The sequence below is a fragment of the Canis lupus genome, chromosome 24, assembly GCF_011100685.1.
Source record: "Canis lupus familiaris isolate Mischka breed German Shepherd chromosome 24, alternate assembly UU_Cfam_GSD_1.0, whole genome shotgun sequence".
NCBI classification, from domain to species: Eukaryota; Metazoa; Chordata; class Mammalia; order Carnivora; family Canidae; genus Canis; species Canis lupus.
The window spans coordinates 12,375,403-12,851,523 of record NC_049245.1 but is presented as its reverse complement, the minus strand read 5'-3'; the positions used below and the strand labels follow the sequence as shown (position 1 = coordinate 12,851,523).

The 476,121-nt window shown below is 39.2% G+C and overlaps 2 protein-coding genes and 8 long non-coding RNA genes across 39 annotated transcripts; 3 read left to right on the top strand and 7 right to left on the bottom strand.

The window, feature by feature from the left end:
- Positions 1-10,942: 10,942 nt before the first annotated feature.
- On the bottom strand, positions 10,943-126,055 carry LOC111092101. Of its 7 annotated transcripts, XR_005377583.1 has the most exons (11): positions 125,918-126,055; positions 94,638-95,013; positions 91,827-91,916; positions 52,713-52,853; positions 43,421-43,587; positions 31,725-31,850; positions 27,718-27,760; positions 26,249-26,364; positions 25,113-25,272; positions 13,177-13,328; positions 10,943-11,101 (listed from the first exon to the last, which is right to left on the bottom strand). It is a non-coding gene; the product is annotated as an uncharacterized LOC111092101 (long non-coding RNA). The 7 variants fall into 7 exon arrangements; XR_005377586.1 differs by lacking the exon at positions 26,249-26,364 and having other exon boundaries at positions 27,687-27,760; XR_005377587.1 differs by lacking the exon at positions 26,249-26,364.
- On the top strand, positions 97,672-117,311 carry LOC119865623. The gene is made up of 2 exons (XR_005377575.1): positions 97,672-98,128; positions 115,473-117,311. It is a non-coding gene; the product is annotated as an uncharacterized LOC119865623 (long non-coding RNA).
- LOC111092102 lies at positions 106,462-110,840 on the bottom strand. Its single transcript, XR_005377590.1, has 2 exons — positions 110,776-110,840; positions 106,462-106,775 (listed from the first exon to the last, which is right to left on the bottom strand). It is a non-coding gene; the product is annotated as an uncharacterized LOC111092102 (long non-coding RNA).
- Positions 126,056-130,911: 4,856 nt separating the features above from the next.
- On the top strand, positions 130,912-165,505 carry ANKEF1 (ankyrin repeat and EF-hand domain containing 1). Of its 9 annotated transcripts, none has more exons than XR_005377574.1 (11): positions 130,912-131,062; positions 136,523-136,912; positions 142,781-142,980; positions 143,723-143,872; positions 144,915-145,038; positions 148,548-149,370; positions 150,292-150,518; positions 151,709-151,872; positions 153,285-153,422; positions 159,364-159,436; positions 165,308-165,505. XR_005377574.1 is itself a non-coding variant. In XM_038571617.1 (10 exons), the coding sequence occupies exons 2-10, from the start codon at positions 136,567-136,569 to the stop codon at positions 154,416-154,418; spliced, it is 2,331 nt and encodes a 776-aa protein (XP_038427545.1). In that variant the 5' UTR covers positions 130,913-131,062; positions 136,523-136,566. The 9 variants fall into 9 exon arrangements, 7 of the variants coding, with proteins under 7 accessions (XP_038427545.1, XP_038427549.1, XP_038427547.1 ...); XR_005377573.1 differs by lacking the exon at positions 130,912-131,062 and adding an exon at positions 154,260-154,479 and having other exon boundaries at positions 136,567-136,912; positions 165,308-165,325; XM_038571617.1 differs by lacking the exons at positions 159,364-159,436; positions 165,308-165,505 and adding an exon at positions 154,260-154,418 and having other exon boundaries at positions 130,913-131,062.
- On the bottom strand, positions 155,688-159,733 carry LOC111092234. Its single transcript, XR_005377601.1, has 3 exons — positions 159,354-159,733; positions 157,684-157,815; positions 155,688-156,820 (listed from the first exon to the last, which is right to left on the bottom strand). It is a non-coding gene; the product is annotated as an uncharacterized LOC111092234 (long non-coding RNA).
- A 13,795-nt stretch (positions 165,506-179,300) lies between the features above and the next one.
- On the bottom strand, positions 179,301-309,746 carry LOC106557702. Of its 8 annotated transcripts, none has more exons than XR_005377591.1 (8): positions 309,451-309,746; positions 289,561-289,678; positions 242,636-242,778; positions 222,730-222,953; positions 216,635-216,818; positions 215,356-215,415; positions 213,141-213,233; positions 179,301-180,091 (listed from the first exon to the last, which is right to left on the bottom strand). It is a non-coding gene; the product is annotated as an uncharacterized LOC106557702 (long non-coding RNA). The 8 variants fall into 8 exon arrangements; XR_005377594.1 differs by having other exon boundaries at positions 179,301-180,018; XR_005377595.1 differs by lacking the exon at positions 215,356-215,415 and adding an exon at positions 215,208-215,305.
- SNAP25 (synaptosome associated protein 25) lies at positions 309,015-387,536 on the top strand. Of its 3 annotated transcripts, none has more exons than XM_038571625.1 (8): positions 309,015-309,178; positions 361,735-361,870; positions 363,784-363,825; positions 369,183-369,231; positions 374,586-374,703; positions 378,618-378,743; positions 381,724-381,868; positions 386,239-387,536. In XM_038571625.1, exons 2-8 carry the CDS (start codon positions 361,799-361,801, stop codon positions 386,305-386,307), a joined length of 621 nt encoding a protein of 206 aa, XP_038427553.1. In that variant the 5' UTR covers positions 309,015-309,178; positions 361,735-361,798; the 3' UTR covers positions 386,308-387,536. The 3 variants fall into 3 exon arrangements, with proteins under 3 accessions (XP_038427553.1, XP_038427551.1, XP_038427552.1); XM_038571623.1 differs by lacking the exon at positions 374,586-374,703 and adding an exon at positions 374,878-374,995 and having other exon boundaries at positions 309,019-309,178; XM_038571624.1 differs by lacking the exons at positions 309,015-309,178; positions 374,586-374,703 and adding exons at positions 309,320-309,361; positions 374,878-374,995.
- Positions 328,697-330,468, bottom strand: LOC111092232. The gene is made up of 2 exons (XR_005377599.1): positions 329,103-330,468; positions 328,697-329,006 (listed from the first exon to the last, which is right to left on the bottom strand). It is a non-coding gene; the product is annotated as an uncharacterized LOC111092232 (long non-coding RNA).
- On the bottom strand, positions 345,942-375,060 carry LOC111092233. The gene is made up of 4 exons (XR_005377600.1): positions 374,358-375,060; positions 357,626-357,864; positions 346,553-346,940; positions 345,942-346,031 (listed from the first exon to the last, which is right to left on the bottom strand). It is a non-coding gene; the product is annotated as an uncharacterized LOC111092233 (long non-coding RNA).
- On the bottom strand, positions 387,522-468,135 carry LOC106557673. 7 transcript variants are annotated; one of them, XR_005377577.1, is made up of 6 exons: positions 468,005-468,122; positions 430,130-430,214; positions 429,841-429,882; positions 419,045-419,173; positions 410,424-410,579; positions 409,871-410,092 (listed from the first exon to the last, which is right to left on the bottom strand). It is a non-coding gene; the product is annotated as an uncharacterized LOC106557673 (long non-coding RNA). The 7 variants fall into 7 exon arrangements; XR_005377580.1 differs by lacking the exons at positions 419,045-419,173; positions 429,841-429,882; positions 430,130-430,214 and adding an exon at positions 442,292-442,506 and having other exon boundaries at positions 468,005-468,131; XR_005377578.1 differs by lacking the exons at positions 409,871-410,092; positions 410,424-410,579; positions 419,045-419,173; positions 429,841-429,882; positions 430,130-430,214 and adding exons at positions 387,522-387,640; positions 400,090-400,317 and having other exon boundaries at positions 468,005-468,132.
- Positions 468,136-476,121: the final 7,986 nt, after the last annotated feature.

Sequence of the window (476,121 nt, the reverse complement as noted above, 5' to 3'; positions counted from 1 at the left end):
CAGCTCTCTTAAGCTAAGGCAGTCCCTGAAGAAAAGAACATCTGAAAGCCATCTGCCAGCAGTTGTCCCTGCAGCTAGAGTAACAGGTCCTTCACTTAAGGGAGATCTGGGTAGAACGTCACTTTGTCCACCACACTAATGTATTCATCAAATATGGCACTTTTGAATACACAAAGTAGAACTGCACCAATTTGTCAGAGGGATTAAAAAACTTTACTCAGAGATTTAAAATTTGGAAAATAACCTATGATCAGCAATTGTGAGTTGTTGGAGTTGGTCATTGAGAGGATGTAACTTTTGGTTGACCCATAATCTGGACCTGGGCAATCAGGTCTCACCTCTCCTCACAATCTCCCCTGTCCTGGCAATGTACATTTGGCCCACCATTCCCACCGTAGGAGCCAGTTTCAAGGACACAACCTTAGAGGGTAATGTATTCTCAGGTCCACCTGCTGAATATGTGACTTAACCCAGTTAAGGCCTCTGTAAACTTCTAAGATTCTGTTGAGTAGGTGTGAAGAGCCGCTCATGTTGCACCACCTAAGACAAACCTCACATATAGATTCCCTTGATTATTAAAATCGTCACCTACTAATCTGGAGTGGCCTGTTTCTTCATTCTCCCCTTGCCCTCTGTGCCTGGGGACCAGTTTCAGATTTCACTCAGGAAGCTCCAACAAGAGTACATTTTCTTTCTTTCTCTCTCTTTTTTAAGATGTATTTATTTGAGAGAGACAGAGAGAGAGAAAGTGTGATTGCCAGCAGGAGAAGCAGAGGGAGAGAGAATATCAAGCAGACTCCACACTGAACACAGATCCAGATTCTGAGCTCAGTCCTTTGACTCGTGAGATCATTACATGAGCCAAAATCAAGAATCAGACACTTAACTGACTGAGCCACCCAGGCACCCCAGGAGTACATTTTTCTATTTAGTTATCTGGCTCCATATATTTTTTTGTATGTGAAATGATTAATTATGATCTCTTAAGCTAACATTTAAGACATGATTTTATCCACTGCCAAATTCTGTATTTGTGCTTTTTAATTTGGGAGGGGGAGACAGCAGTTAAATAGTACTAGAAGTATGTATTTTCTAACATAATAAAGCTACATAGTAGTGAATATTTCATGAGAAAATAATCTCAACCAACCTTATTAATACACACACACACACACACACACACACACACAAAGCAGTGAAAAGAGGTACATGAGGGATAAAGAATTTGGTAGATTGTTTGAGAGGGCCATTTAAGACCACACCCTAGAGTCAAGGTTCGGACTACTCCAGCTTACTTCCCCCCTCATCCGTACTATTCATTAGCAAATAGCTAGAATCCCTCAAAGATTAATCACAATTATGAAGGAACCAGCATGGACTCCAGAAAGAAACAGGTCACTTGCTCAGAAAACAAGAAAAGTGCAGAACCCAGAGCAGAAACAGAATGTTTCAAGGAAAATAAAAAGTATAAGAGAAAAATTCACCTGAAGGATAATTACCCCCAGGAAACAGAACAAAAGATCAGGTGAAAATTTCTCCAAAGTTCTAAAAAGTTAAAGATTATATGATCTGACCCCCCCAAAATTTTTTTATTTTTTATTTTTTTTTTATTTTTTTATTTTTTCCAAAAAAATTTTTTAAAGAAATATAAGGACTTAAAGAAGAAACAATGTGACCAGAAATGAAAGAGACTCTGGTAGAGTTTTAGAGCAGGAGTGGGGAGAGAAGTCATTAAATAGCTCTAAAGGTAAAAGCATAGGAAATAAGACTAAACACAACTGAAACCCAATGATGAAACTTAGCTTCCAAAAAAAAAAAAAAAAAAAAAGGTATAAAACCAATTGTAGGAAAATCATATGGAAGTCAAACAAAGGAGATCCAACACATGTACATATAAGGGCTTGCACCAGTTTGCAAGAGCTCCTAATTCCATTTTTGGTATCAACATTGGTAGCTTGAAATCAACCATTGTGGGAATTTTTACAGCACATAAACTGACAAACAGTACATATCAGAGGTTTTTGTTTGTTTTCATTTATCAGCATACCAACCACTGTGCTGTGCTGTAAAAACCCAGGAAAAGAAAAGGAGAATAAAATGGAACTGAAAAATTAATCAAAGATATGATAGAAGCTAATTTCTTGAAATAGAGTCTTAAATCTTCTGAACAAAAGGACACAGTTGAAATATATTCTACTGAAGGTATACAATTTCAAAGACAAATAATCTTTGGTGCATCCAGGCAGAAAAGGCAATTTACATACAAGAAAAGAAAATCAGGCTGCATTTAGATTGCCTCATGGCATCATACAATGCCTAGGGGAATGTTCTGAGAGAAAGAAACAGTGACCCAAGGATGTCTGTTTTGCCGAGCCAGGCTGTTCTTCAGCTTTTCAAGACAGCAATTAACTGTTCTCACACAAAGAACAAATCAGGGTATATAGCACACTTAAACCTTTAAAAACAAATTCTGTTTGACCATGGCATTCACCCAACCAAGAGATAAATTTAAAAAACAAATATTAAGAATGGTGAAGCCATGGTCAAATGTGATAATGATGATTATATCTATTTTTAAATAAAATTGAGACTAAAATCTATGTGTTTGGGAGTTTTAAAACAAAACAAATTTTATAAACCTTGACAATATAAATGTTTTTGTGTAATGTACTAAATTCTGCAGATAAAAAGAGGGGAATTATGAGAAGGTTTACGTACAATGGTTTCCTCATTTTCCTCAGCAAGAGGTCAATGAATATTATTAATATTGAAGCACATAGTTTACATGTTGCATATACACCTGACATATATATATATATATATGTAAGATATACATATCTTTCTTACAAAATCCCACCTCTGATCTCATTGTGTTTTTTCACAGTCTTTTTCCCTTATCTTTAAAGAAAGAGTTTAGAAACTCATTTCTCTTATGAAAACAACTTTTTATTTCTGTGAAATTAACATTTTTTTCTGAAGTTTAGAAAACATTGCAGGAACATTTTCATTTCTTTTCCTTTTATTTTTAAATTTAATTTTAGTAAAATTAAATATAATTCAGTTTTAAAATAACATGAGTGGTACAACCCATATATCAAAAAGTATACCTTTCAGTTTATTTTCATTATAAACTTATACTTTTATTTTTCTCTTTAGAGGAAGATTTTTAGAATATTATAAACCAAGGGATACTTCTGATGGAAAGATTTTGGTTGATTATTTACTCTCTTCTTTACATTTTTCAGAATGACTTGAAATTTTTAATGACTGTATATATATTTAAAATAAATCATTATTTTCAAAATTTCAAAAAATAATGCCTTTCTATGACATACTAAAACATTACAAAATATACAAATTGAATGAAAATAGATCATTAAAATCAGCTTGGATTAAAATGATTCATTTAGACAAAAAACAAAGGGAAAACACAAATCACCAGTATTGGGAATAAAATAGGGAATATGACTGTGGTGTCCTAAATGGGGTGTGTCTCCCCATGGGATGCGGGACTCACATGTAGGGCAAAGATCCTGTGGAGGCTGGTGATGTGGTCAGTGAAAGGATTACCTGAGGCAGAACAAAGGAGATAGAAGTTTGTTACATACACCACAAGAGAACAGTGGGCAGGGCCAAAGGGGAGAGGCTGTCTGCTCTCTCAGGGAGAGCCTGAAGCAGTGGGTGGGGCTTTTTTCAAAGGGGAAAATGAAGAGGTATGGCAACATATGGAACTTTCCCTTTTAGGTAACTGTGCCTAGTTGTTGGTTAGTTAGTAGCCCATTGGCTAGTTAGGATCTATGGATAGTTTCAGGTGGGTTGCCTGATGAGCCTGTCTGTATTCAGCCAGGTGGTCACAGTGAGCCTTTCTATAGTCTATCACTCAAGCCTGTTTGCCTAATGTGGCCTCTACAATAACTATAGATTTTATAGCCATTAAAAGGATAACAAATACTTCGAACATCTTTATTACTCATATATTCAACAACTTAAAAGAAATGGACAATGTCTCAATACCACACACTAACAAAAACTCAACTGCGATGAAATACATAATCAGAATAGTCCTAAAAAATTAATATTTTATTAATGTAATCATTAATAAAAATTGAATTCATAATTAAAAACTTCTGAAAGAAATCTCCAGACCCAGATGTTTCATTGGAGAAACTTACCAAACATAGGAAAATGAATTAATACCTCTTTCACACAATCTCCTTTAGAAAATGGAAGAGGAGAAAATAATCCCTAACTTATTTTACAAGGCCACTATTCCCCTGAGACAAAAACTAAAATTTATCCTTAATTTCATATGGAATCTCATGGAGGACCCAAACGACCAAAACAATCTTATAAAAGAAGAACAAAGCTAGAGGACTCACACTTCCTGATTTCAAAACTTACTACAAAGCTGCAGTAATCGAAACAGTATGGTACTCCCATAAAGACAGATACAAAGTCCAATGGAATAGAATAGAGAGCCCAGAAATAAACCCTCACATATAAGGTCAAATGATTTTTGGCATGGTTGCCAATACCATTTAATGAAGTAAGAACAATCTTTTCAAATGGTATTAGGGAGACTGGATGGATATCCATCCACTCACAAAAGAATGAAGTTGGACACTTACCTTATACCATATACAGAAATTAATCTTAAAATGGGTCAAAAATCTATATAAGAGCTAAAAACTATAAAACTTTTACAGGAAAACATGGGGAAAAATTATCATGAGGTTCAATATGGCACTGATTTCTTACATATGACACCAAAAACACAGATAACAAAAGAAAAGTCAGTGAGACTCCATCAAAGTTAAAATCATCTATGCAAGGGACATGATCAACAGAGTAAAAGGTAACCCATGGAACAGGAGAAAATATTTGCATATACATATGTTAAAGATTACTATGCAGAATATATAAGAACCCCTAAAACTCAACAACAAAAACCAAACAACCCAACTTAAAAATGAAGGACTTGAATAGATTTGTCCAAAGAAGATATACAGATGGCCGACAAATACATGAAAAGACGCTCAATATCACGGTCCAAACCAGAGTGAAATGCTACCTCACACCCATTAGGATAGCAATAAATAAATAAATAAGTGTGTAAAAAAATACAGAAACATGTGTTGGCAAGGACATGGAGAAATTGGAACCTTTGTGAACTAATGATATGAATGTAAAATGGTATAACCACTGTGGAAATCAGTATGGCAGTTCTTCAGAAAATTAAACATCAAATTACTATAGGACTTGGCAATTCCACTTCTGGGTATATGCCCAAAGAATTGAAAACAGGGACTTAATCAGATATGTTTATACCAATAATCCCAACAGCATTGTTTACAATAATCAAGAGATGGAAAATAAACATCCATTGACAGATGAATGAGAAAACAGAATATGATATATACTCACAATAGAATACTATTCCTTAAAAAGAATGAAATATGGGTATGTGCTACAATACAGGTGAACTTTGAAGACACTGCAAGTAAACCGAACACAAAAGCACAAAAAGTATGTGCTTCCACTTATATGAGGAAAATAAATTCATAGAAACAGAAAATAGAACAGTGTTCACTAGGGCTGAGAGAAGGAACAGGCAGCAGTGGGAAGGAGGGGTGTAGCTATTATTTAGTGAATACAGAGTTCCAGTTTGAGATAAGAAAAAATTTCCAGATGTGGAGAGTGGTTATGGTTGCAAAAGAAGATAAATGTACTTAATGCCACTGAACTGCAACACTTAAAAATGAATAAAATGGTAAATTTTATGTTGCGTATCTTTTACCACAATAAAAACAAAATAAAACAAAACAGGTGACCTAATTATGTTGGCATCTTTAAAATACCATTCTCACAGCAATGCCTTGGAACAGAGCAAGACTCTGTAGGGAGTCATTGGTATAGCTTCTGAGAGGAATAATCAAAGGCTCAAATATGGCCCTGTGGAAGTAAGAGTGGGAACAAGGAAAGAGACCCAATAAACACTAAAAAAGTAGAAGCAGAAGGATGTTGTATCCAAATGGATGTAGGTGATAAGGGCTAACAAGTAATTGAGATGGTTTCCAGGCAATTGACTGGGATAACTTCCTGGATGGTGGTACTCTTGGCTGAGATAGTTAATGAAACACAAAGAATGGGTTTGGAGCAGAAGATATGTGGCTTAACTTTTTAGATGTGTTGAGACTGAAGAGACTAAGAACCCCCCAGGACTTGGCAAAGTCAAGTAGTCTGTAAGAAGAATAAATCTGAGGCTCCAAGAGGAAGGGCAGATGACACACTGGTTTGGGTATCAGCTCAAAAGAGAGACACAGCTGAGAAAACTATATTGAGTGAGAATGGTCAAAGAATTGATCTCAGGCAAACACCAGTGTGGGAGCAGTAGATGGACAAAGTGGCTACAAAATAAAAGCAGTGGCTGGAGAGATGTGTGAAGAAAAGCAGGAATAGAGCGAGAGAAAACACACGGAGCATGATTCTACAAGAGAAGTCTGCATTGACAAATACTCAGAGACCTTTTTTCTTTTTTTCTGGCCTGAAGGAAACACAAATGAAAACATTTTGGGATAAGCACATGAAATAGACATCAACAGAAGAGTTCAGAAATAAACCCAAATCTATATGGGAATTTCATTTATAATAATGATGGGATTGTACATCAGTGGAGAAAAAATGGATTTTTATTGGTGAAAACGTACAGCTGAAGTTCTGTGGGATTGAGCTGTAGGTGCCAGTGGCCTTAAGCAACAGTAAATTACTTTATTCAATTTAGTGAGCGCTATCCTCTTTCTGAAAGGGAAACCCGTGTACCGTTTAAGGTCATGGGTTTCAGTGAAATTTGTATGAAATCCCTTTGAATGATTTAGGTCGAACTTCACTTCAGAACAAGTTTACAAATTCTGAATGAGATGCCAGATTTTGGAAAATTAAAATATTCACTGCTTATATATTATATATACTCAGAAAGTACAAAGCCTGACAGCCAAGTAATTAAGGCCTTTGCTCGTGTAAATTGCTCATACACAAGTGTGCATAATTGCTTCCATCTTGCTAAAATCCTAGCATGCCAATGAATATCAATGCCTGGGTTTTGTTTGTTTGTTTGTTTTCTGTAAGAGAAACATTGTCATCAACAGCACGATATAAAGGCTATCCCTTAATGCCTTTATAAACCATTGTTTAGTACTGAGGTTGAAGAGTGCAAGGGTTGAAAATAAAGTACAATCTCATCTACCAGAAGCATATCTACAGCAATCTACAGGAACTTAGTCATGGTCCCTGGGCCATTCTAGGTGATAAAAGATTATAAACTCGCTTGCCATTTAGCAAAGTTGTCAGTGTAAAGAGCAGCATAGGTTCTTTTGGAGGGATTATTGACCACCTTTCTTTGTGTTGCACAGACCTAGTGGTTTAGACAGGAGCAGAGAGTTGATCAGAGATTTGAAGGAGGCACCACGTGCTTGCGTCAAAATAAACAAACAAACAAACAAATAAATAAACAAAAACACAAAAATCCACCAAAAACAAAACCAGGTTCTTTGCCCACTAAACCCACCCCATCTTCATTTTAACTTGCTTTTTTATTTAGGACACATCCTTGCTGATGCCACCTAAAGCCTATGTTGCCTGTTGGAGGAGAATTTAATAGGCTCTCCTTTTTCTGGAAAACCCGATTCTGTCTTGTAAAGATCTAGGAGGGATTTATTCAGAGCAAACAGATGAGAGAGCGTTGCAGTTTCTTTTCAGTATCTGGTTTTGTGAGTTAAAGGAAAAGCTATTGCCAAGATCAAAGTCGGCACCATGTGACCATCTATGCTGAATAAACTGTAGGGGGAAATCTATTATTGCCATGACAGGGACATGCTTTCATTTTTATAAGAAGGGCCACTAATATAACATTAGAAAAGTTTCTAAGGATAATGAGGGCATTCATTTCATTTTAAGAAAAATAAGTTATACACAAGTGAAGTTTAAATGTATGAGAGAGAAGGAGATCAAGTAAAGATAAAAAGAGAGAAGGAGAGAGATGGGATGGGGAAGCTTGGAGAATGGATGAATTTGAGCCTCGGTGATATTTAGCAGCTAGTTGACCTTGAGCATGTCACTTAAACTTTCTAAACGAGTTTCCTTTCCTGAAAAATAAAGACTTCAGCTCTGCTTTTTTCATAGTGTTGTCATGAGGAAGATACTTTGAGGCAGGAGAGACGCCCTACAAGCAAAGGACATGGTAGGCCTGGCCCAGAGTCTTTACTCGAGGGTTTTGAATGACTTTCTAAAAGAATAATGACAAACTTCCATGCATCAAATCACCTGAGAAGCTTATTTAAAATAAGTGTCTGGTTTTATTTCATGTCTACCAATTCAGAGTGAAGGCTAAGTCTCTGAAGGCCCTGAGTGATTCCAAAGCACAAATTTGATGAGGTGGATGTGTGATGTGTCAGCTACCTCCCCATTCAAGGAAGAACTTGTTGCCCAGCCCCCAGAAGTATAGTAGAAGTATAGTGCTTAATACTAAGCACTGCAGGGATGATTTAGGGTTTGCTCCATAGTTAGTCATTTGACAGGGATATGACCAACTCTATTTAAGAACTTTGGACCCTAACCTGCAAGCCATCTTTCCCGGACATGAGAGTCTCATAAATGTCCTTGTACTTCACAACTGGAGAAGGAGATGCACTCATGCATTCCCTACAGAGGACATTCAAGAAAGTCCATTTGACCTCTCTAGCCTTTGTCTATATGTATTTTTTTCTCCAGTCTTTGCCAATATGTATTTTGCCTATATGTACTGTAGCCTTTGCTGGAATAAATCTTAAACCATGACTATAACTTTATGTTGAGTCATACAGTCCTTCCAGTAAATTTCCAAACTAGTGGATGATCGTAGGACAACTGAGACAGCTAGCACCTCTGAAGAAGTCCCCCTCCTGCCCCCTTAAAATTAGTATGTCCCCCAAGAATAACTACCATCCTGGCTTCTAGCAGCATAAAGTAATTGTGCCTGTTTCTGAACTATACATATTTGGAATCATACAGTCTGCATTCTTTTATATTGAGATTTTTTCATTTTTTCATTCAAATATTATATTTGTGAGTCATGCATGTAGTATATGCAATTATAATTCACTCATTTTTATTGCCGCAGAATAATCCATTGACTGTACCCCAATTTATGTTTTCAAGCCTCTGTGGATAGGCATCTGGGTTGTTCCAAGTTTGGGCTTATTATCAGCATTGTTGCTATGTATATTTTGACTCCTGTCCTTGGATGAGCATGTGTATGCACTTCAGTCAGTTATATACTCAAGAGTGGAGCTGTTGAGTCACAGGGAATATGTATGTTGAGCTTTGGTAGATATTGCCAGAGAGTTTTTCCAAACCAGCTGTACCAGTTTATCCTTCTGGCAGGAGTATATTAGAATTCCAACTGCTTCACATCTTCCTCAATACTTGGCATTGTGTTTCTCTTTTCATTTTAAACCAATCTAGTTAGAAGACATGGCATTGCATAATGCTTTTAATTTACATTATTCTGACAACTAATGAAGCTGAGCACATTGTCACATGTTTATTAGCCAATGAGATATAACGTATGAAGAAAATTTTCACCATTTTTTCTGTGGGGTTGTGCTTTTATATTTGATTTTGTTTTTTTGCATACTCTGAATTGAAGTCCTTTATGGGCTATGTATTGCTAATATGTACTTCTCCAACTCAATGGTTTGCCTTTCTATCCCTAATGGTATGTTTGACCAACAGATCTGCTAAATTTACTCCAATTCCCCCCTACCATATTTTTACTCAACAAATATTTACAATGTACTTGGACACTTTGTAGATATTGGAGGGAAATAATAGGCACAATGATTCCTGTTTATACTCTTCTTAAAGAAATTAATGTAGCTTGCTTTCACCCTGAGCTAATTCAACTGAATTATTTAAAGGATGTGGGAATATACTCTTCCCAGTGTTTTAGGATTATATTTTCCAAGCACATTTTTTACTAACCAGTTTTTATAGGGGTGTATTAAAGCCTTGCTCTGTTCTACTACTGAGGACTGGAAAGTAAGGAAGGGGAAAGATACTCTAGGCCTACTTTGCAATTATGTCATGTCCGTGTTTATATTGTGTTTTTACTGCCACTCACACCATATGCAAATATTATTTCTTGGTTCCAATGCCCTAAAAGCAGTCCCTGAAATAAGGATGTGTGCGTATATCATGTATTTAGGATGTGAACACAGAAAACACTGGTAGAAGAATAGAGAAGTGAGGCAGAAACAACAACAACAAGCAGCCAATAAAGGATATGCTATCAAGCTGGTTACCACTCTAGATAACTGGATCTCAATCCTGGTGGGAAACTCTAGAAACCAGCGTAGAACAAATGCCTTTAAGTTAATCCACATGGTAGGGCAAAGCAGCTGCAGTATTTATAAATGGTCTCCTTTCAGTCATTGGCTCAGGGCTGCTGCTGAGTTGGGGGTACGCGTGTTACTTCTCCCAACTCATCCAGCCTGTCCATCCTCAGGAAGAACAAGTTCTGTTGCCAGATCAAGCACTCAGCAAAAATCACAGGGTGCTGGGAGTTGGAAGTCAGATTTTTTTGGTACTGAGTTATGTAAGTTTGATTTCACTAGGTAGAAATATTAAAGGGGAACTTGAAAAAGAAAATAAATCATAAAGGATAAAATATGCACAAAAGTTCATTGTCTTTTGGTCTTCACGTAAAAAGATCTTGACTACATAATGCTTTTTCTTAAAAATTTCTATTGCAATTATACATATCAGTACTTGGATCTTAACTGGAAATGACATCTGCTAGAATCTTTCCTTAGTAGGACACTATCCAATTTTTAAAACATATAATAGGCTATGAATAAGAGCCCAAAATAATAAGGATATAAAAATAGCAATTTATTTTGCCCTCACATTCAAGATGTCTGATTCAAGAAGTCTGTCAACCCAGGGTTAAAGTGAGAGATTCGAGCGATTGCTATCTTGCTGCTCTGTTAGGCATGGCTTCTATTCCCAAAGTTATCTGTCTTCCATGGCAGTTGGCACTTTAGCCACTCCAGTCTCTCACTGCTGCCTAAAGAAAGGAGGAAGGTTTATAAAAGAGATGCAGTGCACTTCCTAGAAGTTGCACATCCTACATCTGCTTATGTCCCATTGCCAAGAACTCGACCATATGACCAGAGCTAGTTGCAAGGGAGGCTGGGAAAAGGACCTTTATTCCAAGTGGCCACATGCCCAACTGAAATGGAAGCTTTACTACTGAAGAAGTGGGGAAAGAGATATTCAGGACAACTCTCACTCTCCCCCTCACAAATTCAAAAATAGGAAGTGTGGATTCTTAAAAATTTAAAGCATAAATAACTTCTAGCAGAAAGTTGCAGCTTAAACCAGTGATTATTTAGACTTAAGAGAAAACCAGTTTTCCTTAGACGACTCCTGAATTCATACTTAGGTCAAAAACTTATTAACTTAAAAATGTATACGTTCAATCAAAATATAGTCTGCAAACAGCATGGACCTATTCCAAGGAGCGCGCATGCTTGTGTGTGTGTGTGTGTGTGTGTGTGTGTGTGTGTTAGTATCTTACAGAGAATCCTTTTTTGATACCAGCAACACGTTATAGCGATGGTCATACCACTTAATCTGTGTGAAAAGGAGATGACATAAGTACAATGAGTATATGAGGGAAAATTCTCAAACATAAATCTGCTTCAGTAGGTCTCATTTCTCATTAGAATGATATTTCAGTTCAAGCTATTTATTTGACTCCTGAATCTGAAGTACTTTTTAAACCATAGTAATATAAACCTTTTAATGCCCCATACTTCCTGAAAGCATAAATAGTCCCTCAGAAAACTGAGTGAAAGATATTGACAAGAAAGAGACATTTTCAAGCCAGACTTCCTGGTCACCATAAGAAAGAAACGCCAGGAAAAACAGAAGGTTGGGATTGCTATTGTTCATAAATTCAGAAGCGTATTTCATGGGTAAAAATAAAACCGTGAGCCTATTGACAAGAATGATGGGTAAAAACCAAAAAATTGTGATTCTCCTTGGGTAATTTGTGATGGATAATCAAAGGCAGCTTTTTTATATTGATTGGCCTCGCCTTTCCAGAGACCAGAAATGGAATCCATCTGGACGTTCGCTAAAGGACAGCAGATGGAGTTATGTACCACATGACAACGAGCTGTTCTCTCTCTTGTAACCCATCACTAGTGTTCTTTGTAAGAATAACAGTACTGGAGACGTGGAAGATCATTTTTTTCTTATGGTTTAGCTTAGGATCTGTTATGGTTGTGCATTCTCCATTCCAGGAGAGAACATTTCTTAAATATTCTCAGTTCTTTCCTTTTTTAAATTTGGAAAATAAGGAGAGACCAGCCAGCATGACTTTGGTGTCTGAAAAGGTTCTGAAGCAATTCATTAAAGGCTCATTTGTAGGCACCTTGAAAATAAATGTATGTTCATGAGAGGCAATAATTATTTGCTTAAGTGAATTATGCCAAATAAAGCAAATGAACTTTCTCATTTGTACATTAGTTCTCATATACTAATATGTGTTAGTAACATATAACGTGTTATTAAATCATATGTTAAATTAAATTGGCCTCATCTATTTGTGATTATCTCCCTTCCCAAATCTTCATCAGCATTAACATCTGCTTTTACCTTCATCATCTTTAATATTAGTCACTTTGTTCCTGTTTCCTTGACTTCTGTCTTCACCTTACATTCTAGACTTACCAAACAGGTTTCAGCCTACTGCAGTTTTCCTGAGGTCTCCAAATTAGTTCTCTCCAAGTCGTACAGAAAGAACCTCTTTATCTACTGTAAGTCCCCTTCTCCCAAGAAGCTTATGTCCATATTAGATCCCCATTCATTTCATCAAGGCCCTTAATCTTTCATTTGAAGCTGCCTTCCCAGGCTGTACAAGGGCCACATTTGATTTTGTTTACATATTTGACAAAATTGTAAAGATTCATGTAGCCCCCTGGTTTTGTCCCTAAATTTCAAGTACAGAGAGGCATGGGATAATGGCGTTTAAAAAAAAAAGGCATTATTAGGTGTTCACAAACAAAACAAAACAAAACACCACAGAGGCTGAAGCTCGGTAAAAAACTGAATTTTTCTCATCAAGTCACTCACTAATCAGCTCCAGGATCCATCTGAGGTGGACATTAGGTTGTATATTTTGTTCATACTTTTTTGCTGGTCCCCTCCACATTTCACCCCTCTGGACCATCCACTGCCAGGGTCTCTCTTCTCCACAATAGTTTCTCCCTGGTCTTCCATCCACTCTATAGAAATGAAGAGTTTTTATTAGGTCATTCAATTTTGTGAAGCCTCTGGAGATGGTTTCATTATCTCCAGGTCTTCCCAGAAAAATGCTTCCATGTTCAACAAAACGTTCTCCTGTTAATATAGAGCAATTCTGAAAACATACATTGAGGACAATTTTATGCCAAGGAGAGATCTCTTCTCTGGAAGGGGGAAAGAGAAAATAAGACACCTTGAGGATGCCTTAATGACCCATACAAGAATGATCATCTCTCAACATCCTATACACCCTCAGGCTTCTAATTTGCTACTTGCACCATCCTTAGTAGTAAATAATCTGCTTTATTTTTATCTTATTATCATTTTGCTGGAGAAAGTCAGAGGCGTAAGCAGACTTGATTTACTACATGTTTCTGCTAATTTTTCTGCTATTAGGGCAAAAAGGCAACTCTTTCTTAGATGAAGGCTAAACTCAAGATTCCTTCTTATGTGTCCTTTTCTGTTCCTTCAAAAGCTATGCTCCTTATTCCCACAAAAACACATCTACTTCTACAGTGATATATGCAAAGTCATCACACATATATCCTTGACTCATCTCTTCTTTCATTTATTCTGCAAAATGAGCAGTTTTACTAGGAACTAGAAATAGAAAATTGATCCAAAAAAGACCCAATTGTTGGCATTGTAGAGGATAGAGCATAAGCAAGACCAACTTTCATCAAACAACCAGTGTTATAAATATAAAAACTAAAATAGGGAAAAGTGAATTACATAGTTCTAGAACAGTCTATAATAGAGAGATTGAATCTAATAAGGCATGTTTGGGAAAATTTTAGAGAAAATGACTTTGGATCTGAAATCTGAAGAAGGATAGGCATTAACTAGGCAAGAGGTTAGGTGAGGAGAAGATTGCAGAGGATTTTTCTAGGAAGACAAAACTGTAATTAAAAACATCCCATGGCGCAAGGGAGAAAGACATTTGGAGGATTGAATGTAAGGCTGGATGGTGGGATGGGTGAAATAGATGATGAGGATTAAGGATGCAACTGTCATCATGAGCACCAGGTAATGTACTGCTGGACATTATAATGAACTGCTGGATCACTATATTGTACACCTGAAACTAATATAACACTGTATGTTGACTAGCTGGAATTAAAATAAAAACTTCTGAAAAAGAGAGGAAGTTTGAGTGGCTGGAAAATTGAAAACAAGAGGAGTATGCTTTAAGGTGAGACCAGAGATGTGGGAGATGGGGGAGATGGGGGAGATGGGGGAGAGTTCAGATCATGTAAAATCTTGCAGGAGTGCTAACTGTAATGCAAGAGAGATGAAAATCCATTGCCTTAGTCAGCTCAGGCTGCTGTAATCAAATACCATAAACTAAGAGGCTTAAAAACAACAGAAATTTATTTCTCATAGTTCTGGAACATAGGAAGTCCAAGATCAAGGGACTGGCAAGTTTGGTATCTAGTGAGATGCACTTACTAGTAAAAATAGACAGCTGTCTTCTCACTGTGTCCAACATGGTAGAAGAGATGAAGGAGCTCTCTGGGGTCTCTTTTATAAGGGCACTAATTCCATTCATGAGGACTCCATCTTCATAACCTAATCACCTCCCAAAGACCCTACTTCCAAATATTAGCACATTGGGCATTAAGATTTCACATATGAACACAGGGATTATAAACAGTCTTTAGTAGCCATTGAGGAGTTATAAGCAGTGTGTGGGATGTGAAAAATCAGATTTATCTTTGAGAAGTTCACCTAGGGATGTAAGTGGAGAATGGACTGGAGGAGGACCACAGATTGGAGGACACAGACCAGTTAGGAAGCTGGTACAAAAGTCTAAGTGGGAAATGAGGTAGCTGGGCCTCAGGCTGTGAGAACTAAGATGGAGACAAGTGAATTTGAAAGAGATTTATGATATAACCCTACAGAATTTGATGATTTGAATAGAAGTTATGAGGAGGAGGAATTTTCAAAGATACTTTTTAGGTTCCTATTTTGGGGAATTGGGTAGATAGATGGTGATTTTAGTGGATGTGGACTAGATTTAACAGGGAAGGTAGAGGCTATGTTGAGGTATTCTATTTTTTTCCTCTTCTGCAGAGGAATTTGGTTGCACTCTCTGTGTTAGGCTCAATTCTACCAGAAGCAAGGATTTGAATGCAAGTTATTGTGTTGGGAAAGCAAATGTGGAAAATGAGTAAGGAAGAAGAAAATAAGAAAGGTGAGGAAAGAAATACATTACTGAGGAACAGGTTAGCACTATGGGCATCTGAGGCTCCTCCTGCGGGGATCCATGCCTCTGATTTGTCCTATCTGGAGGATGAGGAATCTGGAATTTACGTGTCAAGCTCTATCCATTATTGGTTGAAGGACAGTCCTACAGCATTAATTCATGGCACTTATGGCCTGTCCTGTGCTTTAGTCAATAATGCTCTGGAATCCAGAGGAAACCTCAGGCTTTCTCAATAAGACATCAGCTTGTGTTGGCATAAGAAAGGTTGAATGGAAACCAGAGGAACATGGACAGTGTCTGCTGCCCTTGAATTCCCTCCTTTAAGATGTCAAAATGCATTTCTCTGTGCATTTTCTCCATCCTGATGCTTTTGTTCTTTTCAATTACTGGCCCATTTCTCAGTCTTCTTTCATTGCCATGTTTTGAGTTTATAATTATTCAAACTTCAAGGTAAAATGGTAGTTTCTGTAACCCTCCACACCCATAACTTTATCTTTTTTATGAGACAGTAATTTATTAAGTGTAAAGCCACACATGATTCTTAGAAAGTTGTGATGAAAAGCTAAGATGGATTCAGAGCCAAACATATGAAATATAGGTTACAGTGAAAGAGTGCTATAAATAATGTTGACTTAAAAAATGCTCAAATGGAGCTGTCAGTGCTTTGGTCTTAAACTGGAAAGAGAAAGCAAATGGAGTGCCTTAAAGACCTAAATCCAAATTACTCCTTATTTTTATTAGTCACTTCTATTATGGAATAGAGAACACATTTTATAACTTTTGCTGACATTGCCAAGTTAGTAGTAACCACCAGCACTTTGGAAAGTGAAAATATAATATCTAAGGTACCATTGGGCATAGACTAGATGCTCTATAAGCACTTTTTACTTGATGGATTAAAATCTAGCACAATCTTTATAGACATTCCTCATAGATCCTATGCCAAACTTTCCACTCTCTTGGGCCTCCATCCTCACCCTCTCTTCTTTGAAGATAACCTGATGTCCAACTTTATTAAGTTCAAAATCACGGATTTTGGCTTCCCTCATTTTCATGCTCCACCAAAGGAATTTCTAGAATAATGCACCATTCTCTCCTCCTACCATTCCCCCTTCTCCCTCCATCAATTGTGTTTTCCTAGTGTCCTTCTGCATGTTAAGCTTACTCTCATCATTCCCGCATTCTCTGGATTAAAAACCTGCTCAAATGTCCCCTAGATTCAAAATTTATCTTCTCTCTCTCTCTCTATCTTTCTCATGTTACTCCTCGGAGCATCTAAGTGCTTCTCTGGAGAATTATAACCTCCATCCACACCTCCACGTCCTCCTCCTCATTTATTTTTTAATCCCTCTTGCCTTAGAAGAAGTTGTATATAAGAAGTGTGGCTTATAATCTTCTATACCCAGCTCATGGGCAGCTCCAGTGCCCTGATAGGTGGTGACTGATGGCTTTGTGAGGGAGTGCCAGTCAGCACTTGGCAATTCCTCTTCTTCCCACCCCACCGCTTGTTGAAAATCTCCTTTGCTGTTTTCGTTCTGCTGCTTCAGAGCCTTTCATCTCTAGGTCCTTTTACTGATACACTTCTTCCAAAGCTTTCTTCTGTCCGTGGTCTTTTTCCTACTTTCTCTAAATCCTCTCAGGTGGGAATTCTGCTTGAATAGGTTCCACTATCACTCCAGATCTCCTAGGTCTATGATTGTGGGCACCTGTGAACTCTTCCTCCGTGTGGCTTATCTCTCACCTTTGTCTCTTGGTGCTACCTACCCCTGTGCAACTTACACTGTCTTGAAAATTTAACAGCTTGCTGTTTCTCCAGCACATCTTGAGCTTTGTTACCTCCATGCACTTGCTTATGCAGGTTCCACTGCCTATATGGTGCTTCCTTTGCCCTTTCTCCACTATCCACATTCCCAATCCTGTACATTCAGGAAAGCCTAACTAACATCATAATGACCTCCTTAACACAATCTTTCCAGGTGTCCTTCAGGCAGAGACATTTATCCCTCAGACTACATTATCTGAACCCCTACATTTTTTATTACTTTTCCTATGCATAAGTATGATAATTATGTGACATCTTTTCATACTTCAGCCTGTTCTATCTCCTGGAAATGATCCCAGATCCATCAGATAGGAGATGGTAAAAATGCACAGTATGTTTAGGGATTCATTTCTGCAATTATGCCAGACCCACCTATTTCTGCTCCCATATTCCTGTTCTCCCACCTCCTGCTTTCTAATTCTCATATACTTCATCATATATGCTCCTGACACTCTGTTCACCACTGACCCTCCACCTCTGCAGTCCTGCAGACACATGTCTCTACTTTTGGATATGATTTATACTACATTTCAGTGTAATGGGTCAAAGATACTCCAAACCTTACCCTGGGACTTTCTAACATTCTGGATTCCAGTTCAGGGTAGGGTGGCCCGCTGATGAAGAAACTGAAATCCTTTGGACATCAAGTGCCAAGTCTTGTACATTTTCTTGTGCCCATTACAGTTAATACTGATCCTTCAACATAGAGAGTCCTTAATAATAAAATTTTAATCAATATATTACTTTCCTGACATATTAGATGTCCAAAGAGACAGAATTTAGAATAAGGTGCTTTGAAGGGCATAAAAAGGAGAAAATGCGTTTGATAAGTCATCTGGGAAAATTTTTGTAGAGGGTTATGTGCAACTGAGGAAACAGGACAGCTAGAATGTATTTGGAAGTTGTTCAGTTTAGCGATTAGGTGTGAGTTAAATCTTGATTCCATTGTCTCCTAGGGAGCTGTAGCTTCACCTCTCTGTGCTTCATTTCCTCAACTGTGAAGTGAGATTAATAATAGATTATACTGCATAGGGTTGATAGGGAGATTAAATGAGACAGTACCTATAATTAGTATGGAAATTAGTATAATGTCTGATATATGTTGAACACTCAATCAATATTAATTATTATCATCAAAGGGAGGAGGGTATTGAAAGAGGAATAGAGAATCAGAGGAAAAAATTGCCTTCATAATTTTATCTAGCAGTGGACTTGTGTAGGATCTCCTTTATAGCCACAGTATGGCCATGGCATTATTTAAAATAGATTAGACATCTAATTAGTCACTGAAGGGATCTAAGCTCTTTCCATGTGTATCTTCCATCAGCGTCCTGGAAGTCAGTTCTCGTTCAGTCAGTAGATGGGAAAAATAAGATGAGTATTAGGAGTCCCAGTTACCTTATGGATGAGAACTAGATATGGCACTCCTGCCCTCTACTCACATGCCATTGGTCAGAACTCATCACATGACTGCTGCTAGTCCAAAGAGAGACAGGGAGATGTAACACCAAAGGAAAGAACAGTAACTTTGGTGAGCACTTGTGATTTTGGCTATCACAGCATTTTATAGGCACAGTCCTCAGGAACTAGGGACCATTTCCAGAGCATCAAAATCACAGGAAGTAAAAAGTTCAAGTTCATGCTCAGGACTGTCCCCACTTCCTCCGTCATGGCCCCTCCTCTCCCACCTGCTCCCTCACAGCCACATTGGGCTCAAGGATACTGGGAATCAAGGAGCATAGAAGCATGGTAGGGGAAGTATTTTTCTACTTCAGTTAACAGATGATTACAGAATGCCCTTTATGTGTATGCACTGGGATAAGAAATACAAAGGAAAAATAGAACCACCTGAAACAAAAGCTTCTGACACAAAGCTGAGTTTACTTGAGTAACAAGTGTTCTGAAGAATGAGGTGAAACAATGAATTTATGTTTTTCTCACTCAAAAGTCTTGGACAGAGCTTCCCTTAAATAGTCTTGAGCTATTTTCAACCTTTGCTGCCTGGTTTTAGAGCTATTATTTTGGCTAAAGTGCTTTAAAAAAGGGAGGGTGTGTGCCTAGGTAGCTCAGCTGGTTAAGCATCTGACTCTGGATTTCTGCTCAGGTCATGATCTCAGGTTTGTGGGACTGAACCCTGCTTAGGGCTCTGTGCTCAGTGGAGAGTCTGCTTGAAATTCTCTCCTTCTCCCTCTGCATCCTCCCCTGCTCTCTCTCTCTCTCAAATAAATAAATCTTAAAAATGAAATGATAAAAAATATTCAAGGATAGTGTAAAATATAAAATCATATTTGAATGTTCATATTTTCTTTTTTTAATATTTTATTTATTCATTCATGAGAGACAGAGAGAGAGAGAGAGAGAGAGAGAGAGAGAGGCAGAGACACAGGCAGAGGGAGAAGCAGGTTCCATGCCGGGAGCCCGATGTGGGACTCGATCCCGGGATTCCAGGATCACGCCCTAGGTCAAAGGCAGGCACTAAACCACTGAGCTACCCAGGGATCCCTGAATGTTCATATTTTCAAGGCCAAATTTCAAATTCAAATATATGACCATGGCTTGCTTTATGAATCATGATATCAAGGAAACATTCATTTCAAGTAGTATTTTCATTAGAGTATTCATAAACAGCACTTACTATTGTCCAAATACTGTTATAAGCATTATAGATAAATTGCCTCACTTAATTTTCACTATTACCCTGTGTGTAGATATTATTATATCCATTTCAAAGATGAAATCATTCTGGGGTATTGGGTGGCTCAGTCAGTTAACCTTGTGATTCTTGGTTTCAGCTCAGGTCATGATCTCAGGGTCATGGTACTGAGCTCTGTGTGGGGCTCCATGCTGAGCAGTGAGTCTGCTTGAGATTCTCTCCCTCTGCCCTTCCTCTCTCTGTCTCTCTCTCAAAATAAATTTTAAAAATAAAATAAATAAAATAAAATAAAATAAAATAAAAAGATGAAGTCATCCCTAAGAGATGTTAAGTACCCAAGTGCCCAAAATCACACAGCTAATAAGCACAGTAGTCACTCAATCCCCGACAGTGTCATTCCAAATCTGTGCTCTTAATAAATTCAAATATTAATTTCCTCCTCCACTTCCACCAAGATTTGAAATTAGCTAAACACAATAGAGAAGTTTTGATTCAATGGAGATATTGTATACATTTCCCTTTGCATTTAAAAAATATCTGGGGGGGGGCGGGGGAATCCCTGGGTGGCGCAGCGGTTTAGCGCCTGCCTTTGGCCCAGGGCGGGATCCTGGAGACCCGGGATCGAATCGCACGTCGGGCTCCCGGTGCATGGAGCCTGCTTCTCCCTCTGCCTATGTCTCTGCCTCTCTCTCTCTCTCTCTCTCTCTGTGTGTGACTATCATAAATAAATAAAAATTAAAAAAAATATCTGGGAACCCCGGGTGGCTCAGCGTTTAGCACCGCCTTCTGCCCAGGGTGTGATCCTGGGGACCTGGGATCAAGTCCCACTTTGGGCTCCGTGTGTGGAGCCTGTTTCTCCTTCTGCCTGCGTCTCTGCCTCTCTCTCTCTGTGTCTCTCATGAATGAATAAATAAAATCTTAAAAAAATATATCCTATGACATAATATTTGAGCATATCTAAAATGTATTAGGTAAAATAGTCAGATAAAAATAAAACATGGACTCTATTTGGACTAATTAAATGTGTCATCTGAATGGGCTATTCTATGAAAAATATACTTAGATTTCTACATTAGTCTTGATAAACAAATTAACATCTGTTATCCCAACTAGGCAAGTTTAGCCAGGCACAATGCTTCTGGGAAATACGTTCTGGAAGATTTTTAAAAATATATTAATTTTGGAGTCTTCAGAGAAGTAGAGTGAGCAACTGACAGTACCTAGCAAGGTTCCTCTTTTCCCCTTTTCATTCCCATCAAAAAATTCTCTTTCAAAGAATCATGCAGATGAATATGAAAAGAAATGTTGAAATATGGAAAAGTCAAAAGAGACGAAGAGTTGCAGCTCAACAAGTAGTAAGATCACATGCATGAGATTTGGTTTTCCTAGGATTAATTTGAACAATTCCATTATTTGTTTTAACCAGCACTACACAAGGTCATTGGAAGATACATCCCATATCCTTTACAAAAGTCATTGGACTAAGAGGATAAAGCAGTTATAGCATGAGACACTGAAGGAGCCTGTCTCTGTCTCTGATGAAGTTTTCCTTCAATTGGATTCGATATATGCAGTATCGTGGTCAAAAAGCACTAGACACCAAGCTGCATGAAGACAGAGGGTATGCTTTGTTTGGGGAAGGAACACAAGGAATCATAAGGGGCACCCGGAAATCTTCGGGGATGATGGAGAGGATATCTTTGAAGGAGGACTTCAACCACTTCCATTTTGACCTTGGGCTGTACTTTCTAACTGATTAAGTTCTTTTTTCCAGCTTATCTCTTAACTCAGGCAAAAAAAAAAAAAAAAAAAAAAAGACAGTAGGCAAAGAATCACATAATGGCAACCCCCTGAAGCAGTAAGAATTGTCCTGATGTTAGCAAGATTGACCCCAAGACAATGATCAACCTAATCTTTCTGCCCACCTGCATGGGCCCACCAACATTTATTCTACATTTTCCTCATATGAACTTAGAAATATTTTCAGCACTTTGGAGACAGTCTTTGAGACATTGGTCTACTGTCTTCCTGGTGTTGGTCTCATCAAAATAGATATTTCTCGTTTCACCTCCATTCATCTCTCTGTCTTTAGATTTTGTCAGTGGCAAATGGATGAACCTGGTCTGTGTGGAACCCCCGCAGCCCCTGTGAAATTGGGCTTTGTGCCCTGGTTACACTTTGACTATAGAGACTGTTTCCTGGTATCTACATACCAGGATACTTTCATGTTATGCCCTTTAGATATGGGCCATTTGTGGTATGTCATTTATACCATCAATAAAGATGGTATTTTTTAATGAAATTGATGATTTCTAAGCAGCTTCTGGCAGGAATGATACAGGATTCTGGCAAATCCTGGAGCTTTTCCCAGGAGTCCTGGGAGGACTCTCACCATGTATACCTCAGGAGAAAAACAATCTTCCTTCCACAGATATGTAATGAGCACTAGGTATGGTGCTAGGCTTAGAAAATAAAAAAGAAATTTTAAAAATAAAAGATCATATATTAGGATCAAGAAACAAAATTCAACAATCTGCATAATATACAAGACAGATCTAAAACAGAATAACAAAGAAATTGGGCAAAAGAGGGAGAAAGTTAATATGAAATGAAGTTGGGAAACAAATCACAGTCTTGATATCAGACAAAGTTGAATTTAGAAAGTATTAGATTAAAAGGCATTAATTTTTCATCATGACAGCTGAGAGTTGAGAAACTCAGTGGATCTGCTCTGAGCAGTGGGGTGGAGGGGTGGAATAATAATAAATGAATAAATATTTTGGGCAGCCCGGGTGGCTCAGCGGTTTAGTGCCGCCTTCAGCCCAGGGCGTGATCCTGGAGACCTGGGATCGAGTCCCATGTCAGGCTCCCTGCATGGAGTCTGCCTCTCTCTCTCTCTCTCTGTCTCTCATGAATAAATAAATAAAAATCTTTATTAAAAAAATATATAAATAAATATTTTTAATTAAAAAAATAGATGGACATTTTAAGTCTCTAGAAATGATAAGGTCATATAACAAATGAAGAAATAACTGTTTAAAAATATCTACCAAGTTTAGTTAAGAACAGTGAGAGTCTGTGGTATTTGGACCAAGACTTTTCCCTCTTTGTCTTCCAGTTCAGTGGGACAAAGCTTCACTCCAGACTAGTGCAGCCAAAACACAGGGTCCCCTTGTTCCTACTCCAGGCCTATCTTACTAGGAGGGATAGGACTTTGGTGTTCCTCACCCTACCCTCAGCTACTTGTTGCTAAGACTAAATTCTAGGAGAGTTTACCCAAGAGGTGGGGGTCCCTCATCCGCCAGCCCGCAGTGATGGGAGGGAGGTCCCAGGCTCTACTGGGCACAGCACCTCTGAGAATGCTGAGGTCCCCTGCCTCAGCTTGCAGGGCCATGGTTCCATGCCAGGAGAGTCAAGCTGAGATGGCCTGAAACATCTGCCTCTTCCTCTTACCTAGGGTTCGGTTCCTAAAGCAGAGGTATGAGTCCCCACCCCCAGTTCCATAGTCCCAGTTGTTGCTTGGGGAACAAAACAGGCCTTAAAATAGATAGCTCCTTGTCTCTTCACAAAAGAACGGACTTCATTTGCAGTAGAGTGCAGAGACAGTTCAAACCTTAGGGTGCTCTCAAAAACAGAAGTTGTGCTGAAAGGTAATCAGAAGGAGATGGTAGATTCATTGGAAATACAGATTCAACTGTATTGAAGTAGTTTGCCAGAGAGAACTAGAATCCCTCCTGGGGTTAGAACAAATCTAAAACACTGACTTTAGAAACTGTCTTTTCAAAGGAGCCTAAATTTGATGGTATTTATTTGTAGAGTTTAGGACATGTTGTAAACAATGGAGCAATTGGCCTCCAAATCAGTGGCTCTTAACTGCTGGGTGTTGTCAGGGAAATACACAGCCAAAGAGAATATCTCTATGTTCTTGGGTGACTCCGGTGACTACTGGCTTAACTAAGCACCCCCTGCCCCACCAACAGGAGCATCATCAGAGGCTTCACACTGTTTGGGAGAAATACACTCCACGAAAATACCCCATCCAGTTACTAAACAAATAAACAAGCAAATAATAATAACAAGCCCTGGAATATGTGGGAGTGGGGGTAGAGGTGGGGAGAAGTACCCAGAGTGACTACAATATACTGTCGAAAGCATCCATTTTCCAGCAAAATGTCACAAGACATGCAAAGAAACAGGAGTGTATGACCCATGCCCTGGAAAAAGAACAAGCAACTGAAAATACTTTAGGGAGCAACCAGATATTGAATTTAACAAAAACTTCAAAATAGCCATTATAAAGATGTTCAAAGAACGGATGGAAATCATGATTAAGCAGGAAAAAAGGTATAATGACAATGCTGCCTCAAATAGAAAATATCAATTAAGAGACAGAAATTATAAAAAAAGAACCTAACAGAAATTCTGGTTGAAAGGTACAATAACTAGAAATTCGGGGAGTAGATGATGTGTCATTCCTGTCTTTGGTAATTGTAAGAAGGACCTTTCCAGCATTTCCCTGTCCTCCTCTTAAACAAGCTGCTTCAATAATTTTTTAGTTACTAGTTCTACTATGTGTTCTCCTATATAAACAATCATTTTTTAAAATTTAAGGTAGTGTATTACATTGATTTAACAGGGAAAAAAACATTTTCTTTAATAGCAGTGGGCTTCATGAATCTATTAGAACAACGCTGGTGAAAAATGTTCTTAAACATAACAATAACAAAGGAAAAGAACTAATATTTGGTGAATATCTCCATCATCTCAGGTACTTCCTCTGTGCTTTCTCATTTAATTCTCATTGAATAAAGAATCCCTCCAGAAATCACCAACTTAGACGTCAGGAAACTGAAATTTAAAATCAATGAGCAAGTAGTGAGTGAATGGTCACACGTATATGACTCAAAAGTTTATTTCTTCTAAAGTATGTCCTTAAACTCATGAATATTTACATTGCTTCTTATATATCTGGAAAAAATTTAATTCCAGTTATATTACTTTCAGATGCACAATATAGTGATTCAGTAAATCTATACATTACTCAGTGCTCAACATGATAAGTGATGATTAGCTACATTACTTACATTAGTAAATGATTAGCTACACTCCTCCTTCTAGACCCTATGGAAAGGTTAGCTTTCCTGGTACATTCTGAATTCTCTGAGGGTAGCACCATCTTGGCATCTGGAGAAGGTCTTACCATTACCTGGTCGTATCTAAGCTTCTAGTGGATGTTCTGAGCTCCTGAAAAGAAGGGATGATATCTTATTTGTCTTTTTTTATTCATAGGACCTAAGCAACTTAATCCATAGTAAGAATTCAATAAATGTTTGTTGAATGAACAATTCCTTTGAGTTATGTAAAGCTTAAAAATAAAATTTATTTTTACCAGCCCAAAATGGGTTTACTTGGAATAGTAGAGAATTGCAATTCAGGACATACAACCGATGGCAAAACCTCAGGCAAGTCCAAAAAGCAAAGGAGAGAAATGTTATTTTATGGAGAAGAAGGAAATTGAGAAGGTTATTTTGAACAAAAGTCCATCGGAAAAAAGGAAGAGTTCAGGGTAATGATGGTTTCTTAGTGGCTAAGTTGCTGAAGTAGTTGGTTTCTTGTAGGAGATGCAATGTACATTTTGCCCTATTGGGGCCTGTCATGGGTGATTCTTTCCTGTTGAGGATTCTTCTGTTTGGGGTCTGTAATTAACAATTTTTCCTGTGATTGATCTCAAATGGTACGGCATGAGAGCTCCCCCTTCTGGCCTCCAGACACCATGAGGTTCCCCTTCATTTTCACAATTAGTAAGCTCTGATTTGAAAATGAAAATTGACTAAGGTAAATATGTAAATGGACATTTCATTAATTATATCATGATGATGCTTCTTGCCTAGTGGACATCAGCTGCTCTGGAGAAATAGCTGTTTTACCCAAGAGCTTGCATTTGCAATACTGACAGTTTGACAGAGGGCAGGATAGTGTGGGCTGCCTTATTAGTATGGCCGACCACAGATCGTGGTGGAAACCAACAACAACTTTGACTACCTTAAGTTTAATAAAGAAATGTTTGGAAATATATTTGTTAGCTTTTGTAATCAACAAAAGTTCTGGAGAGCCAATTTTGGAAAATGAACAGTAATCAAAGGGAGCTAGGTGGTTGGGGATGCAACTAAGGCTGCATCATGTGGCTCTTTTTCAGGCACCATTGTTGAGCACCAGATACCTCTCATTGAACTTCCAGCTCTCAGTCCCACAGCTGCCATGGCAAATGGTCTGGATTTTTTCAAAATCCTGGATGGAAACATTCCATTGGCCCAAATCAGGTAGCATGATCCTGTCCTAGGCGCCAGAGAGTGAAGAAGGAGAATGCTTACCTCTTTATCTTCCATGGTGGGAATTAAGATCTATATTACACTTATTTGGAGATATTCACTAAGTTGGAAGGATATTTGGTTGCTAATAAACACAAAAAGTAATAGTCGTAATGGTAAATTGATGGCATGGATGGCTTCAGGCCCTTAATTCTGATACTGAATTCTGGAGAGAATATTTCTGTACTGTGTGTTAAACCTTCTTTCTATTCCCATGGTGTTATTTGTCCCTTCATTATTTCTCTTTTAGGAAGTGAGAATGATCTACTATTGTTTACCTGCCCTCTGCTCCCCCAAGTCATGATGCTGTGCCTCCGATTTATACTCTTATAACTTCCAGAGTAAACTTCTTGAAATGTAAGCAATAACGATGTAATTTCTTCCTCCAAAAACCACTTCAACATTACCCTATGCTATGGAATAAAGTAAAAGCTTTTCAGGGTGGAATTGGAATATCTCTTTCCTGATGCCAATGAATCTTGCCAGTGTTTCACATAGATACCTCAGATGCTGGTTATAAAGGACACTCAAGATTACTGAAGCACACTCTTAGCTACAGGCATTCCTTCTAAACATTTACTGTGTGTCTAGGTACTAGAAAGGTAGCCATGAATAAAGACTGATTTTCAGGGATACTACTTGAGCTATTTAAACCTGAAGTGGACATCAACTAAATATAACAGCCAAGGAATTAAATCTGAATTTGTTGCAAACAAGCTTACCAGTTTGTACCAAATATCAGCCTTATTCTAATTGTTTCTTAAATACCTGGCCTGGGCAATCTCCATCAATTTTTCAAGGCCCAAACCCAACACAATGCGATCTATAAAAGAATTTATGATCATCTTCTTTTGGAATAAGTCTACATCCATTCTGTGCTCCTAGAGCTTCTGTCAACACACAGCTCTTCTACATCATGTCTGTATTTTATCATACAAGCCTAGCCCTTTTCTCTCACTAGATTTTAAACTTCTTGAGAATAGGGACACCCCCTAACCCCCATTTTGTTCATGATTGTGTTCGTCAAAATATGTAGTCTGAGACTTTTCATATGGTAAGTAGTCAACAGATGCCTGTGTGATTGAAAGCCATTGGTTTTACATAGAAGACAGAGAATTGAAATGTTTTAGCACAATACAGTTACTAGTACTTGAGAATATGTCATATTGACAATATGTTATTATTTTGGCCTATGTTACAGGGTTACTGCAGGGTGTCATAAATTGTGGAAAGCCACACTTTGCTAAAACTTGCTTTAGCTTTGCTTAAATATAGGGTACTTTACAAGACCTTTAAAAATTCAATGGAAATGTCAACATACATAGACTGAGGCCCACTCTGGTAAAAGATCACTTTTCCTTTGCCTGGTTAAAAAAAAAAAAAAACAGAATTAAAAAATTAAGTTTACTAAAAAGTAATAATGGCCAATAATAGCAATCTATTATGCATATAATATGTACCATTTCCTCTTCTAAGTCCTTTATCTGTGTAAGCTCATTGATTCTCATGACATCATCACTACAAGATTGAAGGTATTATTATAATATTTTTACAGATGAGAAAATAAAAACCCAGAGTTAAGTGATTTGCCTAAGGCAAGCTTAGCTAGTAATTGACTGAGTTAGGATTAGGTGCCAGAACTATCCAGTTCTATCTTACATACCACACTTCCTCCCAGCATGTTAGTAGGGGGAAAACTCAAACTCAATTTAATTGAAAGATAACAAATTTAATACTGACTTAGATGGGATTTTTTTCTTTCTTCTTCTTCCTTTTTTTACATTAGGGCAAGCCTTGGCAAAATCCTAATACTTTTGGGTGGTGCTCGTGGTTGTCCCAATTTGAACAGGGCAGGGTTTGATATTGATATAAATTAAGCAGTAACAAGTTCAAAGGGAAGCAAATTTTAGGCATCTTTGAGAGAAGAGTTGATGGTGGACTATTGCTCATACAATTAGTTGTCATCATGCTATCCTTCAAAGAGTCAATGTGGCCCATGGCTAGAAAGTAAACTTTGGAGTTGGAGTTAAATTTGAAGTCAAATTTAACTCTACTACTTACTGCATGGATGCCCTTGGGAAGTTTTCTTAGCTTTTAATAAATTTTTATTTTTATTTATATAAAAGAAATAATATAGTCCATATGCTTTGGTATGATTTGAGGATTATAAATGGCAAATACAAAGAGCTCAGCACACAACCAATACATGGTAATAATCATGATTCACAGGATGTACTTTTCGTGGAGAACATATTTAAAGCAATTGGCTTTTTACCAGAGGCATAATGTGTTATCACTTTCCTTGATTATATTGATTTTTTTCACCTCTGTAATATAAATTCACAAGCCAGCCTTGCTGCTCTGGAGTAACTGTGATGTAATGGAGAGAGGAACTTAATTGTGCCCTGCCCCCTCCCCCCACTTCCCTCCATCCCCAGGTCCCAAAGTCTCCTTTTGGTATAGTATATGATACTCTTGATTGAGCCTGTGGTGGGCTCTGTGCTTATGCCTCACCCTTTCTACAGTGTATGATGTCTAAATGGCCATCATGCTGAGGCACCTGGGTGGCTCAGTCAGTTAAGTGTCCAACTCTTGATTTCAGCTCAAGTCATGATCTCAGTGTTGTGAGATCAAGCCCCTGCATCCACACTGAGCATGGAGCCTGCTTAAGATTCTCTCTCCACCTCTCCCTCTGCCCCTCTTCTACTACCATTCAGGCTCTCTCTCTCAAAAAAAAAAAAAAAAAAAAAAAGAAAGAAAAAAAGAGAAGAAAATGTCCATCATGCCACATGCTTTACATTAGGTTCACTCCTGACTCATTTTCATAACATGAAAACAATATAAATATTTAAAAGTCCACTAATTTACTGAAATAAAATTTCCTCAGTGAAATTTTATCTGGGGACAACTTGGACAAGTAGCCAATTTAAACTATCAAGTGTGGAATGTGAGTAGTTAAAATGTCAGACATGGCAGAGGTGTCAGCTAGAAAGCTGTGGAAAATATTATGATGTTTTGGAGGGACTAAACGTTAGCTTTTTGGAAGCTAGAAGTTTGAGTTTCTAGAAACTCATTTCTGATTTTACATCACAAGGTAATTAGTCTCTGACTCAAGCCCAACAATCATTTGAAAGTGTCAGATGATTTAGATTGGCTGGCAATACAATGATAGGAATAAGCTACAGCTTTAGCCATGTGGTTAGAGTTGTATTTTCCTTAACATCAAGCAGGGCTGATCTCTCTGCATGTTTCAAAGCTCCTCATATTTTGAGAACTAGTTTCTAGCACCCCATCTACTCAATTAAAAAACTCTTATCTTTGGACCCTCAGAACTGGAATCATTGATGTCTTGTACCTGAAAGAAAGATTCAGAAAGGAAACTTAAAGTATGCCATACTTCTCCTCTTGGTGGAAGTGAGAAAACTGATATATCTGGTAAGAGAACTCTGGGGAGAGGTTGGAATTGAGGAAGTATACTGGAGGAAGAGAACCACTCCAATGCCCCCACTCCAATTCGGCCAGCACTCATTCTATGGTGGCCCAGCCCACAGCACTAGGTTCTTCTAGCCACTTTCTCCAAACCTTAGTCTGCTATTTATGCCTTGCACCTCCCTCTTTTGGTCCCCAACTGAAGGGCTTGGCAGTGACCTGCTCTTGGATCGGGATCTGGTGATGAGGAGCCCGATCCCTAGAACCAAAGGGATTTTCCTTGCTAGCCTATGGACTATGGATAATGCCTCTTTGCTGAATATCTCACAATGCAATGTCCCACCTGTCTGCATGAAGTCCTCTGGATGGAAATGGTAGCTCAAAACACCCTTGAACTTCATGATGCCTGAAATTTGGAATCCCTCTTCTCCTATCTCTCTTTTGCACCTATGTTGCCAAAATGCTAGGATTCCTTTATATCTGTCAAAACTATGGCTTTTAATTTCATAATAAAAATTATATAAATACATACAAACAGATTTAAAATATAAGTCTGACTTGTAATATACAGAGGTAGACAATTACATCTTAAGTGGGATTTTATTAGCCCAAGGCTGAGAGCAGTCACCCTCTTCTTGTCCCTCCTTGGGACAATGAGGCTCATTTGTTTTGATGTCTTCTCTACATTTGCTTCTTTAAATGTTAAAGTCCAGAACTTTTGATTTCATCATGACCATATGCATTTCTTTCCTCTACTTCCTGAAACTTCATAAGATAAAATACAGGTATATTTTTTTAAACCAAAACCCATAAGAAGAGAGACCAGGAGAAGAGATATTCCCAGGTGAGTAATGTCCCCTGCTATTTAGTGAAGGGAAGGTCCGTGAAGGACAGCTGACTCAGCTGGGGAGGAAAGCAGAGCAGCAACAAGAAAGCTGATCCACTCTGTGGAACACTGAAGATTCCGGGTTTGGAGGCACCAGTACAGTATATCAGAAGGAATGGTGACCAATTAAAAATAAATAAATAAATAAATAAATAAATAAATAAATAAATAAATAAGAAAGAGGTGAAAGGCTGGGGTTGAGAAACAGAGGGCCATATTTCAAGACCTGTATATGGTGCAAAATCCCCACCCCCACATTCCTTCTTAATGCCTCTCTTAAATAAAAAATAAAGGATATTTGAAGAAACACTTTTAGATGAAAGGGAAAAGGCAGGAGGAAGAGTTGAACAGATATATAGAAAAAAGGAGCCAAGGAGTAGAGAAAAACAGTGAGGGAAAGAGAAAAAAGCAAAGCAAACAAAAAATCCTTAAAATGAAAGCTATCATCCCTCAGATGAAGAAGAAAATGTACACTTGTAGTAAAGGAAAGAAATACTATGAAAAAGAAAAAAGAAGGGCAAAAAAGGAGATTTTGTGATTTTTAAAAAACTATGAATGCCAAAATATAAAAACATACTGGAAGGTTAGAAAATCAGAAAGGTAACCAAAAATAAAAATAAAAATAGAAATATAGGAAAATTAGCTAATGCTAAGTTGTTTTACTTGGGGTTTTTTGTTTGTTTGGATTTTTTATAGAGGGGGGAGGGGCAGAGGGAAAAGGATAGAATCTTAAGCAGGCTCCACCCCCAGCATACAGCCCAACACAGGGCTCTATCTTGCTACCCTGAGATCATGACCTAAGCTGAAATCAAAAGTTAGAAACTTAACTGAATCACCCACACCTATTTTACTTGGTTTTTGGAAAAAACACATTTCAAATTAATATACTTGTATGGATGATATTCAGAAAATCATTCACTTGTATGGATGATATTCAGATATTCAGAAAAGCAAAACAAAACCTTGATTCTCAAGTATGGTCAGGGCTCTAAGTTACTAACCTGAGAACTCACCTGTGACATTCACTTTGGCCGAGCTCTGCAAAAGCCTGAAGACTTTCGTAATCATGGGCTTTACCATTCACACTTGGGCCTCATTTAGACCATACCCAGGCCACTCTCCATCAGAGGCAGCTGTGGCTGAGATAGAAAACAATTTCCAGTGCTATTCTTGAAATTCTTAACAAAGGCTGCTGGTGAAGGATGGGAGCATCCATACCATTCACCATGTGATTGCTATGAATGTGAAGACAGATGCACATGTTATCTCAGCATTCCAGGTGAAAATGTAGACTGGTAATTCCACCAAGCTTCACATTCCTATTGTTCTCGGCTCAGATGAAAGCCTTTCCTGCCATGTCATACTCTCATTTCAGTGCTGGCCATGAAGTGTTCCTCCGACTCATCCTATCTCAGCCCTGCCCTATCTTGCAAATGACACCACCACCCATCAAGTCACCCAAACCATAGCCCTGAGAGTCATCCAAGTACTGTGCTTCTCTAACCTTAATATTATCAAAATGCAGCTTCTGATTCAGGAGGTCTGGGCTGGGCCCAAGAGTCTATAGCTCTACCAAGCTACAAGGTGAGATTTGAGTGCTGATCCAGGGGCCACAGTTTGAGTATCAGGGCCTAGGTATCTGCATTCCCTCATCCCCTCCAGCGATGAGGTATTAAGTTCTATAGTTCCCATCTATACTACTGATGAGGGCCAAGCTGGAATCTCTTCTTGCATGGATTAAAACTGTATCTACCAAACCAATCTTCCTGCCTCTAGTCTAGTGTCTCCAAGGGCCACATTTTTGCCAGAGAGATTAATTCTTTCTTCCCTCTTCCTTCCTTACCCTTCCTCCCTTCTCCTCCCTCTTTCGTCTTTTTACTTTACTCTGGGTTTCAGGAAGCACAGGAATTAGGGCCATAAAATTGGTTTTGACTGAAAAGGAAGAAGCCAGAGGGGAGAAGCTGAGTTAAGTGCATACAGGATGGTGATGAGAGTTGAGAAACTACATTGCAAAATCAAATGGGGCTCAAACATAACAGAGGGCATGCAGTAATGAAAGGATCTCAATGTCATTGAGACATTCCTTTTTTTTTTTCTTTGAGACATTCCTAAAGAAGAGTGGAAGATAAAGGTAATTGTTAGAATAAAGGGGAAAAAAGCCTTTCAAGCCAAGCAGAATAAAATCTATCTATCAGCAGTAGTAATTTAGAAGGCCATGATAATATCATCTATAAGCTAAAAAAAATTAAAAACCCAAATATACTAAGTTTCAGAATCACTCTATTACCTTATTCAGTGCTTAGGGCTAGTCTGTCAGGAATAAAGATCTTTATTATATCTTTAAATAAAGATTGAAGAAAGAGGTATTGGCTGATGACTTCCAGTACATGTATGTAGTGGGTGTTACTAATGATAAACATGAGAATATTTTCCCACTCATTAGCTATTTTCCACTCATTAGCTTTTTATTTTAATTTGACCTCAGGTACTCAGTATGGGATTTAGCATAATCATAATTCTTTTTTTAAAAGGATTTAATTATTTTAGAGAGAGAGAGAGAGCATATGAGTACATGGGGGTGAGGCAGAGAGAGAGGGAAAGAAAGTTTCAGGCAGATTCTCTGCTAAGTGGGGAGTGCAAAAGGGAGCTTGATCTCACGACCCTGAGATCACAACCCAGGCCGAAATCAAGAGTCAGACATCCAACCACCTGCACCGTGTAGCCGCCCCAATCATAATTCTTGATATGCTATCACCAATCCATACACAGTCCTCTTTTATTTACTTATCATCTATCTATTATTCACTTACTTTCAGATTGACGTAATGAACAATCTTGGCTCCTTCACTCAATTCAATAACTAGAAATTAACAAACATTTGCATCTACGCATGTGCTTCTTCCCTCTCCTATCCTCCTCCTCCCCAAAAGGAACCCCAATTCTAAATTCTGCATTGATAACTTACATAAATTTTAAACATTTATATGGATTTATAAAAAATGTATATGTTTAAGCAACATATTGATTAGTTTAATTGTTCTTAGACTTTTACAGAAGATTATTGTGTTCTATATGGTCTTCAGAGACTTACTTTTTTCACTCATTAGTAGGTCCCTAAGATTCATCCATGGGATTGTTGCATAATATTTTGGGGGATTGATTTATCTCAATTTATGCCTTCTTTCTCTTTGGGCATTCAGAGTATTCCCCCCCGCCCCACGTTTTTGTATTACTAAACAATGTTTCTGTAAATCTTTGTGTATAAGATGTGTCTATTCAAATTGTTCTCTACATGCAGTTCCTATTTTCTCCTCTTTAATGACTGTCTTGCAGGAGATATTTTGAGACTATGTAAAAATCCTGTTTCTCCTCAAAAATTCACCCATTAATGTTAGCATCCATTGGTGGGTTATGCCTCCAGCAATTATTACTATGGTTTTGCCTAATGATAAGTTTGTATTTCCCTCATTCCTTTTACATGTATTAATTATAATATTAAGTTATGTTAATATATCTTATCTTTCATATATATTAAATAATACTGATTTATAATATATTAATATTTTAATAATATCATAGTATTAATTATAATTATATTATAAGGAAAAGCTATCTGTGTTCCCCCATTTAGTTATATATTTAGCATGGACTCATGGGTATTTATTTTATGAGTTATCATGAAATATTACCATATCAGTTTATGCTTTGGCCATTAGTTTCTCATCCAGGTGGCTTCTGTACCCTTTTAAGATGACTCATCTTTTTTCAAGCACTTTCTTACTTTTATACACTATAAGATATTCTGAGGACTTGGGCTTGCAGCCCAGGAATCTTATATTTTCCCTGCTTCGGCCCTGGAATCAACCACTTTTATAAGGATCCCTGGTTCCTTTTATTGAAGAACGGTATTTAGAAACCAATATATGGGCACTGGGTGTGCTCATTGCTACTTGGTTGTCATTGCTTTTAGCTCCTTTCAGTGGACATATCTACATATATATTCCCTCAGCTTTGAATGAAGTGTTTGTTTCATGTCCATATCTAACCCATTCTTTAAGTCTCAATGTAATTTTCCTTCAGCCCATGAAATCAACCTTTAGACGAATGCTAGAAATATTTTGTTTTTCTGAAATTGCATAGATCTTAATCTGTATCACATGTTACTTTCCCTATAGATTGTGTTAATTCCTATATCCACATTATAGTTGATGTTAGACCATAAGGGCAAAGAAGGATCTAATTTTGTATAGGACATTTTACAGGTTTTGTTTGTTTTTTGGGTTTTTTTTTTTTTTTTTTTGGTATATAGAATAAACAACAGAGCCACCTTTTCTGGGGAGCTACACATTTTGAAACAGGTAATTATTTTATTTGTAAAAGTGAATTTAAAAAGGCACTTCAGATTTTCTCAATAAAATAATGTTATTTAAGAGGCGCCTGGGTGGCTCAATTGGTTAAGTGTCTGCCTTCAACTCAGGTCATGATCCCTGTTCAGTGGGGAGTTTGCTTCTCTCTCTCCACCCTGCTCCTGCTCTCTCTCGCTATCTCTGTCTCTGTCTCTATCTGTCTCTCAAATAAATAAATAAGTAAAATCTTAAAAAAAAATAAGGCAGCTTACAAGGAAACAAAATTAGTGAAGCATGTAGACCAATGTTTACAACACTGTGGTCATAAAATACATGTGAATTACTTCTCTTGTCCCTTATAAAAACTACTTTCTCACAAGGAAGATATAATAATCTTCTAATAATCTAAATATATTAATTTATTCTAAGAAAGCAGCTAGCTTCCGATCCCTTATTATGCCTAAAAAAGTAAGAATGCCACTAGAAGAGCATTAAAAAATAGGACAGAACTGGTTAAATATTGTAACAGATATATTTTATAAATAAGACTGTAATGTTTGTCTTGTTAATTATGAGAAATGACCAACATTGGCAGTTTGCTTATATTGAGGCTTATTCTCCTCCATTTTTATAATTTTAAGATACTGATTAAGTTGGACTCTTTAAATGATGTTTGATAAGCCCTTTTATTTCTTTTCTGCTTTTGCACATACTATTTAGGCCTAACTGGTCATATTACCATATGCTATCTTATCAAAATTCTTTTGAGGAGTATTTGGGGGGTGGTATGTGTGTGCAGAAAAACTCTTTTATTGTAAGTTCTATTTTTCCTTTTCTATATCACCTAATTGGCACACTATGTCATGTAGATCATATTTCACCCCTAGGCCAACAAGACATTCATTCAGCATCCAGTCAAACATCTTTATTACTTTGTGATTCTGATTTTATTTCCTGGCACTAGACCATATGTTATTGTGGATGACAAGGTTAATAAATATCACGGCTCTAAGAATTGCCAGAAAATGATCAGTTTGTCTTCCCCACTTGCTTTTTCTTCTCAGAAATAGGGTCATTTGACCCACTGTCAGTCCTTTAGAACCAATTTTGACCTCAGAAAGAAATATTTAAAGTGTTCACAACTCTCTGGCACTTAGAATCAAATCCTTCCTGCTCTAACTCTGAATGATGCTGGGCCTCTGCAACATTTTCTTGAGGCTAGATTTCCAATTTCCATCCCAGTTGCCTACTATTGAATCTCATGTTGTTCCTTATTATTGCAAACTGTCTGATTTTCACGTTTCTCTGAGAATCTGCCTTCCTCTTATAAGTCAACCTCCCAGAGTCTGGGGTTTGCTCCTCAGGAATCTTATCAGGAACTCAGGCACCTGGCTGAATTTTTCAGAACTACTAGAAATATTGTGTAAAAGATGAACTGTGTTCAGACTCTAGGTGATGTGCTTTCACTTCTACTGAATTCAACTCAACGAAGATTTGTTAAGCAACTTAAAAGCCCAGGCCCATACTAGAGTCCAGGGACTCAGCTAGCCTAGAGAAGCCTAGTCAAGCTAGCCTAGAGAAGCACCTTCGACTGACACACAAATATGTGAGAAAGCCCAGCTGAGATCAGCTTATTGTTGACCTCATGATACATAAAAACAAATTATTGTGGTCAGCTGTTGAATTGAAGCTGTTGAATAGTTTACCAGATGTATATTTTAGAAGGATCACTTGGAAAACCATTTTGACAGTAAATTTGAAGAGGATGAGACTAGACATAGACAGACAAGCCAAGAAATCACAATAATTAGCCAAAAAAATCATCAGGGTTTAAACTACAGTGACAGTGAAAAAAAAGAAATGGATTCAAGAGTGATACCGGATATAGGTCATAGTTATTTGTTGGATGTGGATGAAGGAGGAGATAGAGCTGAGGATAGCTTGCTGATTTCTAGCTTAGATTACTGACAAATCTGGCTATGATAAATGGAATATACAGGAGTTCAAGCAGCTTTGTTAATGGACAGGAAAGAACAGCAGGCCAGTAACCGATTCCCTTCTTAGCAGAGATATCCAGAAATAATGAATTCAGTCAAATCTCCATTAAACATGGTAAGAACTCGAAGACAAGACCTCCCCGTAAAGATACTAATGTTGTTGATTGGCGGAACAGTACCAGGAAGCCCTTACCTATGATTTTTTTCCCATGAGATATACATGGTCTCTCTTGTTCACAAAACTGGCAAAACTACTAAACTAAAATGGGCTTTTTGAAGATGGAACTGAGTCTCTTTGTGTGAGTAGTATCTCCATATATATTGCTCAGTATCTCCATATACATTGCTCAGAAGAGTCTTCTCAATTAAATATGAAACCAAAATTCAGTGAAATGAGAGACAAAAGTGATCTTTTGGGGATCTGCATCTCAGTGATTCAGATTCCTCCAAGAAATGAATGTTTCACCAGTGACTGGTGACTTCCTGCTTCCTTTGACTTAGTAAGCTTGGCTATTGGGTAAGATCTATGACTGTGAGTCTCCTTTGATAACTCAACACTTTTTCTCAAATTCTGGGGCAAGGACAGGGTGTGGTAATTCTGATTGAGGACAATGCTAATAAAAGAAGCAGGAGCCACCAACAGGAACCTGGTACTTCTGTTGATAATCAATGATTGTTTTCCAAAAGACCTGCTTCTCCCAGAATGTAATGAACAGGGCTAGGGGCTGACTTATATAAGATAAAAAGATTTTCTTTGATTACAACATGAGAACAATGTGGATGGAATAAGTGCCAGAAGTTGCCAGAAGGAGATGGTGAACCTCTTACAAAATTTGGGGATATTAGGCAAACAAACAATGGCTGTCTTCATGAAATTCTCTCAGAGTTGGCACAGTTTTAATGTCTGGATAGGTTTGATGTAAAAATCTTTGTTATTCTGGAATCACTTGAAATGTGTGTCTTCATTGTTTTGCTCATTTTAATGGGTTTATGCTTTATTTCTCTCCAAATATAAACTTCATGAGAGCAGGAGTATGTTGTACAATAGTAATTCTCAAATTACTAGAGCATACAAATCACCAAGGGATCCTGATAAAATGCAAAATCTGACTCAGCAATTCTGGGGTGGAGCCTGAGAATCTGCACTTCTAACAGCCTATCTGGTATTACTGATTCTGCTGCTCCGTGGACCACATGAGTAACCCCAGTCTAGCTTTAGATAGATCATCTGTAAGAGTAAGGGTATCTCACAGCTGTTCATTATGGTTCTTAATTATAGAATTATTCCAATGACTACTTTCCATAAAGAAATTCTCCATTTGGGTGAATTTCTACAAAGTGGTTGCTAGCTGCTTTGAAATGAAAATATGACTCCTACCAATGGCAACATGTTAGTGAATTGTTCTCAGCAAACTAAGTTACAAGCATAAAAAGGTTTTTGTAAAAAAGTACTTTGGAAGAAATTTTAGGGCACCTAATTTCTCTTTCTTTTATACCTCACTAACTTCACAGTGCATAGCTAAAATCCCCCCACAACTCCAAGGTCCCTACTTGCACCTATTATATTCATCAGCCCTACTGATTTAGAGATATTATACTCTACTGGATTTCACCATCATTTGTGCATTTCCCATGCTTGACTTATCTCCCCTAGAAAATATTATACTCTTGGAGGTCAAAAACAGTAACAAGAACAACTGCAGCAGTTAACAATGAAATATTTACTAAGTATCAGACATTTTCTATTTTCTTCCTACCCTCTGTGCTGAACTGCATGATATGTACTTTATATGATCTGCTTAGTTTGGTTACAAGAGTGAACATCTAAAGAAAAAAACCTGTGTGTTTTCTGTACTAAAATAACCCTTCCCTGGAGTTCCTTGAAGATCTGGCAGATGGAAAGCATCACCTAAACAATTAGAAAATGCCATAAGTTATTTCTTAAATATTGGAACTTGTCAAGATCCTTTTTTTATTTATTAGTATTTTTGTACTCCACACTTTTCCCATTTGCAATTCATTCATCTAAAGTTGCAATTATCCTGTGAATATTCACTTGGCAAATATTTATTAAGCATCTATAATATGCCAGGGATCAGTTAGTTGCTGGGCACAGAAGGGTGAACAAAATAGACAATAGTCCTGAAATTATGGTGTTTGTAATCTTATGGGATGGAGGAGGATATGGAGAGAGGGCAAACAATAAACAAGCCAATGGTAAGTTGGGTAGTTAAAGGGGATAGTGTTGTGAGGACTGGGGTAGTTACCTGAAATGGATAAAAGAGCAAATCAATGAACATTTGTTTTTCATATATGGCTGTCCACATACGTTTTTAGTTTGAGAATGAACATATATCCTGGTGACAGAGTAGTGATACATTTCTGAAAATGATCTACATTATTCTTTACAACTCGAAAAACTTTCCGTGGACTTGCGTAAGCATTTGTTTCTTTGTTCTCATCCACTGAATAAATAAGAATCCAGATGATCTGTAGGTCAAGCATTTTCTAGAGATAAGAAATTAACAGTCCTAGGCTTTGTTCTAGCAGGGAAATCCATCTGCCTAGCACAAACCAGCAGAAAACAACCTTCCTGTCATCATTTACAGGAAGTCCCTCAAAAGCCTGTGGTGACTGGCAATGTTTATCATTTGAATTAAAGTTAATAACATCTCATCTCCAGTGTGGAAATGTGCATATTTCTAGGATCGTATACCATTGCCTCTAAAGAGAACTACAAATTGAATTCTGAGCTGGAGTGTTAATATACAAATCATGAAGGGCCATTTCTATATCATTGTACCCTGATCTAATTTTGCAAAATCTGATGGTACCCTACCAGGCTGATATTTTGCTATTCTCTGTTGAGGAGACAAATTAGCAATAAATGTTTTGTCAGTCTTTGTGTTTTATGTTGGTCAGAATTCCCTGGAACTCTGAGCCTGAGGGAATAGATTCAGGAGTAGGTGATTGTAGAAGAGTTCTCAGGAAAAAAAGGATTAGAATGAGGGGTGGGATTGTGGAAATAAGCAAAGACATGGTCTTAGCTGGAATCAGGTCTCAGTCTGATACCATAGGGAGTTCAGGAGCGTGAGTTGTATCTCTGCTACTTAGTCTTTTGAACTCCTGTGCCTATCAATTGTTAGCTGTAGGAAGTCCCTTTTCTCCCAGGAAAAAGGTTTATAACCTACCATAGAGAGCACCTCATTTACTAAGGGCATTTCTATGTAGCTGTGAGCCATAAGCAACCAATAGTTAGGGAAGCTGGGATACCAGAGTGCTGGCCCATGAGTACACCAGACTGGCAGTGGTGATCTAAAAGCATCCACATTCCCCTTTCTTTTTCTTTTCTTTTTTTTTTTTCATCCAGGAAATCTCCCTGCTTGCCTTGTGTTGTAGTATTCTCTCACAATCCCCTTTTCATTTTCCTTTAGTGCTCAAGCTTTCCTGTTCCACTCCTGAGAGACAAGAATGATTATATTATTCCTTGAATAATTGACCCAACTCATGAGTGAATAATGGCATATCAGGAGAGGATAGACCTCTGAATTTCGTGATCAAAGCACAATAGCGCCTTGAGACCCTTTTGGTGTTGTACGCCTGACAACCAGGATTTTCATATATACATATGCTAGTCTAGATGTTTTGACTTTTTTCAAGAAAATCTAAAAATTTCTTTATTTTTTTCAAAGATTTTATTTATTCATGAGAGACACAGAGAGGCAGAGACACAGGCAGAGGGACTCAATCCCAGGGACCCCAGGATCATGACCTGAGCCAAAGGCAGATGCTCAACCACTGAGCCACCCAGGCACCTTGAAATTTCTTTATTTTTAAATGTTGAGGACTAACTGAAAGAAAGCCAAACAATTAACACTGTCAGAGCCATGCACTACATTTATTAGCTGAATTTCATGTAGGAGCCTTTGATTTGTATCTTCTGCTGTGAAGTATTTCCTGATTGATGATTAACACTTTTTCTTGTTTGAGTGAACAACAACAATAGGAAGAACTAGAGGGTGATACTCTCTGTCATCTACTGCTGGTCAAAAGTAGCTTGACCAAGAGCATCTTTTGTTTTTTCCCTATACATCTCTGCTTTGAGTTATTTCCCAAACCAGTGACAACTTCTTATTCTACGTTCTTTATTCCTGTCTATATTTAATGTTATTGTTCTCAAGGCCTCAATTCCTTAACCCTTTTGTCTTCTCACTCAATATCTTTCACCACTCTTCTGAAAACCTTGAGGAAGTCCATGGCTATGCTTCAAAGGGGGTCTGTGAACTTAACAAAAGTTGATGTGCATGTTGATGTGCATTTGGATGTGGAGGACTTTCTAATTTTTATCAACTTCTGTTTTTAAAAAGATTTTTAATTTATTTACTCATAAGAGACAAAAAGAGAGAGAGAGAGAGAGAGAGGCAGAGACACAGGCAGAGGGGGAAGCAGGCTCCATGCAGGGAGCCTGATGTGGGACTTGATCCCTTGTCTCCAGGATCACACCCTGGCTGAAGGCGGTGCTAAACGGCTGAGCCACCCAGGCTGCCCTAATTTTTATCAACTTTTAAAAGTGGTACCCCCGTGTCCTGGCTTATTCCATTCACTCCTGAAGCGTCATTCATGCTTGCAGATACCCTGGTATCTCCCAGCTAGGCCATAACATGTTCCCATCCCCTCCTTTTGAAAATATTTTAGTGGATCCCCACTGCCTTCCAAGTAAAATGCAGATATTTAAAATTAGCACACAGGATCCACTCTCATAATTTCTAGGCCTTGCACCCTATGTTCCATCCATTGTAACTCCTCAGTGTCAGATTTCCTCATGCTTCCATGTTTATTCACATGTCACCAACACTTCTCCCCACCTGTCACTCATCTGCGTCTGGACAGCTCATATTTATCCTTGAATTGAGTTCTCGCAGAAGCAGACCCTAAGATAAGGACTTGAGTGTGTTTTATTTGGGAGTTGATGCCAGGAATAAGCTATAGGGGAAAGAAAAGTGAGACAGAGAATGGGAAGAATCCAGTAAAAGGTATGTTATCAAGACAGCTACTGCTGTGGGCAATTAGAAAGACTCCAGCACACTGAGGAACTCTGACAGTGTAGAAAATCTTCATGGGATGCCTGGGTGGCTCAGTGAGGTGAGCGTTTTATTCTTGATTTCAGATCATGTCATGATCTCAGGGTCATGATATCAAACGTTGTGTCTCCACACTCAGAGGGGAGTCTGCTTAAGATTCTCTTTCTCTCCCTCTGCATGCCCCCATGTATGCATGTGCCCTCTGTCTCTCTGAAATAAATCTTTTTAAAAAATAAAACTTCAGTTATCTCATCTATAAAGCCAGGAAGCGGGGGTGTTTATCCACCAATTCCTGGAAATCACTTGTTGAAGGCTGCTTTGAGGGGTGACTTTTGGCAGCAATTGGATATACTTCAAGGGAAAAGCCCTCGAGTGGTAAGTCTTAGGTGTTCCAGGAAAATTGCCTGTGGCATAGAACTGAGTGCTGAGGGAAAGTGAGCAAAGTAATGCCAGATGTACACTATAAAACTATAAAACCCCAAATGTACAGATTCCTGGTAAGCATACCCAAAAAAGGAAATAACCCAAAGGAAGTTCTCCAAAGATTTTCCTCCCCCATTGACTTAAGTAACTGTCCATCAGGCTCTCTTAGTAGCTGTGGTAACTTCAATCAACATATTAGCTTTAATTTGAGAAAATATTAAGTAGGTGCCATGGTCCGGTCATTGTTCTGGGCAACAAGGGTGTAGCATTGAAAACAGCAGGCACTCAAGCATCAGTTGCAGGTGTATGAGCATCACACAACTATAGAAAGTTAACCACGTGTCTGGCTCCAAGTCTGAACAGTATCTTTAATGTTTTAATTCTCAGATCTTACTCATTATCCAGCACAGAGCAGCATTTGATGAATGTTTACCAATGATTAGTGAAAAAAATGAAGTATATTCCTTGGGCTTATTTGGAACCTGTTATTTGAAAATTGTGAGCACAAGGAACAATTAGAAGTTGAGTTGGGCATTTAAACTCTACCAATAAGCACAGATCTGGGAAATCACTGCCTGCTTTGGAATGTGTCACCTTGACTGTGAACATTTAAGTGAAGTAGTAATCCCTGACTAGCTGTCACCCAGAAAGAACACTCTGTACAATTCCACCCAGCATGGTTTTTTCCTCCCAGTAAAGTCAAAGCAAGCCAGCTTTGCAGCCAGAATCACAGCAATTGATCAGCAGTAATTAAAACTAGGCCTAAGAGGCAGACTTTTTATCTTTGAAGTAATTCCCAACCTGAACCTTTAAAGATATCTGCCCTAGTAAGAAACCAGAGCAGAATGAATCGCCTCCTGACCTTTTGATGAAGTCAAGTGCAGTATAATGGGTGGAGCTTTTTCTTGATCATTTTATCATTTTATCTTGCTGAATCTTGCTTGAGCAGAAATGCAGCTTAACATGAAGTCTAAATATTTTCAGATGCAAGAATGGAAGTTCCTATAAATTTGTCTAGAAGCCTCACACCTTAAAAGACATTAAAGAAGAAGGGCATTTGAATTATTCTAGAGATATAACTGTAGTATTTATTTCCACGTACTACTGATTTCTCTGGAAATGCCTTGCAAATGAACTTGGTTTCCTAACCAGTGTTGTGATCCAGTGAGCCACCTTTTGGTCGCTGCTGACAACTACACCAAAATTAAGTCCTATTTTTTTCTTTCAATGTGGCCTGCCTTGTGCTAGAAAGTGCTGTAAAGCCATTGTTCTTAAACTTTGGTGGGTCTCAGAATCACCTGAAGAACCAAGTTTCCTGAAGAGGACAGGGGGCCTGGGGCTTTGTATTTTTACCAAGCTTTCGTACCCATTGAATTTGAGAATCACTGCTGTAGATTATACATACAAGTTTTTCTTTTTTTTTCTTTTTTTATACAAGTTTTTCTCAAATATTTTTAGCAATTATTTTTTTCAAAACACCTATGAAAAAAGTCTTTAAATTTACATCACTCCAAAAAACTTAATAAAAAAGTACAATAATAAAAGAAAATCAAAAAAGTATATTGCAAAATCAAATGGAAGCAATTTAAGTATTAGTCTACTTAAGAATATTTCATTTTGTTTTGATGCAGAAGAACCTATACTTGAATTGTGTGCTAAATGCTCATGGAAAACCTGCAAGTTATTTTCAGAATAGTGGTTTATTAAACACTGATCTAGAATATCATAACCGTCTCTTATTTAGTTTTTCTTCTGTTTGCTACTTAAGTTCTAACCTTAAAACAAGGCCACCCACACTCCATATTCCAAATTTCTCTTCCAGCCCATATTTACTTTTCAGATGATTTCAAAACTTTTATTTCAAATGTATTTATTTCCATAACATTGTAACTTATTTAAAATTATATGATCTAAATAATTAAAAATAAACTAGTCCAATCAGATTTATAGGAGACTGAAATTCAAAAGATGATTTCCACCCATAGTAAACTTTAAAAGCATTACAAACCTCAGAATTAAATAACTTGGCTCAAAAATGGACAATTTCAAGTCAGTATATATTGGAAAAAAAATCTGCAAAAATAGCCCCCTAGTATGGTTAAAAATAGCCCACTAGTATGCTAATGAGGATACAGAGCTACTAGAATGCTCATACATCACTGTTCAGAGAGTAAAATGCTATAATTATTCTCAAAAAAAGGTATTTTATAAAGCTAAGCACTTACAGGGCATCTAAGTGGCTCAATCAGTTAAATGTCTGACTTTTGATTTCAGCTCATGTAGTGGTTTTAGGTTCCTGGGATGGAGCACTGTGTCAGTCTCTACGCTCAGCTTGGAGTCTGAGGATTTCTCTCCCTCTCCTTCTGCCCCTCCCTCTGTTCACACAAGTCTTAGGTGTTCCAGGAAAATGGAACACACACACACACACACTCTCTCTTTCTTTCTGTCTCTCTCATAAATAAATAAATAAATAAATAAATAAATAAATACATACATACATACTTTTTTTTGAAAAGTTAGACACTTATGGTTATGATACAGTAATTGCCCTTCTGGGAGAAAATGCACCCAAGAGAAATAAAAACATATAGCCACAAAAATATTTGCGCAAGAATCTTCATAGAGCTTTATTGAAAATAGCCAAAATCTGAAAATAGCTCAAATGTCTATCAACATGGAAATGGATAAAATAATTATGTTATTTTCAAATAATGAAATATTACTCAGCAACACAAAAGAATAAACTTGTGAAACACAACAGTGTGGATGAATCTCACAGTCATTACACTGAGCAAAACAAAGATAGACACAAACAAAGACCTACTATGGGCTTTTATTTCTACGAAGTTCAAGAATGGGCATAATACTCAGGACAGAGGTTGTTTATGGGACTGACTGAAAGGAGACATAAAGGAGCTTTCTAAGGTGATGCAAATATTCTATTTGTGTGATGTTACATTTGTCAAAACTTGTTGAAATTTACACTGAAGAAACTGTGCATTTCTTTATCCATAAATTTTATCTCAATAAAAATAAAAAAATAGGATTTTGAATCAAGTGAAATGTTTAAATTGTCCATTCATTTTCCTACACAAAAGCCTAAGAGAAGTCTAAGAATTGTCCTCTGCACTGTGTGTATGTGTGTGTGTGTACATGCACATCTTTTTTTTTTTTTTATTAATGATAGTCACAGAGAGAGAGAGAGGCAGAGACACAGGCAGAGGGAGAAGCAGGCTCCATGCACCGGGAGCCCGATGTGGGATTCGATCCCGGGTCTCCAGGATCATGCCCTGGGCCAAAGGCAGGCGCCAAACCGCTGCGCCCCCCAGGGATCCCTGTACATGCACATCTTAGAGGCACTAATACACTTGAAGCTGACAAAGATCTTGCAAAGGCTAGAGATAGAGAGCTGCTTGGATTTGGTTCAGGGATAAAGTAAGAGGTATTGATCTGGGACTAGATAAGATGTTCTTTCATGAACCAGGAGAGTCTGAACATTTTTAAACTTGAATGCCCAATCCTATCCTCACGGAGTCAGAAGGTAAGTTTCTTATTCTGGGTAAAAGCCAAGTAATTTACTGAGGTCTGGAAAAGCTAGAGGTGGAAGGAAGAATGAGAGTAGCTGAAGTCTCCAGGCTTCAGGCAGAGGTCTGAATAGACCAAAGAGTGGTGAGCATTCTCCTGTTTGGAAGTGATGAGGGCAGAAGGCCACATGGCAGCCTCTGGCACCAGAATAATACTCACAAACTATCATCAGAGTGGCTCCTTGGGTTTCTCAATGAAGCTTTATCAGAAAATAAACAGAGGTAGTTACTATTCCACTGATAAACCAGATTACTCCCTAAGACTTGTTAGAGGCCCCTGCATTGGATTTGTTGATTTCTGAACAAACCTCTTCTGTTAAGAGAAAAGAAAGACAGCAAAGGTGAAAACACTCTCACTAGGGATGAGAGGTGATATCCTGCAAGTTTCCATGAACTGGTCAAAAAGAACCACCTTGAGTAACTGCAGTAGTTCTCAAACTTGATTGTGTTAGAATCATCTGAAATGCTTCAAAAAATAACAATTCCTGAGCGCCTCCCTTCCCACAGAGATTCTGATTGAATAGGTCTATGAGGAGCCAAGGTAATTCTAATATGCAACCAGAATTTGCGGAGGGCAGTGGTTCTCAAATCATAGTCCTCAGACCAATGGCATCACCATAACCAGAGGACTTGCTTGAGCAAATTTTCAGGCCTCCCCTTAGATCTACTGAATCAGAAACTCAGGGATGGGATCTAGCCATCTTTGTTTCAATAAACCATCCAGATGCACAATATAGTTTGCCCACTAATTTAGTTCTTTTGGGCTGTTTCAAGTCCAAGTATTCCTAGATTTGGTTTTAAAGTCTCTGGTTTTTGGAACATTCTTCTTTTTATATACTGGTATTAATTTAGGGTTTTTTTTTTTTTTTGAAGAAGGCTCCATACCCAATGTAGGTCTTGAACCCGCAACCCTGAGATAAAGAGTTACACACTGTACCAACTGAGGCAGCCAGGTGCCCCCTACTTTTGATCTTAAGCAGTGATGGCTTTCTTATTGTGAGTTACATACGTCTGTTTCTGTTTTCTGTAATTCCTCCTCCATTTCTTGAATTCTCTGCCTGTACGTTTTCATCTCCTCTGCAGTTGATAGCTTTTGCTCTTTCTTTTCCCATTTTCCTCTTTGTAAATCAGCTTATTTTACAGAGCCATCTCTTTTTGTGTCTTCAGGATTCTTACACTGTGCTGCAAGGTTTTGCATTCATTTTCTAGTAGAACTTTCCTCAACTCAGTGAACAAATCTCATGTTCTTTATTTGTTCTTCCAGCCCATGCCCGGTTGACACCTCATCACTCAGTTTGGATAGGAAATGGCCTCAATCTTTTCCAGCCATTGTTAACAAAGATTATATCCAGGAGATATATATCATCTGTCATCTCTGATTTATTTTATCTTCTCACTCTGGTGATTTACCCATTATTTCAGCTGCCCAGTGCAATTATTCAAAACCTCAAATTCGTTTTTTTGTAAACAAGAGTTTTCTCGAGGTCTTTCTGAATTTTGTAGCAAACTAATTTGATTGGTTCTCTCAGCGAAGTTTCATTCGGATTTTCTGCTTTCTGGCATAACTGTGCTCTCCTTAGGTCTTGATTTTTTTCTTTCTCTTGAACCTGCCAGAAGACAGACTTCCTCTTCTCTTTGCTGAATTTTGCTCCATTAAGGTTTTTTTCCCTTTGAAATTTTTATTAGATCCCTTGAAAGTATTTGTTGGATATTTCCAGTGCCTTGTTCTGTTTACTTTTGTTTCCTTCATGAGTTTGCTTTTATGTTTTATATTTACTAAGTTTCCCAAAACAAGGACACTTTCTAGTGTTCAGTCAGAAAATGTGCTCTCTTCCTCAGGGAAACCTTTATTTCATATCCTGATTTTTAACTACCTCCCCCCAAAAAAGTATTTGCTACTTTAATTTTCTATTCATATTTAACAATTTTTATTTATCTTAAGGTATTTTTAAAGTCCTATACATCAATTGTGCTATATTTGTTATCCTCATCTCTTCATGGAAAGGAATACTCTCCTGAAGAAAATGGACAATGAATGATTTCTCATAAGTACTATTAATTATTGACTCATGTGGCCCTTCATGAAAATCAGACCTGGCTGGTGGTCTCCGAGGAATGTAGCTTGCATTATCTTAGATCTATTGTTTCAGGCCAACCTTGGCTGAAATCACTCTCCACACCTGACACATGCCATAGCTATTCTGGATTTGCTTCTATATTATTTGTCTCTTAGTTCACATAGATTCAAATAATCTCTTTCAATAGGTCTAAATCACCTTTCAAGTACTTCTTAGTTCAATTTCCACATTTTCAGGAGGCCTCTTGTTTTCCTCTGCTGGATAACTTACCTAATTGTTTTTTGCCCCCAAGTTTTTACTTAAATTCCAGTTAACATACAGTATTACATTAGTTTCAGATGTGTAATTTAGTGATTCAGCACTTACGTACAATACCTGGTGCTCATCACAAGTACCCTCCTTAATTAATCCCCATCATCTATTTAACCCATCCCTCCACCCACCTCTCCTCAGGTGGACATCAGTTTGTTCTCTTGTTAATAATCTGTTTCTTGGTCCCCCCCCCACACACACACTCATTTTTGTTTGTTTTGTTCTTTAAATTCCACATGAGTGAAGTCATACAGTATTTATGTCTCTGACTGACTCATTTAGCTTAGCATAATACTCTAGCTACATCCAATGCATTGCAAACAGCAAGATTTCATTCTTTTGATGGCTGAGTAATATTCCATTATATATATATATACCACATCTTCTTTATCCATTCATGGACATCTGGGCTCTTTCCATAGTTTGGCTATTATAGATAATGCTGCTATTAACATCAGGGTGCATATATCCTTTCGAATCAGTATTTTTGTATCTTTTGGGTAATTACTTAGTAGCGCAATTGCTGGGTAATAAGATAGTTCTATTTTTAGTTTTTGAGGGACCTTCATAATGTTTTCCAGAGTGGCTGCCTCAGTGTGCATTCCTGCCAGCAGTGCAAGAGGGTTATCCTTTCTCCACATTCTCTACACCTGTTGTTTCCTGTGTTGTTAATTTTAGCCATTCTGAAAGGTGTGAGGTAATATCTCATTGTAGTTTTGATTTGCATTTTCCTGATAATGAGTGATGCTGAGCATCTTTTCATGTGTTTGTTGGCCAGCTGGATGTCTTCTTCACATTGTACTTTATTCACTTGAGACTTAAATTCTAGGAGACTCATGAGCTCTGTTTATTATTTTTCAATGACTATAAAATAATTTTCTTTTTTTTAAAAGAAAATGTGGTCTATATATACAATGGAATATTACTCAGCCACCAGAAAGGATGCATACCCACCATTTGCTTCGACATGGATAGAACTGGAGGGTATTATGCTGAGTGAAGTAAGTCAATCGGAGAAGGACAATCATTATATGGTTTCACTCATACAGGGAATATAAAAAATAGTGAAAGGGATTATAGGGGAAAGGAGAGAAAATGAGTGGGAAAAATTAGAGAGAGTGACAAAACATGAGAGACTCCTAACTATGGGAAACAAAGAAAGGGTAGTGGAAGGGGAGGTGGGTGGGAGGATAGGGTGACTGGGTCACAGGCACTAAGGAGGGCACTTGATGGGATGAGCACTGGGTGTTATACTATATGTTGGCAAATCGAACTTCAATTTTTTAAAAAAATTATTTAAAGAATTTTCTTCTAAAGCAGGAGTGGGCAAACTACGGTCCATGGGTCAAATCTGGTCCACCACTCATTTTTATAAATAAAGTTATCCTAGGATGCAGTTATGCACACTTGTTTATGTATTATCTATGACTGCTTTCATGCTGCAAGGAAAGAGTGAGTAGTTGTAACAGAGACCATGTGGCCTGCAAAGCCAAAAATATTTACAACCTGGCTCTGTACAGGGACATTTTGCAGACTCCTGCTCTACAGCTTTATCAACAGCAAGTGCAAATCTTTGCTCCAGTGAAGAGGATTAGTGCCAGGACATCCTAGGTCACCCTCTGATTTCCTGTATGGCTCCTTGGGCTTGGTCTCATGGACCTCATCTTAAGTTTTTAACAAGTTCGTTTATTTCCTTCCTAGTTTCAACTCTGGGCTTTTTCAATAGGGTATCCATTGAGAAATGTTCAATTCTGTCCTCATTCTTACCTAAATCCTATTTTTCTTCCCCTAAAGTATCAACTTTCATTTCCTCTATGAGAACGATCTTTACCTATTAATAACATTGGCATGTAGTCTCATAATTCCTCTTCCTCTCTCTCCCCCTCTCCTTCTTTCTCTTGTATTGCATCTTTAGTTGGATTAAATCATTTAGAAATTACCTACCATCAAAACTCTCCTAGCTTGAAACACACATGCAATTTCCTGTTTTTAAATTTTTAAACTATAATCAGAGTGGGTGAAATCCTGTAGGACTTTATCCTCACATGTTACATGCTGAATTTCTCAGTGGAACATTGTTTCAGCCCAGAAATGCCTGATTCCATTCTAACTTAGTAACTACCCTGGCAATTAGAACTGCAACACAGGAGCAACTAATTTGGAGGGCCTGGAATCAAGGCTGGGAGGAAGGTTGGAGATGGGGAAGACTTGGGGAGAGGTTGGGAGACCTAGGCAAAGATAGTGAGGTAGGGATCCAGGGGCAGAAGTGAGTCCTCTCTGGCCTTAGCAAAAGAATTTTTACAAGTCTTCAGACCTGACTAGCCTGTCCTGTCTCTTTGCATGAGAGTGGAAGCCACCTGGGTTTCACCAAGAAGCTTCCTAATTGAAAGGATAATGAGATGAATCCAAAGGGATTCCAGCCAGTGACATCATGCTTTGAGCTCCTTTTGGGATGCAATCCCGCCCTCCCTTTAGGACTACAATCAGGGTGCCACTCCTCTATCATAAGTTGTGAGATAACTGGAAAGCTCGATAAAACTTTATAAAACTATAGGTTTACAAATGTAAGACTGTAAGAATTTATTCTACTGAGTACATTTTAAAGCTAGCATGTAATGATTATTACGTATTTCTGGAAGCACCTTTTATCAAGTTAGAACAGATTCCACTACTTCTGTTGGCTAATAGTTGTGTAGGTGTGTGTGAGAGAGAGAGATAGAGAGAGAAGAGGGAGACAAAGAGACATGGGTGGAGGGAATGGGTACTATATTTTATCAAAATGTAATTATCTATTGAGGAGGTGATTTTTCCCCTTTAATCCAGAATTAAGGTATTTACTAAGGATAGCAGTGTTGTATCCTTGTGTTAGTGAATGCAAATAGGTGGATAAATATATATTGACAAAAGCTAACAATGCAATTTTAATATCTGGAAAGTAGAATTAACAGTAAAAATTATAGAATGAAACAATGTTGTTTTATACTGAAATCATAATAGTCATGAATATGTGTATGTGAACCATCAATCCTAAGATCATATTAGAAATATTGACAAGACCTCACGTATATGTAACAGGACGCTAACTAAATTTTCATAGTCTGGGATGCATTAAGAGGCCAAAATTAAATAATGAATATAACCATTGACTACAAAATAGTATTGAATACATTGATAAATAATTGTTTCTAATGTCTATGAAAATTTGATGGAGAGGAGTGTCCAACCAGAAGTGGAATGAATATACACACACCACATACATTTTGTATATGTTTATCATGTATCTATCCATTTTACTGAGCTTTCTGAATAAGGCTGTTAGTGTTTTTGGCTGAGTTTCTTATTTGTTGTAGGCATAAAGTTATATCACTTGAAAACAGTGGTATGAATTTTGAATATTTTTGATTTTGAAAATGTGTACCTTTTATTCTATAATTGCTGATCACCTCATATAACACTTTGATCATTGTTAAGTAACAGAAGGTGCAAAGTCTCAGACAAGACGTGAGTGCTGTTCAAAGGGAACACTTAGTGTCCTGGAAAAAGGAGGCCACCTCTGAGGGAAGAGGAAGGAGGGACAGTGATGGGAGACAGTGCACTGCGCAGCATGTAGGAGGGAGCCATGCGCAAATAGATTCCCTGGAGGCACAGTACATTTGGATATCTGAATGGTCCATTTATTAATATCATAGGAGCCCTGAGAGCAGAAACTGCCTCTTGTGATTATTTTCTACTTAAAATAACTATTTGTGTTAGGTGAACACCAAAAAGAATGAGAATTCAACCCATGTAATTGTTAATTTTCCACATTCTGCATCTTTTGATGCACATTTTGCTCTGACGATATATAAAGATATCCTGAGAAGGCACTGATGCAAAAGGTTAAGTGCAAAAGTTCCAGAAACATCAAGATAGAATATATACTGGGCTTACAGTTTAGCATATTATAGAGAGATACATTCTAAGACCCCTGGTGGATGCCTGAAACCATGGATAGTACTGAACCCTATGCAGGCTGTTTCTTCCTATACATATATACCTATGATATAGTTTAATTTATAAATTTGAGACAGTAAGAGATTAACAGCAAAACTAATAAAATAGAACAATCATAACAATATACTATAATAAACGTTATGTGAATGTGGCTCTCTTTCAAAATATCTTATTATACTGTACTCACCCTCTTTTTGTGATATTTGACAATAAAATGCCTATGTGATGAATTGAAATAAGGCAAATGATGCTGACATTGTGAAAGCATTATACCATTGACAAGAGGATCGTCTGCTTCTGGCTCATGGTTGACCATGGGTGACTGAAACTGAAAAACAAAACAAAACTGTGTGTATAAAAGGGACTACTGTATAGAAATGGTTCAAATTCTCTGTCCCTTCCTAAATCCACTTCCTTTCTAAGGCAACTTTGCCATTCCTCCTACCAAGAGATTTCTCCACCTAATGACTCTGGGCTGGCCCTGGGGTTGACTTTGACCAATACAATGAGGCAAAAATAATATTGTACCAGTTCTGAGCATGGGCCTCAAGAGGCTTTGCTTTTATTCCATTTACTCTTAGATCCTGGCTACCACCAGGAGAGCAAGCCTGAGCTAACTTGCCAAAAGATGAGAGACCATAAGAAAGAGAGTTGAATTTTCTAGGTCAAAGCCATTCTAGATCAGTTGGCCTCACACTAATCAAACAGTAGATCAGGTTGTCATGAAGAACCTAACCCAGATTATCAGAACCAACTAGCTAATCTGTGGACGCAGTAGAAATAATAAAGAGCTATTGTTTTAAGCTACCAAATTTTGGAGAGTTGTACTTAGCCATAGTTAACTCATGTAATAGTTTCCTATAAAAATCCATCAGTTGAGTTGATATGCTGGGCCAGCCCATATTTATTACAAATGTATATACTTGGTGTTCACATCCCTTCTCCCTCTCTTTGACTCTTCCCCTAATCAAATGGTAGTTCCTCATTAACTCTTTAGATATCAAAGTCCCCGGTTTTGTGTCCCCAATTTCTCACCCCAACGTTTGGCTTTAATTCATGCTAAAGTGTTTATCATGTTTATCATGTATCATGTATCTAAAGATTAAAGTAATTTTCTTCTTTTTTTTTTAAAAGATTTTATTTATTTATTCATGAGAGACACACACACACACAGAGAGAGAGAGAGAGAGAGAGAGGCAGAGACACAGGCAGAAGGAGAAGCAGGCTCCACACAGGGAGCCTGATGTGGGACTCAATCCAGGGATTCCGGGATCATGCCCTGGGCTGAAGGCAACTACTAAACTGCCGAGCCACCCAGGGATCCCAAGTAATTTTCTTCTTATGGGGCTTCTGTACTTTAATTGAGATAATAGATGTTTAATTTTTAAATGGTTGTATTTGTTTGCTAGGGCAGCTGTACTAAATTATCACAGACTGGGTGGCTTAAGTAACAGAAATTTACCTTCTCATAGTTCTGAAAGCTGGAAGTCCAAGATCAAGGTGTCAATAGGACTGGTTTCTTCTGAGGCCTTTCCTTGGCTTGTAGATGACTGTCTTCTCTCTAGGTCTTCCTGTGGTCTTCCCTCTCTGTACATATCTATGCACTAATCTCTTCTTATAAGACCACTCATGTTGAATTAGGGCCCACCCTCATGGCCTCATTTTAACTTAATTACCTTTTTAAAGACCCTGTCTCCCAATACAGTCACATTTGGAAGTATGGGGGTAGGGGGTATGACTTTAACATAAGAATTTGGTAGGGATAGGGGACAAAACTAAACCCACAACAATGACTTCAGTGAATGTCAGACAGCAAAAATCTCCAGAGTGCAGGATCTTGCAGGGGTAAATGCCAACAAATACAGAAAAAGTAGGACTAGACACCAAACCAAGTGAAGCTATTAGTTTTAATTGAACCCTGACTATTGCTCAGCACTATACTGAGCTTATTACTATGATGGCTCATTTGTTTCTCACAGCAACCTTATTAGGTAATTCTTATTATTTTTATCATAATAGTTTTGTCTAGCTTATGTAGTGATACAAGTAGCAGAGCTGGGATCTTATGCCAGTCTGTCTGACATTCATATTCTTTCCTCTAACAAATACAAATAAGAATTGGGTTTGGAGACAGAGCTAACTAATTGGTGGGTACTTCTGGATCAAATCCAGGAACAAAATCTAAGGATAGATGAACTCAAATAGTAAATGAAGTCAGATGGGAAGCAACATAAGAATATAATTTTCAAGAACTTCAAAAGCACTACATTCTCACAAATATACATAGGGAATATATGTCAATTAATAGCAGAAACTCATTAATGGCAGTACTAACAGGATGGTAAAGCTGGTTCAAAGGAGAGTTCAAAATGCTGAAGCACGTACTGTCAGTAAGAGAAAAAAGTGTTGAAATGAGATTGTTAATTAAATACAAAACTGGTTAATGTGCTACAGGGCAATAAAGCTGTTTTATGGGACAGGAAAGAAATCACTTACCACTTATCAGTCTTTTAGAAGTTAACATTTAACTTTGGAGAGTCTCGGCCCTAATCATTGGTAAATAGTAAATCAAACAAAGGTACGTTATGCCAAAGTTGCTATGTCCAAGATGGTGGCCAAGTCACATGTGGCTCTTTAATTTGAAATGAATTATTTAAACTTACACAAAGTTAAAAATTAGGTTCCTTTTTTTAAAAAGAAAGATTTTTTTATTTATTCATGAGAGACAGAGAGAGAGGCAGAGACATGAGCAGAGAGAGAAGCAGGCTTCCTGTGGGGAAGGATCCCAGGATCCCGGGATCACGATCTGAACCCAAGGCAAGACGCTCAACCACTGAGCCACCCAGGCATCCCAAAAATTAGGTTCCTTAGTTGCATATATTTCAAATATACAATAGACACATGGGGCTACTGGCTACGTATTAAACAACTCAGATATAGAACACTTCCTTCATCACAGAATGTTCAATTGGATGCACTTCCCTAGAACATCGGGTGAACTTCAAGCAGGCTTGTTAAAGAATAAATACCAGGATACCAAAAAGGCAAAGTTTTGCATAATTTTCTTTGATAGCAGAAGGCATGAATTTCAGGAACTTGGAGTTTCATTAGAAGAACGTTGAAAATTGAGATGAGAGTTTAGGTGTGCTGGCAGCTACTATGACAAATGTTTATTCTGAGATGTTTCCTTGGACTTTTACCATGGCCCAGTTTCAAAACATCTCTACTCTATTGTGACTGAGATGCCATATGACCTGGTGCTGCCAACACATGAGACTGTTTCTCTATAAGTGACATCCCAGCACAATGGTCTTGAAGTGTTTTGTTGCCATATTCCAAAGCTAATTGTGAAAAATAAAAGATCCCCTCTCAAACTTTAAGTCCAATGAGATAATAATACTATTACTTCATATTTTAAACTATTGAAAGGAATCTAAATACAAATGGCAATTTAAAATTTAGCATCATCCATTAAAAAGAAGAAATTCTCCAGTGATAGAAAATTTACATTATTTCTTTTATTACTTGAAATCAAATTTTTATTATGGTCTGCCTGCATGATTTTATCCAAAGGTAATTTGTTTATATTTGAAAATTTTTATTTATCTTTCTATATTTTTCTAAGCACTAAAAATATGTATAATAAGTTGAAATTCTTTTCTATTCCCAATGACCATAAAGGTTAATATGTTTTAAAATGTGTCAAATAACATTGCAATTATTGGTTATTGATAAAAGCATCACCTATAATAAATTTTAGTAAGTAAGCATTAAACATAAAAACAAAGTTTTTCTAAGTGCATCTCTTTAATGAGATGAAAGTGACTTTTTCTCAATTTATATATTTGTGGTTATTTATGAAGAAAACAAATATTTTTTCATTGCTCAAAGGACATGTATCTAATCATGGTTTCTCTTTCTATTCTTTTTTTATAAATATGAACACTGTGAAAGCTTGTTCTCATAGATAAGTACACAGGATTGAAAGGAATTTTGTTATGGCAATTGTGTTCAGTTATTTGAACTTTCCAAATACATGACAAGGTCACATTATGATCTATCATAAAAAATCTTTTAATTATCAGCTATTAGCCATGAACCAGACAAACCCCTCATTTAATTTTGCTGAAAGTCCATGACTGAAATCCCCTTGCAAAAGGATTTCTATCCCAATCACTAGCATTGTTTAGTATCTCAATTTTTGGGAGGAATAGCAAAAAGGCTTTACCAAGAATAATCAAATCCTTTTGCCTTCGTGGATGTATCTTGCAAGAAGTTACTGTGGCCAAGTTCAAAAAGGGTGTTGCCTGTGTTCTCATCTAGGATTTTGATGGAATCTTGTCTCACATTTAGATCTTTCATCCATTTTGAGTTTATCTTTGTGTATGGTGCAAGAGAGTGGTCTAGTTTCATTCTTCTGCATGTGGATGTCCAATTTTCCCAGCACCATTTATTGAAGAGACTGTCTTTCTTCCAATGCATAGTCTTTCCTCCTTTATCGAATATTAGTTGACCATAAAGTTCAGGGTCCACTTTTGGGTTCTCTATTCTGTTCCATTGATCTATGTGTCTGTTTTTGTGCCAGTACCACACTGTCTTGATCCTATTAACTAAGCTTATTACTCTTTCAACTAGAGATATATTTTTAAAAGTTTTGGGAAATCAAAATATTGCTAATTTCTATATATATTTTTGAATGAAATATTTTATAAAATGTCTTAATGTATTATATGCCTTACATACATTTTTCCTTTTTATCAAAATCTCAGAGTTACAGATCAAATCATGAAAAAGTTCCCTGTGTAACCTCATTGACAAAGCCAAGCTTCATTTTTAAATTCATCAGCCAAACCCATCTTATATGTAAGAATAAAAAGTATGACATTATTTTTCCATACAAATAGATATGTTATGATGCATTTCAAAATAACCATCTTACACAATGCATCAGGTAAGGCGTATTACTGAAACCATGATACAAAATGTATTAATTTTGTGGTAAATTATAAAAACAAGATAAGTCTATAGCCTGCTTCTCATTTCTTAATTTGTAATTATTTAACATTAGCTAAACTATAAATTATTTGTGAAGCAAGGAGTATGATAGCATATATTTCTTTGAAATTCATGTTTATGTGTATGGGTGCATGTGTGTGTGTTATATCCTGGTGGTCTGTTTTTGAGAATAATGAAATAAGACTCAGGTATTACAAATTAGAAAGAATTTCTTAAATTTCATTAGATATCATGATCAAACTATCTCTATGTATTAAATTTAAAAGAATAGCTAAACTGCTGAAAACAAATTGATCTGACAACCAGCACATAATTTAATTTTTTTAATTGCAAGGAAAACAATGTGACATTTATAAGATGAAACTAGATAAGGTTACTGTAATCAAGATAAATAGATAATGATATCATTTGATAAAATAGGTTTTAATTCTCTTATTTAACTACAACAAATGTAAAAGAAGTCTCACAAAATTTTGCCTCTGATTTGTACCCAGAACAAGATGATATTCCCAGAAAACAGTCTAGTTCATGTTTAAATGAATTAGAATCACTGAAATGTCGTCCTTCATTCAAAGGTTCTTTTCTTCTCTTGTCTAGGGATGAGGATTGAGAGTAGGCATGATTTACATTTAAACACATGAAAGAAGTTGGTATTTTGGATTTTCTTATTTCTTATGATCTTTTTGCTTTGTTCTCATGGAATTTGCCTCAAGAGGAATTCCTTCTTTGACATTATTCAGGGATTTAAGAGGTCAGGTCATAAACTCCCACCTCCCTACTCTGTAATACAATTGAATTAAAAAGCATTTATAAACAGATGGAAATGAAACACCTGTGACATAATAAGAACTATATATTTGGCCTCTGACTCTGTTTCCTTAAAACACTTGGAATCTCCAGAGTCACAAGCATCTAATGAGGTTACTAGTGACTGGGGGCTCCAGGATAACCTCAGGATGGGGGCCAGTTGCCAAGGGAACTGGCCACATGATTAGAGGATTGGAACTTTCAGCCCTACTTGGGACTGGAGGTGACCTAATCGCCAAAGACCAGTGATCTAATCAATCATGGCTATGTAACGAAGCCTCTACAAAAATCCCAAAGAAGGAATTTAGAGACATTCCAGGTTGATAAACATGTGGAAGTGCTGGGAGTGGAGCCCTGAGGAAGGGTATGGAAGTTCTACAGCTCTTTCTCCATGCCTTCCCCCATGTATCACTTCCATTTGGCTCTTCCTGAGATGTATGCTTTTATAACAAATGGTTAATAGCAAGTAAAGTTTTGAGTTATGTAAGCTCTTCAAGCGAAAAATCAAACACGAGAGGGGTGTTATAGGAAAGCTGAATTTATAGCCAGTCAGTCAGAAGCACGGGAGATCTAGACCTGTGACTGGCATCCAACGTAGCAGGGAGAGGGTAGGACACTCTTGGTGCATCCAATGCTGTCTCCAAGTAGTGTCAGAATTGAATTAAATCATAGAATACTCAGGTAGTCTTGGAGAATTGATTGGTATGCGGGAAAAAAAGCCACACATTTGGTGTCAGAAAGTGTGTGTGGTAAAGAGAGAAATAGAGTTTTCTCTTTTATACCACACATCAATTCTAAGGGATATAAAAGCAGTACCTGGAAGAAAATGTATGGCTTTAATATATACATCAAGAAACAAAAAGGGTAAAAAAAAAATTAGCTAAGCATGTAAATAAAGAATATTTAAAAAAAAGGAGAGCAAATCTAATAAAACAAAGATAAAGGAAATATTAAAATAATGGCAGAAACCTATGAAATTGTGAACATAGAGATAATAGCAAATGGCAATAATTAAGTGAAACCAAAATCTAGCTCTTTGAAAAGCTTCATAAGAAAGATAGATTCCAGTACACCTGGGTGGCTCAGAGGTTGAGTGTCTGCCTGGCTCAGGGAGTGATCCTGGGTCTGAGGATTGAGTACCACATCCGGCTCCCTGCAGAGAGCCTGCTTCTCCGTCTGCCTGTGTCTCTACCTGTCTCTCCTTGTCTCTCATGAATAAATAAAATCTTAAAAAAAAAAAAAAAAGATAGATTCCTGGCAAGACGGACTGAAGGGGGAGAATTTGCAAAAAACAAATCCATACCATAAAGGAGAAAGACCAAAAATGCAAAATAAATTTAAAATAAAAAAGAATATTATGAACTACTCTATGTCTATTAATTTGAATACTAGGTGGAATAAACAAATTTTTAGAAGAGCAACTGCAAATATAATCAATGTAGACAGAAACTAAATGAACCAATACGGTTTAAAGAAATTGAATTGATTGTCAAAGATTTCAAAAACAATCCATGTCTAAATGTCTAACCAATTTTATAAGTATTTTCTCCCAAACATTTAAAAGATGATTAATTCCTATTATTTACCACTTTCTTCAGAAACTACCAAAAATGAAAAGTCTGCCTCCCTATAACTGACAAAATACAACAGAGTTTTAAAATGACTGCAACAATCAAATATCATTAAAAGAATGTAGAGGGGAATACGGTGACCAGATGCACAATAGAAGATCACTTTCTCTGCTGAGTAGGGCATGGACTGGATGAAGTTTAAGTTGAGGGAGAGGGAGGTCGTGTTAGGAGGATATTGCAGTAGTCAAGGTGAGAGATAAGAACCAGAACGAAGACAGTAACAGTGGTGGTGGAAGAGCTCTATTAAAGAGCTTTTCAAGGATTAAAACGGACAGCTCTTAATAACTGATTAGCTTTGAGAAGAGATGGTGACGGAAGGCTCTAAAATGACTGACAGATTTCTGGCCTAGGAGACAAAGAGAGTCACTCACAGTTCCACTAACCAAACTGGGGGGTGGAAGTGGTAAGCAGAGGGAGTCATACATAATTAGCCACAGTTAGGACTAGAGGAGCAGGAAGACATCTGATGATTTTTTAGATGCCAGAAGCTCCCCCAGAAGCAGTAAGCAGGTAAACTAAAGGATCCAGATTGCAGAAGGAAAATCTGGACCAAAGTGGAAAAGGATTAAACAAAGAGAGAATAGCATGAACAAAAAGCCTCTGAGGGGAGAGAGAGTGACAAGATATGAGCCTAAAAGAAGGCTCCAAGGACTAGAACAAAATGAGCCCAGTTCAAGATCTACAAACTAGGGATCCTTGGGTGGCTCAGCGGTTTAGTGCATGCCTTCGGCCCAGGGCGTGATCCTGGAGTCCCCAGATCGAGTCCCACATCAGGCTCCCTGCATGAAGCCTGCTTCTCCCTCTGCCTGTGTCCCTGCTTCTCTGTGTGTGTGTGTGTGTGTGTGTGTGTGTGTGTGTGTGTCTCATGAATAAATAAATAAAATCTTAAAAAAAAAAAAGATCTACAAACTAGCTAGGTGGCAGTCAAGAGATGCAGGCTTTGCTGGCCATCTTAGAGCTGACTTTATCCTAAGAGCAAGAGGAAGTATAAGAAATCTAAAGAAATATAAGTGGGGTGGGGTTGAGCGGGAGTCAGGGTAGCAGTTAGGAGTGTGTGATCAGTCTGGCTCCAAAGTAGTGAGTGGATGGAAGGGATCGGTAGTGTATGAGGTGAGATCAGTGGCAGGGGGAGGGGTGGTGATGGTGGTGGCAGGGGAGTTTGAAAGGATGAAAGAATTCAAGATGTATTTAGGAGATTGTTAGGTCTTGAGTCTCCTATAGAAATGTGAACTTAAATAGTCCCCAGAGGATGAGAGTAAATGATAAGGAATCCGAAGTTACCTAGGCTATAGGGCAGAGCGAGCAGAACATACATCATCATATATTATGGCATTAGAGGGGGCAGGAGGGTAGTTGCAGGTAGTTAAGTGAATACAACTTATATTACCCAGATATTTAAGGCCAAGTTCTGGGGAAAATGAGGTTATAATTACAGACATGGAAGGCTGCACTGGGGCAAATTGAACCCCACTTTAGTGTCAGGTAGGTGGAGATTTTCAGTGTTGCAGGATTATCAGAGCCCTCTGAAGATGAAGAATCTGAAAGCTTGTGATCTAGATCCATTTTCTGCCATTTGGCTATGTGGCATTCATTCCTTTATTCACTTACTTGTCTATTAATAGTCAATTCATTCTCTTGTTTAACAAATATTTATTAAGTGCTAATATGGAAAGGTTATACGTTATATGCTGAAGAAATGAGGAAAGAGACAGACAAGCTACTGCTTTCATGGGAAGCATGACCAGTGCTTATGCTCCTCTCCCCACAACAAAGATCTGTTTTGTGGGCTATGCCAATTTCTATGGAGTAAATATTACTGCTATGGTTGATTTCAAGTGACCAACATGATGTCAACTGGTTCACAGAATTCCTGGGAATGTAACAGTTGGTTCTTATGAGCTGGTAAAGCCAGCCCAGCCTCACTGGAATTGAAATTGTAGTGAGGGAGACAGAAGTCAGTGGTAGGATATAAAGTGGAAAAGTAAATATTATTATTATTATTATTATTATTATTATTATTTAATTACTGGTAGCTAGTGATAAGTGTGAAGGGATGCTGTGACAGAAAACTATAAGGTAGGAAGAATGTCTAGTTACATATAACGATGAGTCAAGATGTTTTCAAGAAAGGACATTTAAATTGAGACTGAATGAATGAGAGAAACCAAACAGGAGCCTTCTGGCCTAAGGGAATAACTAAGCAAAACTCCTTGTTTGGGGGTATTTGTTTGTCTATCTTGCTCTCTATAGGAATTCTTTCAGGCTGAGTTTCTCCACTGAGGTTCACAGATAATTTTCTTACTCTCTCCTCTACCCACCACTTTGGTAATGTCTTTACACACTGACCTTAGGCTTGGTGATGTGACTTGCTTTTGGACATTAGCAAGCATACGGCAAGAAAAGGCTTAAAAAAGCTTTGCACATTTCTACTCTCACTCATGGTTCCCTGCCTTCCCTGTGAGCACATGCCTGTGGCAGCAAGCTAGAGGATGAGAAACATGTGGAACAAAGCTGAGTTGTCTCAGTATGGCCAAGGTCCAGACATGTGAGAAATTCCAGCTAAGATCACCAAACCACCTAGATGACTCACACCAGATCACACACTCATGAGTGAGCACTGCTGAGCCTAGGTCTTAATCCTCAAAACCGTCCAGGCCACTCCTGACAAATAATAAATGATTGCTATCAAGCCACTAGATTCTGTAATGGCTTGGTAATTAATTAATACAAATGGCTTATCTTATCTGCCTATCTATCATATATCCACCTAGGTAGACAGATAAACAATATAGAGATTAAGAATTTGGGAAAAGAAAAAAAAAAGAATTTGGGAAAAGGACAGTATTTTTTGCTAAGATGACAATTACACAGAAACCCTCAAATGTTTAGATCTGTAGAGAAATAGTACCTTTTAATTTATAATTAAGAATTCAATGAATTAAACATATGTTCTCAGGGTAAAACAAAAATGGGAATCAGACTATGCAGAGATTTGTCTTTCAGCTCCAGTTAACTTTAGACAATGTACCTGATGGTTTCATTTTCTGATTATTAAAATTAGACATATGTGCCTTTATTGGTTTCTCCAACTCTCCAGATGAAGAGAAATCTTAGTTTGTAAGAGTGAGAGAAAGCTTTAGAAATAACTTACTCTGATTTCCCCCAACTTGCAAAACCTGTGCTTCTCTACCAACATTTGATTTTCCTAACTACATCTCCAGGAATCTTTCTTTATGCTGTTATTCAGAGAAAAGCAATGTGCTTCTTTTATATACACTCCCATACATTGTGTTAGCACAGAGTCCTTGGAAAACCAAGCAAGCAGAAATTATAAAAGAGAGGGAGCATATGCTAAATTTCTCTTGGACCTCTGCTTTTTATTTAGTTTAATTATTCCAAGGTCTCAGTAGTTGGGCAGAAGAAAAATAAATTTAAAAGTGTAATAAATTTACAGATATATATCACTAACCATGACTCATTGACCTTTATTGACTTGTAGTGGGCTTTGGGCCAGGAATGTAGCAGGTCACCAAGAAATTTTTGTGGAGCAACTGACTTGAACATTCCTAGAGACCTATTTAAACAGGTGGGCATTGCCAAGATTAATGTTTGTATTAAGTACTTATCCCCAGAATAATATTCAGTTCCTATAAACTGATGTGGTTTTATCACTAAAAAATTTATAGCAGTCCCAAGTGATGTATCAAAATAATTTTTGTCTCCAAATTCAAGGAGGTAGAATTTTTCTCATTAGGCACATCACATTAAGCCCACATCATTTGTGTCATGCAAAAGTGACATGCTTTTGAAGACCAACTGCTGTGAATTTAGCTCTTTTCTTTTATGTTGATTATTTTTACACAGCCTAATTGCCTTAAAAGCTGATGATCATGCTAGCAGGACAGTGGTAAATTGCTAGAATGTTTACCACTGAGCCACAAGCACAGGTTTTCTGTCTGTATTTTTTTTTAATCATGATTTTGAAATGCTTTTAGAAAAACAAAAGCAAATTAGAAAGCAAAGGCCCATTCTCCATGCTAGATTAATTTCAAATGGGTGTTTGTCATATGAAGACTATATCTGAATGAAAATTGCTCAAAAAATCCACTTTGGTGAGATTTTCCACATTTGGTGCTCAAAATGTATCTTGTGAACACACAAAGAAAAAGAGAAATTTCTGGGGGTGATGACAATATCCTATATCTAGTTTTGGGTGGTGATTACACAGCCCTATGCAATTGTCAGAACTCATTGAATTGAACACTTAAGAACTGTGTTTCATCTTATGTAAATTATACCTCAATAACAATGACAACAATCAGGTACTCAGAAATAATTTTAGTTTTGCTACTCTGATTATAAAGAACAAAGGTTGATTTTATAATCAGAAATAATATTCCCAACTAGGGATCAGTTATTATCCAAATACACACAGCACTAAATAAATGGTGGTCGACTAATTATATGTACTTTCCTGGGAATATCGCTCAGTATTGCAATAGGAAAATTCACAAAAAAGTCGTTGTGAACCTTGGTAGAAAGTTAAGTATACATGTAGAGATTATGGGTGTGCAACTGTGACAGAATAGACTGGCCCATTCCATATGTATGCCTTGTAATGACTGTAGCTATCATATAGGTGCATAAATGTTCATACAGACCATTCATGTCTGTATTTCTGTGAGAACTTAATCTTCCAAGATTGTTCTCAGGTTAAGTTCCTGGCTGAGCTTCTGGAACTATGATTTTCAGCTTTACTTTGTAAACTTTTCTTTCATTTATTTATATTTAAATTCAATTTGTCAACATACAGTATAACACCCAGTGCTCATCACATCATGTGCCCTCCTTAATGTCGATCACCCAATTACCTCATCCCCCACATCTAATTTTTCCCTACTCAGTTCTTCCCCTTCCCTTTTGGTCCCTTTCACTATTTCTAATTAGAAGTATTATGCTTAGTGAAATAAAACTTCTCTTTTATCTGTTTTATATATTAAGATTTCGTATAAAATTTCATTTGGAAAAGAGGTTTTGTGGCTAAAATAAGACTGAATTTCATTGTAAAACTAGTATTTTAATTCTTCTAAATCATACAAGAGAGCACGTTTGAGGTTTTTTTTACCAGTAATACACAGTAGGTAGCAGTTGTGGGTTCTTCACATCCTCCATCCTCTCTTGATTAGCCAATTTTGTGAACAGTGACATTCCTTTTCAGAATGGGAATCACGACTCAAAATCTTAAGGGATTGCTATATGTCTCCCTGGAGATGCTGACTACAGATAATGTTGTTGCCATAAACTTGGGTTATGAGTGTAGAGGCCCCAAATTTTCTCATAAGGTGCATAACCAGCACTGTAGAATATAATGGACTTTGCATGCTTTTCAAATACTCGTTTTATAAAGGTGATTTTTAGTAGCTAATACCTGAATCTTTATACTAATACTATTCTATATTTATAGGTATTTAAAAATTTTTTTGAGTTAGCATCAATTTATTTTCAGACAAATTGTACAATAAAACCTGACTTACTAAACAAAACCAGAGCTTCTCTGGTTGAAGTAGGATTGAGGAACCTGGAGTCTCTCTCACTTGGTTCTCTCATTGCTTTCTAAAGTAGCCCCAAAGAACCATAAATAACTCTAGAGACCACAAAAAGATATTGATTTGGAGCAGTGATTCTGAACTAGAGGCGCTTTGTGTCCTAGGGGATATCTGACAACGTGTCAGACATTCCTGGTTGTCACCCTGTACGGTGAGTCACACTGTGTTACACTGGCATCCAGCAGGTAGAGGTCAGGGATGCTGCTGAACATCCAACGATGCATAGGATAGGCCCTATAGCACAGAACTGCTTGGCTCCAAACATTAATAGATCGAGAGACCTGGAATTGGAATAAGATTTAAAGAGATGTAAACACTTAGATGTAATTTGTTCCCATTTTTGAGGCTGAATTAAAAAAATCCATTTAAATGTTTTGTTTTATTATGAGGTGAAAACACAGAACTTCTCTCTGATAGTGACATTTCTGAGTAGCTGCTTATAGCATTTCTTTTCTGCCTTTAACTGCTTACCTAGAGCTAATTAGAAAGAACATTTTAGTTGTCTCATTTGTGTCCTCCATTGGGTCTTGACACACTTAGTCTTCATTTCCTCTAGCCAGGGGTCAAAAGCACTGACTTTATCACATAGTTCTAAGGCGAAAGGAAAACTTTTGACCATTTTCTGAAAATACTGAATCAATTATGATCCAAATTCCTAGTTATGCTACCATTAGAACTATGTTAGAGCTAATAAAAGCAATCATAATTATTTATATAAGAGTGTTATTCCTGGAGATGGGGATAATACCTCTCTGCCCATAAAACAAGTAACATATGTCCATTGTTTTTGATGACAGATCTAAGCAAACATTTCCAGCAGGTTTTATTGTTATTAAAAACAATCCACCCCAATGCACAGGAAATTAAGTAATAATTAATGAAAAACAAGGGAACATTTTATTAACACTTTTTCAGTACAGAAAAACAAGGGAACATTTTATTAACACATTTTCAGTACAAAAAGCAATCAAGGCCGCTTGCCAGTATCATATATTACTTCTAAAAGAAAGAAGTTTTTTAAAACTCCTTATGTTGGAACTTGACTAATTAGAAAACTGATTTGTAACAACACCTTTCAGTCCAAGATACAATGTCATAAGCAAGTTCCAGTCTTAGAGTCTGAAAATATGAACCTTTTCGAGTTTTGATTCCATAAGTATGATCTACTCACTCAGTTAATGAGCTCACTCTATCAGTTATTGCTGCATAAAGTAGATATTTATTGCTGCATAAAAGCCATCCCAGAGCTTAGTAGCCTAAAACAACTGTTATATATTTAGCTCTTAATTCAGTGGGTCAGCAATTTAGGCTAGTTGAATGGTTATTCATATCTTGGCCAGGCATCCATCCATATGCACATGCAGCCAGCAGTAGATCAACTAGGTGGCTTAACTTCTTGTATTTGGCCAGCTGTTGGCTGGCACAAAATGGGGATGGTTGGGTCATCAGCCACCAGGCTAGTCTTGGTTTGTTTATATCGAGAGACAAGGGTCTAAAGAGAGAGAGAGCAGAAGAAAGCAAGTCTTCTCACAGTCTAAGCTCAGAAGTGGCACATTCTGTAGGCTAAAGCAAGTTAAAAAGGCAAGCCCAGATACAAAGCATGTTGAAATAAGTTCTACCACTTAATGAGAAGAATTGCAAAGTGTATGGGTATAAGACCAAGTAGAGTATTAAGGCCATCTTTGCAGTCTGGCCACACCCAGCGTGCTGCTCTCATCTTTATTTTCATGAGCTTCAGCTTCCCTGGGGTGCCTGCCAGGAGGACAGTGCAACACAATCCAGAAATGCATGGGTATTTATGCCCAATGGAGCACCCTTGGACCAATAAAAGAGAGGAGATGAAAGTGGCTGGCAGATTAAATTATCTTCCCTTCCTTCTTTTTGACAGCCTGTTCCCAAAAAGCTGGATATAGATTAGAAAGTTGACACTACAGCCATTGATTTGAAAATCATACCACCTCCACCACAAATCACATTTGCAAAATAAGTGTCCTGGGCCCTGCTTCTTCCCTCTTTTGTGAACAAATTACTCTGTAAGTACATCTGACTTGTGGCTCCTAACTTATGTTCAGTAATCAAGTTTAAGGAAAAGCTGGGATAGCTGTTTTGACTTTTCTATTTTTGCATGCCAGAAGTAGGTTGGAATGAAAGTTAAGTGAGTCAACTCAGAGTGTCTACCACAATCTCTAATATGCAAAGAGTTCCTATGAATCAATAAGAAAAGGATGATGAACTGATTACTAAAAGTAATTCACAGAAAAAGAAATAAAAACAACTTCTACACTATAAAAGAATGTTTCTTTTCACTAGCAATTAGGGGAGAACTTTACATAGTTTAAAAAAATCAGATTGACTGAAATAAAAAGTAGTATTTAATATGGACAGGAAGGAACTCTCATTAACCTATGGAACTCTGATGAGAGTAAGTTTGTATACATTTTTTTCCTTTCCTTTTATAGAGGTCAATTTGTTATTATCAATCAATATTTAAAATCTTTTGACCCAACAGTTCTTCATCCAGTAATCTGTCCTTTAGAAATACCTGAATTTGCACAAAGAGGTATATATAAAAAGTTTATTGTATCATGATTTGACATCAAGTAACTAAAAAATAATCTATATGTTCATCAGAAGGGAAATACTTATATTGTACAATCAGGTTATAGAATCTTATACAGATTTTTTGAGAACTATATTTACAAGGACTATCATGGGAAAGTCCCACAAAAATTAGTAACTATAAAAGCAAGCTGAATAGCCAGAAAGAGACTGTATTTAAAAAAAATAAAATGTATGTAATCTATTCATCCCTATTTCTCTACAAAAATATCTCAGTAGTATTTACATTGCTGATATGGTGTGTGTGGCGCTGTGTGTATGTATGTGTGTGTGTGAAAGAGGAAAGATTCTGGAAGAATATACACTACATAGTTGATGAGTACTTCAAGATAAGGAGACAGGGGAGAGGGAGACTTGGTTTTTACCCTGCATATTTTTACATTGTTTACATTGAATATTTTACAAGTTACAACAATGCTCTTGTAACTTAAAAAGTGCATGATGCACCAAGGAAAACGCTGTCAACATTTACTCTAATTGTTATACTATTTCTTAAAATCCTCATTCCAAAATGCTGTCAACAATAATTTCCAATATTATCATCATAGAATATCCTAGAGGCCTAAAAACTTGACTATGAAATCTTCTGAGTTTTGCCTGCTTGATAATCATCAAAACTTTCAACTTAAATTAATTAACCTTGATACCCTTCCAAGGGCCTGCCCACATGGCACACTTTGCCCATTTTAGTGCTCTGTTTCCAATTGGCAATAGCAGTAAATGCTGCTGCTAAATTCTGATCTGATAATACATGGTCAGAACTTTACCAAAAAGGGCTAACATACAAATCCCCCAGTGAAATGTGCAATTATTTTGGCTACTCCTTGACCTAAAAAAAGTAAACATGGCCTGAAGCTGTTCTAGACATTTAAAATTAATAATAAAAAGGGCTAATAAATCTGCACTTATTTTTGCTCTAAGTAAGTTGCCTGATTTCCTCACAGCTCCCTGTGTTTTATTTTTGGCCCTGAGTATTTAATGAGAATGAAAATCATATAATGCAACTTTGGGGTGGGGTGCATTTGGCCCCTTAAGTCACCAATACTAGACATCACTGTTGAAATGACATTGGCCATTATCATTATAGGCACATGTCCCACTCTCATCAAAGCCCAGGAGGCCAAACCCAAACTGAGACTATATTTTCAAGGAGTTATATCAACTTCTGTTTTGTACAAATCTTTACTCTGAAGCTGATTAGAAGAGCTGTCCAAACCATTTGAAGTCTAAGATTCACTGGATTATTCCAAGCTCATATGTATAAGCCTTGGGTAGGAACCATCTTAATAAATTAATCTCTGAACTAGGAGGAAATACAATTTGTCTATTGAAGACAGATCATTATCATAACAAATGGAGAGTTTAAAACAAAAACAACATATTATTCCCAAATAGAATTTCATTTAGTCCCCTGGAATTCTTCATATAAATAAACACATTCTCTAGAAATTATTGTTAACTAAAATACATATTTTTCCTCTTTTGCAACTGATAGTCATCTTAGGCAAACAAAACTTGATCCATCTTGATTTGATGATTATGAATCCATTTCTTAATCTCCCCTTTTATCCTTTTATTATTTTGAGGGAAATCTCAAGGTAAAAGCAAGTCTTAATTCCCAAAGTCTCAAGTTATGTCACTTTGAACCTGATTTTGAACATTTCCCACATGATCTTTGCAAATGGATGCCTTTAAATGAAGTTAGTCTTGAATCACATAGATGTGGAAAGAATCAGTGAGCTTGGGGTCCTCTATATTGTGGAGACCATTCTGGAGGATTGTTTTAGGCAAAGGAGGTTGGGCAAGGGAGGATGTCACACTGCCTGTGGCATTAGTTTTTATTAACAGTAATAACTACCACAGTCACAAGAATAAAATTGAATTTTACTCACTTTCCTCCTTTTTTCCATTTACCTAATTTTCCCACTCTTCATTTAGAGCCAGCTTAGATCCAACTAATACTTTTAAGATTCCTTAAGCATTTGTGGTTTGGAAATCCTTTCCTGCTTTATCAGTTCATATCTGTAGCCTTCAAGGAGATTTTAGCTCAGTTAAACTTCTATCAGTAATAATTTTATAATAATAATAGTACCTACTGTCAAAAGTAGATTAAAAACCCTTTTAGGCTAACATCCCAATTCTGGAACACTTTTTCCATTTTTAAAACTAAGATCTAAATCTCCCTTTGTTGTATAAATTCTACAAGTTTTGATAAATGTATGCAGTCATGTAACCACCATCATGATCAAGATGTAGGACACTTCCTTCCCTCAAAAAATTCCTCTACGCCCCTTTGTAGTCAACCTATACATACATACATATATCCCTAGCTCCTGGCAACCACAAATCTATTTTCTGTCCCATAGTTTGTTTTTGCAAAAGTGTCATATAAATGGAATCATACAGTGGCTTTCTGAATCTGGCTTCTTCCACGTAATATAATGCATTTAAGATTTATCTCTGTTATTGCATATTTCAGCAATTCGTTTTTTATTGCTGACTGGTATTCCATTTTATTTTTATTTGTTTACTTTTTAAAGGAAGAGAGCACAAATTGGGGCAAAGGTGTCAGATGGAGAGAGAGAGAGAATCTTAAGCAGGCTCCATTCTCAGCACAGAGCCCCAGGCAGAGCTTGATCTCATGACCCTGAGATCATGACCTCAGCTGAAATCAAGAGTCAGACACTTAACCAACTGAGCCACCCAGGTGCCCTAGTATTCCATTTTATAGATATAGCACCATTTGTTTGCCAACTCTAGTTGAAGGACATTTGAGTTGTTTTCCAGTTTGAGGTGACTATAAACATGATAACTTATAAACATGCAAGTATAGGTTTTTGTGTGAGTACAGGTTTTCATTGCATTTAAGTAAATACTTGGGAGTCACATTATTGGGTCCTATAATATAGGTATGCTTAACTTCTACTGTATTTTCTAATGTACCCCACAACTTTGTATGCTGTCTTATGCAATTGAGACATTAGTTGGGCTCCCTTCCCTTAACAGTCTGGGTAAAATTGGTTCAGACCACTACAAAATATAAGTCTATAAATTCTCTCTTTTTTTTTTGAGAAATAGGATAGGAAGAGCACTTGTCCATTGGAGGATGGGGAGTGGCAGAGGGAGAGGGAGAAAGAAAATCTTAAGCAGGCCCCACACTCACTGCAGAGCCTGATGTGGGATCAATCTCACAACCCTGAGATCATGACCTGAGCTGAAATCAAGAGTCAGATGCTTAACTGACTGAGCAAACCAGGCACCCCAAGTTCTCCCCTAATATAGCCTTATTTGGGGGGAATTTCAATTTGAAGGATATCACTGAATCTGATTTCTGGGTCCTTTCAAAATGCCCTCCCCCACCATCCCACCAACCCATTGCTAATAATCTGGATTCAAAATTTGCAACACCTTCCAATTGTTTATATAGTGCCCAGTCACAAAAAAACATGAGCAAGCATTATAGATTTTGCTAAAAGTTCATAGGAACCATAAATTGGATGGGTTAAAGTGTGACATTTTACATCCCATATAAAACAAATAAAAATTGAATCTTAATCCCTGCTCTTTCATGGACTTCCCAACTTGGACACTCACCATTCAGGTTTATTTCTACTCTTGCCCTTTAAGGAGCTAGTCTTATTAACCTCTCTCCAACACTAAAGCAATTATCCTTTCTCTATATGCAGGGCAACTGCATTAGACAAGAGTAGAATCATACACTGGCTGCTCTCTCTGGCTGCTATTCCTGATGGTGCCTCTATACTCAGGAAAGCAGAACAAATGTTTTCCTGTTAAGATTACTTTCCCTGCTTAGAGAATGTATGACATTTTCTTCATAAGGATACTATATAAAAAAAACAAACCCTTAAATCCCAATTCTTTGAAAGTTGAATATTCATTTATGGTACAAGTTGACAACTGATAGTGTGTACTAGTTAGCTAGTACTGTGTAACAAGCCTATCCCAGATTTAGTGGCTAAACAAACTTTTTTGTTGTTGTTGTTCATCAGGTCTCAGGTGAACAGGGCAGTTTTGATCTCAGCTGGTTTCACTCTTGTCTCTACAGTTAACTGTTGGTTGGTTGACATCTATGCTGACCTAAAGCCAGGCTCCCTCACATAGCTTGGATGTAGGCCCTTTTAACATGGCCTTGGCTAAGACAACAGAGTTCTCATCTATGTTACATTTTCAACCAAATAGTCTGGTCTTTCATGGCAGTTTTCTTGAAAGTGGTAGGAGTCTAAGAGAAAGTGTGTACATACACAAAGCTCCTTACAAGCTAGCAGACCATCACTTCCACAACATTCATTGACCAAGCAAATCACAAGACTAGCCTGAATTCCAAGACAGAGAAGGACTGCACTCGTCAATTGAAATTGCTACAAAGTCACATTATATAGAGAATACATATAGGAAAGGTGAAGAATCAGTGCATTTTCAAAATCAGTCTACTACACTTATAAAATCTGAATGCTCAATTAATGAAAAGATCAAATTTTCCTATAATTCTAAATAAATAAAATTTTCACTTTATTCAGCTCATGAACACAAAGCTATTTAAACTTCACACTTCATTTAAAAATGTTGTACTTTCTCTAATGAAAAACTTAAACAACTACATTGGATTCCTTTCAATTTAATAAACTACATATAACCTAAAGCTAAAACAGTACCACTGTGGTCATCTGTCAGTTATTTTGGTCAATACCATTGAATTCATTTTTTTAAAAGTTTTATTTATTTACTTTTAGAGAGAGAGAAAGAAAGCATGCACTCATGGGGGCAGGGGCAGAGAGAGAGAGAGAGAATCTTAAGCAGACTCCAGGCTGAGCATAAAGGCCAATATGGGGCTTGATTTCAGGACCCCAAGATCATGACTTGAGCCAAAACTGAGAGTTGGATGCTTAACCTACTACACCACCTAGGTACCCCTACCATTGAATCCATTTAAACAAAAAATATTTAAATGGTTGTATAAAAAAAGTTAATAGAAAAAAAAAATAAAGAAGAAGCTAGTTTATTTTGTTAGGATTTTATTTATGTATTCATGAGAGACACACACAGAGAGGCAGAAGGAGAAACAGGCTCCCTGAGGGGAGCTTGATGCAGGACCCCATCCCAGGACTCAGAGATCATGACCTGAGCCAAAGGCAGATGCTCAACCACTGAGCCACCCAGGTGCACCAAAGAAGCTAATTTATAACTTAGAATTCTTTAATGTGTCTTTTCTTTTAAGGGGGTGATTGCATGAAGTTATACATGTACATGGTTGAAAGAGTATTTTTCCAATGTTTATCATCAAAAACACCAGTCCCCTATATCCTTGCAGGCACTGTGCCCATGCAACACATAAGTATTTCAAAACTTTTCTATTTTTTTGGTTTAGGCATCCATATTACTTAAAATTGCATGCTTATGTTTATTGTTCCCTCTTAATTTTCACTCTTGGGCATTATCTATTTTCTCTCTATTATGGAAAAGATAACGTTGCATGACCTCTCCTGCATCTTCCCACTCACTTATCCCCCACCAAATGCACTTTTTCCCTTTCCCCATCCTCTTAGGATAGTTATATCCCAATTTGGGCTAGAGCAATATGTATTTGTTGTGCATGTGCTATTGACAGCTGATCCATGTAATATAATTACTTTTCATTTCTTGCAACCTTTGTTTTTTTATAATTAATAATCGTGTTCTGTTTGTTTCCCTAATTCTCCGTGTAATATTTTTTTTAGTAAACCAACCCGAATACTCTGCTAATTACTTATATCTCCTCTTTAGATGTTCAGCTATACTGAGGCACATGGCCAGCTCAAACAGTAGAGCATGCAACTCTTGATCTTCAGGTCATCTGTTCAAACTCCACATTGGGTGTTGAGCTTACTTTAAAAATGAAATAAATAAAAAAATTCAGATATGTCATTATCCAATAATTTCATTATCTCAAATAAATTTCTCCCAAAACCTTCTGACATCCTTTCAATGGGACAGTTGTCCTGTGCTGGTCAATCAACAATCTTCTGGTGATTCTTGTGATCTCTTCCCTATATTTTGTTCTCTGTTTCTTAAATCCTGTATCTTTTTTTTTCTTAGCTTATTTATTAGCCTTGATGGTACACAGCCTCCAATAGTTGCTTGAAGAAAAATTTCGGAGATCACATGTGTCTGAAAATATTCTGTCCTCACATTGAATGACATGTTGCCAAGGTACATAATTCTAGCTTGAAAATAAATTTCTTTTCGAATTTTGAAGGCATGTTTCTGTTGTCTGTAGCTTTAAGTGTTATCTATAGCTTCTAGCATTCATCATGAGAAGTTCAAGACCCTTCTCAACTTTTAGTCTTTAATTGCGACTTCTTTTCTCATGTAGTGCCTTCTTTTTGTCCCATGCCTGTGACGTATCTCCTGTATCTTGGCATAGGAATATTTTCATCCATTATACTTGGCACTTGCTGAGTTTATTTAACTTAGAAATTTGTGTCCCTTCATTCTGGGGAATTTGTTGAATTATGTTTTCATACTCTCTGCTTCTCTGATATCTCTGTCTGAAATTCCTACTTCTTTTTAATTTTTAGAGCTGGATCGGTACTCTAGCTTTCTCTTTCTTCTTTTTTTTTTTTTAAAGATTTTATTTATTTATTCATGAGAGACACACAGAGAGAGGCAGAGACACAGGCAGAGAGAGAAGCAGGCTCCAAGCAGGGAGCCTGCCGTGGGACTCGATCCTGGGTCTCCAGGATCACACCTTGGGCTGCATGCGGCACTAAACCACTGTGCCACCAGGGCTGCCCTCTCTTTATTTTTCTCTCTTACTTTACATCTCTGTCTTGTTATTCTTCCTTTTGTGAATATATGCTCAACTTTATTTTCCAATACTTAAATGGAGTTCTTATATATGTTCTCACATTTCAATTTCTAAGAGGTCTTTTTATTATCTGAGCTTTCTTGTTATAATACCCTGTTCTTTTGCCCGTGAATACAATATCTGCTTCTGGGATTCTGAATATATTAATGTATATGCTTTAAAATTTCTCCTTTTGGCATATCTTTCCTTCTAAGTAGTTGTTTTCCCTGTTTGGTCTTAATCTCTCATGCCAAGGATTTCCTGAATGTCTGGTGATCCTTGGCTGTCTGCTTATATCTAAGCATAGGCCGCTGAAAAGTTGATGGGATGCTCTGAACTAGTGGATGGGCTTTGTCAACTCTGGACTTTACTGTAGAAGCATCTAAGGGAGTTCCCAAGGAGAATCATTAATGTCAGAGTCTTTAGCTTTTACTTCTTGGATGGATAAGATTCCCCAGAAGAAGATTTCTAATTTCCTGCCTGGAAAACATGGGCTTTGCTGCCAGCACTCTGAAAACCAAATGGGAAAAGAGGGCTAGGGGGTCTCAGAGTTATGTATGCAAATACAGTACTACTCTTGAGCCCGGTAGGGTGACAGCCATCATGGTTTTCCTAGGACTAAGGAGTTTCCCAAGATACAAGGCTTTCAGTGCTAAAATCAGTATGAGACAGTTGATCACTTTATATATTTTTTAAAGGACTCTGCTCTGGCCCTTCTCTGGAATGCCCTTCCCTGGAATGCCCTTCTCCAAGGTTAGGGGATTCTCCCCTATTTCTAGACCATGCTTCAGTATTTCTGCCCAAATGACCTCCAGCTTGCCGCAGGGACTATATAGGCCTCTTGTCTCAATCTATCCTCCTTATGGTGAATAATTCTACCCACCAGTGTATATTCTCCTGAAACCAAGGCATGGACAAGGAGTGAGAGTTTGTGGGGATTTGGTAGAGCTTGAACAGGAGGGCTGGGTCTCCAAAGGTGCTCATTTGAAGCCTTGACAGTGAGGCAAGGGACCAAGATGGGAAGAGAAGGGAGAGTACACAAGGAGCCATGGTTCCCATGGGTTCTGCAAATGCCAGGCAAAGACCTGAACCTTGCTGCTTTCACTGTGATATTTACCCCATTCCCAACTGTGCCTAGAGCCCTCCAATCCAGAGACCTCTCAATTGCACACTCCTATGACTCACCTTGTATGTTACCAGGTTGCAAAGGGGCAACTGCTCAGCTACACGGAGTAGACAATAGGATCTTAGATCAAATCTCATTAAGAGATCTTCAACCAATCACCTATCCTGGCCCTATCCTTATTCCTATTTCCAGAAGTCACAACACTGATCGTTAATTGGATTGCTTCTCACCTGTCTCAACTAGAGATTTATAATGTAGCTTTCTTTAGTTTGCTAAATCAGGTTCTTCTCATTCATCCATTTCCCAGCTTCCAACATCCAAGTAGTTGCTTTTCCTGTCCTTTGTGGGTCTTATTCTTTTTTTAAAAAAAATTGCTTTACTTTCATATGAATAAAGCTTTGGAGAAAAGGAAAGCAAATGTGTATACTCAATCACCCATTTTTGCTAGGAAGTTGAAATGTCAAAACATTTCCAGCAAAGCAGTAAACAGGAAGAAAAAAAATAAACTTGGGGTAAGAGTGTGTGTGAGATATCGAGGAAGAAACAGTCAATTTCCATTGCTCCACTAATGAAGCAATATCCTGAAATTACATGAGATAACATCTACCAGTTTGTTTGCCACTAAATGTTTGATATCAGGCAAACATGCAGCTGTGCTGGAATGGGCTGAGAAAGCAAAGGGAATTGGATTTCCTTCCAAGACATTATTTCCAACCTCTGCTGGGGATAAGCTACAGTGATTGTGCTGCTTTATATATAGATGAAAGATAAAGGCAACTACAAGCTCTCAAATGGTGTAACACATATGTTTAAAAAAAAAAAAACTTTAGGAGATGAAATGTTTTGGGATGGCACCAAAAAACCTGACCGTAGCTTCACTTCAGCCTCTGTTCCTAGTCATATTACATTTCAAGATAGTGAAGGATTTTGGCAACATGTACAAATATAGAACCCTCATGGGTGTAGAAGGATAGGACACTCTGCTGAGAACCCATGCCTTGTCTACAGACCATTTGGGGAGGCAATTAGGTAGGCCCTGGCCAGAAAAGCAACAGGTGTTGTCATCAAGGCCAAGCCACGCCCATGTAAGCTCAGGGAAAAGACACTAACCTTGACTTTGTGCTTAATATGGACTCTTGTAATGCATTATTTCATTGAAAACTTATAGTAATCCCATTCTACATACAAAGAAATGGAAGGCCAGAGAAGTAAAGTAATTTACTCATGGCCCCATTGGCTGACCAACGGGGAAACTGGGAATCCCATCCAATTTTGTCTAGTTCTTTAAACCATATAAAAATAACCACAAATCTGGGCCGTGGTAAGGACTTCTTGCTACTATGGTTTCCTAGGAAGCAAGATGAGGAACCTTTGGACATAGCTTTTGTCTACTTGGATACAAGTGTGCTGGGCCTGCCCTTGGCATCATGATCTAGGCAGCAGCGTGTGTCTCTGGCAGGTGCAGCCTTCTCTGCTGTGTGGTACACTCAGTTTCCCTCATATGCAGGACCCAGCTCCTTTTTAGATTTCAGATCTTCTGTCCATGGATAATCAGGAAATCCCTGTCCAATTTTAGGAATAAATTCACACCATTGAGTGTGCTGACATCTCTTGGTTCTTGGCAGTCTGTACTTTTATTGTTCTAAGTGTGGAATGGTGAGTTTGTTTCATATTAAGGAGCTCAGCCAATTGAGATCAGATGGTGACATATGATAAGATGAGGGATATAAGAATACCTTCTTGGGTTTAGGATTTATTTTGAATCATTCTGAACCACTTTTAGTCCAATTCTGTACATACACACACCCTAAACTCACTGGGTTAGGTTTTTTTCTTTTTCATGAAAGGTGCATAGATATTATCTTAACTACTGGAAGACAGTAAAATATTTGAGATAAAAATACCAGGAACGTACCAACTGTCATACCAATAGCCATTCACATAGGCCTTGAGAAGAGTGGAACCACCGAGTAAACCTGGACCTCAGGTGTCCTGCAGCATAGCTCAGGGACTGCAGCATGACGCATTTGTCGAGAAGAGAGGACAACCATGAGCTGTTTGCAGCCAACTCCTGCAGCAGAGGGTGATGGGTGCACTGGTGCAGAAAGTGAAAGGGATCAGATCCTACTAGCATCCCCTTTCTGCGCACCTTCAGTGCCCAGTCAGCAGTCTGACTCAACTCTTGCACTTTTCTTTTTTTTTTTCATTTTTCTTATTTTTTAAATCTGCTTCCATTACCAAATAGTTGACTTCAGTTTCGTTACCTGTTATTCTTTTAATTTTACAAATTAAAAGTTACTGAATATGATTTTTAAAATAGGACAAAACACTCATATGGTCATCATTCAGAGTTAGCAATTGTTAATATTTGGTTATGTTTATTCTGGGAAACAAATAAAACATTACACGTTCCCTTTTCATCAGAGATACCCTAGTCCCATTCCCTAACCCCCTCCCCAAAGCCAACAATAGTCACTGGTGGGCTTCTTTCCACTCCATGAACAAAAGGTAGAATAGAATATATGTGTGTTTTATCTACGTAAATGATGTCAAAGTGCATGTTTCCTCTTTTTACTTTAAACTATGTTTTGGAGATACCACCTGAATTTTATATATTTATACATCTACACACATACACATAACAGGCACTCCTTTTAGCTGCTATGTAGTAAATGTGTCACATTTTATTTATTCCTCCATTTAAAGGGGCTTAATTTTTCTGTGAACATGAAAATATAAAGACATTCTCATAACATCTGCTTGTACAAATATGCAAGGTAATGTGGCTTCTTATAAGTGGAATTCCTGAGTCAAATGAGTCAAATGTTAACCACATTTTCAATTTTATGCTGCAAAATTGCTATCTAAAATGGGTGTACCATTTGACATCCTCAGAGCAATGCTTGAAAGTTTCACTTTTTTCAACATTTTGCCAAGCTTGGTTTTAGCAATTTTTCCCCACCAAATAAATGAAAATGGTATCTCTTTGCTTTTTTTTCCCTTTTCTCCACCTAACTTGTAGACTGTTTGGCTCATTCCCTCATTCCACTAATATTGATAGGTCATTTATTATGGTTGGGTCCTCTTCTAGGTCCTATTAATACAATGGTGAATTAGACAAAACCCTCAGCTCCCTTGGAGGTTTTATTGCAGGAGAACTGAAGGAGGCTGGAAATAAACTAATGAAAGAACAAAGAAATTTCAGAAAGCATCCATGAGATTCAAGACAATAAAGAAAATAAATACATAATGTGATAGTAACAGTGAAGGAGGGGTAATTTATAGTGTGTGATCAGGAGAGACTCCCTTAGGAGGTGGCATTTAAATGGAGATTTGAATGACAGGAAGGAACCAACCATGCATAAACTGTAAGTGATGATTTTGGAGGAAAAAGCTGCAAGTGCAAATGTCCTGAAAACACAAAAATGGAATGTTCTAAGGAAGGACTGAACCCCTGAATGGTTGCATCCCAGTAATAAAAAGGCAAGGAGGTTATTTTTGTAGGTTTTTTCCTGTTGCCTATCTTCTTCTCCAACCAAATCCATTTTCTTCCTTCTCCATTCTTGCTATGTGCCCTAGGGGAAGGGGTTATGATTCCTATGGACTTCATAGCCCAGACTCCATTATTTTCTGGCTTTTGGTTAGATTTTGGAGACAGCAGTAGACACATGATGGTAGAAGAAAAAGAAAAGTCAGAGTAGCCATCCTGACCAAGGAGAGAAGAGATGTCACAGGAACATGCTAAGGCTTTGACATTAATCTAAGAGCAATATGAGGCTTTGGTGGTTACAAGGGAGTAATATAGTATGATTTACTTGTTAAATATGTCACTCTGACTGCGAGGTGAAAAATGACTTGGAAGGAAGAAGTAGGGAGAACCATGAAGAGGCCATTGAAACCATCCAGGTTAGAGATGATGGGGGCTCAGGCTAAATTGTTAGCTGTGGAGGTGAGGAGAAATGGGCAGATGCAGACATACTTTGGAGACATAAGTGACAGGATCAGCGATAGGCTGGACAGGCGGTGGGAGTTGGGAGAAATAGAATAATCAAAAATTATTTCTTCAGCTTTGAACAACTGAGTGAATGGTGGAACCATTGACTAAACCAGCCAAGACCAGAGGAAGTGAGAATGAGTAGGAATAATTGGTGCTAAATGCGAAATCTCTTAGATAGCTGAATGTCCTGGCACTAATGCCAGTGGGAGGATACAGAAGGCCCTGAAGGCTTTCTCAAATCTTGTTAATCTGGGTGGTGTTTCAGGGGAAATTGCAGATCAGGGATTAGCAACTGTATCAGCCAAGATCCTGCTGGGAAACAGAACCCAATGGCAATTGTTCAAGAGATTTTATTCTATTTTTTAAAAAAGATTTTACTTACTTATTTACAAGAGAGGGAGAGAGATCACAAGTAGGGAGTTAACAGGCAGAGGGAGAGGGAGAAGCAGATTTCCTCTTGAGCAGAGACCCTGATACAGGATCCCAGGACCCTGAGATCATGACCTGAGCTGAAGGCAGATGCTCAACTGACTGAGCCACCAGGTACCCCTGTTCAAGCTATCTTAATAAACAGACTGCTTACAGGGGTGTAGGTGGGGCTAAGGGAACCTACAGGGAGGTTACAGTGTCCAGGGGGCTAGTAATTGTAGGGAGTTGTTGTCACCTTGGATCTAGGCCTAAAGGGTCAAAGGGAGGAGCCTAATGAGTGCAGAGGCCAATTGGCAACCATTGCCAGAAATGAAGCAAAATTAGGGAGAGAGCCAGAAGAATGGCTACTCTGACTTTTCTTTTTCTTCTACCATCATGTGTCTACTACTGTCTCCAAAATCTAACCAAAAGCCAGAAAATAATGGAGTCTGGGCTATGAAGTCCATAGGAATCATAACCCTTCCCCTAGAGCACATAGCAAGAATGGAGAAGGAAGAAAATGGATTTGGTTGGAGAAGAAGAAGATAGGCAACAGGAAAATAACCTAAAAAGCAACCTATAGAATGTTTTCTGTGACATATTGGTAAGTCACTCCAATGTCCCTTTCCATGCTGCTTTGAGGATACAATAGTTGGCAAAATAATCTTTCCTCTACCCCCACCCACCCCACCCATCCTATTTGTGTTTATGAGACTCAGAGACATGCCATCGGAATTATTACCCCTTCCTCCATTTCAATAAATGAGCTGAGTGATTTCATTCAAAATGTCAAGTCCATATGATCCTTTTTCACATCTGACTTCCTGTCTAGATCTAACATAGCCATACCTTTGAACTTCTTAAGAGCTTTCCATAGTCCTTTCTTTAATGAAGAAAATCCTATATTTGCCTTATATTCAAATTCACCACTCACAGTTTGGCTTTATCCATCATCCCCAGATATCTCTGTTAGTATTTCTCAAAAAGAACCCTAGGTTGTAGTCAGTTTGAAATATGTTCTCCATCTTTCTACCTACACTTTTACCCATGTCCACTTGTAAGACTTTTTTACTTTTTAAGGGCCAAATGAAATGTCACTTAGTCTGGTGAGCTTACTGTACTCAATTTCATTAGGCAAGAGGCTCCCCTCCCACTGCTGTCTTCTCTATGGCCTGTCCCCTGTCATTCTTGACCACAGTCAAGTGTTGGTGGAACAGTTAAGATGAATGTACATTGAAAGTGCCTGGAAACTCACATATATTATCCCATTTACTCCTAGTCAACAATCCAAAGGAATCAGAATTATCCTGATGAGGTAAGGGAGGCTCAGAAGGGCTCAGTGTTTATTACATGTGAATTATATATCTTCTCACACTGGAGTGTAATCTTGCATTTTTCTGATGATGAACTGAAACTCTGAGAAGTTAATTTGCTCAAGAACTCATAGCAAGTAAGGCAGAGGCTAAATTCAACCTCAGCTCTGTGTCCTCAGGCTGTCCACCACAGCCCTTCACAACAGATAAAATAAAATTACTGGTTGTCCTCTCTGAACCAAGAAGTGTTGGGGCTTTCCTGTAACATCAGGGAATGAAAGAATATTAATGAGGAGGGAAAGCAGACCACAGAGAAAAAATCTGAACTCTGTCAAAGAGTTGCTGGTGGTTTTAGGTTAAGACCCTTTTCTGTAGCCCTAAGTTAACTTGATCTGTTGATTAAATCACTCTATGAAGATTAAGTTGCAGAGTTACAAGGAAAAATCTGTCTGCTTTATAGTTCTTCTAAGTGTTGGTCTGGATAGGCTTGGTAGTGGCAGGTCCGGGGAGAGACGAAAAGGTAGGTACATTCTGGCTGCTGAAAAAAACAAGCTTCTTCCTTGTGGCCACCATCTTGCCAGTTAATTCTCCCTGAATCTTTATCATTTAATCTCTTACCACAAATTATGAAATTTAAAAAGTGCTTAATATGATTTCTTATCATGATTTCTACATTAAAATTCAGTGTTTTCTCACATATTCTATGGGAAAACAAATATCCAGATTTTCCAGCCCCTTCACCTAATCTGATTCACACACATACACAGACACCCAGATACCCAGACACCCACCCACCCACACACACACACACACACACACACACACACACAGGCTCACACCCATGTTGGGGCTGACTTGCATCTTTATTTTCACTAATTTTTTCATTGCAATACCTCAGTCTTGCCTTCCACTCACATCTTACCTCTATGGTGGTCAAGCAAATATTCTGAGATCTACCCTCAGTATATATATAGACAACAAGATTACATAATCTTAATATCTAACTTCATTGCCACTTTCCTTTACTTAAAATAATCTATTGCAAACTCCTATTTGATTACAGTATAATACCTCCTACTATAGTATAATACCTCCTACTATTTTAATCAGTATTCTACAAGGACACAGCACTTTTTTCCAAATGATTCAACAAAAAGATTATTTACAGAGGTATGGGCAGCATTAAAAGAACCAACAAGGAAGGATGAAGCATACAGAAACTGGTAACAATGAGAAGCTGCCATCATCCATAGGTTTGAAAGGATGTGGGGCATTGATGATGTTATGATGGAGTCATGGAAGATGAGTAGTCCCTGTAATTATTGTTGGACTCAGCCATTTCCAGAAATGAAAAACTAAGGACAACAGAGAGTAGGGAAAAAAAAACATTCTCAGCTCTTTTCTTCCCATGATCTCTGGCAGAGCTTCCCATTGGTCAAATTCAGGGAAGGACCAACTGACAAGAGAAACAGCTAATGTAATCCAGAATGATCAGCCTCTTGAGACACAGAGCAGAGGGGAGAAAGCTGAGAATGGATGGGGAATAAAAAAATAGCCAACACATTTATCTTCCTAGTTCCATAGATCTCTACCATCAACAATAGCCCCATTTTGGCAAAATCCTACCTCCTGATGCCTTCATTCCTGCTTTCAACATGGATTCATTGATTACATTATTAAATTATGGAAAATATAGATGAATTTAATATATGGAATAAACATTTATCTTAATGAATATGTGAGTTAGACATGAGAGAAGATATACTTGGTTAGATATACTTTGGAAACATTTTCTTGACTCTCTTGTATTCTATGGTGAGCCTCATCATGAAATTTGTTTTCATAAAAATATATCAAGATTATCTCCTGGCAATCTGTATCTAAACTTTATTGCAGATCACATTTTAATTAGTGTTCAAAACCTATATTTCTGGCATGTTTTAGGGAGTCCAGTGTCAAGTATGTTGATCTTAGAAACCTTCCAATACCAAGCAACATAACAGAAACTTGAGGGCAAATTTTTCAAGAACTTGAAATTCCTTCTTAGCTTATATTCTTAAAACCCTATCATTATGTTGAGTTGGTATACCCCAGAAACACACCCTCCTAAACTGGCCTAGCTCTCCACAGAAAAGCTGTCATTAAGCTATGGTTTAATACTTTAGGTTTAATTGAAGGTCAGTATGAGAAATAGTCATGTGAAACACATTTCTGCCTATGCTACAAAACCACATTTATACATGACATCTATTATATTCTGTGATATTCCTCATGTAAGAAGCCATATAAACTCCTCCTAAAAGTTTCTCTGAAAATGAGGTTTCTAGTTTTGCTTTTATTTGAAATAATTGCTAAAGCAACTAAAATATGTCAGGTTTCTGAAATGTTCCTACCCTAAAATGGTTCCTCCATTCTTTTCAATATTTACTCATAATGACCTATTTTGTATCTTTGAAAAACATGTCATCTCAAATTATTTTTAGAAAAAATTGAATATAAATGAAGAATTAGAGTTAGTTATAGTATAAATAAATCACAGAGACATAAAGTACAGCATAGGGAATATAGTCAATAATACTGGGATTTTTTCTTATAGTTCCATTGAGATATAATTGACATAATCATTGTATAAGTTTACAGTGTAGTAACTTGTCATCCATATATTGCAAAATGATTACCACAAGTTTAGTAACATCCATCACCTCATATAGTTACAAATCTTTTTCTTGTGATAACAACTTTTAGGGTTTAATCTCTAAAACATTTTTCAAATGTACCATACAGCAATGTTAACTATAGTCATCATGTTGTACATTACACTTCCAAAATGTATTTATCTTATAACCGCAAATCAAGAGGTACAAACTTCTAGTTGTAAGGCAAATACTTTGAAGAGTTTTAATGAAAATATATAATAGCTTCACATTCAACAGACCTAGAATTGAAATCTAGTTCCACCACTACCTAGCAGTGAAGTTTGAGCAAGTGTCTTAAGCTCTCTGATCCACAATTTACTTATCTTGCAAGGGCTTATGTATCCTTACTGATTGGTAGGCAGTAACATTAGAGAATACAGTCAATAATATTGTAATAACTGTATGGTGATGGATGGCAACTAGACAACATTTTATAATGTATGTGAATGTTGAATCATTATATTGTACACCTAAGACTAATAAGATATTGCATGTCAACTATACTTTAATAGGGGAGCCCCGGTGGCTCAGCAGTTTAGTGCCACCTTCGGCCTAGGGTGTGATCCTGGAGACCCGGGATTGAGTCCCATGCGGGCTCCCTGCATGGAGCCTGCTTCTCCCTCTGCCTGTGTCTCTGCCTCTCTCTCTCTGTCTCATGAATAAATAAATAAAATTTTTTTAAAAACTATACTTTAATAAAAAAGTATTATTTATGATGGGGCACCTGGGTTGCTCATTCAGTTAAGCATCTGCCTTCATATCAGGTCATGGTCTCGTGGGATGGAGCCCCACATGGAGCCTCGCATCAGGCTCCCTGTTCAGCGGGCAGTCTGCTCCTCCTTCTCCCTCTGCTGCTCCCCCCTACTTGTGATTTCCTTCTCTCTAACTCTCTCTCTCTTTCAAATAAATAAATAAAATCTTTTTTTTAAAGTATTATTTATGATGAGGTGGTTAATTAGGCTAAACAGCAATAGAATAACCACATAAGACATAAAAATATGTGTGTATGCATATGTATTCATATGTGTATATATACATAAAGATATATGTGTGTTTGTGTATGTATATATATGTATGTATACATATGCATATATAGAATATATCACAAAGGGAAAAGTATGCAGTGAATGATAAAGACAATTCATCATCCATAGGTTTGAAAGGTTTCTCATAGGAGAAAATCACAATGTGCTGAAGGGGGTGCATTAGTTTATAAATTCCACAAACATTTGTTACACTGCTTCTATGTGCTAGGCACTGAGCTAGATGATTCAAAGTTGCATTAGGCAAAACCTCTGTTCTCAAGGAGTTTTCAGTCCAGTGGGACAGGATATGGTGGGCAGACAAGTAAATTTATTATATGAATGTGTTATGAGAGGAATGCTCTGGATGCTAATGAGAGTCTGAAGCCAGACTCGAAGCATGGGAAAAATTTGGAAAGGCAAAAAGGCCATGCCGTAGATCAGTCACCACCAAAACAGGGGTATAGGTCAGAAGACTGAGGGAGTAGATTTGAAGACAGCAGGCATACTGGTTCGTCTAGAAGAGAAGGTTTGTAGAAAGCCCTGAATAGGTATTTTACTCCAGTAAGAAGTTTATACCCAGTGTTAATTTTGTATTTCTCTGAACTATTTTCTGTTACTTCCTTGTCAACTTTTATATAAGCATTAAAAGGTAATTCTTAGTACAAGGTTGCGGTAGAGTGATTGCAAAATGGCCCCGATTCCCCACCCCCTAACCCCCGCTGCCCTCCACCCCCCAAATCCACATCCCTCGCAGTGTGAGCTTACAGCTCTTCCCAGGGTGAGGTGGAAGCTATTACTTTCACCTTTGAATCTGGATCTGACCTTCTGACTTCGTTGGGCCAGGAGAATTATAGTATGCAGGGTCTGAGCCTCAAGAAAACTTGTGTGTTTTTTTCTCTCTTATGGAACCCTGAGTTTCCCATGAGACCAAGTCTAGGCTAGTGCACTGGAGGATGAGAGGCCATGAGGAACAGTGATAAATTATCCCAGCCAAGATCCCCAATGTGTCAAAGAATATAGCAACGATCAATAAACCACCTCGCAAACCAGCAGCTGACTAAGATGAATGAGGGAGCCCCACCACGTCCAGCTCAAATCAGCAAAACCACTCAGTTGACCTGAAGGCTCACGAGACTTGATAAATGGCTGATGTTTTATATCAATATCATTGAGGCATTTTATTATGCAGCAATAGCTAACCAAAGAATTTCAGGGAAAAAAGGAATCAAGGTATTATGGAAACATAAGGGGAAATGGGAATAAAGCACCCTGAAAAAGTCAAGAAAACCTCTATTCTGGGCTCTGTTGTTAACAGTCTGGTGCTGCTGAGCAATTTATGTAAGATTTTGGACCTTAGTTTTCATAACTGTAGTTTAGATGAGTATTTCTAATTAAGATTGGAAGAGTAAAAGCATTTTAATTTCACTTCTCTCTTGAAACACACCAGAAAAAGACTAACAGAGAGGGAAAGTTTCCATCCGTAAAAAGAAAAGAGTACACTGCAAAATTAAAAACATATCTATACAAAAGTTTGCTAAGTTCATAGCATCGTTATTCATAACAGCCAAAAAGTGGAAACAATCCAGATGTCCATCAGAAAATGAGTGAAGTAATAACATGTGGTATATCCAAACAATGAAGTATTATTTGGCAATAAAGATAAAGTACCGATTCATGTTGCAGCATGAATAATCCATGAAAACATGTGAAGTGAAAGAAGCCATAGAAAATCACATACTGTAATATTCCACTTCTGTGAAATGTCCAGAATAAGCAAATCCATATAGACAGTCGAGTAGTGGTTTACAGGGACTTGGGGGAGGAAATCTAATTGGGAGTGACTGCTAACAGGTATAAAGTTTCTTTGAGTGGGGGAATAATATACTCTGGAATTAGATAGTGGTGTTGACTATACAATATCATGAATATACAAAAAAATAATAACCCAACCACAGTGGATTTTATACTTTAAAAGGATGAATTTTATGATATGTGAATTATATACCTATTTTTTTAAATGTTAAAAGAAAGGAGGGGGGGAGGGTGCTTGACTGGCTCAGTCAGAAGAGCATGCAACTCTTGATCTCAGGTTCATGAATTCAAGCCTGATATTGGGTGTAGAGATTACTTTCTTTTTTCTTTTTTTTTTTTTAAAGATTTTATTTATTTATTCATGAGAGAGAGAGAGAGAGAGACAGAGAATAGGCAGAGGGAGAAGCAGACTCCCTGTGGGGAGCCTGATGCAGGTCCTTGATTCTAGGACCCTGGGAACACAACCTGAACCAAAGGCAGATGCTCAACCACTGAGTGACCCAGGTACCCCAGAGATTATTTTAAATAAACAAACTTTTAAAAATGCATTTTAAAAAAAGGAGCTACAACCTCAAATCAGACTAAGAAATATAATACCCCAAACTATCAAATCTGCACTAAAATGGCAATACATTACCACAGTGGTGATACCATATGCAAGACTTCTCCTTGCAATGCTAAAGGAAGAGAGAGAGTGTGGATTTCTAATGAGAAATTGGATTTCAGGTATTTAGTTGTGGGATATACTTGTAAGGCCCAAGGACAAACATATTTTTTGAGAGGATGCTGAAAATAACAGATCTTGGTAGAACCACAGATTGTCCCAGAGCATTTATTTCTTCCTCACAACCCCCTCCCCCCCCCGCCCCGCCATAGTATTATCCATCAGATAGCTGTCTCTATTCAAAATGAGAGTTAGGGACCAGCTTGAGATCTGTTCACAGAGTTTAGCTAGGTTACTCCAGGGCATTGCTACCTCAGCATCTATTTTGTTTGGTCAGGTGGCCTGCAGCGACCTTAAACGGATACTAGCCCCTCATGCAAGTACATGCTAGATAGTAACCTTCAGAGTTATTACAAGCAAATGTAAGTTCATGATGTAATTTTCCCATAATCCTTGTGATCAACAGTTGGCCTTGCCTCCCAGTACCAGTATGCTTTCTGTGCCCCTTAGATAAAACCCTGCTGTTTGGGTTTGAATTAACCAATCCAGCCTTAGCCTGGAAAACCTAAATCACCCCACCTATGGAACCTTATAAAGGTGTGTGCCCCATATTTTGCCTCACTTTTGCACCCTACCTTGATCTCACCACGTGAGACTCCTAGAAGCATGCTTTGCTCTTTCTCCAGGGCCTATGAGTAACAAACTTCTCTATTTCTATTTCTCTTGTGGCCTGTTGAGCAGCTTGCCACTGGCACCCTGTGCTCCACTTAACAAATGTTATTTTAACAAAGTGTGACACCTCTTGGCAGATATTACCAAATAAAAACGAGGGTAGGAAAGAACAAAGTAAAAAAGTAGATGAAGAAAAATATCCCACAAAGGGAATCCCAGGGATACATATAGTTCTCCATATTTTAAAAGAAGTGACATGCACCATGATGACTCAAAAAAGAAAGAAAGGACAAAGAAAAAGAAAACACAGCCTGGAATCAAAATGTGCACAAGTTCAGGGATGTTGCAAGACAACAGAAGGAAATGAAAAATTAGTTGGTCAAGTCAAAGGAAAAAATGGAATAGAAATATGAAAGCATTATTGAAACAAAGGGCATATTAGTAGTAACAAACATTGAAACATCCCTACTAAAAATGTGATTGGGATTGCAATGGTCAGGTTTGAGAATATCATACAAAACAAAATGAAAAAGAACAAAGAAAATGATTGTTGTGGGGACATGTGGGTGGCCCAGTGGGTGCCTGATTCTATTCAGGGCATGATCCTGGGGTCCTGAGACCAAGTCCCACATCAGGTTCCTGGCCGGGAGCCTGCTTCTCCCTCTGCCTCTCTCTGTGTCTTTCATGAATAAATAGATAAAATCTTAAAAAAAAAAAAAAAGGAAATAAAAGGAATGTAGGAAGAGGTGATAGATATGGAAGACATACAAAGGAGATGAAGTAATGGTTGACACTGTATTAGTTTCCTATGGGTGCTGTAACAAATTATCCCAAACTTAGCAGCTTAAAACAACACAAACTTATTATCTTAGAGTTTTGGAAGTCAGATGTCCAAAATGGGCTTCACTGATCTAAATTAAGGTGTCTACAGGCCTGCATTCCTTCTGAACACTGTAAGGAAAAATCATTTCCTTGCCTTTTCCAGCTTAGAAGATGCCTGAATTACTTGATGCATAGCCGCTTCTTCCATTTTCTTTTTTTTAATTTTTTTATGATAGTCACACACACACACACACACACACACACACACAGAGAGAGAGAGAGAGGCAGAGACATAGGCAGAGGGAGAAGCAGGCTCCATGCATGCGGAGTCCGACTTGGGATTCGATCCCGGGACTCCAGGATCGCGCCCTGGGCCAAAGGCAGGTGCTAAACCGCTGAGCCACCCAGGGATCCCTCCTTCTTTCATTTTCAAAGCCAGCAGTGCAGTGATTTCACATTTCTGACTCAGTTTCCATCCTCACACATTCTCTCTGATGTTTTAAAGGACTCTTGTGATTAAATCGGACTCGCTTGGATAATCTAGGATAATCTCATTATCTCAAAATCCTTAACTGCATTTACTTAGGTCCTTTTCCATGTAATATAACAAGTTTCAGGAACTAGGATGTGGGCATCTTCTGGGGTGGGAGTGGGGAGCACCACTCTGTCTACCATAGACGCCAACATATATCCTGGTGAAATTTCAGAAGTTTAAGGATTAAAAAAATCACATGGGAATCACAGGCAGGAAAGGTAAGTGACATACAAAAGAAAAGTTAGTTTACCTCATATTTTTCTTTGGAAATAATAACGGAAGGCTAAAGTAGTATTAATGAAAAGCTGAGAAGAAAAAAGTGAGACTCAAGAATTTCATACCCCCTAAATTATCCTTCAAGTGTAAAGACAAAACATTCCAAATATACAAGCCATCATGCCCATAAATCCTGTTTGGGAAAAGGAAATTCTTGAAGATGAAGTCCAATCAATTCAGAGTTGAATAGAAATAAAGGACCTAGCTTGCAACAGGAAAGTTAAAATGACTGATGGTGTACTTGAATGCATTTGAACATAAAACTAAAACCAAAAGGGTGCAGTGTGGAAGTACACTTTTAGAGTCCCACCCAGAAGGCCTTTACCTGGATGCCCCAGAGGAAACAGAGTGCCCATTTCTTAGGTGCTATGAATATTAGATACTAATGTACTAAAGGTGACCAGCTGCTCCCTCTCCAGAGAAGTGCCCTCAACTCTTAGAAGAGATTTATTGCCAGGGAGTTATAGTCTACCCCTAAGCAACCAGGGACAAACATACAGCGAATGACTGACCAATACGAGGATACACATTTGTGATGTGGCTTATACTCCAGAGTTCAGCCATAGGATGGAGGTGAGACTAGACCTTAAGTAAGGTCACATCCTTGCTATCTTACTTCATCCCCTTCATTACGGGTTTTACCTAAGGGGTCTCCCTCAGGACAACATACACACATGGATACCCTTCTCAGGCTCCACTTTGGGCTTGACGTTCATGCACTATGGTCTGATAGTCCTTGTACTTATCCCTTCTTCTCTTCCCTTGTTGTTCAAATATTTATCAGTTCCTTCTTATGTGCAAGACATTTGTTTATATGTAGCCAAACATCAGGAAGCTGTGGTGAGACTGTAAGAACTCACTTTAATTATTTCTTTAGAAGTCAATCTTGGTCAGGAGATCTTTACATCCAACTTTAAAACAATCTTGACTTATTTTTAGTCTGGTCAATCGATTTCACAATTCAGCAAAGATAGGAATAAAAGAGAATTTCCATGCCCTCTGCAAGCAGGATCTTTACCCTCATGAGTAATATATTTATAAGGCTCTTCCAAGATTCTCTTCCAAGATTACACACACACACACACACACACACACACACACACACCTAGGACACTCTCTAGATCCATTTACACAGGAAGTTAAAAGGAACCCATAACTTGAAGTCTATTATGTCTGTTCTTACAAGCCGAAATAATACTTGAGGTTAAAGACGTAAAGCTGAATTGGGTTAATTAGCCAGCGTTATTAAGCAGTTAACTTTATATGCCTCCTGGGATGGCTCATTTATTCACACTATACTGACTGTAAGAGAAAGACGGAAGAATCTGTTACTTATCGTACTTATACAATTTAAAATTTTGAAAAAGTCTAGGAGCTAAGAAATGGCATATCTTAAAATTTCTTTTTAATAGCCATGAGCTATTGAACTAACCGTAAAGCTGCTGTAGAACAAAGCTGCTTAGTAGAAAACAAGAGTCGAGTCGGATGGTAACAGTGACACCATAAGCTGAATTCTTCATACCTGTCAGGGGAGCAGTTAGCAAAATCTTCAGGACAGCAAGTGAGCAGATGGAATAGGTCAATAGGTGGTGCTATTGCTATGTGGAATGCCCCAAAAAAGACAAAAGGAAGAATATGCTCTGGGAAAAATACCAGAAAGAACACAGGAAAAGAACATACCCCCAGTTTCTGAATTTTTCAAGAGGTGGCATTATCATTTCCTCATACTTCCTGTTTGAGCTTGAACCATCACTTTGTCATTAACTCATTGAGTTGAAGTATTCAATTTTTGTGTCCCAAGCCAATGCCATGTCCATTTCATACATTTGTCATAAGGAAGGATATCTATTTCAATAGACCTCTGACATTTCTCACCTAGCTTGAAAAGACATCTTAACCCACATGCAGAAGTAAATACACACTGTGACAGAGGTCTTTAAAAATAGAGGAAGTAAAATAAATAAATAAAAATAGAGGAAAGTGGAAAGCTCCAGGGTGGAGGCATCTGATTTCGACAACTTTTGGTAAAATGATTCCACAGTAATTGGGGTGGGGGTGGGGGGGGCGAGGGGGTGGTTTAGAATGAAATAATTCCTTAACTTCCCAAAATAAAATGACAGAAAAGTTTCAGTAAAGTCTTGTAAAATTTGGAATAGTTCTCAAAAGGAGCAGTAGCCATGGGGAGAGAAAGAGGGCAATGTAGGTAGTTAATAAATTGCAAAGAATCTTTCCAGCATTGAATTATGCACAGCGAATGGATTTTTTTTCTTTCTTCCTTTGTGATAGGATTCATCATCTTAACGTTAGTTTTCTGAAATCAGTCTTCATGGTTTGAATAGAGGCCCAGGTTCAGAAAGGAAGTCACCTTGGGATAAATATTTGACACAAATAATCAACCAAATTGTGGAAATTCTACCACATTTGGCATGCATTTTAAGACTGATTTGTGGATACAAATTGTTTTTTTTTATTTTTTTTTTATTTTTATTTATTTATGATAGAGAGAGAGAGAGAGAGAGGCAGAGACACAGGCAGAGGGAGAAGCAGGCTCCATGCACCGGGAGCCCGACGTGGGATTCGATCCCGGGTCTCCAGGATCGCGCCCTGGGCCAAAGGCAGGCGCCAAACCGCTGCACCACCCAGGGATCCCCTACAAATTGTTTTTTACCCCAGTGGTCTCACAAGAAAATACTGGCCTCATGAATGAATCTAGTTAGCATCCTAAATTATCGCTATCCCTCAAAGAATCACAATCAACAAAAAAATAGTCATGTTGTACAGCAAGGTGAAATAAGAAACAACAAAAATAATGCTTTATAAATTTCATAAAGTTCTTTTTAGGCAACTCATAGTCTTATAGCCTTTAGAGATAGGCAAGGTAGCTAATGAAGTTAGCTTAAATAATTGAATACTTATAGAACGATTTCAGCATTTTGCATCTATTAACACGTATAATCCTTGCAATGACCATATGAGATAGGTCATATTATTGTCCTCCTTTCCTGACAGAACCCATTTAAGCACAGAAAAGTTTAAGTAGCTTCCCAAGCATTTACAACTAGTAATTGGCATTGCTGGAATTAAAACCCAGTCAAGCTGACTTGTGCAATCATTCAATCATTATTTTTAGGGATAAAAAAGGCATTGAAGTTTATAAGTTATTAAAGATGGTACCGAATTTAGAACTAAGGTCTTCATGATTTGTGGCCTTCCCCAAATTACATTCCATTTTGATTTGGACAACCCTAGACTTGCCAAAAATTACATCTTCCCTAGTCTGTACCAGTCTAGCTGGTCTACCACAGATACTTCTCTGCACTTGATCAGTAATTTGAGTTATCCTGTTCTCCCAGGAATTTTTCCAGACATCAGCTTTCACTTGAGAAGTTTACTGTGACTGGCATACTGCTGCCATCAGGGGATAAATGGTAAGAGAGAGAGATATCTCTGGACTTTAAGAGTCCAGACCTACCTCCATTCTGTCAAGAAAAAGGGAAAGTGAGAGATCCCTTTGGGTGCAGGCATCTAGCATTCCTGAAAGCAACAAGCCCAATCTCCAATATTTTTCAAAGGACAAATAAAAAGGATAGACTGGGAGTACAGAAATCCAAATCACAAGAAATAAGACAACACTCTTATTGGCCAAAAGTTTGCTGAGCTTTTTTGGTTTATTCATGTTTGGTAGGTTATTATAGTTTCTATAAAGAATACTGATTTTATCACTCAGCTTAGACTGAGTTATGCTACAGTAACAAAAGGCACCTACTACCATCAAATCTCAGTATCTTAAAACAGAATTTTCTTCTTGCTCATTTTATATGTCAATCATAGGTTGGCTTGGGCTCTTTCATCTGGAGCCCACTCAGGTTGAATGAGCAGCCTCCATCTGGGACCTGCCTCTGGGAAAAGAATGATGGTGAAATACCACAACAGCTCATAGAGCTTTTGCTCACAGTGCTCATCTAGCATTTCTGACTACATTTCATTAGCCAAACCAAGTCACATAGTCAAGCCTGCGGTCCATGGGCCTGGAAGGTTTAATCCCCTTATAGGGAGTAAGAGTTACCTTATACTGGGAACAATAATACAATCCGCGGGCTTGCTGAATTATATTGTATAGGTTTAGGGAGGCACCAATCTGAATAAATTAACAGGGTTAAAATGCAAGCCATGCTCCAGCAGCTTCAACTTAATGTCATGAAAGAAATATCAAAGAAGCCCCAGCATTGAAGTTTCTCCTAACCTTTCCCGGCAGTAGTCATTTCAAGCTGTGGCAGCTGACTGGAGAGGGCAAGCAGCAGAGCTCAGGGGGCTTCTGAGCCCAAAGTGCAATCATTTCTCCGGCACCAGCTTCACAGCATGGGCCAGGTCACACAGCTTCTTATCTTGTCACATTGGCAAAAATCCAGGCCTCGCTTTTAACTCACTGCATTGCAATTCTTTTCAAGTATATTGCCAGGACTTTATAAAGATTGATAGAGTGCTGGGAAGCCATTGGGTTGAAAGTCCAGATGTACATAAATCACGTCACAGCATCGTTTAATTCAGAATGTTTCTGCCCAAGTCATTACGGGATGGAAGCCGAGAGATTTATAGCGAGTCTTCTGGGATTTGCTGATCTGAAAGGCAAGAGATATTAAATGTATAATTTTGCTTCAGGAGTCACGGCAGTAGTTTTAAATCGACTGAAACCTTGATTGCTGCTGAATTAAAATGTATTTTAAATTATTGGAAATATATTTGGGGGGCACTTTAAGATGAAGAGTTGAGTGTGATGTTTGGCAGTCCAAACGAAGATCTCATTTGCACAAAGAAAGAAACCTATCCATCGATAAAAATGTATGTCAGCAAACCTTTTTATGTATTAAAGCAGTGTTATCCACCATAACTTTTGTTCTAGGTCTACTGATTTTTACATAAATCTACTTTAGGACACGAACCCAAGATCCTAGTGTTGGATGAGTGAATTTCCCATATTCGTATAGTCTTGAGCCTGAGATCAGTTTACATTTAAAATCATCCCAGGTTTCACACCAAGGGTCATGAAAGGCTACAATCCCAATTTATGACCTCAGGGTCTCGCACTAGCAGGCCCCTTGAATTTTAAGCCTGCAAAGTAGATGAGGTTTGCTATAATTTTCTCAAAACCCAACCATTTCTGGATTGCTTCCTTTGTTAAAATCTCTCTCATTAAATCTCTAATACCTCATTTTCCCTTTTCCTATCAAAACCTATTCTTTAGAATGAATTATTTTTATTACAATTTTTTCAGCAGATCTTAATACCTCACTGACAGGAAATTATATGTTAGCATAGGCCACTGCATCAACTATCAATGAAAAACCCAATATTTTAGCCAAAGGAATGATGTTCTAATGGGAAATTAAAGACAATTAAAAGTGAAAGTAGGATATATTTCTCTTTTGTAAAATCATACAGTGGAGAAAATTTAAAAGCAATGATTCAAAAGGATAATTGGTTTGTACTGATGTTATGTTTCTGCCACCTCTGAAAAATTTACAGGAATTTTTGATAGAACAAATTTTTAAGGGAAACAGAGAAACTCCCTCCCTAGTGTGTCCTCTGAAAACATACTCTCTATCAGGAAGGAAAGTCTAAACTTGTGTTTTTTTCTAATAATTCTAAAATTAATTTAACTTTATATAAATAATGTGTCTGAGAAAATTTGAATGTACACATTCATTAAATGGTATATGTAAATTCAGTTTTATTAAATGTTCCTTTAAAAATAACAGTCCTTTAATTGTAATTACAATAGAAAATTTGAATTTTCCCCCTGACCTACTTCTCTAGAAGCTTTGTAAAGTCAGGAGGTTGAATTTATGGAATAATATTTAAAGGTGTTTGATTTTGAATTTCTTTGTTGGTTCTTTTAGTTGAGGACAAGCTTTTTCAGTAAAATGAAAAAGCACAACCAGGTCTCTCTCTCTCTGTTAAATTAGAGCATGTGTGTATTATTTAAGCTACACATACCTGTATTAAACGTCAAAATGCCATTATCAACATTATTTTATGTTTATTGTTTAATCTTATCTGCAGAAACCACCCTGAGATCATGACTTGAGCCAAGGTCAAGAGTTGGATGCTCAACCAAATGAGCCACCTGGGTGCCTCATGAGATTGATTGAGCCCCACATCAGGCTCCACACTCAGCAGGGAGTGCACTTGAGATTCCCTCTCCCTCTGCTTCTCCCCACTCTTGCACAAGTGTGCATTCTCTCTCTCTTCCTCTCTCTCTCTCTCAACCCCTCTGTCTAAATTAAATAAATACAATCTTTTAAAAAGCACATTTTGGGGCACCTGGTGTCTTAGTTGGTTAAGCATCTGCCTTCTGTTCAGGTCATGATCTCAGGGTCCTGAGATCAATCCTGCATCAGTTCTCTGCTCAGTGGGGAATCTGCTTTACCCTCTCCCTCTGCACCTACCCCTACTCATGCTCTTCCTCTCAAATCAATAAATAAAAGCATTTCTTTTCTTTAAAAAAAAAGCACATTTCAGCTTAGTTAGCTTCATTTGAAGATACAGTATCATCATCATTCAACTTTATATATTTTCTTGGATTCTCTTATTATCTTTCATTTACCTTGTTAACTAAGAAATATCCTGGTTATTTTGTTTTTAGAACATCACAGTTTTTAATCATGCCATTTAATACAAGAAGGTGACTGTCTTCTTAAAAACTATCTCTAATAGCCTACTAACTTCCCTTTCTAATTTGAATTTATTACCTTGTATGTCTGCTACTGAGGTATGATTCTGGGATTTAATTCCATTGTTTTGTTGGTTAAATTCCCAGTTTTTTAATATGCCACAAATTCCCTTTTTAAAAAGGAAATATTTTATTGGACTATACCCTCTAATGAATTTTTTTTCAAACACATGCAGGAGAGGTAAACTGAATCTTTGCATGTTTGAAAATGGCTTTATTCTCCTTTCATACTTTATTGGCATATTTTAATTTCCCAAATGACATCAAATTTCTACTGTAGCCTTACAAGTTATAAATGCACATTAGTGTGTTCCTATTCCTTGGAAATGACAATCCAAGTGACTCAGTTACACAGTTAAGGGAATAAAATAAATCCCTGGACTTCTCTCCACTAGAGTATTCATGGTGAAGCAATAGCCCACACTTTACCTTTAGTCACTGTTTCATACCAGTTGGGAAATCAAAGTTTCACTATACGGCCCTCCTGGTAGACGCTTGGAGGAATTACAACACACTCTAGCATGTTTAGAAATGTCCTTTTCCCTGCCCACAGCTTACAAAGACACAATTGCATAGTGGGAGCCTTTGGGAAGTTTTAAATATCTTCTGTGAAGGAGGAGAAATGTGGACATGTTGGCCAAGCTGGTCATTTTCATGGCGGATCTTACACTTACTTTGGCCATTTTTGGTATCCTCTATGCTCTTTCCCTAATAGCAACCACAGGTATATTCATCTCTGTCCTCTTCTATATTTTCAAAGGGATGGATAAAAACTGTGACTTCAGCAAGGGAAGAATCCAGGTGCCAGATTCCAGCAGTGCTCCTGGGAAGGCATTTGCAGGCAACATGGAGAGTCAGGTCTGGAATGCTCCCCACCTATTTTCTGGCTGCAAGAGAAGAGGCCCAAGGAGTGTGTTTTTGTCTGCTAGAGAGCGAGGAGCCCTCTATGGTGGAGGAGGTGTGCAACCGGACCTACCAGAACACCGCACCCACCCAACTGAGAGGTATTTTTCTAAAGACATCTTGTCCTCCAAGTTAGATAAACTTCTGGTCCCATTAATTCTGGATTTACCATCACTGAGTGATACCTCTTTTTAAATAAAAGAAACTTGTATCAATATTACACCTTATTCCTTAGTGAATTTGGATCAAGCAGCATCTTTTCTTCTTTATGAGGTTATTTTTTTTGTATGAGGTTATTTTTTTTAAAGATTTTATTTATTCATGAGAGACACAGATAGAGAGAGAGAGAGAGAGGCAGAGACACAGGCAGAGGGAGAGGCAGGCTCCATGTAGGACTCCCGGGTCTCCAGGATCACACCCCAGGCCGAAGGTGGCACTAAACCGCTGAGCCACCGGGGCTGCCCTGTATGAGGTTATTTTTAAGGTGAGCGTGTGTCACGTCCATTTTAATTATCCTATTTGTGAATGAGGTCATACAAGTAACATGGATGTTTGAGGGGAGAGGAGGAAAACCAGTGCTTCTTATCACTGCCCTCCATTTTTCAAAAATGGAGTCAGCAGCCTCTATAAGGACTACAAACAATTTTTGTTTTCAGCTGAGAGTCTCACCCAGCAAATCAGGGATCTCTACCTGTGTTATTTTCTTTCCCAAGAATTGGTTAGCCAAAGGTCAAAAGTACTTGAAACTTTCATTTAAGTCTTCTCTAACAGTTTAGTTAAAAAGCTTGGTAGAAAAGGAAGTTTGGGGAAAAGGCTGTTCTTTCTATTTATGTGTTCTTTCCTTGACTCCAGGTGGCTGTCCTCAAGTGGACAGTGTATTTTCAAAATGGTCCTTGGGGGGAAAAGCAGTACTTGAAATATGTGAGATGGCAGAAAGGAGACTTACTCCTTTCTTTGTTTGGTGCCCTGGAGCACTAGAGATTTTAAGGGGAAAAAAGTCATGGCAGTGTAATGATAATGCTCCAAACTCTGAAACTAGGCTCATTTGGAATTCTGGGTTGCTTTTTCCATTTTACTGCTTTGGTCCAGTAAATGGATCAATTTTGTCCTAGTTTTTGTCAGATAAACGGTCACCATAGGTGGTCCATGTTTGGGTGTTTATGGTATAAATCCATATAGTGTACGGCATGTAGACTTATTTTCTCAGGAAAAATATCTGGCTACTTTGCAGAAGACTGTAGTAAATTGATTCAATTTTAGCCATCATGATTGCAGCTTCTTAAAACCAAGCCCTGTCTTCATAATTCATCTCCATTGACTTGTGGACTTTTGACGTCTAAACTTTTTAAAGTATTTCCTCTCAACAAACTAAAAAATCATTTTAGTCTATAAGTAAGATGACTTAAATGAACTCCTTAGTCCCATGAACAAAAAATACTTAAACTTTTAGTTGATCTTAAGCATGCTTGCCACATATACACACACTCATAAAACAGAAGGAAAATAATTACATGAGGTGATGTGTTAACAAGTTTGATTGTGGTGATTACTCCACATGTGTATATCAAAACATCAGGTTATACACCTTAAGTATATACTAAATATGTAATTATATTATTATTACATTATTATAAATATATGCTACACATAAAACATCAAGTTGTGCCATTAAATAGATAAAATTCCTAATTGATAAAGGGAAAAGAAAAGGAATGGGAACAAAATCAAAAATAAATGCACAAAGAAAGAAAAAAATACTAAAACTTTTAGAAAACAATGAATTGACTTTAGTTTAATAAAGTTACCCGTATTTCAGTCATGGTATTTGTTCAAAAGTACAATAACTAATCCACTTAAGAAATTGATACATTTTGTTGAAGGAGTACAGACTGTAACAAGGGATTTTAAAATAATTCTCCAGTACATAGTTTCCAATTTTATATACAGATGTAGCTTTGGTAACCTATCTGGTGGGATGTGGTGTACCTCCAGACCACGCTTTGAACCTTTGCCTCTAACTGTTGCCCACCTGCATTCAATTTACAACCACAGAGGCATTATTTTGTTTAATGTTTTTTCAATTCTAAGAAAATTCAACTATTGTGAAATATCATGAAAAATATATGCAGAGTGTGTATATATTTGTCTTTAAGTATTAATTCACTTCCTTATCTGGAAGACATAGAAGGATGAGACCACAGCTTAGGTCAATTTTGATTCAAAGGAGGCAGAAGAACTGGTCCTGAGTATGAGACATTGCCTGAAGTCAGGGATCATAGGGAAGAACTAAGGAGCAGGAATGAGGAAGGAGAGCACGGGGAAGAAGAGAAAGGCCATGATGACATGTGAGCCTTGAATGTGATTAAACCAAAGGGCACCAAGTTGAACATACAATTTTTCCTCATAGAGCTTTTGGATAGCTAAGAAACTTCTACACTCTACTGTGCTAGCATTCAGGGGTAATGAGCCACAGTTTGTACCCCAACAAAGATTTCTTGCATGGTCTCTGCCATTTGTCCCAGAGTTTTCTTATCTTCTATGTGTTCTTAACATAAAGGATTAGGTCAATGGAAATGATTTGATAAGAAAAGAAACCAAAAGTGCCTTACATTTTGAATATCTTGAGGCTTGCCCTCTGTCTCCACTGCACAACTGCCTTACAGGTGTCTTCAGATACCTATTGACCCTGTAGGGTGTTGGGTGTGCATGTCTTGCCAGGCTGAAGCAGCTCCCTTGAGGTCTTTTTTGCATCCAATGCCATAACTATCCATTAGCGACTATGTGGATTCCAGAAACTTAGCTTTAGTTGAGGTAAATTCTAAATGCTGTTAAGTGAGACTTCATTTCTAAGTCATATTATTTACCAGTGATTCAGCAAGGGCTCCTTTTACCTTTATTTTATAGAATGTAGCAGCGCAGTCTTAAAATTCATAAGGACCTTGAAAGTCTTTGAATACACTTCTCATCCAATTAAGAAATATATTCTGAAATATCCCTGAAATATGGCTGTTTAACTTCTGCTTAAACATTTTTATGAAATGCACAAGACAGCCCATTGTTAAGTTCTTTCTAACATCCAGTAGAATTCTGAGCCCCTACAGCTTTCATCTCTGTGTCCTATTTTTACTGTATTAATAGTCTAGAAAATAGTTGATTAAGTACAATACCTTCACTGGAACAACAAATCCTAAGAGGAAAAAGGAGCTTCCCTCCTGATTTTCTATTGCTACTCATACCATTGAACAACATTGCCCTTTGCAATGCAAATAGGCCCCATTTACAATCATAACTTGTAAAATAAATCCAGGGTTTATTATGTACTTTAATAGAAGATTCTTAATTTGTCTTTTTCTGACTTCTTGTACATATTTGTTAATCAAGAATTTTGAACTTCATTTCTTCGAAGCTTCCTGAAGTCTGGGAGAGTTGCCAATTTGCACCAAAGAGCAGCATTTTATTAGTGCACCCATAACTATTAAAATGTAATTCTAATGCGCTGACCCAATTTCACAGCACATCAAAAATGTAATTCAACCCCAGATGACTCTCCAGATGTCCAATAATTTTCCAGTGGATGTTGTTATTTAGAAGGTCAGATGAATTTGAACGTTTTGGAAAATTGGCAAACTTGTCAATACAATTTTTGAGTGTGTGAGTTCAGAAACAGCAACACTTCAGGCAGACTAATTTTTTTTTTAAGATTTTATTTATTTACTTATTCATGAGAGAGAGAGAGAGAGAGAGGAGAGGCAGAGACACAGGCAGAGGGCAAAGCAAGCTTCATGCAGAGAGCCTGACGTGGGACTCGATCCCGGGACTCTAGGATCATGCCCTGGGCTGAAGACAGCACTAAACCGCTGAGCCACCTGGGCTGCCCCAAGCAGACTAATCTTTGGAGAAGGAAGCCCCTTTATCACAGATAGCTAAAAGTGGAGGAAGTTGGGACAAGGTCCAGCCATTCGGTTTCTGATGACACAGAGACCAGCTAGAGCCTATGTAAGGCTGGTGAGGGGGAGTCCTCGTGGCCAGGATCCCTGTGGCTTTATTAGGCTGGGGCAGTTAGAAGGTTAGAAGTCAAAGATATTCTGGCTTTGTGGATGGCTGAGGGAGAGCAAGCTTTCAGAAGCTGCAAGACAAGGAGGGACTTTAGGTTTTGGAATGCTTACCTGGAATGCATTATCTCTTTTTTGTTTCTGCTCTTGGTGACATTTCTAATGATACTAAGTTTTTGAATCTGGGAGCCCAATTGGGATCTTGACCACTCTCCTTATTGGTAGTTTGTGTCCAGTCACTGCCTCCTTAGGCCTCTGTATCCCAATCTGAGGAGAATGTGAACCCCATGACTTGGAAGGCTTCTTCAGGGCTATAATACTGTAAACTTTATATAATAGCATGAGTTAGAAATATGAAATGTGGTCAACCAAGATGGCAACTTGCACAGAGTATCTCTTAGCATCTCAAAATGTCTTGCCAATCCCCAGGGGATGCGTGAGATATGAGAACCACCAAGGGACATGGTGACAGTTTTTTGGAGCATTTACGGAACTGAGGAAAAAAAACTCCTGAAATAAGTTTTCTTACGGACCCAAAATTTATCCTGATGTTCCTATTGCACCAGCTGCTCATAATTAAAGGGTGACATCACACGCACACCTGCATCCTACAGGCATCAATTATCCCATTAATTCAGACAGGCTGCCCAAACTTCTAAACCTGTGCATTCTTGTCATATCCGCAAGCAAGGCATCTTTTTTGTATCCAATACTGATCACATACGTTACTTTTCCTTCAGGATCTCAAATAATTCATCCACAAAATACATACTTGTATAAATAATATTAATTGCCACTCCTGAGCTATATTTTATTATTGTAAGAGTTTATTGAGTAGATGCTTATTGCTACTCACTGTAATAGACAATTTGAAAAAACAAAGATGTAATATGTAAACTTTGATGTATGGGGTCCTATTATGTTCCACTTTAAAAGAATCTATAAACTTGACATGAATTAGAAAACTCATGCAAAGTAATCAATTACTTAAATAAGATTTAATGCATTTTCAAAAGTTAAAGTTTCAGTAAAAGCACAAAGTTCCCAAATTTTAATTTATTCATTTTTAAAAGCCTGTGTTTTGAATGAGCAAATTAATCCAGGTTATCCAATTGATTTGCATTGTAAATCATCTCTGTGCCTTAGAAGACAGACGTTGCTAAAAGTAAATGGATTGTTTAGCAACGATTTCTTGAATATGGTGCCAAAAGCAAAGACAAAAGAGTAAAAATAGATAAACTGGACTGCATCAAAATTTAAAAACTTCTGTGCATCAAAGAATACAAACAACAGATTGAAAAAGCAACCCATGAGATGGGAGAAGATATTTGCAAATTATGTATCTGATAAAATGTTAATATCCAAAATACATAAAGAACATTTACAACTCACCACCACCACCAACAACAAAACAACCTATTTATAAAGTAACAAAGGACTTGCATAGACATTTCTCCAAAGAAGAGATATGTAGTCAACAAGCACATGAAACGATGCCCAATCTCACTAATTATTAGGGAAATGCAAATCAAAACTGCACGCTCACTAGAATGGCTACTACTGAAAACCAGAAAGAAACAAAGTGTTAGGGCAGCCCCGGTGGCGTAGCGGTTTAGCGCCGCCTGCAGCCCAGGGCGTGATCCTGGAGACCAAGGATGAGTCCCACTTGGGCTCCCTGCATGGAGCCTGCTTCTCCCTCTGCCTGTGTCTCTGCCTCTCTCTCTCGCTCTCTCATGAATAAATACAAATAAAATCTTTAAAAAATAAAAAAAAAGAAACCAAGTGTTAGTAGAGATGTGGAGAAATTGGACCCCTTGGGCACCATTGAAAGCAACATGGTAGTTCCCCAAAGAAGTAAAAAAAATTTACCATATGATCCAACAATTCAACTTCTGGGTATTACATCCTGCAAAATTGAAAGCAGGATCTTGGAAAGATATTTAGACATCCATGGTCATAGCAGCATTACTCACAAGGCTGAAGGGTAGAATTGTCCATTGACAGATGAATAGATAAACAAAACGTAGTGTGTATATACAGTGGAATATTATTCAGCCTTATAAAAAAAGGAAATTCTCACAAGTGCTGCGACATGGATGGACCTTGAGGATGTTATGTGAAATAAACCTGTTAACAAAAGAACAAATATGGTAATATTCCACTTACATAAGGTATCTAGAATTGTCAAACTTAAAGGGACAGAAAGTGGAATAGTGGTTGCCAGGGACTGGAGGGAGGGGAAAAATGAAGAGCATGGAGTTCTAGTTTCACAATCTTAAAAGAGTTCTGGAAATGGATGGTGGTTATGATTGCAAAACAATGTGAATGTCCTTAATGATACTGAACTGCACACTTAAAAATGGTTAGAATGGTAAATTTTATGTTATGTGTATTTTACCACAATTGAAAACAATAATAAAAAAGTAAATGAATTGTGGGGCACCTGGGTGGCTCAGCGGTTGAGCGTTTGCCTTTGGCTTAGGGCGAGATCCCTCATCAGGCTCCCCACAGGGAGCCTGCTTCTTCCTCTGCCTGTGTCTCTGCCTCTCTCTGGGTGTCTCTCATGAATAAATAAATGAAATCTAAAAAATAAATAAAAATTTAAAAAAGAAGTAAATGACTGTAATATTGGCAAAATTATATTTAGTTTCTGAATCAATATATATAATGGTGTACAAACTAAACTGGGGTTTTTGGTTTGGGCTTCTTTTTTTTCTTTTTTTTTTAAAGCCTGGCTGTAAAAACTAGGCTATAGGAGATGATGTTCTTCATGGGGCATTTTGTATAGGTAAACTTTCCAGACTATTTGGCTTTTTAAAAATTGCATAAAACATACATGCCTTGTCTCAACTCTGGCTGCACAGTAAAATCACCCAGAGAGCTTTTAAAAAATAATCATTCTTTGGTCTGAGTAAAGCTCCAATATGGGTAGATTTGCTTGGTTTTGTTTTTTAAATATCCCCAAGTGGTTGTGATGTATGGCCAGAATTGACTGGGCCAGAAAAAAAATAATCTAAGCTCTCCACCACTCAATTATCTTTATTAACCAGTGATCATTGGTTTGTTCTTGGCACTAATAAACATGGGGTCTCCCCCATTGATTAACTAGCTCCTCATGATGAAGAGTCTAATACTGGTAGGCCCCACCATGGAAGTTCTACGAATAAGTACTGTAGGTTCTTAGGCAAATTGAAAACAATTCATAACAGGTTTCAACAGCATTTATTACATTTGCTTTCAGTCTTGAACAAGATAAGTCAATAATTCACTCGATGCTCAGATGTAGTTAATTCTTAGAAAGGCCATTCAAATACTTTTGAGAAAGTACAACAATTAACTAATTAACAACAATTAATGAAGGCCTCATTTGAAGGCTCTTATCAATACAGATCAAGTGGGAACAACAGAAAATAAACAATTACAGAATATTTACTATGTAATTGTTCTTATTCAAGACACTCACACTAGGTGACAACTATATTCTCAGAGGTTCTGGGTTCATTATTTCCTTTGGATATAAAGCCATCATGCTGCAAATGTCCAACCCTAAGTTCTTCACATAGCTGTAGCATTCCTCACATTGCTAATGCAGCTAAAAGTCTTGGGATTAGAGGATCCTGGGTGGCCCCATCAGTTAAGCGAACAAATCTTAATTTTGGCTAAGGTTATGATCTCAGGTTTAGGGGATTGAGCCCCACATCAGGCTTTGTGCTGAGCATGGAGTCTGCTTAGGATTCTCTCTCTCCCTCTCCCTTTGCCAACCCCTCCTCTCTAAAAAATTAAAAATTAAATAAAAAATAAAGATCTTGGCATCAAATTGAAATCATGGTTTTTTTCCCTGCCTCTTCTGGGGGAGGAACTATAGGAATAAACTCCATTTGAAGTCTTTGTCCACACATTGCTGCCAGAGCAATCTTGATAAAACCTAATGTGGGTACTTGAAGACTTTCTGTAGCTCCTACTCCCCTGAAGGAGAGTATGTGAATATCGTAATCTGGTAGTCTTAGCCTCCTAACCACTTATCACCAATTATTCCACCGAAGGTTGGCTGAGATTCAGCTGGTATACATGTATATACCAGCTGGTTATACATGGTAGGCTGGGCTGCAGGCTGCAGCTTGGGTCCATGTCTGGCCCACATGTCTCTCATCCTCCTTGGACTGGCAGCTACTTGAATCATGATCTTCTTAAGAAGGACAGAGGGACACTTGGGGACACTAAGGTATAGATGGGAGTTGGCACACTGTCATGTTGACTCATATTTCTATGGCCTAAGAAAGTCACATGATATCAGTGGGACAAAGAAGTATACTCCTTTTTCCATGGAGGTCATGAGAGGGATGAGTATTTGCTGAATAATAATTGAAGATGCCCGTAAGATATAAAATAGAATAAAATTTTTATAATCAATAGCATTATCAATATTATTCATTGGTCCTTCTTTGCTGTGAAATAAAATGCAGAATTAACATTGCCAGAGTGAAGTTAAATACAGGAGTTGAAATCCACATGCTTTACTTTCTGAGATTTTCCATGATTCCAGTTAAAAAGAAATTGGGGCTATTTGCTGGAAAAAAGTGTGTAGAAGCTGTATCTGCCCTTTTTGTGGTAGTTTCTCAAGGCTGGAAAGTATTCCCTCTTGTGTCCTCTGAACTCCTTCCTCAGCCTCCATCATCACTGCTGGTGGCTCAGCTCCCTGACAAGTGTACACAGATAAGGCCAAATATCAGTTCTGTCTTTGGAGAACAGGAGCTTTGGGCCAGGCAACATCCTGGTCTATCTACCATAGACTGGCTCTGAACTTGCGCAAGTCATGTAAACTCACAAGTCCATGGTTTACTTAGTAAAATTGCCCAAACTGACAAATAGTTTACTATGTTGATTAAATGAGATAAAATATGAAACTATAGTACAAAACATTAACCATAAAATACATATCCTTGTTTATAGTTTGTCTAGACTACAATCTCTTTGGGCTTTAATTCTCTTCCACTGTGTTGATTTACTCAATTTGAATTTACTTATAGTAAGGTGTCATTAAGAGCAGAGCAAAAAAATAGCTAAATAGCATCTTGTATTGATTAATTGTTCTCCGAGACCACCACAGAAATAGATTATAATAAAAATGACCAATTGCAAATTATTTAACTTTGGTTTTAATAATATGGGATACTATACTGGTTTCAAAATTTCTACTTCAGAATATCACCTAACAAGTATTGACCACAAAAGAGATAACATTGAAGCAAGTGATTTTTCTGTTTTTTATTAAAAATGATAATTATTCCAGAGCACCTAGGTGGCTCAGTTGGCTGAGCATCTGACTTTGATGCAGTAATGATTTCTGGGTCTTGGGATCAAGCCCTGCTCCAGGTTCCCTGCTCAGTGGGAGCCTACTTCTCTCTTTGCCCCTCCCCCTGTTCATGCTCTCTCCTCTCTCAAATAAATCTTTCTTAAAAATGATAACTATTCCAATATATAACTCAAGCCTTACTAAAACCTAATCAAGCACTTTCTTATTTAAGTATTTAAGAATTGTCAGAATTCCCCATTTCACTTTACATGTGAATGGTTTTGTTTTTGTCTTTTTTAGTGTGAATGGTTTATTGAACAAGAAAATGTGTGACTGATGCATACATTCTGGATATTTTCTTTTCATCTCCAGTTTCAATCTCTAGCAGTTTTACCAAATAACATCTCTATGAAATACTATGATTTCAAGTCATTGTTGGTTCTTGACAAGTTCAAAAGGGGCAAATCACAGATTTCTTTTAGAACAAGATTCATGTATCTGAAACAGGTCTGCAGAATTTAGACAAATATCTTTGGAAAGGCTCTTTATTCCTAAGGGTTATGCTCTTCACAGCCAGGTTTATTTAACTGGAGACTGCTTACAGTATAAGAAAAATAATATAAACATAACTTTCATGGAATCAGGGAATCATTTATATGCTTACAAATCTCAGATATGTAAATTAATCATTCAGGGGAAAAAAACACAACTCCTGAAAATGGACATGATTATAATAAAACCCATCAGCTGCATAAAATCCATCTTACTTAAACTAGTGTTTTATACACACCAATATATGAATAAATATTAATTTTCTTCTATTCCTTTAGTAAGAAAAGCACAGACGCTTGCAAAGTTTGTAAGTTGCCATGTAAACATTTTTGCTACTCTCAGAATTAAGAAAATCTCAAAACTTCAAAGTAGAAATGCTGATATCAGGACATAAGATAATACATTTTAAGAGCTTCCAAACAAATTGCTGCACCATAGGCTTCTTTCCATTTTTAAAACATGATGAAATAGTCTTCCTTTTATTTATTTTATTAAATTTGTTATTATTATTTTTTTAGTCTTCCTTTTCATGAAGAATGCTCAAGCTCCTAAGAAAGCCTGAGGTGCATGAAGTAGAGGAGATGAATGCAAAAGGATTTTAATTCCCAGGAGTAACATCTCACTGGCTACTGTGTTTCAATTCTTCAAGCCTTCATGCTCTTTGCCCTGCGACTTTACACCCACCATCAGAAGGTGGCTAGGTCTGTTTTCCCACTTCTTGAATAGGGGCTGGCCTCTGGACTTGGTTAGGCTAATAGAAGGCGTCAGAAGTGAGAGGGAGCCAGTTCCTAGTCTGGTTGTCAAGGGACCTCCCACTCCACACTCTGTCGGGAGTACTGCCAGCACCTTGTGAAAAAGCCCCTGCCAGGCTGCCAGAGGAAGAGCCCATCTGTCCTAGCTGAAGCCATACTAGTCCAGCCTATAGCCGGCACCCCCCAAACATGTGAGAGAGCCGATCTATCTCATCCACACATGACCACAGATGTGTAAAGGAGTCCGATGAGACCAGAAGACCTGCCCCACTTGCTCCTAAACCTTTGAGCAGTAAATAATTACTATTCTTTAGGAACTAGTTTTGGGCTGCTCTAACTCATGTGGAGAATGCGGTTTCTTAGAAGATCTAAATGTTTTATGATTTTGTTTTTATTTTTGTTTATTTTTGGTGGTGTTTTTTCCGCAGAAACTATTTTCTTGCTAGATTTGCTCAAATGCACATTGATTTTGTAGTTTTGAAGAGAATTCCTTGGTTTAATCCTACTTTCACAGAAACTCCTGTGTGATTCGTTTTGTCCTATAACCGAGGCTACAAGAAACCTGATGATGCTACTGGGAAAGAAGTAGCTAAGTAATTTCAAAAAGTGAAGAGTCTGGATCCCCCCTCCAAAAAAAAGAAAGGAAAAGTTTAGTAAAATGAATATCAGTTTGCAGATTTAAAGGCTGGCTCAGTTGATCTCATAGTAATGAAAGCAGAAAAGATGTCAAGGAGACAGAATTAAGTCTGAATATAACTTTTCTCTCAAAATGTCAACATATACATTAAAATGAATAAAAAATTATGACAGGTCAGGCAACAGATACATGTTGTACAATATGCAGATAATAGAAGGGATGAACAAATCCAGACCAACAAAACATTAAAAAAAAATTGAGGGTGTGATAGTAATATTAAAGAAATTCAAATTTAAGGAAGAGAAGCTTGAAAGAGACAAAACACAGATATCTGAATGAGATCTGTTTAACATAATTGATAGTTAATATGATTTGATTTGGTGCTCCTGTTTTGGGACACGCATATTATACCAGTAGGATAGTCTCTGATGCAAAACCTCTTTGATACCTCCAGGACAATGAGAAAATAGTAAGAGTAGGTTCCTCACTTATAAAAAAAAAAAGCAAGCAGTTGAAATACAATATTTTGTTTCTTCCATTTGGAAGTACATTTTAAACAAGCGAAATAGATACCATATGGCCTGTCAGTCACTTGACACTGAAGAACAATATAGGATTTGTATCTTAGTTCCCATTTCCCACAATGAGTGTTAATTCTTCCCTGCCTTTGCTCTTGCTATTTTTCATGAGCAGAACATTTACTTGTTCATTTCCTCTCTTCTTTAGTTGGTAAACTCCAAACCAGGTTCAAACTTAGAAAAAAAAAAGCTTTAAGTTTAAACTAAGAGACCGCCATTATTAGTGAAGGTTTTCCTAGTAACTCCAGGCAAAATAAACCACCATTGCCAAGAGTTCCTATTATTTCCTCACATCTGTAAGCATAGCACTAATTTTATATTATGACTATTTGTAGTCCTGTCTCCTCCTATTAAATCACAAGCTCTTCAAAGGTCCAGGGCAGGAATCTGCAGTCTCTGAAATATTAGAGACTTTTTTTTTAATGTTAAGATAAATGCTTACAAATTAAGTACTTAAATATTTTTAGAACAAACTGAAATGTATTCACACATTAAATTTTGATCCACATGCTCAATTTTGCACTGCAGTAATGGTAATGGTACTTGGCTCTCCTAGGTCTACTCCAAATTTTAGTCAATTAAAATAGTTTTAATACATCAAGGTGATTATCTTTCCAGAGGCAATAATTGTTCTCTATTATGATTATTAGTTAGATTTTCCAATTAGGTTTGATTGAAGAGAGCCATGGTTTTAAATATGCCAGTTCACTCCTTGTTTTATCTAGCACATGAATACGTATGACTATATTTGGATTCCTAATACGTAATGAAAGAGCAGCTTTCGGTGTTTGAAAAGAATGAATCCTACTACCCCAAGGTGATCTGTTTGTCTGCCATGATAACTAATAAAGCTTTCCTTGATACCCAAGAAGAATAAGAAATACCTTACAAGGGGCACCTGGGTGGCTCAATTAGTTAAACGTCTGCCTTCGCTCAGGTCATGATCCCAGGATCCTGAGATGGAGCACCATGTCAGGCTCCCAGCAGGGAGCTTGCTTCTCCCTCTCCTTCTGGCTGCTGCTTTCCCCTGCTTGTTCGCACTCTCTGTCTGTCAAATAAATAAATCAGGAAGGAAGGAAGGAAGGAAGGAAGGAAGGAAGGAAGGAAGGAAGGAAGGAAGGAAGGAAGGAAGGAAGGAAGGAAGGAAGGAAGGAAGGAAGGAAGGAAAGAAGGAAGGAAGGAAGGAAGGAAGGAAGGAAGGAAGGAAGGAAGGGAGAGAAAGAATGATCATAACCTCAACCGAAGGCAGGAGCTTAACCCACTGAAGCACCCAGGCACCCCTATTAGATGCTTTAAAGGGTAAAAATGTCATGAGGATAAAAATGCACAGGGAATACAGTCAGTGGTGCTGTAATAGGATAAAGTAGCTACAGGGGGTAGCTACTTGTGGTGAACATAATATAGATTTGTTGAATCACTATGTTGTACACCTGATACTAATGTAACATTGTGTGTCAACTACAATGAAAAAAAAAGTTTTCATCAAAAAGAAAAAAAAAAAGGTGAAACTGTCCTAGAATTATTTCAATCTTAAGAGACTCTACTTTTCAATAAAAATTACTAGAATCATGATACTGGCTCAGTGTTCTCATTGCCTCTTTTCCCTTCTTAAAATCAGAGCTCTTAGAAAAACAAGCCAATACATAGAACCCTCAAAAAAGCACCACAGAACACTTTAAGATAGTATTTTTTTTTTTTACTTAAAATTTATGCCCTTTGTGTCATGGAAAACGCGCTATCATATCCCTTCTTTCAATGTTTTTTCCCTTCAAAATACCATTAGGATGAAATGAACTGAGAATATGGGATAAAATTCCCTGCACTTCTTTGTCCCCAGTTTGGAAGGCACCTTATATAAACACCCCCTTCCACTTCACCCCTTAGGTCTTTCCCAAGCCTCATTATAAGGAGAAAACTTTTTTGTGTTATTCTTAAATGGAGATTGAAACTCTGGAAGAGTTATAACTACAAAGATGTAGACGAAGTAAATCAATTTCATTAGTTCTCTTTACATTTTTTTAAATTTGAAAATATTTGTGGGAGCCTGAGTGGCTCAGTTGGTTAAGCATCTGACTTCAGTAAGGTTATGATCTCAGGGTCCTGGGATCCACCCCTGAGTCAGGATCCCCACTCAGTGAGGACTCTATTTGTCCCTCTGCCCTTCCCCCACTCACTCACACTTTCTCTCTCTCTTAAATAAATAAAATAAAATCTTTAAAATTTGAAAATATTTGGGAGGAAAAAGGCCTACCATATTCTCACATTAAAAACAAAGTTTTATGAAAGGAAAAAGTCAAAAGGCTCTTCAAATCAAAGGCTTCCCTTGAGATAGCCATTGTCAAGAGCTTAATATTTGCTCTTCCCAACTTTCTCTTATGCTTATTCTGAAATACGTTATGTACTTACAAAATGGCATTAGGCTACATATATCAAATTAAACTTGGTTGTTCTACTTAAAAATGTGTTTCTTCCCAAGTCATTATGTGTATACCTACTTATGATTGCTGAACATTAGCAATCTTTTTAATATTGGCAAATGTTTTGCCAACTTGGTAAGTGGAGAATGATGTCATTTTACTTCACATTTTGAAAAGTCAACATCACTCATCATCAGAGAGATACAAATCAAAACCACAGTGAGATATCTCCTCGCATCTATCTGAATGGCTGAAATTAACAACACAAGAAACAACAGGTGTTGGAGAGGATGTGGAAAAAGGGGAACCCTCTTGCACTGTTGGTGGCAATGCAAACTGGGGCAGCCACTCTGGAAAACAATGTGGAGTTTCCTCAAAAAGCTAAAAATAGAATTACCCCACAACCCAGCAATTGTACTACTACTACCCAAAGGATTAGAAAAAAATACAGATTAGAAAGAATACATGCACCTCAATGTTTATAGCAGCATTATCAACAATAGCCAAACTATGGAAAGAGCCCAGATGTCCATGAATGGTTAAGAAGATGTGGTACATATACATACAATGGAATATTACTCAGCCATCAAAAAGAATGAAATCTTGCTGTCTGCAACAACATGGATAGAGCTAGAGTGTATTATGCTAAGCAAAATTAGTCAGTCAGAGAAAGACAAATACCATATCATTTTACTCATATTTGGAAATTAAGAAACAAAACAGATGAGCATAGGGGAAGGGAAATAAAAATTAAAAAGAGAGAGAGAGAAAGAGATAAGCCATAAGAGACTCTTAATTATAGAGAACAAACTGAGGGTTGATAGAGGGAGGTGGGAGGGGGATGGGCTAGATGGGTGATGGCCATTAAGGAAGGCACTTGTGATGAGCGGTGGGTGTTGTATGAAAGTGATGAAACACTGAATTCTACTCCTGAAACCAGTATTGCACAGTATTTTAACGAGAATTTAAATACAAATGTGAGGAAACAAAGTAAAATAAAATAATAGAAAATGAATATCAGAAAAAAAGAAAAGTTACTTGTGAGTTTAATGTTGCTTATATTCCAAAATACCTTAATCTAGTAATGGAAAACATATTAACACAGAATTCAGATATTTCTCAGAAACTCTACAGCTGAGAATTGCTGAGAAGTCTTTCTTGAGCAACTCTTGAATTTTTTTCTATTTTTAATTTCTTTGGATTGCATACAGATTCTGAAATTTATAAGTCTATCTTCATCTAGCTGTGCATAATTTTCTTCTTTTGGCTAAGAGGAAGACATTCAAAAGAAACACCATAATTATTTTTAAGTTATACATTTATTTTGATTTTAAAAAATCAAACAGTAGATAAACTGCAAAATAAAAAGTCCTCCATCCTCCTGCATACCACTTCCCAGAGGCAGCCGCTGTGAACAGCTTGGTGTTTATTCTTATGAGCATTTTATATTCAAAGACCTATATCTATAGCTCGTCTAATCTGTGTCTGTAATCTCCATATGTATCTGAATATAATTATATGTATCTTAGACTCCAGCTTATCTCTTCCTCTTTAATAGCTACATAATATTTCACTATGAACATGTTGCAATTTATTAAATTATTTCTTAGTGATGATAGACATTTAGGTAACTCCAGCTTTCATGTTTATATAAATGGTTCATTGCACATTCTTGTATGTATTTCTTTGCAAACATATGAGAATATATCTATAGAGCAAATCTGTAAAGTGTAACTTTTTGGTTAGAATGTGTGCCCCCTGAAAAGTTAGTAGATATGTCCTCCAAAATGTTCATGTCGATTCATATCCTTACCAGTTGTACATCAGGCTGGCTTCCCTTCCCAAGTCCTGGAGCAATGATGCCATTCATTATTCAATCTGACGGGTAGGAAAAAAGTCTATCTTTGAGAAAACAGTTTAGGGACGCCTGGGGGGCTCAGCGGTTGAGTGTCTGCCTTTGGCTCAAGCCGTGATCCCGGGGTCCTGGGATACAGTCCCGCATTGGGCTCCCTGTGAGGAGCCTGCTTCTCCCTCTGCCTATGTCTCTGCCTCTCTCTCTGAGTCTCTCATGAATAAATTTTTTTAAATCTTAAAAAATAAATAAATAAAAATAAATTTAAAAAAGTTTGAAACATTCTATATATGGTTGAGCATCATTGAATATTGGACATCTATCATTTGAAAAATGTTTTTACTCTCCAAGAGATATACCAAATATGTGACCATTATAGTGGTTCTAAGTTTCTAAAATCTAAAACTCTTCCCTATCAGTACACAAATGATTAGAGGAATAGAAAATGGACCGTAGTAATGAAAGATCCCGTAAGTCTATAAGCTGGTTTGTTTTAGAAGGAGCAAAAATAGGGATGCCTGGATGGCTCATTCGGTTAAGCATCTGACTTGGTTTCAGCTCAGGTTGTGATTTCAGAGTGGTGGGATCGAGCCTCACATAAGGCTCCATGATTAATTAGCAGGGAGTCTGTTTCTTTCTCTCTCTTTCTCTCTCTCTTCCTCCCGCTCACACTCTTTTTCTCTAAAATAAATAAATCTTTTTTTAAACAGGAGCAAAAATATTTTTATTAGAAATTAATATTTCAAAATATGTTGATATATTCTAAAACCCAAGTACCATGGTCATCAGGTGTCTTGAGAGTGTCCCATGTGTCAGATATAGTTGCAATTAAGGCCAAATTTAGCTCTTAAAACATGCAGAATTATAGCTCTAAAAAACAGATCAGGCATTTTCAAATTTTAAAATGCTCATGAATCACTGGACATCTTGCTCAAATGCAGATTTCGGATCAGTAGTTGTGGGGTGGGGCCCAGGACCCTGCATTTCTAAAAGCTGGGAGGTGATATTGCTGCTACTGGCCTCTGAAGACCACACTCTGAGTCAGGAAGGCTTCAGATTTTAACCAGTTTAGTTCCTCATTTTATAGACACACACAAAAAAATATTAATATACCTTGATATCCACTTTTTTAATGTAAAGAAATACACAGAATTTGCTTGTTTTAAGCTAACGAACATCCTATTTGTGTGACATAAATAATATGGGAACAGACTTATGAATAATACAGCAACTGTAGCTCTTAGAAAATAAAACATAATTAGGGATCGCATGAATTATGTAATCATTATTTTTAATGTTTTGTTCTTTCTAGGTCATTCAAACTGCCATCTACACGTGAATAACAAGGAAATTCTCATAAACAAGCAAACATACCCAAGAGGCATGAAGAGTTCTAATACTTCAAAAATGCGGAAGGGTCTTACGACAGTACAGATGCAGAAAAGATGGATTTGAGAGCAGTAAAAACTCAACCTTGGAGAGGATTAACATGCTATTCAACAATAGGGTACTGAAACTTGTCAAAATGCCTTTGGAGCTTGAAATACCTAGAGCTGCCAAAATATTCAAGAATGAAATTGAAAAACGTTTCTTCAAAATGCCTTAGCCAACCAAACATGAACATATTTGCTATCATGGCAAAACTGACCATTGCTTTTGCTGGTCTCAGCCTGGGCCAAGTTGGGCATCCTTCACTGCCCCACTGGAGACCAGTGTCAAGTCCATGCTTCCTTACACTTTGCCCATCACGCCCTGTCAATATTGTACTTGTCACAGATCACATTCTCTGTTTTATATGCTTTGGTTATTTGCTGTTTTTCCTACTTCATCCTTAGATTATCCATAAGCTTTAGCAACTGCATCTCAGCTGCTCCGTGTTGTCAACAGTGCCAATTCAAGTGCTGTGATTCTTAATAACCACGTGTCTGAATCAATAAATACCAATGAAATCTACAGCTACAGGGAGAAATGCCCTATATTCCACAGAAAGGCGAAAATTAATGATGGAGGACCACCAGCTGAGGAATGAACTTATCAGAGTTCTCAAAAATTCAGTAGGAAGGAGCAGAAGTTAGAGTCTTAAAGATTTGTTCATGTCTTACTGATGGTTAACTCCCCAAGAGTAGTTAATCAGAAGCAGAATTCTAGTTCCCACTGTTGTTAATGGGAAGTGAAGAGGAGACTCTGACAGCGTCAGAAGAGCAGCTGGGTTGGGAAAGTGTCAGAGGAGCCATTGGGAGAGGAGAAACAAGGGAAGCTTGGCATCCTGGAATGTGGACCTAACCGGCACCGGATTCTCCAGGAAGCTGAGCTAGATACAAGAGTGTGTATCCAAGAAGTTTACTTTGGGAAGTTCCATCCCAGGGAACTGGATTGGGAGACTTCAAAGAGTACCACAAGGCAAACATGTCTTCAGGCTAAACATTACCCAGGACAACTAGGGCTCCATCCTCCAGGCGGCGCTCTGAGAAAATGTGGAGAATACACCTCAGAGTTGTCCACCAGAAGGACAAGGAGAAACTATCCATCAGCTGTCTTTTCCCATTGGTCAAGAGTTATGGGGACAGGAGTGTAAGGGAGTAGTGTTCATGACCTTCAACTTCCAGGATTTACCTGCTTCAGAATAGCTGAATGGTTTCCAGAAGGTATCTTAAGACATGGCAAAAAAGAAGCTCCAGAGCAGAAAGCAAGAGATAGGTGCTGCCACTGATATAGGGTGCTAGCAGGTGACCCCTTCACCAAGCTGGTTGCTGTAAAAAGGAGGGTAAAGAGGATGTGATCTAGGGCACAAGAGGTGGCCAACACTAGCTCATAGAAGCACATGAGTCTAATGCAAATCCGTGTGGCCTGGCAATAATGAGCACAGAATCATACCAATCCCTTCTGAACAAAAGTCAGAGAAAAGGGCATGAAGACCAAGGAGTAGCCAGAGAGAGAAACTACTTGGGGAGTGGAAGAAGCCAGGCAAAGCATCACGGACACTGCGAATGAAACTCCACCTTTTCTATGCTTCAGACACAGACTGACACCTAGGTGGTATTTTTTTTCCTATTTAGGTTTTTGATATTTAGTTGCTACTTATTTCAACTTGCCAGCTCTGATAGAGCAATGCCATCTACCAGCCATTTTTAATGTGCTCATTAATTAAATTACGTTATTGCTTTATTTTTTTTTTTTTTTTTTTTTAATTTTTATTTATTCATGATAGTCACACAGAGAGAAAGAGAGAGAGGCAGAGACACAGGCAGAGGGAGAAGCAGGCTCCATGCACCGGGAGCCCGATATGGGATTCGATCCCGGGTCTCCAGGATCGCGCCCTGGGCCAAAGGCAGGCGCCAAACCGCTGCGCCACCCAGGGATCCCACGTTATTGCTTTAGGTGCTCTGAGTTTTAGGGAAAGCTCTCAGCTTTTTCTGCTCATAACCTTAGTTGGGATTGCTCCAAAAAGCTGACCCTGAGGAAAGGATATGGGCAAGCAGTCCATTCTTGGGATACAAGACCCCAGGAATTTCTGTGAGTGGGGAGGGAGGGAAAGAAAGGAGGCCAATGAGGATGTGTACATGAGCACATTTTTGACATCCAGTTTTTCTGGGAGTTTGCTGCACCGAGTGACAGGGAAGCTGGGGTGTCTAAGCACTGGCTCCAATTCCTCATGAGCCCACTGTAGTTCCAAGCTGCCCTGTACAAAGGCAGAGCAAGCTCCCCTAGTACTAAGAAGCCCTTCAGGCAGAGAAAGCAAGCAGGAAATTGTGGGTGGTTGAGGTGGAGGGGGTGGGCATATACCACGCTCTCTGAGATGATGTTGCAAAGGGCAAAATATCCAAACAAGGAGAAAAATAACAGCAACAACCTCCTGGTGGCATCATCGAGATGGAAAGAACAGTTCATTAGTACAGGGTCAGAAGGAATTAAAATTAGCTTTGACACTGAGATTATTAAATTTTGCAGAAAAAACTTCAAAACGGCATTGAATCTCCTTAAGAAAAATCCCCTTTGCTATTACTGAAACCAGTAATTGGGAAAGAAACCAACATGTTTATTGCTCTGGCCATGAAACCAAGGACCTCACCAACCCCTGTTAAATACCAACCACTGGGCTCTGTTCCTATGTGAACATGTGGAAACCTGATGGTGGTGATGGGGGTCGGGGGTGTTCCTCTTGTACTAATCACTGCTCTGGACCACACCAACGTGGAGTCACTCAAAAATCAGAAGGGGCTTAACCTTTCTTTTCTCCACCGAATGCTTTGTTGGAAAAGCTCAATGACAATGTATACAGCTTGCTGTGGATTTGCTGGATTTCACCGTGGGTGGAAGACTGCAGAGCACAAGAGAGAGGCTACAAAGGAAATGTTTTCAGTGGCTTCATAGATTAAAAGTCCCCCAGATTCTTCATTTTCTTTACCCACCTCTGTCATAGCCTTAGAGTGAATGAAGAGAGTCCCTCCTTCTGATCTGCGCTTGGCCACATAGCTTACTTTAAATGATGTCAACAGCCATGACATAAACCTGAATGTTGGGCTTGTCTTCTTGACAGTTGTGATCCTCCATAAGAACATGCCTCCGTAACTGCCACTCCTCCTTCTCCTTCCACCTGGGAGCTGACTGGACCCCAATCCCAGCTGGGAGCTTCCATCACGAACACCTGGAGTAAAGCTGCCTAGCCAAGCTTATTGTAGATGAGACAAGAGCAGTCTGAGAACTCAAGCATGCGGACGGATGCTTACAGTTGTAAACTGCTGAATTTTGGGGTGAACTTATTATGCAGCATTATTATGGCATTATAAAAGTTCTCAATAAATACCAAAGTATTCATTATATTACTTCCATTTGTTTTTATTTATGTATATGAAGTGTTTATTATACCAAAGCATTTATTATCCACAGAGGAGAGAGACTGAGGGGAGAAGAGTAGAGAACGAAGATGACTTTTTACTTTTATTCCATCTATTTCTATAAATAGTCCATTTTTTTATAACTACGCATTACAATAGTATGATTTGTGAAAGGAAATCTGACAAAAACTGTTTCCACAAATGGAAAAGAAACAAAAATATTATATTAATATATCATATTTGGTCAACATTCAACTACCGAATTATCATTTATGTAATGAATTAAAATCTTGCTACTCAAAGTGAGATCCTTGGACCAGCGGCAATGACATTACCTGGGAGCTAGGTAGAAATCCAGAATCTTAGGGCACCTGGGTGGCTCAGTTGGTTGAGTGTCTGCCTTCAGGACAGGGCCTAATCCAAGGGTCCAGGGATCATGCCCCCACTGAGCAGGGAGCCTGCTTCTCCCTCTCCTTCTGCTGCTCCCCCTGCTTGTGCTCTGTCAAATAACTAAAATCTTTTTTTAAAAATTCCAGAATCTCAGGCTTCACATAGACCAGCAAAATCTGTTACAAGATCCCCAGATCCTTGTGTACAGGCAAATTTGAGAACCAGTGTTGTAAAAAGTTAAGCATGTTCATTTTTGCTTTAATCACTGAAAAAGAAATGGTTTAAAAAGTAAAATGTTTTATTTAAATTTCTTTCCTAATATGTGAAAAGTATTTGGAAGTATTTTCAAATAGAAAAGATAATTTGTGAAAATTATCCTTTCACAACAGTAAAAAAAAAGGGGGGGGTGAAATGTTAAACACAAAACTTGAATTTTTCAGTAACATAATGAAAGCAAAAAAAGTGAGTGTTTACATATTTTAAGAAATGAAGGGTGAATTTTGTGAATTGTGCTTTTTCTTCTCACATCAAAAATCAATGTTTCCCCTTTCTGAGTGGAGAGCCAGCCAAACCCAAGCTGTCTGGATTCTACATTCCCAGGTGAACTTGCACAGTGTAGCGCAGAGACAATATGAGGTAGCCACCTAGCTAATTCCCCATCACCAGACACTGGAGCAGCCTCAACTTCCTGCTTTCACATGGAAGTCAAATCCATCTCTTTCACAGCCTGTCACATCAATCCCAATTTTTGTCTTTTCCAAAGGTAGTTCCCTGGACCTAGTGTGACTCCACCTCTAATTATTCATTATTTGCATGAGGGTTTCCTCATCAGATATCATTAGAAGGAGGAAAGGGCTCCTGTTGCATGGGCAACCAGAAGCAGCACATCCATTGTGTCTATTGACTGGACCCTACTTCTAGTTTTTCTGTTACGCTCTTACTTTTTTTTAAAGATTTATTTATTTTAGAGGAGTGCACATGCATGAGCAGCAGGAGGGGGAGGAGGTGGACGAGAGAGACAGAATTCTAAGCAGAGTCTCTGCTGAGCCCCTTGTGGTGGGGCTCTATGTCATGCGCCAGCCCCCACCTGGATCATGGCCTAGTGGAAATTGAGATTTGGTTGCCTAACTGACCAAATCACCCCCATTATGCTTATTTTTAAGGTCAAAAAAATATAATCTTATCCTCAGTCCTGCCTCTTGTGGTGCTATCTTCAGCGTCCAATTTCTCTTGGATTTATTACCTTAACTCCTTCCATTTCCACTAGATATTGCTGCTGAACTTTTTTTCATGGGCTTCTTGGCCATTTGTAGATCTCCTTTGGAGAAGAAAATTCAAATCCTTTGGCCATTTTTAAATTGGCTCACTTGTCTTTTATTGTTGAATTGTAGGAGTTCTTTATATATTGTGGGTTCTATAATATTATCCGACATATTATTTGCAAATATTTTCTCCCATTGTATGGGCTGCCTTTTCACTTTCTCAATAGTGTCCTTTGATGAACAAATTTTTATTTTATTAAAACATTTATTTTTTCTTTGAGTGCTTGTACTTTAGGTGTACTTAGATGTTACATGTAAGGAACCATTGTCTAATCCAAGGTCATGGAGATTCATTCCTATATTTTTGCTAAAAGTTTTATAGTTTGACTTCTGGCCACCCATATAAACTAATATGTCCACCCAGCACTCTATGTAACCTCTACCACAGTTTACTTCTCTTCATAGCACCTATCATTTCCTGACATATGTGTTTTTTTGCATGTTTATGAACTCTGTGAGAATAGAGAAGGCATTTCTTTTGTTCACTGCTGTATCCTTAGTGTCGAAAACAGTGCCTGACACATGATAGGTACTTAATAATGATTTGTAAAATGAGTGAGTCAATGAATAAATATCCTTGTGCACAGAACTTCATGTCTAAAATTTTCAATTATTAAAAAATAAAATAAAATTTTCAATTATTCAAGATTCCCTAGAAAAAATGAATGATGAGTGAATTGCTGTGATGCCAATGAAAGTTAAATGATAATGCAATGAAGACCAAAATCTTGATTTTATTGTTGGCCATCACCCTTAACCACTGTAATGGCTTTGTGTCATGGCTGGATCTCTTTTAGATATGAATAAGGATGCAGCTGATAGGAACTGGGACACAAATTTATATTGCTCTGTTATGTTACTCTCTTGGATTCTTCTTTCTGTATCACCAGATGCGTAAAGATAATTTCAAAGGAATTGAAGAGAAAAAAAATGTTAACAGTTAAACATAATAGGAGTTTAATATTTATATTTTTTTCCTAAATGGTCTTCCTAAAATGTCTGAAAGACACTTTAAATCATTAATATACTGAGAATAGCAACCTCCAATACTTTCCAAAGTATTTTATAAAGACTTCCTTCACTGTTTTGAACATGAGTTATTTTAAACTTCTAAGAACTTAGCACAGAAAAACAAACAAAATTCTCAATGCAACCATCATTTCACTGCTTGGTCATATGACATGAAAATGTCATGGGTCTTACAGGCAAAGCTGGACAAGGGAGTGGGCAATATGAGAATATGCAAAACGCATCAGACTATCTCTAGAATATTTCTGATCTCAAGTGCAGTTAACAAATTCTCAGTCCACAGTTACACCTAAATGACCCTTGTACTCACATATATCTGAGTTTATGAATAGCATGAAAGGAATTTAAAATAAAATCTTATAAGACATGGCAATCATTAAATTAAGATGAAGCAAGTGTTATGAAGTATGAAAACATGGGACTTGAATTCTATTTATTCAAAGGTCTTCACTGAGTTGAGCATGTTCTTTTAACAAATTCAATTACTGATTTGAATATGTATTATATTTTAATTATTGCAGCCATGTAAAGAAGCTCTGGTTAAGGAGGAATTTAATAAAAATATCTAATCAGCTTGAGTTAGTCAATCATTTAAGTTTTTTTCACAAAGATCTAATTTCTAGAACAGTTGTGCCTATATTTTTTGTAGGTACATCCCTATAGTCTGGTGTATCCTGTACACAAATTATTTTAGAATTATACTAGCTTATCTTAACTGCTTTTCTAGAGATATTTATTTATTTATTTATTTATTTATTTATTTATTTATTTATTTATTTTTTAAAGATCCCATTCATTTATTCATGACAGACACAGAGAGAAGCAGAGACACAGGCAGAGAGAGAAGCAGGCTCCTCACCAGCAGTCTGATGTGGGACTCGATCCCAGGTTCACCACCTGAGCCAAAGGCAGATGCTCAACTGCTGAGCCACCCAGTAGCCCCACTGAGAAGTTTTATTTTTATTTTTATTTTTATTTTTTTTGAGAAGTTTTAAATAAGAGAGAAAGGTTTTGGCTTTTTCCATTACTGATATATATGTACAATGAAGAGTAACTTCCTGATTTGACTGCTATGTTTTGTTTAATTGACATAACAATGCAGATTTACTCTGCCATATGGAATAGTAAAGGAAGGTTGAAAAGGAATAACCATCAATTAATATAGGGCCTATAGTAATTCTATATTTCAAACCAGCCAAAACTTCTAGATAGATATTCAGATCATATGTATTATCATATATATGGAAAAGATAGACATCAAAAGATTTATTTAATAAATGCATCATCGATGAGCGTTTTATTCAGTACCAAAAGGATGCTGTGTCATGAGGTTTTTGTCTATAAGAAGATGCTCACCTCAAGATAGCTTAAAAATATAGGCAATTTTTATCTCACTTAGTATGAAGTCAGAGAGAGCTGGTCCAAGTTAATTCAAGTTAAGTAAAGCCTCCAAGTTCTTGGAATTTGCTCTGCTAGCCTTAACCGGTTGGCCATTATCGCGAGGCTCATCCCTTCCTGGTCTTTTTTTTTTTTTTTTAATAATAAATTTATTTTTTATTGGTGTTCAGTTTGCCAACATACAGAATAACAGCCAATGCTCATCCCATCAAGTGCCCCCCTCAGAGCCTGCCACCCAGTCCCTTCATGGTCTAATGGTTGCAGTACCTCCTAACAATGAAACCTGAATACAAGGTGTAAACTAGCTTGTCCCAGTCAAACCATTTACACATGATCACCCTGTCTTTAATCAATCATATCCTTCTTTGTAAATAAAGTCCTCATTTTCACTTAGTGATGGGGAAATTAAATGTTTTCCTATTCAACAATCTAATCTAATCTAGGTTTTTCTGTCTAATCCTGTTATAGCAGTCACAAGCAACTAGTGAATGAAATCCAAGTATTATCAGAATTAGCACATTGTCCATCCCTGATATATGCTGGTTGGAGAGAGAGGGGAGGAAAGGGAAAAAAGAGAATCTGTTTGAATGAGTGATGATGACCTTTGTGGACACAGCTGGACTATGCTATCTTCTACTGCTGGAGTCATCAGCTGGTCCTGCCCAGGTGCTGGGCAGATAGAGAAGTCTGATTTCTTTTTTCTTAAAGTAGGCTTCACACCCAGAATGGAGCCCAACATGGGGCTTGAATTCAGAACTCTGAGATCAAAATGGGAGCACTTAACTGATATCAAGAATCAGGCACTTAACTGATAAGCCACCCTGGAGCCCCAGGGGTGTCTGATTTTTAAATTATTACTGACATGCTGGTTTCAACATAACTGGTGGACATGATTCTCTAGACCTCCGTTTAGCCTTATTTTGGCTGCATTTTCCTTTGGAACTCATAAATCTCTCACACTCCCTCTGAGGGTCTTTCCCATTGTTCCATTGCACCACTATCGAAGTAGCCCACAACTCCTGCTCCTCAGCTCAGAAATCTCTCATTTGGAAAGGCAGAAACTTGTGAGGTCAAATTTTCTGCCCTCCAAGAGCTTAGGAGAGTGAAAAGGGGATGAGTGACTGCTTACTTTGAGATCCCAGCCTATCCTGTTGGCTCAGATCCTTCCTGAAGACCCTTGCCTTCCGTCATCTCCAGATGAGGAGGAGGTACCATTTACATGATCTGGCATACACGAACACTTCAAAAGTTTTACGTTCAGGCCTCTGTCTACTCCGACTGATCCATTTGGATTTAGGATGTGTTCAGGCACCAAACTAACTTCCCTAAACTCTGCCTCCCCCAGAATATTTCTCTCTCCCTTATTTCCTGTTGATACCTCCTGTGTCGTAGGTGGGAATGGGATAGAAACAAGTCAATCGTTTTGTGGCAGTCCCTGCTTATCCTAGCCATGAGTCATCTGGGTCGTGGGATGGTCTTGAAAGAGAAAAAAGCCCCATGTCTCCAGTGCATATCATAAGTAACTTTATGCACGTATTGTTTTAGTACTGACTTATCTCTTGCCACAGAGTGCCTGACTCCCTTAGCTAACAAGTACTTGCCTTTCACATACTGTAAATCAGAATCTGCATCTTAACAAGATCCTTGGATAACTCTTATGCATTTTAAAATTTTAGAAGCACTGCCTAACCAGTTCTAGGCTTTTCTGGGTTCAGAGAAACTAAAGGCAATAATTAAACAATCAGTAAAATAACACTTAATCTGGGCTGAACACCCAAGTTCGCATATTAAAAGAGGTTCCTGACTTTTTTTTTTTTTTAAGATTTTATTTATTTATTCATGAGAGACACACAGATAGAGAGGCAGAGACACAGAGAGGAGAAGCAGGCTCCATGCAGGAAGCCTGATGTGGGACTTGATCCTGGAACTCCAGGGTCATGCCCTGGGCCAAAGGCAGATGCCAAACCACTGAGCCACACCCAGGGATCCCCAAGGTTCCTGACTTCTTTGCAGAATTGGTAAGAAAAGATACCAACCTAAACACACCCTGGTTATATTCCAAAATTTAAATAACAAAGGGAAATATTCAAAACTTGGAGGAAAGAAATAACAACTGATTTGCAAAGCAAAAAGGAAAAACAATTGATAGACATCATCCGCTAGACAGGAGTAGAATAATTATTCACTAGAGGGAAATGGAGCAGCAGCTAGAAGGTAGGGTATAACATTACAGAGTGCTGTCAGAAAAAGGCCTACCCCAGAAATTCAATACACAACTAAGGTACATTAAAATATCTGTCAGGGCACACTAAAAATATTTGCAAAGATATGCAAAGATTCAGAAAAATCTAGCATTTATGTACCCAGCTGTGGAAAATTCTGGAGACACAACTCTAACTAAAAACAAAAGACTCAGACAGAAATGTCAAGAGAGGGAGATGAAGAGGAGTAAGTGATTAGGAAAGAATCTTTCAACACAACTTGCTGGGTCAGATAATAAGAATAATAGTGAAGTTCTTTACATGCTCTGTCTTACTCATTCCTCATCTCAATTCTGGGAACTGGATGCATTAGTTATCTTTTGCTATATAACAAAGTACCCCTAAATTTAGCACCTTAACACAACAGTCATGATTTCACACTTTCCATGGGTCACAAATCTGGGAATAGTGTGCTGGCTCAAGGGTTTTCTTGAGGATGGAGTCAGAATGTCAGCCACAGCTGTCGGCATCTGAAGGTTTGACTTTAGCAGAAGGGTCTACTTCCTAGATGACTTTACTCACATGACTGTTGGCTGGAGGCTTCAACTCCTCATCACATGGGTCTCTCCATTGGGCTACCTGAGTGTCCTTCTGACATGGCAGCTGGCTTCCCCCTGAGAAGTCAGCAAACATTGTGAGAGACAGAGAGATTCAGAGGCCACAATGTCTTTTATGATCTCATCTCAGATGTCACATAATGTCACTACCACTTTATTCTAGTCACTAGAAGCAAGAGACAAAACCCAACATGTATGCAGGTGGGGGGGGGGGGGTAGAATTAAACTCTTTATTTAAGGGGAGGATCAAAGAATGTGTGGACATTTTAACTCACCACAATGGTATTATTTCTACACTGAGGCACAAAAAAGTTATTTAACTTCCCCAAGTTTATGTAGTTAGTAGGCAGAGGTACTGAGACACAAGCCCAGGAGTCTGACTCGCATGCCCAAGTTCATACTACAATGTGAAACTGCCTTTCAATGAAAAAAGTTAGATTGCCTAGAAAAGTGTCATACACATTGACATGAAGATGCATACTGCCAGTGATAACATAATAAATACCTGGAATTAGAAGTTCTAAGTTATTTTGGCCAAACTCAACAGTTGGTGCCAACTCATTAGAGAGATGTGGAGAAATGTGACATCCCCAAGATCTAGGAGTAGAAGAGTATTTAGGGAAGCATAGAAGAGTATTTCAGGAAAGGAGAATGGGAAAAGCATTGAGTGAACAGAGCATCCGGAAATAAGTGGGGAAGAGTTATCTTATTTTTATAAAAAAATGAAAAAAATAGAATATTAGCACCTGAAAATGCAAGATGATTATTAATGGGATGGAAAAGTTCATCAGATTTCCAAAGTTAATAAGGAGGAATTTGAGCCAACCAGAAAAATAAGGAAAAAATGGTTATAACAGAGAAAATGATATAATAAACAATAGGATTAAGAGACTAAAATGAAGTATATCCCTTGTTACATTAAATGTCAATATATTCCATTCTTTCATCAAAAGACAGAGATAGATTAGATATAATAATAGAAAAAGCTAGCTATATAGCATTTACAGAAACATATCTGTAAATTGATAATGAGAGTTTAAAAATAAAACATTGGACAGATGGCAAACAAAAAGATTATTAGACAAGGAGGAATGAAAGGTTATGGACACCCCCTAAGAAAAGGAGACACATTGCATGATACTAAAAAGCAAAACTAGGAAGAGATATGTCATAAATCTATATGCTCACACAGTATGGCAGTGAAAATTACTAGAAATAGAAGAACTTGATAAAAATATACTAACTGTGAGAGATTTAATATAATCTAAGAATTAGATTTATACAAAATTTAAAAATAAACAAGTACTTAAGAAATCTGAATAATATAGCAGTAGCCTACAAGTATGAAAAATGCTCAGGGACAAGAGAAGTTTTGAGGTGTTTATTTCAGGTTCACAAACATTTTTCTCTATGATCTTAGAAAGCCTTGCCCTAGGCCAGAGAAAAGTAAAGATCCTGATATGAATACATTTATCCACAGACTTTTCTATTCCTGCTTGACATTCATTCCTTCAAGAGGTGTTTCATAATTGTTATGATATAAAAGAAGCTATGCAAATCCTTAATGAATGTAGAAAGCAGTGCTCTATGTTGTCAAAAAATTTATTTTCCATTTCAAAGCTTTTTGACATGTTTTTATTTCTCTTTTGGAAAGAAACAACTAAATATGTTAGCAATCCATCATTTACTTGTACAGTACACAAAGCTTTAAGTCAACGTGCAGTACAAATAGTAAACAGTCTCCCCCATAATTTGAAGGCACCCTGAAAGATTTATTTTTAGAAGGAGAAAACACTAACACATGGGCAATATAAAAAGATGCATTTTGTAAGTATATTTGAAAAGGTAACAACAATAAGCTCCATGAACTTTGCCTCAATTTTATGAAAAGATCCATAACAATTTAACAGATTTTATCTCCGGTTAAATATACCATCATCCACTGGTATGCCACACCAGTTACTAACTCATATTTCAATTATTTCCACATTTAAATTAATTAATATAGTATTGTTATGGAACAACTACTCTGTGGCTGGCCTTTCAGGCAAGTAAATAAGAATTCAAGGGCTCTGGTAATTGATGCAATTTATTAGTGGATTTTAAGGACGCTTTTTAAAAGATGTGGGAAGTAATTCAATAGAATCACTTTATTTACCATTTTACGGAATGTCTGGGACTACATAAGAAGTACTAAGTGTGCAATCACTTTGCAGAGTGGTAACTTAAAGATAAAACTTAATTGAATCCCAGATAAAGATCACTGGCAGAGAATTTAGCCCACGTATTAGTCTGTCTCATAGTCGGTTAGCTTTATTTCAAGCAGTAGGACTATTATCTCCCTTTACTCTCATTCTTCCTGTTACTCAAGTTTGGATGACTCCACTGCCAAATGGCTGAAAGCAAAAATATAAACAAAGTTCAAGTTAAGAATTTCAGTGGTTTGAAGACTTCTGGTGAAAGAGGGGAAAGTTTGTGTCTATTTACCAATCTGCAGGACCTCTAACATTTCACCCATGCTATGCCTGTCCCCTCATTAACAGGAAGCAGCTCTGTTTACCTAGCCTCCTTAGACTGCAAAAAGTCTGAAATCAAATAGGATTATCATTGAGAAGCTACTTTTCAGTTACTTGCTCATAAAAACAAAAGGCATTTTTGTGAAACTCAGAGCATATCCCTTCAGGGGGAAAATATGTCCCCAAACCAAGTGAGGACAGTGAGTCAGGCTAGTTATCTCCCAGATTTCATTCAACTAACAAATGTCTACCCTACAGTTACTCAATATTTGCACCAGAGTTCTGATAAATTCAAGTGCAGTTTACACCTATCCTGCTAAAATACCCAAGAGAGTTATGTGATAAATAGGTAAGGGTGAATAGTGTCACTTGCTAGTAAAATTAAAGTCAAATATTTCCAAAAAATCAAGCTCTCAGACTAACAGTTATTAATCAGATCATGCAAAATAAAATCATGAAATACCAATTTACACTCACTAGATTGGCAGAAAGTTTAGGATGATGAAACTAAGTTTTGGCCTAGACACACTGCTGATGGAGAGTCTGAATTTATATATATATATATATATATATATATATATATATATATATATACACATACACACACACTTTGAAAACAAGTCAACATTATCTTGATGTTATAAATAACCTATGACCCAGAAACTTCACTTCTAGGCATATACCCTAGAAAAACTCTTGAATTCATGCATCTGTAGACACGTACAAAAGATGATCATGGCAGCATTCCTTATAATACCAATTATCGGATAAATCTCAAATGTTCATCAATATAGAGTTGATTCAAAAGAGATATGGAATGGCAATACAATAGGATAGTATACAGCTATTAAGCTAAAAGAGCTATGGGGATCCCTGGGTGGCTCAGCGGTTTAGCGCCTGCCTTTGGCCGGGACGTGGTCCTGGAGTCCCGGAATCGAGTCCCACGTTGGGCTCCCTGCATGGAGCCTGCTTCTCCCTCTGCCTGTGTCTCTGCCTCTCTCTCTGTGTGTGTGTGACTATCATAAAAAAAAAAAAAGTATATTTCAAAAATAAGATGTTGAAAAAAAAATAAGATGTTGGAACAAGAAAAGTCAAAACGATACATACCTTTCTACTCCACTTTTATAAATTCTCAAAATATGCAATACTAAATACACATTTTTAAGAGAAGCATTCATATGAAGCAACATATTTTTTAAAGGGCAAGGAGATGTTAAATCCCAATTTCAAAATAGTGGTTACCTATGGGGACAGGAGTGGGAGGTCACGATATGGAGAAGAAATGTACAGGGAATCCAGCAGTAGAAGCAAACTTCTTTAGCCATGGTTTGTTTTGTTTCTTCATACTTTCCACATGTTATATAGTATATTCCTTTGTGTTCATGAAATAGTTTTAAATTATATTTTCAAACACAATCTCTGGATAGAAAATAGAATAGATTGGAATGAGAGAACTATTGTGTCTAATCAGAAGCTATTGCACGTTACTTTTAAAAGCATACAGGCTTTGCACTCTCGTAAACAAAAGCTTTCAGAATTGGTCTGCAGGGATCCCTGGGTGCGCAGCGGTTTGGCGCCTGCCTTTGGCCCAGGGCGCGGTCCTGGAGACCCGGGATCGAGTCCCACGTCGGGCTCCCGGTGCATGGAGCCTGCTTCTCCCTCTGCCTATGTCTCTGCCTCTCTCTCTCTCTCTCTCTCTCTCTCTCACTGTGTGTCTATAATAAAAAAAAAAAAAAAAAAAAAAAAAACAGAATTGGCCTGCAAAAAAAGTGTGTGTTGGGGGTTGGGATGTTAGCTCACACTTGCAGGCCCTGAAATAAAGTGGTCTCCTTGATAGGTTTGCTCCCATTTGCTACATCGATTTGCATACACTTATACCATTGCATAAATATGTTTAAGCCTACATTAATTTTAGAGTATGCAAAGAAAAATTCTGGGAAGATTGACAAGAACCTACAGCAGTTGTCTCCGACAAGTAGATTTTTTTCATTTTATGGTACAATGTATTGTATTTTTCATTTAACTTTACTTTTAAAATGATTGTATTCTATATTGTAATCAATTGGTTGGTTGGTTTCACTACAGGAGGCCTACGTTTCGGATTAAATGCTTTTTAGAAGGAGGGCAGGGGGTGGGAGAAGAGGCTGCGGACGGGAGGACCGAGGAGCAGGGGCGAGGGCAACCGCCCGGCCCGCGGCGTGGGGAGCGCAGGGCCTCCCGCGGGCGCCCCCTGGCGGGCACCCCCCGGCGGCGCCACCCCCGCCGCGCCGCGCCGCGCCCCCGAGCGGTTGCCCTGGCAGCGGGGCGGGCGTGGCCGCAGCTCACAATCGCCCAGTCCCCGCGGCTCCCACGCCGCCCCCTGCGCTCCCCTGGCGGCGAGCTGGCCACGGCGGACCGGGGCCCATGGACACGCACACCCGCTCCCTGCTGCCCCGCGCGCGCTCGCCTGCTCTGCCCGCGGAGACACCACTCGCGCCTGGGCGCCCAGGCCGGGCTCCGGGAGCCCGAGGTCGCGGCGGGGGCCCGCGCCCGGTGGCAGGGCCCTAGGGCTGGGGCTGCCCGGCGCCCCCGCAGGCCTTCCGCCGCTCTAGGAGGTGAGCCTGGCATCTTGCTGCCTGCACACCTGGCCTTTCCCTTGAAATTAGTTCTTAACCTCCCTCCCCTGCGGGTTTTTCTGAGACGTAACACTGAAAGGGACAGGGGCGCCTGGTGGCCCAGTTGCTGAAGTGTCTGCATTAGGCTCAGGTCATGATCTCAGGGTCCTGGGATAGAGCCCATCTGAAGCTCTGCTCAGTGGGGGAGTCTGTTGTCCCTCTCCCTCTGCCCCTCACCCCTGCTCCTGCTCTCTCTCCCTCCCTCTTGCTCGCTCTGCTCTCTCTCAAATATAGTCATTAAAATAAATAAAACTGAAATAGACACTGTGGCCGTGGCAGAGTTGAAACCCACAGAAATTTGATTTATTCATAACCAGCCTGTGTTAAGGGACTTTGCTAAATATTTTACTAAGATTGTCTCATTTCCTCTTTTTTACAAGCCCCATGGAGTGGGTACTGTCATTTCCATTTCACAGATAAAGAGACTGAGGCACAAACCATGTAGATAATGTGTCCAGATTTATGCAACCAGTTTGTATAAATGACACAGAGAAGGAAGGAATCACCAACAACCAGATCTCCTTGCCTGCAGTCCCACACTCACCACTGTTCCAAGCGTGGTTCCCTTCATTCCTCTTTCTAGCAAACCACCCTTGTATAACAGATTCCTTGGAGAAGTTGATAAGTTCTGTGGATCCCCCACAGGGGGAAAATGGACCTGGACACACACACACACTGCAGATTGTCGAATAATTTCAGAGGTCTCAGGCCCAAACATTGACCTTGGGTCAAGAAATCCTGTTCGATTCCACAGTCTTTTGAGACTGTCTATACAGATGATCTGGCGGGGGTATGCCAAGGTGGCTCCAGGGCCAAACAAAGGTAAAGTATACATAGTGGAGCATGTGTATATATGATGAACCCCCCCAAACCCTGAAAATCAGAGATGTTACACAATTTTTCGAGGAAGCCAGAACTAGAGTGTATTATGCTAAGTAAAATAAGTCAGTCTGAGAAAGACAAACACCATATGATTTCACTCATATGCGGAATGTAAGAAACAAAACAGATGAACATAGAGGAAGGGAAAGAAAAATAAAGATAAAAACCGAGGGGGGGGCGAACCATAAGAGACTCTTTCACTATAGGGAACAAACAGAGTTGCTGGAGAGGAGAAGGTGGAGGGATGGGGTAACTGGGTGTTGGGCATTAGGAGGGCAATTGTTTTATGCAAGTGTTATATACAAGTGATGAATCACTAAATTCTACCTCTAAAACTAATAAATAAACGAACTGAAGAGGCCAGAACTGGAGGGCAGGACTTTTGTTATTTCCTCCAGTGGGGCGAGGCTCTTGGTCAGTCTTGGCAGCAGGTTGTGAAGATCAGCACAGGGCACCACTCGCTCCCCAGCCCTTCAGGGCTTTAGCTGGAAGAGTGCACACTGTAGAACTGGCCCGTGGACTATGGAATTCATCATTATAGTTTGCCTGGACGATGCCGCACGCTGCTAATTCTTTGTTGGGGTCAAGTCCCTGATTAGGACGTCTCTATTCACACAAGTGAGGTGACATAGATTCAGGAGAGTCAATGAGCTATTTGGAAGCACGATATCCTGTTGCGTATATTGTGCCTATGTATGCAGTATGACACGGCACCTACCTAGAATATGGCTGGTAATAACAGAACAAACCATACACAGCTGCTAAAGTAAATATCACCCAGACGTGCAGCGGAGGCCAAGTGACGTGGGGCAGCTCAGGACTCAGTGGGAGCCTATTTACACACATAGTTCTAACCAGCTGTGTTATCTGGTTTCCTAGTCCATCACATGTTATAAACAGATTAGAAGGGAAGAGAGGGGCTACAGCAAACAGGACATTGAAGCCACAGGCCATGTGATGACTGATGTCCCAGGGGCAAAGGAGGAAACACAAAGAAAAGCCAGCAGGCAGACAAGTGGAGAGAAAAGGACGAGGCAGCAATGTGCATTTGACAGTGGTAGTCACTCTTCTCGCTTACCGTGCTCTCCTCCTTGACTTCTCAGGCCCTTCTCAGGCTTCTCTGCAGCCACCAAAACCTCCAGTGCCCCCATAGGCCAGGCTCAGATCTCTCTCTCTCTTGAATTTTGTACCCTACTGCCTTGTGGATTCTGACTCAGCATGTCCCACGCATAACCGTCTACACTCTCTGACCAATCTGGACTGCATCTTGAGCTCCCCATCTCAGACACAGGTAGCCAGTTGCTCAAGCCAGAAACCTTGTCCTTTTCTGGGCATTTTCTTTGGTTCCTTCTGCTCCTCAATCTTCTACTTTTCAGTCATCATTTATTGAGCAACCATTACTTGAATACCTTGCATGAGCCAGGTTCTGGGTGATGGAGAAATAATTTGGTCATTATAATAAAAAAAAAACTTCTGCTCTATGAAGGCTCTGTACTTGTGGGCAAGTCACACAATACATAAATTGAATATATCAGTATCTAGAGATCTATAGAAATGTAACATACAGTAATGTTTCACTTCATTATGAAGGAAAAAAAGGGATGAAGTGACATGGTGGCTGCAGTTTGAATGGTAAGAACTGTCAACCTGTTGGTTTCAGGGCAAAGAACACTCCAGGCAGAGGGAACAAGAAGGTGCAGAGGCAGGAATGTACTTCTGCTCCATAAACAGAAATACGGCCAGTGTGGCTGGAAATCACCTTATCAAGGGAGTTTGGAGTAAAGATCAAGGGCAGAGAAAATGTTCTTACAAGATCATCATGAGGTGTTTGGATTTATTCTGATTACAACGAAAAGCTATTGAACTGCTTTTTTTCTTTAAGATTTTATTTATTTATTCATGAGAAACACACAGAGAGAGGCAGAGGCATAGGCAAAGGGAGAAGCAGGCTCCCTGTGGGGATCCTGATGTGGGACTTGATCCCAGGAACCCGGGATCACAACCTGAGCCAAAGGCAGATGTTCAACCATTGAGGCCAGCCAGGTGCCCCCTGAACTACTTTTAAAAGTTTGGGGAGAAGTTTCTGGCATGAAAGTAGTATTCTATATCCTGATAGGAGTTTGGATTACATAGATATATGCATTTGTCAAAACTCATGGAATGGTACACTTAATTCTTGTAATTTCATTATATATTCAAAAGACAAAGGGAAAAAAAGAACTGTAAGCAAATATCGAACCCCAGCTAAGGATATTGTATGCTGGAATAGGCCTGCAATTTACTTTGAAATGGATCAAAAAATAAGATGGATGAGTGTGGATAGACAGATGGGTAGAGGTGTGATAAAGCAAGTAAAGCATTAACAACAGGATCTCAGTGGTAGATAAATGGATATTCAACTTTTCTTTACATTCAAAAATAGTTATACTAAAATGTTGGAGGTGGAGTTGTCTGATCTACATTTTAAAAAGATTTCTCTGGGGACTGAATAAAGAAGGGGCTCTGGGGGATTGCTAAAGAAGCAGTGAGACAACCTAGAGCCTGTGGCAAGGATTTGGCCTAGGACAGCACCACTGGCAGCTGGTGTCAGGCTATATTCTGAAGGTAGAGTTACAGGATTTGCTGATGGATTTAAAGAGTATGGGGATCTCTGGGGAAAGAAAGGATGAAGAATAACTTCTAGTATTTTCATCTGAGTAGACTCATGGATGGTGATGCCAATATCAAAAGTGGGGAGAACTGGAGAAAGTCAGGGTGCTATCAGCTGTCCTGCTCCGGACATGTTACGTTTTGAATGGCTATTAGAGGTCCATGTGAAAATGAAGTGTCAACAGGTAGAGACATCACTGTGAAGCTCTGCGGAGAGTCGGAGATGTCTGTGAATCTGAGATCAAGCAACCAGACGCCTCACATTGGGATGAAGGTCATGAGACAAGATGAGACCATTGGGGCGGTGTGTGAGAATAGAGAAGAGTCCTGAGGGCTGAGCCCTGAGCACCCCAACAGTTAGGCTTCTGACAGAAGAGGGGAGCCAGAAAAGGAGAATGAAGAGTGGGTGGTGAGGGAGGAGGGGACTAGGCAACGGAGATGTCGTGGTTGCCTAGAGAGACACAGTTCAGAGGAGCAGGCGGTCCCCAGTGCAGCTCACTGCCACAGGGGTGTAGGTGAGGGAGCATGTTTGTGGGAGAAAACGTGATGTAGTTTGAGATTTTGTAGTAAGATGGAACCTTTTCAATTGCAAACAACAGAAACTCAGCTGACTAGCTTATACTAAATTAAGAGGGGTGGGGAGGGCATGTCCTGAGGGCAACCTCTGCCCTCGGTCTCTGGCTCTGTAATAGGCACTCTCCCTGACAGCCAGCACGGCAGCTCATGTAGCCGCGGCCCTCATCCTGCTGCTTAACTGCCTCAGCACACAGCAGTCTTCCATAAAGTTCTAGCAGAAGCATCTCATAGAATGCTGACTGGCTCATGTCTTTCCTGAGCACATGCTTGAGAAATTCACTGCACCTTGGGGAGAGAAGTCACTCACACTGGTGAAGCCTCAGTCTCAGACCCATTCCTATCACAGGGGATAGAAGAGGCAGCCCTATCCAAAATTTTGGGGCGGAAGCTTGCTTGACTTTATCTGATCTACATTTTAAAAATATTCTTCTGAGGACTGAGCAGAGAATAGACCTTAGGGGCCAGTTGCGGAAGCAGTGAGACAAATTAGAAGTCTGTGGCAATGATTTGGCCTAGGATAGCATGACTGCAGGATCTGGAATGGATTCCCAATATGTTAATGGGGTACCTTTCCCAGAAAAAGTGAGGGAAAAAAAAAAAGCAAGCTGGGCATACCTAGTATTACTTACTACTCAATTCAAAAGATTGTTTTTCCATTGGCAGAAGGACATAAAATTACATATTAGAATGTTGATCACAATTTAACAGTGGGGTTATCTAGGAGAATTACAGTTGTCTCTCGATCATTTACCTAACCTCATTCGTGTGCTAGATGACACAGTAATCATCCATCACATTTGGTGTCTCACCAAGCCCAGTAGATTCTTACTTATAATGAGCACCTCAAAATTCCACATGCTCTTTATAACATTTGTTAACTACTAAAGCCTTATGGTCTCTATGTTGGGAGGACATGCTGGTACAGAGCCATAGAGTGGGGAGCTCAAATTCTTACCTTGGCACTTTTGTTAGCCTTACCTTCATGGCTAAAATAGGCTGTGTCAAGGAAGGAGGATTAAATGAAACAAGAAATTAACAAGAAAGCTGCATTGCCAAGGCTAATATTAATTATGATGAAAGATTTATTTTGAAATATTTAACTTTATGCTAGCTGAATAATTCTCTGTATTTATGTGTAATTTATCCTTTTCATAAAATCGGTTGCAATAACTTGCAGTAATAACATAAGAAACAGCGTCTCAGGGAAGACTTAAGATATTATTTAACCCCCCAAAAAGATGACAGAATTAACTTGGAGTTGTATGTTTCTGTTTTTTGTTTTTGCTGCTATAGTTTTAGTTTTGGTCTAGAAAAGCATTTTCAAGAAGGGGTCGAGTATGGCTTTAGCAGACAAGAGACTCGAGAACTTGCAAATCTACAAAGTCCTTCAGTGTGTTCGGAACAAAGACACGAAGCAGATAGAAAAGCTGATCAGGCTTGGATACCCTGAACTAATCAATTTCACAGACCCCATCAATGGACACAGTGCTCTGCACCTGGCCTCTGTTTCCAATGACATCGATATGGTCAGCTTTCTTCTTAGCCTTGGTGCTCACCCTGATGTGCAAGACAAGATGGGCTGTACTCCGACAATGAGGGCTGCAGAACTAGGTCATGAGTTGTCCCTGGAAATATTAGCCAAGGCAAAGGCTGACATGACTAAAGTTGATAATGAAGGAAAAGGTAAGAAAACCCAAGATTCCACCTGGCAGGCGCAATCCACTTTGTAGCCAGAAATCAATAAAGTGGACTTTTTTGCTTTCCAACTTTAGAAGTGAATTACTCATGAGTTTAAGTGAAAAGCCAGGTTCTCACTGCTATACCTAAGGACCCCATCTCCTTATAATTTGAAAATGGTCTTAGGTGCTGAGAGTTTACTCACTTAAAAAGAAAATTAGAGTTAGATTAATCTGTGTTTGGTGGTTTTTCAAAACGTGGAGAATTTTTAGCATGATAAATTTGGTATTACCAAATTCATGATTCATGATCACCGATTATAAAATATAAAATTTCTTGTTTAGAACAAAAGATGAGGGAGAGTATTTCTTATTCCTTTTTATACTTTAGAACTTCAAATAGTACTAGATCTGGACTCCAAAAGGATTTTTGTCCCCTTTCAATAGCAGTCTGATGTAGAAAGGGGTTGTAGTTGGGAACTGGAAGGGCTAAGGTGAATTCTGGCATAAAATCCAATTTTTTTAGGGTCAGTTGAAATGTATTTGGAAATAGCACTTGAAACTGGAGACACGGCATTTCCATGCTCTTTCAGGTGAAACTGCCCCACTTCACTCTATTCTCCATAATCTCATCTTAACACCATGTTTGGGAGTTTCTTGCCCAAATAACTCAAGGTTCCAGAAGGACTTGACACAGCCTCATGAAAATTACCACCAGGCTTAATATAAATTGGTAAATTTAATCAGTTGTTCCAAGGAGTTGCTTCAAATACAAAGCCACTAACATCAGTCCTGTGCTGGAGAAATAAATTCAATTTTTTAGTGTTAATGTTTTCTGAGAGGAACAAAATCTGCTTTTGTAACTCTCTTCAGACTTGGTATTTGATAAGTGACTTTCTTAAAACAATAGAACCTGAGGACAAGAAAAGGAACATTCATTTAATTACTTAATAGTGTTGCATAATGAAATGAATGTCAGATGTATTCAGGGGTCAAATGTGTTTTAAAATGTTAAATTCTGAAAAAGAAAAAAAAGAAGCCTCTCAAAACTATAGCATATCATTTCCCAAAGCGTGTTCCATGGGCCACTGAATCACTGGGATGTTGATAAGCATTACATGCAAAATTGGTTCTACTGTCAAACTTGTTAGAGAAACATTAAATAAAACAGAGACAGGTTGATTTCACATTTGTCAGACAGACTAAAGACAGTGACATTATCCATTCGTCTACGACACTTGAAATAGTTTTTCCTTATGGAATATTACATACCTGGAATTTTGTAAAAAAAAAAAATACTTTGGAGAAACTGTAGTGGTGAATGGTTTGCCTTCTGGAATTTGAATCAAATATAATCTAAAAAAAAGTTGAGAAATATTATATCATAAAATTCTAAAATTGTAAAATTAAAACTAAGCAAGTAAAATTAGAAACAAGATCAAGTGAATTCTTGTAGCAAATGCAACAGCCATATGGTTAATTTCTAAGCTCATTCAAATTAATATTAAACCTATCAAGGTCCTGGGAGATGAATGTATGAGAAAACAATCTGATAAATCACATAGGAAGAATTAAAAATATAAAACTTGGAACAAATATAAATCTTGATACATGCATAACCACCTTGTTAGTACTGCCCCATAGAGACTTGATTCTATATAACCCATGGTAATGCTTATTGCACCGAGAGCCCTGACTTCCCCACATCAACAAATCTAGCTCGCCTTGCACAGCTCTCAGTTTTGGCTGCCACTAGCCCCATTGCTTTGCTTATTCCACAGTCCTTTCTGCCATTATCATCCTATTTTCCAGGGATTGATATATGACTCACTGCACATTGTTCCTAAAGGATAAGCCAAAAAGAAAAAAAGGATAAGCCAAGATTTAAATGGTTAAAATACTTACTGGATCTTTAGAAGGATGTGGGACATACTCTAGGCTAAACTGTGCTTTTGAACAATTTTGCAGAACATGGAAAAGATAAATCTCTAAACCAAGAAGCTCTTTCCTGTATGTTGTCCTGGGGGATTAATTCGTGTCTGTCTATTCTGGAGAACAGAAGAGTGTTGTCTGTTCTCTTTAAGGGGTGAGCTAGACTAGCTGCTAACAGCACCCATTCCATTGGTTCTCCCATTTATAGGAATACATACCCAGTCCTCAATGCCGTATGCAAATTCTACGATCTACCATCTTTGCCCTCTTTTTTGCTTCAGTTTTAGAATGTTAATTAATGTTCTTGTGGCCTAAAGAGTCAGTCCAGATAGACTTCAACTGTGAGTTGCACATGCCTCATTATAAATATCCATTTCCCAAGTACTTTAGGGTCTTTTCTAATGAATTCAGCCTCAACTGGTATTCTCCAGGTGACATTGTTGTTGGTTGTTGTTTTGGTCCACTGTTGCCTACTGTGACTTGTTTGGGTCTTTGAATTTCTATTTTCAACCATGTCCTTGACCATATTTCCGTTTTTAACTGTTCTGAGTAACCCTATTTTAGATATATCAGTTTATATGAAATATAGATTTTGCTTTTATATAAATTGTGGCTTTTAATGATAGAATTACTAACAATTTATATTTAATTAGATGGCCCAAAGGTTTGGCTACAGAATGGTCATTTATTTTTATATAATGAAGGTAAAATATATTTAACATATATAAATATATAAACAAATACATATGAAAATATTTTCCTATATGGTCCATATGCTCTTTATTTTGTTGTGTGTATGTGTCATGTTTTCTAAGGTTAATGGTCTGCTTTTAGTTCTTTTATTTTTTGGTTGTTGGAATGGTAGTATTATTTATTTTTATTATTTACTGATTAATTTTTAAAAATTGAGGTATAATCAGTTTCAGGTGTGCACATAATTTGATATTTGTATGGATTGCAAAATGATCACCACAATAAGTCTAGTTAACACCTGTCACCATATATAGTTACAGATTTTTTTCTTGGGGAGAGAACTCTTTTTGGTTATTTTAATGGCAAGTTTGATAGCTTTTCATATCCATATACATAAACCTTTGTTTATTGAATTAGCACTTTACATGGTATTCTTAACATTTTGTGATGAAAGAAGAGATTAGTACAATAACCTTTTGCATCCTTAAACTTACATGTCTGCTGCTTTTATATATGAAAAATCAGCTTGATAGATACAAAAAACTCCCTGTTTTCTTAAGAAATACTGTAGAGATCCTTTATTTATTTTCTAGCATTGAATGTTGCCATGGCAAAATCTGGAGGCTGGCTTGACTTTTTCTCCTTAGATGACTTGAATGGTTACCCAGACTTTCGCGGGACAAGTCCTCTACCTTGCTTTACCATGCCTTGATGACTGTTCTTAACCCATGTATTTTTTTTTTGAGACCCCAGTATGCTTTTTCAATGTTCAAATTCAAGTTTTTGCTTCAAGAAAGTTTTCTTCTATTATATCTCTACATTTTTCCTGTTCTACATGGTTCTACATGAATGTCAATTATACATACATGTTAACTTTTTTTTGCCTCTCTAGACCATTTCAGCTCTTCCACCATTTTCCTTAGTTTTTAGAGTTTTTCCTCCATGCCTGAGACCATGGTTTTGCTCTCCTTTCTCCAGCTTGACTTTCCTTTCTTCGGTGGTTTTATTTTTTCCTCTACCATTTCTTTCCTAAATTCAGCTGGCTTAATTTCATCTTTTTCTTCTATTTATCTTCTATTGTCCTAATAGCCCTGCTTTTACTCCTGGTCTATCTTTGCATTTTTGTTTTAGAAAAAAGTTATATTTAACTTCTTTGCTCTAATAGAAATAGGTCAGTCAATAATTTTCATGCATATAGTTGTTTCTTGCATTTATTTGTTCTAATATGTACTTTTTGCCTAGCATTTATTATCAGGTTTCTTTCTTATAGTATCTGTGTTTTTCATTGGCCATATGCTGGTTTTCTTGGTGATTACTATTCCTCTTTGAATGAAGCCTCTATTTAGAGTGAGGTCATTACAAAGTCAGTTTGAGGTTTGACTGTTGTTTGCTCAGATTACATAATACCCCTGATTTGTAGTACATTTTTTACATGGATTATGTGGAGGGCCTGTATGTCAGAGTTCCTAGGTGGGGAGATTTGGCATTTTCCTCTCTTCATTGGAACAAAACGAGTTGCCAAAATGGCAGAGCCCTTTGTCATCTACTTTTTCTTCTTAATGCTGCTATACTGACAGCCTCTTTTTAAAATTTTTTTTATTTAAATTCAGTTTGCCAGTGCTCATCCCATCAAATGCCCTCCTTAGTGCCCATTACGCAGTTACCCATCCCCCACCTTCCTCCCCTTCCACAACCCTTTGTTTCCCAGAGTTAGGAATCTCTCGTAGTTTGTCTTCCTCTCTAATTTTCCCTGCTCAGTTTCCCTCCTTTCCCTTACAGTCCCTTTCACTATTTCTTATATCCCGCATATGAGTGAAACCATATGATGATTGTCCTTCTCTGACGGACTTATTTCACTCAGCATAGTACCCTCCAGTTCCATCTAAGTTGAAGCAAATGGTAAGTATTTGCCCTTTCTGATGGCTGAGTAATATTCTATTGTATATATAGACCACATCTTCTTAATCCATTCATCTTTCAATGGATACCGAGGCTCCTTCCACAGTCTGGCTATTGTGGACATTGCTGCTATAAACATTGGGGCGCAGGTGTCCCATGGTTTCACTACATCAGTATCTTTGGGGTAAATACCCAGTACAATTGCTGGATCATAGGATAGCTCTATTTTTAACTCCTTGAGGAACCTCCACACTGTTTTCCAGAGTGGCTGCACCAGTTTGCATTCCTACCAACAATGCAGAAGGGTTCCCCTTTCTCCACATCCTCTCTAACATTTGTTGTTCCCTGTCTTAATTTTTGCCATTCTAACTGGTGTGAGGTGGTATCTCATTGTGGTTTTGATTTGTATTTCCCTGATGGCAAATGATGTGGAGCATTTTTTCATGTGCTTGTTGGCCATGTGTAGGTCTTCTTCAGGGTTTTCTTCTGTTCATGTCTTCTGCCCATTTCATGACTGGATTGTTTGTTTCTTGGGTGTTGAGTTTGAGAAGTTCTTTATAGATCTTGGATACAGCCCTTTATCTGATATGTCAATTGCAACCCACTCTGTAGGTTGTCTCTTAGTTTTGTTAACTGTTTCTTTTGCTGTGCAGAATCTTTATCTTGATGAAGTCCTAATAGTTCATTTATCTTGATGAAGTTCCTAATAGTTCATTTTTGCCTTTGTTTCCCTTGCCTTCATAGATGTGTCTTACAGGAAGTTGCTGTGGCCCAGTTCAAAAAGGTTGCTTCCTGTGTCCTCCTCTAGTATTTTGATGGATTCTTGTCTCATATTTAGATCTTTCAATCATTTTGAGTTTATCTTTGTGTATGGTGTAAGAACGGTCCAGTTTCATTCTTCTGCATGTGGCTGACAGGCTGCTTCTTATAAACATAGCTGGTCTGCACATTTAATCATTCAGTACCATCTCTTTTGTCACTCTGCAGTTTTAGAGGGCACAAAGCAACCCACCAATAGCCCTCTGGCACACACAGTCCTATATGTGGGATACAGACTGCAAGATGCCAAATACCCGGTTGACAGGGGCTCACATCAACACTCACATTCTTCCCTGAATCAGGTCCTATCACATGTGATTGTGACTGTTTTCTATCAGAGGTTGACTATTTTTCCCTCTGTCTCAGTGTTTCAGTTGGTTTCAGAAGAAAAAGCAAGGCAGCTACACCTCTGCTTGGCCACCTTCAATTAGGCAATTATGAATTTCAAAATTATTTGTTTTTCTTTGCTATCTGGTTCAAATATATAGACGCTATTAATTAAGCTCTCTTTGGGAATTCTATTTTTCTACAGGCATTTTGTTTTACTGCATTTTACCTACTAAGCGGCATTATCGCTGTGCATTGATTGCCCTGGAACATGGTGCAGATGTCAACAACTCTACCTATGAAGGAAAACCAATATTTCTTAGAGCTTGTGAAGAAGCACATGATGTTAAAGAGACATGTCTGACATTTTTGGAAAAAGGAGCCAATCCAAATGCTATAAACTCAGTATGACTATTCCTGTGATTATAATATTCCTTTCTTTTTCAGTTATAGTGTTTTAGTAGTGTAATTTTAGCATTTAAATATGGTAAAATTATCCTGTTAACTTATAGCCTGTTCATTTCTATTCAAAATGTTTTTAAGATGATATACTCCCATTATCTTTCTATTGCCATGATTCTACAGTCTATTTCCTAATTACATTTGGAAAATTGGTGTTTATTATGCATAATGGTAAAAGATCATTAAAGAAAATAGAAAAGCTATCACTGATACCTAATAAAAATGTATCTTTTTCAAGGAAAATATGTAGTTCTGCTATTTCCTTTATCCATTTTTCTACCTCTCCTCATTTGGCCCATTTTATTGAGTTTTCTAATTATTTAATAGGCATTTCCAGACAATAGAAATCCATTTTTTTTCTCATTAGAAAACACCTATAACCTAATTTTAACATATATTTTACCCTTTTTTCTCCCTTTTGTTCTACTTTCTTTGAAAAAAAAAAGCACTTTTTAGCCTGATCTTTTTCACGGGGACATCTGGTATACCCTTGACTCTGATATTGGAACTCTCTATATTGACCTCTATGCCGATTTCATTTTTCCTATTTGCTATGTAAAATAAAGATGTAGAGAATTAAACATGCTAGTATGAATCTGAGGCCAAATGGATTTAGGTCATATTTATACCAAACTATTGTTTAAGATGACAGGTTTCACCAGCGTTTGATCTGTTTCCCATCCAGTCCACAGGTCGAACAGCTTTAATGGAAGCATCAAGAGAAGGAGTGATAGAACTAGTTAGAGGGATATTGGAAAGAGGAGGTGAAGTGAATGCCTTTGACAATGACAGACAACATGCTGCACATTTTGCTGCCAAAGGAGGCTTTTTTGATGTAATAATCTGCTCTTTATTTTTTTTTTTGCTCTTTACTTTAAAATTCGTTGCTCACCCCATTTCTTCCCTTTCTTCAAAATTTTTAAATACATAGATTACACTAAGAATTTTTCCAAGTTACCATTTTGATTTCCCTGAATAATTCTAAAATTATATTTTAAACCAAATATTATTTTTAAAAAACATTTTCTAGCTCTTTATTCAGTTTTATCTGCTTGCCAAGTTTATTCATTTAATATTACTAATAATGTTTTTCTGCATTCTTAACTATAGCAATTTAAAAATTTTGCCAAGGAAGACTACTTTATTTTATGCCTCCATTACTTATTAGAATCTTCAAAATATGGCAAAATTGAATTGTGAGAACAATTCCAACATACTCTTATCTCCCTGATTTTTTGCGTGCATCTAATGACTCATCTCAATTTTAAACTCTCAAGTATTCCAGTTACCTGATTATACCAGCAAAGAGATATCTCATAGATGTAGTGATGTTGCAGAAATGAGATAGGAATCAATGCTATCTGATTTTTTTAAATTCTGATTTACATCTAAAATTTATTGACTCAATTTTCTAAGTTTTAACAATTATCTTTGTTTTTGTCATTGAGTCTCTTCCCTGTAATAAAAATACACATATAATAGAAGTCACATTTGGTAAAGAATTTGCTTCCCTGTTGATGTTTCCTGTAGGCCGATACTTTCTAGAATTGTTAGAATTCACCAAGATGCGTGCCCCAGCTGAGTATAGAATTTTCTAAATTTGATCAACAGTATTTGATAAAACTTTTGGCAATGGTGGAAAAGTTGTATATCTGTGCTGTATAAAACAGTAGCCACATGTGGATTTTCAGTATTTTAAATATAGCTAGTGAAACTAAGGAATTGGATTTTTAAAAATTGTTTTCTATTTAATTCAATTTAATTTTAAATAGCCACATGTAGCCTAAGCAACTATTGGAAAACAGGTTTAGATGCCAGTCTTCGTTCAATAAATGTACCTTGCTATTCCTCTACAATATCTACTGTTTATTTTGCAGATATTGAAGCTTCTTTTTGCTTACAACGGAGACATGGGGCTGATTGCAATGAATGGGAACACACCACTTCATTATGCTGCCATGGGTGGTTTTGCAGATTGCTGTAAATACATAGCTCAGCGAGGTAAAATTGTCTAGCAATTTTATACCTAATATGCTTAAATTCTGTGTTCATCTACAACATGAGTTACCCATGAATCAAGGCCTATCACTTGTCAGTTGCTTATCTTTTTCAATAGACTAATCTCAGTTATATATGTAGAAAGAAAATTGAAAACTTTTTCTTACTCTACCTTCTATCAAATCATGAATCTGATCTTAAAGTGATGAAAACTTGTTTTCTCAAATATTTTTAGGTCATTGTTAAAAATCTAAACAGGAGTATTCATGGGTCAACTAATTAAAATGCTTATAGTTATTAAAAGCCTTTTAAAAATGTCAACTTCAATCTGAAGGACAGACACTAAAAACCATGTCTTTTCTTTTTAAAACCATGCCTTTTAGTCTGAATCCCTAGTTATTTTATTTTTAAAATGTTTAATTGTGTCAAGTGCAAAGGATAACTTTTCTAATAACTTTGAAATTGGGAGAAAATACTTTAGGGAGAAATATGAAATAAAATAAAAATTTTCATGGAATATTTGAAATGTAAGTAATAGTTTAGATTTCCCTGTAGTTTCTAGGTATTAATTTCAGCATATAAAGTATGTACGTATAGCTTAATGTATTCCTTAAAATGGTAATATTAGCTAATGAAGTTTATGGATCAATTTGGTGTTAATTACATGCTTACTGGCTGTATATTAAAAGCTTTTAGTGCTTTGTTAGAAGTGGAACTGCATTCTGCTGAACTTTATGATAGTGTCTTTTTCTTTTTTCCAGTTTGAAAAATAGGCCAAAACTTAGAGTCTGTCCTATGACTCTAGAATAGAGCAAAGTGTTTTGTTTCTCAGTCCTCTACGCAGGCAGAGAATTTTAGAAGTCCCTGGGACCTAAAGATCCTATACTGTACCCACTAATATAAATAGGACTAATGTGCCTGCATAACTAATAGTGTAATAATTGATTTTATGAACTCATAAAAGCTCATATTCTCCCTCCATCCCCCCCAATAATAAACACTTTTAATAAAAGAAAATATATCAAATCATGCTTTTGCCCCAATAAGTTGTCTCATCAATCTTGTTTTCAAATCTGTCACTATCAGCAATTTATTCTGACATTTCATTTTTAACATTCCATATTTCTAAAAAGTAAAGATCTACCCAGATTAAGACAAGTTTCTTCAACTTTAACATGTTGACTGCTTTAATGTTGGGACAAACATCTCCAGAAACATACTCTATTATTTATGTAATCCTGGGAAATAGTCACAGAAAGCAAACTGGGAAGCACATTTGGCCAGAGCTTGGACCACAACAAAGGCCTTGCCCAATCGTGCAAAAAAGTATCATCTTCCTGGCAGTCATAAGACTGGATCATGTTTCTAAAAGAAGTGTCCAAAAGCATTCTAAGTTCTGTAGCATGTTTGGAAGTATGACCACTCCATTAGATCTTATGTGGGTGACCCAGTGCCATAGCAGAAGTGTTAACCAGTTATATGTCCACCTTTTGAATCTTAGATCTAAGGCAATCAGAACAGCAACAAACAATGCATTAGCAATGAAATCCTCATTTCTGAGTAAACTCCCTGGGTTTAGTGTCTTCTATACTTAAATGTGAAGGCTGGATTCTGTTCCTACATTAAACTATCTTCTTCAGTATTTTCCTCTTTTACCCCTGGTCCTGTTGCTGGTGCAATTTACAGTGCAAGTGCCATGTCCAAGGGCATAAACAGAGTTTGGAGCAATTCTAGGGAAGCCCCCCTGTGAAACTTCTCTTTCTCAAGGGCCTTTGGCTACTGGTGTTCTGCAGCAGCACACCAGCTGTAAGGGGAGTACCTTTGACCACAAAAGATCCTAAATCACAAAGGGAATGAATGGATCTTAATTTTTACTAATTATAAAGAAGACAAAAAGTCCCAAGGCAAAATGCCTTTAGATCTTTAAGCTGGGATGTTGCACTCTTCTATCCACATAAAGGTTTTATTTTTTTTTAAGATTGTATTTATTTATTCATGAAAGACAGAGAGAGAGAGACAGAGACACAGGCAGTGGGCGAAGCAGGCTCCCCCCAGGGAGCCTAATGTGGGACTCCATCCCAGGATCCCAGGATCATGATCTGAGCCAAAGGCACACGCTCAACCAATGAGCCACTCAGGTGCCCCCATATAAAGATTTCTAACTCAAAGAAAAGTGGGAGCAGGAGGAGGCAAGATAAAATAGCTTTAAAATCCTTTGATCCTTAGAGATGAATATAGAAGGAGTAGCTTAGGAACACCTAGACACCTTGAATAAGCAAAAATGCTAAGTAAAAGTAGCATTCTCGAGATCGCTATGGAATTATACTATCGAGACCAGTCTCGGGTCCCCTTTTCAATAAGTCTCTTTTATTAAAACTGTTCAATATGGGCATTTTTGAATCCTTATTGTCCTAATACTCTTTTTGAAGTCTTCTACCACTAGTAAAATTATCAGTCTTTAATACAGATTTTAAATTTTGACAATGCCAAAAGAAGTAATAATCTTGAAAAAGCACTGGTGTGACTCATTTTCTTTTTGACAAGGAATAAAACTATAAAGTATTGGAGGGGCATGTTTTATTTTTGCATGCAGATGCCTATAGATTTTGGTTGCTAGATATACTGATTGAGTAGCAATCTTTTTTGATTATATGATGTTGGCAGAGCAACAGAAAAGCCTTCTTTTGGATTCAAAATGCTAGAAAGAGTTTCTTCATAGTCTGACTTGCTTATCTACATAATGGATTTTTAATGTCTCAAGACACTTCCAGACAGCACGACTACCTAGTGGCACTAAGTAGACTCCCAAATGCACTCAGAGAAGCTTATTTATTTGGGGAAAACTTACATAACTGTTGGTGTCGTCATTTTAAGGAAGGGACCAAGAAGGAAAATGAATTTTAGTGCCTAATTTACACAAACATCATACTGGAATCCATTCAGATTTGATGAACAAATTACTTTTTCCTCTGTCAGGTTGTTCACATGACCTATCACAAAAACAGCAGATCAATATAAATTACACTGATTGCATGGAGAATACAGATAAATAGAGTTTGAGATTGTACACAGATTTATAGTCATAATCATTCAAAAAGAAGCAGGTATTCAGCATTCTGAGTTCCTAAGGGCCTAATAAACTGTCTGAACTCAGCTTCTTTACAAATTCAAATACCACCCTTATTCTTTTTCTGTTCGGCATGAAGTCTCCTTAGCCAGTACCCCAATATGAAATTTATTTCAAGTATCTATGGCGATTAATGTCCTAATCCTTTAGGGACAGAGAATATACATTGGAAACATATTTCCCTCAGAATTCACCAAAGTAAAGCTTTCAGAAAAAAAAAATCACAGTTTAATTTTGTAATTATAATAGCTAAATGTGCTCATCTCTATATACAAATAATTTAGGGATAAACTTTTGACCAGTAGTTCAAAATTAGGAACATGGTTTCATGAGTGTCATTTGTAGAGCCCTGCAGATGCCTAAGCACTGATGCTTCATGTTTTAGGATGTGACCTGAAATGGAAAAACTTAGACCACAAAACACCCAGGACTGTGGCCAGGGAAGGTGGCTTCAAAGCAGCAAGCAAAGAAATCTGGCGGGCAGAGCGAACTGCTGCTAAGCTGGCATGGCCAGGAGCCAAAAATCCAAATCCACTCTGGGCCCTTAGACTTCATGACTGGTCGCTAGAACATGAGACTTTCCTTCGGGAAGCCTTTTCGTTTGTGGACAGAGGCGATGGGACAGTCAGCAAGGAGGATTTCGTGTTGACACTAGAGGAGAGGCAAGAATTTGTGACCTCCGAACAGCTGGCTACAATAGCTCAATTTCATGAAAAAGTGCGGGGAGGTGGGGTCAACATTAATGATTTCTTTAAAGGAACCAGGTACTTAAGTAAGTCTTATGTCTTGGGATCCTATGGGCCTAAGAAGAAAAAAAAAGGAATGTCTAAAAAGGTAAGAAAAGGCAAGTTTGTTTTACCCCTCCCCATCTGCATCATCCCCGACCACGTATTTCCCCACCGGAGTGACGGCGGGCCGCCCTATTACATGATTGAAACCTACAAGAATGTAACGGATTGCAATCGGTTTAACCGAGACCGGCCACCAGAACATCCCATTCAGGATGACTCCGCTTGGTACATTGATGACCCAGGGAAAGTATTTTCAAATATTAATTTCATCACCAAGGCGGGAGATCTGGCTTCTCTGAAAAAGGCGTTTGAATCAGGAATACCTGTGGATATGAAGGATAATTATTACAAAACACCACTGATGACTGCATGTGCTAGTGGAAACATAGACACGGTCAAGTTTCTTCTTGAAAAAGGGTATGTTTTCTTGGCTGAGTTCACATCCAACTCCAGAATTCTAGGACAAAGTGTTTCATTCCTGACATCTAGATTACGGAGAGATCTTGTATGGGAAGGTGGGGTAATGGAAACCTGGGAATGGGTGTACACATAGTTTGTCAATAACAACTATGCATGAAGTTGCTTTACCTAGAGATTTACCTATATGGTGTGGGGTTGCTTTTTATTTTAAATTACCAAAAGATTTTTTTTATGTGATAGTAACAGATAACATGATCTACCCTCTTAACAGATTATAAGTGTACAGTATTAATTATAGTCACAATATTGTATAGTAGATCTCTAGAACTTATTCATTTTATGTGTTGCTTTTTAATCTGTCTCCTGTGTTGTGGGGGGGAGGGATCCTAACAAATTCAAACAAGAGGTGTAGTGGCCACGATGACTAAGGACAGGTCTCATTCCCTCCTCCAAAAGGAGCAGTCTTTTCCTTCAAAATATCAAAGCATGACATTTTTATTTAACTTTATAATCTAAAGTAAATACTCAGGTTTAATTCTTCTACCATAACTGAATAACCTGGGATAAGTTTCTTTTTTGTGTCTCACCTTTCTCATTTTTATAGTGGGGGCTCTAATAGGATTCAGCTTGCAGATTTTTTTAAGATTAAATGAGCAATTGCATATTTGATAAAAGATATTATTGTTATTACTATATTGGTCAGGGTCAAAGAAACATTCAGATTTGTATATTATCAAGAGGGAGTATAAAGCAATTAATGAGACTTTTGGATGGTGAATTTTTAAAAAGGACTAATATTTACTCAGAGCTTCCCTGTTTAAAGTTGAACAACTAATATGAAATTTTTCTTTGCATTTTCAGCCTCTGGTGCTTAGAATAACCCCTATTTTTAGCTTGTGCATCTATTTTGTTTTATAGGGCTAATGTTAATGCAACAGATAATTTCCTGTGGACTCCACTTCATTTTGCATGCCATGCAGGCCAACAAGACATCGTTGAGCTTCTTGTTAAATCCGGAGCGGTGATAGATGCTCTCTCAATCAACAATTCCACTCCTTTAACTAGAGCCATCGAGAGCTGTAGACTGGATACTGTAAAATACCTCCTTGATATTGGGGCTAACTTCCAGCTGGAAAATAGAAAGGGTGAGTGTTTGCATTATCAATGGCTAGAGTCAGAAGGGGATAATTTATGTTAGATTCCAAAACTCTTCTGATTCTATTCTTGTAAGGCTGCATTTCCCCCACAAGTCACTACTGCAAATACAAGCCTAAGTTGATGGTTGTAAAAGTTGGTTTTATACACAGAGCCTCACAAATCACTGGTGTGAAAGCACCAGTCCTTTATGTTTGCAATCTGTCATGGATGGAGACTTTTGTAAAGCTCAATAAAAAGTGATTTACTAGAAAATACGGGGGGAGGGGGGGGGGAAGAAATACAAGGTTTTTTTTTAAACCACTAGATTAAAGTGACAGAAGATTCTTCTATCAAATCCATCTAAAAATTTCTAAATGCCCAGTCTTAATTTCTGTAGTTATTTCACTGTGGCTCAGGAAGCATTAGTTTGTGAGCTTGCACCAGTTTCCAGACTATAGCTTGAGTTATCACTGTCATAACTGGAAGTTTGAAGGAGGTAGCAGAGTTTAAAGGCTGTAGAATTTGGATTTTCTCTAAAGCTAAACAAAGTAATTCCTAGGAGTTTGAGGCTCTCTCTAGGAAGTAGATGGGAAGCCTTTCTTAAGTCATATTTATCACGAACTGAAAAATAAATAACATTTGAATAAATATTTGACCTCATTTCTTGGAGGTATCATTTTCTTATAGTGGAAGCCATTGCTTCCTTTTGATGAGAAGAGAGCATTAATATTTCTGGCTGCTTCAGGATTCCCCTGAGTCACTGGTAGTATTGTTTCAGGCCTGCCTGAGGATATTACAGGTGTCATAATACCTAGCCATCTGCTTCCCCAGGCTTTTTTGGATATACCTCCTCATATCAGGGAAAGGGGAGGATAATTGTCACACAAAAGGAAATGTGTGCAAGACGGGAAGAGAACCATCAGTCAAATATTCAAATGTAAAGATTCTACCAATATTTCCTACCCACTTTTCAAGAAACATGCTCAAAAAATTAACAAGAAAAAGTTGTATTGCCAGTAAATGGTACTTTAAATTATGAGATTTCAGAGCTCGGTCCACCTTAGAGGGTATCTGAACATAACTATTGGCTGTAGTAATCACCCTTGCTACCTCATGCTGAGGGCTGATATGCTGAGGTTTTTCTGCATTCTTTATTATCAGTCTGTGTATTGCAACTCTGAACTTATGTCTTCAACAGGACATACCGCCATGGATATTGCAAAGGCGTACGCTGACTATAGAATAATTAGTTTGATTCAAGAAAAGTTGGATAACTTGCCAAAACCAGCAGAAAATCAAAAACTGAAAGGCAAGCCACCTCCTAAAGTGAAGAGCGAAGGCCTTGAAATTAAGAAAGAAGAGGTAAGAAAAGTGATCAACTACCCATTAGTAACTGGAACTCCTTAAAAACTTGTTGGGAGTAGTGCAGCATCACTATGCTACACAACATGGGCAAAATAATATGCAATCCATATATTCAGCACTATTATGTAGTACTTTGAAAAAAAAGTTCTGCAAAGAAATTCCTGCTACTGAAAAGTCTAAAAAATGCTCATTGCAAATAGAATCCATATAAAAGCCAATTTAGTTCAGCTGAATACAATTAGAACATTGAAAAAGGAATTGGTATTGGATATGTATATATTTGATTCTGAGTCATACAGATTTTGTGAGGTGGCCCAGACAGGGAAGGAGGGTAAGAGGAATGAAGCAAAGCACCATTTTCCTTAATTTTGGTCTCAATATTTCATGACCCACCTTAACCCCCTTCTAAGGAATTTTAATAACTACCACTGAACCCTGGGGATATCGGGCCAGTTATGACTTAGATATCCTGCAGAATGACTCTAGGAAGTTTTAAAGGTGCCAAAGTGACTGTTCCTGGTAATCTGGAGTGATGTGGTACTTCTAAACTACCAGCAGAAGGTTGAGGTTTTTCCCAGGGAATTTACTGAGAGACCAAGACATTGTCATTAGCAAGGACACCTGAGTGCATTTTTAGGCTAGAAGCTTCTTTTAGGGAAACAGAGGATCCCTGGAGATTCTTGGCAGAGAGAGGACAGGTATGAAATTCAAAAAGGAAAAGCCCTAACGTTATCAAGTTGGAAAGGGTTGGAGAAATGTAGGTGGTAGGAAGTGGAGAGGGTGAAGGGATTGTAACAAACATAGAGGACAAAAAACAGTAGAGAGTAATAAACATGGAAGACAGGAATAAGGATGGCCAGAGGTAAAGGAAGATCAGTTGGCTAAGCTTCTACTACATATGTCATTATCTTTTTAGTAGAATAATTTAATTCTTCTAATTAGTCAAATGGCCATACGTCAAGGATGGACATCTTGAAGACTTACATGATCTGTCACTGATACTACTAATTACATAAGAGTTAAACAAAGCAAACTAGTTATCTTTCCCTGTCCAAAGTTAAAATAATATTCTATTTCATTTCAAATGTTAATTTATATGGTAACATTTTTAAAAGAGATTTTATTTATTTATTTGAGAGTGTGAGCAAGAGAGAGAGAGCATAGGCAGGGGGAGGAGCAGAGGGAGAAGCAGACTCTCCCTGCATAGGGAGCCCCATGTGGGGCTCAGTCCTGAGACTCTGGGAACATGAATTGAGCCAAAGGCAGACGCTTAGGCAACTGAGCCACCCAGGTGTCCCTGTTTGGTAACATTTTTATTCTTATCTTTATAGAACAAAAAATAATATTAGAAAGTATATATAGGTTTTTACAATTGATAGAGTTGTTTTTTTCTTTTGTCTCACTTCCAGGAACCACTTGTATCAGTTTATTCTGTGCCAACTGTATCAGAAGAAAAGAAAAAACGTAAAGACAATGTGGTTTATCTCAATTCATTGATTACCAGTGGTCATACCAAGAAAGTGGATATCACATTTATTCCACGGAGGGTAAGTACTTTGGAAAGATCTTTATAACATGGTATAAACTCATATCATTTTCCAAATACTCTTATGCAGAGCACCCAAACAAATGTCCAAAGATAATTTAAAGGTATCCTTTTGCCAGCTCCTGCTACCTTGACTCAAGTAATCCAACTTGTTTAGCTTCTAATATCTACTTTCCTTGTCACCATTTCTATAGTGACATTTTAATTGTCCTTGAAAAACTAAATTATTTTTTGATCAATGCCATTCCCTATAGCCATTTGGTCACCGAGGTCTATAGATATATTTTCTTGGTACTTCTCAGACCTTAACCTTCCTCTTTGTACCCTTATTGCCATCTCACTTGGAAGTTTCATACTAAGCAACACTGGATTAATTCAGTAGCTTCCTAAAATATCCACAATTAAGGAGTTGGAGACATCTTTGGAGAACAAGTGTGGCCTTACCAATGCCCATCAAACCATGCTGAATAAGAGACCACCAGTCCCCTCTACCTTCTACTATGAGAATAATTTTCTTAGGACTTCCCCATAAGACATAAAGGTGGCACACCTAAATGATCTTCTAACTCCATTGCTTCCTTGTTTTGACATTCTAAAAATGAATAGCAGAGGATCATCAGAGGTAATTGAAAAGCATTTTAGTCATCCAACTAGTCACCATCAGAAATAGTGATGCCCATATAACCACTTGATGTCACATAAGAGGAAAACATAAGTTATATTGTTTTAGAAGTAAATTTGACAGTTTTAAATTAACCATACTGGACATTGTCTGGATACTGGCATGTTTGCTGGCTCTCCTACTCACGTCTGCTCTGAATATGGTGGTTTATTTAAGACCTGGAGTCCTGAAGCCACAACAGCAGAGCTGATCAGGAAAAGGGAGTTGCGGCGAGAGAGGTTCAGTTATGAGGTGGACTTTGAAGACTTCATGATGCCCTTTCAGAAGAACATCACAGAAAAAGCTAAAGCCTTAGAAGCCACCTTCAAGACCTAAATCACAGCAGTTGCTTCTTGGGATCAACATTTCGAGGCCCGGGGACCAGACTTGAGAGAAAGTCAGTATTTCCATCAAAGCCAAAGCAATCGGCAAATTAAGAATTTGTAACCAAATTTTTGTTTTTGCTCTAACAACTATAAATATTCTGAGCTGTCTAGAGAATGTGTATTCTATTTTGCAATGAATTACATATAATTCTGGACAAACCCACTCATCTTCTTTAAGGATGTCATGGAATAAATGGCATTTTGTTCATAAACATAGCATTATTGTCAAAAAATTTACAGGATGTACATCATTATGTTTGATAAAGATATAATTCTAGTGGAAATTGATGAAAAAAATTTAATAGTAGAGAAGAGAAGTAGTTGTAATACATTAGGGAAGGAGTTTGTTTTTTACACAACAACACATGTACTAGATACTGGGATGTACTAGACACCTGGAGTCAAAGAAACTTTAGCACCTCTGGTAGATGCTGTCAGCATTCTCCCCCTTTCTCCTCAGCTTTGGGTTTGAAGCAGGCCTGACTTCCAAATGCTGGAAGGCTGCCTCTGACACTTAAACTTTGTACAGTAGGACCCAACTTCCTGAGAATAGGAGCCTCCTGGAGGAAGCAGCTCTCAACCAGTGAGTGAACAGATGCTGTGTATTAACTCCCCAGCAACCTACTGCTCTGGTTGGATTGTTTGGAAGTGCTTGTTCCTAGAGGTTCCCCTGAGAGGTTAAGATCACATTGTCCACAGTGGTAGTTTGATAATATTCCCTTCCCATCGGCTGCCTTCCCTCCCCCATCCTCCTACATTTCTCATACCTTCGGGTCTTTATCTGAAGATCACCTCTGAAATACATATACCTAAACCCTTGTATCAAGGTTCCTTCTGGAAGGACCCAAACTAAGATAACAGCTACAGTACTAGTTATAATTCTGAGTCCCCCTAGCAAATATTGCAAAAGTGCATCCCTTATCTTCTGTTTACTATAAAATAAGCATTTCCCCAGAAAGAAGGGATGTGCCCCTAGGGTCTCGTGCAATTGAGAAACAGTTTTAAATGGTATTCATACACTAGCTGAAACTTCGAGCAAAATCTCCAGATGCCAAAGAATGTATATATGATAAAGAATGACCAGACACCATATGTGGCTTTTTCTCAAGGCAAGGGCCTGGGGTGGGGGGAGGGGCAGGATTTAAAAGACTCACCATGAAACTTTACAGTTATCCATTGGGACCTGGACCAGGGGCCTTATACCTGGAAAAGAGATATGTCAGGATTCTACAAGAGAAATAGAACCAGTAGTGTAGATAGATAGGTAATAGATGATAGATAGATAGATAGATAGATAGATAGATAGATAGATAGATGATAGATAGGATTTATTGCAAGGAGCTGACTTACATGATTGTGGGGACTAGTAGAGCAGGCCATCAGGAAGTCCAGGCTGGAAACTCTTAGTTGAAAGCTGTCCCTGCAGTTCATAAGTGAAATCTCTTCTTCTTCAGGGAAACCTCAGTTGGGCTCTTAAAGCCTTTCAACTGAGAGGATCAGTCTCACCCAGATTATGGAGGATAATATCCTTTAGTTAAGTCCACTAATTGTAGATGTTAATTGCATCTGCACAGCTCCTTCATAGCAATACCTACAATTAGTGTTTGGCTAAGTAACTGAGAACTATAATGTAGCCAAATTGAGACATAAAACTAACCATCCCTGGAGGTGGACTACTGAGTAAAAAGCTAGGTGAGGCATAACCCACGGTAGGAAATGCAGTAAGTGCTGGGCAAGAGCTTCAAAAATACCCGCAAAAGCCCCATTGACAGCAATAGTTCACTTTAGTACATTGCCTTCCCAGAGAGCATCAACTCTAGGTTACAACCCTGTCAGCCATATATGACAAAAGCCCTTTACTTTATCCCCTCCGTCACTTTCCACCTGTGGAAGAACCTTTAACGGAGCTAGTGAGTAGGGGGTGGGGTGGGAGGCTGGATGAGTGAGAGAGAAGCTAACCAGGTCACTTTCCCTTGAGGCAGGCTGAAGTTGGAGTTCCTTACAAGTTTTGTAGTATGGAGCCTGGAGGTTCGCTATTAAACAGAACTAAACTTTGTTTGTTTTATGAGTTTTGTATGTAGATGCTTATTCTTAATCATCTTAAAGTTTTGAGTTAACATCAAATGTACAGAAAAGATGCAAGAATTTTACAAAGAATTCCTCTATATTCTTCGCCCAGATTACCTACATGTTAATCTCATGGCTTACCTCTTTGTTTCTCTCCATATATGTGTGTGTGTGATTTTTTTCTGAACTACTTGAGTGTCAGTTAAAGATAAGTTGTCCCTTACCTTAAAGACATCAGTACATATCTCCAAAAAACAAAGATTCTTTTACAAAGCCATATTATACCTGTCAAAATTAGGAAATTAATATTTGAATTAACTAGTATACAGACCTTGTTCATATTTTGCTATTTGTCCCAAAAATATCCTTTATAGCAAAAGAAAATCCCAGATTGTGGGCTACATTTAGTTGTCCCATCTATCTTTTTAACTTGAAACAGTTCCTCAATCTTTTTTTTTTTTTTATGACATTGATACATTAGAAGAATATATGTCAGTTATTTTGTAAAATGTCCTTCAATTTTGATGTCTTATATTTCCTCAAGATAGTTTCAAGTGATACATTTTAGGCAGGAATACCACAGATGTGAGATTATGCCCTTCTCAGTACATTGTATCAGGAGGCATGCGATGTTGATATCTGATGTGAAGTTTGTGAACTTTAATCTCTTGGTCAAAGTGGTATCCATCTGGTAAAGTGGTATTTCTTTATTGTAAAGTTATTTTTTCCTTTGCACTTAGTATCTTATGAATAGAACCTATAAAACTATACAGATATTCTGTTACCCCCATAATTTTCACCTAGTTTTAACATTCATGATTTTTGCCTAAAATAGTTATTATGGTGATAGCTGTCATGATTTTCTAATTTCATCATTCGTTCTACATTTCTTAGTTGGCTCTCTACTTTGGGACAGAGCTATTTCTTCTTCCCCATTAACTCATATATTTAAAACAGTATGGACCCATGTATTCCTTTTTTTAGAATAAATGAGTTATCAGCCTTTATTAACATTATTTTGATGCTCAAATTTTCCCTGATTTGGCTAGTGGAAGCCCCTTCAAGGCGGCTCCTGAGAACAACACATATTGTTTCCACAAATAATTAGGGGACATTTTATTTCTTAAATATGGTGAGAAATGCCTTACCCATGGTTTTATTCAGGAACAAGTTGGTATTGCAAACTTTCAAAGGGTCTAACTTTCTGCTGTAACTCTAGTGAATACAACACTTCCTCAGTGCTAGTTGCATATAGTGGTCTTCTGTGATCACCTTCAGCCCTTTACAAATGTACACCGAGAGGAAGTATTAATGTCAAGTTCTTTAATTCTCTTTCCCAAATATGTTTATATTCATTTAAATGGCTCAACAACATGTCTGAATGGAAATTGTTTGAGAGAACATTCAAGTGCCCCAGTTTATTTCACGTTTAACACTAAACCCAAACAGATCAAAGCCAGAGTTCTTTGATGGCCCTATAAGGCCATCAGTACTAATCAAAGAGTGGTCCATGGACCAGCAACATCACCTGAGGGCTTGGTCCCACCCCCAAAAATTATAGTACAGAACACTATATAAGCTTAAAAAATATTTTGTAAAGGAAATTTTATTGGCATAAAAACAGCATGTCAAAGAAATTTTAAAAAACAGTATAGGGACACTGGGGGTGGCTCAGTCAGTTAGGCATCTGGGTTCGGTTCAGGTCGTGATCCCAGGGTCCTGGCATTGAGCCCCAAGTCAGGCTCTGTGCTCAGTGGGAAGTCTGCTTCTCTCTCTCTTTCCCCCTTAACCCCTCTCCCCATTTGTGCACTCACATGCTCCAATAAATAAAATCTTTTAAAAAACAGTATAAATGGTATGTATAGTAATCTCAGATGTGTAAATATGCAACACTCAAATAGTAGTTTTTCTGGGCTTTAGAATTCTGAATGGACTTTTACTGTCTTAATTTATATTTTTATCCTTTTTAACAATGAGTATGTATTACTTTTCAATTAACAACAAAATTATTTCTTGGGAAAACAAAACAAGTTCCTCCAGAAGTCCAGAATGCCAAGGTAATTTTATTAGTATTTGCCCGTTTTATTCCTTTATGTATATTGACTTAGTTATGATTCACTCAGAAGGAGACACTGAGCCAGGAATTCGGGAGCAGGTGATTTGTTGAGAAAATGCAACTGAGGAAACCAGTTGGGGTGCAAGGGTAAGCAAAACAGAGAAGTTAAAGAAGCCAGATAAGGATGAGTTTACTGGTGAAGCCCCCGCTTCATTTTAACCCATGGGGAACTATAGAGAACAGGCAAAAAGGATTGAGCTTTTAGATTCCTACATCTGTTAATAACTAGCCTTGGGGGTACTGATAAGGCTATTCCAGTGCTCAACAGCAATTCAATGAGTTGAATTGTGGGTCCTGTGGGAACTGCTGGTTAGGAAGCATGCAGAAGCTGAGGGTGGGTGCAGTATGGGAAAAGAGACACCAACAGTGATGCAGAAATGTAGATGTAGATGCTTAAGTTTAGAAGGAAATACTCTCTTCTATGCTTGTTCTTATCTTTAAATTGACACTGTGTAAATTGGTTAGGAATGTGGCTTTTGTAGTCAGCAGACTTGGATTTGAATCCTCACTCTACCATTTACTAGCTGCATATACATGGATCAAGTTACAAATGGTCTTTGAATCCCAAGGTCATCCTCTATGAAGTAGGGATAATAATCTGCCCCTCAACAAACCGCCATGAGACTCAAATGAAGTTACACGTGTAAGGTTTCTACTTTTGTGTCTACACAGTCAGTGCTCAATAAATGTCTTGTTTTTTACCTTCTTCCAGTCCCTAGGGGCAAGGTAAACCAAAAGAAGTCACAGGGATGAAGATCCAGACCTAGACAATCAGAAGAGTAAAGGTTTGTTGAAGCAGAATAAACTTCAGACTGTCAGTTGAAATGATTTAAACACATAGACATTTTCTTCATCTAGTTTCTAATAGAGAAAGATGAACATTGTCCATTTGCTATGAAAATAGTTACTAATTCCAGCCATACTAATTCTAGTGGCCCAAACATTGACTTTTTTTTGTTTCTAGAGCCAAACCAACTTCTTCTAGAATCAAAATAGTTAGGTTATTAAAATGGAGTTTTAGTTTGAGCTCCGTAGAAATAGAGCTTGAGATAGAAACTCTTGTGTAAATGCTTTATTGCAGGAGTGCTCCTAGCGGGGACTGGGCCTGAGAGATGCCAGGATAAAGAGGGAGAGGACATAAGGAAAAGAAAGTCAGAGTCTGTCTGACTCCACAGGGAGCCATGGAGGATGAATTGTACCACGGGGGTTGCCCTGCCCAAGGGAAGGAGGCTGGCTGTTGTGTCTACCCTGCATCAGTCATTGGCCGGCCTCCTGGAGGGCAGAAACCTCACAGAGACAAGCTGGCTCCAGTCAGCCAAAGGCAGTCCTTTAGAGGAGGTAGCTCTGAGCTGCCAGCCACAGCCATAGAGCAATGGGTGTGCCAGCTGATAAGGGCAATCTGGTAGCATCTGTTACAAGGGACACATTTATGGGTGCAAAGTTGGGGTGTAAAGTTTTCGATGGTGACTTCTTGGGGTTCATTTTGTATGACAAGCTCTTTTTTTTTTTAAAGTAACTTTTACAAACTTTCCAACTTGTTGAAATCATTCCATAGGATAAAAAATGAGTAAGTACAGCAACGAGAACCAGTTCAGCGGCTATGTAAAAGGAGAAAATAATTTGTTTCTTCAAGCTTGAGTTGAGCATTATCAATCATTGAAAATTATAACCATAAGAGACAGAGGAATTCAAACCCCATGCTCAGAATAAGGTCATGTCTAATTGGTACAAGTGAATCACTCCTAGTGCAGTTAATTTAGCAATTTTTATTGAATTCACAGTTTAGCATATTCCTTATGTAGCCATGAAAGTGCCCAAGAGAACCACTCAGGCTGTAGTTTGTTTTTGAGGAAGGTGGTATAACAAGAAAGAAAGTGAAGAATTTAGATGCTTTCTACATGCAGTTATAAGTTTGAAGTAAATAGTCATCTGAACTGTGTTATTATTTTCCAAATATTTGGATCCTGGGGGGAATTTATAAATGAAGGCAGATGAGGCATCTGTGCACATCAGATAAGCTCATGCTAACATTCTTAGATCTTTAGGTAATTGTTACTACATCATGAATTTTATCTGGGCAAAGAAGAACTGAATATTCTGTTAATGTTCTGGAACTCACTGGAGAATTTTTTTATACCGGATAAATAGTTGAGTATTATGTGATGCATATGTGTGTGTATGTATTCAGGATTAATAATGATGGCCTTTCCCTTTTATCTTCAATAATAAGACTTTGAAGAACTAATACATAAAAGATTATTTGATTTCCATAGGTTTAGTGACTTTTTTATAAGATGATTTGACATATCCATGTATGTCTTTAAACCTGGGAGATTATTATGTTCTTTGTTGTTGAGGCATGGAAGCTCCAACATGATGCTCCTCTCTTAAGGAAGTTGGAAATAAGAAAAATAAGAATTCCCTCACAAAAATTAAATAATGAAATTAAGACAGAAAGAATGTAATGAGCAATAGAAAAAGTATTCCTGACAAGTTTAAATGGATCCCAAGCTAAAGCAACATATTGCACAACTAAAGAAAGAAGAGTGTCAGCCAGAAGGAGGATTGGTCAGAATAGAATTATCATGACATGACCACAGCCAGGCAGACTATGTGTCTCCAGATTCTGCCCTCCATGGGATAGCTCTGTTCTCTGTAAAATGTGCATTTTTGTTGTAGATCTCGACTTTTCAAGACTGCACCACTAGAATTTTGAATCAACCAGCAACACTTTCTCTGCACACAATTTGGTCATATTCATTCAGCATATATTTATTGAGCACTGATATTGACAATCCTGGAGCTGTTCTTGCTTTCCCCACGTGGTCTATCAGGGAGAGATACCCAGGTTTCTGCATCACCTGGCTTCCAGCTGGATTTTGGCAAAGGCAGACACTCATAAAAGATTGGAAAAGAAAGGAATAAGAGAAATTTCTCTGTTTGCCTTGGGCAGCTCCCATGCAATAGATGTATCTGTCTCCCTGTGGCACTAGCTCCCCCCGGACCACCCCACCATGGTTCCAGGTCCCACCAGGTGAAACTGGTTCCTGGGTTCTGGTGGTATCACCACCTCCTCCTGTCCCTCCAGCTTGGGGATGCCAGCTTGTTAATATCTGGACTGCCTTCTTGTGCCCTAGTAGCTACCCAACTTCTATCAACTGCACCACCAAATCCTTACATTAACTTCCCCTCCGATAGTACTCAAAGTGGTTTTCTGTTTCCCTGGTTGAATCCTGACTCGCCACGTATCAAGCATGTGAGGAGAAAATAAAATGCAAAATCAGGCATAGCTCCTGCCTTGTAGAGCTTACAGTTTGGTAGCAGAGACATGTTTTAATAGAATAACCACAAAATACATATTTGATAATCACACAAGTTTGGATAATTATCATAAGACAAGATTCCACAGCATATACTCATGTAAGGTTTTCTTTTTTCATTTAAATTCCAGTTAGTTAACATACAGTGTAATATTAGTTTCGGGTATACAATATAGTGATTCAACAATTCTCTACATTACTCAGTGTTCATCACTATAAGTGTACTCTTAATGCCAGTCACCTATTTCACCCATCCACCCATCCCTCTCCTTTGATAACCATCAGTTTGTTCTCTATAATTGAGTCTGTTTCTTGGTTTGATTTTCTTTTTTCCCCCCTTTGCTCATTTGTTTTGTTTCTTAAATTCCACATGAGTGAAATCATATGGTATTTGTCATTCTCTGGCTATCTTATTTTGCTTAGCATAATACTCTCTAGATCTACCCATGTCATTGCAAGTGGCAAGATTTCATTTTTTAATGGCTAATATCCCATTGTTGATATACATCACAACTTTTTCTATTCATTAATCTATGGATACTTGGGCTATTTCCATATTTGGCTATTGTAGATAATGCTGCTATAAACTTTGAGATACAGGTATCCCTTTGAATTAGTATTTTTTTATTCTTTTTTTTTTGTATTTTTTTATTCTTTGAGGGAATATCTGGTAGTGTGACAGCTGGATCATAGGGTAGTTCTGTTTTTAACTTTTTGAGGATCTTCCATATAGTTTCCCAGAGTGGCTGCACCAGTTTGCATTCCCATCAACAGTTCAAGAGGGTTCCCCTTTCTCTACATCCTCACCAATGCTGATGATAGGTTTTAATACAGGTAAAGGGTATGATAATAGCAAGACAGAGCATAGGCAATAATATATGGCTTTAAGATTCCAGGCATACCACCCCTCCACCCCCAGGGCCTTTCTTAGTTACTTAGGATAGGATACACTTCATCTTCAGATTATATACTATCAATATAACTGGGCCCAGGGGCACCTGGGAGGCTCAATCGGTTAAAGCATCTGTCTTCAGCTCAGGTTATGATCTTGGGATCCTGCATTGGGATCCCTGCTCAACAGGAAGTCTGCTCCCTCTGCTTCTGCCCCTCACTCCCACTTGTACTCTTTCTCTCTCTCTCTCAAATACATAAAATCTTAAAAAAAAAAAAAAAAAGAACCATGGGCCCAGATACATGTTTGTTGAAGGGTCTTTTGTATCACTAGCCATATTAAAAATCAGGAAGACTGTATGACCTGTTAAAACAGATGCAAACTATCAATCTATACATCCTAGAAAGTCTAGTTAAGTTAATACAGGTTGCTTCCAGAGGAATTTTGAATTTTAAACCACACATTATAAAGTCCTAGATGCCATGTTTTCTCATTATCCGGAGGCATCCCAGGAGATCAGCATAGTGCTAGCCTTGTATAGCTGCAAGGTACCCTATCCTGAGACAATGTAGAAATTCACAGAGTCACTACAACATCAGATGACTTCACACCAATGAAATGGCATTTTAGCTGAGATCTGAAGGATGGGGAATTAAGTTGACCCTGATGGAAGAGAAGAGTCTGATGGAACGAATAGCATTTTGCAGGGCAGACTTGTTCCAAGAGATGAAAGGAAGGCAGTCTAATGAGAACAGAAAGAGAAACTGGGTGGAGAAAGAGGCCCAAACTAGATCCATCGAAAACCCAGCCAGGGTTTTTACTGACCTGATTGGGAAAGACTACCTCTTCACTTGAGATTCTGACAGGTTGTGAGCCTAGAGCCGTGGGTGGACCTCTGTGCCGTGGTACAGGCACATTCTGTCTGAGATTGGAGCTCATGTAAATTTAAGTAGAGCTGAAGGAGCAGGGGAACTGGAGAATGATTGCCCCCAAGCCCAGGAAGGAGACACACTTCAAGTGTTATGTGCAGTCTCTCTGGGTCTACCCCTGGAGGTCCTAAGCTTCATGGGCCATCACGTTCTCTTTTGATTAAGTTGGTTTGTGTTATGGGCCCTAGTACAAAAGGGCTGCCCTTCAAGCATTTTGAAAAGTGCCAGCGACTGTGGTGTTACTAAAATCAAGGAAATTCCTAGGGTAAGGGGAGAATCAGCAGAATTAAATAGGAATCAAATACTTACCCAAATCCATATGGTTACTTTATAAATCCCTGAAGGGATTTTCCTGCCACATCAAAGATGTAAGGTAATATACACTTAAATTATTTTAAAATTAGTCTTGGTAAGCAACTGAAAATCATGCATGTACTACTTCCTTAGTGCCTGGTCCCCTGTAGAGAGGTTTATTCTTATGCTAATCCATCCCTGTTACACTCCTGAGTTCCTGCATCTGTTTCTTGGTGTTTCCCTGTTTCTTTCTACTGGACTATATTAACCCTCCCCTCTGCCACTCCTAACACAGCTATGTATGTGTCTGAAACAAGTCTTCTAAATCAGTGCCCTCTGGTCAAGGGCTCCCCTTACTCCACCATGCTTCTATTTGAGTCTCAACTCTACCCCAGGCTCCAATATGCATAGAAATTGTCAATCATTCTGAAAAATGAAGGAATTGCACATTAGCAGTGAGCAAAGGGTTTCAAAACCCCTTTACAAATGACTTTGCAAGAGTGTTTCCTTTTTGGGAATGCCTAGGTGGCTCAGTGGTTGAGAGGTTGCCATTTGCCCAGGGTGTAACCCCGGGGTCCTGGAATCAAATCCCACAATGAACTCCCTGCATGGAGCCTGCTTCTCCCTCCGCCTATGTCTCTGCCTCTCTCTGTGTGTCTCTTATGAATAAATAAATAAAATCTTTATATATTAAAAAAAGAGTGTTTCTTTTTTGGAGGGTAGGGTGGGAGGCAGAACTGGTAGGATAAAAACACTTCCTAGACCACACATCAGCAGATAAATGTGTTCTGCAGCATGAAAGCTACTCTTATAGTGCCAATTTCTAAATGTGCCACGTGTTTTATGATGCAAATGTGAGCACCTCGCCTTGGGCTTTTCCTCATTTGATATGTGTGAGTAGGAATGCACAAAAAAACAAGAACAGATGATATTCTCTAAGCCATTTGGTGAGAAGTGTCTGACAAAAAAAAATATAAAATGTACTTATCGATTCAAATGCGGTAATTGGTTTGGGGCTTTTCTAGATCACCTTTTCTACTTATAGAAATCATTTTGAATAGAGCAGAATGTTCTTAAATCTTTTCTGCACCATTTTTAAAAAATCAATAGTCCAAAAAGCTTAATCCTTTTCAGGTTTTAGAGGAAAATGTATTACCGGAATAAAGAGAGAATAGTTTTCATTTTTATCTAAACTTCTCTGTTTGTGTCTGGTTTTCCCAGCTCTATTTTCTCACCTCTAGCATTGAAATTGATGGCAAAGCTTAAGAGAAACACAAATTGAAACTGGGGGAGTTCAAGTGGAATCCTCACTTGAAGACTATAAGTCATTCGTTCATTCGTTGCTTGCAGTAAATATTAAGGATCTCCTAGTTACCTGTCAGCATTCTAGGCACCTGGTGTAGAATCTGAACAAAGCTCACTCACTGCTTCCTTGGCACCTGCTGCCATGATGGGTAAAGACAGTAAGTAAACACAAAGTATCATTATGAATTGTGATGAATGTAACTGGGTGAAGTTTTAGATTGGGAGGCAGGGAGGTCTTCTCTGAGAAAGTATCTAAGACCTAAAGAATGAGCGGCAGCTGCCAGATTGAGAGGAGAGCGAGGGAGGCAGTCTGTACACAAGAAATCACCTCAAAGTCTCTGAAGTGAAAGAGAGCCTGGCTTGGTAAGGAGTATGCACCAAGGAAGACCAGAATGGCCTTGAACAAAGACAGTGGTGGAGGGGAGAGAGTGGAGGATGAGGTTGAAAGAGAAGCTAGAATCAGATGTTGAGGACTTGCAGAGAAGAGTAAGGAGTGTGACTTTCTAAGTTCAATATAATGGCATTTAAAGGGTGCAAGCAGACAGATGACATGATCCAATTCTCTCTATTAAAAGGTCATTGTGGGGGAAAAAACATCATTATGGCTGCTTTATAGAAAACGCTGAAATGACAAAGTTAGAAGTGATCAGTCAGGGTATTTTAATATTATTAAAATATGTGGTTCCTTATGATTGTAGCACAGCTTAGAGTATTGGCAGTTGTGTTAGCCAGTCTCCAAATCAGTCCCCACGATCCACTTCCTCCCAGTTTTCACATGCTGGTGTGGTTCCTTAGAACATTAAACAGAGTTAATCTGGGTAACCAATAAGATCATACAAAAATGATGGTGTGTGACTACTAAAAATCAGCCAAAAGAAACACTGCAGGCTCCTGTTTGCTCTCTTATGGATTACTCACTTTGGAGGTATCTAACCTCTATGTCCTGAGAACACTCAAGCAGCCCTGTGGAGAGTTCCATGTGGGAAGGAACTGAAGCTTCCCACCACCTGCTAGCACAAACCCTCCAGCCATGTGAATGTGCCACATTGGAAGCCAATCTTCCAGTGCTAGTCAAGCTTTCAGAAGACTGCCGCCCTGGCCAATATCTCATGTTGGTCTCATGAGAGACCCCTAGCCAGAATCATCCAGGTAAGCCATTCCTTTATTCTTGACCAATAGAAGCTGGATGCAATATAAAACATTCATGGTTTTAAGGCACTAGGTTTTAGGGCAACAAGATGCGACAAGAAATGCCTAAAGCAGTTATGGAGGCATAGAGAAGAGGGTGGCTTTGAAGTGTGTTTGGAGGTAGACAAGATGGGATATGACTAAGGCCTGGATTTGTGGGTGAGGTCTGAGGAGTGACAGCACTGAAATCACCTCCCAGATTTCTGGCTTATACAACTGGAGATATTGCATTGCATAGGAGAGCAAAGAAGGCATCAAAAAGCACATATCTGAGATCAAGGGTCCTGTTTGGGAGGTGTTATGTTTAGTGACATCGTAAAATAGAGAAATTGGAAGAAAAGAAGAACACAGGAGAGTGTGGAGTCATGGAAGCCAAGGTAACTGGTTCCCATGAAGAAGGAAGAGCCAATTTTAAAAAGTTGCTATGAAGTTTAATACAATATTGACTAAAAGTAACTAGTAGTTCCTGACTTTGGCTGCATTTTGGAATCAGCGAGAGAACATTTAAAGACAAAACAAAAAACAAAACGAAACAAAACATACCTGTCCTCTACCCAGAAAGCCTCTGCTTTAATTGGGCTTGGGTAGGGACAGGGTGTCTGAATTTTAAAAGCTTTTCAGACCTGGAAGTGACATTTGCACATCAAGAGCAGGTTCAAGAAAAATAAATAAATAAATAAATAAATAAATAAATAAATAAATAAAAGCTTTCCACAACCACCATTAACTACAAAGTTGAGAACCAGTGATCTGGGGATCCCTGGGTGGCTCAGCAGTTTAGTGCCTGCCTTTGGCCCAGGGCGTGGTCCTGGAGTCCCGGGATTGGGTCCCACGTCGGGCTTCCTGTATGGAGCCTTCTTCTCCCTCTGCCTATGTCTCTGTCTCTGTCTCTGTCTCTCTCTCTCTCTATCACGAATAAATAAATAAAATCTTAAAAAAAAAAAAAAAGAGAGAACCAGTGATCTAACAGATTTGGCAATATGGCTGTACGAATGAGCTTCGACAAAATTGTGGGCCAGACACCAAATTGGTAGGTGCAGTAATCAAATCTATTACAGTTCATCTTTCTTCGTTGTTTTCACAGAGCACTGTTATAGTTCTCCAATGTACAGTCGTCTAGGAAGTTGAACTTCCTAGTAGTAACCCTGTCTCAGAATACTTTTTAACTATTTCTTAAGTCAGTGATTCTCAACAGAGGCTACTATTAAAGCCACCTGAGAAGCTTTGTAAACTATCCATGGCCCTATCCCAGGCCAATCAAATCAGATCCCAAGGGTGGGGAAAAGGGCAAGGGGATTTTCTGAAAACACCCGGGGTATTCTTGCGCAGCCTAGGTGGAGATCACTTCCTGGAGATTATGTAGAAGCAATGTGAATGTGTTGTTTGCTTGGTGCTGCACCATCTACAGCAGGTGCTTAAAGTCACAAGTTGTCAAATGCCAAAAGGGAAATGACAGAAAGAACTTTCATTGGCTAAGCCCTCCCTCAACAGGAAGGCAAAATTTGTATAGACTTCTCAATGCTTTACTGATAATTTCCTCCCTTCTAACACCTACTTATAAGAGGTGAAATGCCATGGAGGAGAGGGGCTGAAATCGGAGGGAAAGTAGGACATGTGCCCTGGAGGAGGACAGATGTTTTTTGAACAATTGCATTGCACAATCCTATGCCAGGACCACAGGGTACTATATGAACCGTGCTCCTGGAGTTACGGCAAGCAACAGCCCTGTCTGTAAGTCATCTTAATGAAAAACACACATCACAGAAGCAAATTGGATGGATAGTATTGACTCTTCTGAGGGTTATTTGGCTTTATCTTGCTAACAACATCTTCCAAGTCATTGCAAGTCACATTGCTCCTGATAGTCAATAAATTACCCAAGAACTCCATGGGCCAGTACATTAGCATAAGGAATTCAGCTCTGGTTTTAAAAAAAAAAAGTCACGGGGATCCCTGGATAGCTCAGCCGTTTAGTGCCTGCCTTCGGCCCAGGGTGTGGTCCTGAAGTCCCGGGATCGAGTCCCACATCAGGCTCCCTGCGTGGAACCTGCTTCTCTCTGCCTGTGTCTCTGCCCCTCTCTTTCTGTGTCTCTCATGAATAAATAAAATCTTAAAAAAAAAAAAGGCACTATTTTTAGTCTCCAGCTTTTGAGGCAGGCAGCCGGAAGTATAGCTAAGGGATTTCAGAGTTCACAAAAGTGAGACCAGTGAGATACCTGCTAATCTCTGTTCAATTTCTAATATATCTATGTCTTTCTAGATGTCATAGAATTGGTAGGCTTGGAATTCACACTTAATTCCTTAATAGCATCTCAGCCCCTTCACTTACTAGCCATATGACTTGGCAAACTGACCTCTCGCAGATTGTTTCCTCGTGTGTAAACTAGTGACATTCACTCACTGTAGTAGTGGCTAGTACTATTCACCAATATTTCCTGACTGTCCCCACACACTGTAGGACTGTACTTCCTGTCCTGCCCTCTTATGGTTGGGTGGTTCCGGGCAACTAGTGGTGAACAAATGAGTTGTGAGCATAAGTGATGTTTGTCATTGCCAGGCTGCAATTTGAGTCGGAGGCTTGAGAGTCTTTAAGCTCCACTTCCCTTTGCTGCTGGCTCTTCTGTCAGCCCAGGACACACAGAGCAAGGTCCAGAACTGCCTGTCAATGGACATGACAGAAAGGTTCTGTCATGGTAGGTTATAAGCAGCTAAGATTACAAGGTGTTGACTACTCTAATAGACTTTCTTCATAGAATTGTGTTGAGGACACAGTGGGACAATAAATATTATCCAGCCCACTATGAAGTACTAAGTACATCCATGTTTCCATTGTTCAATCATTGCTGGCCTTCCGTGTCTTAAGTATTAGCATTTGTGTAGCTCTAAGGATAGCATTCTCAGGCCTCGGATTAGAGGACACTTTAGAAGTGTCTACTCTGACATTTAATCATTCATGAAAATTATTGATGAGTTTGTAAATCATATTTTCAATTCAATATTATCAATAATTAATAATATAGTTGATTGATAATTGATAATATTCAAGAACTTGACAACTTCAAGAACTAAGACAACTCATAATGGCTAAAAACTAATATCTAATCTCCTTTTCAATAAATAACCATAATCAACTGATTTTTACTCCACTCTCACCAAATGCAATTGAGAGAAGTCTTGTTTGATAAATAGTGAAGGAGTGTTTAGTTTTAACTCATAATAAATGCAAAGAATATGGATTTAAAGAAGAAAATAAAAAGAAATTCTAAAATAATGTTGATTTCTACCTTTCTCTTTGCTTTTTTCTCAAATATTTATGCTCTACTTATAAATATGCACCTGTATAAATTATGACTAAAGCTATTTTTACTGCTTCACAGTAAAGTTTTACTAAATTTTTACTAATTTTACTAATTTTTTACTAATATTTTACTAAATATATGGAACTTTAATCTCTGGTGTATCATGTGCCAAAGGATAATAGATTTGGCAACAGAAATAGTTACATTCCATTAAAAACCAACTCTATAATTCACAACTGGACTTAGGTTCTCTTCCCAGTCCAATGATACGCTTAACTTCCAAAAAGTCTAAGACAAATTTTTTAGTTTTATAATTTGTAGAGTTATATTTTTCCATTTTAAATGATAGATTCTTGTATGTATGTTGTTTTCCATGGGATCTCAGAATAACTAAGTGGCTTGACAATAAATATGATTTGAGTAAGTTCAGTAATCTCTTGATAGGAGGTGGTTTGATTATTTGACTATTCCAATTATTAAATCATGTTCTTTAATTTTTGAAAACTTAAATATAACTTTTTTATTGTAAAAGGAATACATACTCATACAGGAAAAATGCAAATTAGAAGGAAAAAGAAAAAAGTCACCTCTTATCCAACTCTAGAGAAAACCACTGACCACCCCTTAAGGACTTTATTCCAGTCTTTTTGCTCTGCACACATTTGCCATAAGGGTAAATGCAAATGCAAAATAACATACAATGTTTCTTAACCTTTGTTTCTAGTTATAAATGTAATCCAATGGGCTCCTTACACAGAATTTGGGGAATATAAAAATTAAGACAAAGACATCATCCAGGGGAAAACTACCAGAGATCACTACTATTAATATTTTAGTGCTTCCAATAAAAGCAATCATTACCTAGCTACTTCAGAGTTCAATCAAAAGGTATATTCCATAGAACCGTCTTCAGCAGCATGATTAGATTTTCCAGTGTGCTGAATATTTATTCACTTCTGAGTTGGAGCACCTGCATTCATCATGAATTCACAATATGAGGCAACTACACTATGTTACATCCTGATGTTACAAGATAAATCCAACTCCAGGTTTGGGGAAGATGTAGTGTAGGAAATTATTTCAATACAGAGTGATTAGTGCTAGCATTTGAGATAAGCTCAAGATGCAGTGGAGCATAAACCTATCCTGCTGGGGAAGGAAATGTGAGGGAAAACCAGCTTCCTGGAAGCTATGCAGTAGGGATTTGCTCTGAGGGATGGGTGTAGCCAAAGACTGGGAGGAAGAGAACCAGCAGGGAGCATATTCTACCCAAGAACAAAGTTAACCCCACAAGGTTGGAAGATAGATCAAGAAGGGAGAAGTTAGCATCAACTTTGTATTTTCATAGTAAGGAGTCTGAATTTTATGCAGATGGCAAGGAGGCAAACAATTAAGATGGCATGATCAGGTGTGCATGTAAGAGAGTGCATTCTAGTAGGAAGGGATGAGAGACCTGGCAAAGGGGGGTGGTGAGGGGGCACAATAAACTATGATACTGTTCAGACTAGAAATGGAGAGGCCTGTGTGAAGGCAGCTGTGACAGTGACTACTGGGGTTGTCAAAGAAGCTTAGTGTATCCCATACCCCTTCATGTGCCCCTTGGGGATCAACCTTAGATGTTGACTATAATTGAAGTCAGAACACAAGGAACCTGTGCTAGGTCACATATGGAGAACAAATGGCTTGGGTTGGTTACCTCAAAGACCCTTCTAGAGCAATGTGACCACTGCAGAACTAGAAAGATACTCCTTTATGTCAAGATGATTTTATTGGAGCTTCCGGTTGAAAGGAGAGTAAAGCTATTCAATACAGTTACTGAATCATAGTCATTCATAGTACACTAATGAGATGGTGACCCAAATGGGTACACATTTGGTGGATAAACAAATACGTTGGTTAGGGGATGAGGATTTCACAGATGTCAGGAGACATTGAGGTTCAATATAAATTGTTTTCTTTTCCCATGTGGGTTGGTAATGTGGTTTATTTTGCAGAGTTCCCTTAATTAAGATGACCAACACAGAAAGCTATCCAAATATTTTAGCACAGCACTTACAACTGTCTGTAATTTGGCCCCCGAATACTTTTCTTTAAACTGAAAGTTGTTTGAATTGCCTTGAGGAGGATAATGAGCTTGCCATCACTGGAAGTATTTTTTTAAGAGGGCTGAAAAACCACAGGAAGAGAGGTTTTAGGTGGATTAAAATACTGGTTTGCAGCTTTGAGGTGAGGATTTTTTTTTCCTGTTGTAGTTATGTAAAGATATGCTTATGTATTACTTTTTTTCTTTCCTGTTCTCCAGTACCACATAAACAAAGTCAATGAAGTTGGTATGAGATTTCAGATATAAGGTCAGAAACCCAGATACCTAGAATTCCTTAAACACATAATTTGAAGTCTGCATACAGCTTGACTAGGTTGGATCTTCTTATAAAGAAGAAAATGTTTTATTCATTCAACCTTAATTGAGAGCTAACTCTATGTCTAGATACGGAAAAAATAGGTCACAGTAAAGGGCTATTGAAAATTGAATCAAATTACAGAGTACAGGTGTCTATTCTCATTGTAAAGCCTTTTTAATGAAAGAAAAGTTGATGGAAATAATCTATAATAGTATGTAAAAACAGTTTTCCATCAAAGGAAATTCATCACAGTGTGATAAAGTAGAAAACCATCATGTGCAGAGAGGGTGACAAGTCCAAATACACATTATGTGTATTGGAGATTATGATTTTTTCAAAAGTCAGAATCATCAGAGAAAGCCCAAGGAAGGGCAATGCCATCAATGGTGGAATATGATGGAAGGGGACACTCCATTGTCTGATGACAAGTAATGCTGTCTCTACCTGGAAGAATTCAGGAAATCTTTTAGGAACTGAGGTCTGAGCTGGCTTTGTAATTCTTTAAAGTTCTTAGTATTCCCTCTAACACTGCTGACTGAATTTGCTCAGGATGAAGCCACAAGTCCCTTGGGAGTGTGTTACACTGGAAAGAAAAGATGTGTGACTCAGGCAATTTGACAGTGACTCCCACTGCAAGAAAAAAATCTGTGGCACAAGGTCTTTGGGGAAGACTTTCTTTCTCATTTAAGTCCTTTTCAATGCCCTGCAATTACTCACAGAGTGTCAAGAACCTAAGACAAACTTCAAGATTAGTATCTGAGACATATGGAATTACCTTTGGGCTGAGGGGCAAGACAAAGTGGGAAAGTTTATAACCAGACAAATTGGGGCAAGTCCAGTCCCAGGTATCTGAATTATCATTCCCACCATGTTTTAGAGTAGATTGAGAATTTCTGTGTCTCCAATGAGATTTTTTTTCTAAGAAACTAGATTAGAGGGCGGCCCGGGTAGGTCAGCGGTTTAGCGTTGCCTTCAGCTCAGGGCCTGATCCTGGGGACCCAGGATCGAGTCCCACGTTGGGCTCCCTGCATGGAGCCTGCTTCTCCCTCTGCCTGTGTCTCTGCCTCTCCCTCGCTCTCTGTCTCTCATGAATAAATAAATAAAACCTTTAAAAAAATAAAAAAAAAATAAATCTCCATGTTCTACACTCAAAAACTGAATGGACAAACTAATGCCCAAGATTTTAGGACCATGCTCCCTTCTTCATATGTCTAGCTTCTTCCCATCCTCCAAGTTCAACATTAAAATTATATCCTTACATAAAGTTCTCTATGACTACTAAGCAATGTGGGCTTACATAGTTCTTTGGAATGCAAAGCACAGGTGTTTCAAAGTGAAATGATTAGAAAACTATCCGCCCCAAATTCTGTTCATTGAAATATGCATTCATTCATAGCACACCTGTGCCCTGCCCAGCTTCTGCTGGCCCTCTCTTCTGATTGTTATTTTCATGGAACAGTCTCTAATAAACGATCTGCAACTCTCCCTAAGGGCTTTCTCTGGCTGCAGGAGGACGATCCAGTGTGCAAGGAAGGCTGGAAGTATCTGTGAGTTGATGCCTCCAGAAGTAGCTCTTAAGACCTGGCCAGTGGGAAGTGTTGGGTAAATATCCCAATCCTCACCTCTCTGGTAGAGCAACTTTGAGGCATGTCATGCAAAATCTCTCCAAAGTCCCCAAAGGCCCGAGCTCCTGCTGCCTACCATGGTTAATTCTGCTCATTAACACACTTTTGATGGCTTTTCCTCCTTTCCTTGTCTTACCTCCTCACTCACCTTCACCTCCGAGTGGTTCCTAGGACCACTCTCCATATAAACTACTTGCACTTATAAACTTATCTCACACTCTACTTCTGGAGAGAACAACATGAGAAAATGAGCCAAATGCTAAAGAAAGTAGATTAAGAGGAGTTTGAGCCAACAACAGCTAATGATTAAGAAGCAAGCATTGCTCCAAGTAAGAGCTATAAATGATCCCACTGGGGAGGACTTCTCAGGGTTTCCCCAAGCCTTGTGGGAATTCCTTCTATCCACCTGTGTGCAGCTGTGAAATACTTAGTGGAAGCTGACTTTCACTGGAATCCTGAATTACTGTTCTCAGTAAACTTCAATAGTGTACTACCTAAAATATACGAATTTCAAAGTTCAGTAATAGTGAATTCTTCATATAGTAGTTTAATAGTATATAGCACTTGCTTATATATAAAAAAAATAAAGTGACATATGGTGTATCATTTGCTCATAATAAAGAAAAAGCTCTCAACATTTCATCAGTTTGAGCCTTTAAGACTCCTGAAAGCCTCGTAAATTCTGGTCCATACTTCGACAATTCTCACCCTACATAGAGGTCACGTTGGGTAAAAACCCCACTACTGCAAGCAAATGCCCACTGCTTTCTTGGCAGCCTGACCCTGTTTATTTTTTTAAAACAGTATGTTCCTAGTCTTTGAAAGAGCTAACATGCCTTTAGGGAAAAGAGGAAATGAAAAGCACACAGCAGTCTTATTGATGTTGGGTTTAATATTTACTTTTCTCTCTCCTTGGGTCAAGGCTGTGAGTGTACACTGGGCTCTGGCTGATCCTTATCACATTCCTTCAACAGTCATCCTTCAGGAAATCCTGCTTTCTAGAGGGAAAACCTGAAAGTACCCAGGAGGAATTAGCCACGCTTATGCCGTTCTTTGGTTCTCTATTTGGGGTGGGTGAAGGTGGGGCACACAGATGTTAAAGCATTCACTGTTTGCAGAGAACTTCCTTTGGGTCTAGATTTCCTCTACCACCTGGAAGCCATTTTTCTAGTTGCCTATGTGTTTTGCAAGTTCATCTCCAGCTACTAGGCTACAGAGAAGTTGAGGGCAAGGGTCTTGCCTAAATGCATCCTTGGGACAGGGCAGAGTGAAAACACCACCCTTGCCTGGGGTTAAGGATGAAAGCAAACCTGAGACCTGACTTCCACTGCAGCACCTCCTGCAGGCTCCACCAACTTAGTCTGAATCCACGCCCTGCTTGACTTCTTTCCCTCCCCTCTTGCTTCCTCTATTTCTTTATGGTCTCCCTGGAGCTCTCCTTTAAGAAACCATTTGCACATGATTCTCATCTCAAGGTTTTCTTCTGTGGATCACCAGCTTGGAGCACTGGCAATATGCAAATTAATGGCTACCATTTTGTCTTAGTCAAGGGTCCTTGATTTCCATGGAGGAGAAACCCACTCTAATCAGTTTGAATGGGAAGTTTACAGAAATATACCATGCCTTGGGGTTTGGGGATTAGAAAGTTATCTGTAAATTTGGGGGGCCACATGGTCTCCTCCCTTCTCTGATTCTCTCAATGCATAAACTCATTTTGCTGCAATTCAGTATTTCCTGTGAAGCTTTAATGTAATTGTTTGCACATGGCTGTGGCTTACTAAGGAAACAAAACACTTGCCCTCATTCTACAGAAAACCAGCTTATTCGAACTCTTACTGCCTTAGGTCCAAATGTCAAATACCAGGGGAAAAAAAAAAACCCAAAACAAAACCCCAAAACCCAAACACCAGAATCTAATTAGCCCACCTGAGGTCAGATGTCTTCCCCATCTCAATCAGATGCAACTGTGGAAGCAGGGTCCTCTTCTGAGACACAGCCACTTCTTCAGCAGTACTGTGGCATGGGTGGACTTTTTCACATGGGATTATAGGCTTAAGGCAATGACAGACATCTCTAGGAGAATAGTAAGCCAAGACTTTTTTTGTTCTGCCTTCAAACCTCTCAGGATGGCCTTGTCCTACAGCAAGAAGATTCTCACTCTTGAACAGGTCTCATCTACTCCAATCACATGGGCTTGTTCACTGTCTATCAACACGCTAGGCTAACTTTGTCTCCATGCTGAATTTTTTTTTTTTTTTTTTTTTTGCAGTTCCTCCAGCTATACGGGCTTTGTCTCTGTTTCTGCAAACACTTTCCTTCCTTTATTTCTTGCTTTTTCCATGAAGTTTTTCCCATCCTACCCTAACACCTATAGCAGCATTATATTTTGCTCATTTGCCCAGATTACATAATGAAGTCAGGGTTATCTTCGCTATTTGATAAGCACCTCAGAATCAGGGAGAGACCATGCCTCCTACTTTTGCTGCTTCCTCTACAGCACCTTGCATCATTCTGAGCACACAGCAAAACATAGCTGCTCCTGCTTAACATGCCAGTTGGAGTAGATTAGCCTTTTCTCCAACACTTATTTCAATGCCTTACTCAGGCTGAAACACAAAGTTGTTTGTCTTATTGTCTCAAACTTTACCACTACAATGTGAGTTTGCTCTACTTCCAACTGCCAGTATCTGCATCTCTTTGCCAGAGGGCTTTCTTCCAAACAGCAGAAAGCCACTCTGGCCTCGGCACATTTGACTGACAGTCTGGGAAATTAATTACTGGTAGGCCTCCACGAACAATCCTTAGGGACTGGTGGATATACAGCCCAGCTCCCCTGTCCTAGACAGATCAACTCTGGGTCTTCTACATGGCTCCCAGAGTTCCCCAGTGGGCTTGGGCTCCAGTTGCCCACAGTGGTAACTTAACTTGGTAATGCAGTCTTTTTTTTATATAAAGATTTTATTTATTCATAAGAGACAGAGAGAGAAAGAGATGTAGGCAGAGAAAGAAGCAGGCTCCATGCTGGGAGCCCGATGTGGGACTCAATCCCGGGACTCCAGGATCACGCCCTGGGCCCAAGGCGGACAGCCACTCAGGCGTCCCGGTAATGCAGTCTTTATCATTGCCTTCCCTTCCTATTTCATTCCCCACTTACCTACTAAGTGTTTCCTGTGATCACCTCCCAAAAAAACTGCTTACTTTATCTTCTTTCTGGGTCTACTTTTGAGTGAACCTAATCTAAGATGAAATTGAATAAATATTTATGGAATGAATGAAAAGGCGATTTTCACCTTCTCCCTTACAGAGAAGCCAGGCCAGGGACGGGGTTGAATTTCTCAAGACTGGGAGAATAGAAGACTCAACTCTGTATACCTCAAAAGTGGAAGCATCCATAAAAGGGAGGCTGCATGAGAATGAATTTAAAACCAAGAACGCCGGTGGTCGGCTCCATAGCTCAGGGGTTAGAGCACTGGTCTTGTAAAACCAAGAACGCTGCATCATGGGGGCAGTTGTGAAGTTCACAGCCTACAGCTGGGCCTAGAGAAAGCAGGTGCCGATAATATAGCTGCCCACAACTTCCCAGCTCAATTTGGGATGGGTAATAGGTCTTTGCAGCCCACTAGCAATACCCCTACTTGTCTTGGTTTCCACTAGTCCAAGAAAAAGAAAAATCAGCCAGGAAAAAAAATAACTATGATTAGATGTTTTGCTAAATTCATGAACAATGTTTGACTTGAGCTATGAAGTCACAGAAATGTCCCCTTTCTTATATCTTAAGTTTTGAAACAATTTCTAGCTCCTGAAATCACTTTTCAGAAACAAAGCATACAAAAGCCCTACAAAAGGATGACAGGAAAAAAAGCAGTTAACCTCTGATAAACTGGAAGAGCAGCTTGAATATTTCTAATGGTTAATTGCACAATTCAACTTCTTGAACATTTAATGTGTTATTCCTTTGTTTGCTGGAGGAATGCAATTGCTCAGTGAAATGTGGAAAGACTTGACAAGGACTATTTTCATGATTATCTACCAACTTCTTGCTTTATCTTGTTTGCTTAATCAAATGTCTACTTGTGATCTCTTTGCAAAGTTCTGAAATTCATTACCTCTCTCCTTAAAGAGAAGCTAATCTGCTTGGGAAGGAAGACTTGCTCCTCATGGGTCAATGAACATGAGCATTTTCTAATAATTAGTTCCAAGCCCCAGTTTCTAGACAACTAACCAGTTCAGCAAAATTTTACTTCATAAGAAACTGACCTATTTTCAGCAGAATCTCTGCAACTAGTACAAAGTGTAATATCTCATAGAACTGTGTTAGTTTGTCATTATCGCAAAATGATTTTGCGATAGCAAAGCAACAATTAGAGCAAGTGATGCTTGTCTCTTCATTGGGAGAAATATCTGCAAGGCAGCTCTGTCATAACTTTAATTTGAGACCTGCCTGGCTGTCCTGATGAGAACCATCTTAGCGAACTGGTAAAATTTTCATTACATTCTATTGTAAAAATGTATAGCAAGTTTCCTGCTCAGCTATGCATAATCAGATGAGGAACACCCTCACTGCAATAGACCTGAACATGCATAAAAATGTTGCCTTCTCAGAAAAATAGCATGCTAAATGAAGGGGTTTACATCCGTGCTAGATAGATGGAGAGAGCCATTGGTTTAACAGATGGAGTGTATCTTCTATTATAAATTATCATGGTAGCCAGAATAATGGACCTTTCTCTCAAAATGTCCACATCCTAATCCCTAGGACCTGTGGATATGTTACCCTGCATAGCAAAAAGGGGATTTGCAGGTGTGATTAAATTAAGGTTCTTGAGATGTGGCATTATCCTGATTATCTGGGTAGGTCCAACCTAATTACATGGATCCTTAAAATCATACAAACTTTCCCTGCTGCAGTCAGAGGGAAATATGACTACAGAAGAATGGTCAAAGATGTGTAATCTTGCTGGCTTTGAAGATGGATAAAGGGGCCAAAAGGAATGTGGCTGGCTTCTAGAAGCTGGTAGAGACAGAAGAAAACAGATTCTCTTCTAGAACCTCCAGAAAGGATGGCTACACTGCTGACATCTTAATTTTAGCTCCATAAGACCTGGGTCAGACTTCTGACCTCCAGAACTGTAAGATAATAAGTTGGTATTGTTTTAAGCCACCAAATCCAGTGATTTGTTGCAGTAGCAACAGAAAACTAATGATATTTATACAATTCCTGAAAAAAACCTTAAGAAAAAATATATTATGCTAAAGCTCATTTCTTCTCCCCCAAAATGTCAAGAAGTGTGGTTTTTCTTTTCTCCTTCATGTTATGGCCTCTCTTCTTTTTGTAAAAGAATAAAATATTCATTACAGTTGTACATCAGGTCCCCTTTAATCTGAACCCCCAGTGGCCTTCTCTGATCCAGTCCATCAACCATAATCATAATTCAACATGTATACATATCCATTTTAAAATATTAACTGTAAGTCCATAATCAATTTACAGCATTATTTTAGGTGCCTTTTTAAAATTTTTACATATAAGGTCATAGAATAAAGGGTTGTTTGACAAGAGCTGGAAAACTAAAGACACAAAAGCCACTACCAAAGATGACACATCTTCAGAAAGAAAGAGGGGGGAAGATAAGCTTCTTGTCTTCTCCCTGTCTTCAGTGTACTGTCCCCTCCTATCTCCTACCCATACCTTCGATGGGTTGAACTGACCCAGAAGCCAGTTGGCTGGAAAGTCTGAGAAATGTAGCTTGCAGGAGGAGCCTTCTGCAATGCAGAGGAGAGCATAAGTGTGGAGAATGGATCAGGCAAATGGCTGGCACATGGTTTGAGGGGTATATTCTGGATTTACAATGAAGTCCTTTAAAAAACAAACAATCTTTTGCTTTTCAGCTTTCCAGGGTGAAGAGCATATGTTTGTTTTATTGTTTGTGCCAAGGGATCTTTGAATGCTTAAAAGGAAAATCTGAAGGGAGTCTCTACCATGCAGGAGGGGACCTACTGGGCCAGGAGCCTCCCAGTTGGCAGGTCCCTTGCAGCTTGAGCCCATATTCACCATTTTGCTGCAATTGTATCTTCCAGCTTGAGTGGAAAGAAGCACTCTAGAGTGATGATGTCTGGAAAGTGGAAAAAATGAAACAAAGCAGAGTTTTCCCAGGGTTGCCAGTTGATTTCATTAAAATATCGGACCTGTATAATATTAAAATTAAAATTAAAAATTAACATTAAAAATAATCTAAAAAATTAACAAAACAGCAACCAAAGAAATATAATAAGGGAAGATTTCTGGATATAATCTAGAACATCTAATATTTTGCATTAAATATTACCCCATTTTTTATTTTTTAGGAACTTATGTTTTATACCCTTAACTATAAGAGTATCAAATAAAGAACAAGCAGAAGGTTTGTTCATTGATCAAATAATGACATGAAAAATAAAAACTACTTAGATGGTTCTAGACTTTTATAAGAAGACTAACATAAGAGGGGTTGCTGACACATTTCTTTAATGCTTTTTCCAGAGTACAGGTGCAAATCCTGAACACTGTCAGAACAAAACACCATGACTATAGGTTTGGTGAACTCTGCCTTACATAGGGTCTTCAAGTAGGGTCTTCAAATCACTGATTTGGTTACACAGAAACTGTAAACCAGCACTGTCCAAAGAAATATAATGTGAGCCATGTTTGAGAAAGTAAAAGGAAACATGTAAATTTTTAAAATACTTTTAGTGGGGCCTGGGTAGCTCAATTAATTGAGCCTCCAACTCTTGGTTTTGGCTCAGGTCATGATCTCAGGGTCATGAGATTGAGCCCTGCATCTGGCTGCGCGCTCAGTGTGGAGTGGACTTAAGATGGTCTGCTTCTCCCTGTGCCCCTCCCTTGACTCCCCACTCGCTCTCCCTCTTCCTGTGCCCCTCCCCTCCACTCTCTCAAATCTTTAAAACACTTTTAACTCACTATATCAAAAATATTTCAACATGTGGTCAATATAAAAATTAAACATTTTTGCTTCTTTTCAAATCTAATCTTTGAAATCTTATGTGTATTTTATGCTTATACCATATGTCAATTCAGATACTACATTTTTATCAGAAATACTGGATCAGTATTTAGATTTACAAAGTACAGTAGGTAAGAAAAATTCATATACTCGAGTTGTTCCAAGCATGCATAAAAATATTTTCCAATAACTAAATCAGATATGCACTTTAATTTTTTACTGAAATTAAATAAATAAATAATTCAGCTTCAAACTCACAATGGCTACATTTGCTGTGCTCAGTAGACAGCGATGGTTCACGGCTACCACACTGAACAGCAAAACACTGCCACAGCTGTTGGAACATGTGAGATTTTTCCACTTTCAAACTTTTGTATGCTGATTTTCTATGTGACCTGTTTTCTCTTTAAAATGATGAGCCTACAGCCTTTAAATGAAAAGGAACTGTTCTTGGTATTGGTGTCAATAAGGAATTGAAGGTTCAAGGAACAAAGCTCCATGTAAGAATAGGTGGATGTTGGTGGAAGCTTCAGAGAAAGGAAATCAGCCTAACTTTCCAAGATCTGTTGCAGAAAGGACGGAGGCTCCCAGGGCAGCAGAATGGTCCAGAAAAGTGATCTGTACACTTTTAGACAGGGCGGTTTGCTATAAATGACAGAAATTTGATTCAAACTGGCTTTGACAGTGAACGTTCTTTATTGGCTCAAGTAACTAAGAAGTCTGCAGGCTCTGTAATGAGAAGCTCAAGTATGGCTAAATCCAGGGCCTCAGGAGGTGCTTGGGTGGCTCAGTCAGTTAAGGGTCTTCCTTTGGATCAGGTCATGATCCCAGCGATCTGAAGCTGAGCCCCAGGCACCCTGCTCAGCAGGGAGTGTGCTTCTCCCTCTCCCTCTGAGGTTCCCTCTGCTTGTGCTCTCTGGCCATGTGCTGTCAAATAAATAAACATTTAAAAACAACACAACAACAACAACAAAAATCCAGGCACTCAAATAACATCATTAGGAATTTATTTCTTTCAGTCCCCCAGCATCAGTGCCCCCTGGGTTACTTTAAATCTCAGAGTTTCTCCAACCATGGCAAGATGGCCACCAGCTATCCCAGCTTTAACATCCCTACCAGAAAGAGCAGGCCTAAAAGCCTGAACAAAAGTCTGGATGGTGGATGCTGATTTCTCACCTAGTCCCCAGGCCTGATTGATTGTCCAGCCTTGGAGATAAAGGGTCAGACCCGCTTTTCAAATCACATTTAGATGAGGGACAGTGATTCTCCCAAGGGAAAAATCCAGTTGCTGTAGCTAGGGAAGAGAAGGGCCGTCAGGCAGGAAAAAATCCCTTTTATGTCAAATCAAAAATCTTAGCAATGAGGCTCTTTGCTTCTCCAAAATGGATTACGGTTAGAATTCATGTGGCTTCATGAAGAAGATGGCATCATCTGCCAAGTGCCTCTTCTCCTTTTGCCATTAGTCATGTGGAAATCTGTACCTTTTCCAAGCTACTCAACCTTGAAGAAGTTGTTTCAACTCACTCTGCTTTCGGGTTTCCCTCTGTGAAAGAGGATCAAGAATAGGACTTACCGGGGAGGAGGGGCAAGATGGCAGAAGAGTAGGGTCCCCAAGTCACCTGTCCCCACCAAATTACCTAGAAAACCTTCAAATCATCCTGAAAAATCTACGAATTCGGCCTGAGATTTAAAGAGACACCAGCTGGAATGCTACAGTGAGAAGAGTTCGCGCTTCTATCATGGTAGAAAGACGGGGAAAAAGAAATAAAGAAACAAAAGGCCTCCAAGGGGGAGGGGCCCCGCGAGGAGCCGGGCTGAGGCCGGGGCAGGTACCCCCAGGACAGGAGAGCCCCGACCCGGAGGAGCAGGAGCTGCACCGACCTTCCCGGGCGGAAAGGGGCTCCAGGGAGGTGGAGCAGGACCCAGGGGGGCGGGGATGCCCTCGGGCTCCGGGGACGCTAACAGACACCTGCGCCCCGGGAGAGTGCGCCGAGCTCCCTAAGGGCTGCAGCGCACACGGGGGGACCCGGAGCAGCTCGGGGGGCTCGGGGGCGGCTCCGCGGAGGGGGCTGTGGGGGGGAGCAGCTCGGGGGGGCTCGGGGGCGGCTCCGCGGAGGGGGTTGCGGGGCGGGAGCAGCTCGGGGGGCTCGGGCGGCGGCTCCGCGGAGGGGGTTGCGCGGCCCGGGGGCGCGAATCCAACAGCGCAGGCCCCGGAGCACAGGGCGCCGGGACACAGCCCAGGATCCGGCCTCCCCCGGGACAGGCAGAGGCCGGAGGGCCCAGGACAGCGAGGACGCTCCTGCCCCAGCTGAGCAGATCAGCGGCCCCGCCCTGGAGCATCCAGGCCCTGCAGACGGAGAGCTCTGGAGTTACTGCGGGGGCTGACTCCAGGGCTCCAGGGTTGGCCCCGCCACTGGGGCTGTTCCTCCTGGGGCCTCACGGGGTAAACAACCCCCACTGAGCCCTGCACCAGGCAGGGGCACAGCAGCTCCCCCAAGTGCTAACACCTGAGAATCAGCACAACAGGCCCCTCCCCCAGAAGACCAGCGAGACGGACAAGTTCCAGGGGAAGTCAAGGGACTTAAAAGTACACAGAATCAGAAGATACTCCCCCGTGTGTGTGTTTTTTGTTTTTGCTTTTTGATTTCTGTTTGCTTCCCCTCCCACCCTTTTTTTCCCCTTTCTTTCTTTTTCTTTCTCTTTCTCTTTTTTTCTTCCTTTTTTCTTTTTCTCTTTTCTTTCCTTCTTTCTCTCCTCTCTTCTTCTCCTTTTCCCCAATACAACTTGTTTTTGGCCACTCTGCACTGAGCAAAATGACTAGAAGGAAAACCTCACCTCAAAGGAAAGAATCAGAAACAGTCGTCTCTCCCACAGAGTTACAAAATCTGGATTACAATTCAATGTCAGAAAGCCAATTCAGAAGCACTATTATAAAGCTACATGTGGCTCTAGAAAAAAGCATAAAGGACTCAAGAGACTTCATGACTGCAGAATTTAGATCTAATCAGGCAGAAATTAAAAATCAACTGAATGAGATGCAATCCAAACTAGAAGTCCTAACGACGAGGGTTAACGAGGTGGAAGAACGAGTGAGTGACATAGAAGACAAGTTGATGGCAAAGAGGGAAACTGAGGAAAAAAGAGACAAACAATTAAAAGACCATGAGGATAGATTAAGGGAAATAAACGACAGCCTGAGGAAGAAAATCCTACGTTTAATTGGGGTTCCCGAGGGCGCCGAAAGGGACAGAGGTCCAGAATATGTATTTGAACAAATCATAGCTGAAAACTTTCCTAATCTGGGAAGGGAAACAGGCATCCAGATCCAGGAAATAGAGAGATTCCCCCCCCTTAAATCAATAAAAACCGTTCAACACCTCGACATTTAATAGTGAAGCTTGCAAATTCCAAAGATAAAGAGAAGATCCTTAAAGCAGCAAGAGACAAGAAATCCCTGACTTTTATGGGGAGGAGTATTAGGGTAACAGCAGACCTCTCCACAGAGACCTGGCAGGCCAGAAAGGGCTGGCAGGATATATTCAGGTTCCTAAATGAGAAAAACGTGCAACCAAGAATACTTTATCCAGCAAGGCTCTCATTCAGAATGGAAGGAGAGATAAAGAGCTTCCAGACAGGCAGGAACTGAAAGAATATGTGACCTCCAAACCAGCTCTGCAAGAAATTTTAAGGGGGACTCTTAAAATTCCCCTTTAAGAAGAAGTTCAGTGGAACAATCCGCAAAAACAAGGACCGAATAGATATCATGATGACACTAAACTCATATCTCTCAATAGTAACTCTGAACGTGAACGGGCTTAATGACCCCATCAAAAGGCGCAGGGTTTCAGACTGGATAAAAAAGCAGGACCCATCTATTTGCTGTCTACAAGAGACTCATTTTAGACAGAAGGACACCTACAGCCTGAAAATAAAAGGTTGGAGAACCATTTACCATTCGAATGGTCCTCAAAAGAAAGCAGGGGTAGCCATCCTTGTATCAGATAAACTAAAATTTACCCCGAAGACTGTAGTGAGAGATGAAGAGGGACACTATCTCATACTTAAAGGATCTATCCAACAAGAGGACTTAACAATCCTCAATATATATGCCCCAAATGTGGGAGCTTCCAAATATATCAATCAATTAATAACCAAAGTTAAGATATACTTAGATAATAATACACTTATACTTGGTGACTTCAATCTAGCACTTTCTACACTCAATCGTACACTCGATAGGTATTCTCAACATCTCCAAAGGAACGAGAGCTTTAAATGATACACTGGACCAGATGGATTTCATAGATATCTACAGAACTTTACATCCAAACTCAACTGAATACACATTCTTCTCAAGTGCACATGGAACTTTCTCCAGACCACATACTGGGTCACAAATCGGGTCTGAACCGATACCAAAAGATTGGGATCGTCCCCTGCATATTCTCAGACCATAACGCCTTGAAATTAGAACTAAATCACAACAAGAAGTTTGGAAGGACCTCAAACACATGGAGGTTAAGGACCATCCTGCTAAAAGATGAAAGGGTCAACCAGGAAATTAAGGAAGAATTAAAAAGATTCATGGAAACTAATGAGAATGAAGATACAACCGTTCAAAATCTTTGGGATGCAGCAAAAGCAGTCCTGAGGGCGAAATACATTGCAATACAAGCATCCATTCAAAAACTGGAAAGAACTCGAATACAAAAGCTAACCTTACACCAAAAGGAGCTAGAGAAAAAACAGCAAATAGATCCTACACCCAGCAGAAGAAGAGAGTTAATAAAGATTCAAGCAGAACTCAACGAAATCGAGACCAGAAGAACTGTGGAACAGATCAACAAAACCAGGAGTTGATTCTTTGAAAGAATTAATAATATAGATAAACCATTAGCCAGCCTTATTAAAAAGAAGAGAGAGAAGACTCAAATTAATAAAATCATGAATGAGAAAGGAGAGATCACTACCAACACCAAGGAAATACAAACGATTTTAAAAACATATTATGAACAGCTATACGCCAATAAATTTGGCAATCTAGAAGAAATGGACGCATTCCTGGAAAGCCACAACTACCAAAACTGGAACAGGAAGAAATAGAAAACCTGAACAGGCCAATAACAAGGGAGGAAATTGAAGCAGTCATCAAAAACCTCCCAAGACACAAAAGTCCAGGGCCAGATGGCTTCCCAGGGGAATTCTATCAAACATTTAAAGAAGAAACCATACCTATTCTACTAAAGCTGTTTGGAAAGATAGAAAGAGATGGAGTACTTCCAAATTCGTTTTATGAGGCCAGCATCATCTTAATTCCAAAACCAGACAAAGACCCCACCAAAAAGGGGATATCAGACCAATATCCCTGAGGAACATGGATGCAAAAATTCTCAACAAGATACTAGCCAATAGGATCCAACAATACATTAAGAAAATTATTCACCATGACCAAGTAGGATTTATTCCCAGGACACAAGGCTGGTTCAACACTTGTAAAACAATCAATGTGATTGATCATATCAGCAAGAGAAAAAACAAGAACCATATGATCCTCTCAATAGATGCAGAGAAAGCATTTGACAAAATACAGCATCCATTCCTGATCAAGACTCTTCGGAGTGTTGGGATAGAGGAATATTCCTCAATATCTTAAAAGCCATCTACGAAAAGCTCACAGCAAATATCATTCTCAATGGGGAAGCACTGGGAGCCTTTCCCCTAAGATCAGGAACAAGATAGGGATGTCCACTCTCACCACTGCTATTCAACATAGTACTGGAAGTCCTAGCCTCAGCAACAAAAAGACATTAAAGGCATTCAAATTGGCAAAGAAGAAGTCAAACTCTCCCTCTTCGTCGATGACATGATAATCTACATAGAAAACCCAAAAGTCTCCACCCCAAGATTGCTAGAACTCATACAGCAATTCGGTAGCGTGGCAGGATACAAAATCAATGCCCAGAAGTCAGTGGCATTTCTATACACTAACAATGAGACTGAAGAAAGAGAAATTAAGGAGTCAATCCCATTTACAATTGCACCCAAAAGCATAAGATACCTAGGAATAAACCTAACCAAAGAGGTAAAGGATCTATACCCTAAAAACTACAGAACACTTCTGAAAGAAATTGAGGAAGACACAAAGAGATGGAAAAATATTCCATGCTCATGGATTGGCAGAATTAATATTGTGAAAATGTCAATGTTACCCAGGGCAATATACACGTTTAATGCAATCCCTATCAAAATACCATGGACTTTCTTCAGAGAGTTAGAACAAATTATTTTAAGATTTGTGTGGAATCAGAAAAGACCCCGAATAGCCAGGGGAATTTTAAAAAAGAAAACCATATCTGGGGGCATCACAATGCCAGATTTCAGGTTGTACTACAAAGCTGTGGTCATCAAGACAGTGTGGTACTGGCACAAAAACAAGGACACATAGATCAATGGAACAGAATAGAGAACCCAGAAGTGGACCCTGAACTTTACGGTCAACTAATATTCGATAAAAGAGGAAAGACTATGCATTGGAAGAAAGACAGTCTCTTCAATAAATGGTGCTGGGAAAATTGGACATCCACATGCAGAAGAATGAAACTAGACCACTCTCTTGCACCATACACAAAGATAAACTCAAAATGGATGAAAGATCTAAATGTGAGACAAGATTCCATCAAAATCCTAGAGGAGAACACAGGCAACACCCTTTTTGAACTCAGCCACAGTAACTTCATGCAAGATACATCCACGAAGGCAAAAGAAACAAAAGCAAAAATGAACTAGTGGGACTTCATCCAGATAAGAAGCTTTTTCACAGCAAAGGATACAATCAACAAAACTGAAAGACAACCTACAGAATGGGAGAAGATATTTGCAAATGACATATCAGATAAAGGGCTAGTTTCCAAGATCTATAAAGAACTTATTAAACTCAACACCAAAGAAACAAACAATCCAATCATGAAATGGGCAAATGACATGAACAGAAATCTCACAGAGGAAGACATAGACATGGCCAACATGCATATGAGAAAATGCTCCGCATCACTGGCCATCAGGGAAATACGAATCAAAACCTCAGTGAGATACCACCTCACACCAGTGAGAATGGGGAAAATTAACAAGGCAGGAAACCACAAATGTTGGAGAGGATGTGGAGAAGGGGGAACCCTCTTGCAGTGTTGGTGGGAATGTGAACTGGTGCAGCCATTCTGGAAAACTGTGTGGAGGTTCCTCAAAGAGTTAAAAATAGACCTGCCCTACGACCCAGCAATTGCACTGTTGGGGATTTACCCCAAAGATACAGATGCAGTGAAACGTGGGACACCTGCACCCCGATGTTTCTAGCAGCGATGTCCACAATAGCCAAACTGTGGAAGGAGCCTCGGTGTCCATCGAAAGATGAATGGAAAAAGATGTGGTCTATGTATACAATGGAATATTCCTCAGCCATTAGAAACGACAAATACCCACCATTTGCTTCGACGTGGATGGAACTGGAGGGTATTATGCTGAGTGAAGTAAGTCAGTCGGAGAAGGACAAACATTATATGGTCTCATTCATTTGGGGAATATAAATAATAGTGAAAGGGAATAGAAGGGAAGGGAGAAGAAATGGGTAGGAAATATCAGAAAGGGAGACAGAACATGAAGACTCCTAACTCTGGGAAACGAACTAGGGGTGGTGGAAAGGGAGGAGGGCGGGGGGTAGGGTGAATGGGTGACGGGCACTGAGGGGGGCACTTGATGGGATGAGCACTGGGTGTTATTCTGTATGTTGGCAAATTGAACACCAATAAAAAATAAATTTATTATAAAAAATAAAAAAAAGAATAGGACTTACCTCATACATTTATAATAAAGATTAAAGAAGTTAATGTAAGCGAAGTGCTACCAATAGAGTCTCACAGATGACAAGTGCTGGATCATTCTTCCTCACTCCTGATCTAAATTTACACACCTAGGGTCACTTTACCAATTGGATTTACCTTCAGTAGGTCCTTGCCCATCACAGGCACATTTGCTACCAGCAAGGACACACATTCACACCCTAACTCCACCACCACTTGCCACACACAAAAAACAGTTTACCCAGAGGGGGTACGGGAACCGTCCCCATCCTTATCCCTACCCACCCCCATGTCCTTGCCCAAGTACTCTACAGTTCCTTCACAAAAAGTCTTGCTTTAGCCCCATGAGGCTTCTTTGGCCAGTGGAATACAGACAAAGTGGTAGTGTGCCAGAGTTGCAAGCCTGCACCTGATGCGGCAGCACATCTTTATTACCAACCTTGCATTCCTTGGCCAAACAACAATAAAAATGAGGCTGGACCCAAAAACCAAAAGCAGGGCAGCCCCGGTGGCTCAGTGCCGCCTTCAGCCCAGGGCGTGATCCTGGAGACCCGGGATCGAGTCCAGTCCCTGCATGGAGCCTGCTTCTTCTCCCTCTGCCTGTGTCTCTGCCTCTCTTTGTCTCTCATGAATAAATAAATAAAACCTTTAAAAAAAAAAATAAACCCCTGTGAGATGACATGCTCATATTTCAAATGAAATGCATTCCTAATGGAAATGCCTATGACTACATGACAGTTTGACTAGGCTCTGGCTCAGTCTTTATATCAGAAAGGTGCTTAGGTTCCTCAGCCTGTACTGGAGGAACTGAGATAGAAGAAAACAAGGTGGGGAGGTGGAGGGAAGCAGTTATTTTACCTTGGATCAGTTCTATCTCTGTCTTGATCTATTTGGCTTAATAAAATCCAACCCACCCACCATTCTTAGCCTGATCCAAGCAGCTTTCTCAAAATCCAGCCAGAATAAAGCACTACTTTCTCTGAATCCCTAGAGTTGTTTTGGTCTATGTGTTGCCCCTCAATTGACACATCACACTCAGCCCTGCAGGAGTCCAGTGTTTATGTCTTATCTTTACAAGGATAGTGTCTTAATGGTCCCTCCAGAATCTCTTACAGAACCTAGTAGAGTTTCTCAGAACATATTAGACCTTTAGTAACTAGTAGTAACCATGAATTAAGTAAAATAAATATAAACTTTGCTGTATAGCATACCTAGAGCATCACATCCAGGTTTATGGCTGCATCTGGAAACCTAATTAGGGATTGGCAGCAAAAATAGTTCATCTTAGGATGACTTCTACTGCAGAGGAAGCAGATGTAGAGAGAAATGAGAAAGAAAGAACAATCCAAAGTCACCTCCAAAGAGACCAGAGCCTCTGTATAATTTATTCCCTCTTGGGAGCTTTCCTATCAGACGTTCTGATGATAAAGAGTCAGCCATCTGGCATGGTTTTGCATTTTTACCCTGTTCCTTAAAATATGTGTTAGATCATTTAGACTTTTAGCTTCCACTTTAGTTGAAAAGAAGAGGCACTCTCTAAGCTGGAAAGTGCTAGAACTCATTATTAAGAAGTGGGGTGTCTTAAACTGGGTCCCCCAGAAGTGGACCTTGAAACAAAGATTTGAATCCAAATGGTTTGTGAGGTGATTCTAGGAAACACAGTAGGAGAATATGGAAATGAGGCAATGAAGGAAAAGAAGCTAATACAGGTGTGTTGATGAATGAATTATGCCCATGGGCCACTGTAACTCAGCCCTGGTGGGGAGGTCTGTGTAGAACACACCTCCAACTTGTTCCTCACGGGTAAGGAGGAGCTGGGATATTACCCACTAATTCCCATTTATTATTGGTTAAGGGCTATTTGGGGGCATTAGTACTTTGGCACTCCCAGCCTGCCTCACTCATGACTGAGCATGCTCCTGTAGCCAAGAAAATCCTTAAGCAGAGAATCTGGGGTGCTTGCAGTAAGAAGCCATTGTCATGTACAGAAATCTTGACAGTATATGGGCAGGGCACCAATAGTGTCTGCTACAAAGAAAGAAGTAGAAGATGGAGGAATAGGGACTGGGGATGAAGACCCCAGGAATGAGGAGCACTCACTTGGGGCCGAGATCTGGATAGCCAAGGTGATATGCCAGTAATAAAGGTAGGTATTGCATTGAAATACCTGGGGAAGTCTGCCACACATCTCCCATTTATCTTTAGAATGTATTAAAAATCATAAGGGTCAAAACTCACATTTATTAACCCTCATGTCCTATATTGGGGAATGACAGAGTACATTCATACAGTAGAATATTCTGGAGCTATTTAAAATTGAAACTCTATGACCTATTAAAATCCAACCCAAAGAGCTTTCAATAACAAAGAAAAAACACTTATCATTTAATGTTAAGTAATTAAAAGAAAGCAAGATCCAACATTGTATATTCAGTAGGGTTTCCAGTGTGTATAAAAAAAAAGTGCTTATTCAGTGTTGGAAGAAAATATTATTTTTTAAAAGTCTTTGAGGAGTAGATTTACAGTTATTTTCCTCTGCTTCCTTATAATTTTTTAAACTTTACATATTTTCCACAATAAACATGTATTACTTTTATAACTTGATCATAGAATTCTTGAGAAAATATTATGTTAGTCATTTCCAATAATGAAAATGATTTTGCTGATTTGGTCCATCTGAGCCTCTGCTGTTAGATTCTTTTTAGGACTGTGCTCAAGGATACCAGCTCATGGGAGAGTAATATATTTAACTCTGTTCTCCTCGTTCCCCAAGAAGTCCGCGTCATATTCCAGTTCAGCCATCCAACCAACATTTATTAATTCATTTAGATAAATATTTACAGGGTACTCACTCTGTACCAGATAAAGCCTTCATGGAGGGAACAGAGTAATGAAATAAAGCAAATAAATAAAAATTCCTATCTTTGAAGAACGCTATGCAGAAGAGATACATGGTTCCCTGGGGAGCTATAGTAGGAGATGTGGATCTATTGGGAGAAGCTGCCTTTAGCAAGTGAACTTCAACCTAGGATCCAAGGATGTATAGGAGTTAACCAGGCAAATGCTAATTGTGTTTCTCATGTGTGCATGGGGTCACTATTCTGGGGTCTTGAGATGCTACATTCAAACCTCTGCCCTCAAAAACCTAGCCATCTAATTGTCAAATCACAATCAAGTTTCCTAAAATAAGATAACAAAGAGGAAAAGAAACTCAAAAGTGAGTTCAAAGTCAATAAGATTAAGTAGTCAAGAAAGACTCTGAAGAAAATGTAGCTTGGGTTCAGTTTCTATGCCAGAAAGAAGAAAGGGTATCCAAACAAGGGGAATAGCATGGGTAAACACTCAGAGGGGTCAATGTCAAGGATTCTTTATTGGACAGTGCGATGACCAGTAGGATGAGAGTAAAGGATGGGTATAATGTGAAAAGGATGGCCTGTCCTTGGTAGCCACGTAAGGATGCGTAACTTAATGTGGTGGGAACTAAGGAGCTAAGAACAATGAGATCGAGGCAGGATCTACAGGACTGATGTAGCCGACTATGTCATCTGGAGAGAATAGCAACAGGGGCTGGACATAGGGATCCAGACAGCAGTAGAGAGTCTCACAGGGAAAACGTCCTTCCTTTCATCCATGGGAAACTGGCATACAAGAGGTTCATTGGGTTTTTAGCCTCTGAAAAGGAAATTTCTATTAAAAGGGAAACATAATTATATTGCTTAATATAATCTGATTCATCTCATCTGTTTTATCCATCTGTCTCCTATAACCAAGGAAATATACTGAAACCAAACCACTTTCTTTCATTTTCCAGAAGTGCTCTGCACAGAGGAGACCATATTTGCAAGTCATCTAGGACTCAGCTCTCCCAGAGCAAACCCATGGACTGGGAGACCCAACCCTTCTCCAACTTTCAGGAACCTTCTTTCCTACTCAATAAATTTGCTGCCGCTGTGGTGGAGTGGGAGTGAGGGTGGCAGGTTTAGGTCATGTTGGTAAAAGGCTTCCTTAGCCAAAATGCCCTCTGGGAGGGCTGTAGAGCCAGCCATGAGGCTAAGGGAGAGGAATCTCTTCCCCCAGCAGACTCTGCCCTATGCTCTGTCCTCCTGGCTCCCAGGACCAGCAGTTCTCTGGTTGGAACACACATTGGTAGGTCATCTTCTAGCATGTCCCCCTACTTAGATAGCTGTCTTATTTTCTAGATCTCTTCAGGAAAAATGAGTTTCTAAATGAGTTTCTTTGGTGTCCTTTCTGTACACTTTAAGGGTGTTTGAGCAGTAATAGAGAAGACAGCTTCATCTCTGCTTCAACGTACATTGCAAAGTGCCAATGAGGACGGTGCTAGAATTTCTATATAGGAGGGGCCAATGTATGGCCCAATGGGACTTCACCTGAGGCTATATTTGCATAGCAAAATGCTGTTTTGATTTTAATCTTATTTATTGGGGCAGCACATGAAAGTAATGGGATACTAAATCCATACCTTCCAATCCTGTCCTTGATACCAGTACTAAAACTAGGTTTCTTTTGAGCTAGCGGCTCACTTATAAAAGTCCTGTACTTTCATCTTTATTTTCACTCCAAGGACAGAACAGGGTCTTGCATGCAGACATCTTTTATCAGTGGATAAATTGATCAATTAATTACCTAACTTAACTAACAGGTTGGCTACTTCTTTCTCATGGGAACATGAGCATCTGCTGAGAAGGTTCTCAGAAATCACCCCTAGTGTTCCACCCTCCCGCACCCCACCCAAACCAGACCTACCAGCTCCCTCTCAGGGCCTCAGGGCCTCTCCTTGGAAACTGGAAAAGTTTTCCTGGGTCTCTGAGGCCCTCTAGTGGTCATTTTAGGATGAAATCCTGTCTAGCAGCTGCCCTTCCCACCTAAAAACTCCCCCCCCACCCTGAGAAAGAAAAAGAAAGAAAATCCTTTTCTTCTAGAAGACTTCTCCTAAAAAGAAAATTTGGGGATGTCTAGTTTCTGACACCATCTTGATGGTGAGAGGTCAGAAACGTTCTGACCTCTTAATGTTGCCCCGGTTGGTTTGTTATTGATGAGCTTTCAAAGTATCTCACTGTCTGCTCTGTACCCAGAATGGCTCTCCCCTCATCCATCTCCCCAAGTTTGGACTTTAATTTGGTCTTTAGGTTTGTGTCAGAGCATTCCTGACTGTCTTTTTCTCCTAAAAATACAGGAAGGGTCTAGCTGTGGCCCTTATATGGAAGAGGGCCGATTTCCCTGCCTGGTTATCCAAAGTGCCCTCACAAAGCCTCTGCGTGAGTCCAGGGGCACCGCAGGGAGCCTTGGCAGACCCAGGGACTGCTTACTGTCTTTTGTGACTTTGGTAGGTGAACCTGGGGTGTGGTTTGAAATTGACCACGTTGGTCATTTTTATGAATCGATTTGTGCAAACAAACCCATGGGAAGTGTTCCTAATATAAACAGCCTGAGTTATTGCCATCTCACCTTCATCTGACCCCCGGGAGCTCTAAAGAAAAGCCCATCATACTCACCTGGCCTTCAGCCCGAACCAGGCAATTAGGCCGCTAGCCAGGATGAGACTGAAAGAGAAGGAGCCTCCAAGTCTGATGACACCCGCTGTTCCCTTGGCTTGTGCTATGCACTGACCATCGTATCTCTTGTATAAGTGAGGCAAGTATGATCATCTCCATTTTATAAGACAGGAAATTGAAACTTGGAGTTCAATGTATTTCCCACGATCACACAACTATGTAAGCTGCAGTGTTAGGATTCAAACCCAGCTCTCTCTCCAAAACCTACTCGTTAGCCAGCCCCTGCCTCTTCTTGTACTTAGCTTTGGGTTTCAGGTTCTTGACTCATAGTCTGTGTGAACTCCCACCTTCTAGACTTGGGCAGTGCACAGCCTGCACATCTGTAGAGTGGCTCAAACCAAGTTTAATTGGCTTGAAACCATCCCAAGGCCAAGATTCTAAACCTGGCCTAAAATCTAGAGTTTTGCTGCTCCAAATATAATCCCTGCCCTGAAGGGTCAGCAGTGTAACCTTTTTAGGAATGTAAACTTGGGGGGCCCACTCCAGATCTAATGAATCACAATCTTCAAACCTGGAGACCAGGAATCTATACCCAGGGCTTCTCCACTTTGATGTGCACTGAAATCACCTAGGGATCTTATTAAATGCAGATTCTGATTCAGGAGGGCTAAGGAGATCATGTTGAGCTTCTGCTTCTTTAGCCAGCTCTGGGATGATGTGAATGCCCCGAGCCACATTCGGAATAACATGGCTCTACATTAGCTGTTCTCAAACTTAAGCCTGCATTCAAATCACTTGGAGGGCTTCTTAATACACAGATTTCTGGGCCACATCCCAAGAGAATCTGATTCAGAGGGTCTGGGATGAGGCCCAAGACTTTACACTTCTAACAAGTCTCCAGGTGATGCACAGGGACCCCAGTTTGAGAACCACTGTTCTAGCCTACCAGAACTTTCTTAAATTAGACAATTAACCTCATTGCTTGGTATCTCCGTGAGCTCTACTCCATCCCCTAATCCTGTCATTTTAGAGCTGAAAGAGACTTCAGATACCAGAGGCAAAGCCAGGATTAAGCATCCTGTCTCTATTCAGCATTGTTTACTCTCCTGCTGGCTCTGAAGGCTCCATAAATTCTCCAGCATCCAGCAACTGCAGTATTTTGGGGGAGCTCTCCATCTTGAGCCAGCTTTGCAGGCGCTTGAATCCCAATCCGACACATATGTCATAGGCACAATCCGTGAAAACACAGGGTCCTCCTACTTCACAGTTCTGTGAAGATAGAGCTTTGGAAAAAACCAGCAGCCAGGCTGGCAGCCGTGGTGGAGAGAAAATGCAGCAGCTTGTAGGCAAACCCAGACAGACAAGGTGATTCAGCACGGAAGCCCTGGAGCAACATAATGGACCAGGATACCCACAGCAACTGCCAGCCACGTTGTGCTAGGCAATTCTGAGAAGGTCATTTAACTTCTCTGTGCCTGAGAAATCTCCCTACCCACCCCTCTTTTTTGGAAAACAATACTGTCATTCAAGTAAATACACATAAAAGAGGGCTTCATATGTAGACTTGGGTTGGGGGTTGGAACATTTGGTTTCTGTTCTGCGAAAAATCATTCAATGCTCAGTGGCTTAAAAAAAAGCAACCATTTATTACTGCTTATGAGTTTTGGGGAAAAAGTAGATGTGTGCAAGGTTCCTGTTGTCACTCCTGCCTTGTTCTATTGGGGAAAAGCAAGACCCACGACCGGCCTACTGCTTGATGGGAGGGGCTGTAACATCACAGGCTAAAGAAATAGAAAGGGGGGAAGGTGGCCATTTTTGCAATGTGCCACAGAGATGTTTTGTTTGGTTAGGAGATCCTGAGACAAAGATATTAAAGCAAGTGGTATATTTGGTTACTTGGGAAGTAAAGGAAATACTGTCAGGGGAGTAGGGGATTGAGACACAGAGCAAAGCAGCCAGTAAAGGGTACCTAACTGGGCCAGCTAGCACTCTGGGCAGTTGGAGCTTAATGCCATTGGAAAACTCTGGAAATGTTGGACACAGAATTTTTGTTGTCCTACCTGAGAGGGAGCTGGAATATTTGTACTATACATCAATTCACATCCATCCTTTGTTGAGAGCTGCTCTCAGGGGACACTAATTCTCCATCATTTCAACTTTCCATGCTGAGCAGAGTGGCCCCAGAGGTATGTAGGTCCTGGCAGCTGGTGGCCTGGCCACTGTGCACTGAAGAAGTAAGGGCGGGAGATACAGGTAGGATACCTCCAGTATCTCCTGCAGTGCAGTGGTGATAAAACAGAAGAAAAAAAACTCAAGCTTCTGTTTTAAGCTAGTCAAAACCTCTTTCTTTCTTTTCTTTCTTTCTTTCTTCTTTCTTTCTTTCTTTCTTTCTTTCTTTCTTTCTTTCTTTCTTTCTTTCTTTCTTTCTTTCTTGTTTTTCTGTCTTTCTATCTTTCTTTGTCTTTCTTTCTTGTCTACTTGTTTTATTTTGGGTAATGCCTCATTTCTCTTGCTGGCAAAGGTCAGGACACTAGATGGCATCATATCAAGTTGCCCTACAACTCAGGAAACAGATGCCAGGCAGTGTTCCTAATTGTCCTTGGAATCGAACAATACCAGCCTGAGCTGAGAGCGAAGGATTGTGTCTGCAGCAGGGAGCAGTGGTGGCCATTTGGCCACGGCTCTGTCTGGGCTCACTGTCAGCAACTTCACAAACCACTGGGGGAGGATGGGGAGCAGACGGAGCATGGAGGGGCAGGCAGAGGTCTCTGGCACTTTCTAAGGAGTGGGATTCACAAAATCCCTGGAAGGAAGCAGTAAGGAGAATGACACTTTCCACCCCCAGAAAGATATCTGAAGTATATAGAAAAATGGGCTGGAAGCAAAAAACCTGAGACTAATGGTAAAGATTTATTCTTGGAGGGTGAGAGTGAAAAGAAGGTAGTAGGATGAGGTTGTAAGTAAGAGTCAAAGTGATTTAATATTTAAAATATTTGAAACAAGAAAAAAGGCCAGGAATGATCAGTTCTTCATAATGGATTTTAGGTGGTTATCATATTGTTATCTTTACTTTTTCTTAAATTAAAAAAAAAAATGTGTTGTGGAAAATGGATATGATGTCCTGTAATTAGCAAGGTCCAGTAGGGTTCAAGAAGGAACACTGATCTGTTTCTTGGGTAAACTTTGTCAAATACTTTCCCTTCTGAGCCTCTATTTCATTATTTATAAAATGAAGATACTAAGAGTAGCCATGTCACAGGATTGTGACAAGACTCAAATGATGTAATGTACCCGCAGTACGTAGTACAGTACCCCAAACAAGATGGTCCTTCCAAAAATGCTCTCTGCTCCCTTTGCCCCTCCCCCCAGACACTTAGCACCAAGGGTGCAAGGGTTAAGCTCCTCTATCACACTGAGTCAAACCAGATCATTAGCTAGTTGTCTAGATACAGCAAAACAGAAAAATCTTAACTAAGCCTATCCTGGCTCCTCTGAATCCAGAGACAGAGTTGGTCTTAAAAAAGAGGAGAAAATGTTTCTTGGAAATATAGCTAGAGGGACATCTTCCGTTGTGTAAAAAGGGATTCTGGAATTTATCAATTCTTGACTTTTCACCGGGCCTTAAGGTTTTCTACCTTGAAGGGGCACTAACCCTTTCCAGAACAGACCTAGGTGCTTTTGCATGGCTTGTGAAAGAGCTACTGTCTTTCTCTGAGTGTAAATGAGAACTCTTGACTCCTTATACAAATTAGAGAAGACCCATGGCTAGCCTTGACAACACACAATGTTGTGAGGATAAGAGAGGAATAATGGGCCTCTAAGAGTGGAAGGTATGGAATGAAATCTGTTGAATGGAGAAATTAGAACCTGACCTCCAGGAAAAAAGGGATCTCCGGTTTCTTTCCATCTCACCAGGGAAGCTGAGGGTAGTAGCCTCAGAAAGGAACAGAATATCCCTCAGGGTCTCATTTTATCTGAGATTCTCTGAATCAGGAAGAAATTGTCCCTAAACAAAGATAGAGAAGGCAGAGCCAAGAGCCACTGGGCTGGGCTTGCTCCATACAGGGATTACAAATAATCTCAGCCTTCTCCACGCTCCAGGGTCCACGGGAGCTGGTGTGTTTGTATGTCTTTGTACGGGACTTCCCAACCATTTTGTATCAGTTACCCATTACCATAACAATGCTGCATAATAAACCATCCCAAAATTTAGTGACTTGAAACAATAACCATTTAGTTCACATTTCTGAGGCTAGCAATTGGAACTGAATTGGAAAGTTGTGGGCTCAGTTGAGCTGTCATGTGAGTAGGGTCAGTGGCAGATGTGGCAGGCAGCTCTGTAATCTGAGATGGGCTTTCTCACATCTCAGGGACTGAAGTATCTATCTCTTCTTTCTGCGCATCTGTTCTACTTTGCTTTCTCTGCAGAATCTCTCCATTTACTTGCAAACTTCCTCATAGTCCTTACTGGCAGCCACACTCCTAAGGCTACAAGAATCTGTATCTCTGCCCTTCACTGCTAGGTGGCTGCAACAGTCCCTGTGCGCGCACGCACGTGTGTGTGTGTGTGTGTGTGTGTGTGTGTGGTTCAACTTCCCAAAGAAAGAAAATTTATTAGCTCAGCCAGATCTATACATGGCTACCCTTGAGCCACATGTCCACTCCTGGATTAACCAGTCATGCTGAGAGATGCTATGGAAGGAAAAGGGAAATCAGATTTCCCTCTGTAAAATGAAGGGTAGGGATTAAGAAAATCCACAATCCCTTTATCAGCTCTAACATTCTATGAAAATGGGAGAGATAGAGAATGAATTAAGAAAATTTAAAAGCGTTATGCGAGGTCCATCAAAGGGATAAGTTGAGCCGTTGCTTGCTTTATATTTGAATGCTGTGCATGGTTTTCATGATGGCAATAATAATTTATTGACAAAATGCTTTTATTGAATTGCCTTTACTGAAGAGGCCCTGCATGCTTTTTCACCAGCTTGTTACAATTAAAAGCAGCAGTAAACAGAGCCTTTCTATTTAGATTGAAAAGCAACAATTAGGCTTGCTCAGCTATAAATAGGAGGCAGCTTCACATCTATGGCCCCAACTGCACACATTAGAGACTCCAGCCCCAGATGCCCCCAATTTATTTCTGCAGGGCAAACCAATAAATTGTCAAACTCTGACCTTAAAGCTGACAATTTCTTAGAAAATGGAAGTAGGTAAATTATGTATAATTCTAGATAATTACTGGGATGTCCATGAGGCCAGGAAATGAGTACACATGCTGGAAATCTAAATTTACAAGCTTCTAGCTTTTTCATTTTACCGTTATCAAATCACATTTTGCCTGTCAGGGAAACTGTCAGACCTGGCTTTCCTTTGCCTGAGAGGCATGAAAGAAAAAAATAAATTTTAAAATGAAGGGAGGGGAAAATGGAAAATATAAAGTTCTTTCTCAAGATTCCCAGTGATTCAGTAAAGAGACCAGAACATGGACAGTCAGTGCTAAATATTTTTTAATTTAAAAAAAAAGTGCCATTCATCTCATTTATAAGCCACATATACTAAGTTTTCAGAGTCCTAAAGGCATTTATTTCAACCTTCTTATTTTCTGCAGGAGAAACCAGAGGCTCAGGAAGCCATAGGAACTGTCCAAGGTCATAGAACTTGACAATGGCAAGCTTTCCTGACTACCACTCCTGTGTTGATTGAATGGAAAAATTTGCCTTCTCCTTCTTTCCAGTACAAAAGACTAGATTACTGGGACCTACATAATAAAAAGTTCAAAGGATGCAATATTTCTTTGAGTGCAAGACAAGCTTTCAAAGGTGACAAGATTTTCCCACTTAGAGATATAAGGTCCACTCTGCCTCTGTATCCCCCATGTGAACCAAAAGTCACAGGTTTCCAAAATCCCCCAAAAGAGTGATTTTACAAAATATGTCTTGGGCAATCATATCCTTTGAGACTTGCAGGTCTTGGTTTTCTGTTTGAGCATGCCCTGTCTCCTAATGATTTTCCAACTGCCTCTGACTTTCCTTCGGTCATGTGCTGGGATATTCTGTTTTGACCTTTGCATCTTCTCTATCATCTCTGTGCCACAGGGGATGGATATTTATGGGTTCTTCAATGGTACCCGAGTCATTTGGCCACCATTGAGTTTGGCTAATGTGGGGTGGGTAACTAATAGGTGACTGGATAGCAAGCAATAAAAAAAAAAAATCCAGATTTTCTATTCTTTCATTTCCTGCAGAGTGAAGTAGAGTTGCCCAGCTGAGCTCATCCCAGATTATCCAAACTCAAGTCAAAATCCAGACACATGAGTGAGAATAAATAACCTGTAATACAGCCACATGCAGAAGAATGAAACTGGACCATTCTCTTACACCACACACAAAAATAAACTCAAAGTGGTAGAAAGATCTAAATGTGAGACAAGAATCCAACAAATACTAGAGGAAAATACAGGCAACAACCTTTTTGAACTTGGCCATGTCAACTTCTTGCAAGATACATCTATGAAGGCAAGGGAAACAAAGGCAAAAATGAACTATTAAGACTTCATCAAGATAAAAAGCTATTGCACAGCAAAAGAAACAGTCCACAAAACTAAAAGACAACCTACAGAATGGGAGAAGATATTTGCAATTGACATATCAGATAAAGGGCTAGTATCCAAGATCTATAAAGAATTTCTCAAACTCAACACCCAAGAAACAAACAATCCAGTCATGATATGGGCAGAAGACATGAACAGACGTTTCTCCAAAGAAGACCTACACATGGCCAACAAGCACATGAAAAAATGCTCCATATCACTTGTCCTCAGGGAAATACAAATCAAAACCGCAATGAAATACCACCTCACACCAGTGAGAATGGCGAAAATTAACAAGACAGGGAACAACAAATGTTGGAGAGGATGTGGAGAAAGGGAACCCTCCTGTGCTGTTGGTGGGAATGCAAACTGGTGCAGCCACTCTGGAAAATAGTATGGAGGTTCCTCAAGAAGTTAAAAATAGAGCTATCCTATGACCCAGCAATGGTACTACTGGGTATTTACCCCAAAGACACTGATGTAGTGAAACGCTGGAACACCTGCACCAATGTTCATAGCAGCAATGTCCACAATAGCCAAACTGTGGAAGGAGACATAATGTCTTCTGACAGATGAATGGATAAAGAAGATGTGGTCTATATTTACAATGGAATATTCCTCAGCCATCAGAAAAGACAAATACCCACCATTTGCTTTGACATGGATGAAACTGGAGGGTATTATGCTGAGTGAAATAAGTTAATCGGAGAAGGGCAATCATCATATGGTTTCACTCATATGTGGAATATAATAGTGAAAAGGATTATAAGGGAAAGGAGGGGAACTGAGTGGGAAAAATTAGAGAGGGAGACAAACCACGAGAGCCTCCTAACTCTGGGAAACAAACAAAGGGTTGCGGAAGGGGAGGTGGGTGGGGGGATGGGGTAACTGGGTGACAGGCACTAAGGAGAGCACTTGATGGGATGAGCACTGGGTGTTATACAATATGTTGGCAAATTGAATTTAAATTTTTAAAAAGAAAAATGACCTGCAGTAAGCCACTCAATTTTCAGTGGTAGTGTGTTGTGCAGGAATAGCTAATACAAAATATGACACACACACACACACACACACAAAATATGACACGGAGAAAGAAGAGTTTACACAATAACGCCTTCTAGAAACTGAGATAAACTACTCCAAAGACCAGAAATGGAAGTGAATGCAGAGGAGTAACTGGGATTAAGTTTTCAGACTCACTTAACTCCAGATCCAGAAGCAAATGGTCAATGGAGAAATCTGGATTGCTGTGTGGTAACAAGAGCAAAAGTGTCCCATGGGAAGGAAGAGACTCTTCAAACTCACTGAAGTCAGAAGCCAGGTTTGAGATTTTCTCACCCATTAAAGGACACTGAAATACACTCTTAAAACTATGTCTCAACTACCATTTTTGGAAAACTGTGTGACAGGGAAGCTTTAAGAAATAGTCTTTCATCCTCAGTTGCTGAGTATGTAATAACTCCAATATCAGTTAAGTTTGGGAGCTGTGAGCTACCAATGTAAGACCTACTTTTGACTAAATGTTCCTAGGAGGTGGTGGAAGAAGAAACCGAATGTAAATCTGCAAGACTATGAGACATGGGGGTTGAGGTGGGGGAATGGGGGAAAGAGAGAGGGAGGGAGAGAACCTCCATTCAATAATAGAATTCCAAAACACATGAGGAAATAACACTAAGAGCAAAAAAAAAAAAAAAAAAAAAGCAACAGGAAATTAATTTACTCAAGATGAAATGGAAATAATAAGAGATAATTTCCCACAGATCTTCACTGAAATAACTACTAAACTATGTATTTCAGACAAAAGAAGAAAACACCCTGAGAGAGATGAAATGGAGTACATAAACAATAGTACAGAATTTTATAAAATATGATCAATGTAGTTTGCTATTGACTCAAAAAGAGAAAGATATTTTTCATATAACTAGCTATAATTCAAATACTACCAAGGAAAATATGGATGGGGAAGGTGTTCGGTGAGTAACTCGAGCATATTAAGTTCCTGGGTTATTTAGGATGAGGGAGAGACACCGAATAACTTAAACTCTGTTAAGTTTTTTATGCTTTAAGCTTTAAGAACATGATTATCAGACCAGAATTTTAAAAATCCAGCTGTGTGTGATTTACAATAGAAACACCTAAAATATAATCATCCAGAAAAGTTGAAAATAAAGAAATGGAAAAAGAACAAAAAGGCAATTACTAACTAATAGAAAGCTATACAGCTATATTAATATCAGATTGAATTGAAATTGAATGCAGGCCAAAAAGCATAAAAGGAGACCTAATATCATAAAAGAAACAATTCTGTATTTGAATTGGCTTGAAATATATAGGAAATATATATGGCTTAAAATGGTTTGAAATATAAAGGAAAAATAATACACTAAGTTGCAAGACAAAATTAAAAAAAAAATCTACCATCCTATTCAAGGTCTTAAAACACATATATCAAAACCTCTGGATCTAGCAGAAAATAGCAATGTATATTTAAAAAGCTAAATAACAAAAATAAATAAATAAATAAATAAATAAATAAATAAATAAATAAATAAATAAATAAAAAGCTAAATAACCCATTTTAGGAGTACCTAGCTGGCTCAGTCAGTAGAGTATACAACTCTTGATCTCGGGGTTATGAGTTCAAGCCCCACTTTGAGTGGAGAGCCTACTAAAAAATAAAATAATAATCCATTTTGTAGCTCTAGAAACTGAGGCTCAGGGAAGTTGAGTGACTCCCTCAAGATCACAGTTTATACGAGTCAGAGCCAGAACTAAGACATCTTCTAATGCTAAATCCTATGCCTTACTTGTTTTATAACACTAAAGCGTATAGAATAAACTGCATATTTGCAGAACTGACTAGCCTTTTCCAGACCCTTAAAATAATTTTAAGTATGCATAAGTTAGCGTATCTGTTAGCACATCTTAAGTTAGCTATACGTTGGTGTTTTACTCACATGTCCTGGGGTTCCTTTGACCTTTTCAGTTTGCCTTCCTTTCCTTTCTATGTATTTTGCTTCTAATTGTTCAACTCTGATTCTCTTTAAAAAAACACCCTTGGCCACTGGGGTGGTCAGTGAGAGACAGAAGTTCCTGGGATTTTATGTCCTCAAGAATGGTCATTATCCAATAATGAACTAGGGTGGAAAAATGAAAGCCCAGCTCCCTTGCTTTGGGATTAGACCAAAATCTGAGGTGTAACTTACTCCTCTATCCTCCACTATAGGATCACGCCAAGGCTGGAACTCTACTTTGCTTCTTCCCTTTTCTGTCCTGCTTTCTGCACCCAGTTTTTCCCAAGAGAACCTCTTCAATAAACCAAATTGCACGTGAATTATCATCTCAAGATCTGCTTCTTTGAATCCTTTCCTAAAATAAGGATCACATAGGACACCTGGGTGGCTCAGTGGTTGATCATCTGCCTTCGGCTCAGGATGCAATCCCAGAGTCCTAGGACTGAGTTCCACGTCTGGCTCCCTGCAGGGAGCCAGCTTCTCCCTCTGCCTATGTCTCTGCCTCTCTCTCTGTGTCTGTCATGAATAAAATCTTAAAAAAAAAAAAAAAAAGGATCATACACTCTGTACTAGAAGTATAGAGGGAGTAGAGAATAGTCCTAGTGAAAGAAGGTTTGAGTGACTCAGGGTTCCTAATGTTTTTGTCGTTTGGAATTTCCAGTTTTATTTAGGCACTGGCAATCTGGCATTGTGAATGTAGTGTCTGCCAAAGTAGAAAAAACTCTTGCAATTTTAGACTTGGGGTCAATAACTATTGACTGTCCAACTTTCCCTAACAGACCCTCTTGGGTCCAATTCTGGATGAATGATGGTCACAGCTAGAGGATTCTTGGCTTATAATTTTCTCTCCCTCTCCCTCTCTTCTTTCCTCTTTTTTTCTAAGACTGGCTCTGAAGATGTAAAAATGGCAACTCAGAGCTCTGGGCTTTAAAATGCCAAATGATTGATCATCATACAAACATCATTATGACCTTGCAGGTTGATTTGGCCATTATGTCAGCCCCTACTTCGTATTGCATAGCTTTGCATTTCTTTACTTTACAAATTTGGATCTGCAAACTGGCCTTAGGTAGAAATCCAGGTAGAAATCCAGAAATCTACAAATGGGCCCTAGGTAGAAATCCAGGGACATCGGTAGAAATCCAGGGCCATTACATAGCAGACAAAAATTCCATTACCCACTGTGGCCTAGAATATTATTTATATAATAAAATAGTTTCTATTTCTTGAATGTATGCTATGTGCCATTTTACAAATGAAGGAATTGAGGTTTACAAAAGAAAATTAACTTGTCCAGATGCACATGGCTAATATATAGTTAGGTTTTGCCACCAACAGACCAAGGATTTGATGCGTCCCATAAGATCCCTGGACCTCCGTGTATACTATAAGTCAGAGCATACCTTGCCCCTGGTTTTGCTGACCTGGGCTCTAGCACCGGATTTCTCTCTGGTTTTCTTGCTAAGTATTCTACTTGTATTTTCCTGGTTAAGACCCTGACATCCGGGGATCCCTGGGTGGCTCAGCGGTTTAAAGCCTGACTTTGGCCCAGGATCCTGGAGTCCCGGGATCGAGTCCCACGTCAGGCTCCCTGCATGGGAGCCTGCTTCCCCCTCCTCCTGTGTCTCTGCCTCTCTCTCTCTCTCTCTCTCTCTCTCTGTCTATGATAAATAAATAAATAAATCTTAAAAAAAAAAAAAGACCCTGATATCCATTCTCAGCCCACTTGTTTCCTTTCCCTGGGAGCTGACACCTGCTCCTCAAAATATATCTTCTATCTCTACCTACCATCCTTTACATATACACATAGCTGGAGGATTTGCCTGAATACACATCTCTGGGTACTGCCTACTTCAAAACCCTGCTCACCTCCTACCAAAGTTGGCTGTGGCAATGACAGCCTAAAACCCTAAGCGCCATGTTAGGTCATCCCCATAAGTAGAGCTCAAGATGGGGGAAAATCAGGTGCCTATAGTGCATTGAGAAAGGACTTTTAGGAGAAGCATCTAAGGGAGAAAAGCAGACAAGATAGGGGAAGAAGCCAGTCAAAGACATGTGTTCAGGTAAAATCTAAACTTGGTCTGATCCATGAAAGACACTGGAGCACAAATCACAATGCTGACATGATCAGTCCCCTCATTAAGGCAAGGGAATTTTCCTTTTGTATCTTTGTATCAGTCAGTCATTTCTATAGGCTTCTCCTGGTGGAAGTGTAAAGATGTAAGCATGAGTTGAGGGCAATGCTTGGGGAAGGGAGCCTTTGTGAGCCCTTAGCAGCCAATACTCATAGCAGCCAGGGCCTGGGATCTCCTGCCCATCCAACAGCATGTACCACAAGTGCCTGAGCCATGGGCCCTGAACACAGGGACTTCAGCAATCAAATCCCTTTCTCTCTCATTCCCTATTCCTGGCCTCCTCCTGCTTCCCACCAGCCCAAGTGGCTGGGGTCCCCCATGCCAGCTGCTCATCCACAGCTTACTTGATTTTAGTATCTGCACAGAGTCAACTGAATTGGCGCCTGACACTTTATTAGTGTTCTAAATCTTTGTTTACAGTTACCAAGACTCCCCAGGTGGTAGCAAAAAAGTCAACAAGGAAATAAAACTCCACCAGCTGGTGTATTAGTTGCGGATAAAACCCCCACACAGGTAACAGCTGGGTATGCACCCACAAGCCCTTGGGCACCGCTGGCCCTGAAGGCTCATCTGGAGTTGCATGTTTTAATCCCCCTTTCCAAGCCAGCCTGTTTATTCTCCACATCTTCCAGTTCCTTTGCAACCTGTGAGCCTCAGGAAGTGAGGCAGTAATGAGCTTTGAAGCTGTTCCACTCCCTTTGACAGCCTACAACAGTCTTTTGATCCAATTGCTTACTGCTACCTCCAGCAATCTCTTGGCAAAATCTGTGCCATTACACCCCATTGTTTCTGTATCCTAAAACTCATGTCTTTTGATGCTAAATCCTATGTGCTTCCTAGTGTGTGAAATTAACACTTTAATGCAACCCTGAAAAAACTCTCCAGCCTGTTTTATCTGGGTCTAAAGAAATTAGGGTGGGGGCACCTGGGGGGCTCAGTTGGTTAAGTATCTGCCTTCCGCTCAGGATCTCGGGGTCCTGGGATCAAGCCCCACCTAGGGCTCTCTGCTCAGTGGGGAGTTTGTTTCTGCCCTCCCCACCCCCCACACTCATGCTCTCTCTCTCTCTCAAATAAATTAAATCTAAAAAACAAAAAAAAAAAAGAAAGAAAGAAAAGAAAAATAAAAAAAAAGAAATTAGGGTGAAAGAAAAAGAAAAAGAATGTCATGCAGAGGGGCCAAGAGAAATATGCTAACTGTTGCCACTGTTGCTGCTTCAGCTTCCCTGGACTACATGCAGGTAACCCATGGGCTAGAGACCCCATGCAGGCCTCAACAACCTTGGACTTGAGAGCCTTTGCTTGAATCCTGGTTCCAACAAGTCAGAGCTGGGTGATCTGGGACAAGTGACTTAAAGTCTTCATGCAGCGAATTTCTTCTGGTAATTTCTTCTAAAATAATAGAAACTATTACACAGTTGCTGTGAGGATGCCATTTGAAAACACATATTAAACATTCTGCTTCAAAGCTGTACCTAGATTTGGTGGGGCCTGAAGTTTATACAAATATACCCTCACACAAATTAAAATAAATGAAAACATTTACATTTGCAAATTTTATGAAAACATAACCATGTGAACATGCTAAGTCCCCTTTCAGAGCCTTAAGAAGGGTCCTGCATGTGAAGAGGTCCCAAATTTCAGCTTCATTGGCTTTACTGTAAATCTGCCTTTGCTTACCACAATGACTGGCATTTAGCCAGTGCTCACTAAAAGTTAACTATCATGGGGATCCCTGGGTGGCACAGCGGTTTAGCGCCTGCCTTTGGCCCAGGGCGCGATCCTGGAGACCCGGGATTGAATCCCACGTCGGGCTCCCGGTGCATGGAGCTTGCTTCTCCCTCTGCCTATGTCTCTGCCTCTCTCTCTCTCTCTCTGTGTGTGTGACTATCATAAAAATAAAAAATTTAAATAAAATAAAATAAAAAAATAAAAGTTAACTATCATGGATTTGGTTTGGGAAAGAAGGGCCTTTGTTTCTTATGCATGTGCTCCTTGTTAGACCCAGTGCCTCTTGGGAATGACCTGCAGACCTGTTCAGGTGGTCTGGGATCTAGGGGAAGTTTAGGAGAATGTATGTGTGTCTGTGTGGAGCAGTACCTTAGGAAAGAGATGGGACCAACTGTATTATTTAGGGTAAATAATGTTAGCCCTATACCAAACAAGCTCTACAATTTCAGCAATCCAGCAATTTAGAAATGTAGTTCTTATTCATATAAATTCCACCAGGTTCTCTTGGTTTGGTTAAGACCCAGACTCCTTCATCTCATGACTCCTCATCTTAGTTTGTTAGAATCTTCTCCATTCACCTGGTAAGTAGGAAAAACAGAAAATGGTAGAGAGCTCATGGAAAATTTTCATGGGCCATATTCTTCTGGATAGAACTCAGGTACATGTCTACAACTAACTGTAAAGGAGTCTAGGAAATGTAGTCTAGCTGAGTAGCCAGGAAGAAAGGGAAATGGAGTAGGCAAGCCAATTACACCTTTGCCAAGCTAACTTTCCTCTAAGCTTGACTAAGGACCACAAGGCAGGGGTGAAGTAGTTTTTTGGAGCCTGATAATGAGAGAGTACTGTCCATAGACTGAGTAGGTAAGAGTTATGGGAAACACAGAAGATAAAAAGAAATCATAAGAGGCAGGTCTATAGCTTCAAAGTTCAGTGAGGTCTTTTGTTGACCTTCTGCTGATCCTACTAAAGGACACAGTCTGGGGCAACTGGCTCATGCCAGTTGGAGGAATATATGACTCTTGATCTCACAGTCAGGAGTTCAAGCTCCATAGGGAATGTAGAGATTACTTAAATAAATAAACTTAAAAAAATAAGAGTCCATGGAAAGATCAAGGAAAAACCCCTCTACTAGTAGGTTGTCTAAGAAGAACAAGGGCCTACTGAAGTACTAGAAGAAGACCGTGGACCAGACCATGTAGACTAAGCTAGAGATAGGAACAAAGGGTGAAGAATGGTCCCCATCCCTGAAAGGTAGAAAGCAATTCATGCTCAAGGAAAAGTCCACAATTTTGGAGAATAGACCAAAGGAAGAGTAACCAAAGAGAAGTATCAGAAAGGACGCAAAAAATATCATAATCTTAGTAGGGAAGATGACAGAACCTACGATGGAAAGCAGAGAGTCAACTCTACCTTTTGGCCACAGCATCACAGCATCTTTTCCTTCCTAGAGAAGGAAATTTAGGCATTTCACATCCACAGAAAGCAGTAAGCAGGCCTTATTCTGGATTAATAGTCTCTATCATGTGAGGATGTACAGCAATTTCCTCCAACAGAATCACCAAACCCTATTGCAACCTCGAGAGCCAAAAGCAAGATCTTGGCCTCATGATGTAGTAGGGGTGGTGAATTAAGTGATTTAGGAATTTCTGTATATTATGGGGCCCCAAGAGACTTTGGATTATTCTCACCTGCCTAATGCAGAAGAGAAAATTTAGGATCCTTTATATATTTTTTTCTTTCTAAAGTTTAATTCCATTCAGACACACAGTAGTTAAAGTTTACACAAAGTCCAGTCTCAAGTACATTTTCAGGATGGCAGATTAAGCCAAGAAGGAAGCAACCACCGTCCACCTCCACCCCATAGAATGAGGTCCCCTGACCCTCAATTCTGAAAACCGATGGACTCCAAAGTTAAACTTGCTTCAAGGCCTCCACATCTCTTCTCAGCGGCAGCTGAACCTCACCAGCTCAGTTTTATCCAAATCTCAAAGGTCAATCTTTACCTGTAAAGGTAGAGTTTACCTCGCTTTCATGGTGTCAGCTTTTCCTCGATGCCCTAATTCTGAAGTGTCTATAATCCTGTTTAAATAGCTGGATCATTTCTTTCCAGATATAGCCCACTACCAGATGGCTCAGCACCAATGGGATATGTGCTACTGCAAGTTCTCCTGCTCTTTGCATCTCTCTGTTTGTCCTGTCCTACTGGATCACTTGCTTTGTCCCAGGCTACTATCTCTGCATGACTTACTCCTGCATACTCTTCAGATCTGGCTTGAATTTCAATTCCTTAGAGTATTGTGTTGTGATTAATCTATCTCAAACACCTACCTCTGTCATTCTCTTCCACATTACTCTGCATTATAGAATTTATTTGCATTAATCTCTTTCCTGTCTCCCTTACTAGAATACGACATACACAAGGGAGTCAGTTTGTCCTGTTTACCAAAACAACCCTAGAACGACCCTATAATTCCTAGGGAATTAATAAATATTTGTTGATTAAATAGACACTGTATCCTACCTGCCCCTCTATTTTTTTTCCAGCAACAGCATCTTGGTTCTTTCCCTTTCAGCTTAACCCCAAGTTAATGAGTCTAGTCCAGCTCTGTCCCAAGCTACAAAATTTCACATTGATAGAGAATGACAAGGATGCACTTTGAACAAGTATTTGTGATTTTGTATCTTGGGGAAATTTAACTAATAGACTCATATTCTGGAAAACATTTGCTATTGTATCAGCCACCTCTGGGGTTCTCTGCACTTTCTCTACAACGTATTACAGGATTGGAAGATAAGAAAGATCATCATTCAACTGTAAAGCTCAGAAAACTTCCTCTCGGTCTCCCTCTTGGCTTTAAAGTAGAAATGAATAATGTATAGAACTTCTCCCCACTGTTGCTTTTCCAGAAAGACATGGTGCTAAACTATAAGCTCCATACATCAAAACTGACTGCCTTGTTCATTTCTGTAAACCAAGTACCTAGAACAACTGCTGGCATATGGTGATGCTCAATAAATGCATGTTGAATGCCTGTGGAATGAACCCCAGGAGCCAGCATCATAAACATTTACCAATTAACTAGACAGAGTCCTAAGCCTTTGGAATAAAGATGTTGGTGATAGCATCCCCAAGTTAGTTCTGTCAGAGTCACTAGTGAGAGGATGGATTTCACTGACCCAAATGTTAGCACCCTAAGGAATAGAAAACTAAAGACCTTCTTTGCTGGTTTTATCATTTAACCTAGTACTCTTTACTCAGCAGAACTTAGCTCCTAATAATAAGTCAATTCTACAGCGGAGAATTTTATTCTTTCACTATCTTGAAGTCATGTAAGTTTCAAGAAAAGGAGTTAGACCTGGGCTAGGTGTCAGAAATTAAAACGAAGACCTAATTTGCATGTCTTTCACCTATGCAATCCTTTCTTAAACATACTTACAAATGAGGATTCCCTAAACCGCTGTTAAGTGGTTTCCTCTGAAGGGTTAGGTAGCTATATCCCTATCTTGCTTTCTCTCTGCCTTCTGATTTTACGTGCTGGGTAATCTAATCACCACAAGGATGGGCTGGTTGCAGAAAGCAGAGCATTGAGTCTTGGTACAGTCAGATGTGTGTGTATTTTCCCTTTTACTGTGAATATGAAGACATGCCAAAGTTTTCAATGAATAATAGAGCTCATCTTAAAGATAACATTGTTTTTTTCCTGAAAATGATCAAACTCCAGGTAATAACAGATTATATCACAGTACCTTCAGAGTGCCTCATTACTGCTTTTCCAGAATTTAGCTGTATTCTATAGGAAAAACCCAAACTACTGGGGTGAAGTATTACAATATTTTCACAAGTGTTGAAAGGATCCCAACTATCAAAAATATGTCAATGTGCCCAAATGGAGACCACTACGTTTGCATGCAATGTCTAAGCCGCTTTCCTGGCACATGGTTGTTTAAGAAACCACTTTTCTTGCTATGCCGTGATAATCTTGCCTCATTCCCACCAAAAGCAAGACAGAATCAGAATAAAATGACTGAGGATAATCCCTAAAATGTGACTTTAAAAGTGTGAAGTGGTTTCTCGGAGACCTGGAAAGCACACATTGTTTAGATTGACCCAAAGTCATCCCCCGGGGTAAGATGGTTTTAAGAGGGCTGTACATTCTTTGACACACCTCCCACTGAAAGATAGAAGATAGGTAGATGTTCCCATCCCTTGAAATTGGGTGGGCTTTGTCATTGCCTCAACTGAAAGAGTGCAACAGAAGTAACACTGTGTGACTTCCAAGACCGGGTATGAAAAGGGGCAAAGAGGTTCTTCCTTGTTCTCTTGGAATACTCACTCTTGGTGACTTCATCTGCCCTATAAGAAATCTGACAACCCGGAGGCTGTCCTGCTCAGGGTACCATGTGGTACCTTTGAGATGGGGAGAAAGAGAAAAAGAGAGAGATGAACAATGAGTCCCAAATATTCTAGCTTCTGCCATTTGATCTTCTCCGCCTAGGGAATGCAGTATGTATATGAATGAAGAAGCCTCAAGAGGACTCTAGCCCTAGCTGCTGTCTGTAACCAAAGCTGGAAGCCAGAAATGCCTAGATGAGCCTGACTCCAGAACCATATGAGATACTAATAAATTGTTGTTGTTCTAAGCTGCAATAAATAACTAGAACAGGAGGCATGTGGCACCTTGGGTGCTATAGAACTCAACCCAAATGATTCTCCTGCCTACTACTGTACACAAGTCTATGATAGACAGCACTGATGGGGAGCACACAGAGACAAGTCAAAGCCTTATGGGACATTGGAGCTGGTAGCTGTCAGCCTGCTACAATTTAGGAGACACTCAATGGAACTTCCCTCAGGGGACTGCTCAGGCCCTTGAATGCTCCCATGGTAATTGCTCCAATAGGATCTGCAAGCTGGAAAACTTGCAAAATATAGAGATCCCCACATCCAACGGGCTTCAAACTGGGAACACTTGGGATTTTGAGAATGGCCTGCAGGAAAGTAGGGTGCAAAGCAAGGCTGGTGGGTACAGTTTATTCCCATTGTCTGATCTCAGGGACAGGGTTCCTTTCTTCTTCCCAGTCTTGCTGGTAGAATATGTGACTCAAGTAGCCAACCAGTGTAATACATTCCTCTGGGCCTTATAAATGGTGTAGGATTGGACATGCAGTCCATGCCAGGCCAATCAAAATGAAAGTCAGAACATTCACAGGGAATACTAGAGAAGAGATGCTCTTTCTTTTTCAGTATATTAGATTTAGAAGGATATTCTTCTGGGAGCTTCTAGCAGCTGTCCTGTGATGAGGAGGGGCAGGTGATCCTGGGGATGGAGTAGAAAGAGGGAAAGCAGAGGGGATGAGGAGACAGATACAAACAAACAAAACTGATCTTGATAACTTTGTACCTGTGTATCCCAGCTATTCTTGAAGCTGGATCTTCCTGGGCTATTTTATGTGAACCCACGGATTTCTTTTCTTTCTCTTGTTGATTTAAGCAACTAGAATTAAAGAACATCAATGAATACATATATGCTAAGATCCTTTTGAATTTTATGTTTGAAAATTATGTCTGGTGCTAAAGATGTGTTTACAAACAGCTGATCTTAGTCCAGCTTATCTACTACTTGATGTTTTACAAAAGGAAAGGAGTAAAGTCAAATTAGTACCCTAGTCACCTGACACAGCTCCATGAAATGATGATAATGATGATGATGTTGATATTAACATTCACTGAGCCCTAATCCTGGGCAAGACAATGTTCCAAGTACTATAAATATATTAGCTCATTTAATCATCTCAATAATATTATAGAGTACTCTATTATTATCCCCATATACAAATGATGGAATTGAGGTACAAAAAGGATAAATAATATCTTGCAGATCACACAGCTAGTAAGTGGTGAAGTTCAGATTGAACCTAGCTTATTCTCCTAGCTCTACTCTATACCACTTCTTTAAAGGTTGAATACCTTCTGGTCAATCAAAAGTTCTGGGGCCTCATGTTACATGCCCCAAAGTACCTGCCTTATGTATGTCTACCTGGTTCTGACATCTTTACCAGAAGTAAGAAGATGCAGAGATCAAAGAGAAGAATTTTAACTTAGGTTGTCAACTTGCCTCTACTTCCAAAATTTCTCATGCTTAAAAATATGACACAGTGTTTTATTCTTCATTAGAAAAAAAATCAAATTGTAGCTGACTCCAAATCTTCATTTCACTTGGGTTAGGGAGGATCCAATCACAGTGAATACGTATGTTCTTCTCTCCCACTCCTCAGCTCACAGAAAGGTCCGGGAAGTTGTATGCAGAATACAATTTGGGGCGGGGAGGAAGGGGTTGGGATTCTCCCTGGTATTTGGTCACCCTGTATGCTTATTGTTCAGACTGGTGCAATCCCTGGAAGGAAGGTGGCTCTGACAGTTTTCTGTCATTCTTGGATACAGGATACTTTGCTGAGACTGCTTTCCCGGAGTGTGATGGCAAGCTTCCCTTTGTGGGCCTCACATCCATTTAATTCTAAGGAGATGCCAGCGTACAAAATTCAGAAGCCACTATCCCCTTCTTTGTCTCCATTAATTTCCACCTATCCCTTTCCGTTGATGAAGAACACAAATGTCCGTATTGCCCCCACTCTGTTCTTTGTAGCGCTTTTCTTTCTTTTTTTTTTTTTTTGTAGCGCTTTTCATAATGCATAGGTTTCAGCCTAAATTAAAGTGCGCCTTTAAAAGAATTGTGGGTCTCTTAACCATTCATGCATCATTTATTTTCATATCCCTTTAACCACCTTTTAAAAAATCTCTTAGAAGTCCAGTCGATTTAGGGGTTAGTTACTGTGTATTTTAATTGACCATTCAATTCAAATAAATGTGGAGGAAATTATAACCCTCTTCAACAGCTCAATGACAATTTAAGGAGAATGAGACCTTGATTGAAACCATTAGGAACTTAGGAACCAGACTCGGATGTGGTTGGATGTGGTCAAGGAAATAGCCCAGGAACTTTTAAATCCTGTCTTACTTTGCATTTACGAAAAACTTTAAAACGACAAAACTAGGAGAGATACTACCTCAAGTTTTGAAATCATTTAATAAACAGATTGAATGAAATTATTATAGTTGGCATTGAAAAATATTGATAACCAAAATTTTATCTTTTAAAAATAAAAATGATGGTTCTCACCTAGCCTATAGGCTTGAAGCAGGGAAAGAAAGCATTTCAATATCCCCTCATCTGTTACATATGTTGATCAACCCACATAACCAGACAAACTCCTGATCAGATGGGCCATCTGCAAACTCCTAAGAACACACTTTTCTATCAGCTGCATTTTATTTATTCCCTTTTTGGATCTGTGAACAGAGTAGGATGCTCTAAACATCTCCCAGGGTCTGTAAACAGGCTGAGGGTTAGAAGACCACCCTAGCAGGCAGTCAACTTAACTACAAATAAGAATGAAGAAACAAGGGGCACCTGGGTGGTTCAGTTGGTTGAGCATCTGACTCTTGATCTCAGCTCAGGTCTCAATGTCAGGGTTATAAGTTCAAGCCCCTCCATGATGGGCATGGAGCCTACTTAAAAAAAAAAAAAAGAATGAAGAAATAAGAAAGAAAGAACCTACTATGTGTCAGACAGTGTGCAGAAGCTTCTTCATAAGCCATCACATTTTTGTCTCCTAATCCTATGAAAGGAGGTGAGCATATTACAGATGAGAATCATCCTAAGGCTAAGTGATCTGGTAAAGATTACATATGAGTAGTACACTTAGGACTTATACATTTATTCATTGATCATCTACCAGTAGCCAGGCACCTGACTATATAAATGCTTCTCAAAATTTGGCACACATCAGAAACTCCTGGAAATTTTGTGAAACACTCCTGGGTCCCACCTCCCAGAAGTTCTGATTCAATAGGTCTGAAGTGAGCCCAAGAGTTTGCATTTCCAACATGCTTTCAGCTGCTGCTGCTGCTGCTGCTGGGTGAGAACACCATTTTGAGTGGTGAACAACACATACCACCTCTGCCTTCTCAGAGCCCACAGCCATCAATGGGCAATAATTTATACATGTGAGGGATAGATGGGGGAACAAGGTGCTATAGAAGCACATGGGAAGGGCCTCTACCTAAAAGTTTGGGGATCAGGTTTCCTGGGAGAAATTTCAGGCTAAGCTGACAACTTTAGATTGAGGAGGAATTCTTGCCATTGAAGGCAGCTGGGAGGTGAAGAGAAGAGGGAGGATTCTGAAAGGAGGGGACAGCATTGCAAAAACTCAGAGATGAAAAGGCATATTCAAAAAGGAAGAAGTCATTGAATATGACTGAGTGGCAAGAGGAGAGCAGAATATGCAAAAGATGTAAACTATTTTAAGGAATTTAGGGTTTATGCTGGTGATAAAGAAAAGCCTTGAAGGGCCTGAAGCAGAACAGTGTGAAAATCAGATCTTTGTTTTATAAGAACATTACAGGCAATGTTCAAAACTGCAGATAAAGAGGATGTGGAAATCCTTTCACCTTTAAATTCAGGTCTGGGGCAGCCCGGGTGGCTCAGCGGTTTAGCGCTGCCTTCAGCCCAGGGTGTGATCCTGGAGACCCAGGATCGAGTCCCACATTGGGCTCCCTGCATGGAGCCTGCTTCTCCCTCCACCTGTGTCTCTGGCTCTCTCTCTGTGTCTCTCATGAATAAATGAATATTTAAAAAATAAAATAAATTCAGGTCTGCCAGTCACTACATCTTAGAGGCCAGAGCTGAAGCCACAAGCACCCTCTGGCATTCCCCCAAAGAGAACCCTTTGTCTATAGAGAAGATGTGCCTCTGGTCTACAAGAGGAAGTCCCTATACCATTCCTGCCAGCCCCTCACTGCTCCCACTCTCATCTCTACAGGACTGTTTGACATTACCTTCGTGTTGGTGTACTTAGCTCTGTGTAAGGCAAACCCTCTTCCAGTCTGATCAGGTTTAGTACCAGCTCTGTCATGCTGAAATATCTCTCTGACCTTCTCCTGCCTTCAGCTCCCTCTCCTCCAGCTCTCTTCCTTCTCTGGCTCTAGATCGTGTTTCTTCCGTGAGCCCAGGGTGCTGATCCTGCATCACAAAGGGCTAGTAGTTAGCTAGCATGTGAGCATATTTCTGCCTTCTGTAATTAAAATGTTCAATGCTTTATGAGGTAACCAACCTTACAAATGACTTAGGCCAAAGTAAATCCACTGTCCCCCACAATTGTGCAGCAAATACTGATTGGATGGAAATAAAGTTTAATGAAAACAGGATATAACTCCATGAATAAGCACCAACTGGCTGCTAGAGAAATGGTCATAATATTTTATTAAACTAATTATCATAATAACTTCTATTTATTGAGTACTTACTATGAGCCAGATACTAGAATTTTCTAGATATCTCACTTAATCCTCACAACAACCCAAGGGAATAGAAGTATATTTTACTGTTCTCTCCATTTTACAGCTGAAGCAAAGATTGGGGCAATAACTTGTCCACAGTCATACAATTAGTATAGATGCCAAAGGCTAACTTTGTATTTTGCCAAGTCTTCTTCTGAGACTTAATTATATGTCAAAATGAAAATGCAACATGTTCCAGAAAACTGAATCAAACAATGTATAGAAAGGAATAGACACCATGACCTACTGGAATTTATCCCAGCCAGCAATGCAAAGATGGTTTGACACTCCAAAGTCAAATAATGTAATGACCCGTATTGATAGAACAAAGGCCACAAACCACAGGCTCGTCTCAATAAACATAGAATAAACATTTGACAAAATTCAACACCCTTTCATGATAAAAATATTCAGTAAACTAGTAAAGAAGGGAAATTCCTCAATCTGACAAGGCCATCTCTAAAAAGCCCACAGCTAACATCATATCAACATAAGATTGGAAAGTTTTCCTCCAAGATCAGGAACAAGATGGTTTGCTCTCACCACTTCTATTCAACATTTTACTGGAGATTCTAGCCAAAGCAATTAAGCATTAATTAATTAACTAACTAATTAATTAATTAAACAAATGGCATTCACACTGGAAAGAAAGAATTAAGACTATCTCTATTCACAGATGACAAGATCTTGCCTGTAGAAAACTCTAAATAATCTACCAAAAAGCTATTAGAACTAATAAAAAAATTCATGGGGTTGCAAAATAGATCAATACATGTAACTCAATTGTATTTCTATATACTAGCAATTAAAATCCAAAACTGAAATTAAGAATAATGTGCCATTTATAACATCAAAAATAATAAAATATGTAGGAAAATTTAAGCAAAAAAGTACAAGACTTGAATGCTGAAAATAATAAAATATTTCTAGAACAATTGAAAGGGTACCTAACTCAGTAGAAAGACATCTCATGTTTAGGGACTGGAGGGCTTAATAATGTTAAGGTAGCAATATCCAAATTGCTCTACAGACTAAAAACTAGTCCCATCAAAATTCCAACTGCATTTTTTTCAGAAATTGGCAGACTTATTTTAAAATTCACACAGAAAGGCAAGGAATTGACAATGACCAAAACAATTCTAAAAAAGGACTAAGGCTGTAGAACTTATACTTCTTCATTTTAAAATTTGCTACAAAGCTTCAGTAATTGTCTTAAATATGAGCATAAAGATAAAGATATAGATCAATAGAATCCAATTTAGAGTCCAGAAATAAATTCTTAGATTTATGGTCAATTCATTTTTGGCAGGAATGCCAACATAATTAAATGGGGGAAGAATAGTGTTTTCAATAAATGATGCTAGGACAACTGGATATCCACATACAAAAGAATAAAGTTGGATGTGTGCTTCATATCATATGCAAAAATCAGCTAAAAAAAGGCCCAAGAAAATAGAAATCAAAACCACAATGAGATACCACCTCACACCAGTCAGAATGGCTAAAATTAACAAGTCAGGAAACAACAACTGTTGGTGAGGTTGCAGAGAAAGGGGAACCCTCTTACACTGCTGGTGAAAATGTAAGCTGGTACAGCTACTCTGGAAAACAGTATGGAGGTTCCTCAAAAAATTGAAAATAGAGCTACCCTACAACCTAGAAATTATACTACTAGGTATATACTCCAAAGATACAAATGTAGTGATCCAAAAGGGAACCCACATCCCAATGTTTATAGCAGCAATGTCCACAATAGCCAAACTATGGGAAGAACCCAGATGTCCATCAACAGACAAATGGATAAAGACGTGATATATATATATATCACACACACACAATGGAATATTACTCAGCTATAAAAAATGAAATTTTGCCATTTGCAATGATGTGGATGAAACTAGAGGGTATTATGCCCAGCAAAATAAGTCAATCAGAGAAAGACAATTATCATATGATTTCACTCACATGTGAAATTTAGGAAACAAAACAGAGGAGCTTAAAGGAAGGGAGGGGAAAGTAAAATAAGACATAATCAGAGAGGGACACAAACCATAAGAGACTCTTAATCATAGGAAACAGAGGATTGCTGGAGGGGGGAGGGTGGTAGGATGGTGTAACAGAGTGATAGGCATTAGGAAGGCATGTGATGTAATGAGCACTGGATGTTATATACAACTGATGAATCATTGAACTCTACCTCCGAAAACAATAATACACTATATCTTAATTAATTGAATTTAAAAAATAGATCCAAGATCTAAATGTAAGAGCTAAAATTACAAAAATCTTGGCAGAGAACCTAACCATAAATATTTGTAATACTGCATTAGGCAATGACTTATTGGATATGACACAAAAGCACAAGTGACAGAAGAAAAAATTAATAAATTGAACCTCATCAAAATAAAAAAAATTTGTGTTTCAAAGGAAACCACAAAGAAAGTCAGAAGACAACCCGTGGAAGGGAGGAAATATTTGCAAATCACATAACTGATAAGGGACTAGAATGTATAGAGAATACTTACAAGTCAACAGCAAAAAGTCAAAGAAAGATTAACTTAGAAATAGGCAAAGGATCTGAAAAGACATTGCTCCAAAGAAGATATGCAGAAGGCCAATAGCAGAAGAAAAGATACCTGACATCATTAGTCATTACCTAAATGCAAATCAAAACTACAATGAGATACCACTTCACACCCACGAAGATGACTAAAAGAAAAAAGACAAAGATAGACAATAAATGTTGGTGAGAATAGAGAGATTGGAACTCTTACACTTTGCTGATTGGGTTGTAAAGTAGCTCAGCCACTTCTGAAAAACAGCGGGCAGATCCTTATAAGTTAAACATAGAGTTAAATATGATTCAGCAATTCCATACCTAGGTATATACCTAAGAGAATTGAAAACATGTTCATATGAAAACTTATACATGAATGCTAATAGCCTCATTACTTATAACCACCAAAAAGTGGAAACCACCAAATGTCCATCAACTGACCAACAGATATCATGTATCCATACAATGGAATGTTACTTGACCATAAAAAGAACACACTGATATGTTCTAAAACATGGAGGAACCTTGGAAACATGATGCTAAGTGAAAGAAGTCCATTACAAAAGACTGCATATCGTGTGATTTCGTTTACATGGACCAACCAAAATAGACAACTCTATTGTCTAAGAAAGTACATTAGTTGTTGCCAGACACTGAGGGAAGGGAGGAATAGTGAGTGGTTGCTAGTGGGTATGGAGTTTCTTCTAGGGTGATGAAAACATTATGAAATTAGTGGTGATGGTTGCACAACTCTGGGACTATACTACAAACTACTGAAATGTATACTTTAAATTACTAAATGTTATGGTATGTGAATAATATCTTAGTAAAACTGTTCCAAAAACTATGTATGTTAAATATCACATATTATATAAGACAAGATCATCAATATAGTGTATATTATATATACATCTCACATATATTATGTATTGTTAATTATATAATATAATGATATTAATATAATTCTATATTAATATAATATTATATAAATGCATATGCAATTATAGTGTATAAAATAATAAGTAATTGGGCATGTTATAATTGTTAATGAGCCCTATACCTCTCCCAGTCTGCTTTTGAAGTTACCTAAGTTCTTTTGACCCCCACAAAACTTCCTACTTACATAAATATGCCACCCCAACTTCCTCCATAGGTAGTTTTTTATTTGTTGGTTTGGTACATCACGCGGTTAAGAGTTCTAAGATCAGCCTACTGGGCCTCTAATCCTTGGCTTCGCCAGTTTACTAGCTGTGGTTTAGGTTAAGTTAGCTGCCTCTCTTTGGCCCATCTGTCAAATGGGAGGAATAATTGAATTCATCCCACAAGGTCATTAGGAGGCCTCAGTGACTTCCTAAAAATTCAGGGTTCAGTCATAAAAAAGGGATTTATGATCAATACATGATAGTAGCAGTAGTGTTTTTATAGTTATCCTATTCTGCAGATTCTCAAAAATATCTTAAATTTTAAACTACTAGCCTTATAATTGGAGTAGACTCAGCTTTATTCCTAATTGGGGGAATACAAAGAATATGAAAGGCAAAAAAAAAAAAAAAAAAGAAAGAAAGAAAGAAAGAAAGAAAGAAAGAAAGAAAGAAAGAAAGACAAAAAGGAAAAAAGAAACCAACCAGAAAACCAAGAAACAACATGCAGGGCAAAGCCTCAATATACATAAGGCCTCAATATTCAGACTGTGCCTGAAAATCCAAATTTGGGGCATCCCTTTTTGCTGCTCTGCAAATGATCTTTATTTGCTTTGCCTATCTAGCCTCAAGATTAATTACTCAGTTTAGGGGGAGGACCTTGAAGTTTGCCCATAAATTTTCTGCCTCTAAAGAGAAGATTTTTATCACTGACTATTCTGCTGTGAGCATGAGTCTAGGAGAGTGACTCAGGCCATCTTCTTAGAATGGCGGGCCATAAATCAGCTTTTATAGAAAATTAATCTCCCTGGACTCATTTGGAAAGTTAGCAATTATTAGTAGCTAGTGTAAGAGAGAGTCTTCAAAAGAGGAATGGTAAGACAATGTCACCTTGAGTTTCTTCTAAATTGTTCCCTCAAGTAAGCTGTGGATGGGAGTAGTCCCCGAAGGCAGATGCCACCAAAGGAAGTTGTTGGTGCCTAAAACTCACTACATATGTGAACTGGATCCCAAGAAATATGCTGGTATGTTAAGGGCAAAGATAAGATTTCATAAGGCATTTGACTCAACCGCCAGATTGTTTTTAGCCACTGCTAAGTACCTAGGATGTCTTGAAAATATTTAGGCAGGGCAGTTCCCGGTGGTGCAGTGGTTTAGCGTCGCCTGCAGCCCAGGGTGTGATCTTGGAGACCCAGGATTGAGTCCCACGTCTGGCTCCCTGCATGGAGCCTGCTTCTCCTTCTGCCTGTGTCCCTGCCTCTCTCCCTCTCTGAATAAATAAATAAATCTTAAAATATATATATATTTAGGCAGCCATTTTGAGGGTTTGACTACTGGCACCCAACAGCTGAATATGGAGAATATCAGGTCTTTTGGCCAGTGTAAACAGAGTCACAGAATTAGAGGATTCAAGAAATGAACATTGAAGTGTCATTCACTTCAAGCTCTCACTTGAGGTAGGGTTACACTGAAACCATCACAGATAGGTTTGCCTCCTTTCTGTGCCTATCAGTGGGTTGTTAAAATTTTATTATCAGGCTAGCAACACAGGGATCACCTGGGAACTTTTTACAAATACATATTTTTAGGCCTCTCCCCAGATTTACTGAATCAGATGATCTGGGGCTGGAACTCAGATGTATTTCAACAAGCCCCCCAGCTGATTCTGATGCATGCTCCAGTCTGAGAATTGCTGCTCTACTATTGCCAGTAACAGAGCTACTTTAAAGAAGAGAGTGGATATACCAGTTGGGATTGTTTTGAGCTGCAAGACACAGAGTCGCCCATCATGGTCCCTCCAAATGAGGATTTCGTTTTTGTTACAGGAAGACTGGAAGTCAGCACCCCTGGTCTGATGCTGCAAATCCCACATTATCATCATCCCGGGCTTCTCCTACCTTCACATTCTGCCAGCTTTGGTAAGTGGCTTTTGTCCTCAGGTACAACACTTGAAGGCCACAGGATAGCCTCTCATCCATGTTGGGAAAGATGAGATGAGAAAGATGATGAAGAGAAAGAGGTAAAAGATACAAGCAAGCTAGGTCTCTCTCCACTTCTGAAAGGTTTTCTGGAAGCTTTAGCTAGTGACCTCTGCTCACATTTCGCTGGCCAGGACAGGTAGCTGCAAAGAAAGGAGGAGTGGTTTTTAGCTGGGTACTTTGCTGCTCTGAAAAAGAATCAGGGTTCAGTTAGTGAGGTACAAGTGAAGAGAGGACTTGGGTGGGCAGTTAGCAAAGCTGCTAAGTGGGGCTTGGTAAAGATGATTCAAGTCAATATAAATATTAATTGTAGACATTGAATAATCAGGCCTGAAAGAGACAATAAGAAAGCGCAAAAAGTTTAAAAAGGTGATTAAAAACTTTATGGAATAAGATCCAGTTCTGGCAAAACATCTATAAAATGCTTGATTTTTTTTTTCATTTTGGAAACTGTTCCTCTTATGATCAGAAAATGCAACATTTGCAATTGTAGTTGAGACTTCCTTTATTATTTCTTCATCCCTGGATGATTTTCATTCTTGGAGAAATTTCAGAAGTTGAATGGCTAGCATCAAATGCAAAATTTGCCTGTAATGCTGGGTCACTGTCCTTGAGCAAGATGGCTTATGTTGTTTGTCTTGACCGACTTCATTTCACTTATTTGTGGAATTTGTTTCATATCATAGTGTTATATCCTGATCACAAATTTTTACGTTGCCAAGAAGCCAAATAAAATATCTTTATCACAGAGAAATATTCTTAAATCCACTTACTCTGAAGTATACAACTTTCATGAGAGACTTTTTTTTCTCTGGCAGCAGAGGTTTAAATTTAATTGAGAAAATATTCCATGCATACTTACCATAGCATCCCTGCTTGCCAGCTCTTTTTCTAGTGCCAAATGAAGCCATTTAATACTCATCACTGCCTATCATGCATCCCAATGAATTTATACTCCTCTCTCCACCCATCCCCAACCCTTATGACCTAGCCAGGAGAAAGTTAAAACCCCCAATGATCATAGATGGGATGGGATGGGATGGGGGAGGTGCTAAATCTAAACGCCTAACTCTATCTAAATATATTTAAAGTATGGTGTTCCCACCACCAGCAGCAGCACCATCACCCGGAAGCTTGATAGAAATGCAGTCTCAGGTTCATCCCAGATCTGTTGAATCTAACATTCTAGGGGTAGAACCTAGTAACATGTGCTTTCACAGGCCCTCCAGATGATTCTGCTGTAAACTAAGGTCTGAAAATTGTTGTCCCTAGGCCAGTGGTCTTCAACCTTAATTACACAATGAAATTTAAAAATTTTATGTCTCCCACCCTCAAGAAATTCTGATTTTATTGGTCCAAGGAACAGCTGGACAGTAGGATTTTAAAAATATCCACAACTGGGTCTATTGTGCAGCCAGTCTAGAGGCATGAGAAAATTCTATCAAGCAGTATCTGAGGGTATATCTCCAATAAGACTCAGAGCCAGTACTGGACCATGGAACTTTGAGAGGGATATACCCAGTGACCTTTCCTCTTAGGTTCTTAGTCTTTCTTTCAGGACCCACCTTTCTCTTCTACTTTGTAGCTCATACTATATGTCTACCAGGGCTCACTCTAACTGCAAGAAGTTCCCACCAGTCCACTTCTCAGCTGGCATGTGGCCCACAGGGTTAATGAACAAGGGATTCACTCATAATAAACAGTCCTGTATTAACAGAAGTGTACTTGACCTGAACCAATATCTCCATTGTATACCTTCTTCTTAAATCTCTGATCAGAATGTCAAGAACCAGCATCTTTTTCTTTCTTTGAGGAACCTAATTGATGCCCTATACTACCTTCCTGCCAAACTCTGTGCAGTCTCTTTTTGGGAAACTCACTACTCTTGGGACAGGCCTTTCTGTGTTCATATGACTCTAATTGTTCAAAGTCCTCCCCTTGGGATGCCTGGGTGGCTCAGTGGTTGAGTGTCTGCCTTTGGCCCAGGACGTCATCCTAGAGTCCCAGATCGAGTCCCAAGTTGGGCTCCCTGCATGGAGCCTGCTTCTCCCTCTGCCTATATCTCTGACTCTCTCTCTCCTTGTCTCTCATGAATAAATAAATAAAATCTTAAAAACACACACACACACACAAAGTCCTCCCCTTATGTTAAGCACAAATCTGCTTTTACAGAGGGCCCAATTAGGGATCCTAGAGCTGCCTACAGAATGGGTTTCTCTACATGACATTACAACTCATCAAACATTTAGACAATTGTCAAGCCTTGTGATATTGTGATTTATAATAAGAAATATATACTTGGAAAAAAAAGGAAAAAAAAAAAGAAATATATACTTGGTCTTTGTCCCTGTTTCTGGCACAGAGCTCCTGAAACCCTTGGAATTTCCTAAGTGATAAGAGCAATAAAAGTGTCTTTATGTTAATAGATGACTTTTGGACTGCACCTAACGATGGGGGTTGCTTGCCAGGAGAACCAACAAGATTATTAGAGGGTTAGAACTTTCAGTCCCATCCACCAAACCTCTGGGGACTGGGATAGGAACTGGAGGTTGAATCAGTTGCTGATAGCCAATGATTTAATAATCATGCCTATGTAATGAAGCCTCCATAAAAACCCAAAAGGACAGTGTTGGGAGAGATTCTGGGTTGGTAATTATGTGCATATTTGGAGTAAAGTGGCATACTCAGATATGGAAACTCCTCAACCTTTCCACATGCCTTGCCCTATGCATGTCTTCCATCTAGCTGCTCTTGAGTTATATCCTTTTATAATAAACGCATAACCTGGTAAATAAAATGTTTCTCTAAATTTTGTGAACCATGATAGTAAATTACTCAAACACAAGGAGGGAGTCATTGGACCTGCAAAATATCCAGTTGTTCAGAAGTACAGGTAACAACCTCTACTTGCAATTGGCTGGCTTGTGAAGTAGAGGGCAATCTTGTAGGACTAAGCCCATAGCCTGTGGGATCTGATACTATCTCAAGTAGACAGTGTCAATTGAATGAATGTTAAACATCCAGCCGGTGCCTAAGAATTGCTTCATGGTATGGTAAGCATCCTCTATATTTTCTCTCTTTGAGTTCAAAATTCACTTTCTAGGGGCGCCTGGATGGCTCAGTTAGTTAAGCATCTGACTCTTGATTTCAGCTCAGATCATGATCTGAGTCATGAGATGGAGCCCCCTGCATCAGGTTCTATGCTCAGTGCAGAGTCTACTTGAGATTCTCTCTCTACCTCTGCCATGCTCACATGAACTCTAAATGAATAAATGAATGAATAAAATCTTTTTTAAAAATTCACTTTCTAAATAGTGCCTCTCTGTAGTAGATACTGTTGGAGTCTCCTCCAGACACCTTTTCCTGGGCTACATTCCCCTTCCCCACCTGCTCTGAGAGCTCATAGTTATATCCTCTAGAAAAATGCCTGAGGCTGATGGAAGCCACAGCAATGGAGAGGTGTGCCACCGCTCCTCACCCAGGGGCAGCCACAGCCAATGGCTGACAGATACCCAGCTTCCTTGTCTCAAGGTGGAACAATTCTAATCTCCAAGGGTAACCATGTTCATGCCTAGGCCCCTCCCCTTTTCCTGAGAATCTTCCCTCAACAAATCACTTCATAAGAATCCCCATTTCAGGCTTTTCTAAGGAACTTGACCTAAAACGGCTTTGCATGAGCAGAAACATTTAAGATTGTTCCTTTTATGTGATCACCCACATTGCAGCACATTTGTTTGACCAGTCAAGATTAAAACAGCCTGCTGAGCCCCAAAGGAATAATGCATAAAAGAGTGCTGGAAAATATATTTGACTGTTTTTGTGGGGTGAGGGGTCAAGAGTATCACCTGGGGAGCCTGGATAGCAGCTGTTACCCCACAGATCTTGGCAGAAGGGATAAGATTTGATTTTCAATACCATTGTCTTGATGCCCAAGCCACATGGAGCAGATTGATCACAAAAAAAAAAAAAAAAAAAAAAAAGAAGGCCCTCATTTTCTACCCCTTTCCATGTGCACATTCTTTGCAATGTGATTTTGCAGTTCCTCCAATTTAGAGGTAGAGTGTATTTCCCACTTCTTGAACCTAGCCTGGACTGGTTTTGACCAATAGAGTCAAGGAGAACAAACAGTTTGCCAGTTCCAAACCTGACCTCCAGTGCCCTTAAACACCTCTCCTCTCTCTTTTAGAACCCCCAGCTACCACCATGTGGCAATGAATACCCAGACTAGCCTGCTGGAGGATGGGAGACATGTGACCCAGTCATGCCATTTCCCCAGACACCAGCCAGCTGACCATCAGACATGTGGGCAAGGCCATCCACAAGCAGTTATCCTCCAACTGACCACCAACTCACAAGCAACCCCAGTTGAGATCAGCAGAGCCTGGCCCTGAGCAGGAAGACCACTCAGCTGACTCATAACCTTAAGACCTAATTATGGTTGTAGCTTGAAGACTCTGAGGTGGTTTGTTAGGCAGCACTGTGACAACAGTTAATAGATACCCTATAGCTTTCAGACCCCCTTGGAGAAACCTAAATATGGGACAGAAGCATTAAACAAACCATAAACTACAAAGAGTTCTGCATGCCTGATTCTGGTCTAGGGAGACGAGTTTGCAGCTGACAGCCATGAAGAGAGTAGGGGTTCTTGTGGCCAGAGGAGAGCACTGGAGGTAGAAGCAGGTGTTGAGCTCAGAGGGGAACCTGTGAACAGCAAACTCCACAGCCTGAGGCCTCCCGTGCAGTCACAAGGGAAGTGATGAGAAAGCACGTTCTATTTTTGTTCCAAGGTCTAGCAAAAGTACCTGGGAAGCCAGCAGGGAGTAAAGCAGAGAAGTTGACTGATATGGCCAACAGGGGCTTCCATTTTATGAAAAATGCGAGATGGAAGAAGAGAACAGAGCCCAGAAATGTGAAAATAGGGGTAAAATTAGAAACAGGCTTTCTCTTTTTGTAGCTTTTTAAAAAAAAAATTTATTTATTCATGAGAGACAGAGAGAGGCAGAGACAGAAGCAGGCTCCATGCAGGGAGCCTGATGCAGGACTCAATCCGGGGATCATGCCCTGGGCCGGAGGCAGGCACTAAACCACTGAGCCACCCAGGGACCCCCTCTTTTTGTAGCTTTGAAGTGTATTTATTGGATGTAACAAGCATACAGTAATTAGTGCAAATCTTAAAAGTTAATAGCAGTGAATTGGTGATATAAACACGCAGACTAGTAGGAAGGATCTTTCCAGCACCCAGAAGGCTCTCTTCTGTCCATTCTCAGTTAACACTGTCTCTTCATACAGAAGTAACCCTGTTACTTAGTTTTGCCTGGTTTTGAACTTCATTCAAATTGAATCATATGGCATAAGGTCTGGCTTTTTCTGTTCACCATTTCATTTGTAAGATCCATATATGAGGGTACATGATATAGTATTTTGGGGTTCTTTTAATCATTCTGTAGTATTCCACTGTATGAATAAACCATGATTTATTTATTCCAAAGCTATTAGACATTTGGGCTCTTTCCAGCTTTGTCTTTATGAATAGTGCTGCTATGAACAGTTTTGTACATGCCTTTTGGTGCACACACATTCTCTTTCTTTAGAGAACAATGGCTTTCAATCAACCTCTCTTTTGTCCACTATCTGGCCTAGGTAAAGACACAACACCCTTAGTTACCTGTTGACCACAGGCTTAGATAAGAAATCTGCATTCAAATCCAGATTCAATCTTCTTTGGGGAGGAAGGAAAGAGAAGTAAAAAGGAAAGGAAAGGAGGAGACAGCTCGAGTGACAACAGAAATGATAATCAGTCCCTCTTAACTTTACATTTTCTCTCTGGTAGCCATCTGAGATGCCTAAAATAATGACATTCATTTGAATTAAAAATGTGAAGTGTCCTTTTAAGATGCAAATGGGTTTTTTAGGGGGGCAAATACATAAAATAATTAAAATGTTACAGTTTCCTGGTTTTTTGTAATGTTTACATTGTCCTCTTCTTTGCTAGTCCCTCCTACTCAGAGTGATCCCCAGCCCAGCAGCATCCAGTAACCTTGGACTTTGTTAGATATGCAGACTCTCCCCACCCCCGACCTATAGAATCAGGATCTATATTTTAACAAGATCCCGGGGTAATTCCCATGTACATTAAAGTTTATGAAGCCTTCTAGTATCCCTCTTGATACTCACAAGACCCTATAATCAGAGAAGGAAGGGGTAATTGTTCTCATTTTACAGATGGGGAAATCAAGACACAGAAGGGTGAACTTGATGTACTAAGGGCACCCTGCTGGTTCCATGCCAGAGGAAGTTCTCTAAATGGAAACTGCTCATTTTCTATTATTTCACACTGATACCCACTGGCATGTCTAGCATGGCCTCAGGTCAACCAGCCTGTTTCTCCCTAGAAAGCACTGTCCCAATGGGAGGCACTATGGTCTGGGTCACTTTCTCTGGAGGTTGGCCTAAAAAGTCATCAGGACACAGATGTGGTGGAATGGGGAGTGGGGAGTGGAGGGAGTGAGAGGCAAGGATGGGAAGGGAAGGAGAGGGAATGAGGAAATGCATGAAACAGCAGAGAGACATGGAAAGCATTCAAAGCAGCACCAGATACACACTGCAAGTTCCTAGCGTTGTTATCTTACTCCTCCCTTGCCTGTAAGCAAGAAGTCTGTGCTTGTGACGCAGTCTGCAAGAGGCTGTTGGCAGGCAGCCCAGAGCTGGCCCGGGCCCTCACTGCAGTGCTCTCAGCTATGTAAGGAGACTGGAAGCTGCCCAGTACACCTTGCTGGGCCCTGCAGAGCATCAACACCACCTGCACCAGAGGGGACACGGCTCTGCAGTAAACAAACAAGCCAGACTGCAGAGCTGGCTGGAAAGCTGGGTGCAATAATCCGACACAGGTGCAGCTCAGGGCATGCCTGTATACACGCAGAATCTAAGGACCAGGGGGTTTCTTCTCATTCTGCCTCTCCAGGAAGCAGCTCCAGGCTGCAGACTTGCTCCTCCTGACCTGGAGACATCTGGATGTTCCCTCTTGACCCTAAGCCCTGTGACAATCCAACAGCCAGGATGGTTCTGGCTCAGGAAGGCTTACGGTTCAGATCAGTGAAACTTACCTAGACTCTGTGGCCTTCCCTCAAATCCAGCTGGAGCGGGTTGGGAAAAATACCCAGGGCTCTGTCTATCTGGGTACTGACATAGGAAGACTCCAAGAAAACCTACAGCCTCCCCTTCACCACCCCTATAGATGCCAGATGTCAAAGGTACAGTTAACAGTGGCCTTCCAAAGCCACTGTCTGATTTGTTTCCTAACCCAAGGATGGCTCTAATGGCAGAGGTTCCAGAACAGGCAAAGGGAAGGAATTACCATGAGGTGGAGAGAGCTACTTAGGGCAAATAAAGAAGCTTGTCAGGAGTTGGAGGGGGCCCCAAACATATCTCTAAATCTAAAAAGCAGGACTCCAGCTACTGCCTTGACCTTCAGCCTCCTGGGTTCTTCCCACTGCCAATTTCATAACTTTCACCCTACTGCCATCAGCGGCTTTCTTTCCCCTGTGCTGGGAGATGGCTGCCCCTCTCTATGAACAGCTGTGGACTGTTTATTCAGTCAGGGTCCAGTTGTGCAGCAAGGACACTGATCCAACCTCCTTGCAGATAAAGTTATGCAAGAATGAGGATCAGTTTCCAGGCCAAGGTCAAAAACTGGTTTCTGGGTTGTAAGTGTTGGTGGGTGGTCAGAGAAAAAGGAGATGGTGGTCACTGGAAAGAATCTGTCAGAGATCACTGATTGAGGATGAACTGTTTCTCAGGCTGCCTAGGCCTTCCTTCCCACTGAGCTCCACCATAGTAAATGCTCTTTCCCCCTCACTGCTGTAGACCGCTACACAGTTCCCAAAACAGAATAGATCAGAATATTCATTCAAATCTTCCCATGACAAGGCAGCCCTGGTGGTGCAGTGGTTTAATGATGCCTGCAGCCTCGGGTGTGATCCTGGAGACCTGGGATCGAGTCCCATGTCGGGCTCCCTGCATGGAGCCTGCTTCTCCCTCTGCCTGTGTCTCTGCCTCTCTCTGTCTCTCTGTGTCTCTCATGAATAAAGAAATAAAATCTTTAAAAACAAAAAAAACAAACCTCGTGACAGTGGAAATGATTTTTAAAATCTTCATGACAGAAATGGTCTGTCAGCGTATGTGTTAGATGTCACATGACCAGGGTGTAAATCAGTAATTCCAGATACTGTGTTTCCTAAATTTGCATCCATGTTTTTCCTACCTGTTCGATTCAAGCAGCCAGAGCTTAAAATCTAAGCCATAGCTTAGAGTTTGTCTTCTTGCTATTATTCTCTCACCAGCCTCTTAGATACTGGCAGTTCACTCATTCATTCAATTAGTAGTTATTGAGCACTTGTGAATGAGTCATTGTGCTAAAGAAGAGTAGATATAGTTACTACCACATAGGACTTTCTTTATCCTACACATATGTATTAGCACTGCCTCCTCATATAGCACTGTGCAAGGTACTCAAGAGGGTAAAAACAGAGTATAAGCTCTCACGATGATTCAGACACATCTGGAGAAATGTGCAAGACCACAAACAGCCCATTTCTATTGCTCAAGGAGTGGATCCCTCATACAGAAGTGTGGATTCACTGAAAACTTGTGTGAGATACAGAGTCTCAGCCCACCCACCACCCATGCCCCGCACCCCAGACCTGCTGAATAAAAATATGTATTTTAACTGAATTTTCAGGGGATTCCAAGCACAGTGAAATCTGAGACCAGTGATAAGGACAATGGAAGCTATATGAGTTTAGGGAAGAGAGATTATCACATACTTCAGTGGTCAAAAATATACTCCTGCATCAGTTTGGCCTTCAAGAATGACAAACTCAGGGCTCCTGGGTGGTTCGGTTGGCTAAGTATCTGCCTTCAGCTCAGGTCATGATATTGAGGTCCTATGATCTAGCCCCGCATTGGGCTCCCTGTTCAGCAGAGAGTATGCTTCTCTCTCTCCCTCTGCATGCTCTCTCTTTCTCACTCTCTCTCTCAAATGAATAAGTAAATAAATATTTTTTTAAAAAAAAGACTGATGACTTTGGCTGGGTACAGAGAGCTCAGAGAATAGTAATTTCCCACTTCCATTGAATTAAAAAATATATATGTCTGCAAACTGCAAAAGGCAGTAAAATTTTGCAGACACATTTTTCCACAATAGCAAAAGCTTTCAGTCAGTAGGATGAGTCGGCAAATTCTTGTGGCTGCCAGTGTCAGGATCCCCAAATGGCAACTTGCCTAGTTTGGATTGCTTCAAGGTCAGATGGCCTTGTGTCCTGGAATGGACCAGCCCACACAAGACTCCTGGCCTTGCTCAACCTGTCTGTTAGTCAAACAGATGACCAATGAGAAGCTGGTTCATTATTTTTCCAGCAGTTACTCAGCCAATTGGCAACTCTCAGCAAATTAGGTCCTGGAGCGGCGTCATATGAGCATCCGTGGGGTGGCTGCTTTATCAGGCCAGTCCAGGAGAACAGATAAATCACCGTGAAGTTGCCATTAGAGGCTGTCTGCACTGTGACTATGCTCCATGTCAGATCAGCTGAAGTGGGTTCCTCAATTTTCTTGTACTTGCCTTTCCTACATCCAATTTAAGAATTAAGATTTTTTTTTTGGTCTAAATATAAAAACTGAAACAAACAGATGAAAACATGACTGCGTTGGGATGCCAGGATGGCACATTTAAGTGTTGGACTCTTGATTTCTAGCTTAGGTCATGATCTCAGAGTCCTGAGAGCCCTACATCAGGCTCCATGCTCTCTGTCTCTCAGTCAATCTCACTCTCTCTCTCTCTCAAATAAATTAATTAATTGAAAAACAAATCAAAACATGACTGCCTTTAATGTTATCTCCTGTTTCTACCTACTGCCCAAACATCTGTTTGTTCATTAATTATATCAGAAAAAAATGATGTGGAACTTCACAATGCCATTAAATGTATTATTTGAAATTCAGGCCTACATTGCATAGTGGTAAAACTTGCCCATCTTTTGAGAAGTCGTGCCAAGGAGAATCTGCTCTAAAGCAGGTAAGTTCTAAAGATAAGGCAGCTGGACTCATCTACCAACAGGCAGATTCCTCCTTGAGATTCTTTTCTAGAAGCAGAGATGGGTTAGTGCTGAGTGCTGAGTCCTCCATACCCTCTAAGCTTTGCAGCCATGGCTTGTTTTATGAGGCACCTGGCAGGATAAGGAGCTGAACAGACGCTGGGTAACAGGACCCAGCTGTCTGGATCACAGGAAATGGAACCTAAGATCTTTGACTCATCAGCTCTATTCTACTCCCATTGATCTAACGCTTAATTAATAACATGGCAATAACGTATGTCCTGAACCTATCACCACTCACAGCCACCCTATTCTCTCTTCCCCACTCCAGTCGCCAGGATACAGGAAGCACTGATTGGTCAACTACTTCTCTTAACCATTACCATGGATGTGATTTCAAATTGGTGCAAGCTGGATTTATGCCTAAGCAAGATGGCAGGAAGGGCAGCCACACACCAAGAAAGGTAGACATACTCCTTTTTATCTAGGAACTGTGCTTTTAGGAAAGATCTTTTGAGTGGGGAAGTTTGAGCTTCAGACACTAATCTCATCATTTTGCCTCTGTCTTTCAGAGACTGAGCCTATTGTACTGTGTTTTTGAAATGATCAAATGAAAGTATGAAAAATCTGGAAGCCATATAGGTAACAAATGGCTGAAGGTACAGATGGAGCTCAGATGAAACCTCTTTTCGAACTCTGGAGATGTTGCCATGTGAAAGAAGTAGCAAAGACATTGTTGTGGTTCCCTGGATAGGGTGTAAATTCAGTAGAAGGAGGTATTTCCTCACAAAGAAAAGCCACCCAATGCTGGAGGCAAGACCCTGATTCTTAAGGTAGGAGTTCCTCATCATGACAGGTACTTAAGCTGAAGTTCCATGACTATTTTAGAAGACACTTGTATTATAAGGGAAAAGTTGGAATAGAACTTTATCACTCTTTCAACTCTGGTTCTAAGATGTATGCAGAACCAACTCTCACAGAGTAGTTTCTACGGTCTCATTTTATATGGACTATCCCATATAACTCCCACAGCACTTATAAGGTGAATACAGTGGTTATGTTTTGTTTTACATTACTGCTCCCTCTGCTTGGAATATGCTTGCCTAAGTTATTGTGTGGCTCCCTCCCTTCACAATATTCTGGTCTTCTCTGTGTTTTAGCTCTTCCAAGAACCTTTCTTCTCTGCTCTTTGTAATATTGCCATCCCTTCCCTCAACTCTCAATCCCTTTCTCTGCTTTATTTGACTCTATGCCACTTAACAGTATCTAAAATTATGTTACAAGTAGATCCATTTATCTTCTGTCTCCTCTATGAGAACAGAAGGACTTGGTTGCTTTTGTGTAGTGCTCCATCCCCAGCATTTGAAATCAAGGTTGTGGCACATAGCAGAGCGTATGTGTGGAATGAATACATGAATCTGTTTTACAGATGAAGAAACTGAGGCATTGAAGAGGTGAAGCAAAATCCCCAAGGTTACACAGTGAGTAAATATCCAGCGAGTGCTCAAGGATTTGAATAATATGGTTCCAGAGTCCACACATGTAACTCCTATACTCCATTTGATTGTTTGAAGAAATCCTTAAAAATTCAATGGCTGCCTCTGGTCCGTTACCTCTTGTTTTATTACTTCAGACGACTAGTGCCTGTAAGCCGATGGCCGCTCGTTCCCTCCAACATAGTGTCAAAAAGTCCAATGAAAGGGCAGAGAGCAAAAGTGAGATGGCACAAGGCCACTTTTACCTCACTGACCTTCTGCCTGTATAATGATTTGGTGAGCGGAGCAGGTGAGTCAGAGGGGGACAGTGAACAGCCTGGCAGTCACCTGGTCCTAATCTGTCCATGGGTGGATATATTGACTCTGACACTGGTCGCATACCTGGGGTCCTCAAAATGAAATTTGCAAACTCAGAGCAGATTCCTTGCCTCTCCATTTGATTTGAAGGGGCTGAATTTATTATGTTCCCTGTTTCCTCCCTCTGGGTAGGGCTTGGATTTTTCCATGACAAAAATCATATTGATTTGAATATTAACAGGTCATAAAAGAGAGTCAACATTAGCTTTCGTAGTTAATGAAAAAGAATACAGATCTGAAAATCAGACACACTTCAATTAAAATTCAAGTTAGTTACTCTCTGGGCACTTCAATTTTCTTACCTGAAAAATAGGAACTAAGCCTTCCCACATGGTCTTTGTAAGGATTAGCTGAGAAAACATAAAGGACGACATCTGGCATTGATTTTGTCTTTAAGTGTCAGACCATTGTTTCCCTGCTAGCTGCCTTCTACTCTTTCTGTGACTGGATACGGAAAAGAGCGTTATCAGAAGGAGATACTGGGGTTGAATCCAAAGTAGCAAAATCAAATTAGGAAAATCAAAAAAAGGACATTTCAGTTCACTGATGCCAGAAAAGTACTACATTTGTGTGTTGTCTGTCTGCACCCTAAGCTCTTTGGGTCAAGCTCTGAATCTTCCTGCTTGAGTCCTTGGCTATCTATACCCTAGCTCACAGGGAGGTAGCTCACTATGGCTTCAAAATGCAGAGCTAAGAGAGGGCTGGAGGAGGAACCTTCATAACCACAGCCTGCCTTGGCCATGCCTTCTCCTGGACCCTGCAGTGGGAAGTGAGAACATTTTTGCTAGGTTAGATATTTTCAAGGGCCCAACTGGGCCTGTGGATCTGCCAGAAAATTCCTTCTGTTTCAGGTGGATAAAAGCCTTGTGCCCAGCTGTTTTAAGCTCAACCTAATAAGTTCTCTCTTGGGGTGACCATTGTTTTTCAGCTTAAAAATCATCTTTATTCACACAGTAGTATCAGATTCCAATGGATGCCTCTTACTAACAAGGCACATGAAATATTTGCTTATAAAATATGATACATAAAATACACTGAGAAATATGTCTATGAAGTGAAGTGTGCATATATTGCTACCACTAAACTTTTACACCTACCTCTGACCATTACTGGGACCTACTGGAGTCTAATACAAAGTCCTATGCAGTTGTATTGGGTTGTTCCTATGGGAGGATAAGAAAATACATCTTATATATTTCTAGCAAGAAGTAGGCTCCACTTCTTTTTGAAGTTCATAATACAGGAAGAGGTGTTCAAAGGTGCAGGGTGAACAGAAAGATTATGTTCACTCTTGGAGTGCTTTAAAATAAATGTGAACTTCTACACACTCTTATACACTCAGTTCCAATCAAAACAAAACAAACAGAATTAAACCTGACATCTTGGAATGAGAAATTTTAAGATTGCCTGGCATGAGGTAGATGCTCCATAAATAATTTGAATGGATAAGAGACTAAATGAATAACTAAGTAATGAGGCCTCTAATGTTTGAATGATACAGAAATATCCTAAAATGCCAGTGAAAAAGGAAAGCCTTTTTTAATCCAATTAAAGAATTTTAAATCTCAAAAGGGGAGCAGATAATTACTTTTATTCTATGTTTTTCAATGAGTTAATAAACAATAAAAGAATTCTGGTCTTTTCTCAGGAGGCTATCTGGAATGATACCATAGACTTGGTCCATCTTTCCTATTTGTTCCTAATGAATGATATCAGTTTTAATGCTTTACTGCCCAAAGATAAATTTGATATTCCCCAAGAGAAAGAAATATATAGTTGGGCCAGGTTTTCTCAACCATGACCCTGTTGACATTTGGGCCTAGATAATTCTTTGTTTTGAGGAGCTGTGTCAGATGTTAAACAGCATCCCTGGCCTCTACTCATTAGATGCCAGTGACACTCCCATTCTGAGTCATGACAGTCAAAATGCATCCAGACATTGCCAAATATCCCTAAAAGGAAAAATTACCTTTGGTTGAGTTTAGACTTTAAAAATAGTCAACTGTTAGAGAGGTAAAATTGATTCCTGAGATTTAAAACCAATTTTTTTTTATAAACCAATTTTTTGCTAAGTACAGCTCTGTCTTGATTTCTGCTTTAACTCAATTAGGCCCTGAATAGAGTATTACAGAGAACAGAGATCTCACAGGGGGTTAAATCTACAAGAAAGGTTGTTATGCCAAATGATACTGTCTGAGTTAACTATTGACAACAATCATATTGCATTCCACACCAATGTGGAATTCAGAGATTTCAAACAGCAATCATTCATTCTTAGGCATTAGGGTCTACCAGTTGGCTGGGGCCACTCTGAGTCTATAGGTCCACTGGGGCAGTTTTCCTCCATGAGCCTCATTTTGGGATTCAAGCTGAAAAGGGAATAGCTACCAGGGAAAAGCCCTTCTTGCGATAGAATAATTTTCCAGAAGACTAGTAGAAACATGCATTATCTCCTTCAGGTAAGACACCATTTCAAAGAGGGAGAAGATGAAAGTGTCAGATCTCAGAAAGATATCAAGCTGCAGTAACACTGTCATTTCCACACATATTCCATTGGCCTAAACAAAGCACATGATCAAGGCCAGCATGAGTTGGACAGGAAGTACACACTTTACACTTCCCTTGGAGTTTAGGGGCCGGGGGAGGAAGGAATGGAGATAAACTAAATAATAATATACTATAGTTACACACATGAACTTGAAAGACTACATTTTCAATACCACCATGTTTCTTCATTTCTCTGGCTCTATTTTTTGAGAGACAAAGACAGGGAAGTACCATTGGCTTGGAGTCATGTTTGCAAAACATACTAAGATCTTGGTTGGGAGAGCACACAACATAAATATCAAAATTTTCTTAGCTATCTTTAAGAAATCTTACCACTAAATCAGTAGATGGGTGATTTTATTGTGTTTTGTTTGGCTAATATTGTCTTAATTTGGGTTAATTACTTTTTAGAGAAAATCTTAAGTATCAATGCAAATGGTTTAGCCCTGCTTCTTTGTAACCAGAATGCTAAATACATCACTAGCAGCTTGACAACAACCAGCAGCCTATGACAGAGGCATAGAGTCTATATTTTCTTCTACTTCTTATGTACTCTGCTGCATTAGTCATGACCATACTAGAGAGCTCTGTGTATTGTTTAGGCTTCTAAATTCTTTGAAAAATATATAGAGGAACCAGAATGGGTCCACAACAAAATTATTATTGGAATGAAATAGAAATTAGATACCTGATGAGATATTTAATAAATATCTATTCTGGATTTCATTATTTAATCCCTCAAATGCTCCTGGTACATCTTCCCAGAAACTTCATGGAGGCTAATTCCATAATTTTACAGATGAAGAAATGAATTGAAAGAAAAATCCATGTGTTGTTCAAGATCGCCCTTTAGTTGTAGCAGATATTAAGCTAGATCAGCCCAGGTTTTCTGGCTCCCAACCCCAGAACTATCTAGCACACCATTTTTTGTCAATAAAATAAAAGAATTGGGTTGCCTGGGTGATTCAGTTAGCTAAGCATCCAACTCTTGATTTCAGCTTAGGTCGTGATATCAGGTGTGTGAGATGGAGCCCTGTGCATTGGGCTTCATGCTCAACAGGAGTCTGCTTAAGATTTTCTCCATCTTTCTCTCTCTGCCCTTTTCCCCACTCTCTCTGTTTCTCTCTCTCTTTCTCTCTCACTCTCTCTCAAATAAATAAATCTTTTAAAAAATAATAAAAATAATAAAAGAATTGTGGATATTGAAGGAGGCTATAGTAGTCTTGATTTCAAGTACATGGAAGTCTTTTCCATCATCCATGGTGCAGAACTCTGGGATCTCAAATGGAATAGATGAAAAGCTAAAGTTTGAGAATAAAGGGGCCCTCCCTAGTAGTCTCATCTATGGAAAGTGGGGGATAAGAATATTTATCGCATATGATCATCCTGTTGATCCTCCCCTATCCTTACTCTACATATTGTCCCTGGAGTCTAGGATTATGGCTCTCAAATATTTTTCCTCAGCCTAAATGTGGTTTAGTTAGTTAAGCATCTGACTCTTGATTTCAGCTAAGGTTCTGATCTCAGGGTCATGAGATCAAGCCCCAGGTCTATTCCTGCCTCCCACTCCACATTCAGCTGGGAGTCTGCCTCAGATTCTCTCTCTCTCTCTCTCTCTCTCTGCTCCTCCCCTCCCCCACCCCCAGTCTAAAATAAATGAATACATCTTTTAAAAAAATAAAGCCTCCTTTGTAAAAATAAATAAATAAACCCAGAGCCTCTGGGTGAACATCTGTTGACCTATAGTTACTTAACAAATTCTCTCATCCTATTTGCCCTTCAGATAACATATCCTTCTTTAGTCTCCCCATCTCAGTGAGCATCATTTTTATCCACCCTGTTGTCCAATCCAGAAACTAGGAATTCAATTTAAATTTCACTTTTCCTCACCACACCTCACATCTAAGGAGCCAAGTCTTGCAATTCTATGTCATGAATATTTTCTAATTGACTCCTTGCCTTCACTCATTGATATTGTCTTGAGTTTAGTCTCTTTGTCATTTCTTGCCTGGATTATATACTGGTCTCTTAATTGTTCCTTTGGTGCAACTCTAGCCCTCTATGCAAGCCCTCTGTATAGAACACACATTCTTCAGTGAGTTTTCTCCAATAAAAAATAAATTTAAATTTTATATGGTAGCCTGGTTTATATCAGCACTTGTACTCTGAGCATGGGATATTTGTTTATTCATTCGACATTATTTATTAAGTGCCCACTATGGGCCAGACCCTGGAAAGCAAAAAAAACCAATAAAAATTAAAAAAATAAATCATCTCTCTCATGGAGCTTAAAACCTACCTAGGAGGGGGAGACACACAATACAAATTAAATAGATACTTATAATAAATAACATAAATCAATAAAATATCTATTAAGAAATGAAATTACTTGTTAGAAAAAAAAGAAGAGAGGAGGGCTAGTGGTGTTGAAAAAGTGGGGTTGAAATGTTACATAAGGTGATTATTAAAAGTCACACTAAGAAGATTACATTTATAAGACTGCTCGTAGTAGGCACTCAGAAAACTACTTTTTAAATGATGAAATATGTGGGTAAATGCTTAATTTCACGTGGCCCATGCAGCAAGTTTTGAATTAAGCAAAGAGTAAGTTCTTCCTCATTTTTACAAGTGAGGAAATGGGGTCTCGGCAAATGAAAGTGACTTGCCATCCAGGAGATGGTGGAGTCAAGGCTCAACCCAATTCTTCATTCTCTAATACAAATGAAAAAATTACCAACATTATCTCAAAATTCAGTTTACAACAACTTGAAGGCCTATACTTGATTCAGGTGCATTCCTGGGATGCATTCCACCGTACACAGTTTTGATCAATCTGTTATTCTGTGAAACACAGTGAGGTCCAAAGTAAGTCCGAGATGGGTTCTGGCTTCTTTTGGCTCCTGGCTGAGCCAAGCAGTCTGATTGCTCACTTACCCATTTGTTATTTGTTCAACTGGTGGGAACTGAATGTCTTTAATAAGCAGTGTTCTAAACCCTATGGGTTTTGCAGTCAACAAAACAGACATTTATGGAGCTCTTTAAAAGCAGACAATAATATGTAGTGGTGGGGGTAGCTTAGCGGTTTAGTGCCTGCCTTCAGCCCAGAGTGTGATCCTGGAGTCCCAATATCGAGTCCCACATCAGGGTCCCTGCATGGAGCCTGCTTCTCCTCTACCTATGTCTCTGCCTCTCTCTCTCTCTCTCTCTCTCTCTCTCTCTCTCAATCTGTGTGTGTGTCTCATGAATAAATAAATAAAATCTTTAAAAAAAAATAATATGTAGTGGTAGCTCTGAGAAAAAAAATGAAGCAGAGCTGGGGACAGAAGGTTAAGGGGTGGGCTGACCAAGGGGAAATGGAGGAAAGAAAGAAGAAAACGATGCTCCTCATGCAGAGAAGGGTTTGGTCAGTTCATAACATGAAGGGTAGATGCAAAACACCAGGAAAGGAATTGGTTAAGTAGACAACTCTTGTCCAGAGTTTGTAGCTCCCCCCGTAGGAATGATCCCAGGTCCCCCAACCCCCACTCTAGACAAAGGCAGCAAGGTCCTGCTTTAAACTGACTGTTGGGGATCCCTGGGTGGCGCAGCGGTTTGGCGCCTGCCTTTGGCCCAGGGCGCGATCCTGGGGACCCGGGATCGAATCCCACGTCGGGCTCCCGGTGCATGGAGCCTGCTTCTCCCTCGGCCTGTGTCTCTGCCTCTCTCTCTCTCTCTCTGTGACTATCATAAATAAATAAAAATTGAAAAAAAAAAATAAATAAACTGACTGTTGGTCTTTGTTTCACTCTCTGAAATTCCCTGGGTCACCTTTCCTGATGTTTTTCCTTCTCAGATTTGTAACTCCAGGTTGGATGAAAAAATTGTGAGATCTATCTTAGAACTTAAGACAGAGGAGGAGGTCAAAGCACCTTCAAACTGATTACAACATAGTAAAGCATTTCCCAGTGTCCATTGATGTACACTGCTGGTGGGACTGGTTCTCTATTCCTGTACCAGGAGAAAAAGAAAGCTTGACTATGAGTTGCATAAAAGTCTGCTTTAACTCAAACATCACCTGTCGTTTAATTGCAAGTATTCACTTTTGGCTCACACAAAGTGTATGGGGAGGGGGAGTAGCATGGGAGGGGATAGTGCAGTTTAGGGAGAGCCTGAGAAAAGAGCCCTTTATAATTTTCTCTCAGGGAGGAAAAATATGTTTGGTAAACGTAAGGCAAAAAACTTCCCTGCATTTGTTTTGACAAATACCTTCTGTTAATGGCAAATGATCCTGGACTTTTATTTACAGTATAAATATAAAGTCTTCTTTAAAAAACAACAACTTTAATTTGTAAAGTGAGTATAAGTGACATGTTCTTGATTTGTTCTCTCAACCTCTTCTTTTCTTTCCAAGTTTGGATGTCTTAAAATTACACTTTCCAGATGCCCTTGCTGTTACGGTTCTGGATATGAATTATATTGTGCCAGTTAGATGCAGTTGCCTGGGTTTTGTAAGACAGAAATAAAGTGGAGTCAGTCTTGCTACAGTAGAGGCAATTAAAGTAAGCTCTGAAAGATTTGAGTACATGCAGGAGTCAGACTCAGGGTTCTGCTTTCCAGTCAACAGCCTCATGGGAGTGACACTTAGGGAGGCAGCAAGGGTGAAAACTGTGATGACCACATTTTTTTGACTTTGACATTGAAACCAAGATCCCTCTGGTGTCTCTGACTTCCATTCTTCTCATCATTCTATAAGCGCTTATTTCCCTGTATTAAATCACCTTCTGCTTGAAATAACTAGAGTGGTTTCACTTTCCTTCACTGAACCCTGATGATATAGCACATATGATAAAAATTGTGACAGTGGTAAATACTGGTCTTATGGAGCCATAACAGAAACACACATTTTCAGAATTTACATACAAAGAAGAAACAAGTGGATTTCAGAAATGTTACAACTGATGAGGGAAAGTAAAGCTGCATATGCTGCAGTTAATACTCATTGGTAGATGCTCTGTGACCTCAAATAATCTATCCAATTTATCTTATGAAATGTATTTCCAATTAACCTAATTGCTTTAGAGTTCTGTAGGTGACTCACTTTTCAATGGGCTGGGAAATGTCCATTTGGGAGACATTTTTGTGGAATATAGGAAAATAGTTTGTTTCTTTGATTACCTTCATCATGGAACAAAACCTACACACCTCTGAAGTTGCCCCCCATTTGGCTTGCCATTCCATTTCATAGCATTTGAGCCCAGGAAAAGCAGACACTGGGCTCATGGTTTCTTTAATAAACATGGAGAACAACTTTAAAAAACTATGGATCAACTATGGACATTTGGGGCTTCATACCAATACCTGGAGAGTCTGTAAGGAGAACAGAACCATGGCAGTAACTGCTGATCCTGTGATTTTTTTTTTTTCCTGTGAGCTCTTATATATCCAAGAAGTCTGTTAAGTTTCTCAGGGGAACTTGGGAAAGTCTAGCTGCCTCAGGAAGCCTGAAAAGAGAATAAGTAGAGCTTTTAGAAACATCTACAAAAATCTGCACTGTCAATACTGCAAGCAGAGGAGTCTTTTGAATACTGACCCTGCAAATCTTGCTTTAGAGTTGAGATGCCATAGGTTTTAGGGAGATTTCATAAATAAAAGTTGCCTTTCTGTCTGCAAGGCTCCCCTTTTCTTTCACTTTGGTAGTAGATCTTTGTTGTTTCTCCTGCCACCATCTTCTCTACCAACTTTTGCTAATCATTTCTAACTCTTCCTTTGGGAATCATTCCCCTGCTACTCTTAGCTCATGTTCACATGGGCTGACTGGCCTGGCTCCTGAAGACTTTTGATAGAACCATTTGGGAAAAGGGAACTCTTTCTGTTGGTATTAATAAACAGGAAGATATAAGCTCATAATTGTAGGTGGATCTCCATGTAAAGAGACCCAGCCTAAGAATGAAGCCAACATGAAGGAAAAATGAACAAATAAATGGAAAGACAGGAACAAAGATAGTGAGAGTTCTTTAAATGCCATATGAGCCCTAAATGTGGCCATATCTGAACTCAGAACTACCCTTCTAGACTTAATTACATGGGCCAGTGAATGTTCTTTAATTCTTAAATCACTTTCAACTGGGTTTCTGCCACAATCCAGCATGCTGATTAATGTTTTAATTGTTCTTTCTCAATACTAGTACAGTGCTCAGTACAGAGATGTACTTTTTCTTTCGGCTTTTTTTCTATAATTTTTTAGAATTCTTCTGACTCTCAGTTTCATCATATAATCATTCAGCAAATATTTGTTATGCACCAACCATATGCCAAGCATTGTTCCCAACAGTTTTAGGAAAATTAATAAGGCTTGCACTTGCCATTAAAAAGTTCAGAGTCATCTCAAGATGATAAGCTGTCATTTCTGTTTCACCAAAAATTCAGTTCTCAAAAAGAGAGAGAGAGAGGTTTAGCAATCAATTGCAAATGTTTGTAACTCTTACCAATAATTTTACTTCATTGCACGTGAATGGTTTGACTTAGTGGCAGAAGTCGCCTTTCCCCAAATTCCTTCATATTTTCAATGTAGTTGTGTCATTTTTTCCTTAAGAAAATTACTTAAGGGATCCCTGGGTGGCGCAGCAGTTTGGCGCCTGCCTTTGGCCCAGGGCGCGATCCTGGAGACCGGGGATCGAGTCCCACATCGGGCTCCCGGTGCATGGAGCCTGCTTCTCCCTCTGCCTGTGTCTCTGCCTCTCTCTCTCTCTTTCTCTGTGACTATCATAAATAAATAAAAATAAAAAAAAATTACTTAGGCTTTCTGAGTCTCAGTTTTCTCATCTGTAAAATAAAGGGTGAAATGTAGTGGCTCATCTGATTTCTTTTCAAACTGAAATTTTGGCAATTAGCTAACTTATGTAAATCCCATTTTTTACCTCGGGGAGCAAGGTCCTGCTCTGCCCTGAAGCAGCCTTCACCACACAAATCTCTCCCACCCTTCAACCCAAGGGAATCAAATGAGTTTCTCAGAAAACTTCCATTCTTATTGCATTCTTAATACCTATAATCCATTCTCTATGCAGCAGCCAAATTGATCTTTTCTCAACCATAGGTCAAATCAAACCACGTACCTCACAATCCCCACTTAAGATCCAGTGGAATGCTATCGCCTTGGAATAAAATTTAAATTCCTTATGTGGCCTTTGTCTTTCTTTTCCTCTCTCATCTGACCTGTTTTTCCTGCCCATTGCCCACTATACTCCAGCCACACTGTCCTGTTTGTTCCCACTTGAATCTGCCAGTCTTGTTTCCCTCTCACAGCCTTTGGTCTTGCAAATCTCTCTTCCTGGAACACTTTCTCCCAGATCAAGGCAATGTTCCCTTACTTCACTTAGGTCTTTGCATGCGTCACTCGTTCAGTGATTTCCTGACTCCTCCTCCTACCATCCATCTAAAATAACATCCCACTCCATCTCTTCTATTGATTTATTTTCTCTCTAGCTCTTATCACTCCCTGGAATTATAGCAGATCATATTATGACTATACTATGTTATATAATTAACATTTAATTTAATATAATTTAATGTAAATTATATTAGCATAGAGAGGAGCAAATAGTAGAGGCTCATTTGGTGTTTGTGGAATGAATGAGTAATTCTACTCTAATTCTCAATTAGCCATCTGTTTAGCTTTGAGGCATATATGACAATAAGTTGAGTTGGTTACCATATCCTGTTTTAAGCATCTTTTGCTCTAATGTATGGACAGTTTTTCTATCCAATCAAATTTTCAGAAACTTGAAGGTCCCACAAGCAGATATTGTGAATTCTCACATTATGTCATTATCTAATAGAATTGTAATAATATTCTCATAACAGGCTGGATATTTTATTTTTAAATAACAGGTTTTTTCACATTGTTAAAAGATTCAATTAGGACATGGCAGGATTAACTTCTAAAACAATCTATAGGGATCCCTGGGTGGCGCAGTGGTTTGGCGCCTGCCTTTGGCCCAGGGCGCGATCCTGGAGACCCGGGATCGAATCCCACGTCAGGCTCCCGGTGCATGGAGCCTGCTTCTCCCTCTGCCTGTGTCTCTGCCTCTCTCTCTCTCTCTCTGTGACTATCATAAATAAATAAAAATTAAAAAAAAAAACAATCTATAATGGGTAGTAGATATAATTCAGTTCACCAGATGAAACTACAAAACAATGTTCAGAAATCGAGGTATAGACCTAGGGTTTAAGTCAAACTGAGGCACTCTACCAATGAGATTTTTCAACCATTTGATCATACCTATTCAATTAAACCATTAGAGCCTGGAGATGCAGCTCAGGCAAAAGACCACAGTCAGCTGGATAACGTGTACCTGGCTAATCTAGGAAGCAGTTCATGGACATCATCTGTCTTTATCTGTATTTGATCCAAATTAAAAGATCAGGGACAGAAACCTGGGTCATAGTCCTGGGGAACAGGATAAAATTTAGAAGATGAAAGGTCAAGAATCTTCCTGCTATCTATATTTACTAAAACGTAATAAGAATGCACAAAAATTTTTGTAACAGCACTGTTCCTAAAATGGTGAGACTCCCCATTGTTCATCAAAAGTAGAAATGATAAACAAATCATGTTATATTCATGCAGTGGATTACTATACAAAATGCAAAAATGAATTATTTATAACTACATGCTATAATATTAATATATCCTACAAGCATAATGTTGATAAGAAAAACCAATCACAAGTGTATATACTAAATGATTCTATATGTAAAGTTTAAAATTAAGCAGAATTAATCTACAGTGTGATCAGGATAGTGGCTGCCCTTGAAGGATTTAGTAACTAGAAGGTACATGAAAGAGGCATGCTGGTAATGATCTAGTTCTGTTTTTGGGTCCTGGTTGCATGAAAATGTTAACTTTACCAAAATACATTTAGCTGAGCATTTTCATGTGCATGTTCCTGTATTTATTCTATATTTCAATAAAAGTTCACTAAAAATTTTTCATGTTTTAAGGAATTTTAAGCCAAGAAAATTAAGAAAGGCTCTTTTGCAAGTACTCACAGATTGATATGCCAACTTTCAAACCCATCAGAAGCATGTGTTGAAAAGAAGTTGAATCTTTAGCTGTATTTCACAAAAAGAACACATATGAATCTGAAGATGTCACATATCCTGAGTTTTTCAAAAGAAAATGGCTTGGTTTTCAGAATCCCAAGTTATATATTTTCTAAAATTTCATATCTTCTCTCCTGACCATTCACCAAAACATATAAACAAACAAACAAATGTATATTTTTAGTATAAAATATATACATATAGTTAACTGAGAAGAGGAAGTGTGTTGGTGGATAAACATCTTTTTTTCTCTTCTAGCTCAGGTCATATAATGCGAAGAGTTTTGCATCATGAATATGGCTCCATAGCAGGTTAGGAAAAGGAGGTCAGCAAGTGGCTGTCAGAATGAAATGAGGTAATCACCAAAAAACAGATAATACGGTAGTATCTGAGAAAGGTGGCAGTTCAGATATTTTTCTCCTAGCCACTGTATAGCCACCCTCTAAAGTTTATACATAGGCAACTAGTCTATAAATTTTGCTAGTTTGAGACTTCCGCCTGTAGTAATGGAAGACAAGGTAATTTGAATTAACCTCATTACTGAGGACAACTAAAAGAAGCTGGGGAAATGTATTTTTAAAAATTGACAATAGGGGTGCCTGGATGGCTCAGTCAGTTAAACATCCGATTCTTGATTTTGGCTCAGGTCATGATCTCAGGACCATGAAATAGAGCCCTGTGACATCCAGCTCTGTTTTCAGTGGGGGGTCTACAAGGGATTCTCTCAGGCAAAAGACCTCTTTCTGCCCCTCCCCTGCAAATGGGTGTGCACGCACACTTGTATTCATGCTCTCTCTCTCAAATAAATAAATCTTTTTAAAAAATTAACAATAAATGTTAAGTTGAAAGCATAAAAGAGTTAAATAAGATAGCAGGGAATTACCACCCAATACCAGGAGGAGTTGCAAATCCAGAGAGGTGAACCATTATCAGGTGCCACTTTTTGCCCATATGGAAGATTCATCTGAGACCATGTAAAGGTTTTTTGTCAATCTCACTGTATCAGGAAGACAAAACTTGGAATCAAAGTTCCCAAGATCTCATACATAGTTTAGCTTTGAATTATCTGGGTTGCCCAAATAATCTAAATCCCTAAATTGGATTAAAGGTGCTCTGAAACTGCTAGTGTTCCAGGCACATGACAGAAAGAGATGAAATTCCTTTCCAGAGGAAGATAACTTTCACAATTTTTTTTCATATATAATGTCTTATATAAAATGAAATTAGGTAAAAATAGAAGACATTTTAAAAGAAGTATCAAAAACTTCAGACAACAGAAAGAAAACCATGGGGTCTCCGTTTTAAAGAATATAAGAAAAAAAAATAAGAAAAAAAATAAGAAAAAAAAAAAAGAATATAAGAAACAAACAGACTTTCAAATAACGTTTTGCTTTATTGAAACCGGTAAAGATTACTATTGAAAATTTTTACAAAGAATTGTATAAATTTTTTTAAAAGAACAAATGGAATTGTTAAAGTGAAAGTTATAATAGCCAAAGGAAAAACTGGAGGATGATTGTAACAGTAGAACTGACAGAGCTGAAGAAAGAATTTGTGAGCTGGAAAACGGCTTAGGGAAAAGATAACCCAAATGAAGTACAGGGAGAGTAAAGTGATAAACCACACCCATTCACCAAGACATAGGCTTCTTTGTAGCAAAATGCTCCACATTGCCCCATTCTATACCCCATGTCCTTCTCTAGCATCATCACCACCAGAACCCTGAACCAGTATGCTATTACTCTTTTTCCCTCACTGATGCTACACTGTGTGGCAATTTTAATTTGATTTGACTAGTGTGAAAGGATTCAAAGATGACAAACCTGGTAGTGGCTATAGGCTTCATTCACCTACAGGTCATTTATTTTGGAGGTATTTATAGGGCATTTTAAAAATATTTTATTCATTTATTTTATTTGAGAGAAAGTAAGTGGGAGTGGGCTGGGGAGGGGCAGAGGGAGAGGTAGAAGAAGATGGAGAGAGAGAATCTCAAGCAGCCTCCACACTGAGCTTGGAGCCTGACTCCGACTCCAGGCTTGATCTGAGGACCCTGAGGACCCTAAGACAAAACCAAGAGTCAGACAGACGTTCAACCAACTGACCCACCCTGAAGCTCACACAGGACATTTTTTAAATGCTTGAATGTAAATATCTTTAGACTGGTAAAGATGAAAAAAAAAAAAAAACACTACTTCCTTCTACTACTTACTTCTGATACGAAATGTGTAGTTTTGTTCCACACAAAGCAATTCTTCAGTTCTCTGCAGACATTGACTAAGTGTCCTAAAATTTAAATCAGTTATGACACTAACTACCCAGAGTTAGCACAGACCCCAGAGGTTAAGGGCTCAGTTCCAAGACTGCTCTCTATTTCAGATACCAGTCAAAAGTCTCAGGTTTTTACTGTACTTCTGACCACCAGCTATAAATTACAGGTTCCCACAGCCTCTCTTCAGGTTTGATAATTTGCTAGTATGGTTCACAGAATTCAGGAAAGTGCTTCATTTACTATCACCCATTTATTATACAGGATACAACAAAAGAACAACAAAAAGGAAGAGATGCATAGGGTATGCAATGAGGGAAGAGAGCATGGAGCTTCCATGCCCTCTCTGGGCATGCTATCCCTAGCCAGCACCTCCATGTACTCAGCAACCAGGAACCTCTCCAAACCCCTTCAGTTAGGATTTTTATGGCAATTTCATTTAATAGACATGATTGATTAAGTCATTTGCCATTAGTGATTAACCCAACCTCCAGCCTTTCTCCCCACCCCAGATTATGGAGGATGGGACTGCAAGTTCCTCTGGCAACCAGGACCCATCCTCCTGGAGTCACTTCATTAGCATAAACTCAAGTATGATTAAATGGGCTTATTGCGAATAACAAAAGATGCTCTTCTCATGTCTATCACTAAGAAATGCCAGGAATTTCAGGAGCTCTGTGCCAAGAACCTGTGACAAAGACCAAATATGCATTTCTTATATTACAGTATCACAAATGAGCAAATGATCTCTTGTTGATCATGATCCCCCACTACTCTTTGCACACTATATTCATATTTTCTACCTAAATAAAAGACAGTTGAATTTTCTACCTTCGAATTAACTCTTAGGAATCCAAAAATACTGTCCTTCCGCTCTCGCCTCTGAAGGGCCAAGAAAGTCTCTTTTGGGGAGCAAAAAGTTACATGGAGGAATATAGATGTTTGTATGACTGTTGTCCCCGTCTTTCGATGTTTCCAAGTTACCAGTGTTAATTGGCTTATTGATATATGTGTGTGTACCTGAGTGTGTGTTTATGTGTACATGAGACAAAGTAAGAAACAGAGAGACATAGAGAGAAAGAGAAATAATGCTAATGACAGAATTACCCAGCCCAGAGCTCAACCCTACTAGAGAAATGATCAAATATAGTCCCAACACCCTACCCTTCCAACTAAAGCTAGCTTTGGAATAAAAAGCCAATGAGGTAGAACTCCAAACCATGTATGACTCCAGTACTCACCAGAAATCTTATGATACTCAGAAAACGTCAACTCTAAACATGAGCCAAGTTGGTGATGGACAAGAAAAAGAAAGAACTCCATGCTAGAAATCCAACCACATGTGAAATTAGCAACTACATTGAGGGTAGATCATCAGTGCTTCCCTCATAGACAGCTTCTGGATAGAAAAACAACAGTTCCTTCCTAAGATATTTAGCTCTTAGCTCTCAACTCTGACTGAAAACGTTCATGTGGAAGCCCAGACAACCTGGTCTGAGAAACTGAACCCCTAATCTCTATGGGGTCTGCTGGTTTAGAGTTATGGTTCTCTTAGCTCCAACAGTACTGCAGTATGGCCCGTATAAAACCACTCACTAACTCTAAGCCTTAGACTTCCCATCTGTAAAAAGGGTGCAAACGGTAATTTCAGTTCTAAAGGTTGATTTCAGTTCTAAAACCCCACTTTCTAAAATGCAACATTCTATTTCTTAACCTAGGTAATGGTTACTCAAGTATATGCTTTTAATGATTCTTTAAGCTGAAGGTACATGTTTTATACACCTTCTAAACAAGTAATGTTTGAAAATGTGTTGAGAAGGAAAAAAATCCTATCAGAGGAAGCAAGTCTAGTACCATTCTCGAATTTATAAAAGTAGGTGTGAAAATTGAATGTCGGAGGCAAAAAGCCAAGAGCAGATTGAAGCTTGTAAAACTCCTGAGGCTTCAAACCATTTCAGTGATAAGATAGAATCGAAGAAAGTGGAATGAATGGGAATTTGCAGGGCATGTAGGACTGTTATGAGCTCATAAAAGTCCCCACAATGGTCCTTGAGGAAATTGAAATCCAAGGGTTGTTACTTAATAGCTACATTTCCTCTCAGCCAAACGTGACCATGGACATACATACATTGAATAGCCTAGGAAACAATTTTCTTCCACTTTACAACAAGGAACATCTTAACACTCTTGAAATGACTTGGTTATAAAACTTTTTTCTTTATAGCATTTATTTCTTTTGCCAAGTCCTATGCTAAGCAGATAGGTCTGCTCTCAAGGAGCTTGCAGACTCAGAAGCCTCTATGTCATTTAGAATAAATTTCAAACTTCTTACTCCTCCCTGACCTTGTCTAAGAATACCTCTCTCCTGTCCCCCATTGCACTTCTGTCTTTGCTTCAGTAAGCTCCCACCTCAGGGCCTTTGCACTTGCTATACCCTCTACCAGACATTCTCTTACCCTATTGCTACCTGGCTAGTTCCTTACCATTCAGGTTTCAATTCAAATATCAGATACTTTCCTTAACCTTCCAATTAAAAACATAATGAAAAAAGTCCTTTCTCTCCCTTTCTTCAGTCATTCTCCATTGCATTTCTCAAAGTAATGGTCTTCCAAATACTCAATATTTGTAAGTATCTAAGCTTTTAAAAATTTATTCCTATTCTTTCTTTTCCCAATACAAAGAAAGTTCCATGAGAACAAGGTGTCTATCTGCCTTGTCCACCCCTGTGCCCCAGTGGCTAGATCAGGGCCTGGTACATAAAAGTTATATATTAAGTATTTTTTAAATGTTATGATTATTTACAAATAAATTAATAATATGAGATTTAAAAAAAGAGCTTTACAAAATGATTTTTAAGGTTCTATTTATTCTAAGATTTATATGTTCCTAAATGCTATCAAAGAGATAAAAGCCTCAGGAAATTGTAATGTAAAGAAATGTGAGATGAATCTTGAGTACATTTATGTCACCTGCATTGATTAGGGTGATAGGGGGATTCACAGAAGGTGCCATTAGTGGGATAGGGAAAGTTGCACATAATTCTTCAAGGAAGAGAATGAAAAAGGTATTCCAGGTCAAGTGAACAGCTTGAGCAAAGGCATGAAGAAAGAAAAATACTCAAAATGTTGCTAGAGCAGAAGATAAATGGAAAGGAAAAGTACTTTGAGCAATAGTCATGGAGGGCTTTCAACTTTATTCTGTATTCTGGAGGTGACAGGGATTAGGAAAGTGAGATGACCTCACTCATCTTATAGAACTATTAGTCTGACAGCAGTATGATGAATGGGTTTCTGTACTGAGCATCAACGAACACTTTGAAGTTGTGGCCAAAATTCTGTGCATGTGTGTGTGTGTGAATGTGATATTTAGACATTTTATTGGGGAGAGAGAATTCATAGCTTTCATCAAGACTCAACATAAAAGAAATAAAAAATAAGGCAATAAAATATAAACACTGATGTAGAGGGAAAGTAAGAAGTACACATCTTGAATATAAAGGGATGATCCAGCAGAAGAAATAATTACTTTTTTAAAAAAGTTTATCTCAATGAGCAGTATGAGCCCCCTTTATTTGAGTCTTCATATTTTGGGATGCGCTCAATTATGCATATTATTCACATTCAGGAAGACTAAACATTTCTAGAAGACAAGAGAAATTAAATTTTTTATTGATAATATAGGAATAGATTACTTTATATAAGACAGTATTTGCTTAAAGATAGGAAAGAGAGGCAAATTCAGGTCTTAACAAGCTAATATAAAAGATAAAAATAGAAAAGTATGAATCATACTCAAGTATGTTCTATGTGATTCTTGCCTCTCCCCTAGTCATCCATTCTGTAGTGAGTATTCCCCAAGCTAAGCAGTTCCTTCCATACCCTCCCCTCACCCACTGATGAAGGGTCAATTCTTTGGTCATTCTCAAACCAGTTCTCTGGTGATATAATTGGCAAAACTGCTTAAAGTGTAAAAAATATCAGTTAATCCATCTATCCTAAATTGTCATAATACTAGTATAGTGGGGAAGAAACAGCCCCAAAGTAGAGAACAATGGTATATTAGTGGTGAAGATGAGAGAGAAGAATTCAAAAGAGAAGGTGACCAACAGGAAAACTTGATGCAAATCAAGCCAATGGTCATCTCTCCATGGAGACCAACTGGGGAAACACTGAGGTCAAATAAGGACACTGGCAAGAGAAGGCAACAGGCAGTGGCGTCAGATGGCCTCGTCCTTGTAAAAGCTATGCACATCCCTTTGAAGAGGAGGAAGTTGGATTACAGGAATTGGCTCCAATTCAGTAGGAAGAAGTTGTAGGAGCCAAGAGGCTGAAAGATGTCTGCCATCTGGAGAAACTGGAGGAAGGAGAATTGGAAGCCATGCAGATAAGGGATGGGGAAACAAGAAAGATAGGCTATTTGGCAAGGATACTTGGGCAGGGTCAGATGCCCCCACAGTGCTCTAATTCTGGGATGCAATTTGCACAGTTTTGACATCCAATAGAGTCAGCAGTAAGAGAAAATCCTTTCATTTCCAAATTCTGATAAATCTATATTTTGAACTGACATTTAGGAAAACTGTCTTTAAATATGTAAATGTAGTGTTTTACTGCTATCCTCCAAAAAAAAAAAAAAAAAAAGTACCAAACCTCAAAAGTCATTAATAGCAATTCTAAAAAGTACAGTAAATTTATATTTTTTAGAGATAAAGGAAAATATACCAGGTCTCTCCAGATACAGAATTTCATCTTGGAGAAGGAAAATCCAGTGCAAGTCATTGAAACTCCAGCAGGGCTGAGACGAAGTTAAGGTTAGGGATGGTTACGGGTACACGCTTGGCTCTTGAATGAGAACACATGAGAGTGGAACCCAACTCCACCATTTACAAATTTTGTGTTCTTAGACAAGTTCATAAACTCTGTAAACCTCTATTTCCTTCACCATACAATAGGAGTAGTACTCACATCAAAGAGTTATGATGAGGATTAAAATTCAAAATAATGCACATAAATTGTTTAGTACAGTGCCTGGTGTATTTTGAGAGATAAAAAATTATTCATCATCTCCATCATCACTATTATTAGTTAATTAGAGAGGGCTTCCAGAATTATTAATGGACAATGTCAATTGGTATTGGAGTCTTCTGTTTTCTACTGACTTTCTGTATGAATTCCACCAAATAATTCAGCTATAAGAGGGGAACAAGAGCTAGGTCCAGACTGAATCTCAAGAATTTAGATCATAGACATTGTTATTATTAACAGTGAATTGTCACATAGGGGTGTTTTGTTCCTTGTGTCATCTCTACAGTGAACTCACTGTGATGCTAAATGAGCCACACATCTATATAGGTTTCTGTTTTTTCATCAGTAAATCCAATCGAAATAGCCAATCGCCAAGGTTCATTTGAATTCTATCTTTGATTCTGCAACTACTATTTCAACTGTAGCACTTGTGAGCTAAAACCAGTGTAACTGCCTGTATAGGTCTATGCTCATGGGTACCGAAAGTGTAGTGTGTATGTGACCTTCCATGAGCAAGAGGTGGATTGCCCTGCTTGCTCGGAATGTGGAGGCCCAGAAAATTAAGGCCATTCCACTTTAAGTTCAGCATTATCACAAGTACAGCCATCCCAGGCCCCTGTGAGTAAGAGCTGAACTTTACCTTACTTCAGTTACAGGAAGAAAACAGCTTACAGCTTAACTGTCCTAGGAAGCCCCATATTAGAATGAGAACAGGGCTCAATGCCCTTGAAGGCCCCATATCAAAATGTAAACAGAACTTGAGGAATTGCTCCACCCCTTCTGGAGGTCCCCTAGACCAGCCCTTAAAACTAAGCTGAAACCCACCTCGGGGTCCAAGTCCCTGCTCCGCTGTGTCGGGTACACTTGGACCCAAGCTCGAGCTTGTAAATAAACCCTCGTGTGTTTGCATCAGTGTCGGCTCCTCGGTGGTTTCTCGGATTCGCGATCTTGGGCACAACAGGAATAGCCATTTTGTTCTGCCCTTGGCTACCTGCCTCTACAGTCATTTTCTGCAGCAAACTCCATCCTTATCCTAGTCGGTAAGAGAAAAATGAATTTGCTGGGCAGTCCCAGGCATCTCTTCAGATGCTGCAGGGAGAGAAGAGGCCAGGCATTTCACTGTTAATTATCAGCAGCCTGGCTGCTGTGGCCCCTTGCTGTGCCAATTTGAGAGATGAGACTCTTTACACTGCTTATTAGGCTCAGCTAAATAAATATTACCCGGCATTAGTGTTGTCAAAGATACAGTCTGAATTCAGCTCCCTGGAGTGGCTGTTGGTACCCAAGCTTTCACCATTACATTTTCTTCCTGGGTCTCCCTTACCACATCACTATTAAACTTTCTCTCTTCCCTGGACATTCAGCTGGATTCTGACATCAAGGAGTTGAAATATAATATCATTGATTTAGCTGCTTTTCTTAGGGTTATCAAACACCTATGCTATTAGACTTAAGGTCCCTAGTATTGATTGCCTCCTATTCCTGTCCCAACAGACTGAATTTCTCAGCCATGTGTTTTGAATTAGAGTCCCCTTTCCCCCGACCCTCCAGTAACTCAGAAGTGAGTCTGGACAGCCTAAAGCCCCCTGGCTGTAATGATTGGGATGGGAGACAGGACTTGACCCTAATCAGGACAATCATAGCCCAAAAGACTTAATTCCAGGACTTGTTTAAGCTATTTGAAAAACACACATTCTCTTCTTAGATGGAAGTTGAATTTAGAGAATAGAACCCTAAGGAGCTATGACCAGCTATTTTGTAATCATAAAGGTAGAAACTACCAAGAATGGAGCCAACACATAGTGAGTGGTGCAAAAAATAGAGAAAAGAAACTCGCCTGTCAAACCATTTAAAAGCCTGGATCAAGATTTACCTGAAGTCACTCCAATCTTTGGACATTCCAGTTTTGAATCATTATGCCTCCTTTATTATTTAAGTTTGAGAGGGGAATTCTAATACTTTCATTTACGTGTATCTATTTGTTATATGTGGTATCCTTCATGTGTCTATTTGTACCAAGTGCAGGTGGGGCCCTGACTGTATCCTTCCAGATCTTACCATTGTAATGCTCTTCTACCTAACTTCCTACTCTTGAGGGCTTACTGTAATGCTTCTGCCTTAGTAAACAAGACAGACCAAAAGTGCTGGGTAGTTAACACCCCTCTGAGGCAGCCATCACCCAATGACTGGGAGAGGTTGGTAGGGTAAATACCCCAGTTGCCTTGCTCCCTTGGGATAGGTAAGATACATGTTTCATATGGGCTTTCAGAATTCCCCAGCAGGGCTGAGCCTAATTTGTTTGCAAATGCACCCTGCATTGGCTGCCTTCCTTTCCCTGTCTCACTCCCTCACTTCACTATGGGCTTGTTGGCATCACCTTCCAACTAAATTACTTGCACTTGGGTCCTTGCAAGCCAAGGCACTGTTTAGCAGAGCAGCAAACTAAAGCTACAGTGGTCCACAGGAATTTATAAAAAGTAACATCTACTTATAACTTTAAAAATGCACCCCACAAGTTGTTTGGCTTACACAATTTTCATCTTTCCACCTCCAAGTAGACTGATGTATACACAGACCATTTTGACATAGACTCAGCCTAGAAAGAAACTATGAATTCAAAATCCCAGAAGCCTATGCATTTTTCCCATCAGTGCCAGACAAACAGAAGGTGATGTACTAGATGGAAGATTTCAGAGAGAAAAAGAAGTAAAAGCATGAACGGCCAAAGTACAGAGGATACTCATTAATCCTCAGGCCCTAGCAGGGGCCGTAAGCTATCTAGATTGGAAGAATTATGGTTACTGAAGTTATTGATTTAGTGGTCCTAAAAGATGAGCAACACAGACATGTTTAATCTCTGGATATACTCCTCTCCTCCTGCATAGTCTGTCTTCCAATTCCTAAACCTTCCATGCAAAGAAAAACATCATCAGGCATAGGCCTTTGCCAAAAACATGCATTTGCACTCCAAATGGTACCTGTCAGATGAAAAAAGCACTTTTAAATAGGGTACTTGCTGACTAGTCTCACTAATGGGATGTTGTCTATTATTTACATGAAAAGTGTTAAAATGCAGACTTCTTTGTTTTATTTTTATTTGGGGTATTTTAAACAAAACATTCACTTTAATGCCAATGGGAAAAGGTCCACTTCTCTTTTGTGTTCCTTTCCAGCTTCCAATACTAAATTTTTGCCAAAGAGCACATATGGCCAACTGGGCTCATACTGAGCCCAGTGTAATTCCATTTCACTCCTATTAGAAAGTACGATCATGGGATAAAGGAGTCAGCACCTTCCAGGTACCATAGTACAACCTCTTTATTTTACCAATAAGGATAGAGAAGGAATGAAATGACAAAACTGGACAGGGCTTTAGGGGCTAATTCACTCCTGTCACAAATGAGGAAACCGAGGCACAGATCAGTGAAATGATTCACTCAAGACTTCTTCATAGCTAGCTAGGGACAAAATTTGGGCTAGAATTAAGGAATCTTGATCCCATGCTTGCACTTCCCTCAGACCACTCTCATTAATTTTGGTTTAATGGGATTATTATTTAATCTGCATGTTTGTTTTATCTTAAGCTTATGTTTCTACCCTATAATCTACTCTGGATGTGGTGTGGGGTGTTTCTTCTTAGAGAATGTGAAATTACACCACTCCATTTAGTGGCCTTGCCTAAAGAGTCACAATGGGGAGGAATCTCCCACACAGTAAGTTTTGTCATGGGTTGTCACAAGAAAAAGTCACATGACCTGTCTTTTTCCCTTCAGAAACAGCATGAAAAGTCAGATTATACTGCAGATCCAACCTTAGCCCATTTGGTTTGATGCTTATCCCTAATCCCGAACCACTTCCTGGGCCTGAGCCCAGGTACTGGTGTGGCCAGGAAAATGCCAGAAGCCATATGGACTCCCCAGGCCACCTCCTGGATGAGGTTGGTGGCACACACCTAGGAACCAACTCATTCCGAGAGATAGAACAGATGGCATTCCAGAGATGAATATGTATAATTTAGACTGCTAAGGTTGTTAAATAAGTATGTGTTTTTAGGTGGATTCATGAAAATCAAGAATTTTTTTTTTTTGAAAATCAAGAATTTTATAGCTGAAATGAAAGCCAAGCAAAGGAAACCACAAGGCATTTTCCAAGGATATGCATTATTTCTTATTTGTTAGTATTGGTCTCCATAGCATGTTGCAATTTCCAGAGACCCCAGAAAGGCCAATGATGGCAGAACAAGAAGCAGGCTGAATTTCTCCTTGGCTTTACCATTTATTTCTATAGCCCGTGCCTGAGAAGTCAACCCTGACTAATCTGTCCCCCATCAAAGTACTTATGCTTCAATCTGGCTGTCCTAGGAACAAGGCCTGAGGAGCACAACAGTAATGCAAGTCAGTCTATCAATGGAACTGGATAAGAAGATGTACTTCTAGAAATCTCCAACACAGACAGTACCCAGCAATAATATGTCTTGTTTCTGCAATTACTTCCAGTTTATATAACAGTTTCATACTTATGATCTCCTATGACTGGATCTCTATAACAACCCCATGAGATAAATTGAGTATGAATTCTTACCCTCATTTTACAGATGAGGAAATAGAAGCTCAGAGAGGTTAGATGACCACTTGGGATGCACAGAGGGTAAGTGGTGCCACTGGGACTTGAACTCAAGACTTTTTGATTCTGCATCTAGTGATGCATCTGATTTGGCATTTGCCAATGAATCAACAGCCAAAAGAGCCTTCACTGGGGAAGAATTCCAACTGCTGCTAGAACAGCCTAATCCATGGATTAACTGCTTTAATGAGTTAGAACATCAGGGGGTGGAATAAAGTGATATTCCCATATTCTGGAAGCATTCCAAAGACAGAAACTAGATTCTTATTATGAATCTTGATACTAGTGCTTCACCTCTCCTTGTACCCTTGACCTTTTGCAATTCCTCCAACTAGGCGCAGAATACATTTCCCTATTTCACTCATGATGGATGTGGCCATGTGATTTGTTTTACCCAATGAAATGTTAGCAATCATGACGCAAGCAAAGACTCAAAATGAATTTGCTTAGTTGGTTTGCCCTCTTGTATTCCTATTACCTACCCAATGTAGTTCACTGAGCCAAGGAAAAAGACGTGTGTACAGACCTAGACCCTATCTGCAGCGTTAAGCTGAGCTCATCTGAAACTCAGCCTAGATCAACCAACCTCTATCCAACTAGTGACACATAAGCAAGAAAAAAAGATTGTTTGAAACTACTGGTTTTGGGGCTGATTTGTTATATATCAATAGCCAACCGATACTTTACCTTTCTTTCATCTTGCCAACTTCAAATCAATGCAGATAGGACCTTCCCTTTGTTATCTTCACTCTCTATTTTTTCCCAGGCAGTGAATCACCACCACTTCTTAAGTCTTAGATTAGCAAGAGTTTAAGTATCAGGATTGTTATCATCACAGAATTATGAAAAGCTAATATTAAGGACTCAAATGGTAGTAAAAACAAAGTAGGTAAAGTTATACTCATAAGAGAGAACACCATAGAAGCCAAGTAAATATTAAATGAATGATTGAAAACTTTGGGCATTTGAAGGCTATTTTATAATTAGCATGTTAGAGAAAATACAGTGCCGTTAGACAATATTTCTTATGTGTTTCTTTACAGAGTGACCTGGTCCTCGATGTGCTAGAAAGACAGACTGCCCATCTGCTTATTGACTAAAACAGACAACACAGGGACAGGTAACTAGTAGAAAACATAGTATAAGTAATGAATAAATAAATAAGTCAAGGACAAGTTTAGATATTTTGTTTGGCCTGGTTCTCCCATTTTAGCTTTGTTGGATGCATTCATAATCTCCAAAGTCCTAAAGCCCTAATTCTTCTGTCTCCTTAGAAACCTGCAGCAGGCTTCCATCTATAAAAAGTTAAACACTTTTCTAGGTGTTTAAGAAGTTCAAATCCCCTAGTCCTTTCATCAGCTGTTCCAAGCTGGGGTGGTTGGGGTGGGGGAGGGGGGGTATATCAATACCAGTTCACTGACAGAAGAAGGACTTGGCTATTCATCAGTTATCTGAGACAGTTTCCTGGAGCTGCTGGAAAAAATATGCCTCACACCTGGCCAGCACTCAACAATATTTGTCAAATGAAAGGAGGAAAGAAGATAGGAACTAGCCCCTGCCTTACCCAGCCTTCCATCCTTCCTCTCTGTTTCATCTCAGTTTGATCAAAAGTCATCCATTTGTCTGCTCCCTCTAACTCCCACTGGTTCCAGTCCTATGATTCAACCATCACAAATCTCCAAATTTGTTCACTGATCACATTTTCCCCTAGTCTCTGGCACAGTACTTTTTTCAGACTCGACTCTTGGTACTTGCAGATTTTCCATTTTAGCTCTCAACCCCATTTTTAATGTGCCCCAGTACACTGTATTTTGCACACAGCCTCCACCTTGGCTGTCACTCCAGAAGGATGAACCTTAATTCTCAGTTTCCTTTTTAATATTCTTTCTAATAGCAACATGCTGGGCACTGAAGTATCCAATGTTGTACTGTTTACAAAGCACTTTATTGCACGCTAACTCATCTGACCCTCACCCAGTGCTCTCAGGTAGACAGCACAACCCCACCTGTTCAAATGAGTACTTGGAATACAAAAAGGGTCACAGAAGTGGTATACAGAGCAACCAAGACGCAAACCCAGTTTTCCTGTCTCCAACTCTTTTTTTTTTTTTTAGTACTATAACTGCTGAAATTCTTGGGCATCTTTTATAATACTCAAACTTAGAAGAGAAAATAAATAATTGCTAAGAAAAAGGAACTAGTTGTAACGGCTCAAAAAAAAAAAATGGTCACAAGAAGACTGATCCACTTAGAATACCTATATTTGCCCAAATGACTGTCAGTGATATTCTAATATGTTGATACAGATCTAATGATTCCAGGTTGAGTTAGCAGGATTCACTCATCCAAAAGTAACTCCATCCTTACTGGGTAAGATGAGCCTCAGTACAAAAGCCCTGAACTCTATAAATCTCAACTTCCAGCCATGCCTTCAAAGGTAATTAAAGAAGAAACATCAGAAGAGACCAAAGGTTGGCATCATATATCATGAACCACTCAACATCTACTGGAACTTACTACCTTTATAAATATTTACATTATAGAGTAATGAAACATTTGGAAGACCCTAAAAACTGTATCTTGAGAAGGTATCCAGGTTGCCCAGTGACCATTGTCATTGTCCAATCTGATTCCACTTTGAGATCATTTCCAAATAATCAGCTTATGCATGAGATAGTAGAAAAGTTCTAGGTCCAGAGGAGGGGATAGAGGGTTTAGCTCCTGGCTGTTCCACTAATTATGTGAAGTTGAGCAAATTCCTTGGCCTATCCCAAACTCATTCTTTCTACAAATATTTATTGAACACTACAAAGGGCCAGGCACTGGGAATTAGAACAGGCCACAAGACAAAGTTCTTGCCCTCAGGGAACTCACATGCTAGGGGAGACACATGATAAACATATAAGGAGCACAAGAAAACAGTATAGAGATTTGCAGAGATAGAGAGCAGAGGTGCTGTGGATAGGATGCTATTTTGGATAAATGGTCTTTTGAGATAAATTCCCTAGGGGCAAAGAATTCTGAGTGAAGGCGACAGCATGTGGGAAGGCCCTGAAGTTAGGGGGAGCCTGGTGTGTTCAGAGAACAGAGAATAAGCCAGTGTGACTGGAGCAGACAGGAGAAGAGAAGAGAGTGGAAGGGGAGGAGGTGAGAGGTAACTGCCATCATGGAGGGTCTTTTAGGCTTGGCAATAACGTGGGATGGGAAGCTCCTGGTGCGATCTGTGACATGATCCAACTTAGTTTCCAGAGCATAATTTTGGCTGCTATATGAAGGCAGGCCACACTGAGGAGGGCACTTTATGGGATGAGCACTGGGTGTTACAGGATATGTTGGCAAATCGAACTTAAATAAAAACAAAAAACAAATGTAAAAAAAAAAAAAGGAAGGAAGGAAGGAAGGAAGGAAGGAAGGAAGGAAGGAAGGAAGGAAGGAAGGAAGGAAGGAAGGAAGAAAAAGTCAGGCCAGCCCTTTCCTCATCTGGAAGCATACTGGTAGGGACTAGAGCAACAAAGTGGGCTCCCCATTGCCCCCTGCTGAGATCCCCTCATACTCTTTGCTGAGCAGGTCACTGCCCCTCTTAGTGAGGCATTTCTAGATCTGTGATGGTTCTTTCATCCCAGAAGCCCAGAGGCGCACCATTCCCCTGCCATTAGCCTACTCGTGCCTAGGGAAGATTCCAGCCACAGATGCTGCAAAACCTGGTCACCCCACCTGCAGCCCCAGACATCAGGGTGGATTTTCAGAGATGGGCCCTTTAAGTGGTTTCAGACAGAAATGACCCTATTTGCTGCTTTTCACTTCCATCCCGCCACCAGCGTTTCTTCCCAAAAAAGTCACCTAGTAAAGTCAGTAGGGTTAAGGCACTTGGCCTTCGCCCAGCACAGTGATTATTCTGTGGATGCTCAAGACTTTCAGATCTTACTTCCTTTTCTGGGTCAACCTGCTTGATGTGAATTCATCCGAGTACATCAATTTGCTATTTTTAGAGTTCTACATTATAACCGTTTCTACTCTCCCGCAGCAATTGCAGCTAAGGGTTGGGACAGAGCCCACGAGTTTGAGACTCAGAGAGTGGCAAGGGCCGCCGCGTCCCGGTCGTCCTCCCAGAGCGCGCCCTGGGCACCGCCGAGCTCTGCTGCTCGAGAACCCCGAGTCCTTTCACCATTTCTGTTTCTCGCGTCTCCCGGGGCCACGTCCCCGATGCGGAGGAACACTGCAGCTCTGCGCGCGCCTCCCGCCCGGCCTCCCCGCAGCAGCCGCGCAACGCCGGGGAGCCAGCTCGCCCCGGGGAGCAGCGGGCGGGGGCGGGGCGGGGAGGGGAGGCGGGGCCCCTGCCGTCCGCCTGCGAGGCGAGGGGCGCGGGCGCCGCGTCCCCGGGGTCGCGGGTCTCCCGTGGGCTTTCCGAGCAGCCTGTGCTGGTTTCCGCGGGAGCCCTCGGGGCGCCGTATTGTCACCGAGCAGTCACTGTTTGTTTATTGCCACATCTGCCCCGGGGGACTCCGCGAGGCAGAGCTTTCTAATCCACCCCCGGATGATTCGGGGCCCTGGCGCTCGGCACGGTGCCTGGCACGTCATCACGACTTGGGGGATCAGTAAACAGCAGTGGAAGGAAGGGAGAAGGAGGGGGAGGAGGGAGACGGGGCGGGAGAGAAGGATAGAAACGGAAGCAAACTCGAGCCTCCATTTCTGCAAACGTGCAGAACAACTCCCTGTGTGACACTGGGGTTAAAGGCGTGGGTGTAAGTGCCCCTCACACACTGGGAGCGTCATCCCCACTGTTTTTGCTCCCAGAATATTAGTGATGGTGATCAGGAAGGGGGGGGGGGAAGGTTAAGGAGGAAAGGGGTTCTCTGCTCTTGAAAATGGCAAGGGTCAGAAACACTCCATGGGCCCCAAGCCAGCAGTGGCCCCCAAAAGCAAAGCAGGTTGGTGGCCCCTCCCTTCTTTAGCATCATAACCCCAAAATCTGCAGAGTCTGTAGGATTCTCGGGCAGCATCCCTTTTACAGGGAGGCTCTGTCGTGTGCCCAGGTAGAGGAAGAAGGGACAGGAATTGATGTGCTGGGGGTTTGGGATCTCCAGTCCACTGCTGCCCATTGCCCTCCCTGAGCATTTTCCCCTGGAGGCTACTCTAAAGTAAAAGTTCTGGGGGAAGCCCCACATGGTGATTTGTTCAGTGCCTGGGCCCCAGTAAAGGAAAATATGGAATTCTGGGTGCAGATACCCAGGCAGCCAGAAGCCTCTGAAACCCTACCCCCGCCCCCACCTGGGGCGGTGAGCAGCTGTCAGCCCCCGCCTGACAACAAGCTTTCTGGGGCAGCTCTGTGCACGGAGAGGAGTGTCTCTTGCAGCTCCAAAAACAGATTTTGCCATCTCATCCCCACATTTGCAGTCTCAAGTTGGCTTCTTGTGATTGGCCAGAACTTTTCCTCACTAGAAAGATGAGGAGAATCTGCCTCCTCCAACCAGCTGGGAGAAAACACTGTGTAAAAGCCAAGATGCAATGGCTGTCCCACCCCCCCTTAGATGGGGTACAGGGCAGTTGGGCAGGGACGCAACAGGTCCAATGATGCCAGGGACCCCCAAAGGTCTCTACACTTAACCCTGGGAGTGATGGCATCTGACAGAGCAGCTAACCTTGTACCTTTCATTCTGCAGTTGGGGGAGTCATAATGGGTTCTTTGGCTTTCTGGAGCAAAAGGTTTCTTAAATTTAATTTTAAAAGTTGTCATCAGGGCTGGCAGTTTGTGTACACAGCAGATGGTTGCTAATATGGTTCAAATTGGGGGCAATCGAAGCTTCCTGTCTGCCTATCCCAGTTCACTCCCACAGCTACTGTACCACACTGACTCCTAGGCTTCTCCAGCATAGATAATTCTACCTTAAGAGATGCAGTCCTTTAGAGTGACCAACAGCACTTTAAGGCATTCCCCAGGGTTCAGGCTTAATTAGCTGTTAATATCCGTAATGCAGCCATCCTTTGCCTTGGCTGTTCATTAGAATCACCTAGAGAGTTTAACAGTGATGCCCAGGCGACCCCTAAGACCGAGTAAATCACTATTTCTGGTAGTATTGTGGGAAAGTCCTCCCCCGCCCCCCCCATCCCCGGCCCCCGGGACTAACAGTGTGTTGTAAGGTTGAAAACCACTGTTATGATAGTAACTGCTGGTTTTGCCTGCCCACACTGTTCTCTAGTTCCTCTGGAAGGCCCATTCTCTCTTGATCCATGAGATTTAGTGATGCTAACTAACCTCACCATCACCTCCCATACCATGTTTTTCTGGGGGGTTGGGAGGGGTGGGTAACAGGTCATCAGTTTGACCAATTAGTAAGTTCCATTCCCCTGTAGAACATAAATGGTTCAGGCATGACATGTGACCCAAAGAGGTACAATGAGAATCAGCCTCAAGACTTTTGCTGAAACCAAAGGAAATGGTCTCTTTGTGGCTGCAATTATTTAGCAGAAAACAGAATGAGTCTTGGGCTCCCAGCAGCCATTTTTGTCACCACATGGAGAAAGCCTGCCTGTAAATTAAGGTAACATGGAGGAAAAGAGAGATTATTGATGGAGTGAAAGAGACTGAAACCTAATTAAAACCATGCCTGAAGCCAGATACCCTTCAGTAGCAGAAACAAATTCCTCTTTTCACTCAAACCAATTTGAGCTGAGTTTTTTATGATGTGCCACATCATAGCAGAATTAATCTGTTACATAACTAGGTGTTACCTTGAAATGCAGGGAACAGAGTTCTGATCTGAAGGGTCACAATTAAATGAGCGTAGATATTCATGGTGAATGATCCCAAACACCTAAAGACAGTAACAGGATGCTGTCCACCTTCAAAGTTGGTGGCTCTCAAAAGAGAGGGGTGCTGAAACTAAAGACAGACATGTTCTAGTTTTTTGTTTTTTTTTTCTTGAACAGCAGGAGTCATGAGTAACTCAGTCTTAACTAAATATGAAAATGTTTGAAGCAGAAGTAAATATGTCCAAGAGATAATGTGTAAACTAAAATTTAACCATGTCTGTTAGAGCTTTTTAAATAGCCAATATGATAATGATACAGGAAGTTATATGGCCGAACAAAAGCAGTCCATAAACTGTCAAGACAAGGCATTGGGTGCTTTCTTGGTCAGGGGCACTTTCCTGGAAAATGTGCCCTCTGTCTGAAGGTACAAGTGAGAGACAAGTAATTGACTCACTAGATTTTCAATTTGGAAGTTCTATCAGTTAGCAATTGCTATAGAACAAACTACCCCTAACCTTGGTGGCTTAAACAAATGATTTACCTGGCTCCTTATTCTGTAGGTCAGCATTTTGGGTTAGGGTTAGCTGGACTGTTCTGGACTCAGCTGGGCTCACTCTTGTATCTGCAGCCAGTTTCTGTTCAGCTAAGTGGCCCTGTTTCTGAAACTGGCTGACTGTTGGTTGGGGCCACAGAGGTGACCAGGCCTTGTGTCTCTCATCCTTCAACAGTCCAGCCTGGGCTTATTTACACAGTGGAGGCAGGGTTCCAAGAGTGAGAGGAAACTCACATGAGGAATCTTGAGATCTAGGCTCAGAATTTGCATATTGTCATTCTATCATATTCTATCTGTCAAAGCGAATCGCAACTCCCTTTTCTGATAGGAGGAGTTGCAAAGTCACATTGCAGTGAACCAATGAGAACTCAAGAGATGATTTGACCCAACCTTTCCCATTTCATGGGCAGTCAGTGGGCTTATTCAAGTCCCCCTCTGACTATAGAGGATTATTCTGGTCTCAACACTGATGCTGTGTCCACACTGATGCTTTGCTTAACTACACTTCTTTTTTAGTTATTTCCCATATGATGTAGGTTTGCTTGACTCCTGCCAAAAACACTGTGAAGTTACTAAAGCAGACATTGTCTAAATTTTCTGCTTTACAAATAAAGAAAATGGATACTCTTATTCTCAAGGTCACCCATCAAGTATATTGGAATTCTTTCTCTGGACCAGCTCCTGAGACACAAAAGAAAATAGGGCAGACATATCTATCTGCACAACATAAAGGTTACCGCTTAAATGACAAGTTAGATCATTCTGAACCAAGACCATTCTGTTCTTCTTCTGGACATCCCCAGTTGCTGTTATGGCTCTGCTAATGCTGGTCAGTATATCAAAGCCAACTATTTATATTTGTGATGGGAGCAATTTATATTAATTTACAGAGTTGTTAGCCTACCCTCATTCCCTTTCCTATCCCTGCTACAGAGAATTTTCTCTTTGACTACTGAGCTTTGTCACCTCTCCCCTGGGGAGTTCTGTCTTTGTTGGGTGGAGTCCCAGGCTTCTACTGACAGCTGAATCTGGATAATGGGTAAAGCAAGTTTGGAAGAAGCAGGAGGAAAACATAGAGAGAATGATGGCACAGGGGAGCCACATGTGGTGGGGCTTCAGGAAGATCAGAGGTAGGGAATAGAAAGCAAATTCTCTTCATATTAGAGAATAAGAAGATCCAGAAGAGCTTCAAGGTTATAGGAAAACTAGGGAGAATTTTTTTAAATGCCATGCTGAGTTATAAATTGGATCTCTTTTGTTTTGTTTTTCTTTCAGATATGCAAGTAAAGTTTGCTTTACCTTTTACTTTGATAACTTTTGACTACAAACTTTGTTGAGTTTTTTTAATGTAACATTTTGGCAAGCCTAGACCACATGAAAACTGGAAATTTAGCTGGGGCAAATTAAGACATAATGATTTAGAATCAATATGTCCCCTGGCAGGACAACCAAAGTTTGTAACTTCACTAGATACATGGTCTAGATCAAAAAATTAGTCATCCTTTTCTTAAGAACACAAAAACAAAGACAAGACAAAATCCCCCTAACTCCATTTTTTTCCCCAGATTTCATTGGGTTTTTTCCCTGATGATCTTTCTTCTGTTCCAAGATCCCAGTTAGGATGTCACATTCATTTAGCTCTGATGTCTTCTCTGGACAGTTGACACTTGTCAGACTGTCCTTTTTTTGGATAACCTTGACAGTTTTGAGGAGTCAAGTATTTTGTAGAATGTCTTTCGATTTGTTTGGAGGTTTTTTTCTTTTTCTTTTTTTTTTCATAGTTAGGCTTGGGTTATAGGTTTGTTGAGGATTACCACAGAGGCAAGGTGGAATTTTTTTAAAGATTCTATCTATTTATTCATGAGAGACAGACAGACAGGCAGAGACATAGGCAGAGGGAGAAGCAGGCTCCCCGCAGGAGGCCTGATGTGGGACTGGATCCTCCTCGGACTGGACCAGGGATCACGCCCTGAGCCAAAGGCAGACACCCAACCACTGAGCACCCCAGGCGTCCCACAAAGTGAGATTTTAAAAATGCATTATTATATCAAGGGCCCATGTGAATCAATGTGACTTATCACCTTAACCTCAATCACCTGGCTAAGGTAGTGTTTGCCATGGTTCCCCACTGTAAAGTTACTTCTTTCTTCCTTTCCATAGCTGTATTCTTTGGAAGCAAGTCACTCAATATAACCCATCCTTTAAAGGTAGAATGTTCTGCCTTTTACCATAGTAAAGAATTTTATTTACTGGAATCTCACTTCAAGTTAGGAATGGAAAAGGGGATAATTGTGCCAAGAACAATAGTGCTGTAAAGTGTAATGTGCTGGGAACTCCCATATCCAGCACAGTGGGCGGACATATCAGAGAGTCTGAAATGAAAAAATGGTAAGCCATGTGATGCTGAAAGGGATGTGTGGAAAGGAAGGGAGAAAGTTTAACAGTTGTTCTTCCTGGGAGACATTAGAGACGGGTACCTGGAAAGGACATTGCCAATGTTTTCTGGGCCACTCACTGTGAGAAGTCCCTGTACTGTATCTTTGAGGAAACTTATAGAGATTTACGTTTGCCTTCAAGGCATCAAAAGTGCTCTGCTATCTGTTCCAGGCCAAGAGTGGTCCACAGCAGAGTCCTATCACACTTGGATTGTTTCAGCAAATGATAAATCAGGCTAGGTCTGACTCTGGAGTGAGAAATGCATAATCCAAAGGTTAGATCAAGACTATTGTTTCATTTCTTGAACCTCATGGAAGCTTTTATTTTTTTTTTTTTTTATTTTTTTTTTTAAAGATTTTATTTATTTATTCATGATAGTCACAGAGAGAGAGAGAGAGAGGCAGAGACTCAGGCAGAGGGAGAAGCAGGCTCCATGCACCGGGAGCCCGACGTGGGATTCGATCCCGGGTCTCCAGGATCGCGCCCTGGGCCAAAGGCAGGCGCCAAACCGCTGCGCCACCCAGGGATCCCTCATGGAAGCTTTTAAATAGTTTCATGGACATACGTTTTTGCAATAGCATTCCTTCTATAGCTATTCCCAATTATTTATCTGAACATGCAAATGGTAGAGTGGCTGATGGTGACATCTCTGCATTGTCGGAAGATTAGACTCTCTTGTGAATCTTGCATTCCTGATTATTGCTTTTTACTTATATTGGACTCCATTGTGACCCTTGTATTCTTTGATCATTGCTGTTTACCAAACATTACACACACACACACACACACACACAGTTATGGGAGATATATCTACATTTCCCATAATTGTATTATTTATGTTACTATGACAGAGAGGAATATTGTTCCTTATTCAACAGCCTCTGAGTGGTTGCTTTGTGGTTGCTCTGTACATCACATACATCTGTGTTAAAAGATGAAGCTTCAGTAACTTCTACCCAGCAGTCCAGCATGTTGCAAGAAATGAAACATAGGATCCATGTGTTTCCATAAAGGATACACCAGCTTCCACTAGAAAGATTATTTCAGTGTTTAGGGAAGGAATCAACAACAGGTCTAACAAGAACCTTGCAGTCAGCAAAACAAGGTGTGTGGTAAATAGTCCTTTCTTGGGAATCAACAGAGCTGCAGGGTATGTGCTGCTGGTGCATCCAAGGAGACCAATTAAATTAATAGTCTGGTAAGTTATCCAGAGTTCCTTAGCTGAGGGGCTGAAGCAGGACCCTAAATAAATTTGTGTCCCTTTCTATTGTTCTGGGCGCAAAGTCTAATTTCCAGCCCAAGCTGTGGCAGTGGGAAGTGCAATAGTTGAACCAAGCTTTCTTTCATCTCAGAGTCCTCTGTGTACTAATACTGCAAGGAAATTTAATTCATGAAGAAAAGAATTCCCCATAGATTTTAAAGGACCAGTCCTAGTGATAAGCCTGAGACAAGCAAACATTCTCAGTGATTCAATTACTTTTCCAGTTTCCAAGTAACATTGTGGTGGCAAATGCAGCTTTTTTCTCTCTTTTTTTTTTTCCTGTGGGCTTATTAAAGTGAAGACATTTTAATGCTGTTTGTTATCTACTAATATCAGTAACGTTATCAGTGACAATGGGGCAAACCACTGAGTTGTCTGCCAGCTGTGTGCCAGAAGACAGGTGTCTGTTCTTCTTCCGCCTATGTTTTCACTGGGTTCTGAGGCCATCTTTGCTTTGAGAAGGAGCAAGGTGGCAGCCTGGATGCTCATTTGAGTTAGTGTCAGAAATTTGTTGGTCACCTAAGTCTATACCTCACAGAGGCCTCCAACTGGCTAATTCCTAGGCCTCCAGTGCTCCAGTTTAGCTTTTTAAGACAGCTTTTTTTTTTTTTTTTAAGACAGCTGAGAAGTGATCAAACTCAGCAAGCATTAAAAATAAAATAAATAGCACTCCACAGGAAAAAGTAAAATTCTTTGTTTCAATATCAAAATCTAGAATGGGATGGGATATAAATCAGACAAGGAGATCATCCTTGGAAAAACCTATTCTAAGGCTAGAGCAATCAGATTCTTAGCCAGGAGCAAGCACTGGTTGGGGCAAATGCTGTATTGCCCCAATGATCTAGATGTTAGTGCTCTGCAAGACTAGGATACCTCAGTTTTGGAAAGAAACTAAACCTCCGTCAGATAAAAATACCTATATGGGCACATACCCTTATTCTCCTGATAGTAAGACAGAGAGCAGTATGGCTGTGCTTGCCACATTTAGCTTCATCGACTATCCCAACCAGCCTGTTTATCTTTCTCCGTCCTGAATCCACAACCAGTGGGCCCTTAGGTGGGAAGGGAGAGGCAGAAAGGTAACTCAATAACACTATCATCTGAATCATTTCTAATGAGCTGGTGTATTAACACTTGTCACATAGTTTTTAAAAAAGAGATTTCTTATGGATCTGACTCTTATCCATTTACAATTGTAATGAAACTAGCCTTCTTAAATTAATTCTTTTATTTAAAAGTAATATATGTAATACATACTTATTGTGGAAAATATAGCTAATAATACCCATAATGCCAGCAGCCACAGAACAGTTCAATTTTATATGTTGATATATATATATATATATATATATATATATATATATACAGTTTTGTACCATACTTAATTAACAATTTATTGTGAATATTTTGCCGTGTCATGAAACCATTTTTAAGAGCATGAATTTAACAGCTGTTTAATACTACCCTGAAAGGTATGTGTCAATTTTATTATTTTGAGATATTTAGGGTTTTCACATTTTTTTTCAATAGCAAATCATGCTTAATATTTGCCTGTAGATCCCAAAGCACTGAGGTTTTCTTCTTTTTATGCTTATTTTTCTTTATTTATTAGATAGGATAGTAGATTCAGGGGAATCCCTGGGTGGCTCAGCAGTTTGGCACTTGCCTTTGGCCCAGGGCGTGATCTTGGAGTCCTGGGATCGAGTCCCACATCAGGCTTCCTGGATGGAGCCTGCTTCTCCTCTCTGTGTCTCTGCCTCTCCCTCTCTCTCTCTCTCTCTCTCTCTCTGTCTCTCATGAATAATAAAATCTTTTTTTTTAAAAAAAAAAAAGGATAGTAGATTCAGAATTTTAGCACTTTAACAAAGCCTTACATGAAATATCTCTCATTCTATTTTAAGGAACTGTACGCTGAGATGTTTTTTAAAGTACAGCAAGTCAGATGAAATGATGAAACAAACAGTAATTAATTATATCCCCTTCAGATTTTTAACTAAAGTAACTATAATATAAAGCTGAAGTCTTGTTTATTCTATTTATCTTGTATTTTCCCTTTACAAATTATCATAAATATGATGTATACGCACAGACCAGATTTTTATATTTTTACTGCATACATATGGGAAATATATAGAGTTGCTTTATGTTATCAGACTGAATGTAATATTTTTCTATTTCTTTTTCCATTCAATATTTTAAAAATCTGTCTACGTTGATTCATGTGATTCTAGTTCATTCATTGTAACTGCTCTCTGTATATCATTCTATCATATGAATATATAATCTATTTATACATTCCATTTTTCACAGCTCTTTAGGTTATTATTTCCATATTTTCTCTAATAAAACGTGTTGCAGTTTGTATGTGACTTTGTTGTGTCAAAGGCCTTCTCCATCCCTTTGTTTCCAACCTTTCTGAGTCTTATTACTTTATGTGCATTTCTGGAAAGTAGCAAATAAATGGATTTTTTTAAACCAATATGATTGTCTGTACCTTTTATATAATCTATTTGTGTTATTATAATTACTACTATATTTGAACTTCCCTCTGCCATCTTATTTTGTGCATTCCATTTCAGAGATTTTTCTTTGCTTCTTCTCCCTGTCCCTGAATTTTGTTGAATCTATTTCCTTCGGCTTCTTCTATAGGCTGAGATGTCATATTTTATTTCTACTATTTTAGTGGTTAACCTTAAAGGTTTAAGATGTATACTTAAGAAATCTCATGTTTGGCATGCCTGAGTGGCTCAGTCGATTAAGCATCCAAATTTTGATTTTTGGCTCAGGTCATGATCTCAGGATTGTGAGATCAAGACCCATGTGTAGCTCTGCACTGGGTGTGGACTCTGCTTGAGATTCTCCCTCTCCCTCTCCCTTTGCCCCTCTAGCACCCCTGCCCCACAGTGTGCACTCACTCTCTCTCTCTTAAAAAAAAATGGAAATCTCAAGTTAATCTGCACCTTTGTCCTTCTCCTAAACAGTACAAGTCTTAGTAATACACTAACTCTGACATTCTCGCACTCATGTTATTATTTTCTAGTACATTTGTTCTGGCATTTCTATGTGTTTAAGATGGAAGGAGTGGTTTCCTGGGTCAGGTCAGCCTTCCACTAGAAGTCACAGAATAGAATTTCCAAGTATTGAATATTTGAAAACTTCTGGATAGATATGCACCAAAATATTGATAGTAATCATCTCAAAAATGGTATGATTAAAAGTAACTTTAAATTCTTTTCTATGATTTTTTTCTACATGTCCTCTTTTTATCCCTAAGGAAAAAATAGAAAGAGAAAGAGGGAGAGAGAGAGAGAGAGAGAGAGAGAGAAGACAGAAAGAAAAGAATGAAAAGAAATTTTGTTTTGTTTTCATTTTGTATGGTGATTTGTCTTTTTTTTTTTAATGTTTTATTTTAAAGCAATATCTACAGCGAACGTGGGGCTCAGATTCACAACCCTGAGATCAAGAGTCGCATGCTCCACCAACTGAGCCAGCCAGGCACTCCTTTTCATGGTTTTCATTTTAACTAATGACAGGCTATAGTTTTAAACTTGCCAGTAAAGGACAGCTCAATTGCCACCATGTATCAGTTATCAATTGGCAGAACATTGCCACAAAACAAATGATCTCAAAACCCCAATAGCTCACAACAATGAGTATTTCTTTATTTCTCACACATCTGTATCTGCTGGTCTTGGTCTGGCTTGCCATATCACTAGCACGGTAGAATTATGGTATCCAAAGTTGTCCACGTCCTAATCCTCAGCACCTGTGAATATATTACCTTATATGGCAAGAGGAACTTTGCAGATATGATCAAATTAAGTATCTTGAGATGAAGAGATTATCTTTAATTATCTGAGTGGGCCTGATATAAACACAAGAGTCCTTACATTAGGTCAGTAGGTAGTCATACAGGAGAGAAGATGCATTGCTGCTAGCTTTGAAGATGGAGGAAGCATTCACAAGTCAAAAAAATATAGGCAGCTTCTAAAAGCTGGAAAAGGCAAGGAGATAGTTCTCCTCTATAGCCTCCACAAGCAATGCAACTCTGTGTGCTCATTTTAGGCTTCTGACTTACAGATCTATAAAAATAAATGTGTGCTGTTTTAAGCCACTAAAATTGTGGTAATTTGTTACAGTGGCAGTAGAAAGCTAATACATCTGTGGATGTCTAGCTGTCAGATGATCTAAGATGACTTCAGCTGAGATAACCAGGATGACTCAGCTCTCTTCCACATAACTCTTAAGCCTGGGCATGTTTTCATGATGGTGGCAGACACAAAAGTACAAGCAAATGGAAGCACAGTAGACCTTTTGAGACCTAAGCATAGAACTGGGACATATCCTTTCAGCTTCATTCTGTTAATTAAAGCAAGTCATGTGGCCAACTCCAGGTTCAGGAATGTGAAAATAGACTCTGCCTGGGACTTCACCTTGTTAGGAAGAGGAGTTATGAAGTCATATGGCAAAGGACATGGATACAGGATGAGCAAAGAATTAGGGCAAATGATGCAATCCACCATAATGAATTAAACAGTCTCATTTGGGTAAATGATTAAGTACTTCTAATTCCAGATGCTTTATTAAAATTGAATCTCTTTTTTCTCAGTTAATCTCATAATCTGATCTACCCTTCTAATATGAGGTTTGTTATAGGTAGATGTTGACATTCTTCCTTACATGTGGTTCTCTGCTGACTCTCATTGACTTCAAATGTGGATATACCTCTCCTTACCTGGCAAAACTCTGATTTTATTGCATCCAATGCTGGTGGATCTTGTGTAACTTGTGATGTGCCCTGGATGAATTGTTCTATTTTGGGGTCTTAGTGGCCTCCTCTGGGACATGGCAATGATTTCCATTCAACCTTTATCTTGAGTGGCCCACCCTGCTGCCTACTACTGCAAAATCACCACATCTTTTACTACAAGGATCCCTTTGAATCATGTCACAAGGCAGATACTTCAATTATCTTACATGCCCTTCTGTCTCACACTCCCTGGGGTACATAGGGAATTCTGAATGCCTTACAAAGCATTCTCAGGCTAAAGCAGGTGGTATAAGCTTGCTTGATGATTAACCACGTCATGCCATGTGTCCTTTTCTCTTCTGCTTCTACCTCTCCTTGTTGGCATAGGGCTCTTCTAATAATCTTGAATTTTTCCTATAATCTTTCATTAAAATTGAGAAATAATTTCTCCCACTCTGGCACTTCTCCGAAACAGTATGGTTATTTCTCCCATTTTATTATTTCATATGCCTTTAGCACTAAATAACAAAGCCTGACTCAAATTAGATGAAAGAAATAAACTTATTATATCACAAAAGAGGAAGTCTAGCATTAGGGTTGTTTGGTTCAAGACCTCAGAATATCACATTATCGACTGGGATATGGGTTCTTTCCATCTCTTTGCTCTGAGAGCCTTACTGTTGACCTCATTCTAAAACTGGTTTCCTGCCAGCTCAGAAATTGGCTATAAATCATACTGGGAGCCTGCTTCCTCCATCACCAATGGAAGAGAGAGGAGGAACACTTCTCTGTAATCTTGTATTAAAAAGTTTTTCCTTTTCATTGGACCAACTCAAAACAAGTAAGAGTGGACAGAGAAATGGCTTGTGTTGATTGGTGAAAGCCTCCATTTCTGAACCAATTGCCATGAAGGCAGTTGAAATTACTGTAATTTGGTTCAACTAAAGCTCCATCCCTGTAACTGAAGGTAAGTTCAGTTTCCCTAGTCCACAAAGACAGTGTGAAGTAAAGATGGACCTAACAAAGTCTTTATTCTACTAATAAGAAGACAAGCAATTGTGGATGTTTGTTCTCCAACAATAATGTCTCCTAAAAACATAATTTCAAAAGGTTTTTTTAAAAAATATTTTATTTATTTATTTGAGAGAGGAGCACAAGGAGGTGGGGAAGAGTGGCAGATGGAAAAGCAGATTCCTCACTGAACAGGGAGCCTGATCCTGCACCCTCCTTTCCACTCCATCCCAGGACCCCAAAATCATGACTTGAGCTGAAGGCAGATGCTTAACCGATTGAGCCACTCAGGCACCCCACAAAAAGTTTTTTTTTATATCTCCTAAAAGGAACCAGTACATTCATAATGACCACTTCTCCTTCGGTGTCTCTCCCTTCCTCTCTCTTTTAGTAGTGAGAAACTTCCTTCTCCTCTCTCATTGGAACTTTTCTTTAAATATACACTAAATTCTCTCTTCCTCTGGCTTATTGTGAAATCCTGTGTTTAGACTCCAATTGATCTTACCTTGTAAAGGAAAGGTTTGAAATTTTAAAATTCCTTTTCTCCTTTGTCAACAATTGCTAACTTTTTAAACTGTTGTTTACTAGACAAAGCCCCCTTTATGATGATGACACTCAACATTTTTCTAGGGAGCATCTGCCATCCTCACGAAGATATAAATGCCAGTAAGCCAATGAGTAGAGAGTACCAAGGCAGCAAGACAAACAGATTCAGAATGTATTATAGAAATATAGCAAAAAGAAAAAAAATCTGAAACCAAACAAACAAACAAAACATACAACGCACTGACTGCCTGATTTTTCCTTCAGGCAAAGAAGATTAGACCCTTCAAATTTCAGATGATGTCAACTCTGTCCATGTTGCTTAACATCCAGTCCAAATGACTTTCCCCAGTAATTCTCTAGCTTACCATTTATTAGCTTCCTTCCTGGAAATTATTATGATTTGTAATTCTACTTATTTGTAATTATGCCTATTTATTTCTTTGCTAGTTTATTTCCCATTTCCTGCACTAGAATGTAAGAACATGAGGGTAGAGAGTTCAGTTACATCATTTATATATTTCTTCATCTCCGACATCTACCAGAGAACCTGGCAGAAAACTAGACTTCCAACAATTATTAGTTAGATGAATGAATGAATGAATGAATGAATGAATTTTTTCTCTTACTAAATTGAACAACTCTCAATGGATCTTCAGATCCGTTATCTTAGTAGATTCTCAGAATAAAATTATTCTCTTCACCAGATAATAAGGATGACAGCAATATCTGAGAAAGGGATGTTAAGTGACCTGCTCAAAAAGACACAGTAAGTGTTAAATAAGAATCTTAAACTCAGTTCTTTTGTCTCAAATTCTGTGCTCTCTCCATTCTGATCCATGCTTTAAGGTTCTCAAAGCTTAAAAACCATTTCAACAGGTATACATGGTAGAAAGCCCTCTCTAGTCAAAGAGAACAGAATGAGCAGTGTTAGGGTGGTAGGAGGCAACAGGGTGCATTCTGGGAGCACCTTCCTATACCTAACCCCAGAAAATGCCTACAGAGATGCAAGACTTCCCACAGAAGAGGGGAGCTTTTTCTTTCCTGTGTTTGGCTGCAAACTACTACTACTGCCTCTAGCAATGCACGGAACCAAGTTCCCTGCATAATAAGAGTCTGAATGGAGGACACAGAATAAAGTAAGGGAGATCAAATTTAGCCTCGGTTTTCCTGGAATGTTCCCGGTGCTAGAGCTACTTAGGAACAAGGCCAGCAATCAGAGAGCAGGGCTTCTCCTTCAGCAAAGGGAAATATCTCCATGAAGGCATGCCTCATTCCATGCTTGAAGGACTGGCTAGGGCAGGTGTCTGTCAGGAGCTTGGGGAGCTGATCACAAACCAGGAGGGAAGCTGACAGGACAAGCAATGCTGGCCTTTTCCTCCCTTTGAAACCCCAAGGCCTCAACCCAGAGACCTGAGGCAGCTCTGATGCTGCAGGAGCTATATGACCTAACATATGCTTGAAGAGCTTCTTCCCAACGTAAAATAGGACAAACATTACCTCCAAATAACCATGAGAGTCCATCCTTCCGCAGCCACTGTTCTCACTGACCCTTGATGAAAAGCTTTGCCAGAAGACTTGGGCTCTGTATTATCTTCCCAAGGCTGCCATAACAAATCACTACAAACAGGTGGCTTAAAACAACAGAAATGTATTGCCTCACAGTTCTGGAAGTTAGAAGTCCAAAATCAAGGTGTTGGCAGGACCATGTTCCTTCTGAGTTTCTAGGTAGGATTTTTCCTCACCTCTTTCTAGCTCCCAGTAGTAGTTATTAGTCTGGCATTTGTGAGCTTACAGCTGTATCATGCCAATACCTACCTCCATCCTAACATGGCATTCTCTCCGTCTCCATCTTCGTATGGTGTTCTTCTCTTCTTATAAGAACAATGGTTATATTTGGATTAAGGCCCACCCTGATAACTTCATCCTAACTTGATTTCATCTGCAAAGATCCTATTTCCAAATAAGGTCCCAATCACAGGTACCAGGAGTTAGAACTTCTACATCTGTTGGTGGGACACAATTCAACTTCTAATAGGGTAATATTATTGTCTACTTTTTTTTGGAGGAGGAAACTGGGGCTTAGAAAAACCAATGGAATTGTGTGACGTCACTATGGTGAATCAGTTGCCTAGTGACCCTAATTTTTTCCATGCCTCTCTGTATCTACATATTTTGTTAGTGCCTTTCCACACCAACTCTGGGCTTGGCCATATGACTTGTTTTAGACAATGGGATAGAGCAAACATGATATAGGCAGAGGCTTGAATAGTGTTTTTACACTAGGACTGCCACTCTTGCATATACTTGGAGCTCGGTAGTCATTCTGTGAATAAGCTCAAGCTGGCCTGTTGGATAATGAGTGACCACAGAGAGACCACATGGAGAGACCCCAATCATCCCACTGTTACCATAATAAATCAGCCAGCACCAGCTAAACCTCCAGCTCACCACAGAATGCATAAGCATGCCACAAAGATCAAGTAAGTTCAACTCAAATCCCCAGAACCCATATCTGACCCATAGATTCATGAATAATCATGAATAAATGGTTATTGTTCTAAGCAAAACAAAAATTGGGGTGTGGTTTGTTATACTGAAAAAATTAACTGATATAGTCACATAGATGATAAATGGCAGAGCTGGTTGTGGTAAGGGGATGGGAGGGATCAGGTAAGGAAGGAAGTGTATTACTGAGTCAATTAGCTATTGATATGCAACAAGCCATCCCAAAACAGTGTCATAAAATAACCATTTGTTATCTCTCATCAGCCTCTGATTCTACTAAGAAGTTCTTAACCCTGGATCAGCCTTGACTGATTTTGACAAGGCTTGTTCAGACATCAACTATCTGCTGCCAGATTGGCTGCAGCTGGCTGGTCTAGGGTGGACTCAGGATGATTTGGTTCTGCTCCATATAACTCTCACATCCCTCCAGCATGCTAGCTCAGGCATGTTCCTCTTGGTGGTACAAGGGTCCAAGAAAGAAAACAAAGATTCACATGCACTTTTCGGTAAGATGGCTATTATCTCATCAATCAAACAAACACATCTCATAGCCATGCCCAGAATCAGTGTGGAAAGTCACTAACCAATGCCGTGGATAAAGAAAGGCATGGAAATCTGTGTCTATTAATGCAATCAATATTCAATAACAAGCTAATAATCACAAAGCTGGACAGAGAACTGGGTTCTTAGAAGGAAGGAAGAATAGCAAAATGCCTATCATAAGAGGAATTGAGATAGTTCAGAAAGCTCAGAAAACAATGTGATAACTAGATGAAAGTGAGTTATTCATAAGTATCTGGAATAAGTACTTGGGCAGAAATCTATGGAGATTCTGTCTACAGATGGCCCCAGCCTGGCCCAGAGTTCCTCCTACTGTTTACTCAGCAATACTTCCTTAGTATTGACTAAGAAGAGAAGAAAATTTCCTAGAAGGCACAAGGGCAGATCCAGTAAGAGCAAAGGTTTTCCAGAGTATGGTCTTGGGCCTTGAATGCCTTTGGACAGAGGTACAGCTGAACATTTCATGACTTCTCTGACCTTCTAATCACTACCACCACTTGACTGTGAACCTGTCATTATTTCCAGGTCTAAAATTATAGGGTAAGAAATGCTTATTCTAAGGAAAAAAATAGCAAATAATTCAAAAATACAGAAGAAAAATTATAGTGTGGCTTCTACCTCATTCCTCAGGGGTAACCATTGCTCTCAATGTGGATACTTCTTTCCAGTCTTTTTCCTATGTATTTACTTTTTGCATGGGACTTTCATGCATTATTGAGCAAGGCTGGGGTAATAAGGCCAACACCCAGGCATCACTCTTACAGTCCAGAAAGCCAGCCTTTTCATCCTCCTTGTCCAACCCTTATGCTGTCCTTCCCTAACCAGAAAAATAATCCCATATGTTTTTAAAGCATAACACTAGAAAGTCTAGTGTAGAAACATTGGAAGGGAAAAAGGAAATGAGAGAAACAAAGGGAAAAAAAAGTCAAGAAATATCAGTAGGAAAAAAATTATAAAATGAAAAAAATCTGGAAAAAGGTGTGGAGATCCTCTGGTCTAGTATTTAATCTAAGGACCTAATGGAAGTACATCACATCCTGAATAACTATGGGTGAGGAGGCTAGAAATTAGATACATCTTAATAATGAGCAGGCCAAGTGGAGCCTTACATCTCCCATTTAAGGCTTGGTCCATTTTTAGTCTTATTAACTGGGACATTTCAGTTACAAAAGTCCCACTTCCACTGATATCTTTTACTTGAAAAGTGTATATGTTTCAGCTAGCATTGGATTTGAGTGTAGATACATTTGACAGAACATGCAAATAAAAGGAAGATAAAAGTTCATATTCCCCTCACCTAAGAAGAATCTAGATTTAGAATTCAGGGCAAATTTGACACTCCCTGATACCAAAGACTTAACCTCCTTTATCCTGTTGCTCTATTATCCTTGTCATATGGCCTCCACCTCATGGTCCCACCTAGCTCCGAAAATTCTAGTCATCAACTCTGCGTTCTAGCCTGCACAGTGGAGGAAGGCTCACACAACACTTCCTCTTTAGTGCATGGGCCAAAATGTAGTGACCATGGCTAGCCATAAGGAATGCTAAGAAATATAGTCTTTGTTCTCCAGGGAGGGATATGTGTCCAGTTAAAAAATAAAGTGTTCTATCACTAGGCATGAAAAGCTAAGGGATACGGAGGGGGGCAACTAGTAATCTCAGACATATAAAGTCATCAAAAAGTTTCCCCACCCCCTGCCCGAACCCTTTTGAGAAACTGAAAACATAAACATAGATGATGTCTGGGCACCTCAAACTTGTTTTAAATATAGAGAGTAGAAGGAAAGTTGTCCAAGTTAAAGAATGCAGAAGATTTTAAATGTTTGTAGTCCACTTGGTCTCTCCTTCCCCAGAAGCCATCCCAACCCAGAGTCTTTTCCATGGAACAGTGGGCAATGATTTCAATTTCTGTCTAGAGAGTCTTTGACTTTGGGGTAGGCAATGCTCTCCTTATCTTCAAGGCAGAGTACTACCTTCAAGCACCCTTTCAGGAGGGAGGAGGGAAGTTGAGTTTATTCCTTGGGCATAGGCCCTCACCTGTGACCAGTCTTCCTCAGGCTCTACAATGAGTGGGAAAAAGAAAGTCTGCCTTGTGACAGTCTAGCCTATGAATAAATTCCAAAATATCAAATTCAAAAAAATAAAAAATAAAAATAAAATAAATAAATAAAATAAAATAAAATAAATAAAATAAAATAAAATAAAATAAAATAAAATAAGAAGGCTGGGCATGCTCTTGGATGTTTGGTGGAGTGCATGGAAAGACATAGGAAGAGGACAGAAAGCTGAGTGTGAGTACCCCTTTGCTTATTCCTCTCATTTGGAAACCCTGGAGAAAAAGGAGAATGCAGTGTGCTTGTAGCAAGTTCTCGCTCTCTGTCAGCTTTCATTTTCCGAATGTATTAAAACAGGGACAATGAAACCAGCCTCACAGGCTTATTATAATGGTTATTTGGAAAATCCTTGCTAAAGTTCCTGGCAAACGCCTCTACTTAATGTATTCAAGTTCCTTTCTCTTCTTCCTTTTGAAATCAGATAATCTGATTGTGAAGATACATTTCCACAAGACAACATGATGAGAAAAATTTGGCAAAGTGTCTAGAACTGTAATATGGTAGCCACTACCCATTTGTGGCTATTAAGCACTTGAAATGTGTCTGAACTGAATTTTTTATTTTATTTCATTTTAATTTATTTAAACTTACATTTAAAATCTGATACTTGATTCAAGTATTGGAAAATGTTTATGCATGTGTGGAGCAACTTGGGTGTGTGAATCTCCTTTTTCAACCACAAATTTTATAAAATTGAAATACAGATCAAGGATTTCCTATGAAAATTTAACACTTGAATAAGATGTGCTGTAAGTGTCAAATGCCAAATTTTAAAGACTTACCACCAAAAAAAGAGAATGTAAACTATTTCATTAATAATTTTACATTAATAATTTTTACATTGATTATATGTTTAAATAATATGTTGGGTAAACAGAATATACTATACAATTAATTTAATCTGTTTCTTTTTACTTCTTTAATGTGGTGACTAGAAAATTTAAAACTGCATGAATGACTTGCAGTATATTTCTATTGGATAGTGTTGGCAGAGGATAGCACATAATTGGATTGAGTTTTCTTACCAGATTTTTTTTTATTTTGGCCTTGGTCAGACATTTCATTAATTAAGTGAACACCTATTCTAAGCTAGGGATAAAGGAGCGATTGAATCATAAATAAGCATAAAAACCAACATTGTAAAATGAGACAATTACAAATAATTTTCAAGAGTACAAGGAAAAAATATATGCAGTAATGAATAAGGGAATAATTAGGCAAAGATGGGGGCTGTTTCCTTAAATGAGAGCAGGCAGAGAGACTCCACGAGAAAGGACATCTGAGTTAAGATTTACAGGGTAAAAATGAGCTAGAAGTGCAACAATTTAGATGAGAGGAACATTGTACAGGAATATTAAATGGTTGTGCTCAAGGTCAGACAGCTACTCAAGAGTGAGGCTAGGATTATATACTCAGATTGGTTAGTCCCCAGAGTCTGTGATCATAACCATTTGTGAAATGCTACTTTTCCTTCTGATAATAATATTGCCCTAGTCTTCTAAAGGAACAAAAATATCGCCACTGACTAACTGCCCTTTTCCTGCCCTTATTGTATAGAACCTATCTCATTAGGTTATGAATGTGGCATTCTTCAGTTAGATTCCTAAGGGCAGGAATCAATACACATATGCATGTGGTATATCTTGGAGCAAAGTATCCTTTTCTACTCTTTTTAGCATGTTGACTTTCTATGACAAGGATAAACTACAAAGATTGCAGAAATGGTGGAAATTATTTCTGAGGAAAGGAGTTAAACAGGTGTATCTTTCCAAAGCTATGACTTAATGGGGTCAGGCTAACAAGCTTGAGGGAATAGAAATGACCTAGTGGGAAAATAAGGATAATTCTGAGAGAGGGACACTGTGGATTTTGGAGCAGAGGCCCAACCAGCACTACAGTCCCATGGAGAGTTATTAGATCTGGAAAAGCAGCCATCCCGTGAGACTTCTGTAGACTGAAAAATTGATGTAATCTGCCACATTACGTTTCAGAATTTCATAGGCAAAACTCATGAGGACCACCACCTTTTTCTCAGATTTTGGGTCTCTGGTATTTCTCTTGAACTCCTAGGGACTGCTGTGAAATTACAAATGTATGGTGTGGAGCCATTTAAACTATGAGACTTTGCTTGATTTTTTTTTTTTTTTTAATGCTGTAACTAAAAACCTGAAATCTGGTTGGCCTTTGCCTTACTTCACAAAAGGAAATGATTAAAGAAAATCTTCATAAGTACAGAAACAAAGATGGAGGGAAATGACCCCAGTGTTGTATGAAAAAGCATGGAGGGGTATTGAGATTCACAGTTTTGGAGAAAGACCAATATAGCTATGTCAAAAGAATAGTTTAAGAAAGAACTCATTTTGTATAATAAGAGAAATTCTATATCTAGCTCTGATCTCTTCTGTGGCTCCAGGCTTATAGGTACAATTGCCCACTTGGCATACAACCACCAACAGAACAAAAAAATCTCATGGTCATCCCAAATTGAACATAGCTAAAATAAAACTTTTGGGTTCTATGCCTAGTTTTTTTCCCATCTAGGATATTGGCACTATTTAAATGCTCAAGCCATACCTTCTGGTATCAATTCTGTCATCAAGTACAGTTAATTCAACCTCCAAAATGTATTTTATTTTATTTTTTATTTTTAAAGATTTTTATTATTTATTCATGAGAGACACAGGGAGAGAGAGAGGTAGAGACACAGGCAGAGGGAGAAGCAAGCTCCACGTAGGGAGCCGGACATGGGACTTGATCCCTGCAGGATCACTCCCTGGGCCGAAGGTAGCGCTAAACTGCTGAGCTACCAGGATGCCCTCCAAAATGTATTTTAAAACTTCTTTACTTTTTTTCCATCTCCAGAATCATTACCCCCTAGCCCAAGATGCCATCATTCTGTATGGCAACAACTGCCTCTGAGCAGGTGTCTTGGCAATTCATTCCCAATTCATTCTTCAGGTGGCAGTCACAAGCCAACCCAGATCCAAGAGAAGTAACATTGACCCCCAAGCTCTCAGTAAAAGGAGTGTCAAAAAATTTGTGGTCATTTATTTTTAACTACCAGCCTCAATCTTACAGAAATTGGTACCCATTGTAAAGCACTTCCCTTAGTATTCCTACTGCTTCTGGTCATACACCCTGCCCAATATGAAAAAAGAAAAAAGTCTACACTAACTGCATCTTTCTACAAAGTCCATTTTTTGCATGGTTTACCTACAAGAACTCAGCAAGCCTGCCTGTTTAGACTTTGAGGTGACTGACTCAGAACAGGCCCTTACTTCTATATTGTTAGCTCTTCAGTTAGCCTTTGGCAAATTATTTAGTCTCTCTCGGGCTTGGTTTCCTCATGAATTAAGGATCCTTATATCTCATCATCTCTAAGTGCCTTGCAATTCAGCCAACAACAATGTGAGAACTCACAGACTATGGATATATAGCTAATAACAATTTTTTAGTTGCATTAGTTATGAGATCAGCTTCCATTTTATCTTTTCATAGAACACGATGCAAATCTTCTGAGGATTTGAGCTGTCTTGCCATCCCTCCTCCTCAGCATCCCCAAATCATTCCAACCAACTTTAGATGATATGGTAATTTCTATAGGTAATTTTCTAAAAGCTACTTTCTCTTTTTTGGCCCAGCCAATTTATCCCCATTCCAGTTTTCCAAGCAAGCCCCTATCTGATTTGGCCCTTATTTTTCCTGCAATGTCTTCTTTTCTTTCTGACTCTTCCAAATTTTTTCTTCAGTTGTCTTAGCATAAATTTATAACAAAAAGCAATTTCTCCTCTGTTTGAATTTCTTTTGCTCGTGTGTTAAAAGTGCAATGCATGTTGAAGTAGAGAACGAAGTTTCTTTTATATTTGGGTGTTCATTTAAGCTAAGGCAGAAGACAAAATGCATTTTTCAAAACTATTTAAATAAAAATTTTTAAAATCCATTTTCTTTGAATTGCTTATAAGGAGAAAAATTTATTTATTTTTTATCTTCAAGCCTCTTTTTCTAAATGTTGGCTCTGAGACCTACCTGAATATATCACATATATGTAAATAAACATAACAAAAGTAAGGTCTTATGAAAAGACATTTAGTATTTTTAATAAAAATAAACAACTATCAAGTATTAATAATCAAGAGGATTGAGGTAGCTTTTTAATTTTAATTTTTATTTTTTTTAAGATTTTATTTATTTATTCATGAGAGACACAGAGAGAGAGGCAGAGACACAGGCAGAGGGAGAAGCATGCTCCATGCAGGGAGCCTGATGTGGGACTCGATCCTGGGATTCCAGGATCATGCCCTGAGCCCAAGGCAGGTGCTGAACCACTGAGCCACCCAAGTGTCCCTGAGGTAGCTTTTTAAAAGAAACTTTTTTTTTTTTTTAATTTTTTTTTTTAATTTTTTATTTATTTATGATAGTCACAGAGAGAGAGGCGCAGAGACACAGGCAGAGGGAGAAGCAGGCTCCATGCACCGGGAGCCCCACGTGGGATTCGATCCCAGGTCTCCAGGATCGTGCCCTGGGCCAAAGGCAGGCGCCAAACCGCTGCGCCACCCAGGGATCCCTAAAAGAAACTTTTTATGGCAGTAAACATATGCATGAAAGATTGCACAAATAAGTATATGATTTGGGGAACTTTTCACAAACTGAAAACACCCATGTAACCAGCCAAAGGATTGACTTTTATCTTGCTAAAGGACTAATTCTCAGTGATGAGCTCTTGAGATACTCATGTATAGTTGTCCTACATTGTTATTAACTTTATGTAAGCATGAGGCTATTCCTGTCAACTAAATTATACATCCAATATGATTTCTACAATAGGACTATAGTCTACACCTCATTTTTTCTACCACAGAGCTAGCTAAATGGCCTGAACTGAGGACACCTTCAATAAATGAATATGAGCTATATTCAGACTCAGTTTATTAAACATTAATACATGCCAATTTTTTCTTTATATGCTTTATTTCTTAATTCACCTTCTACATCACTGACCTAAGTGTTTTAGCTGATCCCAACCTCACTGGTCAAATGGTATTTCTTTTTTTTTTTTTTTTTTAAGATTTTATTTATTTATTCATGAGAGACACAGAGAGAGAGAGAGAGAGAGAGAGAGAGAGACAGGCAGAGGGAGAAACAGGCTCCATGCAGGGAGCCCGACGAGGGACTCGATCCCGGGTCTCCAGAATCACGCCCTGGACTGAAGGCAGCCCTAAACTGCTGAGCCACCCGGGCTGCCCTCAAATGGTATTTCTTAAGACTCTTCTTTATCTACTCTTTCACTCTAACTGAGCTCCATTGTTCCCATGTTTTTTTTTTTTAAATATTTTATTTATTTATTCATGATAGTCACACACACAGAGAGAGAGAGTGAGAGAGAGAGAGAAAGAGGCAGAGACATAGGCAGAGGGAGAAGCAGGCTCCATGCAGGGAGCCCCACGTGGGATTCGATCCCGGGTCTCCAGGATCGCGCCCTGGGCCAAAGGCAGGTGCTAAACCACTGCGCCACCCAGGGATCCCCTGTTCCCATGTTTTTTAACTAATATCTATGTGCTGAAGACTCTCAAATTATAACCCATAATATCATCAATGAATGGCATTGGTGGCCCCAATTAATGGTCTCTTGCTAGCCATACCTTTGCAATGTGACCTTACAACTGCTCCCATCATGAGGCAGAGTCTATTTCTCCACCTGCTGAACTTGAGCTGGCTTTGTACCTTTTTTTGGTAAATAGAATACTAGGGAAGTGATGGTATACCAATTGGAAACTTAAGGCTGGTGTATCAATTGCAAACTTAAGGTTCTATTTACTCTTGGAACCCTTTTTCTAGCCCAAGGCACCCCACTAAAGACTAAAAAAACACAGAGATCATTACACCAACCGACAATCAGCCAAACCCCAGCAGCAAACCACCTAGCCAACACAGAGCCGACTACCTATACATTAGGGAACCCAGACAAAAGCAAATAAAACTCTCACCTTAACCCAAGGTAATTTGCCAACCTGAAGAAATGTAACATGACAAATAGTTATTGTTTAAGCCGCTGACTTTTGGAGTGGTTTGTTACACAGCAATACCTAGCTGATATACCAGTTTAGACTTATATATAGACATACATTCAACTACCAGACTGATGTTTCCATATAAATGGTCCATAGTCATCTTAAAAAACAAAACAAAACAAAACAAAAAACAAACAAAAACAAAACAAAACCAAAAACAAGTCTACACTAAACTGTTGATTTTCATCCCCAGTTATAAAACCTCCTCTTTTGAATCTTTTTCTCTTGGAAAGTAACTCTACTCTACAACCAGATCTTAAACACAAAATCTGGAAGATATCTTTAATTCCATCTCTTGCCTATAGAAGTAGCTTCCTATCTGATTTCCCCACTCTACCGCTAAACATCTCCAACCCCTTTTCACACAAAACCTAGTTTTGACTTTAAAAATCCTACAAGATCATGCCACTATTTAAAACTCTTCAAAGACTTCCCACCACAGTTAAAATCAAAACCAAATTTCTTATCACAGCCTAGGAAGTCTACATGACCAAGTCCTTGCCATTTTCCTGCCACTATGCCAGCCACATTTATCCCAGCCACAGTTGCCTTCTTGCTTCTAGAACAACCAAACTCCTCCCATCTCAAGACTTTCATTCTTTTTTTTGTTTTGTTTTTTGTTTTTTGTTTTTAAGATTTTCATTCTTGCTATTCTGTCTGTACAAACCACTTCTCTTACTCCTTGTTCTTTATCTGGTAGGCTCCAATACATTCTTCTTAGGCTAACTCTTACCACCTCTTAGAGGTCTTCCATGGACGCTTTCCATTTTTTTTTTAATTTTTATTTATTTATGATAGTCACAGAGAGAGAGAGAGAGAGGCAGAGACATAGGCAGAGGGAGAAGCAGGCTCCATGCACCAGGAGCCTGATGTGGGATTCGATCCCGGGTCTCCAGGATCGCGCCCTGGGCCAAAGGCAGGCGCCAAACCACTGCGCCACCCAGGGATCCCCATGGACGCTTTCAAGTGGTATTCCTGCTCCACTTGTTTTCTTCCACCAGCCCATCTAGTCCAGCTCATTGAAATTATTACAAATTCTTATTCATAGTATATTTTCTTTCTTAGTATATTTTCTTTTTCTTCCTCCTTTTCTTTTATTTTATTTCTTTCCTCCTTCCTTTCTCCCTTCCTTTCTCTCTTTGCCTGTCTTCTCTACCAGATTAGAACTCCATGAGAGCTGAATATTGCGTTTACTTTGTTCATTTAATATCATCAGTGCTTACCATAATTTCTGTCCCACAACAGGCATCCAGTAAATATTAGTTGAATAAATGAATTTAATACAATCCCTTCCATAACAATATCAGATAGATTTGTGTGCACTTGTCAGAAGGGAGTGTTGTAAAGGGATAGGGGGAAAAATGCCCCAATTCACAATTAGTTGTTTCCCACCCTTGGATTGTAGCTGCAGCTCCCAGAGTCATGTCCTCATGAAAACAAATCCAGATGTAAGAAAGAAAGGGCAGACAATAATGGCCTTTCCTCAGGACCTCTTTCTTTAAAAAAAAAAATTTTTTTTAAAGATTTTATTTATTTATCTATGAGAGACACAGAGAGAGAGAGGCTAAGACATAGCCAGAGGGAGAAGCAGGCTCCTCACAGGGAGCCCAATGTGGAACTCGATCCCTGGACAGGGATCACACCCTGAGCCAAAGGCAGACGCTCAACCGCTGAGACACCCAGGCATCCCAGGACCTCTTTCTTAGCAGCAGAAAGCAAAACATTTCCCAAAAGCCTCCAGCAGATTTTTAGTTATATTTCATTGGCCATAGTTTGGTTCTACTCCTACTTCTAGACGTCATTTGCTAAGGAGATCAAGACTGACACATCTGGTCTGCATCCATCACCATTCATCACCTGTGTGGCTTGGCTTGTTGCCACACAAATGCATCAAGATTTGGTATCTGTGATAGAAGGGGAGAATGGAAATTGATGATGCAAGCAACAGTATCTGTCACCGCCATTCAATTATCCTGTGGTTTTTTTTTTTGTTCCACTTTATCCTAGAAAGTATAGGTGTCATAGATTTAGTACATGGACTAGGAAACTCAGAGTTCAATTTCATGACATTGAAGGTCACAAGGTTACAAACTATATTTCTCAGAAATTGATGAACCCATGTTTTACTCAAAGAATTTCAACCTCTTACCTCCTGGCAATGGGTAAACTTAAATACCAGGCATAGTAAAGCAAAACAAAACAATATAATAAGGTACTGTTCTGATAATAAACCCAAAATTGTCCTTATAAATATATCCAGCCATGTTTTAAATTCAGTACTTGAAAAACAAATACGCTAATATCAAAATAAATCACTTTTGCTAAATCTCAATGTTCCTTTCTTGATAGAGACAACTTTTATTTTCCATAAAATTAAACCTGTGTGTTTCTGTTTCACTGGTAGTCATACAAGGGTGCTGAAAAGTGCGCATACACTAATGGAAGCAAGTTTGGCCTGGTGGAACAGCCTTTGCCTAAGAAGTGAAAGACTGGATTCTACTCTTGTTATATCCCCAAAATGGCTGTATACAGTTAGGCAAGTCACTTCATTTCTTCTTCTGGGAAATGAAGAGATTAAGTAGACTGAGAGCTAAGTTCCAAAATTTTGTGATTATATTTGATATCCTAATTGAAGCCAATATATTGGTAAGAATAATTGATGTTATAACAGTCCCCAAATTATAGTGGCTTAACACCATAAAAGCTTATTTCTCACATAATGGTCCAGTTGGATTCATGATGCTTTCCTGGTGTCTCCTCCATGCAATGTTTCAAGAGCCCAACTCCATTCACTTTATGGTGCTACCATCCTCTGTATTTGGCTTTCACAGTTTCTATAAGAGAATACAAAAAGAATTATACTGGGGGTATTATCGGAGACACGTCAATTTGGGCAGATGCATTGTCCAAATCTTGTCACGTGGCCTCAGACTAAATGTAAGTGGGGCTGGGTAATGTAGCCTATAAGACCAGAAAGAACTAACAGTATTAGAGAATACTGGGCCAGTCTCCGCCATAAACATTTTTGGAAATATTTCTTTATCTGAATTCCAAGTAACTAAGGGTAATATTAATCTCACTTTGAATATTCCAATGTGTCACTGCTTGCTCTGTATTCAACAAGCCCCTCATATTACTACTATGTTTTATCATGAATTAATGCTTTTTATGTCTGTGTCTCACTAGTTGCTGGCACTACCTGAAAGAGGGATCTTGTGTATTTCCTCTCTATACCCTCACGGCTAAGTGTAGTGGATGGTATCTATTAAGGATTGGAGATCCTGGGAAAATCAGAAAAAAGAAGATATCCCCAACTGCTTTGTCCGGATGCTGGTGGTCAGCACTCATTCCCAAATATCTATTTTGATGAGGGGTGATCTATAAGGTTTGATTTTTGTGTCTGTATGGGAAGGGCAGGTTGCTAGAATCCCAAGATGCCCATACCCCAGAATTAGATAACATCCCTGTGGAAGTCTCAGGTTTTCAGCATACAGGCCAGGGATGCACACATGAGCTTCTTTTATTTCAAGTTAAGAATGCATTTTAATGGGGATGTTTTTAATTGAACAATAATAAACATTTATCGAAAGCCCAACTTCTAGAAATATACTCTACAATACAGTAGTCACTGGCCACATGTAGCTATTAAGATTTAAATTTGAATTAATTAAACTTAAACAAAATTTAAAATGCAGTTGCTCAGTCACATTAAGCACATGTCAAGTGCTGAATAGGCACATGTGGCTAGTGGCTACTCCATTGGACGATGCAGCTATAGAATATTTTCTGGCATCACAGAAAGTTCTACTGGACAGAAATGCTCTAGAAAATCCTTCTATATAGTGTGTCCAGCCTTCTTCATCAAGTTATATCACCCCTATTTGTTAGAAAATATGAAAAACTCTTTTTAGGGTATCAAAAGAGGACATGCATTTTGCTAACATTTAGACATATACATGCAGCTTCTTAAAATAAATTTTACATATTTGAAGGGTCAGTCCACTTTGGAAAGCTAAATTTTGTATCTCTAATATGAATGGAGTTTTAACTGCCTGGAGCTCAGCCAGCATTATAGACTAAAGATTAAATAAAACCACAAATCTAATATCTCCTGACATCTTCCAGAGAGAAAGAACAAGCAATAGGAGACCCTTTTCAGATAACAATAGAAGTAAGTATGAACTAAAGAAGAACTTTGCCTATTTTTAAGAGTATGATCGCCAAGTACATATCAATTTAAAAATAAAATTCTATATTACAATATTCAAAGAACTGAAATACTTATACTCCTTGTATATGTTAACCTGTAAGCTGTATAATAAGATATGGCATCATTTTTATTTCCAAGAGAAGTTAGTCCACCCAAAAGGATAGTGAATTGGCCAGGAACCTATTCCATTATTGGTCCAAGAGAGACAAGAATCCTATCTGATCATCAGAGAGGCCATCTGGGCTAGTTATTAAGGCTGTTCATAAAAATTCTAGCTCTACTTCTCTAGGAATATGAGAGACTTCACTTCACCACCGTCTAAAATAAGACAAACCAGATGACTTGGTTTGCACAGTTAAATATGAGCAGGAATGATGTATGTCTCTTCCAGTGCTAGAATTTAAGTTCCTGTGCTTGGCTGATTCCTCCTTTCTCCCCATGTTGACACAGAAGCCCATACTGGAGTTTCTATCAGCAGAAATCCATTAGTGATTATGATGAAAAAAGGCCCTGTAATTTGTACTGGACAAGTAGCAAGTAAAAGAATAAACTATTACTATGTTAAGCCATTATAAACATGAGGATGTTTGTTACTGCAATATAATCTAGCCTATTGTGATCAGTACATCACCCAAATCCAGGCCATATGGCTCAAAATGGAAGTGATGAGTTCTGAGCCTTTTGTTTCTGTGAATAAAAATAGAAAAGCTATATGTGTGCAGGTCAAGAGTGAGAGGCAAGGGATCAAGTTTCATAAAGTCAATCCTAGCCCTGACTTCCTATAGACATTAAACATAGGAAGGAAAAACAACTTGTTTGTGTGAGTGTAAATGGTATATAGAGGCTTATTTAAGTTCTGCTGCGAGGTAGGGCCTCTTTTTCCATCTGGTTGAAGAAAAAAATGCTATATAGGCTGTGGATATCTAAGATACTCTTCCTACAAGAGGCTTAAAATTTTCATTCCCCTCTTTGTAGATATGCTAAGATCATTTTTTTTCTCCTTTAAGAAAAAATAAACCACTGAGATTAACATCCAGCTTGCTGAGTCACTTGTCTTCCACTTGAATTTTAACTACAGAGACCTGAAGGCAGCAAGGAGAGACACACAAAGACAGAGAGATTTAGGGAGAGGAGAAATATTGATTCTAGAGAGAAAGAAGAAAAACTATTAAGTCAAATGAGAAAAGCAAAAATAAGATTTGAAAGATTTGGCTATGACATCAGTTTTCTCATTCTGTAGTGGAAGTTCTTTATACAATATTTTCATAAAAACTCTAATTGATTAGGTTTTCACAGTAGAAAGAGCAAGGTCATTAGAATGGGAAAGACCTAAGGTTTACAGCCCAGCACCATCACTACCAGCCATCTGACTAACAAAAGTCAGCTCTTTTAAAATTAAATCTTTTACATCTGTAACCTGTAAAGTGTTCAAAAATGTTAAATAAAAATGTTAAAGTCAACACTTTTCGGAGTCATGATTTCCTCATCCATAAAAAAGGGAATAGGAGCACCTGATTGGCTCAGTGGTTGAGCATCTGTGTTCTGTTCAGGGTGTGATCCTGGGATCCTGGGATCGAGTCCCACATCAGGCTCCCCGCAGGGAGACTGCTTCTCCCTCTGCCTATGTCTCTGCAACTCTCTGTGTCTCTCATGAATAAATAAATACTTTTCTGAAAAAAGGGAATAATAAAACTTAGCACATAAGTTGGTAGGAAAAATACAATGCTATAAAATATATTAAAGGACACTGGAAAGTGCCTTGGTACCAAGCAGAGATCACTGTTTCTTTCTCTCTTCTGACTCACATTGTCTCTTCTTTATTCTACAAAGATATTTCTTTCTCCATAAGGTTTTCTGAGCCAGCAAACTGTAGTTCTAATTCTGCCACTTACTGGAATACTGTGTTAAGTTTTTCATATACTTTACTTAAGACTCATGTAATTCTATGTAAGTTTACCCTCATTTTACAAAGGAAGAGATTTGGAAAGAGTTAAAAATTTGCCCAAGTTCACATAGTCTTTTAGTAATCTAATGTCACAATGACGAGGTCTTGCAAACCTCAGTGGCCCATAAACTACCATTTGGTATATCTTGTCAACCTATGAGTCAACTAGGGAGTTCTGTTCATTTCCATTGGCCTCAGCAGGGCCCACTCATGCAATTGCAGTCATCTAGGCTTAGCAAATCTCTCTAGTCTATGGCCAAAGAACAGTAAGTGAGCAGCAGGAAATGGAGTAGTCTCTGGCTTCTTTATTGAATGAAATGCTGACCATAAGCCAGCAAATGAACCTTCCCTGAACCCTATGCCAGGGACCTTCTTTGATTCAATGCCTTAAATCTGTATAGGCCTGCAGTAGGGAAATGAGCAAGCCCATGATTCTGACAGAAAGACTGCCTCCATCTCCGTGTTATCCCTGAGAGAGATGACTAACAGCAGGAAGAAGCTTCCTAAGAAGCATCTAGTCCCTATCACTTCAAAGGAAGGGCACTCAAGCTTGGGAATACACCAAAGTTAGAGAAGATTGAAGTTGATACTTCAATACAGTGCCACACCAAAATTTAGTCCATGAACTAGATATGCTAACATTAACATCACTTGGGAGTTTGTTAGAAATGTGGATTCTTGGGCTCCACCCTAGACCTCCTGAATCAGATTCTAAAAAACACTTCTTTCTTTTTAGAGATTTTATTTATTTTATTTGAGGCAGGGTGGGGGGGATGTTGCACATGCACTGGGGGAAAGGGACAGAGAAGCAGAGGGAGATGGAGAGAATCTCAAGCAAACTCTGCACTAAGCATGGAGCCCTATGTGGGGCTCTCAATCTCACAATCCTGAGATCATGATCTGAGTGGAAACCAAGAGTCTCACACTTACTCAAGTGAACCACACAGACACCCTTAGGAAGCACTTCTTTAACAAGAATCAAAATAGAATCATGCCATTGAAATAGCATCCATAGGTGGATTCATGCTAGTAGGAGTTAACGCTTCAAGGCCCAGCACCTTGCTGAGTCTCTGACCTCCCAGCCAAGCTCTTAACACCTTCAGTTACTCAACTGGTCTTACTCTCTAGAATCAGCATCAATTATTTTTGCTTACTCCATGTGCATTTCCCTTCCTGTCGACCTCACTCTGAGACAACTCTCCTCCCCAATTCCCAGGCCATGTGTTTTGGATGGGATTTATCATGGTTCTGGGAATGGACATTTGATCCAGGTTACCCAGTTAGAGCACAATACCCTTTCAGCCACAGTGACTGGTTCTGGAAGAAGTATATAACCTGGAAATGGCCAATGAAAAGAATTGTCAGGGATATTTGTTGAAACTATTGGGAAAGTAGCGTGTTCTTTTCCACTGTTGACCACAGCTGGTGGAGTCTATCTGAGAACGAAGTCAGAGCATGGAAGATAGGAGATACATTTTTAATGACATTATTTGAGCACCTGAATCCAGCTTTGCTTGAAGCCCAGATCTAACCCTAGACTCTTTAATTATGTGTTAATATGTTCCCCTTTTTGCCTAAATTATTATAATTTGGATTTCTAGGGATGCCTAGGTGGTTCAACATGTGGTTCTGGAGTCCCAGGATCAAGTCCCACATCGGGCTCCCTGCATGGAGCCTGCTTCTTGCTCTGCCTGTGTCTCTGCTTTTCTCTTTCTCTGTGTCTCTCATGAATAAATAAATAAAATCTTTAAAATTTTTTTGGATTTCTATAGCTTGCAAGTGACATAATCCACATATACAAAGCTACCCTATTTTCCAATCTTGCTGATCCCAAACAAGTCCTCATCTCTCAGCTTCCACTCTCTCTTCTGTTCCTTATCACCTGTGACATGGTCATTTTCCAACTTCCAAATTACAAAATGTTTGTAATTGTACTTGTCACCATGATCACAAGCCTAATTATCATGAGATAATGCTGGTCATGTCTCTAGAGATTTGGGCAGACCTAATTCTTTCCAAGAGTAACATAGACCTGAAGTCTTAGGTTCTATCTAGAACTTCACTATTCAGGGTGTGGACCAGTGGCATCAGCATCACCTAAGATCTTGTTAGAAATGCAGAATTTCAGGCACCACCACAGGCCTGCCAAACATAATTTGCATCTTACAAATCTCTAGTAATTCATGTACATAAGTGGTAGAAGTAACTGCCTGGAAGTTAGAAGACTAGTCTTATAGTTCTTCCTCTGTCTCAGTTTTCTCACCTGTGAAATGAACAGACCAGACTATTTCAGAGATTTACTCCAGCCTGGACTTTCTAAGATACTCATGTTTTTCGTGTCCTTAGCTCAAACAGACTGGGACAGCCTAACATACAGATTAATAGGAAAAGCAAGGGGCAGAAAAATTAAAGAATGCCTCTATCAGTTAGAAAGCAATTGGTTGGACTCTGTGTGTAGAATGATATCCACTTCCAACTAGAAACTATTTTTATTTTATAATTGAGAAAACAAGCCCAGAGAGGTGAACAGGTTTTCAAAACACCACACAGTGCAGTTACAGCAGAACAGATGTGAGAAGATACAGTAGTGCTGAGAAGGTACAAAAGAACAGCAGGTAGTGTTTGGACACTGTTGCTCTGGAGCTGGGCTGCCTAGGCACTTATTAATGGGTGTCCTTGGGAAGATCCGTAACAGTTCTTTGTCTCAGTTTACTCATTTGTTCAGTGGACATTAAAATAGTACAAACTTCATGATGCTGTAGGAAAGTAAATCTGTAAAGTGTTTAAATTATACCAGCAACATATAACATTTTATATATGTCTGTTAAATAAATAAAAATAAATCCTGATCCCTGTCTAGAGTGATTTCCATGATACACTGCAGCTCTCTATACTGTCCGTTCTTTCCTCATGAGATTTCTTTAAACACCAGACAATGTGTCTGAAACCCTACCTTAGTTGTTTATTAAATTACTACGATCTTTTTAGCATGGTGAACATGAATTAATATGAATTTAATATGAATTAGCTACCTGACAATCCATTCTTAGTAGAAGCTACCATGGCAACAGATTAGCTCCACTACCATGTTGAAAGGAGAAAGAGATTTATTAAAGGATTGAGTGGATAAATGAACCAAAAAGAAATAAACAAGATAACTCCTATTCATCAGTTCATCTAAGTCTTACCCACAGTAATGGTTTGAAATGCTGGATATATTTGGGAAGTTTTGAAAACCTTATCAATATCCAGGGCTCACTTCAACCCAATGAAATCAGAATTTCTGGAAATGGTACCCAAGCATGAGTTTTTTAACAGCTTTGTCTAGTAAGCCAAATGATGTTTCCCAATGATATCAGGTTCTAATTTCTGGAAAATGTAAATATGATTTCATTTTTAGGAAGGGTCTTGCAGATGTGATTAATTAAATTGAAGATCTCGAGATGAGATTATCCTAGATTATCTAGGATGAGGCTTAAATGAAATCAGGCTTCATGTACCCTTACAAAAGAGAGGCAGAGAAAGATTTGGACATATATGCACAGAAAAGAAAGTGATGTACACTTAGGATGAATGTGTATTCTGCTATTGTTGGGTAGAATATCATATGGAAATCTGTTAGGTTTTAGTGTGTTTTAGTGTTGTTCAAGTCTTTGAAACTTAATCTTCTATTAAGGTCTTCCATCCTTATTGAAAGTGGGGTATTGAATTCTCCAACTAATATTGTTGAATTATTTATTTCTCCCTTCAATCTATTTGTGGTTCTTCTGTGATGTATTATTATGTCTTCTTGAACAATTGACATTTTAATTATTCTAAAATGTCCTTCCTTCTTTGTCTCTAGTAACAACAGTTGTCTGAAAATCTATTTTATCTGTTATTAGTATGGTCAGTCCAGTTCTCTTATGTTTGTTTGCATTGTTTATCTTTTTCTGTCTTTTTTATTTTCAACCTGTTTATATCTTTGGCTATAAAATAGGTCTCTTGTAGGCAGTTGGGGGTATTTGAACAATTTGACCAATCTCTACCTTTTGATTAGAGCATTTTATCCATTTACATTTAATACAACTGATAAGGTAGGATTTATGTCTGCCCTTTTGCTATTTGTCTTCGATATGTCTTATGTCTTTTTCCTCTACTCCTCCAACTGCCTTCTTTTCTGTTAGATATTTTTTAGTGTACCATTCTAATTTCATTGTCATTTTTTTCTTATACTGTATTTTTCTAGTTGTTTTCTTAGTGGTTACCCTATAGTTAAATATTTCATTTGAAGCAGTTCTGCTAGCAACAAATTTTCTCAGTTGTTGTTGTTATCTAGGAATGTCTTAATTTCTTTTTGAAAGATAGTTTTACTAATATAGAATTCTTGGTTGGCAGTCTTTTTCTTTCATCATTTTGAATATATCATATCATAGCCTCCATGGTTTGTGATGAAAAATCAGCTGTTAATCTTATTCAGGATCCCTTGTATGTGATGAATCACTTCTAGCTTACTATTTTCAAGATTTTTCTTTGTGCCTTTTGATAGTTTGATCACGATATATGCAAGTGGGACTCTCCTTGAGTTTTCCTACTGGGAGTTCATTAAGTTCCTTAAATATTTACATTAATGTAATTTCCCCAAATTTGGGAAGTTTTGACCATTATTCCTTCAAATATTTTTTCTATCCCTTTCTTTCCTCACTTTCTTGTATTCCCTTTAGGTATATTTGGTATGCTTCGTGGTGTCCCACTTGCCTTTGAGGTTCTGCTAATTTTTTTAAAGATAGTTTTTTAATTTATCCATTTGAGAGAGAGACCACGAGTGGGAGTGGGGGAGGGGCAGGGATAAACAGACTACCCACTTAACAGGAAGCCCAACATGGGGCTCCATCCCAGGACCCTGGGATCATGACCTGAGCTGAGGGCAGATGCTTAAATGACTGAGCCACCCAGGCACCCCTCTGTTAAATTATTTTTTCTTTCTATTTCTCAGACTGAATAATCTTAATTGACCTACCTTTAAATTTTCTAGTTCTTTCTTTAGCCAGCTTAAATCTACTCTTGCCCTTCTCTAGTGAATTTTTTATTTCAGTTATTATAATTTCAAGCTCTGGAATTTCTATTTAGTTCTTTCTAAAAATAATATCTATCTCTTTATTGATATTCAGTATTTGTTTGAGTCATTTTTCTAGTATTTTCTTTTAGTTCCTTAGACATAAGTTCTTTTAGTTCTTGATATAGTGATAATCACTAATTTAAATTTTTTGTCCGGTTGGTCCCATATCTAGGTGTCCTCATGGTAAGTTTCTCTTGATGGTTTTTCTTCTGCTTATGGGCCATATTTCTTTGCATATTTCAATATTTAGTTAAAAACTGTACATTTAAAGTAATATAATGTGGCTACTCTGGAAATCAGATTCTGCCACCACCACCCCCAGCATTTATTACAGCCACTGTTTGTTAGTTTGATGACTTTTCTAAACTACTTCTGTAAAGTGTGTATTCTTTGTTGTGTGTGGCCTGAAGTCTCTGCTCAGCTAACATAGTGATCAGCTAATGAGTGGAGAGATTTCCTTAAATGCCTGGAACCAAAAATCCTCACAATCTTTGCATAGAAGCTCTGTTGGTGTGCTAGGGTAGTGTTTCAACACTCTAGCAGGCAGTTTACAACATTGCCCTGGTCCTTACTTTCTGCTTTTGCAGAATCTCAAGGTCATGCAGAAAATAGTACCTTCTCTGATCTTTCCTGGGCATGTGCATCTGTATGAATTTCTAGATTCCCAGGAATGTATGGGAGTTTTTCAAAGCCCCTGTGCACATCTTATTTCTCAGGATTTCCTTTTAAGTATTTTTGTCAGCACGTGGTTTGCCCCAACTATTATCAATACTGCCTCAGGCGGCTGCTATGTTAAACATTTGCTGCTGATTGTTTTTGACAAATGCCCTGGAGAAAACACTGTTGGCCCTGAGTTCTGAGTCATATCAAAGAGAAGGGCTGCAAGTGGTAGCTTCCAGGGAACTTTCAAACAGGTAGAGACAATTCTCTTTGGATGGGGCTTCTGGAGACCTCCAAACCAATTAAACTCCCCTCCATTGTCTTCTAGGCTTCTAGGTTTTCAAGGCTACCACAGAAGTGAGGAAGGGGAGTAGATATAGAAAAAGTTAAATGGTATGAAATTTGCTGTTCTTACCTAGATCTAGCCATTTTTCTCAAATAAATGCTCTCAAATTGTTGCAAGCCTTTAGTTAATTTCCACAGTTCTAAAAAAAAAAAAAAAATTGGTTTTGACAATTTTTGCCAATGATTTCATTGCTTTTATGGAGGAACAAATTTTGGAAGTCCTTACCCCACCATCACAAAAGTGGCTCTGCCATAAACACAATTATATTATTGAAATGTTGACTCCAACAGGCCTCCTGCCCAGATGTTAGCTCTCACATCTCATTTTTCTTTTTTTTTTTACATCTCATTTTTCAATCTTAATCTAGACTCTCTCCAGCATTACCCAGAAAAGCAAAAGAGTTAAAAATACATTTCAGTATTCTTTTTTGCTCTTCACTACAAAAAGAAATACAATTTTAACAGACTGGGCAAGCAAGTTTTTATAATTGCCAAGACATTATAAGGTAGTCAATGTAGGTAGAACATTGAAGCCCACCCAAACCAAGTATGCCTTCTTAAAAGTGTTTTGAAATAATTTTATAATTTTGCTATCTCTATTTTTTAAAGAAGATTAATAAAGTCATATTTAAAAATTAAAAAATAAAAGCGTACATCTTAGTTTTTATTCTTCTCCAAAGTAACTATTTTCAGTTTTAAGTTCTTGGTGTTTATAACTTTAATTTTAATATACACTTCTATTTCTTTTTGATTTATGAACTTTGAATAAAATGTATTAACTCTCTTTTATTAAAGATTAGGACATGATCTAATTGGGTCTTTCTTATTCAAATACTCAAACCCTCTTTTTTTTTTTTTTTTTTACCAAATTTTGGTTTTCTGTCAATTAACTTTATAATTTTATATATAATCATATATGATTAAAATTTATTTCTTTCTTCTATCAACTTTATGCTAATTCTATTAAATCTTTACCATAGAAAATGAGTTAATTGGGGCTTGTATATTAAATGACACCTCTCTACCTTGTCCCTTCATCAGTTCCTCCTTTAACTACCACATTCTGACAGTTCTACCATCACTTTTATAGGTGAGAGCTCATAACATTCATATTCTGTTAGGAAAACATAGTGAAGTCTCTTGTGCTTGACCTACAGCTTGATTATAAACTTTAAAAATCAATAAATGGCATTTATAGCATCATGATTATATGAATACTATTTACTGTAGAACCAAGTAGTGAGTCTTTAAGTATTCCTATGACACCAAATCTTCACACAAAGAAAATAATTAAGCACAAGGGATAGATGGAAGCTCCTTCCTTAAGCTCCATCAAGAATCGCTCAAAATTGTGTCATATTGGGACCAAAAATGGGGATAGCTTGTTTTTCCTAGCATTTATAGGACATTTTAAAATTTTATTGCTGCTCAAAGAGATCAATCTTATCAGACGAATACACCTTTTAAATTACACTATTTGTTAATTGATCTAATTTTTACTGATTTATTTCTATACTTGCTTCCTAGCTTTGATCCTGGGAAAGAAATCCTATGTTATTTCTAACATTTATTATATCCCTAGGCTTCCTGGATTTTGTGGATTGTTGTTTTGCTGGCATATAATCCCCAGAAAATGTTTTTATTTGTAGACAGAGTGCATAGGAAGTAAACTTCCTGATTCTGTGTATGTCTGGAAATGTCTTTATTTTGCCTTTAATTCTTTATCAACATTGGGCTTAATACATATTTACAGATTGCAACTTATTTTTCTTCTAACACTTCAAAATTTATTCCATTGACCCCTACTGTCTATATTTGCTGATAAGAAGTTGAATGTTGATGTGATTTTTGTTTCTTTGTAAGCAACCATCTTTTTGTCCTCTATAGAAGTTCTTAAAATCTTCTCCAAGTAAAGTGGGAAATTATGCAAAAGAAGCAGCATACTCATTATGTGGGATTAATTTATCAGTGAACAATGCTAACCTATTCTTATTAATAACTGAGTAGTTATTTAATAAAAAGTCATTGAGATGATAGGGAGAAGGAAAGGGGCAATATAAGAGAACTTGATTATCATTGGTCATAACAATAAGTCAAATGATCGTCTATTTTATGAATCAAGAATTAACAATGTCTGCATACTATTTAGAAACAAAAAATACCCAAAGGAAAAGCTACTGTCATTGAAAATTGTTACCTATATATATGCTTATATATATCACATATATAAACAAATATATAATGTCGAAGGGAGAAAGTGTTATGAAGAAAAATAATTCAAGGTAAGGGAATAAAGAATGTTAGTGAATTGAAGGTTCACAAGGTTAGCTAGCTTGGATTCTCAGAGAAGACTCATTTGAAAAAGAAACATTTGAAGAAGTTAGATATGAGATGATCTGGGGGAGAGTGTTTCAGGTAAAGGTAATAGCAAATGCAAAGGTCCTGAGGTGGAACTGTATTTGACTGTACAATGAATAAGAAGGTTAGTATGATTGTAATGGTGTAAGTAGAGAGAGAGTGTGGGGAAATGAATTTGGAGAAGTGGCCAGAAGCCTGATCTTATAGGTTAGGACAAAGACTTCTTAATGTGATAGGAACCATTAAACATTTTTTTAAAAGATTTATTTTTTAGAAGTGCCATCATGGTAGCCATGTGAAGAAATCAGGACTAGAGAGCAAATCAGGAGGCTACTGTAATAGCCCAAGTGAAAGATGAAGGTGGCTTCAACTGTGGAAGTTAAGAAGTGGTTGGGTTTAGAAAATGTATTTAAAATAGAGCAATGTTTGCTCATAGGTGAGATGTACATGAAAGAGACCAGTGAAATAAGACAAGATTTTCATCGTGAGGAAATAGGTGAATGTAGTTGCCATTTATAAATATAGGAAAATGAGGAAGGGACCCATTTTGGAGTTAAAAACCACAAATTCCACTTGGTACATGCTAGGTTTTATATCCATATTTGCTTTATATTTATTTATTTTTTTAAAAGACTTTTTATTTATTCATTCATGATAGTCACAGAGAGAGGAGAGAGGCAGAAACACAGGCAGAGGGAGAAGCAGGCTCTATGCAGGGAGCCCGATGTGGGACTTGATCCCAGGTCTCCAGGATCATGCCCTGGGCTGAAGGCAGCACTAAACCGCTGAGCCACCCAGGCTGCCCTATTTGCTTTATATTTAAAGCAGGGATTGAGTTGGAAGTTGAATGGACCAACCAGAATTTAAGAGATAAATCAGGGCTGAATGTGTAAATATGAGAGCATTAATAGATAGATGCTATTTGAGATTCTAGAACTAGATAAAACACCAAGAAATGAGTGCATAGAGAGGAGAAAAGGTACATGACCCAGTCCAGAGGTGGGGAGATGAAGAAAAGCCAGAAAAGGAGAATTAAACAAAGATGTTTTTGAGTGCTAATTTAGCCAACAGGACACCTGCTGAGATTGTTAATTAAGAATGTAAGAGATGAAGAAGAGTGGAGGAAATCAACTGAGGCATATATGTGTTCGGTTTGAGGATGCCTTGATCCTGAAATCTGAGTATTCAGTAAGAGGCTAAGAATATGACTCTGAAGCTCATGAGAGAAGATGGGACTGGTAATACAAAATTAACAGTCATACATATACAGACAATGGTTAAACTCAAGGATTTGAGTCACATTCTTTTAATACAATATGTGGAGGAAGGAATAAGACATTGGGTTCTCTTTATGTACAATGGAGAGTACAGGAGTCTGGAAAAACCGGAATTCTCATGTATTATTTTAAAATTAAAATAATTATTTTACACATATCTCAGAGAATTGTGAGAATAAAATGAGACCATGTGTGTGATCATATTTTATCATTTGTACAAGGCTATACAAATACAAGCTGCTAAATTTTCTACTCTTTGGCTTAGAGTAGAGAAGTTTTCATGGTAGAGAGTCAGGACGCATTCCTGGACAAATGGAGCTTCCAGAGGGCTTGTGTGGGGCTCAGGGAAATGTACAGCTTCACCTGCTCTGCATCACAATTTGGTTGCTTCAACTCATCTGCTATGGAAAATGAGGACAAGGGAGAGAACCAGAGGTAAGGCCACTTCATACAGCACTTTCAGAAATGGAATGAGTCATAAAGAGTGTCAAGTGAAGCCAGAGGTTTAGAAACATGGGAAGTCCAGGGATGTTTGAGTGGCTCAGCAGTTGAGCGCCTGCCTTTGACTCAGGGTGTGATCCCAGGGTCTGGGATCGAGTCCTGCATTGGGCTCCCTCTGAGGAGCCTGCTTCTCCCTCTGCCTGTGTCTCTGCCTCTCTCTGTGTGTCTCTCATGAATGAATAAATAAAATCTTAAAAACATATATAGTGTCCTTAAACTTACAAAAAAAATAAACATGGGAAGTCCATTAGATATGACCAAGAGATCACTGATGCTACTCGCTGAGATAGTAGAGTGAAGAAAATGCTCTGGTGCCTGTTAGCTGGCAGAGTGGCATTGCCTTTCATGACCAAGGCTGACAGAATCATTCCAGATATCCTTTGTCTCTTCCCAGACATATCTGTTATTCACCTCAACCCATCTCAACCTGATTTTAATTGCCAGAGTTTGGCTCCTTGAGTAAGTTTCTATTTAAGGTCTCTTATCATTCCCTCAAAAACAGTGATCAACCTTGCTGTTCTGTTCTGACCTCCCTGGCTGACTCTTTCAAGCGTATTTTGAGTGCATCATCTTGACCCAATTCTGATTTATGCTACTTATGTGGTATTGATCTCTGAATTCCCTCCTTGGAATCCCCTCCGATCCCTCTGGAACCGTACTTGGCACTCTTTCCCTTTGACTATGTTGTTTCTGTTTATTCCAAGTAATCATCTTGCCAGCCTAGATCCCTTTTTTGGAATTCACCCCAACCAAGCCTTGTAGTCAGTGATCCCATCAGCAAATGGACCCTGAGGCTGCTAATGAAAAATGTCATACATAAGCCACAATATGTTGAGGCAGAGAGGTTAGCTGTCAAAGGAGGATGTGATAGTTGATTTTATGGGTCAATATGTCTGGGCCATGGGGTGCCCAGATATTTGGTCAAACATTATTCTGGGTATTTCTGTGAGAATGTCTTTGGATAAAATTAATATTTAAATCAGTAGACTGACTAAAGCAGATTACCCTTCCTAATGTGGTGGGCCACATCCAATCAGCTAAAGGCCTAAATAGAATAAAAAGTCTGAATCTCCCCTGAGTAACGGAGAGTGGAGAGTTCCTTCAGCCTGAACGCTTTAAACTAGGACACTGGCTTTTTCCCGCCTTCATTTTCAAACTGAAACAACTGCTTTTCCTGGGTCTCAAGCCTGCTGGCCTTTGGACTTACTACACTATTGGCTCTACTGGATCTCCAGCCTGTGACTCACCCTAAAGATGTTGAGGCTTATCAGCTTCCATAATCATGTGAGCATATAATAAGTCTTTTTGTACATATATATACTGAGAGAGTATATGTGTGTGTATGTATGTGCGTATATATTCTATTGGTTCTGTTTCCTTTTCTCTGGAGTACCCTGACTAATAGAGAGGGGATAAACTGATGGTGCTAGAAGAGTCTGTACTAAAGCATGACAATTATGAACTTGGGCCATGGGGTTCAAATACCAGCTGTACCATTTATTAGATGTTGAGTCAATGAATGAATGAATACAGATAAAGAAACCAAGGCCCAGAGGAATTAAATTATACATATCTAGTTAGAAGCTAATGAAAAAAAAAAAAAACGACTCTCCATATTAATGCAGCAGAGTTATGTGTCACTACTTAGAGAAAGTTAAAAGTCTCATCAAATTGATCGATTTGATTTATTTAACCAATGTTTCATGGTGTCAGACATGATGATTCTAAGTGCTTCACGATTTCCTTGTGAGTTGGTTATAGTTATTGTCCCCATTTTACCTATGAGATAACTGAGGTACAGACAGCTGACAGAACAAGAAGATTCTGAAAAGATTCACCAAAGGAATTCTGTGATCCCTCCCAAATAGCCTTTTTAAGGTTTCCTAATTTTGACTACCATGCTCTCCTTCTTTCTATCCCTGACTGACGACACGAGTTCTTCCTTCCTACTTGACCACAGCCATGTCTTGGCATTGGAGAGGGTTCTAGGATGCATCCATGTACAAAAGAGAGCCTATAATTTTGATGCATTAAGGAACAGGAGTGTGGAAGCACCTAGCCTCTGGCTAATGGGCACTCTCCTCCTTTCCTACAGTGCTTTTCTTAGTAAAAACCAAAGTGTGATTTAAAACTCTGGGTGTATAGTTTTATTTCTTCTCTCCATAGCAAGCCAGAAACAGAAACGGATATTCCTGGTTCTTTTTCTACCTCTCACAAGATACGTCCCTACCTTAGTGGCTTTAGGGAACAAGGAAAATTGGGGGAGTTTAGATGGGGGAGCATCTAAGCTTTCACTAGGTACTATTCATTCACTACCTGTAGATGGGGTGGGGGCTGGGTTAAGGGCTAGAAGAACATTTAAAGAAAAAGTGGTAAACAAGCCATGTGGAAAGAAAACCAAGGAATCAAAACAGTTGATTTGTCAAATTGCATATTCCTGTGCCCAAGCCTTGTGCCCTCATGGTGTTTTTGAAATATCGTTATAGGGTGTCATGCATATACCAAAGGTGGACCTTGGAGAGGGGGTTTCTGAGCTGAGTAAGTAGCTAAACTACTTGCAAAATGGACTTTGGAAAGAACATATGATAGAAAGTTTTGTGAAAACTTATTGGGGTGCCTGGGGGTGCAGTTGGTTAAGCCATCTGACTATTGGTTTTGGCTCAGGTCATGATCTCAGGGTCTTAGGATGGAATCCCTGTATTGAGCTTCTCACTGAGCATGGAGTCTGCTTGGGTTTCTCTTTTCCTCTTGCTCTGCCCCTCTCCACCCCAAATAAATGAAAATAAATTTTTAAAAATAAATTTTTGTTATTATACTTTTTGAAGTCATCATTTTTCAGTCAATCATGCATCTTGCACCTTACCTGGGAAATACAAGCTAAATACCTGGATCTGGAACTATTACAAACTAGAATACTTTGGGGCATGCACTAGTAAAAGTTTTCAGAGACTGAATTAGCATAGTGTAAATATCCATCCAGCAGAGCAGGTAATTTTCACATTACTCATCAAATGGGTTCCTAAGGATTAGTTACTCTACATGTTGGTTCTTTGTGGAAATAACTCATAGGCAGCTGAATCATTTCAAAGCAAATTTTCCATCATCTTCCTTCTTTGTGTGGTTTAGGTCTTTATAGAGCCTGAATAACTTGAATCTGCTGGTTTCCTACTGGCAAGGATGGCTATGGATTTTTTTTTTTTTAATGAAGCAATGAATAAACCCTAGGGGAAAAATCTCATTATCATATTTAAAATACATTTAGGGCTATCTGGTCATCCTTAGTAGACTTATATTTATCCAGTGTTCCGGTTTCTCAAATTAGACTCTGCTATCTTTCCCAGAGCAAGATGAAAAAACTCCTAAACAGTGTCATTTTCAGCATAAGCACAGGAAAGTGGAAAATGCTGCCACCACCACGAGATAATCCTTTGGGCCTGTGGTATTTTCTGTGAAGCTTTGAATCAGTCTGACTCTCTCCTCTTACGTGTAATATTTAAAGATGTCAGTGTGGGGCATCAGCAGTTGAAAATTCAGGATACCGAGCCAATCTTCCCCAGTGACTGCCACATAACTTTTGCCTGCAGGATGAACCACCTACATCAGTGATTAATTTTTATTTATTTATTTATTTATTTATTTATTTATTAATTATTTATTTATCTGGGAAATCCTCCACCTCCTTCATTCTTTCACAAAACTTTCTGCATGAATGACTTTAGTCTGAGGACCATACACATATTTTATTTCTCTCCACTGCAGGCTTTTCTCCAAGAAACTTCCACATGCTAAATAAGTGTCACATTTTGGAAAAAACAAAATTCTGACTATAAAGGATTTTGTAGTGACTCTGTATTTGCCACCACTTCTCTCAGCCCACCCCAGCTTGCTTTATAATGAAAGTGAGAACCATTGCCAGGAGTTTTATTGGCAATTAAGGATCTAAGGACCATGCAGATCTTTTTCTTCTTTATTGTATAAGAATCTTAAATGTTTAATAAGTATTTAAGTAAACAAATTTCAGCAACATTCCTTGTTTTAGGAATCCTGCTTTAATAAAAATCCAAACACTATTTGTTAATTATTATTAAAAATATCAATATTTCAAAATATCCTTGGGTCAGGGAATCCTCAACAAACATTGCCTTCTACTTATTTCAATTAAAAGCATCCTTTATTAAATTCTTAAAGCTCTGCTGGCTCTAAACGTCCCCTTTACAACTCTGCTTTCTTCTTTTCCTTTCCCGGGATTGTCTCCAATTTTAGCTTGCAGTTAAAAACTTGAGCCTGGCTCTCAGGCCAGAGCGCGGGTGTGCGTGTGTGCGCGCGTGTGTGCGCGCGTGTGTGTGTGCGTGTGTGTGTGTGTGTTGGCAGGGTTGGGGATTGTGCCTTGTTTTTCCGGACCCGAGACAAGGATTTTCCATCGCCTGAAAGAGGCCATCGAGTTTTAACATTGCGAGGCACGACTTCTAATCGCATCCTTCCCGGAAAAGTACAAACAGTTCCTCAGCCGAGGTCCCCCACCTCCCACGCGCTCTCCAGCTCGCCCTCCCCGCGGAGCCCCGCGACAGCCTCCCCAACACCTGTGAATCATCCGAGAGGCTGCCGCCGCGCAACCATTTGCATAGCCCACCACCCGCCCTCCCTCGGTGCCTAATGCACAACAAAGGAGGACAGTTAGGATTATTCCCTTATGGTTATTATTTTTAATCTCTCATATGACCAGCACAGGTAGCCTTTCTCGCCCACGCCGTTTTAAGCATCAGAGCACTCCCCCCCCCCACCCCGGCTAGCCTCGACTGGTACCCAGGTTTGCACATGGAATGAACCACCAAAATTCTGTAGCGTCCCAGAGATCCTGGAATCCTCAGCCTTCCCCACTCCCCTTGGAAGTCTGGATGGTTCCATAAGGTCTGTGCGCGCTTCCGTGAACTATTCCTAAGAAACCCAACATAAAACCCCAGGTTCTGGTTGCATATTTAACCGAAAACAGCGTCATCTAGTTTGCCCTCAGCAAATAACTCTCAACTCCAAGCCTTGAACTCCAGGAAACCCACGCTGGTTAGGTTAACTACCCCTCCCTCCCCCTCCGCCCAATTCATTCTGTATCTCTCAGAGATAATTGCTCTGACGTACTTTAAAATAACGTGTACGCGTCTGCCTCCCCAACTGACCACATTAATGCAAACTCTAAACGCTGGGTGCTGCTTTGATAAAATGAAGAAATCACTCATAAAAATAGCAGCCCACGTAGCCTGGCCATATATGGAGCTGGTGAGGGCTGACAGGGATGCCCCTTCGGAGCCGCTTCCTTAGAAAAAGCGAATTGCAGCTGAAATCCCCTCGACTACCTCCCCCACTTCTACTCTTCTGCCTTCCCCTCCCCTTCTATGACTCAACCAAAGACAACTCAGCAGGGGGAGGGGAAATTCTATATAATCGCATATATGTCGCAGATATGACACAATATAGGCACACACAGATAACATATATACATACACACACACAAAGAATATCAGAAAACTAGTCGCGAGATAAATGTATTTGCCCGACACCGGGTGTTAAGATGGAGTCATAAGAATCGCCTCATTCAGGTGTTTATAAAAGACTGAAATACAAAGGTTTGCAGGAAAGCGCACAGGGAGCTGAGTCAAGCGGTCCGCACAACTCGGCTCCGCCCCTCCCACCGCCCACCTCCCACCTCCATCCTCCCCCCGCGCTCCCCGCGGCACACTTCCTCCCCGCCCCTCCTGGAGAGGGCTATTAAAAGCTGCTGACGTCAAAAGGGACGGCCATCTTTGATGAGGGCAGAGCTCACGTTGCATTGAAGACGAAACCTCGGAGAGGTCAGGCGCTGTCTCTCCTTCCCTCCCGGCTTGGCGGCTCCTCCACACTTGCACCCTGCGAGGGGCCAGGCGAACACCACCCTCTGCAGAAGCCAAGGTAAGGAGCCTCCACCTCAGGTCGTGGTTCTGGTTTTGGATGGCTGCATACCCAGAGGGGACCACAGCCGAGGAGACCAAGTGAGCGTGGGCAAATACAAGTATTTGTGCACCTAGGGTGCGGTATGCCGTGTGTGCGCGTCGGGATAGCTCCGGTCTAGGGGCTTTATAAAGTATTTTCGAGGTGAGCCGCCTGGGGAAGGGAGGAATGGGGACACTGCAGATGGAGCGATGGGGAGGAAGCGCAAGGATACATGCCGAATAATAACTTACTCTTTCGAAACAGTAGTGGGACTCTCTTCCATTTTGCGATGCAGTTTTCAGAGATGTTTAGGCTGCTGGTTTTTTGATTTTTTTTTTCCCCCGGTAGACCAAAACAAACTCTGTCGTTCTGACCCTGTTATTTTGACTATTGTCGTTCAGGCGCTATTATCCAGCGAAGAATTAGGGAGAAGGCAGGTCGTGGGCGCTGGGGAGGCGAGAGAAGGGGGAGTTCCCGCCCCGGGCAAGCCGAGCTGCAGCAGCGGCAGCAGCCTCCATGCCCCGCGGACTTGATTTATGCCGCCTGCTCCCCGTCGACTGCAGGCTGGCGGGAGGCGGGCGGGTCATGCTGTGTGGGAGGGCTCTGCGGAGGGCTGGCGGGGGTGGGCTCGCCTCGGGGACTGCGGCGGCCCGCAGTCAGCACCCTGGACAGCGATGCCCAGGCCCCTCGCGGGCGCCCGCGACCTTTCAGCACCGCGGAGAGCGGCCCGGCAGCCTCGCCGCATCTACCTGCCGCAGAGCTGCCTGGCCAGAGCTGCCGGTCAGGGCTGGAGGCCAAATTGCCTCTCTGAGACCTCGGTCTCACAGAGAGACTCCCTGATAGAGAAGACGTAGTAGGTTAACAATTTTAAAAAAGAAAAAAATAAATCCTGCCGTAGGACTGCTTTGCAGGCAATTACCTGCTCCCATCCTCAGCTCCCGCATAGCTTAAAAAAGAAATAAGTCTACTTATAGACTTCTCATGTTGCCCTCGTCCCTTTTTCTTAAGTAGAAAGTAAACACATTTTTAAGAAAAATCTGCTTCATCCTCCAGTCAGATATCAAGGGTTTTGTTTGGTTTTGTTTTTAACACAGAGTATATTTGTCTGCAGACCTTGGGTGGGCATGAATGAGGTATATATGAAGATACCAAAATGATCTGTTTACAGGAGTAATATATTTCTGTATATATTTCTATTTGATATATATATATATATATATATATATATATATATATAGTTAAACTAAGCAGAATCAACTTTAAGAATGAAGCCCTCTTCTTCCTTCTCTCCCATCCTTGTAATTAGGCATGTACATAAGCACACACTCACAAAAATACATCTCAGAAATATTACAGGTCCTACAAGGTATAGATTTAATCTCTTTTGCCATGGTTTCAGAGGGAGTGGAAGTGTTTCCTATGAACATTGGTTATCTCAGGCCGATAGTTTCTGATCTGGACATTATTAAGACTGGTTTTCCTCAAAATCCAACTATGTCCTTCAGGGTCATGCAGGTGTTAGACTGAAACTGGACTCTGACCTAAAGATCTACTGCAATTTCTATTACGGCACTGCGGGATTTTGCTGAGACAGTGATAAGTACTTTAATCATTTTCTACTCTGAGCCTTGGGGCCTCTGAGTGAACAAAAATTACCAAGGAATATTTCCTGTTGTTTGATATAACTAAAATTGTCATAAAATACCAGGCGCAAAACTGTACTATTTGAATAGTTGTTAAATAAGAGTAACAGCGTCATATGTAGGAATCTATGCAACGCATTAAAAGAAACACTGTCATGATCTTTTGAAAAGCCTCACATTAAGATCTTGGATTGTTTTTGTTAGTCATAACTCCAATGATTTCTATACTAGAGCTGCTAAAATGGTCCTGTCCATATAGAGGAGGTACTTTCATTCCTAGCTATTTATTTCCTAATGTTTTTCAATTTTATGGATAACCTATGTGTTTCCATATAAGTACATATTTATCTGTTACTGTATATGGGTGTAAAATTAATATTCAGGGCTATGTAACTCCATGGAAGAATTTTATAACCTTGCAATCCGCAAACGAAATAAACAACTGTGTTTTAGTGATAGGAGGAGGGGAGAAAAGATGGGTAGGAGTCTTTAAAAATGCTTTGACTTCATGCTGCATGTCCAGACAGCTCTGCGTAGTTGCGTCAAAAAAAAAAAAAAAAATCCTAACGGTGCCAGAATTACGTGCTTGGACATTAGTAATTACTGCTGGGTTTGTTTGCTAGTGGAAGACTGGGGGAAATGGGGGTTAGGGGGGTGGAGGTAGAAGACTGCAGTGAAGCTGGCAAAGGGTAAAGATCTGGAAAGAAGTGGCAATGTGCACAATTACGGAGCTAATTCTAGAACAGCTTACTGAGAAATTAAAGAAAAACATAATTGAAGCATGAATTTAACATTCATGTTATTGAATGTTAAATTTTTCGGGAAAAAATGAAGAGATTTTCTATTTTAAATTTTAAACATCCAGGGCAATACGGCAAGAAGAGGCAGGAGCAGATGGACATAAGGATGTGCCAGGAAACATTCACGTAGATCCTCTGATGGTACCTGCTTGTTTGTGCATTGGCATTTTCTGCATTATCACTTCGGCATTCAGAATACGAAACAATTTATAATCTTAACCTCTCCATGGTAAAATCCCGCAGGAATTTACAATTTTATTCCTACTTTGTTAAACATGCACAACCACACATGTACAGACACAATAAACTGCTTCTTAATTAGCTTGTCTAAACACATTCCTAAATTCTAGGTGTTAACCCCAGAGTGATGGTTATCAGCCAAAAGACATATTTCTGCCAGTAGCACCTCTTCCCATAGCAGGCAGCCTTCAGCAGAACATGTAGGTTTTGATGATTAGTAGAATGAGAGATAACTTGAGAAAGAGGTTGAGAGAGGAGACATGAAGGATAAAAATAGATAAATCTGCTTTTTATATGATGTACTATGAATAAACTATTTTTCTCATATTATGCAAATGCTTTTCAATTCTATAAAGGTAAGAAAATTGGTGTTGTCAGCTTCAGCGTAGATACATTTCTGCAGTGTCATCCCTTGTCAGCAAGGACCAACCTGATAGGAAGATATTGACCAATCAGTGAGCACCAGATACATAAATGAACCCCATAGAGGATATAAAGTCTCATGCTTATATGGTCTTTGACCTCAGTAAGTTTAGCCGGTAGTAATCTTAGTAAAAACAATAAACAACAAAAATTAACAAATAATACCAGAATGAAATGCAATGAAACAGTGGAAGAAAAATCATTAAGGGAATACATGATAATTTGCCCAATGAATGTTACCAGAAATAAGGAGGGTAGATCCTAAGGAGGACAATATTGCATTGGACTAGAAAGATTTGAGCAGTGAGGCAGGACTTCAACTGGCTTTTGGAGGTTGAAGTGGGAGAGATCTGCTGAGTAGTTATAATATAGGCAGAATTACAAGTAAGGCAAGCCCAAGTTATGGACAGCAAATATCCATCCATTTGGGTAGTGGGAGCTTATGCTGAGGAATATGCTGGAACAGAGACCTGAAGCCTTCTATGAAAGGCCTTGAATACCAATTTGATGATTTAGTGCTTTATTTTCTAAAGTTGACTTCAGAGCAGAAGCTGATACAATAAAGTAACCGGGTCCTTTTTAACATCTGAGAACGAAAAAAAAAAAAAAAATCTGAGAACTGCTATTCTCAGATTGGATTATATTTGCCTTCTTCCAGAAATAAAGGGGAGTTAATTGGTATAAAGGATGATTAATTAGAAGAAAAAAAATTAATCCTCATTTAGGCATCTTTTAGAATCTCTTCTCAGGATACACATGGACTTATGAGTCCTACCAGGAAGTTAATTGTAAGTTTCAAATTTTTAGTATTGACTAGAACAAATTATTCAAGATGAGCACCTACCAGAAAGATTAAAAAGCAGGTCAAGAATCCAGAAATGAGAGGTACCCAGAAGGTACACTTGAATGATAAACATGTGGAACACTCTCTTGCCTCCGAGTATTCTGCATTGTCAAATACACTGGCTGGATGGATGAAAATAGATGCCAGTTTTTCTGTGCATGTTTCAGGCAGCATGACACATACAATCAACCCCAAGTAGCTAAAACTGAAAAAAAAAAAAAAAAAAAAAAAAATATATATATATATATATATATATATATATATATAGTAAAATTTGGGAAAACTGAGGTGAAGTGGATGGAATATCATATTTTTTTTCCTTCCATCCTAGCTGACTTTGCTGAGTACCCTCACTCCAGGGCTAGCTCGAGGTCTGAATTATACCTATTTCATTTTTAATCTTGTGGTTACTACTCTCACAGCAGAGCTTCAAAATTCCAAATGCTGTCAGCCCTGCTGAACTGAAATAGTCAGTGGCTTCATGTGGAGGAATAAATGGCAATTGCAGACATAGATCTTGTTGCTATTTCAGTTCTCACTAGGAAGTGTCAAGGGACTATCCTCATCTGTTCTTCACCAAAACACTGGCAGGTGAGACATCCTTAGGATAATATGTTGATTTCCAAGATGATTCCCTGGAGGAAATTTGGAAATAGTGACGTTTCAGAGTAGGTTATTAAACTGAATTCAGGGGGCCTTCCAAGTATCAAGAGGGAGAGAAGAGATAGATACCACATAGCATTGAGGAAGCAGGACATGGTAAGTGAAGGAAGAGTTTTAAAAAACAATTAGTTGTAAAAGAAGAAAGAGATTTCAGAGAAATTTCCAGAGAACACAAGCTGCAGTGTCAGAATTACTATCATTGCTATAACGATAATAGCTACTTATTTCTACATAATTTTCTTCACAAGGATTTCGAAGCACTTCACGCAAAAGTACAACCAGTTTCTGATTTCTAAATGGATGATGCAAACCATAGTGATAGGATGGGTTCACATATGATATTAGATAACATTTAGTAAGTCATAGATCTGATTTAGAAGAACAGAGTTATCTAAAGCAGAAATTAATCAGAATAGGCCTATGGGGGAGAAGAGTGAGCCACTAATTCTAAAAGTTTTTACCTGTACTAATTCACTGAATCTTCATAACATCCCTGTAATCAGGGTACTATTATTATTTCCATTCTAAAGATGAGTAAATTGAGGGAAAGAAAGACTAAGAAACTTGCCTAAGATCACAGAACAGAGCCAGGATTTAAATGCAAGTACTGAGTCCAGAGACTAAGCTATTAACTATTATGTGACCTCTTGCATCTTCTACATTTTTCATATTGGTTAATCAGGCACAGAGAATGTACATGGTTTCTTTTCCAATATGTTTTCTTCCTCAGTTGGGCTTCAGGGCATGATGGTAATCAGGAGCCAGGAGATCTGGTTCTAGCCCAAAAGAATCTACTTGTAATTTCTTGTTTGGGAATCATACTATCTTTAAACGAGTCACTCAACCACTGTTGAACTCAGTTTGTTCATCTGTAGAATGACAGAACTGGGCTAATATTTTCCAATATCTCTACCATTGAGAAGTTAATGAAATCAGTGCTGAAAACTCTGGATAATAGGTTTGGGTCCAGTGATCTGTTGATCTCAGGCTGAGAATTGCCTTAATACTGTTTCAGTACCTGATCTGACTCCCTCCCCCATTAAAAGATTAATTTATATTCACAGCCTCCCTCCTCCTCAATCTCTTTCTTCCTCTTCTCTTTTTCTTTCCTGCCTCCCAATAATTTCTTTGACATCATCTTTCTGAAGTCTTTACACTCAGACTTAAGAAATCCTGGGTTTTTCCTAAAAGTCCTGATCTGAGCCGTCAGTGATTTGGGTATCTTTGATCCTTCCCAATCAGATTTATTGCTGCCTGGCACAGACTATATCCTACAACCTGCCTAAACATTTTTATAAGTCTTTTTCCTCCTAATTAACTGGTTGTTGTTGTTGTTGTTGTTTTAAATCCTTTTCTAGACCCCTTTTCATGATCTCCCATGTTGGACTTAAAGAAATTTATTAGATACTATTTTTTTCATTTCTCTACTTTCTTCCTCTGCCACTTAGAAAAAGAAAACACTTTCATAGAGTCTGTGAGCTCTTAAGTACTTAAAACTCAACACTTCATATGACCTGAATCACATGGTATTTAGTAGCTAGCTCAGAAACTAATCAAGTTTGATGATGGGTTAGGTGCGGGGAGGTAAAATAACATTTCAAAAAAGCTTTAAGGTCAAGGGATGAGGAGAAGGGGAAGCCTTAAAGCTTATGAGATTTATAGTTCAGAGGCTAATAGCTGGCAGTACAATGTCTATTAATTAGACTCATAGTCACATGTGAATTAAAATCCCATGTTCCGGAAAAGCCATGTTCTCCTTGTTGCTACAGTCCTGTTCCTACTGCAGTATTTGGGCATCTTTTCAGCAGAGTAAAGCGTGGTATACTGCAAGAGGAGATCTTAACTGATTTTCTTACTGCTGACTCATAGAGGTTAGCCTCAGTAGTGATTAACTGATGATAAGAACAAATCTGTATCCCTTAAAAGAGAGGCGACAATCCTTTTTAAGGGTTTGTATTTCCTTTTAAATGCTTAACAATCATTCTAGAGAAATTCAAAGTGAATGACAATGTCAGCACCGGATTGATGCTGCATGACAGCTGCACTAGATTTAGGGATTGATTTCTGTGGTCGTGGAAAAATATACATGATCCTCTTAGCTAGTAAAGGAAGCCAAATTCTGTTTCATGTGAAGGGGGAACTAAAGCAACTCACTAATCTTTTCTTCTGCTTTTGGATTTTTGTTGTTGTTGTTGACCTGGATTTGGTTCCTATTCCCCAGAGATGGCTAATTCTTTCATATCTTAAATTGAGACTGCACTTTCTGCTGATTCACCTCACCCATCCTCTAAAATGGTTCATTGTATACTTGAAGAGCAAGGTTATATTCCTCACTAGAGTGGTCATCTAGTCTCATCACTTCCCCATCACTTCCTATATCCAAATACCACCACTCACAGATTTTGAATTTGGGAGATGACTTTTCATGCCCACAGGTTGAGTGAGTGGCTTCTATTCTTTGCTGACAACAGCACTTCAGAAAATGAAAGCCTTCAGAGATGTCCCCCTGAGCCCTGCACTCTGGCCTCACTCCTATTTCAGAGAAATATCTGGGTGTAGCTCTGAGAATTCTGCAAGTTAGACGGAATTCCTTTTTTATGGAGAATCTCAGACCATGCTGTGGATTTCCTTTCTTCATATTCATCTTTTGTACAGTTTCAAAAAATAATGACTGACAAATTGCAAAGCAGCATATTGAATTTCTCTGCAGTTAGTCCAAGATCGGTCTGACAGCTATAAGTAAGAATTTTGCAACTTCTCCATTGACAGAGAGTAGAGGGAAAGAGATGCCTGAGTCTACTAGGAAGACTATGCATAGTCCTGTCGAGTGGATTTTTTATTTTAGTGGAAAAGCCTATTGTAACTTCACTGTAATGCTAGAAATCAAGATAGCATTCCTGATTTAGGCCAGATAAATTGCTGAACATAACCACTTTTTTTTTTTTTTTTTTTCAAATTCCAAGATGACTGTCCCGTGTTCCTCAAACATAAATCAGCTGTCATTATGGCACTTTTCATTAATTAATTCAACAAATATTTATTGAGCATCTTTCATGTGACAGGAAAACACTGTACTGATTACTGAAGACAGAGCAGTAAATAAAGCATGCATGTTTCTGCCCTCAGTGCATTTTTCTGGGCGCCCTGTTTTGAGGTATTTTCATTTTAGAAGACATGTTTCACATAGAATCCCTTTTTGAATCTAATATATTAACCCAACTTAGAAAAGAACTTGGCTATCTATTCAAAATGTGCAATTGATTGAAGGTTTCTACTAAGTGGTCAGTATTCATAGCAAGATTGCTACATCATAAACAGAATATGTATTAAGAACCAGCCTACGTCGGGCTCCCTGCATGGACCCTGCTTTTGTCTCTGCCTCTCTCTCTGCCTTTGTCCCTGCCTCTCTCTCTCTGTGTCTCTCATGAATAAATAAATAAAATCTTTAAAAAAGAACTGTTTAAAAAAAAGGGACTCCTGGGTGGCTTAGTGGTTAAGCGTCTGCCTTCGGCTCAGAGGTGATCCTGGAGTTCCGGGATCAAGTCCCACCACCAGCTCTCTGCATGGAGCCTACTTCTCCCTGCCTATGTCTCTGCCTCTCTCTCTCTCTCTCTCTCTGTCTCTCATGAATAAATAAATAAAATCTAAAACAAAAAAACAAAAAACAAAAACAACTGTTTAAGAACCAGCCTTAGTCGTCAAGGAATTCAGTAAATATTTAAGATATGCCCTTATGTAAATTTGTCTCTATTAACATGGATATCACTAAAATTTCCTTTAAGTATCTGTCTGTATTCCTGTATCCCAGTCTATTGGGATCTCTCCCTATATATATTATTCCCACCACTCATGGAGAAAAGAGGTCAAGCTTTAAGGAATGTGGTACTTCCTAGGCCAGAAAACCTAGCCCCAACTATAAAGTTCATGCAAGAGTAGGGTGACTGAAAGAAAGAGCAGCATCTTTTTGATGACAGTACTCCCCAAATCAAGCTACTTCCCTCCTCTGAGAACTTCCTGTCATTAAAGGAGTTTCAAATATTTAGGATCAAGTAAAAATATGTGTTAGTTCCCCAGTTCTTGCTTTTAGAAATTTACCTCTTCATACCAATCTCCCTTGTATGATTTATCACATTGCTTTGTAATTACATATTTATGCATTTTTCTCAACAGACTATAAAAGTTTTTGAGAGAAAGGGCCATATGTTAACCATCTTTGAATCCTTGGTAACAGTGTCTGTCACACACCAGGTAGACAGAAAATGAATGAATGAATTGGAATACCAACTACCCCTTTGCGGAAAAAGGAATTCTACTGCTGTAAGTAATGCCTACTTTTATTGACCAAATGTTATAATCAGAACAATTCAGGAATGCAGATTCACCCTAAACATTGGAATGGAGTTTGTCCCAAGGAAGCACTTATGTTCACCCAACTAGTTGCCCAACTTTGGCAGATAATTTATTTTTCTCATCTGCTCTTTTATCACAAATGAATCAGGGGTTAAAAAGCTAAGGAAGACTCAGGTGATTCTCAAGAAAGTGTTGCCAAAAGCAGGTTTATATTCAGAGATGAAAAGCCGTTGCCTTTGAGTGATTTAAGTCAGTTTCACATACAGAGCCAGCTTTTTAACATATATAAAATACATGGTTAAAATTCTTTACTTTTCACTAAGATGAAAATGATATTTTTGATGCTCCTGTCTACACATATCGTAGTTAACAGGGATATAGATTGGTGGCTTCAGCTAACTCTCATTTTCAGTGTCACATATTTGCTGCTTCTCTGTTAGAATGGCAGCCTGGTGTACTTGATGTTGAGTTTGCTTCCCAGAGATTTTCCTCAAACATGTCAGCTTCTAACTTTTCCTTTCAAACATCCAGTGTTCTCTTGCCTAGGAAAGAAAAATAAACAAGGCATGATGTGGTAAATCAGTCCCACTTGTCTTTTTTTAAAAAGCTGTTACCAACTAAGCACTGAATTTTGCATTTCTCTTGACCTAGCCGTTGTCATGAAACAAGTCTAAAACCACTGTTCAGTTATCCTGCACCCTACTCTCTCCAGCTGAGAACAAAGATCCCACTGGATGACCATAAGAAAAAAGTAACTAACTTATTGAATGACTGTGGTATGGTGCACTAAATCCTTGACATACATTGACTCATTGAATCTCTATAACACCTTAAAAGAGTTTAAAATTCTTGTCTCTGACTGCAAGGTCTATGTGTTTCCCACCACTCTATGAGTTTTCCCATCAGTTACATACAATCCATTGAGATCTTCTAACAGAAAGTGTGCTCCTGACCTGTAGAACATGAGTCAGTAAAATCCAAAGAACTCAGTCCTCTGGACTGAGTCCTCTGGACTAAAAAGTCAGGTGAGATATCGTGGTATGAGGAACCAGGAGAAAGTCAGCATCTAGACAAGCTCATTGAGCACTGGATTGAGAGAAATGGCTGCATATGTAGCCCATTTCTGCCACTGCAATTATATGACCCTGACCAACTTACATAACCTGAACTGAGCCTCAGTTTTCATGTCTATAAAAAGCAAGCAATAGCTGCCTTGCATATGTCACGTGGTTATCATGAGACTTAAGGGAGCTAATGCTTGTGAAGTGCTATTCCCTTCACCACTCTGGGAACAAGAAAGAAACTGTTGTTATTATGTACTATTAGCCATCATTTGCAATGCCAGATTTCCAGTGTTCTTTATTGCAGGTTATGTTAAGGCCATATACTTCTTTTCCTCTTTATAATGTTGAATTTGCTTACAGAAATAGGTCTTGGTATCACAGTATTTTTTAGCTTGAGCAGCATGCATGATAAAATGGGAAAATGTGTCAACATTCTTTGGTTTTTCTATTTGGGGGAGGATTTTAAAAATGCCTTTGCATAGCATCTCTGCTTGCAGAATGGCCTTGTGAGTCTCAAGATAGCATTTGGAAACCCAAGAGGCTTAGTTATGGTTTAACTAAACACTGGTCCCCTCTTGCTTGGTGCCTGGGGACTTAAGGCCCTTAAGGAGTTAAAAAGAGATGGTATGCAAAATTTTCTGCTATTCTTTAGCTTAAGAAAAAGAAATTTGCTGTGAGCTACTTAGTGAATCCTTACTGAAGCTACATCTGTTGGCTTCATTATGTATTCAGCTTTGTGTTAGGTTTTTTGTCGGCAAGGGTTGGATTCCTTATTAAATATTGTGTGTGTGCATGTGTGTTTTGTATGTGCTCACAATATGAAGGCAGAGAGGTGCAAACAACAGATGTTTTCTTGCAGCCAGCCTTGGGTACAAGATTCCTGCATGTCTCACCTCATTGTCAAAACCTTTAGCTTTATTCATAAACCAATAAATATGAAACCTACATGGGTGAGTTACGTGAACTGCAAAATGTATGCTCCTAAGTCTCTCTCTTTTTTTTTTAAAGAAGTAGCCAACCCATTTTTTTTTTTTTTTTTTTTTTTTTTTTTTATGATAGTCACACAGAGAGAGAGAGAGAGAGGCAGAGACACAGGCAGAGGGAGAAGCAGGCCCCATGCACCGGGAGCCCGACGTGGGATTCGATCCCGGGTCTCCAGGATCGTGCCCTGGGCCAAAGGCAGGCACTAAACCACTGCACCACCCAGGGATCCCTGCTCCTAAGTCTCATTCACAGAATGACTTCTTTTCAAAGTCGGAACAGGATCTCAAAGCAACCCTGACCGTGGCGATAACCTCAGATTCTGCTTTTGTGAGAAATCTTGTGAATCTAAGGCTAGAGGATTAGAGAGCTCTTTGGGAAAAAATTTTGAAATCCACATTGTTTTTTGAGCATCTACTGTGTACTAGCTATTATATTATGATTTACTGTAGTTAGCAGTCTTTTTTTTTTTTTTTTAGATTTTATTTATTTATTTTAGAGAAAGAGAGCGTACAAGAGTTGGGGGGGTGGCAGGAGGGAGAGGGAGAGAGAGAAAATCTCAAACAGGCTCCTCACTGAGCACAGAGCCCAAGTGGGGCTCCCTCCTGGACCCTGAGAGCATGACCTGAGCTGAAATCAAGAGTCTGCTGGCTAACCAACTGAGCCGCCCAGGCACCCCCTACTGTAGCTAGTATTATACTTAATTTGTGCAGCAACCATGTGGTGGGTGTTATTTTCTACACTTAGAGATGTTACTGTCTGACCAAGGTCCTGTCAAGGTGCTAAGTGCTGCTCCTCCCTTCTCCATGAACCAGTGGATACATAAACAGGGATTAGTGATGAAAATATGAAGCTTTTTGCTTGAGCCTGGTCGAAAAAAAATGGACCAGCAGCCAGAATTAGACTAGTTCTGTTCCAAATCTACATATTGGGACCCACCAAAGAGAAAGGGCCGCAGAGATAAGTGTAATCAGACTGAATAGCTAGAAAACTAAGGTTCTATCTTTCTCTTCCACCCAAACCTCTCGAAGCACAGAATATTTCTCAGGAGGTTTGCAGCTTGGAGGAGCAGAAAATACAACCTTGCTGTAAGCAGGTAAATCTGAGAAAAAAAATCAAGTTGGAGGAGACGGGGTTGCATTTTCCTAAGCTGGGACAAATAAAGAAAGGATTGGAGAGGATGATAGAAGCTATCTTCGCAGTACTGGTCTTCCCAAAGAGTGGAGGTTCCCATTTTAAGGGACAAGGTAGGAATTGATGAGTCTTTGATCATCGGAAAATGGTTCTTCCTTCTTCCACATAGATAATAGAAGAGAAAACTTGAGTTTGACTTTAAGATCTTAAGTGCATTTCTACGGACCCTCCACAATCAGTGACCCATTACTTTAGGTCATTGATTCTTAGACTAGGGTCTTTGGACCAGCGGCCTCCACATCACCTGAGAGTTTGTTAGAAACGCAGTTCTCAGACCCCACCCCACACCTACAGAATCTGAAACTCCAGTGGAGTGGGGGGGGGGGGGACAGAGTCTGTGTTTTCATTACCTCCAAGTGCTTCTGAGGCATGCTCAAGTTTAAGAACCAATGTCCTAGAGATCTTAGTAACTCCTTTAAGTGTTCACGTTCATCCTAAAGTGGGTCTGATGAGGATGAGGTGTTTCTACTGTTCTCTGCCTCACAAAAGCTGTGACTAGGGACTCAGAAGAGGTGCTATTATTCATGAGAATGAATTCAAAGGATAAAGAAGGTGAGTATTCACAGCATGAGGACAGGTGTCTTGGGTGGGGGACAGAGGGCTCCTTTGTTATATTTTTCTTCCCCTGCAACAATGGCTCAATCTCTGGCTCCTAGAATCTTCCCCCCTAAATCTTACCAAAATATAAAATCTCACCAAATGACAGGACAGCCCCTTCCTTCTTTCTGCTATGCCAGCCTGCAGCCTCTGAAGGACATCAGAGAGGAAAATGTACCCACTGTGCAAAGGATAAAGCAGTTCCCATTGCTCCTCTTTGGGCCCTTCTATAAACTGTCATGGGTACAAGGAGGAGACCTGGCCCCTTTCCACACATCCCTGCAATTTCTGGTTTTCTGCTCTGGATCACAGCACCAATTGATTGCCCTTGGGGGAAAGAAAGGATACTGATGGCTCACATCACCCTTCTTTTCTGCCCCCCTCTCATGTAGAATCACACATTTGGGTTGCTGGGGCAGACCTTACAAATGACCTTTTTAAAAGATGTTAAATGACTAGGCCCAGCAACAAATTACTTACCAAAGTCACAGGGTGAACGTTGCAGCCAGGACTCTTAACTCACAGTTCACTGCTGCTTTTACTGCCCTGGACTGCCTTGCCCCTTCTGCCTCCACCTCTTTCACATTTTCTTTCCAGCACAGGTCCATACTTCAGTCTGGAAATCTCTCAGTCTGCTGTTACCCTCAGAGGTCTTTGGCCTCAGATGGTGACCGAGCATCTGTAAAAGCAAGGTTGAAACATTCCTATGATTCGGAGCTGCCAAGCAGAGCTTCTTGAAAAGGTTGGCTATGTTGCTTGTGTTTATTTGGTTTTGCACATGACAAAAATTCAAATATAAGTGGGTTAGGCGAAAATGGAGATTAATTGTCTTACTCAAAGACTGTGAGTAAATGTTGAACAGTCGAACCATGGGAAGAGCAGAGAGGTGTTCAAACACTAACAAGGCTCTCTCTTTGCCTCCTGTCCCTGCTTCTTTCTGTACATTAACTTCACTTTCTCTTGTGAAAAAGCCAGTTCCTCCTTCCACATACCCGAAACATGGGCACCCGATTTGTACTTTTTACACATCCACTATGGAAAAGGCACTGCCATTTGTTGTCTGTACCCCATGTTAAAAAAATCTCAGGGAGGGGCGTCTGGGTGGCTTAGTTGGTTAAGTGTCTGCCTTTGGCTTAGGTCATGATACTAGGGTCCTGAGATCGAGCCCCATAACAGGCTCCCTGCTCAGTGGGGAGCCTCTCTCTCTTTCTGTCTCTCATGAATAAAATAAATAACATCTTAAAAAAAATCTCAGGGAAAGCCTCTGATTGGTCCAGCTTGGGACCAACACCAATCAGTTATGAATGTGGAGTCTTAGGGAAGAGTATGACTTATGTGCTGGAACAACATGATATTCAACTGGGGGTGGAACCAGTTTCTTGGCAGACATAACAAGCCACAGTATGTGTCCTATATACACAGACATGATTATTATCAGGTCATTTACCAAATATTTATATTAATTCACCCTGTAAGTATTTAAAGACACTTGTTTCTTTTTTCCAAATTGTTTCCCCCACTATGTCCTAATTTTTAAATCTTTATGGCAGCTCTGGAAAGGAAGATGTAAAAGGGGGAAAAAAGTCATTTTTCAGAAATAAAAACTGGAACCTATGAATTCGCCCTAAAAAAGGCAGTCAAATTAGTCAAAGGCAGAGCCAGCTCAAGGATGAAGGTTGGCCAGATGTCCAGTTCTGCTCCTAATTAATGGATGGCAAACTAATGGCCCCTAGGCTTAATACCATTCACCAACTTACTTTATTTGGCCAATGCTGGATTTGCAGATATCTTAAATATGATCATCTTAAGGCAGGGTATGTCTCCTCCAATTCGCCATAGAGCCTAACACTACATGTCTTTATGTACCTGGTTCAATCCACACAGTTCTATTATCTTCCCAGCCCCTATAGACATTTGAGTTTGCTTCTGCTGCCTACCAAAGTTAACAGCATTCTTGGTGGTTCTATGATCTGCCAAAATCAAATACAAGTTTCTTGGGTTATTTTGCCACAATTTTTCCCTAGAGATGCCTTCATAAGTTATGTCAATATTTTGAGAGACAATATTGGGCAAATAAGTTTCACTAAATAGACCAAGCAATTTTTACTTTTTAAAAAATCTGAATAGAATTAGCTTTTTGTTTTTCCCGCTGACCCTGCTGGCAGTCTGGTGACACCTATGGATCCCTTTGCAAAGTGATACTTTTTTAATGTATAAAATTGAATACATAAGATTTCATAGGAAACAAATTATATTGAGATATGTTTTTTTTTAATTTTTTTAAAATTTTTATTTATTTATGATAGTCACACACACAGAGAGAGAGAGAGAGGCAGAGACATAGGCAGAGGGAGAAGCAGGCTCCATGCACCTGGGAGCCCGACGTGGGATTCGATCCCGGGTCTCCAGGATCGCGCCCTGGGCCAAAGGCAGGCGCCAAACCGCTGCACCACCCAGGGATCCTGAGATGTGTTTATCAAAGTATTTTTAAATTTGTGATGTAGTAATATATTATCTTTTAAAAAGTACAGCATTAAATAGCAGTATTTGGTGGAGAGTCTAATAATGACCACAATTTCAAGTAGTAATAAGAGTATACATTTTGAGATACCTGTAACAACTGTGAAGTGATATGGAAGTCATCTGCGATTTCTACTGGTGCTGCATCAGGGGTCGGGATCCCCTCCAGCACTACCAGTGTAGAGGTGGGAGTAAGCCAAAGGAGAGGAAGGAAAGGTAGATCTGCATGTCATGTGGGCATAAGCGATACTTGGGGTTCCCTGAAGCAGTTATTTTTTGTTGTGTAACAAATTACCCCAAAACTTAAAACAGCAATTTCTTATTTCTCATGGGCCTGTGGTTAACTGGATAGGATGGTTCTTCAGTCAGCTGGTAGATTGGCTGGGGTCTTGTTGGTCTGTAATGTCCTCACTTCCACAAGTGGTGGTTGTTAACTGGCTGTGGGCCAGGGTGACAAGTGACTAGACCAACTATCTCTCATTAACCAAAAACAGCAAGAAAGGATGAGCACCAGCATGGGAGCACTTTTAAAGTCTGTTTAGGCCCAAAATGCTATTGTCCCATTGGCCAAAGTAAGTCTCATGGCTAAGCACAGAGTCAGTATGGGAGGGGGCACCCAAAATTATGATACTGAGAGGAGAAGTATTACAACCATTTTTGCAAAACTATCTACTACAGCCCCCACCAAACATGGGAGCGTTAATCAGAGAAAGCCCTTCTATCTGCCACAGGCTGGGCACCAGGCCTCCATCCTGGGGCTATGGAGCTCCCACTAAATTTCACACACCAGGGAATTTAGGCATGGGTTATTATAATCTGCCAAATTTAGAGCCTCCGGGCTTAAGTTTTAGATATCCTTGGGTCAAGAAGGTGCCTGGAACATCTCTCTGCGTCTCTCCAAGTTAACATCCACAGACCCAGATGTCCAGTAAATTCAGGGGGTACACAAAAGGAAAATTTTCTCCTCTGAACATTAAGGCTGAGTAAGCCTTTCAGGATTCAAACTGGAAAAAAACAAAAACAAAAACAAAAACATCACCTTCTTATGGTTTTGTGAAGACGTTTCTTTATCTGAAATTTTGCCTGGGCTTGCCTTGGTGTGGGCAGTTGTATTTGAACTTTTTTTTTTCTTCCCCTGTTTAAGCAAACTCTTCTTTCTCCTCTAATTGCAAGAGCTCCCCATCATGGTAGAAACAATTCTCAGCCAGTCCTCTGCCCAATGAGCACTTTGGAAATGGGAACCCAAGGGAGGAGGCAGTGGAAAAAACCCTGAAGGCTTTTCAACTGTGCTGCTGCGTCATGGAAAACCAGCGACGCACCTGCGCTGGTGCCTCCCAGCAGGTCCCACGAGAGCCTTCGTCTTAGTTATTCCGTGGATGAGCAGGGGTTGTCTGACTCACCCAGCTGTCTAGTCCGGCACTTCAAAAAGCATTCTGAGTCCTGCTGTACATTTTCTCAGCTCACTTCAGATATCAGATGGCAGACTCCTGAGGATCAGACCTTGAGCAGAGAAACTGTTCACTCTTTCAGATCCTGTACCAGCTTCTTTACTGAGCTCGCCACTACCACCCCCCCAACACACACACATACAGACACACGCACAGACACACACACACACACGTGTGCACAAATTTAAATAAAGGCTTCTAAATTCTTTAGTCAGCATGCTCTCTTAGGCTGGGTCCTCCCACAGAAACAGACCCTGAGGACATGAGTACACATATTTTATTTGAGAGGTGACCCTAGGAAACACTAGTAGGTGAGCCAGGGAAGCATGAGAATGAGAAGGAAACCAGTGCAAGGGGATATTTGTGAGCAGGCTACCACCTGCTGGGGCTCAGTCCTGAATTGCTTCATTTAAAAGACAAGGAATCGGGGCACCTGGGGGTGGCTTAGCTGGTTGAGTGTTTGCCTTCAGCTCAGGTCATGATCCCAGGGTCCTGGGATCGAGCCCCACATCAGGGTCCCTGCTCAGTGGGAAGCCCGCTTCTTAAAAAAAAAAAAGAAAAAAAAAATAAATAAAAGACAAGGAATCTGAAGTATAGGCAAAGCAATTCCCATCCTTCAGAAGCTATAAACTTGCCTCCAGCCCTGTGGGAGGCCAAGCTACTCCGGAGACTGGAGAAATCCCAAAGGCGCTGAGTCATAGCTTGAGTAGCCCTCAGAATGCACAGGGAAGGTGGGTGCCAAGGAGATACAGGTGGAGCATTACGGATGGCTGCTACTCTTGTGCAAACTGTCATCTCCAAATACCCCAAGCACATACCCATCTCCAGCTTTGGTCCATTTGGTTTAGTCAACATGTTTATTCAACACATATTCATTAGGCCCCTACTGGGTACCATTTATTCAACACCCATGTTCTGAGTTTCTGCGTACATAATTGCATTTGCTTCCCGTGACAACCTGCAAGGAGGTATTATTAGTTTCATTTTACAGATGAGAAAAGTGAGGTGCAATGAGGTTAATAAATTACTGTAAGTCCCCCAACCTGAAAATGGCAGAGCTGAGATTCCTATCCAGGTCCACTTTTGAGTGTCAACTCCATCCATCCACTGTAACCACCACCCAGTTAGGTCAGGACACTATCCTGCTCCTTTGAGAAAAGGCTCACCCATGCCCAGCCCCTGTGCCACCATTTTCCAGAATCTTTCCCCTCTCCCTTCTTTTTCTGTCCTGTTCTTTTATCTCTTGTTTTCAAGCTGCCTCCAGGGAATTACCTCCTGACCCTTTGGTGTTCCAAACCCTCTCTCAGGGCAGTGGGCTGCCCCTCTCACCTTTCAGGCCCCCTGACCTTGGGCACTGTGACATCTCTCTCCAACCTCATTACATCTTGGACTTTCCAGGTCCTTAAATAGCCTCCAGCTCACACCCAACCATGATCTGTGCTCCTCCAGCCCACATCTGTCGGGCACTTTGGCAGGTCCTGCCGTTTCTGGTATCCTGCTGAAGGAGTCAGAGAACTGTCTCTTTGTGACATCTTGTGACTTTGGGACTGATTTCACCTGTGGGCCCCAAGCAAACGGGCACCAAATGTTTTGTTTTTGAGCATCAGACCAAAATGCAAGTCCCAATTTACTGTTGTTAATATTTTAAAAATAAAATGGCATGAGGTGAGGACCAGGAGAGGGAATAATTAATTCCAGCCTGCCAGCAGGAGAGTGGGAGGAAGGAGGCAGCTCTTGCAGTCTCAGGGAGGACACCCCGCAGTAAACACAGAGCTTCAGCTTCCAGGTGGTGAAGAAATATAAAGGGGGGGCAGGTGGGATGCAAAACAATTCTGCAAGGCACTATTTTAGAGATAATGTGTCTGACTTCATGAAACACATACTGTCATTTTGAAAAACAATATCATAGAGCATTAGTGCCAATACTACCTCTGGTGCTCTGGAGCCAGTACTGGTGAGCAGCCCATTTACTCCACCTCTCACAGAACAAAACCAGAAAAAAGTTGGAAATGCAAGAAGTATAAGAAGGGGGATGATATCTGTGATGGAAAATGGCTTCTTGTAGATCAGTGAGTGCAAATTTTATACCATGGATCCAAATAGACCATTTTTATTCTTTATTTTTTATTTTGAGAGAGAGAGAGAGGGAGAGCATGAGCAGGTGTGGGGCAGGCAAAGGGAGAGGGAGAGAGAATCTCAAGCAGGCTCCATGTTCAGCACACAGCCTAATCTGGGACTCGATCTCACAACCCTGAGATCATGACCTGAGTCGAAATCGAGAGTTGGACATTTAACTGACTGAGCCACCCACTTGCCCCTAAATAGACCATTTTTAAATGATCATTTTAAAATCCAAAGTGTTTTAGCAGAGAAGGAAGAGTAGGGGCCTTTGGCATTCATACCTAGTTTTGAACCCCATCTTGGATCCCAACTCTCCAGGCGCTTTGGAACCACACAGCATGCTGTGTCATCTCTGTGCCCACATGTGTGGGTTACATTGTAGAATCAGGGAAGGTTGAACTGGAAGAAATGTTGGGAAGCCTCCAACCCAAACTCCTCACTCCAGTAAAGATACGGTTTAGACTTTGTTAACAGTTGTTAACTAGAGCCCCCCCAGGCTACACCACAAAACCAACCAGCATTCCCTAAGTGGAGGATTGGAGGGAGATGAGAGGGGTTTGTAAAAGCCCTCTGATTTCAGGAGGCACCAGGAATGCACAGAGGCCTTTCTGGAGCTCAGATGCATTTCTTATTTATTGCTGTGTAACAACATTACAGCAAGCCCAGAGGCTTAAACCAGCACACATTTATTATCTCACAGCTCCATGGGTCTTGGGTGTGGGCACAGCATGGCGGCGGGCTCTCTGTTTAGGGTCTCACAACCTCCTGGAGCTGCATTCTCATCTGGAGCCTGAGGTCTACTTCCAAGCTCCTTCAGGTTGTTGGTGGAATTCAACTCCTTGCCTGATAGGACTGAGGGCTGGGTTTCCTGGCTGACTGTGAGGCGGGAGCCCTTCTCAGTTCCTCACTGCTTGGCCCCCTGTAGGCCCAATCACAAAGATTGCAGTTGAGCTCCTCAAGGCCAGCAGCAGGGTTTCCTCAGGAAGGTTCAGGTCCTTCTTGTAAGGGTTTTCACCTGGTCAGGCCAGGCCTAGGCCTGGATGATCTCCCTTTCGATGATCTCAAAGTCAGCTGATTGAGGGCTTTAATTACACATGCAGAATCCCTTTACCTTTTCCTTATGGCCTGACCTTATGGTGTGACATCTTGTCATATTCACAGAAGCCACCCACACTCCATGTGATAAGATTCCACACAGAGCCTGTGTGCCAGGAGTGGGAATTGTGACAGCCATTCTAGAATTGTGCCTCCCACACCAGGGAAAGCCCTGTTCTTCTCCCTTCAGCCAGCCGCATGCCCCTATTCTGAGAACACCTGGATGCACATCACAGTCAGGGGCCTCCCAGATGACCATTTCTCAGCAGCCAGGCTTCATTTTGAACTGGGTAATTTTGATGTTTGCAGACCTGCCTGCTGGCCTGAGTTGGGGCCTGCGTGCATTTTCCTGACCTTGATTGCCTCAATCCACAATCATCGTTCCAGAAGAGGCAAGGCTCACAGAGCCCTGGAAGAGCAGGCAGGGGGCTCTAGAGGGTTTGACTTTCAGTGTTTGCTGTCAGCATCCTGGAGAGTGATGCCAATGGCTCCAATGACTCTGTGGGGCCAGCAATCACTGCAGGCTTGCAGGGGGGTGGGGGGGTCGCTGGCATGAGATGAGCTATGGAACTCCTCTGGGAAGCAGCTGCTAGGGGTAATAGGAGCGTCTGCAGCCTTGCTGAGCTTTCACAGAGCCAAACAAGAGGTCTGGGGCTGCCCACCCCATGCATGGGAGGTCTGTGTGGCTGGGGGTATTCAGCATTCTGAACCCTGCCAAAGCTGGACCACTTTGAGCTGGAAAGAGCAGCAGAGGCCTTGGCCAGAACCACAGATTGGGACAGACCTCAAGGGGCAGGCTGGCAGAGAGCTACAATCAAGATAGGGGCAGCTTCTTTGTTCAGTGATCTACGGGCAGCCTGGCAATGCTTCCTGAGCCCCAGAGGGCATCCAGTGGGTTGAACCCTGTGGATCTTCATCACTCAGAGTAGGAGCACACAGCATCCATCAGTTCTCCTTTATTCTTCCTGTCATCCACCACATATTTACTGAGCATCTATATGCCGACTGCTCCTCTAGGCACTGGGAAAACAAGTGAACATCAGGCAAGATTTCCTCTCGTGGAAATAACACATTAGCAGGAGGAGATAAACTGAAAAACACAGAAACAGCAGTATCAGATGGGGCTGGAGGCTAAGCAAGAGGCTAAAATCGGGTGAGGGGGTAACAAGAGAGGCAGGGAAGGCCCCTCTGAAGAAATGGCAGTTAAGCTCCAGATGAGGAGGGACCCATCCCAATGGAGAGAGTATTTCAGAAGGTTGGTACAAATTCCTGAGGCAGGAGCAAGGCTGGTGTGTTTGCACATCCAGGGAACTGGTGCACCTGCCAGTTAGGAGTAATAAGGATCAGGGCAGGGCACCTCCAGCAGCCATTATAGTAGCCACGACTTTCCTGGTGGAGGAGAGGGGATGACCAGGCTATGAAGCACCCTGCTGCAAGAAAACATTAGACCCCAAATTTTCAAAATAAATTAAATGAGCTAACACGGGACCCCTGTTATAGGAGGAAGCTCTCATTGCCCACAGGTTCTCTTCAAAAAAATCTTTAAACAGTCAGCTCTCACTACGCACTTAAAATGGGAATTGATTTACTGGTGTTCCATTCACCTAGCTTCTTAGGAATAAATTCAGTGCATGTTGGAGAGTGTCAAAAACCAAAATGCATACTGAATAAAACAAAGCAGAGAGATGTATTGCAGGGGTTTTGACCTGCAAGCCAGGAAACCCAAGGCTATGGGAACAGTTGAGTTCCAAGTTCCCCACAGACTAAGGGATTTTTTATGGGATAAATACAGAACTTATTCAGCTTTTTCAGCTGATTGGTTGCCTAGTGGTTACTGCCACAGAAATTGAAATCCTTTTCTGAGAGTAGATGTGGCCTGTTCACCAGGAATACATTCACCAGGAAGAACCACTGCACTATGATCACAGAGATGGAGCCAGTAGCTCAGGAGAAGGACCGGACTTAACACAAGTGCCCCTTGTGACTTTACTTAAAAACTGGCTTTACCACTCAACTGTGTAGCTCTTAAGAATGTAGACTAGTGGGGTATCTAGGTGACTGTCAATTAAGTGTCTGCCTTTGGCTCAGATCGTGATCCCAGAGCCCTGGGATCAAGTCACATGGTGGGCTCTCTGCTCAGCGGGGAGTCAGCTTCTCCCTCTTTGCTCTCTCTCACATAAATGAATAAAATTTTAAAAAAGAAAAAGAATGTAGACCAGTGGTTTCCAAAACTTGTCTGCACATCAGGATTGCCTAGGATCTTATAAAAATGTCAAAGTCCAGGCCATATCCTAAGCCAATCAAATCACAATTTCTGGGGGCAGTTTTAAATAATGTTTTTATTTTGAAATAATTTTAGATTTGCATAAAAGTTGTGAAGATAGTATACCTCTCCCCTGAAGAATGTATACTCCTCTTCCAATTTCCCCCACTGTTATGCCTTATATTATCATGGTACATTTGTCACAACGAGGAAATTGACATTAGTCCATTACTATTAATCAAACTCAAGATTTTATGTGGATTCCACTAGCCTTTCTACAAATGTTCTCTTCCTATTCTGGGGCCCAATCCAGGTACCACACTGCATTTAATTGTGTCTCCCCTGTCTCCTTTCTGTGATAGTCTCTTCATCTTTCTTTGTTTTTTACAACCCTGGTAGTCTTGAGGAGCATTGGCCAGATACCCACAGAACATCACCCAATCTGGGTTTATCTGTTATTCTCATCATTAGACTGGGGTTCTAGGTTTTGGGAAAGAATATGGTAGAAGTGAAGTGTTCTACCCATCATCTCACACCAGGGCGTGTAGCAAATCCACATGACATCACTGGTGATGTTATATTTGCGTAGAGTAGCATTTGCCAGGTGACTCCACTATAAAGTTACTGTTTTTCCCTTCCCTTACTCTAATCTTTGGAAACCTGTCACTGAGTCTAGCCCAATATCAAGGTGTGTGTATGTGTGTGTGTGTGTGTGTGTGTGTGTGTGTGTGTGTAGGGAGGTGGTAATCAAGCCCTGCCTGCAAGCAAAAATCTGAAGGACACATTTTCATGGCTACCATAAAGTCCTGATCTCTTTGCCTTAGTTCCCAGTCACTACTGTGCAAACTTTCTCAAATGATCCAGGACTTGGTGTACTCCTCAGTCTCTTGGGAATAAACCAGCACTTCTGGCTGTGTTACCTTGAGCAGGTTATTAGGCCCTACTGAGCCTCAGTTTTCTCATCTGACAAACAGGTATCAACAGAGTATCTATTTCTAAGAGTTATTGCAGAGATGAATTAGATAATGCATATAGTTTTGACTGCAGTGCTGGACATAGAGCAAGCATTCCATGAATGTTAACTATCAACCATAGTAATGATATTAGTAATGCTTTCCCTACTCCAGCCTTGTGTATCAGATATCTAGTGCACCTCAGTGACATAAAACAGTAAGTTGGAACTTATGTTTGAGAGGGACATATTAAATACCTCATTCTAGAATGTTTACCTCTTTTTATTTTTTTAAAGATTTTATTTATTTATTCATGAGAGACAGAGAGAGAGGCAGAGACACAGGCAGAGGGAGAAGCAGGCTCCATGCAGGGAGCCCGACGTGGGACTTGATCCCAGGACTTCAGGATCGCACCCTGGGCCAAAGGCAGGTTCTAAACCGCTGAGCCACCCAGGGATTCCCTAGAATGTTTACCTCTTAAATGAACACTTATTTAGCACTTACTATATGCCAGGCACTGTTCTAATAATTTTCATAAATATTGCCTCATTTAGTCTTCATAAAAATCCTATGAGGTGACAAATATTATTATCCCCATTTTACTGATAAGGAAACTGAGGTACGGTAAGGTGAAGGGGTTTGGCTAAGGTACACAGCCAGTGAGTGGCAAAGCCAGGATTTGAACTGAGGCAATCTCACTCTCAAATCCATGTTGGTAACCACTACATTGCACCAGATGCTCCAGGTAAGTAGTGTGGAGTGTTGCCATACTATTTAAAAGGGAAGTTGGCCCAGTCACAGAAAATATCTGTGAAATCTTCAGTCAGGATATACCAGGCAAGTGTGGGGTGGGGAAAGGATGTGTTTGGAAAGTTTAAGGAATATTCTGGTTTCCCTCTCCCCAAAACCATCTGACATTACATATCCTTTTCCTGAGAAGTCTCCTCTCTTACCTCACTTGCTTTCTTATTTCTTTAATGTGCACTTGGGAAAATTCAGCATGTCTTTGATTTTAGGGAGATCAGAATGCAGAATGCAGCAGACACCTCTTTCAATAACTGGAACTGATAGTCAGCATAAAAGAATTTGGACCATCCAAACACATCCTTATGCTTTGTTTTCTACACTTAAGAAAACACTTCATTTTTATGTCAGGAGTTTGGTAGTGCAAAGGAAATTCCTGATTGTGAGAACTTCGATTAGCTATCAGAATATGTTTCGGGAAAATGAGTATTCATTTGAATCTGTGAGTCTAAAAAATACTGTTTCCCTGGATTTCAAAGTGTTGCATTTAGGTCCTCACCCTGGGTACATCCCCAGATCCATGTTCTTGCACTTGAACTCAACTACAAACTTGGTGACAGGAATGCTATCTTATCCATCTTTTACACATACATACACTAAAAAGTCCACACATTAATGTTTTGATCTTTTCTTTTCTTTTTTCTTTTTTTTTTTTCTTTTTTTTTTTTTTTGAGAGTGAAAGAGTGTCCACCTTTCACAGGGGTCGGGGAGCAGAGGGGCAGAGTGAGAGAGAGAGAGAGAGAATCTCAAGCAGACTCTCTGCTGAGCATGGAGCCCAATGAGGGGCTTGATCAAGATCATGACCCTGAGATCATGACCTGAGCCAAAGCATCAAGAGTCAGATGCTTAACCAAGTGAACCACCCTGTGCCCCCTCAATACATGTTTTTAAATGGATTTATAATTAAGTAGAGAAGTTGTTGTGACTTACTTATTTTTTCTGTTTTTGAAACTGTATATTTGAAACCTCAGGAGCACATGTAAATCACAAGCTATGTCCCATCTTGTCCCCATATAAAATCAACTTTCTGCTCCCAAAATTGTCAAGGAATAAAAGTATGTTCATTCACACCATGATTGAAATTTTAAATGTACCTCTACTGACATCTGAGACTTCAAAGTAGCATGTTCTTCATCCCAGGCAAACAGTGTTCTCAAGCATTGGTGTTATTTAGTAGAGCTCATTGGAATTCATTTTATGTTTGTTTATGTTGATTCCATTTCTGTCTGAAGCCTGCTGGGAAAACTCAGAATTCTGGTGGTTTTGCTGGGGACATATTGATTCTGAACTGATTCTGAGCCATTATATTTCAAAGATCAGTCTCATATTGAATTTTTCTGGTTTGGAGCAAAAGAAAGAATGGTGGGTGTGCATGTTCTGTGCACATCTGTATGGGTATGTGGGGTGGGAGTAGAAGATGGTAGGAAAGAGATAAAAGGGGCTGACCTATTTATTGAGAGGGAGAGCAAAATTGCACTTGCAAGATTCTTCTTATCAATAAAGACTGAAAGACTCTGAGCCCAGGAAATGTTGATGTTTGGCTAAAACATCTTAGAGAAGAAGGAATAGAGGTGAGCTACCTTGACAGTGATTGGTTTTTTTAGGGGGTACTCCTGTCATCATCCACACACAGACTCCAAGTGAAAACTTCTTGCTTGTGGGGATAAGTCACTTTCCAGACAAGTCTACTAAACTTCCTACCAAATTGCCACCTTTTACACTCTAAAGAATTTCGTGGTCCCTTTGAAATTCAGAAAGAATAGATGTGGTAAGAGTGGTCTTTTAAATGGAAAGATAGAGATACAAGAGAGAAATAAATCAATACTCATCACTAGTACTTATTCTCAAGAAGTGCTCACCAGTCCCCAAGGAGCAACATCCCTGTTAGGGCTTATATGATAAATCAGACACAGTATTTATCGAACATCTGCCGTGTCCCCACACTGTGCTGGCATCTGGTCATGATCTGGTTAATGGTGGACACTCTGGTCTCAGACAAAGGGGGAAGCTATTTAGCCTTTCCGTCCTGTTTCTTTATTTGCAAAATAGTGGTGATGATAATAGGGTTGTTGTAAGGATTAGCACTCACGAAGAGGTCAGACACTGCCTGGCACACAGTGAGTCAACTGTGTGTCAACTATGGTGCTTCTAGGTACTCCAGATGGATTAATTCATCTAATTAAAATCTGGTTGACCCCAAAGCTAGAAAAGAATAGGCAGTATTTCAACAGCTAAGGCAAAGAATTTCTACTCCTTAAAGCTACAGAGAACATCCTAATTCTGCCCAGATTACTGAACCTGATGACTCATTAATTGATGGCCATCAGCAGATCAGTAAATGTGTGCCACCAACAATCACTTGGGCAGATTGGTGGTGACATCTGGGTCCAGCCCTGCATTGATTTTTTTTTTTTTTTCGCCTCCTGCAATGAAATGGGATGACAACATTTTATTTTACCAACTGCATTCTTCCTGTCCTGGCCCACAACTTTTCAGACCAAGATAGACATTAACCTGAAAATAAATTTCAGCTTCAATAGAGAAAAAGGCTAAGAATAGAATTACCGGTTGTTCCTGATATGCCATATGAAAAATTTATATTAAGTCAGTCTTCTTTTTTTCCTCTTGGCCTATTTTCTTTTATTAAAGGATGTGAAGACAGTACCTTCCATTATTGTCGTGTCTTCCAAGCATGCTTTATTTCTGCTCTACTTACTGCCTGCTACTTACTCATACTGATAGTCCAACTATCTGTAAAACTCCTAACATAAAAAAAGTGAAAAGAAGTTTGACTACTGGGTATGGAAGGCAGAACAGGATGATGACACTATAGCAAACTGTTGAGGTATATCCAGCATATTGGTTAGCTTTCACTGGGTAACAAATAACCACAAAATGTAGTAGCTTCAAAAAGCATCATTTATTTAGCTCATGATTCTACCAAGTCAGCAAATTGGGCTGATTTCAGTTGTGCAGTTTTCTTAGTCTTGGTTGAGCTCATTCTGTGGTCAGTGAGTGGGTCTGCTGGGAACTGCTTGGTCTAGGGTAGCTTATCAGATGATGGTCTATCTCATAGGCTAGTCTGGTTTGTTCACCTAATGGTTACAAGGAGGGATGGGAGCACACCTCAGTCTAATCTATTTTGAGCCCATGCCTATGGTTAATAAGGCCTAAGAAGATGTTCCTCCTGATTGACTGCATAGGAATGATCAAACTCACACCTGTGTGTTCAGAAGCCAATAAAAGGTATGCTTGGCTATATGGATAATGGCATTGGTGTAGGGAAGACTCATGATAACCCATGGGATATTCCTTAGCCAAACCCATCACCTCATCTACTTCAGCTGTTAATATTTGCCCTCCTTCAACAGAAATCATTTTTATAGTGTTTCTCCTGGTTATGAATGCAATTTATGATAATTGTAGAAAAAGTGTGTAAAGAGAAGTATAAAAAAAGAAAAAAATGTTCAACCATGATCCCATGGTTCAGAGGCAACAGTTTTAAAGAGTTATTATATGCCCTATGTTTCCGGCTTTCTGCTATTTTACATGTATTAATTCATTTAATTTTTACAATAGCAATAATTTCTGTGATGAGGAAAATAAGGCTCAGAGAGATTAACATCTTGCCTGAGATCACACAGCAAGTAAGCATTTGAAGCACTGTAGCCTCACTCCTTAAGCCATCCTTCACCATTAGAATCTACTCTCAGTCATCATATTCACTGTTGCTCAAACTTCAGTGTGCATCAGAATCCCTTAGAGGGCTAGTTAAAACAGCTTGCTGACCCCCACCCCCAGATGTTATGACTCAGGTGGTTTGGAGTGGGGCCTGAGATTCTGCATTTCTAACAGACTCTCTGGTAATGCTGATGCTGCTGGTCTATGAGCCACACAGAGTAGTTCTGTTCACAGCAGCATTTAGGTATGTACTCTTAATTCTGCTTCACAGCTGGCAGGACAGAAGCTCAGAGAGGTTTAGTAAATAGCCTATGGACACACAGATGGTCAACTCTGTTATTTCCTCTGTCCGGTTTAATCTCATGGAAAACAATGAATGAGCAATTTTCACTTCATTTGATGGCCCATGCTTTTCTTCTGTTGAGGCCATAGCACTCAAGGAGATGATTCAGAACTTAGATGCAGACTCTGTGACAGCCAGACATTACTATGAGATGCAGACATTACAGTCATTTCTTCTTTACGCATTCATTTCTTTGGTGAGGAGCTCCAGCTGGGAAGCGCTGGAGTGGGTAATGCTATCAGCTCTGCCCCCAGCAGCCTTTACATACTGATATTTAACTGACTCTCCTGATCAAAAAAGATCTGAAAGGGAAAAAAAAATGCACAAGGTTGTTGCCTTGTGAAGCTATAGAAAGGAACCTGCCCCAAAGGCTTCTGTGCTATTTTTAAATAGCAAAGAACCCGGTAATATTTTTCTTACAAGGGGGAAAAAAACCCTCCTTGTGATCACCAAGCCTTCATGATGTTCCAGGTAGATAGAGTATAGCTTTTGTAGCCATGCAAGATGAGCTCATAGCTTTCTGGGTAGCCATCCTCACTACTCAAACTGTCATCCAAGGACCACCAGAATCACTATGTGACTTGATAATAATACAAAATCATAAGCCTCACTCCAAACCTACTGGATTAGAGAATCTCTGAGATTGGAGCTCAAGAATCTGTGTTTTAAGAAGCTCTCCTGGTGACTTTTATGCAGCTAAACTTTTACAAGCTCTGGTCTGTGGAAAACTCTGCAGAACTAATTATTTTGCTTCCTAAGGAAGCAAACCTTCTGGAAGTTTTGACAGCTGACCTTCTGGAAACTTAGTTCTGTACGTCACAAACTAGTGACCATCAGGATCACATGGAAAGATTGTTAAAACAAATTTTGGGGAAGTACCCTCAGACTCTAATTCAGCAGATCTAGAACGGGGTTCATGAATTTGTATTTCTAGCAAGTTCCCTGGGGACGCTGATGGATGCTGCTAGTCCTGGACCATATGCCAACTAGCACTCCTCAACCAACATTCTTCTTAAAGAAAAAAAAACAAAACCTGACTTTAACTTTCAAGACCTTTTTAAGATCTCTGATTCTATACTTATATTTAAAAATGCTATTTTCTCAATTAGGGAACTCATTTTTTTTTTTCAGAAAACTGTTTATTTCTAAAATTTATTTTTCAACCAAAGTCCACAAACTGTTTTGAAATAGTACTGGTTCTGATGTCCAGGCCATTTCTAAAGGACCTGGTCAAGTCTAAATAAGGGGAAGAGGGTAAGGTATATCTTCATGGCTTCATGTATGGGAAGCTTTAATAAACTTCCATCTGCTTAGACCCAGAGCCATTGATAAATATTGCATGAAGCTACATTTTCTGGGTGCATTAATCAGGCCCTACAAAAATAACATCCAAATGGCCAAGAGTGGTCTGTAAATTCTCTGGAAAAGAAACCTTAATGTGTTTCTCTAACACTTGGATGTCCTCTAAGCCCTCAGTACTTCACCACCCAAGATACTGAGGCCAGTGAATGAATGTGTGTGGGTGGGTGTGTATAATTTCTTAAGTTGCTTATTGGATGGACTCTCTCATAAATATTAGCATGTTCAAAATAGTTGACAACATATTGCCTTAAATGGTCAAAGAGAGACTGGTACCAGAAAGCTGCAAGAAATAATTAAGCAACAAAAATGTGAGTCCATACTCAAGCTTGAGACACAGCATTATGTGAAACAAACAAACAAAAAAAATGTTATAAAGAAGTGTGAGCTATGGTTTTTGTCCTCAAAAATACTTACTCAATGATTTCTGTGTGCTAGCCACTGGCACTAAAAGGATATCCTTTGAGAACCTGTCCTAGGGTAATGGGAGATGTGGATAACATGAAGAGACTACTGTAGCACAAGGTAAACAATACCAGGACAGGACACCTGACACACAGGAATCCAGAGGAACCTTGGCCCAGGCCACCAGCCTCCTCCGGGAGATGGCATTTGTGCTGAATTTTGAAAGCTGGAGGGAAGCTGACCAGTTAAAGAAGGCAGGGGAAGGTTGAGGGGTCATGTTATGGCAAACAAAATGACAGGGATTTAGAGGATTTCAGTCAAAGTTAAATAGTTAAGCATTTTCATCAGGTTTGCTCCTGAGGGACCAAATGATTAATAAGCATGAGATCTGATTCCTTAGAAAATGTGAACAAACCTGCTGCTACCTCCAAAAAGCAACACATAAATCTGTTTGAAGGGAGCCGTGTTTGCACTTGTGATTAAAGCAGAGTAACCTTTTCTGGTGGCTTTTGTCTTAATAACATTTTGTTATTCATGAAATCTTCTATTTTCTTCACATCCCCCTGAGAGTCTAGTTACATCAACTGCAGGGCCAGAAAAGCCTGTCTGTCTATGATACCTGCCTCCTAGAAAGCAAATTTATGGAAATTTTAGATATTTGTGTAGCTACAGAAAAAGAAGTCTCAAATCTGGTAGAATGGAAAGAACAGGAACTCAGAGAGATTCAAGGCATGAATTCTGTGTACACTGTATTTGCCAGGTCACTCCAACAGTATATACCAAATAAGAATCAGTGAGATCACAAACTTGCTTTTTAACATGGCAGCCATGATCTTCTAGAACGATCTGGAAGATCTAACTATCCATCTAACCATACCATCGTTAGATGGATAAGACAATGTGTACTCTGATTGCTGTCTGGAAGGGCCTGTGGACATAAGAATACATCAACTTGGGATCCCTGGGTGGCGCAGCGGTTTGGCGCCTGCCTTTGGCCCAGGGCGCGATCCTGGAGACCCAGGATCGAATCCCACGTCGGGCTCCCGGTGCATGGAGCTTGCTTCTCCCTCTGCCTGTGTGTCTGCCTCTCGATCTCTCTCTCTCTCTGATTATCATAAATAAAAAAAAATTTAAAAAAAAAGAATACATCAACTCATTTTGAGATGTACACATGCAAACTCAAAATACAATTGGCAAAATACAATTTCGAGTTAAAATATGACTCTCCTACCAACATACAGTGAATATAGATCAAAGGTTCATTCACATCATTAGTGCACCAAGAAGCTGTAAAGTTCACAGAGCATTTGAGAAACAAAGATTCATATAGACAGTCAGGAAGGGTGTGTTAAAATGAATTTCTCAGCTAAGTATGACACTGATTAATGTTCTATAGGGCAATACAACTGTAACACTTGGGATTATGTTTTCTCCCAAAGGGAAATCATTTGCATCTCTACTGGATAAAAGTCGTTTGCCCAGTCTTCTATAAGTAACATCTAACTTGGTTGTCTGGTCTCCAATTGAGAGTAAATAGTAAAAACTTTTGGAGTGATTTATTATCTTGATCATAGTGATGGTTTCATGATAATGTACATATAACAAAATGTATCATACTGCAGGCTTTCCATATGTGCCTTTATTGTGCATCAATTATATCCCAATAAAGCAGTTATTGAGAGAGAAGAAAAATAGTAAGCAAAACAAAGGCACATTCCCTTAGAAAATTAAGTGATCCTTGGGTGAGTCTATTAAACAGTGTTTCAATATGATATGAAAGGATGCTATTGTCCTTTTGCTTTATTTCCAAGTTTTGGATAATTTTTTCTTGACACTAATTAAAGCAATTGATTCTATAACAAAAGAAATTTAGGTTTTGTTACTTGCTAATTATATAACCTCAGGCAAAATATTTAAACCTGCATAAGGCTCTGATTTTTCCATCTGAAAAAATGGAGACAATAAAACATGCCTATGCATAGGCATATAACTTAGAATTAAACAAAGTGACACATGTGGAGTACTTAGCAAAGCACCTGGTATATATTATATTAAGGACTTAGTAAATGTTAACTATTCCTAGCTATTGTTTCCAAGGAAGAAAGTAACTGAATGGAGAGTCTGAATGAGACAATGTGGAGGATAGAATGACCATAGACCAAGAATGAGGCTCTACGGATACTAAGAACTGCATGACCTTGGCCAAGTCCCTTCCCTTTCCCTTATCTCTCATCTCTCACCAATTACACTGTAAGAAGAGTAAACGAGGGTCAAAGTGGGGTATAACTTTTGAAGTGGAATTCATTCACAGGCCTTGAACTGAATCCTGATGGAATTGTGGCGTTTTCACATCCAGAATCTAGTCATAAACACTTAGGGCTGTATGTTCACCATACTGTAACTCAGTGGTCGATGGCAAAACTCTGGATTCAGGCTCTCTGGCTTCAAATCCCAACTCTGCCATTCACTAGCTATGGTACTCTAGGCCTTAACCCCTCTGTGCTTTTATTTCCTATCTGTAAAGTAGAGACACTAAAGGCACCCATTTCGCAGAGTTGCTGGGACTTTTACACTGAGTTATCACATCCAAGGATCTAAACAGGGCTTGGCAGACACTAAGCACTCAGTGATCATTCCCTATTATTAGGGCCTTTGGATGAGTGGCTGAGTAGCCACGGGTCCTGGATAGTAAACAAGACTGAGGAGGGTTGTTGAACTTCTCAGAGTGGTAAGGATTAAAAATGTAATTTTTATATGCAGGGCAATTCTCTTTTGGGCTGTTATCAGTAACAACTCCATAGGTGTATACACAGTTTAATGACACAAAAACATTCTGTGATCTACATATCACCCACACCCTGGGAATGGAAAAAAGGTGTTGACACCCACAAAGGAGCTGGCCAGGCGGGTTTCAGGGTGACCTGGCCAGGCATTCCACCCTGCTGACTGGCAAGGTTCCCTAAGCAGGATATGCCCTCATGTTCCCACAGAGCCCACAGATGGCTTACCACCTGCTTTTGGCAAGATAGCTTCTCTCTAATTCTGGGGTACTGTTCAGCCTGGAGCTGTAAAATCTATCCCCAGAGGGTTCCTATAGTGGACACAGTAGCTCCCCATAAGACTCTCTTGGATCTTTCTTACCTCCTCACTGCATAGCTTCTGCAGGTTTTGCTGCTAAAGGCAACCTATGACTTTCCCCATGCAAAGAATTGTCTGTATATAACCCCATAAAGGATTGCCTCATCCTTAGAGTTCCAGAAATGTCTGGGAGTTTTTGTCTCCCTTGCCCCATTCAGTGATTTTCACCAATAACTGATTGGTGTAGGGCTCCAAGCACCCAGCACCTTGGCCTTGATGTGTGTTTTATACATCAGAGCTCCTCACAGAATGATCTCGTCTTGCTTGGCTTCTATCCCTTTCTCCATTTACTTCCTCCACTTCCTCCTCGGTCTCCCAGGGTAGCAGAGGGATGCTTCCCTAGGAAACTTCTTGGACACAGATTCTTGGCACACGGTTGGCTCCTGGAAGAAGCCAGCCCAGGACCATGTCTTCCCCTTACTCTCACTGCCAGTAGAGAAGTGTATTTGCAAGAACTTTCTTGGAAGTTTCTACCAAGCTAGGGCTTGCTTTGAGCAGTTGGCCCCATCCTTTGCTGCTTGCTCTGTAAGTACTTTGAGGGCAAAGGGGAAGCAGGACAGGAAGGCTTGGGGTTTGTAATGGTTGGAGAAAGCAGCCATTTGGAATCCTCCAAAGAAAAACTCATGTTCCCAAGGCAAGGTGTAGGCTAGTCAGGCCTGCCTTACTGGAACTTCTCCTGAAAAAGATGAGCCAGCACTGTGCCTCAGGAAAGTTCCCTCCGCTTCCTCCTTCAGCTCAGCTGCAACAGGGTGTCTGAGGCTTTTGTTTTTGTTTTGTTTCTTCATTTGAAGTAAAAAGGTTCCTGAGGCACACCAGAACCTTGCAGCACAGCCATCTGCTAGCCGAAGTTACTTGAAGTGACATCAAGGGATCTCTTCCCTAGAAGATATTACAACAGCCCATAGCCAGGCCTTCAGTAAGAGAAATACCTAAAGGTTTGCCTACTCGAGTTTGTCAGATTATGAAGCCCAAGTGGGCCCTTGTATGAGGGTAATGACCATAACCACCATCCTGCCAGATTTCTGAAAGCCAAGATGGTCTGACATGGACTCTGGGGCTGGAAAGCACTTCAAAGTTTGATCACTTATAGGGCCAGCAAGTGATGCCCACTTCCCTTGCCACAGGTGACACACTTAATTCTGATCCACCGGCTGGCAGTGTATCCTTCCAATGAGCAAACAACTTCTTGATCAAGACAGAGACTGGTGGGGGGTGGGGGGTGAGGGTGAATGGGTCAGTGTAAGTTCTTTCCAGGTTCTAGAACAACAGCATATACACCCTTTCCTTGGCCATCAGAGAGTTGTGAGTGGAAATTTACTGAAGTCAGCTTTTCCTCTTTGTGACATGCAATGACTAGTGGTCTGTATGATGCCTGGCAGTAGAAAAGGTACCATAAAGCTTTCTTGAAGATAACAAAGCTAAAAAAGTGCAATAGCTAATGAAGTACACTCATTAAAAAACTTAGTAAACAAGTTTACCTTTCCTATGGATCTAACAAAGGAATCTTGTGGGTGAGGGAGGAGATTTGTGTCCTAAATTCATTGAAAATGTTTCTGCTTTCTTGAGCATAATCCTGGCTTCCTTTTCCTTTGTGTAATCTGACTTTGAGGACTTTGGGCTTCATTTAATGATTTTCAATGGAGTTCCTAAGCATAGGACAATGAGACTATGGTGATTATAGAAATAATATTTAAAAATAAATAAATACAAATAAAAATGCCTAAAAATGGATCCCATTAAATTCAGAATTGGTAATACGTCAATCTGGAACATTACATAGAAAAACCTTTCTTCAGAGATAATGCAAAGGTATAACCAATATTACAGAGGGAGAATATTTAAAGTAGAACAGATGGATTTAGGCAGGTCTGTTATTGGCAAAGCGACAAGCTGCTTGCAGACAGATTAAAGCCATCTCAAAGAGGATGAGCTTTCAAGTTGTTTTTCAACACCTATGAGTTCTACAAGGGAGTAAGAGTTAAAACCACAACTAGATCATTCTAAGAAATAGTAATGGTTAAAACTGAGACAAGAATATACTCAAAATAGATTGTTACTAGTGTCAATCTTTTTCATGTGCATCTGTGAGTCTATCCACTATTGCAAAGTACAGTTAACTAATCTGCATATTTTTAAAATATTTTATTTATTTATTCATGAGAGAGGCAGAAACATAGGCAGAGGGAGACATCAGGCTCCAGGGAGCCTGATGCAGGACTTGATCCCAGGACCCTGGGATCACAACCTGAGCCAAAGGTAGACACTCAACCACTGAGTCACTCAGGTGCCCCCAATCTACATATTTTTTTAAATTTTAATTCCAGGGATCCCTGGGTGGCTCAGAGGTTTAGTGCCTGCCTTCAGCCCCAGGCATGATCCTAGAGTCCTGAGATGGAGTCCCGCATCAGGCTCCCTACATGGAGCCTGCTTCTCCCTCTGCTTGTGTCTCTGCCTCTCTCTCTCTCTCTCTCTCTCTCTCTCTGCGTCTCTCAAAAATAAATAAATAAAATCTTTTTAAAAAATAAATAAATTTAAACTCCAGTACAGTTAACATACAGTGTTAGTTTCAGGTGCACAATATAGTGATTCAACAATTCTGTATTACTCAGTGCTCATCAAGATAAGTGTACTCTTGATTTCCATCGCTTATTTCCCCCATCCCCCCCCCCCCTCACTTCCCCTTTGGCAGCCATCAGTTTGTTCTCTAGAGTTAAGAGAACTAGCCTTCATACTTTATGTTACATAAACTAATGGAGAAAGAATGAATTATTTCACAAATGACATTGAGAAAGGAACTATTCAGAGAAAATATCAAATTGGGACTTTAACTCTCTATATACACACTAAAATAAATTTTAGCTGGATTAAATTAAACTTAAATTTAAAATGTCCATTGAGAAATGCTTTAATTATTCTTGAAATATGCAAATATTTTCTAAATAATTGAGGACATTATCAGTTTTAAAGTATACATTAATAAGCCTTTGTAGAAATCATTTTGGTAATATGTCTCAGATGTCCTTAAGCATTTTTTTTTTGACCTGTAAATCCACTCCCAGCAGCCCATTGTAAGGAAATAATCCAAGATGTAGATAAAGTTTTTATATAAATAAGTTTGTGGCAATCTAATTTATAGCAAAAATAGAAAAGAGAGAGACAGAAAAGTATAAATAGCATTAAATGTCCAGGAATAAGAGATAGTCAAATAAATCGTAATACATTTATATGATGAAACACAATGCAGTCTTTTAAAATGGCAATTGAAAAAATAAATAATAATAATAAAATGGCATTTGAGCAATGTTTAATGATTAATGAAAATTTTAAAATAAATTTATATATACACATGCACACAGATACTGATTCTAAGTAGTACAGTGGTTCTCTGTCTTGGTGTATATTAGAATCACCTGAAGAGCTTTAAATATACTGCTGCCTATGACCCATTCTCAGAGATTGTTATTGAATTGGTCTGGGGTTTTGGCTGGGCATCTTGGGTTTTTTAAGTTCCTCAAGAGATTTTAATGTCCTCCACCCTCCCTTCCCCCCACACCAGATTTGAGAACCATCAGCATATGATGTTTAAGATTCTTCACTAAGTGCACTGGGAGAAATCATAAATAATCACTCAGCCTTTCAAAGCAGAAAGTTCATCTGGTGGCCGCTACCAGTATAATGGTATAACACCCAAGGAAAAACTCATACGTTTTTATTATTAAGAAAAATTATCCTAAACTAGAAAATACGGCAAAGGATGGATGCATGTCTAAGGGACACACTCACAGATTATGTAATTCTCTTCATTTAACTTACCATTAACTTTTGATCAGGCTCCATATTCTGTGAAGTTACATGTTCCTTAACTTGAAGATTTTTGTGTACTAAAAATTTAAATGATTCTGGCTAGTAAAAAAAAAAGTTAGTTTTATTGCCCTAGAAGATGTTAACTAGCTATATATGTAATTACAGCAATCTCATTCTAGCATTATTATATATCAATTATTCTTGAATCAAATTTATCATCATGCTAGTTCCCTCATTAATGAGTTAAGTAAGTCTTTGACACATATTCACTATATTTTTATGAGAATTATGTTTTTAACTTGTTGAAATTGTATCTTGAAACTAGCAATGATCAAACACACATTCAGTGATAGAAGTGAACATGGGACACTCACTGAGTAGAGATTTATCTAGCATGAAAATCTTTATCATTTGACCACAGAAAGATTCCTTCCCTCTGATAGTTTCAGTTCATGCAAAAAAAAAAAAAAAAAAAATTTCCTTAGGCCTTTTGCCCACAAGGTCTAGTCCATGGTGCTTCTTAAATCTACTCCATATTAATGATAGTGAGTGCCAAATAGAGTTAACTGAGGAAGCCAAATTTATATACTGGGGTAGTTAGAGTTGTATTAGCTACTTACCTTAAGCAACTGGAGATTTGGATGAATCTAACTTTATAAATCAGTCTTCTATTCCCATTGACTTATACAGTCACTTCAGAGACACTGTATCATCAATTGGATCTCTTCTGACATCAGCTGGGACTCCTGACACTTTGGTTGAACTTTTTTATTTTTTGGTTCCATTCTTTCTGTCAAGTACTTAACAGTCTGTAACATGCTAGAATGCAAGCCAGGAGCTTTGCTATTTTAAAGAAATCCTGCAGTGAATTCATTTTTAGAGCAAATATTTTACATGAGTCTCTTAGCTTAACCACTTGGTAGGTTGGTGCATGATGAATTTTTTTCAGAGTGGGATTGTGTTTGTAGGTCCTGGTTGCTTCAAGGAGAGACATAGCAGAACTATTATCTAAAGCAAAAAATAATAATTACATTATCTCCATTCAAGGCAAATGATAAAGTCTAGGGCAAATGTCTATATTCGTTGATATGATACTGTCAGATTAATTGTAAATAATCATTAGGTTGGCATTTTTTGATCCTCTCACCCCCATGAAGCCACTTTGCAAGTGAGTCAGCTCCTCCCTGGAACTTGTCCACCTAGGGAATGTCTTCCATGTTTACAACCACAGTGGATCCTTTAATCCCGAAAAGGGGATGTTGTTCCTTCCTTCATGGCAAACCTTTCCCAAAAGGGTCAAGAGGTTAGAATTAGGTCCATCTAAGTTCTGAGCTCCATGACTGCCTATGGAAGAAGTGGATACTGAGAGATGAGTTAAAAGATTTTGCTCTGGCTAATCAGCAAATCCCAATTTCCCTGGCTACAAAGAACCCACTCTTATGTGGGGAATCCATGCTTGTATCATCAATATCTTAACTATACCTTAACTAGAAGACACAATCCTAGTTGGACAACCTGTTCCACCAACACAATGCCCCAACTTTCTTTTGGGCACTCCAGTAAGAACCTTGTATAAAAGGCTTATCCAGGGAAGATGCAAAGATATTCTAGTAACAAAATTCAGGTGACCTTGTTGTCAGATCAGGTAAGAGCACTGGTTCTTAAAGTGTGTTCCCTGTACCATACACAGTGGTATCACCTGAGAATTTCTTAGAAGTACAAATTATCAGACATCAGCAGTCTCCGTTTTAACAAGCTCTCCAGATGAGAACCAGTAAGCAGAGTATTGCTTAATCATAACAAAATAAAGGACCAATTTTACACTTTAAGCAATAGCATCGATCCAGATCAAGTAGACACAGACACACACAGACACACACACGCACACACACACACACACCTTATTTATGTATTTATGTTATGGGGGATGTTAGTGTCTGTATGGTATTTCTAGCCAATTCGCATATTTTGAGAACTCATTTCACCAATGATAAGTCATTCCTAATGCCCATTTTGTTACTTACCAAACCTCCCAGTAGACCACAGTAAAAAGGATTGAAGCTCTTGTAGTAGCTGTCTTCAGGAATGTGGGTTTCTGATTAAGAATCTTTGAAATGCTCACTCCCCACCCAGAACTTATATTCCCAATTCTGGTGCATATAGTGTTTACCAACCACCTCTGGTGTAAAGTTTACAACCTGCACATATCCATGCCAAAGAATTTTAAGTTAATAACAAATAACTTAATGGCTTGTATAGAACAAGACCCTTCCTTGTGGTAACTGTTGAATCTTGAGTCATGCTCTGCCTTCTTTCTCCTACTAAATACCCTCATGCCTTCGTTCATCTTTAGTACGGTGTGATTTCCAAGATCTTTACCTCCCTGTTGTCCTCTTAGCTTCAAGTTTAACCACAAATTAAAGAGTATGGACATTTGATGGTAATCACTCATTTGTTCTGTGGGCTCCCAGATTCTAAGAAAAATAGTTGTGTGTCTATTTCAGTGTATATTAGGAAAACATAACTAACACAAAACTTCTGGTTGGATAGATGTTATTACTTAGAATGAGGTTAAGTTTGAAACATGAGTCCATTAAAACCAAATGTTAAAAGGATTAAGTTATGTTTTAATTGTGTGCATTTATGTTTAATTGTGAAGAAAACACAGGAAGTCTAGGGTTTTGGACAAATTATTCACATGGATAACAGGTCTAGGATGTGGAGGACTCTTCATCATGAATACCTTTCCTAGGAAAATAGATCATGATAATCAACATCATTCACCTTTATGTCTGCAGAAAGAAAATGCCAAAATCCAATTAGTTTAGCAACACAAATAATACTGTTTCTTTGATAAGCCCCATGTAGCTCATATGCCTCCTTTTAATTCAGGAGAGAAAACATTCTATACCAAAATCAGTACCTTCCAGAAGACATCTAAGCTAGAGGAAACTACAGTTTGGGTTTTGTTAGTAGAGAGATGCTATGATGGCAGATAAAAAGAGCAATTGCCTCAACTTAACAGTAGGAAAAGAGCACAGGCCACGTTGGCCTAAGTCATGGTATATTTAGACATTCTGAAAACCTTCAATAAGCCCAGACAAGATGAGTCCCTTCCTTCCAAGTTTTCTAATGTGTGTGATGTTGGTAGTACCTTAAGATGAACCCTAGATTGGGAGTTAAAGATTTGAGTTCCAGATGATGATGTGGCTGCCAACAAACTACTCCACCTCTCTGAGCTTTCCTTCCTCCCATGAGGATGATGCTCCAATAACCCTCAAATTCTAGCCACTCTATGATGATTTGGTTGTGGAGTCTTCAAACCCAAGTAACTTCAGCTGGGACTTAGCATATTCTTTGGCATGGCTAGGAATGCAAGCAGTTTCTGTTCTCCCCCTGCCCATGCCCCTTTCCAGATGCAGTGATTTATTCATTCTTTTCAGTCCCTCGTTTACAGTGCTCCATACTTCATATAATATAACTCCCAAGCCAATGGAAGTTGTTTCAGGCTGGGTTCCTCAGAAGCAGACTCTTAGACAAGGATGTGTATGCAATGATTTATTAAGGAAGTGCTGCCAGGAGAAACAAGAAAGGAGAGGAGGAAGCAGGACAGCTAGACAGAGAGGAAGCCAGGCAGTGGGGCAATTGCAAGAGAGGTCTTAGATGTGGCAGGACCCCCAGAGAACCTTTGGATGGTCCAATATACCTCATGATATGCCTTGCCTAAAGATAAAAACAGCTGGACTTCTGTTCTGCTGTGCCAGTGGGTTAACAGCTATGGGTCTGCCCTGGTGAGACCTGGGCACTTACAGCCTTCAATGGATCAGGTGAAGCAGCCTTATGGGGTCTTACAAAAATGGTTCCAGGGAAGTGTCAGGAGTGAAATATGACAAAACTAGGGGACACCTACATGGAACAAGTGAGAGAGATCCCAGGGGGCTGAAGAGAGCACCAATATCCATTACCGAAGGCAAGACTATCAGTGAACAGGAATATATAGCAGCTAACAACTGTTGATTTGGTCCTGTGGGCACAGAAATAGTTTGTTTTGATTAGAATGATGGTCTTTTTGCGTGGTCTTGGATTTTATCAGTTCATGTACTCCTGAGTGAAACCATTTTATTTAGGTTATAAAGAGACTTGTTTCTCATGTGCCCAAGTGTAGTCCTGCATAGATATCACTGTTTCCAGGAACCAGCCAGGTTCCTTAGAATACAAACATTTTCATCAGTTCCCTCCTAGACAAAATGAAAGAAGAGACCTGGAAGCAAAAGGTTTCTCCCTAGAGCTCCTAGAGCCAACCCAATAGAGGTGGCCGTTGCACTCCAGCTGCATGCTGAATGTGGCTGCACTAGCGTAGCACTCTGTAAACATTGGTTAAATGGCTGAACCAATTACTGTGGTTTGCTTTGACTAGGATCAGGGTAAATGAGATGAAGTCCCATTCTGCCCTTCCCTCTCTTCCCATCAGTGAGTCCTCTGTGCTTGGCTCCCAAGTAAACAATCAGGAACTGTGGCATAATACAAACCTCAGTGCTGAATACCCATTTGGCTGTATTTGCAAAACAAAGGAAACATTGGCACTTTTGAAAAAGAGAGATTTAGGCATAATCAGTGTTGGTTGTGGCTAGCAGCCTTGTTGCAATTAAGAGATGCCAAAGCTGGCTGCATGGGAGCTGGCTGCTTTAGGGTCCCAGACCAGGACCCTAAAAAACAAAAAGCCAAGCTGAAGCTGCCTATCAGCCACGGTGTCATGCCCAGAGTAGCCCAGGGAAGGGGCTCATCAGGGAAGTCAGACTTTTTTCAAAAGAAACCCGATCAGGACTGTATTTGTTTATATATCTAGATGTAGAGACACAGAATCCCATGTAGAAATTGGGTGGGACACAATGATTTGAAAAATAAGGAAGCCAAGCTTGAAAGGCATGGGGCTATAATGGTGGCCAGTGGCTTCCCTCAGAGATACTGGGGAAATGGTGACATATCTCTGAGCTGGTTGAAATATCTGTTCACTTGAGATGGTTCTTAAGGCAAATTTTCCTGTAAGGAATGCATTCATGGTGTTTAATCTAGCCCATTCTATGCCATCAGATATTGAGAAGAACATGGTGGGGAGAAAGGGAGGCTGCCTTTTTAAATATTTTTATATATATATTTTATAATATATTTTATATATTTTTTATATTTGCATTTCTAGATGGTTTTATCATCTAGATAAATTATTATCTAGAATTATCTAGGATTATCAGAGTTTCCCATTGGATACTTGCAAAGCCCTTCAGCACTACACAAAGCTATACATAAATGAATCCTCCCATTCTAGGGGCATAAGGAGGACCTATAGTTGTTGCAGGAAATGCAAATTCTAGCACCACCTTCATCCTTCCATAGGTGGTATGATTTATAGTCTGCATTTTTACAAGAAAATAAAAAAGTTTAGATGCAAGGAGACTTTAGACCATGCTATGAAGTGCTATCATGAGCACTGCAACTTATCAGTGAGCCAGATATTGGGCATAAAATGGAAGTAAGGCAGTAAATCTATTCATGAGCCACTGTTCTTCGTATTTGAAAGATAAATCTTTTTTAATTCAACTAAATAATTTGTTAATACCAGAAGTGCCTACTATGAAGAAAGAGGGAAGTTGAATTTCATGCTCAAAAATATCCAACATATAAGAACAAGGAACTAAGTCCAGTCCACACTTTAAAGAACTTATACAACCACAAACACAGCAGATTTAAGAACTGGCCATTTTTAACAATAGAAATATAAACAGAACCTTGCTACCTTGCTAAAAATTATTATTTGCTCTGATCCTTAGTTTGTCATTAAGACATGTAATTTAATTATTATCATTTTCAGAGGAAGAGTTTATCAGGACTATCCAGCTCTAATCATCTTAATCAAGTCTTAGCCTTCACAGACTCTGCTATTTGGAGAAGAAAAGTCTCTGTGTGCTTTTTCTGATAAACATCTTCCCCTTGTTCTCTGAATGAAAGACTATCTCATAGAAATTAGCCAGTGTGACCATCCTCCAAGTACAGGACACTGTTGTGAGACATTTGGAACCTCTGGCCCTGGAGCTTCCTGTCTGCTGAGAAGCAAATGCTGCTGGAAGTGTGCAAGTTGTGTAGAATGGGCAAAATGGAATAATGGCATGGGGTGCAGTGGTGGAAGTATAGGCCCAGAGTCTGGCTCCCCCACTTGGAACTCTCAGCCTCATCCACTGACCTTCTGATCTTGGCTGGTTATCAAGGCAACTAATATATCATTTTTTCTTGCTTACTATGGAGATAACATGTTTTGGGGAAGCACTTCTTAAACTCCTGATGCTTGAAGATCTTGTTCAGTAGATGATCTCACTCAGGAGGTCTGGGGTAGAGACTATAATTCTGCATTTCTAACAAGCTCCCAGGAGAGGCTGATGCTGCTGGTCTGGGAACTGCAGTTGGAGTAGCAAAGGTTTGGGGGTTCCTATATACCCCCCCAAGCTTTATATAAAGTTCCTAGCACATAGCAAGTTCTCAGTAAATGATTATTATTATGCATAATATTTAGACAGCAAGAGTTACAATGACATAGAATATTGGAATAAATGCAGCTGATTTTTCTTAATTGAGAAAGGCTGCTTCAAACCTGGGGCAAATTCTAATTATTCAGAGTAAATAATGCTCCTGATGCACTTGAGGAATCTTGAGGACTTGTCTCAGCAGCAGTAACTGCACTTCACTATTCCCTTAGAATGGGCACTTTGAGTCTTATGGTTGCATTTATTATCTTCAGGTAATAAATTTCATCCAGTAAAAATAATGGCAGTAAGTCCATCCTGATCACCTCTCATTATCATTGTAACTGGAGAAGAGATCCAAGCATTATAGTTGAGGAAAGAGATCTTGCCTCCAAACACATCCAAGTACCAGCTCCTTCTCAAGAGTAAGGGCGAAAACCCAAAGAAAACTGGTGACTGCCCCACCGTTTGATTCGGAGTCATGAGCCAAATGAGAGGTCCCACATCTTAGATGCATGATACTGGTTTGTTGTTGCTGTTATTTGGGTTTGTTTTAGAAGATGACAGGAATAGAGCCAAGACATATATTCCCAACCCTTAAGTTTGACCAAAGTTGTGTGGCATAAATACCATAGTGACTGGGAACAGGAGACATAGGCTTCCAGCTATGGAATGAGTAAGTCATGGGGATGAAAGGTACAGCATAGGAACTATATTCAATGATATTATAATAGTGTCAAGTGGTGTCAATTGGTATGAAACTAATGTAATATTATGTGTCACCTATAAATAAATAAATATAAATAAATAAAGTCTATGGGTACAGTTCTATTATTTAATATCAATAAAAGCTATAATTTACTATGAAAAAGTGATCATGGGACTACTTTGTGACAATGCAGCTGCAAAATATAAAAAGCAAGACATGGGCTGAAATTTAAGAAGAAATTGATAAAGCTACAGTACTGCCAGGGACTTGAATACATGGAAATCAATAGATCAACTGACTAAAGATTTCAGGGTGTTTGAATAACAGATCTTCCTTTTTAGCTTGATTTGGTATAGATAGGTAGCAAGAGAAAATCAACGATAGAATAGACTTTCTTTTTAAACACAAATCTACCTTTCCCAGAAATTGCCCAGGCACTGAGGTACAAAGGAAATCTTACCTAGTTTCAAAAACCAAATCACATGGGCCACCTTCACTGATCATGATGAAAATAAAATTAGCAATGACAATAAAAAAACTTCTATTATTTAAATTTTTTTCTATTATTTAAATTTTAAAATACTTTTAAATAACTCAAGAGTTACTTGAAATAAAAATTGAAACAGAAGAAATGAGAATAGAGGAAATTAAAACTGAAATTTAATACTATTTAGAAATAAATAACAAAAGGCTATAATGTATGCCCAAATTTTTAGGGTAGAGCCACAGTAACACATAGAAAATAATTTCTAGCAATAAGCATGCTGTACCAAAAACAAGAAAAATGTGAAATAAATGAATCTTTTGTCAATTCAAAAAGATATAAAGAGAACACAGTCATATCCCAGGAGGAAAAGAGAAATAAAATAAGCAAAAAAACGGGGGGGGGGAAGAAGAACTAGAGATTAAAAGCATAGGTAGAGATGATAGATGATATCAAAAGCTGGAGTATCCTGAGATATATCTGTCAAACCACTCTATGTTATTTTCTAATATATAAATGAAACTAAAAATAAAATAGTTTTCAGTTTTTGATTAAAAGACAAAAATAGCCATACAATGTGCTTGAGAAAAATATGCTTTCAAAAAAAAAAAAAGAAAGAAAATGTGCTTTAAAAAATGACATAGGTTCTTGATCTGAAATTTCTCTGTGGTTAATAGAGAGTTACCTCTAAACGTATTTTCTAATCTGCAAATTGAGGATGATAGTAGTATGCACACCATATGGCATTGAAGGTTCATGTAAGTTATTATATGAGAAGCACTTAAAACAGGGCCTAGCAAAGAGTAAGCCCTCGGTGAGTGTTCATGTGATTTTATTAATAATTAAGGAGAGTTGTCCACTCGGTTTATAAAGTGTCTTTGTTCTTCTTTGGGCTTGGTTGATTACAGTAAGTCTTTGATAAAATTTTGTTGAATTTTAAAGTGTATCCCCACCAGAAAGCAGGCAGTTTCTGCAGGAGAGAGAGATTATCTTGAAGAGGTTTCGTTCAAATGATGAGCAGTGTGAGAGGATACCAAGTTGTAGGTTTCAGCTCTGTGATAATTCAGCCGATAGATGTTGATATATGTGGGCTTGTTTATTTGTTTTATTAATTAAAAGGTAAAACCCAGACTCTACATCAAGAGAACAGTCTTAGCCTAATGCATGAAGATAAGTAAGCCCCTTAATAAGGAAGGGTTGTCTCTGTATTTCACTTGCCCCATGTCTAATATGAGACTCAAATAGACTTGCGTGCAGCATTAGAAAATGGAAAGCTTTGCGATTTATATTTGACATCAAGGAATAGCGGCAGCCTGCCAGCTTTGTACCACATACTGTGACAGCAACAGCTTCTCAGATGTTTTTGTCCCTAATGCAGTCCAGTGCTGCTGCTGGGGCTGGGAACATAGGCCTGCAGTTGGTCATGGAAATTAGGAATCTCTGAAGGCTGTGCAGGCATCCCAGGACCTTGTGATGAATTACATGGATTAAATCTGATTGTAGAGAAATTGCCAATCAAAAGGAAATATATATTATATGTTAAATTTAAAAATGGTCCAGAGGCTCCTGGGTGGTGGAGTTGGTTAAGCATCCAACTCTTGGTTTTGGCTCAGGTCGTGATCTTGGGCTCATGAGATCGAGCCCCAAGTTAGGCTCTGTCTGCACGTGGTGCAGACTGCTGATCACTCTCCCTGCCCCTCTCCCTCTACCCGTGGGTGAATGCTCTCTCCTTCTCTTTCTCTTTCAAATAAATAAATGAATCTTTAAAAAATAAAGAAATAAATAAAAAATGGTCCAGAAAACACAAACCACTTTGCAGGAAGGTCCATGAGAAGGAACTTCTTCAAATAAATATAGACAGAAGAGAACACCCCACTTTGTGTCTCTCTACGGGAAATGGATACAAAAGACCAATAAGGAATGCTTTAAGGGATCCCTGGGTGGCGCAGCGGTTTGGCGCCTGCCTTCAGCCCAGGGCACAATCCTGGAGACCCGGGATCAAATCCCATGTCGGGCTCCCTGCATGGAGCCTGCTTCTCCCTCTGCCTGTGTCTCTGCCTCTCTCTCTCTCTCTGTGTGACTATCATAAATAAATAAAAATTAAAAATAAAGGAATGCTTTAAGGATTTTTGTTCAAGTTGATTTAACCCAGGGATCAGCAAATGTTTTCTGTATAGGACCAGAAAGTAAATATTTTCAGTGCTGAGGGCCTCGTGGTCTCTTGAAACCACCCAACTCTGCCTTTGTAGCCTGAAAGAGCCATTGACAACAGGGAAGCAATGGGCATGGGTAAAGCTTTATTTATAGACCCTCAAACTTGAATTTCATACTTTTTGCATGTAAAAAGTATGCATCTTTGAGTCTTTTTAACCATTTAAAATATAAAATCATTCTTTGCATACAGCCAATATAAAAATAGGCTGTGAGCTGGATTTGGGCATAATGCCCTGAAGCCCCTGGCTGAGCCTATAGTTTCTACAGTCTGCTGAACCTTCCTGCTCCCCACCCACCTGGTGGCACTTACTAACACTCCAGGGGACAAGGTTCTATATATCAGAGCTACAAAGAAGTGCTGTTTGTGGGCAATAGCAGCAGCATGGCCTGGGGCTTATTGGAAATGCAGAATCTGGGACCCTATCTCAGAATCTCTGAGAGTGGGACCTAGTTATCCGTTTTAACCAGGTTTCCAGTAATTCTGATGCCTGTTGAAGTTTTAGAAGCACTGCCCTAGACAACACCTGGAAAACTGCTGACTTCGGAACATTAACTTGGGGGTGGGGGTAGGGGGCGAGTGTCAAAACAGTGCTTTCATTCACTCAACAAATCAGTTAACATGAATTGAACACCTACTGGGGGCCAGACCTTTTACTAAACACTGGTGATTTGAGACAATTACTAGGATACTGTTAGACCCTTAATAAAATGGGAGACTATCTTACAGCAGAGCCCTAGGGAATAGTTTTGAGTGGCTCTGCTCCTAGTTTCTTCACTTAACTGAACAGGTTTTGCTGGCTGGGACCACACTACTAGCTTGAGCAACACATGGGATAGAGGTTCAATTTGCTAATATGAGTGAATGTTCTATGCCACCTAGATAATAAATGCCGTTTCACTATTACTGTTCTTTCAGCTGATCAAATTGTTGTGCATCAACATCAGTATGCCTCTTCAGGTGCTATTCCTCAGAAGCCTAATATGCTTGGGTTTGAGGTTTGTGGGGAGAATTATCAAACACTAGCATCAAATATCCCAACAGAGAGGACGCCTGGGTGACTCAGGGTTGAGCGTCTGCCTTTGGCTCATGGCGTGATCCTGGATTCCCGGGATCAAATCCCACATTGGGCTCCCTGCATGGAGCCTGATTCTCCCTCTGCCTATGTATCTGCCTCTCTTTCTGTGTCTCTCATGAATAAATAAATAAAATGTAAAAAATAAATATCCGAACAGAGGATCTGGAGGTATGTTCCAGACCTACTCTCCCTGTATTCTCTTTAGGAGAGTGGGCATTGCTCTTTCAGCTAGGAAATGCCGTGCATTTGATATCTGTTACGGATGCATCAGCCCTTCTCCCCAGTCAGACATCCCCCACATCTGAGAGCAGGAATAAGGTGTGGGAGCTCCTGGGGAGACCATGGAAGTGATGAAAACAAAGATATCCACTACATGGCTTCTCTGCTCTCACACCAACTGCAGATCAGCCAGATCCTTGTAGACTGCTGTCAGCTTGAAGCCATGGGGGCTCAACAGCTGTTTTTCAGATGCTGAGAATAGCAACTTTGGGAGGAAATTGCCAAGGAAACCCATGAGCCCTGAGAGTGTGTGTGTGTGTGTGTGTGTGTGTGTGAGAGAGAGAGAGAGAGAGAGAAACAGAGACAGAGAGACAAAGAGAGGGTGAGAGAGAGCACTATCAGCAAATAAACCTGGAAGAGGGAACTAGCAATCATAATCCAGGTTGGAAAGTGCAGGATCTGCCTTCTAATAAACTAACCTGTTGGGAGGAAAGAAAGGTCAGTTGCTTGCTTAGAGTGAAGGCAGATGTTCCCCCAAGGAACTCAGCAGCAAAATACAAAGATAGAGAACAGGGTGAGAAGGTGCACTTATTTATCTCCACGTGGCAATCTTGCAAAAGGTGCTGCTTCAAGACTGCAGGCTCTGGCACTCTGCTGGTTTCCCTGGTTTCAGTCTTCTGCGGGTGCCCAGCACCACGGCAACGTGTCTCCTGCCCAGCTGTTAGTAAAGGAAAGCTAATTAACAAATACTGCATTTGTTCCACTCTTAGCAATGGGTACAGGCTTATCCTGAATGAGCAAAGCTTTCTGAATATGAAGCTCCCACATTCTTACAAACAAGGTTGGCAGAACTTTCTATAATATAATTACACCTTCAGAAGGCCTATGAGACTGGAATTATGTACCCTGTTGAAAAAAAACTGAGGCTCAGAGACAGTGATAAACTTGCCCAAAGTCATCCAGCAACTGAGTACCAATCGTCTGTGAAACCCTTGTTCACACCACAGCTGTGGCTCATAAACTACTCTACATTTCCATTGATACACCATTTTATTTTAGGGGGTAGATCCCAGTCATTCAGAAAAACACTGGAATTTTATTTCTGCTTATTTTAAGGTTCAGAAGTGGCTCAGTGTAAATTCCTTCCAGTTTCTGTTTGCTAGTTCCCTAATTTCCAAAGTGGAGATCTGTGTTTAAGTAAAACACAAAGCATTTAAAGCTGTATATCATATCATGAGTACATATTCTGGTGGCCAGAATTGGTGTTAAAAATTAGCAGGCTCAGGGCAACCTGGTTGGCGCAGTTGGTTAAGCATCTGACTCTTGATTTCTGCTCATACCATGATCTCAGGATTGTGGGATTGAGCCCTGTGCCAGGCTCCATGCTCAGTGGGTAATCTGCTTAAGATTCTCTCTCTCCCCTTCCCTCTCCCTTGATTCATGCTCTCTATCAAATAAAAAAGTCATTTAAAAAAAAATCAGGAGGCTTATGGTATGATGCTCTGTCGACATTTTAAATGGCTGCCCATAGAACTAACCTAACATAAGCTTACTACCTCTTTTTTTTTTTTTTTTTTTAATGCTGGTAAGTAGAATGTAGTCCTGAAGCTTTTTTCCTTCTTTTTTTTTTTTTTTTTACCATGATTCCACATTTGTCACTTTGTTGAAGAAACACTGGGTATAAAAGAACTGTGAAATCTATTATCTCCAAAGAAGATTCACTTTAGGACTCCTCCTATTGAGGAACACTGAATAGTCTGAGTTCTTTCACAAGAGTAATACATGTGGGAGAGTCTAATAATAGTTGCTAAATTAAAATCCCAGGAAGAGTTCAACCTTAGCTGTTGAGAAAACAGTATAGCAGTGGGCCTGGGAGATGAGGTCATTGAGGGCCTACCACTGCAAACCTGATTATTTTTGAAGAGTTTTCATTTCATTTTTGAAAAACAAAATGCTTCTAATACAAATTATAACAAAAATAATTTTTAGAATAATAATTAAACATGGTATTGCTCCAAGGCCCTACATCTAACTTCTTTTCCCATCTTCAATTTTCAATAGAAGACAAACACAGATGTGTTTTTTGGTTGGGAAATCATGCTCCTATGCAATATTTTTATCCCATTTTGAGTTTCTTCAGGCCTTCCTCTGTTAGTATAATACCCACTGCTATCACAAAACCAAATCCTCACAGTTTCAATAGTGTAGTATAGTTGAAGTGCACTGTCATTTCATATGAAGTTTTGGGTCTTTATGGTTCATTATCAACTTGCCTCTATGTAGGAATTCCAAGGGCCCAAGTTCTTGCTGTCTCATGGCCTCATCATCCACTAGGGTCCTGTTGTTTTTGGGAGAAAGGGAAAGAGAGGACATGGAAGGAATGCCTGCTTCTGAACTGCCTGAGCCTGGCAAGGATGCACATCATTCCCACTGCAATACATGAGCCATCTCTAGCCACATGCACCACCTCCTTGCAATGGGAACTAGAAATGTAATTCCCATCTGAGCAGCCATGTCCCCAAGACCATGCTCTACCATGGAAGAGGGAGGAAATATTCCAATGCACACTTGGCCATCTCAACCACAAAGCAAGAGCCCATGCCTTCTACAGTTGTGCTACTCGCAGAGAAGGTTTTATCATATCATATATTTATCATCTCAAACCCTTCCTCAGACTCTTATCCTATACCTCTGATGGCCTTTCCTGGGGACATGACTTCCTCAGGAAGGCCTGCTGTGACCCATGGGCAGCCATGGTATGTCCTCAAATATAATTAGTTTCACACTGAATAATTTAATTTCCTTATTTTACTCCCATCTTCCTAATTAGCTTGTTGCTCTATGACAGCAATGAATTTACCTGTCTCATTCATTACTATATCCTTAGTGCCTAACACTGTCCTGGCATGTTACAAATACTCAATAAATATTTGAGAAAGAAGGAACGACAGGAGAAAGAAAGAAAAGAAAAAGGAAGAGAGGGAGGGGGCTTATTGGCTCTGGAGGGAGCTCAGTCTGACTACCTATAATTTGTATCATTTGAGATTTCAAGAGAGTAACCAAGAAATGGGCTGGTCATATTTCACATACAAAGGATCCATCTCTTTTTAGAAAAATAGCTGTGCATATTCACGTAAACCTTCTTGGCAACCTCTGATAACAACTGAAGGAAACTAAAGATTTTCTGCCTTTAGCTCCTTGCTAGAGAGTAAAAATTTACCTCTATCCTTGAAGATTCTTTTAGGTGATCTAAAAATTGAACTGACATGAGACAGATTAACAGGAGAAAATCAAATTTAATTATACATGTCTGGGGAATCCACATAGATTTGGGTTCCAAAGATTGGCAAAATGAGGTATGTATGTCATCCAGAAATAAAGAGAAGGTAAGAGTCTGGAACTTCAAAGGAAAGGAAAAAAATTCACTGGAAGGTAAAAAAGAGTAAATGTTTACCAAACATTTGAGGGTTTGAGATGTTTGGTAAACATTTACTCCTTTGTATGGCTGGGCCATACAGAAACATGGGACATAGGGAGCAATTTTAATAATCAGACTTCGCTAAATCCTTCTCAGTCTACCACCCCTAATCCTCGTAGTTAGTTGTGGTGATTGCTCCTTTCCTGGAGGAAGTTAGGGGGAATTCTCGTAGGCAGTTAGGGGGAAGGTCAAATATTATTCCTGAGTCTTCTGAGCCTTGATTATTTTCAGCTCGAAATAATCTGCATGCCAAAGTGGCATATCTGGGGGTGGCCTGTCCTTTGCCCCTACATTCTAAATGCTTCTAAATGCAGTGGAATACTACTCAACATCAGAAAGGAACAAACTATTAACATATGCAACAACATAATAAATCTCAAAATAATTATGCTAAGTGAAAAAAATGAGACAAAAACAGTACATACTCTATCATCCATTTATATAAAATTCTGGGAAATGCAAACTAATATATAATATTATATATATTATAGAATTTATATATATAAATATATAATTTATATATATATAAACTAATATATATTATATATATATTATAGTAACAGAGAACAGATAAGCAGTTGTTTCATCACAGGGGCCAGGTGATATGGGATGAGTGGGTGTGTAGGATTACAAAGAGCATGAAAAGACTTTAGGGGATGTTGGATATGTTTTCCTAATTGTGGTCATGGTTTTCCTTGGTGTGTACAAATGTCAAAACTTTTCAAACTATGCATTTCAAATATATGGGATTTATTGTATGTCCATCATACCTCAATAAAGCTCTTAAGAATAAAATAAAAATAGAAAATAAATGTGAGGTTAAAAATATACTAACCCAGAACCATATCCCTCCATATCATCATTCCAAATTCTTGGATGGTTCGTGTCTTAAAAATGCTTCATAGCTGTACATTGTAAAGCTGGCAAGTATGCATTCATAATGCACCTTTGGGAGAAACAGCAAAATTCTATTGAACCCTGTCTGAATATGGCTTCCATCTTTCAGAAGATGACTGAGTCATGGAGACAGCGTGGGCTATTTAGATCTCCTGTTGCACATACGACATGTCCTTATATAAACTCTTACATGTTCAAATCTGCTTTTTCCAGGTTCTGTGTCCAAAGCCATCACTGATCCCCCAGCCCAAGCACCCAGCCACCCCCAACCACTACCATGGCCGAAGACGCAGACATGCGCAATGAGCTGGAGGAGATGCAGCGAAGGGCTGACCAACTGGCTGATGAGGTGAGGGATGGCACATAAAGAGCAAAAGATGGGGAGCTGAGTACTTGGTCTTATTCAGGTTCAGGCAGAAAAGGTTTTTTAACATCTCAATTTAAAAAACAGAGGAGTATGACTGATTTTCTATACACCTGACACCTCTACAGACAGGAATGGGTTGATAAACCTATATACAATTAATATCTTAGCCTAAACTCCCAATTTCTAAAAATCTAGAGAAGTCAAGACCCTCTAAAAAAAGCAATGGCTTTGGGTGTCTGGAGGTGGCCTAATTCTGAGAGCTGATTGTTATGTTTTCTAGAATTTTACAGGCTGGTATTAAAATTGAATTATATAAATTGACAAAAATAGATGATATTAATTAAAAATCAAAGGCAATAAATACTCAAAATTCATCACTTAATTATTTTCCTATATTTTACTACTACCTATGCTCTCAAAGTTCTTGGTTTTATAGCTATAATATAGGAATACCCTATAACAGTGTGTTGCTGTACACCTTCCCAAGTTCACCTTTAGTGACACCACACTGCTTAAAAATCAGACAGGTTAGGAGTATTTATATCACAGAAATCTGCAAACACTACAAATCAGGATTTGACTTACTGTTTTGTCGACTGTCTAGACTTAAGAAAGTGGAGAAAATATTAATAACAGAATAAACTTAAAAATGTGCATGTCTCTAGCCATTACTCTTTAATTAACACAAAAAATGGAGAAAATCTTCTAGTATTTGAAAATTTTTATTCTCTTCAGCAGTCACTTGCATCATTGACAAACTAGCAAAGGTCTAATGTATCTTCATTGTTGCACTGTCCTCTTACTTGTTAATGGAAAAATCAACCAACATCCATGTCAGAACTACACTTGTTCTTTGCATGCTTAGCAATGGACACAAGAGTTCAGTAAAACTTAACAAACCTTACTGTGAGAATCAATTAGCTACATGAAATATATAATAAAGGGCACTATATATTTTATTATTTGTAAATACTATGCTCTCCTTCCCCTATATCGGGAAAATAACCAATTTAAATACACATATACACATATTCATATCTTTTTACATATTAATATTCATATATTTTAGCATTTACCAGCATACCACTGCTTACAGCCATTCTATTTCAACAAGCAGCCTCCTGACAGCTCTTCCAGGAAAGTTCACGTTCTTCCCGTTCTTGCAGAATCTTGTCCAAAATAAGTTTGTCACTTAAAAGCAAAGCTTTGAGAAATCACAGTGGTTGCCGGAGTCTACTAGTTTCAAAGGAATTGAGAAAAAAGTGACAACGATGTGCCCGAGGGACCAGTGCTGACTTCAGACTTTCCATCTCACTTTGTCTTATCTAAGGATGGAGATAATTATTATAGCTGTCTCCTATAGGCTAGTTATTTCAAACATGCTTGATTTTTTTTTCACCCTAAGGCGACAGCTTAATTTGTATTGATAAGAACTTCCAATTGTGTTTCTAGGAGCTTTATAAGAAACTTGATGTTAGATTCATCTCAATTCATGAAAAATTATGTTTGTGTTTAAAACTCAATATTCCTGGTCCAAGGAGGCCAAATTAATCCTCTGAGTATTTGAGATAATTTTTCATGCATCCTGCACATGCAAAATTATCTTTTCCAGATTACTTTGTCTTTGATATCAAGATCAGCTTCATATGGTTTTGATTTTAGAAGATCAGCTTTAATGTAATTGCTTTAGGGAATCTTATTATGTAGAAAGACTGATAGGAAAGAGATTGAAAATGTGTTTCAGTCATAAACTTAAAAGAATATGTGATAGTAACCCTTTGTGAAAAAATAAAAAGGTAACCCTTTGTGTTTCTCAATTGAAGAGAGTAGTTCTGATTTCCAAAGACCTCTGGATCCTGCACTCATAACTTTTTTTTTTTTTTTTTAAATCTCAGTCACTGGAAAGCACCCGTCGTATGCTGCAACTGGTTGAAGAGGTAAGAAGTGGCCATATTTCAAGATAAACTAATCCCTTTTGTGGGCATATTCTTTCCCTAGACCCTACTGCCTTTTCCTAGGTCATGATCCCATTGATTACAGAATTAATGTCGCCTACCAGGAATCCACATTAATGAGGGAGATGTCACTTAGCCATCAAATGATCCCCTCTCCCTCCCAGTCCTGGCCACCTTTATAGATGAGGAAGTAGAGAAGGATGGTACTTCTAAGTAAATGCTCATAAGAAATTGCAGAAGATTGAATCACTTTAAGCAAATATAAAGGAATTATCTACATAAAAACTTCACTTGTAATGATTTTGATGCCTCTTAAGTCACATCTAATCTTGATACTCTGTTTTGACTCAGCCACATTTATGACTTTTAAAAATATGTATCCCAATAGATACAACATTTGCAGAAATTGTAATATTGAGAGTCAGGCACTAAAATTCACGAAGTAATAGGAAAATTCTTTGATAAAAGGAATTTCAAGTCCATAATGCAAATATAGAAGCTCTTTTAGATTCCCGACTCTGGATTAAACATCCATTTGTGAGGCATGGTTAATGAATCCCAAACTATTTTTAAATGGGTAAAATAGGGCAGATAGCAATAATGGAATCAAAAGGGCATTTACAATAAACCTTGCTCATTCCAATTTGGGAGAGCAGCAGTCAACCAAGAAGAATAAGTGGTTTAATTGAACTTGCCCATTGGGAGAGATGAAGTGGAAAAAGAATGGGATGGGCTATATTTATCTTAACTGAATAAAACAAGCCTAATGGTTTTTTATTCAGTGAAATGCTGTTTTAGCTATGCTTTGAAACTGCTTATCAATTCATGTGTGGTTATCATTTTTAGAGATCTTGCATGTTCTTGAGCAGAATGATTAAATGAGCCTACTTGCCTCGCACTACTGTAAATTGCTTATGCAATGACATGAAAGGAAAGAAAGATCAATGTTATAAGACTAAAATGAAGTTCAGCTGCCTTTCACACTACAGAAGCCAACATCTTCCTTTATTTCTGCAGCTTCAGCTTCTTACCCAGAAATGAAATATTGGCTAAATGTCAATTGTTGCGAATTGCCACAGAAGGAGTAGGGAGAAGGGGGCAGCATGAGCTCCCCAGGACACCAGGGAGCCTGGTGAAAAACGAGCATTTGAGCCTGCAGTGTAACACAAATTGGCCCCCACAGGAAGGCTCTCCAACAAAGGAGCCCTTGGAAGTACAGGGAGCAGCTTTCCCTCTCTAAATGAGGAGAAATTTTGTCCTTGCTCTATCCTGGGAATGCCACTTGTGCAGAAATACTTGAGGACCAAGAAGGAGGCAGGTATTCTAAATCTAAGAGTGCTGGCAAGGTTTTCAGAGTTGACTTGTCCCTTAACCCATCATGAGAACAAGCAAAAAGAGTAAATCTTCATAAATTCCCACATGAGATATCACATTGACCTGAAGGGAACCCACATGTCAGCTGACATAATTAGTTATGTTATACATCTTTATGATCTTCAACCATAGCCTCTGGACTCATTTTTCATTTTCATTTACATGTATGCCCACGTCAAGTAAATTTCTAAAATACCAGAACTATCACCAATTTGTCTACCTGTGCAGTGTTGAAACACTGGGAAGTGGTGGAGCAAATGCATCAAACACATCACTCTGAACTGGCCCCTCATCCATTGGAGTCTTTGAGCCAATGAATACTTTTTTTTTTTTTTTTGCCTCTTCTTAAATTGCAGGCAGTGTCAACCAGTCTTGAGTAAGGAGTGTCTGCTCTACTTATGGGGGGGGGGGGGGGGAGTTTCAAAAGCTCTATTGATTGAAGTAGGATACTTGAATCATACATTTTTGTTTCTCCTAAAGGATTTCTTGATCATGCATGAGGTTGCATCTTAGAACAAGGGGTGAAACAGATGGAAGCTAGTTCCTACCTCTAATAAATGAGAGAAGGCTATTAGACTTTCTATCCTTAGGAAATTATGAGCAAAGTATTATTGCAATAGATTGATTGCTCTTACTTCCTCCTGGGTTATTTTATATTGATGGTCAAATACCCCTTATGTCTAGAACATTGGCTATTCAAAGGATAGTCTGCTTTTCGATCGAAAAAGAAATTGTCTTTAAAGAGAATCAGCATTAAATATTCATCAAGGACAGAAATCATTTGGCAAATATGAGCACTGAAATAGTGGGATCCTGCCCATGATCCCAAAGTACATCAGTGCTATATAATTTGAATTGAGCTGAATTCTTATTGAAATTTAGTCTCAAAGACAGGAAAGGTTGCAAAACTTGTGCAGCCTCCCTACGGCAGACAACCCCACTTTCAGTTCAATAAGATTTTGTGCCATCCCTCACAGACTAGGGTGTAACAGAGTGGCAGGTATAGAAACTTGCTTTTTTAATAGAAGCCATTAATGGCATTTCAAGGACGATGTAAAGTGACACAGAAGTCAGTTGGGAAAATTCAGAAAAGTGGATACCCTACACAGGTAAAAAGATTAGAAATCATATAACATTTGGTTCCCAGAGTTGCAAACTTGCTCTTTTGATGACTACACTTGCACAAACATGTATGGAATACCTAACTTTGGGGGTGGGAGGTAAGATATAAATTGGTATCATGTAGGAAAGCAGGTATGAAAATGGTTCTCCAAACTCAAGACCTTCCCTGCCTCGGAACATATAATTAATTCTGGTAGTAGAATCACGAATACCTCTTTAAGAAAGTAATATTTGGTTCCAGGCAAAAAAAAGGTAACTCTGTTGACACTACCTGCCAGAAATGAAGTCTACACGTGAATGCCTTGGGGCTGTGAAAAGTAACCCAGGAAAGCCCCCAGCGCTTGAGGGCAGGCCAGTTCACAAGCACCACAGAGAGCTTTCATGGAATGGTAGTTACTGAGGCTCTTCAACATTGCATGGCTATTTTAAGCATCTTTTCTTCTCATCCCAATTTATCTTCCAAGTCACCTTGGTAATGAGAATAAGTGTTCTAAAGCCATGTCTTTATTATGCCAGACTTTCTACTAAAGCTAGAAAATTGAGGCAGGGCAGTTCTTTTCATATAGGTAGATGTGGAGGCTTTTGGAATTCTAGTGGTTAAGAAAGTGCCTGGAGAGTCCTTGTTTTAGCTCAGATGTGTTGGATTTTGGGGAAAGCATCTCAGAATGATCAAAGAAAGACTGAAAAATGTTCTAGAAATAGTCTTAGTTCATCTGCAAGAAAAGAAAAATAAAAATAGAGATATAAAAAGAAGAAAGAAAGAAATGAAAAAAAAAAGTCCTCATTATCTCCAACTCTTTAGTTTTTAGGTAGACAATTTTCCCAGCAATCTCAAACAGAAACCAAGAATCAAGCTAAGACAACAGTGGAACCACCTCCTCTCATTCCTAGCTATCAAAACATAATACTTGTTAAGAATAAGAGAAAGTAATATTCTGCTTTCCTCAAAATATTGTCCTCATCCCTGTCCTTCTCCTCCCTTGCATTTCTAGTTTCCCCAAAGAAAAATCCAGTTATTTTGATTTAAAAAACTATCAGCAAAACAGTGGGATCAAATGTAGGTTCTAATGTTTATTGAGAACCTACTATGTGCTGGGTACTATAACCAGAGCCATCATCATCAAAGGTCTATAATCTAACTTATATATAATCTAACTTAACCCTCGTAGGTACACACTTTCACTACTATTCTGATCGCCATCTTAGTGAGGAGGAACTTGAAGTACCCAGTGAATAAGTAACTTGCTTGAGTCACCTAGCTATAAATGGCAGAGACGAAATTAAAACCCAGCTCAAAAAAATTAATTAATTATTTTTTTAAAAACTGCTGGTTTTTTTTTAATCCCAGAGTGTGAATTCTTAGACACAGCAATTCCCTTCCATCAGCAACTCCTACCATATTTACTTTTTCCTTTGAGAATTTCATAAAAAGGGAAAGGATCTAAGAAAACAAACACAGCAGTCCAGTCTAAACTGTTTGAGATTCTATACAAATTAAATCCCTTATCTTAATTGCTTTTTGGAACCCATAGCCTCCCACAGAGTTGAATATTTAGAACCTTTACATTCTGTAGCTCATTTTATCCATATAAGTACCCTGGGAAGTGAGGGAGCTGTTTCTGTCCTTCTCTGACAGCTAGGAAAGCTGAGACACAGAACAAGTGACTCTAGGGCAAGAGAACTGCAAAGATAAGTCTAGAATTTGGAATTGCTGACTCCCAGACCCCAGCTCTGTCCACCTAACCTAAACTGTGTCTTACACTGTGAAGCAGTTGAGAAGCTGTACACGTATCTTGCACTTAACTTAGTGCCTGGAACAGAGTAGAGGCTCAATAAATATTCAGTCAATGAATGAATGAATGAACAAACAGCTGAGTGAATGAACCAACCCAGCAACCACCCAATCTTTGGGAATTCAATCTTGCTGGGAATTCAAATTAGTTAAGGAAAGATTTTCGTTTTATAGGGTGATTGTTAAGAAGTATAAAATGGCATTGCTAATGATCCCAGCAATGACGATTTTTAAGGTTGATGTCTCAACCTTAACCAAATATCTGTGTTCCTTTTCCCCTACCCACCAATTCCCACTCCCCTCCACCAAATAATTTAGGTGGCATTTAGTTTGTTTCAATCATCTGGAGTGAGATGAGGAGTGCCTTTTGCAGACTTCTACACAAAAGAACTGCAGTAAAACTTGTAGATGAATTATTTTCTCACACTATTATTGTGCAAATTTTCAATCTCAGAATATAGAGCCTTTATTTCTCATCTGTCCATCAGCTTTCTAAACTTCACAGAACTTTTCCCCATAGAGAGAAAGTAGAAGGTTAATTTCTGTTTGGGGCTGTATTTCTCAATCTTCGTGAAGTAATCCTCTCTTTTGATAAACCTAAAAATCTCACCCCCAAGGTTTCTTACTTTCCTGTGGGGCCTCTCCTTCCAATTCACTGAGGGAAACTTCCTGATGATTTAGTCTAGAAAATTTTGAAAGATTTGCTTTCTATGGTTGGTGTTAGAGAAACTATAAGGCATTTTTGTTTTGCAAAAAATAAAACCCCAGTATATTATTAAATTGTGTATTCCAATTCTGTGCCCTACCCCCATGGAGACTGAGCTACATCCCCCTTATCTACCCTAAGATTCACCGATAGAACAGGTCCACAGGTAACCTCTTCCTCTGAGCCCCTCCCCAGCCCTTAATACTCTTGCCCTATTTCCTCCCTCTTTCTCCTTTGGTCCTTCTTCATTTTCCATTTCTAGGGCTAATTGTCCCCTTACTGATTTCTCTTTCTCTCTTTTCTCTCTAACTCTTTTTCAACTTTGCTACCATTATTGGAATGTAGAGTAAAGATGCTGGTATCAGGACTTTGGTTATGTTGGATGAACAAGGAGGTAAGTTGAGATTTCTTCAGTAAGAACAATTTCTCATCTGAATAAAGTGCATTTAAAAAAATTATTTGTCCATACAAAGGTGATCCTTTCAACATATTTATGTATGTATATGAGTATGAGGATTCTAGAGTTTTCACCGTCTTGCTTTTTTCCCTTTCTCCATTGAAAAGATTGGTAAATGTATGGTAACGTTGAGGCCTTCATGACTGATTAAATGTCACTACTGTTCCTCTCATGTATATTGGAGTAACAGAATTTTGAAGGGAAAAGTCTTTTTTTTTTCTTTAATGGTAGTGTTTTGGACAATTTGAGAAATCTTTGATCCTTCTTATCCCCAATTTTTCCCGTAAACTTAGTTTTCTTGTAATAATCCCTAGATAGGATGATAGAATAGTATTATATCACATCCATTTCTTCTGACCATCCTAATTCAGGATCTGACAGTTTTGATTTCCAAGTCATCATGAAGATTCCTTAAGTAACTAGGTCCTGTTAGGTCTTTAAAAGGATATAAGCTGAGGGAGACCATTGGAAAATGAGAAACTGAACCACTTAAAATATTTAAATTATTTTTTAATTACTACGGAAATGCTAGAAGCAATGAAAATCAGAGAATCCATGAAAATCATCTCTGTACTCTAAAGTGGAATCTAGAAGAGTAATATTCTTTTTGTCTCAATACATCTAGTCATATGACGATGCTTATTTAATTCTAGCCACAAGTTAGCTACCTGATTCTATTCTGAATTCTTATAACAAGAAAATTGTTGAGAATTTTTTCTTTATATTCTTGAAAACATTAAAGAATTCTTAGGAATCATGATAATTTTTTTAATGTCAAAGATGAAAATGTAAGATTGTATTCACAACATGGGACAGCTCCAACTTCAAAAATAAATAAACCTCAGATGGGGGGGGCGGTGGGAATTGCCATACACATAACAGACATAAGGCATTTTCCTAATATAGAGAGAAACTTTGCATATGATCAAAGAAAAGAGCAACAACCTACAAGCAAATTGATGTAAGATATAAATCACCCGCTTATAAATAGACACAAAATCATGCTTCAACCAATAACGAGATGCCTCTCTTTAGCAGACTGGTACAAATTTTTTAAATTGATAATCACCAGTGCGTGAATATATTGGGAAAACAGTCATCTTCAATGTACAGATAGGCACTATAGACAGTTATAAATGTTTGAAGAGTAATTTGATAATATTTTCAAATTATGACGTACACCCATCTTTGACCAAGACATTCTGCTCCTAGAATTATATGCTGCAGATATGCATTGATGTAATATGTACATATATAGCTCTAGAATCAAAAAGAGAGAAATAACATGCTTACTTGAGTTGCAAATTTCATTGCACTTTGATGAAGAAAATCTGAAGATAAAATTTGCCAAAATCTCCACACAGAAATATATTATTCATAAGCACAAATGATTCCCAGCAACCTCTCCCATAGGTATAGCAACTTCCTTTCTGAGAAAGGAAGCAGAATAGCAGATTTCCCCCACAAGATAGCTCATGTTCTCAGCTAAAACATTTCATTTGTGGCCACGCCATAGAAAATGCTGAATTCCTCGGTTAAACATATTTCCTAGGATATCCTTGGTTTTACCAGATGGGTGGGGATCACAATGATACTGAGAAAAACACACAACTGGAAAACCCCCAAAAGTGAGTAGTTATTGCCTAGTCTTAAGGGGCACACGTTCCATTTATACTATAAGGTGATTAGGATCTTGTAAAATGATGAGCTTAAAGTCATTTAAGATAGTCATAAATGACTATCTTCATTGTCATGGTAAATGCATTTTCATTCTGCATATGCTGTGTTTAGTTGTTTAGATCAGTAACTGCTTTAAAATTTCTCTCCAGTTATGCTCTCCTAATTTTGTCTATGCTTCAACACCAAAAATGTTGATTGCTTCTATCCTGCAGCTGCACAGGAGTTTCAAGAAACAGACATCCTTCTAAAGAACTATTCCAGGTTGTCCAGCTAAATGGTTGCACTCGGAAATTCTTTATGGGATTCTTGTTTTATACCCAGGTATCAGGAGACACCGAGAAGCATTGAGCATGACAGATGGCCCTGGAAATATACTGAGTTGGGACTTTTATTCCTCTAAAAAACTTGTCTCGAAGTGAAATCCCCATGAAACCACCTTATCACAAATATGGGATGATATAAACTCTCACCTCCATATCTTTTGATCCTTTTGTTGGTCTTTGCTGAGTTATGTGTTTGTTTCAATGCTGAAGATGAAGCCCTTGGGAAAATCCCATGGGATCAACGCCAAACTAAACAGTGAAATCTTTGACCTCTGCCTGACAGAGTAAGGGCAGAGTAAGGCCTCTTCCAGAGTGCCAGCTGACTTTCTTAAAAGGTTCATGGCACTACAAAGTAGCATTTGAGAAAACATTTCTTTTGCTAACATTTACACACCAGTATCTGTTATGAATAACTAAAGCTGCACTGTCCAATACGGTAGCCACTAGCCACATATGGCTACTTAAATTTATTTAATGAATTTCCATTTGTTCATCAAGGATAATGAAAATCATATAGGCAGCATCTGGTAACTGAATATACTTATAAAGGCTTCCACACTGGGTCAATAGCATTGACATCTTGCTCTTCTTCTACTGTTTGTTTCTTTTTTAATCAGATTGAGTATTCTAAGGGCCTCATGTTGCCTTACTTTAGAAAGATTAGTAGAAAAGATGTCTAAACTTAGATCCCTGAGTATCCTGCCATTGGTGGAACTATCATAAATAACCAGTCATCCCAATATGGCAAAAGAAGGTACAATCTCTTGCCCAAACGTATAGTATAATCTACTGGAATACCTCTACTAACTCAAAATGCTATTGTTCTCCCAGTCTCCAAGAATAGACAGAAAACAGAAAACAAGCTTAGGGAGGTAAGAAGCAGTCAACTATGGACAGTACATTGGATCAGCCAGTAAGATGCTGCTGGCCACTCTAGGTTGGAATGAAGATATTGATTATTTTCAAGCATTCCTGAGAGATGTCATCACAGAAATCCATTGAAATGCCATGAAGTCTCAATATGCCTAACACAGTACACTCTAAAAATGAATAGTTAGAATTAACTATGACAAAATGGTCCCACAATATTTTCTAAATTAAGGGATTTGATTTATAATTGTGTAAAATGATAAATTCAACCAATATTAGTAGCTATAAAATCATTTTCTGAATCAACTTTTCTGAAAGAGCTTCAGCATCCCTCTCTTAACTATGGCCTTCGCCTAACAGTCTGGCAACCCATGATTGAACAGCTTGAAGAAATACCAATTGGGACGAGCACATTTGTTTTTATATTTTAATTTGAATTCTCTGGTTCAGAAATACAACTCTTGGGGACCAATTCATGTTTTTATTTTATTATATTTTATTTTTATTACCTCCTAATCCCTGGCCACAGTCAGTGGGGCTTCTGAAATGTTGTCAGAGAAACTCCTCAGGAAGGACAAATGCCTGACTGTGTATCCCCATGCCATAATCTGCGTGTATTCCAGCTATCATTAGTGGAGTATCTCATGTTTTCCCTGAGTCCAGATGCTCCTTCAATCCCATCTCAACCCAGCACTTCAGGAAGCTATTAGCAAGTATTCCTTTGGGATTTCTGTCTGTATTTAATATGGTTCTTCCCTTGACAATGTTGAGCTCCTCTCTCTCTACCAATCCCCCTATTCAATAGATAATTTTATCTATAGACTAATTTATTACAGTCTTAAAAGGGAACTAGAAAGAAGCCTTCGTAAAAGCACAGAATCTTCTAGAATGTAAAGACTTACTTTTTTTTTTTTTTAGTCCTTTTAAAGATTTTCTTAAAGACATTACTAGACCTATCCTTATGCAATAGAAGTTCACCAGCACAACACTGTTATTTTCTACAGCTATCCAATGCTGCAGAAACATTTAAATTTTGCCTTCATCCATCATTTGAAAAGCATGGCACAGGTAGCAGATTCCAAATAAGCTGGATTCTATTCTTTAGCCCCATTAATGAAAACACAATAGACTCTTGTTTTCTAGATAGACCGTTTCCCCAGTTTGGGTCAGTAAGGAACTTTTCTTCATTTTTTGGAATAATTTCCACTGGACAATTTAATGTGAAATTCTTTTTAAGCAATTATTTATGCCCTTAGACTCGAAATGTATTTATCAGTTTTATTCTAATCAAGCTTTTATTCCTAAAGGGAAGGGACAGGTGTGCATAGAAATGTAGATTAAAAGAGGGATGGAAGTATAATTAGGGTTTGTAACTAGACAGCCAAGACATTGCACTGCTGCTTTCCTTTAACGGTCTTAAAAACTGTTTTTAAAACCCCTTCACTGAACTTGTAATTTACTCAGTGTGGTGCCATAACTTTTGAAAAATTAATCAAGTTAGTGAATGTAACCCTGGCAACCTAGAAGCATGAGCTGGTTTTATGGCTATCGATCTATGTCTCAGATGCACTCAGGTCCGCTTTGCTGGCAGTAATGACTCCGTACTGTTCTATGTTCCAGCCCATCACCCCTCCTCCAGAGACCCATGTGTTTGTTTTCCCTGCTGTCTGCCTGAGTTAGGGATCTAACATGCCCCCCATTGTAGAGACTGGGAAATCAGGAGGCAGAGAAGTGAAATGCCTTCCAGAACTTTGATAGCAAGTAAGTCATAGGATGAAGAGAGGAATTTAAATGTCCCAGTGCTTGGAACATTACTCTGCTGATGTTGCTTCCTTTTTTAACAGTGTCTGTATGAATTAAGTATTCAAAACCAAGAACTGCCCCTGGGCTAGGGAGCAGCCCACTGCTAGGGAAAAAAAGATCTGGTACCCATTGCTAATTATCACTTTAATTGTTATTTTCCCCAAAGAAGATTGATTCTATTTGCTACCCTTACCTGGTCCAGGATGCTTACAGCCAAAAAATAGAGATATTTAAAGTTGAGACAGATACCTTTTCTAGTAGCACTAAATCTGAATTCCTAAAACATTAACACCCTGTTTTTCTTTCTCTCGGGTTTCATTGGTGCCTGAGTAAGTGACTATGCTGTGCTGTTTTCCTGGATCCTCAGAATCAAACAGGCCTACGTACCTCCATCCCATCATGTCCGAATTACAGACTCTTTTGAACATCTTTCTTGTTCATTTCCTTCCACCTGTGCTCGTGTAAGGTGGCAGCAGTCTACAGCAATGCATCCTCTGGGATCGTGCATTGTAATATCTTTCTCTTTCAAATTCCGTTCCACATAGTCATTTCTCATGTTCTGTTGGAAACCCAAAAAAAATTCATTCCACACTGTCATCCCTTTGTCCTAACCAGAACAACTCGATCGTGTCGAAGAAGGCATGAACCATATCAACCAAGACATGAAGGAGGCCGAGAAAAATTTAAAAGATTTAGGGAAATGCTGTGGCCTTTTCATATGTCCTTGTAACAAGTAGGTACTGGGTACCAGCTCTAATCTGTGGCGTCCAGTTTTCTTTTTTTTCTTCTTTCTTTTAATTTTTTTCTTTTTTAATGTCAAAGTGAATGTCTGAAGTTTTGTCTTTTTTTTCTTTGTCCTTTTCCATCTGCTTCATTCTGTGGGGATAAAATACTTGTGTTTAATCAGAACAACTGGAACGCATTGAGGAAGGGATGGACCAAATCAATAAGGACATGAAAGAAGCAGAAAAGAATTTGACGGACCTAGGAAAATTCTGCGGGCTTTGTGTGTGTCCCTGTAACAAGTAGGTGCTGCCTGCCTGCCTGAAGCTTTGGTTTCCCAAGGCCCATCTCCAAGCCTTGACAAGCTCATTCCTGCCAAGCACAAAGTCAGGATGAGCATGTGGCATGCAGAACAGATCAATACCGTCTCCAATGCATTCATCTCATAGCATAGATGATATTAGTGGGAGTTACTGTTGATGCATTAAAAATCAGGCATACTACAGTGAAAGCTTCACTGTCAGCAACTTTTATTGACAAACGTTTCAACATTTTCCAGAAAGTGTACCTTGAGACACAGACTAGCCTCAACAAAGAGGCATCCAGGGAATTTTATTTTTTCCCAATCCCAGAAGCCAAAACTGCAGAGCTAGAAAAGTTTGGGGGTAAGTTTGGAAGTCGAGAAACACATATGGCAAGGTTCGATTTTCTAGAAGCAAAAGAGACAGGTAATTTGGCCTAAGCAAGCATCTGTAAGACAGAGAGTATGACAGGGATTGCCCTGCCAGTTGCCAAATCTGCCCAGTGATTAGACTGTAGATGCCCCAGCTCTACCCACCACTGAGGCCATGAGCCCTTAAGCAAGAAATGCTCAAGCCTTACTCAAATTGGACCCATCCCTCTGACATTCTTCCTCTTGGAAGATCTACCCGTACACTGACCAAAATGTTGAAATGTGTAGATTTTGCATGCACGACATCACAAAACATTCAACTGTTCTCAAGGTTCTGCAACGCTTTTTTGGAATGTAGCAGAAATGTGACATGTGGTTATAAAGGTTTGCAACAGAAGGAACCTGAAAAGGAGGGTTCTGGAAGATAGTCTTATTTGACTAGCAGTGAAAAAAAAAAATGCATGAGGGGATTGTCCAACATGCATTTGGAAAATTAAACCCGTTACCCAATCTCCGTCACCCCTCCCACTTCCCTTTGAACAGAAGCCTTTTTCCTAAAAGCTCTCCTGATCCTAGCTTTTAGTACAGCAATTGATGTCATTTCTAGCTGATTATATGACCATTCACATCCTTTAAACTTTGAGGCTGATTTAAAATATCCCACTTCCTGTTTAGGAGGGGGAGGGGCTCAATTTACAAATAAATTTAAACTCGTTTTAAAAGAATGATCTACAGCAAAGCCTGATTAACTGGAATCTAGCTAACTGAAACTCTAAGGTATTTATACCTTTGCTTTCCTTCCACTAGTAAAAAGAGACCATTGAACAAAGGAGGGTGGGAAATCACATCAGGGACTTAAAATGGTTTTTCCTGAAGGGCAATCTAGGCAGTTTGTGTTCTGCCACTCAGTCGACATCCTGTGACTTCCACACCCAAGGGGACCAAAGAGTAAGAGTTGATCCTAGAGGAAAGGCTATCAGGTACATCAAGTAAAGCCATAACCAAGGAGAAATTCGGTCATGCTCACTACCCAAGACTCTAAGGCAAGAAAGTGTCTAGAAAATCTAACATATTCAACAATCATGCCTGAAACAAAATTTTCCTCCATGGCCCACTGTTAATTAAGAAAGTGGTGTGATTCACCAACATGACTCATTGCTACGCATTCCAGTTAGTCAGGACTTAGCTGTGTATTCTTTTCAGTGGCCACCTGCCCCCCAGGTGAGACTTCCACCTGTTTTATGATGAATTCCAACAGATGCAATTTCCCCATTCATCAACTGTGTGGAGAAAGCGTGGAGACAGGCCTTGCCCTGGGATGGATTCTAATGCTCAGATGAAATGATGGCCCCTACGAATTACACATAGCAGTTGGCACTAACTCCATATTGCACAAGAGACCCTAACTGAGCTTCAAAGCTTGACTGAAGTGTTCCCTATTGTGTGTAAATAATGCTTTAAAAACCATGTGTCACAACGCAGTGGCTGGTGGTGCCCTGGACTCTCTGAGGGCTTCGCCCTGTCTCGGCATGTTTCAAAGGACTATGGTAGATGTACGGCAGTTATGTGAGTCTATGTGCAGCATTGTGGGTGCAGTGATTCGCCTTCTTTCAGAAACGCAAACTTTCCCACCCCCTTGACTTTGCCAAAGATGGTATACCAGATATTTTACATAGCAGAAAACATCACAAAGTCCAAGTAACTTCTTTTAATGTGAGGAGGAAGGGAATGGGGAGTTGGAAAAAAAAACCCAGATTCTAAGCTCTGTTGAATTAGTTTTTGGATCCTGTCCCACTGAGTGGGCCCATGGCTCTTTAGTGCAATAAATTCTGACGGCTCTGAGGGCTGTGGCATTATACACTAGATTGTGGTAGTTGCTGAAATTCCATTGGTACAGTTTTCCAACTTATTCCAGGGTTGCTTAGTCCCTGGAGCCAGTTTTAATAGATGGCTGTGATTCTCCAGTGCAAGAAAAAAAGTGGGGGGAGGGGTTAAGTTCTGCTGTCATATAAGAGAAAATAAGAAAATGGGACCAAAGGAAGTTCTCTTGTTTCTGGACTAAGAAGTATGTGGTTTCTACTATGCAAAGAACCTAAAAACATCTTTGATTGCCTTAAATTTTACAACACACCCACCAAAATATGCTGCACATGTTTCTATTGGGCACAACAGGTATGCCTGGATTTTAAGTTTCTCTCCAAGGCAGCTCAGTGAATCATGGCCCATGGAGACCACACCAGTTCCAGACCACACTCCCCTGCCACATCCCAGGATAGCTTGAAGTAGGAGTTTGTAATCATTCCCACCCTGCCCCCCAGCCTGACAAAGAAGCTATTGAACCTGCGTTTCAAATCCTCATGAAGGCTATTACTGTCCTGCTAGTGCCTTTTCCGAGAATGGTCAACTTCTGGAATAGTTTGGCTTAAATGAGAATGCTTCACTTTCTACTCATGCCTGTAGCTGGTGCATGAAGAAGACGTAGAGGGATTTCCTTTTCTGGTGCTAGATGGCTTGTTCTCTCTTCTATTTTCCTGCATTCATTTCACTATGCCTCTTTTACTTTTTGTCTCTGTGGACAAAGGTTTGTACATCGACTAGATGTATGGTGACTGTTTGGAAGTACCGATATATTAGCTAATTCAAATCACTCTAGAGGCAACTTGAAGACCACCACCCTTGGCCAACCACCAATCCTTTATGTCCTTCATGCAGAGTTGGAATAGTTAGTTCCATACATGCATTGGGGGAAAAATTAAAACAGGGAATCTTTGCATGATGGTGTGTAAAAACTTGGTCGAGTATGTTTTTCTTGATGACAGTGTGTTGCTGTGGTGTGATGTACACACTCTACTTGGCAGTCTTGTTATGTGTCTGTCTGCCAGTATGTTTTTCTGTGTGTTTTGTGTCTCAAAATATAACCATGTCACCGAAATAGAACTGAATGTCCTCCAGCTACCTTAATTCTTGTCTTAAATCCAACTAAACTGCAAAAACAAACCAAAACAAGAACAACCTTTGGGCAAAAGTTGCAATCTAGACAATCGCAATTGGCTTGATTGGACGTGAAATGCTGAGTAGCTGAGGCATGGTGGTGGCCAACTGTTTGGGTCCAGTTATGATATATCGGTATTCCCTAAGCCTCGAATTAAAACCCATTTGCTTGGTTCGGTTCTTCGCTTAAAGAGGTGACCATTGTTGTGAGTTTGATGCTCCACCCCCTTGCCTTGTCACTCACCCTCTTTTTTGCATAGGCTTAAATCAAGTGATGCTTACAAAAAAGCCTGGGGCAATAATCAGGATGGAGTGGTGGCCAGCCAGCCTGCTCGTGTGGTGGACGAACGGGAGCAGATGGCCATCAGTGGTGGCTTCATTCGGAGGTGAGCTGCCCGCAGCCAGCCCTGTAGCAGTTCTCCATTGTTAAGTAACAAATCACCCCAAGCTGAGTGGTTCTTGAAGCAACAGCCATTTTACTGGTTACTTATGAATGTGTATGTTGGCTGTGCAGTTCTTCCAAGAGCCCCTCCTGGGCTCCCTCGTTCCATGAAGATGGGTGCAGGATGATCCAAGATGGTCTCACTTACTCGTCTGGTGGTTGGCTAGGGCAAGGCGCCTCCGCTTTTCTCCTGTGTTGTCCCTCCAGCAAAGAGGCCTGGTTTCTTACATGGTGGTGGCAGCATTCCCAGGAGGCAGGCTCCAACATGCAAACATTTATCAGACAAAGCAAGTCACATGACCACATCCAGCATCAATGCGGCAGTAAACAGGTGTTTCGTTCCATAAATTGAATTGAACAGAACTTATGAAAGAGATTGTTTACAGGGGTGTGGGCAGGGTTAATAACAAGCAATGATAAAGCATTTGTGGACTAGCAATAGCAGGAAGAGTCCTAAAGGGACAGGAGCTGTTATCAGAACCTGACAGTAGTTACCACTGTGGGTGAGGGGCTCTAGAGAAATGCAGCTATTGCAAACCAGCAAGAAATGAGAAAGGGAAATAAATGCCCACATTCCTCTTTCCTCTTGCCCTCCAATATCTTACTGGCCATCTGCCAAAGCCTATTGGAAGCTGGAGGGTAAGAGAATCTGGGTGATGCAGTTGTAGAGAGGTCAGCATCTCTGGGCAGAGAGCAAAACAGGTGAGAGAATGGATCTGAGGGTACAAATAGAATATAACAAACATACCTGACTTACTTCCTTTGAGACCTGGAAGGAAAAGCCAACTTAAAGACCTATATAAAAATCTCAGATTACACAAATCTGCCGATCCAGAACTCAACTCTCAGACCAGAAAACAGAATAAATAATGACAAATATTTTTGTTGTTAAAAATAAAAGAAATAAAACTCCTATCCCTTTTTAAGGCTATATTAGGGCTCAGCAGTGACCAGGGTACCTAGTGACTAGAGTAGTGTACAGATAGTTGTACACCTATCTATTCCCAGGTCATTGTAACTGATGTTACCAATCAATAATCCAGATTCAAATGACAGATCACTGTCACTGAAACATAAGGTTTAGATATCTACATAAAGCCTCACAGATGACAACTCTGTTCTTGTTTCTATCTGTTCCCGGGGCAACCAGACCAGGGGTTCTCCATACTGGCTGCACATTAGAATGACCTGAGGCTATTTTTTAAAAACATTAGTACCTGAGGGGCATCTGGGTGGTTCATTTGGTTAAGTAGGTTAAGCATATGCCTTCAGCTCAGGTCATGATCCCAGAGTCCTGGGACTGAACCTTGCATTGGTCTCCATGCTCAGTGGAAAGCCTGCTTCTCCCTCTGCCTCTGCTCCTCTCCACCACTTGTTTTCTCTCTCTCTATCTCTCTCTCTCTCTCTCTCTCTCTCTCCCTCTTTTAAATAAGTAAGTAAAGTCTTTTTTAAGAAAAAATCAGTACCTGAGCCTAATCTATACCAACAGATTCAAAATCTCTAGAAGTTAGACTCAGGCATCTCTGGTTTTTAAAGCTTCTCAAGTAATTCTAATATACTATCAGTATTGTGAATCATGGAGCCAGAAGTATGCCTTACCTGTTGATGATCATTTAAATAAGCTTCTTTTCTATGTAAGAAAAGTAGGAAGTTCCCCCTTTAATTTCCCCTGCCCTGGGCTGCCTTAAAAACCTTGGTGGGCCAGTCTATACTGGGAGTTACCATGGGGGATGAGTTTTAACCCCATCGGACATCTTTAGCATCACCATCTGCAGTGGGAAAATGTTAATTAGTCAGAACATTCTAGAATGAGTACTTACCATTTACAATAAAGAGTTACTACCTTCTTAACTCTTAAGCTATGAAAAAAATGACAAGGTGGTAAGGCACTTTGAGAGTCAACTCCTTCCTTCCCAAACTGAAACAATATTTTATCACAACTTTTTCCCCTGAAATCACCCATTCAGAATGCCACCAACCCCCCCTCCCCCTATTGCATTGAAATCTGAGCAAATAGAAATCTTGAATAAGTAGCTCCCTTTGGAGTTCTTGGGAGCAAGCAGGATTAAGGGCAGATTGTAATTATCATTACTCTTCCCATGTATTTGGGTCCCAAATGGGGAAGAAGATGAGCAGAGAAATTCTCTGACTTAACACAAAAGCCTTTCTTTCTCAATTTAACTTTTGGAGACTTTGGTTGACATTTCAGAAAGAAAAATATAATTTCTAACTAATTCCATCTTCGTTCTCTGACCGGCAATCCTCTCAACAAAAGGATTTTATTCTTTTTTTTTTTTTTTAAGATTGTATTTATTCATGAGAGACACAGAAAGAGAGAGACAGAGACACAAGCAGAGGGAGAAGCAGGCTCCTCACAGGGAGCCTGATGCGGAATTCAATCCTCGGACTGGGATCATGCCCTGAGCCAAAGGCAGATGCTCAACTGCTGAGCCACCCAGGCATCCCAAAAGGATTTTATTCTTAAAAATGAAAATTGGGATAAACATATGAAGGGAGGAAATGATGTGCTGGTGGAAATGAGATAAGTAGATAATCTAATATGCCTTCCTTAAAAATTGAAATTCAAGGGGTTCAAAAATGAAATTTAGAAAATATTTTTTAGGGGTGCCTGGGTGGCTCAGTTGGTTAGTTTGACTCTTCATCTCAGGTTAGGTCTTGATCTCAGGGTTGTGAGTTTAAGCCCGGTGTTGGGCTCCATGCTGGGTGTGGAGCCCAATCAATGAATCAATCAATCAAATTATTTTCTGTTGTATGAGAGCTAAAATGTTCTTATATTGAACAGAGATTAAAAGTAGATGGGATTGATACCTAAAGGTCTACAGATTTTCCCTGAGCTTTGGGTCCTTGGTATTTGAGTTTTTTTCTCAATTTCTATCTTATAAAAATTGCATTTTGACTCCCAGGGTAACAAATGATGCCCGAGAAAATGAAATGGATGAAAACCTGGAGCAGGTGAGCGGTATCATTGGAAACCTTCGTCACATGGCCCTGGATATGGGCAATGAGATTGATACACAGAACCGCCAGATCGACAGGATCATGGAGAAGGTGAGCTTGTGGCAGTCAGCGAGCTTCCATTGTTCATTACTTCTGAAATACCACTGAGGAAAGATGAAGGGCATAAGCCCCTCAAACTGTGTTTTGTATTCAGGCACACGGGATAGATGGAAATTTCCCTCTTCATTTCCCAAAAGTTCACCAACATAAGTAAATAAGAGGGTAGAATTTAATCTATCAGATATTCCTCAGAGGCACCTCTATTTCGGGTATTGTGCTAGGCACCAAAGGACATGAAGATGAGAAAGACATTATCCCCACTGCTAAGAAACTCACAGCCTATGGGGAGCAGTGAGCCTCCAGATGAATTTACTACCACACAAAATATAATTTGCTGAGAGTGCCACACATAAAATGCTAAGTAGGGTTAGATGAGGAAAGATCTAAGTGATAGGAAAGAGATAGAAAAAGATTTTCCTTAAGTGATAGGAAAATCTCCCAAAAAGTCAAATTGAGTCTCAAAGTTTGGTTAGGAGCTTGTCAAGAGATGATGTAGGAATAGAATCAGGAAATAGGGGAAAGAACACTTATTTTAGTTTAACCAGAAGATGAATATGAGCTTTGATTTATAAATGCCAAAGCTTTAATAATAGTTCAAAAAGGCCCAGATTCCATTTCCAGTTCAACAGTTCACATGTCCAGATCTCAAAATAGAAAGCATAATCTGATGAAGTTGAGTTCACACAAGGACACCAGATGTGGCTCTAAGACTGAACCCCCTGGTGTCAACAAGAAGCATAAAGAAAAATGAAGAGAATAGAATGGGAAGGGAATGGTTTTAGGGGCTTGAGATTGGAAGGAAACAGAAAGAAACACCAGATACCTTTTATAAGAAGATTTGGGGCACCAAAACCTGATATTCCACCCTACACAAACCTGAAATACTGTCTATGATCTTGTATTCTGCTCCCTTCCCAATCAGTAGAGTCCTGAATATTGCTTATAATCTCATAAGATGTCAAAATGCCAACAGGAAGAAATAGATACATTACAGGCTTAATGGTAATGGTGCATCTGTAACCAATGGTTACATTGGTTATTTACTGGGAAATGCTGAATTTTTCAAGCTGAAACCCTGAGTTTCTTTTGAACGATTCATTCCACTTTGGTGAGCAGAGAAGGATGCTTTGAAAATAAGGCTAAATACTGAGTTTCTTGGTACTCAGACATCCTCCGATGACTTGAAAAAGGAAGGAGTAGACATCAAGGGAACGCTTGGCCCTGTTGCGCTCTATGTGCTTCATATTAAAAATATCTCATCACGTAATATTTTCCCTGATCAATGTTGAGTTACACAGATGTCACTATTGGCTGGCAAAAAGCTTGTGCTTTGCTTACTTTTACAAGTCATGACACTCTTACCATTGTTAAGAGCCTTTGATATGCCAAGGCTTTTAAAGCTGCACAAATCAATAGATTTTAGAATAATATTGAGAGTTTCAAAAAGCGCTGGAGCTGACACAAACTGACCTAACCCGTTATGGCCCAGAAGAATGAACTAAAAAATAATTGCCGAACCACCTTCCATCAGGAAAATTATTTGAAAAAACAAGAAGTACTCATTTTCTGTCAATGGACCCAATTTACTCACAGATGTGGGGAGATAATGTATCTCTAACTCAATTAGAGTTCCAGAAGGAGTACCTTTACTAAGAGAAGGGTCAAATCTTTATTGATAGAGTTGGACTTCCAGCAAGAAAAAGAGTTCCTGGAAAGGCAAGTGGCATCTTAATTCTACCACTTTGCATTTCTAGTTCCCTTCTCTAGGGAAAACCTTTCATTTTGGGCCCAATTTACTACAAGGGCAAAGACATGCAGCTATGAATTATAATTGGAAGTCAGGCAAGTGGATGGGAAATAACCGTTATGGTTTGTATCATTCTCTAAGTGCTGGATTGTTTAAGAAGTGAGAGAGGGGTCTATTTGCCTTCGAATAACTAGCCTTTGTCTTACCCTCCAAATCACAATCTGAACATGACTCGATAGAGTCTATTTCAACCCAGTATCGCTGCAAATGATACATGTTATATAAACTACACATTTTTTAAATAGATTTCTACCCTCTCACGTAAGTTCTCACTTCTGCTAATAGGAAACAGAATACAAAGATCTCTTGCATATCTAAGAGTAAATTAAACTCACACTCTAAGAATAAGAATCTTGGGGCACCTGGATAGCTCAGTTGTTCGAAGTCTAACTCTTGGTTTTAGCTCAGGTCATGATCTCAGGGTCATGGGATGGAGCCCCCTCTCTGGCATATGAACAGAATGAACACAAAGGCATTCTCCAAATACCACAGAGACATCTAAAAGGAGATTACCTCAGGATTCTTCCTAAAAGATGCTATTTCTGTTATATAATAAAGATGTAGTACCTTTTGCATAAGGTATATAGGTTTGAATTTTGATACGCTTCAGAGAAAATTTAGGTGGAAATCACAGATCTTCAGTGAATGTAGGTCTGTTCTGGATCCTTTGACAATGTCCAAAGATTAACCTCTATTTCAAAATTTCTCCTTCTACAACCAGATGAAGGCTCACCAGTGCATTCTTAATGCAAGAGTTTCCAGAATGCTTGCCTCCAGAAATGCCATCCATTTTTAAATTAATGATTTTCCTCATTTGAGCTTTTCTTAGTATTTAGTCTGGAAAAATAGCATCATTTAATCTGCAGAAACATTTCACATTGGTCTGAGCTTATAATGCTCTTTGCACCAAAATGTCATTATTTCTAATAGGATTTGTAGCTAAAGGGGGAAGATTTAAGAGCCAAGTAAAATTGGAGAGAATACCTGTTTTCCAAATCAGGAACCTAAGGTCCAAAATATGAGTCTATAGATCAAAACAATCAAGGAAAATTAATGCCCTATGTTAACTTGTTTTCAAAGTCAACTTTTGATTATCCAAACAGATGGTAGGAAATCGTTGACAGATAATTCAGAATTTTGAATAATCTAGCAATATTTCTATTTTAACTTGGCAAATTTCTAGTTGAATATAAATAACTTTAAATATGCTTGGAATTCACAATTAAACTAAATAAAGAAGATCCAATTCTGTGGAGATTGGAAAGCACCAAGCACCATAGTAAATGCAAAATCAGTAATCACTGAACAAATACTGGTTGATAGAAAAGCAATTCAGTTTCCCTACACTGCCTCTCAGTTTTGTGTTCCACTTTCCAGGCTGGAGAGGGACAGACACCATTACCAATCGTGATAGGACAAAACAATAGCCTGAACAGTATCTTCATCTTTGCCTCTGCTTGCTCACTCATACCTTTTTCAGTGGTATTGGGAATAGATAGTTCATTTTCTGGGGTTTAAAAGTCTGTCCTGGTAGCAACTCTTGGTTTCATGCTGCATATATAGCAAAAGGTAACTGAAGCAGTGAGATCAGTCAAGGTACAGAATTATGGTAAAGTGCTCTTGTGCAAACAAGCCAATGATAAGGGGCACCTGGCTAGCTCAGTGAGTAGAGCACATGGCTGTTGATCTTGGGATCATGAGTTCAAGCCCCATATTGGGTGTGGAGCCTACTTAAAAAAAATACAAGCCAATTGTCAAACTCATAGGAGTGAGTCTTCAGAAATGGGGCTAAAAGTTACTAAACATCCTGAAAACAAGTCAAGTTTTCACCCAATAACAATAATTGCAAGATAGAATATATTGAGCACTTAATCTTTGCAAAAAATTATTCAAAGCACATTATATGTACAAACTCATTTCATTTTCACAGCAGACCTAAGTACTACAACAATGATTAACATAGTGATTACTAGTGTGGACTCTAGCTCCAGGCTGCCTGGTTTCCTCATTTGGAAAAAGGAATTAATAATAGTATATACTTCATAGTTATATCAATCTCGATGTCAAGGTTGAATGAACAGGATATAGACACTCATGCTTGTTAGCAGGATTCTTTTTTGCCCCAGCTTATAGACGAGAAAGCTGAGGCCCCAAGATTAAGTAAGTGGCCTGAAGTGACTCTGCTAATAAGTTAGCCATGATCTGAACCCAGCTGTTTAAGTGGTGCTAATTCAACTCAATCCTGCAGATGTGAATGCCATCCATAGACATCACTGGGTGCTATTCCAATAGAGAAAGATAAATGAGGTAACCCTGTCCTCAAAAGGGTGCTCTCCGGTAAGGTAAGACAGTCATGGGAACCAAGCTTCTATGATCATGTCCAAGTAGAGCCACAAGCAATTATTCTGGGATGACAAAAGAAGAAAGGGTCAATTCTGACAGGAGAAGTTTCAAGATGCCTTCCCTCAAGAAGGGGGCAATTGAAGAGACCCAGAAGAAAGAATGGAATGTCAAAAGGCAACCTAAATTCTGTTTTCTTTTTCCTTTTTTCTAGGCTGATTCCAACAAAACCAGAATTGATGAGGCCAACCAACGTGCAACAAAGATGCTGGGGAGTGGTTAAATGTGCCCACCTGTGTTCTCTTCCAAATGCTGTTGGGCAAGATAGCACCTTCATGCTTTTCTCATCGTATTACCTAGTAGGTCTGCACACATACACATATCAGTCCACCCCCATTGTGAATGTTGTCTTGTGTCGTTCATCAGCTTCCCCAAAATATTATGTGTCTTTTGTTCTTTCCGAGTCTCTTTCTTTCCAAAGGTTGTATATAGTAGTCATTTAGTGGCTCTGACTCCCTACATAAGATGTCTTGGATTTATTTTTCCTTTTCTCTCCTCAGTGGTGTTTGCTGAATGACAACAATTTAGGAATGCTCAATGTGCTGTTGATTCTTTCAATACACAGTATTGTTCTTGTAAAACTGTGACATTCCACAGAGCTACTGTCACTATACTTTCTTTGGGTGTCAGGCTCTGAAACTCTCAAAATTTGCTGTCCTTGGTTCCTCATGGCTGTCATCTGTCTTTATGATTTCATAATTAGACAATGTGGAATTACATTACAGGCATTGCACTAAAAGTGATGTGATTTATGCATTTATGCATGAGAACTAAATAGATTTTTAGATTCCTACGTAAACAAAATCTTTCCATGACAGTAGCATACTGATGAGAAAACACACACACACAACAGCAGAAACAACAAAACAACAACAAAGCATGCTCAGTATTGAGACACTGTCAAGATTAAGTTATACCAGCAAAACTGAAGTAGTTTCACTTTCTTTCTGTCAATATATAGACTTATTAATCATAATCATCCTTTTTTTAAAAAAATGAATTTTAAAAAAGATGGATTTGACACACTCACCATTTAATCATTTCCAGCAAAATATACGTTTGGCTGAACTATGTCAAATGAATGTAATATAGGATTTATTTGCTGCTTTTGAAGGCTATGTTTTGGAGAAAGCAATCTTGCTGTGAAACAGTGTGGAGATGTAAATTTTTATAAGGCTGACTCTTATTAATCACCATATCCCCCTGTGGTTTGTTATCAGTACAATTCTCTGTTGCTTAATCTAGAGCTATGCACACCAAATTGCTGAGATATTTAGTAGCTGATAAAGAAATCTTTAAAAAATAATATAAATGAATGAAATATAGATAAACTGTGAGATAAATATCATTACAGCATGTAATATTAAATTCCTCCTGTCTCCTCTGTCGGTTTGTGAAGTGATTGACATTTTGTAGCTAGTTTAAAAATTATTAAAAATTATAGATCCCAGATGTCTGCTTTAATTTCTTCATGGACTCCATCTGACTTTGCACTCACGTGAGAAGAGGAAGCCTGGCCACTCCATCCCATTGCTTCTCAGAAGCCAGTCTGTGTGCTGAGAACATTGTGTGGAAAAAACAAAGATATCCCTTTTAGACACGATTCCTCCAGCAGGTGACACTTCACTTGATTTTTATCATCTGTTTCAGAAATATTTGTGTGTGGATTCAGTGTTAGCTACGGGAGAAAATAGAGTTTCCAGAAGATGGAAAAACATCTATGGAAAAAAAAATCTTTGGTACTCAGACTTGATCCTACATAGATTTAGGTATATCAGGTATCAATCAACTCTTCCTTCCTCTCCCCAGTCCAATCCCACCACCAAAAGTGAACCCTCCACAACCATACCACTGCTACCTCCACTTTTTAAAAATTTTTTATTAGCTTTATTGATTTACTATACAATGCATCCATTTAAAGTATATAATTCAGTAGTTTTTAGTATATTCAGAGTTGTACAATCTAACTTTAGAATATGTCTATCACCCCAAAAAGAAACCCCATTCTATTAGCAGTCACTCCCATCCCACTTCCACCACTAATTTATGTCTGTCTCTATAGACTTGCCTATTTGTGCATTTCATAAAATGGAATTATACAAAATGTGGTGGCCTTTGTGTCTAGCTTCTTTTACATAAGCATAATGTTTTCAAAGTTGATCCATGTTGTAGCATGTAACAACTTCATTCCCTTTTGTGGCCAAATAACGCCCATTGTGTGGATACTACATTTTGTTTATCCATTCATCCATTGATGGACATTTGGATTGTTTCCAGTTTTTGGCTATTATGAGTTATGCTGCTATGAATATTCATGTACAAGTTTTTGTGCAGACATTTTTCAATTCTTTTGATATCACCATTTTTTACCATTATTGCCTCTGTCACTACTAAAGCCAACACTTCCACCACCATCATCTCCATCAACACCTGTATCAGCCCTACCTCCACCACTGCCACTACTGCCTTGATTACCACCACCTTCTCTCCACTTGCTCTGCAACCTCTCCTTTATCTTACCTAATACCTTCAGAGTCTCCATCTTTATCATTGCCATCTCCTCAGCCATGGTATCACCTGCCACCACCACCATCTTTACCAACATCACCATCACCTCCGTCACCTCCACCTCCTCCTCTGCCTCTCTCTTCTACCCCATAATAGTGATACAGATGAATTTGTCCTAGTTGCTTGACTGGCCACCAAATAATTTCACCCTTGAAAGTAGTTCTCAAGGTTTTCTAAGAGAAGTTAAGTAGTGGAAACAATGATGACAAACTCATCATTCTCAGTAAATGTTTGCAGTTATTCACCGTCTTCCCAAGCCTCAAAACAAGTTCTGGACATTCCCAGATGCTCAACAACTATACCACACATTTCTATTTGAAAGTTAAGGTAGTAGAGTGGTTGCTAGAAGAAGGAGAAAGTGGATAAATATTCTGCATATGCCAAAACTGCTAAGGGGTCAATACATGGGTCATATTAGAAAATTCTGTCCTAAATTCCATCTCCTCTCAGTCAGGTGTATTTCCACATTGTTTGAGTAATAAAACCCCATACTGGAATTTTGCTTTAAGGTTTATCATATGATTCATTCTGAAACATATTTCCTTGGATAATTGAGTTTCTCCAGCCTCAACTCTTATGCAGTCAGTTCCTTTTGGCTAAAGGACATATTCTCTAGAGATGAATCAGCTTTGGGTAGGAACCAACTCAGGAAATACATTAGAAATACAATGATTGGGGCAAGGCCATATCTTCTGCCTCCCTCATCCATGGTCTTTCTATAAACAACCAGGAGGTAAAAGGGGGCCCCGGATCCTAAGGGCCTGCCTGCATTTCTAGTTTCAGATTTCCTTCTTTGACATCCTCCCTCAGCATCTCCTTTGACCAACTTTCCCATTCTTTTTTTTTTTTTTTAAGATTTTATTTATTCATGAGAGACACACAGAGAGAGAGAAAGAGAGAGACAGAGATACAAGCAAAGGGAGAAGCAGGCTCCATGCAGGGAACCCAATGTGGGACTCGATGCCAGGTCCCCAGGATCAGGCCCTGGGCTGAAGGCAGCGCTAAACTGCTGAGCCACCCGGGCTGCGTTCGATCTTTGTGTCACTGATTGGCCAGCCAATTGATGACCACACTTGAAATTAGGAAAAAAGAAACAAGATTCATACTTGATGATCATCTGCATGCCAGGTACTGGGCTAAGTACCTTATTTATGTTGACTCAAATAAACCTCCTAAAAAATGCTTCAAAATGGGGATTATTAGCCCATTTTGTGGAAGAAGAAATTAAGAGTTTATTTGAACAAGACCTCTCAGCTACTAAGTGATATAGGTAGGATTCAAACCAGATGTGTACTTCCAAAGCTATAAGGAAGCCTGGAAGATAAATCCAGGATTGTACCTCTCTCAATTCAACTAGCCAGGAAACTCCATGAGATATTTTGCTTCACAAAAAACAGCAAAGACAAATGTACTGGATTTATTAGCCAAAAGTCTTGGTAAACACCTTTGATTCATTTGTTCATTCATTGATGAAATATTTATTGAGCTTCTATGCCAGGCCCTGTTCTGAGTACTGGGAGTACATGTGGCAAGGGGAGGGAAAGAGGCAGCAGAGGGAACAGGGAAAATGGTCAGTGTTCATTGAATTTGTATTCAAGCTGGGGATGATAGGTAATCTATCAACAAGTCAAATATGAAGTATATCAGATTCTACATGTCACACAGAAACGTAACCAGTGAAGGGGAAAAAGAGTTCAGAAGGTGGAGACGGTATTATTTTAAGACAGAATCATTGGAGGAAGACCTCACAGATAAATGAAGTTTAAGTAGAAAATTCTTCAAGATTTGGAGTAACCAAAATGATATGTCCAGGGTGAACTCATTTGAGAAGCAGTGGTTGGGAATGAAGAAACAAATGTACAAACTATATCTTTTCATTTAGTAATACTGGATTTCCTCCTCTGTAACTCAGTAAACACTGATTTTAACTATTTCCTACACTGTCCAGAAGAAACCTGAAAAACCCTTGGCTCAGAGAGGAAGGAGGCAAGTACAGAGGATGAAACAAACAGTGTACAAGGAATGAACATCAAGTCAAATTGTCTTAAGAGAGGAGAAAGTGTTGACTTCAAGCTCCAAGATTTAGGAATTCTCACTCTGAGTGTTCTTCATACAATCATTGACATACTAGTTTACCTTCAAGCAAGTTAGTCATGTATCTCAATTTCTCCATCTAGGATTTGGAAACCCAAATCTATCTCCTAGAATGCAGGACACTTTGGGAAACAAAGAAAAGTAAACCATTAACAAGTCAGTTAATGGGGCAGCCCTGGTGGCTTAGTGGTTTAGTGCTGCCTTTAGCCTGGGGTGTGATCCTGGGGACCTGGGATCGAGTCCCACGTTGGGCTCCCTGCATGGGGCCTGCTTCTCCCTCTGCCTGTGTCTCTGTATCTCTCATTAATAAATAAATAAAATCTTTAAAGAAAAAAAAAATCAGTTAACTCCAATGCCCACAGCTATTTCCAGGATGAGTTGCCAAAGCATCCAGGTATCTAACTATTCCAGAATCCCAATCCCAGATGGGGTACCACCAGCTGATGTCCCCCCCCTCCGCCATCATTTCACCATCCTTAGCTCCTCCAGCATCTTGCCATAACACAGCCTCAAGACTACTCTGTTCAGAGGACTTCCTGCCTTAAGCTCATGATCCTCTTTCCACAAGCAACTCAGAAAAATGTGGCCCATAATCCTTCTACTAAACACTGCTAATGCCCTGCTCATATCCTCTGAGCATTTATCCCTACTCAAAAAAGGCTGTTTGCAGTGAAGAACACTGAAATTCTCTACTTTGGGAGAAAGAACTCCAGAACTGCTCATGTTTTAATGCCCTGGGAAGCAGTCCTTAACCAAAGGTGGATGGGCATTGGTGAGTAGATGCCCAGTTTCCTTGGCCTCAGTTTGGGGTAGCCCCGAGCTATGTGTTCTACATTGTCTGTCAGAGTTCCCCTAACAGAATCAATCTCCAGTTTCTCACATACCTTGCCTGGTAATTATCACTATTTATTGGCTGTCTTTTCTTCTCTGTCTCTTTCCCACCTCACTATTTGTATTTCCTGGAATCTCTTCTCAAATAAACTACTTAACCTGAAATTCTTGTCTCAGGGTCTGCTTCTGGGGAAGCCCTGCCCCAGACAATACATTCTAATGAGATACATGCCAGCTTCTGAGCAACACCCGCCCCCGCCAAAAAAAAAAAAAAAAATGCTGTTGTAGAAAAATGTGCTCTAAAATTTTCACCATTGAAATTCAACTAGTCTTTCTGATTTCTATCCAAAGGTCATGAAAGTCAATAGCATTAATACTGCTTTTGTCATTGGTCATGTCCTAAATGAGGTGGACCCTCTACAGTCCTAATATTATATATTGTTTTCACTGCTGTCAATACTATTAGTGATAATCAGGCAAACTAGACAAAAGATCCAAACAGTATGGTGGAGGCTGTGAACCCTCTATAATAGTTTTCTTACTGCTTTGTAACCAACTGCCCCTAAAATATGGTGACTTAAAACAATAAATATTTATTTAGCTTGCAGTTCTGCAGTTTGGCATTTTGAGCCAGGTTTAGCTGAGAGTTCTTCTGGTCTTGGCTAGGTTCCTCACATGACTATAGTCAACTACAGGTCAGCTGGGCAGCTTAGCCTCTGAGAGTTGGCCAGCTATTATTCTCTATAGGGTATCGTCCAGGAGGTTGACCAGGACTTTTTCTCATGGCAAAGTCAGAAAGAGTGGAAGCATGCAAAGCCTCTCCTAGGCTCACTGCTTCTCCCTTAGTCTAAAGGCCAAAACAGGAGACAGGACCAGTTCAAATTCAAGACATAAGGAAATACACTCCACTTCTTATTGGGAAAAGTTTCAAAGTCATATTGTAAAGAGAAGGGTGAGTAATATGGCTATCTTTACTATCAATCTACCACAACCTCAAAGAGGCCTGTGCAGTTCTCCTTCTTTCCTCTGTGTCTTTAGAATCTCATGGAAATGGGGTGCCTGGGTGGTGCAGTCAGTTAAGCATCCGACTATTGGTTTCCTCTATAAAGTCATGCTCTCAGGTTTGTGAGATCAAGCCCCCACATCAGGCTCTGCTCTCTTTCTCTATCTAAAATAAATAAATCTTTAACAAAAAGAATCTCATGGAAATGAAAGGTTAGGGCAAACCCTCCATGTATCTTAGAGTAGATTCATGCTTAATACTCTCCCCTTTGGTAATATTTAAAAGAATAAGTGTAGGGCTCAATGGGCCAGCAGCCCAAGGGAGGATTTTGAAAACAGCAGAATGATTGTAGGACTGAGGATTGCTGACAGGATTGGCAGCCTGATAAGACTGACCTTAATCCTGAAATAGAAAAACTAATCCCTCCTATTCAAAGCAATAGGGTTTCAGCAGCATCATTAACCCCCAAACAACAGAACTTGAAAAAACAATTTCAAAATGTTCAAAATAGGACTGGATCCTCAACCAGCACTTCACATATACCCTCATTCTAGAAACTTCTGTGTTTTTTCCTTACCATCTTTTATTTGTTGCTATTCTGTGGGAATTTACACTGAAATTTCTTGGGGGAGAGGGCTTTCTTTTCTTTTTCTTTCCTCTCAATCTTTTCTGTTCAAAAATATACTGTTCTCTTTGCTAAGAGGATAAAAAAGACTGATTACTCAGGGATGAAAAAGAAATTATGTGTGTCAGAGACAGCTTAAGTATACACAAGATGTATCCTGGGTGTCTGGAGGAGTGGGGGTGTGGGAGGTGACTGCTGTCTTCCGAAGCACCGTCTTAATTCTTTAAAGGAACTGTGACAACCTCCAGTTTGGGAAAGATGAGGCAAGTGCTAATGGTGTGTGTTTTTAAACTTTCAGACGCTGTGTAGATAGAAAGCCCTAGAGACCTAAACCCATATTCTCATCTGTTATTAAAGGCAAAAATCCAAACTAGGCCAAGTAGATTCTCGAGGGGCTAGAGCTTCTATACCTCTCCACTAAAAATCCAGTGTTTTCCACACCAATTGATTTGACCATGACAATGGCCCATTTCAATTTCTGTCTGATGAACTTTCATGTATACACACGAAATGCAAATAACGTGTTAAGCTCTAAGAAAAATGGGCAGTTCTGTAGTCAAGATCTACCAACTATCTCAACATAACTTTATTTCAGAAGAATCATTTCAAACAAAGGGGAATCACTGAAGTGCTTTGCAAGTGCTTTCCCTACCCTTCAGGGGGCTAAATTATGGGGTGTTTACCAGCTGGTTCCTCAGAAAACAAAGCCTGAGACAGTGGCTGAAATCTAAGTAGTTAATCTGGGAGTGTGACTCCCAGGAGCAGGAGTGCTGGAGGAGGGAGAGCTAACGCAAGAATGCACAATAGAGTTAGTCAACCCTATAGACACTTGGGTGTTTAGTTCCCATGAGGCAGCTGAGAAATCTCATGAAATGCACATCAGGACCATCTTCCTGGGGCAAGAAAGCGAGATTTACCCAGCTGTTTCCATCTCCCTTTGGTCAAGTACAGTCACAGGACAGAGCCTTCACTCCCCTGTACTTCTGGGTTGTGCATGTGCCTGTCAAGGGGTTCTTCTCAAGGATGTCCTGCCCTAGAGGAGGAAGGAAGTTCTAGGGCAGAAGTGAGAGGTTTGGGCTGAGGTATGCACTGTCAGTTCATACTTGAATGAGACTGGTTGAAGTCTGCACAAAACTAATTGCCACTGCTGTGACTGGCATAAGAGACAGGTACAAGAGAATCTGAAGGTATGTTTAAGAAATGTCTGACATAAAAAAAAAAGAAAAAAGAAAAAAGAAAAAGAAATGTCTGACATGCACTGCATACAGTTGTGCAGGTTGCATACTGCTAAACCTTAGGGGGCGTCATTCACCTCATAACAACAGCTCCCCACTTCCCTGCTCCATATATAGGGTTTCAACTGAGATATTGTTTGAAAGAGCTTCCAGTGGAAAAAAAAAAATACAAAAACAAAACAAAAAAATAAATAAATAAAACCTTGAAAAGCCACTATTCCAAAATAATTTGGAGGACAAATGGAAAAGGCAAACTGTAGAATAGAATAAATGGCAAAAATAAAGTTCTAAATATTGGCCGTACAGCCAAGGCTTCAGATGAAAGCAGAAAAGTAATAAGGAATGCTTGTCTTTGTTTTCTGTTGAAGTTGTCATCTTGAATCCTGAAGACTCAGAGGCAGAGGGCCAGGAAGTTCAGCATGAGGAGGAAAAAAATGAAAAGAGACACCAAAGAAGATAACGTTGAACAATTCCTGGCACAGTGATAACAAGAAGATGGGGGCGGGAGTGACATAACCAGTTAAAAGGGAACAAGAAAGAAATATAAAAAGGAACTCTTAAATAGAAATAGTGGCTGAAAGACTGGAGGACATGGGGCCAGTCAAGGACTTAGTTCCCCGTTGCCACTTCCAGGCTATTTCTCTTTCATCTTCTTGAAATAACCCCGTTTGTGTTCCTGGGCCCTCCTCTCTACTCTCAGGGCCAGCGTCAAGGTGACCTTGATTATAAGTTTCTCCAGCTTGAAGCTGCTCTCGTTCAAGCTTCAGTCTCAACTCATCCAACATTTCTCTAAGCTCATTCTTTGACCAAAATATCTCACACCTCTCTTCTCTCATGTTCTTACATCTCTGCCTGTGTGCTTCAAACTCATCTAAACTTCTAGTTTCTTCTTCTAAGCTATCTATCAATAAGTCCAGCTTCCAATGTCAGCAAGAGCCCCAGGGCACAACTCCTTCCACTTTCATGTCAAATGAAATGAAAATGTTACAATTTTCTGCCCTTCAACCTTGGACTACAAGGTAGTCCAATGTAGGACCAATGTAGTCCTCTGCCTGATTACCTCCCATGCCTGGGTTTCTTGGGAACGTAGATTACTTGGATTGATGCCAATAAAAACGTGTGGTCCCGTTGAAATTCTCATGCCCAGCACGTGGCAGGTCAATTGGTACTACTTTGGAAAACCATTTGGCAGTATCCACAAAAGCTAAGTGTGTACATACACTACAATTTAGCAATGATAAATATCTAAATATAAATATAAATAAATACTCTAAGTATAAATAAATAAATAAATAAATAAATAAATAAATAAATAAATACTCTAAGTATCTACTTAACAGAAATGTGTACATTTGTTCATCAAAAGTCACATGCATACAGGAATGTTCCTAGTGGGAGTATTCATAGCCCAAAACTAGAATTTACCTCAATGCCCATTAACAATAGAATGGAGAAATCTCTTGTGGTTGTTTACTCATATAGTACATACAGCAATGAGAATGAGCAAACTACAACCACATGCTAAAGCAACATCCATAAGCCTTACCAATATAACATAGAATGAAAGAAACCAAATACGAGGAACATATTATTTGATTCTATGTATATAAAATTCAAGAACAGGATAAATTAATCCATAGTGTTCAAAGTCAGGATAGGGTTACCCTTGGCGTAAAGGGTTAGTAAGTTAACCAGGAAACAAGGGAAGTTTCTGGGGCATTAGTAATGTCCTGTTTCTTTGTATGGGTACTGATTACATGAGTGTGTTCAGTTTGCAAAAATCACTGAACTATGTAAAATGATATGTTAAATGATATGGTATAACTATGGGATATATGTTTTACCCCAACAAGAAGTTTTGGAAAGGTTGTAAAAACAACAAGATATAGTTCCTAACTTCATCCAGCTCTCCGTCCAGCTGCAGGTGTCTTTCAGATATAAAGGAACCCTCTTTGCCCCATCCTTTTACCTCCCTCTCTCTTAGCATGACTTCATTTGATATTTTTAAGGGAAAACTGCAGTTGTCAGCAGGAGCATAGTTTATACAATTCCATCCCAATGTGAAAAATGCTTCCTGGAGTAGTGCAGCTTGGCAATCTACAATTATCAGGCACAAATTACTTGAGTTTCCTGTCCCTCCAGTTTCAAGATTGTCCCTCTCCTCCTCTGTTGTACCGTCTTCCCATGTCAGTCAGGCTCCTAGAGGGACTATTAATAATCAGGACTATGTATGAAGGTGTGGGCAGCTTTAGGGAAACCAGGAGTGAGAGTGCCATCCCCTGGGACTAGCAACAGTGAGGGGCCCGTTTCATCCATAGTTCCAAAGACATGAGCCTGGAAAGGGTGGCTGGATAACAGAGAGGATGGCCTGGCTGAAGCTGTGGCCTTACCTGGAGAGATGGAGTTAATTTATGGCAACCTGGCAGAAGGAAGCTGGGGATACACACCACAGTTTCCTTCCCCTCCCACCTTCTAATCTCTGGCCTTTCTGAGGCTCCCCATGTGCTGAACCCCACCAGGAACCAGGGATAGAGAGGAGGTGAAGTTCACACAAGTTGGCCTGCAGGCAGCTCTTTCTGCCTGTGCACGGGTCCTTTCTGCCTGTTTGCTAGCTTGCTTTTTTTTTTTTTTTCTTTTAAAGATTTCATTCATTGAAGAAAAAAATTTCATTCATTGATTCATAAGAGACAGAAAGAGAGAGAGGCAGAGACACAGGCAGAGGGAGAAATAGGCTCCATGCAGGGAGCCCGACGTGGGCTTGATCCCGGACCCCAGGATAATGACCTGAGCCAAAGGCAGACACTCCACTGCTGAGCCACCCAGGTGCCCTGTCCCTGTGCTTTAATAAAACCATTTTTTGTACCAAAAAACCCCCACAAAACACAAGTTGGCCCACCAGATCCAGACAGGGTGGAGAAGGGAAGGGTATTGGTTTGGAGGGGTGAATGATGGCATCAGGCATCTCCTTCACACTTCCTCCCAGGAGTATGGAGGATGTTGTGGCTGCAGGGCACAGTCTCCTTCACAGTAGTGCAGACAAAAGGAGGGGAAAGGGGCTCATGTGATGAAGTACAGGACTGGAATTGGAATTAAAAAGTCAAGGAAAGGGACTCTCATGTGTGTCTCATGAATAAATAAATAAAATCTTTAAAAAAAAAAAACAACAAAGTCAAGGAGAGGGGTACCTGGGTAGTTCAGTCGGTTAAGCGCCTGCCTTCGGCTCAGGTCATGATCTCAGGGTCCTGGGATTGAGCCCCAAGTCTGTTTCTCCCTGCTCACACCCCTGTAGCGTGTGTGCTCTCTTTCTCTGTCTCAGGTAAAATAATCTTTAAAAAAAAAAAAAAAAGTCAAGGAGAATACAAGACTCCTCTCTTCCTTGTGTTTGTTTTTAAGATTTTATTTTTTCATGAGAGACACACAGAGAGAGGGGGCAGGGAGGCAGGCAGAGACAGAGGCAGAGGGAGAAGCAGGCTCCATGCAGGGAGCCAGATGTGGGACTCGATCCCAGGTCTCCAGGATCAAGCCCTGGGCCGAAGGCAGGCACTAAACCGCTGAGCCACCCAGGGATCCCCATTTCCTCATGTTTATGAGCCCCATGGTAACTCCACTTCTGTCGCTTTTTACCCTTTTGTTAGCTCACTGCTTTTTGAGATTTATTCATTTTAGAGAGAGGTGAGAGAGACGTGGGGGAGGGACAGAGAGAAAGAGAGAGACAAACAGACTCCCCAGAGTGGGACTCACTCTCACGACCTCACGATCATGACCTGAGCTGAAATAGAGAGTCAGACACTTAACCAACTGAGCCACCCAAGCACTCCCAGCTCACTGCTTTTGTGCTCTCGTAATGTTGATACCATGTTTTCTCCACCCCTCCATCCATCCCAGCCTTTCAGCTTCTGCTCTCATTGTTTACTTCTTCCCACTCCAGATGTTTTTTAGTCTAATTCCCAAAAAAGGAAATCCAATTAGCTCCTCCCCAAGGTTCACAACAGCAACATCTGCTGAGCACAGTGGGATTGAATCGGCTGAGCTCAGTCACCTGCTTGCCCTTGGTCCAATTAGCTATTGTTAGAGAGTAAGGTCATGTGATACAAAACATGGCCACCTAAGCAGAAGGAGGTTTGTGGAGGAGTACAGTGGGTGAGTGCCTGTTGATACCTACATATTTATCTCAAATCTTTACTGTAAAAACATTTTTAATTTAGATTCTCCCCAAACAGAACCTGAAACACAGACTTGGATTCAAGTAGTTTATTTGGGAGGTGATCCCAGGGAGCAGGAGGGAGGGGGTCTGAGAAAGAAAGGCCAACATGAGCATGTGTTGTCAATATCACCACTCTGGGTAATGGGGCTCAATTCCTTGTGACCTGTGAGAAGTTTACAGAATCACTCTCAGAATTGTGCACTCTAAAGAGGAGAGGCGGGCATTTCTGCACCACACCCCCCCCCCAGCTTTATTGATATAATTAACATAACATTGTGTTAATGTGTACAAGGGGATGATTTGCTATACATTTATATTGCAAAGTGATCACCACAATAAGGTTAGTTAACACATTGTGTGAGCGGGAATGTTACCAGAGAACACATTCCAAACTCAGATTCAGCTGCTCAGTGCTTAAAAATCAGTAGTCGCGAGACTAGCGAGGGTGGGAAAGGAGAGGTTGCTCTATTCAGGAAAGTGGCCACCTGGGAAGATGGTGGACTAATAACGTCCCAAAGATCCAGGGTTTTAGAAGCGGAAGCACAGGAAAAGGGAAGGGAGCTACGTGCAGGAAAAGCAGGTGCCCAGGTGCTTAGCCATATGTTGATGGGACCCTGAGACTTGCTGGCATCTGGGGCAACCGTGTTCGAATGTGGCCAGGTCTTATCTTCTGGGAAAGTTTGGTTCTTCACTCCTTGAGGCCAGTTTCCAGGAAAGAAGATCAGTTCTGCTATAGATCAAGGGATTTGGTCTTGATGCAGGGTGTCCATAGCTTAAAGGAAGTTAACCCTTAAGACCAGTCAGAATGCTGGTTCTTACTATAACATTTAAGATTTACTTTTTTAGCAACTTTCAAGTATAAAATACAGAATTGTTAATTATAATCACCATGCTGAATATGAGATCCCCAGAACTTACTCATTTTAAAACTGGAAATTTGTACCCTTGCCCAAATGACCCTTGACCCCCATCCCCTGGCAACCACCAGTAACATTCTCCCTGTTACTAAGAGTTTGGCTTTTTTCAGATTCCACATATAAATGAAATTATACAGTTTTTGTTTTCCTCTAATTTATTGCATTTAATGTAATGTTCTCAAGTTCCTTGCATGTTTTTTTTTTTGTTCCTTGCATGTTATCACAAATGACAGCATTTCCCTTTTTATGACCGAATAATACTTCGTTGCATATATACCCCATTTCCTTTATCCATTCATCTGTCAGACATTTAGGTTATTTCCATATCTTGACTGTTGTCGGTAAATGCAAGACAGAAGCATTTATTCACTAGCTTGCATCCCCATGGATGGATGACTATCAAATCTTCCAGACAGGTGTTAATTCCCCTAGACTTCCAAGCTTACATGTATGGGGCTGAGCAAGCTCTCACTAGTGACCATGGTATTGGAAAAGCCCTGGACAGAAAGGAAAATCCAAAGTACATACCAGAGGCAAGATGCTGTCTGCTTGAAGTGAGTTAAAGCCAGCACAGAACTCTCTCCCTATCCATGGCTGAAGTAAGAAAGAGCTGCAGCGAAGAGACCGTGGATGGTTCTTCTACAGAGCAGTAAATATCCATTGTTGTCTGCATGTCCTTGTCTAATCTTTGCAACAGATCCCTCTTCACCTTTGACTGGGTCCTTGCTCAGGTCACCATGAAACTCATCACAGTTTCTGGGTACAAAACAAAACATTTTTCAGTCCCCCATGCTTCTACCTCCCTGTGATGTGTGATACTATTAACATGCAACTTAAAAACCCTTTGTTTTCTGTGAACCCACTTTCCTCTGCCTTTCTTACTCTCTGGCTTCTCTTTCTCGGTCTCCTTTGGTTTCCCTCCCTCTGCTCATCATTTAGGTGTTGGTATTTCCCTAAAGTACTATAAATTTGGTTTGCTTCTCATTCTACATAAACCCAACCTTGTCTGTAATAGCTTCAGGTACTGCCTCCATGTGGATGATGTTCCAAAGTATATGCCTGCTGCAGGCTCCTCTTCTGAGGCCCAAAACTGCTTTTCCCCTGCCTACTAAACACCTCCTTTCAGCTCACCCACAGGCACTGCAAACTCATGACCTACATTGAAATGCTTACCACCGCCCCCTTCCAAACTTTTCTGCCTTGGAACTGAAGCCAAGTACCACCCCCTCATTATATCAGTTGCCAAGCCTTGTCTGAACCACCTCCTAATATTTCCCTCCTCCACCCCCTTCTTTCCCATGGCCATATCTGGAGGAACATAGATTCAAGACCAGACACCCCAATTCCTGCCTGGGTCCACACCACTCCCGGGGTGGGCTTCATAAACCATCAATCTGATTATGTTATGCCTCTGTAATCCTTCAATGGTTACCTTTAAGATAAGAAGCAAACTCTTTCACAGGACATACAAAGTGATTCGTGATCCAGTGACTGCCAACAATTAAGACCTATCCATTACAGCTGCTTTCTAGCTTCTTAAGACCTTGCAGTGATCTGAAAAGGTTGTGCTTCTCCCACCCCAGCTTCAGTCTTCCAACCCACTCTGGCAAACACCTGCTCATCCTTAGGCCTTCATTCAGGCATACCAGAAGTCTTCAGCTTCCCTGATCACCCAGAGGTAGATTTAAGGCCTCCCTTCTCATTCGTGTCAGAGTACCCTGTTCCATCTTCGAGTATGATATGTACTATATTGCACTGCAAAAGTCTGCCTTTCTGTTTGTCTTTTCTACTATAAACTTGTATCAATTACTATTGCTGTATAACAAACTATCACACAAGCTCAGAGGCTTACAATAATAAATATTAATGTCTCACATTTCCACAGGTTCAACATATCTGAGCTGGGTGGTTCTCCTGGTCTCTACTGGGCTCACTCATCTATGGTCAGGTGGGGTGACATGGTTTTGGCTTTTTCTAGGATAGCTCTCTTTCATCTATCTTTCAGTCTTGAAAGCAGAAAGTTTGTCTCGTTTATCATGGTTCCTGGTGTTGAATTGTTGAATCAAAGAGCACAATGAGATAGTTCATTAATATTGTATATATTAAATAGAAAGTATGAGGTCCAGGCCAATGGTATCCTCTACTCTTCCCAAATCCTCCCACTTATCCAGACCTAAGACAGTAGGGAAAACTCTCACCTATCATCATAAGTATTATTTTCCTCTATTATATACTATTATTTTTTCACTATTCTAATGATTATAATGTAAGAGGTCTATGTTTCTCGCAATATCAGCAAACATTCAAATACCAGATGCTAACAATGATTGGTCTGCATTCTCTGGAGCTATTCGAAGGAAAGGCACTCCGGTGGTTTAAATTATATCTGCAGATTCTTTGACATTTCCTCCTACAGGTGAAGCCTAATTCTCTTCATCTTAAGTGTGGGCATAGTGACTCACTTCTAAGGAATAGAATAAGGTAGAAATGACAGTGTGTAACTTCTGAGACTAGGTAATCAAAAGCCTTGGGACTTCTTCCTTTCTTTCTCCTGGATCACTTGCTCCAAGAGAGCCCAGCTACTGTCTCATAAAGGCACTCAAGGAATCCTGTAGAGAGGTCTATGTGATAAGGAACTGAGGCCTCCAGCCAACTGGCATATGAATAAGCCGCCCAGAAAGCAGCTACTCCAGGCCCTTCTGAGGACTGTGGTAGCCTCAACCAATGTTTTAATTGCAATTTCACAAGAGACCCTGAGCCAGAATACACTACTGCTTTATCCTAATTCTCAGAAACATTGTGAGTTAACAAATGCTTGTGTTAAGCCTCTAAGTTTTTGGGATAGTTTGTTATACAACAATAAATAACTAACTCAGCCACTTCATGAATAAATTGTTAAAACCTGCCCCAGAGCACAGGTTTCATAGTTACATTATAGTGGCTTGTAAACAGCATAGAGAGGATTAAATAAAACTACCCTCCCCACCTCGGTGTTCCCCTACCTAATGTTTAAAAGAAAGACAAAATAATTATCTACCTTCCTTGGAGGCTAATAGAAAAAAAAACTGCCAGGTTTTAGGAGAGACTGCTAAATTTGACTGTGTTGTCCAAGAAGTCTGAGTTAGAAAGCAAATTCATAGATGAAGAATTAAAAAGACTAATATCATCCCCTTGACTGAAGCACCATCTCCAATTTTCAAAATCCACATTTAGTTGCCACCTCCTCAGATCAACTAGATTACTAGAACACCAATGTGACCCCCCAGCTTATTGAACTTGTCCCTTGCTTTATATCCCCTGGCTTGGCCCTGAGAAATAAAACACTGCAGGCCAGATCCTGTTCTAGCCTGAAGGCAATAATGAGGGAAATCATGCGACTCCTCAAAATAATGACAAAAGGGAGCAGTGTTTGAGGTTGTGAGTCATGGCTGCTTGGGAGCCAGGAGAGTGAGAACAGAGTGAGAAGAACATAAGAAGAGCCAAGCAGAAAATAAACATGAGCTCTGCAGACACAAAGCCAAAGGGAGCACCCCATCCTGAAGCCTCAGAGAGCTTCACAGCAGGCTGGCCTGGAGGGCTGGAGTGGCAGGTTCACAGGGGAGAAGCCTGCATGTGGCATCTCAGCCGGGGTAGCGACCTACCCATGTCCAGCAAGTTTCGCCCAGTGATGTGAGACCTTGAGTCTCCCCATGTAGCCACTGAACAGCAGCATCTACTCCTTCTTCATGCCAAGAAACAAATAACCAAGAAGCCACTTTACACTCAGACTTACCAGGTCCAGGGAATATAAAAATGAATAAGACCCCAGGGATTTAGGTTTTCACAAGGAGATTGACCTAGGAAGGTCATATAAAAAATAAGGCAAAAGCAATGAGAGAGGATTGTTCAAGGAACTGTGGGAGACAGAGTAGGGGTATCTACTCAGACCAGAGCCTGGAGGTGACGAGGTGAAAGATCTAGGAGGCTGCCTGGAGAGCAGCATGTGAGTTGCGGGATTGTGAAATATGTGTTGTGGCGCCCAGGTAACCTCAGAAACAGTAATACCATAATTGTACTAGTTTCCTAGGGCCACTACCACAGATTACCACAACTGGGTGGCTTAAAACAACAGTTTTATTCTTAGTGTTCAGGAGGTTAGAAGTCTGACATCAAGGTGCTGACAGAGCCATTTTCCCTGTGGAGATCCTAGGGGAGAATCTCTTCTTTCCTCTTCCGGCTTCTGGGGGCTGCCAGCATGCTTTGGTGTGGGCCACATCACTCCAGTCTCTGCCTCTGCCTTCATATCACCTTCTCCTCGATCAAATCTTCCTCTGCCTTTGTCTTATAAAGACACTCGTGATTATATTTAAGGCCCATTTGGATAGTCTAGAGTAATCTCTCCTTCTCAAGATTCTTAACAATCATATCTGCAAAGACTCTTTCTCCATAAAAAGTAGGATTAATAGTTTCGAGGGATTAGGAGCTAATATTTTTGGGATCCCACTACTCAGTGTACTACAACAACCTAAGACCTGGACATGTGAAGATCCTGGTGGACAGATGTTTCAGCATCCCTCAGGTTTCATGGGAGATGGGAGATGAGGTAGGCAGATAGGAGAGCATGAAGGATCCCACAGACCAGAACAGGAAGTTGGACTTTACTCTGAGGGCAATAGGGCACCCACTGAAGATGTTATGTGAGAGGGTAGTAGACAGATTGACTTTACTGGAGGCTCCAGGGCAGCCATATGATGTAAGGTAGAGGAGGGCTAGACTGAAGGCAGGCCATTATATCGTATGCCAGTTGAGTTACACGTGTGCAGCCTGGAGAGAGAGCACCTGAGTTCTCTCGATAGCCACTAGGCTAGGTTTCAGTATCAAATGACATCACTGTGGGCTTTGAGACAGAGAAGTTCAGGCCCTGACAGTTAATGCCCTTTCCTTACAAGTCCTTAGTGCCTAGAGAATATGGGCAATACATGCTTGTAAATAAAATAAGAAAAATGAATTTTTACAAAGATTATGGGAATCAATGTGGAAATGGGGGAAAGGCAGTTCAGTGAGCCACAGTAGAAGGACCCCTTGGCCTGCAAGGGCCTTCTGAACACACCAGTGCTGATGGGAGGTGCCTCCTCTGGGAGATGATGCCAAAGCACCCCAGGGCAACCCACTGTCAATGACTAATATTGGGGTACAAAGGCCAGCCCCCTAAGCTGAGAAGTTCTTGGTGACTTGGAGTCAGGTGAGGCTTCACATGAGACCACATTCTTGTTCTACTGCCCTGCTTTACCCATAGAGTCTTCCCCAAAATTTTCCCTAAATATATCACTTGAATAAGAAGCCTCATCTTAGGCTCTACTCCAGGGAACCCAACCTAACCCAATCTCCCTTTCTGACACTGCAGCTCTTAGGTCCGTCTTAGCTAAGAGGGCAGCAAACAGAGATTCAAACCAGTTGCTGATGAGTCTTGGGAGGAAGCTAATTTGGCACCCAACTAAAATGAGGGAAGAAAGTTTATCAACAGAATTGATATTTCATAAGTACATGCCCAAAATCGAATGGTCTGCACTGAGTGTTTTTTATACCCAGAACTGGTTTCTTTTTTTTTTTTTTTTAAGTTTTTTTTTTATTTATTCATGAGAGACAGATAGAGAGGGAGAGGCAGAGACACAGGCAGAGGGAGAAGCAGGCTCCACACAGGGAGCCCAACGTGGGACTTGATCCCAGGTCCCCAGGATCACGCCCTGGGCTGAAGGCAGTGCTAAACCTCTAAGCCACCGGGGCTGCCCCAGAACTGGTTTCTAATTAAAGACTATTTCTTTCTCATTTATCTCACCCTTCACTGAAAATTTATGTTTTTGTGACACATATTTTGTTTTCACCAACTAATTTCTTAAATCTTCATGGATGAGACCTCACATATGGAGTTGTTTTTTGCCATAATGCCTGTCACCATAGCTGGCATTCAGTAGGGACTTAATACAAACTTAAAGTTCACATTCTCCTGAGTTTGCATGGGCTTTAATGCTTATGGAGAACTTTGCATAACCAAAGTGTGCTCCATCAACTGGTAGCATCAGCTTCATCTAAGAATTTATTAGAAATGTAGAATTTCAGCCACCAGCCCAGATCTGCTGAGTGAGAATCTCTAGGGTAGGGCCCAGAGATCTGTGTTTTAACAAGATCTCTGGGTAATTTTACAGGCATTAACATTTGAAGGCCACTAATGTATGTCATCTCATTAGACTTGTTGGAAGATGGATTCACTGGAGGGAGGATAGTTGACAGAAAGCCACAAAGAAGGGCAATATCAACAGGAACTGATAGAATATGTTCAAGTTTTATTTGATCTAATGCAGGATTCTAAAGAGTAAATTGCATATATGTAGGTGCCAGGTTAAAAATAAAGGACCCATTACATACATCATATGTACATTATGTACATATTATGTACATATTCATATGTACATGTATGTATTACATTACATACATGTACATATTCATATGTACATGTATGTATTGCATTACATACATGTACATATTCATATACAGTAGATTACAAATATGTTCCACCTATATATTACTGTGTCTGTGAACTTTTTAAAAAATATTTTATTTAAATTCAATTTTCCAACATATAGTATAACACCCAGTGCTCATCCCATCAAGTACTCTCCTTAGTGCCTATCACCCAGTTACCCCATCCTCCCACCCACCTCCCCTTCTGCAATCCTTTGTTTCCTAGAGTTAGGAGTCTCTCATGGTTTATCTTTCTCTCTAATTTTTCCCCACTTGGTTTCCCTCCTTTCCCTTATAATCCCTTTCACTATTTCTTATATTCCACATATGAGTGAAACCATATGATAATTATCTTTCTCCAATTGATTTCACTCAGCATAATACCTTCCAGTTCCAACCACATCAAAGCAAATAGTAGGTATTCGTCCTTTCTGATGGCTGAATAATATTCCATTGTGTGTGTGTGTGTGTGTGTGTGTGTGTGTATACACAGTCACCCAGGTTGCCCCATAGATGTGTCTTGTAAGAAGTTGTTGTGGCCAAGTTCAAGAAGGTTGTTGCCTGTATTCTCCTCCAGGATTTTTTTTTTCTCCTCCAGGATTTTTTTTTAATAAATTTATTTTTTATTGGTGTTCAATTTACCAACATACAGAATAACACCCAGTGCTCATCCCGTCAAGTGCCCCCCTCAGAGCCCGTCATCCATTCACCCCCAGCCCCGCCCTCCTCCCCTTCCACCACCCCTAGTTCGTTTCCCAGAGTTATCTTCTCCAGGATTTTGATGGATTCTTATCTCACATTTAAATCTTTCAACCAGGCAGCCCCGGTGGCTCAGTGGTTTAGTTCTGCCTTTAGCCCAGGGTGTGATCCTGAAGACCTGGGATCAAGTCCCACTTCGGGCTCCCTGCATGGAGCCTGCTTCTCCCTCTGCCTGTGTCTCTGCCTCTCTCTCTGTGTGTCTCTCATGAATAAATAAATAAAATCTTAAAAAAAAATAAATCTTTCAACCATTTTGAGTTTATCTCTGAGTATGGTGTAAGAAAACGGTCTAGTTTCATTCTTCTGCATGTGGCTGTCCAATTTTCCAAACACCATTTATTGAAAAGACTGTCTTTTTTCCAGTGGATATTCTTTCCTGCTTTGTTGAAGATGAGTTGACCATAAAGTTGAGGGTCCATTTCTGGGTTCTCTATTCTATTTATCTATGTGTCTGTTTTTCTACCAGTACCATACTGTCTTGATGATCACAGCTTTGTAATACAGCTTGAAGTCCATCATAGTGATGCCCCCCAGCTTTGGTTTTCTTTTTCAACATTCCTCTGGCTATTTGGGGTTATGTCTGTGAACTTAAAGGACTCACTAACATATACACAGAAATACTCATATATATATATATATATATATATATATATATATATATATATATATATATAAGTTTCCCATAGGAAACAAATATGTGTATATATATTTTATATATGTGTATACATATATATATGCAGGCCCAGATGTGTGTACAGGAAGGAGTCCTCCAATTTTAATCTCTCATACACATACACAGAGCACTGACTATAGGTGAGGTGCTGGAAATATCAATGAAAAATAAGAAAATAAGATCTTGTCTATGAGAAATTTATATTCTAACTAGTAAGGCAGCCAAAAAAAAGGCAAATAAATAAATAAGATAATTACAGATTGTGATTAAGGTTATAAAAGAAACTACCTAGATGCTCTCATTGCAAATTGGAAGAGGCCTATAAGCTAGAGGACAGAGAGGAGCTCCAGGAGGAGGTGAAATTGAAGCAGAAACTGACAGAGGACATAAAGCTGGTGATTAGCATTGCTAGGGATAGGGCATTCCAGACAGAGTGAACAACAGGGACAAAGGCTCTAAGGTGGGGAGTAGGTTTGGCTTATTTGAGGATGCAAAAGAGCAGACCAGAGGAATAGGAGAGTAGGAAGGGTTTTATAAGTTCCACTGAGGATGCCAAATATGCAAACCTTCAGAACTGTGTCCACATATTGGATTTTATCCTAAGAGCAAGGAGAACCCATCAAAAGGTTTATCTGGGAGACTAACACCATCTGATTTACGTTTTTTAAAAGATCCCTTGGCTGCTGAATGGGAATAGGCTTGCAGGGAAATGTAAGGGAAAGCAGGGGCTCCATCTAGTAGGACATTACAAAATCCAGGTGAAATATGGTATAGGTGTACACCAACTAGGGCAGCGACAGTGGAGGTGGAGAGAGATGAGCAGACTTGGAAGATTACACTGGAGGTAAAACCAGAATTCAACAGTGGATTGAAAGGTAGAGGATTATCACAGGAATTAGTTGGCTGTTGGTTGATCCAGACTGTCTTTACCTGCGACAAATGGAACAACTCAGCTTTCCTCCATATGTCTCTTATTTTCCAGTAGGATAGCCTGGGCATACACTGTTGGAAACAGCCGAGACACAAACTACAATGGACTTGAGTAAACTTTTTCTCAAGCTTCTGCTTGAGTCACATCTGCTAATATGCCACTGGCTAAAGCAAATCACATGGATGAAATCAGAATCAAAAGTCAGGGAAATAGGCTCAGCCTCTTAATGGGGGAAGCTATAAGGCCACGTGGCAAAGGGCATGGATACAGGAGAGGCTAAAGAATGGGAAGACCTGGCTTTTTAAAGGACTGGCAGCTCTCCATTGCCAGCCAAGGACAGGAGACAACAGAAGTTAACACAGTTGTGAAATGTTGGAAATAAGAAGTGCCTATCACTGCGTGTGAAATCAGTGAGTTTAGGAAGCTAAGAATTAACGTGATAAATAAATGCTAGGCTGCAAAATACCCTACGGCCTCCATGTACGCCAAACTGAGGGATTCTCTGCTCTCTGACCAGTTCTGTTTAATCAAAGCAAAGCAGACATTGTAGGACAGCATGAGATAGGCTGACAGACTATTTAATTCTCCCTTTAGTTGAATTGTAAATTCTTCTCAGGGATTAGTGACCCAGTACCTTCCCTAGGTGGGATTCTCCTGGACCCCCTGAGATGGTATGTTGCCAACCCCCCGCCCCCTCCCGGGAGACCATAGTAATTTCCCTAGAGAAAGCAGAATTTCTGCTACTGTCTCCAGGAAAACCATTTCAGCAGTCAGGTGAGGGTGATGATGAAAGTTGTGATGGTGGTGGTGATGGTGATGGTGTATTTTCCCTCTGTTTTTGTTTTTCTGTTGTTTCTTTTTCCTTTTTTTTTTTTTTTTTTTTTTTTTTTTACTCAGGATAAAAATTGTGGACCCTTGATGACATCAATTGTAATTTTTAACTGTATTGGGACAAGAAGGGATAAGCATCTCCCTAATTTCTAGAAACACAAACAGCAAGGAAACAGGATGTTTAAACAAATAAGAGCCTTTAACAGAAGGTCTGCAGATGTTGCCTGCTTCTCCTCATCACTGTATATCTACGGCCTGTCTCTGGGAAGGGGCAGGAAGCCTTAGGGCGCCTTACTCAAGAACAGTAGATAAAAGTCACGGTCTGGCAACCCCATCTGCTTTCTTGAAGAAGGAAATATTATAAAATAGTAATGTCAGGGCTCCAGGCAAGGCAGTTTCCCAAGGGTCTCTGAGTTAACTCAACCAACATGTCCTCTTACATGTAAACTTGGAATCATGATGGGGATGAGGCAGACAGCTGAGCACACAGACTATGTTGGCACGCCATGCAAATGAAAAGGTACCATCTGTGCTGCTGCTGAAAAATGATGAGGCATAGATGTGACTTTTTTAATGTTCCATCTGGGTATAATTGAATTGCCTCTTTAAAATAAAAAATATCCATATTTGATATACATCCTCTCTTGTAATGGTCTCCATCTATCTTTTGTTATTTCTGTAGGATTTATTTCATGAGAAGTATGACATGAAATACAAAAAGCGAAGAACAAAGGTCTTTGGGAGATGACGGTAGCATGTTTTATTTCTTTGGCTGACTTGTCCTTCATTTTCTTGTCATTTCAAAAACACTTTCCATATGCAAAATATCTTCTCACCCCCTGAAAAAAAAGAATGCCCTGACTAGATAACTGGATAGTTGAGCAGAAGGTGATTATCAGTCTATTATCTACACACAGAAGGAAAACAGGACATGAAGTTGCCGGAATACACAGTTGCCCACATTTCTAAAGCTGCAATTAATTTTCTTTCCCAAAAATCATGTCGGTTCTAAACATTCTGAGAATAATAAGGATAATTAGAAGCACAACTTGAATTCAGAGTGACTTGCTTCTGAAGCATTAACAGCATAAGAAGGAAACAAAAGTATTTGGAGGAAACTCTAACATGCCTCTCTCCAGGTACAATTATAGATTTGAAATTTGTTGTTACCTTTCCATGGCAACCTTCGTACTTAATTTCCCAAATGTTGAACTTTTGACATCCTGCTCCTTTGGGGGAACCCTTCAACTCCCGAATTCTTGTCGTGTTCTTGCTTTTAATACTTAACATTCCTCCAAGCACACGCTGTGAGCTCACTTCCCCAAACTGAGAACAATAAGACCAAGAAGAATTTGGTTATGCTCTCAGCAAAAGCACTTAAATGTGTTCTTTCTGTAAGATGGAAACCAACAACTGAACATAGCTTCAAAGGGTCCATGCCAACTTTGTTTGGCCTCTTGTTCTATTCAGTTCCATTCTAATAAATACTTGTTAAATATCTACTGTGTGCTAGGAGCATCAGGAAATACAAAGATTGGAATAAGCCACATCATCTGATCTCAAGAAGCTTACAATGTAGAGAAAGAATGAGATCCAAATAACTAGAAAGCGATTTTCAGTGTGTGATCCCCAGAGAAGCAGCATCAGCAGCACACAGGGCTTTCTTAGAAATGTAGATCTCAGACCCCTCCCCGGACTTTCTGAATCCAATCTCTTGGAGTCGGCAGTCTGTATTTTCACAGTTCTTCCAGATAATTAAGATGCTCCCTAAGATTTGAGCATTGCTGCTGTAAAGCAATTGAGCACACACACCATGGGAGAGATACAAAGTGCTTTGAGTAAAGGGAAGATCACATCTATTTTGGAAGGAGGACTTCTAGGACTGATAGTTTTGCCATGAAGCTTTGAAAGTTAGCTGAAATACTGAAATGTAGGCGGTAGAGTAATAAGTGGACACTCTGGATGAGTGAAATGTGAGCCAAGCAACAGAATTAAGAAAGCAGAAGGCAAATCAAAGAGTCTAGATTGATGGCCATGGAAGGACATGGAGATGAGGATCAGAAGTATATGTTGGGTCTCAAGCACCAAGCTGTAGAGCAGGTTGTCTGACTCCGTGGACAATGACAAGCCTAAAGTTTTTAATCAGAGGAATAATGAAATTAGAGCAGTGCTTTTGGAAGACTGGTCTCAGGGTTTCAATAGGATAACCTGAAGTAGGAAGATATACAGGAAGTGGAGAACCAACTGAGTTGACGACTGCAAATAGTTTGGGTAGGTAATAATGAAAGTTTCAACTAGGGAATTTACAGGGGAAATATGAGGGAATTAATGGGAGAAAATTTGAAGGACTAGATCAATAGCATTCTGCAATTGACTCAATATTTGGAGCAAGAAAATGGAATCAAAACCTTGATTAATAAAAGAATAGTCATGTCATAAACCAAAGAATAAGACAACCAGAGGAGGAGCTGGTTTTGGAAGGGATTTGTTTTGATCATAGGTGACATCCTGTGATATGATGCACCATGAAGGTAAAAATGTAAACACAGAGTTTATAATAATATCTATAATATTCGGCTACATAGGCTATGCCTGGGTAGGTACATGAGATAGGCACATGACTCATATCATTTAAAGCTTATACTAACTTTATGAGAAGGCATTTTTTTGTTGTTTTTAATTTATTTGACAAAGAGCAGAGGAAGAGGGAGAAGCAGGCTCCTCACTGAACAGGGAGCCTGATATGGGGCTTAATCCCAGGATCCAGAGATCATGACCTGAGCTGAAGGCAAGTGCTTAACCAGCTGAGCCACCCAGGAGCCCCAAGAAGGCATTGTTATATCCATGTTTATTATTTAACTTAGATTATGTTGCATATAATAGAGAATTCAAAATAGCAATGGCTTAAATACACAGGGTTTCTTCTAGCATATAGAAGAAATCAGGAGGTAGGCAGGGCAGGATAGCTATGCTGGTTTCAGCAGTCATCAGGGGGCCAAGCTCCTTCTAATGTCCTGTTTCAGCATCCTCCCCTGGGGAATTCCATCCTCCAGGTACTTCATCAGTCAAGATGGCTGCTGAAGTGCCAGCCATCAAGGTGGTGATGGCCAAAATTATAGGACTGGAGGCTTACTGAGAGAGTAAACATAAAGAATAGGAGACTGGAAGAACCTTGGAGAAAGACTACAAGGAAGGACTAGGAGGAGGCATAGGTAAGAGGGAAGAAGAAAAGGAAGGAAGGAAGGAAGGAAGGAAGGAAGGAAGGAAGGAAGGAAGGAAGGAAGGAAGGAAGGAAGGACAATGTCAAACAGAAGGCAAGGAACCCCAAGGCTAAGATTGGAAGGAGAGGTGGGTAGGTAGTGTCCGATGGTGCAAACCATGAGGACTGCATCATGCTCATTGGATGGGAGAAAATGAGGGTCCTGGGTGATCTTCAAAAGAATAGCATCATTCAAGAATTTATGGCAGCAGTTCTTAGAGTTAAGGAAATAATAAGTGGTGAAGTAGTGGAGCAGTAGTAACTTCTCTCCCATGAAGTTTGCTGATACATGGAGAGAAACAGTGGTAGTGACAGAAATCAAGCAGTGTTGAGGTCATGCTTCATAGATTAGAAGGCCTGAACACAATTTCCCTTTATGATGTCAGGTCTCCTAGAGACCAGATTTAAATCGTTTGAATGTGTGGGCAGAGACAACAAAGTGCTTCTGCCATGATCAGCAGCCCCAATCCAATTCCTCCCAGCAAAAACGAAGCAAGTGTTGGCGGATACTGTATCACAATAAAAGGCTGATGCTACATTTTCTAAAGGCCGTCTGATAAGCTTAATTAATTCATTTTTGTTTTTCCCTCCAAAGGTTGGATAGAAACTCCTCTAACTCTGGCTTGTGTTCTTAGAGAAAAATTAAATTGCAAAAGTGAGGACGTTTCATTAGGCTGTACTCCCTCAAGGTCAGCAAAAGCTCTCTGGGTGCTTTGCAAGGCTCCAGAATCTAGAATGACAGAGCTGCAGCTCCATTTCAGCAAAAATAAATATCAGATTACAACACATTGTTTTTGCAGCTGACTGAGGATTTGGTGTGGTGGCTATTTCCTTCTGCAATTGCAAATAAAGAGAGCACAGTGTTTGTATCCTTTCTTTACGAAGCCATTTTCTTCCCTAAAGAGGTGCATTCCCAGAGGATTCTTCCCCCCTCAACAAATGTCTGGTGCTTCTGCAGTGTTCATCCTGCATGACTTGCCTTGAAGACTGTTAAACATAAAGGCAGATACTTGGATCAGTTCTCTTGATACCTTTCACTCCTTTCTTCCTATCTTTCCACCCCACCCTCATCTCCCTCCCTGGAAAAACCCTCTTGCTGTAAAATAATGAAAGAATGGCAGAGATAAACCACAGCATGCCTTTGCAATTCTAATTTTCTAACCTGAAACTAGTGAGCCATAAAACTCTGGAAGCTAAAAGCTGCCTGAGGCAAATCCAAATCTGGCTTTAAAATAGCAACACATCTTTTACCATTTTAGCTATTTTGAGGTAGATTTTCATGCATGGGCATACTTGTTGAAATTAAATGTGTTTCATTTGTGTCTTTTTTTTTTTTCTTTTCCTTCTGGAGAGATAGCAGGCTTGAGAGGCACTTGCTTTCTGCATCTTAAATTGAAGACTAAATTTGAGTGCCCAGAGTAGGTATTAAATTACCTATCTGTGAGTTTTCTATCTAAATTGGGTAACCCTGGTACTACTTTGAAACTTGGGTGCATTTAGGAAATAGGAGTTGTCCTACTTGACCTTGCCTTTTAGTATTCCTGTGTTGTCACAGCTGCTGGTTTGGATCCCTCAGAAACCCTAACATGAAGTTTTGAGGGAAAGTAGTTCTTTTGGTAATTGATTACAGGAAACACTGGTATGTAACCAAACCAACATGAGTTTGCCCCTGGTGAGTCAAGGAAACTGTACCAGGTGAGTCGCACAAAGAAAACTTTATTTGCAGCAAATAAGGAGATAGGGAAAATGGCTTCCAACGCCATGACTCCCCAAGAGAGTAAATGGGTTCCTTTTGTTTAGGGGTAGATCAATGTTCAGATAGGGAAGTGTGAATGTACAGGTGCGCATAAGATAGAGCAAGCGCCTTAAGGAAATATCCTATAGTAAATTTATGTTACGTAAATGAGGCTGGGGTTCCTCTTTGGGTGGAGATTTTAGTATTACAATGAGATAAAGGCAACTACCATATTCCAGGGGAGTCACGCCAAGGTCCCTCTGTGGAGGTGTGAGTCATTCAATTCAAATGTGTCGGTGGGAGGTCTTGTTAGGGCTGTTGTCACACCTGAGGGGTAATTTCAGGCTTCATTCCTCTGAGTTAAAAGGTAAGTCAGAAAGAGGAGTCTACGGCCATACCACCCTGAACGCGCCCGATCTCGTCTGATCTCGGAAGCTAAGCAGGGTCGGGCCTGGTTAGTACTTGGATGGGAGAAAGAGGAGGTTAAGGAAAAATGTAAGGCAAAGATTAGTGAGTATAAGCAGGTGGGCAGTAAAGATCAGGTCTTAGGGTCTAGCTGGTGACAGTAAGAGGATGAGGAAGTGAGCAGAGGAGAGATAACAGTCCATAATAGGTGTTTTAATGAGAAGTTACAAAAGTGGGCAACTGATGCTTGATCCTGCTGAGGACTCTGGGAAAACCTGCAGAACATGCACAGTCATGTGTTACCTGAGGGCTGTGAAAGCTTGGGTATTTATCAACCAACTACCATCTGTCATTGCTTGACAATCCTGACGAGAGATGTCAGTTCTTTACAACTTACTCTATAGATTCAATGCAATTCCCAATAAAAATCCCAGCAATTATTTTGTTGATATCAACAAACCGATCCCTTTTTTTTTTTTAAGACTGTATTTATTTATTCATGAGAAACACAAACAGAGGCAGAGACACAGGGAGAAGCAGGCTCCATGCAGGGAGCTGGATGTGGGACCCTATCCGGGGACTCCAGGATCAGGCCCTGGACCAAAGGCTAAACTGCTGAGCACCCAGGGATCCCCAACAAACTGATTCTAATATGTATATCGAAAAGCAAAAGACCTAGGACAACTTACATAATACTAAAAAAGAACAGAGTTGAAGGATTTATACTACGCAATGTCAAGATTTATTATAAATCTGCAATAATCAAAACAGCATAGAATTGGTGGGGGGGAGAGCATGGAACAGAATAGAGAGCCTAGAAATAGACTCCCACAAATATAGTTTATTTATCTTTGACAAAGACTCAAAGGCAATTCAGTGGAGAAAAGACAGTTTTTTTTTTTTTTTTCAAAAAATGGTGCTGGATCCTGAATATATAGCTTATGCTTTTCACAAAAATTAACCTAAAATGAATCATAGACCTAAAGGTAAAGTGCAAAGCAATAAATGTTGTAAAAGAAACTATAGGAGAAAATCTATATAACCTTGGATTTAGAGATGAGTTTTTAGATGCAATACCAAAAGCACAGTCTATAAAATGAAAACTTGATATGTTGGATTTTATTAAAATTTCAAACTTCTCCCTTGAAAAAGACAATTAAAAAGATGAAAGACAGAATGGGAGGAACTAATTGCAAAACATGTATCTGATAAAGGACTTGTATGCAAAATAGACAAAGAATTCTTAAAATTCAGTAATAAGAAAATCGATCTAAAAACTATAAAGATTGTCAAATGAGATAAAAACAGCAGGTAGAATGTGATTTTTTGTAAATAATAACCACAGTAAATGAGTAAATAAATAATTTCTCCATAGTCAAATCTTTTATTCTCCTTTTTTTGAAAGGGAGTTGTTAACTATAAACATTTCCCTTCTCAGCTCTTAGTCTGTTTAACTGAACAAAAGGGATTATACTGTGGGAGAAAGAATTGCAGGAGAGCCTGACGAGCTTCATGGAAGCGGGGCACAGGAGATGGAGGCCGTGGGCCTGATGCCTCACAGTACCCTTAGACAGCAGTGAGGCCTGAGAGGGCACCTCAGACAGCTACTTAGCCTCCAAGTCAGGACAAGACTCAGTGCTCCTCTGGGATCTGAAGTAGTGGAGTCCCTTACCTCCTGAACTGCTGGACATTAGACCATGATAAAGGCATCACCCTATTTTGCTAGCAGTGCATAAGCCTCCCATTTCTCTTTTTGACCTCAAGAAAGATCAGAAGCCCCAGGACTTCTAAGGATCTTCTGACAACCTGGTAGAATGAAATTCAGAGACAGATTTAATTTGATATGAAGAAAATGTAGAAGTGTGACATTCCTTAAAAAACTGAGTTTCTGTGTAGGAAGTCATACACGTTTTTGATATGTATAAATGAAAAAAAAACTATAAGAGTAAAATGCCAAAATAATAATAGATGATAAATTCTGAGAAATGGGATTTTAAGTGATTCTTCTTTTCATTTACTTGTGCTCTTTCACTTCCATGCAATGAGAATGTATTACCTGTGGGAAAATTGAGAAGGAGAGGCTAGGTGGTCCAGTATATTGGACCTGGGTTTTAGACTCACATCAACCTGGATTTGAATTACTAGCACTTCTACTTATCTGCTGGGTGAATTTGAGAAAGTGATTTGCATCTTTAAGGCTGATGTTTTCTATAAATGCCAATGATGTCAACTTTGTAGAGTTATCATAGAAATTGTAATTAGTCTACATAAAGAGTGCAGAGTAGGGGTGCCTAAGTGGCTGAGTGGGATGGGCATCTGCTTTCAGCTCAGGTCATGATCCTGAGATCCTGGGATCAAGCCCTGCATCGAGCTCCCTGCTCACTCAGGAGCCCCTTCTCCCTCTCCCTCTCCCTCCTCTACTTGTGCTCCCTCTCTTGCTCACTCTGTCTCTCAAATAAATAAATAAAATATTTTTTAAAATGCAGAGTAGTTTGCCATGTAATTGCATACATATATACTTATGATAATTGTACACTTTATATTTATTTATTATAATCTTTTTGATGCAAAAAAGGTGCTTTTGTTGTTTTAAAAAGGTGGTTTTATTAAAGTACAAGACTAGGACGCATAGGCAGAAAGAATTGCTGATAACTGTACACTTTAGACTGGTGAACTTCACAGTATGTAAATATCAATAACATTGTGAAAAAACACAAAAAAAATACTTGTGATGCTTTTGTACGAATATTTAGATTAACTATGGAAATAGCTAACCTAGCTACCCTGATGAATATTTATAAAGTTAGCATATATCCATCATTTATATTTTTAAATTAAACACAAAAATGAAGCTTTGCTTTCTTCAGGTTTTCTAACAACTCTTTCTTCTAAGAATGACTTAAATCCATACTACATGCTATCAGTTACAAATGCTGGCTGCATTCCTTATGGATTATTCAGAGATCACTTAATCTCTGAACACCTGACAGTTTTCTGCTACTAAAATGAAAAGAATGGCCCTTGTTATAAGATAAATGATATCGGGGCAGCCAGGGTGGCTCAGCGGTTTAGCACTGCCTTCAGCCCAGGGCCTGATCCTGGGACCTGGGATCGAGTCCCACATTGGGCTCCCTGCATGGAGCCTGCTTCTCCCTCTGCCTGTGTGTCTCTGCCTCTGTCTCTGTATCTCACGAATAAATAAAAATAAAATCTTAAAAAAAAAAAAAAAAAGATAAATGATATCCCCCCCCCCTGAATTTATATGTTGAAAGCTTAACCCCCAGGACCTCAGAATGTCATTATATTTAGAGATAAGATCTTTAAAGAGATAAATAAGTTAAAATGAGGTCACTATCATGGGCCCTAATCCAATGTGACTAGTGTCCTTATTTAAAAAAAAAGAGAGAGAGAGTAGGATGTAAACATACACAAAGGGAAGACCATGTGAGACACAGGGAGAAGATGGCCATCTGCAAGTCAAAGAGAATCTTTAGAAGAAACCAACCCTGCTGACACTTTAATCTTGGACTTCCAGCCTCCAGAATTGTGAGAAAATAAATTACTATTGTTTAAGCCATCCAATTTAGAGTACTCTGTTATATGGGCCCTAGCAAACTAATATAGTCTTTTTGCCTGTCTGCATTTGGGGTGTCAGAAGGAAAGTGAATAACATTTAGGAAAAGCTTAGAAATCATTTTTTTCTACATAAATTTGATAAAATTATCGTTTATTGTGTACCTAAATTTAAAATAACAATGTGGCAGCTATTTATAATCTAAGATATATAGCAAAGATATTTTCCCTTTAAGTTTAAAATAAACTGTGGCATGGAGGAATATATCAAATTATGCTTTTGTGATGGCTCCCTCCACTCCCTTCAAAGGATAAAGGACATAGTATTTACTTGGGTTGTTTATCAGGACTTTGTGCTGAGAAGTGGAAGGAAAGAAGATCTGAAGAGTTGAGATGATAAAATTACTTTTCATAAAAACCAAAAATGAGAAGATAGGGAAGGTAGGGAGAGGAACTAGCACAACTGAAGATTCTGAGAGAGTGAGAAAGAGAGTCAGAAGCTTTGGGTGGGAGAAAGAGGTGTGTAAGAAGGGTTCTTAGGAAAGTAGGCTGTCCAGAATGCAGTACAGTGTCCCATTCTTCAAAGAACAATTGTCATAAGACTTTCATATTATTCTCCAGGGCTTTTGATTCAAGGCCTCAAAATTCATGGTGCTTTTCCTGACATGCCAAAATGTTGAAAAGATTATGAAAAGCAAACAGGGTAGCTTAAAAGATAGCTCATCCATTAAGTGTTTCTCTTAAAATTTTCCCCAATGTGAAATGCAAAGTAATGTGCTGGAAAGACAATGATTAAGCAAAGGGTATTTTAAAGTTTACTTTTCTTTCCATTTGATTTCTCCAGCTTTCAAGTATCTGCTACTCAGCCCATCTGTTGTCCTATTTTGATTGTTTTTGGCAAACAGATGCAGGAGGAGAACACTATTGCCTTTTCTGTTTTATATAACCCTAGAGATAAAAACATAATGTTAGTCAGGTTTTCTTTTGTAGGGAAAAATTGTGAAGTACTGAAATACATTTAAAAAAAAGTTACTGGATGTTTTCAAAGGAAAACTAGGCATTGTCTAACCTCCCCCTCCAGGTTATGTGGTTCTATGGTGTCTTTACAACTTTCATTATATTGGTGTTTTTCACAAATCTGTAAGTTGTAGATGACTGAAAGAGATACAAATGATTCTTGTCCAAAAATATGCAAATGAATTTGGAAAAGGTTTAATTAATTTTCCTCCTTCTCTGTGGAAGAAGCCATTATGGCACAAATTAAGCAAATTCAAATTCATTGCAACATTCCTAGTATACGTTTTCTGAGTTAAGTAAAAATATTTGACATGTGCCCATTTTATATATGTATGAGGGATGTGCTTATCTTTTCTAAAAAATTATCCTTTAATATTTTCATAAACTGTCTTTCAGCCTCTGAGAACTCAGCTAAATATTAGTCTTACCTGGGTTTCAACTGGACACAATATTGAATTATTCTTTTGGAGTGAGGAATAGCAGGGGATGGCCAGGGAACAGGGTAGCTGAACTGACCTCTCTTTGACCTCAGTCAAAAGTCTCAATTGCATATATCTCCAGTGAACCTAGGGGAACTGAGCCATGATCTGCATGACATTTTTATCTCTAACATTCAGTTTGACTTTCAAGTATCACAGAGTAGGAAAAAAAAAAAACATGAATCCAAAATGAAACAATATTTTTCAGATTGCCACTATACCATCAAGTCTAATGTGAAAGAAAATCCATTTCATTTTTGCCACTGCCTGCTGATTAGCATGAACTCAGCTGCCCTTCAAAGTTTCAGCCTCTTGAACGCAGGTTCAGTCATTGCTTTGAGCCAAAGGGAGAACAGGAGTTAAAATTCTCAGATTTCCCTGAGAGTTGTTTTTGAGTGAATGGGGGAGAATGTATTTGGTGAATGGTTTTAGCTTACATTGAAGTTACTTTAATTTTGTTTCATTTTTGTGTATGAAAGTAAAAGTAATATCAGAGAAGGGTACTGACAACTTCCACTGGGTAAAATACCTGCCATCTTGACAGAAGTTTTGCCATAAATAGAAATAGATACAAGAGGTCTACCCTGTACACATTATCCTATCAGAATTAGAATACATGCCACATTTTCATAAAGGAGGGGAAAAATAATTTCCTTCTACTATTCTAGGTTCTCCACTGGGGCCCCTGTAACAACAGAGAATAGCAAAAGAAACAGAAGTTTATTAACATGTGTATCTCCCACATACATAGGAGAAACTCAGGGATGAGTAACTCAAAGAGATGACTGGAACTTGAGCCTAACTTCTGTCTTCAGCTAAAACAGAGGAAGAAGGATGGGAAGGTGAACACAGAAAGTACAGTAAAGAAGGGTAAGGTTTGTTATACAGATTTTAGTCTGTGCCTTCTCTATTGATAAGAGACTCTTGGGATTTAGAGTCATACTTCTTTTCCTGGTAAAAGAAACAGACAATGAAGATTTTCTTTATAAAGGTAAATTTCTCTTACAAAAGAGTAGCTTCTACTCTGTTTTTAGAACTTCTTCTGAATCTTTTCTTTCTTAAAACAATCAGCTCTAAATATTAACAACAACAACCAGCTCTAAGTAGTACTTTTATCAAAGAGGCATTTTTTTGGGGTAACATATCCTGATCTCCTGCAGTCATATTTTGGGGTAGTACATTCTGGTCTCCTACACTTTCTATTGCCAAGCCTGAAGCCACATCCTGGCATTTAGGTTGAATGGTCTTTCTAAGGCAACCATGGCTTCTTAATCACATTCAGATAGTTTTTACTTGTCTTCAGCTCTTGTTTTGATTTTTTTGAATCTCAAGTTGGCTTTTGAAGTCAAAAGGAGCACTTTTCCTTTCCCTCCCTGTTTATAGAAGTAAAGGAAAAGAACATGGGGTCTAATTCAGGTAAATATCTTAACAGAATGACATGCAAAGTATAATTTTCAAAATGTTTAACATCATGCAATTCCCATATAAAATCATAATGAACAGAAACCAACCATGCCTTCTGATGATGTACATGTGATTGAAACCAAAGTCTTATTAAGCTTATCAATGAAGTTAGTTCAAGAAAGGATACATGTAACTGATGATTATTTTGTCAGTGAGAGAAAGGAAGAAAATAGCAGTAAGTCACAAGATTAGATGCAAAACTGGTTATTGTCCTTGTTCTATCAGTAATATGACCATAGTCTTTGGGGTTAACTTTTCTATACAAGAAAATCATTGTGTTACTATCAGACAAAAATAATTTTCATTGCTCCTGGACAAAAATTATTTGCATAATATTGGGCAAAGTAGTTTATACCTTATCAATTTACAATAAAGGAACATCCAGCTTTACAGAGTTGAAAATTGTCTGAGGCCTAATCAATAGTAATGGTAAATCAAACAAATTTTTTTTTAATATTTTATTTATTTATGAGAGACACAGAGAGAGAGAGAGAGAGGCAGAGAGAGAAGCAGATTCCATGCAGGGAGCCCGACGTGGGACTCGATCCTGGGTCTCCAGCATCACACCCTGGGCTGAATTTGGCACTAAACCGCTGAGCCACCAGGGCTGCCCCAAAGAAATTTTTATATCATGTGACTCTAGGTCAGGAGTCAACAAACTATAGCTCAACTCGACTTAGCCACCCGGTTTTTAATTAAAGTTTTATAGGGACACTGCCACAGGCATTTGCTTATGTATTATAAATGGTTTCTCTTGCTGCAGAGTTGAATAGTTGCAACAGAGATTAGGTGGTTGTATAATCTAAAATATTTACCATGGAGCCCTTTATAGAAAACAAAACAAAACAAACTTGCCAACCTTTGATCTAGGAACACTAGGAACAGGGCAGTGTCTAACAGCAAAAATGAGAGTGGCATAATGTTTTTTTCCTCTTTTAAGTTTTGGATATTTTTTCTTTGCAACAGTGTTAATAAGAAAGCATGAGAGTAAAATCAGAAAAACTTCAGGGAAAAGGCACATCAGAAGTATGTGCCTTCTGATGATGTACATGTGATTGAAAATTGCGTGCATTGTAGCCACACTACACAATGAATTCTGCTTGACTGGATTATAGATCCTCAGACATTCCTTCAGAATCAATTACACACATTGAAAGCAGAAGAATACCAAGTTCTTTATTTCTAGGAAGAAAGCTCATGACCCACTTAAGTCCTCAGCATTTTGAATTACTCATTTCTCTTTGATTAAAAACATCAACCCAGATTTTGATATTTAGCTCATCCATATCTTGGTTTTCCTTCAGAAATTTGCTATATGTGCCCCACATCCAGGAACTGCACTTTCAAAAAAAAAATAACTTCTGACTTTACCTTGGTAACTTTATTTATAAAAATAAATAAACTCACATAATTGTTTATTTTCTAGAAATGGTATTGGAGCAAGGATGCTAAGATATCTGTCTAGACTAATCCAGTTCATGTTGCCTCTGTAGAGGTCTTCCTATATCACTAGCCCACCACCAGTGTGTATTACAGATTTTTGGAAGATTTTATAGCGTCCCTGGTCCCCATCTGCAAAGCCAGTGAGGGAAAATGCCATCTTAAATCTAACTCAAAAAAAGTAAATATTGACAAAGTTTTACCTAGATTGCATTCAGGTCTGAGTTTCAGCCAGTACCTTAGATAATCCTCTGGTTATCTCAGTCATCCCAACCTCTCCCTCTTGAAGTCCTAGAATCAGCCAGTTACCAAAGTGTTGACTCTCTGGCATGGAGTAGAGAACCAACACTCAGTCAAGAGTTCAGGACTGGTGACTGGTGTCCTCACCATGTTGTATGCTAAACATTTTACGTTTCACACCCCCTTGTAATGTTTTCCATATTAACAAACTGTTTATTATCCCTTTCTAGTTGCTACCAGCACCCACCAGCCACCACAGAGAATCAATGCACACCTCTTTAAAAACAGCAGGGGCAAACTACAAGGCAAAACAGGAGGGACAAACCTAGAACGGGACATTAATGTTACCTGAATGAGAAAAAGTTGTGCAGATCATTCTAACAAAGGGCGCTAGACATAATCAAGACACGACTGAGTACAGAAGAACTGTACAGCCTAGCCTAATGAAAAGAACTGGGGCATTTATTCACCCATTGGCAAGGGGTTCTTGTAGGGAAAGAACAAAGAAAATAGAAAAACAACACCAGGGAGCTTTAGAAAAAACCTGATTTCATACTTCTGCTCAGTCCAACTTGTGTGCCCAGAAAAACTCATCCATTCTGGTTTTAGCTCTCTCCGATTATTAAAAGCTACGCTTGCACACTGAAGATCAGCTGCTGCTGGTGTCCCATCTGTACCCCTCCACTTCTCTTTATAATTCAGTGCACATTGACCCAACTTTCAGCAGCCAGCCTCTACGGTTTTTTTTCCCCTAAGGGCTTTACACCCTCTGCTAGTTGGTGTAAAATGTCCCATTTCCTTTGATCCTCACGTAGGATAATCCTGACATGTTCTACACTAGCTTTCAGAGTTTCCCAACAAAATTGGGCTCCAGTCATCTGTAACAGTAGCTGGCTCAATAAGGTACATGATTACTGGCTCCTTTCCCTTCCCCTGTCTCACTTACATAATACACCGTATGTTTCCTGCGCCTCCCAAATTACACTCAAATCATTGTTTCAGGATCTGTTTCCTAGGAGTGCGCCCCCCAAAACACAGTAGGTGTTCAAGAAACATTCAGTTGCTCACCCATGCCTTAAAGTATTTCTACTTTTTTAATTTATTGAGGTTTTCAGTGCCTTAATTTTTTTCAACATGGTCAATTTTCATGGGCAGTTGGAAAGAATGCATATACTCTATTTTCAGGGTGCAGTAGGATATACATTAGTCAGTTCTACTTTTAAATTATGTTATTTAGGCCTTTCATATGCTTTCTGACTTTTCATCTTCTCAATATTCTTAGACTAAAAGAGTTTTTTGAAGTCCTCTATTACCAGAGTGCTTCTGTCTTTTTATCTTTTGTAATTTTTGCTTTATGATCATTGTTGCTATGTAATTTGATAGATATTCAACTATTCAGTTTGATAGATAACTGATAGATTTTTGCATTCATTGTACACTTAAAAACCATAAAGTGCCCATTGCTCTTTGGGCTGAATCACAGCTTTTCTGATATTATGTTAATAGTTTCTGGTTGTTTAAAAATGTATCTTTTCTGAAGCACCTGACTGATTCAGTTGGTGGAACATCTGACTCTTGATCTTGGGGTGGGAAGTTTGAGCCTCATATTGCACATAGAGATTACTTTTTAAAAAATCTAAAAAAGAATTTTTTTCAAAATTTACTTTTTCCTAGTAGACTTTGCCCATCTTTCTATTTTTGCCTATCCTCAATCACTTTGGTGTGATCCTTAGATATGGCATAGTTGTTTTTTCTTTGTAATCCAATCTAATCTAAAATTCTTCTTTTAATATGTAGGTTAAAACCATTTATATTTACTAAGATAACATATATTTTTGTCTTAGTTCTGTCATATTGTTGCACATTTTCTGTCTATATATTTTAAGGCCTTTTTCAATGTGGTCTGTTTCCTTTGGTTTGCTTTATGTAGCTCTGAGTTTTAGGAAGCTTTGCAGTTCTGTCCTAGTGATTACCCTTATTAATGCATTTAGTCAGTGCATTATAGTCCTCCACTAAGAGAAATAATAAAAATAGTGTTCCTTCTTTCTTCCCCATTCCCTCTCTCTCCACCATCCAATTTAAATGACTAATATTCCCTTTCTTAATGTTATCTTTATATTATTAAGAATTATATACCTGTCTAGAACTTAATTAATCAGCTTTGAATGATGTCATTGAAATAAAAGTTATTATAGATGAGATAATCAGCATATTTGTTCCAAGTCTACCTACTTCATTCCAGTGTGTAAGTTGTGACATTTCTGTATTGTCCATGGTTGCTTCAGGGTTAGCCCATCACCTTCAGCAAGTGCACTTTTACAGTGCTTTCTGAGATCTGTTTTTCTCCTGGGTTCTTTCATGAATCTCTTGCTTTTTTCCTTCCCTTTCTTTTTTCAGCTGCTTCCCTGCTCCACTGCTTTATTTATTTTAGAGTTTATGGGTCATATTTGTCTCCTACTTTCACATAGATGGAATCTGTGGGTAGGTGCTTTTCATTCTCCTTGAAGATTTGGAATAGTTTTTCAGGAATTGAAGAAGAGAGGCTGATTAATACAGATTGGTTTATACTGGAGGTCCCTGGGTCTGGGTTTTGTTGTTGTTTTGTTTTCTGACGCTGTAATCCTTACCCATGCATATTTAGGATTAAGCTTCTCAAAAACACAAAAGGTTGGGGATCCCTGGGTGGCGCAGCGGTTTGGCGCCTGCCTTTGGCCCAGGGCGCGATCCTGGAGACCCGGGATTGAATCCCACATCGGGCTCCCGGTGCATGGAGCCTGCTTCTCCCTCTGCCTATGTCTCTGCCTCTCTCTCTCTCTCTCTCTCTCTCTCTGTGACTATCATAAAAAAAAAAAAAAAAAAAAACACACACACAAAAGAAGTGACACTAACCCTAGGGGTGGTAGGTGTTTTAACAAAAACAATGAAGGAATCACTGGCAGGGTAACCTTTTCGTCACCTCTCCAGATATAGAGGTAGATGCTTCTCCACTTTGGCTTAGGCAATTATCTGGGCCAACTTCTAACCATTCCTCATTTAGTAATAACCATTTTCATTCCAGCTCAGGTTTACAAATCTGATTTCACAGAATTATAGATCATTAGCAGTAAGAATGATGCTGAAGTTTATATACTCGAAATTTCAGCCATCAATATGATTTTTTGGGAAGAGAAATGTTTTGTGCTTATTCTTGATTAATCAAAAGATTTTAAAAATTTGGACATAGTCTTAACTCTCAAGGCAAAGATGACATTCGGTGAATATTTCCATTCAAAGTATCTTGGGGGGATCCCTGGGAGGCGCAGCGGTTTGGCGCCTGCCTTTGGCCCAGGGCGTGATCCTGGAGACCCGGGATCGAATCCCACGTCTGGCTCCCGGTGCATGGAGCCTGCTTCTCCCTCTGCCTGTGTCTCTGCCTCTCTCTCTCTCTCTGTGACTATCATAAATAAATAAAAATTAAAAAAAAAAAAGAATCAGAGGATATACTGTATGAAAAGTTATGTACCTTTAAACACAAGAGTGTTTAACCTAGTCAAACTTCAACTTAATTTTATAGAAACGCACACACAAACACAAGGCATTCCAGGACTTAGGAAGCTGAAGGAACAAAGATATAAAAGATTTTTTTCAATTGGTACTGCCATTCCACTAATTGAGGGTGGGCCTCATGGTCAGTCTGAGATGGGAATCTCTGTTCCCTCAGCTAGCTTCTTAGGTCCCTGAATGCCTTGTGTGTGTATGTCTGTGTGTGTGTCTGTATGTGTTGCCAAATTGAATTTGTGTAAGCTAAATACATTTATGTTCAACACTGACATGTTGAAATGTAAAGAAGTTTTCTGATTCATCTGTAAGCACCGAATTATTAGTTTTATAGGATTCAATTTCTCACCTTATGCTTTGTCCTTCCAGCATTTCAGAACTTTGCTCGTTCATTGATGCTAAACCAGCAGGACTCAGAATTGTTTTAATATTAGAGCACTTGGAAACCAAAGTACATTTTGATGAAGTCTTAGTATATTTTACTCCAATCATATAAATAATACCTGAGGACAAAATTCTATGTTGTTTATCTTTTTTTTTAAGATTTATTTATTTATTTATTCATGATAGACATAGAGAGAGAGAGAGAGAGAGGCAGAGACACAGGAAGAAGGAGAAGCAGGCTCCACGCCAGGAGCCGATGCCGGACTTGATCCTGGGACTCCAGGATTGTGCCCTGAGCCAAAGGCAGGTGCCAAACCGCTGAACCACCCAGGGATCCCTGTGTTGTTTATCTTAAATTTATATTGATTGAGATAATTAAATTAAATGTATACAATATAAAAGCCAACAGAGTATCATAATCACAAGATACTAATACAAACACAGACACACAGAGACAAATCTGTGAGCCAAACCTATTCTTTTTTTCTTTTTCTTTTTTTTAAGAAAGGCAGACTGCCACACGCATCACCTCATATAGGTGTGTCTGAAGTCTTGGAAGCTTGACTACCCTATATTCTCCTACAGATGGACTTTGATTGTTTGAGGTTCTTGGAGGGGAGCACAGCTACTCGTATACCCTTGACCAAAGAAAGGTCTATCTTCTCCTCTATCAGAGAAGGTCATCCTCTTCCACTGAGCTCATAGCTTTGGGAGAGATGCACATGGAGCAGTGAGGGAAGAGGACAGCCAGATCAGCCAAATCAACTCTGGCAATCAGTGGGGTGACAGATGTTGCAGCAAGATCACCCTCATACCTTCAAACGTATTCTTTAACATTGGTTTGCTAAATGAGCATTTGTTTAGTTGATGGCTAGTCCTCCCTGGAAAATAATCAATGGCACCTGTCAAAAGTTTAAGAAACATTATATTTTTAAACTATTGTAGGAAATCAAATTTGATAAAAATCTCCTTGATTTATTTTTTCTGAACTATAATACTGTTCCATTTTATTTATTTATTTATTTTAATTTTTAAACGTTTTATTTATTTATTCATGAGAGACACAGAGAAAGAGGCAGAGATATAGGCCAAGGGATAAGCAGGCTTCCTGTCCGGAGCCTGATGTGGGACTAGATCCCGGATCCCAGGATCATGCCCTGGGCCAAAGGCAGATGATCAACTGCTGAGCCACCCAGGCATCCAATACTGTTCCATTTAGCAGAACCCCCTGTGCTTGCTCACAAAAGGTCAGTGTTGGTTTGCTACTGAGTGGACAATCTCAATCCATCCTATTAGCTGAATAGAAATCTGAAGGTCATAAAAGTCTTGAATGTGTTCCTTCCATTATACTTGTAAAGAACTAATATTTCCTATCTGGAAATCTAGAGCTTGCATTCTCCAGGGGGTGTGAGTTCTTCCCACATTGTTATACAACCTTCATTCTCTGAGTGATGTCTTTACCACTAGCTGTGTTTAATAATCTGTTCTGAAACAGGCAAAGATACAAACACATCTTGGTTAAAGGTAAAAGAGTGTTAAATAAACTAGCTTCTCTAATCAGAATATTGCTAGAATATAAGCATGATAAGTGCAGGGGCCTCTGTTTTTTATTGATGTTTTGCTAGAGAAATGCCTTGCACATAGTAATGTTCAGTTTGTATTTGTTGAACAGTTTATGGTTGAAACCATTTTAGCTTTTGTCATGTTTTTCTTTTCTTTTTTTTTGTTTTTAAGATTTTATTTATCCACTCATGAGAGAGACACAGAAAGGCAGAGACAAAGATGGAGGAAGCAGGCTCCACAGAGGGAACCTGATGTGGGACTGGATCCCCGGACCGGGATCATACCCTGGGCCAAAGGCAGACGCTCAACCACTGAGCCACTCAGGCATCTCTGTCATATTTTATTTTAATGCCGCTGTATTTTAGGGTCCTAAGGCTGCCACAACAAATTGCTACAAACTGGGTGGCTTAAAATAGTAGAAATTTATTCTCTCAGAGTTCTAGAGGCCAGAAGTCTGAAATCAAGGTGTTGGCAGGGCTACAGTCATTCCAAAGTCTCTAGGAGAGAATCCCTCCTTGCCTCTTTCAGTCTCTGACAGCTCCAAGTCTTCCTTGGCTTGTGGCAGCAATTTCTGCATCCAGTTTCTGCCTCCATATTCACATGGCCTTCCCCCTGTATCTGTTTCTTCTCTTCCTCTAAGGACATTTATCACTGGACTTAGGGCCTACCCTGTCAATCCAGGATGAGCTCATCTCAAGATCTTTCACTTAATTACAGCCACAAAAACCCTTTTTCCAAGTAAGTTAATATTCATGGGTACTGGGGTTAGAATCAGGACATATGTTCTTAGTGGCCACAATTCAACCCACTGCAACCTCTGATTCTGTTTTCAGATTCTATTCATTCAGCACACATTTACTAAGTCTTTATTATGTGCCTGACACTAAACACTGAGGATGCAAACAGTATGCTATGACCACTGAGTTTCTGTAGCAGATAGTAATCTATCAAAGGTTTTTATTCTAAATCCTTCAGATCCAAAATAAAATTGAAATTTTATTTAAAATAGAATTAACTTTAAATTCATATAAGAGGAAATCTCTTCATGTTAATTTTCCCATAAATTCTAATGAACACACTTTATTGATGTTAATTTTTCATTTACCATACTATTCATCATTTTAGATGTTATTAGTTCAAAATCGTACCTTTTAAAAAATTTCATGATGTGGGGCAGCCCCCGTGGTGCAGCGGTTTAGCGGCGCCTGCAGCCCAGGGCGTGATCCTGGAGACCCGGGATAGAGTCCCACATTGGGCTCCCTGCATGGAGCCTGCTCCCTCTGCCTGTGTCTCTGCCTCTCTCTCTCTTGCTCTGTGTCTCTCATGAATAAATAAAATAAAAAATCTTTAAAAAAATTTCATGATGTGAAACACTTTTAATTAGTTTTAATATGTTTTGTTTCACCACAAATCAGAGTTGTGCAGGGGCATTAAATTCAGGGAGAGCCCATTTATCTGTGTCATTTTGTCATTAAGGTATCATCAACATACCTTTGGCTGAAGTTAACAGCATTTTGTCCACAGAAAGCAAGCCTGCAAAAATATAGGTAGTTTATTTAGGAAATAATGCCAGGGAGCAGAAGTGTAGGAGAGGAGGAAGGCGTGAGAGAGAGAGAGAGAGAGAGAGAGAGAGAGAGAGAGAGAGAGAGAGAGAAACAGTACAGGAATATGTTGCCAAATGAGCCTCCATTGTGTGGCAACTGATGTTTGAACCCAGAACACTTTTTGAAGAGTTTAATAATATATATCTCAGAGACAAAAGAGGGAAGTTTTTACGTACCCATTGGCTTCCATCCCCCATTGGTCAACAGTCCACACTGCCACTCATCTAGGTGCACATATGTAGAGGCTGAGCAAAACTAAAGCTGTTTGCACAAAAGGGACATGGTTAGTCTGAATGAGATGTATCCCCATAAAGCTGGTCAAGGCATGTCCTGAACCAGTCACCATGGTAAGTAGGTGCAGTAAAAGGAAATGCCAAAAGGATTTGTAGGTAAGCAAAAGAGGTGCCCAATATACTTTCTCTCCCCCACTGCCAAGTGTGTTATCTTTAGCTTATGAGACTTGGCAGACTTGGGGACAGTGTAACATAATGAGTCACATCATTGGATTTTGACACCAAAATACCAGGCTTCTGATCTTGGAGAAATCACTCTCTGTGTGTTTCAACCTTCTAATATGCATAAAAGATAATGATGGCCATTCTTCTCTCTAGGGTTTACTGTGAGAATGAGATGAGATAATATATAGAAAGTGCTTGGCCCAGTTGGTGTACATTCTGATACCAGCTTTCTGATAGCAGCTGGGTGTCCTTCAGTTCAACTCAATTCTGACACTAATTACTTGGAGTTAGAACAGATTGCATGGGTTAACTGCTTAGTCCCACAAGACTGCCCCTCACTTCAGATGCCAGTTATAAGTCCTGGGTGAACTCAAGACACCCACTTCTGTCTGGCAATCGACAAATTCAGGGGCTTCTCACACTCCTGCAAGTTTGAGAATTCACTAAAACAACTCACAGAACTCAGGGAAACACTACACATAAATTGCCATTTTATGGGAAAGGATACAAATGAACAGCCAGATGGAGAGACACATAGGATGTAAGGTGTGGAAGGGTTCTGAGCATAGGAGCTTCTGTTTCCATGGAATCAGGTTCCACCACCCTGCGGGTACATCATGTTCACTGACAGGAAGCTTCCTAAACCTAGTTCTTCAAAGTCTTTATTGAGGATTCATTTTATATGTACGGTTGATGAAATCAGTAGGCCACAGGATGAAACTCAATCTCCAGCCCCTCTCCTGGCTTCATTGGTTGGGGAGGTAGGGCTGAAAGTTTCAACCATCCTATCACATGGTTGGTTTTTCAAGCCACCAGCCCTCACCCTGAAGCTATAAAAAGGCCCTATCTTAATTCATTTCAATAGCATAAATACAGGTCTGGTAGAAAGAGGATCATATGAATAGTAAAAGATACTTCTATCACTGAGGAAATTCCAAGGATTTCTGAAGCTCTTTATCAGGAAATGGGAACAAAGACCAAATGTACTTTCAAAATTAGACTACAGCATGATCCGTAGGAAGCACTCACTGAACATTGACCATTATTGTTCCCAACTTCAAGAAGCTTTACCATGCACTAGTGTCATCACCACCCCGCCTCCATAAAACTCTGCTCTGTTTGTTTTCAAATAAAAAAGTAAATCTTAAGAAAAAAATTTTCAGGGTAAAAGAGTTAGAAAGAAATACCAGCTCAGTTTAATTTCCTTTGGCAAAATGTAGAAGAGTATGTTTAAAGCAACAAATACAACCAGTCATTCTTGGAAGGCCTCCTAAATGAAGACCTTGGGTAGAATAGGGTGGGATTACCTAGAAGTAACAGTGCTTGCTGTCAAGGAGTTAGAAATTCTAGGCAGGAAAAAGTGACATTTACATGAAAGTAAACTATTTGAAAGATTCATAGTAAAGAGCAAGCAAAGTAACACTGCAGAGCAATTCTTGAGCAAATAAGTGTATTTCACAATAAATGCCAGTGAATAATGACTTCAGTTTTAAGAGATTGAGGAAGTGTTTACAGGCAAGTTTCAATACCAGGGTTGGCAGAATTTAAACCTTTTGGGGGAAGAGAAGAGTGCATTGAAAGAGCACTACTTTTAGCAGTAGCAAAAGCCTAGAGACAAGAAAGATGAAATGTAGTCCTAGCTATTGTCTGGACAATTAGTATACCCTTGCTGATGTTTTAAGTTTGAAACAAGCAACACAGATCTAACAATAGCAATATCAGGCTTATAAAGGGTGTCATGTTTATTCATGAACTTTTCACTATGAGGAGCCTGTATAGATCTGTTGTTTATTTATCAAAGGAGGGAAAGATATTGAGGTCAGTTGTAGAAGTGGAATGTATGAAGTCTGTGAATTCAGGGGAGTGTATTCAGGTTACCAAGACTGTGAAGAAGTGAAAATGAGGAGAAAAGTGAATTACTTATATTCTTGAAATCAAGAAAGTGAATTGAGCCAATGGGAATGTAACCTAATGGGAAAGAGAATCCCATGGAGCCTGAACACACACCCACTTGGGGTTGCCTTGGTGAGGATCTGCCCTCCCCTATCGGCTAATGGTAAAAAAAAAACATAACCTAAATGAAGAAAATAGTAATTGTGTTGTCGAAAACCGACCACTATGCTCCAGAACTGAAATATGTGACTCAAAGACAGAGTTTGGGTATAAAGAAGGAAGACAGTTTATTACTTTTCCAGGCAAAGGAGGCTGTAGCAAGCTAATGTCTTCAAATCTGCAGACCCAGGGGGTACCTGGCAGGCTTAGCCAGTAAAATGTTTGACTCTTGATTTTAGGATCATGAGTTCAAGCCCAACACTGGGTGTGGAGCCTACTTAAAAACAAAACATGAAAAACAAACAAACAAAAAACAAACAAAACAAAAAAACCCCTGTAGACCCGCTCCAGGGTAAAAGGCTGGCTCTGAGCAGTTTTGATAGGAATCCAGTTGGTGTGGCCAGCAGCGTCAGTCATGTCAGGGTGGTCTCATGACCAGCACTGATGATGGCCATCTGAGCCTCCCTTACTAAGTATTGATATTGAGTTCCTGAAACAAAGAATTCTACAGAAAAACAAGTAAAGGGGAGGGAGAGGCTTCAAGAATGAGGAAGAGAAAAATGTGTTCAATTTAAAGTCAAGGCTTGCTGAAGCATTGCTGTGTCCAACTTAATTTCTTTCTTTTTTTTTTTTTTTTTAAAGATTTATTTATTTATTTAGAGGGAGAAAGAGAGGCAGAGACACAGGCAGAGGGAGAAGCAGGCTCCATGCAGGGAGCCCGACGTGGGACTCGATCCCAGGTCTCCAGGATCATGCCCTGAGCCAAAGGCAGCGCTGCACCACCAGGGCTGCCCCCAACTTAATTTCTATCCATCTTTACATTTCTGCAATGGTTTCAAATGGAGGTAGGTGGAGCTGGCCATAGCCTCTGGATGTCTTACCTTGGATTTTAGGTTACAAAGGATGAAGTAGTAGAGAAAAACACTTATTATTTATAAAGGGGCTAAATTGGGATCCCTGGGTGGCGCAGCGGTTTGGCGCCTGCCTTTGGCCCAGGGCGCGATCCTGGAGACCCGGGATCGAATCCCACGTCTGGCTCCCGGTGCGTGGAGCCTGCTTCTCCCTCTGCCTGTGTCTCTGGCTCTGTCTCTCCTTCTCTCTCTCAAGAATAAATAAATAAAATCTTTAAAAAAAAAAAAAAAAAAAAAAAAAAAAATAAAGGGGCTAAATTGAACCTATTTCTTTGAGAGCTTCTGGGTCCATATATTTTCCTCTTTTTTTTTTTTTTTTTTTTGATATTTTCCTTTTTGACCTTGGTTAATGTTGGTCTACCATAACTCGAATGATGTTACATCCACATTGTTTTCCTACCAGCATTGCTACATGCAAGGAGCCTCACGATGAGAAAGGACAAGCATATTCTTCCCTCCTGAAAAGCCTGGCTTAGGATCTATGATGTTGTGTGTATAATAAAAAATATTTATTGTTAGTCTTAGTCCTCTCCAGGCCCAGAGCTCCTAAAACTCTTGGAATTTCCTAAGAGTCTTTTGTTACATAAATGGATGGCCTTTTTTTTTTTTTTTTTTTTTGGATGGCTTTTTAAAAGCCCTGACATCACTAAGGCTGGGGGCTGGTGGCCAGGGAAACTCCCCATGTGATTAAGCGTGTGGGCACTGGGGATCCCTTGGTGGCTCAGCGGTTTGGCGCCTGCCTTCGGCCCAGGGCATGATTCTGGGGCCCCGGGATTGAGTCCCATGTCAGACTCCCTGCATGGAGCTTGCTTCTCCCTCTGCCTGTGTCCCTGCCTCTCTCTCTCTGTCTCTGTCTCTCTCTGTGTGTGTGTCTCGCATGAATAAATGAAAAAAATCTCTAAAAAAAAAAAGAGTGTGGGCACTTTCAGTCCTATGCCTTCAGTCCCCCACAGACCTGGGAGGAGGGATGCTAGAGATTGAGTTCAGTCATCAAGGGCCCATGATTTAATCAACCATAGTGGTATAATAAAGCCTCCATAGAAACCAAAAGAATGGGGTTCAGAGAACTGAACTCATGGATGGTGAACTCATGGAGATTTGGGAAGAGTGGCATGCTGGAAGGGTAAGAAAGCTCATGTCCCCCTTCCCCTCACATACCTTGCCCTGTGTATTTCATCTGGCTTCCATCCATATGCTTGCATATAATTTGTAATAAACCAGTAATCTATTGAGTAAACTGCTTTCTTGAATTCTATAAGCTGCTTTAGCAAATTAATCAAACCTAAGGAGGGGATAGTGGGAAGCTCTGATATACAGCCAGTTTGGTCAAAAACACAGGTGACAAGCTGATTTGGTAATTGGCATCTGAAGTGATGGGACTAAGCCTTGAACCTGTGTGATCTGATGCTACCTTCAAATGGTCAGAATTGACTTGACTTATAGGACACTGAAGTTGGTGGGGGGTGGGGAGAAACCCACACATTGGATCTGCATGCAGAATTGTAGGATCACAGCAACTTCATTAGCCTGCACCCCTTACTCTAACTCAAGAAGATTAAGCCTGCTCAGAGAGGAAACTGAGGATAGCACAAAAGTCAGTATGCATAGCAATCATTTCATCTGACTTTTGCAGCCCCAAGAGAAAAGGAACAGGTTCTGTTGTTCCTGTTTGACAGATGAGAAAACTGAACTCCAGAAAGATTAAGCAGTTTTAGTGATATCTCTTCTAAAGGCTCAAGTACTTAGGTGCTCTGACCACAGAAGGAATGGTGTGAGCTTTTTATGAGTTTTTTTTAATCCAGTTTGTGAACAGTTTCCATGACACACTTGCAGAGTCTATTTTCTGTATTTAGTATGTTTAGTATTTAATATGTTTAGGTCCAGGTTATCTCAGGAAGCCCAGTATACTTTTCATTCCCTCAAGCAAAGTTTCACTTTGCTTTGTTCGATCAGTAGTTCATTTCTCATTTTTAATTTAGTAAAACATAACTCTTCTTCCCAGACAATGAAAAGCCTGAATTAGCAATAACAGATTTCTTTTACGGGCAGAGATTCTATAAAGGGATGCTGAGCATGAAATTTCTGTGAAGAACTGAATTTTATAACATTCTGGGAATTTATAAACAAACAAACAAAGCCAGTACAAGGTGTATTGCCCTAAATCATATGGTCTTCTGTAGTTGACTGCCTTCTATTGGAGGCAGCTCTGGCATTTAAAAAAAAAAAAAAAAGTGTCACTATCGACTTAAATGGGAGGTTTATATTTGAGTCTTGCCTTTACTGCTTCTAACCTTATGTGACAATAGATGGGAAACTGGACCTTAGTTTCAACTTTCATAAAGTGAGGATAATAATACCTATCTCCTTGAGATAAGGCTAAAATTATATTGAATATGACACCAGCAACATCTCATAATAAGCAGCAGGAGTAATTATTAGAGAGGGAAAAAACTCCTATATTTTAAAGATATTTATTTATTTATTTATTTATTTATTTATTTATTTATTGCACATGCATGACCCCGGGATGGAAGGGTGGGGTAAGGGAGAGGGAGAGGGAGAATTTCTCTCTGGAATGAGCAGAGAGCCTGTCACAGAGCTCAATCCCATGACCCTAAGATACCTGAGATGAAATCAAGAGTCAGATGCTAAACCAACTGAGCCATCCAGGTACCCCAGAACTTCTCTATTTTAATAATAATAATGTAGTCATCCTGAATATTTGATCCTCTTATTATTTTTGGATTCAGTTAAACTTATTTCACATTACTAGAAATGAACTATTTAGTTTGTTGGAAAGGGCTTTGCTTTTGGAATCCAAGTTAGTAAAATTTATTTTATTGTAAAGCACAGCATAAAGATATATATAAACTATATGTCTCTTATGTAGTCTTTTATGCTTCTACTTTAAAAGAAGTAAATTCCTGTGGTCAACATGAAATGGAACCAGAGAACTTTACTTAAAAACTTGGAAAACCAACAGGCTTGAAGAAATTAGCTATGGTGAAGAATTATTATTCTTATTATTAATTCTGAAGAATTATTACTCTGATAATCCTAATCACAAAGTATACATCGTCCATATAGGGCTAGTTATACAACCATCCTGGACATTTCATTTAGTGTAATATAAATGCCTAAAAAGCTCCAGGAACTTAGAATCAAATCATTCATTATTTGCTGTCATTTAGATGATGTGTGTGAGTTCCAAAGAGTTAAAAAGAAAAGTAAGAAACCTTAGCCAATAAGTCTAGAGTGAAGGATAAAGTATTTGACTCAACTTCATTATAGAAATTCTTTTCTTGAAGTGAAATGTAAAGACGAATGGAGGTACTCATTGAATGAAGATATTTATTTATGTATATGGCTCCAATCATCTATTTTGATCCAGTGTTTTTGGTCAAGAAAATTAATTTTTAGTTGAAAATAGTAAAATAGCATTTATATAGCCCAACAGGAGTGACAATTTTGTAAAGAAGGATATACCTCAATGGTTTTCAAATTCTTCAAATGGCAAATCTGAAAATCATGATGCCTTTTGTGAAATACTATGAAATACTAATATATTGAGTTCTATCATATGTGGTAAATACTGGCTAGATGCTTATCAATATATTTTATTTCATGGCACATGGAACAACTACATTTTCCTATCTCCCTTGACTTTGCCTGGCATCTGATCAATAGAATATGAATGGACAGTGGATTATTAGATTTATTAGCCACAAACCAGCAGCACATACCTCTATGTTCTTTTTCACCTTCTATGGTGACCATGAAGGCCACGTGTTGAAGAACGCAATATGAAAGAAGCATGAATACCCAAGTCACTGCTTGAAGGAGAACTTCCCAAGAGGCCAAATAATCAATCAGAAAATTCTACATTGAATTTTGCATGGGTGAAAAATAAATCTATCATGTGATGTCACTGAGATTTGCAAGTAATTTATTATAATAGCTGGCATTACTTACTCTGACTCAAGAGTTAATAAACTGTGGTTTGAATGTTAAAACAACTTTGGAAAACAATTAGGCAATAAAGACAAGAGTATCAAAGCAAACCACTATGGAAAACGATCAGTTCCTAAGGAAGATAGCAAGTGAGGAAGAAAGAAACAAGGAAACTATAAAACAGGAAGAAGCTAATAAGATGGCATGATAAATCCTTACCTGTCAATAATTACTTTAAAATAAATGGGTTAAATTCTTTTTTTTTAAAGACTTATTTATTTATTTATTCATGATAGACAGAGAGAGAGAGAGAGGCAGAGACACAGGAGGAGGGAGAAGCAGGCTCCATGCCAGGAGCCCGACGCCGGACTCGATACTGGGACCCCAGGATCACGCCCTGGGCCAAAGGCAGGCGCTAAACTGCTGAGCCACCCAGGGATCCCGGGTTAAATTCTTTTAATCAAAAGGCATAAAGTGGCAGAATATCTTAAAAAAACAACAACAACTATATGCTGCCTACAAGACATTGACTTCATCTTTAAGGACAACATAGGCTCAAAGTAAAGGGATATAAAAAGATATTCCATGCAAATAGAAACAAAAAAAAGAACATAAGTAACTTACATAATACAAAATAGACTTTAGGTCAAAAACTGTAGCAAGAGACAAAAGTCATTATATAATGATAGAGTCAATCCATCAAGAAGATATAACAGTTGTAAACATATAAGCTCCCAACATTGGAGCATCTAAATATATTAAGTAAATATTAACAAATATGAAGGGAGAAATAAATAATACAATAGTAGTAGGGGTCTTCAACACCCCACTTTAAACAGTGGAGAAATCATCTAGGCAAAATCAGTAAGTAAACATTTATTTGAACTATACTTTAGGCCAGATGTACCTAACAGATATATACAGAATTTTCCATTCATAAAGAGCAGAATACACATTCTTCTCAAGAACACATAAAACATTCTCCAGGATAGAGCATCTGTTAGGTCACAAAAAATGTTTTAGTAAATTTAAGAAAAATGAAATCATACCAAGCATCTTTTCCAACCACAATGGTATGAAACTAGAAACCATTAATATGAGAAGCACAGAAAATTCATAAATATGTGGAAATTAAAGAATACACTTATTTTTTTAAGATTTTATTTATTTATTTATTAGAGAGAAAGCACAGCAGGGGGAGTGGCAGAGGGAGAGGAAGAACAGGCTCCCTGCTGAGCAGGGAACCCAATGCAAGGCTCAGTCCCAGGACCCTGGGATCATCACCTGAGCTGAAGGCAGGCAATTAACTGACTGAGCCACCCAGGTGCCCCAGAAGCTTCATTTTCTAATATCATCAGGTGCCCCTAAACAGCACACTCCTAAACAACCAATGGGTCAAAAAGAAATCAAGAGAAATGCTAAAAAATATCTTGAAACAAATGAAAATGGCAATATGACATACCAAAGTTTATGGTTGCAGTTTATAGTGATGAATGTCTGTATTTTTTTAAAGATTTATTTATTTATTTTAGAGAAAAAGAGAGTACATGTGCACATGGAGGGGTAGGAGAGGGAGAAGAGAAGAAGCAGACTCCCCACTGAACATGGAGACTGATGTGGGGCTCATTCTCACAACCCATGAGATCATGACCTGAGCTAAAATTAAGAGTCGTATGCTTAACTGACTGAGCCACCCAGATGCCCCAGTGGTGATAAATGCATATATTAAGACAAATAAACAACATAATTTTACACCTCAAGGAACTAAAGAAAGAAGAATAAACTAAGTCCAAAGCTAACAGAAAGAAGGAAATAAGAAAGATCAGAGCAGAATGGAATGAAATAGAGACCAGGAAAAGAATGGCAAAGATCAATGAAATGAAGAGTTTGTTTTTAAAGAGACAAACAAAATTGATAAATCTTTAGCTAAACTAAAAATAAAAGAGAGAAGTCTCAAAAATTCAGAAATGAGACATTGCAACTGATAACATAGAAATACAAAAGATTATAAGACTACTATAAACTATTGCAATTCACAAGTTTAATAATCTAGAAAAAAAACGATTAAATTATTAGGAACATACAAGCTACTAAGATTGGACCATGAAGAAAAGAAAATCTGAAATGACCAATAATGAGTAAGGAGATTCGGTTGGTAATCAAAAGCCCCAACAAAAAAAAGCCCAGGATCAGTTGAAGAATTCTACCAAACACTTAAAGTTAATAGCAGTCCTCAAACTTCCAATAATTTCAGAGGAGAGAACACACTCAAACTTATTTTACAAGCCCAGCATTACTCTGATACCAAAGTCGGATAAGGACACTACAAGGAAAAAAGCCTACTGGCCAATATTCCTGATGGATATAGATGCAAAATTCTCATCAAAATGCTGGAAACTGAACTCAATAGTAAGTTAAAAGGACCATACACCTTTCAATCAAGTGAGATTTATCTCTGGGAATGAAAGATGGAATCACCAATTGCAAATTAATAAATGTAATTCACCATATTAATAGAATGAAAGATAAAAATCATATAATCATTTCAGTAGATACAACAGCATTTGACAAAATTCTACATCATTTTATCAAAGATATAAAAAATGGGTATAGAAGGAACATAACATAATAAAGGCCATTATGGGACATCTGGGTGGCTCAGTGGTTGAGCTTCTGCCTTTAGCTCAGATTGTGATCCCCGGGTCCCAGGATCGAGTCCTGCATCAGGCTCCTTGAGGGGAGCCTGCTTCTCCCTCCGCCTATGTCTTTGCCTCTCATGAATAAATAAATAAAATCTTTTAAAAATAAATAAATAAAGGCCATGTATGACAAACCCATGGCTAATATGCTCAATGGTGAAAGATTGAAAAATTTCCTCTAAGATCTGGAATAAGACAAGGGTGCCAACTAGCACCACCTCTATTTAATAGTACTAGAAGACAAAGCCAGAGCAATTGGATAAGAAAAAGAAAGAAAGTCATCCAAATGACTTTCCTTTCCAAATGAAAGGAAGAAGGAAGATTGTCTTTCTGCAGATATTATGACTTTATATAGAGAAATCCTAAAGACTCCACCAAAAAACTACTAGAACTAATAAATCAAATCAGCAAGCTTGTGGAAATCAACTGCATTTTTATGCATTAATAAAAAATGGTGTTAGGAAAACTGGATAATCACACACAAAAGAATAAAATTGGACCCCTATCTTCTGCCACTCAAAAAAAATGAACTCAAAGTGAATTATAGTTAAATATAAGATCTGAAACTGTAAAACTCCTAGGAGAAAACATGGGGGAAAAGATCCTTGACATGGTCCTTTGTAATAATTTTTTGGATATGACACCAAAACCACAAGCAGCAAAAGCAAAATTAAACAAGTGGGGCTACATCAAACTAAAAGCTTTTACACAGCAGGAAAAAAATAAATAAATAAATAAACAGGGGCTCCTGGCTGACTCAGTCAGTGGACCATGCGACTCAATCTCAGGGTCGTGAGTTCAAGCCCCACTTTGGGCCTAGAGCTTACTTTGAAACAACAACAACAAAAAGCTAAAAAACAATCAAAATAAAAAGACACCTATGGAATGGGAGAAAATGTTTTGCAAACTTTTTGATAAAGAGTTAATATTCAAACTACATAAGGAATTTACACAATTCAACTTTTTATTTGAAAAAAAAAATCAAATAACCCAGTTTAAAAATGGGGAGAGGAAAAAAGACATCCTGGGCTGGGAGACACATGAAAAGATATTCAACATCACTCACCACAGGGAAATATAAATCTAAACCACAATGAGATACCATCTAACACCTGTCAGGATTGCTAAAATTAACAACACAAGAAACAACAGGTGTTGGCAAGGATGTGGAGAAAGGGGAATGCTCTTGCACTGTTGGTGGGAATACAAACTGGTGCAGCCACTCTGGAGAACAGAATGAAGGTTCCTCAAAATGTTAAAACTAGAACTACTCTATGACCCAGCAACTGAACTACTAGGTATTTACAAAATACAGATTTAGAGGGATACATGCACTCTGATGTCTACAGTAGCATTACCAACCACAGCCAAACTATGGAGAGAGCCCAAACGTCCATGGACTGATTAATGGATAAAGAAGTTATGTGTGAAAAAAATTAATAAAAATAAAAAAATAAAAAAAGAAGTTATGTGTGTGTGTGTGTGTGGTGGAAAATTACTCAGCCATCAAAAAGAATGGAATATTGCCATTTGCAATGACATGGATGGAGCTAGAGTATATTATGTTAAATGAAATAAGTCATGAAAGACAAATACCATATGATCTCACTCATATGTGGAATTTAAGAAAGAAAACAGATGAACATATGGAAAGTGGGAAAAGAAAAAAAATGAGAGAAGAAAACAAGTCATAAGAGACTCTTAATGACAGAGAATAAACTGAGGGTTGATAGAAGAAGGTGGTTGGGATATGGGCTAGATGAGTGATGGGTATTAAGGATTGTTATGATGAGCAGTGGGTGTTGTATGTAAGTGATGAAATACTAAATTCTACTCCAGAAACCAGTATTGCACTGTGTGTTAACTACCTAAAACCTAAATAAGATAAGATAAGATAAGATAAGATAAGATAAGATAAGATAAGATAGGATAGAAATAAAAACGGGCAGGCAGATCCTGTCTGGGTATGAGCAATGGTGCCCTTCATGATGAAGACCCTGCACATATCGCGCAGCCCAGGAGCCAGCAAGAAGTGTTCTCATTCCAGGAATTGGTTCCTTATGCACACTTAACGGTACTGGTATAAGTTTAAACACTTTTTGAAGCCATCTATGCTTCACGTGGAAGCTTGTCTGCTGGAAAAGATTTTTGGTTCAAGCAGAGCCCTCCTCCCAGGATTGGAATGAGAGTTCAAAGTCCTCCCCCAGATGAGAGAGCCCAACTCTGAGGGCAAGGTTGAAATCTTCATCATGGGGAGATGCCAATACCTTTAGCATGGCGAAAGGCTGATTCGCATTTTGGCCAGGAAGCCCGGAGGGAAACAGAGAAACAGTGTGGAGACACAATGATGCTCAGCCTGGAAATCAGGAGTCTTTCCAAAGAGAGAATGTTCATTCTGCTGCTTTCCTCTCCACTGCAGTGATGAGCAGCCTGGATGAAGCCATATAGTCACTGGAAATAGGTCAAGAGACTGTCCGGGAACCTGTTACCAAAACAGTGTAATTTTTGTGATTAGGACCTCAGTGGAAGGGGGTCGGTCTGGGTCAGGAGCCTTACCTCAGAGGCCCAGTCTGAACTCTGCCTTTGTTCCAGTGGCTACAGAGAAACCAGTATTGTCAGTGGTCTATTCACCTTTCTCCTGCATAGATAGTTGTTTAAAGAACAAATGTGAGTTACAACAAAAATAAAATTTAAAATCATAGATATAGATTAATATTGTCAAGAAAGACAATCTTACTTTTGCATGCTCCAAGATGGGAAAAAGCTAAGAACAAATGGTTGGTTCTGCTTTTTCGTAGTGTTTTGTATTAGGTGGCTGTGGCTAAGATCTTTAATGTTCCAGGGAGCTTTTGTAGATAAGGAAGAACTTTACTACTCTTTATTCTTTCATTAATACAAGTTTTGAAAAAAAAAAAAGTTTCATTGATATTAAACAAGCTTTATAAACCACCCAAAAATAATTTAAAAGAATAAAAAAATTAAAATGGGTGGAAGAACGGAATAGTCATTTTTCCAAAGAAGACATACAAATGGCCAACAGGTATATGAAAAGATGTTCAACATCACTAATGATCAGGAAAATGCAAATCAAAACTGTATTGATATTCACACTTGGTAGAATGGCTATTATCAAAAAGACAAGAGTAACAAATGATGGCAAGAATGTACAAAAAAGAGAACCGTTGTGCACTGTTGATGAGAATGTTAATTGGTATAGCCACTATGGAAAACAGTATGGAGGTTCCTCAAAAAGTTAAAAATTAAACTACCATATGATCCAGCATCCCACTTCTGGATATATAGCTGAACAAATTGAAATAATTCAGAGATATATGCACCCCTATGTTCCAGCAGCATTATTCACAATAACTAAGACATGGAAACAACCTAAGTGCCTGTTGACAGATGAATGGATAAAGAAAATATGATGGTGTGCTTGGTGGTTCAGTCACGGGGGTCTGCCTTTGGCTCTGGTCATGATCCCAGGGGCCAGGGATCGAGCCCTGCATCGGGCACCCTGCTCAGTGGGGAGTCTGCTTCTCTCTCTTTCTGGCCCTCCTCCCTGCTCATGCTCTAATTTTCTCTGTCCCTCTCAAGTGAATAAAAAATATTTTTAAGGGGATCCCTGGGTGGCTCAGCGGTTTAGCGCCTGCCTTTGGCCCAGGGCACGATCCTGGAGTCCCGGGATCGAGTCCCACGTCGGGTTCCCAGCATGGAGCCTGCTTCTCCCTCCTCCTGTGTCTCTGCCTCTCTCTCTCTCTCTCTGTCTATCATAAATAATAAATAAATAAATCTTTAAAAATATTTTTAAAAATATGATATGTATTATTATATCATAATAATTATAATATACATCTTATATGTTATAGACCTATCTATATAAATAAAATGGAATGCTATTCAGACAAAAAAGATGGAAATCCTGCCATTTGTAACAATGTGGGTGAACCTTGAAGACATTATGCTAAGTGAAATAAGAGGAAGACAAACACTGTATGATCTCACTTATATGTGGAATCTAAGAAAGCTGAACTCATAGACACAGAGTAGAATGGTGGTTGCCAGCACTTAGAAGTTGGAGGGAAATGGGAAGATGTTGGTCAAAGTGGGCAAACTTCCAGTGATAAGATGAAACATTCTAGGTATCTAATGTGTAACATGGTGACTATAGTTAACACTGCTGTATTTTATACTTGAAAATTTCTATGAAAGTAGCTCTTAAATATTCTTACCATTACACACACGTGCACACACATACACACAAATAAGTATGTGAAATTATATGTGTTAACTAACCTTATTGTGGTAATTAGACACAAGGTATATGTGTATCACATTATCAGGTTGTACATCTTAAACTCATGCATGTTATATGTTAATTATACCACAATAAGGCTGGAAAAAAATAAGGGTGCCTGGGTGGCTCAGTTGGTTTAAGCGGGTTAAGCACCTGCCTTCAGCTCAGGTCATGGTCTCAGGGTCCTGGAATGGAGCCCCACATCGGGTTCCCTGCTCAACAGGGAAGCTTCTTCTCCCTCTCCCATTACCCCTACTCTTGTTCATGCTCTGTCTCTGTCTCTCAAATGAATAAATAAAATCTTTAAAAAAAATTTTAAGCTGGGAAAAAAATAGAATGTGCTGCTATTTTGACCTTAGATTAACTCAGTTTATAATTAATTTAGAAAAAATAATGGACAATGCTTTTGAGATGCTATGCATTGATTCAGAGTAAAGAAATTATTTTGTGAAAACACTAAGGTAACTTCAACCTAGCTGTACATTTATACTACAAAAATAATTCTGTTGACTTGGGCTCGAAATCCAGCCTTTGTTGCTATAGTGCATAGAGGGTTACACTTTTTTTTTTTCATGTTGTTTCTTGCTACCTCTGAAATCTATTCCAACTTTTTAATTACCTTCAGTGGTGTTGGTTCTTCCTAATTATTCTCTAGAGACAAACCAGAGAATATTGATATGAAAGTAAATCTTGATATTTCAATGAAAACAACTTGCTGGTGGGCAGTGAAAGTGCTTCAGAAGTTAGCAGGTGATCTTTCTGCATAGTCTGTATGCAGAATAAAAATTTCTATAACCACAAACATTAATATATGGACCCTTCTGGTTATAAAAATTCTAATAATGGGGTGCCTGGCTGGCTCAGTTGGAAGAGCATGTGACTCTTGATTTCAGAGTTGTGAGTTCGAGCCCTGTGTTGGATGTAGAGATTACTTAAGTAAATAAAACTTAAAGAAAAAAAGAATTCTAGTAATAGTGTGGCATAATTTTGAAGATACAGTAATTAATACATTTTTGTATGTCCATTTCTGCTGATGCTTTAAATCTTGATTTTAAAAGAACCTGAAACTAATTTGTGTTAATTACATATACTTTACACATTCTATGAAAAGACCACCAAATAGCATTTAGTTGTCAGGATTTAAAAATCCAAACCAGGGATCCCTGGGTGGCTCAGCAGTTGACCATCTGCCTTTAGCTCCGGGCGTGATCCTGGAGTCCCAGAATCGAGTCCCACGTCAGACTCCCTGCATGGAGCCTGCTTCTCCCTCTGCCTATGTCTCTGCCTCTGTCTCTCTCTGTGACATGAATAAATAAATAAAATATTTTTAAAAAATAAAATTAAATAAAAAAACTAAAAATACAAACCAAAAACTATTTTGTTAATCAGTACTTCTTTATTTATCTCTAGTCCATAATCATTTAACATTGAACCCAAAACACAGATGCATTGTAAAGGATGCTCAGGTGGGGTTTATTAATCTCAAGATTGTATTGATAATACAATATAATACAAAAAAATGGAAGAGTAAATGGAAACTTTGTTCTGTTCTATAATTTTATAGAAAGCATGCCTTTTAGCAAAGTACAGGAAAATGGTTGCTTTTTCTTCTTTGTGACAAATGAAACTGAATAAATACATATCTCTTCCATAACACCTTTTGTATTCAGAGGTTAAACAGGCTTCTAAAGGAGCAAAATGGCATTAAATGAAATGCAAATGTTGAAAGAATATCTACATTATATATCTTTTCTCAAAGCCTTCCAGTGCTCATCAGATGAATTCTGCAATCCCATATACAGTTAGTTATCTAGAGGATTTCTACTTTAAGTATTCCCACACTTTTCAAACATTTTCAGCACCTTAACAGGAAGCTCAGAGGCTGCTGAGCCTGCTAAGGATAGACTTAATATAGGCTGATGCTGGAGTGATGTCCTGAGCCCCAGAGAGCCTTTGGGAAGATGGTTGCTTATTATAGTTACCAAACCTAGGGCAAGATGACAGTAAATTGAGGAGAAGATATTCCTTCAGGCTTCAAAAGAACAGTCATTTCTTTCTCTTGATATTACAAAGCCCAGAAGTATAAGGCAAGGTTTATCTTTGCCAAATGACCACCAACCCTTAGTCATAAAGATATGAAACCATGAACTCTGGCCAGGATAAAAACCAAACAACTAAAAAGATAGATTTTATTTAGGCGATAAAATAGGGAGAATACTATACAATATCTACTAATTTGCCTTACCCTTTTATAGGGAGGAGTAAATAATTATAGGCAGAATGATTTATAGTTGGAATACTTTGCAATCAGATGATGTCTTAGCTGAACAGAAAATGTTTATTTCTGTGTCTAGGTAGATTCAGAAAGGGACAAATAGTTCTAATCTCAGCTAACCATTCATAAGACAAAGAACAGAAAGTGGAAGATCTGCATATGGCCTTTCAGCAAGTTCAAGCAAAAGGAGAAAAAAGTCTATGGCCTGTCACAAGAGGGTCATCTACAAATCTGATGAGAGTCCTAACAAAGAATGGACAGCCAGATCTAAGTTATTTTGGGAAGGGGAGTGGTTCTTTGCAATAAGGCATTTCCTGGAACACAAAAAGGTGGTGGGATTTCAGAAAACAAAAAGTTGGGAGTCTGTTCTCTGGAAGCATAAGCCTGAAATAAAGTTAAACTTTTCAGCTCATTTATTCATCTGCTTACCCACCCACCTTTCCTGAGGACAAAACCAATTCTCCGTTGTCACGTTCTTCCTTGTTTAATCATTTCCCAGCAAAATATCCAAAGGTCAATACTTTAAAGACCAGATGCCAAATTTATTATTAAACTTATTTACTTGGTGGGCTCTCTATCATTTATTTATGCCAAGGTAAGGTCATAAAAATGTACACATAAATTAAAGTCTTATTAAATAGGTTGGAGGTCACACAGCATAGTGATTTTTTTTAAAGATTTTATTTATTTATTCATGAGAGACACAGACACACACACACACACACACACACGCAGAGACACAGGCAGAGGGAGAAGCAGGCTCCATGCAGGGAACCCGATGTGGGACTTGATCCCAGGACTCCAGGATTACGCCTTGGGCCGAAGGCAGGCACCAAACCGCTGAGTCACCCAGGGATCCCCAGCATAACGATTTTAAAGGTGTGCTCTACTGTCAGTCTTTCTTTCTTTATTTTATTTTATTTATTTATTTTGTCAGTCTTTCTTTAAATTTGCATTTTCAAGGACTGTTTATGCCTCTGGTTCCTCATCTCTAAAATGGGGCTATTTCTGCAAATGTAAATTGGTGTAGCCACAATGGAAAACAATAGCTGGTTCCTAAAAAAATTAAAAATAAAACTATCAAATGATCTAGCAATCCTACTTCTGGATATATACCCAAAGGAAATGAAAACATAATCTCAAAAAGATATCTGCCCTCAGATGTTAATTATAGTATTGTTCACAATAGCCAAAATCTGGAAACAACTTAGGAACCATAAGAAGGGCCTCGTAGTGCTAGTCATGTTGTATTTCTTAGCAGGACACAGACTACAAAGTGGTAGTAGTGATAAGTTCACTTATCTATCTATTCACTTATGATATGTGCACTTTCTATAGGTACATTATGCATTGACAAAATTTACATTACAAAAAACCCTGAGATTATCTTAAAAGTGACTTTATACTTCTGAAGTGCTTGGTTATTATATTCAGTGAAGTGTTTGAGAGGAAAAAATGATTTGCTTCTGAATTTTTAACCTGTCTTTGATCTGACACTTCTCAGCTTAGATCCATTCTTTAAAAGATGATGCCAGAAAGAAATTTTCAGGAATATGCTGAGAAAGAAAAGCAGCATATGGTTTCTGAAAGGAGGGCTACAGCCTCCTACTTTCCATCTTCTTTGCACTAACCTGTGATGCTCCTTGAGCAAAAGCCAAGTCAATAATCAAAGGGTACCCTAGGGATGCCTTTCTTGTCCCTGCCAAGAGAAAACATTCAAGGAGCAGAGAAGACCTGAGCATTTTGGATACAAAATCAGAAGATCTGAAAAGAAGCCATTAGATTTCTAAAAAGCTACAAGAACAATGGGTCTGTCTGAGGGTGGGCCAAGACATCCTGAACCACCCACCACTAACTACATTGATGTAGATGAATTTTAAAATGGAGAACTAAAAGGGAGCCAGCTGTGAACTGCTTGGGGGATGAATCATCATTGAAAATAATTAGCCCACATACAAGATGCCATTTCTGGGCACTCTGGAGGCTTGTTATTATTTCTCTTGTTCTATCTTTCCCTAAAACCCATCGCCCAATTCACATCAGTACCTTTTTATTGCAATGTCTCCTGGTTGGGACTCTGAACCTGGCCACAGACAATTTTCAATTCCAAATTTGGGTTGTTTGTGGGAAGAAATCTGTTAAACAAGCTTTTCAAGTGGACATCACTGCTGTTTTTCATATTTTTCCGCTTCAGCATTTCCCAATTGAAGTTCACTCTTTTTTATTTATTTATTTTTTTGCAGCAACTTGCATTCTGCAATCTCTTACCCATAATGCCCAAATCGAAAAAGCTCTGAAAACTAAAATTTCTCTTAAATTACTCACATGAGACTGTTTATAATGTCTATTCATTTCGCTTGCTGTGAATTTTTGTGTTTCATTTGCAGGGATTTAAATGTGTTTGTTACAGGATGCTGCTTTAGAACTCCTTGGAGATGTGATATGATTTGCCACATATGCACTGCATTACCTTTCTACACTCCACGAATTTCAGATTCCAAAGCACATCTGGGATTGTGGAGCTGTAATCAAGAATTCCTCTTCAAAAGTAGAGATGAACCGTTCAGCTGCTAAAGGGATTTAGATTAAATTTAAACAACAGGCTTATGACCAGAAGAGTTGTTAAAAATGGATATTTTCTCCCAAAAGACCATGTTAGGTGGAGAGAACCAATATTTAACCTGGAGTTCCAACTTAAAAGTCAATCCCAAACTGCCTATAGGACTCACACTCTCACATATCATGTCTTTTTCCTACTGGTAAAATAAGGGGGTAGATGGGGAATGTATCTCACCACATTTAAGAGGAGTCATCAGATTAGGAAGAAGAGAAAATGAAACATGAGTATTTTTTTTTTATTTTTATTTATTTATGATAGTCACACAGAGAGAGAGAGAGAGAGGCAGAACACAGGCAGAGGGAGAAGCAGGCTCCATGCACCGAGAGCCCGATGTGGGATTCGATCCCGGGTCTCCAGGATCGCGCCCTGGGCCAAAGGCAGGCGCTAACCCGCTGCACCACCCAGGGATCCCGAAACATGAGTAGTAGGGCAAACTTTCGATATGCCAACTTTGATGTGTCTGAAGCCTGTGATAAAGAACTCAATTCCTAAAGTGCATTTAGTATAGAGTTCACAATTGATAGAGTTTTTAGAGTGATGGTTTTGGTAGAGTCCATTTGCCTCTTGCTTAGAAGACTCTACAATGTGACATAGATTATGAGACTTCCCAAACTAAGAAGCCTTCTGTGTTTCATTTGCTTAAACTTCCAAGACCATGAGCGTCAAGTATGGCTACATAGGCTGAGTTGTATAGAGGAGGTGTGATAATTAAGCCAGACTTTAGATCATTGGTTCTCCCATTAGATCTTGGCTGCATATTGGAATCATCCTCTGGACAGCTCTTAAAAAATATTAATGCCTGGATCCCAGCCCCAAAGATTCAAATTGTCTGGAGGGACACTTGGTTATCAGAATTAAAAAAAATTTTTTTAAATATTTTATTTATTTATTCATGAGAGACAGAGAGAGAGAGAGGCACAGACACAGGCAAAGGGAGAAGCAGGGTCCATTCCATGCAGCGAGCCTGACATGGGACTCAATCCCATGTCTCCAGAACCACACCCTGGGCTGAAGGCAGTGCTAAACCACTGAGCCACCCAGGCTGCCCGATTATCAGAATCTTTAAAGCTACCAGGTGATTTGAATATACAGCCAGGGCTGAGAATCAGTCTTTAGAAGAAACCTCTAAACAAATTGGAAGACATTATATCAGTTAGCTATTGTCATGTAACAAAACCAGGGGTAAAGGCTAGGAGAGGTTTGGGGGAATAGTTATGCTAATTAAAGATTGAAAAGGAATATTGTGGATGAAATGGAATGAGATTGATCTCTGCTCACCACTGGCTGAAATAATCAACATATTATACTGATGAAAGAAGTCCTGAATCATGTCTAGTTGTCATTCTGAGGCACAGGGACCACTCTGAGTCCTTGGTTCTTCATCAGTATCAGCTGATTAGACAGTGATGATGAAATGCAGCATTCAGTTTTGGTAACTTCTAGGACACAAATCACTAAGGCATCTTGTTAAGATGCATATTCAGAGGTGCCTGGGTGGCTCAGTTGGTTAAGTGTTTGTCTTCGGCTCAGGTCACGATTTCAGGGTTGTGGGGGCCAGCCCTACCTTGAGCCCTGCATGGAGGCCTGCTCCCAATGAGCCTCACACTGTGTGGAGCTGAGTCCCACCCCACACTGAGCCCCCTGCTCAGTGGGGAATCTGCTTCTCTCCCTCCCTCTGTTCTTCCCCCTTGCTGTGTTCTCTCTCTCTCAAATAAATAAATAATCTTAGTTTTTTAAAAAGATACATATTCAAATTCCCTAGGTCTGTAATGAACCCAAGAGCTTGCATTTCCAGCCAATGGCCAGAAGACTCTTTTCAAGGCCAGTTTTTCAAACTTCAGTGTATATTCAAATTATCTGGAGGGCTTGTTAATTCTGACTCTGAAATTCTGATTCCTTAGGTCTAGGGCGGGCCTGAAATCTTGTGTATTCCTCCCAGGTGATCCTGCTGGTCTAGGATCACACTCAGTTTAAAAAACAGTTAAATAAAACAGATATATCTATTTTTTAAAATTAATTGTTAACATCTGAATATTCATTTTCAAATAAGAGGTATGCATCTAGATATAATGTGAAATGAAAATCTATTTGTGAGCTTTACATGTTAAAATTTTATCAGCTGAAGCATAAATATGTATTTATTACTATAAAAATAATATGGTGGGGTAAGTGGGTAGTTCAGTTGGTTAAAGCATCTAACTCTTGGTTTTGGCTCAGGTCATGACCTCAGGGTTGTGGTACTGAGCCCACATTGGGCTCCATGTTCAGCATGGAGTCTGCTTGTCCCTCTCCCTCTACTCCTCTCCTCATTCTCTCTCTCTCTCTCTCTCTCTCTTAAATAAATAAATAAATACAATCTTCTTTTTAAAAAAGGGTAAAATACTACTATAATTAATAATTGTGAACGCTATCAATTTTCTGTATAAAGATCATTGATTAAAAACTTTCATATAATTTAATCAATAAGGAAATAGATCAGCAATACAAATATTAAGCAAGAATACTTCTGCAGATAACTTTAGGAAAACCATACATCCTTAAGTGGCAGACACTTAACCAACTGAGCCACCTAGGTGCCCCAACACACTATTCTTTTTAAGCCATCAAGTGTTTGTACAGTTTTAAATAAGAATGGAAGGCAGGGGGCAGCCCCGGTGGCACAGCGGTTTAGCGCCGCCTGCAGCCCGGGGTGTGATCCTAGAGACCTTGGATTGAGTCCCACGTCAGGCTCTCTGTATGATGCCTGCTTCTCCCTCTGCCTGTGTCTCTGCCTCTCCCGCACTCTCTCTAAATAAATAAATCTTTAAAAAAAAAAAAAAAGAATGGAAGGCAGGATATTAGAGATTGCATACAAATCATATTTATAGTTTTTGCAGTACTATTAGGTCATTATCATTTGTGACTCTAAAGAAAATAACATTTAAAAATCATATTTATTTTTATTTTGCTATTTAATTCCATTTAGCCTGAAAGTTTTTAAAGGAAACAGTTTGCCCTAGAAGTTCATTATAAGGTGGTGACATTTGGCTTCAGCCCAATATTTATTTTAACACTAGGTCATTTGGCATTGAGCCAAGAAGAGTATTTGCTACACTTCTCACATGAATCTTAAGAGCTAAATCAAGGGAACTCCTATGATTCTGGGTCAGATATTGTACAGAGGGCTTCTATTCTTGGTTAACTAGAATATCTCACACCTCCCTGCCCAGCCCTCTCACTGAGAATCTTGCAAAAAGTCAAAACCAACCCATCGATAGCCCTTCTTCCAAGTATTAGGGGAGGTTAGGATTGACAGATTAAATATAGGATCCCCGGTCAAATTTGAGTTTAAGATAAACAATAAGTTACTCTGTAGTATAAGGGTATCCCATGCAATATATGAGACATTCCTATATTGCGATCTGCTATATCTGGCAACATGAGGTGAGGTCCTAGCTGCAAGAAACTTGTCATAAGGCAGTGTCTCTAAAATTCATAATGCCTTGCCTTTTAACAGGCATCTACAGGTAAATGAGAGTTCCCTTAAAGTCATAAGGTATGGCATAAAAACAATTTGGGAAGGGCTCCTTTTTTTTTTTAAGTGGAAATGTTTCCTAGCCATTAAAAGATTACTTTAAAACTCAGGAAACCTTAGTGCCAGTCCCAGCTCTGTCATGGTCATGGACTGGGTGTGAGATTTTGAGTTAATCATTTATCTTATTTCATAGCTCAAAGGCACCAATGCTCATAAATTTGCCAATAAAAAGTGCCACTAGGAACGATGCCTGGGTGACTCAGTCAGTTGAGCATCTAATTCTTGATCTCAGCTCAGGTCTTGATCGCAAAGTCATGACTTCAAGCCCTGCATTGGGCTACACATTGGGTAAAGAGCCTACTTTAAAAAAAAAAAGCCACCAGGAATAAAGAAATACTGCGAATTAAACTGACAATGCAAAAATACTATTGATTATCAGACATATTTATTTCAGAGATATTAAAAGGAGGGGGTTAGAAATGAGTGACTTAGAACTAAAATATATTTTTGACTTGCCTCATTTATATAATAATAATTATCTTTTTTCTCTACTGAATACATGTAAAGATCAAACCAAGAAATTAATCATCAGCTTTTATTTCTCAATCTCGTTTTGAATTGCACAACAGGGAACTCTAGCTTCCAAGGTAGTATGTTTTCCAGTGACTACTGTCAAAGTAGCATAAAGGGAAGTTAAAATTTCTTATAATTTCTTTTTAGGACAAATATTTCACTCATACAAACTATATAAAATAGTCAAAATCATAGAAACAGAAAGCACAAAGGGGGTTACCAGGATTGAGGGGAGGGAGATGGGTAATCAGTATTAAATGGGTATAGCATTTCAGTATTGCAAGATGAAAAAGTTCCAGATTGCACAGCAATGTGAAAATCTTTAACTCTATTAAACCACACACTTAAAAATGGTTAAGATGGTGGGGTGCCTCTGTGGCACAGTCAGTTAAGATCATGAAGGCTTGGACAGCTCTTCTTTCTGACAAGTCAGAATGTTCTGCAATTCTGTGACACCAACTGGATGTGCTGACTTTTGGTTTTGGCTCAAGTTATGATCTCATGACCCTGAGATCAGGCTCTGTGCTTAGTGCCCCCATCAGGCTCTGCACTTAGTGCCGAGTCTGCATGAGATCCTCTCTTCCTCTCCTTCAGCCCCTCCCACTCATGCTTACTCTCTCAAATAAATAAATAAATCTTTAAAAAAATGATTAAGATGGTAAATTTAACATAATGTGTGTTTTACAATAATAAGTCTTTTGAAAAAGATTCTTTCATATGTAGGTCAAAACTAACAAAGTCTTTTGATCCACTGGGTGAGGAATTATCTTTATGATTATAATGCATCAGAATCCAATGTAGTTTAAACAGAAAGTAGCTGGGTTTGTGAGTTTGTTTGTTTGTTTTTTTTTTAATTTTTATTTATTTATGATAGTCACACAGAGAGAGAGAGAGAGAGAGAGAGAGAGAGGGAGGCAGAGGGAGAAGCAGGCTCCATGCACCGGGAGCCCGATGTGGGGTTCGATCCCGGGTCTCCAGGATCGCGCCCTGGGCCAAAGGCAGGCGCTAAACCGCTGCGCCACCCAGGGATCCCGGGTTTGTGAGTTTGTATCATTGACTTTCTCATCTATCTTTTGATTCACCCATTCATACATTTATTCATCCTATAATCCACCCAATATTTGCTGAATTTCTATTCTATGCCAGGTACTGGGATAAATTTTGAGAAAACAGAGATGAAAAAGTATTTGTGTTCAAGGAGACACCCAAAAAAGTACTACAATGCCCTACTTACTTAAGAGATCAGACTTTTGCAACTCAAATCTCTGAAAAATAGCTCGTCCTTTTTTTTTCCTCACATAGAATGCTCTCCTTTCTCCTCACTAACTACTCAAATTCTATCTGCTTTTTCAAAAGTGAGTTCAAATCATCCTGTGCTATGAAGTTTTTCCTGGATATTATGAATATTCCCCTTTCCCAAACTCTTAAATTGCTTTTAAGGTATTTAATTTGGTTCCTGGTTGGGTCTTGAATAAGTAAAATACACAGTACAGTTATATGGTTATACAAGCTAAGAAGAAAAATCAAGCAGCAAGAATATGAATATCTGGAGATGAGGAGGGTTGAAATTTTAAATAAGGTTGCCAGTGAAAGTCTAACTCAAAGCAGAATTTTTTTTTTAAAAATTTATTTATTTATCCATGAGAGACACAGAGAGAGAGGCAGAGACATAGGTAGAGGGAGAAACAGGCTTCTTGAGGGGAGCCCAGTGTGGGACTCGATCCTAGTACTCTGGGACCACACCCTGAGCTGAAGGCAGACGCTCAACTGCTGAAGCACCCAAGTGCTACTCAAAGCAGAATTTTGAGAAGTGACTTGAATTAAGTGAGAAATGAGCCATAGATTGTGGGATGTGGCATTCCCAGCAAAGACAATAGTTAGTAAATAGCCCTGAGGTGGGAGTGTGCCTAGTATGTGAGAGGAATAGAAAGGAGAGACCATCTTGATTGTAAAAGAGTGAATAAGAGGTGAAGTTGGGAAATGAAGTCAGAAAGGAAGTCAAACCAGGTCATGTAGGACCTTTAAGTTTTACTAATAAGAATTATGGCTTTTATTCTGAATGGCTTGGCAAGAATGCCATTGGACAATTCACGCTGAGAAGTGACATGATCTAAGTTATTTTTTCTTAACTTATTTTTAATATAATCTCTTTGCCCTCTGTGTTGAGAATACACTATGTGGGGGCATGGGGCATTTGGGCAAGGAGACCAATTAGGAGGCTAGTGTAATAATTTAATCAAGAAATAATGATGAGTAGAACCTACTGGTGGCAGTGAGGGTAGAGGAAATTAGTGAATTTGGAATAACTCTATTAATAGAACCATTAGAATTTGTTGATGTATTAGACATGGAGTATGAAAGAGAGTCAAGAATCACACCCAGGCAACTAGAAGGTTGGTGTAGGCTTTGGGGAAAACATTGAATTTACTTTTGTATGTGTTAAGTTTGAGAGGAATATTAGATGTGTAAGTGGAAATGTTGACTATGCAATTGAATGGAGAATCTGGAGTTCAGAGGAGATGTCAGGTTTGGAATATATAGATGGTATTTAAAGCCATCATACTGGATGAAATAAACTAAAGACAGAAAACCTGGTAGAAAACTAGGTAAAAAAGAAAAAAGATCCAAGGGCTGAGGTTGTTAGAGATGGTGCTATAATTATCTCCATCAGAGCAGAACACTCTGACCTGTCAGAAAAAAGTGCTGTCCAAGCCTTCATGATCTTTAAAACTTAAGACATAATAGGAAATCCTCTAGAGTGGAAATTGCAAGTGCTCACTGGGTGTTTTGGCATTAAGGAGCAAATAGAAAGGAGAGAGCTCTGGAGATCAAAATAGAGAGCTCTGTGAGCATTTTGTGATACCCATAAGCTTCCACAGCATGCAGAGTGGGCACCATATATGCAAAATTCTCCTGTAAAACAAATGAGAATAATGTGAATATAAACAATTTGGGGGGCACCGGGTGGCTCAGTGGTTGAGCATCTGCCTTTGGCTCAGATCGTGATCCCAGGGTCTTGGGATCAAGTCCCGTATCAGGCTCCCTGTGGGGAGCCTGCTTCTCCCTGTGCTTCTGCCTCTGTGTGTGTGTCTCTCATGAATGAATAAATAAAACATTTCTTAAAAAAACAAACACAAAATAATTTAGTAACTGAAAAAAAAAAAAAAAAAAACAATGTCACAAGGTGTGACTGACACCAATTCTGTGACACCAACTAGGTGTCCTGAAATTCCATTCTGATATAACTACCCAGAATTAATGCAGACCCTACAGGTTGCCCCCACTTCAGATGCTAACCACAAATAGGGTCCCCAGGATATCTGCCCTTCTAAAGAGCTGGTTCCAAATTCAGGGGTCCCATGACCCCATCAGGTTTCATGATTTGCTAGAGTTATCACAACTCAGGAAAGTTTTATACTTACAATCATAGTTTTATTATAAAGAATATGGGTCTGACCAATAAAAAGGCATACAGCAAAGTTAGGAGATAAGGCAGAGCCTCAATGCTCTTTCCTCATGGAATCTAGGCATGTTAACCCCCCCACACACACGTCACGTGTTCATCAAACAGGAACCCCCACTGGGCTCTGTGCAGTAGTTTTATGTGTCAATTTGTTTGAGGCATGAGGTAGCAAGATACTTGGGAGAAATATATATATAATTTGACCCCTAAACAACTTATTACACAAAAATCAATTCCAAATGGATTGTAGATCTTATTATAAAAGGTAAAATCATTAAGCTTAGAAAAACATTAAAGGGTAATAAATGAATAATAAAAAAAACATTAAATGGATGCCTGGGTGGCTCAGTGGTTGAGCATCTGCCTTCAGCTCAGGGCATGATCCCAGGGTCACAGGATTGAGTTCTGCATCGGTCTCCCTGCAGGGAGCCTGCTTCTCCCTCTGCCTGTGTCTCTGCCCCCCTCTCTCTCAGTGTCTTGTGAATAACTAAATCTTTAAAAAAAATTAACCAACTTAATAACTCTGGTAGGCAAAGATTTCTTTTAAAACAGTACAAGACACTCATGATGAGGGGATCCCTGGGTGGCGCAGCGGTTTGGCGCCTGCCTTTGGCCCAGGGCGCGATCCTGGAGACCTGGGATCGAATCCCACGTCGGGCTCCCGGAGCATGGAGCCTGCTTCTCCATCTGCCTGTGTCTCTGCCTCTCTCTCTCTCTCTCTGTGTGTGACTATCATAAATAAATAAAAATTAAAAAAAAAAAGACACTCATGATGGAAACAATTTTAATTAGGCTATGTAAAAATTACAAACTTCTGTTCATCATAAAGCACCATTAAGGGAGTTAAAACACAACTCATAGAATATTTATAATATATATATCCTACAGAAAGACTTTTATCTAGAATATATAAAGAACTCCTACAAATCAATAAGAAAAAAGATGGCAATCTGATAGAAATTAGGCAACAGGTCTGAACAGTCACCTTACAAAAGACAACACTTAAATGGCCAATAAACATTTCACTCATTAGCCATGAGTGATATGCAAATTAAAACTACAGACAAATCAAAATACGGCAGGAAGGCTAAAATTAAAAAGACAGAAAATACTAAATGTTGGGTAGGATGTGGAACAACTAGAACTCTCACACTGATCGTCGTGAGCCACTCTGGTTTTATCTGCTAATGCTGACTATAAGCACACATGCTCCATTAGTTCCATTCCAAGTTATATTCCCAACAAAAATATGTATATATGTTCACCAAATGACACGTACAAGAGTGTTCTCAGTTGCACTATTCATAATAGCCAAATACTGGAAATAACTCAAATACCCCTCAACAGAAGAATGAATATATAAGTCGTAGTTTACTTAGACAATACAATACAAAAATAGCAGGGGCGCCTGGGTGGGTGACTCAGTTGTTTAAGCATCTACTTTCAGCTCAGGTCATGATCCCAGGGTCCTGGGATGGAGCCCCATGTCTGGCTGCCTGCTCAGTGGGGAACCTGCTTCTCCCCCTGCTTGTTTCTCTCCCACACACACACTCTCCCCCTGCCATCAAATAAATAAATAAAATATTAAAAAAAATAGCAATGGGAATGAAATACTTACTACAACTTCACAAAACGTGGATGAATCTCCCAAACATAATGAGAAGTGAAAGAAGCTAGATAGAGTCCTCACTGACCGTATGATTCCATTTATATAAAGCACACACACACACACACACACACACAAACAAGCAAAATGAATTGATTTGTTAGCAATCAGAAGAGTGGGTTCTCTTGGGAGTAGGTAATGATTGGATTGGGGACACAAAGAAAAATGTCCTGATTTTTGATCGGGGTGGTAGTTGCAAGTGTATGCGCAACTTGTGAGAATTCACTAATTGTATATCTATGTGCACTTTCCACAGTGTATGTTATAGTTCAATAAAGTGTACAACAAAACAAAAATACTATCCAAACTTTTAGAAGATTGTGGCTCAGAATGTAGTCACAGTTATTCTATCTAATGGGTATGTTCTTAAAACTGATAGAATTAATCAAATTTGAGTTATTTATTTTACATGCTCAAGTGGAAGCAACTCTCTAAAGTAAGGCTGAGGCCAATTCTTTAGTAAAATGAATAATGATTCTTTTTTTAATGAATAATGATTCTTGATGACATTTCAGAGTGCAAATGTTCTCAGACTGAGCCTTTTCTAAAATTGCTTTTCACATTTTGATTCTCTAATCAATAGGTGCAAAATCAAGTTAAATTCTGTTCACATCAGAGCCTAATCATTTCAAGACCTTTTCAAGATTTCCCCATCATAACTCCACTTTTCAATATTATTTCTAGTGGTCCAAGGTGACCAGAAATGTTATTTTGAACTTCATACATTATAAGAGCAGTTAGAGGCAGAAATTTAAATGTAGGCTGCATAAATATTTTCATGTCAAGATATTGCCAGAAATGTGAAAGAATTAACATGACATTCAATAATTTAAGAGAAATAAAAGCATTTCTAATATGGAATTGTTAGGACTTATATAAATTGTTACTGCTCTATTGTGATAGCAAAGTATTTTATTTTTTAAACATATACAGAGAATTATAGTATAATGAGCCTTCATGTACTCATCACACATTTTCAACATTTACCAGTGTAAGATTTGTATTGTTTCATTTACACTCCACCTAATGCCTCTTTCCCCTCACTAGATAATTTTAAAACAAATCCCAGACATCATATTACATCTGTAAAGGCTTCAGTAGAGACATGCACACACATCTTTTCAAGACTTAGAAATATATCAAAAATAAATTGACAAAAATTCTTTAGTATCAAATAGCACTATAATTTTTCTTATTGTTTGTAATTTTTTTCTGGCTAGTTTTTTGATTCAGGATCTAGTCAGGGCCCATAATGTATCTCTTAAGCGTCTTTTAATCAGTAGGCTCCTCACCCCCTCTATGTTCTTTCTCTGCCATTATTTGTTGAAGAAACAGACTGTGACACTACAGTTTAACAAGTTGACTTTGGCGTTATAATTCTATTCGGATTTACAGTTACTATTATTCAGATGTAGTTTCTTCATAGAGGTGAGATACCAATATTTCTATTAAATTCTATATCCTACCAGAAGACCACTATGAAATGGGATTTTATGCTGTCCCATTAGTAAGTGGCTCTGTCAGCAAATATTTACTATCTGGTCGACATTGCACTAAGTACATTACAAACATTATTTCACTGAATCCTCACAGCCCTTCATAAAGCAGCTATGATTATTTCCATTTTATAGGCAAGGAGACTGAGGCACAGAGAGTTAAGTAATTTGTCCAGTGTCTCTAACTATTAGAACTGGGAAAACTGGGACTGCAATTTGTTTAGCATCAGATCCATGCTCTTAACAACAGCACTGTTCTATGAGCTTAGGCTTTGAGAAAACATCCCCCATACTAGGAGGTGTTCCTATCTAGACCCGACTTCCATATTTTAGCAGATATTTCTTTGTACCCTTATTCCTCAAAGTGTAACTTATGGGCCAGCAGGAGAAATGCAGAACCTTATGTCCCACCTCAGACTTTCTGTATCAGAATCTTTGGAGGTTGGGCCCAGAGAACCTGTACCAAGTTCTCCTGGCGATTCTTAGGCCAAAGCTTGAGAGCCACCACTTTATAGTGTGCCAGGCTAGTGGTCAGGATGCCTACCTAAGGGGTGCCTCGGTGGTTCAATTGGTTAAGTCGCTGCCTTTGGCTCAGGTCATGATCCTGGGGTCCTGGGATTGAGCCTCAAGTAGGGCTTCCTACTCAGTGGGGAGCCTCCTTCTCCCTCTCCCGCTGCCACTCCCCCTGCTTGTGCTCTCTTGCTCTCTCTCTCACTCAAATAAATAAAATCTTTTAAAAAGTGGGATGGCTATTTAATTCTTCTACTCACTACTTTGGGGCAATCTAGAAAGATATAAAAAGATTCACAACCCTGAATTATGTCTTTGGATTTTATGACCAGGGAAGGTAATAAAAAAATGTTTCTTTCTCTTCTTGGGGCTTTTCCCTATTTATCTTATCTTTGTTTCCTCTACCATTTTTTTCATGTATTTTTCCATTTTCTTCCTTTTCCTACTTCCCTACCCTGCCCTACCTTGCCCTTGAAATCTATGTAGCTATTGTGTTAGAACTCCTGGGTTCTTAGAAATACACACACCCAGTGTGACGGATGTACCATGAGAAGCCATTTCCACTACATGCTTTGTCTGAAGTTGGCACCGCAATTGTCTGTTCGCCTCCGAGGCTCAGCCCGAATGGCATTCTCTGCATTGACTGCCTCCTTTTCTCAGACAGAATACAGTCTCATTTCCTTTCTCCTCGAAGCTGGTACACACACGTACACCACACCTTCACCTGACTAGTGCCATTTGAGGGCTGTCACTGTCTTTGTACCTTTCTCACCTGTACCTTGTTCAACTGTCTAGCATGCAGTAGGTATAATGATTTCTGAATGAAAGAAATGAATGCAGTGAGTCTGGGCCGCAGCATTCATGTAATGGGCTTACTCTCCATGATCTAGGAAGAGGAGTGTATGTGGGTGTGTGCAGAGGCACAGAGTAGTACAGAGAAGGAAATAAGCCCAGGGAGGCAGCATGGTTTGATCATTGCTGCAGCCAACCAGTCCAAATGCAGGTAAAGAGGTGGCAGACCAGAGTAGGCACTTCCTGCTGGTCAGGGCATTGTTAACTTTCAAAATAAAACTACTAGTTCTTTTACCAGCAAAAGATGGATTTATTAGGGAGTAACAGAGAATTGCAATCCAGACAAGCAAGCTTCAACAAAACCATAGGCAAGTCCAGCAAATAAAACAGGGGACCATTATTTTATGAAGAGGAAGGAGGAAGTTGGGAGAGGTGGTTTTGAATAAAAGTCCATTGGAGAGAAGCAGGAGGAGTTCAGGGTGATGATAGTTTGTCATGGGCTGAGTTCTAGGGGTGGTCTATTTCTTGTAGGAGATATAGGGTGTATCTTTCCCTGTTGGAACCTATAAATGGCAATTCTTTTCTGTTTAGATTCTTCTGTCATGGGTCTATAATTGACTAATCTTCCTGTAATTGTCATTGAGCAGTAAGGCCCCCCCCACACTAGCCTCTTATTCTATCACCCTGAGTCCACTTTAGTTAAGTTTCCTTTTATTACTTTTTGCAGCATAAAGACTGACAACTGCTTTGGAAACACTTGATAAAAATTCTATAAGAAGTGGGGCACCTGGGGATCCCTGGGTGGCGCAGTGGTTTAGCGCCTGCCTTTGGCCCAGGGCGTGATCCTGGAGACCCGGGATCGAATCCCACGTCGGGCTCCCTGCATGAGGCCTGCCTCTCCCTCTGCCTGTGTCTCTGCCTCTCTCTTTCTCTCTGTGTGACTATCATGAATAAATAAATAAAATCTTAAAAAAAAAAAAAAAAAAAAGAAGTGGGGCACCTGGGTGGCTTAATCAGTTAAGTGTCTTCCTTCAGCTCACATTATGATATCAGGGTCCTGGGATCCAGCCCTGTGCGGGGCCATGGGATTCCTGCTCAGTGGGGAGTCTGCTTCTCCCTCTGCTCCCTCCTCCACCACCCAGCTGCTCATGTGCATACTCTCTCTCTCTCTCAAACAATCAAATAAATAAATAAATAAATAAATAAATAAATAAATAAATAAATAAATAAAATCTTAAAAAAAAATTCTAATAGCAGAGTTATTTTACTGTTCCCTCCTATCTCCTATTTCTGAGTGGTCAAGTTTTGTCCTATGGGGATTGGGAGCAGGCAGCGCCAGAGAGACCTCGGGAGTTCAAGATTTGAGCACAAGATTTTTTTTTTTAAATTTATGTTTATTCAACACAGGACGTTTTGGGGGTTTTTTGCTTTTGTTTCTTTTTGAGGGTGGGGGTCAGTGGGAGAGAGAATCCCAAGCAGGCTCCACTCCCAGTATGGAGCTTAATGTGGGGCTCAATTCCATGACCCTGAAATCATGACCTGGAACCCAAATTAAGAATCAGCAGCTTAATGGACTGAGCTGTCCAGGTGCGCTGAGTGCAAGATTGTTTCTAATTTAGCAACATATACAAAATTTCTAGCCTTGGGAAGCTTTACTCTAGAAAACATATTCCCTATTGCCTTGATTCAACTTCTAAAAAATACTAGTTCATTATTATTATTAAGAAAGTAAAAAAAAAAAAAAAAAAAAAAGAAAGTAATATACACTCACCATAAATGATTTAAAAAAAAAAACAGAAAAGTTGATAGGCCATCCTTAATTCTATTACCCAGAGAAAATCATAATTGAGATTTCTTACATAATTTTTTCCTTTGCAATTAGGAATAAAACTCTACAGAATGATTTAATTGAAGTATCATCTAAAATTTTCAATCCTTCATACATGTTTAAAATGTTTGAAGTGACATGGGGGTGTTAGGACTTCTAAAATTCTTGGTAACAGGAGAGTATTATAATTCAGCAAAACAAAGGCTACTTTCTCTGTGGTTTAGTTGAGGTCAGAGAATTGTCTCAATCATTTCACAATTGAAAATCAGAATATATTTTAACTGAAAATATTGGTAAGGGACCATTTGGTCTAAATATTTTCCTCCTTATAAAGTGTATTTTTCTAGGGGTACCTGGGTGGCTCAGTCATTTAAGTGTCTTACTCAACTTGATCTTGGCTCAGGTCTTGGTTTTGGTGTTGTGAGTTCAGGCCCTGTATTGGCCTCTGAGCTGGGCATTTAGACTACTTAAAAAACAAACAAACATATTTTTCTAGGAGTAAATGATTTGTTCTCATATAGAGTTGCATGCCAAAATCATCATAGTTCTATTCATTTTGACATTAAATGTCCATAAAAATTATGCAGTTTGTCAGGCAGGTATGACAGTTCTAGGTCAATCAAATGTTTTGCAGATTAATAATGATAGCTGTGCTCTTCATTGATCAGCCTAGTAGACCATATCATGAATTCAGAGCTGTACAATGTCTGTTTGACATACCTTTAGGCAAATTTATTTTTGTAGCAATTGGAAATATAAAACAAAGATAAAGGCAGTAGTTTCCACTTCATTGAAAATAAAAGCAATATTTATCTTAAGGGTAGTGCTCATTATACTTTACATTATGCTATTTAGATGGCAAGCTATTATTAACAGGAAGCAAAATTCTATTCACAGCACATGTTACAGGGTCATCATTAACTGTGCAAGACTAGTGCTTTTGTAGCCTTTCAGACATATGCTCCAATTTGGCTTGGTTATCCCTGCTATTTTCTAAGCTTGCTTGATATATTTTAGGATGTAGATCTCAAATGGAAAACCAAAAAGATCTTTCTTATTGGGAATTGCCAAGTCCATGTTGTCTCAGTAGTTTTTTTGGAAAATCCATTTAAACAGTAAAACTTAATGTTTTGAAATTTTATAGCAATGACAAGAGAGCCTATACATTAAATTATTTTATATATTACTCATTTTCAATATAAATTCATCATTTGGGACATTACCATAGGATATATATTCCTTGATTCTATATCAAAAGATATGTTTCATATCGACTAGGAAAGGTACAGATCTGTAACACAAAAGAAACTAAAAGAAGTGCTAACTATCCCTCTTACTAGCCAATGTAGTGAGATCAAAAAAGGAAAGAAGGAACAAAAATGTTATTATTTGCTCATAATACAACTGTTTAGCTTCAAAGTCCCAGAGATTCTGACTTATTAACTCTAATAACTGACTTATTAGAACTAGTAGGGAGTTTAGTAAAGAATTTGAATAAATTTTCAACCTACAAAAACCAATGTTCTTTCTATAGGTCAGTCATAATCAATTGAGAAGTACGGCATAAATATTCTGTTCACAGCAACAAAAAAATGTATAAAGTACATAGGAACAGGGGTGCTTGGGAGGCTCAGTCAGTCAAGTGTCTGCCTTCAGCTCAGCTCACAATCTCAGGGTCCTGGGATGGAGCCCTGTATGGGATGTCGGGCTTCCTACTCAGGGGGGAGTCTGCTTCTCCCTCTCCCTCTACCTCCCCTTCAGCTCTCTCTCTCTCTCTCTCTCAAGTAGATAAATAAAATCTTTAAAAAAATATCTTTACTAGTTCTTTAATTTAATAGGATTTCAGGTTGAGCAGCTTAAATATTACATAGGTGTCAATTATGTGCAAATAATGAAATCCTAACTAAAATTCCAAAGGATTTTCATGGAACTTGTCGAGCTGGTTTTAAAATTCATCTGAATCCTTAGAACCTAGAACAGTGCCTGACACATAGTAGGAGTGTAATAAATGTGTGGTGAAAGGCTTGCCTGGGTGCTCAGTCGGTTGAGTGTCCAACTCTTGATTTCAACTCAAGGTCATGGGATTCAGCTCTGTATCAGGCTCTGTGCTCAGAGGGGAATCTGCTTCTCTCTCTCTAAAATAAATAAATAAATCTTTAAAAATAAATAAATGAATGTATGATGATCGAATAATCAGTAAATGAATAGCTTCAGTAACTACCTATATGCAAATGACTCATATATTTGTATTTCTACCCTAAAGTCATCTTCTGAGTTCCAGACCTGTATATCTAATTGCCTCCTTACTCTCTTCACTTGGTTAGCAAGAAAACCAATTTAGACTCATTATGTTCAAAACATAATGTACTATTCCTTTTACAAATCCTGTCCTCTACCAGTCATCAAGATGGGTAAACTAAAAGCAGGGAGTTATCTCTAACTATCCAACTGTCCATTTATGATTATCTAAATCATCACAAATTCTGCTGAGTTTATATGCTGAAATTTTGAGTTCATCTGTGTCTCTCATCTATATTGCCACCTACATCTACCATGATTTCTTCACCATTCTGGTAAATAAGTTCCTAACTACTTTTTCTCATCAACCTCAGTACTTTTCCCTTTGCTGCTTTCCTACCTCAAAACAATGTCATGATTTTCATTGTTTTTAGGATCAATTCCAAGCTCTTCATTTAAGAGCTTTGTAAGTCCCATGGCTTACAAAGTTGGGCAAGGCATGGCCCCACATATCTTCAGAGTCATCTTCCATGACATTTGCCCTTACTTCTAAGCTTTGGCCACATTGACCTTTCAATTTTTGAAATATGTTATGTTCCCGCCAGCCACAGGGCCTTTGTATATGCTAATCTTCCTGCCTAGAATCATTTCATTTCTTTCTCATCCTAATGACTCTACTTCTCCTTAAGATCTCATTGCAATCATATTTTTCTTAGGCAAGATCCTCCTGATTGCCATTTTGCTCCTTTTTTAAAAAAGATTTTATTTATTTATTAGAGAGAGAGAGAAAGAGAAAGAGAGTGAGCACAAGCAGGGATAAGGGCAGAGGGAGGACACTCCCTGATGAGCAGGTAGCCCAATGCAGGACTGGATCTCAGGACTCCTGGTATCATGACCTGAGCTGAAGGCAAATGCTTAACTGACTGAGCCACCCAGGTGCCCCTCACATTACACTCTTATATCATTCTGCTACATAGCTCAAATTACATTTACCCTTATGTGGATGATTTTCAGACTTCAAGCTTAATCAGAACAAGGACAATGTCTTTTTGCACTTGCTATGGTGTCAGGTCATGAATAAGTGAATGGAAGAATGGAACTAGATAGACAAGTATGTGTACAATGGTTTGACATGGTAAGTAATCAATAGCTCTTCATTGGATGAATGAGGAGAAAATCTGGTTCTAAGTAAGAATCATGGGTCAGAAAACCAACAGCAAGTGCTTTATATCTAATTTGACATTTTGAAATTGTTTCCACAGAAGAGTCCCAATATTTACATCAATGGATTACAATGAAAATAAACCAGAAAGGATTCAAATATGAGAAGAGAGATTCATCCATGCAGATAATCAAGATTTAATTTATAATAAAAATGATGAAAATATTTCTTACAATGTTCAATAAAGAGCAAAAAAGAATATTTAAACAAGAACTTGAATTCATCTGTGTTGTAAAGACTTTGGTTTCATGTGTCATAAATATAAAGATAAAATTTTCCGTTATACTTCACCATCATGTAAGAGTAGCCTAATTTAATAAGATGTTCATGCATAGTAAATTCATAAGTAAAATAAATAAGAATGGTTGATAGTTTATCTTGAAAAACTGATATAAATTTTTGTTTTAGTTTTAAGAAGTTCTTTAATTTTGAAGAGTAACTTGAGATTTTTCAAGTTGCTTATATAATCATAAAATAGATTCATACTTATTTCACATATACTTATTCATTTCTTGCAGCCCAAAACAATTTTTAATAAGAGTAAAGAGATGTATAATAGCAGATTTGATAATACTTTAAGCACTACTGATATCAAATGTTAGGAATTTGTGGACACAGATGCATTTTTCTTAATTTCAGGGAATATTTAATTCCTTAGCAATGAAATCACCCACTCCATACTCATAGATATATCTGATACACTGACAAAAAGTAAAATGTGGCACATTTCTCTGTTTCTAGTGAACCAAGACTGTCAGGGAGGTTTAATAAATATGCCCATTGTGCAGTCTCTGACATAGCCCAAGATAATTATTAGATTATACTCAGTAAAGCTATATGAAAACTTCAAAATTAAGCAAATGGTTTAATATCCTTGTAACTGCTCACCCCAACTTTATAAATTTGTAATTTTGCCTTAATTAAAATTTTAAAACATTCTTTTTTAAATACATGTTGACAAATATATAATAACATGTATCTACTGGTGCAGTATTGTACCAAGAAGTTTCACTGCTCCAAAACCCACTGTACTTTGCCTATTTATCCCTCCTTCCCCCCAATCTCTAGGAACCACTAATCTTTTCATTTCTCCATAGTTGTGCCTTTTCCAAAAAGTCATACAGTTGGAATCATATGGTATATAGTCTTTTCAGGTTGGCTTTTTTCACTTAGTGGAATTCATTTAAGTTTCCTCTGTATCTGTTCATGGCTTAAAGGTCATTTCTTTTTAGCACTGAACAATATTCAATTGTCTGGATATACTACTATTTATTGACTCATCTACTGAAAGATATCTTGGACGCCTCCAAGTTTTTTTCCCCTTTAGGTGAAATAGGACAGCTGGAGGGAGCTGGAGGTGTGTATTTCCCTTTCTCCACCTGGAAGGCTAGATGGGGCTGGAGCTTTTCCCTTCACTCAGGTAGGTTTGGCTCTGATAAAATTCTAGCAGGTTTGATAAAATAGTTGAAAATTAATAAAAAGAAACCTTGTTTAGGGAGTCAGGAGGTCAGAAGAGGGAGCTCTCCCACTCTGCTACAGTTTGTCAATCGTGGATCCAACAGTTAGAGATGTACTTTCCAAGTCAATTCTACTTTCGCTGCTACTTTACTATCCTAGCAGTAGGAAGAAAGGTTCTTTTCCTGCCCTGGCAACAGCCCAGCCAATGAGAGCTGTCACAATTCAGCCAATGAAAAGCCACTATGAACTCTTGAGTTTATTCCAATGGACTTTTTTTTTTTTTTTTAAGATTTTTATTTATTTATTCATTCATGAGAGACATAGGGAGAGAGAGAGAGAGAGAGAGATCGAGAAGAGAGAGAGAGAGAAAGAGAGAGGCAGAGACACAGGCAGAGGGAGAAGCAGGCTCCACGCAGGGAGCCTGACATGGGACTCGATCCGAGGTCTCCAGGATCAGGCCCTGGGCTGAAGGCAGTGCTAAACCGTTGAGCCATCCGGGCTGCCCTCCAATGGACTTTTTGTTATCACAACCTTTACAACTTTCCCCTTCTTATTTTATAAAAGACCCTTCTTTTGCTTTGTTCTGCAGCCTTGCCTGTCTTTTTTTGCCTAGTTTTGGTGTATAGCTTGCGTGTCCCAGAATGCAATTCTCCACTCTTCCCAAATAAGCCCATTTGCTAGTAGAATAACTGGCAGTTTTATTTTTGAGGTTAACAGGCATTGGTAAAATAATTTCTCCTGAGGGCAAGCTTTGTTAAGAAGAACCATTTCCACATGGTTCCTTTTCCCCCTCACCCTGTTGGGAACACAAGAGGAGTTTTCTTTGATATTCAGTGTAACTACCTAGTAGGGCTCTGAAGTGGGATGAGGGTTAAAACTCACAGAAGTATGACTTCCCCTATGACTCGGTCCCCCTGGAGTTTTTAATTCTCAGACTTTTCCATATTGAGCAGACAGCAATTCATTAATTACACTTCCAGTTCTCCCAACTTGGCACTTATTTCTGCCATGGCTTCTGATTGTGGGTTTCTCCTCTGATAAATTGTAATTTTCTGTATCTGTCTCCAGTTTTGGGGGTAGCTGTTTGCCCTGTGACCTCACTTCTCTGATGGACTGTGATACTGGTGATTGAGTATAAGAAATATATTTAGTCTTTGTCTCATGTCTGGCACAGAGCTCCTAAAACTCTTGGAATTTTCTAAGTGATGAGAGTGAAGGTGTCTTTGGTTATGTTAATGAAGTGACCTTTGGACTGTACCTCAGAGTGGGGGTCTGGTTGCCAGGGGAACCAACCAAGAATATAGACATGGAACTTTCAGTTCTGCCCTCTGACATCCAGACTGGAGAAAGGAGCAGGAGGTTCAATTGTTCACCTCCAGACAATGATTTAATCAATTGGGCCTCCATAAAAACCCAATTCAGAGAATTTCTGGGTTAGTCAGCACATGGATTTGGGGATAGTAGTACACTCAGGGCAGGGAAGCTCTGGGCCCTTTTCCTATACCTTGCCCTATGCATCTCTTCCATCTGGCTATTCCTAAATTATGTTTTTATAATAAGTTGGTGACCTAATGAGTTATTTGAGTTCTATGAGCCGCTGTAGCAAATTAAGTGAACCCAAGGAAGGATCACCAGAATCTTTGATCTGTAGCTGGTCGGTCAGAAGCATTGGTGATATCCTCATTTGCAAATGGGATATGAAGTGGAGCAGGTGGTGGTGAGGGCAGTCATATAGAACTACACCCTTCACCTTTGGAATCTGATGCTATCCAGGTAGATAAGTGTCAGAATTGAGTTGTAGGACATGCTGCTGGTGTCCAGAGAATTACTTGTTGGTGTGGGAACCTCTCCCCAACCAAACACACATTGAGATTTGGTGATGAGGACCACCTTTTACAGATCTCAAAATAGTCGTTGACTTTGTGGTTTGTTCAGCTTTCTACTCTTTATTAGGATGTGGTGGCAACTTTTGAAGCTCCTCACATGTGGGATGAGAAACGGAAGTTGTAATATATTTTTAAAATGCCCAAATTCACTAGTAATCAGGAACTTTAAAATAACCACAAAACAACAATTGGGAAAAACAAGAAACATAATACATATTTCAGGCAGAGACCCTAGAGGAAGAAGAGGTTATGGGAAATTGTACTCTCATGCATTGCTGGTGGAAATGTGAGTTGTGATAGCCTTCTGGAAAACAATTAGGCAGTGTTTATTAAATGGTACACATTTTTTGTCACCAAACTCATTACTCATTAGAATCATTAGAACCTCACACTTATAAATAAAAACATAAGTAGGTAAGAATATGTATACAAAGGCATTGGCTGAGGGTCCTGCCTCCACATACACACACAGAGGAAAGGGTCAGGTATAATGATCTCCCAGGCATAATCTCCCTGGGAAGGTGGATTTTGTTTGGGTTTAGAGAAGTTCCCTGGAGAAAGGGTTAACTGTAAGCCCTTAGTAGCCAATACACTCAAAGCATCTAGGGATGGGTGCAAAGGGGACAGGCACGTCATCTACTACAACATAAAAAGGCATAATATGTGACCCTGAAAACAATGAGTTATATCAGTTTCAGTTGATGTGGAGACATTTCTGAAAAAAGCAAAGTTATATAAAATTATCTCTTTTTTTGACAAAAGCAACACAAACATTTTTCTCTATATGTTTGTAAATTATATAAACATAGAGGAAGCATAGAATATGCAATGGGTAGTTTATATGTGTTTCTTGGGGGAGAAGAACAAGTAGGAAGATGATCCCGGTAGAGATGTGGAATAGAAGAGAATGTCAGGTATAGGGCTATTTAAAGAAAAAGGGGGCAGGGGGAGAAATTGCACTTTGATTATAATTTTAAAACAATAAATGGAGAAATGGTTTGAAATGTTTGGTGGTAAAACCTGGCCCAGTCGGCCATACTTTGCTCTCTGTGCAACAGTAATCTGGGGAAGGAAGATTTACATCATGGTAAATTTTTCCCATCTGTAATGAGTTGAATGGTGTTGCCCCCAAAAGATAATGTCTAAGTCCTACCATCGTACCTGTGAATGTGATGTTATTTGAAAACAGGGTCTTTGCAGATGTAATCAAATTAAGGATCAAGTTAAGGATCTTGGGATGAGATCATTCCAGATTTAGGGTGGGCCCTAAATCCAATGACTGGTTTCCCAGTGAGAAAGGAGAGAGAGATTTGTGACATTGAGACATAGAGTGGAAGGCCCTGTGAAGATGGAGGCAGAGATTGAAAGGACGTGTCTACAAACCAAGGGAATGCAAGGCCACCAGAAGCCAGAAGAGGCAAGGAAGGATCGTCCCCTAGAGCCTATGTGGGCAGTGTAGCCTGACAACACCTTGATTTCAGACTTCTAGCTTCCAGAATAGCAAGATGATGAATTTGTGGTGTTGTAGGCCACCAAATTTGTGGTAATTTGTTATGGCAGCCCTAGCGAAGTCATACAGCATGGGTTCGATGGTATCAAAAGGCAGGTGCGATTGTCTACTATTTTATATTCTTCATACTACATAGATGTTTTGCCACTGCTTATGAGTTATAAAATCTTATAAAATCAGTAGAAACGTGCAAAATTGTGCCATTAAGCTTGGCATGTGGAGCTGGTTAGAAAACTGAGACCATGAAGAACAGGGAATATGCTTTAAAAATTTACCTTTCTGATATGTGCATATCTTTAATAATGTGTATGAGAAAAGAAATACAAATATATATGTGAAAGATGAATTTACTGAGAGAAAATATGGAAGGCCTATTAAGAAAAACAGAAGGAAGACATTGGCTAACAATGATAAAAAGTATTTATCTCAATAATTTTTAAAAATGCAAATTATTAAAAGGAGTCCATTTTCAGCTGTTAAATTGTCAAAAAATAACTAGTGTTGGCCAAAGTTCAGGAAAATGAGCACTTCCAAATGCTGTGGTCAGAGCATATTGATGCATTTCTGGAAGACTGAATAATTAAGACAATGTACATTAATAGTTTTCCAATTTCAAATAAATACTTGAGCCCAGAAATCTTGATTATATTCATTCATCCTGAGGAAATAATCCAGACATGGGAAAAGGATAAATACAAGATACTGACTGAGGTTTTGCTTATATCGTATAATACTAATAAAAGCTCATTGATTAAATTATGGTAGAATCTCTACAACTGAAATTTCCTTAGGAATTAAAAATAATGTAGTAGTGGAATATGTGGTGATTATACATGTTTATGATGTTCATAACATATTAGGTAAAAGGAACAGATTATAAAACAACATACTATGTGATCACATTTTAGAAAAGTATACACAGAAAACAAACCTTTTCAGTTTTCACTGTTTTATGAGTATTACTATATTTTTAATAAAGAAGTATATACATTTAGTAACCTAAAAATACAGGCTGACATTGGTTTACATACATTTAAATTCAAATTTTGTAGGGAAATGGCAAAATTTTCCAAGGATTATGGGATACTATTGCTACTAAGTGGAAACATTTAACTACAGGTAAAAAAAAATTATAAAAATATCAGATGTTCAAACTTGCCTTTTCCTTCAGATTAAGAGATAGATTTGTTGAGACAGCTGAAACAGGACCCTGTATGAGATGTTTAGTCTCCTTGACTATTCCCCCAAGATTATCAGAAAGTAATGAATAACCTAATTGGATGTTTGACAGAGCCTGCATTAATTATGTAAGTGATTTTTGAACATGATGCTCTTACATAATAACCTGCATAGTTTATGTGACTATAAACAATATTTTATTTTAAAGTTATCCAAAGAACTGTTCACCAGTGTGATGAATACAGGATATGATGGATCTTACAGAAGTACTTAAATTTTCTCTAATATCATATGAATGCCTGACTACCTTTGATTGCACGAACTAAATGAGCTCAAGGATACTCTAATAATAAAAGATACTAATAATATGTAATTTAAATATCCTGGGGAAACTACTTCACTCTTATGGTTGATTTAAAATATCTAATATGTTCATATTCTTTTTTTTTAAGGTTTTGTTTATTCATGAGAGACACACAGAGAGAGAGAGAGAGAGAGAGAGAGAGAGAGAGGCAGAGACACAGGCAGAGGGAGAAGCAGGCTCCATGCAGGGAGCCCGATGCGGGACTTGATCCCGGGTCTCCAGGATCAGGCCCAGGGTTGAAGTCGGTGCTAAACTGTTGAGCCACACGGGCTGCCCCATATTTTTTAATATAGTACAAGTGGATGAATTAAGGAGTGTGGTATTTACAAGACCAAGTAAGTATTGCAACTTAAAAGACTCTTCATTTGCTTTGGTTTTCTAATTTTTTTCTTTCTGTCAAAATTCTAACCTCTTTTGATTAATAAGATGCTAGTCTTGTTGGACTCAATAAACTTGAATACTGTCCGTCCTGTCTCACAAAAGTCATGAGCAGCTGTCACTGACTTCATCCTCTTGAGCATTATTCTCCCTTTTCTTTTCTGTAACTACCAAGATTTCTTGTTCTGTCTCCTGAGGAACCTTGTAATGCAATATTCAGACCTCAATCTTAACTTTAAATCACAAAACCAATGCTTGAGGCTTAACTTAGTTCCTGTTTTTTCTTGTTATTTCTGTCAAAATAAGCTCCTCCGAAATTATTTTCATCAAGAATTTTCATCTCAGGGCACCTGGGTGACTCAGTTGGTTAAGCGTCTAACTCTTGACTTCTGCTTGGGTCATGGTGTCAGGGTTGTGGGATTGAGCCCTGCTCAGGCTCCATGCTCAGTGGAGAGTCTGCTTGAGATTCTCTCCCTCTCCCTCTGCCCCTCCTTCCACTCACTCATGCTCTCTCTAAATAAATAAAATCTTTTTTTTAAAAAAAGAATTTTCAGGGCACCTAGGTGGCTCAGTGGTTGAGTGTCTGTCTTTGGCTCAGGGCGTGATCCTGGAGTCCTGGGATCGAGTTCTGCATCAGGCTCCCCACAGGAAGTCTGCTTCTACTTCTTCCTATGGCTCTGCCTCTCTCTCTGTTTCTCTCATGAATAAATAAATAAAATTTTTTAAAAAGAATTTTCATCTCATATTTTGCCATCTGAGTTTGAATGATGACTTCCTTGAACTGTTAAGTATTTTTTTTCTTTTAATTATTTACAGTATTTTCTACTAAGGACTGTATAAAACTTCAGAAAGCAAAAACTTCATGAGACTATTTCAACAAATGCATGACATATTAAAAAATGGGAGTACTAATGTTTCACCAAGGTTTGTAACTGAATTTTTATGACAAAGCTAAGAATGGCAGAGCTAATGGCTATCATGAGAAGTAAGAGAGGCTCTTAACCTCTAAGGTCAACTGGAGAGATTCACTGTGGCGTCCCTTTTAGAATAACCTGGAAATCCAGTAGAAGCCCAAGGAGACCCAGGGGAATTCTCATATTTCAATGTGATGCTTTCTTTTTCTTTCTTTTCTTTCTTTTCTTCTTTCTTTCTTTCTTTCTTTCTTTCTTGTCTTATTCTTTCTTTCTTTCTTTCTATTTTCTTGTTAGCGGGTTGTGCGGGCGGGTTGTGGTATTGCTGGCGGTGCTGTGCTGGGTTCTTCTTTCTTTTCTTTTTTTCTTTCTTATTTCTTGTCTTTCTTGTATTTCGTAGCTTTCTTTCGTTTTGCTATTTCTTTTTTCTTTCTTTCCTTCTTTCTTTCTTTCTTTCTTTTCTTCTTTCTTTCTTCTTTCTTTCTTTTTCTATTCTTTTTTTTTTCTTTCTATTCTTTTTTTTTTTTTTTTTTAAAGATTTTATTTATTTATTTGGGAGAGAGAATCTGAAGCAGACTAAGCACAGAGCTGGAGGTGGTGCTCAATCCCACAACCATGAGATCATGACCTGAGCTGAAACCAAAAGTCAGTCACTTAATTGACTGAGCCACCTAGGCACCCCTCCATGTGACATGCTTTCTTAAGTGAATGTAAAAACCCCACTGTGAACATGAATGATAAAGAACACTGGCTTTATGTTTGGAGGGATGGTGGAAATGCAGAGGAATGGCATCAAGAATGCTTTTTGTCCATTGTGTGACCAAGTTTTCAGTATGTAATTCTAAATAAGCATTTGTTCCTGCCTTTATTATGTCTATTGTTGCATAACAAATTACACCCAGAACTTGGGATTTATTATGTCAGAGGTTTTGTGGGTCAGGAATCAATCTGGGAGTAATTTAGCTGGGTTCTCTGCTTCAGGGCCTCTTGAGTGGCTGCAATGTCACGGGCTACTCTTCAGGCTCCACTAGGGAGGATATGCTTCTAAAATCACTCTTGTGTTTGTTGGTAGGATTCAGTTCCTTGTGGGCTGGAAGCCTTTCTTAGTCTCTTGCTATGTGGGCCTCTCCATAAGTGGTTCCCAACCTGGCAGGTGGCCTCCATCAGGGTGAACGAGTGAAATCGAGAGAAGCCCATCTTTTTATAATGTGACATCCTATCACTTCTGCTCTATACTCATTAAAAGCTTGTCATTATGTCCCATGAACATTCTAAGGATGCACTACCAAGAAGTGAGATCAGGAAGCCAGCTTAGAGGTTGCCCATCACATGCAAAATTGCAAAATACTTTCACACACTCCCCAGATTCCCAAAAGTCTCACTGCATTACAATATCAGCTTGAAGTCCAGAATCTTATCACTGAAATCAGGTCAGGGTGGGCAAGGCTCCTCTGGATATGCTTTGGAACTCCTCTTCATCTGTAGACCCAAAGCTAATGGGACAAGTCATGTGCCTTTCGCTCCCAATATATAATAATAAAGCAGACATAGGAGAACTGCAATAAGACATTCCCGTTCACAAAGGGAAATGGAGACTCAGAGGAGTTCCTACATTAAGCCCACATGCAAGGAAGGGAGATTGTGCAAGGGTGTGAAGACCAGGAGTGCGAGGGGTCACTGGGGGCCATCTTAAAGGCCACCTACCATACTACCCTTCTAATTGACCCTAACAATAAAGAAGTAAAATTTAAGAGTATTTTATGAAGCATGGGGTACAGCTGAGTTTTCAATATATATTGCATTGCTGTGAGTTTGTATTGCAATTTTTTCTTTGGCTCAAGGTAAAAATTCTTTTGTATTTTTTAAAAAAGATTTTATTTATTTATTCATGAGACACAGAGAGAGAGGCAGAGACAC

Excerpts from the sequence above, each read along its gene's own strand:
- SNAP25 (XM_038571625.1), top strand. The coding sequence starts at position 361,799 with ATGGCCGAAGACGCAGACATGCGCAATGAGCTGGAGGAGATGCAGCGA. Across the intron at positions 369,232-374,585 it reads TATGTTGGATGAACAAGGAG|AACAACTCGATCGTGTCGAA; the intron begins GTAAGTTGAGAT and ends TGTCCTAACCAG. Across the intron at positions 381,869-386,238 it reads TCGACAGGATCATGGAGAAG|GCTGATTCCAACAAAACCAG; the intron begins GTGAGCTTGTGG and ends CCTTTTTTCTAG.
- ANKEF1 (XM_038571616.1), top strand. The coding sequence starts at position 136,567 with ATGGCTTTAGCAGACAAGAGACTCGAGAACTTGCAAATCTACAAAGTC. Across the intron at positions 149,371-150,291 it reads AAGTTTCTTCTTGAAAAAGG|GGCTAATGTTAATGCAACAG; the intron begins GTATGTTTTCTT and ends TTTGTTTTATAG. Across the intron at positions 150,519-151,708 it reads CCAGCTGGAAAATAGAAAGG|GACATACCGCCATGGATATT; the intron begins GTGAGTGTTTGC and ends TGTCTTCAACAG.